The 576,716-nt window shown below is 42.8% G+C and overlaps 1 long non-coding RNA gene across 1 annotated transcript; it reads right to left on the bottom strand.

The window, feature by feature from the left end:
- Positions 1-133,947: 133,947 nt before the first annotated feature.
- LOC144762815 (uncharacterized) lies at positions 133,948-559,319 on the bottom strand. Its single transcript, XR_013596139.1, has 7 exons — positions 559,200-559,319; positions 441,267-441,317; positions 441,046-441,150; positions 434,452-434,617; positions 331,478-331,550; positions 283,248-283,397; positions 133,948-134,161 (listed from the first exon to the last, which is right to left on the bottom strand). It is a non-coding gene; the product is annotated as an uncharacterized LOC144762815 (long non-coding RNA).
- Between the last annotated feature and the right edge of the window lie 17,397 nt (positions 559,320-576,716).

Raw genomic sequence — 576,716 nt, 5'->3', positions numbered from 1 at the left:
TCTCACAGGCTAATGGGGCGACCCACGCCGAGTTTCAGCATTGTAGGATGACCACACAAGTACAGCAACTTGCTAGACATCACCTCGGTGCCATCCGGATCTCGGCGCCCCACTGCAGATGAAGTGCCTCTCAACTATGAAACCACCACGGTGACATCCGGATCTTGGCGCGTTGTGCTGCCTTCGGCCTATTCGCACATCGGTCCGCTACTGACGCCATCTCACAGGCTAATGGGGCGACCCACGCCGAGTTTCAGCATTGTAGGATGACCACACCAGTACAGCAACTTGCTAGACATCACCTCGGTGCCATCCGGATCTCGGCGCCCCACTGCAGATGAAGTGCCTCTCAACTATGAAACCACCACGGTGACATCCGGATCTTGGCGCGTTGTGCTGCCTTCGGCCTATTCGCACATCGGTCCGCTACTGACGCCATCTCACAGGCTAATGGGGCGACCCACGCCGAGTTTCAGCATTGTAGGATGACCACACCAGTACAGCAACTTGCTAGACATCACCTCGGTGCCATCCGGATCTCGGCGCCCCACTGCAGATGAAGTGCCTCTCAACTATGAAACCACCACGGTGACATCCGGATCTTGGCGCGTTGTGCTGCCTTCGGCCTATTCGCACATCGGTCCGCTACTGACGCCATCTCACAGGCTAATGGGGCGACCCACGCCGAGTTTCAGCATTGTAGGATGACCACACCAACTTGCTAGACATCACCTCAGTGCCATCCGAATCTTGGCATCTCAACGCCTAGTGGTATCTTCCATACAAAAAATATTGTTACGCTGCCTTTGGCCCCATTCGCACATCAGTCCGCAACTTAGACATCACCTCGGTGCCATCCGGATCTTGGCATCTCAGCGCCTTGTGGTGTCAGTCAGAAAATATTGTTGTGCTGCCTTCGGCCTATTCGCACATCGGTCCGCTACTGACGCCATCTCACAGGCCAACGGGGCGCCCCACGCCGACTTTCAACATTGTAGGATGGCCACAGAAGTGCGACAACTTACTAGACACCACCTCGGTGCCATCCGGATCTTGGCGCGTTGTGCTGCCTTCGGCCTATTCGCACATCGGTCCGCTACTGACGCAAACTCACAGGCCAACGGGGCGCCCCACGCCGACTTTCAGCATTGTAGGATGGCCACACCAGTGCGGCAACTTGCTACACACCACCTCGGTGCCATCCGGATCTTGGCGCGTAGTGAAGCTGCAGCAGCTGCAAATAAGCTTCAGACAGTGTTACAACCGCTGCTCAGAACTCTCAACTATGACACCACCTCGGTGCCATCCGGATCTTGGCGCGTTGTATTGCCTTCGGCCTATTCGCACATCGGTCCGCTACTGACGCCGCCTCACGTGCCAACGTATTTTCTCCGCATTTTATACCCTATGCCGCATAACAGGTCATGTGACTTGTTTATAAAACTTTTCATTGGTTCATTTTACTTTTGGTTTCCGAATGATGGAAGGCTTGATCATATGACCTAAAAACAACACTTTTCATTGGATGAAAACTTTTTTTTTCCCCCAAACGATGAAAGCCCCACCTTGTTTCTGGATGTTTCAGACTAAACTGGCGTCAGCATGAGAGCACCACCATCTCGTAGCTCCGTCGTGGTCATTCCGCGAGCAATCATGGCAGCCGCTCCCCACCAGAAGCCTGCAGGAGTCGGGGCCCCCAAAACTTTTGATGAATTCTCAAGGCGGAGGGGACGCTTTCGAGAATGGGGTCCAAGACCTAGCAGACAAGCGTCCGATTTCCAAGGTGTCCCAGGGCCATTTCAGTGGACCACGCCCAAAAAGGAAAGAGCCTGCCGCCATTTTGAGAGTCCTGTGGCAGCCGCCTATCGCTGCACCGCAAGAGTGGGTGCAACTCAGCTGAATGGCGGATTTTGACACAGTGGACCAAAAGCGGACGGAATGGCAACTGAAACGGTAAAGGGGCGCCCCACTAAAACAGATGAGACTCCACCTGGAGAGGCCCGTTCACGCCGCCTCCCCCGGGGCGCTCCACGCCGTTATTCGGAGCAGCATTGTAGGATACCAAAACCAGTGCGGCAACTTACTGGACATCACCTTGGTGCCATCGTTCTGCTGCCTTGGAACTATTCGCACAACAGTTTGCTACTGATGACCCACCCCCCGCGACGCCCCACGCCGTTATTTGCTGGGTGGCAACTTACTAGACATCACTTTCGTGTCATCTAGATTTCGGCGCGTTCTGCTGCCTTGGAACTATTCGCACAACAGTTTGCTACTGATGACCCACCCCCCGCGACGCCCCACGCCGGAAATCTGGACGTTGTGCTGCGTTGGGACTATTCGCACAGCCGACCGCTACTTCGTTGTTTTTCTCTAAAAATGTTTATATGTTATTACTATTTTTGTTTTCTTGTATATATTTATAAATTATTAAAGTTTTATAATCTTACTACTTTGTCGGAGTGCTATATATTTTTAATGTGACACATAATTGTAAAAACTTTGATGTACAAAGAGTCATCCCTGGAATCTTCCGCTTCACGCTCGGTCCCCTCCCCAATCACAATACAGGATGGTTTTCAGATAATAGCAACGCTTCTGCTGTGACGGATCTCATCGAGTGTGGGCCTTGATCTACTATAACTCCTTTGAAGAGGGGTGATTCTTTACAGCTGTGGCCATAAACTACATCTGCAGGGCTAGCTGATAGCCTAGGACCGGCCTGGACAATCGGACACAGAGGAAAAGGAGTGTCAGAGGGTGCGGTAGTGAATAGGGCGAAAGGGAGGTGTCGGGCGGGCACAGGGTGTGATTCTCAGGGAAGAGCAGCGCAGATGGGGGGAGGTTTATTACCCATGCATAAGACAGAGAGCGGGGGTGACCACTGCCTGGGTGAGATGCTTGCGAGGGTGGGGAGCCATGCTAAGGATCGACAGCGTGCACAGAGTGGGTCTGGTCAAGGCATCTAAAATGGCTGCCGTGCACGACAAAAGTGTGGCATTTGAAAAAAGACAAGATGGCGCACACAATGTTTTTCAACAATTCCTGATTTCCTTCGAATCGAACGTTAACAGACGTTGGGGCATATTACCAAAGTTAAGCGATATTTATCCCTAACGATGCATTGCAAAGATTTTTTTACCGTCAGAAATTATCGCAGATAAACCTTGCTATTATCAAGGTTTATCGCAAATACGATAAAAAACGAGCGCAATGCATTAATATCGCTGAAAACTCCGCGATATTCATGCATTACCGAGCTAATGCTCTTAGCCATGTTATCCACCTCCCATTGGATAACATGGCTAAGAACTGCTCAGGGCAGCTGTTACTTTTTGGAGATATTCGCGCTTATCTCGAATATTTCCAAAAGTTGATAATAGGAGATAGCGATGTTAGCGACTGTTTCCAGTCGCTAACATCTTGGCATGCCCACTTTGCATGTCATTAGTGATAAATATCACTCACATGCAAAGTGGGACCCAAGATGGTCGCTATCTCCTACTAGCCGTCGCTAACTGGTGTTAGCAACAGCTAGGTAATACAGATATAATTTTATCTCCGCGAAGCGGAGCGCTGTTACAGATATATATCTTGTTTTTGAACGTTAATTTCTCAAAATGCACTGAAGCACATATATTGAGACATAGCAAAGGCACATCGGGCTACCAGTCCCTAATATTTTACCAAGTTTCGTGCAAATCCATTCAGCCGTTCGATTATTATTATTATTTTTTTTTTTTGCCCCGCGGGGCCCTTTTAAAACCTCCACATCAAACCTAGGGGGTCAGCGAGGATCTACTATGCCCCCTTATGGTCATTTGCCCCTTCGCTTTGGCCTCCTCTTGTCTCTCGATCCTACCGAGAGACAAGATGGCGGCCGCTACGTACTGTTTGGAATGTTTACAGACACCGGAGAGCCAATCAGCTTCGCTTCGCAAAGCTCCGTAACGCGAAAAGTACGCGAAGCGGTGCGCTGTTACAGATATATATCTTTTTTTGAACGTTAATTTCTCAAAATCCACTGAAGCACATATATTGAGACCTAGCAAAGGCACATCGGGCTACCAGTCCCTACAATTTTGCCAAGTTTCGTGCAAATCCATTCAGCCGTTCGATTATTATTATTATTATTTTTTTTTGCCCCGCGGGGCCCTTTTAAAACCTCCACATCAAACCTAGGGGGTCAGCGAGGATCTACTATGCCCCCTTATAGTTATTTCCCCCTTTGTTTTGACCTCCTCTTGTCTCTCGATCCTACCGAGAGACAAGATGGCGGCCGCTACGGACTGTTTGGAATGTTGACAGACGCCGGAGAACCAATCAGCTTCGCTTCACAAAGCTCCGTTGCGCGAAAAGTCCGCGAACCAGAGCGCTGCCCGGTCCGCTGTTACAGATATATATCTTTTTTTAAACGTTAATTTCTCAAAATCCACTGGAGCACATATATTGAGACCTACAAAAGGCACATCGGGCTACCAGTCCCTACAATTTTGCCAAGTTTCGTGCAAATCCATTCAGCCGTTCGGGCTAAAAGTGAGGCCAACCGCCCTATGGAAAACTCAATGTTAAAAACACGTTTTGGGACCCCCCTTTTTTCTCGGCCCCCCCTTGACGAACCCCCCCCAAATTTTCAAGGGCTGCTCAGAAACAAAATGTGCCATTTTCCTGAAAATTTCAGCCAATTCCGTCCACAAACGCCAAAGTTATTAGACATAGAATTTTCCAAAAACCCATAGAGAAAAAATCCTAACTATATATACCTACTGGCGACCGCCAGTAGGTAATATATATATATATATATATATATATATATATATATATATATATATATATATATATATATATATATATATTACCTACTGGCGGTCGCCAGTAGGTATATATAGTTAGGATTATAATATATATATATATATATTCACTGAAAAAACCATAGGTTATAGACCATATATAGTTAGGAATTAGCATTTAAAAAACCTTATTTTACTCACACAAAACCATTGAAATTCCATATATAGTTAGTTGCACTAACTATATATCGCGCACCCGCAATCCACTGCTGATGATGTCACATATTACATCATTCATGACATGGTCAGTGACATCACTGATGACATCACTGATGACATCTCAAATGACATCACTGATGACATCACTGATGACATCATCCAGTGACTGTGTGTTTCTGTAAAGTTTAAATATGTTTTACATATTGAAGAATGAGTAGATGTAGAAGTGTCTGGATGAAGGATTTAGTAGGTGCGTGACTGACTGTATGAGTGAGTGATTAAATGTGTCTCACTGAGTGCATGGGTTAGTGACTAAACTGTCTTAATTTGTGCATCATTATGTCTGTTGTTCTGTAAACTGCTGCATGTGTTGATCAGTAGCTATATGAGTAACTATATGGGTTATTGATTGATTGCCCAAATATTTGTATGGGAGACTGAGTGTGTGTGTGGCTGGCTGGGAGGTGTGTGACTCTGTGCAGATCAATGTGTACTTGTATCAATGATTGTATAAGAGAGTAATTATGTGTTAGTATATGTTTCAAAATGTAAGGTGCTCTATGTTTAACTGTATAGATTAGAAAATGGAAGTGTGATTGATTCTTTACAGGACTGACTAGGTGTGTGAGTAACTCCATGGATGAGTGACAGAGTGTGAGAGTCTGTATAGGTGTATGAGTGCATATGATAGTGTTGTAAAGATGAGTGATTGTATGTATGAATGATTGTATGGGTAAATGAGTGAATGTGTGTGTAAACATAGGAATCACTGAGTGCGTATGTAGTAACTAGTATTGGTGTGTCAATGGTTTCAAAAATTATACTCTGTATTTAACACTGGGTGTAACAGAGGTTATATTAAAGTGTGAAGAGATGCATTGTATTGTCACATGAATGATATCATCAGTGATGTGGTCATTGATGTCAAATGAGATGTCATCAGTGATGTCATCAGTGATGTCATTTGAGATGTCATCAGTGATGTCATCAGTGATGTCACTGACCATGTCATGAATGATGTAATATGTGACATCATCAGCAGTGGATTGCGGGTGCGCGATATATAGTTAGTGCAACTAACTATATATGGAATTTCAATGGTTTTGTGTGAGTAAAATAAGGTTTTTTAAATGCTAATTCCTAACTATATATGGTCTATAACCTATGGTTTTTTCAGTGAATTTTCAAGGTTTTGTAAATGCTAATTCCTAACTATATATGGTCTATAACCTATGGTTTTTTCAGTGAATTTTCAAGGTTTTGTAAATGCTAATTCCTAACTATATATGGTCTATAACCTATGGTTTTTTCAGTGAATTTCAATGGTTTTTTAATAGCAAATATCATAAGCTGTCGAATGTCAAGTACGTGGTAAGAATTTTTTTTTTCGTGTTTATGCACACTGATCTGCTTTGATTGCTGCCCCCCACCCCTCATTTCTATTAGGAGTACTCTCTCTTTGCAGATAGTGAAGGGTAGTTAACGCAGCCCTTTCCCCCTTTGTAATCCGTCGTGCCTGCTTCTCTCTCCATTTAATTGATTGTTCTCTTTGGTTCATTCTCTATTTACAAACAAGCACAGAGTCGCAATACTCTGTTTAGTCTTTGCAGATAGCGAAAAATCGTGTAAAAAAACAAAAGGAATCGAGCAAAATCAGTAGGCCACTAATGGGATCTCTTTTGACCTCGCTAAAATAGAAACATTAGGAACAACCTGTTGAAAATAGCAATGCGTATGTATATAAGCGGCGTTCATTTGTGTTCACAGTACCCCTTGTTGATTGTTTCAATCGAGCATTGAATTGTTCGAAGTTAATTCTCTTAACGATCTTCTCTACCTGCAAACGAGGAAGAATAGGAATATTCTATCTCCCTTTGCAGATAGTGAAGGGTAGGTAACGCAAGCCTTTAACACGTCGTACCTATTTCATTCCTCATTGATTGATTGATTGTCCGAACATTGACTGTTTGGGAATTAGTTCTTTTTGGAGGTATTCCCTGTTTGCAAATAAACGTAGGAAAATCTTTGCAAGTAGTGAAAGGGTACGTAATGCGGACCGTTCTCCCCCGTTGTAATCTGTCATGCCTATCTACTCCCCACTGATTGATGCACCTTTTTCACCCGGACCATTTACTAGAGATACGTCATCTGGCCCGACCAGAGAGCACCCCTAGTGAAAAGGACATATGCAATAATAACGAAGTGATCACTGTATCCTGTTAACAGAAACTTTACCATGAAACAACCTGGAAAGAAAAAAATAGGAAAACGAAAATCAGTAGGCCACTGATGAACATGAACTTTTATTAAACAACGAACAAAGAAACGATAACATAACGTAATGATAAAACCTATTAATGTCCTAGAAACAAGAAAACGTTAAAATATGCCAGTGGTGAGAGACCAGAAAAACAGTAAGAGAAACCAAATCACCCCTCGCTGTCCCACCGCCTGCCACGCCAAAAAAATCGATAGACTAGGGAAAATGCAAGTCAGTAGAACATCCACCCCCACTCTGGAAACTTCCAAGGTGGGGCAGGGTTCCGGCTACGCCCAGCCGGGAGCAGCCCATATAAGGCAGGTCCTGCTGCCACGCCTCGGCCAGGAGATCCTAACGTAGGGTGTAGCCGGAGGAGAGGCCGAGACCAGCGGGACCCGGCCAGGGGATTGCCTTTACAACGCTGAACAGTTGCAGGGGGGGGGGAATGTCTCCTCGACCCTCCCCTCTCTCTCCCAGTCCGGCCGCGGTGGCCCTTGAGAGTTGCAGGTAGTCCCGCCACATGCTCTTCCGGTCCGACCACCAACGGTCGGGGGGCCGAGGCCGACGGGATCCGGCTGCAGCCGATAAACCAAGAAACCCGTTCATGGGGCCAGAGCCAGGGGCGTCCGGCCGACATCCACCGGAAGCCCGGCCCGAAGACGGACGGGACACTTCTTTCTTTTATAATGGCTGCGACAACACTGGGGGGGGATGTCTTGCACATGCCTCCGACCCCCCCCTCGTCCTCATCGCCTGGTCCGGCCATAACAAATCTCAAGCGAGACGCCGTGGGGTGCACTGGGAGGGAGAGACGGTGCGAACAGGCCTCTCCCGCCTCCCCAGGTGGAGACTTCCCAGCTGCACCCTCAGCGCTCCAGGCGGTGGCATCCTAACAACTACAGTGCTGCACAGTTTCGGAACGACCTAGATAACGGTTCTTCCACTGTGGCCATGCTGCAACGTCTCGCCCGGCAGGGTGGAGCCCGTCCGCTCATGTGACCCCGCGATCGCCGGTAGCTGCCGAACTCTCAAAATGGCGGTCGACCTGGCAAGAGCGGGCCCAGCATAAAGAAATGGCCCGGTCACTGGTTGACTCCACCACCGTAGTCCTCCACGACCTTGAAGATTCTAGAGGAGCCGCGGGAGTCTCCGACCCCCGATGGGGAATGACTGCCATGATCGCCCGTGGAGTGACGAAACTGTATCCGCGGGACGTCGGCGCTCCCATGCTGGCGCCAGCCTCACTTTGAATTACTACAATCCTGCAGACCTCACTTCCGGTGAAAGCACAGTGTGACCCGGTAGGAAAAATTATTGCACCCCCTCCCCTTTTTGACTGATAGTTCAAACCACCGATCCTTTCCTTTGCCCTTTTAACGGAACTTTGGACTGCCTCCCCCTCTTTTACATTTTCTAGCGAAAACAAAACATTAACCACTACATTAGCATAGCAGTTGACACCAGAACTGTTTTCAAATTGAAAACCAACAACATCTTCAACAGAATCCTTTTTGTTTCTGCTGTGACCCTGCTACAGCACAGGCATTGTCCCCAGCAGTAATTCTGCAATGCCGGTAAGAATAGCTGTGGTGCCTACTGGACTCACTCACCCCCGCGGCGCCCCACGCCGTTTTTTGCTGGGCGGCAACTTACTAGACATCACTTTCGTGCCATCTAGATTTCAGCGCGTTCTGCTGCCTTGGAACTATTCGCACAACAGACCGCTACTGACAAGAATATTTCATTATTGGTGCTGTCAATTTCAATAAATCTATTGGATAATTAAAAAGAAATTGCCACGGTCTCTTCGTTGTTTAAATGTTTTTACTGTTTTTGTTTTGTTGTATATATTTATATGTTATTAAAGTTTTATATACCTACTACTTTGTTGGAGTGCTATATATTTTTAATGTGACACATAATTGTAAAAACTTTGATGTACAAAGAGTCATTCCTGGAATCTTCCGCTTCAGGCTCGGTCCCCTCCCCAATCACAATACAGGATGGTTTTCAGATAGTAGGAACACGTGTGGTGTGACGGATCTCATCGAGTGTGGGCCTTGATCTACTATAACTCCTTTGAAGAGGGGTGATTCTTTACAGCTGGGGCCATAAACTACATCTGCAGGGCTAGCTGATAGCCTGGACAATCGGACACAGAGAAAGAGGAGTGTCAGAGGGTGCGGTAGTGAATAGGGCGAAAGGGAGGTGTCGGGCGGGCACAGAGTGTGATTCTCAGGGAAGAGCAGCGCAGATGGGGGGAGGTTTATTGCCCATGCATAAGACAGAGAGCGGTGGTGACCAGTGCCTAGGGAAGATGCTTGCGTGGGTGAGGAGCCATGCTACGAATCGACAGCGTGCAGAGAGTGGGTCTGGTCAAGGCATCTAAAATGGCTGCCGTGCACGACAAAAGTGTGGCATTTCAAAAAAGGCAAGATGGCGCAGACAATGTTTTTCAACACTTCCTCATTTCCTTCGAATCGAACGTTAACAGACGTTGGGGCATATTACCAAAGTTAAGCGATATTTATCGCTAACGATGCTTACCAACCAATTTTTTACCACTAAGCATCGTCAGAAATTATCGAAGATAAACCTTACTATTATCAAGGTTTATCGCAAATGCGATAATAAACGGCCGCAATGCATGAATATCGCTAAAAACTCAGCGATATTCATGCATTACCGAGCTAATGCTCTTAGCCATGTTATCCACCTCCCATTGGATAACATGGCTAAGAACTGCTCAGGGCAGGTGTTACTTTTTGGAGATATTCGCGCTTAGCGCGAATATCTCCAAAAGTTGGTAATAGGAGATAGATATCTTGCATGTTGTAATGCAAGTTATTGTGGTATATGGAACTCATACCATAATCTCTCAGGAAAGCAGAAACTGATCCTTTTGGGACCGCCTAAAAAGGCCTAGGGGGTGAGGAGTACTCTACTTTGCCCCCTTTTCACGTTCCGAACTATTTTATTTTACTCTCTTCTGTAATTACACAAAATAGCAGCGATAAGATGCATCGGAGACACACAGTGAGAGAAAGGAGGCCGGAGATGAAGAAGACATGTCAAATACACATTGGAGATAATATAGTGGCAGAAGGGAAGTAAATATGAGTAAACTTACCATGTAACATAAAAATGTTGCACTCTATACTATAAGTCTCATTTTATACTACAATCACTTCGCTACAACCTCATAAATTAAAAATAAAAATGAATAATGTCTCAAACAATTTTTGATTTCTAAATATAAATTTATTCTTCAGAATTTTCTAAATTTGAAAGAACTAGTAACATGTCCTCATCAGCAATGTCCTCATTAAAAGTCTCCAATGATGATTCTTGTAACTCTATGGTCTCCAAACACTCGATAAATTCGCCATCAAGAGATTGATCAAAAAAATCATTCAAGTCATCTCCTCCTTGTGACAATATTTCATTATTGGTGCTGTCAATTTCAATCAATGTAGTGGAATCATTCAAGTCATCTCCTCGTGACAATATTTCATTATTGGTGCTCTCAATTTCAATCAATGTAGTGGAATCATTCAAGTCATCTCCTCCTTGTGACAATATTTCATTATTGGTGCTGTCCATTTCAATCAATCTAATGGAATCATACAAGCCATCTCCTCCTTGTGACAATATTTCATTATTGGTGCTCTCAATTTCAATCAATGTAGTGGAATCATTCAAGTCATCTCCTTGTGACAATATTTCATTCTTGGTGCTGTCCATTTCAATCAATCTAATGGAATCATACAAGTCATGTCCTCCTTGTGACAATATTTCATTATTGGTGCTCTCAATTTCAATCAATGTGTTGGACAATTCAAAAGAAATTGCCACGGTCTCTTCATTGTGAGCCATTTTATTTTGAAATTGCTTGCTGTAAATTGCAGAAAAAAATAATCACTTTCATTTATCGTCTTTAGTAATACATAATATAAAACTAACTTTATCAAGTATTTAGTATAACAGAAGGACTGCAAATAAATAACAGAAAACATTTTTCAAATTATCTTCAAGTGTACAACATAGTTCCCCATACAAATTAACAACTCACCTTTTTAAAAGTAGCAGAAGTGTTAGTACTGTGTAAATCAAACACCAGAAATTCACCACCAAAAATTCCTCACAAATGTACCTCAGACAGTAGTATCACAAAATGGCTGTGGTTTCCTCTCATTTGACATATATACATAACCAATTAACTTTCATCACACACAAATACAAAACCAAAGTAACATTTTAATTGGTTCTAAATTTCAACACTTTCAAATGTGTTTTCCCCATGCAATTTTCCATAGGACATTTACATACGTCTACAGCCTGAATGGCTGAACGGAATTACACCAAACTTGGCAAAATGGTACATCAAACCTAAGAGGTCAGGAAGGATCTACTATGCCCCCTTATGGTCATTTCCCCCTTCGCTTTGGCCTCCTCTTGTCTCTCAATCCTACCGAGGGACAAGATGGCGGCCGCTACGGACTGTTTGGAATGTTGACAGACGCCGGAGAACCAATCAGCTTCGCAAAGCTCCGTAACGCGAAAAGTACGCGAAGCGGAGCGCTGTTACAGATATATATCTTTTTTTCAACGTTAATTTCTCAAAATCCACTGGAGCACATATATTGAGACCTAGCAAAGGCACATCGGGCTACCAGTCCCTAATATTTTGCCAAGTTTCGTGCAAATCCATTCAGCCGTTCGATTATTATTATTTTGTTGTTTTTTTGCCCCGCGGGGCCCTTTTAAAACCTCCACATCAAAACTAGGGGGTCAGCGAGGATCTACTATGCCCCCTTATAGTTATTTCCCCCTTTGTTTTGACCTCCTCTTGTCTCTCGATCCTACCGAGAGACAAGATGGCGGCCGCTACGGACTGTTTGGAATGTTGACAGACGCCGGAGAACCAATCAGCTTCGCTTCACAAAGCTCCGTTGCGCGAAAAGTCCGCGAACCAGTGCGCTGCCCGGTCCGCTGTTACAGATATATATCTTTTTTTAAACGTTAATTTCTCAAAATCCACTGGAGCACATATATTGAGACCTACAAAAGGCACATCGGGCTACCAGTCCCTACAATTTTGCCAAGTTTCGTGCAAATCCATTCAGCCGTTCGGGCTAAAAGTGAGGCCAACCGCCCTATGGAAAACTCAATGTTAAAAACACGTTTTGGGACCCCCCTTTTTTCTCGGCCCCCCCTTGACGAACCCCCCCCAAATTTTCAAGGGCTGCTCAGAAACAAAATGTGCCATTTTCCTGAAAATTTCAGCCAATTCCGTCCACAAACGCCAAAGTTATTAGACATAGAATTTTCAAAAAACCCATAGAGAAAAAATCCTAACTATATATACCTACTGGCGACCGCCATGGCGGTCGCCAGTAGGTATATATAGTTAGGATTTTTTCTCTATGGGTTTTTTGAAAATTCTATGTCTAATAACTTTGGCGTTTGTGGACGGAATTGGCTGAAATTTTCAGGAAAATGGCACATTTTGTTTCTGAGCAGCCCTTGAAAATTTGGGGGGGGTTCGTCAAGGGGGGGCCGAGAAAAAAGGGGGGTCCCAAAACGTGTTTTTAACATTGAGTTTTCCATAGGGCGGTTGGCCTCACTTTTAGCCCGAACGGCTGAATGGATTTGCACGAAACTTGGCAAAATTGTAGGGACTGGTAGCCCGATGTGCCTTTTGTAGGTCTCAATATATGTGCTCCAGTGGATTTTGAGAAATTAACGTTTAAAAAAAGATATATATCTGTAACAGCGGACCGGGCAGCGCACTGGTTCGCGGACTTTTCGCGCAACGGAGCTTTGTGAAGCGAAGCTGATTGGTTCTCCGGCGTCTGTCAACATTCCAAACAGTCCGTAGCGGCCGCCATCTTGTCTCTCGGTAGGATCGAGAGACAAGAGGAGGTCAAAACAAAGGGGGAAATAACTATAAGGGGGCATAGTAGATCCTCGCTGACCCCCTAGTTTTGATGTGGAGGTTTTAAAAGGGCCCCGCGGGGCAAAAAAACAACAAAATAATAATAATCGAACGGCTGAATGGATTTGCACGAAACTTGGCAAAATATTAGGGACTGGTAGCCCGATGTGCCTTTGCTAGGTCTCAATATATGTGCTCCAGTGGATTTTGAGAAATTAACGTTGAAAAAAAGATATATATCTGTAACAGCGCTCCGCTTCGCGTACTTTTCGCGTTACGGAGCTTTGCGAAGCTGATTGGTTCTCCGGCGTCTGTCAACATTCCAAACAGTCCGTAGCGGCCGCCATCTTGTCCCTCGGTAGGATTGAGAGACAAGAGGAGGCCAAAGCGAAGGGGGAAATGACCATAAGGGGGCATAGTAGATCCTTCCTGACCTCTTAGGTTTGATGTACCATTTTGCCAAGTTTGGTGTAATTCCGTTCAGCCATTCAGGCTGTAGACGTATGTAAATGTCCTATGGAAAATTGCATGGGGAAAACACATTTGAAAGTGTTGAAATTTAGAACCAATTAAAATGTTACTTTGGTTTTGTATTTGTGTGTGATGAAAGTTAATTGGTTATGTATATATGTCAAATGAGAGGAAACCACAGCCATTTTGTGATACTACTGTCTGAGGTACATTTGTGAGGAATTTTTGGTGGTGAATTTCTGGTGTTTGATTTACACAGTACTAACACTTCTGCTACTTTTAAAAAGGTGAGTTGTTAATTTGTATGGGGAACTATGTTGTACACTTGAAGATAATTTGAAAAATGTTTTCTGTTATTTATTTGCAGTCCTTCTGTTATACTAAATACTTGATAAAGTTAGTTTTATATTATGTATTACTAAAGACGATAAATGAAAGTGATTATTTTTTTCTGCAATTTACAGCAAGCAATTTCAAAATAAAATGGCTCACAATGAAGAGACCGTGGCAATTTCTTTTGAATTGTCCAACACATTGATTGAAATTGAGAGCACCAATAATGAAATATTGTCACAAGGAGGACATGACTTGTATGATTCCATTAGATTGATTGAAATGGACAGCACCAAGAATGAAATATTGTCACAAGGAGATGACTTGAATGATTCCACTACATTGATTGAAATTGAGAGCACCAATAATGAAATATTGTCACAAGGAGGAGATGGCTTGTATGATTCCATTAGATTGATTGAAATGGACAGCACCAATAATGAAATATTGTCACAAGGAGGAGATGACTTGAATGATTCCACTACATTGATTGAAATTGAGAGCACCAATAATGAAATATTGTCACGAGGAGATGACTTGAATGATTCCACTACATTGATTGAAATTGACAGCACCAATAATGAAATATTGTCACAAGGAGGAGATGACTTGAATGATTTTTTTGATCAATCTCTTGATGGCGAATTTATCGAGTGTTTGGAGACCATAGAGTTACAAGAATCATCATTGGAGACTTTTAATGAGGACATTGCTGATGAGGACATGTTACTAGTTCTTTCAAATTTAGAAAATTCTGAAGAATAAATTTATATTTAGAAATCAAAAATTGTTTGAGACATTATTCATTTTTATTTTTAATTTATGAGGTTGTAGCGAAGTGATTGTAGTATAAAATGAGACTTATAGTATAGAGTGCAACATTTTTATGTTACATGGTAAGTTTACTCATATTTACTTCCCTTCTGCCACTATATTATCTCCAATGTGTATTTGACATGTCTTCTTCATCTCCGGCCTCCTTTCTCTCACTGTGTGTCTCCGATGCATCTTATCGCTGCTATTTTGTGTAATTACAGAAGAGAGTAAAATAAAATAGTTCGGAACGTGAAAAGGGGGCAAAGTAGAGTACTCCTCACCCCCTAGGCCTTTTTAGGCGGTCCCAAAAGGATCAGTTTCTGCTTTCCTGAGAGATTATGGTATGAGTTCCATATACCACAATAACTTGCATTACAACATGCAAGATATCTATCTCCTATTACCAACTTTTGGAGATATTCGCGCTAAGCGCGAATATCTCCAAAAAGTAACACCTGCCCTGAGCAGTTCTTAGCCATGTTATCCAATGGGAGGTGGATAACATGGCTAAGAGTATTAGCTCGGTAATGCATGAATATCGCTGAGTTTTTAGCGATATTCATGCATTGCGGCCGTTTATTATCGCATTTGCGATAAACCTTGATAATAGTAAGGTTTATCTTCGATAATTTCTGACGATGCTTAGTGGTAAAAAATTGGTTGGTAAGCATCGTTAGCGATAAATATCGCTTAACTTTGGTAATATGCCCCAACGTCTGTTAACGTTCGATTCGAAGGAAATGAGGAAGTGTTGAAAAACATTGTCTGCGCCATCTTGCCTTTTTTGAAATGCCACACTTTTGTCGTGCACGGCAGCCATTTTAGATGTCTTGACCAGACCCACTCTCTGCACGCTGTCGATTCGTAGCATGGCTCCTCACCCTCGTAAGCATCTCCCCCAGGCACTGGTCACCACCGCTCTCTGTCTTATGCATGGGCAATAAACCTCCCCCCATCTGCGCTGCTCTTCCCTGAGAATCACACTCTGTGCCCGCCCGACACCTCCCTTTCGCCCTATTCACTACCGCACCCTCTGACACTCCTCTTTCTCTGTGTCCGATTGTCCAGGCTATCAGCTAGCCCTGCAGATGTAGTTTATGGCCCCAGCTGTAAAGAATCACCCCTCTTCAAAGGAGTTATAGTAGATCAAGGCCCACACTCGATGAGATCCGTCACACCACACGTGTTCCTACTATCTGAAAACCATCCTGTATTGTGATTGGGGAGGGGACCGAGCCTGAAGCGGAAGATTCCAGGAATGACTCTTTGTACATCAAAGTTTTTACAATTATGTGTCACATTAAAAATATATAGCACTCCAACAAAGTAGTAGGTATATAAAACTTTAATAACATATAAATATATACAACAAAACAAAAACAGTAAAAACATTTAAACAACGAAGAGACCGTGGCAATTTCTTTTTAATTATCCAATAGATTTATTGAAATTGACAGCACCAATAATGAAATATTCTTGTCAGTAGCGGTCTGTTGTGCGAATAGTTCCAAGGCAGCAGAACGCGCTGAAATCTAGATGGCACGAAAGTGATGTCTAGTAAGTTGCCGCCCAGCAAAAAACGGCGTGGGGCGCCGCGGGGGTGAGTGAGTCCAGTAGGCACCACAGCTATTCTTACCGGCATTGCAGAATTACTGCTGGGGACAATGCCTGTGCTGTAGCAGGGTCACAGCAGAAACAAAAAGGATTCTGTTGAAGATGTTGTTGGTTTTCAATTTGAAAACAGTTCTGGTGTCAACTGCTATGCTAATGTAGTGGTTAATGTTTTGTTTTCTCTAGAAAATGTAAAAGAGGGGGAGGCAGTCCAAAGTTCCGTTAAAAGGGCAAAGGAAAGGATCGGTGGTTTGAACTATCAGTCAAAAAGGGGAGGGGGTGCAATAATTTTTCCTACCGGGTCACACTGTGCTTTCACCGGAAGTGAGGTCTGCAGGATTCTAGTAATTCAAAGTGAGGCTGGCGCCAGCATGGGAGCGCCGACGTCCCGCGGATACAGTTTCGTCACTCCACGGGCGATCATGGCAGTCATTCCCCATCGGGGGTCGGAGACTCCCGCGGCTCCTCTAGAATCTTCAAGGTCGTGGAGGACTACGGTGGTGGAGTCAACCAGTGACCGGGCCATTTCTTTATGCTGGGCCCGCTCTTGCCAGGTCGACCGCCATTTTGAGAGTTCGGCAGCTACCGGCGATCGCGGGGTCACATGAGCGGACGGGCTCCACCCTGCCGGGCGAGACGTTGCAGCATGGCCACAGTGGAAGAACCGTTTTCCGGGCGCCTGGAGCGCTGAGGGTGCAGCTGGGAAGTCTCCACCTGGGGAGGCGGGAGAGGCCTGTTCGCACCGTCTCTCCCTCCCAGTGCACCCCACGGCGTCTCGCTTGAGATTTGTTATGGCCGGACCAGGCGATGAGGACGAGGGGGGGGTCGGAGGCATGTGCAAGACATCCCCCCCCAGTGTTGTCGCAGCCATTATAAAAGAAAGAAGTGTCCCGTCCGTCTTCGGGCCGGGCTTCCGGTGGATGTCGGCCGGACGCCCCTGGCTCTGGCCCCATGAACGGGTTTCTTGGTTTATCGGCTGCAGCCGGATCCCGTCGGCCTCGGCCCCCCGACCGTTGGTGGTCGGACCGGAAGAGCATGTGGCGGGACTACCTGCAACTCTCAAGGGCCACCGCGGCCGGACTGGGAGAGAGAGGGGAGGGTCGAGGAGACATTCCCCCCCCCTGCAACTGTTCAGCGTTGTAAAGGCAATCCCCTGGCCGGGTCCCGCTGGCCTCGGCCTCTCCTTCGGCTACACCCTACGTTAGGATCTCCTGGCCGAGGCGTGGCAGCAGGACCTGCCTTATATGGGCTGCTCCCGGCTGGGCGTAGCCGGAACCCTGCCCCACCTTGGAAGTTTCCAGAGTGGGGGTGGATGTTCTACTGACTTGCATTTTCCCTAGTCTATCGATTTTTTTGGCGTGGCAGGCGGTGGGACAGCGAGGGGTGATTTGGTTTCTCTTACTGTTTTTCTGGTCTCTCACCACTGGCATATTTTAACGTTTTCTTGTTTCTAGGACATTAATAGGTTTTATCATTACGTTATGTTATCGTTTCTTTGTTCGTTGTTTAATAAAAGTTCATGTTCATCAGTGGCCTACTGATTTTCGTTTTCCTATTTTTTTCTTTCCAGGTTGTTTCATGGTAAAGTTTCTGTTAACAGGATACAGTGATCACTTCGTTATTATTGCATATGTCCTTTTCACTAGGGGTGCTCTCTGGTCGGGCCAGATGACATATCTCTAGTAAATGGTCCGGGTGAAAAAGGTGCATCAATCAGTGGGGAGTAGATAGGCATGACAGATTACAATGGGGGAGAACGGTCCGCATTACGTACCCTTTCACTACTTGCAAAGATTTTCCTACGTTTATTTGCAAACAGGGAATACCTCCAAAAAGAACTAATTCCCAAACAGTCAATGTTCGGACAATCAATCAATCAATGAGGAATGAAATAGGTACGACGTGTTAAAGGCTTGCGTTACCTACCCTTCACTATCTGCAAAGGGAGATAGAATATTCCTATTCTTCCTCGTTTGCAGGTAGAGAAGATCCTTAAGAGAATTAACTTCGAACAATTCAATGCTCGATTGAAACAATCAACAAGGGGTACTGTGAACACAAATGAACGCCGCTTATATACATACGCATTGCTATTTTCAACAGGTTGTTCCTAATGTTTCTATTTTAGCGAGGTCAAAAGAGATCCCATTAGTGGCCTACTGATTTTGCTCGATTCCTTTTGTTTTTTTACACGATTTTTCGCTATCTGCAAAGACTAAACAGAGTATTGCGACTCTGTGCTTGTTTGTAAATAGAGAATGAACCAAAGAGAACAATCAATCAAATGGAGAGAGAAGCAGGCACGACGGATTACAAAGGGGGCAAAGGGCTGCGTTAACTACCCTTCACTATCTGCAAAGAGAGAGTACTCCTAATAGAAATGAGGGGTGGGGGGCAGCAATCAAAGCAGATCAGTGTGCATAAACACGAAAATGTTTTTACTTACCACGTACTTGACATTCGACAGCTTATGATATTTGCTATTAAAAAACCATTGAAATTCACTGAAAAAAACCATAGGTTATAGACCATATATAGTTAGGAATTAGCATTTACAAAACCTTGAAAATTCACTGAAAAAACCATAGGTTATAGACCATATATAGTTAGGAATTAGCATTTACAAAACCTTGAAAATTCACTGAAAAAACCATAGGTTATAGACCATATATAGTTAGGAATTAGCATTTAAAAAACCTTATTTTACTCACACAAAACCATTGAAATTCCATATATAGTTAGTTGCACTAACTATATATCGCGCACCCGCAATCCACTGCTGATGATGTCACATATTAGATCATTCATGACATGGTCAGTGACATCACTGATGACATCACTGATGACATCTCAAATGACATCACTGATGACATCACTGATGACATCTCATTTGACATCAATGACCACATCACTGATGATATCATTCATGTGACAATACAATGCATCTCCTCACACTTTAATATAACCTCTGTTACACCCAGTGTTAAATACAGAGTATAATTTTTGAAACCATTGACACACCAATACTAGTTACTACATACGCACTCAGTGATTCCTATGTTTACACACACATTCACTCATTTACCCATACAATCATTCATACATACAATCACTCATCTTTACAACACTATCATATGCACTCATACACCTATACAGACTCTCACACTCTGTCACTCATCCATGGAGTTACTCACACACCTAGTCAGTCCTGTAAAGAATCAATCACACTTCCATTTTCTAATCTATACAGTTAAACATAGAGCACCTTACATTTTGAAACATATACTAACACATAATTACTCTCTTATACAATCATTGATACAAGTACACATTGATCTGCACAGAGTCACACACCTCCCAGCCAGCCACACACACACTCAGTCTCCCATACAAATACTTGGGCAATCAATCAATAACCCATATAGTTACTCATATAGCTACTGATCAACACATGCAGCAGTTTACAGAACAACAGACATAATGATGCACAAATTAAGACAGTTTAGTCACTAACCCATGCACTCAGTAAGACACATTTAATCACTCACTCATACAGTCAGTCACGCACCTACTAAATCCTTCATCCAGACACTTCTACATCTACTCATTCTTCAATATGTAAAACATATTTAAACTTTACAGAAACACACAGTCACTGGATGATGTCATCAGTGATGTCATTTGAGATGTCATCAGTGATGTCATCAGTGATGTCACTGACCATGTCATGAATGATGTAATATGTGACATCATCAGCAGTGGATTGCGGGTGCGCGATATATAGTTAGTGCAACTAACTATATATGGAATTTCAATGGTTTTGTGTGAGTAAAATAAGGTTTTTGAAATGCTAATTCCTAACTATATATGGTCTATAACCTATGGTTTTTTCAGTGAATATATATATATATATATATATATATATATATATATATATATATATATATATATAACATTTCTATGGCAAAATGAAACCCCTTATTTTGTTCCTTTTCAAATTAAATGTATTAAGTGTTACCACTTTATTCCAATCAAGATGACTTCAGGTGTGCCATACTTTTGTCATAAGTAAGACTGTTAGCGTTCTAGTTGTTCTTTAAAACACTCTGGGACATTCTGTCACTGGGCTATAGTTGGGCTACATCTGGCTGATATTTGGGCTACATTTGTTTTTTTTTGTCTCTGGCGGCCATCTTTGGGCTACATTGGGCTTCATTGGGCTTCATTGGGCTACATTGGGCTACATTTGGGCTCCAACATATATATAGCCCAATGTAGCCCAATATATATTTTTTAAAGTTAATTTTCGTAAAAACCACTGGAGCATATATCTTGAGACATAGCAAAGGCACATCGGGCTACCAGTCCCTACAATTTTGCCAAGTTTCGTGGAAATCCATTCAGCCGTTCGAGCTAAAAGTGAGTCCAACCGCCCTATGGAAAACTCAATGTTAAAAACACGTTTTGGGACCCCCTTTTTTCTCGGCCCCCGCTTGACGAAACCCCCCCAAATTTTCAGGGGCTGCTCAGAAACAAAATGTTCTATTTTCCAGAAAATTTCAGCCAATTCCGTCCTCAAACGCCTAAGTTATTCAACATAGAATTTTCAAAAATCCCATAGTAAAAAAATCCTAACTATATATACCTACTGGCGACCGCCAGTAGGTAATATATATATATATATATATATATATATATATATATATATATATATATATCACACGTAAAGTTGCCTTTCCGAAGGAGGAGCCTCACCACAGGATCTGTTTATGCCCAAAAATTACTTTATTGGAAAGGTTTAAGCGAGGAAACATCAGCTCAGCCTTCACAAAATTAACGTCCCGCCTGACGCGTTTCGTGGATGTTACCACTTCCTCAGAGGCAGACAAAAGAGTGGCGGCAACACAGCATTTTAAGAGCACACACCTGATAATCAGACCTCTACCCAGTGGGTGTGGCCACGACCATGGCCTCCTGGTCTTCGTAGTGCTCTCGTCTTCCTTCAGTAAGGAGCCATGCATTCGCCCCCAAAATTGTTCAAAATAAATAACCACAGTGGGCGGTGAGGCATAACTTGAGTCCCCGCTCTCACCATTATTAGTCCAAAAAGTTCGGCTCCTGTTCCATGAGCATCGGCGTATTACCGTCGTTGCTGGAGTGCTGGCCACACCCACTGGGTAGAGGTCTGATTATCAGGTGTGTGCTCTTAAAATGCTGTGTTGCCGCCACTCTTTTGTCTGCCTCTGAGGAAGTGGTAACATCCACGAAACGCGTCAGGCGGGACTTTAATTTTGTGAAGGCTGAGCTGATGTTTCCTGGCTTAAACCTTTCCAATAAAGTAATTTTTGGGCATAAACAGATCTTGTGGTGAGGCTCCTCCTTCGAAACGGCAACTTTATGTGTGATATATATATACATATATATATATATCCAGTGACTAAAATGCATAACGTGAAACCTGAAACCCTGTATTTAATCCTGGCTTCCCCATGTGTGATCCTAGGTCATTTATTTCTTTTTTTTACTCCTTTTCTAGCTTAACTCTCAGTCCAATATATGCATGTCTGCCACGGTATGGAAGAGAATCAGTCTCTCCTAATTCATTCTTTAAAATGATTTCTTGAAACAACAATATTTCTCCATGTACTGACATAACCTGCTGTGTGAGACATCAGCTGATAACAAATACACCATACAACAAAACATAGAACTGGCGCGTATGGAAAAACAAAACATCTCCTCTCCTACTGCCTTGCACCTGAAAATAAAATGTTAGGGAAAATGTAAATGTAAATCCCTATTTGTAAAGAGCGAACTACTTACCCTAGTCCTCAACTGGCTGTCCTCTTACTGAACCAATCGCTTCTAAATTGTGAAAATGGGCAACGCGTTCTCGCGACCAGTCTATGTACATTAAGGAGTCCCTCAAGGATCAATTCTCTTCCCAACCGTCTTTAACCTGTATTTAGAACTACTATGTGTGATTCTGAGTAATGCTGGGATTCTCTTCCATCTCTACGCTGATGACACTCAAATATAATTGAACATTTCTTTCTTTGAAGACCTTGCCCTTCTTTCAATCACACTCCTAAAGATTCAACACTGGATGTCTAACCATCATCTAAAACTCAACCCAACTAAAACATAATTTGCTTTGATCTTACCTTTGAAAGTAAACACCCAGTAGAGGAAGTGATGACCATCTTTCCTGTCCTGGATGACTGCCCTGCTATTGTCCAGAGTGCTAGATCCCTTGGTATCATCCTTGATAATCATCTAAATCTCCACAGCCACATTACTGTCATGGCCAAAAGCTCAAAACACCAACTTTGGCAGCTGTGAGGCATCAGACAACTTATTCTGGAACACGACCTCAAAACAGTGGTGCAGTCTCTCGTCCTCTCCAGACTAGATTGCGGAAATGCCCTTCTGTCAGGCAGTCCCAAAGTTCATCTAGGCCCACTGAGAGCAATTCTATACGCAGTAACGTGCTTAGTGTTAGGTCTCAGGAAATGTGACCACATTTCCCTGGCCCTGATAACCCTCCAATGGCTTTCCATTGAATCTCGGGCCCAATTCAAAACTGTCTGCATAACCCACAGAGCACAACACTCCTCTTCACCCTCCTCTCTAAGTGAGAAACTGGAAATCTCTGGTGCAAATAGGGGTTTCAGAAATGCCATGCTCCTGGAACCCCCCACCTTCAGTCGAGAATGGCACATGAATCAGTCATTCTCTGATAGTGCCACAATAATCTGAAACTCCTTACCACCCTCCCTTTGCCTAACAACCTGCATAGCCACCTTCAAAAAAGGATCTCAAGCTCCTCTTAGTTGATAGACACCTGGGTTAATCACCCTGAACCATACCGAAGTACTCTATCCAGGAGACTAACTACCTTCATTGTGTGTCTCCACCATATTAATCAATGATTGAACAGTGCACATCACTGCCCACCAGCTGCTATTGTCCTTGTCACAGCTACCGATGAAATGTGTCTGAATGTAATTATTGTAACTGTAACTTGCTGTACCCTTGTATCATGCTACTGATGTAAAGCGCTCTGATGCCTTTAAGCCATGTCTGTGCTATAATAAAAATGCACACACAAAAAAAATACCCTTTTGTTTCATGTATCTCTTCTTCTGGCAGACCATGAGTACCCGGGCAACATACTTTGTGGTGTAAAGTGTACTGTAGATATGAACTTCGGAAATGCCAAATCTGGATAAGTAGAGATAGTTGCAGGAATACATGGATTAGTTTGATATCCGTACTCTGGGGTTTACACCCAAGTGATAGACCAATGTCTGAATGAAATTAATAAGACTGTGAGAAGGCTGGCCTTGAATGATCTGTCTCCTACACGCACAAGATGTAAACAGATAAGAGAGTACATAGATGCATGGAAATCAATGTAAAGAAAACAGCATTGAAAAATTACTGTGACAAAGCTGAATCTCCCAGATGAGTTAATTTTACATGGTGTTTCTTTACACGGACATGAGCTTCCACGTATGTTTAATCATGAAACTTATATTTCCACATTGATAATATTTTTCATGTGAATTACTAAGGCTTAAAGTATTTTTGTGACTGTAAATAAATGTATGTTATATTCGAAGTAATTCCAAAGTGACTCGAGCAATAAGGATTCATTAAGATCTTATGAAAATGTGCCGGTCTTTCTGTTCTGGATGAGAATGTAATATAACAGTTATTATAATAGCCTTGTATTGTGTTTTATTCTTGCAGATCAGCTATGGCGCCCTGGATTCTATCTTCAGTGATAGGGTCCAGTTTCCATCTCTGTACCGCACAGTTCCAGATGAACACTCCCAGGCAGAAGCCATTGTTGAACTTCTGCTGCACTTTGGCTGGAACTGGGTTGGAATGATCGTATCTGAGGATGACAGCAGCCAGAGGGCGAGTGAAGACCTGAGAGTTCTTTTTAGCAAGAGAAGTATCTGCATTGAATACACTTCGGTTATCACTCAACCCAACCTTGATGTGGACGCCAGGAAGGCCATTGAAGACATCAATAGTCACTCAGCAAATGTCATCATCTTATACAGTACAATTACCTATTTTCTTATGCTCGTGGGAAAAGAAGAGTGGAAGAATGTGTCTGGTAAAATTTGGATTACTGGAGCCTCCACGACAATTCTCACCAACAAAGGTCTGATAAATCTGCTGCATCCACTGAATGGCTCCATAGTCCTGTCCGTTCGTAAAGGAGAGATTCCTGGGTTAAAGGAGTATCTCCAAAGTGCCATCCCTTCAAAACAACCAGACAATATCTTCATTAAAAAAATCTGGCATTATGAAATGGATTGTAGAGATAACAGCATTTATGAAGTAGTGCACAATGAATCTAGCTGCGTTCAAATTGGAAAACTTAAAAACTTAGAAATGTCACTTTATGATGTAGATAATTTCAGACTCACCTACAGCATTTACGCTGCTGTGTACGCTGCGGCATACGCTTTGCATCAAATGCTCAATGTTTCTGACCAAGGAAGGATCATTGAGGGATCAGGAATAAAACGTACAGTTCATCCATGGCAGGTAAATTATTATCTTGAGTTAATTATTGTTTTACTTTTTCTTTTGCAACATGTTACTGCAGCTTACTTACTTCACCACATTGTATTTGTATTTTTTACTTTGGCTTCGTGCAAGCAAATGATAACAACACAGGTCCCTACATCTTCTGGTCTAAGATGACTAGACATACCATATTAGCCATAGTCAAGATCCCCCCAAGCAACTGCTGCTGGCAATGACCAACTGCTGAATTTACGTACTGCACCACTTGTAAAAAGCAACACTTCAGTCCCCATGGTGTGCTCAACAATTTGACAATGTTTTCATCAGCCATAAAACATATGACAGTCAGTACTCCATGTCCCCGAGAAGCGTTCCACCGCCCTCTGCTGTGGAATCTGACACTGAAAACAGATGTTGCTCATTTTCACTAACTTAACAGTGTGTAATATTTTAATTACCAAACAGCATCAGAAGATGTGCTTCTGGACTCTCTTAGATGCATAAGATCTTCATGAACCCTGTATGTAAATGTTAAGCAGCAAGACCTGCCTAGTACAGCTGGGTTTGCTTTAAAATTCCTTTTTTAGAGGTGGCCTAGAGACATCATTAGTTGTCTTGACAGCCTTATCTATTCATAATACCTTAAAAAATATATGTCCATAAATAGAGGAGCTGTAAATCACCCTATTCATCCTTCGGTCTATTATATTGTCATCCACATTTTGTTTCTGCCACTACAGCATACAACATTGGGCAATCGGCCAGCCCTCTTTAGGAGTTGGCTGCCTTGAACTATGAGTGATGGAATTTGCACATATACCTAAAGTTCCTGAAGTTCCTGGACTAGTGGACCAATGTTTCCTTTCAATTCTTTTTTATATACATTTTTTTTTACTTTGTCAATATTTGTATTTCTCGAGGACCTGAGGCTGCTTGTGCGGTGCCCTAATTTACTATTTTGTTTGGCTTTACCACTGTTTTTTGTGAGGTTCGCAAGTGTTTCTCATTCTCAATGCTTCTGGGCCATTCGCCTGTTTCTTGCACTGCACTGCATCCCATGCTGGCAGGCAGTAAAAGTTGAATGGTATTGCCATAGTTAATCATTATTTCATTGTTCTGTCATGGCTCCTAGTTTTAGAAGCAGCGTGCCGGCCAACCATACTACAAAGATATAGTTTCCTTTTTAACCTCGAATCGGGCACATTCCTGATGATCCATTGTATTTACATATTTTGAAGGGGATCTTTGGACCCCTGAACAATTGTAATTCCAGTAGTGAGTATGGAAAACAATCATGACTATTACTGCTCACATTTCTGCCTTTTGGGGTATTGGGTAACGTATTCCAGTTCAAGAGTTTTTGTTTTTCAGAAGAGATCTATTTTGCTACATTTGCCATCATACTCAGTGGTATTTTGTCCATTGGCTGGAGGTGAGGAAATGTTCCTTATTTCCCGGAAATATACTATTTCACACAAACTATTGACTTAATTTACTTGTACTTGTCTTCAAGGATGTAGCACATAACATCTGCCCTGATGATGACCCTTCTACTAAAATAATTATTTATACGGATGGAAAGATTGACGCATGGAGTATATATGCTATGCTGTGTCCAACCACATATGATCTCTATGTGTGTAGGAAATTGACAAATTGTAAAAAAGTTTGGATTCTCCACTGAAAATAATTTTCTGTTCAAAAAGATTTTATTGAATTTTTTTGACATAGGAAAAACATGGAAATACATACAGAAAATTGATAAGATAATTCATTAAATTACATGAAGCGAATAAGAGTATTCATAAATAGATATTCATAAGTAAATCACATCGCATAAGAACCAATCGTCAATGAAAGGAGAAATAAAAACAGAAGGGAGGAGGGTAAGGGAGGAAGGAAGGGAAAAGGGGAAATATACAATTCATATCATAATAAATTAATCAAATAGAGTTACCAATAAATAATTACTAAAACAATATGGTAATCAATAAATAACATATTAACATGGCAAGAACAGGAATCATAACCGTACATATGAATCTATAGGTGACCAAAAAGATTGAAAATGCAAAGAATTATGATGAACACCACGTACAGATAATTGAGTACCTCTTCTTGTAAAGATGATCCAAGACCACCAAGCATGAACTGAGAGAGAAGTAGCATCCTTCCAACAAAAAGTAATTGATTTGAACGCAGCCGAAACCAAAAAATTAAATAACTTTGCTTCAGCATCTTCAAGAGGAGTAATTAAGGCAATTGATTTACATATTAACAATTTAGAAGAAAGCAAATCAGAAATAGGCAGAATTTTCAATATCACATTCCATACTTCAGACCAAAATTTCATAATAATAGGACAATCAAATAACATGTGACGTAAAGAGCCAGGATGCAAATTACAATGCCAACATAGGTTTGATGGTAATAATTGAGCTTTAAATAAACGTAATGGAGTCCATAAAGAATTAAACAAAATATAAGCATTGGTTTGATAAAGAGACACTGGCAACCATCCAGAAATACTATTAGTCCAAATTAATGACCATGAATCATTGGAAAGGGAAATGGAGAGTTCAGCGTTCCAAACAGTGGAAATTATATCAACGTTTGAGCCTAATGAAGTAATACATTTTTTATAAAACACAGAAACTGCCTTTGAAGACACAGAAACAGTATTGATATAAATTAAAAAATCAGCTGAGAATACAGACGGAATACCTTCTCGGAAAGAATCTAAAATAGAATTACATAGAAATTGGTATTTTATCAAATCTGACATTGGCAGATTGAATTTTAATTGGAGTTGAGCAAAAGGAATAAATGCACCATCTAAGAAAACATCTTTAAGATAGAAAATACCTTTAGCAATCCATGAAGACCAAAAAGAAACATTTCTGTTTAATTTTATTAAAGCACTATGCCATAAAGACAAATGCACCGTAGAGAGTAAAGGTAATGCAAAATTAGAGTCCAAATCTGTAAAAATTAATCTTGAAGAATTGATTATGGACGAGGAATGAATAATCTTAGAGGTAGGAGACATAGTTAATAGGGACAGCAAAGGAAAAGGTTTAGCAAGGGATGTTTCAATATGAAACCAAATAGGAGGACTAACAATAGGTAAAATATTAAACCATAATGAGCTCTGTTTTAAGATGAAAGCCTTATGATATAAATAAAAATCAGGTAAGGCAAAACCAACTTGACATTTAGGAATTTTTAATTTTTTATAAGCAATACGAGGAGGTTTATTAATCCAGAGAAATTTAGATAACAATTTATCAATTTCTTTTAAAAACTTTGAGTGGGAATTGTGTAGGTATCATTGCAAGAGAATAAAATATTTTTGGGGCAATATTCATTTTAATAGATTCCATTCTTCCCCACCAGGAAAGGTGAAGGGTAGACCACTTGGAGGTTTTTTGTTTAATATAATCAAGAATGAAATCACTATTCAATTTCAAGGTAGCAGGTAAGGAGGTTGAAAATAATATACCAAGGTACTTCAACTTACTCTTTTGCCAAACAATATCTTGTGAAGGTAACATATCAGGAGTACAGAGCATATTTAAAGGGAAAAATTCAGTTTTACTAACATTTAATTTATATCCTGATACAGTTGAATATTTAGAAATAATATCAAGCAAAAATGGAACAGACGATGCAGGATTACTAATAAATAATAACACATCATCAGCATATGCCAAAGTTTTGGCCGTAACATTTTTAATAGTGATACCCTGAATATTGTCAGATTGACGAATAAAATTAAGAAATGGTTCAATTCCCAGTAAAAATAAAAGAGGGGATAAGGGACAACCTGACGTGTACCTCTAAAAAGGGAAAATTGGCTAGAAATCTGACCATTAATAAACAATCGAGCAGTGGGAGCATAGTATAGAGCAGAAATCATACGAATAAAGGATGGGCCAAAATTAAAAGATAATAAAGTTTTAAATAAAAACTGCCAATGGATTTTGTCGAAAGTTTTTTCTGCATCCAATGCCATAACACCAGCAGGGACAAGGAGAGCGGAGCTTTGTTCAATAACATGCAATAAAGTTCTAGTATTGTTAGCAGAATATCTATTTTTCATAAAACCAGATTGGTCAGGGTGTATAATGGAATGAAGGACAGGGGCTAGTCTAGAGGCTAGGATTTTAGCATATAATTTACAGTCTAGATTAATCAAAGAAATGGGACGGTAATTAGAGACAAGGGTAGGATCTTTGTCAGGTTTGGGAAGTACAACAATTAAGGCTTCTGAAAAAGAGCCCGAAATGGTAGCAGAGGAACAAAAGTGGGAAAAAATCTGGTGTAAATAAGGTAAAAGATGATTTTGAAATTCTTTATAAAATTCGGCAGGGATGCCATCAGGACCAGGGGATTTATTTTTTGGAAGCGATTTAATAGCAGCCAATATTTCATCAGTAGTAATAGGGGAATCCAATTCAAGTTTGTCACAAGAAGAAATATGAGGTAAATTAGAATAATTTAAAAAAGCATCAATTAGAGAATCATCACAAAAATCTGGTTTATTATACAAGGTGGAATAAAAATGTAGGAATTCTTGCACAATATTGTTGTGGGAAAGTGCAATTTTACCTTGAGGACCTCGAATAGAGGTAATCTGCGTTTTGTCCCTTTTAATACGCAAATAATTAGCAAGGAGCTTACCGGACCTATTGGAATTAAAACGAAATCTAGCATTAGAATTAGAAAGCTGAACCCCAGCACTAGTACTAAGAATAGCATTAAATTCATATCTCAGCTTTTGTAATTTAAGTTTATATTGAGGATCACAAGAAGTAATGAATAAACGCTCAAAATGAGCTATTTGTGTTTCTAAGGATTTGATATTAGAATTAAATTTCTTATTCTCATGCGCCATAATAGAAATTGTAGAACCTCTGATATAAGCTTTGAATGCATCCCACCGATTAGTAACAGAGGTAGAGTTCTCCGGATTAAAAGTAAAATAATCTTGAATTGCTTGCAACAACTTGGGTTTATGAGTGTCATTAAGGACAATGTCAGCATTCATACGCCATCTAGATTGCTTAACAAAAGGAGAAGAGACATTTAAAACAAAAGAAATCAGGGCATGGTAAGATATATCAATAGTACCAATGGTAGGATTATTTGCCAATTGAATGAGAGAGGGGGAAAGCAAAAAATAATCAATTCTGGAATGGGAATTATGAGGATTGGAGAAAAAAGAAAATTCCTTACCAGTGGGATAATGTAATCTCCAAATGTCAGCTAACTTGGTAGTAGAAAGAAAAGTCTTAAAGGCATGAAAAGTCTTGGATGGCCGAAACCTAGAGGTAGATAACCTATCTAGGAGGGGGTCATTAAAAACATTAAAATCTCCCCCAAAAATCAGAGGAACTTTGCCCAGCTTTAAAACTTCAGTTGTAACAGTAGCCCAAAAAGCAGGATCATCTGCGGTAGGGCCATAAACATTAAACAAAAAGAAGACAGAATCATGTATTTTGACCTTAACTATAATATATCTGCCTTCAGAATCTGAAATCTTATTAAGAATTTGACAATGCAATCTCTTAGCAAAGAAAATAGCGACCCCATTCTTTTTACCTGTAGCAGGTGAGGAAACAATATAATCTACCCATTTTTTGTTCATGTATTGTAACACTTTATCTTCAACATGCGTTTCTTGAACAAAACAAATATCAGCTTTAGAACTACCTAAATAATCCAGAATTTTTGTACGTTTTACAGGATGTCTTAATCCTTTTACATTTAAAGAAACAACCTTAATATTATGAAAATTAGCCATTAAAATTTAAGAGAAAGGAAAGAAGGGAATCAGAACAAGAAGAATGAAGAAAAATACAAGTGAAAATAGTAACTCTGTGCAGAAAATAGGAAGGGAAGAAACAAAAGCGAGAGAGAAAGGAACAAACAAGAAACATGAATAGAGACAAAGAAACGCACACACGTTCCTCAAGCATGGCCATTAACCGTTGGAGCCCATGAAGAAAATTATGCAGAGAGGTGACACATGAAGTCAGACGACACCAATTCAAGAATTAGGGTCCTGAGTATCCATGGAGGGAGGAGCTTGTTGATCAAGAAATAACCAGAGATCTTCTGGGCGCTGAAAGGATTTGGAGACATTATCTTTCCACACACGCATCGTAGAAGGATCAAAAAGTCCATACTTGAAACCAAGGCTCCTCAGCTGCGGACGAAGGGAAGACAACTCTTTACGAATAGCTACCGTTTCTTTAGCAAAGTCCTGGTGAATAAAGATTTTGGTACCATTCACCAACAACGATGGAATTTCTCTGGCAGCTTTTCGAATAAGAACCAAATGATGATGGCGCAGCACCTTAAATATCATTTGCCGAGGCTTAGTATGTCGAGGGTTCCGGTGAGATGGGACTCTATGGGCTTTGTCGATCTCAAATTTTTCAGAGAATTTAATATTCAAAAGACCCGGTAGAAGAGATTCTAGATAGAGTCGGCAATTGGTCCCCTCAACATCTTCAGGCAAATTAAAAATGCGAAGATTATATTGCCTATTGCGATTTTCCAAGTCCAACAGTTGAGTATGCATTGGAACAATTTTGGCCATTAAAGGAGTAAAGGCGTCCAACTTATTTTTATTATCTTGAATTGTAATGACATTGTCAGAAACCTTCATTGAAATGGAAGCCATATCTTTCCGAACATTTTTGACTTCTGAGGCAATAGTGTCAGTGTTTAAACGTAATGCCTTAATTTCCTCCAAAATTAGCGCAAGAGAAGGTTCTGAGGATTCCACCATCTTAGATTTAGTTGGAGGAGGAGAAACCTGCTGCTGCCTTTTATTAGTAGTGGATTGCTTGGAATCCATTCTGAGGTGAAAAAATATTCACTACCACGTAGAAATAATAAAAGATAGAAAAACCACCTCAAAAAGTGAAATAAGTGACGTAAATAAGAACAAAAACGTCAAAAATCTCTCTAAAACAAGAGGTGCAGCAGCTACACTAGGCTGTAGGCGTGGCTAGACCCAAGCCAGGCTCTGTCATAGATTATACTCCGCCCCCAGGCATTCAAAGCCGGCAGTACCTGGAACTGAAGCTGGGAGCAGGAACCATGAAGCCAGCAAATACACTTCCGTCGAAGAATTTCGTCAAAAAAACACTTCACAGGTGAGGAATGGCATAGGGAGGCAAGCGCCGGTATTTTCGCCGACTTTCTGTGGCAGAATCGTCGTAAATAAGAAGTTACAGGCTGTGGTGCTCACGGAGCTCCGGTGGCGGCGGCCATCTTGGTTGACGCGCTCGCGCGTCTCACTGAAAATAATTTTCAAAGATACCGTCAAGCATTGAAATGGATAAACTCACAAGCACTGCGCCTCAATACATTTTTTACTATTGATGTGAAACACCTGTTTGTATATATTTAATTGGTATATATTTGTTAATTACATATTTTAAAATTAACTAAAATAACTGGATGTTCTTTGATGATTGATTTATGTCACGACACATTTGCAGCCTTTTCCAAGGAAAGCAACTTGTTTTGAAACTGGTTCAAAAGACCCATCATTACTTTTAAAGTATAACTGATCCAGGTTCTGAGGAATACTATGTGACCCCATAACTTATTACAGGTATTGATAATGACAACACCTTATTTATGTTATTGTCTAGTTTAGGTAAGGGTTATTGTGATTATGAGGATCCACTAGGGGTGTTTCATCATATGAGGGTGTCACTAAAGCTATTTACATCTACCTGATATACATATTTGTCATTTATTCCATAGTGTAGTAATTTGTGAGCAATATAAATACTTTTCCTTTTTATACGAAAAAGCACTGATGCAGCAATGATTTGTTGAGTGATGACTCTTACCAGCGATCTAAGGTTACTGGACAATACCACCTCCCCTGATTAGTCCTTGGATTGCTCTTCTTCGCCATCCTAATAGAGTCAAGTGCTACAGTTGGGAACTTCGTTCCCAGTAAAAAGACAATTGCGTATTGTTGGAAAGTGGTTTATTAGTAGGTGCAGGTAGGTACCCACAGCTAATTGTAACACCACAATCACAAATAAGGTCCAGTCAAGTTGTAATAAATGATTCTGTGCTCAACCCTAGGTAGCTTGATGTTGGTGGCAGATGTGTAAAGTATTTAATATCACCAAAACAATAAATAGGTAAGACACAACACACAATAAAAATCCAAAACCAATTTATAAAAATAGGAAATATTTGTATAATTAAAATGTCACTAAAATGACAAAAATCTAATGTAGGGCAACAGATAAATGAATGTTTAAAGATTGAATGTAAAAATTTGCTTTATAGTGCTTAAAAGCATAAAGAGCAAACCAGTGACATCTGGTTGTGCTTGAAGAGAGGATGTAGTTTAACAGCTAGGGCGGCCGATCTCAAATCTGGGTAACCGGGTTTGAGTTTCGGCAATGACGCTCATCATCCAGTGATTCTGGGCAAATCACTTAATCTCCCCCTGCCTAACAAAAATGAACATGTCCTTGTGTAATGCAACTGGTGCTCATGTAAAGCGCTCTGATACCGGATACCTTTGGGTCAAATCCAAGATATACAAAACAACGGAAAAAAAGTCAACGTTTAGCCCGGCGCGATGGAGCGTGGGTCTGATATAATGTGTGGTTAGGGCAGATCAAAAATTTACCTTTGCACTAAGTGGCTGTTTAGGATGCCCCTCAGACCGGGCGTCTGACTGCCGTGTCCACAGGACAATTCCAACCGCCAAAGCAGCAAACTAATCTCTGCCCTATTTCAATACATTCAATGTAAATCTCTGACAGCTGAGGTCGGAAAGCTCTGCACATGGTCCGCAGCGTTTTGAAACATTTCCAATAGGGATTCTAACGCTGACAGCACTGCGGTCCAACTCCTGATTAGAATACAATGAGACCAATATACTAATGGTCAGAATCTGCGGTCACACCACAGAGATTGACAGCTGTGCTACTGCTACTGCTAAACATCTCAACTTTGTTCATAGGCATAAGCAAAAAAAAAGGCACAACTGATGGTCATTGCTCAGGTGGACACACCTACATGTCAAAGTATAAAACACACCCCATCCCTACCCAGGATCCTTTACCAATATACTGCAGTGCAGCCTCACCCATTACTTTATTGGAGAGAGAGAGAGAGAGAGAGAGACAGAGAGACAGAGAGACAGAGAGACAGAGAGAGACACACGTTTGTTCACACACTGTTCCTTTCTCATCTAGTCAATATCCATTTTGAATCACCCTTCCCAGCACACTCACATTTCACCCGTTTTATTTTCTAATGGCACAAATAAAAGACAACATTTTTGTGAAAACAAGTTTTTAATGATGGTGGATGAAATCATTAGAGTAGAGCCACATTTGTTTGGAGCCCAAGTTCACAAACCTCTGTTCAAAGGAAGAATGAAATATGGGACAGGGTCATCAACAAGGTCAATAGTGTTGGTACCATCCTGCGCACAAAGGAAGACATCAGGAAGTGGTGGCATGACATGAGGATCAGGGTCAAGCCCCTCGTCAACAGGCACCACATGGCAGCTCAGAAGACAGACGGTGGGCCTCCTCGGGCACCATTAGCCCTCACAGTCTGGGAGGAGAAGGTGCTTGCCATCAAGAACAATGAGGGCTTGACTAGAGTACCGGGGGGGACTGGATACTGGTAAGTAATACTTCACCAACTGGCCCAACATATCAATGTACAGTTTGCACACAACTCATATTTGCTATCGCCCAGCACATCCAATTGTCACGTACACATTAGCTAAAGTATCAGAAATGTGTCATTGGCAGTTTCGAATCCTAGTCATGCACATAATTCCCAATGTACCCGCCTCCATCATATCCCACCCATGGGAATGTTGTCTGCAAGGGTATTCCAATCAAATCTTTATCACAGGGCCCATATATTGTGTGAATGTACAACAGTATGTGCCAACACAAACGCAACTTGTCGACCGGTCTGTTACACAATGCAGTTTTGCCAGAGTTTCCAAATTATAACTGACAAGACTATAACTACCACCAGGGCCTATTGCCTGAGCACCTAACAACATGTACTCCCCTCCTTTACTTATAGCTACTTGGCAGCCATGTCACTACTTAGCTTCACCTCACAAATAGGTAGCCATTCCTCAAGTGTTGGCTGGGAGAGGGAGTCAGGACTGCAGAAATGTCATCAATATGTGAAGGTAAAACAGTCTACATGGCGGGTGAACCATTGGCAATACACAGCACACATAATAACCAGTACAAAATGTACAACATATATGCCAATAGGCAAGTATTCGGCACATCTAGGAGTTTAATTTCAACAATACCCATGTGACATCTACAATGGTCTTGCATTAAGTTATTGGGAGATTCCATGTCCATCCCTATTGTTAACAGGAAGTTCAGATCTTTTCTACAGGATAGATCCTTCCGGGTATCGGTGCCGCCGTTCATGTCTCAATTCCATTCCATCGGTCAGGGAGTTCCTCAAGGCTCTGCATTAAGCCCGTCTCTGTTCAACCTATATGTTCAGCCTCTTGTGGCGGTGGCAAAGGCATTTGATCTAACGTTGGTATCATACGCTGACGATACCCAGCTGGTTATCACCTTAGCTGAAGGGCCATCCACATCGGCCACGAGGTTCAGAGACGGGTTGGCAGCAGTAGCCCAATGGATGGCAGACAACTGTCTACAGCTCAATGCAAGCAAAACTGAGGTCCTACTGGTTGGGAAGAACATCTCCCTTTGGAATGAACATTGGTGGCCGGCCTCGCTGGGTACTATGCCTACGCCAAAGACTCTTGTTAAGAACTTAGGAGTCTGGATGGATCCATCACTTAGCTTTCAGACCCACACGAAGAGAGTGGCAGCAACATGTGTTGGCCTGCTAAGAGGTCTCAATTCCCTCCTGAAGTTCTTTGATTCAGCAGTCCAGCAGCTCATCGTCCAATCTACAATACTATCGCATTTGGACTATGCCAGTGTGCTGCTCTTGGGGGCAAATAAAGCCGAGATACAGCGACTCCAACGAGTCCAAAATTCGGCTGCCAGAACCCTGGTAGGTCTCCCTCGCCGGTGTTCTGCTAAAGCCATGATCAGAAGGCTGCACTGGCTGCCAATCGTTTCCCGGATCCAGTTTAAAGCTCTCTGCCTGGCGTTCAAGATCTTAAAATCCGGGTGCCCAGAACTATTGCGTCCACTTTTGACCCTGTACGTTCCCCAGCGTAGCCTGCGCTCACTGGGACAACACCTGGTGATCGTACCACGGACCAAACTCTGCCGCTCCTTTCGGGTCATGGCAGCCAAGCTGTGGAACTCTTTGCCGGTCCATATTCGTAGAATAAAGGATATGCTGGCTTTCCGGAAAGCCATAAAAACCTTCCTCTTTCCGTTATCATAGAGTTCCGACCATGGCTGGCTGGCTCCTTGTTGAATCTGTATCTTTTAGATCTGGTAGCGCCGGGACGCCTCTTTGCTGGGGCAGCTGCGTGCTTATAAACCATTTAACATAACATAACATAACAAGTGGAACACTTCACCTAATGATAGTGCCACACGCCCTTCATGTAATGGAAGTTAAACATATTTAATCTGTCAAAGACAATAGCTGTAGTCCATATTGTCTACCTCCAGCCCTTATGCCCCTTACCTGCCTCTACTCATTGTGTAACAAAGGATGTTGAATGTACATACTAGACTTACAACTATGACAATCTACTCTATTGCACCAGGTAGATAATGCACAACATCTGCTGATACACAAGATGATGACCAGAGTCCAGCTCTACCCCGGGGTCAAGACTCTAGTTTTGCTGAAGCTCCTGCAGAGACAGATGTGGCGGACCCAACTGGCCCTTCTGGACAGCCTGGGCAGACAGAAACAGAGTCTCACTGTGTCGACGACCACACTTCCCACCTCAGCAATAACACCTCAGCTGACCACTGCCCCAACAACCTGTGGACCTAGCTCCAGCATCAACATCAGCTATTCTCCAATCCCAGATCTAGAGTTGAGCACTAACAGCACTCTCCCTGAGGATGGAGGGGCCAGTGTGAGAATTCAGCCTGAGCCAAGGCCACAGGGCTGTGGGGTCAGGGGTGGTGGGAGTGTAACTGTGGGACTGCAAAGTGAGGCCACTGCTCCCACTGAAGCCCAGGCCAATATCGCTGGCGTCATAGGGGCACATGAGGGCAACAAAGGATAGATGGGTCAGATACTCGAGGCCCCGGGTAAATGAAACAGCTGCTGTGGTCTATAGACCAGCGTTTAGATACACATAATGACTTAATGGCTGAAACCTTGCCCAAATTAGCTTTGATTGATTGACAATATGGGACAACTCATTGGGGTGTTAAAGGACATCCACATCATCCTCTGTAGGGCTTTTCCCCAACATCCACCCATTCCTGTGGCCAACCTACATCTTGGTAATCAACATCAGTGGCAGCCACAGGAATGGAGGCCCCGTCAGAGGATGAGTTCTCAGACACCCCAGAGCATGCAGCAGTGTATACCTCCTGCAAACGTAAGACAGGACGCCTAAAAAAATGCAGGGCATTCGGGTGGCAAAGCACCAACCCAATCCAGGAAGAAGAGTTTCCCCCGATGTCTCCTTTGTGTGCAACATATTGATTTTTTTGACTATTCCGGTCCACATTTCAGTTCTGATGGCAAACGTTTGTAGGACTTTGCACTTCAGACAATGTGGCTACAACTAAAATGATTGAATCCACTACCACTCACAACTTTACCCCTGTGTTTTCACCATTGCAGTGCCAATGTTTGGTAAATAATTCACAAAACGCACTTCAAGAAATGTACTTTGCACAAATCGAGTTGCTCTTGTTGTATCATTCACATCGGTCAAACAATGAAGTCAACACCTTGTGTATCATGAAATGTGAGTTGAGCCAAATTTTGTATGCATGGACTTGTCAAATTTGTGAAATGTCCACATGAGTATACCAAACTTGTCAACCAACACACAAATAGAAGTGCACAGTCTAAACACATCTTTATTACAGTGCTCAAACCTTAGGTGGTCATTATGTTGTCCACAGAGTAAATTGACACATCTGTGAAACGATCACTGTCAGTAACCATATCTGTCATGGTGAGACCTCAAAAGCAGGTTAGGAAAGAATACACCAGATAATGCCAACATCCCTAATGTGTCAGGGAATCAGCTAGTGCCACATTGACTAACCCATAATGAGAATCCCACATCATAAATAACTATGTACTAAGACAGGGGCTCAACACAGTAACTGAGCATGGGTACAGTCCAAACAAGTGTAGCAGTCTCTAGTAGAATGTCACAAATATTTGCCAGTGGTGTCCAACAAGTTCTGTGGCACACAATGATGACACCTACATCCAGCTCATAGACAGTGAGTACATGGCCAATGTGAAGATAGACAAATATGGTTTGGACAACCAACCACATTGTGTAGTTGAACATAATGCCACACATATTGGCAATTGATCACCACACGTATTGGCAGAATCCTATGGCGTAATAGCAACTTACCATCCTAAGGCTGTGCAAGCTGCCTTGCTACCAGAGTTGTACACAAAATGTCTGTGCCAGGCATTCCCAGGTATATCCCATGTCCAATTTGCACTGCATAACTGCATCTCACACCTGCTGATGTCACTACCCTGGAATGTTTAAATGACGATGAAAGGGCGAAACTGCCTACAACAGGCAAAAAGTCAGATAACAGGTAGGCAAATCATGCAAAGGACAACAATCTCAAAATAAAACTAAACAAATCAGCATTGTGTGCATTTGTGAAAGCTCCTCCACTGACAGACCAGCACTGAGTCACCCACAACTGTACACACCAGTCCAACATCAACTACACTCCCACAGCTACACAACCACAGTAACTGTCACAGTCATGACATCTGACAGCATACTTATACTCAAGAAAAGAAGTTGTGGATGAGCTTTCGAGGCACGTCAACTCCTTCCTCTTTGCCACTATAATCATCACTGCTCATTTTAAGGTCATCATCCTGGGGGGTCCAGCTGGTCTCTGTCACCTACGATCAGAGGGATGTTCCTGCATAATGCGGGGTTGTGGTGCATGCAGCAGGCAACTGTGATCTGACACATACATCTTCCAGAGTCAGTATCAGAGGGCTCCTGCAGACTTATCCAGACATCGAGATCTGGCCTTCAGGTGCCAAAAAACCCACTCGATGGGTGTTGTGTTCTACCATAGGACTTAGTGAAGTGGACTTCTCCTGGCGTTGTTGGAATTCTCAGTGGGGTCAACAGCCATGGTTGGTGGGATATGTTGAGTCACCTAGATTGGAGACACACAGAGGTGCATTTAGGACACGTACCAAAGATGTCATAGTACATCACACACACACACAAAGGTTGGATACATCTCACTCACCAACAAGCCAGGCCATCTCCGGTTGCAGTCGTAACTTCAACTGTAGTATGGTGCTGTTCCGCATTAAGTAATAGTCATGGCCTGATCCTGGAAATTTGGCACAGACGTGAAATGTACAAATCCACTAGACATGTCACTTCCACATTGATGGAAGTTCTTCCTGTTCCTATGCACTTTTCATGGGTTTGCAGTGGGACTAGGCCATTATGTGTGCCACAATAGCTTCAACCACATGTGGGGTGCCAACTATGTGATAAAATTATCCCTTCACTGTGGCCAAAATCTTCAAGTCTGGGGCTCTAGCTATCCATGTGTTTCATCAGTGTTGACAACACATCTTGTAGCACCATACTAAACATCAGTTGGGAAATTCCACAAGATATAGCCACCATGTACTGAAATTAACAGTGACCAAGAAGTGCAGTGTGCCCATCATGTTGACTGTTGGTGTCAGAGCTGTGGGACAGGTCCAATAAGGATGCAAATGAGGCTCCAACTGGACACCTAGATCCTCTATAGTCTGCCTATTCAGAAAAAACTTCCTGATTACATCTCTGTCTTCCATTGTCATTAGGTCTTGAAAAGGCCGGAATACGTGAGGACTTTGTCTTCTCCCTCTGCCAGGGTTCCTAAGTGTTGAATGGAAACAATTATTGATAGTGGTCAAAGAGCCACACTCACACAGACCAAGATACGGCCAATTGTCATGTGACTTAACAGTAGTGCTTTTGTGAGCAGTATGCATCATGGATGTATGACAGGGTACGTACATACCAAGTTCTAGTATGAGGTCCGTAGAAGAGACTTCTGCTATTGTGAGGATGACCATATAGCCACAGTGAGCACTGTTGTGTCAGAGCCTGTCACAGCTGGCAGACAGCATTAGGGATTCCATACACAGACCAGACATCTATGTGTGACATACTGATGGATAGGATGCACTGCCATTATCCCAATTTCCACCTAGCTGCCCCAATCTGGACAACACATGACACTGTAACAGCACAGGGAACATAATATTTACTCACCTCATTTGCAGGGCACCATCATTTTATGGAGTCTGCATTGCACACAATACCACCTTCACCTCCAGGGTACCTAGCGCCAGAGTAATCGTGTGCTCAGGCACACTCATGTACAACACTGATGTGTGATCAGTGAAATAGGACTGGGAATAGTGTCATACATCAGGTGACATGTATTATTTGAAATGCTGTTTGGAAGACTCACTGTCAAGTATACATTGAATGGGGTAAAGAGGACCGACATGGTGGGGGCCTTATCTGATCAATATGACCTACAGGATCTCCGACCGATGGTAGTTCTAAACCACGTGGCAGGTGGGTACATCTGCGGCAGTCACAGTCATTGGCTGTCTGTGTAAAATGAGTTCACAGTAGTTAAAGGGATGTGTCTGACGACACAGGTGGCCGCTTTTGTGGATAACGGACATCACAAATGGAACAGCCTTCTTCAGGGACCACCAGATGATTTGAACTGTGCATTAGGTGTGGCCAGTCCCGCCGGTCACATCCAGAGGCTGCAGTAAAAACATGCGAACGCCAGTGTTCAATGTCTGTGGTTGTGTACACTGAAGTCTGCCTATGCGGCCTATATATACCTTGCGTTATTGGAAAGTTTTCAATTGCACCAGACACTGATTATTGCTTCACCTTCCCATCACCTGCTGCTGTTTGTGATCTCTGCAAACAGTTATGACACATGTTGTAGGGGAGAGGGCCCATCTCTTTACTTCAGAGAAGCTGGAAACCCTGGTGGACGAGGTCCTTTCCCTCTATGGCAGGCTCCGTAGCTTACCGGAGGCAACGGTAAATGTCTTGAATACTCATTGCACTCTGCTTGACTGCTTACCTTCTGTACCCATTGGCAACATTGTGTCTCTGAGTGTAAGCATTATACTAGTTGCATAGATTATATCACCCTTACATGGGGCACACATGTGAAGGCCTATGGGCACCAGGACTTTGTGGAGAGGATGCCCCCTAGTTAGGATAAAGGAGTTACCCTCCTAAAATAACCCCTGCTCACCCCCTTGGTAGCTTGGCACGAGCAGTTAGGCTTATCTTAGACGGTACAAAAGGGGGTGGTGATGGACAGAGCATCTGAATCAATCAAACACTCACACCCAGTCAAAAGATCTGGGTTTAATCCATCACTGTTCTTTAGCCCACTCTGCTACCCCAGCTCAGACATGGCTATATGCAAATCAGTCTGACCCTGTGCCTCATGGGAACAGTCCAGCCCGAACTGCCAAGCCATGTCTTCCCTGGACCGGAAACAAGCTTCCGAGGACCGGTTTCTGGCATTCCAGCCGTCTTTAGCCCGGCTTGCTTGAATCCAGTGGCAAAGTGAGCAAGGGACTCACGTCTGAGCATACCCTGCCACACTTATGGCGGCCAAAAGCAGTACAAAAGGGGGTGGTGATGAACGGAGCATCTGAATCAATCAAACACTCACACCCAGTCAAAAGATCTGGGTTTAATCCATCACCGTTCTTTAGCTCACTCTGCCACCCCAGTTCAGACATGGTTATATGCAAATCAGTTTGACCCTGTGCCTCATGGGAACAGTCCAGCCCGAACTGCCAAGCCATGTCTTCCCTGGACCAGAAACAAGCTTCCGAGGACCGGTTTCTGGCATTCCAGCCGTCTTCAGCCTGGCTTGCTTGAATCCAGTGGCAAAGTGAGCAAGGGACTCACATCTGAGCATACCCTGCCACACTTATGGCGGCCAAAAGCGGTACAAAAGGGGGGGGGGTGATGGACAGAGCATCTGAATCAATCAATCACTCACACCCAGTCAAAAGATCTGGGTTTAATCCATCACCGTTCTTTAGCCCACTCTGCCACCCCAGTTCAGACATGGCTATATGCAAATCAGTCTGACCCTGTGCCTCATGGGAACAGTCCAGCCCGAACTGCCAAGCCATGTCTTCCCTGGACCGGAAACAAGCTTCCGAGGACCGGTTTCTGGCATTCTAGCCGTCTTCAGCCCGGCTTGCTTGAATCCAGTGGCAAAGTGAGCAAGGGACTCACGTCTGAGCATACCCTGCCACACTAATGGCGGCCAAAAGCGGTACAAAAGGGGGTGGTGATGGACGGAGCATCTGAATCAATCAAACACTCACACCCAGTCAAAATATCTGGGTTTAATCCATCACCTTTCTTTAGCCCACTCTGCCACCCCAGTTCAGACATGGCTATATACAAATCAGTCTGACCCTGTGCCTCATGGGAACAGTCCAGCCCGAACTACCAAGCCATGTCTTCCCTGGACCGGAAACAAGCTTCCGAGGACCGGTTTCTGGCATTCCAGCCGTCTTCAGCCCGGCTTGCTTGAATTCAGTGGCAAAGTGAGCAAGGGACTCACGTCTGAGCATACCCTGCCACACTTATAGCGGCCAAAAGCGGTACAAAAGGGGGTGGTGATGGACGGAGCATCTGAATCAATCAAACACTCACACCCAGTCAAAAGATCTGGGTTTAATCCATCACCGTTCTTTAACCCACTCTGCCACCCCAGTTCAGACATGGCTATATGCAAATCAGTCTGACCCTGTGCCTCATGGGAACAGTCCAGCCCGAAGTGCCAAGCCATGTCTTCCCTGGAATGGAAACAAGCTACCGAGGACCGGTTTCTGGCATTCCAGCCGTCTTCAGCCCGGCTTGCTTGAATCCAGTGGCAAAGTGAGCAAGGGACTCACGTCTGAGCATACCCTGCCACACTTATGGTGACCAAAAGCGGTACAAAAGGGGGTTGGTGATGGACAGAGCATCTGAAGCAATCAAACACTCACACCCAGTCAAAAGATCTGGGTTAATCCATCACCTTTCTTTAGCCCACTCTGCCACCCCAGTTCAGACATGGCTATATACAAATCAGTCTGACCCTGTGCCTCATGGGAACAGTCAGATTTGCATATGGCCATGTCTGAAATGGGGCGATGATTGGGCTAATGAATGGTGATGGATGAACCCCGGTTCAGTTGACTAGGGGTGAGTGTTTGATTTGTTCAAACGCTCCGTCCATCATCCCCTTTTGTAAGGCTTATCTTAGAGGCAGTGTGTAAAGCATTCGCACATATCCAACAGTAATACAGTGTAAGCACTACAAAAGGAAACCACAGCAGTTTAGAAAAATATCCAACATTTTTATATACTTAAAACAAGACCAAAATGATAAAAATCCACAAAAAAATACTTAGAAATCTTCAGTTATCAAAATAACTCTAAAACACAGTTCCTTTATGCCGATAGCTCCGTCCAGGGCTATCACAGCGTCGCGACCAAACAAATCCAACCAGTTCTGCCTGACAGCGGCGTTGCGGGCCAGGTACGGTGTTAGGAAGACCTGCAAAGAGTACCTTTTAGAAATGCAGGGCGTCGGCAACCTCTCGTTAAGCTTCTGAAAGCAGGCGTCGGTTCCGGAGGTCGGTGCAGGAGTCATCGGGGCCCTCGAAGTCACACGCAACTCCTCTCTGGTATAGTCAGGAGCACTGGCGTCGGCAGGCGTCGGGTGCTGTGGTGCGAAGTGCAGCGGTGCCCTCAGGTCACGGTGCGAGCTGCGACTTGGTGGCGGCATCAGATGGAGTCATTGGTGAGACTAGGTTCGCGGTGCGTGATGAAGGCGGTGCTCGTCACAGTGCTGGCAGGTCACGGTGCAAGCAGCGCCGTTGTCGTTGCTGAAGCGCTGTCGTCGGCTGACGAACTGGAGTAAATGGCACCCGTGTTGGTAGGCCAAGACTGCTGTGCGGGATGAGGGCTGTACGTCATGTAACTTTACGAGTGGTGCCAATGAAAGATAGTGTAAGCAGCGGCGTCGATCCAGCCATGGAGCTTTGTCATCAGGGATACCAAGGTGTTGTCGTGAAGCGAGGCGGTGCTGAGTGCGGTACCCACAGGTAGCAGTGTGAGCAGTGGCTCGGTGGCGGCATCAGCAGGCATTGTCGGATGAGAGCAGGGTCATGGTGAGCCGTTGCGGTAGTGTCCTCTGCAGTGCCTTCAGGGCACAGAGTCGGCAGCGGCGCCGTCAACGTCGTTGAGTTGCTTTTCTTCTGTTGCAGCACAAAAACACACAGTTCTCAGTGCTTAGGGCAGAAGAGCTTGAAGTCTTTGCTGTTTCTGAGACTTCTTGAACAGGGGTCAAGCTCCAACTCAAGCCCTTGGAGAAACTCACAAAGTATATTGCAGAAAGTTCAGTCCAGTCCTTTCACTGCCCAAGACAGAAGAGGCTACTGCAGGCCAACACAGCAAAGCACACACCTAAGTGGTAGTTCCTCCTCACAGCTTCTCCAGCTCTTCTTCTTGGCAGTCTTCTTGATCCAACAGAGTTCTAAAGTTCAGGGGTTTTGGCCCCAATATTTATACCACCAAATACTTTGTCCTCTGAAGGCAGGGGCTCCTGTACCTAATCCAAACCAGTTCTGGTTAGTCTTGGAGCACTTTGTTTATAAGACTTCTGCTTTTCCTTTGACAGTGTAGGCCAGGGACATCAGACGCACCACAGGAGGTGGAGTCAGCATTGTGGAAAGCAGGCACAGCTCTATTCAGGTCCCAGGTGCTCCCCCTTCCACTACTCTTCATGTAGATAGGTCTATTCAGCACTGTGCTGACTCGCCCTGTCTCCTGGAGCCCCAGTCACTCACAAACCAGACATGCAATACACAACCTAGCAGAGGCAGGCTGGATGGTTCGGCAAGAAAATACCTACTTTATAAAAGTGGTATTTTCAAACACAGGATGTTAAAACCATCCTCACTAAAAGATGTATTTCATCATTCTGAGTTCAGGCATGCTACATTCGTTTTTCTACCATGTTACCTGTGTCAGTTAGGATTATAAGATGTCATAATCAAGCAGCCCATTTTGGCCTATGGGATCAGGTAGGCTTGCAATAGTGAAAAACAAAATTGCCTGTAATTCACTATCATGACATGCCACACACACCAAGGCATGTCCTACCTTTCACATACAAGGCACCCTGCCCATAGGGGTACCTTGGGCCTACCTTAAGGGTGACTAACATGTAGAAAAGGGAATAATTAGGGACTGGTAAGTGGGTGCACATGCCAAGTCGACATGGCAGTCCCAGACTGCACACAGGCCCTGCAATATCAGGCCAGAGTTACACTTTACGGGCTGTTTGCGTGGTTGGCACAATCCAGTGCTGCACCCCACCAACAGCATTTGATTTATGGGCCCCAGCACGCGCAGTGCACTTTACTAGGGATTGACACATAAATCAAATAGGCCAATCATGGAAACACCAATCCATACACATTTTACACAGAGAGCATATGCACTTTAGCACTGATTGGGAGTGGTAAAGTGCCCAGAGTCTTAAAACCAACACAAACAGGTCAGGAAAAAATAGGAGAAATAAGCAAAAAGTTTAGGGATAACCCTGCAAAAAGGGCAATCTCCAACACTATGTTACTCTCCCCTATGTACCATGTGCATAAATGCATTGGAGAAGGTTGTGTATGCATAGATATGCTGATACATCCCCAATAGAGGCACTCCTTTAGTAGTCAGGAAATGAGTTCAAAAGGTAATGATTCAAAAGTTATTTATTCTTTTTTGAAATCTTCATATGTGTTTGTTCAATGATATTAACTGCATATCATTCCATGGTATGGTAATCCGTTAATGGTAGAAAAATGAACGCGAACTTCTCCAATGCATTTCGGGCAGAGCCCTTTGTCACGGAGTGCTGGAAGGAAGAGGGGTCAAAGTGAGGATCACGTTTAAAGAGTAGGAGTGAACATAAACGCTAATTTGGGGTGAGCGGGGTTAAAAGTTAACGTGTCGATCAAGGGGAGTGAGTTCTGTCCGTGTTTATGAGAAAGTAAAAAGACCTGGGCAATGAAGCCGGTAAAGTGTACAAGGGTGCGGTGATCCACAAGGGTGGTTGAAAGTAAAAAATACGATAGAAAGTAACCGGGGAATACCATAAGGAAGTCTGGGGTTCAAAGGGGTCGAAGAAAAGCTTACTTCGTATAGACGTTAGCGAGGCGCGCTACTTCAAGGATGTGGAGGGCGTCCATTACCTGAGCGGCGGTGGCTGCTTGGGTAAAAGCAAAAGGGTTGGCGAAACTGACAAGGGACTTTGGAACTCGGGCGGGGAACAATAGGTGCGGCCATGTTGGAGCGGGGAAAGGTCAGGAAAAGGAATCAAGACGAAAGTGTGTAAGGGTGTGGATATATGACAGGTGTCTGTGGGTCAGACGTGAAAAGTCAACAGTATGGAATAAAGCAATGTGGGATAAAGCAATACATAATTACAAGTAACAACTGTACTCAATTCGATCATTAAGACCATGGGGTTTCAGAGTCTGTAATAGATAAATCCATTCAAGTTCTCTCTTCAAAAGTAATTTGCCATTGTCAATTCCTTCGGTTTTGGTGATGGTTTCTAACACTAAGAATTGCAATTGTGCGATGGTGTGGCGGGCTTCAGCAAAATGCATGGCAATGTTGGATTTCTCAAGTTTCAAGCGTATGTTGGATTTGTGTTCATTGAGCCGTGTCTTGATTTTGCGCTCAGTCTTGCCAACATACAGTTTGCCACAGGGGCATTTCAAGGCGTAAATTAAGTTCATGGAGTCACAAGTGGCATCTACATGGAGTTTAATGGCATTGCCTTTCATGGGGTGCCTGATGATGTTGCCTTTAATGATGCAGTTGCAGTGATTGCAGTTACAGCATGGCAAAGTTCCTTTATGCTGTGTCGATGTAGGTGTGGGTTTAGAGAGGATTTCTTTCAAGTTCTTACTTCTGGTGTAGGCGAATAAGGGAGGGTTCTGAAAGATCCCCTGGAAATCAGGTTCAAACTGCAGGATCGGCCAATGTTTCATTATGATGGTTTTGTATGTGGAGCTTGCCGATGAAAATTTGGAGACTAATACTGTGCGGTTATCCACATTCTTGGGAATTTTAGATAGGCTCTCCTGTCTGGTGATCTTAGCTACTCGAGTTTGAGCTTGTTTAAGGACCTGTTCGGGGTAACCTCTATCAAGGAAGCGGTCATGCATTTCCTTCATGCGTGTTTGATAAGTTTAACACGCAGCATCTGGGAATACGGTAAATGTTTTTTCAATGACGCTTGGTGACAGCTGGTGGAATGTAGGGTGTTATTCCTGTCAGTGCTTTTTCTATGTAGATCAGTTGTAAATCCATTTTGGGTGTGTTTGATCTTAACGTCTAGAAATGTGATTTCTGTGTCGCTGATAACCCAGGAAAGTTGTATGCGTTGATCTTTAGTGTTGAGTTCGTTTAGTGCGAGGTTGAGAGACTCTTTGGTGTCCTTCCAAATGAGGGACAAGTCGTCAATATATCTGACGTACATTTTGATTTTGTTTTGAAATGTGGGATTCTGATATATGTGAAGGTTTTCAAAATTCGCCATATAGATGTTCGTGTAAGTAGGAGCAGCGCAGTTTCCCATAGCCATTCCAGATAGCTGAAGGTACCATTGGTTGTCCTGTTGGAAGTAGCTGTGATATAAGGTGTATATCATCAGTTCCATGAGAAAGGATTGCATTTGTTCGTCAATGTCACTTTTCAACAGCGCTTGTTCGATGGCATCAATACCTCCTTAGTGAGGTATAGAGGTGTATAAAGAGCTGACGTCAGCTGTGCATAGTATGAGTGAATCATTGGCGTTGGTGGTAATGCTAGATAACCTGATTAGAAAGTCAGTGGTATCTTTGATGTAACTGGTAGTTTGGGTGACCAATGGCTGGAGGTATTTGTCAATGAACTTGCCAGTGGGTTCGTGTATGGATCCCTTGGTAGATACGATAGGCCTGAAAGGTGGATCATGGAGATTTTTATGTATTTTCGGACACATATGTATTGTCGGGCTCCTGGGATGTTCTTGTAGTAAGTACTTCTTAGTGCGATCTTCAATGATCCCTGTTTGCTGTGCTATAGTTACGATGTTGGTCAAAATCTTTTGAAACTCTTTGGTTGGATTGTTATCAAGTAACATATAAATGTTAGTATCCTGGATGTGTTCAAGTAATCGTTGCGTGTACATGGTAGTGTTGAGAATTACAAGAGCTCCTCCCTTGTCAGCTTTGATGCAACGAATTTGTGAATTGTTGGCAAATGCTTTAAGAGTGTCTCGATCTTTGGTAGTGAGATTCTGATGTTTCAGTTTGTTCTTGAAATTGATTTTTGCCAGATCATTACGTACTAAGTTTTCAAAAAGATCAATGCACTTGTGGCTGCTGGGAGCTTGGTATGTGCTGGGGGGTCGGAGACCTCGAAGTTCATCTGGTTTGTCTTTGGTAGTTGGAGGTACGATGTTGTCAAAAAAGTGACGCAGTCTGAGTTTTCTTGTGAACTTGAAAGTGTTGACTTCAAGTTCGAGTAAGTTACTATGTGCCAATGGAATAAATGACGTGCCTTTCTCAAGTTAGTTGATTTGATGTTGAGGGATGACGGTGTCAGAGATCTTGATTACTAAGTGTTCTTTCTTGGCTTGGGGTCCTTCCTGAGAACGGTACTCCGTGTGTTCGGAGGGCTTATTTCTTTTTCTTTTGCTCTGGCTCCTCCGGGGTCTTCGATGGTAGCCGGGCCTGATTCTAAAAAATGAACCGCAGATTGTTGGTCTTGCATGGTGGAAGATGTACTGGCTTGATCAAGACTTTGGGTTGGTGTAGAGATCAGTGATTTTCGTGGTGGACGGTAGGTAGAATCACTTCCAGACGATGAAGTGTCAGTCTGTGTATTAGGTGGTCGATTCCGACGTCTTTGGGCATAAATGTCAGCCCAGGAATAAACTTCGTCCAGCTTATAGTCGAGTGTATCCCTGCGGAATTTCCTAATTTTTCGTTCGTTAATTTCTTTTTGATGTTTGTCAAGCATGGTTTTAAGATCCTCAAGGGTGGTGTTGAGCTCCTCGGGGGTCAACATGTCTTTAAGTTCACGATCGATCTCTTTAATCTCTAATTCGAGTTCTTTAAGGATTCCAGCAAGTTCTTCAACAATGAGTAAAATCAGGTCGAGACTACATTTATTTAGTATCCCGTTCCATTTGTCTTTGAACGATTTAGAGTTTTTACATAGGGAGGGTTTCAAGGCTATCCGTAACCCGCGAGGGATTCTGAGCGCTCGATGATATTTGAGCAGTGTGCTCGCGTGGAGCTTCTGATTGATATGGCGTTTAGATAGGTACAGGAGTTGCTTGATGCATTGCTCTTTGTTGCGTGTGGTGGTGGTGGGGCTGATGTCTTCCTCAATCAGCGAGTAGATTCGTTGGCGTTCATCTTCGTTATACGCTAAGGTATGTGCATGCGCTTCAGTGCTTTTAGTGATTTCATTTGTGGATTATGTATTGCTTTATCCCACATTGCTTTATTCCATACTGTTGACTTTTCACGTCTGACCCACAGACACCTGTCATATATCCACACCCTTACACACTTTCGTCTTGATTCCTTTTCCTGACCTTTCCCCGCTCCAACATGGCCGCACCTATTGTTCCCCGCCCGAGTTCCACAGTCCCTTGTCAGTTTCGCAAACCCTTTTGCTTTTACCCAAGCAGCCACCGCCGCTCAGGTAATGGACGCCCTCCACATCCTTGAAGTAGCGCGCCTCGCTACCGTCTATACGAAGTAAGCTTTTCTTCGACCCCTTTCAACCCCAGACTTCCTTTTGGTATTCCCCGGTTACTTTCTATCGTATTTTTTACTTTCAACCACCCTTGTGGATCACCGCACCCTTGTACACTTTACCGTCTCCATTGCCCAGGTCTTTTTACTTTCTCATAAACACAGACAGAACTCACTCCCCTTGATCGTCACGTTAACTTTTAACCCCGCGCACCCCAACTTAGCGTTTATGTCCACTCCTACTCTTTAAACGTGATCCTCACTTTGACCCCTCTTCCTTCCAGCACTCCGTGACAAAGGGCTCTGCCCGAAATGCATTGGAGAAGTTCGCGTTCATTTTTCTACCATTAACGGATTACCATACCATGGAATGATATGCAGTTAATATCATTGAACAAACACATATGAAGATTTAAAAAAAGAATAAATAACTTTTGAATCATTACCTTTTGAACTCATTTCCTGACTACTAAAGGAGTGCCTCTATTGGGGATGTATCAGCATATCTATGCATACACAACCTTCTCTTATATCTCATTGGCGTTTTGACGGAAACCCCACCCATGAGAGCACCCAAAACTAAGCAACTTGGTCTAAACGTTTATATACTCTCGCAGTGCACCACCCATTTCCCTTTTTAAGTCATAACTCTTACCCGCCAACGGGTGGGGTGCACGCCACATAATGCAGTTTGATGAAATCACTAAAAGCACTGAAGCGCATGCACATACCTTAGCGTATAACGAAGATGAACGCCAACGAATCTACTCGCTGATTGAGGAAGACATCAGCCCCACCACCACCACACGCAACAAAGAGCAATGCATCAAGCAACTCCTGTACCTATCTAAACGCCATATCAATCAGAAGCTCCACGCGAGCACACTGCTCAAATATCATCGAGCGCTCAGAATCCCTCGCGGGTTACGGATAGCCTTGAAACCCTCCCTATGTAAAAACTCTAAATCGTTCAAAGACAAATGGAACGGGATACTAAATAAATGTAGTCTCGACCTGATTTTACTCATTGTTGAAGAACTTGCTGGAATCCTTAAAGAACTCGAATTAGAGATTAAAGAGATCGATCGTGAACTTAAAGACATGTTGACCCCCGAGGAGCTCAACACCACCCTTGAGGATCTTAAAACCATGCTTGACAAACATCAAAAAGAAATGAACGAACGAAAAATTAGGAAATTCCACAGGGATACACTCGACTATAAGCTGGACGAAGTTTATTCCTGGGCTGACATTTATGCCCAAAGACGTCGGAATCGACCACCTAATACACAGACTGACACTTCATCGTCTGGAAGTGATTCCACCTACCGTCCACCACGAAAATCACCGATCTCTACACCAACCCAAAGTCTTGATCAAGCCAGTACATCTTCCACCATGCAAGACCAACAATCTGCGGTTCATTTTTTAGAATCAGGCCCGGCTACCATCGAAGACCCCGGAGGAGCCAGAGCAAAAGAAAAAGAAATAGGCCCTCCGAACACACGGAGTACCGTTCTCAGGAAGGACCCCAAGCCAAGAAAGAACACTTAGTAATCAACATCTCTGACACTGTCATCCCTCAACATCAAATCAACTTACTTGAGAAAGGCACGTCATTTATTCCATTGGCACATAGTAACTTACTCGAACTTGAAGTCAACACTTTCAAGTTCACAAGAAAACTCAGACTGCGTCACTTTTTTGACAACATCGTACCTCCAACTACCAAAGACAAACCAGATGAACTTCGAGGTCTCCGACCCCCCAGCACATACCAAGCTCCCAGCAGCCACAAGTGCATTGATCTTTTTGAAAACTTAGTACGTAATGATCTGGCAAAAATCAATTTCAAGAACAAACTGAAACATCAGAATCTCACTACCAAAGATCGAGACACTCTTAAAGCATTGGCCAACAATCCACAAATTCGTTGCATCAAAGCTGACAAGGGAGGAGCTCTTGTAATCCTCAACACTACCATGTACACGCAACGATTACTTGAACACATCCAGGATACTAACATTTATATGTTACTTGATAACAATCCAACCAAAGAGTTTCAAAAGATTTTGACCAACATCGTAACTATAGCACAGCAAACAGGGATCATTGAAGATCGCACTAAGAAGTACTTACTACAAGAACATCCCAGGAGCCCGACAATACATATGTGCCCGAAAATACATAAAAATCTCCATGATCCACCTTTCAGGCCTATCGTATCTACCAAGGGATCCATACACGAACCCACTGGCAAGTTCATTGACAAAAACCTCCAGCCATTGGTCACCCAAACTACCAGTTACATCAAAGATACCACTGACTTTCTAATCAAGTTATCTAGCATTACCACCAACGCCAATGATTCACTCATACTATGCACAGCTGACGTCAGCTCTTTATACACCTCTATACCTCACCAAGGAGGTATTGATGCCATCGAACAAGCGCTGTTGAAAAGTGACATTGACGAACAAATGCAATCCTTTCTCATGGAACTGATGATATACACCTTATATCACAGCTACTTCCAACAGGACAACCAATGGTACCTTCAGCTATCTGGAATGGCTATGGGAAACTGCGCTGCTCCTACTTACGCGAACATCTATATGGAGAATTTTGAAAACCTTCACATATATCAGAATCCCACATTTCAAAACAAAATCAAAAGGTACGTCAGATATATTGACGACTTGTTCCTCATTTGGGAGGACACCAAAGAGTCTCTCAACTTCGCACTAAATGAACTCAACACTAAAGATCAACGCATACAACTCTCCTGGGTTATCAGCGACACAGAAATCACATTTCTAGACGTTAAGATCAAACACACCCAAAATGGATTTACAACTGATCTACATAGAAAAAGCACTGACAGGAATAACACCCTACATTTCACCAGCTTTCACCAAGCGTCATTGAAAAAACATTTACCGTATTCCCAGATGCTGCGTGTTAAACGCATAGTCTCAGATGAACAAACTTATCAAACACGCATGAAGGAAATGCATGACCGCTTCCTTGATAGAGGTTACCCCGAACAGGTCCTTAAACAAGCTCAAACTCGAGTAGCTAAGATCACCAGACAGGGGAGCCTATCTAAAATTCCCAAGAATGTGGATAACCGCACAGTATTAGTCTCCAAATTTTCATCGGCAAGCTCCACATACAAAACCATCATAATGAAACATTGGCCGATCCTGCAATTTGAACCTGATTTCCAGGGGATCTTTCAGAACCCTCCCTTATTCGCCTACACCAGAAGTAAGAACTTGAAAGAAATCCTCTCTAAACCCACACCTACATTGACACAGCATAAAGGAACTTTGCCATGCTGTAACTGCAATCACTGCAACTGCATCATTAAAGGCAACATCATCAGGCACCCCATGAAAGGCAATGCCATTAAACTCCATGTAGATGCCACTTGTGACTCCATGAACTTAATTTACGCCTTGAAATGCCCCATGTGGCAAACTGTATGTTGGCAAGACTGAGCGCAAAATCAAGACACGGCTCAATGAACACAAATCCAACATACGCTTGAAACTTGAGAAATCCAACATTGCCATGCAAAATTCAAATTCAAAAAATAACTTTATTCGATTTTTGCAAAGGAAAATCATAAAAGCACGTTTAATACAACATAAAATTGAGTTCAGAGCTCAAACGTAAAAACAAGGAAAAAAATCTTTAGACTGTTCAAAAAGTGACTATCAAAGATCAGAGAATAGTCAGTTCATGGACGCTCTGCACCTTACTGCAAATTTCAAGAAACTGGCAGCTGCAGTAATCGTGAGTTCTTCCTCGAGCATGGATAGCTTGAGTAAGGCTGGCCTGCACTGTCTTAAACCCCACAACTTCAGGAGTGGAAGTAGATGTTTCTTTCTTCCCCAGTCATAAAATTTACAAAACAAAACAACGTGTATGTTGGACTGCTTGGAGACACTGTCACAAGGACAGGCCACCAGGTTGGTAGACCAGTCGTTTGTAGTGGGGAATGTTAGTAAACGATAAAAACAGTCCGTCCTCAACCTTGTTAGCAACATTCTCGTATAGGTTGAAAGAGTCGGGGAAAGATAAAAGGGAATGCCTGCATCGTGAAGTAAGAGGTTATGGTGGGCAATCGTTGATTTGTTACCTTCAAGGTAGGAACGCCTGTCTTCAAGTAGACCTAAACAACGAGACTTAAGGTCCTTTTTAGAGATTGTTAGACACAGAATCGGGTTATCGTATAGATCAGCTAAATCCAGTGATGTTAAAAATTTCTTGACGTAGGCAAGCCAAGGTATTTTCCTTGAGCTAGCTAAAGCCATACAGTCCTTAATAACATCTTGGTTAAGGGCTGTCTTTTCCGAGGTCCATATTTTGTGCCATAACAAAATTGGTGTGGCTTTGATTATATCCGAGATATGAGCCCGGGCAAGCTCATTGTGGCAGACTGTAGTGGAGATGGAACGAGGGACAGCTAGCAAGTATCTCAGGAAAGCATTCTCGCTGGTTTGTATCTCTCGGCAGTCCCCCACACCACAGATTCCAGCACCATATGTTGCTGTAGAAACACATTTGGCTGCATAAATGTCCAGCAAAATCCCAACCGGTTTCCCACCTAGTTTTGTAGCAAATTTCTTTAGGGCTCCGATTTGTCCGATAAAAGCCAAGTTGCGAGTATGAATAGCAGTGTTCCATATCCCTTTGTTGTTAAAAAGTACGCCCAGGTAGCTGAAAGTTTTCGTAAGGCTAATCTTATTTGTATTAATAAAGGTGTTACATGAAATGTTCTTTTTATTGCTACAGCACATAGTGAAGGTTTTGCTCACATTGATCTTAAGGCCTCTCGCGGCCATGAATGAGAAATCCAACATTGCCATGCATTTTGCTGAAGCCCGCCACACCATCGCACAATTGCAATTCTTAGTGTTAGAAACCATCACCAAAACCGAAGGAATTGACAATCGCAAATTACTTTTGAAGAGAGAACTTGAATGGATTTATCTATTACAGACTCTGAAACCCCATGGTCTTAATGATCGAATTGAGTACAGTTGTTACTTGTAATTATGTATTGCTTTATCCCACATTGCTTTATTCCATACTGTTGACTTTTCACGTCTGACCCACAGACACCTGTCATATATCCACACCCTTACACACTTTCGTCTTGATTCCTTTTCCTGACCTTTTCCCGCTCCAACATGGCCGCACCTATTGTTCCCCGCCCGAGTTCCATAGTCCCTTGTCAGTTTCGCCAACCCTTTTGCTTTTACCCAAGCAGCCACCGCCGCTCTGGTAATGGACGCCCTCCACATCCTTGAAGTAGCGCGCCTCGCTACCGTCTATACGAAGTAAGCTTTTCTTCGACCCCTTTCAACCCCAGACTTCCTTTTGGTATTCCCCGGTTACTTTGTATCGTATTTTTTACTTTCAACCACCCTTGTGGATCACCGCACCCTTGTACACTTTACCGGCTTCATTGCCCAGGTCTTTTTACTTTCTCATAAACACGGACAGAACTCACTCCCCTTGATCGACACGTTAACTTTTAACCCCGCGCACCCCAACTTAGCGCTTATGTCCACTCCTACTCTTTAAACGTGATCCTCACTTTGACCCCTCTTCCTTCCAGCACTCCGTGACAAAGGGCTCTGCCCGAAATGCATTGGAGAAGTTCGCGTTCATTTTTCTACCATTAACGGATTACCATACCATGGAATGATATGCAGTTAATATCATTGAACAAACACATATGAAGATTTCAAAAAAGAATAAATAACTTTTGAATCATTACCTTTTGAACTCATTTCCTGACTACTAAAGGAGTGCCTCTATTGGGGATGTATCAACATATCTATGCATACACAACCTTCTCTTATATCTCATTGGCGTTTTGACGGAAACTCCACCCATGAGAGCACCCAAAACTAAGCAACTTGGTCTAAACGTTTATATATTCTCGCAGTGCACCACCTATTTCCCTTTTTAATTCATAAATGCATTGGGACAGGCAGTGAATGTGTCTGGGCAGTCATGCTCAGGTCCTGTACCCCATAGAATTCCAAAACGGTGTACTGTGTGTCATGATCCCTGACATAACATTTCATTTACTATTGCCTTGATCAATATGATGTTAGTGAGCTGCCTCAATCTATGCATGTCATGACCAGTCTCAGGGTTTACCATCACATGGCCAGAAGAGGGCCTTCCCATGCATTTATATGGCTTAGCAAGTGACATGGACATGTCACGTATACAGTGTCCTACATGGAGTTCTATGTGTGCTGGATGGCAAGCCATGTTATAGCTGCCATTAAGATGTCCAAAAATGTGCTGTTACTAAATCATTTCTATATCTCTTGCCCATCAAAAGAAGATCATCTGGAAATCCCTCGCTCAGAAGGTGCAGACTCTGAGGTCTCAAACTGGTGTCATGCCCACTGCTGCAAGAGTTGAGAACATCTCCAGGACTGGGAATGCAAGATTGCGGAGTTCCATCTGGGGCTAGTCTCCAAGAATGGTAGGGACGTGCGCCAGAGTATGGCCCCGCTGATGGACCTCATACTAGCAGTGGCCCACCCAGACCTTCGTGGGCAGTTCAGAGCCCAACAGCAGCAAATTGGGAGTGAGTATTGGCCTGAGTGTGAAATTGTGCATGAGCAACTAGCCTTAGTTACAGGCAGATTTCTCCCTGCAAATTTGGAGCTGACTCATGTCCTACGCAACTGGACCATTTTGCATGTATAGGCATGCGAGTTAGTGCATTCTGTTCACCACTGACTATAGGTCATGTTGCCAGGAACTAAGCAGGGGGCAATAAAACATGTCTCGCCACTGTGGTAGATCCACATGGCAGCATAATGTGTCTACTTATCTTACATTGTAGCATGATGTAATGTGTGTAAGTGGTCTAACACAGGCCACTTGCCAGCCTTATGGCTGCAATGTAGCTGCCTCACTGCTGTGTCTCATGTGATGGTACACCACATACTTGTGGTATGGTATTCAATGTACTCTGGGTGTAATGACTGTTTACCACATACCCCTGGTATTTGGTAGTGAGCAGTAGTAGGAATTGGCTAAGATCACTTATGCCAACTTGTTGATACCTACATGCAGCCATGTGTAACTTTACGTGTTGTACTGTAACAAGTACCCATGTGGCATAAATGAACTGAGGGTTTAGGCGGGTCACTATCTGTTTGTATCAGACATTTCTGTTTGCCAACATGTACATGACTATATGATTGAGTGATGAGCATGCAGAGTCTGTGAAAGCCAAAATTGTTGTATGTTAGGATATACGTGGATGAGTTGCACATACCCGATGACATTGATGGTTGACATCTTGCAGTTAAATATGTTGATGAAATGACGTGATGTTACAGTCGTCTCAGCCATTGCTTTAGGGCATGCCAATGAAAAGGATCTTTGGAGCATGCTGGGATGGGGGATGTGCATCAGTGAGCCATCAGTCTATGGATGGTGACATGCATCTGGGAGTGATATGCTGACGTGGTGTGAACTGAGTGTCAGAAGTCATCGCTACATGGCTACATGTGTCACAAATACATGGAATGTACGGTGAGTCCACTGCCAGTGTGGAGGCCAATATGACCTCTTCATAGACAGCCTCATTACAATATATCATGTACTTTCAGTTTTCCAATGGCATTGACAATTTGAATGTGGAAAAGGTCTGCTCACAAGAAATGATCTTTAATGTGGATGTTCCTATGCAAAGTCAGGTACACTGGTCATTTATGCTGCTATCTCACACAACTTTGTGTCCATATGTCTCCATACTACTGTTCTGTACTACATGTGACACAAAGCTAGCCTATTCATTTGCATCTATCAACAGCATAATCTGGCATTGGACAGAAGTGAGACAGTAACTTGTAACTGTTAGCTGTGTGGAATGGGCACTTCCATGTCAATTGTTAATTCAAAACTTGATGTCACTTATCCCTAGTAGTTGCCCTGCAGTACTACCTATAGTAGGTTTGGGACTCCTGACCATTTGCTTGTTGCAGTGGTATATTCATGTAGACATTGCATTAGATATCTATACTATCAATTTCATGGTACAAGGGCCTAGGTTGATAGGGTGAAATTATGATAGTCTCACAGAAGCAATTGGAGTTTGCAGTTATTCTGTCACTCTGATATTGGCTGTGCTCAGTTTATGTGGCATTAATCCGTGTGCTCAGACCAATGATATAGATGATGTACTGACCCTTGTAGAAGTACTCATCCTTGACAATGTATAATGTGTGGTGTGATGATATGCTTGCATGTTGGTCTTAAGCAATTACTTAAAACCTATTTCTACTTTTATTACAGCATCTACAGAGGGCAGCGAAGGAGACAGGCCTGAGATTGTTGGAGTTGCAGCTGGCCACAGTGATTCTCACTAACACAGTGACTCTGAGGTGACCACTGACCTGGGGATGAGGGGAGTGCCCTGGAGGAGCAAGACGACAACACCTCCATTTCATCTTCTTCGTCAGCCTCTGGTGGCTTCTCCCTGGTGGTGCAGACCGAACAGAAACACCATCTGCTACATCTATGTCCACCCCCCCCTTCCATCTCTATCCTCCCTGCTGCTCCCCAAACTGCTGCCTGGGCAGGCTTCTCTAAGCAGATGATGGTCTCCTTCATACCAGACACCTCAGCCCCCGCCTCTATCTCCCCAGCTGCCCTGAGTATGGAGGCGACACATTTCTTGAGGCAGATCTCTGTGGGTCAAACTGCAGTGCTGAATGCCCTCCAGGAGCATGGCAACAAGTTGACCCAGGCTGTTGCATACCTGGAGGACCTTCACTTTGCCATGGCAGACCTACAGATTTCTTTTTAGGCTCTTTCATCCATACTCATGGCAGCCTTCCAATTCTTCAAACCTCCCATCACAACTCCTGCCCCTTCTCCATCCATCACCCCTAGCCCAAAACCTGTCCAACGCACATGCACACCGGAGCATACTTCGTTATCATGATCCACACGTAGCACACTCCAACACAAAGATAAGAGGCCTAAACTCAGCACACACACAGGCCAGCCACTCACCCCACCACAACACCATCTGCAAACATCCAGAGAGACACCAAACACCCAGGGCATTCCACATCAACTCCTAAAGTCATACAACAACACACTACAGACACAACACCACCAACACAGACAACATTACAGAGCTAGACACAACACATACAGCACCATCCTCTACCTCAACTGACACCACACACACAGACACTATACCCACAACAGCAGACACATTACACAAGTCCAAGGCCAAGAAACATTCAACATCAAAACACACAGCAGACACTCAGACATGCCTGTACAGCATACGTAATCATGGCCTACACCTCACATCTCTCTACTTCCAACACCCAAACCCTCACCTTCTCACAAATCTCCCAGTACCCTCACCATGATTGTTCGTGACCTCTTCCCTGCCACAGCTGCCCCCCTTCCCAGGCGCAAAAGTGATGGGTTCCCACCACTACCCCCCTATCACTTCTGTTACCACACAAAAAAAACGTACATCCCCACTACTGCAGTCCTCACCCTCAAGGTAGTAAGATACGGTGAGCCACCTAGCCTGATCCCAACCCACCCTCTCTTAAAACGCAAAGGATCCCTTCCAAACCCAACTCCAGGTCTTCCACAATCCCCCCTCGATACCACCTAGTCCCTTAGTGGTACAATATCCCATATATGGTCCAACCCAGCCCTCCCAATCCCAAGCCCAGCCCTCCCATAGCCCAAACCAGCCTTCCCAATCCCGAGCCCTGCCATCCCACAGCCCAAACCAGCCTTCCCAATCAAGAGCCCAGCACTCCCACTGCCCAAAACAGCCCTCCAAATACTTAGCCCAGTCTTCCCGAGTTATCCACTACCCCAACCCAAACCCCATTCCACCCATTTTTGCCCTCAGATGTGCCTAGACTGCCCATTAGATACCCCTATCCGGGGAAGGTTTCCCTGGCAGTAATCTGATTGGCAGGTTTCGTAGCACAGCAGTTTGCTAGACCATCTGTCTTCTTCCTGGACTGGCCTTTGTGTTTTTACATTGATGTTTTTGTTACAATAAAATCTCATATTTCTTGTCCATGTCCTGCCCTTGCAAAGTATGCAGACTGTTGTTAGTGGCTATGTGGGCCTGTGAGAGTTTAGTTGTGTACGTTTCACCATGATGGATAATTAATTTGTAGTGGTAAGTCTGTACAGTCCTTGGAACAGGTAAGGCAGTTACAGAGGGCGTAGCTCAATGTTAAGTGGATGCATATCTGGAATGAGTTACTGTTGGGTCACACATTGCTTTGGCTGGTCTCTGCTATGGAAAGTATGGCCTCTTGGTTTCAGCCAATGTTCATGTCTGCTAGCTTGCATTACTAGCCAAGATGTAGGGTAGAAGGGTGTTTGACGTCTGCACAATAGATCGTTTGTTACAGCACACATGAGAGTTGTGGTCTTGTCAATGCAATGTGTAACTTATGAGGCACATGTGAGCATTTCTATGTGTGTTCTTTCAACCAAAATTACTTTGAAGTCAGGGCAACTGCTGTTGCTGTGAAGTTTTTTACGGACTTGGCACTAACACAATAATCACCTCAGAGATACCTAAGCAACGGTAACCTGTCCCCTCCCTCCTTGGTCATGGTGGGAGTCCCTCAAGGATCAACGTTGTCCCCCACCCTTTTCAACCTCTATCTAGAAACCCTTGCCGAAGTCCTTCGCAAATATCTCCTACCATATGTACGCCGACGAAACTCAGATTTACATACAAATATCATCTCTCGAGGAGATTCTCTCCCTAAATGAGGCCCTGAAGCTGACTGTCCAATGGCTCTCATCCAACCAATTCAAACTCAATACAAAGAAAACTGAGTTCCTCCTAATTTCCCCGCTTAAAAGTAACTCGGAGATCCAGTCATGGATTAAAGCAATCAGTCTTAAACTGTCCCCCGACCATTGTGGACTCTGCCAAATCTCTGGGAATTACCTTGGATTACAACCTTAACATGCAAGACCACATCAACTCAATGGCCAAATCTGCCAGATTCCACCTGAGCAACCTTTGGAAACTGAAACCCTTTCTTGATGCACCCGACCTAAAACTGGCAGTCCAAGCAAGTGAAGTAGTGTGGCTCACTGGTTAGAGGCGGCAGACCCGAGAGCAGAGGACGGCCCGGGACCAGGGTTCGATTCCCGGCGCGGCAGGTTTCTGGACCAGGGTCAGCGGACTCGATAATTCTCTCGCCTCGGTGCCCACTCTGATCAGCGATCACACTCGGCAACTCTGGGCATTAGCTTGCCTCATCTTCACTAACGGCCCCACCAGACCGCCGGGGATACCTGGTCTCACCCTGGAGATACCCATTAAGGGACCATCTCTCAGGGAAGCCAGGAAGGGTTTCGCAGCGGTCGAAGCGCCTTGGGACCCTACGGGTAAGTAGTGCGCTATATAAATGCCTATACATTTACATTTACATACAAGCACTAGTTATTTCTAGGCTGGAATGTGGCTGTTCCACCCTCTCCGGTTTACCCAAGATCTCCTTAGCACCCTTAAAAGCCTGCCTCAACGCAGCAGCCAGGCTACTTATGGGCACAAGAAAGTTTGATCACATACTCCTCACCTGAAAGCGTTGAACTGGCTTACTCTCGAGGCCAGAATTCACCTCAAGCTGGCATGCATTACGCACAAGGCCCTACACTCAAACTCCCCTGTGTATCTTGCACAGAAACTGGTGATATCCGGAGTAAGCAGAAAGTCACGATCGGTCAGTGCCCTCCTACTCCAGCCTGTACGCTTTTGGAAACAAAAAACCTATAATCGGGCGTTCACTGGGGCTGCACCAAGAATGTGGAACTCCTTCCCACCCGCCATTAGAAGAATCCCCTCTCTGGCATGCTTCAAAAAGGAGGCTAAATCCTTCCTCATGGGTAAATTCCTTAGCTAAACCCTGTCCCACAACCACCTCAGAGACTATTGCCTTTCTCCTTCGACCTCGCCCCACCAAGAATCCGGGGGGTCCTCAGAGACTGTAATATTGACTATCCGTGTATGCTCTCATCGCTTTGTATGCAGTACCCCCCTCCCTAATGTACAGTATATTCTTGTTATAACATGTCTATTGTAAGACTCTTTGATGACTCTTTGACTATGTAAAGCACTCTGATACCATAACAGGTCAAGTTTGCACTCTATAAAACACCTAAATAAATAAATAAATAAATAAAATGGCAGTAAAAAGATAGGCTGTCCCTATTGTACACCATGCCACTAATCCTATGCACACGGAGACATTTATGCAGTCACGATGTGCAGTGTGCCTTCCAGGAGTCCACAGAGTAGGCAGACCCTAATCATCAGAGAATAGTGACAGTGTGGCTGTCAAATGACTGTGACAGTGGTTTGTAACTAACCCGTTTAGCTGCCTTTCCATTTCTATGTTGGTGGTGTGTGCAAGCCCAGGACAGTGCATCAGCAGTGGAGGAAATTAGTATTTCCCTGAGACAAGCTTACTGATGTTTTATCGGATTAACATCATGGCATAGCTAATGAAGTATTTGAGGCTGTCACAGATAATTTTTGCTATTGATATCATGGGGATGTGTAGTATGTTGACAATGTTTATGGCATATAGCATTAGATCAGCTTGTAAGATGCGCACACATGAAGTATTTGTAAGTGTGTGTCTATACATAGTCACTGATCTGGACCTAGGAGTAACCAATAGGATGTAATGGCAACAGACCCCATGTGATATTGCACACAGAGACAGTCTAGATAGGTTTAGACCAGGGATCCATCTTCCTTAATCTTGTCCACTGTATTGTGGTTCCAGGGGGAGTGTGATGTAGTGTCTCCCCACTTTTATTTATGGTTACTGGGTGATAGAGTTGATTAGGAGTGCTTTTAGTCAGGTAATGCACAGTGTCTGTAGATGTTCAACTGGGATGTTTGTGCTACCCATACTGACACAAACACAGGCTGTCTGCCTTCTATGTTGTGGTGGACGTGTACATTGTTGTTTATCTGTAGGTTTGAATTCTGTTACTCTTGGGCTCCACAGGAGGACGTTGAATGGACATTAGGGGGGTGGGCTCTCACAGGTGCATGGCTGATGTAGATGAGGGGCTAACTTCCACACGTCACCTGTACCTCTGTGATTGACATATTATACCACACAGTGACATATATTCCTCCTTGTCACATAGCAATACATCTTGGTATCTGAGACAACTTATTTTGCTTCGACAGGTAACAAGGACAGTTGCCTTTTCTCAAGGTTTTTTTTTTATTAACTGTGCGATTAATTAAAATCTTTACAGTAAAAAATAAAAAGTACAGAAAACGGTAATTCTAAAACTTCTTTGCAATATTTAAAACAAACGATGTACGCCTGTACTGGTTAAAAGAATGGTATAGAAACAAACAAAGTAGAGAGAGAGTCTTAGTCCCATTTGATTGGCCATTCCCAGCATTGAAAGCGTAGGAATGAGTCTTTGCTTTCTTTCATAGGGGGACGTGCAGGTGGCACTATCAATAATGCTACGTGACAGGTACACTTCAACTCTGATCCGTTGCATTGGGGGTGACCTTCCCAGATGATAAAATCTTATCGTTGTAGGTTTTTAGTGCTAGTCTAATTTGATGAACAAATTTGGCCAATCTCGCTAGTGTCATAGTAGTAGTGGTTGACAAACACAGGGCTGATGCTTCCGAGCAGGTGGTTATACTCCGATTAAGGCAGATCGGGCGCAGCAGTCGCCGGCGTTCGTTCTTGAAATGAGGGCAGCAGCAGGGAAGGTGCAGCCAGGATTCCGTTTTGTACGCACATAGCCTACAGGATATGGATTCCCCTCTTTGGGCCCAAGCGGGGTTGAAATCTACTATCCCGAGCGTAATCAGCCTCATGGTTAGAATTTTGCTTCGGGCCAGCGTTGTAATGGCCTCGCTTAGATAAGGTTGTGCTTTGTCCACTGTGTATGAGTTATTTAGGGGTTCCAAATTGGAGCTTCGGTGAAGGGATTTGTAATCAAGTTCAAAGGAGATTTCATGGACTTCTTTATTGATGGCCCGCTTCCAGACAATCAGCGGGATGTCCTGCCGCGCGAGATTTTCTAATTTAAGAGATTTAGTTGCATTTCCCAGCCAGGTGTGCCAGGTCGATACTGGGTCTTCAAAGATACAGATCAAGTGGTGTTTCAAGGAGTTAGCTGGGGCATTTAGTATCCTTAGGTACAGCTTGATAAGCTCCCCCTGGCCGATCACAGCAGGCCTTGCTAGGCCAAGCTCCAGTCTCAGCCTGATTCTTATTTGCAGACCTTGGTATTTGTAGCACCGACTTGTAGGCCTTAACTTGGGCGGAGTTAAGAAGGGCATCCAGCTTCCCAGGGAAGGCCAGGTGTCCGTAGGAGATTGCGGGAAGAAGCTTTGCTCTTAAGGCTATCAGTATTGGACTTGCAGAGGGGCTGATAAGGTTCTTGCTTAGTTGTCTTAGCAAATGTATTGCCTTGTTGGCTTTGGAACCCAGCTGATTGAGATGGACGTTTGCTTTGGCTCGTTCCGAGAACCAAACCCCCAGGTAGTTATAGGAGGCCACAGAGTATATTTTAGCATTCCCCAAATGCCACAGTGCTTGCCGTTTTTGGGGGTAGGATCCGAAGATGATGACCTTAGTTTTCCCTTTGTTGATTGTTAGGCTGTTGGCGATGTTGAAGCTGTTTAGGGCAATTAGAGCTCTTTGTAGGCCTATCTTCGTATGATCCATTATGGCTGTATCATCGGCGTACTGTAAGACTGGTAGCCTCAGTCTTCCTAATCTGGGGACTACTAGACTGGCACCTTTTAGGGCCTCACCCAGATCCGCAGTATATAGATTGAATAGGATGGGGGCCAGCACGCACCCTTGTTTCAGCCCGTTTGCTGTGGCAATTTTGCGAGTGACAGTGCGAGTGCTTGTTTTCACCCTGCACCCAGGTGGCCTCATATAATGACATGATTGCCTTCAAAAGTCTCGATGGTATCCCCCACTTTTCTAATTTCCACCATAGGCGTTTTCTGCCCACTTTGTCAAATGCTGTACTGTAATCCACAAAGCAGCAGAATAGTGGGGGGTGGTTCTTCAAGGTTGCCTTGGCTGATAGATTGATAGATGTGCTAATGCCAGGACGTTATCCATGGTAGATGCCTTGGGCCTGAAGCCAGTCTGATACGTAGGTATTATGTTTTCCTCTTCTGCCCATTTTTCTAGGTCACAGAGTAGTATGTTATGTTATGTTATTGGTATTTATTGTGCGCACAGCTGCTCCAGCAAAGGAGCGTCCTGGCGCATGAAGGTGTGCATATGCCTTAGCCTCCAAGTCGAGCAGGGCGATGAGTCTGTAGTTCGAGGGCTCTGTGTGGTCACCTTTTTTAAAGATTGGGAATAGTATGGAGCCCCTCCAAGAGTCGGGGATTGTAGCCGTCAGGTAGGTGAAATTGAAGAGCGGCGTTAAGAGTGTTGCCCAGTACTCTGATGCCTGTTTAAAGACCGGCGCTGGTATCTCGTTGGGCCCCGGCGCACCGTCATTCCTCATTCGCTTGATGGTGTTGGTGACCTGTCTGATGTTTGTCCAGGTTGATGTGGTTCCATCGACGTCGGCCGGGGAGCTGCTGCCCCTTGGGGTGTTGCCTAGGCTTGAGATGGCTGCTTCTGACTGGAGGCAGGCCTGGGGGGAGTCCTCGGTTGGCTCCGCCTTGTCCGTTGATGAGAATTTATTACTGGGGACTGTTTCGTATAGCCGTTTCACATGTTGGATCCAGTCTATTTCAGCTACCCCAGTTTCTCTCGTTGGCCCTCGATTGCTCAGCTGATTGATGAATCTCCAGAGTCGGGCATGGTTCTTTTGTTTGAGGAGGGAGAAAACCTTTAGCCATTTGCTTTCCATATCTATTTTTTTACGTTCCCATAGCTTCTTCCTTAGGGTGGCCCTCAGTTCCGATATTGATGGGCCTACTGTTTGGGTACCCCCTCTTTTCTTTGCTGCGCAAGCCTTGCGCAGGATTCGTTTGTATTCCCGAATCTCCTTGGGGCAGGCGTTCTGATTCTTGGGAGGCACTTTTATCATTGAGTTTTGTGGGTTAGAATTACCAAGTTTGTTTTGTATATCCACAATGATTAGCTCCCATCTTGTTATAGGGGAATAAGATACAACCGAACTCCCTTGCTGTTTCTGGCCCAGCCATGATTGAAGTTTCCCCTGTGTCTTATCCGTCCACTTGAATCTCCGCAGGACAGTGTGTGTCTCCTCCCTACTTGACTCCCAAATGGGTTGGTAGAGGGTGGCGGCCGGTATGACCAGCTGGAATGAAGCTCTTAGTGGCCTGTGGTCGCTATCCTGCCGGTTCACTACTTCAAAGTCAGACATTCTGTCCGCCAGTACTCCACTTATCAAGATGTAGTCGATTCTGTGTAAGGGTGTGGATTATGTATTGCTTTATCCCACATTGCTTTATTCCATACTGTTGACTTTTCACGTCTGACCCACAGACACCTGTTATATATCCACACCCTTACACACTTTCGTCTTGATTCCTTTTCCTGACCTTTCCCCGCTCCAACATGGCCGCACCTATTGTTCCCCGCCCGAGTTCCATAGTCCCTTGTCAGTTTCGCCAACCCTTTTGCTTTTACCCAAGCAGCCACCGCCGCTCAGGTAATGGACGCCCTCCACATCCTTGAAGTAGCGCGCCTCGCTACCGTCTATACGAAGTAAGCTTTTCTTCGACCCCTTTCAACCCCAGACTTCCTTTTGGTATTCCCCGGTTACTTTCTATCGTATTTTTTACTTTCAACCACCCTTGTGGATCACCGCACCCTTGTACACTTTACCGTCTTCATTGCCCAGGTCTTTTTACTTTCTCATAAACACAGACAGAACTCACTCCCCTTGATCGACACGTTAACTTTTAACCCCGCGCACCCCAACTTAGCGTTTATGTCCACTCCTACTCTTTAAACACGATCCTCACTTTGACCCCTCTTCCTTCCAGCACTCCGTGACAAAGGGCTCTGCCCGAAATGCATTGGAGAACTTCGCGTTCATTTTTCTACCATTAATGGATTACCATACCATGGAATGATATGCAGTTAATATCATTGAACAAACACATATGAAGATTTCAAAAAAGAATAAATAACTTTTGAATCATTACCTTTTGAACTCATTTCCTGACTACTAAAGGAGTGCCTCTATTGGGGATGTATCAGCATATCTATGCATACACAACCTTCTCTTATATCTCATTGGCGTTTTGACGGAAACTCCACCCATGAGAGCACCCAAAACTAAGCAACTTGGTCTAAACGTTTATATATTCTCGCAGTGCACCACCCATTTCCCTTTTTAAGTCATAACTCTTACCCGCCAACGGGTGGGTTGCACGCCACATAATGCAGTTTGATGAAATCAGTAAAAGCACTGAAGCGCATGCACATACCTTAGCGTATAACGAAGATGAACGCCAAACAAATCTACTCGCTGATTGAGGAAGACATCAGCCCCACCACCACCACACGCAACAAAGAGCAATGCATCAAGCAACTCCTGTACCTATCTAAACGCCATATCAATCAGAAGCTCCACGCGAGCACACTGCTCAAATATCATCGACCGCTCAGAATCCCTCGCGGGTTACGGATAGCCTTGAAACCCTCCCTATGTAAAAACTCTAAATCGTTCAAAGACAAATGGAACGGGATACTAAATAAATGTAGTCTCGACCTGATTTTACTCATTGTTGAAGAACTTGCTGGAATCCTTAAAGAACTCGAATTAGAGATTAAAGAGATCGATCGTGAACTTAAAGACATGTTGACCCCCGAGGAGCTCAACACCACCCTTGAGGATCTTAAAACCATGCTTGACAAACATCAAAAAGAAATTAACGAACGAAAAATTTGGAAATTCCGCAGGGATACACTCGACTATAAGCTGGACGAAGTTTATTCCTGGGCTGACATTTATGCCCAAAGACGTCGGAATCGACCACCTAATACACAGACTGACACTTCATCGTCTGGAAGTGATTCCACCTACCGTCCACCACGAAAATCACCGATCTCTACACCAACCCAAAGTCATGATCAAGCCAGTACATCTTCCACCATGCAAGACCAACAATCTGCGGTTCATTTTTTAGAATCAGGCCCGGCTACCATCGAAGACCCCGGAGGAGCCAGAGCAAAAGAAAAAGAAATAAGCCCTCCGAACACACGGAGTACCGTTCTCAGGAAGGACCCCAAGCCAAGAAAGAACACTTAGTAATCAACATCTCTGACACCGTCATCCCTCAACATCAAATCAACTTACTTGAGAAAGGCACGTCATTTATTCCATTGGCACATAGTAACTTACTAGAACTTGAAGTCAACACTTTCAAGTTCACAAGAAAACTCAGACTGCGTCACTTTTTTGACAACATCGTACCTCCAACTACCAAAGACAAACCAGATGAACTTCGAGGTCTCCGACCCCCCAGCATATACCAAGCTCCCAGCAGCCACAAGTGCTTTGATCTTTTTGAAAACTTAGTACGTAATGATCTGGCAAAAATCAATTTCAAGAACAAACTGAAACATCAGAATCTCACTACCAAAGATCGAGACACTCTTAAAGCATTGGCCAACAATCCACAAATTCGTTGCATCAAAGCTGACAAGGGAGGAGCTCTTGTAATCCTCAACACTACCATGTACACGCAACGATTACTTGAACACATCCAGGACACTAACATTTATATGTTACTTGATAACAATCCAACCAAAGAGTTTCAAAAGATTTTGACCAACATCGTAACTATAGCACAGCAAACAGGGATCATTGAAGATCGCAATAAGAAGTACTTACTACAAGAACATCCCAGGAGCCCGACAATACATATGTGCCCGAAAATACATAAAAATCTCCATGATCCACCTTTCAGGCCTATCGTATCTACCAAGGGATCCATACACGAACCCACTGACAAGTTCAATGACAAATACCGCAAGCCATTGGACACCCAAACTACCAGTTACATCAAAGATACCACTGACTTTCTAATCAAGTTATCTAGCATTACCACCAATGCCAATGATTCACTCATACTATGCACAGCTGACGTCAGCTCTTTATACACCTCTATACCTCACCAAGGATGTATTGATGCCATCGAACAAGCGCTGTTGAAAAGTGACATTGACGAACAAATGCAATCCTTTCTCATGGAACTGATGATATACACCTTATATCACAGCTACTTCCAACAGGACAACCAATGGTACCTTCAGCTATCTGGAATGGCTATGGGAAACTGCGCTGCTCCTACTTACGCGAACATCTATATGGCGAATTTTTAAAACCTTCACATATATCAGAATCCCACATTTCAAAACAAAATCAAAATGTACGTCAGATATATTGACGACTTGTTCCTCATTTGGAAGGACACCAAAGAGTCTCTCAACCTCGCACTAAATGAACTCAACACTAAAGATCAACGCATACAACTCTCCTGGGTTATCAGCGACACAGAAATCACATTTCTAGACGTTAAGATCAAACACACCCAAAATGGATTTACAACTGATCTACATAGAAAAAGCACTGACAGGAATAACACCCTACATTTCACCAGCTTTCACCAAGCGTCATTGAAAAAACATTTACCGTATTCCCAGATGCTGCGTGTTAAACGCATAGTCTCAGATGAACAAACTTATCAAACACGCATGAAGGAAATGCATGACCGCTTCCTTGATAGAGGTTACCCCGAACAGGTCCTTAAACAAGCTCAAACTCGAGTAGCTAAGATCACCAGACAGGAGAGCCTATCTAAAATTCCCAAGAATGTGGATAACCGCACAGTATTAGTCTCCAAATTTTCATCGGCAAGCTCCACATACAAAACCATCATAATGAAACATTGGCCGATCCTGCAATTTGAACCTGATTTCCAGGGGATCTTTCAGAACCCTCCCTTATTCGCCTACACCAGAAGTAAGAACTTGAAAGAAATCCTCTCTAAACCCACACCTACATCGACACAGCATAAAGGAACTTTGCCATGCTGTAACTGCAATCACTGCAACTGCATCATTAAAGGCAACATCATCAGGCACCCCATGAAAGGCAATGCCATTAAACTCCATGTAGATGCCACTTGTGACTCCATGAACTTAATTTACGCCTTGAAATGCCCCTGTGGCAAACTGTATGTTGGCAAGACTGAGCGCAAAATCAAGACACGGCTCAATGAACACAAATCCAACATACGCTTGAAACTTGAGAAATCCAACATTGCCATGCCTTTTGCTGAAGCCCGCCACACCATCGCACAATTGCAATTCTTAGTGTTAGAAACCAACACCAAAACCGAAGGAATTGACAATCGCAAATTACTTTTGAAGAGAGAACTTGAATGGATTTATCTATTACAGACTCTGAAACCCCATGGTCTTAATGATCGAATTGAGTACAGTTGTTACTTGTAATTATGTATTGCTTTATCCCACATTGCTTTATTCCATACTGTTGACTTTTCACGTCTGACCCACAGACACCTGTCATATATCCACACCCTTACACACTTTCGCCTTGATTCCTTTTCCTGACCTTTCCCCGCTCCAACATGGCCGCACCTATTGTTCCCCGCCCGAGTTCCGTAGTCCCTTGTCAGTTTCGCCAACCCTTTTGCTTTTACCCAAGCAGCCACCGCCGCTCAGGTAATGGACGCCCTCCACATCCTTGAAGTAGCGCGCCTCGCTACCGTCTATACGAAGTAAGCTTTTCTTCGACCCCTTTCAACCCCAGACTTCCTTTTGGTATTCCCCGGTTACTTTCTATCGTATTTTTTACTTTCAACCACCCTTGTGGATCACCGCACCCTTGTACACTTTACCGGCTTCATTGCCCAGGTCTTTTTACTTTCTCATAAACACGGACAGAACTCACTCCCCTTGATCGACACGTTAACTTTTAACCCCGCTCACCCCAACTTAGCGTTTATGTCCACTCCTACTCTTTAAACGTGATCCTCACTTTGACCCCTCTTCCTTCCAGCACTCCGTGACAAAGGGCTCTGCCCGAAATGCATTGGAGAAGTTCGCGTTCATTTTTCTACCATTAACGGATTACCATACCATGGAATGATATGCAGTTAATATCATTGAACAAACACATATGAAGATTTCAAAAAAGAATAAATAACTTTTGAATCATTACCTTTTGAACTCATTTCCTGACTACTAAAGGAGTGCCTCTATTGGGGATGTATCAGCATATCTATGCATACACAACCTTCTCTTATATCTCATTGGCGTTTTGACGGAAACTCCACCCATGAGAGCACCCAAAACTAAGCAACTTGGTCTAAACGTTTATATATTCTCGCAGTGCACCACCCATTTCCCTTTTTAATTCATAAATGCATTGGGACAGGCAGTAAATGTGTCTGGGCAGTCATGCTCAGGTCCTGTACCCCTCAGAATTCCAAAACGGTGTACTGTGTGTCATGATCCCTGACATAACATTTCATTTACTATTGCCTTGATCAATATGATGTTAGTGAGCTGCCTCAATCTGTGCATGTCATGACCAGTCTCAGGGTTTACCATCACATGGCCAGAAGAGGGCCTTCCCATGCATTTATATGGCTTAGCAAGTGACATGGACATGTCACGTATACAGTGTCCTACATGGAGTTCTATGTGTGCTGAATGGCAAGCCATGTTATAGCTGCCATAAAGATGTCCAAAAATGTGCTGTTACTAAACCATTTCTACATCTCTTGCCCATCAAAAGAAGATCATCTGGAAATCCCTCGCTCAGAAGGTGCAGACTCTGAGGTCTCAAACTGGTGTCATGCCCACTGCTGCAAGAGTTGAGAACATCTCCAGGACTGGGAATGCAAGATTGCGGAGTTCAATCTGGGGCTAGTCTCCAAGAATGGTAGGGACGTGCGCCAGAGTATGGCCCCGCTGATGGACCTCATACTAGCAGTGGCCCACCCAGACCTTCGTGGGCAGTTCAGAGCCCAACAGCAGCAAATTGGGAGTGAGTATTGGCCTGAGTGTGAAATTGTGCATGAGCAACTAGCCTTAGTTACAGGCAGATTTCTCCCTGCAAATTTGGAGCTGACTCATGTCCTACGCAACTGGACCATTTTGCATGTATAGGCATGCGAGTTAGTGCATTCTGTTCACCACTGACTATAGGTCATGTTGCCAGGAACTAAGCAGGGGGCAATAAAACATGTCTCGCCACTGTGGTAGATCCACATGGCAGCATAATGTGTCTACTTATCTTACATTGTAGCATGATGTAATGTGTGTAAGTGGTCTAACACAGGCCACTTGCCAGCCTTATGGCTGCAATGTAGCTGCCTCACTGCTGTGTCTCATGTGATGGTACACCACATACTTGTGGTATGGTATTCAATGTACTCTGGGTGTAATGACTGTTTACCACATACCCCTGGTATTTGGTAGTGAGCAGTAGTAGGAATTGGCTAAGATCACTTATGCCAACTTGTTGATACCTACATGCAGCCATGTGTAACTTTACGTGTTGTACTGTAACAAGTACCCATGTGGCATAAATGAACTGAGGGTTTAGGCGGGTCACTATCTGTTTGTATCAGACATTTCTGTTTGCCAACATGTACATGACTATATGATTGAGTGATGAGCATTCAGAGTCTGTGAAAGCCAAAATTGTTGTATGTTATAATATACGTGGATGAGTTGCACATACCCGATGACATTGATGGTTGACATCTTGCAGTTAAATATGTTGATGAAATGACGTGATGTTACAGTCGTCTCAGCCATTGCTTTAGGGCATGCCAATGAAAAGGATCTTTGGAGCATGCTGGGATGGGGGATGTGCATCAGTGAGCCATCAGTCTATGGATGGTGACATGCATCTGGGAGTGATATGCTGACGTGGTGTGAACTGAGTGTCAGAAGTCATCGCTACATGGCTACATGTGTCACAAATACATGGAATGTACGGTGAGTCCACTGCCAGTGTGGAGGCCAATATGACCTCTTCATAGACAGCCTCATTACAATATATCATGTACTTTCAGTTTTCCAATGGCATTGACAATTTGAATGTGGAAAAGGTCTGCTCACAAGAAATGATCTTTAATGTGGATGTTCCTATGCAAAGTCAGGTACACTGGTCATTTATGCTGCTATCTCACACAACTTTGTGTCCATATGTCTCCATACTACTGTTCTGTACTACATGTGACACAAAGCTAGCCTATTCATTTGCATCTATCAACATCATAATCTGGCATTGGACAGAAGTGAGACAGTAACTTGTAACTGTTAGCTGTGTGGAATGGGCACTTCCATGTCAATTGTTAATTCAAAACTTGATGTCACTTATCCCTAGTAGTTGCCCTGCAGTACTACCTATAGTAGGTTTGGGACTCCTGACCATTTGCTTGTTGCAGTGGTATATTCATGTAGACATTGCATTAGATATCTATACTAAAAATTTCATGGTACAAGGGCCTAGGTTGATAGGGTGAAATTATGATAGTCTCACAGAAGCAATTGGAGTTTGCAGTTATTCTGTCACTCTGATATTGGCTGTGCTCAGTTTATGTGGCATTAATGCGTGTGCTCAGACCAATGATATAGATGATGTACTGACCCTTGTAGACGTACTCATCCTTGACAATGTATAATGTGTGGTGTGATGATATGCTTGCATGTTGGTCTTAAGCAATTATTTAAAACCTATTTCTACTTTTATTACAGCATCTACAGAGGGCAGCGAAGGAGACAGGCCTGAGATTGTTGGAGTTGCAGCTGGCCACAGTGATTCTCACTAACACAGTGACTCTGAGGTGACCACTGACCTGGGGATGAGGGGAGTGTCCTGGAGGAGCAAGACGACAACACCTCCATTTCATCTTCTTAGTCAGCCTCTGGTGGCTTCTCCCTGGTGGTGCAGACCGAACAGAAACACCATCTGCTACATCTATGTCCACCCCCCCTTCCATCTCTATCCTCCCTGCTGCTCCCCAAACTGCTGTCTGGGCAGGCTTCTCTAAGCAGATGATGGTCTCCTTCATACCAGACACCTCAGCCCCCGCCTCTATCTCCCCAGCTGCCCTGAGTATGGAGGCGACACATTTCTTGAGGCAGATCTCTGTGGGTCAAACTGCAGTGCTGAATGCCCTCCAGGAGCATGGCAACAAGTTGACCCAGGCTGTTGCATACCTGGAGGACCTTCACTTTGCCATGGCAGACCTACAGAGTTCTTTTTAGGCTCTTTCATCCATACTCATGGCAGCCTTCCAATTCTTCAAACCTCCCATCACAACTCCTGCCCCTTCTCCATCCATCACCCCTAGCCCAAAACCTGTCCAACGCACATGCACACCGGAGCATACTTCGTTATCATGATCCACACGTAGCACACTCCAACACAAAGATAAGAGGCCTAAACTCAGCACACACACAGGCCAGCCACTCACCCCACCACAACACCATCTGCAAACATCCAGAGAGACACCAAACACCCAGGGCATTCCACATCCACTCCTAAAGTCATACAACAACACACTACAGACACAACACCGCCAACACAGACAACATTACAGAGCTAGACACAACACATACAGCACCATCCTCTACCTCAACTGACACCACACACACAGACACTATACCCACAACAGCAGACACATTACACAAGTCCAAGGCCAAGAAACATTCAACATCAAAACACCCAGCAGACACTCAGACATGCCTGTACAGCATACGTAATCATGGCCTACACCTCACATCTCTCTACTTCCAACACCCAACCCCTCACCTTCTCACAAATCTCCCAGTACCCTCACCATGATTGTTCTTGACCTCTTCCCTGCCACAGCTGTCCCCCTTCCCAGGCGCAAAAGTGATGGGTTCCCACCACTACCCCCTATCACTTCTGTTACCACACAAAAAAAAACTACATCCCCGCTACTGCAGTCCTCACCCTCAAGGTAGTAAGATACGGTGAGCCACCTAGCCTGATCCCAACCCACCCTCTCTTAAAACACAAAGGATCCCTTCCAAACCCAACTCCAGGTCTTCCACAATCCCCCCTCGATACCACCTAGTCCCTTAGTGGTACAATATCCCATATATGGTCCAACCCAGCCCTCTCAATCCCAAGCCCAGCCCTCCCATAGCCCAAACCAGCCTTCCCAATCCCGAGCCCTGCCATCCCACAGCCCAAACCAGCCTTCCCAATCAAGAGCCCAGCACTCCCACTGCCCAAAACAGCCCTCCAAATACTTAGCCCAGTCTTCCCGAGTTATCCACTACCCCAACCCAAACCCCATTCCACCCATTTTTGCCCTCAGATGTGCCTAGACTGCCCATTAGATACCCCTATCCGGGGAAGGTTTCCCTGGCAGTAATCTGATTGGCAGGTTTCGTAGCACAGCAGTTTGCTAGACCATCTGTCTTCTTCCTGGACTGGCCTTTGTGTTTTTACATTGATGTTTTTGTTACAATAAAATCTCATATTTCTTGTCCATGTCCTGCCCTTGCAAAGTATGCAGACTGTTGTTAGTGGCTATGTGGGCCTGTGAGAGTTTAGTTGTGTACGTTTCACCATGATGGATAATTAATTTGTAGTGCTTAGTTTCATGGCCCATGCAAATAAGGTGGCAGCTAACGCCCATTTTAAGCTCAAAATAATAAAAAAGATTATCCCTTATTTACCAGATTCAGCAGCCAAGACGTTAGTGACCTCTCTGGTCCTGACATCGTTGGATTACTGCAACGGTCTATTGCTCAATGCACAAAGCAGAGTCATGAAAAAACTTCAGACTGTGCAGAATGCAGCGGCACGCGTGCTATCCAAGAAACCCAAGTTTGCCCCCATCTCGGACACCTTGAAAGATTACCACTGGCTATCCATCCAAAATAGGGCTAAATTCAAAGCACTATGCATAGTCTACAAGACCCTGCAGGATCAAGGACCGTGCTTTCTCAAAAAGCTATTAATTCCCTACAACCCGTCCAGAACACTCCGCTCCTCCTCGCTTAACCAACTGGTGGTTCAACGAAGCAGAACAGTCTCATGGGGTGACCGCCGCTTTTCTATCGCAGCCCCCAAAATCTGGAACGCCTTACCGAACCACATTAAAATAAGTTCCACACTTCTCCAGTTCAGAAGGAAACTGAAGACGTGGTTATTTAACCAGTAAACCCAGCCACCAACTTTCTGATCAGGGATAGACAGCATTGCATATCAGCGCCGAGACGCCTACGGGTAATTGCATGCGCTCTACAAATGCCATTAAATAAATAAATAAATAGTGGTAAGTCTGTACAGTCCTTGGAACAGGTAAGGCAGTTACAGAGGGCGCAGCTCAATGTTAAGTGGATGCATATCTGGAATGAGTTACTGTTGGGTCACACATTGCTTTGGCTGGTCTCTGCTATGGAAAGTATGGCCTCTTGGTTTCAGCCAATGTTCATGTCTGCTAGCTTGCATTACTAGCCAAGATGTAGGGTAGAAGGGTGTTTGACGTCTGCACAATAGATCGTTTGTTACAGCACACATGAGAGTTGTGGTCTTGTCAATGCAATGTGTAACTTATGAGGCACATGTGAGCATTTCTATGTGTGTTCTTTCAACCAAAATTACTTTGAAGTCAGGGCAACTGCTGTTGCTGTGAAGTTTTTTACGGACTTGGCACTAACACATTAATCACCTCAGAGATACCTAATCAACGGTAACCTGTCCCCTCCCTCCTTGGTCATGGTGGGAGTCCCTCAAGGATGAACGTTGTCCCCCACCCTTTTCAACCTCTATCTAGAAACCCTTGCCGAAGTCCTTCGCAAATATCTCCTACCATATGTACGCCGACGAAACTCAGATTTACATACAAATATCATCTCTCGAGGAGATTCTCTCCCTAAATGAGGCCCTGAAGCTGACTGTCCAATGGCTCTCATCCAACCAATTCAAACTCAATACAAAGAAAACTGAGTTCCTCCTAATTTCCCCGCTTAAAAGCAACTCGGAGATCCAGTCATGGATTAAAGCAATCACAGTCTTAAACTGTCCCCCGACCATTGTGGACTCTGCCAAATCTCTGGGAATTACCTTGGATTACAACCTTAACATGCAAGACCACATCAACTCAATGGCCAAATCTGCCAGATTCCACCTGAGCAACCTTTGGAAACTGAAACCCTTTCTTGATGCACCCGACCTAAAACTGGCAGTCCAAGCACTAGTTATTTCTAGGCTGGAATGTGGCTGTTCCACCCTCTCCGGTTTACCCAAGATCTCCTTAGCACCCTTAAAAGCCTGCCTCAACGCAGCAGCCAGGCTACTTATAGGCACAAGAAAGTTTGATCACATACTCCTCACCTGAAAGCGTTGAACTGGCTTACTCTCGAGGCCAGAATTCACCTCAAGCTGGCATGCATTACGCACAAGGCCCTACACTCAAACTCCACTGTGTATCTTGCACAGAAACTGGTGATATCCGGAGTAAGCAGAAAGTCACGATCGGTCAGTGCCCTCCTACTCCAGCCTGCATGCTTTTGGAAACAAAAAACCTATAATCGGGCGTTTACTGGGGCTGCACCAAGAATGTGGAACTCCTTCCCACCCGCCATTAGAAGAATCCCCTCTCTGGCATGCTTCAAAAAGGAGGCTAAATCCTTCCTCATGGGTAAATTCCTTAGCTAAACCCTGTCCCACAACCACCTCAGAGACTATTGCCTTTCTCCTTCGACCTCGCCCCACCAAGAATCCGGGGGGTCCTCAGAGACTGTAATATTGACTATCCGTGTATGCTCTCATCGCTTTGTATGCAGTACCCCCCTCCCTAATGTACAGTATATTCTTGTTATAACATGTCTATTGTAAGACTCTTTGATGACTCTTTGACTATGTAAAGCACTCTGATACCGTAACAGGTCAAGTTTGCACTCTATAAAACACCTAAATAAATAAATAAATAAATAAAATGGCAGTAAAAAGATAGGTTGTCCCTATTGTACACCATGCCACTAATCCTATGCACACGGAGACATTGATGCAGTCACGATGTGCAGTGTGCCTACCAGGAGTCCACAGAGTAGGCAGACCCTAATCATCAGAGAGTAGTGACAGTGTGGCTGTCAAATGACTGTGACAGTGGTTTGTAACTAACCCGTTTAGCTGCCTTTCCATTTCTGTGTTGGTGGTGTGTGCAAGCCCAGGACAGTGCATCAGCAGTGGAGGAAATTAGTATTTCCCTGAGACAAGCTTACTGATGTTTTATAGGATTAACATCATGGCATAGCTAATGAAGTATTTGAGGCTGTCACAGATAATTTTTGCTATTGATATCATGGGGATGTGTAGTATGTTGACAATGTTTATGGCATATAGCATTAGATCAGCTTGTAAGATGCGCACACATGAAGTATTTGTAAGTGTGTGTCTATACATAGTCACTGATCTGGACCTAGGAGTAACCAATAGGATGTAATGGCAACAGACCCCATGTGATATTGCACACAGAGACAGTCTAGATAGGTTTAGACCAGGGATCCATCTTCCTTAATCTTGTCCACTGTATTGTGGTTCCAGGGGGAGTGTGATGTAGTGTCTCCCCACTTTTATTTATGGTTACTGGGTGATAGAGTTGATTAGGAGTGCTTTTAGTCAGGTAATGCACAGTGTCTGTAGATGTTCAACTGGGATGTTTGTGCTACCCATACTGACACAAACACAGGCTGTCTGCCTTCTATGTTGTGGTGGACGTGTACATTGTTGTTTATCTGTAGGTTTGAATTCTGTTACTCTTGTGCTCCACAGGACGACTTTGATTGAACATTAGGGGGGTGGGCTCTCACAGGTGCATGGCTGATGTAGATGAGGGGCTAACTTCCACACGTCACCTGTACCTCTGTGATTGACATATTATACCACACAGTGACATATATTCCTCCTTGTCACATAGCAATACATCTTGGTGTCTGAGACAACATATTTTGCTTCGACAGGTAACAAGGACAGTTGCCTTTTCTCAAGGTTTTTTTTTTATTAACTGTGCGATTAATTAAAATCTTTACAGTAAAAAATAAAAAGTACAGAAAACGGTAATTCTAAAACTTCTTTGCAATATTTAAAACAAACGATGTACGCCTGTACTGGTTAAAAGAATGGTATAGAAACAAACAAAGTAGAGAGAGAGTCTTAGTCCCATTTGATTGGCCATTCCCAGCATTGAAAGCGTAGGAATGAGTCTTTGCTTTCTTTCATAGGGGGATGTGCAGGTGGCACTATCAATAATGCTACGTGACAGGTACACTTCAACTCTGATCCGTTGCATTGGGGGTGACCTTCCCAGATGATAAAATGTTATCGTTGTAGGTTTTTAGTGCTAGTCTAATTTGATGAACAAATTTGGCCAATCTCGCTAGTGTCATAGTAGTAGTGGTTGACAAACACAGGGCTGATGCTTCCGAGCAGGTTGTTATACTCCGATTAAGGCAGATCGGGCGCAGCAGTCGCCGGCGTTCGTTCTTGAAATGAGGGCAGCAGCAGAGAAGGTGCAGCCAGGATTCCGTTTTGTACGCACATAGCCTACAGGATATGGATTCCCCTCTTTGGGCCCAAGCAGGGTTGAAATCTACTATCCCGAGCGTAATCAGCCTCATGGTTAGAATTTTGCTTCGGGCCAGCGTTGTAATGGCCTCGCTTAGATAAGGTTGTGCTTTGTCCACTGTGTATGAGTTATTTAGGGGTTCCAAATTGGAGCTTCGGTGAAGGGATTTGTAATCAAGTTCAAAGGAGAATTCATGGACTTGTTTATTGATGGCCTGCTTCCAGACATTCAGCGAGATGTCCTGACGCGCGAGATTTTCTAATTTAAGAGATTTAGTTGCATTTCCCAGCCAGGTGTGCCAGGTCGATACTGGGTCTTCAAAGATACAGATCAAGTGGTGTTTCAAGGAGTTAGCTGGGGCCTTTAGTATCCTTAGGTACAGCTTGATAAGCTCCCCCTGGCGATCACAGCAGGCCTTGCTAGGCCAAGCTCCAGTCTCAGCCTGATTCTTCTTGCAGACCTTGGAATTTGTAGCACCGACTTGTAGGCCTTAACTTGGGCGGAGTTAAGAAGGGCATCCAGCTTCCCAGGGAAGGCCACGTGTCCGTAGGAGATTGCGGGAAGAAGCTTTGCTCTTAAGGCTATCAGTATTGGACTTGCAGAGGGGCTGATAAGGTTCTTGCTTAGTTGTCTTAGCAAATGTATTACCTTGTTGGCTTTGGAACCCAGCTGATTGAGATGGATGTTTGCTTTGGCTCGTTCCGAGAACCAAACCCCCAGGTGGGTATAGGAGGCCACAGAGTATATTTTAGCATTCCCCAAATGCCACAGTGCTTGCCGTTTCTGGGGGTAGGATCCGAAGATGATGACCTTAGTTTTCCCTTTGTTGATTGTTAGGCTGTTGGCGATGTTGAAGCTGTTTAGGGCAATTAGAGCTCTTTGTAGGCCTATCTTCGTATGATCCATTATGGCTGTATCATCGGCGTACTGTAAGACTGGTAGCCTCAGTCTTCCTAATCTGGGGACTACTAGACTGGCACCTTTTAGGGCCTCACCCAGATCCGCAGTATATAGATTGAATAGGATGGGGGCCAGCACGCACCCTTGTTTCAGCCCGTTTGCTGTGGCAATTTTGCGAGTGACAGTGCGAGTGCTTGTTTTCACCCGCACCCAGGTGGCCTCATATAATGACATGATTGCCTTCAAAAGTCTCGATGGTATCCCCCACTTTTCTAATTTCCACCATAGGCGTTTTCTGTCCACTTTGTCAAATGCTGTACTGTAATCCACAAAGCAGCAGAATAGTGGGGGGTGGTTCTTCAAGGTTGCCTTGGCTGATAGATTGATAGATGTGCTAATGCCAGGACGTTATCCATGGTAGATGCCTTGGGCCTGAAGCCAGTCTGATAGATAGGTGTTATGTTTTCCTCTTCTGCCCATTTTTCTAGGTCACAGAGTAGTATGTTATGTTATGTTATTGGTATTTATTGTGCGCACAGCTGCTCCAGCAAAGGAGCGTCCTGGCGCATGAAGATGTGCATATGCCTTAGCCTCCAAGTCGAGCAGGGCGATGAGTCTGTAGTTCGAGGGCTCTGTGTGGTCACCTTTTTTAAAGATTGGGAATAGTATGGAGCCCCTCCAAGAGTCGGGGATTGTAGCCGTCAGGTAGGTGAAATTGAAGAGCGGCGTTAAGAGTGTTGCCCAGTACTCTGATGCCTGTTTAATGACCGGCGCTGGTATCTCGTTGGGCCCCGGCGCACCGTCATTCCTCATTCGCTTGATGGTGTTGGTGACCTGTCTGATGTTTGTCCAGGTTGATGTGGTTCCATCGACGTCGGCCGGGGAACTGCTGCCCCTTGGGGTGTTGCCTGGGCTTGAGATGGCTGCTTCTGACTGGAGGCAGGCCTGGGGGGAGTCCTCGGTTGGCTCCGCCTTGTCCGTTGATGAGAATGTATTACTGGGGACTGTTTCGTATAGCAGTTTCACATGTTGGATCCAGTCTTTTTCAGCTACCCCAGTTTCTCTCGTTGGCCCTCGATTGCTCAGCTGATTGATGAATCTCCAGAGTCGGGCATGGTTCTTTTGTTTGAGGAGGGAGAAAACCTTTAGCCATTTGCTTTCCATATCTATTTTTTTAAGTTCCCATAGCTTCTTCCTTAGGGTGGCCCTCTGTTCCGATATTGATGGGCCTACTGTTTGGGTACCCCCTCTTTTCTTTGCAGCGCAAGCCTTGCGCAGGAGTCGTTTGTATTCCCGAATCTCCTTGGGGCAGGCGTTCTGATTCTTGGGGGGCACTTTTATCATTGAGTTTTGTGGGTTAGAATTACCAAGTTTGTTTTGTATATCCACAATGATTAGCTCCCATCTTGTTATAGGGGAATAAGATACAACCAAACTCCCTTGCTGTTTCTGGCCCAGCCATGATTGAAGTTTCCCCTGTGTCTTATCTGTCCACTTGAATCTCCGCAGGACAGTGTGTGTCTCCTCCCTACTTGACTCCCAAATGGGTTGGTAGAGGGTGGCGGCCGGTATGACCAGCTGGAATGAAGCTCTTAGTGGCCTGTGGTCGCTATCCTGCCGGTTCACTACTTCAAAGTCAGACATTCTGTCTGCCAGTACTCCACTTATCAAGATGTAGTCGATTCTGGACACATTCCGAAAAGTATGCTGTGGCTGCCAAGCACTCGAACTAGATTTTTTCTGTGCATGAGTTGATGTCAATTTGTAGCTGAGGAAAAGGTGGTGCAGGGGAGCTGCCCTTCCTGATCCTTGTGGGAGGGTTTCCGAGTTGTCTAGATCTTTTAGGTTGAAGTCCCCTGCTAAAATGACCTGGTGTGTTTTGTATTTATTTAGCAAGTCCTCCAGTTTTGATGCCAGTGCCACCAGATGGTCTTTTGTTAGGGTCTGTGCGGGATTAATGTAGCAGTTTAATACTAACAGATGGATTGGTTGTTTGGTAAGACTCGGACCCCTTATCTGTAGTGCTTGTAGACCGGGTAGGTTTACGTTGATGGAGGTAGCAACAAAGGCACACTCATGTTTTATAAAAATTGATAGTCCGCCTGCTGGGCGACCGAAGATGTTCTTTTTCATTGCTGGTGTTTGGAATTCGTAATACCCGGCCAGGGGGGTAGGGGTAGGGGTCAGGGCCCAAGTTTCTTGGAGATAAATTAGGTCTCCACCTTCCAGGAACTGCTTCAGATTTTCATTATTGCAGATTTTGCTAATATCTGCTATATTCCAGGAGATTACAGTTAGGTGTGATTTCGCAGTGGAACCAAACCTAGCGTCCCCGCTTGGGGGCAGACTTTTGTGGTGGCTAGAAGTGCTGTCTCCTCCTGCTTCCGAGACCCTTTTGCTCAGGGTTGGGGGAGATGTTATGTATTACTCGTTGATTCCTGTGGGTGCCCTTTGGCCCGTCTGGCTTCTGTTTGAGGGACTCATGCTGGTTGTCCCTTTCAGGACAGATCGGGTGGCCTTTCTCCCGCTATCTGGGACCAGGACAAGTGGGTATTTTGGGGGCTATGATATCTGAACTTCAATGCCCTATTCCGCGAGTAGCTTGGAGTTTTGCGCGATGGCTTGCTGTGTTTCTTTGTTATTCAGTCCCACCACGGTGGAGTCTCCATGTGTGTCCCCTTTCAGGGTCTCGAATTTCACCCTGATTGTGTCTTATCCATGTTATCTAGATGTTTGAAGAGACGTAGGAGGGTGCTCCGGTTCAGGATATCATGCCGTCCTGCGCTGAAAAATCTTGGAGTGACAACCACCTCATAGATGGCTGCAGGTGCACTCAAATATTGCTCCCCGGCTCCCTTTTTTGTCACTGCATCTGCTGGAATGGGCACTGACCTGTAACTGCCTGGGGGGTTTAGGGGCGCACCTCCTTGCGGCCTCTTGGTTTGGATGGCGTTAATCATGGTTCGGTGCTGGGGGCTTGTTTGAGGTTGGTGCAGATTGGCTGCTTGTGACACGGATGTCGATGGATTTGGCTGTAGGGGCCGACTTAGCGCTAATAGGCGAGTTCCTGCCATTGGCTGCTTTCCTGTTGGGGTAGTTTGCGTTACTGGTGGCTTTTCACCCTTTGAGCTAGGGGAGCTTAATGATGTGGTTTGTTTATGTTGCTCTCCCTTTGGTGGGAGGACCGGGGAGTCTTTTTGCCCCAGTTTTTATCTGTGAATATTGGATAGAACTGGGTTGCTTGTGCTTTTGTCCCCTCCTTCGAAGGTGGGTGCTTGAGCTTCAATAGCTGTGGTTGTCTCACTTTTAGCTTTAACTTTTTCTGTTGCTTGTTAAGCTTCTTTTTTGCTCTCCTTGTCAGTGGGGGATTCTGCATGTCTGTTGTGCCTGACGAGTCTTCCGGCCTGGCTGTTCCGATGTCATCGATGTCCCTGTGGTTTGGGCTCTCGACTGTTGTGGGTTCTGGTGAGCTGCTGACTGACTGGATGGTCGTGGGCTCTATGCTTTTGCCGTTGTTAGCTGTGGCGCTCTTCCCCATTGGGGCCTGTAGTGACTGTGTCACCTTTGGGGTGTTACTGTTGTGCTTTGGGCGCTCTTCTTTATTGTTTGGCGTTGGTACCGCAGATCTCCCTTTCGCTATTTCCATTATTTCTGCTAGTACCTCTGGCAAGGAAGCCCACTTCTTGATGAGGACTGAGCAGCGACAAGAGCAGGCCCCCCCGTTGAAGAGCATGTTCGGAGGGATCCTGTTAGCCAGGGCCTCCACCTTGAAGCTTATGTCTGCTAATCGTCCAGCTATTGCCTATAGGAGATCTATCTGTAGTTCCATCTTGGTGGATTGCCACAAAAGAGCTTTATTGGTCGCACTATTTATCTCCAGCTGAGATGGGTTATCTGTTGTCGTATCTGTACTGCTATTGTGGGCAGGATTTTCAGCTTTCGTTTTGTGGGTCCATGGAGATTCTTGGGGCCACGATGGAATAGGGGTTAGGTCAAGGGTTCTTTCGATCTTTTGTTCGAGGTTATAAAGAAAGGAGCCTGTGAGCTCCCCAACGGCTGGCAGCACTAGAACAAGAGAATCTGGTTGGGGGAGCATTAAATTGAAATTCTTAAACTCATGTTCATGATCATACTGGGAGGTGCTTGAGCCTGGGTTCTGGGAAGATGGACCAAAGGCTTTTGACTGGTGGATTTGCGCTGTTGTAGTTGCGGTAGGGCCATTTTCAGTGGGAACTATTACTGTTGTCTTGACTCTTGTAGTGTCCTGAGTCTCATCTACAGACGGGGGGGGAGAGTTGACCCGTTGTTGTCCTACATTTAGATTTGGATGTGGATGGCCAAAGGCTATACTGCCCTGTACACTGGTCTGTTCCTGGGCGGCCCTAAATTCCTCGCAGAAGGACGTCACAGCTTCAATAATACGATTGGAGTTGGACGATCGTCCACTATAAGTGTGTGTACTGCTGTTTTGATCCGGGGCTGAAGTATCGGAGGTAGTAGTATGGCTGGGGCCGTGGTTGCTGTCTTGGCAGTCCCTTTTCTTAAAAAAGTTTGTGATTGTTCCTCTTTTGTCTGCCTCTTGTGGCCTTTCGCTTGGACTGACAGTTAGAGATTTACTCCTTGTCATCCGAGTTGTCTTGCTGGTTGGTAATTGAGTCGTGGGGCTTTTTTCCGGAGACGTCGCCTGGCGGCCCTTCTTTTTGAGTCCTGATGACCTCCTGGTGATTACTTTATCGCTGGTGAGCAGCGTTTCTCCGTGCCTTCGCTGTGGTATGACCTTGCCCTGCCATGAAGGGAAAACAGCTGAGGCGGCGTGTGGTCGTGGAGATGAGGGGTAGGAGGTGGGAGGTAGGCGATATGTGATAGGAGGTAAGCGTGACTGCTGTTAATACTGCTTGGCGACCAAGGCTTGGTTGCCAAGGGCAGTAACTGCTTACGTTGTGTTTTAACCTGGCCGGTTCAACATATAAAGGCAGGGTGTTGACCATAAAGGGCTGAGATCAGCTCCCGGGGAGATTTAGATGTCGCTGATGTTGCCCGTTTAGCGATTGCGTCGTGGTGCCCTTTTTTCGCCTATTTTTGTTGTCTTTTATTTTTGTTGTTTCCCGTTAGGGCTTTGAGCAGTCTTTTGAGAAAAGATTGAATATAACCAGTCTGTTTAAATGTTCGTCTGTTGCAACACTGTTAAGCTGTTGAGCTGCAGTTGCGGTGATAAGGACGGGTTGCTGGGTGGTGGAGGTGGTTGTGGCAGTGGCAATGGCAATTGTCGCACCTACCGGGCTGCGCAGATTAAAGGTTGGAGGTTAAAGGTTGAAAGTTAATGGACTCCCTGTACAGAAGTTCCGGGTCTGGTTTCGGGTCTGGTTTTCACCTGCGCCGTTCGCTCCTTCACTTCTTTTTTTTTTTGCTCCTCATCTCAACCATGGCTGGCCAGTTAGTACAGTGGACTAGGAAAATGTGATTTGAGAAAAAGACATGCTGTCTCAGTACGATACTGGTAGGGGTCAATCAAAATGTAGGCGCGTCTGGACCCTACAGCTATGTCAATTTCACAGTTGATCAATCACAAACCCTTGTGTACTTTTTAGATGGTGCTTGCCATTAGCCAGATTCCACCACTGCTCTTACCACCGGTTGACCTTAAGGTGAGAGGACAAACGTGATAAAGCGAAGAGAGTGCGACATGGCTTCATAATCATTGGAACTGGGGAAAAAAAAAACAGCTCTAGTTAATGAGACCAATCGAGTTTCAACCAGAAAGCTCTTTTTTCAGGTTTACCACCCCTGGAAAGATCCAATTTCGATATATGAAGCATGGAAGAACTCCAGTCTTGCAATGTCGGGGGGAGGCCTCTTTCCAACGCCTGCAGATCTCCAGTCGAGCCACCAGCATTGAGTAGAACAAAAGGTTGTTGTTTGTACTACGTTTTTTGTCCATTACTCCAAAAATTGTAAGGCATAGATCTATTTTCACAGTGGTGCCTATGGAAGATGTTAATTTATTGCTTATTGATTGCCAAAAAGATGTTAATTGTGGGCAGTCATAAAACATATGAGCATCTGAGACTGCGACCTGACCACAACGGGGGCAAACCACTGGTATACCTAATGAGAATTTGGACAGCCTCTGGGGGGAATAGTAAGCCCTATGAAGGGTAAAAAAGTGGTTTCTTCGCAGCCAGGCAGCTTTAACTATGTCCCAGAGAACGTTACAGGATGTTAGCCATAATTCATTCACATTTACTGCAGGAAATAGAGAACCCCACAGCAGTTCCGGAAGATGGAATGTTCCGTCTATCTCTTCTAAGATCAAATTGTAAAAGTGGGAGACCTCTTTAGTTTTTGGAGCGTTGTCAAATAAGCAAGATTCTAGGTGACTGCTACTTCCCAAAGGTCTTTGTGAATGACGTGCAGGAGCTGATTTTTGTGCTTGCGCCCAACTTGAGATTTGAAGGAATTTAAGTCTAGAGAGATTAGGACCTACCTTACTAACTAGATGTTCCCATGTAAGCATTACCCCCTCGAAAAACAAATCTCCCCAGGTTAAAATTCCAGCCTCTTTTAGTGGGATTGTCAAAGCATCTTTAGTCCAGCCCGGAGGAGCAGGAAGATCCCATATAGGGGAACCGTTAGAATGGTAACCTATTTTGGTAGTAGTTCTAAGGTTATACCAAGTTCTCGCTAGACCTTGCAATACCTTTAACTTAATTTTCTTAAAAAATGTTGGGTCTCCAAACTTAAATAGAAATCCCATCTGGTTTAAACCTTCACATTTTAATAGTGTTGAGAACATGGAGCCAATACCCTGATTTGGTGGAGTTTTAAGTAGTATTCGGGCATGTGTCAGCTGGAAGGCCCAAGCATAGATCTGAATGTCTGGGCCGGCCAAACCTCCCCTTCTCCCTACGACGCCTTAATTTATTCCAGGAGATTCTTGCAGTTTTGTTCCTCCTTATAAATGAAGTGATGTCGCTCTGCAACTTTGCTATCATTTTTTTATCAAAGTAAAGTGGTAGACTGTTGAAAATAAAGGTCAACCTAGGTAGAATAGACATCTTAACTAAGTTGGATCGTCCCAGGAGCGTTAATGGAAGATGTCTCAAAGAATTCATTAGTTTCCTACTATCTTTAGCCACCAGAGTAAAATTTGTATGGGCAATCTGATTAATATCCTTTAGGATTTTTATGCCTAAATATCTCAAGCTGTCACAAGGTTGTACTGGAAGTAGCGCTGTTGTGGTGTTCCATGCCATAATCTCCGTCTTTGTGGCGGTGACTTCATAGCCAGAGATATTACCAAATTGTTGTGCTAAATTGATGACTGCCGGAAACGCAGTGCTAATATCTAAAGTTAAGATCATGAGATCATCGGCATACAAAGATACTTTTATTTCCCAATCTCTATATCTAAATGGAACAATGTTACTATCTTCACGGATTAATTGGGCTAATGGCTCTATATAGATATCGAAGAGCAGGGGCGAAAGCGGGCAACCCTCCCGGGTGCCCCTTGTGATGGTAAAAGGTTCCGATAGTCCTCCGTTAACCAAGACCGAGGCCGATGGGTTATGGTATAATAATTCCACCGCTCTGCGGAAGGCTAGACCCACGCCGAATTTTTCCAAGGCCCCCGACAGGTATTTCCAATTGACCCTGTCGAAGTCCTTGGCTGCGACCAGAGTAAGAATAGCCAAGGGCAACTGTGAATTAGTTGCCATGTCAATCGCACCTATAAGGTCATATATCAGCTCGTAAAGTTGGCGACCTTTAACAAAGCCCTTTTGGTTAGAATGTAGGACTGAGGGGGCTACCTGCCCCAATCGTTTGGCTAGTACTGACGCGAAGATTTTGTAATCAGCATTTAGGACTGAAATTGGACGGTACGAGCCGCAGGCGGTGGATGCTTTGCCTGGTTTCAAGATAAGCGTGATAGATGCTTTATTCCATGATGATGGGGGTAAATCGCCATCTACCAGAATTTGATTAAATAGTTTGGTAAGAAAGGGAGTGATATCAGCTGCTATATGTTTGTATATCTCTGCCGGAAGGCCATCCGGGCCCGCCGCCTTTCCAGATTTACTGTTTGATATAGCAGATGATACCTCTTCAACCGTAATAGGAAGATCTAACAAATTCACTTGCTCTGTAGAGAGTACTGGTAGTGAAATTTTATTGAGCCAATTCACTACATCAATAGAGGTGATGTTATTGTCCTCTCGATATATAGTCTGGAAAAAGTCTTTGAAAGCTGACCTTATTTCTGGGTCCGAAGATGTTGTACCGGAGTCAGTAATTATAGACTCAATATTATTTCGAGTCTGATCTGTTCTTGACTTCCAGGCTAGTAATTTTCCCGCCCCTTCACCAAATTCAAAATTAGCTAATTTACTGGCTTCCCACCTTTGCAAAATACGCTGATTTAATACAGAAGCCAGTTGTCCTTTAAGCTTCATCAGCTCCTCCTGCTTAGCTTGTGTGACATGATCTGAGCAGTTGTTTAAATTTTCTAATTTTGATTGGGCTGTTAATATGCTGGCCTCTAACATTGTAACCACTTGGGTATATTGTTTTTTACGAAACGAAGTTTTGTTCTTAATAACCCCGCTCAAGGAACATTTAAACGCGTCCCATACTGAACTTGAATACACCGAACCTATGTTAATTTTAAAGAATTCTTGCGTCTCCACCTTAACATATTCCAGATCTTCGGGGGATGTAAGAAAAGATCTGTCAATTGACCAAGACCTTGTCGGGGTTTGAGACTGCAATTCAAGGTCTAAGAGTACCGCCGAATGATCGGACAGGTGAGATGGTAGATAGGTTATATTCCTAACTGATTTATCCAAACATTTGTTTACCAATATAAGATCGATCCTAGATCTATGACGGTACTTATAGTTTCTGAAGGAAAAGCCGGATTTCTGTCCCGACCTTGCCCTCCAAATATCAATAAATCCGTACTGATGCATGTTTTTAATTAAACGATCTCTAGATTTAGAGTGAGTCCGTTGTCGACTAGAAGGAGATTTATCTAGCAATGGATCAAGCACGATGTTAAAGTCTCCCGCTATTATCATGGGCTCTGGAAAATGTAAAAGCTCGGAAAACAACGTAGCCAGGGCAGATGGATCATCACGGTTAGGCCCATAGTAACCAACCAACGTAAGGCTTGTCCCCCCCTATCATGACAGCCACGATAGCCCACCTCCCATAAGGATCGACCTTCTTCTTCAAAAGTCTTGTTGTGACTGTTTTTTTTAATAGAATAGCAACCCCTCTTGTATTAACTGTATGAGATGTAGTCACTGATAAATCTACCCATCTGTTCTTTTTTACCAAATCCAATACTTCAGCTTCAACCAGATGTGTCTCCTGGAGAATAATGACCGGCGCATCAAAATCACGGATATGTTGTACAATTGTATTGGCTCTAGGTTTGGTGCGCAGGCCATTAACATTCCAGGAGAGAATCTTAATGGTACTCATAGCTGACATATCCGATGGCGTAACTAATGATAATGATTAGGAGTCCAGCCAACACATATCCCTTAGTATTACTAAAATAATCAAAATTCGTCCATTGCCCATTTATCAAGTTATCGGCCACCATGTTAGTGATGAGAAGCTTTTAATCTTTTTTTACCCTAACCCTTTCCCACGTGAACACCACCCCCCTCCCCTGAGGAACCCCTGACTAACCAACCGGAACAAATCCGGTATGTGATACCCCTGATACTCTATCCAGGCTCAAGCGAGGCGTTCGAATTTAGAGTGTTAGAGGATTAAATATGTCTAATTTCAATCGAGCCATTAGTGGCCACACTTCAAATTGAAGAAATAACATTAACTGGTATCTCTATGGGGTTTTATTAAGGGTAGAATATGAAATCTCGTGCTCCTTGTGATTTGCTATATATATATATATATATATATATATTTTTTTTTTGTTAACTGGTATCTCAATAGGGTTTTATTGAGGGTAGAATAAGAAATCACGTGCTCCTTGTGATTTGCTATTGCAATTTGTATGTGTATTTTGTTTTTTTTAGAACTTTACGTTCGTTTAAAGTGATTCCTTTTTTTTTCTCCCTTTTTTCTTCCCCCTTTATTTTTTTTTTTTTATTATTTTTCCAACGTCTACTTTCTGAGGTAAACTATTATATTTGTCTTCTATAGAAAAGTTAATGCTAAGCTAAGCTGAGATTTTTCACATATTCATTTATAGATGAACTCTATAATCAGCTAAGTGAAGAAAGACCCTCAAAATACTGAGCCTAAAACAAAAACTAGTATCAGATTTTTGAGGTGCCCAAGCTTAACAATAATTCATCTGCTGCTTGAACTGTGTGGACGTTAAACATTCTGTTACTCAGCATAATCTTCAAAGCTGCAGGAAAACTCAACTGGACAGATGCTCCCAGCTTTCTGAATGCCTCCATCCTCCGACCCAGTTCCCATTGTCTATCAAGGGTTGTCCTTGACAGATCGGAGCGCACTTGAAAGGAAAAACCTTCACCAGTCAAAGATTTTTGTTTTAGGGCCAAATTTAGAATGTGATCCTTCAGTTGAAACGTGTGGAAGTTTACTAGGATCTTGCGGGGCTTTTCACGCTGCAGATTACGCCTGAACGGGTCCCTGTGGATTCGTTGAATGTCCAGACTGAGCTCCTCCTCTGTATACTTTAAATTTAAGCGTTTTATTAGGAGTTGGATTATATATGTCTTAATGTTGGAACCTTCGTTTGTTTCTGGTACATTCAGGATGCGAATATTACATCGCCTAGCATTATTTTCAAGCACCTCTATTTCTTTCAGCCAATAGAGTATCTTCTCTTTTTAGCTTCGCTATTTCCTCCTTAGCATTATCTAGTTCTATGGACTGTGCTGTTGTTTCTTCCAAGGCACCCGTCCTTGAAAAGAGCCCGTCAATTTTACTGTCCAGTGATTCACAGTAAGACCTAATCTCTCTCTGGATTTTAGAGTACTCCTCAAATCCTCGTTTAATGTCAGCTGTCAAGGTAGAAAACATAGTTAAAACTGAAGAGAGATCAAAAGACGCAGTGGAAACATTGACTTCTAGTGGCAATTGTACTTCAGAGCTGAAAGGAAAGGAGGTCTGAGTTAATTGCAGTGTAGTGCTCTGAGTATTCTGGTCTAGAGTTGGAGGAACCTCAAGTATTCGGAGCTGGTCATCTGACTTTGGTGCCTGACTGTTGCTTCTTTCAGGGAAAGCAGAGTCTTCCAACCCTATGCTAATAGAAGGAATGGCAGGAGTTTTGTCAAGATTTAAAGAAATGATCCCACTATCGCTGCCGTTACTGCCATTAATGACATCAGTGACAGAAGAGTTTTCTAGCATAGTGCCTGGCCGTATGTTATCACTGTTTAGAGAGACAGATGCCATACTGCCAACTATTTTTGGGGAAACGGTTATCTCTGAGGATACTCTGGTAGAAGGATGGCTACTCTGTACAAGGCTCAGAACCTGGGGTATTGCCTTAAAGTAAGACCGCAGTGAGGGTGTTATCTTTGAGCCCGAATCCAAGACTGATTTTTCCGCCTTAGATTTCTTGGATCGTTTAGGTTTAGCCTCCGCTGAGAGGTAGGAAGAGGACTTAGCAGGCGTATTATTAGTGCCACCAGTAATACGAGTGGTTTTAGTGGATATTGCACTGAATGGAATTACTTATTTAGGACCTGCTACGATATTGTCACAGCCCTCTTGCCTTGTGATCTGGGTAGACTCCCCAACTGAGGCGGAAAACAAGTTAGGATTATCTGAATTTGCCCCCCCACTCGGCTATACTGTACACTCCCTGCTTTAACTGTTTTTCATCCTCTGCGACCCTTTCTAGCTATTATTGGGGGCGATTTTGTAGCCAAGTCAGGCTGAATCGTGGTTCAATTTCTAAGAAAATATGCGTTTTCAACACTGCTAATACACCGTTTTGAGGCCCCTAGCACCGAACTTAGACCTTCCTTGAGCGCAATAGAACCCACCGCAGGACTCACAGACTGAGCCCTGAACTGATTCTCATGCAATTCTTCTAGCAGATGAGCAGCCACCAGCTCCTCCCTCCCTTGGCCCCCCTTCACCTCATTCGCAGACTGAACAGACGAAACAAAGCCTTCTGTCGCTTTCAACCGTGCAGGGGCCGGCGCCAAGGAGCTCTCGATCGTGACACTGTCTTCCGCCGTCGCTGCCCGATGTCCTTCTTTGACAGCAACCGCAGAAAGAGCGTCTCTGATTAAGGAGCGAGCTTGCCTCCCACGGCGGTGCTCCAGGGCGGCGTGATTCCGCTTCCAAGGCGTTGGCAACAAGGGAATCTGTGACCACAGAGCAGCCCGAGCCGGCAGCGGGAGAGTGGTGTTCAGGTGTGCGGAGACCGAGTCAGAGCCGAACACGCCCCCAGCGAGCAGAAGCACGGAGAGCATGGAAAGCAACATGAGAGTGAGCCGACGGCTCCAAGTCCTTGGTGAGTAATTTCGATAACTTCGGCTCTAGTGATAGATTTTTCACGCAAAAAAGGAGGCTGTAAAGAGATAACAACGCACTCGAGTCAAGGTAAGCGGGCTAGTACATGAATATAGCCCTCAATAAGCAGTAAAAAGCCAAGCGCCCCACGAGAGCCCAGAGCGGGGTATCGCGGCGGCTAGCCTGCTGCCGCCATGTTCCTTCACTTCTTGCACCTTGAGCACTTTGAGCATGGGGGGGAGACCGGCCGCTACCTGCTGCTGCCTCCGTGCCCCCTCCCTGTGGGGGGATAGACTGAGGGTAGACTGGGGTAAAGTGAGGGTAAAGCGAGGCGGGGAGGGCAGGTCTAGCGGCTCTCCGTGCTCGCCCGCTAACCGCAGCTCTTCGAGGGAGAGGTGAGAGGGAGGTGGGAGGGCGGTCGCCTCCAGAACGCTGAAACGCTGCGGCTCCCACTGCGACTGCCACTGCCACTGCTCTCACCTCCTGCGGGCGTAGCGGCTCCACGGCGGCTCTCCGCACCCTCCGTGCTCTCCGTGCTCACGCCGCTCTTTTCTTTCGGGAGATGAGATGCGGAGAGGTAAAACGCCGAGGTGAAGCACCCAAACAGCGCCGAAGACACAGCTCAGCCAGAGCACAGCTCCGCTCCGCCGTCACCACCATCTCTCGGGCTTCCCTCTCCCTCTCTGGCTCTGCTCTGCTCTGTGCAATTGCGCCCTCTGCTCTCTGCATTACAAAGCCTTTTCTCAATGCTTGTTAGTTACATTAGTTGGTGAAAACCTTACTCTGACTTACTTCCAGGAACTTTTGGTGATGCTTCTGTTCTGATCTGCCAACAGTGGGTATGAACTGTTATGAGTGCATTTGTTGTACCTTCTACTGTAGTTGAAGGTGGTACTGCTGCTGATTTGGGAACATTTTTCACCTTAAGTGTTTGGAAAATATGGAATGTGATTTTGGGTGCCTTATGGGCTTCCGCATTGGTGACCTGCCGGGACCGACGGAGGACATACTCCAGGACACTTCAAAGGCTGCTACACATCTCAAAATACTCACTAATTTTTTCAGTCCCCTCAGGCCACCAAGGCCTTACAGTGGGTATACACTAACTGGGGGGGGGGGGGTGGGTCTGTGAGAGGAGTGTGCCTTATGTGATTGGGGCCATGTCTTACACACCTTTGCTGGGCATCCATGCTTATCCTAGTGCGTCATTTGATGTGCATTTTGAAGCTTCTGTCATTGCTACCAGTTATCTAATATCTGATACAACTGACCTCACACCTGCGCCATTCCAGGGCTAATAATGGGTTGTGCGTACCACAGGATCAATAGACAACAAATATAGCTTAGTTGTGAATTTTAGAAGAGCCTATGTTCTGAAATGATGAGACTGTAAGTGTATTGTGACAAGAAAGCTGTACCTACAACTAAGAATGGGTAGTTTACCACTAAGGTCGTTTACCAAAAAATGGGATGCAAATGACTGCACAGAGTGTCCGGCTTGCAAACACCCGTTAGAAAATGTAAGCCATGTACTTTTCTTTTGTCCAGCATACGTGCTGTCCCGCAACAGGTGGATTAAACCCATCTGTAGGAATTTGGGATTCAGAGTACAGAAGCACGCGCTTAGGGTACTTAGATATGACACCCATCCACCGGTTGTCTTTGCTATCTCCCGATTTCTGTATGGCCTGTGGATTAAGTGTAGAACTTTCATAACGATTTGATTTCAGATATTAGGCTTTTTAGATTGGTATGATTCATCTTGATAACTATCTAGTTGATTTAATTTGATTCTTAGCCAGGAGCGCCTTTGATGTATTTTGATACTTTTAAAGAAATTCCTGTGTATATATATATGAAATGACATAGTAATTTTAATATGGATTTTAATGTTTTATCTTGTGATTTTATATGTACTTTTATGGCCCACAGTGGTCGAAATAAAGTTATCAATGATGATGATGATGACAAGTCTCTTTGGAGTGACATCACAGCTACTGCAAGGTGGTACTGCTGCTGACGTCAGTTCTGTATTTGTGGATCCTGTTGATGATGGCTACAATCGAGAGCCCAACGGATACCCATCTCACCACATTTCTTTTGTGTTACTGGTGCTTGGCACTGGCAGGACCCAGCCCACGGTAAAGGCCTGAGGCATACTCATGTCCAGCTTCACTACACATGTATATTTTCAAGTTGTTCCAGAGTGATGACTGGGAGACATATTTCTCAGACACCAACAAGCATGCAGGCATGGGTGCATTCCTGCTTTTTGATGGCGGCCCATCAATTTGCTACGGGAACTCAGTGCAGGTATCTTTATGACACTACCTGGTGTTGTGTCCACGTCATTGTCGGTTTTCCTCATCATCAAGCAGGTACAGGAGCGGCAGGGCTTGTAATGCAGGCTCCATATCATCACAGGATGTGTGCAGCTGTGTGGAGGTGGGTTTAGCCTTATGTGCCTCCCTTTCTGCCAGCTCTGGCAAAAATGTGCATCATAATTAGGCAGGTGGTTGACCTCTGTTCTGCTCTCCGATTTGCTATGATGGGCCTTTCCGACCGTGTCGCCATCTAAATTTGTTGTCGGAGACAGAAGGACCAATGCGGTCGGATTTCCATCTATTCGCAAGCATCTTAATACGTCATTCAGAGCAACCGCTTTCGACATGTCTGCAGTAGTCTGACCGCCTTCTACATAACCACTGAAGTGGTTCAGATCTCTTGCCCTGATGAAGCCTTTGTAAGGTGAAAAGCATTGGCTGCACATTCTTGGAAACACACAATAAAGAAAATAACCAATAATGACCAAGACCCAAGAGCACATGTTTATTGTGGAATGTAATATTCCACAATTGTTTCTGTTGCCTCGCTATCTTTTAAAAAGATACTAATCTGTTCCAAGGGCTTGCAACTGGACACCATAATTGGGTTCTTGGTGAGGCCGACGTCAACATTTTGGCATTAAAAATCGCTTCAAAGTGGCACTTCCAAGCTTCAGGAGCAACTGAGACCTCCAGGGTTGGCACTAAATTATCTCTAAGAAAAGAGGAGTTTAAGGTGCAATCCCTAGGCTCTGCTGCCCATTCTATATTGCATGTAAAAACACGAGAGTGACCCCTCAATGCCAAGAGTCAGGGTACTGTAATCGTTTTTAAAAGATAACTACTCTTGGTGAGCACATTTTCGAATTTTACATTCACTTATGCCAAATCATTCACAACATACCATTCCACCAGTCTACAAAAGGAAAACTAAAGCAAATGCTTGTAGAATTCAAATTTAATTTTTTTTTAAAACAATTCCTTAAGCAAACACATCAAATCACATTAAAAACAATGAAACCAGATCCTCCAATAATTTTACACAGTAAAAAGACATCAAAGGGAGATATATTTAAAGACATATATAGCTGTCATTTATAATGGTTAATTCGAAAGAATCAATAACAGTATTGACATCATTTGATCTTGTACAATCAACTCTTTGATCCGCGAATGTAACCCAACAGAGACAAGCGTCTGTACGTTTCAGTGGTATAAAAGCAGAATAAAACCACCTTCTTCAGGACAATGAGTTATCTAGCATTGCTTTTAAGATTAATACTCTGTAAGAAATGTTTTTATGTTTTCTTTGTATGACTTTGAATAAGTCGAATAAAGATATTCTGACTGATCTACCCCTCTTTTATGAACAACCCAGAAGATTCACCTCAAGTATCAAGGTGAGGTCGATAGTATAGGCCGTTCACAATTTTATATCGACAAATAAGCTGTGTATTCCTAATTGAAAACAATCATGTAAGTCCATGAGTGTTTAATCACTCATTCTCCCACCCCCTCAGGTGTGGAAATCTTGGATTCAAAAGGATCCCGTCGGCAAATTAGAAATACATTCCTAGTTAAAACTATGTTTTGGGTCTCTAAGGATTAAGTCACTCCATAACCCACCTAACCAGGTGTGGAAATATTAAAATCAAAAAGGTACCGCTGTTCAGTAGCTCTGGTAAAATATTATAAACGTTGGAAGACCAGTTTCTGGGTAACACCCTTCATCAGCTAGGCTAGCTATTTTATATTGCTCCAGGCCTGCTCCTGTAGTTCCTTCTTTCTATTAGAAAGAATTAATTTTTAATTCAATTATAATTTATTTTCAGTTCCTGAATGTCCCAATATGGAGCTTTTTGACAAAAAGTTGTCCAAATGTTTCCAAACTTCTGGATTTTCTTCCAGAAGCCTCATTTGGATCTTTGAGGGTCTACTACACCAGCTAAGAGTCCAGAAGCTCTGAGTTGCCTCTTAGTGGTTTGGATTTCCCCAGTGCACCTGCTCAAATATTTTAAAGTTCATGTGAAGCTGGTTAGCTGGGTTTGTCTTGTGGATTTGATGCAGGTGACTTATTAAAGCTCTTTTCTACCTATTGCTTTCAGGAATCCCATTTTCAATCCTTCGAAGCAAGGCAAATACCTCTTGTGAAGCCCAGAGTATGCAGCAGGTGCAGTCCTTCAGAATACAATCCTCTCTTGGTGCAGACCAGGGGTTCAGCAAGGCAGTCCTTCTTTTCTTGATCTTTACAGGCAGGGATCTGAGTTGCTGGGCAGCTCTTCCATGCAGTTTCAGGGCTGGTCAGAACACGGGGAACCCCTAACCAATAGGGTTCAAGGTGCCACCCTCTGTGATGACAACTTCCTTAGATGTGTGACATATTCTTGTCCCACAAAGCAATTCTGACAAAAATCCAAAATTGAGAGCATCTATCCTGGAGCTTTTGGTCTGGCTATTATTCCCCAACACAGCCCTACTAGCCTCTCTCCTAATTGAATTACAGGGGTTCCCATCTGGCTGGGGGGGCTGGAAGTGGGCCAGGGTCCTGTTCTAACTGTCTTTCACCCTTGGAAGACCAGTTTGACTACCCAAACCCATTCTTGTCCTGCCATCTGCAGCAGTAGATCTCTTCCAACAATATGTCTCTTTGTCTCAGCCCAAGCCACTCCACACCTCAATAAGGAAGCTTGTCAGAGACTGGGCAATCAGAAGAGCCTGCTTTAGATCTGATTTTAGGTAACTTTAGGAAAGCAGTTCAGAATCTAATTTTCTGCAATAGGGATAAGAAATCTTACTTTAGCAAGTTGCTGGAATTATTTTTTCTAGCTCACGCCTGTCAAAGGTTAGACTTTATCAATGTTTAATAAAGCCTCCTTATGATAGCTTATGCAGCTAGTAATCTACAATAGGGAAAAAATAAAATTGGCAGTTTTTTCCTCACCAGTGTGTTGATATGGAAATTGATAGGTTCATCAATAAAAATGAATCTTGTCCTTATGAACAGAATCGGCTGTTGTGAACTCCACATCAAACTCAAGTAGCAAATATGTAGTCAAGAAGGCCATGAGACCAAGGCCTGGGATTGCTTATTTATAGGTCACAGGTAGGAGGGTGCATACCTGGCAGGCAAACGCCTGGGATGGAAGCTCTTAATCAATCCCACTGATAAGAGCAGCGACATTGCAAGGGGTAAGGGAGATTTCCCCAATAAAGCACACATGGCCAGAGGGGGTACGTATGCTCCTAAAACACCCTAAAAAGTCTGAGGCCACATGAGTTAGTATCACATAGCCAAACAGAAGCCATCTTGATTGGAATGAAGTGGTAAGTCTGAAAACATTTAATTTAAAAAGGAACAAAATGAGGGGGTTCATTTTGCCATAGAAAGTATGATTAGTGCTTCAGAAAAAAAAATTAGGGCACATTTTGAGTGACTTCTCAAATCCTCTTCTATTTCATTAAAAAATTCTGACATGCAGTCTCCCAAGATGGCCACCAGAGACAAAAGAGCCCAAATGTAGCCCAAATATCACCCAGATGTAGCCCAAATATAGCCCAATGACAGAATGTCCCAGAGTGTTCTAAAGAACAACTAGAGCGCTAACAGTCTTACTTATGACAAAAGTATGGCACACCAGAAGCCATCTTGATTGGAATGAAGTGGTAAGTCTGAAAACATTTAATTTGAAAAGGAACAAAACGAGGGGGTTCATTTTGCCATAGAAAGTATGATTAGTGCTTCAGAAAGAAAAATTAGGGCACATTTTGAGTGACTTCTCAAATGCTCTTCTATTTCATTAAAAAAATTCTGACATGCAAACTGAAACATGCACTTTGAATACCAGCAGCAGACCGCCCTGGTGAGCAGTAGCTTTACTACAGTGATATAATGAGCAACTAGAGTGCTAACATTCAGAATTTATGGCAAATGTGTGACACATCTGAATGCCTTCTTGATGGAACCAAAGTAAACAAGCATCGAAAATGCAATAGATCTCGCCCTTGTTTAAGTTAAAGCCATTCTGTTTGTAATGAGGTGGCTTTTTAGCTTTGCTTTTAATAGTGTTTTTCAAACTTTCATGTAAATAACATGCATATGTATGCATATATGTATATGTATGCATGCATTTATATTTGTATTTATATAGATATGCAGATTATATATGTTTATATATGTATGTATATATATACATACACATACATATATATAAATGCATATATATGTATATATATATATGTGTATATTTGTGCGTATAGATAGACCGAGGCACAAGAAAGCAGAAAAACAAATGTGAAGAACACAAAAAGGGGGCAGGGTAGATACACCCTGACCCCCTAGGCCTGCCCAGGTGGTCCCACAAGGACAAAAAAGGCCCACATTTAAAAAAAAAAAACCTGGTCTGTTTTTTTAAAAATTACCCCCCGGGTGGACCAAATCGCGACGGCATAGTGATAAAGAAGTGTGGGGGGTCCACAATCTCCCCCACACTGCCCCGGGGACCGCCGCCCCCGGGGCAAAGCAACGCAGCCCCTTGGCGCATACTGGAGGCTCCTGGTGGGCTACTTGACCCCCAGGGACCCCCAGTATGCAAGGGGAATTAGTTCCTATTCTGCAAACACGCCAGGGGTTGCGCTGCAGAGAGGTGTAAAAAAGGGTGTGGCCTCATTACACCTCTCTGCAATGCAGCCCCCTGGCGCATACTGCAGGTTCCAGGTGGGCTAGTTGGCCCCCAGGGAACCGCAGTATGCAAGGGGAATTCGTTCCCCCTCTGCAAACACGCCCGGGGGCTGCGTTGCAGAGAGGTGTAAAAAAGGGTGTGGCCTCATTACACCTCTCTGTAATGCAGCTCCCTGGCTTATACTGGAGGCTCCTGGTGGGCTAGTTGACCCCCAGGGACCCCCAGTATGCAAGGGTAATTAGTTCCTCCTCTGCAAACGCGCCAGGGGTTGCGCTGCAGAACGTTGTAAAAAGGGAGCGTGCCCTCTGAACACCTGCCTGCAAAAATGTAGTAAATCAGTATAAAAAAATAACAATTAATACATTTCAAAATTTCATTTAAAAAACCTTCGAAATGCAATGAAAAAACCATAGGTTTCAGGCCTTATATAGTTAGGAATTAGCATTTAAAAAACCTTGCAAATTCACTTAAAAAAACATAGGTTTCAGGCCTTATATAGTTAGGAATTAGCATTTAAAAAACCTTGCAAATTCACTGAAAAAAACATAGGTTTCAGGCCTTATATAGTTAGGAATTAGCATTTTAAAAACCTTGCAAATTCACTGAAAAAACCATAGGTTTCAGGCCTTATATAGTTAGGAATTAGCATTTAAAAAACCTTGCAAATTCACCGAAAAAACCATAGGTTTCAGGCCTTATATAGTTAGGAATTAGCATTTAAAAAACCTTTGAAATTCACTGAAAAAACCATAGGTTTCAGGCCTTATATAGTTAGGAATTAGCTTTTAAAAAACCTTTGAAATTCACTCAAAAAACTATAAGTTTTAGGGGTGTTATAGTTAGCTGGACATTTCACTCATACAAAACCATTGAAATTGCTCCTATATAGTTAGTTGTACTAACTATATTTCGCGTACCCGCAATCCACTGCTGATGATGTCACATATTAGATCATTCATGACATGGTCAGTGACATCACTGATGACATCGCAAATGACATCACTGATGACATCACTGATGACATCATCCACGTGACAATCACATACACCTTTTCATTCACTATTACAATTTTTCATCACTCTTTGTAAAATACAGAGTATCATATTTGAATCCATTGTCACAGCAATACAAGTATCTAAAAATCCACTCAGTGATTCATAGATGTATACACACATCTAATCACTTACCTGTAGATTCACTCATACATGCTGTCAATGAACAACAGAACACTATCAAAAATACTTATACACCTATATCAACATTAAACAACAGCACACATTCTATTCACATATGAAGTCATCCTACTCACTTATGCAAACAATGAATCTTACTTACATATTTACTTAGCAAAACACTTATACAAACACCACATCATCTATTCATTTAGATAGTAAGTCATACGTAGTGAATTATAAAATCATTATTACAAGTATACAGTTATCCATACAGTCACTCACACAATCATTGAGTCTTATGTATACTTATTTACATACAACAACTGACACATACACTGCCATTTATTTTTCTAGTTTGTTGTACATGCACCATTGAGAAATATATTTGCTCATCACCACACCCATAAAAAGATTCACTCACCCAAACTGTTAGAACATGTAGTTTTAACTTCATATATCTACTGAATCAACTATTCACACATCTTTGGACAGTCACCCCCCCCCACCGAACCACACACACTTTCACACTCCCATACAAATACTCAGTTAACTAATCAATAACTAATATAGACTTTCACATAGCTAGTAACCAACTGTAGAGTCAGTTTACACGACAACTGACAAAGTGATACAGATATTCACACAGTTTAGTCACTATCCACTATATTTAGTGAGACATTATAAATTGGTCAAGTAAACAGTCAATTACACTGCTACTAAATCCTCCATCCAAATATTTATTTATATATATCCACTCATTCTTCAATGCAAATTGCTATTTATATAATGCATATTTAAATAACTAAGCAAACCACATTCACTGGCTGATGTCATCAGTGATGTCATCAGTGATGTCATTTGAGATGTCATCAGTGATGTCACTGACCATGTCATGAATGATCTAATATGTGACATCATCAGCAGTGGATTGCGGGTGCGCGAAATATAGTTAGTACAACTAACTATATAGGAGCAATTTCAATGGTTTTGTATGAGTGAAATGTCCAGCTAACTATAACACCCCTAAAACTTATAGTTTTTTGAGTGAATTTCAAAGGTTTTTTAAAAGCTAATTCCTAACTATATAAGGCCTGAAACCTATGGTTTTTTCAGTGAATTATATATATACATAGAGTTGGACTCTGGGAGCTGTAGTTCGCATCATCAGACTGCAGCTGCAACCTATTTAGCTGACCTCACGGCATTGGGAGGGCCTTAGCATTATAAAGGAGGAAGTTGGACTCACCTCGTTTCAGCTACGGCATCTGAGGAAGGCTCATGGGAGCCGGAATACATGATGCCACACAAGCTGCTAAATAAAGAACCCCTGCCAAGTTCCCTGCTGTGTCCTCTTGCTTCTTTGATGGAGAGGTAGTTTTTGGGTATTTTACGCGCTTGCCAGTGCACGTTCAGAGGACCTGTCCTCCAAGTGTCCTGCAGCATCCTGGCAATGTGGCATATTGTTTTTCAGAGGTATTGCACTCTGCAGGACCGCCTCCGGATCAAACCTGGCAAGTGGCCGCTGTGCATAACAGCCCGTGACTGCACGGGGAAAAGGGATCATTGCATCACGGATTCACGGCCCAGCTTGACTGAGTATTCAGGGGCAGAACGTTGGGGACTTGAGGGAGTTCCGGATTTTAGCTTTGGGGTTTGGCCACAACATTAAACTTCCTCCCTACCTGGCAAATCAGTGTCCACTGCTGGACATTGTCACAGCTCCGCCTCTGGTGTTATTGGAGAGTTGGATTCTTGGAGCTGCAGTTCGTATCATCAGACTGCAGCTGCAAACTATTTAGTGGAGCTAGCTGACCTCACGGCATTGGGAGGGCCTTAGCATTATATAGGAGGAAGTTGGACTCACCTCGATTCAGCTACGGCATCTGAGGAAGGCTCATCAGAGCCGAAATGCATTATGCCACACAAGCTGATAAATAAAGAACCCCCACCAAGTTCCCCACTGTGTCCTCTTGCTTCTTTGATGGAGAGGTAGTTTTTGGAAATATATATATATATATATATTCACTGAAAAAAACCATAGGTTTCAGATATGTTATAGTTAGGAATTAGCATTTTAAAAACCCTAGAAATTAACTGAAAAAAAGATAGGTTTTAGGGGTGTTACAGTTAGCTAGACATTTCCCACGTTATAGTTAGTTCTACTAACTATAACTCGCCCGCCCGCAATCCACTGCTGATGATGTCACATATTACATCATTCATGACATGGTCAGTGACATGCTAATTCCTAACTATAACATATCTGAAACCTATGGTTTTTTTCAGTGAATTTCAAAGGTTTTCTAAATGCTAATTCTTAACTATAATATGTCTGAAACCTATGTTTTTTCAGTGAATTTATAAGGTAAAATGCTAATTCTTACTATAACATATTAAAAACCTATGTTTTTTTTGTGAATTTCAAAGGTTTTTTAAATGATAATTTTAAAATATATTTCTTGTTGTTTCTTGTTGTTTTTTTTAAATATTTTTTAACTACATTTTTTTAATCTTTTTATTTTTAGATGTTATTTTTTAAATTACATTTCACATATTTTTTTATTAAAATTTTCTTACATAAAAATAACATATTTTTATTATTTTGTATTGTTTATGATATACTTAATTTTTTTTAAAAATTCCCTTTGTCTTGGAGTTGCGCACCCAAAGCGCACCCTACTCGTTCACTGCGCAAAACGTGTTCGCCATTTTAGGGTCGCTGTCTAGGATACGCATGGCGTGTGCGACAGATAAGACTTTTCCAATGCGTTGCTATGCGACTTTTGCGCGACTTCCGGCGCATACGTAAGATGTACGTATTACGCGACGTGATGGACGCGCGGTAGTGCGTGATGTCATATACATATTGGACACGGTGATTTTTTAAATGTTGAAAAACGTATTTATATATATTTATTTTAAATATTAAGACAAGAGATTATCTGAATATTCTTTAACTTTCTTAAAAAGTACATCACTTTTTAATCCAATTTCGCGAAGTTGCGCTGGGTGCGAGCACGGTGCGAGCAGGGTGTGTGCTGAGTGCGCGCATCCTACGCACATCCTACGTGTACCCCATGTGACCTCAAAAAAAGAGTTTTGATTGGTTCATTACACTTCCTATTGAAACTATTGAAGGACCCCACCCATTTCATACACTGTTCTTAGAACTTTTCCTAGGGAAAGAGCTCCTGAGAAGATTTTCTGTTCCTTTCTTGTTGGAGAAGACATACACCTGATACAACTATGGCTGCAAATCAACCACCATCCTCTGATTAATAGCATTCTTCAGAGGAGGAATTTGTTGCAGAAGCTCCCCCAAAAGAAAGATACAGCAGTATTGTTTGGAAATGTTTTACATTTCCTCCTGGATTAAAGAAAGTATATGCGACCAAAGTCACCTGTCGCATTTGCAAAGCAATGCTTTCAAAGGGAGACCCCACAAAGAAATACTCCTGTAGAACTGCAAGTATGCGCAAGCACTTGCAAACCAAGCATCCAATAAACTTTGCCAGGGAGGAGTTAAGAAGATTGAGAGAGACTCCTTCAGATTCCTCGGCAGTCCCGAGTACCAGTGGAGCAACACCAGCAAGCTCTACATCACAGCCTGACATTTTTTTTGCAGAGTTTTATATAGCGCGAACTAGACCCGAACCGAAACAGGTATCAGAGCGCTTTACATATTTTCCAGTTACGTTACATGAGGACACACTTTCATTTTAGGCACGGGGAGATTAAGTGATTTGCCCAGAATCACAGGAGGTTTTGGCGTCGTTACCGAGACTCGAACCCAGATCCCCAGGTCTGAGGTCAAGCGCCCTAGCTGTTAGCCGTTAGGCCATCCGTCCCCAATTTGGGAAACTAAGAATGACATGCATAAAATGTGGACAGTTGATTGCGTATGGGGAGCAGTCAGTGGATCTGGTGTGTTGAGCCGTTGACCACCACCATTGTTAGTTTTCTTTTCCCCTCTCCTCCCAGTTTTTAATTCTCTTTTCCCTTTTCACATTTTTCCCCTGTTTAACAAAAAAAATACAAAATCGTTCAAAAAATCCCCCCAAAAAAACAAAACAACAAAAAGAAAAAAATATATATTTTCAGAACTAACTACTCTGGCTAAAGAAAGAGCTAAACTAGTATGCTAGTGTGTGAAAGTTTAGATGAATGTATGTGTAGTGCATAATTGACTGTAAAAATAAATTTCTGATGTGTGGTGAATGCATAAGTGCAGAATTATAAGGAAGTGCTGCAGCATGACACTGTAAACTCTTTAACTACAGCATGCAGTGGTACTTCCAAAGCACAGGGATGCAACATATGTATATAAATATGTTGCAGCTCTGTGCTTCAATTTGCACTGCTGCCTAAACTGCAGCCATTTGGTGACACAGGCACCCTTGCACCATGGTGCAAAGAGGTCTCTGTCATGCGGAGATTGTTTTTGTGCAGGAAGGGACACCTTCCTGCACAAAAACAATCAGTAAAGGCAATTTTCTCCTGCAATATATACTGTGCATTGCAGCATATCTTGAAAGTGAAAAAATGAGGAGAAGTGAAAACTATTTTCCTCGTTCTGTTTTGCTGTACCAATAGGAGGATGGTGTAGCGTTCACAAACATGTCCAGATATATGATTTCTGATAAATCTGGGGATGTGTCTTGTTCTATGAGTGTTCTGTGCAAACACACACAGCAAAACCTATAGAACACCTTTTCAATGCAAAGTACTGTGTATGCTGAGAATATATTTACACAGAAAAGGTATACTGAATGCCTTTTCCTCACCTGGCTAGGCCAATTGTTATTATAGGAGTACATTTCTGTACTGATAACAGAGAACAAGATACATTAGGTTTTAGGGAACTCATAGGACATGTTTATATATTACTGAAGAGAAGGGATGCGACATAATATGACATTTGCCTGGAACGCCCTTCCTCTCACACTTAGATCGGTTCAGTCAATCGATATTTTTAAGAAAAGACTCAAAACCCATCTGTTTAAACTCTGGTAGTTGGCATCTGACTCTGATTTCTTTATCTTTCTCCTCCCCTAACAGTCTGCTTGTATTTCACATCCCGCGCCAGGATACTATTTCAGTAATTGAGCGCGCTACAAAAGCCTTTAATAATAATAATAATAATAATAATTTGCAAAAACAATGACTGATGTGGTTTAAGTTAAAGAGTTTCATTTATTTGAATTCTAAAATTATCAAGACCTGCAAAACAACCATATCAATCTATTCTGTACTATACCATATATCTTGCAGACAGGTGTTCTGAAGCTGTCCCCTATTTAATACCTGTCTGCATTGGAATTTTTCTGGCAGAAATCTAATCCATCCATGTTCCTTTTCTTCAACTGTGTGGAAACACAGTCCATTGTGCATTTCAAGACTTACTAAAACTTACCTCAACAGTAATACACGTAAAAAACGGAACACATTTTATTCACTTGTTTTTTATATTCTAAATGGTGGTACATTTGATATCTTAAAAACAGGATATGTAAAAAAAAGAAAAAATAGTTATAACATGAAATAATACATTTTTAATAGCACATCATAATTGTAACATCTTAGAAAGTAATTTCTTTGCCGTTTTTGCTGTTCTCAGAATATATTGAATTTCACTAGAAATAGTGATTTCAATGGTACTCATCGCATGACAGCGGGCAAAAAAACCCAATCAATTAGATTGTTTAAAAAAAACAATAATCCATCTACAGTAAAATACTAGATAATACAAATCACACATATATAAAATGATTACTGCTAAGAAAATGTTATAACTTAAAATTATAAACACTATAAATGATGTCAGTTAAAATTATACACCGAGACAATGTGCAACAAAAAGTCCAAAATTCAAAGAAATACTTTTCCTTGAGGCCAAATTGTATTTTTTGAGTCATATTTATGTAAATTGTCCAATGGTAATCCTAGTAAATCATTATAATAAATTCCTCAGAGGCTGAATTATCTTCCTAAAACTTTAGCTTCAAAAACATTTGGTAGGAATTTGGTAACTCAGAAGGCAAACGTTGTTTAAAAACCATCATAGAAAATAATTGCTAGTGCTACAAAATTCCTTCCTGATATTGATAGTTGTGTAGCTACAAAATGTTTCATACAACGTTGCATCATTAAAATAATATATTGTCCATATCTTTGTATAAATAATGTTGATAACATTTCTGATTTGCATTGGCTACACTCCATGTTTTGATTTGCAGCTTTAACTAATTTATTGAAAAACACTGATTTACAGTTCGGTAATGTCAAAAACAAAAATCTTTCAGTGTCTACATGTATACATACAATTCTCACAATAATGATCCCATTGATAACAAAGGCCAAAAATACTCTCTATGTCTACACCTTCATTTTCAAAAACAGTAAGCATTTACATTAAAAATTCCTGAGCATCTTGTTGGATATTTTGTGTAAATTGTGTAGAACCAGAACATACATCCAAAAGATTACGAACATCAGAAACTCTTTGTATTTTACTTTTATCAGTTCTCAATATTCCATAAACAGAATGCAACAAGAAACACAATCTTTTTTCCCCGATTCGCCATAATTTGCTGTTGCACACCTTCAAGAAAAAAAACAACACTGACCACTACATTAGCATAGCAGTTGACACCAGAACTATTTTCACAATGATAACCAACAATCTCTTCAACAGTGTCCTTTTTCTTTTTGCTTGCAATTACAACATTATCTTTTTTTTCCCCTTCTCTACACCTTCAGTACAGATATTCTGATACCTTTTTTTTTACCAACCACACGCATTTCAAATACAGGATATTGACCTAAATTAGGAGCATATGTTCTTCTTAACCTATCATACTCTTTGACACAGTTGGCATCGGCAGTAACCTTTGTATCATCAAAATCAATCAAAAACAAACCAGATAATGTTCTAACTCGGGACAAAGCAACATATGCCATACCCTCTTTTAACACAGTATTTCCATCGTTCACCAAAGCACTGTCAACACTTAAACCTTGAGACTTATGAATAGTCACTGCATATGCCAGAGAAACTGGAAACTGTTTTCTACGGACATATAAATCTTTCACAAGCAAAAAATTAACTGAACAACGACCAATTTGTTTAACTTCTTCAATCCAATCAAATTTTATTTTTAAGAATTCAATACCATCTTTATTTTGATAATTAACAAAATCCATAACTTTGCCCATTGCTCCATTAACTAAACCTTTTTCTACATCCAAATTACGCCTTAAAAATATCCGACAGTTTCTACATGCATATAGATTATTTTCTAAACCAGCAGCTTCAGATATTGATTTTTCTAAAGAATCCAATTTTGTCTTCAATTTTTTTGGTCAAAATAATAGTGATTCCTTCATGCTCTATTTCATCAATGGCTTCCATTTTTATTATTTCTTCATTTTCCAGTTCCAAAAGTTGGTCATTGAATATAGAACACTCTCGCAGTGTTGGCATTAAGCAAATTACGGATTTCTTTACTCCAATTTCCATGTATATTTTCTCAGGAACTATATCTTTATTTGGAAACAAATTTGAAAGTAATCGACTGTGAAAAGCTCGTTTGCCATGATCAGTCAGTAGTTCAATTCTTATATCTTGGAGAATAGTTGCATAATCAACATCATTTGCCTGTCGCATATTTGTAATGAGTTCGTTGTATTCAAAGTATGACCAAATGTTCACGTTTCCAACACTAGCCAGAGACTTTCTGGTGTCTTCATGTGCAAGTGTTTTAAATACTGGTTGTCCTTTTACGGGAGTCAGTTGCAGTAGATCTCCAAAAACTATGACGTGTTTTCCTCCAAATAACACGTTATAAGAATTTGCTGCATTCTTAAATGCACAAAGGCAAGCATTCAGTTTGATACCATGCTTACCTCATCAATAATGAGAAGCTTAATTTTCTTCAAGACACTTGAAACTTCACAACACGCTTTTCCAGATAGCTTATGGTATTCCAATTTGTTTTCATGCTCTACTGGTAGCATTAGTAAACAATGTAATGTAATTCCTTTAATGTTGTGTGCTGCCAACCCAGTTGGAGCAGTGAAGACACAAGACAAATGTGACTCAGTTGTTTTCGGTAGATAACTTGTAATTACTTTAATGAAAAAACTTTTTCCTGTTCCAGCTTGTCCACTTACGTACATTTGGATAGGTTGAAATGATGTGCATGAGCACTCTTTCTTTTCATGAAGTAATCCATGGTCAATCTGTTCTCTCACTTGCTCATATATTTGTTTTTGCTCAACATTTATTTGTTCTTCCAAGTTTGCTAAGTTTGCTACATCTTCTTGAGCTTGATGCAATGCAGTTTCCACCTCATTCCTGGCGATTGCTGCTTCATTTTCAACAATTGGTTGTCCTAGTAGATCTTGACTCAGAGCAGGAGAACTTTGACTGTCTTGAGAACTGTCTCTAGCAATCTCAGCTGCAATTGTAGCTTCTTGATCAATTTCATCGTTCAACATTTTCACATAATTTGCCAAAGCACTGCATTGTATGCTATCTTTACAAGCATTAAAGGAATCTTCATAGCTCTGGAAATCTCAAAGTAATTCCAGTTTTGAACGCTATGGTTTGAATAGTTGTAAAAGAGCTAAATAGTAAAATTCCCTTTTATCAGCAGTGTCGCAACTCAGCTTCCTGTGATTAATCAAATTTCCTTTCGTTTGTTTCACCAAACATCCTTCGGAACCAATAACTCCATATTTTCCATCATTGATGTTCTCTGTAGTATTCTGTTTAAAAGTGTAGTTTTGCAGCACTTCTTAGAGACACATGTTCTCAAGATGATGACTTCTGTTTGGGTAATATGTGTCCAACATATTCGTTTTCAAAATATCTGTACTTTCTGGATCTTTTGCTGCTAAATATTCAATTTCTTGTACAGATTTCCGTACTTGATTTCGCATTGCTGCAAGACCTAGACTCACATAAAGGATTCTTCTAGATTTGGAGTATAGACTTGCAGATGATAACCGATCAGAGCATTCATATGCTCCGATTTCTTGATGCGATAACATCTTCAAACTGAAACTGTATAATTTCTTAGAGTCTTCTCGTGAGAAATCTCTTCCCACATTTCTTTCAATTCCGTCTTTTCTGATTTTGTAATGTAGGATGTTACATATCGAGCAACAGCAATGGAATTGTCCGCAACATATTGAATATCCATGTTAGCATTCCACATGGACAAAATATCTGGATTGTAGTCATTTATGTATTTTGACTCTTCATTTCTTCTTAAGTTGTAGGTATTTTTTGGAGACTTTCTTGTGATAGTATGTCGCAAAGATGACATAAAACTGTTCACTCTTCCTTTCCATATTACAGGTTGTTGAAATCGAAAACGACATTTGGTGTAGAACTTGTCCTTAGGTTTGTACTTTCGTTTACAGTATTTTCCACATCGGTGGCTTTGGAATCGTAACACTTGTGCTCTTAAGTTGTTTTCTTCTGTGCTTTTGGGTACAGCACATTTTGCTAATTGTTCAATAAAACTCAAAACAGTATCATCTGCATCTGTTCCAAATTTGGGAGCATCCTTAATCCATAACAGCATATGCATATGAGGCGCACCTCTTGCTTGATACTCCTTTCTCCAAAAGAAATCCACAACTTCTCCAAGAGGAGGATTTTTTTTATTGCAGATAAAAGACATCAAAGCCTCAAATCTATGATGGAAATACCTGCATACATTAACAGGATCCAAAGAGCACAATTCTCCAGGTGTCTTATATTCAATATTTTTTATATTAGAATGTGCCTCTTGTTGAAATTCTAGTAAATCATCCCAAGCATACTCAGCACAGCTTAGGGTAAGGAACCATCTTGGAGTTCCTAAGTTCCGTAGCATACATTTCAGTTCTCCATGACGATGGTACCAATATTCATTAGTGCCACGCTGACGTGCCATCAAAAATGAGCTGAGATTCTAGATGATCATCTCTCTGGTGCACTTTATCCATAAAATCTTTTGCAGATATATTTTGCAGATGTATTCCAGTTTTTAGAATATGATTGACTGCATATGAAAGTCCAGACAAGTCACTTTCAAACAAAAGATAAAATATATAAGGGATACATTGTCAAAATCTTGTATCTTCTGTATATAATCTTGTTGTCCGATATTCAGATGCAGGAATCTGCACAGGACGTTCATCATATCGTCCTCCTTCTCCTGTTGGGAACAACTGTGGAAAACAACAAGCTTCCAAGCTCTCTTCCCATACACTCATTGGAGGTCCTTTTGCTTTTTTCATTTGGAACAGATCAATAGTGTTCCCCATCACTTCTTTTGAATGAAGTGGATGCACACTGTAATGTTCATAGATTTCTTCACATCTTAACATATCCACTTTTTCAATTTGTCCACTTGACGTTTCAGTATCTTCTGCTAAAACTATTTCTTCTACTCCTATATAAACATTCTTATAGTATGTATTGTTTTTTATCAAATACAATGTTGCCTTTTGCACTTTCTTAACATCCACTAACTCCTGCCAGATTTTGTTATTCTAGCACACCATTAACAAGAATAACTAGTGGTTCACTTTCTACACTCTCTACACCAATAGTTTCAATATATTTCTTTAAATCTAACGGTAAATACACAACTCTTCCTTTTAATCCTCTTTGTAAATCTGAAGAAGGCAATTTACCTGTTTTAGGCTCCATACGAACAATAGCCTAAAACGGGTGCACACATTGAATATGAATAGACTCATAGGTGTTTAAATCTATCATTTCTGGGGGAATAGCAACCAACTCTAGATTATTATGCACAGCTGTAGCGGGCATTTTATTCTCATCTAATTTGTTATAACAATATTTACAAATACGCTGATCAGAACCCAAATCAAAACAATTCTCTACCAACAAATAAGTTGCAATTTCTTTCCATTTATCATTATTTTCTTTTTCAATTTTTAAATACAGATCAACACTCCTAGTCTGATTTCTGTAGTGAGTTCAGCGACAACAAATACAAGAAAAATGTGGCCTTTCACCTGAAATCACCTTAAACTTTGTAATTTCATTTTCAACATTTTTTGAACTATGTTCAACATTCTCTACAACATTTTCTTCTATTAATGTCTGAGTTTCTTCAGTGTCTTCTTCGGGACCAAAGTAGCAAAACTTAATATCATCACAAACCTTTTGCACATCTGATACTGACCCACGTAAAAGAGCACTGTTCAACTCATTTAACTTTAGTGCTGGACTTTTTGCCTAATACAATCTTCTCACTAACTTCTGCATTTGAGTATGATGTACTGCCAACATCCTGAAATGATAAAAAACACTTTGACACACTTTCCTAGAAAGACAAGCCAGAGAATGACCATGCAAACCAGTGCATTTTCTCACCCTGCAAGGGTCTAGCCCTTGCAACACCTTCATCTTTTGTTTAACACTTTTTTTACGATATGCTTGTAAGAAATTGTGTAATTTATCAATAGATTCTTGTTGTACACTCCAAATACTACTACAATCCCAAGTGTACACTGGGGCTTTAGGATGTCTATTATTACAAAAAACGAGAAGAGGCACGCTCAAACGTACTGTTTTCTTCAAGTACTAAAGCTCAAAAAAGTTTACTTGTAGGGTGCTACTCTACAATCATGTGTTGGCTACACAATCAGTGAACAACTAAATGATTACAGGATACAACCTGCCTGTAGTGTGCACTGTTCCTAATGAACACTAGGTTCCACTCTTAATTTTGTTTATACCTTGAATGATTAAACCAAATGAAATCATAGATACACACAATACATTTTTATATATCTTAATTGGTTTCAATAGATCATAAATCATAAATTCACATCATTGTTCATATGTTACTTAATATCAATACACATGTATACATTCACTGCTGATGTCTTCCTTGATATATCAAATGATTAATATCAGAATTCAGGTATAATATCGTACCGTACTACAGCCATGAATGATTATACATAAAGTTTGCAAGTGGCATGATTTAAACAGTCCGGAGCCCAATGCATTTCAGGAATTGCACATCCCTTCATCAGGGGCAAAATCCTGTAACAAAAAAATTCAATAATTTGCATGTTTGTCATATTTTTAATCATATCAGCGATTCACAAATGGGAAGGGTCCCATGTCCAACATTATTATAGAACAGGGTGTTCAGAATAAAAGCTGAGGAGTAGATAGAATATGCAGCATGAACTACGGAGGTTAATTAGTGTCTTGTCAGTGTGAATGGACATAAAGGAATAAACCGTGGGGTATCAAGTGCATGACCCTTAAATTTAACCACTTGGTTGCGCCATCTTGTGATAGTGATTTCGAACCGTGAAGGAGAATATCACACAAATAACAAAACAAAAGCAAACTGATAAAGGCAATCTACCTGGACAAAGTGTTCTAATGTGTATATCCCGGCGTGGTATGCTGAGTCAAACCCACATTCTGCTAACAATAAAAACCTGGTGAGGGCGAAAATAATTAATAAAAACATGGTCTCAGCTTCCATACCTCAAATACCTACGCAATGGGGTACTACAATTTAAAGCTGCTATAGCATAAGCTTATTCACCCATGTGTTCAGTACTTTCACATGGTCTGTGTTAAACTAAACTCCACAAAAGCAACTCCACCTAACATATTTATAAAACATGTGCCACACTGTGCACCATCTCCTCTGAAGATACTACTGTGTATGCCATAAGTGTGGCAGGGTATGCTCAGACGTGAGTCCCTTGCTCACTTTGCCACTGGATTCAAGCAAGCCGGGCTGAAGATGGCTGTAATGCCAGAAACCGGTCCTCGGAAGCTTGTTTCCGGTCCAGGGAAGGCCTGGCTTGGCAGTTCGGGCTGGACTGTTCCCATGAGGCACAGGGTCAGACTGATTTGCATATAGCCATGTCTGAACTGGGGTGGCAGAGTGGGCTAAAGAATGGTGATGGATCAAACCCAGATCTTTTGACTGGGTGTGAGTGTTTGATTGGTGCAGATGCTCCGTCCATCACCACTCCCTTTTGTACCGCTTTTGGCCGCCATAAGTGTGGCAGGGTATGCTCAGACGTGAGTCCCTTGCTCACTTTGCCACTGGATTCAAGCAAGCCGGGCTGAAGACGGCTGTATTGCCAGAAACCGGTCCTCGGAAGCTTGTTTCCGGTCCAGGGAAGGCATGGCTTGGCAGTTCGGGCTGGACTGTGCCCACGAGGCACAGGGTCAGACTGATTTGCATATAGCCATGTCTGAACTGGGGTGGCAGAGTGGGCTAAAGAACGGTGATGGATCAAACCCAGATCTTTTGACTGGGTGTGAGTGTTTGATTGGTGCAGATGCTCCGTCCATCACCACCCCCTTTTGTACCGCTTTTGGATGCCATAAGTGTGGCAGGGTATGCTCAGACGTGAGTCCCTTGCTCACTTTGCCACTGGATTCAAGCAAGCCGGACAGAAGACGGCTGTAATGCCAGAAACCGGTCCTCGGAAGCTTGTTTCCGGTCCAGGGAAGGCATGGCTTGGCAGTCCGGGCTGGACTGTTCCCATGAGGCACAGGGTCCGACTGATTTGCATATTGCCATGTCTGAACTGGGGTGGCAGAGTGGGCTAAAGAACGGTGATGGATCAAACCCAGATCGTTTGACTGGGTGTGAGTGTTTGATTGGTTCAGATGCTCCGTCCATCACCACCCCCTTTTGTACCGCTTTTGGCCGCCATAAGTGTGGCAGGGTATGCGCAGGCGTGAGTCCCTTGCTCACTTTGCCACTGGATTCAAGCAAGCCGGGCTGAAGACTGGCTGTAATGCCAAAAACCGGTCCTCGGAAGCTTGTTTCCGGTCCAGGGAAGGCATGGCTTGGCAGTTCGGGCTGGACTGTTCCCATGAGGCACAGGGTCAGACTGTTTTGCATATAGCCATGTCTGAACTGGGGTGGCAGAGTGGGCTAAAGAACGGTGATGGATCAAACCCAGATCTTTTGACTAGGTGTGAGTGTTTGATTGATTCAGATGCTCCGTCCATCACCACCCCCTTTTGTACCGCTTTTGGCCGCCATAAGTGTGGCAGGGTATGCTCAGACGTGAGTCCCTTGCTCACTTTGCCACTGGATTCAAGCAAGCCGGGCTGAAGATGGCTGTAATGCCAGAAACCGATCCTCGGAAGCTTGTTTCCGGTCCAGGGAAGGCATGGCTTGGCAGTTCGGGCTGGACTGTTCCCATGAGGCACAGGGTCAGACTGATTTGCATACAGCCATGTCTGAACTGGGGTGGCAGAGTGGGCTAAAGAACGGTGATGGATCAAACCCAGATCTTTTGACTGGGTGTGAGTGTTTGATTGGTTCAAATGCTCCGTCCATCACCACCCCCTTTAGTACCGCTTTTGGCCGCCATAAGTGTGGCAGGGTATGCTCAGACGTGAGTCCCTTGCTCACTTTGCCACTGGATTCAAGCAAGCCGGGCTGAAGACGGCTGTAATGCCAGAAACCGGTCCTCGGAAGCTTGTTTCCGGTCCAGGGAAGGCATGGCTTGGCAGTTCGGTCTGGACTGTTCCCATGAGGCACAGGGTCAGACTGATTTGCATATAGCCATGTCTGAACTGGGGTGGCAGAGTGGGCTAAAGAACGGTGATGGATCAAACCCAGATCTTTTGACTGGGTGTGAGTGTTTGATTGGTTCAGATGCTCCGTCCATCACCACCCCCTTTTGTACCATTAATGTTCTCAAACGACATCCAAGAGGTACAAACTATAATAACTAACCACAACTCACCACTGGTGTATACTGGACGGCCAAAGTGTCTTCAACTTCAAATATATCTGTTCCTAATGTTCAGTTCTAAATTCATAGTAAACCATTCTGTAAAAGCCACATGAATGTATTAATAACCATTGCTATTAACCCTTGCATCACAGTTTGCCATATAGAACAGCAATGGTCCACTCACCTCCCTTTCAGTTGATGGCCATTAATCAACCCGAGGTGTGCACGTCAATGGTTTCCAAACATTGTGCATATAAAAGAATATCTGAAAACAAATGCGAAAACTGCTTTGAATCCTGTATGCAATTAGCATCTAGACTCCCCCATAAAAAGCCTTGTGCTACATAACGGAATAGGTTGTGATGTAATTAGTGCGTTTAAGCTCGAGTCTTTAGTTTCAGCACAATAGGTCTGTTACGATCTTGTTTTACCATTAGGAATACTGATTCCACCTACATCTCCCAGCATGCACTGTGTAGCATACCGGAAGCTTATATATGTGCGTCCTCGGTGAGGGTAATGGTATCCTTCCACGGTAGCGAAACGCGGCAACTCCACTCTGCTTTTCATGCGGAATAGGCACTGATTGTAGCTGTTAGTCAGAGCGTCCCGAGCACCTAATATTATTATGCAGTTGCTTTAGGACGTCTGCTTAGAACTTCATCAGTTATCACTTCTTCTGCATTTCTAGGAACCATTTGCTCTTGATCAATTGGAGAACCACTTTTAACCTCATAAGCTCGACCACTGGTGTCAACTGCATGCAACAAATTATTGCTCTGTAAATAACTCTCTTCATTAAAAAAAAGGCTCAGAACTTGAAGAGTGTTTCCATTCCCCTAAAAAATATCACAAAAATTACTTTTGTTTATTACTCTTTTCCTCCTACTTTTGGCCTTCATTAAATGGATTGGTTTATCTAGTGTTTATTACTAAAATAAAGAGTTTACTCTTTACTTCAAAAGCCTTTTCAAAAATGGATTCAATATGCTTCTTATTTTTATAAAATACTGTTCTCTTTCTATATTTATTTGTATCTTTCATCAAACTATGGACTACTCTGTTGTAAAATATTTTTTGTGCAATTCTTTATATTGATTTTCTCTTCTTTTACTATAAGCTGTATCCTTTGTTTTTACATTGCCTTGTTTTCCTTTCCTATTCTTAGCACTTTTTTTATGCTTGGAACATTTTCACTGCTTTGCACATTTTGTTTTCTAAATCTAGGTAATATTTTTTATAAAGTCCTTTGTGGTCTTACCAGAAATTGTTCTCTTTTTAGCAACATTATGTTGGTCTTCCAATACTTGTGGTTGAGTTTTTTTCAAGTAAGTATCCTTCTTCTGACCTTTTTTTCTTCTTTGTTTCTCTGGCATGGTAACTTTATTTTAAGGATGATAAACAGTATCTGTAAAAAATAAACAAAAATAAGTATTTATTAACAACTTAAAAAAATTATAAATTTGTATTACTATACAAACACATTTCATATAAATTCTGACTAAAAAATAGTAGGCCTGAAGCACAACTGTGAAGCTGATAAGAGCACTACATACATAATTCATAGCAGTTTGAAGCACTCCATAACAGTAGAACTTTACTAAATGACCACTATACTATAAAGAAAGACACTGAGTGAATTCAGAATTGGTTCACTTTTAATTTAGTAAATAGTTTACTACATGGTACATAAACAGTCACTATGATTTTCCAACATTTCAGATTTAGAATTTACAGTAGTGCACTGTTGTTTATCTAGTGTAGGGAGTCGTGCTGGGGTACTGTTCTAGGGTAGTGCAGTGGTATTCCAGTAGTATAAGAGATCGTGTGGGCATAGATTTAAGGTTTAGGGTAGTGTAATAGTGTTTCAGAAGTGTAGGGGGTTGTGCTACAGTAGTGATTTAGAGTTTAGGCTACTATACTGGTGATTGGGTAGTGTAGGTGGTTGTACTGGGGTAGATTTAGGATTTAGGGAAGTGCAGTGGTCTTTGTGTAGTGTTGGGGTTTTGCTGGGACAGTGTTCTAAGGTATTGCAGTGGTGTTTATATAGTGTACAGGGTCATGCCAGGGATAGTGTTTAAGTGCAATGGTGTTTGTGTACTGTAGGGGGTCATGCTGAGGTAGTGCAATGGTGTTTGAGTAGTGTAGGAGGTTGTGCTGAGGTAGTGTTATAGGGTAGTGCAGTGGTGTTTATGTAGTGTATGGGGTCATAATAGGGGTAGTTTTTTAGAGTTTAAGGTAGTGCAGTGCTGTTTGTGTAATGTATGGAGTCATGCTGGAGTAGTGTTTTGCAGTAGTGCAGTAGTGTTTGAGTCATGTAGGGGGTCATGCTAGAGTGTGTTCTAGGATAGTGCATTCGTGTTTGGGTAGTGTAGGAGGTCGTGCTGGGGTACATTTAAGGCTTAGGGTAGTGCAATGGTGTTTGAGTAGTGTACGGGGTTGTGCTGGGTAGTGTTGTAGTGCTTAGGGTAGTACAGTGGTGTTTATGTAGCATAGGGAGTCCTACTAGGGGTTGATTTAGAGTTTAGAGTAGTGCACTGGTGTTTGTGTAGTACAGAGGGTCGTGCTGTTGTAGGGGTTTAGGGTAGTGCAGTAGTGTTTGGGTAGTGTAAGGGGTCCTGCTGGTGTAGATTTAAGGTTTAGGGTAGTGCAATGGTGTTTGGGTACTTTAGTTGGTCATGCTGTTATAGTGTTTTAGAGTTTAGGGTAGTGCATTGGTGAATGGGTAGTGTAGGAGGCCGTGCTGGGGTAGTGTTCTAAGGTAGTGCAGTGGTGTTTATGTAGTGTACAGGGTCATGGTAGGGATAGTGTTTTAGGTTTTAACGTAGTGCAGTGGTGTTTGTGTAGTGAGGGGGTTGTGCTAGGGTAGTGTTCTAGGAAAGTACAGTGGTGTTTGGGTAGTGTCCGAGATCGTGTTGGGGTAGGTTTAAGGTTTAGGGTAGTAAAGTGGTAAATAGGTAGTGTAGGTGGTCGTGCTGGAGGTAGATTAACGATTTAGGGTAGTGCACTGGTCTTTGTTTAGTAAAGGAAATCGTGGTACGGATAGTGTCACCGTAAGAGTACATGTACTTATATGTCTGCAAACACATAAAGCAACCAAATCATTCTCTCTCAATTTTGCCAAATGGACACTGACTCACAGTGTGATTCTAGACACATAATAATATTTCTTATAAATGGAGTAGTGGGGTAGTACAGTGGTGTTTGGGTAGTGTAAAGGGTCGTGCTGGAGCAGGTTTAAGGTTTAGGGTAGTGCAATGCTGTTTGGGTAGTGTAGGAGGACGTGCTGGGATAGTGTTCTGAGGTAATACAGTGGTGTTTGGGTACTGTAAGAGGTCGTCCTAAAGTAGATATAAGGTTTAGAATAGTGCAATGGTGTTTGGGTAGTGTAAGAGGTCGTGCTGGCATAGGTTTAAGATTTAGGGTACTGCAATAGTGTTTGGCTAGTGTCGGAGGTCGTGCTGGGGTAGTGTTCTAGGGTAGTGCAATAGTGTTTATGTAGTATACAGGGTCATGCTAGGGATAGTGTTTAGAGTTTAAGGTTGTGCAGTGGTGTTTGTCTAGTGTAGGGGGTCGTGCTGGAGCAATGTTCTAGGAAAGTACAGTGTTGTTTGGTAGTTTAGAAAGTTGTCCTGGGGTACATTTACGGTTGAGGGTAGTGCAATGGTGTTTGGGTAGTGTAGGAGGTCATGCTGGGATAGTGTTCTAAGGTAGTACACTGGTTTTTGGGTAGTGTAAGAGGTCATGCTGTGGTAGATTTAAAATGTAGGGTAGTCCAATGATTTTTGGGTACTGTAGGACATTGTACTAGGTTAGTGTTCTAGGGTAGTGCAGTGATGTTTATGTAATGTACGGGGTCATTATAGGGATAGTGTTTTAGGATTTAAGGTAGGGCAGTGGTATTTGTGTAGTGCAGGTGGTCGTGCTGGGGTAGTGTTCTAGGAAAGTACAGTGGTGTTTGGGTAGTGTAAGGGATTGTGCTGGGATAGGTTTAAGGTTTAGGGTAGTGCACTGGTGTTTCGGTAGTATAGAAGGTCATACTGGGATAGTGTTCTAAGGTAGTACAGTGGTGTTTGGGTAGTGTAAGAGGTCATGCTGTGGTCGATTTAAGGTTTAGGGTAGTGCAATGGTGTATGAGTAGTGTAGGGGGTTGTGCTGGGATACGGTTTTACCATTTAGTTTAGTGCAGTGGTGAATGGGTAGTGTAGGGAGTCGTGCTAGGGATAGATTTAGGGTTTAGGGTTGTGCGGTTGTGTTTATGTAGTGTAGGAGATCGTGCTGAATTACTCTTTTAAGGTAATACAGTGGTGTTTGTCTAGTGTAGGGGGTCTTGCTGGAGCAAAGTTGTAGGAAAGTACATTGGTGTTTGGGTAGTGTAGAAGGTTGTCGTAGGGTACATTTAAGGTCTAGGGTAGTGCAATGGTTTTTGGGTAGTGTAGGAGGTCATGCTGGGATGGTGTTCTAAGGTAGTACACTGGTGTTTGGGTAGTGTAGGAGGTTGTGCTGGGGTAGATTTAAGGTTTAGGGTAGTAAAGTGGTGAATAGGTAGTGTAGGCGGTCATGCCGGAGGTAGTGTCACTGCAAGACTACATGTACATATTTGTCTGCAAAAACATCAAGCATGCATTCCAGATATTTCAGAACTGCATTTTACTATTAATACTAAACTCATTTTGGAAACACATAACCAATGACTTTTCTCATTCTACCAAAATGTGAGAAAACAATACGTTTTTAACCAATTACTTGTCGGGGAACACAGGAACTACCAAAATGCTTCTCTCAGAGTGATTCCTAAATGCACAGACTCACTGTGTGATTCTAGACAAATAACAATATTTCTTATAAATACAGTAGTAGGATACTATAGTGCTGTCTGGGTAGTGTAAGGGGTCCCGCTGTGATACATTTAAGCTTTAGAGTAGTGAAATGGTGTTTAGATAGTATAGGGAGTCATACTGGGGTAGTGTTCTAGCATAGTGCAGTGGTGCTTATGTACTGTAGGGGATCATGCTAGGGATAGTGTTTTAGGGTTTAAGGTAGTGCAGTGGTGTTTGTGTAGTGTAGGGGGTCGTGGTAGGGTAGTGTTCAAGAAATAAAGTGTTTTTTGGGTAGAGGAGGTTGTGTGCTGGGGTAGATTTAAGGTTTAGGGTAGTAAAGTGGTGACTAGGTAGTGTAGTAAATAATCTCTCAATAAACACAAGGGCTCTTTTTAGAACCACCTAACAACTAAACACATACGCTTGCTGTATATCTGAAAATTATAATTCGTTTTTGGCTTGGAGTCGCGCACCCAACGCGTTAGGAGTCGTGCAGCCAACGCGTACAAGTCGTGCACCACACGCGATGCAGTCCCATACCCAACGGGACTGCGGTCCCCGGGGCAGTGTGTGGGGAATGGGACCCCCACACTTTTTTTTTAATATGCCCCTGGGATTTGGCCCCCCAGGGGCTAATAACATTTAAACTGCGGGAGCCCACGCTTCATTTTTTTCAGCAGCGAAATACGCGGATCCTACGTGCATCCCGTGTGAGCTGCTCCGTTTGGGCGATCCGAGTAAATACTACATTTGTGTGAGCTGCTCCGTTTGGGCGATCCGAGTGAATACTACATTGGAGCCCCAGCTGGTAGTTCGCTCCGCTTCTGACATTCTGGGCTGCTGGATTACTCACTTAGGATTACTGCGGTTGGAAGGAGCCGGTGTGCGGCGTTCGTGTAAGCGTTCGTGGAAGCCGCGGCTGCAGTGAACCGGGAGGTGATTTCCGATGGCTGCCGATTCTGAGAGCTGCTGCTAATGAGATACAGCTCAGGACGCCGCCCAGAGCTGGGGGAGACGTGCGAGCGAGCAAGCCGAGTGAGCTGAGAGAAGCGAGGTGGAGAGCCGAGTTGAGCGGCTCTCACAAATGCTGTTTGGAGATAGTCTCTCGGTGAAAACGCTAGAACCAGCGGGAGAGACTCAAAATTAAACAGACGTCAATATAAAAAATTTACAAAGCGGTGATACTGATTACCAGCCATCAGCAATTAGCAAGGGTTAAAAGTCGGCAACTGAAGATGAGCTGAAAACGAAAAAGGACCAGTGTAATAGCTGGGAAAATACAAACTGGTGTTATTGCTGTTATGACATTGATAGTGGCTTTACTGATATTACTGATATTGCGTAAGGGCAAAATACTTGCTGTATTGTGAATAGTGCTATATCGCTGCTCATAGAATTTTGGCTACTAACTTTAACTCGAAAATCGAAAATTGAAAAGACTAGAAGACTGGAAGATTGGAAGATTGGAAGATTAGAAAATAGAAACTTTCTACTTTTCTTTTTTTTAAAGTACCGCTCTGTGCTCAGTAATTAGTCTACTATGGGTCCTAAATCAGCTCGGGGTGGAAAAACAAGACCTAGTGGTGAAAGCCAGATCGGGACACAGGCTGCCCTTGCAGCAAAATCAAAGCAAAATGGGGGTAATGATGACCCTGAAATTAGTCAAACTGGTACTCCGAAAATACCGCAGATGTTTAATACTAAAACGAAAAACCCAGTTTTAAGGACCGTGCCTACCAGCAGTGGGGGAGAAAAAAACAGAATCATTGATGACCTCGAGGTTTTAGATGCGGAAAATGATCAAGATAAGACTTTGGTGGAGGCACTTGAACAGCTAGTGGTCTCTCCATTAGTTTCTTCAACAGCTCCACCCGTTTTTTCTGCATCACAATTAACTATTGCTCAGGATCCTAATATCGACGCTGTCGCTGATACTGTGGATGCTGATATTAATGCTGAGGTAGATCCCACAACGATTGGAGGGGTGGAAGGCGATCCAATCAGTAGCAAGGACAGTGAATTTTATTCACTTTCAGAACATTCTGAGGGCTCTGATCTGGAGGGCGACTTAGAAGATGAAGCTGAGACTTTCTCTTTGGAAAATATTAGTAAGGAAGCTTCTTCTATTGCTTCAGCTAATCTACAAATGGATAGAAATTGGAGTGTGGAAATATCCAATGGAGATAACACCATAATAGATCAAGAGGTTATATTGGATCAAGGTTGCCAACTAAATTGTCAAGAAAATCAAGCAAGCTCTGTTGAACAATTTCATTTTAGCCCTGGGATTTCAAGTCAAGCCCCGATAGACATTATTTTGAAAGCTATTGCTGAGCAACGTTTGGAGGCTAAAGCCGAACATTTGAAAACACACAATGCTTGCAAAAAATGCCAAAATACTGTGTGGCAGTTGGCGAAATCGTGTAATGATTTTACGGCCAGGATGGTCGAAGCAGAAGGGCGTATCTCTTCATTGGAAGACCAAGTAACACATATTAAAACCGATATTGATGGCATAAAGATGGCTTCAAAAAGAAGATGTGAATATAAAATTGGTTGATTTGGAGAACCGCTTGCGTCGCAACAATTTGCGAGTTTTGGGTATGCCGGAAGGATGTGAGGGACAGGACTTGCGACTGTTTGTGGTTGAACTTTTTGGAGAAGCTTTTTCGGAGGTTAAAGATTGGCAGTGATCTCATGAGATTCAAAGGGCACACCGCTTTCCATTTCGTAAGCAAACAATACGGGGTAATCAAAGCCATCAATACCCCGTGCAATTTTGATATCTCTAAATAACTTTCTGGCCAGACAAAAAGTTTATGATCTTACAAGACCCGATAAAAAGCGTTCTGGGAAGGGTATTGAATTCTTTGTGCGCCCTGATTATTGCCATGCCACCGTAGAAAATCGCTGGCGATTGCGCCAGTTGATTGCTCCATTTCAAGAGAAGGGCGCACAAGTTTTTCTTCTCCAACCATCTACATTAAAGACTGTTTGTAAGGGCCAGAACCGGTTCTTTACAACTGAGCCTCCAGCGAAGGAATATCTAAACTCTTTAGCATGAGGAAAAACGTATAAACTTTGAACATACATTTGTCTATATGGTATATACCCTATGCTTTTTTCTTATAGGTTACGCCCAAACTTGAGAGGTGATCTCACACACATCAACGGGGCAATAGGCCCCTTTGCCTCAGCTTTGGAGCAGGGTCACAGAGGGTGGGGGGAGGGGTGTGTTTGGGGGGGTGTGTTTGGGTGGCACGGGGGTATGCTGGGGAGAAAAATTGGGAAAATTCAGTCAAAGCCATAGAATAATTAGAATGCTTAGTCTAAACGTTCTGCTCTTTTTCTTTGGGTGTAATTGTGTAAAGAATTTATTTAGTAGCCATGGCTAGTTGCAATCTCCGTATGTGTTCATTTGATGTATGTGGCCTCAATAATATACACAAGCGAAAATGTATGATGCATGAGATTCGTTTGATTCAACCGGATATAATTTGTTTCCAGGAGACGCATATACCATGGTCAAATAGAAAAGCTTTGAATGATCTTGGGTATATAGTACTGGCAGCTTCACAACAATCGACCATGAATCGAGGAGTGGCAATATTGGGGCGACAATCTATAGTATCAACAGGGAAAATCAAAGTGGATAACTTTGGACGCTGGGCAATTGCTGAATGTGTCATAGGGAATGTTGTTGCTACTATATGTAAAGTATATGGATCTAATATTGATGACACTGCAATGATAGAATTTTTGAATGTAGAGTTGGCTTTATGGGGTACTCCACTATTACTACTTGGTGATTTTAATATTCATGGGGATTTGAATACGTGGGATTGGGGGTTCAGTCGATATTCAGGTAGGAAACCTAAAGTATTTAAAGAATTACGGCAATTACTTCGTCAGCATGGTTTGATTGATGGGTGGCCTTTAGCAAATCCGCATGATCCGAGCTTCACTTTCTTTTCTTCATCCCACAAGAAATTTGTGCGTCTTGATTATATTTTTCTACCTCGATTTATGGCTGAAGGGTCCCGAATGTCCGTAATGCCACGTATCACATCTGATCATGCTCGGATTGTTATAGTTATGCCCCTGCTTAAAATTCAACGTATAAAAAGGTCCTTCACATTTAATAAGAAACTTCTCTTAGACGAAATCTATTTGCAACAAGTTTTAAAATGGGCTCAGCAGTTTTTTGATCTTAATAGGGGCTCCACCTCTTATGCAATGGTATGGGATTGTTTTAAGGCAGGCTTACGTGGTGAAACTTGCAGTTATGGCTGGAGCCTTCAACAGAAAGCTAAAAACAAAATCGCTCAACTTCTGCAGGAGTTAACAAATGCAGAACGTAATCTAACACATGATATTAGTTTACACCGAGATAGTAGTGTCGCACAAGACGAAGTTGCCAAATGCAAGGCTAAAATTCATGGGGTATGGAGCCAGGACATAGCACGGCAATATAAACGCCATCGTGCCGACAGATATGAATAGGGGGAGAATGTGGGAAGATGTCTAGCTCAAAGAATGCAGGGGCGTCAGACAGCACAGCGTATAACATCTATAGAAAATCGCCAAGGAATCCTAGTAGAGTCATCAGAGGGTGTTCTTCAGGTATTCCATGACTACTACACAGATCTTTATACTCAAGAAAATGTTTCTATTGATCTAATTGATCAATATACAGGTAGACTTGATTTAACACAACTAGATCTCGTGCTTAAAGAAGACTTAGAGCAGCCAATCACAATGCAAGAACTTGAAAGTGCTCTTAAAGAATTAGCCCTGGGAAAGGCTACTGGCCCCGATAAACTTCCTCTAGAGATATATCATACTCTGTTCCCTATTATTAAAGATGATATGTTGGCGACGTTCTTAGATGCCCAAAATGGAAACCCCCCTCCATCATGGGACGACGCCAGTATAATTGTGTTTAAAAAGAAAGATAAGCCTTCGCAGATTCCTGGGTCATATCGACCGATTTCACTTAATAATGTAGATGCGAAATTATACTCCAAAATACTTGCGAATAGGCTGATTCAAGTCGTGCCGACACTTGTTTCTGAACAACAGCATGGCTTTCTTCCCGGTCGTGGCACGATCAATCACATACATCGTGTTATTGCAACCCTAGATTATGCTACGGCAAATCATAGAAATGTGGGTTTGGTGTTTTTAGACGCCGAAAAAGCATTTGACCGTGTTGCATGGGCATTCCTATGGGCGATCCTGGGGAAAATGGGGTTTGGACCACGATTTATATCTGCTCTACAAGATTTATATAGACATCCCAGGGCTAAGATATGCTTGTCAGGCCAAGAATCAAAAGTAGTTAACATCACTCGGGGGAAAAGGCAGGGATGCCCCTGCTCACCATTATTATTTGCTATGTACATAGAACCACTTTTAAAAATGCTGATGTCATCTACACACATACAATCCATGGTTTTACCCGGGGGTAATGTACGAGTGTTAGCCTATGCTGACGATGTTGCGATTATAGCATCGGATCCAGAATCTGCATTGTGTGAAATCGAAAACTTGACTTGTGAGTTTGGTAATGTGTCAGGGTATAAACTCAACATCTAGAAAACACAGGTTATATGCTCACCTGGACTATGTCCTAATGATAATCGGGTTACCCCAGAGGCTAAATACATGGGCCTTAAAATCAGATTATCGCTTCAAGAGCTAGTTACGGTGAACTGGTCAGATATATTACAATCGGTTAGAAATCAACTCGAGAAAATTCATGGGGTCTACAAAATTGAGTGTCTACATTTATCATTGGTTGGGAGACGTAATGTTTTAAAAATGTCCATTTTGCCAAAAGTTTTATATTATTTCCGTGCTGTACCATTGGAGATACCCGTATGACTGTTGCCATAACGTTTGTGTGGGGCGGAGAACAACATATACCGCTTCTCGTAAAACACAACGTTTATGAGGGTTTTTCATCATATTTCAATATATCTCTTGGAGTAAGTGGTTACAAGTGTCCTATCCTTTTTGATGAAATTTACCTAGTTATGGGGAACAGATAGGACACCCATTCCTCTTCCCTCATTTTGATGAAATACTCATATTAAGCAGCGTACAGCTGCGGGAAAATAGTCTCTGACTTTTCCGTCAAGAAAATCAAGACATCCTTCTGGAAAGTCAACATGGAAGATATGAGTGGCTTGAGTTTTACGGGGAGCGACATCAGCGAGATTCTAGCAGCACAATCCTTAATTCAAAACACAGACTTTGTTCAAGTACTAGCCCAGACTGATGATTGGGACACTCTTACAACAAAAAAGCAAGAACAAATAAGGGTCGCCATCCACGGAATAATCATGACAGAATACTTACGTGCAAAAATTGCGCCTCGAGGTCTTTGGATTACCAATGCACCACGAATTTTTCTCCATGATTTGGCTTTCAGACGCGACTGGTCCGCAATCTCTTGGAAATGCACCCTTGACTATTTGGTGTTAATAGTGAAAACTGCAAAGAGATTATCAGAAGCCCTATTAACAGAAATTCAAGCCTGTGAAGCCGAACTGAAAAAAGGCATACAACCAGCAGTCTACAAAAAAAGACTAGAGGATTTAAACAAAGAAATTTCGGAGAGCGAAGATTTCCTGATGCAAAATAAACTACAAAAATTAAGCAAAGACATAAAAAAGTTCAGTCACGAAAAAATGCATCCCTACACTAAAACTGATTACAAATCAATGGATTCAAAAACAGATAACGATTCCGATGGTTGGGACTCTTCTGCAAGCTCAGACACAGGATCTGAAGATTCGAACCACAGACGAGGCAAAGGACACTTCCGTTCTCGACCACAGAGAAGAGGCAATAGATGGCCAAGACAACACTTCATGGGCCCACCCATGCCATTCTTCCAACCCTTTATGCAACCGTATACCGGATGGATGGACCCGTATAACCAAGGGTCACAGCAAATGCAGAACTTTATGGGCATACCACCACAGGGGATCAATAATCAAAATCAAGATCCTTTTTTATTGAGGGGCCAGAACCAAAGAGGAAGAAGAAGAACTGTGTCATGGCAAGACCAACAGCCGAATGTCCAAACCAGGAGCATGACATCATCCAAACCAGGAACCAGCAAAACGAGCCATTAATAGTGAACTTGAGTTCAGTCACTCTAACAAAGGAACAAGAAAAGGTCCTTAACAAAGGGCTCGGTTATGTCCCTACTCCTAACCTCGACCTCTTTAAACTCAAATGTGAACTATCAGAATTCTGTCGCACACTCAAACTTAAAGCACATTTTTCTGATTCTACACCTTCTACTAATCTCGGAGACACTACCCTCCGAAAAAAGTCGAATTTCACTCCACCGAACAACACGGTACCAGTAGAGATATTGACCTTCGAAAAGGCCCTCTTTACAGGCATTGATAATATGGCTAACAATGTTAAAAGACCCTTTCAAAACCTAACCAGGTTGGAAAGAGAAGCTTTGGAAGAACTACAGTCAAACACAAACATTGTGATCAAACCCGCAGATAAGGGTGGAGGAGTAGTTATTCTTGGAAAAGAAGGCTACAGAACCCAATGCCTTGAACTACTGGCGGATGATAAATTCTATACTAGAATTGACACGGATCCTACACCTAGATTGAAAACGACTATCGCTATGATGGTGTATGAAGCCGAAACAAATGGCTGGGTAAGCAAGAAAGAAGCGGATTTCTTACTGACAGACAATCCAAAAACTCCATACTTTTACTCGCTTCCCAAAACACACAAAAACAGAACACCACCACCAGGCCGCCCGATAGTTAGCGGCATAGGATCAGTACTAGAACCCCTCTCCAAATTTGCAGACCAATTCCTCCAGCCTCTGGTCAAAAAAACTCCTACGTATTTACAAGATACTAGAGATTTGTTAAATCAACTTAAAGACCAACCTTTTGACCCCACTACGATGCTTCTAGTGGGATTAGATATTGAATCCCTTTACACTAGTCTGCCCCAAAAAGAGACACTGGAAATGTTAGAGGATGTTCTCTTCATGGAAACTTGGGATTTTAGGACGCCTAGACACTTTGTCCTAGAGTGTTGCCGGATGGCACTCACCGAGAACTACTTTGAATTTGAAGAACAGCTGTTCTTACAGAGTCACGGGACTTCAATGGGGAGTGCTTTTGCCCCCTCGGTGGCAGGACTCTACGTGAGCAACTTTGAAACTAATCACGTACTGACACAAACCAACCCTTACGTTTCCAGTATACTCTACTGGAAACGTTATATCGATGACGTTCTTTTGATCTGGCACAATAACCACGACCTGAAACTATTTGTGGAGTGGCTGAACACACGCGATCCCTGGCTTCGATTTACATATATAGCTGATAAAGAAAGCATTGACTTTTTAGATCTGACTATATACTCAAAGGATAACAAAATTGAGACAAAAACATTCAGAAAACCAACGGCCAAGAACAGTTTATTGTCTTATAAAAGTTACCATCCCCAACCATTAAGGGACAATTTACCATACAGCCAGTTTTTACGTCTCAAAAGAAATTGTAGCCAAAAAACTGACTATCTTGTCCAGTCAAAGGATCTCAGCATCAGATTACAACAAAGGGAGTATAAAACATCAACCATAAAAAAGTGCCAAAAAAGAGCCCTGAACCAACCGAGAGAAAATCTACTGACTACATTTGAAAAAAGAGAAAATGCGGACCTCATGACCTGTGTGACTACGTTTGGTCCAGCATCATACCAAGTAAACAAACTCATTCAGAAGAACTGGCACATTGTAAATACAGGACAATTCAACTGGCCAAAACCACGCTTTGCCAATAAACGAACCAAGAACTTACGTGATATGTTGGTCCATACTCGCCCCAGACAAGCCATCCTAAACAAACCAATTAGGAATGCCCACATGGCGCCTGTAACAGGACATTACCCATGTGGTTCATGTTTGGCCTGCAAATCAACCACCAGCTCAAAAACATTACAACTTTCCCCCACATTGAATTGGACACAGAGACAACATAGCAACTGCAATTCATCCCATGTGATCTATATGGTCACCTGTCCATGTGAAAAGAAATACATCAGGATGACTTGCAGGAAGGTGAAATTACGAATAGGGGAACATAAAAGTAATATTCGCCTAAAAAAGAACACCACTAAACTCTGTTCCCATTTCGTTGAGCAAAATCACAGCATTGAGGACTTGAGATGGACTGTCATCGAAAAAATACCAGAAGGGACACCCAATGTTGAAAAAGTACTGTATGAAAAGGAACAACGTTGGGTTGACCGTCTGAAAACGAATCAGTATGGTTTAAATGATGACATCTCATGGCACCACTTTGCACGTTGAAATACAACATCTAAGTGCAAGTCCAACACGAGATAACGTTTCTTTACATTTGTTGCACATTTTTTCCAAAAAATTTTGTGCTTCCCATCTAGCGTTATGGTAATTACAAACACTTTCCCCTATTAACGCTAAAATGAAAATTATTGCACTTGAAGAAAGTTAAACCGCTTAATTTTGAGTTTAATCAGGTCACTCGATCATTTGCAAAGCAGTCCTCTTTCTAGCGCAATGGCCGATAACGAAGAAAACGCCATCGGAAGCGTGCTCCCAGCGTCCAGGAGGCAGAGCCAGCACAAGACACGGAACACGCTTCCAACGCGGGTGAGTGTTTCTCCTACCGCTCGCTGCCCCAATGCCACCGGCAGACAGCAACCTCACAATTACCCCCCTCTTGGTATCTTTATAGCCTGGGACTTAAAGTCCGTACCTCCTGACGGGACCTGGTAACAATTACCTAAAGGTAAGACCTCACATGAGGTAATTGAGCACCAAACACTCGGTACGAGTAGTATTTTCATAATACTTCCGTTTTCCCTATCCAGGTTCATTCTGTGTACACCCTAAATAGAGGTATGATTTAAAAATAGTTATACAATGTCACAAATGATTTAGCGTTTTGTGCAGTACGTACCGCTGATACACCACTCCTTGATTTAACTCGCCATGATGTCATTTATGTTGTTTTGTTTCCTAAAACTTGCATATGTCTCTAACATGAGCGTATAACTTTTGAAAAAACACAATGCATGTTCTTAATAACCACGTTTTTTAACAGAAAACTGTTAAAATGCCACCTGTCACCCCCCCTTTTTTCCTTTCTAATCCTCTAGGTGACTATTCAGAACCTACATGGGTAAGACTATTATGTTGTATAGACCCACTATTGTCACAAAATAGTGACAATATACTTTTAACTGTGTGTGTTTATTGTTGTCCTGACGAATGCTCTTAGACCCACGGGCCAAGAGAGCAGAAACATGTTGACGTTTTTTCTGTCCTAATGACCTATGCTAAGGATTCCTAATTATCCCCAGAGCATACCCTTATATTTTAATTAGTGGACCAGCGATTTGAATAAAATACAGTATCGCCTGGAAACTATTTTACTCACTTTTTCAGCTTCAGTGGGGTCACTCAAACTTTCTCTGGACACTACCACGATAAAACCAGAGATCGCCTCGGGTGAGGCTGGCAAGATACTGAATGCAAAAACCCAATGACTGTTGCCATAACGTTTGTGTGGGGCGGAGAACAACATATACCGCTTCTCGTAAAACACAACGTTTATGAGGGTTTTTCATCATATTTCAATATATCTCTTGGAGTAAGTGGTTACAAGTGTCCTATCCTTTTTGATGAAAGATACCCGTATTACAACAGCGGAAATTACAATCTATAGCTGATAGATTTCTATGGGGTTGGAAATCTGCGCGTAGGGCATCTAAATTTATGACATTACCAATATTACGAGGGGATTGGGGAGTTCCAAACTTTGCACTATATTATTTGGCATGTCTTATGCAAAATATTAAGTATTTTGCGATTGGTGGAACTCCGCCTATATATGAGAGCCCTGATATATTTTCTCTTTTACTTGGCCCACAATCTTGTCAAATGCTGCTTCGTTTTTTAGAACCCAGCTATTATAAAAGAACTAGATTCAAATTGGTAGTGTCTGCATTTAAAGGATGGCGGTTTACACGGAAACTTACCCCCCTTGGTCGTATTAATTTCTATACTCCATGTAATTCTATAGAATTGTTTCCGCCAATATTTTGGGACCACACTATGTCCACATGGGGGGGAAAAGGTATATTAGCTATAGGTAATATTGTTAAAGATGGTACAATCGCTTCTTTTCATGAGTTAAAAGATATATATAGTCTCTCCCAATATGACTTTTTTAAGTATTTGCAAATACGTGACTTTATTCTCAAACACCCAAATGCTCTACCACTGTGTCAAAACGACCTTATTGAAATACTTAAAAAACCATCACGTATTGGGACTTTATACAATCATCTGGTGAATTTACAACAGGATGATATGGGAATGCAGGAATCCAAATGGTGTAATAGATTGGGTACAATGGCTGTGCCCTTTCAAGAGTCTATTAATATAGCTGCTAAAATTATTTTGTCTGCCAATCTATACTCACAGCGTTATAAAACTTTATTTTATCTTTATCACACACCGTTTAAAATGATGAAATGGGGTAACGCCAATATTGGGAAATGCTATAGGTGCCAATCTGATCAGGCAGATATTGTACACATATTTTCAGACTGCCCTGTGTTGAAACCTTTCTTTATATCTATAGAAAAATCGCTGGCTTTTATTACAAAGTGTGATGTTACAATTTCAAGAGAGATGAATATTTTTGGTTTATCTAATGATAATGATTTGTTTCCAGGGTATCAAAATAACAGATATATAGTATTTATGGCTATGGCGGTAGCTCGCTGTTATATTCTAGCCATGTACTGTATCTTTAATGAAATTGTTATGTTCTACTGTCACAATGGCTGTGAGGTCATTGTATCTTGCCCTTGGTGGAATGTTAGGTTTGAACAGAGGAAACTGGATCTGGCACAGAGGAGTCTGGCAGATGAAGAGCTGTGTAGTTTCAACTGAATAAATTTAACATTTTCTCATCCACTTGTCTTGTGGATTTACTACATATTTTTGGCGACGAGGATGGGATCTACACAGCTGAACCCACGCATCTATCAACAAATATTTTTCAAGGATTTTTTTTCTCTCAAAGCGCCGAAGTTCTGAGTTGAAAGTTTGTTTTGAAATCCTTCGATGCGGAGCTGGTCTTCAGACTTGTAGAGTGAAGAGTAAAATTGAATTGAGGAGTTCATTGAAAGAAAAAGGCAGTTGAGGCAGATGGCTTGATGTGGATTTGAGAGAAAAAAAATCCTTGAAAAATATTTGTTGATAGATGCGTGGGTTCAGCTGTGTAGATCCCGTTGCCAAAAATATATATTCTACTGGCATATGGTTGCAGCGCTGACATTGTGTTGAGCTTAAAACGAATAATATGACTGTTTTGTTTTGTACACGCATTTCCCTGCACATCGAGTAAAGCGAGCGGAGTAGCGGGACACATGTACACAAATGTAAAGCGCTCACGATTTTGTTGCGGAAATGTAAAGTGCTCACAATACTGTTACGGAAACGTAAAACTCTTGCAAGTTTAAAAAAAAACTTTACCGGTACTTTCAGCCTCCAAGAGCGAGCGTTAGAGCGAGTCTTCCTCACGAGAGTCGAACAAGACCTCTACGCGAGAGTGCTGTATGACGTGAACTTGCGCGAGACTTCCCTTCATCTTTCTGCGCATGCTCCGTTTTTGCCAACCATCGTGGAGTCATCTTGTCGACCACACTGCGCATGCTCTGTTTCTTTTGCCAACCAACGTGGTGTTTCCTATCCACATAGTAATGCATTAACCACGGAATCCTCACCTTTTGTTTGTCACATTCTACAGTGTCACAGTGCTTTCTTAAGGATTCCATTATTCAATTAACATTCTTTTTCAAGAAAATGATTTTCTTAGATAATTAAGTTCTACAGTGTGACATTGCTTCTTCAACAGAGATTCTATTCTACAGCGTCACATTGCCTCTCCAAGAAAGATTCTATTCTGCAACAATTAAGATTCTTTTCTCAAGAGGACCATTATTTTTAATTTTACCTGGACACAACAAAGGATATTTTAAGTTTTCTTTTTAGACATTCATACTTGTATTTCCTCAGGTGAAAATTAACTCTAACTTGTATAATGTCTTCTTTACAGTCGATAAATGCTCCTCCATCTTTTCTTGATACTCCAGGAGATCCTCCAGTAAAGTGGGATATTTGGTTCGACGCCTTCGAAACATATTTAGGTGCCATCGGAGCTTCAAGGTATCGCCCTGAAAGAAAAAAATGTCTCTTACTCCATTCTCTTGGTTTAGAAGGTAGATCTATTTTCAAGCACTTACCTGATCTTCCTGGAGATAACGAAGTTACTGATGAGTATCAAATTACTGTTACCAAACTTAAACTTAGGTTTGATAAACAACCCAATTTGATTGTACTTAGGCACAAATTCTTTATGAGAAAACAATCTGAAAGTGAAGATGTTGATGCTTATGTATCTAGTCTCAGGAAGTTGGCTTCTGTCTGTCTTTTTGAAAACTTTAATTCGTGACCAATTCGTTGGCCATTGTAAAGACAAACAGATTAGGCAGAAGTTACTTTCCATGGACAATCCTACCCTCGATGAAACCATTAAGGTATCTAAAAGTATAGAGACATCTCATATTTCTCTTAAAGAATTAGAAGACAAACCAATCGACAGTATCAATTTTGTTGGTAATGCAAGGAAAACTAAGAATAAATCCACAAAAGGTACGAGAAATGTTTCCCCAAGATTCAAAGATACTATGTCTGTACCTAACAATATTTGTCTACGATGTGGGAGTAAAGGAGCGAAATGCCCAGCAATAAATTCTGTTTGTAACTACTGTAAGAAAGTAGGACATTTTGCCACAGTTTGTCTAAAAAAGAAATTTCAAAAGAAATCTTTAGCTTGTGTAGTTGAATCAGATGATGACTCAGATACTGAAATTATCTCAGTTATCACTGAACATGCAGAAAATAGTGAAACATCAATACCTCTTACAGGTGATCCATCAACTTGTGTTGATCCTATTGTCGAAATACTTGTTGGTAATAAGAAACTTGATCTTCTAGTAGATTCTGGTGCGAGGATCACCATGATTACTGAAGAATTATTTCATGAAACCTGGGGAGAGAGAGATTTATTTCCTCCTGACAGGAAACCTATTTCTTATGAAAAACGTAGAATTGCATTACTTGGATTTTTCGAGGATTACTTAGAATTTAGAGGTAGGAAAATAAGAGGAAAAATGTATGTAGCTGTCAAGGGTTTGAATATCCTAGGGTGGTTTCACCAGGGTCTTTTTGGCATGCAACTTAGACCAGGTGCAAAAGAACAAATATTACTTGTTTCTTGTGAAGAGGAAAGCACTAAGTGGGTCAATGAATTTCCTTCTGTTTTCAGTGATCAACTAGGTAAGATCATTGGTTTCAAACACAAAATTATAGTTAAGGATGGAGCAACTCCTATTAAACACAAACTCAGGAGTGTTCCGTTTAGCATTAAAGAGGACCTTAACAAAGAGATTACCATGCTATGTGAAAAGGGAATTATAGAACCTACTGACTCATCATTATGGTTGTCTCCTCTTGTGGTTGCACGCAAGAGAGATGGAAAACTAAGGGTGTGTGTCGACCTTAGGTCCCTAAATAAAGAGATTTGGGTTGATTCCCACCCTTTGCCTAAGATTACGGACCTATTTACATGTATCAAAGGTGCTAACATTTTTTCGAAATTAGACCTGGCTAGTGCCTATCATCAGATAGAACTTCACCCTGATTCACGATCTTTAACAGCTTTTGTATCTCCTCTTTGTACTTTTCGCTAAAAAGAATGCCTTTTGGATTAGCCTCTGCGGCTTCAATATTTCAAAGAGTGATGCAAAATTTGTTAAGAGATGTTGAAGGAGTTCTTGTTTTCCAAGATGACATTTTAATATATGCCAAAGATGATAATACACATGATGACATTGCTAGGAAAGTTGTTTTGAAAACTGAAAAATGCAAGTTCAGTTGCAGTGAGATAGAATATCTAGGTCATTTACTCTCTTATGAAGGGATCAAACCAAGACAAGGTTTAATCGATGCCATTATGAAGTCACCAGTTCCTAAAGATAGGTCAGGTGTTAAGTCACTACTTGGATTATTGGAATATTATTCAAGATTTGTACCTAACTATGCTTCACTGGTTAGACCTATTAGCAATTTGCTTAAGTTGTCTACTAAATTTTCATGGACAGCAGACTGTGATCGTGCTTTCTTGGAAGTGAAAGATAGTTTTAAAAAAAGCGATGCCCTTACACCTTTTGATCCTGATTTGCCTTGTTTCATTACAGTAGACGCAAGCAAGGTGGGTTTAGGGGCTATTCTTACTCAACGGTCTGGTGAACAAGAACATACAGTTGCTTTTGCCTCCAGAGTTCTTAGGAGTGCTGAGATTCAATACTCTGTTATAGAAAATGAACTGTTGGCTTGTTTATGGGCTATTGATAAGTATCGACCGTATGTTTGGGGTAGACATTTTAATTTGATCACAGACCACAAACCACTTGTATCTATTTTGTCTGCTGGTCCTAGTAAATGCTGTACACCAAGGATCACTAGAATGGTTACCAAGTTACTTCAATATCAATTTGATGTCACACACATTTCTGGTGGTAAAAACACACGTGCTGATTTTTTGTCATGTTATCCACAGAGTGGTGATGTGAGTGAGGGTACAAGCTTTCAAGACTTGAATGATGAAGATGAAGAAGATTGTTTTGTAGCATCGATAGACGTACCCATTTTGGCTGTTGGGTCTGAAGAAGATTGGAGAAAATTTTTGTTAAAAGACAGGATTTTACAAGAGGTGTTCAATTTTGGCAAGAATGGGTGGCCAAAAGAGAAGTGTTTGACTTCTGAATTACAACCATATTGGAAAGTAGAGTCAGAAATTTTGATTGAGGATGGTTTAATACTAAGATGTGAGAAACTTATTCCACCACATTGTCTTAGGGCTATCATCATGAAAGAAGCTCACGAGGGGCATTTAGGGATGTCTCTTACAATACGTCGTATACGACAAGACTTTTGGTGGCCAAGCATGGATAGTGAAATCAAGATGTTTGTTGAAAACTGTCCTGTGTGCTGCTTTTCTGAGAAATCGCTTAAAGTAAGTGTTCCACCTTTGTCTCCTATTGAGTGCCCAAGAAGCCCATGGGTCAAAGTAGGTATCGACATTATGGGTCCTTTTGAGGTTTTACCATTGGGGATGAGGTTCATTATTGTATTAATGGATTATACATCCAAGTGGCCTGAGATAAAAGTAGTAAAGGAAGCCAGTTCAAATAATATTATCAAGTTTCTCAAAGAAGTATTCTTGAGAGAAGGTTTTCCTCAATTTATTATCGCTGATAATGGGACTCAGTTTGTTAGTGTTGAATTTCAAACTTTTCTTAAAACATGCAGAGTCAAACACCTTAGAAGCTCTTTCTATTATCCACAAACGAACGGCCTTGTGGAAAGGATGAACCGTGTTGTGGGTGATTGCGTAAGTTGGGCTGTGAAAGGGAAGCATGATGTTCTTGCATCTATTGAGGGCACGCTTTGGTTTTACAGAACGACACCGCACTCTTCCACGAAGGTTTCGCCTTTTGAAGTATTGAGAGGTAGAAGAGCCAATACCAGTTTTCGACCTGGGTGGATGTGCTAGTGGTCCCATTCTTTAACTGACGTTGAGTCAGTTTTAGATACAGTCAAAAATAATTCTGATATGACACAGATTAAAGAAAAAGCATGGTTTGACAAAAAGAGAAACGTCAAAGTGGTCATGTTATGTGTAGGAGATCTTGTTAGAATTAAGAAATCCACTCACACAAAGAAAGGAAAATGTAAATATAGTGAGCCCATAAAAATTGTACGCATAGGTACCAATGCTGTTCAAGTAGAAGGTGGGTGTTGGTGGAACATTTCTAAAGTTGTAAAAGTGAAAGAAAATGTTGTTGCTGAAAATCATGATGGATTTGACAGCGACATGAATGCATCTCGTAGAAAGAGTACCAGATCTATTAATTTACCTCACAGATATCGTGATTGAGTACTGTTTTATTCTGTACAATATTTATTAATTTTCAGATCCTTGTTCTTCTTTTCCAGCAATGTTCCTTTTATTTTTAGACTATGTATTATTGTTGTTGTTCATTTTAACTGTTTTCTTTCCTTTGAGAAGAAAGGAAGGTATGTTATATTCTAGCCATGTACTGTATCTTTAATGAAATTGTTATGTTCTACTGTCACAATGGCTGTGAGGTCATTGTATCTTGCCCATGCTGGAATGTTAGGTTTGAACAGAGGAAACTGGATCTGGCACAGAGGAGTCTGGCAGATGAAGAGCTGTGTAGTTTCAACTGATTAAATTCAACATTTTCTCATCCACTTGTCTTGTGGATTTACTACATTCGCCTTTGTATATCTTCAATGTGGTTGAAGCCAGAAGCACCTATATATTAAATGTGGCGAGCAAAGTTTTACAATGTTTTTTATTTAGAATTTAATTTGTATCGGATTAAATCAGTTAGGAAAATGCAAAAAGGGTATAGAATTTGGCAGGCAATGATAGATCATTTGGATTCATAATAATGATTGTTCTCTTTTATTCTTTTGGTTATTATGATGATATTGCTGTTTATATAACATGCTTAGATACTGTGTTTTTTTTTCTTTCTTTGTGTATCTAACAATTCGTTTCTTTCTGTGTGGCTTTGAACTGAACTAATAAAAAAAATAAAAATAAAAAAAAACGGATCCTACGTGCATCCCGCGATTTAAAAAAAAAACTATATATACATTTTTGCCCTTGGGACCCCCTGAGCAGACCAAGGGGGTCAGTGTGTGTCTACCCTGCCCCCTTTTTGTGTTTTGCACACATATTTCACAGACTTCTTCAGCCTCACTTCTACCGAGGCATAAAATGGCTGCCAACACTTGACAGCTAATTAGCATTCAGTGCGTGATCGGGTGGGTGCGCTTATGGTGTGCTCATGGTACTCGCCGGGTGCGCGGATCCACTGCGCTCATAAATATATATGTACTTTTAAATGTCATTTTGTCAGAAACTACTGAATAGATTTACATCAAATAAGCAGAAGGCACAAGTCTGAACTGAGGACTACCTCTTTGCCAAATATGGTGTAATTCCGTTCAGCCTTTCGGGCTGTAGCCGTGGCTAATGGTCCTGTGAGAAATTGCATGGGAAAACACATTTTGGGACCCCCTTTTTTCTCAGCCCCCGCTTGACCAATCACCCCCACACTGTCAGTGAAGGAGCAGAACTGAGCTGGCAAAAAGTTTGGAGAATTTCGACAAGATTCATCAATCGGTGCCAAAGTTATTGGCAATAGAATGTTGTGGATTTCCTATGCATAATAGGTCCTAACTATAACTACCTACTGGCGACCGCAGAACTCTTCTTCTTTGAATTTCCCTCGCAGGACGCCAATGAAGAGCACGGACCACAGTTCTTTAGAAATACCTTCAATTTATTTCAATCCTTTGTACAAACAGAAGGGGCAGCCATGACGCGTTTCGTCCCTAGCTTGGGACTTGATCATATAACACCATACCACCTATTACAATCGTTTAAGTAGCATACCACTTTTTAAACTTTTTTTCTTTTTTTCTTTTTTCAATTTTTTTCTCTTTATCAAACAGACAAGTGTGCACATAGGTTTGTGAACATCCTATACCTCTTAAAGTGCTAATAACAGTGCTAAAGTACATCCAGTGATTTGTACTTGCCATTGAAAACGAAATATTTTATAGTTTGTTTCCGTTTTTCTTAATTTGAATAAATTACATCAATTGTATACACAAATTAAATGTCAAAATAGAGGATATGCCGTCAACAACAAATTTCTATTGGTCCAGACCAATGTTTTGATATTAAGGCGTTAATGCATTGGCACATCAAATATTGTTGTGCAATTTATGGCTTTTTCCTGGTAGGTCACAAGTTAATCCACCTATATGAATATAAAGATTAATAAATAACATTTAGAGGAGTAGATAAATAGGTACACAGTGTATGAACATTGATAAATATATGCTAAAATTGTATAATAGTATACATACGCAACAGAATTTGAATACATAACTAAGCAATAAATACTGTATAAAATCCATTAACTACTAAGTACCTTCTACCTACGTTATTTAAAATTCATATTTTATACAATTTTCTAGTGAGACCAAACCAGCCAATGCTCTACTTCCACGACAGCGCTACATATTTCCTACTAGGTTTAATTCATCCACTAATTGTTAAGTCTAATACATAGATAAAGTTGTATAGAACCTCATCGGTATTTCATGGCAATATCTAAAACACCTGGAATACAAAATTAAGTGTAAGTCCCTGTAAATATATACTTTTTTATTTCTTTTTTTTATTTAAACAAACTTCATTCTGGATAAAAGTAAAAAAGTGCAAGTGTATTATATTAAAATCTAAAATGGTCAAAAAGAGATTGAAGGGAATCAGCGGAAGACTACCATGTAAAGAATCAATGAATATCTCCAAAGGATAATACTCAAAATCCAAGTTTAAATACTTGATTAACCAACTTGGTTAGTGCAAAGCATGTTGAAAAACCCCAAAAATGTAATAGTATTCACTGTCTATTTAACTTATTCGATAACCCAGGTCTGATGGTAATTATGAATTAACTGGTGTCTTGGGTTCAAAGCCATCAATGTTTACAGACAGGCATGGAGTTCCTCAGAGCTATTCAGACCATTTGGATGCTTGGTATCGAGACCTAAGATGTAATGCATCTCTACCAATCTAAGGCTCCTCTCTCTGTCTCCAACACGTTTCTTCCGCGGGACATAATCAATAAGGAAATATTTGAGGTCCTTAGGATTGCCTTCATGGTGCTCTTGAAAGTGTCTGGCCACAGGGTATCCTAGATCATGATTCTTGATGGCTCTAATGTGTTGGAGTACCCTCTTGTGTCCTGGTAGGATGGTACTACCTACATATGTTAGTCCACACGGGCACTCCAACACATACAACATATGGTCCGTTTTTACAATTTAAAGATTTCACAATTTCCCTGCTAGGCCCTCCAAATGGCGTGGAAAACTCAGTTGTATTCACACCATGCTGACAGGCTTTGCACACCTTACACTTGTAGAACCCCTTCCTTTGCGCAAGCCAAGAGCTCTTGTACTTTGGTCCACTCGGGTCGTCCTCCACGAGGTCATCCTTCATGGACGTCCCCCTTCTGTAGGTTATCATTGGGTTCTTATGGACAGACATACCAATAATTGGATCTTGTTTAACAAAATGCCAATTCTGTTTGATAATTTTCCTCACCGCTAGGTGTTCTTTATTGTAATCTAAAATGAATCTAAATGTGTTAGAGGATTCCTTTTGGGTACTTGTGTTGTTTTGGACCCCAAAGAGCTTATCCCTCTCCACCAAATTTCATTTATTGAGGGCTTTACTGAGGCATCGGTTGCTATAGCCTCTTTCCTTAAATCTCACAATGCATTCTTCTTGTGCTACTTTCAGTGTTTTGTTGTTGCTACAGATTCTTTTTATACGCAAGAGCTCACCATATGGGATACTTTGCACATGGTGGGTGGGGTGGGCACTACTGGTGTGCAAAATGGCGTTGCCTGCTGTAGGCTTACGGTGTAACTTAGTTTCTAACCTTCCTTGGTCAATACACACTTCCACATCCAAGAATGTGACCATAGAATGCCTTATGGTGGCAGAAAAATTCAAATTGAGGTTGTTCTGGTTCAGAGAGCCAATAAAATCAATCGCATCACTCTCACTGCCATGCCATACCAAGAAAAGGTTGTCTATGTACCTCCACCAATTTTTCACATGTTTGTTCAGTGTGTCCGAGTGTTTTGCCATGAGGACCTGCTCCTCCCACCAGCCCATGTGTAAACACGCGTAGCTGGGGGAGTAGCTGGCCCCCATGGCAACAGCTCTCAGCTGTTGGTACATCACATCCTGAAACAAAAAAGTATTGTTCTTTAGGCATAGCTCAACCATATTCACAAGCATCCTACTATGCTCCTCGTACTGTGGCCCTTTTCTTGCTAGATAATATTTCAAGGCCCGTAATCCATCACTGTGCTTAATAGACGTATATAATGATGTCACATCTAGTGCAATCAGTAAAAAATCATTATTCCATTCGAAAGCCTTCATTTTAGATAAAAAATCACCTGTGTCCTTGATGTATGAGGCCAGGTTAGAAACAAGCTCTTGTAGGAAAAAGTCCACATAGATTTATGTGTTTTCGTAGATGCTGTTTTTGGCCAAAATAATTGGCCTGCCTGGTGGGTTTATCTCATCCTTATGCACCTTGGGTATGAAATATAGAATTGGAATAGTTGGATTGGGATTCCACAGATATTTGAATTCATCATTCGTTAACATACCCTTCTCTCGCCAGGCCATAAGCCTCACTCGAAAAGCTGCATGTGTGGTATTCCAAACCAGTTTGTTTGTTTTTCCATAACAAGATTCATCACTGAGTTGTTTCATTCCTTCCTCTAGGTAGTCCTTCTTCCTCCACAAGACAACATTGCCGCCCTTGTCGGCATTACGCACCACAATTTCTTTGTTGGTTTTGATCTTCGTTATCACTTGATGATATTGTAATGCCTTTATATTTTTCTTATTTTTGTTTTCCATTGTAGCCTTGATAGTCGCTTGTTAAGGGTTTTAAGATCCGCTATGACCTGTTCTTAGAACATTTCAATGTTGTCTTTAAGCATAAGGGGATAGAACTTTGACAGTGGTTTAAACGGAGTCGCACATTGAGTCTTGGGAACAGTAATTGTGGGTTTGGTGCTATCAACAGGCTGATTGGGTTCCTGTAACATGTCGAATAGTGTTTCTGCCAATTCTTGCGAGTTTGGATTTTGGATAGTACCAGTTTGCTGTGTCAGCTGGGTTTGAGTGTTTGACATGGTTGATGTTCCCCCACTTGGTACTTTCTTCGCCTGCGTATGAAACTTACAAAGCTTCAGTTTCCGAACACTTTTGTAGACATCAACTCTTGATTTGGTGTAGTTGAACAAACTTCCGGTAGGATATATATATATATATATATATATATATATATATATATATATATTACCTACTGGCGGTCGCCAGTAGGTATATATAGTTAGGATTTTTTCTCTATGGGTTTTTTGAAAATTCTATGTCTAATAACTTTGGCGTTTGTGGACGGAATTGGCTGAAATTTTCAGGAAAATGGCACATTTTGTTTCTGAGCAGCCCTTGAAAATTTGGGGGGGGGTTCGTCCAGTGGGGGCCGAGAAAAAAGGGGGGTCCCAAAACGTGTTTTTAACATTGAGTTTTCCATAGGGCGGTTGGCCTCACTTTTAGCCCGAACGGCTGAATGGATTTGCACGAAACTTGGCAAAATTGTAGGGACTGGTAGCCCGATGTGCCTTTTGTAGGTCTCAATATATGTGCTCCAGTGGATTTTGAGAAATTAACGTTTAAAAAAAGATATATATCTGTAACAGCGGACCGGTTAGCGCTCTGGTTCGCGGACTTTTCGCGCAACGGAGCTTTGTGAAGCGAAGCTGATTGGTTCTCCGGCGTCTGTCAACATTCCAAACAGTCCGTAGCGGCCGCCATCTTGTCTCTCGGTAGGATCGAGAGACAAGAGGAGGTCAAAACAAAGGGGGAAATAACTATAAGGGGGCATAGTAGATCCTCGCTGACCCCCTAGGTTTGATGTGGAGGTTTTAAAAGGGCCCCGCGGGGCAAAAAAAAATAATAAAAATAATAATTGAACGGCTGAATGGATTTGCACGAAACTTGGCAAAATATTAGGGACTGGTAGCCCGATGTGCCTTTGCTAGGTCTCAATATATGTGCTCCAGTGGATTTTGAGAAATTAACGTTCAAAAAAAGATATATATCTGTAACAGCGCTCCGCTTCGCGTAACGGAGGTTTGCGAAGCTGATTGGTCATTCTGTCACTGGGCTATAGTTGGGCTACATCTGGCTGATATTTGGGCTACATTTGTTTTTTTGTGTGTCTGGCGGCCATCTTTGGGCTACATTGGGCTACATTGGGCTTCATTGGGCTACATTCGGCTAATTAGCAAATAGCTCATCGCAAACTAGGAATGGTAAAGAATCGCTATTTATTCCTTAAAGTTCGCTATTTAGGAAATGCAAATAACTTTGATGATACATATGGCGGTTCATCTCTAACAAGATAAGAAGCATAGGGATAGATTTATGATGACTGGCGCATCACCAGGGATGTGTTAGTCATTCTGTGCCGCTGTTCCGTCACCTATGGTGTGCTGCATTTACAATGCGGCGCATCACGGGGCAAAAACAGCACAGATGCGTGATGTATCTGTGCCGTAAAGGTGGCGCATTGCTGGAGTTGTATCGCAAGTGTGATGAAGGTCCAGCAAGGGTCGGGGGTGCCCCTGTCGCAGGGTTTCTGTTCTCACACAGAACTGTGGACAGAGGATTGGAACCTCGGCGAATTAGGGTGTCCCAAAACTCACGTTAGTAATCAAAAACTATTTAGCAAGCTAGGTACAGTGTCACATTGGATATAACAAACTCTCAATGTTTAGACAATCCAGAATATGAACTTATAGTACCTCAGGATACGTGGAACTCATGAACAGTCGGTCGTTATATATTTCTTAGAAACCAGAACATGGAGTTAAGAAGAACACATGTGTATTTGAAATGTTTATTTACTAATGCCGTCTTCTCAGGCGTAGTACCTTAGATAATAAAAGTACACATATTATCAGTAGCAAAATTACCAGCATAGTTACTAGTACATAAAAAGTGAATGGTGATAGTATGTTAACATGCTGTAAATGAATAAGAGTTAGCAACACTTATAAGCAGCCGCGGGCCGTGGAGGGAGTTACGGTGAGGCAGGGAGGCGGGGAGGGGGAGAAGCAGGGTGGAGAATACAAGTACACATATTATCAGTAGCAAAATTACCAGCATAGTTACTAGTACATAAAAAGCGAATGGTGACAGTATGTTAACATGCTGTAAATGAATAAGAGTTAGCAACACTTATAAGCAGCCGCGGGCCGTGGAGGGAGTTACGGTGGGGCAGGGAGGCGGGGAGGGGGAGGGGCAAGGTAGAGAGGGCTCCACCCTGCTTCTCCCCCTCCCCGCCTCCCTGCCTCACCGTAACTCCCTCCACGGCCCGCGGCTGCTTATATCTCACCCTCCCTAATACACATATTATATTATTTGCTAAGAAGGTCTCTTTGTGTTGGTTTAGGGCGTGCCCATACTTTAGTGTCTTAGATTTGAAGGAATCACATCAGCATACACCAGCTCTCTCTTCATGTGAACCGCATCAACTGTTGTGTATGTGTGTTCGGCAAAGCAATATAAAACCCGCCTCATGCCCAGAATTGGCAGAAGTTGCACTTATGTTATGAGTATGAAGTCGTGGAGATCAGACCTCATAACAATTCTGTATCGTGTTGTTCTTGAAACTTTAGCACTCGCTGTACAGATATAGTTTAACAAGTAAAGCAGATAGTAGACCAATAACATATTATTCTCATGTAAACCACGATGAACTACTAGGTGGAAAGCTAAAGCAACAACTAAATGTCGTGTGCAGAAGTTGCAAAAAAGGAAAAATGGCGTTTAAACCGGTAATGAGCCCATGCTAACTTAACACGGTGTAAAGATATCCAGGACCTAGATGACACCTCCTCATGATCCGGAAACGAACTGAATAAGATAATAGAAGTGCCATCTCATGAGAGCAGATTGCAAGTTTATATGTGGACGGTCCGCAAGGTAAAGCATTAAAAACTAGGAAAATTCAATGCTAAAGAAAAATAAAACAGCCAAGTACTTTATCGAGTCTTAAGCCAATAGGCAAGGTAAATAATAAAAACTTGACAATTAAGTCAATGAATTGTCAATGAAATGCTAGTACTCAGCATATGAAACATGAAAAAGGTCTATGACATAACTGTGTATGCAAAATAAGCTGCAACAGCCTCCAACAGGAAGTCACCGTCTTTATCCGAAAACAGTTCAGCCATCCAATTTAAAAGCGGAAAAGAACATACGTGCTCTCCCAGCACCGGATCCTCTATCACCATCAGAGGACAGCTCGGTGGGTTTTCAAGAAAGCTGTGTTCCAAGAAAGACTGTGCTGCCGCCAGTAAATTCCAGGGACCAAGTAGTCCATGCATCAATGCCACAGCCATAATCCTTTCGCCAGGACAAATCAACTCGTGAGTAATGATAGGAGTCATCAGCTGATTAAAGTCAACGTCAGGAGAAACCGGTCCGCAGAGACACAAATCAATGGCCCAATCGAAATCACAGGTCAGGCAGTGAAATACAGGCTGGACACAGGTGAAGTAGGAGAACCGAAAAGATAATCCATATGCCGTGCTTAATATTGCCAACGGCATTGTGCCATAATATTCTAGCATGCGATTGCGGAACAGTGTCAGCAGCTGCAGGGTCGGAGGTTGCATAGGAGGGACATCCATATTTAAAAATGTAAAAAAGCACAAGAGCGTCCGCTGGTAATGCAAGTAAAAATGCAATCCACGAACCAGAGTGGAGAAAATGGAATGAAAGGGAGCAGGGATGACTCCAAAGATTTTCTCAAATGAAGTCACGAGACCACTGGTAACAACTTTAAAAAAGTGTGCCAGGGATTTTGTGGAGGATGCGTTAAAGATAGTCGGAAACATGTTGCTGAAATTGAAAGGCAAACCTGTGTACGGGTGTTCGCTATGTGAAGTACGAAAGTTTCACGGGCCGAACTCAAGGCCACCTCTCTCTGAGACAAAAGAGCTCTTATTCTTGTCATGCCGTTGAAACGTGTCCCAAGGTTGGTATTTGTGGCCAGATTGAAAACTCCCTATGTTCATGTGTGGGAGGAAATAGAACATTTCTGCAGCAAATAACCCGTTCACTTACTGTTACGATAAAAGGAATACTTTTAATTAACTCAGAACAATCTTCATTATTGAGCATCAAATAACTACCATTTTCCAACAACTTGAACGTGGGGATGATAGCAGGAACTGGCGTGCCTTGCAACACGCAAGCCATATTTGGTCGGTGTTTGTTGCATGAATCGTGTAACTGTATGTGCCTACACATTAGTGAATGATCTGGCGTCTCAGTGCATTCCTCTCCATTCAGATAAACTTCTTGATCATCTTTGAAACATCTGTATGTGTATGGAAGCGACCAGACCTCATGAACAAAAGCACTACCTAAAGGTTCATAAAGACCTATTGGTATATATTTCATACAATTTGAAAACTTATATAAAGCAAAAGGCAGCGTTATTAAACCGTGGATAAGGCATGTTGCCAAAAAACCCGCAATCCTCTGCTGATGATGTCACTGAGCATGTCATGAATGATGTAATATGTGACATCATCAGTAGTGGATTATGGGTAATAGTATCTCTAGTTTACTCCCCTATAGCTGTCTTTCTTTTAACATAAGTGTGTGTTTCCTTCCCTTATACTTACTGTTTTTGGTTCGCTTCCAGTTCGCGTACCAGCGAGCGAACTAGGAAGCGAACTAAGAGAAATAGAGGTTGGCACAGTTCCAAATATTGTACCAATTTTTTAATAACGGGGAGGTAGTTCTGAAAAGAACTTTTTTTTTTATTTTTCTGAACATTTTTTTACTGTAAGGTTCCCGATTCGCGAAGCGGGAACGAAGAAAAAAAAATATTTAAAAAAATAATTATTCATAAACATATAAAATATATTTTTGGATTTAAAGAAGAATAAATTTTACAGCTACAGATATTAGCTGTTAAAAAACCAATGAAATTCACTGAAAAAACCATAGGTTATAGACCATATATAGTTAGGAATTAGCATTTACAAAACCTTGAAAATTCACTGAAAAAACCATAGGTTATAGACCATATATAGTTAGGAATTAGCATTTACAAAACCTTATTTTACTCACACAAAACCATTGAAATTCCATATATAGTTAGTTGCACTAACTATATATCGCGCACCCGCAATCCACTGCTGATGATGTCACATATTACATCATTCATGACATGGTCAGTGACATCACTGATGACATCTCAAATGACATCACTGATGACATCACTGATGACATCTCATTTGACATCAATGACCACATCACTGATGATATCATTCATGTGACAATACAATGCATCTCCTCACATTTTAATATAACCTCTGTTTCACCCAGTGTTAAAAAGAGAGTATAATTTTTGAAACCATTGACACACCAATACTAGTTACTACATACGCACTCACTGATTGCTACGTCTACACACACCTTCACTCATTCACCCATACAATCATTCATACATACAATCACTCATCTTTACAACACTATCATATGCACTCATACACCTATACAGACACTCACAGTCTGCCACTCATCCATGGAGTTACTCACACACCTAGTCAGTCCTGTAAAGAATCAATGACACTTCCATTTTCTTGTCTATACAGTTAAACATAGAGCACCTTACATTTTCAAACATATACTAACACATACTTACCTTCTTATACAATCATTGATACAAGTACAGATTGATCTGCACAGAGTCACACACCTCCCAGCTAGCCACACACACACACAGTCTCCCATACAAATACTTGGGCAATCAATCAATAACCCATATAGTTACTCATATAGCTACTGATCAACACATGCAGCAGTTTACAGAACAACAGACATAATGATGCACAAATTAAGACAGTTTAGTCACTAACCCATGCAGTCAGTGAGACACATTTAATCACTCACTCATACAGTCAGTCATGCACCTACTAAATCCTTCGTCCAGACACTTACACATCCACTCATTCTTCAATATGTAAGACATATTTAAACTTTATAGAAACAAAAAATCACTGGATGTTGTTATCAGTGATGTCATCAGTGATGTCATTTGAGATGTCATCAGTGATGTCATCAGTGATGTCACTGACCATGTCATGAATGATGTAATATGTGACATCATCAGCAGTGGATTGCGGGTGCGCGATATATAGTTAGTGCAACTAACTATATATGGAATTTCAATGGTTTTGTGTGAGTAAAATAAGGTTTTGTAAATGCTAATTCCTAACTATATATGGTCTATAACCTATGGTTTTTTCAGTGAATATATATATATATATATATATATATATATACTTCAAATCCTGCACTGCCGCCACGTATCAATTCACGCAAAGCCGTCAAAGCAGGACACGGACCCAATTTTCGTGCTCATTGTTATTTTATTCGCCCAAGTGTCTGAGACGGGTTTCGCAGCGCGAACGCCGCTTGTTCACTCGACAGTTTGTGTTTACCCAGAAGGCGTTTTTTAAAGTGACAGTGCTTGCATTAGTGTATCACGTGAATACTTTTCACTATAGACATAGACAAAACACTCTATCAGCTTATCTGAATTATGTTCTGTGCATATTGGGCTTTCAGTTGATATACAATTATTGGTAAAATACATTTTTGTATTAAAATCAACCATTTTTCTGGCAAAATACACAATTGTTATTTGCTTAAAAATTCCATGTCAAATACATTAGCCCAAAAACTGCTGTATATAAGTAATACAATACTGTAGATGTTCTGTCTTATTTCTATTGAAAATAAATTAAAAGTGCTTGATTGTGCCAGTGCTATTAAAATCTTTTTTTTTTTTTGTCCTCATTTGCCTTCCCTTTTTTCCAAAAAGGGTTCAAACCAACCTCCTTGCCAATCTCCACTTTATGGTTTGGAATACCCAATGGTATGTATGTATAACCCGGAGCTGAGAAGGAGTTGTTAAGCTCTATCAAGGTGTTTTTCAACCTGTAGGACCCAATCGATTTGAAGCTGACCCTAGGTCCAAGAGCATTGATGGCATAATCATAGGACCCGGGAAAAAAAAATAAAAAAAAAAATAAATAAACCCCGGGTTCACTTCCAGCTAACCAAAAGATCCCAAAAGGCCAAATTACGTTCGCTGGCATTTCTTTGGAGGTCCATTTTAGAAGTTTCATATAGGGATGACAACCACCGGGAATGTAAAGGGGGAGTTTTTTCTATCCACTGAATACAAATCTGTCTTCTTGCCAGTAAGATCGCATAAAAAAGGAACGACTTCTCCATTCCTCTGATATTATCTTCTATTCCAAAAATGACAAGTGGAAGAGTGATTGTCAAAGAAGTATGTAAGATTGAGTTGAGAGTGATCCTCACCTGTTCCCAAAAATCCGATAAATCTGGACACTCTAAGAACATATGTATATCATTGACTTCAGCCATATTACACTTATTACATTTTTTGTTTGGAAGAAATTTAGACAATCTTAGTGGAGTGATGTAAGCTCGGTGAATTGTGAACAGGTGATTGTGTCTTAGCCATGCAGGTTTTACCGTTTTGTATAGTAAGACACAAGACTGTTGCCATTTCTCATCACATTGAGTGTCAGTCACTACCCCCCATAACTCATTTGGTAATTTAAATTCCCCATCATTTTCTTCTAGCATCTGCCAATACCAGGTGGCTACTTCTTTACCTCCACTGGGTCGCTCAACCAGCATTTGTTCAAGTGTATTAGTTTTCCCGATGTTAGGATCTGTATTGCTTTGAGATCTGAGCCAGCTTTCTAATTGGATGTATTTAAATCTAGAAATTTCTATTCCTGCCAAATCTTGTAGTGATTTCCAGGATATTAGTTCTCCGTCTGTGATCAGTTGGCCCCATCTAGTAATCCCTGCTTGTTCTATGATTGTTGATAACCTATCCTTCAAAAATTCTGGTAAGCCCGGTGAATCCCAAATTGGAGAAAAACTGGAATAGTATGACAGGCCTATTTTTTTTCTTATATGATACCAATTTTTTGCCCATGATTGTGCCATCTTTAGCTTAATTTTTTTGAAAAACTTATAGTTGCCAAACTTAAACATAAATCCTTCAGGTGTTAAGTTTGCCGCCAATATTATTGCTTTGTACAAACTATTAGAGCTTAAGGTAGATGGTGTTTTCAGTAACATTCTCGTATGTGACATTTGAAAAGCCCATGAATAGTAGACCAAGTCTGGAAGTGTAAGCCCCCCTTTTTCCCTTCTTCTTCTTAGTTTCTTCCATGATATTCTTGTTGTTTTATAATTCCAAATAAAAGAATTTATTTCTCTTTGTGACTTTTCCAATTGTTTCAGCTCAAATGCCGGTGGGATTGTGTTAAAAATAAAGATGAACTTGGGGAGGATGCACATTTTAACCAGATTGACTCTACCAGATATAGAAAGTGGAAGATGGGACCAAGATTTTAACAATTTCTTACTTTCCAAGTGTATTCGTTCTAAATTACTTGATGCTATTTTATCCACCTCTTGTGTTATTCTAACTCCTAAATATCTCATAGCTGTTGAAGTTTTTACCTCCAACAAAATATTTGGAAGGTTCCAAACCATTACCTCTGTTTTACTAGAGTTTATGTCGTATCCCGATATTTGTCCAAATTCTGTCGCACATGTTATTATTGCTGGGAATGCCTTGACTGGGTCCGACGTACATATCAGTATATCGTCCGCATATAGAGCTACCCGCTTTTCCCATTCTCCATAACAAAAAGATGGAATGTTAGTCTCTGTCCTAAGCCTTTGAGCAAACGGTTCTACATATAAATTAAAAAGGAGTGGGGAAAGCGGGCAGCCTTGCCTTGTACCCCTAGTTATATTGAAGGCGTCCGTTAAGCCTCCATTAACCATTATCTTAGCAGAAGGGTTATTATATAGTAATTTAATTGTTCTACAGAAAATTTCCCCACAATTGAATTTTTTTAGTACATCATTAAGATATAACCAATTGACTCTGTCAAATGCTTTGGTCGCATCTAATGTCAGAGTAGCTAGGGGTAGCAAGGTGGTATTTGCTACATCTATAGCCCCCACGAGTTCATGAGTTAACTCTGCCAACTGTCTACCTTTCATGAATCCCTTTTGATCAGGGTGTATGATACTTCCGATAATGCTGGCTAGTCTAGTGGAGATGATATTTGTGAAAATTTTATAGTCACTATTAAGAAGTGATATTGGTCTGTATGAACCACATTCTGATAGGGGTTTCCCTGGTTTAGGAATAAGTACTATCACAGCTTCTCCCCAAGATTTGGGAGGTATATCACCATTTAATATAATTCCATTAAAAAGAGTCGTGAGTTCTGGAACTATAAACATTTCTAAGGATCTATATATTTCTCCTGGCAGGCCATCCGGTCCTGCTGCTTTCCCCTTTTTTGAATAACATATTGCTTTAAGGACTTCTTCCTCCGAAATCTCTTTTTCTAACGATAGTTTTTGATTTATTGTTAGGGTTGGTAATATAATAGAATCTAACCAGCAATCTCTTGTGTGTTGATCATTCGGTAGATCTTCTTTATAGATCTCCTCAAAAAACTCGAAAAATGCCCTTCCTATATCTTGATTAGTAGATCTAGTCTCTACCTCCCCTGCCACCTTGATTTCTCTTATATAATTATGGGCTTTCTCACTTTTGATTTTCCACGCCAAGATTTTTCCTGAGGCTTCACCATACTCAAAATTAGAAGATTTAGTCACTTCCCACCTTTTATTTACTCTTTCTTGCAGGATATTTTCTAACTGATTTTTCAAGTCAGCTAGCTTTTCTTGATCTGGAGATGATATTATTGGATCCAGTCTTAATTCCAAGAGTTTCATATCCTCTCCTATTTTGCTTATTTTTTCGTTATATAACCTTCGCCTATAAGAGGCTCTATTAGTAATCTGCCCCCTTAAAAAGGCCTTGAATGTTTCCCAAACTATTGTATGAGTAGCAGAGAATTTGTTAATATTGAAAAAAGATGTGGTTGCATCTGATAGAAACTTGACCTCTTCCTGCTCTAACAAGATAGTACGGTCGAAAGACCAGGAGTGATGTTTAACAATATTGTCTCTTTTTAGAGTAAATATTATCGCTGAGTGGTCTGATAGGTGCGATGGAAGATACTTTATAGAAATCAAGGTGTCCTTCAGATAATAGCTGAAAAAAACATAGTCAATTCTTGATTTATGTTTAAACCGACTATTTCTAAAGGACACTCCTGGCGTATTGCCCACCTTTTCTCTCCAGAGATCTGCTAACACTAGATGTTTCATGATCGATTTAAGAGTTTCTCTTGATCTTACCATACTAGGAACTCTCGATTTAGTTGACTTATCTAAATTAAGATCAAGTACGATATTAAAGTCTCCCATCCAAATTATTGGATCCTGGGTAGATATCAATTGGTTCCTAACGGCATCCAGATGTGATGAATCATCTGAGTTTGGGCCGTAGTAACCCACCAATGTTCTGTTCTGACCCTCAAATAAAACTTTAACTATCAACCATCTCCCAGTTTTGTCTTCTTTGTATTCTAAAATTTGCGCTTTTGCTGATTTTTTTAAAATAAAGATGATTCCTCTTACGTTCGCATTATGGTCAGTGGAACAGAATTTATCTATCCATCTATGTTTCTTTAGTATAGTGTTTGCCTCAGATTTAAGAAGGTGCGTCTCCTGCAGAACAATAATCTGTGCTTGTGAATCTCTAAGATATTGTAGAATCCTCTCTCTTCTGCCTTGCACTCGCAAGCCATTGACATTCCAAGACATAAAAATTAGATTTGCCATAATTTATGAAAATGATGTTTACCTATTTTTAAAATTATTTTTATTTATCTGCACTAAACGGTTGTGTTTTGTAAACACAAATTGGGCCAACAACTGAGGATTTTTTATTTTCTTACCCCTCCTCCCTCCCTCTCTCATGGGAAACCCCCCCTTACTAATTCTGGCTCGGTGTTGAGCCTTCTACCACCCGCCAAAAACCTGTCCTTCTTCCCTCTACCACTATTAGTGAAAACATGCCATAGCCGTGTCAGCTTGAATGAGTGTGAGTGTCTAAATAATTATATATATTCTATATTTAGTCTTGATCTAATTTATCGCTTTAACCCTTGTGTTTATAAAGTTGAATGTGAGTGTGGGTATAAGTGTGATTGTGTAGGATCCTTATCTAGTTTTGTGTTTGTAGAATATTTTTTTTCCCTCCCCTTTCTCCCTTTTTTTTCCCTCTTTTTATATCATTTTTTTGTTTGTTGTTATTGTGGGTTTTCGTGTACATGCTCGTAATCTTCCTTAATTTGTTTTATGCATTTGGGCTTGGGCTTGGACATGATCTCTGATCGATTCATATAGTTCATCCGCATCTTGAATGGACCGAACATTGTGCATCTTGTTGTTATACATGATCTTAAGAAAGGCCGGAAATCTCATCTGAACCGTTGCCCCAAGAGACCTAAATTTACCCATACGCTGCCCCAACTCCCACTGCCTCTCCAAAGTGGTCTTAGAAAGATCTGATCTGATTTCGTATGAAAAATCTGGACCCTTTATAGTGCCCGCTTTTAAGGCAAGATTTAAAATGTTCTCTTTGAGGGCGTATACGTGAGGAAATTAACCAAAACCTTCCGTGGCTTAACCCTAGCAGGATTCAAGCGAAAGGGGTCTCTATGTATTCGCTGGATGTCTTTTTCCAGATCCTCAATTGTTTCTTCCAGGTTCAATGTATCTTTTATAAGATGCACTATAAATTTCTTAAGGTCCTCTCCTTCTTTACCTTCCGGTATCTTGAGAAATTGGATGTTATTACGTCTCGAATAGTTTTCTAACATCTCGATCCTTTCTCTCATCTCATCCCCATCCTTCTGCAGAATATTGATTTTTGACCTTGCTTTCTCTAAGTTTATAGTCAGGCTGTCCACTGAGCTTTCCAGTGCCTCCGTTCTCTCGCAGAGACCTTCAAGTTTTTGCCCAAGCTCTTCACAAGTGCCTCTAATCTCAGCTTGATTTGTCTTAGATATTGTGAAGTCCTGTCCTATTTCTTCTCTCATTTCAGCAATTGATGAAACAATTGCTTCAAGTGCACTACCTATCTCTGGGTCTATGTTGTGAGAGGTAGACTTCTTACTCTTGCCCGCCTTAATTTTAGTTAAACCATCTTGTTTTATTATACCCGTAGATTTAACCATTCCCTGGTTCTCTTCTCCGTTTGCTATAAGCGGTGCTACTGGGGTATTTTGAACGTCCTCTATAGGGAGCAACAAAGTAGGATCGTCAGATATGCCTGTACACAAGGACACCCCCGCTTGATCAGAATGTGCAGTTTGTTCAACTGAGCCAGATATTTTAACTTGTTGGGTTTCCAAAGCGTCTGCCATATTGTGTGTGAGTTGTAAGACCTGTGGGAGCGCCTTAAAATATGAGAGCAGAGATGGAGCTATTTCCCCAAGGGCTTTGAGATTCTTACTCTTACTCTTATTCTTGTTTTTCAGCTGTTTAGGCTGTTTAAATGTATTTGTCCTATCTCTACCGCCTCCTGGTACACTTTTTTCTTTTACTGGGCTTTTTTTTCACTCACTACATTGCACTCTGGGAGATGTGGTTCCCTCTGCAACCCACACTCCTTACCTCCACCTCTGCCTCTTGTTTTACTTCTGGTGATCCTTGTTTGGCTCTCAACCACCTTTTTAATATGCTCTTCACCAGGCGCCTCACCAAATAAATCAAAAAGCTTACTTGGATAGTGCTGGGAACTTCCCCCCTGATTAGGTAAGCAAAGCTTCTCTTTTTTCTCAATCTGTGCAGTCTGTCCGCCCACAGCCGCCCTTCCAAACTTCCCCGTCTCTGCCTTCGCCGCCGGCTCCAGTGTGGACGTACTCACTACTCCTGATGTCCCTAGCGCTGCTCTCTCTGCTCCCCCGTTTCTCCAGCATGTCAGTCCACCGGTCGCTGCTGCTGTGTGAGTCCTTCTCGCTGCAGCCGCTCGACCGCGCCTAACCTCCACAGCAGCACGCCTCCAGTAGAAGGGAGAATCGGGGGCGGAGAAACTCTGTAATGATGGTCGTCGCATCCGATACAATTCCCGTTATATCAGAGGGTGACACCGACGATGGTGTGATTCATACCCCACACAGTAAATGCACTGATGTAACGTCTTCTAACACGGCGTTTTCGTCATACGAGGGTTCGAAGCTCAGGTCCTGACGAGCGAGCGGGCCGCACCTAGCCTGCGGCCGCCATGTTTCCCAGGTCTCGTTTGAGAGCGGGTTTCATTGCTATTAAAATCTTTACAGTGAATATTCTTATCTGAAACCAGTTTGATCTAAATTCGCCACTATAATCTCTTTTATAAATACAAACCATCTCATATTCTGATTGTTCATTACTGTTGTTTGTTTCTAAATTGTTTCATTCTTTAAGTCTCTAAATAGCAGCATAAAACATCGATCTTATATAATTAACTGATAGACTGTATCACAACGGTGACTGAATTTTTCAACAACATAAATGCGTATTTGTACACATATATATATACCAGTGTTGTTCTCTCCCTTTCCTACAAAACATAATACTAGATCTGATCTTATAAATAGTAATGTAATACTTGAAAGAATTCTAAAAAAAATTCTAAAATATTTACAAGTGTTTAAAATTGTTAGTATAAAAGTTCAATTATAAAGATGTATAAAATATTGTCAACACCAACACTTTTTTGATAATAGTATATGTTTCTTTTGTGTTTCGTAGGGGGTTCCCAAAAACTATAGAATTAGCTTATTGGACTGGTTATGTTGGTTAGTCAAAAAGGACCAATTTTCTCTGTAGTCACTAATCTAGACAAGTGTATAAATCTTCTGTTAAGTTCAATCCATTCGGATGCTTCGAATCTAACAATAAAATGTATCTAGTCTCCAGCTTTCTCAGATTTTTCTCCCTATCTCCACCTCGTCTATTTGGAGGGATTGCATCGATGAGATAATATGACAACCCTTTGTTGTTCGGGCCACCGGGTATGTGTTGTCTGTGTTCGTTATTGCTCGGAGATGCTGGAGTATTCTGACATGTGCTTGTAGTTTGGATGAGCCTACGTAGATTAATCCACATGGGCAGGTTAGCACATATACAGAATAATCAGTTTTGCAATTTAACATTTTGCTTATTGTATAAGGTCTTGTCTTGAATGGACTACAATATGTTTTAGTATTCGTCCCGTGTGTACAGGCTTTACATGATGTACATTTTTTAAAAACCTTTGAGATTTTGATACCAAACTGATCTCAGGGTCAGATACAACTAAACAATCCCTCATTGAGGGAGCCCTACTATATGTAATGGACACCCTCTGCGGTAGCAGGGGTCCTAATACTGGGTCACTAAGTAGTATGGGCCATTTATCCTGAATAATTTTGTGGATTGTTTTATGTTGTTTGCTGTATCCTAATATGAGGCGAAATTTTTTTTTCCTCTTCACTTGTTTGAGATTTGCGTTGCTTCCTGTTTTTCTTACTAACCAGTAAAGTATCTCTGTCTATTGATGTTGTTTTTGCAATGGCATTGTCAATCGTTCGTCTGGAATAACCTCTTGCTAGGAAACGCTGTTTGCTCAATGCTTGGGCCTTATGTAATTCTTCCTGAGTGCTGCATACCCTTTTTATCCTTAGCATTTCTCCATAGGGAATGCTGCTCACTAAATGGCAAGGATGAGAACTGGAAGCATGTAATACTGAGCTTCATGCAGTTTTTTTTACGATATAAAGTCGTTTGTAATGTATTGTTAACAATATACACTTCAGTATCAAGGAAGCTGACCCTGGAATTGCTGATCTCAGCAGTTAATCTTAAATTAAGGTCATTGTTGTTAAGTTTGACCAAAACATTTCAGCTTCCACTCTAGTTCCATGCCAAATTACAAATAGGTCGTCTATAAACCTCAGCCACAACTTCACCTTGGTTGACATAATATCCTCATGTATTCCGCCGAGGACCAGCTTCTCCCATTTGCCCATGTGTAGGCAAGCATAGCTCGGGGAGAAGCTGGCCCCCATGGCTACTCCCTGCGTTTGACAATATAGAAGGTGATTAAACATGAATATGTTGTTGTATAAACAAAAATGTATCATTGCCAAAAGCATCTCATTGTGTTGTTTGTACATTGGCTCTCTGTCCTTTAAAAAGTATTCAACCGCTTGAATTCCATCCTCATGTATTATACTAGTGTACAATGAAGATACATCTATTGCCATCATAGTATATTCAGAGTTCCACTCAAAGTTCTTTACTTTGTTTATAAAGTCGCTTGTATCCCTGACGTAGGATGGCAATGATTTTACGTAATCCTGGAGGAAAAAGTCTACATATACTGATGTTTTTTCTAGGATACTATTCCTTGCACTAATTATAGGACGTCCCGGAGGTTTTTTGTTGTCCTTATGTATTTTAGGAATTAAATATATCGTAGGTACAGTAGGATTGTCGTTTTTCAAGTACCGATATTCATTCTCACTTATAAGCTGCTTGTTGCGCCAGCCTGATAATTTTTTGTAATAGGCTTGATACATTTCTTTTAGTTTGCCAACATCAGTTTGTGTATAACATTGTCTGTCATTTGATTGACTCATGGCCTCCCTCATATATTCAACATGGGCCCAAAGGACTATATTTCCTCCCTTGTCGCTGTTTCGGATTACGACTTCTTTATTGTTGCTCAATTTATATATATATTTATATATATATATATCCAACCAATGATGCCCTGATGTAGGAACAAGACGAAAACAGGGTGGCTTTAACACCAGGAATTTATTGAAACCAGCGCTGCAGTTCAAAGTTCAGTAACATCACTCCCAACGCGTTTCAAAGCCAGGGTGGCTTCTTCATCAGGGAAAAGTCGCGATGAAATGGAGCTGCTGCCTTGACAAGTACTTAAACACATGCATAGATTAATCACAGGTGTGTATTGGCAAAGCATGCTGGTACACGTAGTTCAAAGTTCAGGCAATTGTATTACCACAGTGGGCCTCCTTTCAATTGCAACGAGTAAAGTCCATATTAAACCCATGTGGGCCTCCGAGCTTCTGCAATAGTTTCACTCCCCGTTTATTGAAACCAGCACAGCAGTTCAAAGTTCAGTAACATCCCTCCCAATGCGTTTCAAAGCCAGGGCGGCTTCTTCATCAGGGGAAAGTCGCGATGAAATGGAGCTGCTGCCTTGACGAGTACTTAAACACATGCATAGATTAATCACAGGTGTGTATTGGCAAAGCATGCTGGTACACGTAGTTCAATGTACAGGCAATTGTATTACCACAGTGGGCCTCCTTTCAATCGCAACAAGTAAAGTCCATATTAAACCCATGTGGGCCTCCGAGCAAACACTGCTGGCTTCTGCAATAGTTACACTTCCCGTTTTGCCTTCAGTACGCCGTGAGGTTTCTCCCGTCGCAAGGCCCCACAACAAGTGGTGTCAAGTTCCCTGCGGCCAGGCTGCTGCATATAAATCCAACCAACGATGCCCTGATGTAGGAACAAGACGAAAACAGGGTGGCAGTAAAGGAGATGAATTGTATAGGACTCCAAATCCCAGAATGCCCTGTAGCACTGTTTCGGAAATTATGTAAACTGAAACCTGCTTATAACGGTTGTTTGAGTAGAGGGGTGTTACCTTGAGCAAGGTCTTGGTGGAGACCGAAATGCGTTGGACTTCTGATTTGTTCCGATTATAAATGTTGTTGATGAAATAATATTATAATATCAAAGATTGCAATACCTGATCCAGAGTGCAACCCGTTCTTTTCTTCCACTGTAGGGAAGTATTTGACACACACACACCCACATATATATATATATATATATATATATATATATTCACTGAAAAAACCATAGGTTATAGACCATATATAGTTAGGAATTAGCATTTAGAAAACCTTATTTTACTCACACAAAACCATTGAAATTCCATATATAGTTAGTTGCACTAACTATATATCGCGCACCCGCAATCCACTGCTGATCATGTCAAGTCAAGTCAAGTCAAAACATTTATATAGCGCACTACATACCCAGAGGGTTTCAAGGCGCTTAGGAAGGGGAGGTGGATTATTTGTCAAAAATCCATGTTTTAAGCTGCTTTCTGAAGGCTAGGTGGTTCTGGGTGAGGCGAAGGTAAGCGGGGAGTGAGTTCCATGTTTTGGCAGCCAGGTATGAGAAGGATCTGCCTCCCATGGTGGTCTTGTTGATGCGAGGAACAGTGGCGAAGGCTTGGTTGGAAGAGCGAAGTTGGCGGGAGGGGGTGTAGAAGGACAGTCGAGAGTTGAGGCAATCTGGTCCGATGTCGTAGAGTGATTTGTGTGCGTGGGTAAGCAGTCGGAAAGTGATCCTCTTATTGACGGGTAGCCAGTGGAGGTCTTTAAGGTGACCAGAGATGTGTTCGTTGCGTGGGATGTCTAATATGAGCCTGGCTGAGGCGTTTTGGATTCGTTGTAGTTTCTTCTGGATTTTGGCGGTGGTACCTGCGTAGAGGGTGTTTCCGTAGTCCAGTCGGCTCGTGACTAGAGCATGGATGACTGTTTTCCTTGTTTCGGAGGGGATCCAGCGAAATGTTTTTCTGAGCATGCGAAGAATGTTAAAGCAGGAAGAGGATACGGCGCTGACTTGTCTGTTCATTGAGAGTGAAGAATCCAGGATGACGCCAAGGTTTCGTGCGTGGTCTGTCGGGATGGGTGCATTTCCGAGGGCTTCCGGCCACCAGGAGTCGTCCCATGCAGAGGGGGATTTACCTAAGATGAGGACTTCTGTTTTGTCTGAGTTCAGTTTCAGACGGCTTTGTTTCATCCATTCGGCGACTTCTTTCATTCCTTCGTGTAGGTTAGTTTTAGCGGTGCTGGGGTCCTTGGTGAGAGAAAGGATCAGTTGAGTGTCATCCGCGTACGAGATGATGTTGAGGTTGTGTTGGCGGGCGATGGCTGCGAGGGGGCTCATGTATACGTTGAAGAGGGTGGGACTGAGTGAGGATCCTTGTGGTACGCCGCAGATGATTTCAGAGGCCTCGGACTTGAATGGTGGGAGGCGGACTCTCTGGGTTCTTCCGGTGAGGAACGAGGTGATCCATTCCAGTGCCTTTCCTTGGATTCCGATGTTTCTGAGGCGTTGTAAAAGGGTGCTGTGGCAGACTGTGTCGAAGGCTGCAGAGAGGTCGAGGAGGATGAGGGCGACTGTGTCTCCATTGTCCAGTAGAGTTCGAATGTCGTCTGTTGCTGCGATGAGGGCGGTCTCAGTGCTGTGTTTGGCTCGGAAGCCAGATTGTGAGGGGTCGAGTGATTTGTTGGCTTCGAGGAAGGCGGCGAGCTGGTTGTTGACAGCTTTCTCTATGACTTTGGCCGGGAATGGAAGAAGCGAGATGGGGCGGTAGTTTTTGAGTTCGGTGGGGTCTGCTGTTGGTTTTTTCAGAAGGGCGGTGAGTTCAGCGTGTTTCCAATCTTCTGGGAAGGTAGCGGAGTTGAAGGAGCAGTTGATGACGTCTCGGAGGTGAGGTGCTATGACGGAGTCTGCTTTGTTGAAGATGTGGTGAGGGCATGGGTCCGTGGGGGATCCAGAGTGGATGGAATTCATCAGGCGGATGGTGTCCTCAGTGGAGATTGGGTTCCAGGCGTTCAGGGTGTTCACGGGGGGAAGATGGTCAGCAGCTGGTAGGGTGGGTTGGTTTTCGGGTTGGTTGTCAAAGCTGTTGTGGATGTCTGCAATCTTGTTGTGGAAAAAAGAGGCTAGGGAGTCGCAGAGGGTTTGAGAGGGGGTGATGTCGTTGGAGTTGGCCGAGGGGTTGGAAAATTCCTTGACGATGTTGAAAAGTTCCTTGCTGTTGTGGGCGTTGTTGTCAAGTCGATCCTTGAATGCTGTTTTCTTGGCTTTTCGGATCAGTTGGTGGTGAGTGCGGGTGGCGCTTTTGAAGGCGTCCTTGGTGTTGGTGGTTGGGTCTTTTTTCCAGGCCTTTTCAAGGGAGCGGCAGAGTTTCTTGGATTTCTTAAGATCATCGTTGAACCATGAGGCCTTCTTGCTGCCTGGTTTGCTTTGCCGTTTTTTCAGTGGTGCTAAGGTGTCGGCGGTGTTGGATAACCATAGGGTGAGGTTGGCGGCGGCTTCGTTGGCGTTAGAGGAGAGGGCTGGGGAGGTTTGAAGGAGCGATGTGGAGATCTGGTCGGTGGTGATTTTGTTCCAGTTTCTTTGTAGAGTTGGTTGGAGGTGGATGATGGGTTTCGGCTTGTTGTAGGTGAAGTGAACGCAGCTGTGGTCAGTCCAGAGGAGATCTGAAGTGTGGCTGAAGGAGACATGGTTGCTGGAGGTGAAGATGGGGTCGAGAGTGTGACCTGCGATGTGGGTGGGGGAAGTGACCAGTTGTTTAAGTCCGAGGTTGGCGAGGTTGTCTAAGAGGGTGGCGGTGTTGCGGTCTTTGATCTTTTCAAGGTGGAAGTTGAGGTCTCCCAGAAGGATGTAGTCTTTGGAGGGGAGCGCGTGTGGGGTGATGAAGTCCGTGATGTCTTCACTGAATTTTGCGCGGGGTCCTGGTGGTCTGTAGAGGAGGGTGCCTCTGAGTGTGGTCTTGGGGTCGATGTGGATCTGGAAGTGAAGGTGTTCGGAGTTGGCGAGGTTGGCATCAGAGCTGGTTGAGATGCGGATTGTTTTCTTATGGACGATAGCGATTCCACCTCCTGTATGGTCGGTGCGGTCCTTGCGTGTGATCTTATAATCATCAGGGATAGCGATGGCGATGTCAGGGGCGGAGGAAGCGTTCATCCATGTTTCCGTTAGGAAGGCGACGTCAGGAGAGATGGTGTCTAGTAGGTTCCAAAGGTCAATGGCGTGCCTGTGGACTGAGCGGGTGTTGAGAAGGATGCATTGTAGGTGGTTGGGGTCGGGAATCTGTGGTGTGGTCGTAGCGGAGATGTTGTCGGTGCCGCTGAATTTGCAGGAGTAGCAGGAGAACGGTCCATGGGTGCGTCCAGGAGCGGCTTGGACGCAGTTGGGGGCGCGACCGGGGTTAAGGGCTAGGAGGGTGGCGGCATCGTAGGTGACGCGGGGGGGCTGGGCAGCGCGAGGGGCAGGGGGTCTGGCGCTGGGCGCGGTCCAGGCGCGGACGGGCGTAGACGGGCTTACCTTTGGCGCACCTTCGGCGAGGCCGTAGCGCGTGGACGCTGCGCGTGGGGACATTGGCCATTAATGGATGGTGGAGGGGGTGGAGCGTGGGAGGGGCGGCTGGGAGGCGGGATCTGGGAGGAGCCACGGGCTGCCGAGGGTAAACACAGCTACAAAGTAGGTAAACAGTGAAAATGCACTCTACAATCGTCTCTTATCTTACAAATCAGCAGTAGTGCGCAGAAGGACCTCTATATAGTGTCAGCAGGCAAGTACTAGCGAGCGCCGAGTACAATCCAGAGAAAGACAATGAAATAAATAAATGAAATCTGCACAAAGACGATACCGAGCGCTGAGTGCGCTTAAGCAGCAGGCAGGCAGGCAGGCAGGTAGGCAGGAGCGAATGCAGCCAGCAGTGAATTCAGCGTCTGGGGGAGGCAGAGGGCGAAGGGAGCAACCGGACAGGACAGTGTCCACTCGGTCACAAATGGTGGGAGGCCGTGACGCGTTAGCTGTGCTTGTGGGTGGGAGGGGCGGCTGGGAGGCGGGATCTGGGAGGAGCCACGGGCTGCCGAGGGTAAACACAGCTACAAAGTAGGTAAACAGTGAAAATGCACTCTACAATCGTCTCTTATCTTACAAATCAGCAGTAGTGCGCAGAAGGACCTCTATATAGTGTCAGCAGGCAAGTACTAGCGAGCGCCGAGTACAATCCAGAGAAAGACAATGAAATAAATAAATGAAATCTGCACAAAGACGATACCGAGCGCTGAGTGCGCTTAAGCAGCAGGCAGGCAGGCAGGCAGGTAGGCAGGAGCGAATGCAGCCAGCAGTGAATTCAGCGTCTGGGGGAGGCAGAGGGCGAAGGGAGCAACCGGACAGGACAGTGTCCACTCGGTCACAAATGGTGGGAGGCCGTGACGCGTTAGCTGTGCTTGTGGGTGGGAGGGGCGGCTGGGAGGCGGGATCTGGGAGGAGCCACGGGCTGCCGAGGGTAAACACAGCTACAAAGTAGGTAAACAGTGAAAATGCACTCTACAATCGTCTCTTATCTTACAAATCAGCAGTAGTGCGCAGAAGGACCTCTATATAGTGTCAGCAGGCAAGTACTAGCGAGCGCCGAGTACAATCCAGAGAAAGACAATGAAATAAATAAATGAAATCTGCACAAAGACGATACCGAGCGCTGAGTGCGCTTAAGCAGCAGGCAGGCAGGCAGGCAGGTAGGCAGGAGCGAATGCAGCCAGCAGTGAATTCAGCGTCTGGGGGAGGCAGAGGGCGAAGGGAGCAACCGGACAGGACAGTGTCCACTCGGTCGGTAATCATGTCACATATTACATCATTCATGACATGGTCAGTGACATCACTGATGACATCACTGATGACATCTCAAATGACATCACTGATGACATCACTGATGACAACATCCAGTGACTGTATGTTTCTGTAAAGTTAAAATATGTCTTACATATTGAAGAATGAGTGGATGTATAAGTGTCTGGATGAAGGATTTAGTAGGTGCGTGACTGACTGTATGAGTGAGTGATTAAATGTGTCTCACTGAATGCATGGGTTAGTGACTAAACTGTCTTAATTTGTGCATCATTATGTCTGTTGTGATGTAAACTGCTGCATGTGTTGATCATTAGCTATACGAGAGGCTATATGTGTTATTAATTGGTTGCCCAAGTATTTCTATGGGAGATTGAGTTTGTGTGGGGGTGGCTGGAAGGTGTGTGACTCTGTGCATAGATGTGTGAGCAGTTTATTCACTAGGTGTATGAGTTCAAGAGTGCATGTGGAAACAGCTACATGGGCAATTGACTGTGTGCATGAGTGTATTGATGAGTGAATGGATATCTCAATGCTACATGTCATAGTAAGTACATATGTAAAACACAGTACATGTGAGAGTTGGCATATATAAATAACTGTGCATGAGAGCCACTGAATGAGTGAGTGGTTGTATCGATCATTGTGAACTTGTATCAGGGATTGTATAAGAGAGTAAATATGTGTTAGTATATGTTTCAATAAGTAAGGTGTGTATAACTGTATAGTTGAAGAAATGGAGGTGAGATTGTTTCTTTGCATGACTGACTGGGTGTGTGAGTAACTCCATGGATGAGTGGCAGTGTGTGAGTGTCTGTATACACTGAGTGTATCTAAGGTTATATTAGAGTCTGAAGAGGTTTATCGTATTAGCACAAGAATGATGTCATCAGTGATGTCATCAGTGATGTCATTTGAGATGTCATCAGTGATGTCATCAGTGATGTCACTGACCATGTCATGAATGATGTAATATGTGACATGATCAGCAGTGGATTGCGGGTGCGCGATATATAGTTAGTGCAACTAACTATATATGGAATTTCAATGGTTTTGTGTGAGTAAAATAAGGTTTTCTAAATGCTAATTCCTAACTATATATGGTCTATAACCTATGGTTTTTTCAGTGAATTTTCAAGGTTTTGTAAATGCTAATTCCTAACTATATATGGTCTATAACCTATGGTTTTTTCTGTGAATTTCATTGGTTTTTTAACAGCTAATATCTGTAGCTGTAAAATGTATTCTTCTTTAAATCCAAAAATATATTTTATATGTTTATGAATAATTTTTTTTTTAAATATTTTTTTTTCTTCGTTCCCGCTTCGCGAATCGGGAAGCTTCCCGTTAGCTGACCTTGATGCCGCGAAATAGACCGCGAGCCGGTAAACGTTTCTTTACCGCAAGTGCCGCGTTAGAAAACAACATCGTGACGCCTCCCGTCCGCATGACGTTTCACGTTCTCGCGTGATACGTCATATGACGTGCTACGTTAGCGAACTGGTACGCGAAGCGAGTCGCAAAGCGCAGGTTTCTGGAAGCAAACCGGGAGGCCCTGCAAAGTGCTTAACGTAAACACAGCAAGTCATGTGACTTGGTAATAACACTTTTCATTGGTTCATTTCACTTTTGGTTTCCTAATGATGTAAGACTAGGTCATATAATCTAAAATGAACACTTTTGATTGGTTGAGAACTCTTGTTTTTCCCAAATGATGAAAATCCCTCCTTCTTTCCTCACTCTGACTTTCATCATTGTGAGAGAAAGACCCTTTGTGATCACTGAGCAATGGCTTCTTTAGTAGCTTCAGCTGGTGCTTCCCCACCACCTCCACCACATCCAAGGAAGAATGGACCACCTGTTCAAGTTATAATTCAACAAGAAGAGGAAGAAGAGGAACAGGACGACGAGCACGAAGAGAGGCAGTTTTTGCCTGAGCAGCCCAGGACATCTCACCGGAAAGAAAACTTCATTTGGCAATTTTTTAAAATTCCCAAAGGTCAGAAAAAAGTAAATGCAAGATACGTAACTTGCCTTATATGTCAAGATAGACTGTCCAGAGGAACCGAGAAAAAATACAGTTTCGGAAACTACACAATGCATCGCCATATGACTAGGTGGCATCCTAACAACTACAGTGCTGCACAGTTTCGGAACGACCTAGATAATCTCCCTATTATGGCCAGAAGATCTGTTGTACCGGAAGTAACGGGACCAGAGGGCAGGGAGATGGTGCCAAATATACAAATGAGATTTGGTGAAGTAAAACACACCTGCGTATATTGCGATGGATTCATTTGCTACGGAGAAAGAAGCATCACTCTGATCAACAGAGCTATTGACTATCATATGCAAGTTTGTACGAAACGCCCAAAATAATAAATACTTTTTTTTTGTTTTGTTGCTCCTGTTGAGCCCTTTACAATGAATCGTTTTCATTGCCCCCTCCAAGAAAAACCCAAAAAAATATAAAACTGTTCAGAAAAATTCAAAAAAAGTAAAAAAATGTTCCGAAAAATAATAAAAAAAATATAAAACAACAAAAACAATAAAACAAAAAGTTCTTTTCAGAACTACCTCCCCGTTATTAAAAAATTGGTACAATATTTGGAACTGTGCCAACCTCTATTTCTCTTAGTTCGCTTCCCAGTTCGCTCGCCGGTACGCGAACCGGAAGCGAACCAAAAACAGTAAGTATAAGGGAAGGAAACAGACACTTATGTTAAAAGAAAGACAGCTATAGGGGAGTAAACTAGAGATACTATTACCCGTAATCCACTGCTGATGATGTCACATATTACATCATTCATGACATGCTCAGTGACATCATCAGCAGAGGATTGCGGGTTTTTTGGCAATGTGCCTTATCCACGGTTTAATAACGCTGCCTTTTGCTTTATATAAGTTTTCAAATTGTATGAAATATATACCAATAGGTTGTTATGAACCTTTAGGTAGTGCTTTTCTTCATGAGGTCTGGTCGCTTCCATACACATACAGATGTTTCAAAGATGATCAAGAAGTTTATCTGAATGGAGAGGAATGCACTGAGACGCCAGATCATTCACTAATGTGTAGGCACATACAGTTACACGGTTCATGCAACAAACACCGACCAAATATGGCTTGTGTGTTGCAAGGCACGCCAGTTCCTGCTATCATCCCCACGTTCAAGTTGTTGGCAAATGGTAGTTATTTGATGCTCAATAATGAAGATTGTTCTGAGTTAATTAAAAGTATTCCTTTTATCGTAACAGTAAGTGAACGGGTTATTTGCTGCAGAAATGTTCTATTTCCTCCCACACATGAACATAGGGAGTTTTCAATCTGGCCACAAATACCAACCTTGGGACAGATTTCAACGGCATGGCAAGAATAAGAGCTCTTTTGTCTCAGAGAGAGGTGGCCTTGAGTTCGGCCCGTGAAACTTTCGTGCTTCACATAGCGAACACCCGTACAGAGGTGCAACCCTTTTCAATTCAGATTTGCCTTTCAATTTCAGCAAGATGGTTCCGACTATCTTTAACGCATCCTCCACAAAGGCCCTGGCGCACTTTTTTAAAGTTGTTACCAGTGGTCTCGTGACTTCATTTGAGAAAATCTTTGGAGTCATCCCTGCTTCCTTTCATTCTATTTTCTCCACTCTGGTTCGTGGATTGGCATTTTTACTTGCATTACCAGCGGACGCTCTTGTGCTTTTTTACATTTTTAAATATGGATGTCCCTCCTATGCAACCTCCCACCCTGCAGCTGCTGACACTGTTCCGCAATCGCATGCTAGAATATTATGGCACAATGCCGTTGGCGATATTAAGCACGGCATATGGATTATCTTTTCGATTCTCCTACTTCACCTGTGTCCAGCCTGTATTTCACTGCCTGACCTGTGATTTCGATTGGGCCATTGATTTGTGTCTCTGCGGACCGGTTTCTCCTGACGTCGACTTTAATCAGCTGATGACTCCTATCATTACTCACGAGTTGGTTTGAACTGGCGAAAGGATTATGGCTGTGGCATTGATGCATGGACTACTTGGTCCCTGGAATTTACTGGCGGCAGCACAGTCTTTCTTGGAACAGAGCTTTCTTGAAAACCCACCGAGCTGTCCTCTGATGGTGATAGAGGATCCGGTGCTGGGAGAGCACGTATGTTCTTTTCCGCTTTTAAATTGGATGGCTGAACTGTTTTCGGATGAAGACGGTGACTTCCTATTGGAGGCTGTTGCAGCTTATTTTGCATACACAGTTATGTCATAGACCTTTTTCATGTTTGATATGCTGAGTACTAGCATTTCATTGACAATTCATTGACTTATTTGTCAAGTTTTTATTATTTACCTTGCCTATTGGCTTAAGACTCGATAAAGTACTTGGCTGTTTTATTTTTCTTTAGCATTAAATTTTCCTAGTTTTTAATGCTTTACCTTGCGGACCGTCCACATATAAACTTGCAATCTGCTCTCATGAGATGGCACTTCTATTATCTTATTCAGTTCGTTTCCGGATCATGGGGAGGTGTCATCTAGGTCCTGGATATCTTTACACCGTGTTAAGTTAGCATGGGCTCATTACCGGTTTAAACGCCATTTTTCCTTTTTTGCAACTTCTGCACACGACACTTAGTTGTTGCTTTAGCTTTCCACCTAGTAGTTCATCGTGGTTTACATGAGAATAATATGTTATTGCTCTACTATCTGCTTTGCTTGTTAAACTATATCTGTACAGCGAGTGCTAAAGTTTCAAGAACAACACGATACAGAATTGTTATGAGGTCTGATCTCCACGACTTCATACTCATAACATAAGTGCAACTTCTGCCAATTCTGGGCATGAGGCGGGTTTTATATTGCTTTGCCGAACACACATACACAACAGTTGATGCGGTTCACATGAAGAGAGAGCTGGTGTATGCTGATGTGATTCCTTCAAATCTAAGACACTAAAGTATGGGCACGCCCTAAACCAACACAAAGAGACCTTCTTAGCAAATAATATAATATGTGTATTAGGGAGGGTGAGATATAAGCAGCCGCGGGCCGTGGAGGGAGTTACCGTGAGGCAGGGAGGCGGGGAGGGGGAGAAGCAGGGTGGAGCCCTCTCTACCTTGCCCCTCCCCCTCCCCGCCTCCCTGCCCCACCGTAACTCCCTCCACGGCCCGCGGCTGCTTATAAGTGTTGCTAACTCTTATTCATTTACAGCATGTTAACATACTGTCACCATTCGCTTTTTATGTACTAGTAACTATGCTGGTAATTTTGCTACTGATAATATGTGTACTTGTATTCTCCACCCTGCTTCTCCCCCTCCCCGCCTCCCTGCCTCACCGTAACTCCCTCCACGGCCCGCGGCTGCTTATAAGTGTTGCTAACTCTTATTCATTTACAGCATGTTAACATACTATCACCATTCGCTTTTTATGTACTAGTAACTATGCTGGTAATTTTGCTACTGATAATATGTGTACTTGTATTATCTAAGATACTACGCCTGAGAAGACGGCATTAGTAAATAAACATTTCAAATACACATGTGTTCTTCTTAACTCCATGTTCTGGTTTCTAAGAAATATATAACGACCGACTGTTCATGAGTTCCACGTATCCTGAGGTACTATAAGTTCATATTCTGGATTGTCTAAACATTGAGAGTTTGTTATATCCAATGTGACACTGTACCTAGCTTGCTAAGGAGTTTTTGATTACTAACGTGAGTTTTGGGACACCCTAATTCGCCGAGGTTCCAATCCTCTGTCCACAGTTCTGTGTGAGAACAGAAACCCTGCGACAGGGGCACCCCCGACCCTTGCTGGAGCTTCATCACACTTGCGATACAACTCCAGGAATGCGCCTCCTTTACGGCACAGATACTTCACGCATCTGTGCTGTTTTTGCCCCATGATGCGCCGCATTGTAAATGCAGCACACCATAGGTGACGGAACAGCGGCACAGAATGACTAACACATCCCTGGTGATGCGCCAGTCATCATAAATGTATCCCTATGCTTCTTATCTTGTTAGAGATGAACCGCCATATGTATCATCAAAGTTTTTTGCATTTCCTAAATAGCGAACTTTAAGGAATAAATAGCGATTCTTTACCATTCCTAGTTTGCGATTAGCTATTTGCTAATTACAAATTACCCATTCATTTCCTTCATTTCCATAGGGCGGTTGGACTCACTTTTAGCTCGAACGGCTGAATGGATTTCCACGAAACTTGGCAAAATTGTAGGGACTGGTAGCCCGATGTGCCTTTGCTATGTCTCAAGATATATGCTCCAGTGGTTTTTACGAAAATTAACTTTGAAAAATATATATTGGGCTACATTGGCCTATATATATGTTGGAGCCCAAATGTAGCCCAATGTAGCCCAATGAAGCCCAATGTAGCCCAATGTAGCCCAAAGATGGCCGCCAGACACACAAAAAAACAAATGTAGCCCAAATATCAGCCAGATGTAGCCCAACTATAGCCCAGTGACAGAATGACCAATCAGCTTCGCAAACCTCCGTTACGCGAAGCGGAGCGCTGTTACAGATATATATCTTTTTTTGAACGTTAATTTCTCAAAATCCACTGGAGCACATATATTGAGACCTAGCAAAGGCACATCGGGCTACCAGTCCCTAATATTTTGCCAAGTTTCGTGCAAATCCATTCAGCCGTTCGATTATTATTATTATTATTTTTTTTTGCCCCGCGGGGCCCTTTTAAAACCTCCACATCAAACCTAGGGGGTCAGCGAGGATCTACTATGCCCCCTTATAGTTATATCCCCCTTTGTTTTGACCTCCTCTTGTCTCTCGATCCTACCGAGAGACAACATGGCGGCCGCTACGGACTTTTTGGAATGTTGACAGACGCCGGAGAACCAATCAGCTTCGCTTCACAAAGCTCCGTTGCGCGAAAAGTACGCGTCCTGGGCCGCTGCCCGGTCCGCTGTTACAGATATATATCTTTTTTTAAACGTTAATTTCTCAAAATCCACTGGAGCACATATATTGAGACCTACAAAAGGCACATCGGGCTACCAGTCCCTACAATTTTGCCAAGTTTCGTGCAAATCCATTCAGCCGTTCGGGCTAAAAGTGAGGCCAACCGCCCTATGGAAAACTCAATGTTAAAAACACATTTTGGGACCCCCCTTTTTTCTCGACCCCCCCTGGACGAAACCCCCCCCAATTTTCAGGGGCTGCTCAGAAACAAAATGTGCCATTTTCCTGAAAATTTCAGCCAATTCCGTCCACAAACGCCAAAGTTATTAGACATAGAATTTTCAAAAAACCCATAGAGAAAAAATCCTAACTATATATACCTACTGGCGACCGCCAGTAGGTAATATATATATATATATATATATTCACTGAAAAAACCATAGGTTATAGACCATATATAGTTAGGAATTAGCATTTAAAAAACCTTATTTTACTCACACAAAACCATTGAAATTCCATATATAGTTAGTTGCACTAACTATATATCGCGCACCCGCAATCCACTGCTGATCATGTCACATATTACATCATTCATGACATGGTCAGTGACATCACTGATGACATCACTGATGACATCTCAAATGACATCACTGATGACATCACTGATGACATCTCAAATGACATCACTGATGACTACATCCAGTGACTGTATAATTCTGTAAAGTTAAAATATGTCTTACATATTGAAGAATGAGTGGATGTATAAGTGTCTTGATGAAGGATTTAGTAGGGGCATGGCTGACTGTATGAGTGACTGATTAAATGTGTCTCACTGAGTGCATGGGTTAGTGACTAAACTGTCTTAATTTGTGCATCATTATGTCTGTTGTTCTGTAAACTGCTGCATGTGTTGATCATTAGCTATATGATTAACTGTATGGGTTATTGATTGGTTGCCCAAGCATTTGTATGGGAGACTGAGTGTGTGTGTGGGTGGCTGGGAGGTGTATGACTCTCTGCATAGATGTGTGAGCAGTTGATTGACTAGATGTATGGGTTCAAAAGTGCATGTGGAAACAGCTGTATGGGCGGTTGACTGTGTGCATGAGTGTGTTGGTGAGTGAATGGATATCTCAGTGCTACATGTCAAAGTAAGTACATATGTAAAACACAGTACATGTGAGAGTTGACATATATAAATAACTGTGCATAAGAGCCAGTGAATGTGTGAGTGGCTGTATGGATCATTGTGAACTTGTATCCAGGATTGTATAAGTGAGTAAATATGTTTTAGTATATGTTTGAATAAGTAAGGTGTGTATAACTGTATAGTTGAGGAAATGGAGGTGTGATTGATTCTTTGCATGACTGACTAAGTGTCTGAGTAACTCCATGGATGAGTGACAGTCTATGAGTGTCTGTTTACACTGAGTGTATCTAAGGTTATATTAGAGTCTGAAGAGGTTCATCGTATTATCACATGAATGATGTCATCAGTGATGTGATCAGTAATGTCAAATGAGATGTCATCAGTGATGTCATCAGTGATGTCATTTGAGATGTCATCAGTGATGTCATCAGTGATGTCATTTGAGATGTCATCAGTGATGTCATCAGTGATGTCACTGACCATGTCATGAATGATGTAATATGTGACATGATCAGCAGTGGATTGCGGGTGCGCGATATATAGTTAGTGCAACTAACTATATATGGAATTTCAATGGTTTTGTGTGAGTAAAATAAGGTTTTTTAAATGCTAATTCCTAACTATATATGGTCTATAACCTATGGTTTTTTCAGTGAATTTTCAAGGTTTTGTAAATGTTAATTCCTAACTATATATGGTCTATAACCTATGGTTTTTTCAATGAATTTCATTGGTTTTTTAAAAGCTAATATCTATAGCTGTAAAATGTATTCTTCTTTAAATCCAAAAATATATTTTATATGTTTATTAATAATTTTTTTTTAATATTTTTTTTGTTTCGCTCCCGGTCCGCGAACCGGGAAGCTTCCCGTTAGCTCAATTTGATTCCGCGATCCGGTCCGCGAACCAGTAAGAAATCAACATAGTGACGGTATCGCGTTGCCGCGTAATGCGTCTTATGACGTACTGCGTTAGCACACCCGGAAGTGCCCCGGGGCGCGGACCGAGGCACGAAACGCAGCTCCCCGGAAGCGATCCGCGGCGCGAAAGCGCGACGTATCGCGTTGCCGCGAAATGCGTCTTGTGACGTATCGCGTTAGCGCACCCGGAAGTGTCCCGGGGCGCGGACCGAGGCGCGAAGCGGAGCGACCCGGAAGCTAACCGGGGAGCGTTCCGCAGCGCGTAACATGAGCGTGAGAGGTCATGTGACTTGTTAATAAAACTTTTCATTGGTTCATTTCACTTTTAGTTTCATAATTATGGAAGGCTAGGTCAGGTGACCTAAAAATAACACTTTTCATTGGTTGAGAAGTATTGTTTTTTCCAAATGATGAAAACCCCTCCTTCTTTCCTCACTCTGACTTTCATCATTGTGAGAGGAAGACCTATTTTGCTTGTTGGAAGACCTATTTTGCTTGTGTGAAAATGGCTTCATTGGTTGCTTCAGCTGGTGGACCCCCACCACCACCTCCACCTCCTCATGGGAAGAGAGGACCACCTCCCCAGGTGATTACCAACACTGAGGAGGAAGATGAAGAAATGGATGAGGAGGGAGAAGAACCACAATTCCTGGAAGAGTTGCCCCGGGTTTCCAGAAAGAAAGCCAGTTTCATCTGGCAGTTTTTTTCGATGCCTCGTGGACAAAAAAAAGTCAACGCGAGGTATGTCACTTGCCTCATATGCAAGGAACAATTGTCCAGAGGGACGGACAAAAAATACAGTTATGGTAATCACACCATGCATAGGCACATGACGAGGAAACATCCCCTAAATTACAGCCGGGCGGAATTAAGGGATATGCTGGACAATCCTAGACCAACTCCTGTGGCCAGACCAACAATACCGGTTTCTTTAACACCAGAGGAGGCACGGGAAACTGTGCCAAATATCCAACAAAATTTTGGGCATATGATACATTTATGTATGCACTGTCGTGCATTATTAGCTTGTGGCAACGTGAGCATCAATGCACTCAACCTTGCATATGAACACCATGATTGCCCTAACCGCCCCCAGTAATTTTTTTTTGCTCCTGTTGAGCCCTTTTCAACGCCTGTTTTTTGTTGTTTCCCCCCCCCCAAAAAACCAAAAAAAATATAAAATCGTTCAAAAAATACAAAAAAAACAAAAAATGTTCAAAAAAAAAAAAAAAAGTTCTTTTCAGAACTACCTTCCCTTTCAAAAAAAATTGCTACAATGTTTAGCACTCTGGCAAGCTCTATTTCTTTTGGTTCGCTCCCGGGTTAGCTTCCCGGTACGCGGACCGGGAGCTGAACCAAAATTTTTTTTTTTTTTTTAAAAGTGTAAGTATAAGGAAAGTAAACAGAGAGTGATGTTAAAAGAAAGACAGCTATAGGGAGTAAAGAAGAGATACTGTTTAATAGATCTATTTACCGAAGAAAAGACAGAAGAGGGTATAATTGTGAAAAACAAAATAGATAACGAAGTGAAAGAAAAACAAGCATTGGCATAGCCAATAGGTCTCGCCTTTGGGACCTTCTAAGTATTTAGTTATGCAGCATAATATCCTTGGTGCAGCAACATCAACTGTTGCATGGCTAAACACGTATAAGGTCCCAAAGGCGAGACCTATTGTCTATGCCAATGCTTGTTTCTTAAGTAGTATTGCAATACGTCTGACTCTTCCATGTGAAAAGATCTTATCTTGTGCTCTAAAGATTGCTAAAGTCTCGACAGAGAACAGGCTAGGCTGTAAGTAGGGTAAATTGCGCTTGGTGATCTGTCTGAGGGAGCGTCTGCTTTGCCTGGTGTCTTTGGAGAGCAATTTTGATTGGTATACTGGACAATGTTAGTTTTATTGGTCCAGTAGACAATTAAACTGCTGCATGACCACACTGTGTGATCCTGGGCACACTTTACAAATCCTACCTACCATCCAGCGGCTGAAGTGCAAATTGTAAAACCTGATAGCTGGGCACAATTACAGTGTCATTGCAGGCACACCCTGTGTGATCTTGGACATTTATCACATGTCAAAGTACTTTTAAATGCTTGAGCTTGGGATAAACCCTAGAAAAATACTCTCATGCATTTGACCTACCCAGGTGTTTGCTGCTACGTGCTTGATAAGAAATAATGCAACACACAATTGCAACTTCTGTGCCCCTTCCAAATAAACACTAGAAATCAGAGTTGTAATTAGTCTCTAGAATGAGTAAGATGCCCTCCAGCCTCCACTTGAAAGCAGGGGTGTATAGTTTGAGGGGAGTGAGGGGGGGGGGCGAGGGAGGCATGCAATACTTTAACGCAGGTAAAAGTGTCCAAAGTCACACCATCTGCCCACTAAAGAGCGGCTCGCAGTGGCCGGCTGGCCCGGCTGATTAGGGGAGCTGTTGGTGCCGAGCCTGGTGGGGCAGGTCCCAGCTGTGCTCTGCCGGGCTGCAGGCAACTCAGTTATTAGGCAGCTGGTGGCGTGGGGACCACTGCTATTCCGTCTGTAATGTGCCCGAGCCTCCCGGCAGGCGGGGGATCACAAGAGCGACCGCTCACACCCTCGGAGGCTAATTAATTGGCAGAACAAGAGCGCATTAAGGCGGATATAGGAGGGAGCCCTGTGCTGGCACCTTCTGAGTGTATGAGCTAAAGGCAGGTGGTTGTGTGTTTCAAATGCCTCTCAGACTACAAAACGCAGCAAATGCTACGTCCAAATCTGAAATTAGGAGTGCTCGTGTGCACGTGCCTAGGTATGTCTATCTAAGTGTGTGTGCTTCATAGTAATAGTCTATGTGTCACTGCATCTTAGACTGTGTGCCACTTTAAGCATGTAACAGTGTGAGGGTATGCACTACTGCGCTTGTGAGTCACGCTGTTTGCGAGTGGGTTTGTACCTGACAATTACTGACCTTGCAGTTGTGTGTGACTCACTCTGTGTCTGTGCCACTTTATGCGTGTGCATTTAACCTTGAGTGCCTGTGTATGTGGAGCGTGATGTACTGCGTGTGTGTGCGCGTGTGTGTACAGCGAGTTACTGTATGTGGCCTACTGTGAGTGTGCGTGTGTGAGCCACTGTGTTTGTGTGCGTGTCCCACGCTGTGCTGTGTATCTATCTATGTTTGTTAGTGTGTGTGTGCTGCTGTGTAGGTACCACTGTATGTGTAAGCGGGTGCTGGAGTGTATAGACAAACACACGTGAATCCTCAGTTTGTATGCAATGTACGTCACACGTAATTTACGGTCCTGTTCCGCTTTATTTTATTTTGATTGCAGTATAAAAAATGCTTGTTTATATTAGACTGGGGAATACAAACAGGAATCTAGTCTTCAAAGGGAGAGCTGCATGCCAATGTAGAACAAGCACCGGCCAGCTTATAACCCTACTCTGCGATGTTCTTGACTCCCATGCCATTGTTCACCATTTGAGTGAAGTCATGACCCCGCCTACCGAGCGGGGTAAGAAATGCTGTTCACAAGTGTGGTTGTAGCTGTCTGGGCACTTAAATATGTTGCAGCTGTCACGTTACTTAAAAACATTGTGAGAGCCTAAGTAAAACTAGAGTGAATTATCGCATGGCATTTTATGTACAGCCCTAATGCTGCTGCGGCAGAATGGCACCATGTCCTGGAAATACAATAACAGAGACCAGAGCGTCTGTAAATGTCCATGAATCGGGCACCACGCTGAGCCAGGGAAACACTCGAACAATAACAAGGAGAAACACGAGAGATGGCCTGCGGCCGTCAAAGTGAAAGTACGGCCGGCGGAGGAGAAATGCGACACGGCGGGCAGGGGAGGGGGCGGAGCGGGGAGAGCGGCATGAGGGTGTGAAGCAGCAGGGGCCTGAGACGAGGCCGCCTTGCCTTTGATGTGGTAATGCGAGGCAAGCGGCTGGTGGCATTGTGCACGCGCTTTCACGTGCACTGGAAGAAATCGCCTGGGAATCGCCTGATCTCGGTAAGCTCTGTTTAAGCTGCAATAGATCGAGCTCCCGCTCTCAATGCGCACATGCGCATTGAGATAGGTCGCTCGACCTAAAAAAGAGAGTATAACATTAACAAAGAAGAGTTTCTTGGAGAATGTGAGTGAATGTTCAAAATAAGATTAAAACATGGGCAATAACAGAGAGAAAAAATAGAAAACAGAAAACAAAAAATAAAAGAAAAAGATTAATTGAAACAGCAAAGAAATGTAAGTAACATAGAGCCATATCATCAACATAGGCAATAAAAGTTTTGCAGCTTTTATTGGCAGAAATGTGTCGCTAAAGCTGCTTTTGCGGCAGAAAACTGCCACTAAAACTACTTTTGCACCAGTTTTCTGCCAATAAAAACAGCAATAATTTTATTGGCTGTGTTCATAATATGCCCCTTAGTGTGCTTCAACTACACAGAGAAAGCATTATGAACAAATAGTGATACAGTGATCAGTCAAAGACACTAAGAGTAATAGAGACGGAGTGAGTGAACAAGAGTGAGGAACTATGAGAAGAGAGGGACTGAGAAAAAGAGTGGAAGGAGTTGAGTAAGTAGGTAATAGAGAAAGGAATGAGGGAAGTAGCAAAGGCAGGAAACTGAGGATTAAAGAAATGAAGCAGTGGAACTAATAGTAGTTCAATGTGATAGAAATGTAACGAAAAGAGTACAAAATATTTACCTTATAATTGTCGTTAAATTACTCACTTTTTGTTTTTATACTTTCAATCTGTGAAAGAGAGAACAAACATTTGAAAAATATTAAAACATGTATTTAAAAATTACAAAAGACAAGGGCAAAGATTGAAGGACAAACAGTTTTTCAACAACTTTGACACTTACAGAAGTTTCTGCTTCTCCAGGCCCCCTACACAGTCCTAAAGATATACATTTTAAACTAACAGTATCTTGATGCAGATGAAGTGAGGCCTATCTTAAAACATGGTGCATATTTTGCATTGCTGTTGTTTCAGAAAAGTGTCGCAAGACACTAAAATTTTAAATAATTGCTTCAGGATGCCAATAAGATGTCTACTATCCAGAGTTTTGTTTCAGGTGAGGCCTACTCAGGGTTGCAGATGAAATTTCGAGTTGTTGAAGAGAATAGAGGACATAATACATGTGAAGGTCTACCAATGAAGTGAGTCATGTCCACTGCACTCTTCAACAAAGTCCAAACCTCCTATGTTTCCCTGGACAGACCTAAACTTGATCTGCACAATGTGATTCGTAATGATAGGAAACACAGGTGATGTAATTGAAATACATGCAATTTATTTTGCTCATTTCACAATCACATCACTTGTGTTTCCTTTGCTTAGGTATCTCATTGTGCAGATGTAGTCTAGCATATGAAAGAATACGCAGAAGTGCAGCACTGCATGCAACAACTTTGACACTTACAGAAGCCTCACCTTCTCCATGCCTCCTACACAGTTCTACATATACATCATAAATGCAAACAGTACAGAATTAATTATACATGTTAAATGGTTTATTTTTGCTGTTCTCAGAATGTATCAAAATTCACTAAAAACAGTGACTTGAAGGTATTCATCATGTAACAGCGGGGAAAAAAAACACAATCAAAATGATTGTGTTTAAAAAACCCATACAACATCAGAAATCAAAATTCAGAACTCCTTAAAGTTAACTTACTTTCCATGACGTCCAAGGATGTCCTATGAACAGCTTACACTCTTTTGTGCTGTTATTACTTTCAGCCCGCCACTTTCTGAAAGAAAATCTCCATCGTTTTTAAAAACACGTTACATGCAATAAATGACTTCTTGCTCTCTACCACAATTTTCCACAAGGCCAAATCTGGTCAGAGCCATTTATAACTCTTGGATTTCTTGTAAGCCAATCCCGTCATTTGGCATTTCCGCAACTTTCAGAATTAAAATGTTGAAGATAATTTTCACAATCCTGGAATAGTAATATCTTCCCCTTCTTGCTCAGTCATGTTCTACTTTTCCTATGACACTGATACAAGCAGACTTACACTACCTCTATGACTACTACAATTATTTAATTCTCTACATCACTTTTAATCACAAAGCAATGTAAAACAGTAGACAGCATTGCAGACTTACATTCCCTCTACTCCATGTTTTGATTGGCTGCTTCAATTAGTTTATAAAAAGAAACAGTTTTTCTGAACTCATTCAAAGTGCACGTATTTCTCCATCATGTCCAGTCCTATGGTTAGAAGTTATGTCTCTGAACTACACTTATCCTCAAGGCCAAATTGTGTAGGAGCCATTAGAACTTCTTGAAACTCCACAGAGCACATCCCGAGATTATTTCCCTAAAATTTTGGTTTTAAAAACACCAGGTAAGAGTTTTTAAGGTCATACGGCAATTTTTTTTTGAAAATTAAAACAGAATCATTGCAGAATGACCAGCCATTTCTAGACTTTAAATAAGCTGTGTAATGTCCTGATGTTATTGAAGGGCCGTCATGATATATAATTGCTGCAGTTACAAAAGTCCTTCCTGATATTGACAACTGCGAAGCTACAAAATTTTTAATTAAAGTTGTCAATTTTGTTCCATCAGGCCTACATCGTTGGAACATTAAAATGACATACTGGCCATATGTTCGTATAAATAATGTGGACATCATTTCAGATTTACATTGGCTACACTCCATGTTGTGATCAGCTGCTTTTACTAGCTTATTAAAGGAGACTGATTTACTGTCTGGCAAAGTTAAATATATAAATCTTTCTGAGTCTACACTAGTAGTACTTGATACCATACAGTTCTCGCAGTCATGCTGCCATTGATAAGAAAGCCCAAACAGCTGATCTACATCTACACCTTCAGCATGTAATACATCAAGCATATACATTAAAAACTCCTGATAATCTTGCTGAATATTTTGAGAGAATTGTGTTTGGCCTGAACATCTGTCTAACAGATTTCGAATTTCAGACACACTTTCTATGTTTCTTCTATCAGTGGTACATTTCTCTAACACAGAATTTAACAAACTGCAAAATCTTTGATCAGAATTGACCACAATCTCTTCTTTTACATTTTTTAGAGAAAACAAAACATTAACTACTACATTAGCATAGCAGTTGACACCAGAACTGTTTTCAAACTGAAAACCAACAACATCTTCAACAGAATCCTTTTTGTTTCTGCTTGTAATTTTAGGTTCATTGACTTTTTGTCTTTTTGCTACAACCTCCCCAGTATTGTTCTCATTTCTTCGTTTCCGGCCTACCACACGTTTCTCAAACAAAGGATACTGAGGCAAATGTGGCGCATACTCTCTTCTTAACCTATTGTATTCCTTAACACAATCTAGATCCGCACATATGTTTGTGACATCACACTCAATCAAGTACAATCCCGATAAAGTTCTAACTCGTGACAATGCCACATATGCCATACCCTCCTTGAACACAGAACTGCCAATATTCACCAATGCACTGTCTACACTTAAACCGTGCGATTTATGAATTGTCACCGCATATGCCAAGCAAACAGGAAACTGCTTACGGTGAACATATAAGTCTTTTACAAGCAAAAATCTAGCAGAACAACGAGCAATTAGCTGTACTTCCTCAATGCCATCAAATTTAATTTTTAAAAATTCAATTCCATCTCTATTTCTGTATTTCACAAAATCAACAACATTACCCATTGATCCATTTACCAGACCTCTTTCAACATGTAAATTCCTTCTTAAAATTATACGGCAGTTCAAGCACACATTCAGAGTCTTTTCAAAACCTGCAGTTTTAGATATACTCTTCTCTAATGAATCCAATTTTGTTTTCAGATTCTCAGACAAAATAATTGTTGATCCCATATGCTCTACTCTATCAATAGCTTCCAGTTTCACAATCTCTTGCTTTTCTAAATGCAACATTTTGTTGTTAAATTTGGCACATTCTGCAAGAGTTGGCATCAAACATATTCCAGATTTCTTCTCAGTAATTTTCTGAAAAATATTCTCAGGCACAACATCTTGTTCTGGATATAAATTTGACAGTAATCGTGCATGTAAAGCTTCTTTCCCATGCTCGGTCACTTTTCCAATTCTAACATCTTGTAGAATAGTCTTGTAAACTTCATCCTTCGCCTGACGCATATTTTCATGCAGTTCAGCATAATTGAAGTTTAACCATATATTGACGTTGCCAATGCTGCCTAGGCACTTCCGGGTATCTTCATGCGTGAGCATTTTGAACACAGGTTGCCCTTTCACTGGTGTCAGCTGCAGAAGATCTCCGAAAACAATGATGTGTTTGCCACCAAATAACACATCATACTCTGTTTTGAGAACTTCTTGCATCCTCAAATGCACAAAGGCAAGCATGACATTGGAAACCATGCTTACTTCGTCAATGATAAGAAGTTTCATTTTCCTCAAGATTCTTGAAACTTCAAAACAAGCATCTCCAGATAGCTTGTGATATTGTAATTTGTTGTCATGCTCCACTGGCAGCATCAGTAAACGATGTAAAGTAATCCCTTTAATATTATGTGCTGCCAGTCCAGTTGGAGCAGTGACAACACAAGACAGCGATGACTCTGTCCTTTCCTGCAAATAGCATGAAATTGCTTTAATGAGGAAACTTTTTCCAGTTCCCGCTTCTCCACTCACGTACAGTCGGACAGGCTTCAACGACGTACATGAGCACTCTTTCTTATCATGACTTAATCCATGATCAATTTGCATGGTAACTTCGTCATATATTTTCCTCTGCTCAACGTTGAGTTGTCTTTCCAACTCTTCTAAGTTAACCGCATCCTCTTGAGCATGTGCCATGGCTCTTTCCACTTCATTCATAGCAGTGGCAGCTTCATTTTCGATAACAGGTCCTCCTAGTGGATCCTGACTCAATGAAGCAGAACTCTGACTGTCCTGAGAACTGTCTCTGGCAATCTCGGCTGCAATCGTTGCTTCCTGCTCAATTTCCGCATTCAACATTTCTACATATTTGGGAAAAGCAGGACATTCTATGGTCTCCTTGGCGGCATTGAAAGAGTCTTCGTAACAGAGGAAATCTCCAAGCAGTTCCTCTTCTGCACGCCAAGGCTTGAAAAGTTGCAAAAGTGCTAAATAGAAAAACTCCTTTTTTTCAGGAGATTCGCCACTCAATTTTCGATGGTTTACCAAGTGGCATTTTCTTTGCTTGACCAGACATCCCTCACTTCCTATTACAGCATACACTCCTTTCTCAGTATCTTCTTTGATGTTCCTCTTGAATATGTAATTTTGCAGAACCTCATACAGACAAACATTCTCGAGGTGACTGCTTCGATTTGGATAATATGTATCCAACATGTTTGTCTTCAAAATGTCGGTACTGTTTGGCTCCTTTTCCGCCAAATACTCAATTTCCCGCACAGGTTTGAGAACTCGATTACGCGTTGCTGCAAGACCAAGACTCGCCCAAACGATACTCCTGGACTTGGCATAGAGACTTGCTGAAGACAACCGGTCAGAACATTCGTACGCTCCGATTTCTCGATGCGACAACATCTTCAGACTGAAACTGTACAACTTCTTGCTGAGGCTCCTTTCATGGGAAATGTCCTCCCACATATCCTTCAATTCTGTCTTCTCTTTTTTGGTGATGTAAGACGTCACATACCGAGCCACAGCCATACAGTTATCAGCCACAAACTGTATATCCATGTTAGCATTCCACATGGACAAAATCACCGGGTTGTAGTCGTTGATGTACTTGGACTCTTGGTTCCTCTTCAAATTGTAAGTGTTTTTAGGTGATTTCTTCATGACATTGTGTCGCAGCGAAGACATCAAACTGTTTACTCTTCCTTTAGAAATCACCGGTCGTGGAAAGCCGAAACGACATTTAGTGTAGAACTTGTCCTTGTTTCGGAATTTACGACGGCAGTACTTTCCACATCGATGGCTTTGGAAACGCAGAACTTTTTCTCTTAGGCTTTTCTTCTCCTTTGCGTTTGGAACAGCACACGTAGAATACTGTTGGATGAAACTCATCACTGAGTCTTCTGGATCCGTTCCAAATTTAGGTGCATCCTTGATCCACAGCAACATATGTATATGAGGAGCACCTCTTGCTTGGTACTCCTTTCTCCAGAAGAAATCCAACACCTCTCCAAGAGGTGGATTCTTCTTATTCATGATGAAAGACATCATAGCTTCAAATCTATGATTGAAGTACCTACATACATTGACTGGATCCAAAGAGCACAGTTCTCCAGGTGTCTTGAATTCGATGTTATCTACGTTAGCATTTGCCTCTCGTAGAAATTCAAGTAAGTCTTCCCAGCCATACTCGGCACAGCTCAGAGTGAGGAACCATGTGGGAGTACCTAAGTTCCTCAGCATACATTTTAAATCACCATGACGACGGTACCAGTACTCATTAGTACCACGCTGACACGCCATGAGATTAATCAGGTGAGAATCCAAAATACTGTCTTGGACATTGACTTTATTCATAAAGTCACTTGCCGAGATGTTTTGCATGTGTATGCCACTTTTCAAGATGTGGTTCACTGCATATGACAGTCCAGACAGATCGCTTTCAAACAGGAGATGAAACAAATAAGGAATGCATTGTCGAAACCTAGCATCTCCTGCATACAATCGCAAAGTCCGGTATTCAGAAGCAGGAATTTGATGAGGTCGCTCATCATATCTTCCTCCCTGACCTGTTGGAAAAAGCTGTGGGAAACACCGAGCTTCCAAACTTTCCTCCCAAACACTAATGGGACTCCCTTTGGCTTGTTTCATTTGAAACAACTCAATAGCATTCCCCATGACTTCCTTGGAATGCAAAGGATGAACACTATAATGTTCATATATTTCTTCACTAGTAGAGGGTTCTACTTTCTCAATTTGACCAGCACACAAATCGCTATCCTCTTCCTCACTTACTTCCTCTTCTGCAACATATACATTCTTATAGTATTTATTATTTTTTTTCACATACAATGTTGCCTTTTTAACTTTCCTAACATCTACTAAATCTTGCCATATTTTCTTATTCTTTGTCGGAACCCCATTAACTAAGATAACCAGAGGTTCCTCTTCCACTTTTTCTACTCCAATTGTGTTAATGTTTTTCTTCAAATCTAGAGGCAAATAAACAACTCTTCCCTTTAATCCTCTCTGTAAATCTGATGGAGGCAATTTCCCTGTCTTTGGCTCCATTCTTACAATAGCCTGAAAGGGATGGATACTTTGAATCAAAATAGATTCATAAGTATTTAAATCCTTCAATTCAGAAGGAATCTCAACCAATTCCAGATTATTATGAACTGCTCTAGCAGGCATCTGGTTTTGATTTAATTTGCAACAACAATAAGTACACACACGTTGATCCAATCCCAAATCAAAACAATTTTCTACCATCAAGTATGTTGCAAAATCCTTCCATTCACTATTATTTTCCCTTTCACTTTTTGCATATAAATCCACTAACTTAGTCTGATTCTTATAATAAGTGCGTCGACAACACACACAAGTGAAATTAGGCCTCTCACTTGATTTCAACTCAAACGTCGCAATTTCCCTCTGGAAATTATCTGTACTGGAAACCTGTACACTATCTTCCACATGACCCTCTTCTTCTTGCTCAATTTCAACATTCTCCTCTTTACTTCCAAAGTAACAAAACTCAATTTCTTCACATATATTCTTCATATCTATTTCAGAACCATGCAAAAGAGCAGCGCATAATTGTTTAAGCATAATTGCTGGACTCTTAGCATAATACAACATTCTAACTAATTTCCTCACTTTGTTATGATGCACTGCTAGCATCCTGAAATGATGAAAAACACTCTGGCATACTCTCCTGGAAAGACAAGCCAGTGAATGTCCATGCAAACCTGTCACTTCTCTTACTCTGCAAGGATCTAATTCTTGCAACAACATCATTTTCTGCTTCAAACTTTTCTTATTAAATGACCGTACAAAATCACAAAGCAAATTGATGGAATCCTGTCGCACACTGCAAATACTACTACACTTCCAGGTGTACACAGGACCCTTAGCACGTCTTCCTAAAACCTCATTACCTAACACCTCTTCTGCCTCTGTTGTCACAAGTTTTTCTTTTTCAACTGGACAACCATCTTTCACTTCATAAGCACGACCACTGGTGTCAACTGCATGCACCAAATCATTATCCTGGAAATAACTCTCCTCATTAAAAAATGCCTCACAGCTTGAACTATGCATCCATTCTCCAGAAAAAACTTCACAAAAATTACTACGATTAACTATTCTCTTCCATCTACTATTTCTTTTGAAATCAAAAATTGCCTTGTTTAGCTTCCTAATTCTATTGATTATCAAAATAAATAACTTACGTTTAATTTCAAATGCCTGATCAATAACTTTCTCAACTTTTTTTTTTGTCTTATAAAAAACCAGTTTCTGTTGACCTTTCTTAATATTTTTTAACAAATTGCCAATTATCCTGTTCCGGAACATTCGTTTACGAATCTCCCTAAACTGTTGTTTCCTTCTACTATCATGCACAGAGTTATCTCTTGCTCTAGCAGTAACATTTTTCATTGGCCTTTCTTTTCCATTTGATTTCCTTCTCGTTTTATGGACTGAAACATTTTCTGTAGTAATATTTTTTTTACTACACATATTTCTTATAAATTGTTTTGTGCTCTTACCCGGTGCTTTCTTTGTGACTTGACAAATCTTTTTGTTAGAGGACTGCTGCGTATTTTTTTTCACCTGCTGTCTTTGACGTTTTGCAGCCTTTCTCTGTCTTTCTATTGTAGGCATGGTGAAATCTTGAAATGATCTGCAGTTGAATCTGTGAAAAAATATAATAAATAATGTTATTAACCATTATTACCAAACAGTAAATCAGTAACAGTGATAAAAAACTTAACACACTACTTGACATTTTAATTAGAAGATTTTTTAGTCGTTGGCAAATTTACAATACAGAAATACCAGAAAAGAAATGACATTTATATTTATGTTACCTATGCTATTTTATATGTGAATCTGATCTAATTTTATGAGCATATTTTAATATTTTATTGAAGACACTACACATAACCTGCTTTTGAAGGTGTCTTTATTTTTAAATTAAACGGTTTACCTTTTTACTTTTTATTAATTATAAATTTTAAAAATAAATGTTTATATTTCCAAAGGCTCAAGCAGGTCAGCTTCCCATCCTATATCATATAATTCGGACAAATCTGCATCCTCATCACGCTCTTCTTCATCCTCAGGATTTAAATCATCCAAGGGATCAACATCCACTGATGTTTCAATTACAAGTTCAATGATGAGGTCAAAATTAACTGATTGCAGATTGTCGCTCATGTTGAGGTTGTCTTTATCTTTAAAGAAAGATAACAACAATGAGATGTTGCAGAGTAAGAGACAAATCTCACAGATTATAATAGTAAAATTGTTTAACAAGAGTAACATTTTGCAGCTATTATTTAGCCATGTCCAGCGATGCTGAGCAGGTGAAGCCTATGTCTAATCTTTCACTGAACAGGACTCATCTCTTCTTAACCTTGGATAAGCCTCACCGACTCTGTGTCCCCTGCACATACTTAAATGTAAAGGGGCAGATTTATGTTAAATGGCACATCCCCAGGCATGCACCAGTTAACGTGCACCACTGCTCTGCCACCCATGGTGTGCCGCATTTACAATCAGATAGGAGAAACCTGCGTCAAAACCCTGCGCCTGCTTGAAGCAGGCATAGGTCTTGACGCAACATTGTGGAGATGGTGCACCCCTGAGCCTTGCTGGAGCTGCATCGCACTTGCGATACAACTCCAGCAATGCGCCACCTTAACGGCACAGATGCGTCAAGCATCTGTGCCGTTTTTGCCCCATGCTGTGCCGCATTGTAAATGCAGCACACCATGGGTGGCGGAACAGCGGCGCAAGAAGACTGGAACATCCCTGGTGATGCGCCAGTCATCATAAATCTATCCCTAAGCTTCTTATCTTGTTAGAGATGAACTGCCATATGTATCATCAAAATATTTTGCATTTCCTAAATAGCGAATTTTAAGGAATAAATAGCGATTCTTTTCCATTCCTAATTTGCGATGAGCAAATTGCTAATTGCAAGTTACCCATTCATTTCCATGGGCTAGGAGGCTCATAGGAATGAAGGTTTAATTTGCGATTAGCAATTTGCTCATCACAAATTAGGAATTTTTCCAAGGGTGCAGGGGTGTCTCAAGAACACCCTGCTGCACCCCTGAAAAAGAAATTTGGGGGCATATGGCACACATACATGCCCTAAGGGCATGTGTTGGCGTCATATGGGACCTTTTGTTTTTTTAAAAAAAAGCTTTTTGAAAAGAATTCACAAATTACCACCAATTTACCACAATAGTTTCCAAATCCTTAATGTCATTTTTTACATATTTTTTGTTTGATACATTGCATTTAAGTAGTCACAAAATTTGCAAATCCTTCAGTGCAATTGCAAAATAAGGAATAGCAAATTTTGCTACTCCTTATTTTGCATCAAACTTGTTTGATACATACCATTTGTCTAATTAACATTCGCAAAGGCCAAAATTCGTAGAATTTTGATCTTTGCGAATGCTAATTAGCTTGATACATATGGCCCCAAGTGAGGCCTGTCTTACGACATGGTGCATCTTTTGCATCACTGCTGCATCGGTTTCATGTGGTACGTTTTTTTTACACCATGACATATCTGCCTAAATGCATCAATTTGTAATGTTGTCGCCTCATAGCAAATCTTTTGCACCGCCGCTGCATCATAAAAGTGACGCACAGTGGCACAAAAGAGGCATACACCTATCATAAATCTGTCCCTAGCATTTTAAATGATTAATCCAGGATGACGATAAGGTGTGGCCTATCCAGAGGTTTGTTTAAGGTGAGGCCTACTCAGGATTGCAGATTAAAGTTACGCTTGATGAAGAATACAGAGGAGATAATACATGTAAAGGCCTACCAATGAAGTAAGTAATGTGCACTTTATTGCGCCAGTCATCATAAATGTATCCCTAAGCTTCTTATCTTGTTACAGATGAACCACCATATGTACCATCAAACTATTTTGCATTTCCTAAATAGCAAATTTTAAGGAATAAATAGCAATTCTTTACTATTCCTAATTTGCAATGAGCAAATTGCTAATTGCAAATTACCCATTCATTTCCATGGGCTAGGAGGCTCATAGGAATGAAGGTTGCAATTTGCGATTAGCAATTAGCTCATCACAAAATAGGAATTTTTTCAAGCGTGCAGGGGTATCTCAAGAACACCCTGCTGCACCCCTGAAAAATAAATTTGGGGGCATATGGCACACCTACATGCCCTAAGGGCATGTATGGGCGTCATATGGGACCTTTTCTTTTTTGGAAAAAAATGCTTTTTGAAAAGAATTCGCAATTTACCACAAACTAGAAGTTGGTGGTAGTTTCCAAATCCTTAATATCATTTTTTACATATTTTTTGTTTGATACATTGCATTTAAGGAATCGCAAATTTTGAATTAAGGACATTTTAAGTCATTTCCACATGTGCAGTGTTTTCAAATTATGATTTGAAAATCGTTTTTGGGGAAAAGTAATGGTTTGCAAATTTATGACAAGGACATAATGGTGTATGCTTCTCTATAAGGCATTTCAGTGTCTCTGATGTCATTTTTCCCATATTACATTATAAGACCTTTCCCCATGGAGCACATTCCTTGTAAATATGCTCCCACCTATGCATGGCGAATTTAGATTTTGACTGTTTGAGTCACATAGCCATGTTAAAAGTGACCCAAAAAAATTGCAAACGTTTTAAAAAAACGCATTCATGTGTCTTAAGGACATTTTAAGTCCTTTCCCCATGGACAATGTTTTCTAAGTGGCGCAAAAGAGGCATACACCTATCATAAATCTGTCCCTAGCATTTTAAATGATTAATTCAGGATAACAATAAGATGTGGCCTATCCAGAGGTTTGTTTAAAGTGAGGCCTACTCAGGATTGCAGATTAAAGTTACGCTTGATGAAGAATACAGAGGAGATAATACATGTAAAGCTCTACCAATGAAGTAAGTGATTTCTACTTCATTGCGCCAGTCATCATAAATGTATCCCTAAGCTTCTTATCTTGTTAGACATCAACCGCCATATGTATCATATAACTATTTTGCATTTCCAAAAAAGCGAATTTTAAGGAATAAATAGCGATTCTTTACCATTCCAAATTTGCGATGAGAAAATTGCTAATTGCAAATTACCCATTCATTTCCATGGGCTAGGAGGCTCATATAAATGAAGGTGCAATTTGCGATTAACAATTTGCTCATCACAAATTAGGAATTTTTTCCAAAGGTGCAGGGGTGTCTCAAGAACACCCTGCTGCACCCCTGAAAAAGAAATTTGGAGGCATATGGCGCACATAAATTTTAACAACATTCCTTTACCTCAAAAACGATTTTCAAATCATAATTTCAAAACACTACACATGGGAAAATTACTTAAAATGTCCTTAAGACACATAAAAGCGTTTTTTGATTGCCTTTCCTGCATGGTTGGGTCACTTTTAACATGGCTATGTAACACAAACATTCAAAATCTAAATTTTCCATGCACATGTGGGAGCATATTTACAAGCAATTTGCGCCACAGAGAAAGGTCTTACACTAAAATGAGAAAAATAACATCAGGGACAGTCAATTGCCTTATAAAGAAGCATACACCATTATGTCCTTGTCATGAATTTAAAAACAATTCCTTTTCCCCAAAAACGATTTTCAAATCATAATTTCAAAACACTGCACATGGGAAAATGACTTAACATGTCATTAAGACACATGAAAGCGTTTTTTGATTGCCTTTCCAGCATGGTTGGGTCACTTTTAACATGGCTATGTAACACAAACATTTAAAATCTAAATTTCCCATGCACAGGTCGGAGCATATTTACAAGCAACTTGCGCCACAGAGAAAGGTCTTACATTAAAATGGGAAAAATAACATCAGGGACAGTCAATTGCCGTATAAAGAAGCATACACCATTATGTCCTTGTCATAAATTTAAATCAATTCCTTTTCCCCAAAAACGATTTTCAAATCATAATTTCAAAACACTGCACATGGCAAAATTACTTAAAATGTCCTTAAGACACATAAAAGCATTTTTTCATTGCCTTTCCTGCATGTTTGTATCACTTTTAACATGGCTATGTAACACAAACATTCAAAATCAAAATTTTCCATGCACATGTGGGAGCATATTTACAAGCAATTTGCGCCACATAATTCACAATTTTCTCCTTAAAGCACCCTATTCTCTATCTAAATTAAAGAAATATTTTCTCACCTCAGCAAATACTTTGAGTTTGAAAACAGTCTCAGAAACACACCAATTTGTCTTCAGCAGAGCAAAAGGTATGCACTCCAGAGTCTGCAGCTATCAAAAGCACAGAAATGCTGTAATTCTTCACACATATTTCTCATGTCACCCAATCAAAACTCTTCCCTCACTTTTTTTCAAATGAAAACCCTTCCCCCCTCTGCCCTTTCTGTCTTTTCTGCATGGCAACCACCTCTTGGAAGACTTCTGGTGTTTGCAAGTTCACACAACTTTGTTGCAATTGAACTCTGAACTCTCAGTGCACCTGCATATCCAGTGCATTCTTTCATTTAATGATTTTTTATTGACCACTCAAAATACATCTTTCAAATAACTCATCCGTGCACCCTAACTTTCTGTTTTCAGCAATCAAAATCCACCAATCACTGTTACTGCTTCATGAACACAGAAACTCCACAGTTTTTTTCATTTTAAACTCTCATTTTTTCAACTGCCATTTCATTGCCACACTTCATCTGACTGCAGGAGAACCTTCTCTCACCATGTTTTCTGTCTGGATTGTTGGACATAGTTATATTCACTGGGCTCAAAGGTACGTTGAAAACAGGAAATTACCTAACCTCAATTTACAAGATGTGGAAATTAAGTGGTTTGGCCACAGAGGATTAAAATGTCACCAATTGATACCATTGGTGAAAACCTTTATGCATTTGCCCAAACCTGACCTGTTAATTGTGCACTGTGGAGGTAATGACTTGGGCACTTTGACTGGTGTAGGTCTGGAAATGCTTTTAAAGGACACCTTTGAGCAATTAATGCCACTTTTTCCTCAGACTGCCTTGGTATATTCAAATATATGCCAAAGACAGAAATGGAGGTGGTCAAACCAATTTTGTCCACAAATTGAGAAGTCGAGGAAGCATGTAAACAAATCTGTTTCAGCTTACATGAGAGACCATGGAATGGGCTCCCTGTACAACAATAACTTGCGTTACTACATGCAAGATATCTACAGAGGAGATGGAGTTCACTTCTCAGATGAGGGCAACAGAATTTTCACTCTGAATTTAAGAATGTGCATTGGTACCTACTTATAAGTACCTAAATGTACCATAAACCCAAAAGCTCTTCTCAGAGCTACCCTACATCTGATCACTCACAATTATTATTGTACTCTAACATTTTTCACTAATTTTCAACAAAGTACGCTCCCTGGGGCGCTACCCGGTACGCGAACCGGGAGCTAACCTCGCGAAATTTAAAAAAAAAATGTTTTTTTTTCGCACATATGGGCCTCCTCAGCCACCCTCACAAAACCTAGGGGGTCAAGATAAGTCTACCGTGCCCCCTTCTACCCATTCTGAACATTATTTGCCCTCCATCTTGTATCTTAATTCGACCGAAACACAAAATGGTGGACTTCTGGAACGCTTAAGGTCCGCGAACCGAGGCGCTCAACGGTTCGCGTACCGGGTCGCTCCCTGGGAAGCGCACCATCAAAAAAGGTGGGAAAGTAGTTCACAGAAAAGCCACTGGAGACAATTTCACCAAATATAGATTAGCTCATACTACATACCAATCCCTACCATTTTCACAAATTTGATTGGAATTCCATTTAGTCATTTAGCCTGTAGACCTCTCTAAATACCCTGAGGTAAATTACTTCACAAAACACATCTGAAGTGTTGGAATTGACAACCAATGAAAATGTTACTTTCATTTTCTACTTTTTTTACCTGACATTTGATTGGTTATGTACCTGAATATATATAAAGGAAGAGAGAGAAACACAGCCATTTTGACTACTACTTCCTGAACTACATTGCAAGATCATTTTCACTCACAACTTAAACTTGTTTTTAGAAGGTGAGATATTATTTTATAAATTTGAAAACATTTTCAGATAGTTATATACTATCCCTCTGTAAGAGTTAGACATTGAGAAAGGCTTCTTTATTATAATTATGGATTGATTTAGGTTTCTGTGGTATAATTATGAATTTACTTAGGCTTCTTCACAGGCACTTTTTAATAGTACTACTTCACGCCTGAAACCATACAGTGCCCATAGATTACTTCTCTGTTATAAACTCACAAGTACCTGTCTGAACTTAAACCCAACAGTGCCCTATCTCTACTGATATATTTATTTTTTATGCAAATTACAGCAAGAAAATGGAAGGTGAGCAGAATGTTTCCTTTGAAATTGTTCTGGAGAACAACACAGAAAAAGATATTGAGGACAATGATGACTCAGATTTCATGGATGAATCACGGGACCATGAATTAGTTCAATGTGTAGAATCTGTGGATCATTTACTTCATTATGATGACGGTCAAATGTGGGAACTTATGTTCACTCAACAAGAGGACATATCGGACAGTCAAATGCTAGACGTTCTATTAAATTTTGAAAAACAATCCGAAAAATAAAATTGTATGTAATATTAAAAAATTGTTTGAGTCTTTAATCATTTTTATATGTAATTAATAAACTAGTTAAATGTTAGAAATGTTATTAAATTTTCAACCACAATCACAATAATAAATAATTGCTTAAAAAACTAAAAAAAATAAAAAATAATCAACAAAACCAACAATCAATTAACATACTGCATTTGAAAAGTCTCTCATTCATTTTTCATTGCAGTACGCTGCCCAGAACGCTTCCCGGTTCGCGGACCGGGCGCTACCCACGAAAAAAAGACAAAAAAAAAATTATTTTTTTTTGCCCCGCGGGGCCCTTTTAAAGCCTCCACATTAAACCTAGGGGGTCAGGGAGGATCTACTATGCCCCCTTATGGTTATTTCCCGCTTTGTTTTGGCCTCCTCTTGTCTCTCAATCCTACCGAGAGACAAGATGGCGGCCGCTCCGGACTGTTTAGAATGTTGACAGACACCGGAGAGCCAATCAGCTTCGCTACGCGAAGTTCTGGTACGCGGCCCGGTCCGCGAACCGGGGAGCTGCCCGGTCCGCTGTTACAGATATATATCTTTTTTTAAACGTTAATTTCTCAAAATCCACTGGAGCACATATATTGAGACCTACAAAAGGCACATCGGGCTACCAGTCCCTACAATTTTGCCAAGTTTCGTGCAAATCCATTCAGCCGTTCGGGCTAAAAGTGAGGCCAACCGCCCTATGGAAAACTCAATGTTAAAAACACGTTTTGGGACCCCCCTTTTTTCTCTGCCCCCCCTGGACGAACCCCCCCCAAATTTTCAGGGGCTGCTCAGAAACAAAATGTTCCATTTTCCAGAAAATTTCATCCAATTCCGTCCACAAACGCCAAAGTTATTAGACATAGAATTTTCAAAAATCCCATAGGGAAAAAATCCTAACTATATATACCTACTGGCGACCGCCAGTAGGTAATACATATACATATATATATATATATATTCACTGAAAAAACCATAGGTTATAGACCATATATAGTTAGGGAATAGCATTTAAAAAACCTTATTTTACTCACACAAAACCATTGAAATTCCATATATAGTTAGTTGTACTAACTATATATCACGCACCCGCAATCCACTGCTGATGATGTCACATATTACATCATTCATGACATGGTCAGTGACATCACTGATGACATCACTGATGACATCTCAAATGACATCACTGATGACATCACTGATGACATCTCAAATGACATCACTGATGACATCACTGATGACAACATCCAGTGACTGTATTTTTCTGTAAAGTTAAAATATGTCTTACATATTTATGAATGAGTCGATGTATAAGTGTCTGGACGATGGATTTAGTAGGTGCATGACTGAATGTATGAGTGAGTGATTAAATGTGTCTCACTGAGTGCATGGGTTAGTGACTAAACTGTCTTAATTTGTGCATCATTATGTCTGTTGTTCTGTAAACTGCTGCATGTGTTGATCAGTAGCTATATGAGTAACTATATGGGTTATTGATTGGTTGCCCAAGCATTTGTATGGGAGACTGAGTGTGTGTGTGGGTGGCTGGGAAGTGTATGACTCTGTGCATAGATGTATGGGTTCAAAAGTGCATGTTGGAAACAGCTGTATGGGCGGTTGACTGTGTGCATGACTGTATTGGTGAGTGAATAGATATCTCAGTGCTACATGTCAAATTAAGTACATATGTAAAATACAGTACATGTGAGAGTTGACATATATAAATAACTGTGCATAAGAGCCAGTGAATGTGTGAGTGGCTGTATGGATCATTGTGAACTTGTATCCAGGATTGTATAAGTGAGTAAATATGTTTTAGTATATGTTTGAATAAGTAAGGTGTGTTTAACTGTATAGTTAAGGAAATGGAGGTGTGATTGATTGTTTGCATGACTGTCTAGGTGTGTGTGTAACTTCATGGATGAGTGACAATCTGTGAGTCTGTGTTTACACTGAGTGTATCTAAGGTTATATTAGAGTCTGAAGAGGTTCATCGTATTATCACATGAATGATTTTATCAGTGATGTCATCAGTAATGTCATTTGAGATGTCATCAGTGATGTCATCAGTGATGTCATTTGAGATGTCATCAGGGATGTCATCAGTGATGTCATTTGAGATGTCATCAGTGATGTCATCAGTGATGTCACTGACCATGTCATGAATGATGTAATATGTGACATCATCAGCAGTGGATTGCGGGTGCGTGATATATAGTTAGTACAACTAACTATATATGGAATTTCAATGGTTTTGTGTGAGTAAAATAAGGTTTTTTAAATGCTATTCCCTAACTATATATGGTCTATAACCTATGGTTTTTTCAGTGAATTTTTAAGGTTTTGTAAATGCTAATTCCTAACTATATATGGTCTATAACCTATGGTTTTTTCAGTGAATTTCATTGGTTTTTTAATAGCTAATATCAAACCTTTACAATGTATTATTCTTTAAAAAGAAAAATATTTTTTACATGTTTTTAATACAATTTTTTTTAAATTTTTTTTTTGTTTCGCTCCCAGTACGCGTACCGGTTAGCTTCCCGTTAGCTCAATCCGGAGGCGCGACCCGGTACGCGAACCGGTAAACGTTCCTTTTGCGCACCTCTCGCGTTACAAAACAACATCGTGACGCGTCGCGTCAGCATGACGTTTCGCGTTCTCGCGTAATACGTCATATGACGTGCTACGTTCGCGTACCCGGAAGCGCAGCGGTACGCGAACCGGAAGCGATCCGCGGCGCGGCGCCGACCGCGTAACGTAAACACAGCAGGTCATGTGACTCGGTAATAACACTTTTCATTGGTTCATTTCACTTTTGGTTTCCTAATGATGTAATACTAGGTCATGTGATCTAAAATGAACACTTTTCATTGGTTTAGAACTTTTGTTTTTCCCAAATGATGAAAACCCCTCCTTCTTTCCTCACTCTGACTTTCATCTTGGTGAGAGAAAGACCCTTTATTGAGACTTTGAGATGGCTTCATTAGTAGCTTCAGCTGGTGCTAACCCACCACCTCCACCAAATCCAAGAAAGAGAGGACCACCTGCAGAAGTAATTTTGCAAGAAGAGGAAGAACAGGAAGAGGAGGAAGAGGAGGAAGAGCCAAGGTTTTTGCCAGAGGAGCCCAGGAGGTACAATCGAAAGGAGAATTACATCTGGCAATTCTACAGAATTCCTGAGGGGCAAAAAAAAGTGAATGCACGCTACGTGTTTTGCCGTATATGCGGTGATAGATTGTCAAGGGGCACTGATAAAAAATACAGTTATGGCAATCATACTATGCATCGGCATATGAGTAGGTGGCACCCAAATAATTATAGTGCTGCCCAGCTACGTGACGAACAACAAAATCCCCTCCCAATGGCAAGAAGATCGGTGGTTCCAGAGGTGTCGGGACCAGAGGCGAGGGAGATGATTGCAAACATCCAAATGTTGTTTGGGCACGTAAAGCAAGTGTGCGTGGAATGTGGCGATTTCATCTGCTACAGAGAAAGTAGCATCACTTTGATTTTGCGAGCAATTCAAAATCATGTTAATGTTTGTACAAAACGCCCCAAAAAATAAATTCTTTTTTTTTTTTTTGCTCCTGTTGAGCCCTTTATAATGGATCGTTTTTGTTTCCCCCCCCCCAAAAAAACCAATTTTTTTTTAAAAACGTTCAGAAAATACAAAAAAAGTAAAAAAATGTTCAAAAAATACAAAAAAAAATATAAAACAACAAAAACATAAAAAAAAAAGTTCTTTTCAGAACTACCTCCCCATTATAAAAAAATAGGTAGAATATTTGGAACTCTGCCAACCTCTATTTCTCTTAGTTCGCTCCCCGGGGCGCTACCTGGTACGCGTACCGGCAGCTAACCCAAAAAAATATTTTTAAAAAAAAAGAACAGTAAGTATAAGGTAAGCAAACAGACAGTTATGTGAAAAGAAAGACAGCGTTAGGGAGTAAACAAGAGATACTGTTACCTACAATCCACTGCTTATGATGTCACATATTACATCATTCATGACATGGTCAGTAACATCAACAGCAGTGGATTGTAGGTAACAGTATCCTTAGTTTACTCCCTATAGCTGTCTTTCTTTTGACATAACTGTCTGTTTCCTTCCCTTATAGTTACTGTTCTTTTTTTAAAATTTTTTTTTTGATCAGTCATAAACAGTGACATTAATAGAAACAGAGAGAGTGAACAAGAGTGAAGAACTATGGTCCTCCTCAGCCACCCTCAGAAAACCAAGGGGGTCAAGATACATCTACCGTGCCCCCTTCTACCCATTCTGAACATTATTTGCCCTCCATCTTGTATCTTGATTCGACCGAAACACAAAATGGTGGACTCCCATAACGCTGCTGGTTTGCGAACCGGGCAACTTCCCGGGAAGCGGTCCAAAAAAAAAAGTTGGGAAAGTAATTCACAGACACTAAGAGTAATAGAGATGGAGTGAGTGAACAAGACTGAGGAACTATGAGAACAGAGGGACTGAGAAAAAGAGTGGAAGGAGTTGAGTAAGTAGGTAATAGAGAAAGGAATGAGGAAAGTAGCAAAGGCAGGAAACTGAGGATTAAAGAAGTGAAGCAGTGGATCTAATAGTAGGTGAATGTGATAGAAATATAACGAAAAGAGTACAACTATTTACCTTGTAATTGCCGTTAAATTAATCACATTTTATTTTTATACTTTCAATCTGTGAAAGAGAGAACCAACATTTGAAAAATATTAAAACATGTATTTAAAAATTACAAAAGACAAGGGAAAATATTGAAGGACAAATAGTTTTTCAACAACTTTGACACTGACAGAAGCTTCTGCTTCTCCAGGTCCTCTACACAATCCTAAAGATATACATTTTAAACTAACAGTATCTTGATGCAGATGAAGTGAGGCCTATCTTAAAACATGGTGCATCTTTTGCATTGCTCTTGTTTCAGAAAAGTGTCGCTTCAGGATGCCAATAACATGTCTCCTATCCAGAGATTTGTTTGAGGTGAGGCCTACTCAGAGTTCAAGATGAGATTTACACTTGTTGAAGTGTACAGAGGAGATAATATCTGTGAAAGTCTACCAATGAAGTGAGTCATGTCCACTGCACTCTTCAACAAAGTAGAAACCTCCTATGTTTCCCTGGACAGACCTAAACTTGATCTGCACAATGTGATTCGTAATGATAGGAAACACAGGTGATGTAATTGAAATATGTGCAATTTATTTTGCTCATTTCACAATCACATCACTTGTGTTTCCTTTGCTTAGGTATCTCATTGTGCAGATGTAGTCCAGCATATGAAAGAATACGTAGAAGTGCAGCACTGCATGCAATAAATTTAACACTTACAGAAAACTCACCTTCTCCATGCCTCCTACACAGTTCTACATATACATCATAAATGCAAACAGTACAGAATTAATTATACATGTTAAATGGTTTATTTTTGCTGTTCTCAGAATGTATCAAAATTCACTAAAAACAGTGACTTGAAGGTATTCATCATGTAACAGCGGGGAAAAAAAAACACAATCAAAATGATTGTGTTTAAAAAACCCATACAACATCAGAAATTAAAATTCAGAACTCCTTAAAGTTAACTTACTTTCCATGACGTCCAAGGATGTCCTATGAACAGCTTACACTCTTTTGTGCTGTTATTACTTTCAGCCCGCCACTTTCTGAAAGAAAACCTCCATCGTTTTTAAAAACACGTTACATGCAATAAATGACTTCTTGCTCTGTACCACTATTTTCCACAAGGCCAAATCTAGTCAGAGATATTTATAACTCTTGGATTTCTTGTAAGCCAATCCCATCATTTGGCATTTCCGCAACTTTCACAATTAAAATGTTGAAGATCATTTTCACAATCCTGGAATAGTAATATCTTCCCCTTCTTGCTCAGTCATGTTCTACATTTCCTATGACACTGATACTGCTTAATATGAAGCAGACTTACACTACCTCTATGAGTACTACAATTATTTAATTCTCTACATCACTTTTAATCACAAAGCAATGTAAAACAGTAGACAGCATTGCAGACTTACATTCCCTCTACTCCATGTTTTGATTGGCTGCTTCAATTAGCTTATGAAAAGAAACAGTTTTTCTGAACTCATTCAAAGTGCACATATATCTCCATGATGTCCAATCCTATGATTAGAAGTTATGTCTCTGAACTACACTTATCCTCAAGGCCAAATTGTGTAGGAGCCATTAGAACTTCTTGAAATTCCACAGAGCACATCCCGAGATTATTTCCCTAAAATTTTGGTTTTAAAAACACCAGGTAAGAGTTTTTAAGGTCATACGGCAATTTTTTTTTGAAAATTAAAACAGAATCATTGCAGAATGACCAGCCATTTCTAGACTTTAAATAAGCTGTGTAATGTCCTGATGATATTGAAGGGCCGTCATGATATATAATTGCTGTAGTTACAAAAGTCCTTCCTGATATTGACAACTGCGAAGCTACAAATTTTTTTATTAAAGTTGTCAATTTTGTTCCATCAGGCCTACATCGTTGGAACATTAAAATGACGTACTGGCCATATGTTCGTATAAATAATGTGGACATCATTTCAGATTTACATTGGCTACACTCCATGTTGTGATTAGCAGCTTTTACTAGCTTATTAAAGGAGACTGATTTACTGTCTGGCAAAGTTAAATATATAAATCTTTCTGAGTCTACACTAGTAGTACTTGATACCATACAGTTCTCGCAGTCATGCTGCCATTGATAAGAAAGCCCAAACAGCTGATCTACATCTACACCTTCAGCATGTAATACATCAAGCATATACATTAAAAACTCCTGACAATCTTGCTGAATATTTTGAGAGAATTGTGTTTGGCCTGAACATCTATCTAACAGATTTCTAATTTCAGACACACTTTCTATGTTTCTTCTATCAGTGGTACATTTCTCTAACACAGAATTTAACAAACTGCAAAATCTTTGATCAGAATTGACCACAATCTCTTCTTTTACATTTTTTAGAGAAAACAAAACATTAATTACTACATTAGCATAGCAGTTGACACCAGAACTGTTTTCAAACTGAAAACCAACAACATCTTCAACAGAATCCTCTTTGTTTCTGCTTGTAATTTTAGGTTCATCGACTTTTCGTCTTTTTGCTACAACCTCCCCAGTATTGGTCACATTTCTTCGTTTCCGGCCTACCACACGTTTCTCAAACAAAGGATACTGAGGCAAATGTGGCGCATACTCTCTTCTTAACCTATTGTATTCCTTAACACAATCTAGATCCGCACAAATGTTTGTGACATCACACTCAATCAAGTACAATCCCGATAAAGTTCTAACTCGTGACAATGCCACGTATGCCATACCCTCCTTGAACACAGAACTGCCAATATTCACCAATGCACAGTCTACACTTAAACCTTGCGATTTATGGATTGTCACCGCATATGCCAAGCAAACAGGAAACTGCTTACGGCGAACATATAAGTCTTTCACAAGCAAAAATCTAGCAGAGCAACGACCAATTAGCTGTATTTCCTCAATGCCATCAAATTTAATTTTTAAAAATTCAATTCCATCTCTATTTCTGTATTTTACAAAATCAACAACATTACCCATTGACCCATTTACCAGACCTCTTTCAACATGTAAATTCCTTCTTAAAATTATACGGCAGTTCAAGCACACATTCAGAGTCTTTTCAAAACCTGCAGTTTTAGATATAGTCTTCTCTAATGAATCCAATTTTGTTTTCAGATTCTCAGACAAAATAATTGTTGATCCCATATGCTCTACTCTGTCAATAGCTTCCAGTTTCACAATCTCTTGCTTTTCTAAATTCAACATTTTGTTGTTGAATTTGGCACATTCTGCAAGAGTTGGCATCAAACATATTCCAGATTTCTTATCAGTAATTTTCTGAAAAATATTCTCAGGCACAACATCTTGTTCTGGATACAAATTTGACAGTAATCGTGCATGTAAAGCTTCTTTCCCATGCTCGGTCACTTTTCCAATTCTAACATCTTGTAGAATAGTCTTGTAAACTTCATCCTTCGCCTGACGCATATTTTCATGCAGTTCAGCATAATTGAAGTTTAACCATATATTGACGTTGCCAATGCTGCCTAGGCACTTCCTGGTATCTTCATGCGTGAGCATTTTGAACACAGGTTGCCCTTTCACTGGTGTCAGCTGCAGAAGATCTCCGAAAACAATGATGTGTTTGCCACCAAATAACACATCATACTCTGTTTTGAGAACTTCTTGCATCCTCAAATGCACAAAGGCAAGCATGACATTGGAAACCATGCTTACTTCGTCAATGATAAGAAGTTTCATTTTCCTCAAGATTCTTGAAACTTCAAAACAAGCATCTCCAGATAGCTTGTGATATTCTAATTTGTTGTCATGCTCCACTGGCAGCATCAGTAAACGATGTAAAGTAATCCCTTTAATATTATGTGCTGCCAGTCCAGTTGGAGCAGTGACAACACAAGACAGCGATGACTCTGTCCTTTCCTGCAAATAGCATGAAATTGCTTTAATGAGGAAACTTTTTCCAGTTCCCGCTTCTCCACTCACGTACAGTCGGACAGGCTTCAACGACGTACATGAGCACTCTTTCTTATCATGACTTAATCCATGATCAATTTGCATGGTAACTTCGTCATATATTTTCCTCTGCTCAACGTTGAGTTGCCTTTCCAACTCTTCTAAGTTAACCGCATCCTCTTGAGCATGTGCCATGGCTCTTTCCACTTCATTCATAGCAGTGGCAGCTTCATTTTCAATAAGAGGTCCTCCTAGTGGATCCTGACTCAATGAAGCAGAACTCTGACTGTCCTGAGAACTGTCTCTGGCAATCTCGGCTGCAATCGTTGCTTCCTGCTCAATTTCCGCATTCAACATTTCTACATATTTGGGAAAAGCAGGACATTCTATGGTCTCCTTGGCGGCATTGAAAGAGTCTTCGTAACAGAGGAAATCTCCAAGCAGTTCCTCTTCTGCACGCCAAGGCTTGAAAAGTTGCAAAAGTGCTAAATAGAAAAACTCATTTTTTTCAGGAGATTCGCCACTCAATTTTCGATGGTTTATCAAGTGGCATTTTCTTTGCTTGACCAGACATCCCTCACTTCCTATTACAGCATACACTCCTTTCTCAGTATCTTCTTTGATGTTCCTCTTGAACATGTAATTTTGCAGAACCTCATACAGACAAACATTCTCTAGGTGACTGCTTCGATTTGGATAATATGTATCCAACATGTTTGTCTTCAAAATGTCGGTACTGTTTGGCTCCTTTTCCGCCAAATACTCAATTTCCCGCACAGGTTTGAGAACTCGATTACGCGTTGCAGCAAGACCAAGACTCGCCCAAACGATACTCCTGGACTTGGCATAGAGACTTGCTGAAGACAACCGGTCAGAACATTCGTACGCTCCGATTTCTCGATGCGACAACATCTTCAGACTGAAACTGTACAACTTCTTGCTGAGGCTCTTTTCATGGGAAATGTCCTCCCACATATCCTTCAATTCTGTCTTCTCTTTTTTGGTGATGTAAGACGTCACATACCGAGCCACAGCCATACAGTTATCAGCCACAAACTGTATATCCATGTTAGCATTCCACATGGACAAAATCACCGGGTTGTAGTCGTTGATGTACTTGGACTCTTCGTTCCTCTTCAAATTGTAAGTGTTTTTAGGTGATTTCTTCATCACATTATGTCGCAGCGAAGACATCAAACTGTTTACTCTTCCTTTAGAAATCACCGGTCGTGGAAAGCCGAAACGACATTTGGTGTAGAACTTGTCTTTGTTTCGGAATTTACGACGGCAGTACTTTCCACATCGATGGCTTTGGAAACGCAGAACTTTTTCTCTTAGGCTTTTCTTCTCCTTTGCGTTTGGAACAGCACACGTAGAATACTGTTGGATGAAACTCATCACTGAGTCTTCTGGATCCGTTCCAAATTTAGGTGCATCCTTGATCCACAGCAACATATGTATATGAGGAGCACCTCTTGCTTGGTACTCCTTTCTCCAGAAGAAATCCAACACCTCTCCAAGAGGTGGATTCTTCTTATTCATGATGAAAGACATCATAGCTTCAAATCTATGATTGAAGTACCTACATACATTGACTGGATCCAAAGAGCACAGTTCTCCGGGTGTCTTGAATTCGATGTTTTCTACGTTAGCATTTGCCTCTCGTAGAAATTGAAGTAAGTCTTCCCAGCCATACTCGGCACAACTCAGAGTGAGGAACCATGTGGGAGTACCTAAGTTCCTCAGCATACATTTTAAATCACCATGACGACGGTACCAGTACTCATTAGTACCACGCTGACACGCCATGAGATTAATCAGGTGAGAATCCAAAATACTATCTTGGACATTCACTTTATCCATAAAATCACTTGCCGAGATGTTTTGCATGTGTATACCACTTTCAAGATGTGGTTCACTGCATATGACAGTCCAGACAGATCGCTTTCAAACAGGAGATGAAACAAATAAGGAATGCATTGTCGAAACCTAGCATCTCCTGCATACAATCGCAAAGTCCGGTATTCAGAAGCAGGAATTTGATGAGGTCGCTCATCATATCTTCCTCCCTGACCTGTTGGAAAAAGCTGTGGGAAACACCGAGCTTCCAAACTTTCCTCCCAAACACTAATGGGACTCCCTTTGGCTTGTTTCATTTGAAACAACTCAATAGCATTCCCCATGACTTCCTTCGAATGCAAAGGATGAACACTATAATGTTCATATATTTCCTCACTAGTAGAGGGTTCTACTTTCTCAATTTGACCAGCACACAAATCGCTATCCTCTTCCTCACTTACTTCCTCTTCTGCAACATATACATTCCTATAGTATTTATTATTTTTTTTCAAATACAATGTTGCCTTTTTAACTTTCCTAACATCTACTAAATCTTGCCATATTTTCTTATTCTTTGTCGGAACCCCATTAACTAAGATAACCAGAGGTTCCTCTTCCACTTTTTCTACTCCAATTGTGTTAATGTTTTTCTTGAAATCTAGAGGCAAATAAACAACTCTTCCCTTTAATCCTCTCTGTAAATCTGATGGAGGCAATTTCCCTGTCTTTGGCTCCATTCTTACAATAGCCTGAAAGGGATGGATACTTTGAATCAAAATAGATTCATAAGTATTTAAGTCCTTCAATTCAGAAGGAATCTCAACCAATTCCAGATTATTATGAACTGCTCTAGCAGGCATCTGGTTTTGTTTTAATTTGTTACAACAATAAGTACACACACGTTGATCCAATCCCAAATCAAAACAATTTTCTACCATCAAGTATGTTGCAAAATCCTTCCATTCACTATTATTTTCCCTTTCACTTTTTGCATATAAATCCACTAACTTAGTCTGATTCTTATAATAAGTGCGTCTACAACACACACAAGTGAAATTAGGCCTCTCACTTGATTTCATGTCAAACGTCGCAATTTCCCTCTGGAAATTATCTGTACTGGAAACATGTACACTATCTTCCAAATGACCCTCTACTTCTTGCTCAATTTCAACATTCTCCTCTTTACTTCCAAAGTAACAAAACTCAATTTCTTCACATATATTCTTCACATCTATTTCAGAACCATGCAAAAGAGCAGCGCATAATTGTTTCAGCATAATTGCTGGACTCTTAGCATAATACAACAGTCTAACTAACTTCCTCACTTTGTTATGATGCACTGCTAGCATCCTGAAATGATGAAAAACACTCTGGCATACTCTCCTGGAAAGACAAGCCAGTGAATGACCATGCAAACCTGTCACTTCTCTTACTCTGCAAGGATCTAATTCTTGCAACAACCTCATTTTCTGCTTCAAACTTTTTTTGTTAAATGACCGTACAAAATCACAAAGCAAATTGATGGAATCCTGTCGCACACTGCAAATACTACTACACTTCCAGGTGTACACAGGACCCTTAGCACGTCTTCCTAAAACCTCATTACCTAACAACTCTTCTGCCTCTGTTGTCACAAGTTTTTCTTTTTCAACTGGACAACCATCTTTCACTTCATAAGCACGACCACTGATGTCAACTGCATGCACCAAATCATTATCCTGGAAATAACTCTCTTCATTAAAAAATGCCTCACAGCTTGAACTATGTATCCATTCTCCAGAAAAAACTTCACAAAAATTACTACGATTAACTATTCTCTTCCATCTACTATTTCTTTTGAAATCAAAAATTGCCTTGTTTAGCTTCCTAATTCTATTGATTATCAAAATAAATAACTTACGTTTAATTTCAAATGCCTGATCAATAACTTTCTCAACTTTTTTTTTTCTCTTATAAAAAACTAGTTTCTGTTGACCTTTCTTAATATTTTTTAACAAATTGCCAATTATCCTGTTACGGAACATTCGTTTACGAATATCCCTAAACTGTTGTTTCCTTCTACTATCATGCACAGATTTATCTCTTGCTCTAGCAGTAACATTTTCATTTGTCCTTTTCTTTCCATTTGATTTACTTCTCGTCTTATGGATTGAAACATTTTCTGTAGTAATATTTTTTTTATTACAAATATTTCTTATGAAATATTTAGAGCTCTTACCCGGTGCTTTCTTCGTGGCTTGAGAAATCTTTTTGTTAGAGGACTGCTGCGTTTTTTTTTTCTCCTGCTGTCTTTGACGTTTTGCAGCCTTTATCTGTCTTAGTATTGTAGGCATATTGAAATCTTGAAATGATCTGCAGTTGAATCTGAGGAAAAATATAATAAAAAATGTTAATAAACATTATTATCAAACAGTAAATCAGTAATAGTGATCAAAAACATAACACACTACTTACAATCAGATAGGAGAAAGCTGCGTCGAAACCCTGCGCCTGCTTGAAGCTGGCATAGGTCTTGACGCAGCATTGTAGAGATGGGGCACCCCTGAGCCTTGCTGGAGCTGCATCGCACTTGCGATACAACTCCAGCAATGCGCCACCTTTACGGCACAGATGCGTCACGCATCTGTGCCGTTTTTGCCCCATGCTGCGCCGCATTGTAAATGCAGCACAACATGGGTGGCGGAACAGTGGCGCAGGATGACTGTCACATCCCTGGTGATGCGCCACTCATCATAAATCTATCCCTAAGCTTCTTATCTTGTTACAGATGAACTGCCATATGTATCATCAAAATATTTTACATTTTCTAAATAGCGAATTTTAAGGAATAAATAGCGATTCTTTACCATTCCTAATTTGCGATGAGCAAATTGCTAATTGCAAGTTACCCATTCATTTCCATGGCCTAGGAGGCTAATATGAATGAAGGTTTAATTTGCGATTAGCAATTTGCTCATCACAAAGTAGGAATTTTTCCAACGGTGCAGGGGTGTCTCAAGAACACCTGCTGCACCCCTGAAAAACAAATTTAGGGGCATATGGCACACATACATGCCTTAAGGGCATGTGTTGGCGTCATATGGCACCTTTTGTTTTTTTGAAAAAAAGCTTTTTGAAAAGAATTCACAAATTACCACTAATTTACCACAATAGTTTCCAAATCCTTAATGTCATTTTTTACATAGTTTTTGTTTGATACATTGCATTTAAGTAGTCACAAAATTTACAAATGCTTCAGTGCAATCGCAAAATAAGGAATAGCAAATTTTGCTACTCCTTATTTTGCATCAAAGTTGTTTGATACATACCATTTGTCTAATTAACATTCGCAAAGGCCGAAATTCATAGAATTTTGATCTTTGCAAATGCTAATTAGCTTGATACATATGGCCCCAAGTGAGGCCTGTCTTGCGACATGGTGCATCTTTTGCATTACTGCTGATTGGGTTTTATGTGGTACGTTTTTTTTTTACACTATGACATATCTGCCTAAATGCATCAATTTTTAATGTTGTCACCTCATAGCAAATATTATGCACCACCGCTGCATCATAAAAGTGACGCACAGTGGCAGAAAAAAGGCATACACCTATCATAAATCTATCCCTAGCATTTTAAATGATTAATCCAGGATGACAATAAAGTGTGTCCTATCCAGAGGTTTGTTTAAGGTGAGGCCTACTCAGGATTGCAGATTAAAGTTACGCTTGATGAAGAATACAGAGGAGATAATACATATAAAGGACTACCAATGAAGTAAGTAATGTGCACTTTATTGCGCCAGTCATCATAAATGTATCCCTAAGCTTCTTATCTTGTTACAGATGAACCACCATATGTACCATCAAACTATTTTGCATTTCCTAAATAGCAAATTTTAAGGAATAAATAGCAATTCTTTACTATTCCTAATTTGCAATGAGCAAATTGCTAATTGCAAATTACCCATTCATTTCCATGGGCTAGGAGGCTCATAGGAATTAATGTTGCAATTTGTGATTAGCAATTAGCTCATCACAAAATAGGATTTTTTTCAAGCGTGCAGGGGTATCTCAAGAACACCCTGCTGCACCCCTGAAAAAGAAATTTGGGAGCACATGGCACACCTACATGCCCTAATGGCATGTATGGGCGTCATATGGGACCTTTTTTTTTTTTGAAAAAAATGCTTTTTGAAAAGAATTCGCAAATTACCACAAACTAGAAGTTGGTGGTAGTTTCCAAATCCTTAATATCATTTTTTACATATTTTTTTTTGATACATTGCATTTAAGGAATCACAAATTTTGAATTATTGACATTTTAAGTAATTTCCACATGTGCAGTGTTTTCAAAATATAATTTGAAAATCGTTTTTGGGGAAAAGTAATGGTTTGCAAATTTATGACAAGGACATAATGGTGTATGCTTCTCTATAAGGCATTTCAGTATCTCTAATGTCATTTTTCCCATATTACATTATAAGACCTTTCCCCATGAAGCACATTCCTTGTAAATATGCTCCCACCTGTGCATTGCAAATTTAGATTTTGACTGTTTCAGACACATAGCCATGTTGAAAGTGACCCAAAAAAATTGCAAACGTTTTAAAATAACACATTCATGTGTCTTAAGGACATTTTAAGTCATTTCCCCATGGACAATGTTTTCTAAGTGGCACAAAAGAGGTATACACCTATCATAAATCTGTCCCTAGCATTTTAAATGATTAATTCAGGATGACAATAAGATGTGGCCTATCCAGAGGTTTGTTTAAGGTGAGGCCTACTCAGGATTGCAGATTAAAGTTACGCTTGATGAAGAATACAGAGGAGATAATTTATTGTAAAGGCCTACCAATGAAGTAAGTGATTTCTACTTCATTGCGCCAGTCATCATAAATGTATCCGTAAGCTTCTTATCTTGTTAGACATCAACCGCCATATGTATCATATAACTATTTTGCATTTCCAAAAAAGCGAATTTTAAGGAATAAATAGCGATTCTTTACCATTCCAAATTTGCTTTGAGAAAATTGCTAATTGCAAATTACCCATTCATTTCCATGGGCTAGGAGGCTCATATAAATGAAGGTGCAATTTGCGATTAACAATTTGCTCATCACAAATTAGGAATTTATTCCAAAGGTGCAGGGGTGTCTCAAGAACACCCTGCTGCAACCCTAAAAAATAAATTTGGGGGCATATGGCGCACATAAATTTTAACAACATTCCTTTACCTCAACAACGATTTTCAAATCATAACTTCAAAACACTACACATGGGAAAATTACTTAAATTGTCCTTAAGACACATAAAAGCGTTTTTTGATTGGCTTTCCTGCATGGTAGGGTCACTTTTAACATGGCTATGTAACACAAACATTCAAAATCAAAATTTTCCATGCACAGGTGGGAGCATATTTACAAGCAATTTGCGCCACAAAGAAAGGTCTTACATTAAAATGGGAAAAATAACATCAGGGACAGTCAATTGCCTTATAAAGAACCATACACCATTATGTCCTTCTCATGAATTTAAAAACAATTCCTTTTTCCCAAAAACGATTTTCAAATCATAATTTCAAAACACTGCACATGAGAAAATGACTTAAAATGTCATTGAAACACATGAAAGCGTTTTTTGATTGGCTTTCCTGCATGGTTGGGTCACTTTTATCATGGCTATGTAACACAAACATTCAAAATTAAAATTTTCATGCACATGTAAGAGCATATTTACAAGCAATTTGCGCCACAGAGAAAGGTCTTACACTAAAATGAGAAAAATAACATCAGGAACAGTCAATTGCCTTATAAAGAACCATACACCATTATGTCCTTGTCATGATTTTATAAACAATTCCTTTTCCCCAAAAACGATTTTAAAATCATAATTTCTAAACACTGCACATGGGAAAATGACTTAAAATGTCATTAAAACACATGAAAGCGTTTTTTGATTGCCTTCCCAGCATGGTTTGGTCACTTTTAACATGGCTATTTAACACAAACATTCAAAATCTAAATTTTCCATGCACATGTGAGAGCATATTTACAAGCAATTTGCGCCACAGAGAAAGGTCTTACACTAAAATGAGAAAAATAACATCAGGGACAGTCAATTGCCTTATAAAGAACCATACACCATTATATCCTTGTCATGAATTTAAAAACAATTCCTTTTCCACAAAAACGATTTTCAAATCATAATTTCTAAACACTGCACATCAGAAAATGACTTAAAATGTCATTAAAACACATGAAATCATTTTTTGATTGGCTTTCCAGCATGGTTGCGTCACTTTTAACATGGCTATGTAACACAAACATTCAAAATCAAAATTTTCCATGCACATGTGAGAGCATATTTACAAGCAATTTGCGCCACATAAATCATAATTTTCTCCTTAAAGCACACTATTCTCTATCTAAAGTAAAGAAATATTTTCTCACCTTAGCAAATACTTTCAGTTTGAAAACAGTCTAAGAAACACACCAACTTGTCTTCAGCAGAGCAAAAGGTATGCACTCCAGAGTCTGCAGCTATCAAAAGCACAGAAATGCTGTAATTCTTCACACATATTTCTCATGTCACCCAATCAAAACTCTTCCCTCACTTTTTTTCAAATGAAAACCCTTCCCCCTCTGCCCTTTCTGCCTATTTTCCATAGCAACCACCTCTTGGAGAAACTCTGGTGTTTGCAAGTTCACACAACAATGTTGCAATTGAACTCTGAACTCTCAGTGCACCTGCATATCCAGTGCTTTCTTTCATTTAATGATTTTTTATTGACCACTCAAAATACATCTTTCAAACAACACATCTGTACACCCTAACTTTCTGTTTTCATCAATCAAAATCCACCAATCACTGTTACTGCTTCATGAACACAGAAACTCCACAGTTTTTTTCATTTCAAACTCTCATTTTTTCAACTGCCATTTCATTGCCACACTTCATCTGACTGCAGGAGAACCTTCTCTCACCATGTTTTCTGTCTGGATTGTTGGTCATAGTTATATTCACTGGGCTCAAAGGTACGTTGAAAGCAGGAATTTACCTAACCTCAATTTACAAGATGTGGAAATTAAGTGGTTTGGCCACAGAGGATTAAAATGTCACCAATTGATACAATTGGTGAAAACCTTTATGCATTTGCCAAAACCTGACCTGTTAATTGTGCACTGTGGAGGTAATGACTTGGGCACTTTGACTGGTGTAGGTCTGGAAATGCTTTTAAAGGACACCTTTGAGCAATTAATGGCACTTTTTCCTCAGACTGCCTTGGTATATTCAAATATATGCCAAAGACAGAAATGGAGGTGGTCAAACCAATTTTGTCCACAAATTGAGAAGTCGAGGAAGCATGTAAACAAATCTGTTTCAGCTTACATGAGAGACCATGGAATGGGCTCCCTGTACAACAATAACTTGCGTTACTACATGCAAGATATCTACAGAGGAGATGGAGTTCACTTCTCAGATGAGGGCAACAGAATTTTCACTCTGAATTTAAAAATGTGCATTGGTACCTACTTATAAGTACCTAAATGTACCATAAACCCAAAAGCTCTTCTCAGAGCTACCCTACATCTAATCACTCACAATTATTATTTTACTCTAACTTTTTTCACTAATTTTCAACAAAGTACACTCCCTGGGGCGCTACCCGGTACGCGTACCGGGAGCTAACCTCGCGAAATTTTTTAAAAAAATGGTTTTTTTTCGCACATATAAACCTCCTCAGCCACCCTTAGAAAACCTAGGGGGTCAAGATAAGTCTACCGTGCCCCCTTCTACCCATTCTGAACATTATTTGCCCTCCATCTTGTATCTTAATTCGACCGAAACACAAAATGGTGGACTCCCGAAACGCTTAAGGTACGCGAACCGGGGCGCTCAACGGTTCGCGTACCGGGTCGCTCCCTGGGAAGCGCACCATCAAAAAAGGTGGGAAAGTAGTTCACAGAAAAGCCACTTGAGACAATTTCACCAAATATAGATTAGCTCATACTACATACCATTCCCTACCATTTTCACAAATTTGATTGGAATTCCATTTAGCCATTTAGCCTGTAGACCTCTCTAAATACCGTGAGGTAAATTACTTCACAAAACACATCTGAAATGTTGGAATTGACAACCAATTAAAATGTTACTTTCATTTTCTACTTTTTTTACCTGACATTTGATTGGTTATGTACCCGAATATATATAAAGGAAGAGAAGGAAACACAGCCATTTTGACTACTACTTCCTGGTGTACATTTCAATAGGATTTTCATTAATAACTTCAACTTCTTTTTAAAGGTAAGTTGTTATTTTTAAAACTGAAGTATATTGTGCACTTTAAGTTAATATGGCAAACTTTTTCTGTTAGTTATATACTATCCCTCTGTAGTACTTATAAATTTAGATACACTTTTTTATATTCCTACTTCCACTCTGATACTATACACTGCCCAAAGATAAATTCTCTGTTAAAAACTGCCTATCTAAAATTAATCCCAACAGTGCCCTACCTCTACTAATATATATTTTTTTTATGCAAATTTCAGGGAAAATGGAAAGTGAACAAAACATTTCATTTGAAATTGTCCTTCCAGAGTCCAACACAGAAATCATTGATCCAAATGAGATTGAATTTATGGATGAAACTTGGGACCAAGAACTACTGCAATGTGTACAAGCAGTAGATAACCTCCTTGCAAATGAGGACATTTTACAACCTCAGAGACTACAATCTATATTCCATGATTATTATGAAATTTCTGACAATGAAATGTTAGAAAGTTTAATAAATTATGAAACACAATAAAAAAAGCTTAAAAAATAAAAAAAAATAAAAAATAATCAACAAAACCAACAATCAATTAACATACAGCATTTGAAAAGTCTATCATTCATTTTTCATTGTGGTACGCTCCCCAGAACGCTTCCCGGTTCGCGTACCGGGCGCTAACCACGAGAAAAAACAAAAAAAAAAATTTTTTTTTTTTGCTTCGCGGGGCCCCTTTAAAACCTCCACATTAAACCTAGGGGGTCAGCGAGGATCTACTATGCCCCCTTATAGTTATTTCCCCCTTTGTTTTGGCCTCCTCTTGTCTCTCGATCCTACCGAGAGACAAGATGGCGGCCGCTCCGGACTGTTTAGAATGTTGACAGACACCGGAGAGCCAATCAGCTTCGCTACGCGAAGTTCCGTTACGCGTCAAGTACGCGAACCGGGGCGCTGCCTGGTCCGCGCTTACAGATATATATCTTTTTTTGAACGTTAATTTCTCAAAATCCACTGCAGCACATATATTGAGACCTACAAAAGGCACATCGGGCTACCAGTCCCTACAATTTTGCCAAGTTTCGTGCAAATCCATTCAGCCGTTCGGGCTAAAAGTGAGGCCAACCGCCCTATGGAAAACTCAATGTTAAAAACACGTTTTGGGACCCCCCTTTTTTCTCAGCCCCCACTGGACGAACCCCCCCCAAATTTTCAAGGGCTGCTCAGAAACAAAATGTGCCATTTTCCTGAAAATTTCAGCCAATTCCGTCCACAAACGCCAAAGTTATTAGACATAGAATTTTCAAAAAACCCATAGAGAAAAAATCCTAACTATATATACCTACTGGCGACCGCCAGTAGGTAATATATATATATATATATATATATAGATATATAGATATATATATATATATATTACCTACTGGCGGTCGCCAGTAGGAATATATAGTTAGGATTTTTTCTCTATGGAATTTTTGAAAATTCTATGTCTAATAACTTTGGCGTTTGTGGATGGAATTGGCTGAAATTTTCAGGAAAATGGAACATTTTGTTTCTGAGCAGCCACTGAAAATTTGGGGGGGGTTTGTCAAGGGGGGGGGCCGAGAAAAAAGGGGGGTCCCAAAACGCGTTTTTCCCATGTTAATTTCCATTGGGCGGTTGGCCTCACTTTTAGCCCGAACGGCTGAATGGATTTGCACGAAACTTGGCAAAATTGTAGGGACTGTTAGCCCGATGTGCCTTTGCTAGGTCTCAATATATGTGCTCCAGTGGATTTTGAGAAATTAACATTCAAAAAAAGATATATATCTGTAACAGCGCTCCGGGTAGCGCTCTGGTTCGCGTACTTGATGCGTTACGGAACTTCGCGAAGCGAAGCTGATTGGCTCTCCGGTGTCTGTCAACATTCTAAACAGTCCGGAGCGGCCGCCATCTTGTCTCTCGGTAGGATCGAGAGACAAGAGGAGGCCAAAACAAAGGGGGAAATGACCATAAGGGGGCATAGTAGATCCTCCCTGACCCCCTAGGTTTGATGTGGAGGCTTTAAAAGGGCCCAGCGGGGCAAAAAAAAACAAACCTTTTTTTTCCTGGGGTGCGCCCGGTACGCGTAACGGAAAGCGGACTGGGGAGCGTACTACAAGGAAACAAGAATGATTGACTTTTAACCTATTGTATGTTTATAGACTTTTTTTTTTTTTCTGCTGAGTGACGTCGCGGCCTATCTCCACGGGATGCAGTCCCTACCATCTTGGCGTTTAAGCCCAGGGGGACCGGTAGTGTGGGAGAGATAACGTCTGTTAACGTTCGATTCGAAGGAAATCAGGAAGTGTTGAAAAACATTGTCTGCGCCATCTTGCCGTTTTTCAAATGCCACACTTTTGTCGTGCACGGCAGCCATTTTAGATGCCTTGACCAGACCCACTCTCTGCACGCTGTCGATCCTTAGCATGGCTCCCCACCCTCGCAAGCATCTCCCCCAGGCACTGGTCACCCCCGCTCTCTGTCTTATGCATGGGCAATAAACCTCCCCCCATCTGCGCTGCTCTTCCTTGAGAATCACACCCTGTGCCCGCCCGACACCTCCCTTTCGCCCTATTCACTACCGCACCCTCTGACACTCCTCTTCCTCTGTGTCCGATTGTCCAGGCCGGTCCCAGGCTATCACCTAGCCCTGCAGATGTAGTTTATGGCCCCAGCTGTAAAGAATCACCCCTCTTCAAAGGAGTTACAGTAGATCAAGGCCCCCACCCGATGAGATCCGTCACACCACACGCATTCCTACTATCTGAAAACCATCCTGTATTGTGATTGGGGAGGGGACCGAGCCTGAAGCGGAAGATTCCAGGGATGCCTCTTTGTACATCAAAGTTTTTACAATTATGTGTCACATTAAAAATATATAGCACTCCAACAAAGTAGTAGGATTATAAAACTTTAATAACTTATAAATATATACAACGCAACAAAAACAGTAAATACATTTAAACATTTTTTTGAAAAAAGAAGCAACAATGGTCAGTAGCTGTGTTTTGTGCGAATAGTCCCAAGGCAGCACAACGTGCTGAGTTCTGGACGGCACCCAGGTGATGTTACCTGGGTGCCGCACTGGTATTTGGTATCCTACAATGCAGCTCCGAAAAATGGCGTGGGGCGTCCCGGGAGGTGCGGGGGGAGGCCTCGTCAGTAGCGGTCTGTTGTGCGAATAGTCCCAAGGCAGCAGAACACGCTGAGATGTGGATGGCACCCAGGTGATGTCCAGTAAGTTGCCGCACTGGTTTTGGTATCCTACAATGCTGCTCCGAATAACGGCGTGGGGCGCCCCGGGGGGGGGGGGGGTTGAGGCGGCGTGAACGGGCCTCCCCAGGTGGAGGCTCGTCTGCTGTAGTGGGGCGCCCCTTTACCGTTTCAGTTGCCATTCCGCCCGCTTTTGGTACACTGTGCCAAAATCCGCCATTCAGCTGAGTTGCGCCCACTCTTGCAGTGCAGCGATAGGCGGCTGCCACAGGACTCTCAAAATGGTGGCAGGCTCTTTCCTTTTTGGGCCTGGTCCACTGAAATGGACCCTGGGACACCTTGGAACTCGGACGCTTGTCTGCTAGGTCTTGGACCCCATTCTCGAAAGCGTCCCCTCAGCCTTGAAGATTCTACAAAAGTCTTGGGGGCCCCCGACTCCTGCAGGCTTCCGGTGGGGAGCGGCTGCCATGATTGCTCGCGGAATGACCACGACGGAGCCACGAGATGGTGGTGCTTTCATGCTGACGCCAGCTTCAGTCTGAAACATCCAGAAACAAGGTGGGGCTTTCATCGTTTGGGAAAAAAAAATGTTTTAATCCAATGAAATTATTATTTTTAGGTCATATGATCAAGCCTTCCATCATTAGGAAACCAAAAGTAAAATGAACCAATGAAAAGTTTTATAAACAAGTCACATGACCTGTTATGCGGCATAGGGCTATAAAAAGCATAGAAAATCCGTTGGCACGTGAGGCGGCGTCAGTAGCGTACCGATGTGCGAATAGGCCGAAGGCAGCACAACGCGCCAAGATCCGGATGGCACCGAGGTGGTGTCCAGCAAGTTGCCGCACTGGTGTGGCCATCCTACAATGCTGCGCCGAAAGTCGGCGTGGGGCGCCCCGTTGGCCTGTGAGTTCGCGTCAGTCAGTGGGGGCTGTTTGAGGATCTGACTGCATTGGAAAGCAATGTGATGCTGTGCGTCGCCCCCAAGATGGAGGTTCCTCGGCTGCAGTGGGGCGCCCCTTGGTGTTTCACTCGCTATGCAGCTGAGTTGCGTGCGCACTTGCGGCGAATAGGCCGAAGGCAGCACAACGCACCGAGATCTGGATGGCACCGAGGTGGTGTCCAGCAAGTTGCCGCACTGGTGTGGCCATCCTACAATGCTGCGCCGAAAGTCGGCGTGGGGTGCCCTGTTGGCCTGTGAGGTGGCGTCAGTAGCGGACCGATGTGCGAATAGGCCGAAGGCAGCACAACGCGCCAAGATCCGGATGGCACCGAGGTGGTGTCCAGCAAGTTGCCGCACTGGTGTGGCCATCCTACAATGCTGCGCCGAAAGTCGGCGTGGGGCGCCCCGTTGGCCTGTGAGTTCGCGTCACTCAGTGGGGGCTGTTTGAGGATCTGACTGCATTGGAAAGCAATGTGATGCTATGCGTCGCCCCCAAGATGGAGGTTCCTCGGCTGCAGTGGGGCGCCCCTTGGAGTTTCACTCGCTATGCAGCTGAGTTGCGTGCGCACTTGCGGCGAATAGGCCGAAGGCAGCACAACGCGCCGAGATCTGGATGGCACCGAGGTGGTGTCCAGCAAGTTGCCGCACTGGTGTGGCCATCCTACAATGCTGCGCCGAAAGTCGGCGTGGGGTGCCCCGTTGGCCTGTGAGGTGGCATCATATATATATATATTACCTACTGGCGGTCGCCAGTAGGTATATATAGTTAGGATTTTTTCTCTATGGAATTTTTGAAAATTCTATGTCTAATAACTTTGGCGTTTGTGGATGGAATTGGCTGAAATTTTCAGGAAAATGGAACATTTTGTTTCTGAGCAGCCACTGAAAATTTGGGGGGGGTTTGTCAAGGGGGGGCCGAGAAAAAAGGGGGGTCCCAAAACGCGTTTTTCCCATGTTAATTTCCATTGGGCGGTTGGCCTCACTTTTAGCCCGAACGGCTGAATGGATTTGCACGAAACTTGGCAAAATTGTAGGGACTGTTAGCCCGATGTGCCTTTGCTAGGTCTCAATATATGTGCTCCAGTGGATTTTGAGAAATTAACGTTCAAAAAAAGATATATATCTGTAACAGCGCTCCGGGTAGCGCTCCGGTTCGCGTACTTGATGCGTTACGGAACTTCGCGAAGCGAAGCTGATTGGCTCTCCGGTGTCTGTCAACATTCTAAACAGTCCGGAGCGGCCGCCATCTTGTCTCTCGGTAGGATCGAGAGACAAGAGGAGGCCAAAACAAAGGGGGAAATGACCATAAGGGGGCATAGTAGATCCTCCCTGACCCCCTAGGTTTGATGTGGAGGCTTTAAAAGGGCCCAGCGGGGAAAAAAAAAACAAAAAAAAAAAACGTTTTTTTTCCTGGGGTGCGCCCGGTACGCGTAACGGAAAGCGGACTGGGGAGCGTACTGCAAGGAAACAAGAATGATTGACTTTTAACCTATTGTATGTTTATAGACTTTTTTTTTTTTTTCTGCTGAGTGACGTCGCGGCCTATCTCCACGGGATGCAGTCCCTACCATCTTGGCGTTTAAGCCCAGGGGGACCGGTAGTGTGGGAGAGATAACGTCTGTTAACGTTCGATTCGAAGGAAATCAGGAAGTGTTGAAAAACATTGTCTGCGCCATCTTGCCGTTTTTCAAATGCCACACTTTTGTCGTGCACGGCAGCCATTTTAGATGCCTTGACCAGACCCACTCTCTGCACGCTGTCGATCCTTAGCATGGCTCCCCACCCTCGCAAGCATCTCCCCCAGGCACTGGTCACCCCCGCTCTCTGTCTTATGCATGGGCAATAAACCTCCCCCCATCTGCGCTGCTCTTCCTTGAGAATCACACCCTGTGCCCGCCCGACACCTCCCTTTCGCCCTATTCACTACCGCACCCTCTGACACTCCTCTTCCTCTGTGTCCGATTGTCCAGGCCGGTCCCAGGCTATCACCTAGCCCTGCAGATGTAGTTTATGGCCCCAGCTGTAAAGAATCACCCCTCTTCAAAGGAGTTACAGTAGATCAAGGCCCCCACCCGATGAGATCCGTCACACCACACGCATTCCTACTATCTGAAAACCATCCTGTATTGTGATTGGGGAGGGGACCGAGCCTGAAGCGGAAGATTCCAGGGATGCCTCTTTGTACATCAAAGTTTTTACAATTATGTGTCACATTAAAAATATATAGCACTCCAACAAAGTAGTAGGATTATAAAACTTTAATAACTTATAAATATACACAACGCAACAAAAACAGTCAATACATTTAAACATTTTTTTGAAAAAAGAAGCAACAATGGTCAGTAGCTGTGTTTTGTGCGAATAGTCCCAAGGCAGCACAACGTGCTGAGTTCTGGACGGCACCCAGGTGATGTTACCTGGGTGCCGCACTGGTTTTTGGTATCCTACAATGCAGCTCCGAAAAACGGCGTGGGGCGTCCCGGGAGGTGCGGGGGGAGGCCTCGTCAGTAGCGGTCTGTTGTGCGAATAGTCCCAAGGCAGCAGAACACGCTGAGATGTGGATGGCACCCAGGTGATGTCCAGTAAGTTGCCGCACTGGTTTTGGTATCCTACAATGCTGCTCCGAATAACGGCGTGGGGCGCCCCGGGGGGGGGGGGGGGGGGTTGAGGCGGCGTGAACGGGCCTCCCCAGGTGGAGGCTCGTCTGCTGTAGTGGGGCGCCCCTTTACCGTTTCAGTTGCCATTCCGCCCGCTTTTGGTACACTGTGCCAAAATCCGCCATTCAGCTGAGTTGCGCCCACTCTTGCAGTGCAGCAATAGGCGGCTGCCACAGGACTCTCAAAATGGTGGCAGGCTCTTTCCTTTTTGGGCCTGGTCCACTGAAATGGACCCTGGGACACCTTGGAACTCGGACGCTTGTCTGCTAGGTCATGGACCCCATTCTCGAAAGCGTCCCCTCAGCCTTGAAGATTCTACAAAAGTCTTGGGGGCCCCCGACTCCTGCAGGCTTCCGGTGGGGAGCGGCTGCCATGATTGCTCGCGGAATGACCACGACGGAGCCACGAGATGGTGGTGCTTTCATGCTGACGCCAGCTTCAGTCTGAAACATCCAGAAACAAGGTGGGGCTTTCATCGTTTGGGAAAAAAAAATGTTTTAATCCAATGAAATTATTATTTTTAGGTCATATGATCAAGCCTCGGGATTTATCGTACCCGGACGGTGAGGAGGAACAGGAGGTCACTTTACGAACGAGTGGATTGTGGCATAACGAATGGATAGGATCGCTGTAGAATAATTGTCATTCACTTTTTGGGCCACAGTAGATTGGAATGCGGTGAATGTTACTGGCAGAACAGTTTTTAAAGGACTCTCGATTTAAAGAACAGAGGATAAATCGATTTGAGAGAGGCATTGATCTAGGGATTCATCAGCTTGTGATTATCATCGGTATATAGATGAAGAAATTGACCTCTTGTAGCACTGCGGCCTAGAACTAAGATTCAAAAAATCTGAGACAAAACAAAAAATAAAGAGGAGCCTTATGATAACAGTACGAGCCCTGATGACGTCCTGTCTATAGGACGAAACGCGTCGGCTGCTGAACATCAAGGAAATCAAGAATTTTGACTGTGCATATGTTTCTTATATATATGTTTCTGATTATATTTTTGGACCATTGATTTATTGGTGTTTCTTTCAAATGATTAAAACATCTAATTGTTTCTGAAATACACAAGCACTCCCAGCTCTTTTGTTGTATTCATATGATCAAGCCTTCCATCATTAGGAAACCAAAAGTAAAATGAACCAATGAAAAGTTTTATAAACAAGTCACATGACCTGTTATGCGGCATAGGGCTATAAAAAGCGTAGAAAATCCGTTGGCACGTGAGGCGGCGTCAGTAGCGGACCGATGTGCGAATAGGCCGAAGGCAGCACAACGCGCCAAGATCCGGATGGCACCGAGGTGGTGTCCAGCAAGTTGCCGCACTGGTGTGGCCATCCTACAATGCTGCGCCGAAAGTCGGCGTGGGGCGCCCCGTTGGCCTGTGAGTTCGCGTCAGTCAGTGGGGGCTGTTTGAGGATCTGACTGCATTGGAAAGCAATGTGATGCTGTGCGTCGCCCCCAAGATGGAGGTTCCTCGGCTGCAGTGGGGCGCCCCTTGGTGTTTCACTCGCTATGCAGCTGAGTTGCGTGCGCACTTGCGGCGAATAGGCCGAAGGCAGCACAACGCACCGAGATCTCGATGGCACCGAGGTGGTGTCCAGCAAGTTGCCGCACTGGTGTGGCCATCCTACAATGCTGCGCCGAAAGTCGGCGTGGGGTGCCCCGTTGGCCTGTGAGGTGGCGTCAGTAGCGGACCGATGTGCGAATAGGACGAAGGCAGCACAACGCGCCAAGATCCGGATGGCACCGAGGTGGTGTCCAGCAAGTTGCCGCACTGGTGTGGCCATCCTACAATGCTGCGCCGAAAGTCGGCGTGGGGCGCCCCGTTGGCCTGTGAGTTCGCGTCACTCAGTGGGGGCTGTTTGAGGATCTGACTGCATTGGAAAGCAATGTGATGCTGTGCGTCGCCCCCAAGATGGAGGTTCCTCGGCTGCAGTGGGGCGCCCCTTGGAGTTTCACTCGCTATGCAGCTGAGTTGCGTGCGCACTTGCGGCGAATAGGCCGAAGGCAGCACAACGCGCCGAGATCTGGATGGCACCGAGGTGGTGTCCAGCAAGTTGCCGCACTGGTGTGGCCATCCTACAATGCTGCGCCGAAAGTCGGCGTGGGGTGCCCCGTTGGCCTGTGAGGTGGCATCAGTAGCGGACCGATGTGTGAATAGGCCGGAACCAGCACAAGGCGCCAAGATCCGGATGGCACCGAGGTGGTGTCATAGTTGAGAGTTCTGAGCAGCGCTTGTAACACTGTCTGAAGCTTATTTGCACCTGCTGCAGCTTCACTATTGCCCTGGTGTGGCCTAAGATCGCCCATGACATAGGCGGCCGCCTCCCGGGGTCCGGCGGAACTTTTTTCCTTTTCCTTTGTGCATCTTGTCCCACAATCCGTTTGACCTGAAGACACGACCAGGTCCCTGAATGTGTGCAGGGGGACGCTATTGATTGAATCAAAATGGCGGCTTCACACAAAGCTGACTCAAGCGTTGCTGCTGATGCTATACAGACAAAAACTGGTTTTCAGTTTGTACATTCTTCAGGATTTTTCCATCCAAGGCTGGTTGAGAGTTTGTAGAACAATGGCTTCAGATTTTCAACATACTACTCTTCAACATTCTTCCTAAATGTAACAATGTGAGACTCATTAGGAGAACGGTGTAGTGAGGGCCACAAACGGCTGTTTATCTTTCCTTTCAAAATGCTGCCAACAATATTTTCGGAATGGAAGACACCACAAGGCGCTGAGATTCGGTTGGCACCGAGGTGGTGTCCAGCAAGTAGCCGCACTGGTGTGGCCATCCTACAATGCTGCGCCGAAAGTCGGCGTGGGGTGCCCGAAGGGGGGGGGAGGCGGCGCAAACGAGCCTCTCCCGCTTCTCCATGTGGAGGCACTTCATCTGCAGTGGGGCGCCGAGATCCAGATGGCACCGAGGTGGTGTCTAGCAAGTTGCCGCACTGGTGTGGCCATCCTACAATGCTGCGCCGAAAGACGGCGTGGGGTGCCCGAAGGGGGGGGGAAGGCGGCGCAAACGAGCCTCTCCCGCCTCTCCAGGTTGAGGCACTTCATCTGCAGTGGAGCGCCGTCTAGCTGAGTTTCGCCCGCTCTTGCTGCTACAGCGACAGGCGGCTGCAACAGGACTCTCAAAATGGCGGCCTGTTCTTTGGATTTGGGCCTGGTCCACTAAAATGGCCCTGGGACACCTTAGAACTCGGACGCTCGAATTTTTTTTCCTTTCCTCTACATGCAAAAAAGGTAAATGCCCGGTACGTTACCTGCCTCATCTGCCACGATGTACTCTCCAGAGGAACCGAAAAAAAATATAGTTATGGTAATTATACCATGCATCGTCATATGGAGAGGTGGCACCGATTAAATATAGTGCTGCACAAAAGAGAGATTTGGAGGACAACCCCCGACCTGCCAGTACATTCACCAAAGAAGTGGCACTGACAGCATCAGAGGCAAGGGAAACGGTCCCAAATATTCAGAAGAACTTTGGAAAGATTAAAATGACATGTTTAGATTGTGGCAAATTAATTTCATGTGGACAGATGAGTGTTACTCTAATAAATACAGCATATGAACATCATCATAGTCGATGGTTGGTGGAGACATTTTGACTATATCCTGGACCTGCCCGTCCTCGCCCAAAATGGCGCCGTAACTCCTTGTTGTGTACTGGTTGCACAACCTTGATATCACGAGATACGTATGCAGTTTTGAAGCACATGGCGGGCGGGGACGAGAATTGATTGAATATTTCGACATCCCTATTGATATTAAGTTCTGATGTGTGATTGATTACTGTACTATTGAAAGTTCGAATTAACGTCACCCATGGTACTTGCCCGCAAATGTATATCTAGATAATTTTATTGTAACTGGCCCTGTCGTATTTTAATTATAAAATGTACGTCCACCGATTCCGCAACTGTTAGACACCTTAGTTCTTGCAACCTAATGGCCCGCCCGTTACGTTCCTCTACAGTGTAAATGTCTCCTCATCATATACGATTACAGTTTGCTCCGTGGCCGGCCCACGTGGTTATAGGCCCGTATTTGTATACTGACATTTTCACAATAAAGGTTTTTAAAAGAAAACATGGTAGTAGTATTTACATTGGTAAAGTTTTTAATAATAGTCACTGTTTTCGAATCAGTAAAAGGCAAGTGAAATAAAGCAGTCCAATTACATGAAGGGTAAAAGGTATAATACGCAGGAACGCAGTAAAGATAAATGGTCAAGGGCTGTTGTGTTTTCTACTCCTGCAACATAAAGTGATCGATAAGAATCTGATATTCAGGCGTATCGGCGACTAAGACAGCAGGCCGAGCCTCTTTTGCTCAACGGCTCCGTCATGGGACGAAGAAACGCCCTTTTTCTCGAAAAAGGAATATATTTTACTTGCAGGACAGTTGTAAATTTTCCGGGAAAGTACATTAGCCTGGAACATTATAACATATATGTTTAAGAAAAAATAATGTTCGAAAGTAATAAAAAGTGTAATTTTTAGGTCATATGACCAAGCCTTTCATCATTAGAATAAGAAAAGTAAAATGAACCAATGAAAAGTTTTATTAACAAGTCACATGACCTGTTATGCTTACGTTACGCGCTGCGCGCCGCGCCCCGGATCGCTTCCGGGAAGCTGCGCTTTGCGCACCGGAGCACTTACGGATGCGCTAACGCGGCGCGTCATATGACGCATTACGCGACAACGCAGGTCCAGAATATAGTCAAAATGTCTCCTCCAACCAGCGGTCGGAACACAACCCCTTTCAGCAGGCTAAATAGTTCTGTTAAATGACAACAGAAGGGACAGGCAACAAGAACCATCAGTCAAAGAGGGGAGGGCAAGTTCTTCTCTACCGGGTCCCGTTGGGGCGCTACCGGAACTGATCGAATTGGTAGTCTACAGTGTTTCTGGATGTTTCAGACTGAAGCTGGCGTCAGCATGAGAGCACCACCATCTCGTAGCTCCGTCGTGGCCATTCCACGAGCAATCATGGCAGCCGCTCCCCACCAGAAGCCTGCGGGAGTCGGGGGCCCCCAAGACTTTTGTAGAATCTTCAAGGCTGAGGGGACGCTTTCGAGAATGGAGCCCAAGCCCTAGCAGACAAGCGTCCGAGTTCCAAGGTGTCGCAGGGCCATTTTAGTGGACCACGCCCAAATCTGTAGAGCCGGCCGCCATTTTGAGAGTCCTGTGGCAGCCGCCTATCGCTGCACCGCAAGAGCGGGAGCAACTCAACTACATGGTGAGCGAGACGCTGTAGTCGCAAGAGCGGGCGGTAAACAGCTCAATAGCGGAAGAGGCACAGTGTAGCAAAAGCGGGCGGAATGGCAACTGAAACGGTAAAGGGGCGCCCCACTACAGCGTGTCTTTAGGTCAAATGGATTGTGGGACAAGGTCAAGAATGGAAGAGTCACCAAAAGGCAAAAAGTTCCGCTTGACCCCGGGAGCCGGCCACCTATGTCGGGGGCGATCTCAGGCCACATCAGGGCAACACGACTTGGGGAGGGGGCCGGAGCCAAGCGCCCCCTCCGAGTCCGCGCCATCACACCGTCCCTCGGGGGCCTCCGTCAAGCGGTTCAGGGAGGCACCGCATCACATTGTTTTCAAATGCAGTCACGTCCTCAAACAGCCCCCCTTACATTGAGAATAGTGAAGCTGTAGCAGGTGCAAATAAGCTTCAGACAGTCTAACAAGCACTCCTCAAAACTTTGAACTATCAGAGTGCATGAGTTTCATGCTCGATCGATTGAGCTAGCCGGATCGGGCAACAAAAAGTATAAAATAGTTATGTAAATAGTTATTTAATAAAATGTTTTACCCTGTTACTTTGCTGGTGTGTTGTATATATTTGTAATATTTGCATAGAGTTTATCGTTATTTTGGGCGGGGTGGGTGGCGGAGCCGAGCTGTCTTGCAGCCATCATGGTGTGGAGCTCAGTTCATCTCACTAGTTTCGTATTTCTCATGAGGGGTTGTTCCTAATGTTTCTATTTTAGCGAGGTCAAAAAGAGATCCCATTAGTGGCCTACTGATTTTGCTCGATTCCTTTTGTTTTTTTACACGATTTTTCACTATCTGCAAAGACTAAACAGAGTATTGCGACTCTGTGCTTGTTTGTAAATAGAGAATGAACCAAAGAGAACCAATTCTAAAACAGTAAATGCTTGGATAACAATCAATCAAATGGAGAGAGAAGCAGGCACGACGGATTACAACGGGGGCAAAGGCCTGCGTTAACTACCCTTCACTATCTGCAAAGAGAGAGTACTCCTAATAGAAATGAGGGGGGGGGGGCAGCATTCAAAGCAGATCAGTGTGCATAAACACGAAAATGTTTTTACTTACCACGTACTTGACATTCGACAGCTTATGATATTTGCTATTAAAAAAAAACATTGAAATTCACTGAAAAAACCATAGGTTAGAGACCATATATAGTTAGGAATTAGCATTTACAAAACTTGAAAATTCACTGAAAAAACCATAGGTTATAGACCATATATAGTTAGGAATTAGCATTTAAAAAACCTTTTTTTACTCACACAAAACCATTGAAATTCCATATATAGTTAGTAGTACTAACTATATATCGCGCACCCGCAATCCACTGCTGATCATGTCACATATTACATCATTCATGACATGGTCAGTGACATCACTGATGACATCACTGATGACATCTCAAATGACATCACTGATGACATCACTGATGACATCTCAAATGACATCACTGATGACATCACTGATGACATCTCAAATGACATCACTGATGACATCACTGATGACATCTCATTTGACATTACTGATCACATCACTGATGACATCATTCATGTGATAATACGATGAACCTCTTCAGACTCTAATATAACCTTAGATACACTCAGTGTAAACAGACACTCACAGACTGTCACTCATCCATTGAGTTACTTACACACCTAGTCAGTCATGCAAAGAATCAATCACACCTCCATTTCCTCAACTATACAGTTATACACACCTTACTTATTCAAACATATACTAACACATCTTTACTCTCTTTTACAATCCCTGATACAAGTGCACAATGATCCATACAGCCACTCACACATTCACTGGCTCTTATGCACAGTTATTTATATATGCCAACTCTCACATGTACTGTGTTTTACATATGTACTTACTTTGACATGTAGCACTAAGATATCCATTCACTCACCAATGCACTCATGCACACAGTCAACCACCCATACAGCTGTTTCCATATGCACTTTTGAACCCATACATCTAGTGAATCAACTGCTCACACATCTATGCACAGAGTCATACACCTCCCAGCCACCCACACACACACTCAGTCTCCCATACAAATACTTGAGCAACCAATCAATAACCCATATACTTACTCATATAGCTACTGATCAACACATGCAGCAGTTTACAGAACAACAAACATAATGATGCACAAATTAAGACAGTTCAGTCACTAACCCATGCACTCAGTGAGACACATTTAACCACTCACTCATACAGTCAGTCATGCACCTACTAAATCCTTCATCCAGACACTTCTACATCCACTCATTCTTCAATATGTAAGACATATTTTAACTTTACAGAAATACACAGTCACTGGATGTTGTTATCAGTGATGTCATTTGAGATGTCATCAGTGATGTCATCAGTGATGTCATTTGAGATGTCATCAGTGATGTCATCAGTGATGTCACTGACCATGTCATGAATGATGTAATATGTGACATGATCAGCAGTGGATTGCAGGTGCGCGATATATAGTTAGTACTACTAACTATATATGGAATTTCAATGGTTTTGTGTGAGTAAAAAAAGGTTTTTTAAATGCTAATTCCTAACTATATATGGTCTATAACCTATGGTTTCTTCAGTGAATATATATATATATATGTATATATATATAGATATGTATATATCCACAGTTTTTGTTTCTTCGTTGAGGCTGCCCACTGCTAGCGCCTGCCCCAAACAGCACAGACACGGACAGACAGTTCCAGTGCAATTCTTTATTTGTGAATTTGCGTGCTAGTCGCCATAACGTTTCGGCTCAACCCTGAGCCTTGTTCACATGACAACGTGAAAACATTACACACACCCTTTTGTAGGTCACAAAACCCTTTGCACGTGATACTGGTGTTAGCATAGACAAGGTAAACAGACTACATAGGACCAAACATATCCATATATAATGCTTTTACATTCATTTTATATACGTAGTCAGTCTTGGTGTTAAACCACGGTACAGAAATTAATCACATCACCTTACTATGCACTGTTAATAACTTACAATAGATGCAGTATCAAGTATTCTGACTTGGTATTAATCTGGAATCATGATATTTGGTTGAATGTCCAGATGTGACTGAATGTGTATATTCAAATCTCACACAGAAAGGTGCAAATAACGCCACTTCATGTATAACAGGCATAGATTATTCGCTGTACTGTGTAATCAATCTTGGGTACAACATATGTGTTTAACCTGCAGAAAACATGTATGCATAAAACTGCTCAATTTGAAAATAATGGGATAAATCCCCAATAGTCCTGTCCTATTTGTAAAGTACCAAATATCCGCTGAAGGTCCCTGCAGCTGTGCAAACAAAAGGGAGTGCAAAAAATGCTGAAGAAAGTGCAAAGTGCCTAAATAGGGTAACACCACTAAATGTGATAAATGTTTAAAAACTGGGAAGCAGCAGTTCTCAATTCAAACCTGTATTGAGTGGGCGGACTGGGCCCAGTCACGCCCCAAACACCTAAATCGTAAACCCTTTATCGATTGTTGGCAACGAAAATAAGTACTGCCTTAATGCCTTACTTTTCATTATGCTCATGGAGTATTCAGGTGAGGCATCTATTTTAGAATACAGCATATTGAAGTGCAAAGTAATTAAAGTGCAACCGTGCCTAGGTTCAGATAATAGCAAGATTTTCTGGGTCACATCTCAGTTACGTTTTGTAAAGTGCAAAACATAGCAATCCACAGTTATAAAACTTGATAATATTGCTAAAAACACCGTAAGATAATAAATAGTACATAAGATGATTAAAACCATGACTTCAAAATGATAAAAACCATTTAAAAATCATTGAAAAAACGAAATTTATATATGTACAGGAATTTACAGTGTCCATCCGATATCCAACAAGAATTGTAATATAAATGCGAGCATTCAATCGTAAACTTATCCTAAAATGGTATGTAGATCCTCAGTGACATTAAGACCCCCCGGGGACTTGGAATCTAGGCGGAGTATATACTTTGTTTCTAATCTGCGAAGCGCAACCTCCCTGTTGCCTCCACGCCTACTTGCTGGTACAGCGTCAATAACAAAGAATGTTAGTTCTCTGTTATTGCTCTGATGTACCTCCTTAAAATGGGGCGCCATCGGGTAAGTATTGTCCTGGTTTGAAATTTCCCTCAGGTGTTGCAGGATGCGTTTATGCACCTCCAACTTGGTACTACCCACATACCTGAGTGCGCAAGGACACTGAAGCACATAAATAGCATATTCTGTTTTGCATGTTAAAACCTTATCTATTTTGTGCTTTCTATCACTGAGACCATCTTTGTAGGTTTTAGTATTGAAGGTGCTCGATTGAAGGTAAGGGTAGCCCTGCGTGGCAGTTTTGGGCCTATAATAGGATCACTTTTTAGAGTAGGCCAATTGCGATTGAAAATGCGATATAAATCACGATGTTGTTTATTAAACCCTGTAATAATTCTGAACTCATTTTGTAATTCAGGGACTTCATCAGACACCAGATTACTGGTAATGGAATGGTCATAAGTCTAATAGATCCTGTCTCTTCCTCATTCGTGACTTTATAATGGCTTTATCAATCACTGCTTCAGAATACCCACGCTGCAAAAATCTGTTCTTACTAGATGCTTGCGCCTCTCCTAATTCTACCTCAGTACTACACACTCTTCGTAAGCGCAACATCTCACCAAAAGGGATACTAGCAATCAGATGGTGTGGGTGGGCACTGGCCGCATGCAAAATTGTGTTTCCGGCCGTTTCCTTTCTGAATAGCCTAGTTTCTATCCTACCATTATCTATATATACTTCCGTGTCTAAAAAGGTGACACTCCTTTGGCTCATGGTGACCGTGAATTTAAGGTTGAGCTCATTGACATTGATGGCCCTGACAAACTTCTCAGCTGACTCTCTGTCCCCCCGCCACACTACAAACAGATCGTCTGTATAACGATACCAGGCAATGATGTTAGTTTTCATCTCTTCGCTGTATTGTGTTTTGAGGACCAGTTCCTCCCAAGCTCCCATGTGTAAACATGCGTAGCTTGGGGAGAAACTGCCCCCCATAGCGACTCCCTGTAACTGACGGTATATCAAGTTGTTGTACATGAATACTGTTGGACCTGGCCCTTTTTGGCAGGTTCACCCCAAAACTTTTTGCTTTTTCCTAGCCTGTTGCTGGAACCTGGTGTTGGTGATTTTAGGCCTTTGCACACTTTTTCACTGTGGTACAGTGTAAAGTGCGTGAGCTCTCTGTGTATGTGTGGTGAGTGACCTGCCCTCCCATAGGAATGCATGGGGAATCTGTGTGACCATGGTAGTTCCCGATGTGTGGGGAGTGCAGGGTCGAGTTTGGTATGTGCGAACTCGTGAGATTGAATGCTGCGCAATGATATATGCAGCATGATTCTGTCTAGTGTAGAAGTGCCACTTCTAGAAGTTGGCATGTTTGTGTAATTTGTGCCTGGCATGTGATTGGCTGGAGCCTGGCTCCAGGAGGGTGCCTGGGCCTGCTTGTGGATTGACTGTCTGGTTTGAGGGTGACAGGGGCTGGGGAGCCCCCAGGAGGTTGTCTGAGTCAGCCCTTGGTTGAATGACTGCATCTGCAACTAGAGTGGTGGGAGGAGATAGCACCTGGGAGTGAATAGGGCTGTGCCTGCCTGCCACAATGCTGGCTCCACCTCCTGCTGGGCGGCTGTCCCCTCTGCCCCTCACACTGAAAGGAGTTCCCTATAACCAGTTGTAGCTGGTTCTCACACTGCCTGCACCCTGCTAGACAAAGGAATTCACTGTATAAAAAGGGGCTGTGAGCCCTTCCAAAATTTTCTTGTTTTGCTGACTTGAATCCTGCCAGGGGCGTGCTGCTGCTTGGGCTCAGGGGAAGGCTTGCCCCCCTGAGCCCTGCCCAGCCCCTGGATACCTGATGGATGTCCTGAAACCTTTGGGGCCTTATGTCCTTATTTAAGGACCTTGGAGACCTTTGTGTGCTATTCCTGACCCCAGGACTTTGCTGCATTCCTGGAAGGACTTTTTGCTGGACTGGTGTTTCCCTAGCGCAGGGAGCGCTTTATTTTTCCCCTTATAGCACTTGGGAGTGCTTTACCTGTCCTTCTAGCGCTGGAAGTGCTTGTCTTTGCCTCTAGTGCTGGGAGCGCGGTTTCATTGCCACAAGCGCCTGGAGGCGCTTTTATTTTGGTCTTTGGCACTTTATTTGTTTTGGCCGGTGCCCACCCGGCATTTGTTACCCCGTGCCAGCCCGGAGTTCACCTCGGGGGCGCTGGGCCCGCCTCCGACCGAGGGCCGCGCTGCCATTGGCGGCCCCAGTCACCAGAAGTCAGGCATCTTCTGCTGGGATGGGGGCGGGGCCTGAAAGCCGGCAGGAAGTCCCGCCCGCCGCCGGCCCGAGAAAGAGGAAGCGTGGCCTGTTGCGGGGCTCCCGTGTGCTGAGGGAGCCCGGGAAGAGAAGAGGAAGCGTGGCCTGTTGCGGGGCTCCCGTGTGCATAGGGAGCCCCGGGAAGAGAAGAGGAACAGTGGCCTGTTGCGGGGCTCCCGTGTGCTGAGGGAGCCCCGGGAAGGGGAGGAAGCTGTCTGGCATAAGGGGGAGCCCAGAGAGAGGAGTTCCGGCAGCATGGAGACGCCGCAGGGACCCAGCGCGATGTCGGAACCCCCGCAGCAGAGCCGGTGAGTGAAAGCCGGCTGACGGGGGTAGAGTAAGGCCACGCACCCGGCCGGTGCATCTCCCCAGAGCGGCCCCACTGAGCAGCTGAGAAATGCAGGCGGGGCTCCGGTGATGAGGGAGAGCCCTGCGCTGCCTGAAGAGAGAGCGGCCGTGTTTCCCGCCCCCGCCCGACACCGGTGAGTGGAGGCGGGGGCGATTGCCATCAAGTCCTCCAGAGAGGGGGGACATCAGGGAAGAGGGCATTTGGCATTACGAGCCCCGAGAGGCGCAGCGCGCCCCTGTGCATTGACGAGCCTGCGAGGCTCGAGGCTGCATTTCTATGGTTAGAGCCCTGAGAGGCTCAGAGGGGGCATTTTATTGTTTTGAGAGCTGCAGCCTTTGGCCACAGTATTTGTCGTAGAGCCCTGAAAAGGCTCCAGAGGGGCATAGTTGTACCTGAGAGCCCCGAGAGGCTCCCTGCCAGCATTTGTTGTAGAGTCCTGAGAAGGCTCCGGGGGCCATTTTTGGTTAGAGGGGGCGTCGGGGCACATTGCCAATGCCCGCCCCCTCCTGCCTGCGAGGCTCAGCCGTGTGGCCACAGCTCCTTACAGCTGCCCAGCACTTTGTGGGCAGTTGCCACGTTTAGGCTTGTGTTGGCTGCCTGCGCAGCCTGCCTGACATTTGGACTACAGGCATTTGAGCCCTTGCAAGGCCAGTTGGCCTAGGGACTGCCTCAAGTGGTGGCTTATGTAGTTTTGCGCAATTGTATGGTCTTTCCTTACACCTCTGAATGTTTTTAGGCATCATGTGTTTTTGCGCTATGGAGTGCTTCCTTACACCTCTGAATGTTTTATGCATCATGTGTCTTCTTTCCTTACACCTCTGAATGTTTTTATACATCATGTGTCTTCCTTGTTCTTACACCTCTGAATGTTTTTATGCATCATGTGTTTTCTCTCCCTACACCGCTGAATGTTGTGATACATCATGTGTTTTGTTCTTGCCTACACCCCTAAATGTATTTTATTCTTAGGTGGTTGTCCTTTCCAGTACAGGTGGTCCTAGTGAGGTCCTGGTCCTCTGCGTGACATTCTCCTAAGGTGGTTAGGGTTGCGTAGGTCAATCAATCAATCAATCAATCATAACACTTGTATAGCGCACTACTCACCCGGAAGGGTCTCAAGGCGCTTGGGGGAAAGGGTCCGCTACTGCTCGAACAGCCAGGTCTTGAGTTGTCTCCTGAAGGCGAGATGGTCCTGGGTCAGCCGAAGATGGATGGGGAGGGAGTTCCATGTCTTGGCCGCCAGGTAGGAGAAGGATCTGCCTTCGGCGGTGGCTCTTTGGATGCATGGTACGGCGGCGAGGGCGAGGCTAGTAGACCGTAGCTGGCGGGTGGGCGTGTAGAAGGTCAGGCAGTCGTTGAGGTACTTGGGGCCCAGGTCGTGGAGAGACTTGTGTGCATGGGTGAGGAGCCGGAACGTGATCCTCTTGTTGACGGGGAGCAGGTGCATGTCTTTCAGGTGGCCGGAGATGTGGCTGCGTCGGGGGATGTCCAGGATGAGTCGGGCGGAGGCGTTCTGGATGCGTTGGAGTCTTTTCTGTAGCTTGGCTGTGGTTCCGGGGTAGAGGGTGTTTCCGTAGTCCAGTCGGCTGGTGACTTGTGCCTGGGTGACCGTCTTCCTGGTTTCGGTCGGGATCCATCGGAAGATCTTGCGAAGCATGCGTAGGGTGTGAAAGCATGATGAGGAGACGGCGTTGACTTGTCTGGTCATCGAGCGTGAGGAGTCCAGGATGAAGCCCAGGTTGCGTGCGTGGTCTGTTGGCTTGGGAGTGGTGCCCAGGGCGGGGGGCCACCAGGAGTCGTCCCAGGCGGAGGGCGATGGTCCCAGGATGAGGACTTCCGTCTTGTCTGAGTTCAGTTTCAGGCGGCTGTTCTTCATCCACTCGGCGACGTCTTTCATCCCTTCGTGTAGGCTGGTTCTGGCGGTGTCGGGGTCTCTGGTGAGGGAGAGGATCAGCTGGGTGTCGTCGGCATAGGAGATGATGTTGAGGTTGTGTTGGCGTGCGATGGCAGCAAGAGGTCTCATGTAGACGTTGAAGAGGGTGGGGCTGAGTGATGATCCTTGTGGTATGCCGCCGGTGGCCTCGGATCGAAACGGGGGGAGGCGGACTCTCTGTGTTCTTACGGCGAGGAACGAGATGATCCACTCCAGTGCCTTCTCTTGGATGCCGATGTTGCTGAGGCGTTGAACTAGGGTGCGATGGCAGACAGTGTCGAACGCTGCAGAGAGGTCCAGGAGGATGAGTGCCACTGTTTCCCCGTTGTCGAGCAGGGCTCGGATGTCGTCGGTGGCTGCGATGAGATCGGTCTCGGTGCTGTTACCTGTTACCAGTAGTTACTGGTTGTGTGCTATACTTGCTAATTTGTGATACAGTGATTTTATATCCTATATTCTATGTTCTAGAAGTGCTATTTCTACCAAGTGCTGATTCTGACAGTGGCCCATGTGGCTCTGTCTTGTAAATAATCCCATGTGAATATTGCCCGTGCCGGTTGGCACAATGTACATGTGTGATTTCTATCTGATGTGTTTTCACAATACAAAAGTTATCTTTATATAACCTTGTGTGGAGTTCCTTTTGTGGTGTGCCTAGGATGTTGTTGCTGTTGTGTGCTTGCGCAAATGCTTTACACATTGCCTCCGAGTTTAGCCTTACTGCTCATGCCAAGCTACCAAGGGGGTGAGCAGAGGTTATCTTGGCTTGTGACTCCCTTGCCCGGACTAGAATGGTGGTTGTTGCCTGGCTTTGGCGTCAGCCTTAGCCTACCAGAAATAGCCAGTTCTAACAAATACATTATTGTTTAAACATGTTTTAAGCATTTCTAATAACATAGCAGTATGATCCTTAAACTGTTCCTCCCGTTGAGATAACTAGTGTTCTACTGCCGCCATGCCATCATCATGTAGTATGCTTGTATACAATGCTGAAACATCCAAGGCTAGCATCCAATAGCCTTCCTTCCACTCAACTGCTTGTAACTTGAACAGAAAGTCCCCAGTGTCCTGAACATAGGACTCTAGTGATTTTACCGCCCCTTGCAAAAAATAGTCTATATAGACTGATGTTTTCTCCAACAGGCCACCCCTGGCCGAGATGATAGGCCTGCCAAGGGGGCTCTCCATATCTTTATGGACTTTTTGGATAAAGTATATGAGAGGAATTGTTGGATGATCATTCCTTAAAAATGTGTATTCCTCGTCAGTCAACATAGCTTTATTTCTCCATTTTGATAGTCTTTTATGGTATTCTGCTTGCATCGTTTTCACCATTGCCATGTTACTCCGCTCATAGTGCTCCCTATTGTTTAGTTGGGAATAGGCCTCCTTGTCATACATTGTCCTTGTCATCAATACGATGTTGCCACCTTTGTCACTGCCCCGTACAATGGTTTTCATATCCTTGCTCAGTTTGTGGATGAGTGACTCATATTGCTTGCTCCTCATATCAAACCTAGGTTTTCTACGGCTGATTTTTTTTATGTAACTCTTTGACCTGAGAGATGACATTCAAATTGAATATGTCTATGGAATCTCGTAGCATTGTGGGACTGAAGGTTGAAATCGGTCTGAATGGAGTGATTGGTGATATTTGTTTTGTAATATCCTGACTGGTCCTGCCACTCGCATTTCCAACTATTGCAGCCTGGGAATCCATTCCTTCAGTCACCCATAAATCAATGATTCCGCTGGGCATAGGTGTTCCAGATGCAGTGATATTATCAAGGATCTTAGGTACTGTTGCCACTGCCAGATTTTTATTTTTCATTAAGTGGAACTTCCGGAGTTTTAACTTGCGTATGGCTTTGTACACATCCGATCTTGTGTCAATGTAGTTCATGTTAGTTTGTGGGGCATAGGAGAGACCAAGTTTCAAAATATTTTCCTCCTCCTTAGTAAGTGTTATAGGGGTCAGATTTATGATCGTGGTTTCATCAGCTATTGTGTCTACTGATTCTTGGCTTTCCACTGTCCCCTGCCTCTCTTTTTGAAGGATGCGCCTCCTCCTCGCCCTGTGCCTGCGCCTGTAGTTTGCTTATTTCCTCCGTAGTTCCTTTGGACACGGGGCCATAGAGATTGCATTTGTTCCTGGCACAAAAAATGTATCTCCTGTCCCGGATGTGGTTTGGCCATGTTGCCCGTTGCCAATGTTTTCCGTTGGTCTGAATCCGACTCACTGCCTGTTCCTGTACTAATATCGGATATAGTTGAGTTTGTTTGATCCTTGTTCCTTGCTGCCACCTTGGGCTGGCCCTGGGATTTATTCTTAATGCCCCGATATACGTCATATTTTTGGGAGAAAGTAAAAATTTGCCCCAGCTCGTAGTCACTGCGGTTGCGTTGAAACTTGTACGCTTTTCTGTCCATGATTTTAGTTTGTTCCTTCTTGAGTCTGTCCTTCATTTCCTCAGTTAACTTTCTCTTCCCTAATCAAGTGTAGGGAGCTAGCGTTGCGTGGGGAAACTCACCAGCACAAGTTAAATATTTCCCTCATTCGAATAAAGAGATAACAAAAAAGAGCATAAAAATGGCGCCCGAATAGGGACGTGCCCCTTCCCCACGCGCTGGCGATGTAACGCAGGCCCCCTGACCCTCTGCAGCCGTGACGGTACTCTACCGTGCACGTGCAGATATTTCTGCTTCAAGTCTCCCTCAGGCCCACGGAGGAGACGGGAACTGCGGTCCGGCATCCAGACGAGGCGGTGTGGAATGCGGTTTGTCCCGACCAGAGCCCAAGCCGAGAGAGCAAGGTCCGAGGTATCCGGAGGCCCACCTGTTTCTGAAGTCCGAAGTTCGTAGTCCGACGTCGTAGCAGTCCAGTCCAGTCCGAGGCCTTCCAGTTTCTGCTTCCCGGTGAGTACCGTTGCGGGGGAAGTATCTAGACAGGAACATTAGTTTGTTCCTGGTCCGATGGGTTTGGGTACACAGATCCAGTCCGAAGTATTCACCTAGGTGGATACGGTATGACGTGTCTCTTTATGAGACCGGTATGTTCTGTACTGTTTTAGCAGTGCATCCAGTAATTCTAGTAAGTCCGTTCTCGAGAAATTCATGTGTTCTGTTTTCAGTGTATCAGGTAGTATTCTGTTCGAACTGTTATTAATGTATCTCTATGTCGTGGTATGAGTGATTTGTTTGCCATTTCATTACTGTGATTATTGTGTATTGTGTTCGCAAGTAGAATCCCGAAATGCCTCTGTTCTCGAAATTACGTCAGATAAAAACCAGAAAAGGGTTACTCAAAGAAGCAGTTCCTGTCCCCCCTAGGGACAGTCCTGGACATTTCATGTATCACAAGCATGGCTTAGATGCCATATTATATCTAGACTTATGGGCGGATTATACTAAAGATCTTGAAGAGAAATATAGATGGCCTGTATCAGGTACATGGGATGCCGAGTGCATCATGCGAGTAGAAGAAGCATTATGGAAAAAGAAAGCCAGACAGTCCCAGAAAGATGCCATCGAGTTATGGCGCAAAGAATCTCATAAAAGAACCGAAAAAGAATTCAGAAAAACAGAATTAAGTAGGGAATCCTCAGAAAAAGCCCAAGAAAGGGAATTAATAGAAGAGGGTGAACGAGTTAGAGCAGAACAGTTAGACAGACAGAGAAATGCCCTTATTAAAGGTATGTATCCTCTTCTTGCCGAGGGCTTGCCGAAGGCAACCCCGGAAGCACCCTGTAATTTTCCGCCACCATTGGTCCCGATTAAGCTACGTCATAAACCGACCGCAGCTGAAATTTTTCTTTCGTCCTATTTGGACGACACAGTCCCAGCATATGCAAATCCTATTCCGCCTGCTCACCCCCAGCCCCCTGTTAATAATGTAATTCCTGTTCCTCCAGCCGCTGGTCCCGTGGGCCAGGTTAATGTGCCAGTACCCCCGGACCAGCCCACAGTAAATGTACCCGCTTTGCCAGTCACTTTACCAGCACGTCCAGTATTAACCGACGATTCTAGTTCAGGAGCAGTGGGGGGAAGTGCTCCTATCACCCCGCCTCAAGTAAGACGACTGACGCCGCATGACGCAGCGTTACAGCGTACGCCAAAACTGGCTACACACGCAGACCTCAAGCGACTTCTTACGGACTGTATATATGATCCAGTTCCAGGCGAAGATCACATGGTAATATATTCATTACGTTTAAGACGGGTTGCCACCTTTCTGGCCACCCTGCCCGATATGAGGGAACATCTAGACAGAATATATCGTTTTATCCGTACAGGAGAGAATCCAGGAAGTATTCACGAAGCCATGGCATACAGAAAAACCGAGACTCAACACATGATTTTACAGTTCTTGATTAACTGTTTAATAAGAGAACAAGATTATCCTGATAAAGATAAAGAAGAGATGAAAGGTCTGACTAAGTGGAGTGACAATATAGCCGAGGGAAAACACAAGACACAAGGTAGTGTAGACAGTATGTACAAGAAAATTCGTAAGGAAATTATAAGTATACACCAGAAGGAGAAAGCAAAAAGAGAAACCGAGAAAGAGTATGACTCTTCTAATGAAGAGGTAGATAGCGAGAATCCCTCCAGAATAGCGTATGTAGGTAGAACTAGATTTTCCGACCGACATTCACGCCTAGATTATAAGAAAGTTTTTCCTCCTCCTGCACCAGAAAAGTGTTCTCTTGAACAAGTATTCCAGGCCACCGATCAGATTCTGAAATCACGAATAGGTTATAGCGAGCTTAGTACAATGCATGAACAAGAACTAGCCCGATCAGCAGTCCGATGGACTAGTGCTTCTACCACGTTTCCAGATGAAATAGTGGCCCAAATTGTTCTGAAACTGCCCCCAGCCGAGCAACGTCTGGTGGGTACATATATGATCCAGCACCTCATTACACTGTATGAGGATCAGCATTCTGATCCAGGTCCTCTACATGATGTATTGAACGAGTTACTCCTGAACAGATGGAAAGGTCTAGGTACCGATTTAATTAGTGTCATATTAGAACAACGCCACAAATACAGAACGTTTCTGAATCCACATTTTGTTCCCGTTCCACCCCCAGAAAGAAAATCATTCTACATAGACAGACAGAATCCGTTACGAGAAGTACATCCAGTTAAGGTAGAGGGGGGTGGTCTAGAACGAGTATTTGTTTACACCCCTATCACGAAAATAGAACTTCTGGAAATGAAAAAGTTGATACCCTGTCACGATAAAGATCCAGCAGGGTTTCACCGTGAATTAAAGGACATGCTCAGTATGGGAGAGTACACGTATCCTGATATCATTAAAATTTTAAAGGTCCTGTTGCCTGCGGGCATATATGAAAAACTCAAAGAAAAAGAATGGGAGGTGGGAGAGAAAAAGATAGATTGGACCGCATTAGAAACTGAAGATAACACACGAGTTCCAGGTACCGGTCTTGGGGATAAAGCTAAAGCATTGCCTGAGTTACTGATACAAGTTTTGCCAAGATTACTAGCCACGAAAAAGGAAGATTGGGATGCCATCTCAGCCTGTAAACAGAAACAAGACGAAGACACTAGTGATTTTTATTCTAGATTTGAGAAATGTTTCATTATTAATAGTGGTCTGAAAACAAGTAGTGAATCGTATCCCCATCTTTTTGTTACCAAACTAGTCGAGAATTCAAGTCCACAAGTTAAAAATCGAGTACTGAAAGTCGAAAGTACCTGGCAAGCTAATACTCCGTCACAGATGCTCCAGATGCTACAGTACCACCAGAACAGAATTAGGGAGGAGCAGGAACACGAAAGGAGACGCATGAAAGACACGAAAATGAAAGTGTTAGTTGCACAGTCTGTTCCGCAAGACAGTCAGAAGAGGGGTCCGAGTCAAGCTAGTCATCCTGCAGCTCCCGTTAAAGGGACCTGCAATTACTGTAAACAGCCAGGTCATTATATAAACGAATGTGCAGTTCTGAAACACAACATAGCTGCTGGTAAAACGAAAGAGAGACCACGTCCGCCTAGACAAGAGCAAGTCTCACAGACTTCCCAGTCACCGCAGAATGCACAACAGACAGTTACAGTACCGCAGCCTATAGCTGCAACACAACACGTTACACAGCAGATGTACCAGTACGCACAGTCAGAGTATCCAGATTATCAGCCATATTCATGAAACAGCCTAGAGAGGGAGGTTGGCTTGCCTCTCATCGAGATTCCTGTAGATCAAGAGGGTCCCTATGTACACAGTCAAGTATTAGGGAAAGACAGAAAGTTTCTGATTGATACAGGGGCAAGTAGGACTACCATCAGTCATGACGAGGTTCCAGGGGCTCCACTCTCAGGCTCTAGAAATGTTTCCCTTGGATTTTCAGGAAAGCCTATTGTTAATGAAATATCGAAACCAGTTACTCTAGAAGTTGGTCCACTGTCCCGAACTACAGACTTGTTACTTACGAAATTGTGTCCAGAAAATGTATTAGGCATTAGAACCCTGAAAGAATTAGGGGCAGTCATATGCTGCTCCCCAGAAGGGGTGCGACTGTTTCTGAGGGATTTTAAAGGTCATTATGTATTACGTGATTTTGATCCAAGATTATTGAATGTACCACAGCATTTATGGGCGCAAGGTCCAACTGATGTAGGTTGTATGCACATCACACCCCATCGTGTTACCCTGAAGAAAGGTGTTGTATTGCCACGAATCCGACAGTACAAATTGCCACCTGAGGCTGTAGCAGCCTTATCCAAAATTATTGACGAGCTCATTGCTCAAGGAGTAGTTGTAGAAACTGACTCCAATGTATGTAATTCTCCTATCATTCCGATCCTGAAACGTACTGATCCAAATGCACCTCCAGTTTATCGATTAGTGATTGACCTTCGAGAACTTAATAAATGTATCATACCCCAGTACCCTGTGGTCCCAGATATTTCTTCCCTATTGACAGCCATTGATTCCGAAGCTTCTTTCTTTACAGTTATCGATCTCAAGAACGCATTCTTTAGTGTCCCCATTCATCCAGACAGCCAGTTTCTTTTCGGATTCTGTTTAAATGGAAGAAGCTATAAATTCACACGAGCACCTCAAGGTTTCACAGAAAGCCCTAGCATTTATAGTCAAGCACTGAAAAGACAACTAGACAATATTCACATGCCAACTGACACTGCCCTGCTCCAGTATGTCGATGATCTACTGATCACAGCCCGTTCTGAACGTGACTGCGAACGTGCGTCACTTACAGTCTTGTATTTCCTGGCCGAGATGGGGCACAAGGTGTCCCCTTCCAAATTGCAATTCTGTGTCCAGCAAGTGGTCTACCTAGGACACTTACTGTCCAAGAGGGGTAGGCAGTTGACACCAGACCGTATCCAGTTATTAGCACATCTTCCACAGCCCAAGACTCAGAAGGAGGTACGAGCTTTTATCGGCCTCACTTCTTACTGCAGACAATGGATTCCTCAGTACGTATTTCTAGCCAAGCCACTGATACAGTTAACGACACAGGAGGCAGCCGTATCGACTGTCCTCCCTTGGACCCAAGAACATACACTAGTTTTCAATGAGTTAAAGAAAGCTTTATGTAATGCACCTGTTCTAGCAACACCGAACTCCAGTAAGCCTTTTACACTTTTTGTTACTGAACGTGATGGTACTGCATTATCTGTTCTCACACAAGATCAAGCAGGACAATACAAGCCCTGTGCTTATTTTTCTAGCACATTAGATCCAGTAGCCCAGGCTCTGCCTGCGTGCCTCAAGTCAGTTGCAGCCACAGCTCTAGCTATCAGACAGAGTGATTCCATAGTGTTAGGACACTCCCTGACAGTACAAGTTCCACACTCCGTGGAAGTTCTTTTAAACCGAACACAGACTCAGCACTTGACAATTGCACGTTTAACAGGTTATGAACTGACACTGTTTCAGCCACACATAGAAATCAGACGCTGCAACATTTTAAATCCCGCTACACTGTTACCGTCAGTTACCTCTAATCCTGCCACACATGACTGTGTGGAAGTTGTTAACACCATGACAAAGCCAAGACAAGACTTGACAGATATTGCATTACCTGATCCTGACCTGACACTTTATGTGGATGGTTCATGTATGAGAACAAGTACAGGAGAACTAGTAGCCGCGTATGCCGTGACTACTGAAACTGAAGTTGTGGAAACACATCGTATTGACACCCTGTCTGCTCAAGCAGCAGAGCTCGTCGCTCTGACTCAAGCCTGCATACGAGCCAAGAACCTGAAAGTAAACATATACACAGATTCACGTTATGCATTCGGAGTCGTACACGACTTTGGAGTGCTCTGGCAAGAAAGAGGTTTTATGACTTCTCATGGAACCAAGATTCAGCATGGCCCCCTCATTCAAGCTCTGTTAGATGCAATACATTTACCGACAGCTATCGCTATCATGAAGTGCAAGGCACATACGAAAGTCACTGACATCATTTCCCAGGGTAACGACCTGGCAGATCGAACAGCCAAACTTACAGCTCAGACTCCAGATGTTCCAGTTAACCCGACACAGACAGACATTCCAGATCAGACTACTTGTATGACAGTTAAGGACCCTACACAAGATGTAATAGATATACAGTTACATGCTACTCCCGATGAAATCAAGAAATGGTCCGAACAAGGAGGGGTCCAGACAGATCAAGGATGGTTGACGAAGGGAAAGCCACATGGTTTCTCCCCGACTCTATGGTTCAAGTCATTATTAACACCGCACATAGTCCAGCACACTTAGGAGAAAAAGCCATGTTAGACAGTATTCAGAATCTCTGGTTCAACAAGCATTTACGAGCAGCAGCCAAGCAGAAAGTGCGTACCTGCATGATCTGTTGTCAGTTCAATCCAGGTAAAGGTGTCCCGGTGGAACAAGGTGGATTCCATCCTCCTGACCACCCTTTTGAAGTCCTCCAGATGGATTATATTCAGATGGAGCGATGTCGAGGTTTCAAGTATGTCCTCGTAGTTGTATGCGCTTTGTCCAGGTGGACAGAAGCATATCCAGTCCCAGATTACACAGCTGCGACCACTGCCAGGCAGTTGGTTCGTGAGTATTTTCCCCGCTATGGATTGCCTAGGGTCGTGTATTCAGATAACGGCCAGCCATTTTCATCCGAGCTCATGAAACAAGTATCCCTTCTGTTAGGGTACCAGTGGAAGTTCCATTGTGTACGACATCCTGAAGCAGCCGGTCTCGTAGAGAGACATAACCAGACTCTGAAAATCCGAATCGCCAAAGTATGCGCAGAGAAAGGCGTAGATTGGATAGTAGCATGCCAGTCGCCCTTTTTTACATGAGAATGGTCGCTCACTCCCGTTCAGGTCTATCTCCGTATGAGGTAGTGTTCGGTCGTCCCCCAAATATGTGGGGTACACCTAGACCACGTACAATTACAGATGTTGACAGTAATATGCTCACAGATTATTTGGCCGCCTTGATGTCTGCACTACAATCTTGTCGTTCACAGGTTGCCGCTGCTTTTCCAGACGACACCGAAGTGAAACCGCACGAGGTCATGCCAGGGGACCTGGTACTTGTGAGGAATTTTGATCGTTCAAGTCCGCTGGAGCCCCGCTGGAAGGAGCCCCGCCTTGTACTACTCACAACCAGGACCGCCGTGAAGATCGAAGGAAGGAAGGGGTGGTTACACTCCAGTCATGTATAGAGATTTCATGGACTCAAACCAAAGACTTTTCTCAAAGACTGCCCCGTTCTCAAGGACTGCCCAGACACTGAATCTAAACTTCCCCTGTTAGAGAAAACTCCGCAGCAGGAGTATAAAGATAAGCTTCGGTCTAGTAAGTCAGCCAGTTTAATTGTCTAAGTCCCTCTCGGGTGAAACGGTTAGACAGGTTCCTGACATGTATGAGATAGACCCACACAGTGAGAGAGTTAGTCAAAACTCTAAGAGAATACGTTATCAAAAGAATATTCGAAGTAGATGTATCGTTACTCTGTTTTTCCTGATATTTCTGAGTCTTATGGTTACCTGCATAAGTTATGCCTTACATTTATGTTTTCCTATTTCACATGTACATATGTTTTCTAATGTTACAGTAGAGCACACATTTAGTGACCTGCCTCCTCACGAGTTATCCTATCGTCTTGCTATGCGTAATAATACGTTTATCCGAATGTTACACTATTCACACCAGACAAGCAATGCCACTAATTGTTGGGTGTGTGGTCGACTCCCCCCTTTCCAGACACCGAAGGGAGTTCTGCCACTCTTTCCCTATCCGTTTTCACATAATGGTTCGTGTGGAGCATGGTCCACGTTAACGTCATCCTCAACTGATATGTCCCTTCTGAATAGAACATGTTTCCCAGACAAGGAAGGTCTTTCCCATAGAACAGGGTTAGATCTAGAAAATGAAGTATATGATCTAGGTAATTATTCTTCGAATTTCATGGTTTTGAATGTTCAGTCCGAGACTACTCCAGATTTGCCTGCTATTTCAGTTCTACCCGCTAAAGGCGAATTATGTGTTAGAAAGAATGGTTCCGCACATGTAGGACATAGTGATTGTACTACTATGGTCGAGTATAGTGACAGTGGGAAATCTATTTTCAAAGCCTCACGTCATTCTTATTTTGTATGTGTTCCTGTATGGAAAGAAAAAATTACAATAGTAAGCGACCGGTGTAAAAAAATTCAAATCACAGAGCAATCCACAAATAACAGGCTAGAAAAGCGCCTTAAACATAGTAATGCATTGTTACCAGTGGGTCTGAGCCACTCTGTAACTAGTCTAAATCTCAATATTAGAGACAAAAAACACCAATGTATCATATAGTACTGATAACTACGTGAGACGCAAAACTAAATATGTCTAATGAAATCTATAAACATACTGCAAAGTAAAATTGCATACCGCATAGGCACAGGTCAATAAACTTCAAAACTCGTTTTGACGGCCCAATCCTGAGTCGCAATAGCGTATAAAGGTGAACTGTTGCACAAGCGTACTGTAAAGAAACAAGTAAAATGAAAGACATAAGTAAACTAATCCCAACATGCAAAGACTCAAACTCGGAAACCGAGCTTACCTATAGAGTCGCCTCAGTTATATGTGAGGCTGTGAAAGAAAAAACACAAGACAAACACGTCTAAGTATAATAGCGAGTATAAGCAATAAAACAGTCCATCACAAGAGTAACTAATAAACCGCACAAAAGCCCGCTTACCGAAAAAGAAGTGTCTGGCACCACCTGATACTGGCAACCTGCAAGCGGCCATCACCCGTAAAACAACCTTAATATATACGGAAGAGGAAGCGGGAGCCGATGATTGTTGAGAGCCCGCCCGGGAAACAACAAAATGGAAATAGGACTGAAGGTATCGTAGTAGTAGTGAATAATGACTGAAATGGAAACGGGAAAATCCCCGCCATATTGGAATGGATAAATAAAGCAAGTTTAGATGTTAGGATTATGTAAAGCGAACCACCTGTATGTTGATGATAAGTGCGGACAAACAATTCAAAGTTGGTGGCACGAAACATATAATGGGTTAAGTGCACTGCTAGAAACCATCACCCTAGCTAGAGCGGCTCGAATTTTTAGTAAAGTCATTGCTAGCAGAGTAGATGCTGTGTGGGATGGCTAAACTGTGTTGACCTGCACTGTAAATTAAAAGTTTCGATTTTATAAGAACGCTCGATGGTAAGGCCATGTGCATTAGAAAAAGAAACAAATTAATTGTAGAGTAGAGTATAGCTCAACCCCAGTGAAAAGACATGGGTGATTAATACATTGTCAAATGTACATAATTATATATATCATTATAATAGTCATATAATTACAATTAAGTGGAATTCGTAAGAAACATTATAGGTATATTGTTATCTTATCACATCAGTATATAGTATTAGGAAAAAATCAATCATTAACAATATAATTTTAAAAAGACATTGGTTTTTTAGATGTCAAACCTACAAACACAATATCAAAACAAGAAAACTCAGTATGAAGACAGGAGACATTGGGATATGGATTAATATTAGTTCCATCTGGACCAACACAACCATATGTAATCTAACAAAAAATATAATATCATTATCAATTTAAATGAATTATAGCCAATCAGACAATTAAACATGAATTAGATGGTATATCATGTTTGGGTGAGTAATATGCAGTTTGCAGATGTTTAACAACAAAACTCGAGAAACAAGGAAACAGTACTCGTGACATCTGAAGATAAAGGGGTAAAATAGTTGTTTCAGATGTTTAACAACAAAATTCGAGAAACAAGGAAACAGTACTCGTGACATCTGAAGATAAGGGGGTAAATTAGTAGTTTATACAAAGACATGCATTTCCCTGTCTATATTTAACCCCTGATCTACTGCTCTCAATTTAATGAGCCATTGTGTTTCTAATTTCCTGAGGGCAGCTATCTTATTGCCGCCGCGAGAGTTATGTTTGAGAGTAGCAATTCCATGAAACTTGATATTAATTAATTCAGACGATCTATGTTCTGTATTATAATAGGCTGCTAACGGATAATTGGAAGTATTATTACGAATGGCCCTAATGTGTTCCTGTATTCGTTCCTTAAGAGGACGAATAGTGCTCCCTATGTAAATCTGTTTGCATTGGCATATGATGCAATAAACAACAAATTTCGTGTTGCAATTAATGAATTCATGAATTTGATAAGTCTTCTTGGTGTTATAGCAGAAAGCCACAGTTTTATTGCATGCAAATTGACAGACATTACACATAGTGCAACTATAGAAACCTTTAGGTTTCGAAGGAAGCCAATTTTTAGAAACAAGAGTGTTAGTATTGCAACCGGTTGGTCCCAACAGATTGCGTAAGGTTTTACCCCTTCTATATGTCATTTGTGGTTTATTCTTAATGAACGGATCAAGATCACGGTCCAGTTGGAGCAGGTGCCAGTGTTTGCGCTATATGCCAAAGATCTCATTACTGTAGCAATGGTATTGTGTAATAAATGCTACACGTCTTTGGTTGGTGGTATTGCTTTTTCTCCTGTTGTTTTTGAGTAAATCACTTTGTTTACATTGTTTAATCCTGGTATTTGCTTTTTTTTAAATTTCAGGACCATATCCCCTTTGAACAAAACGTTTAGTAAGTTGGTCCAACTCATTGTTAAAATCATTATCGGTGCTACAATTCCTCCTGATTCGATTCATCTCGCCAAAGGGGATGGCATTGATCTGGCTGGTAGGGTGGGCACTACTAGCGTGCAAAACCAAGTTGCACGCTGTTGTTTTCCGAAAAAGTTTCGTTTGTAAAGTTCCATCCCTGACATATAATGTTACATCAAGGAAGTCAATTTCCTTTTTGTCATAGCTGTAAGTAAATGTCAGATTGTAATTATTGTTCATGAGATATTCAACGAACTGGACGAGAGAATCTGTATCTCCACTCCAAATAAGTAGCACACCGTCAATGAAACGTCCCCAACAAATTATGTTATTAGTTAAATGATGGGGACCATCTTTCCAGATATGATGTTGCTAAAAAAAAACACTTTTTGGAACCCTGTTTGATGATGTTGGGAGTACTCTCCTAGACTTAATGATTACACTCTCCTGCCAGAAGAATTCTAAAAACTATGATAACAGATAGAGCGTATACTGCTTGAGAGATATCTGACTTCTGGAATTGACCTTTTCGTGTTTTGGAAAAAGAAAAATTATCCTTATGCCCTGAAGAAGTCATTGGGTGACTGTGTCCCATGACGAAACACGTGTTGGCACTGGTTTTTGTTCTATTGGCTACATTTGTGTGAATTCTAAGGACTATGATGATGAAGAACACTTGATGTATGAAGAAAAAATAAAATAAAATAAAAAGAAGTGATCTAATGAACTTTGAAACAGAATTGAATTTGATTTGGTTCATCTTTTCTCTTAAGCAATTGATAAGATACTGTCTGATGGTGCTCGGGGACAATCTATATTTCTTTTGTATTCTCTGATTTTCAGAGGAACCTTTTGGGGACGTAGGTGGCCGTTTTTCCCTTGAGCCATTTACTTGGAAAACACTGGATGAGCTGTTGTTGCGCAAGGATTACCCAGCCACTACTTTGTAAAAATTCTCTACTCTAACTAATTGTTCAGGGAACTATGAACCAATGGTCTTGGGGGATATATCCCAGTACATTCAACTCCATATCTTGTTTTCTATTCAAATTCATATCTTGTCTTATAGAGTCCGTTTTGACAACTTCATCTTGCCATCTACTTTGGTATTTCATTACGCGTGACTCATACGGATACCTTGGACTTTTGCTATTTATTTGGGTGAGAGTTCTTGTACTTAACATGTTAATACTATAGTCCTTTCATCAAATCATTAACTGATGTTTTTTTGTGGGGTATACCCCATTGTATTAAGAAATTTCACACTTTACTCTCTGTTCAAGCATATATTTTGTCTTATAGAGTTCATAGTGACAACCTCACCTTGACATCTACCCCGCTATCTTACTGCGCTTGACCCATTCGGATAATTTGGACTTTTGTTATTTACTTTGGTAAGACTTTTTATATTTAACATATTATCACCATGGTCTTGTTTCACCACTTTTGGATTTGATATTATTTTTCAACTTCATCTGTTTTTTGTCAGGTATATACACTTGACCCTAACTTGTTATTATTCTTTTTGATTTATTATATGTGTATAGTAACCACTCAATTCTTTGACACTATTATGTCCACTGTGGTTTACTCTCATTTTATATTTTTTGTATTCATATATATCCCTTTCTTTCCCATTTAACTTAGGAGCCTTATGGTCATAGCTACAATCGTATGATTTGATGATACATGCGCCGCATATTCCAGCTTTATTAGGTTAGTCTCTCTTCTAGAAATATGATGCTTCCTTTGGTGGATGTTGTTACTCTCCACTGACTATACTCCATTTTAGTTTCACTCTGGGTGTTTTTTATTTTTGAGCTGACGCACTATTGTCTTTACTTTGTAGCTGTTCTTCTTTTCTCTCCCTTCTCTATTACACCACATTGTCTACCTCTTCTTTTTTATTCAGCACGTTCCTTATGTTTTCTGGTGACTTATGCTTTACCTATCACCATTAGAACATTTGTATTAATGTATGTTTAGGCCCGCTCAATGTTTTTCTCTCTAAAAATTCAATTTTCATAATGTTATAATGTTTTGTATATATCTTCTTACTATGTCTATACAGCCTTGAAAAAGTCCTAGTACTTATTGAGAGTACGGCCGAAACACGTGTCGGCTGTCTTTTTATCAATTGGAAAATAACTTTTATGGATCAATAAAGAAAAAGATGATATAAATATGAACTTTATCTACTGATCTGTTCTGTCCCACACTACAAGCTGAGGATTATATTTGGATCTAATACTGTTACGACTATACAACACATTAGTCTCACATGGACATGTACCTGAGGATTGTGCTCTCTTTGACCTTTCTTGTCTAGATTTACATTTGTCAATCCTTTTGTTTTGACAATTTTGATCCTTCCTGGTAGTGGGGGATAGTGGTCTATGCAGTACTCCGTCTTTGACATTTAGAAAGATTGTATTGACTTTTCCAGCATTGTTTTTCAGTATACTGTTATTAGTGTATGTGCGTTTTTTTTCCAATTTTTGGAAACACCACTACCGATTCTTGTATGCAAAATTATGCAGTGGGTTGACTAAATTCGGAAGGGAAAATTATGCAACATAGTGCAGCACATTTATTGATAGTATTACTTCCTTATTTTGTCATTTTTACGTATGGTAACCATGTCTGTGTAAAGATTTCGCCCTGTTAGGACCAGTTTAACAACCAACTACGGAAAGCTGCAACTAAAAGACGACCAGTTAATCTCTGTAAAACATATTACCACATTGTTACTAACTTTTGATCTCTTTGACCTAGCTAGGTAAAATCTGCAGATTATGCTGCAGATGAGGGATTATGTGGCAAATTCATAATGATGTGAAAATAGATGCAGCTGCAGAATTGCATAATTGTAGTTGCCCTGGTTATAAGGCATATCTGTGCTTAGACCTTTGGGTGTGCCACTTGGTGCCATTTCCAATTGATACAATCCCATGAAAGGGGCAGCTGTCCTGAAGTGATTGTAAAGTCTGAATAAAGGGAAGGAAATCATGTTTACAAATATATCAGCCATCCTGAGAAGTGCTGGTATTGTCTTTCTGCTTCTCTTCCCAGCATTCTCTGTCTCTGGCATTCCATGTACGTGCATGCCTTGCTCTCCGTCTCTGTACAAGTCTCTCTCTCCTTTTGTCTTTGTATGTCTCTCCCTTTCTTTTTTATACTTTTCTTTCCCTCTCTTTCACTCCCCCTGACTGTTCTCTCTGCCACTTGCTTTTAAAAAAAAACTTTTTATTTGCGACTGCAATCAAATATAGCATTGTACAACCACGTAACATACATCTTATACAGTCTTTTCTGTTTTCTCCCCACTTAAACTTTGGGCATCCAACTCAACATCCCTCATGGTGGGGACCGTACAGTTTGTCTATGGTGGGTCAGACAATCCTATGTAATAATATTATTATTGTACAAATTAATGCAAACTGTCAACACCCATCCATTCCTCAATGTGTATACATCTGTGGACCCACAGTGTAAAACATCGTCAATCCCCATCCCTCCCAGCATCCCACCCCGTTTCGTACGTCTCCTAAAATTCTAGTGCTGGCTGTGCTGTACCCCTGGGCGCAGTAATCGCGAGGGACCGATCTATCCAAATAAGTGTGATCCTCAGTTACTGGCCAACCTGTACACACCATGGACAGGGCTCCACCCGTAGCCACATCCCCCTCACCCATCCACGCCCACTATACAGTCTCCACCTGGGGGCATCAGATACATTTCCTCCAACTCCAACAGCATCCGTTCCCAATCCTGTGCGATCTGGTGTTTCCGTAGCCCCCTCTCCTCCTCCCTCCGGAGGATTACCCCTTCAGCTCTACCCCACTTCAATACTTCGGACTGCCAAGTCTCTACAGTTGGGGGTCGTGCAGATTACCATCTCATAGTCAGTGCCCTGACCGCCAATAACAATGCTAAGTCCAGGAGTTTCAGTGGGGCCTTATGTCCACTGGGCCGTTTCCTGTGTCCGAGCAGGCAAGGGAGCGCCTCCTCCGGTACCTGCATGCCCGTGATAGTGCAGAGTATGTGTCGGACCTGTCCCCAATAGCCGTTATACGTGGGCAGGACCACAGCATGTGGAGAAGGCTGGACTCCTCCGCTTGGCACCGGGGACAGCAATGGGAAGAGGCAGGAAACATACTGTGCAGTCTCTGGGGGGTGTGGTATGCCCGATGTAGTAACATGGCTTGTATAAATTTGAAGTTCACATTTCTGGACACCCTCCCAGGGTGTTCCAGGACCACCTGCCATGCCCTATCTGTCACATCCTCCCCTGTGTCCATCGTCCAGGTATTTCTGAGGGAATTAAGAGGCGTAGCCGCGTGTTCCCTAATGCCAGTGTATAACCACCGTACTAGGTGTCCCCGTCCCCATGTGGTGAAGTAGGTGTACTAGCTCGTGCTGCTCTGGTTTACTGCGCTGCGGGCCCATGTAGTACGGATGTAGTATGTCACCGTGGCAAGTAGGAGGTATAATCGTGGTGGGGCTCCTGTGGCTTGCACAAAAGAGGCGTGATCTAACAATGTGTCATCTCCAAACAAATCACCAACTCTGTCCTCTGCCACTTGCTGTCTCTCTCGCAATCCTCTCTCTTTTTCTCTGACTTTGTATGTATCTCTCTATGTCTTATTTCTCTTTCTGTTTCCCTCTCTACATGTCTCTTTCTTTCTCTTTCACCCCATCTCTCCTTGCCTTTGGCCATTCGTATTAGCTTGGATAAATTGCAAATGTTGCATACTCTGAACGTTATGTTTGCAGCCTGCTATGCAAACTGAAAGGCTCCAGCTGTGAAATTATTTGAATAGGTTTACCCGTTCTCAATATTGTCTGCTGTGCAGGGTCTTTTTTATTCCTGCCTGTTGACCTTGCATCTATCCGGACAGCAGACACTTCACCCTCTTAAATCTCAACTATGTTTTTCTCTATGTGAAAATGTTGGGTGCAAGTCATTCCATTCCGTCCCATATCACCCTAGATTTCACCATGTCTACCTTATCGCATATTTCATATACCAGACTTCCAATTAACGCAAATGTGAGAATCCTTTGAAAACGCTACAAAATATGTGTTCAGCTTTTAAAGGGATCTGAAAAATAGTTGTCCCTTTTACTGAGTAAAACACGCCCGATACAACTGTAACCATAGAAGGAATTCTTTGTGAATTTACAACTAGAACTAGAAAACATGAATACCTTTGCATATGCTATACACACTTTCAAACTGCACAGGTTGCCTTTTTGCTTTTAATATAAACTCGCTCTGAGGTGGAGGCTACGATCAGTGTGGCGCATCTTGGACGCCTTAACCCCATGCTTGTTGCACTCAGGGTCTCAGATCGAAGGCACCTGATGCTCGTTAATCAAAGGTGTTTTCCTTGCTATAGGCCATCCCCCAGTCTGCAGCGTAAACTGAATTCATGGGATGCCAGCGGGGCACTGGCCTCTTGAAATGCTAATGACCCTTTTGTTATGCGCTGGTATGCATTTGCACATAGTTAGATGCCCATCCCACGTCCTGCCTTCAGCTTCCTCTCAAGGCAGATAATATTAACATCTGCAATAGTGGGCAGGGGGATTAAAAATACCTCTAAGTCCCTAGCATTTAATAGGGCATGGCAGTTTAGAGGCCAGCAGACCTTTTCTGCACTTGCATGTGTATACTTCTGATCATGAGGTCAGTTTAAAAGTAGCCCTGTGTGTGCAGAAAGAGGCAAGAGAGGTGCAGAAAGAGGCAAGAGAGGTGCAGAAAGTAGCAATAGAAGTGCAGAAAGATGCAAGAGTTACAGAAACAGGCAAGAGAGGTGCAGAAAGAAGCAAGAGCAGTGCAGAAAAAATAAAAGAGGTACAGAAAGAGGCAAAAGGGGTTCAGTAAGAGGCAAAAGAAGTGCTGAAACAAGTAAAAGAGGTACAGAAAGAGGCAAGAGTGGTACAGAAAGTGGCAAGAGAGGTACGGAAGAGGAAAGAGAGGTGCACAAAGAGGGAAGAAGGGTGCAGAAAGAGGCAAGTGGGTACAGAAAGAAGCAAGAGGGGTATAGAAAGAAGCAAGAGAAGTGTAGAAATAAACAACAGAGGTGCAATAAGAAGCAAGAGCAGTGCTGAAAGAACCAACAGAGGTGCAGAAAGAGGCAAGAAGGGTGCAGAAAGAGGCAAGAGGAGTATAAAAAATAAGCAACAGGGGTGTGGAAGGAGGCAAGAGAAGTGCAGAAAGAGGCACAAGAGCTAAAGAAACAGGCAAAAGAGGTGCAGAAGGAGGCAAGAGGGGTACAGAAAGAGGCAAGAGGGGTGCAGAAATTTGCAAGAGACCTGCGGGAAGAGCAGTGCAGTAAGAAACAACAGAGGTATAGAAAGAGGCAAGAGGGTTGCAGAAAGAGGCAAGAGCAGTGTAGAAAGAACCAAGAGACGTGCAAGAAAAGAGAAGAAGGGTGCAGAAAGAGGCACAATAGGTGCATAAAGAAACAAAGGAAGTGCAGGAAGAAGAAACAGAGGAGGCGAAAGAGCCAAGAGGGATACAGAAAGAGGAGAGAGAAGTGCAGAAAGAGGCAAGAGAGGTGCAGAAGAAGGCAGGAGCAGTACAGAAAGAACAAAGAGATGTGTAAAAAGAGGCAAGAGAGGTGCAGAAAGATGGAAGAGATGTACAGAAAAAGGAAAGAACAGTGCAGAAAGAGGAAAGTGAGGTACAGAAGGAGGCAAAAGAACTACATAAAGAGACAAGAGAGTTGCAGAAACAGGCATAAGGGGGCAGAAAGAGGCATGACAGGTACAGAAAGAAGCAAGAGAAGTGCAGAAAGAAGCAACAGAGGTACAGCAAGAGGGAAGAGGGATACATAAAGGGGCAAGAGAAGTGCAGAAAGAAGTAACAGAGATGCAAAAAGAGGGAAAAGGGGTGGAGAAGAGGCAAGAGGGAAGCAGAGTGAAGCAAGAGAGGTGCTGAAAGAAATAAAAGGTTCCATGTTTAAATATCGATGTGAAAAAATATCGATGTAAAAATATCGATGAAAAAAATATCGACTCCCTATAGTTAAACAGGTAAGTACAATAACATCGATATCGATGTAAAAAATATAGATGTAAAAAATATCGACTTTAAAAAACAAAATAATTTAAATGTACTATATATTTTAACTAATTATAACAAAAAACTTAATTTAATAAATATAAACACAAAAAAGTACATATTCATATATTTACTTAAATACATTTTATTAACTTATCTTTATTTAATTTATAAACTTATTTTATTATGAAAAAATAAAATAAACACATATATAAATAATTACAATAAAATCAAATATTCAATATATTAAATTAACACATTAAACTATTTAAAAAATAATAATACATACATTTAAAAACAAAATAAAAACATTAGTAGTTAAAATGTTGGATAGCAAGGGGGTAAAAGTTACTATTCCCTCTCCAGTGAGTGCAACAGTAGGGAAAGCGCTGGATAGCGTAGTGGTAAAAATAACTATTCCCACTTCGATGAGTGCAACGGTACGGATAGCGCTGGATAGCAGAGGGGTAAAATGTACTACTCCCACTCCAGTGAGTGCAACAGTAGGAAAAGCGCTAGAGGGAGTAGGGATAAAAATTACTATTCCCACTCCAATGAGTGCAACATAGGGAAAGCGCTGGATAGCCGAGGGGTAACATTTACTATTCCCACTCCAATACAATAGGGAAAGCGATGGATAGCGTAGGGGTAAAAATTACTATTCCCACTCCAGTGAGTATAACAGTAGGGAAAGTGTTGGATAGTGTAGGGGTAAAAATTACTATTCATACTCCAGTGAGTGCAACAGTAGGGAAAGCGCTGGATCCCAAAACAATAAACAATAAAAAATATCAACATTTGTATTACATTTAATTTCCAATATTAACATAATTAATATATACATTTAAATATATTATTATTAACAAAGATAATAACAAAGAATTAATTAAACATTATTTTACACTATAATATCCACTACACACACCTAAAATTGATTGCACAATTACATTCAATAATTACTAATTAATTAATGAAAATGTATTTATTATATATTAATTAATCAATAAAAATTAATTACTTACCACCTTTCACACCATTTACACATATAAACACCACAACACACCTATAATTAATTACACAATTACAATTAATAATTACTAATCAATCAATGGTAATTAATTAAAAAATATGTAATAATTAATCAATTAGAATTTAATTACTTACCACCCTTCACACCATTTACACATATAAACACCACAACACACACCTAAAATTAATTTAAAAATTAACATAATTAATTATTAATTGACTAATTGAAATTAATTAATAACTAATTATTAAATTATTATTAATTAATCAATTAACACATTAATTATTCAAGGCATGTTATATAATTAAATTACTTCCCACCATATTCCACTATAAACTCACAACCCGCTATGGCACTAAAAACGCAAAATTGTAATAAAAAATAAAATGTACTACAATAAATTATTTAAATCTATATAATTACATTACTTCCCACCCTATTCCCCTATAAACCCCCAACCCACTATGGAACTAAAAACGCAGAATTAAACTTAAATTCTAAAACATATAATAATATGACAAACAATTCTAATTAAAAACACTAAAATACATAACATTATTGATAAATCGATATTTTTGTAAATTACATTTTTTACAAACAATATTTGTTACAACAATGTTTTTGTAATTGATATTATATTTTTATTGTAGATATGTCTTCCCCACGATATTTTTGCGGCGATATTTCTGTCCCACGATATTTCTCTGTCGATATTCCCACTCTGCACCGAAATAAAAGAAGTACAGAAACAAGGAACAGATGTGCAGAAAGAGGCAGGAGGAGTGCAGAAAGAGAGAAGAGGGGTGCAGAAAGAGGCACGAGGGGTGCAGAAATAAGCTTTAAAAGTGCAGAAAGAAGCAACAGAGTTGCAGAACTAGGGAAGAGGGGTGGTTAAAGAGGCAACAGAAGAGCAGAAAGAAGCAACTGAGATGCAGAAAGGGGAAAGCGGGTTGAGAAAGAAGCAAGAGAAGTGCAGAAAGAAACAAAAGAAGTGATGAAAGAAGGAACAGAGTGGCAGAAAGAGGCAAGAGAGGTGCAGAAAGAGGGATGAGGGGTACAGAAAGAGGCACAAAGTTTGCAGAAAGAAGGGACAGGCGTACAGAAAGAAGCAAGAGAACTGCATAAATAAGCAAGAGAGGTACAGAAAGAGGCAAGGGGCAGAAAGAAGCAAGAAAGCTGAATAAAGAAGCAAGTGAGATGCAGAAAGAGGCAACAGAGGTACAGAAAGACTCAAAAGAGATGTAGAAACAAGTAAAAGAAGTGCATAAAGAGGCAAGAGAATTGCTGAAAGAAGCAACAGAGGTGTAGAAAGAAGCAAGAGAAGTGCTGAAAGAGGAAAGTGAGGTGCAGAAAGAGGCAAAAGAGGTGCAGACAATGACAAGCGAACTGCATAAAGAGGCAAGAGGAATGCAAAAAAGGTAAGAAGGATACAGAAAGAAACAAAAGAAGTATGGAAAGAAGGACTAGAAGTGCAAAAAGAGGGAAGAGCAGTGAAGAAAGAGATACAAGGGTTACAGGAAGAGGAAAGAGGGGTAGAGAAAGAGGCAAGGGGGTGTAGAAAGAAGAAAGAGAGCTGTAAAAAAACAAAAGAAGTGCAGAAAGAAGGAAAAGAGGTGCAGAGAGAGGCAAGAAATGTGCAGAAAGAGGGAAAGGGGATGCAGAAAGAGGCAAAAGGGCTGTAGTAAGAAGCAAGAGAAGTGGAGAAAGAAGAAAAGAGGTACAGAAAGAGAGAAGAGGGTTACAGAAATGAGTAAGAGCAGTGGAGAAAGAAGTAACAGGGATGCAAAGAGAGGGAAGAGGGGTGGAGAAAGAGGCAAGAGGGAAGCAGAGTGACACAAGAGAGGTGTAGAAAGAAACAAAAGAAGAACAGAAACAAGGAACCAATGTGTAGAAAGAGGCAAGAAGAGTTCAGAAAGAGGCATGAGGGATACAGAAATAAGTAAGAAAAGTACAGAAAGTAGCAACAGAGGTACAGAACTAGGGAAGAGGGCAAAGATGCAATAGATGTGTAGAAAGAAGCAAAAGAGATGCAGAAAGGGGGAAGCAGGGTGAAGAAAGAGCAAGAGGGATGCCGAAAGAAGCAATAGAGGTGCAGAAAGAAACAAAAGAAGTGAAGAAAGAAGGAACTGATGGGCAGGAAGGGGCAAGAGAGGTGCAGAAAGAAGGAAGAAGGGTGCAGAAAGAGGTGCAAGGGTTGCAGAAAGAAAGGACAGAGGTGCAGAGAGAACCAAGAGAACTATTGAAAGAAGGAATATAACGGCAGATAGAGGGATGAAGGGGGGAGAAAGAGGCAACTAAATTGCAGAAAAAAGCAAAAAGATGCAAAAAGGGGGAACAGTGGTGGAGAAAGTGGCAAGAGGGACCCAGAAAGAAGCAAGGGCTGTGCAGAAAGAAATTAAAGAAGAGCAGAAAGAAGGAACAGAGGTGCAGAGAAGGGGAAGAAGAGTGCATAAAGAGGCAAGAGAGGTGTAGAAAGAAGCAATAGAGGTACAGAAAAAGGCAAGAGGTGTGCAGAAAGAGGAAAAGAAGTATAAAAAAGAAGCAACAGAGGTGCAGAAGGAGGCAAGGGAAGTGCAGAAAGAGGCACAATGTTTACAGAAACAGGCAAAAGAGGTGCAGAAAGAAGCAAGAGCAGTGCAGAAAGAACCAAAAGAGGTGAAGAAGGAGGCAAGAGGGGTGCAGAAAGTGGCAAGATGGGTGAAGAAATGTTAAGAGAGGTGCAGCAAGAAGCGAGAGCAGTGCAGTAAGAAACAACAGAGGTACAGAAGGAGGCAAGTGGGTTGCAGAAAGAGGCAAGAGCAGTGCAGTACAGAAAGAACCAAGAGACGTGTAGGAAAAGAGAAGAAGGGTGCAGAAAGAGGCATGAGTGGTACAGAAAGAAACAAAGGAAGTGCATAAAGAGGCAAGAAAATTGCTGAAAGAAGCAACAGAGGTGTAGAAAGAAGCAAGAGAAGTGCTGAAATCGGAAAGTGAGGTGCAGAAAGAGGCAAAAGAGGTGCAGACAATGACAAGAGAACTGCAGAAAGAGGCAAGAGGAATGCAAAAAAGGTAAGAAGGATGCAGAAAGAAACAAAAGAAGTGCGGGAAGAAGGAATAGAAGTGCAAAAAGAGGGAAGAGCGGTGAAAAAAGAGGCACAAGGGTTACAGAAAGAGTAAAGAGGGATAGAGAAAGAGGCAAGGGGTGTAGAAAGAAGAAAGAGAGCTGTAAAAAAACAAAAAAAGTGCAGAAAGAAGGAACAGAGGTGCAGAGAGAGGCAAGAACGGTGCAGAAAGGGGGAAAGGGGATGCAGAAAGAGGCGAAAGGGCTGTAGAAAGAAGCAAGAGAAGTGCAGATAAAAGAAAAGAGGTACAGAAAGAGAGAAGAGGGTTACAGAAAGGAGTAAGAGCAGTGGAGAAAGAAGTAACAGGGATGCAAAGAGAGGGAAGAGGGGTGGAGAAAGAGGCAAGAGGGAAGCAGAGTAACACAAGAGAGGTGGAGAAAGAAGGAAAAGAAGAACAGAAACAAGGAACAGATGTGTAGAAAGAGGCAATAAGAGTGCAGACAGAGGCATGAGGGATACAGAACTAAGTAAGAAAAGTACAGAAATTAGCAACAGAGGTACAGAACTAGGGAAGAGGGCAAAGATGCAATAGATGTGTAGAAAGAAGCAAACGAGATGCAGAAAGGGGGGAGCAGGGTGAAGAAAGAGGCAAGAGGGATGCAGAAAGAAGCAATAGAGGTGCAGAAAGAAACAAAAGAAGTGAAAAAAGAAGGATCAGAGGGGCAGGAAGGGGCAAAAGAGGTGCAGAAAGAGGGAAGAAGGGTGCAGAAGGAGGTGCAAGTGTTGCAGAAAGAAAGGACAGAGGTGCAGAAAGAACCAAGAGAACTATAGAAAGAAGGAACATAACTGCAGAAAGCGGGATGAAGGGTGGAGAAAGAGGCAACTAAATTGCAGAAAAAAGCAAAAATATGCAAAAAGGGGGAACAGTGGTGGAGAAAGTGGCAAGAGGGACCCAGAAAGAAGCAAGGGCTGTGCAGAAAGAAATGAAAGAAGAGCAGAAAGAAGGAACAGAGGTGCAGAAAAGGGGAAGAAAAGTGCATAAAGAGGCAAGAGAGGTGTAGAAAGAAGCTACAGAAGTGCAGAAAGAAGCAAGAAAAGTGTAGAAAGACGCAATAGAGGTACAGAAAGAGGCAAGAGGTGTGCAGAAAGAGGAAAAGAAGTATTAAAAAAGAAGCAACAGAGGTGCAGAAGGAGGCAAGAGAAGTGCAGAAAGAGGCACAAGATTTACAGAAACAGGCAAAAGAGGTGCAGAAAGAAACAAGAGCAGTGCACAAAGAACCAAAAGAGGTGAAGAAGGAGGCAAGAGGGGTGCAGAAAGTGGCAAGAGGGGGGAATACATTTTTAGAGAGGTTTAGCAAGAAGCGAGAGCAGTGCAGTAAGAAACAACAGAGGTACAGAAGGAGGCAAGTGGGTTGCAGAAAGAGGCAAGAGCAGTGCAGTGCAGAAAGAATCAAGAGACGTGTAGGAAAAAAGAAGAAGGGTGCAGAAAGAGGCATGGGTGGTGCAGAAAGAAACAAAGGAAGTGCAGAAAGAAGCAATAGATGATGCAAAAGAGCCAAGAGGGGTACAGAAAGAGGAGAGAGAAGTGCAGAAAGAACCAAGAGATGTGCAGAAAGACGCAAGAGAGGTGCAGAAAGATGGAAGAGATGTGTAGAAAAAGGAATGAATGGTGCAGAAAGAGGCAAGTGAGGTGCAGAAGGAGGCAAAAGAACTGCAGAAAGAGACAAGAGAGTTGCCGAAACAGGCAAAGGGGCAGAAAGAGGCATGAGGCTTACAGAAAGAAGCAAGAGAAGTGCAGAAAGACGCAACAGACGTACAGTAAGAGGGAAGAGGGGTACAGAAAGGGGCAAGAGAAGTGCAGAAAGAAGTAACAGGGATGCGAAAAGAGGGAAGAGGGGTGGATAAAAGACAAGAAGGAAGCAGAGTGGAGCAAGAGTGGTGCCGAAATAAATAAAAGAATTACAGAAACAAGGAACAGATGTGCATAAAGAGACAGGAGGAGTGCAGAAAGAGAGAAGATGGGTGCAGAAAGAGGCACCAGGGGTACAGAAATAAGTTTAAAAAAGTGCAAAAAGAAGCAACTGTGATGCAGAAAGGGGAAAGCGGGGTAGAGAAAGAGCCAAGAGGGGTACAGAAAGAAGCAAAAGAAGTGAAGAAAGACAGAATAGAGTTGCAGAAAGAGGCAGGAGAGGTGTTCGAAAGAGGGAAGAGGCATGCAGAAAGAGGCACAAAGTTGGCAGAAAGAAGGAACAGGCGTGTAGAAAGAAGCAAGAGAACTGCAGAAATAATCAAGAGAGGTGCAACAAGAGGCAATGGGGTGCAGAAAGAAGAAAGCTGAATAAAGAAGCAAGTGAGGTACAGAAAGAGGCAACAGAGGCGCAGAAAGATGCAAAAGAGTTGCAGAAACAAGCAGGAGAAGTGCAGAAAGAGGCAAGAGAATTGCTGAAAGAAGCAACAGAGGTGTAGAAAGAAGCAAGAAAAGTGCTGAAAGAGGAAAGTGAGGTGCAGAAAGAGGCAGGAAAGGTGCTGAAAATGACAAGAGAACTGCAGAAAGAGGCAAGTGGGATGCAAAAACAGAGGTGCTGAGAAAGGCAACATAGGTACAGAAAGAGGTAAAAGGGATGCAGAAAGAGGCACAAGAGCTGCAGAAAGAAGCAAGAGGGGTACAGAAAGGTGCAACAGAGGTACATAAAGAGAGAAGAGGGGAATAGAAAGGGGTAAGGGAAGTGCAGACAGAAGTACCAGAGATGCAAAAAGAGGGAAGAGGTATGGAGAAAGAGGCAAGAGGGAAGTAAAGTGACGCAAGAGAGGTGTAGAAAGAAACAAAAGAAGTACAGAAACAAGGAACAGATGTGCAGAAAGTGGCAAGAGGAGTGCAGAAAGAGGCATGAAGGGTAGAGAAATAAGTAAGAAAAGTGCAGAAAGAAGCAACAGAGGTACAGACCGTGTGAAAAAGGATGGGAAAAGAGGCAACAGAAGTGTAGAAAGAAGCAGCAGAGATGCAGAAAGGGGGAAGCGGGGTGGAGAAAGAGGCAAGAGGGGTACAGAAAGAAGCAATAGAGGTGCGGAAAGAAACAAAAGAAGTGAAGAAAGAAGGAGCAGAGGGGCAGGAAGGGGCAAGAGAGGTGCAGAAAGAGGGAAGAAGGGTGCAGAAAGAGGCGCAAGGGTTGCAGAAAGAAAGGACAGAGGTGCAGAAAGAACCAAGAGAACTATAGAAAGAAGGAACAGAACTGCAGAAAGAGGGATGAAGGGTGGAGAAAGAGGCAAGTAAGTTGCAGAAAAAAGCAAAAAGATGCAAAAAGGGGGACCAGTTGTGGAGAAAGTGGCAAGAGGGACCCAGAAAGAAGCAAGGGCTGTGCAGAAATAAATTAAAGAAGAGCAGAAAGAAGGAACAGAGGTGCAGAAAGGGGGAAGAAGAGTGCATAAAGAGGCACGAGAGGTGTAGAAAGAAGCAACAGAAGTGCAGAAAGAAGCAAGAAAAGTGTAGAATGAAGCAATAGAGGTACATAAAGAGGCAAACGAAGTGCAGAAAGAGGAAAAGAAGTGTAAATAATGAAGCTACAGAGGTGCAGAAGGAGGCAAGAGAAGTGCAGAAAGAGGCAGAAGAGTTACAGAAACAGGCAAAAGAGGTGCAGAAAGAAGCAAGAGCAGTGCAGAGAGAACCAAAAGAGGTGAAGAAGGAGGCAAGAGGGGTGCAGAATGTGGCAAGAGGGGTAAAGAAAGGTTAGAAAGGTGCAGCAAGAAGCTAGAGCAATGCAGTAAGAAACAACAGAGGTACAGAAGGAGGCAAGTGGGTTACAGAAAGAGGCAAGAGCAGTGCAGTGCAGAAAGAACCATGAGACGTGCAGGAAAAGAGAAGAAGGGTGCAGAAAGAGGCATGAGTGGTGCAGAAAGAAACAAAGGAAGTGCAGAAAGAAGGAATAGATGATGCAAAAGAGCCAAGAGGGGTACAGAAAGAGGAGAGAGAAGTGCAGAAAGAACCAAGAGATGTGCAGAAAGAGGCAAGAGAGGTGCAGAAAGATGGAAGAGATGTGCAGAAAAAGGAACAAATGGTGCAGAAAGAGGCAAGTGAGGTGTAGAAGCAGGCAAAAGGGGGCAGAAAGAGGCATAAGGCTTACAGAAAGAAGCAAGAGAAGTGCAGAAAGACGCAACAGACGTACAGTAATAGGGAAGTGGGGTACAGAAAGGTGCAAGAGAAGTGCAGAAAGAAGTAACAGGGATGCGAAAAGATGGAAGAGGGGTGGAGAAAAGACAAGAGGGAAGCATAGTGGAGCAAGAGTGGTGCCGAAAGAAATAAAAGAATTACAGAAACAAGGAACAGATGTGCAGAAAGAGACAGGAGTAGTGCAGGAAGAGAGAAGATGGGTGCAGAAAGAGGCACGAGGGGTACAGAAATAGGTTTAAAAAAGTGCAAAAAGAAGTAACTGTGATGCAGATAGGGGATAGCGGGGTAGAGAAAGAGCCAAGAGGGGTACAGAAAGAAGCAAAAGAAGTGAAGAAAGACAGAACAGAGTGGCAGAAAGAGGCAAGAGAGGTGCTCCAAAGAGGGAAGAGGCATGCAGAAAGAGGCACAACGTTTGCAGAAAGAAGGGACAGGCGTGCAGAAAGAATCAAGAGAACTGCAGAAATAAGCAAGAGAGGGTAAAAAAGAGGCAATGGGGTGCAGAAAAATGAAAGCTGAATAAAGAAGCAAGTGAGGTACAGAAAGAGGCAACAGAGGTGCAGAAAGATGCAAAAGTGTTGCAGAAACAAGCAAGAGAAGTACAGAAAGAGGCAAAAGAATTGCTGAAAGAAGTAACAAAGGTGTAGAAAGAAGCAAGAGAAGTGCTGAAAGAGGAAGGTGAGGTGCAGAAAGAGGCAGGAAAGCTGCTGGAAATGACAAGAGAACTGCAGAAAGAGGCAAGAGGGATGCAAAAACTGAGGTGCAGAGAAAGGCAACATCGGTACAGAAAGAGGGAAAGGGGATGCAGAAAGAGGCACAAGAGCTGCAGAAAGAAGCAAGAGAGGTGCAGAAAGGTGCAACAGAGGAACATAAAGAGAAGAGGGGGATAGCAAGGGGCAAGGGAAGTGCAGACAGAAGTACCAGAGATGCAAAAAGAGGGAAGAGGGATGGAGAAAGAGGCAAGAGGGCAGTAAAGTGAGGCAAGAGAGGTTTAGAAAGAAACAAAAGAAGTACAGAAACAAGAAACAAATGTGCAGAAAGTGGCAAGAGGAGTGCAGAAAGAGGCATGAAGGGTACAGAAATAAGTAAGAAAAGTGCAGAAAGAAGCAACAGAGGTACAGACCGAGTGAAAAAGGATGGGAAAAGAGGCAACAGAAGTGTAGAAAGAAGCAGCAGAGATGCAGAAATGGGGAAGCGGGGTGGAGAAAGAGGCAAGAGGGGTGCAGAAAGAAGCAATAGAGGTGCAGAAAGAAACAAAAGCAAATGAGAAAGAAGGATCAGAGGGGCAGGAAGAGGCAAGAGAGGTGAAGAAAGATGGAAGAAGGGTGCAGAAAGAGACACAAGGGTTGCAGAAAGAAAGGAGAGAGGTGCAGGAAAAACCAGGAGGACTGTAGAAAGAAGCAACAGAGGTGCAGAAAGCGGAGAGAAATTAAAGAAGAGCAGAAAGAAGAAACAGAGGTGCAGAAAGAGGGAAGAAGAGTACAGAAAGAGGGAAGAAAGGTGCAGAAAGAAGCATGAGTGGTGCAGAAAGAACCAAGAGTAGTGCAGAAAGAAGGAACAGAGGTGTAGAAAGAGGCAAGAAGAGTGCAGAAAGAGGCAAAAGGGGTGCAGAAAGAAGCAAGAGCAGTGCAGAAAGAAACAAAAGAAGTGAAGAAAGAAGGAAAATAGTGGCAGAAAGAGGAAAGAGAGGTGCAGAAAGAGGGAAGTGGCGTGCAGAAAGAAGCACAAAGTTTGCAGAAAGAAGGGTCAGGCGTGCAGAAAGAAGCAAGAGAACTGCAGAAATAAGCAAGAGAGGTGCAAAAAGCGGCAAAGTGGTATAGAAAGACGAAAAAGAGTTGCATAAACAAGCAAGAGAAGTGCAGAAAGAGGCAAGAGAATTGCTGAAAGAAGGAACAGAGGTGTAGAAAGAAGCAAGAGAAGTGTTGAAAGAGGAAAGTGAGGTGCAGAAAGAGGCAGGAGAGGTGCAGAAAATGACAAGAGAACTGTGGAAAGAGGCAAGAGGGATGCAAAAAGAGAGGTGTAGAGAGAGGCAAGAAAGGTGCAGAAAGAGGGAAAGGGGATGCAGAAAGAGGCACAAGAGCTGCAGAAAGAAGCTAGAGAAGTGCAGAAAGGTGCAACAGAGATGCAAAAAGAGGGAAGAGGGATGGAGAAAGAGGCAAGAGGAAAGTAGAGTGACGCAAGAGAGTTGTAGAAAGAAACAAAAGAAGTACAGAAACAAGGAACAGATGTGCAGAAAGAGGCAGGAGGACTGCAGAAAGAAGCATGAAGGGTACAGAAATAAGTACTAAAAGTGCAGAAAGATGCAACAGAGGTGCAGAACGAGGGAAGAAGGATGGAAAAAGAGGCAACAGAAGTGTAGAAAGAAGCAGCCGAGATGCAGGAAGGGGGAAGCGGGGTGGAAAAAGAGGCAATAGGGGTGCAGAAAGAAGCAATAGAGGTGCAGAAAGAATCAAAAGCAGTGAAGAAAGAAAGAACAGAGGGGCAGGAAGCGGCAAGAGAGGTGCAGAAAGAGGGAAGAAGGGTACAGAAAGAGGCACAAGTGTTACAGAAAGAAAGGACAGAGGTGCAGAACGAACCAAGAGGACTGTAGAAAGAAGCAATAGAGGTGCAGAAAGAGGGATGAGGGGTGGAGTAAGAGCCAAGTGAATTGCAGAAAAAAGCAAAAAGATGCAAAAATGGGAACAGTGGTGGAAAACGTGGCAAGAGGGGTGCAGAAAGAGGGAAGAAGGGTGCAGAAAGAGGGAAGAAGGGTGCAGAAAGAAGCATGAGTGGTCTAGAAAGAAGCAACAGTAGTGCAGAAAGAAGGAACAGAGGTACAGAACGAGGCAAGAAGAGTGCAGAAAGAGGCAAACGGGGTACAGAAAGAAGCAAGAGCAGTGCAGTAAGAAACAAAAGAAGTGCAGAAGGAAGGAATTGAGATGTAGAAAGAGGCAGGAGGGGGCAGGAGGGGTGCAGAAAGCGGGGTGAGAGGTACAGAAAGAGGCACGATATGCAGAAAGAAGCAACAGAGATGCAAAAAAAAGCAACAGAGATGCAGAAATGGGGAATTGGGGTGGAGGAAGAGGCAAGTGGGATACAGGAATGAAAAAAGAGAGGTGCAGAAATAAGGAACAAAGGTGCAGAAAGAGACAATAGGGGTGCAGAAAGAGGGAAGAGGAGTATGAACGAGGAACAAGGGGAGCAGAAAGAAGCAAGAGCCGTGTAGAATGAAGTAAGATAGTTACAGTAAGAAACAAAAAAGTGCTGAAAGAAGGAACAGAGGTGTAGAAAGAGGCAAGAGGGGGTACAGAAAGAGGGAATGGGGTGCAGAAAGAGGCACAAGGTTTGTAGAAAGATGGGACAGAGGTGAAGAAAGAAGCAAGAAAAGTGCAGAAAGAAGCAATAAAGGTGCAGAAAGAGGGATGAAGGATGGAGAAAGAGGCAAGAGAAGTGCAGAAAGGAGCAGCAGAAATGTAAAAAAGGGGAAAAGAGGTGGAGAAAGTGGCAAGAGGGGTGCAGAAAGAATCATGAGCGGTACAGAAAGAAACCAAAGAATTGCAGAACGAAGGAACAGAGGTACAGAAAGAGACAACAGCAGTGCAGAAAGAAGGATGATGGAAGCAGAAAGAAGCACAAGTGGTACAGAAAGATGCAAGAGAGTTGTCGAAAGAAGCAAGAGGAGTGCAGAAAGAAGCAACAGAGGTACAGAAAGAGGCAAAAGGGTTGCAGAAAGAGGGATGAGGGATGCTGAAAGAAGCACAAGTGTTCCAGAAAGAAGGAAGAGAGCTTTAGAAAGAAACAAAAGAAGTGCAGAAAGAAGTAACAGAGGCACAGAGAGAGGCACCAAAGGTGCAGAAAGAGGGAAAAGGGGGGCAAAAAGTAGCACAAGAGGTACAGAAAGAAAGAAGAGAAGTGCAGAAAGAAGAAACAGAGGTACAGAAAGAGGGAAGAGGGGTAATGAAAGAGAGAAGAGGGGTGCAGAAAGGGGCAAGAGAAGTGCAGAAAGAAGTAACAGAGATGCAAAAAGAGGGAAGAGGGGTAGAGAAAGTTGCAAGAAGGGAAGCAGAGTGAAGCAAGAGAGGTGCAGAAAGAAAAAAAAGAGGTACAGAAACAAGGAACAAAGATGCAGAAAGAGGCAAGAAGGCTGCAGAAAGAGGGAAGATTAGTGTGAGAGATGCAAGGAGTGCTGACAGAAGCAAGAGAGATGCAGAAAGAAGCAAGATAAATGCATAAAAAAGCAACAGAGATGCATAAAGGGGGAAATGGGGTGGAGAAAGAGGCAAGAGGGATACAGAAAGAAACAAGAGAGGTGCAGAAAGAAACAAAAGACGTGCAGAAAGAAGGAAAAAAGGTGCAGAAGTAGGCAAGAGGGATGCAGAAAGAGGGAAGAGGAGTGTGAAAGAGATACTGTGGAAAATTAGTACGGTTTGGTGAACATTATCTGCGCCATCTTGCCTTTCCCCTGATGCTACACTTTTGTCGTGCGCGCCCGCCATTTTAGGTGCCTCGATCAGGACCATCCCTTTTTGCATGCCACTGGCCCCCGACATAGCCCTTCGCCCTCACCAAGCCTGCACGCTGACCAACCCCCCCCCCTGCTCGCACCTGCCTTGAATCATAAAACCCTCTTCAGCGCGGCTCTACCTCAGAACCTCATCCTGTTCCCAGCGCAACACCTCCCTTCTTCCCTTTCCTGGTCCCCGGCCCTTTGATGCAAACCCCCTTTTTCCCCGTGTGCCCGTTTGTCTTCCTCGTTCGCAGGCCGACACCCAGCTCTGCCGATACTATTCCTTGCCCCTCCCCGTACAATAGAAAGCTCCCCTCATCAAAGGACCCCCGAGTTGATCAAAGCCCCCACCCCATGAGATCCGATCGAACCCCGCATTCCATGAATTGGCGGAATATCCAGCTGCGCGATAGTCATCACCTGTTGTGACCAGGGTGGGGACTTCTACTGTAAATGTGTGTGGGAACGGGCCCGAAGGGGGGATTCCGGGAATGTCTTTCCGTACATCAAAGCATTGCCACGAGTATGTAAACTGTAATAAAACCGCAAAAGGCTGTATATAAGGGGCCAGGCCTCAGAAATAAGTTAGAGCACTTCAGAACGATACCTGCTGTCTGTTTTGCCGTGTTCTCCTCCGGAGAGAATAAAACCTTGTTTCCTGCTTTCCAGTCTCCAGCGCCTGCCTCTTCATTGATTAATAATTCGTGGGTCACAGAGGCAATACCGCCGGGCAAATATCGATTGTCCGCGACCCGCAGGTTTTACAATTGGCGCCCAACGTGGGGCCCATCAGCGACTCGTGGATCCAGTGGGAGAGGTCCCGACGACAGAGTGAACGACTGCAACGATCGGGAGAGCTCTTGCCCAATAGACCCTCGTCTGGCAGCCGATCATCCGAACTTCACTAGTTCCGAACAGACCTCTCTCGAGTGATCTACGGTCCTGACTGGGAACCATTAGGAGTGCCGTGAGAAATACGAGAAAAAAGAGGACGAACGGGCGCTGGATTCGGAAGACAAGAAACTGTCCATACGGTCCGGGTAAGGTCGTGTAAACACGACGAATTGCGAAATAATTGCTTGATTGTTTAAAAAATACTAGTATTACTCTTTGTTAACTTATTTGGAGATTCACCGTCTGCACGCGGAGAAACAGTAGGCTCTTTCCCTTTTGCAAACAGTGAAGGATAGGTAACGTAGCCGTCGTGCCTATTTTTCTCCCCCACTGACTCTATTATTTATTAACGGTTTTTGGGAGATTCCCTCTCCCACACTGATTAACTGGGTTCTTTGACCCCGAACCACTGTTCACAGATTGTCTTCTGGAGATTCCCTGTCTGCAAACCGGAAACAACAGATTCCTCTTTGCGGATAGTGAAAGGGTAGAGGACGCAGACTTTTGCGCCCTACTTACTCTCCCCATTGATTCTATTCTATTTTTATTTATTATTGATTGTTCCTCGTTATTGGTTACTCTTTGCTATTTGTTCATGAGGTATTCACTGCCTGCAAACAACGTAGAATAGAAATATTCTGTCTAGTCTTTGCGCACAGTGATAAGATAGGCAGTGCTGACTTTTTGTCCCTCGTTGCGAGCCGTCATGTCTGTCTTCTCCCCACTGATTGATAATTGGTTCAGCCCGGACCGTGTATTAGAGGTGGATCATATAGCTCCACTGGAAGGCACCCCTAATAAGGACATGTTCATAAACTATGGATTAGTTACCATAGCCTATAATAAATTGTGGCACAGGTATACCAAAGAAAGTCAAGACAAACAGTGGCCACTGGTAGGATCCTTTGACCTTGATAAAATAGAAACGTTGGAAATAGCCCTCCGCAATAATAAGACAACGCCTATTATGCTCGACAGTCTCGGTATGTGGCGCAGAGAGGCTATGCAACGACAGAGAAAAGACGAGGACAAATCAGGAAGAGAAATATATCGACAGGACAACCCCGGGGCCCCACGACCCAAAAATTATCCCCCGACACTACGCAAAAGACGGCCAGACTTAGGGCAAGACCAATGCGCTTTTTGTAGATATGTCGGACACTGGAAAGCCCAATGCCCGACTCTACTGAGCGTGAGTAGGGGCAGAGGGCCGACAGGAAGGACAGGCCGGCAGAATGAGAAAAAGCGCGATGCAACGAAGAATCAGACTCACATGGACAGACCAGATAGAACCACCACGTTTGATTATGCCCGATGGCACAGATTTCGCCAGAACGATTTCAGCGACATGTTCGAATTTTCCTAGGTCGGACAATGTAAAGACGGGAACCCAGCTCTAAATTAACAGACAGAAAGAGAAAAAATTATGGCCAATCACTGTTTTATGTTTGTCTTTGGATCTTGTGTATCATGCTTTTACTGTCCCCCCTGTCTGAGTTTGTGTGTACGTAATATATGAATCTGCGTCATCCCCCTACACGTGATTCCATGTTACATAAACTATGTTAATAGAAATTTTAGCATGAAACAACCTGGAAAGAAAGAAATGGGAAACGAAATCAGTAAGCCACTGATAAACACGAACTTTTATTTTAACATAACAAGCAAAGAAAAACACAGTAACGCTAGAAAAACAAGAACGGTAAACTGTAGAACATGAAAGTCAACAGAACACCCCCCCCACATTCTGGAACCTTCCAAAGTAGGGCAGGGTTACGGCTACGCCCAACCGGCGGCAACCCATATAAGGCGGGCCCTGCTGCCAACACTTGGTCAGGAAATCTTAACGTATGGGGGAGCCGGAGGAGAGGCAGGGGCCAGCGGAGTCCAGCCGCAGCGGCCCTAGGTAGTTGCCGGTAGTCCCGCCACATGCCTCCTCGGCCCAACCGCAGCGGCCCTGGATAGTTTCAGGTAGTCCCGCCACATGTCCACCCGGTCCGGCCACCAATGGCCAGGGACCGGGGCCAACTGAGTCCGGCTGCAGCCGATAACCTAAGGAAGCCCGGTCCAGTGAAGAACGAGGCACCTCTTTCTTTTCCCCTCCGTGACAGCCGCAGCAGCTCTGGGCGGCGGGATGTCCTGCACGTACCTCCACAACAATTTGTCCAAGTTGGGCTGGGAGGGAGAGGCGACGCGGACGAGCCTCTCCCACCTCCACGGATAGGAGGTCTCCCAGCCCCCGGCCCAACGCCGAACACCCCCAGCCAGGCGATGGTGCCCCAATACTTGCGCAGCACCGAACGTGCAATGGTGCCCATATTTTCGGAGCACCGAACATGCAATGACTGCACCGATACTTGCGCAGCACCGAATGTGCGCCGCAGGTGGCCATACCTCCGTAACACTGGGCATGGGCCTTGTGGAGCACAGGGTGTGGAGAGACCATCGTGCATGCCCATGGAAGAGAGCGGCCTGGAGTGCACCGGAAGAAGGAGACGGCGCGAACGAGTCTCCCTCATCCCCCCAGGTGGGGGCATCACAGCCGCACCCCAGCCGAATGTCCCGCTTCCACAACACGGAGTTCCACTCTCTATTTTTGTCCCCAGAAAGGTCTCTTCCACTCTTGCAGACTCGATGAGAGGGGACTGCTGCAGGGCCCCAAAATGGCGTCTGGGTCCGCTGGAAGGCGGGCCTCGGCCGCTAGAGTAACTTTGAACAGCAATGTAACTCGGTTGCTCGCCCACCGGAGCACGAGCCCCCACCTCCGACAACATCTCCACAGCCTTGAAGATTCTACAAAGGTCCCCGGAGGAACCCTCGGCCACTGCAGGCCTCCGGTAAGGGACAACTGCCTTGGTCGCCAACGAAATAAACATGACATTGCCACTCCTTCTGTTAGCATGAATTCTAGAACTGCCGAAAAGGACTCTGGTCCAACTGCCGGTTGTAAGAAACTTTTTCTGATGCTGCTTCCGGATTGACCCGGCCCCGCCCAAAATGGCGCCGGTATCGATAGGAACTTACGAACACCTCGTGGTGTTCCTTTTTACCATACAAACTTAATGTTCTGAGACATATATGACCCTTTGTACACTTGACAAGAAGAAAGGGGAGCTCACTCGACGAACATGTAGAAAGGGATCGCGTTAAAAATGTTGATTTCAAATGTACAATGTATTATATTTTTTATATATATAGCTGATGTATAACCTCGCTTATGACGCACGCACACGGTATGCATATAGGAAATCTGATTGCAACTAGTCCGACTATGCTTCTAAATTATGAAATAAACGCCCCCGAGCCCCCGGCCAACTGATAGACGTTTTAGTTCGCTACAAATGAATTGATAAAACTTTCTAATGTTTTTATTGCTGCAAAACAACACCCCCCACTGTACGCACTTTAGCCATTGCCGTGTCCGGCCAAATACGACTGCACCCTCGTAATCCACGTGCTATGATTTTGCAAAAATAAAGGTTTTTCGAAATTATGAACGGATATTGCATGCTTTATTTGGAATATGGGAGGGGCGGGAGAGTTCTTTTCTGTGCACCCTACTATGCTCTCTCTTTAAGGTTATTAGAAGATGGTTGCCCAGCCCCGGAGGACGGATCGGATCTACGACACGATACTCTGCCTCCAAGGTACGCGACCGACTCATGAACTCTCGCGTGGAGGAAGACCTCGGCTTCCAAGGATGGGTAAAACGAACGGTATAAATGAGGGAATGTAAAAGAAGGGTAAAATAAAACGATGTAAATGTTACAAAGTACGACGTCCAAAGGTATTAGGGAACAGAGCTGACCCAAGAACCGAAGAACCTTAGAACGTCACAGTGTTGAAGGAGCTTTAAGGACCCCGATAGTGAGATACATCTACTAACTAGATACCTCGCACTAGGCACCTCTGGTTTCCTTTTTATGTTTCCCCGCACACGACCTATAAGGACACACTGCCCCCCCGACTCCAGAAACCATATCCCCGGGGATTCTACCCCGAGGAGGAAAGACGAGTATGAGGTAAGTAAAGGACTCTCGAATCCATGTATTTGATATGCGCGAATGTTGTCCCCCCTCCCTTCCCCTCTTTTCCCTCCCTCTACAGGTTACATCAGGGGCCGCAACCGAGGTATGGCGAAGATCTGAAGCCTTGCCCCGTCTAATACGCGAAGCGGACCAACGCTGCAAGGTGGCGCCTAAGCACGCCTACAAACTACTCATGTAGCAAACGAGCCCGTAAAACTAGTATGATCTGATGAAAAGTGATCACCCTTAACCCAGGCTGCGCGAATGAACCCATGTCACGGGTGATTCGAAACTATGAGAGAATGTGCGTGTGTGACTGAAGCGTTGACTCAACTGGTCGAAGGACCAAGAATGCAAGAAAGTGCGACACAATGGTACCTCCTTTTTTCCTCTTCTCAAAGCATGTCCCCTCTACCCTGTCTAATGCTCGCCCGCCTCAAACTGCATGCTTTCAAGATTCTAACACAGACCCGTAAATGTCCTTTGCTGTGTAATGCACTAAATAGCCTTTCTTAAATGCACTGCCACTCTCCATGTAGCACGTGTACTATTTAGCCTGCTGTTGCACTCTCTCTCTCTCTCTCTCTCTCTCTCTCTCTCTCTCTCTCTCTCTCTCTCCTTCACGCTCCTACTCAGCCGAGCGATTAGCTCCGAAATTGGCAGACTGCCACCCCTAGCGCACCACCCGATTGGCTCCAAGTACCGCCAGTACTTGCACAAACTTGTCTTTAATGCAATCACCCTAACGCTGTGTCACCACCTCTCCTTTCCGAAAAATATTTTGATGAAACCGAGAATTGGCCATAAGGGAAAGGACAGGTAAGGTAGGTTCCCTAATCTGACCCGAAATGAGGGAACTACATGTCAGCGGCTCCTATTATGAGATAAAATGCCTCAGATGACGCGACCTTCCCCGTCCCGAATTGTCGCGATACCCAAACCATAAAGGTAATCGAAACCTTCCCATCTTCTCAGGACGCACCCAGTATTGCGTTCAGTTGCCCCCCCGATAAGAGTTTTTAACTATCCTTCATCCCCCGATTGTATAAGGTGGGTCGACTCGCGACTAACACAGGCCAGCTGTGGTTCCTAGAAATGATTTTTTTATATATAGGCAAATTTCAGAGTTTGGAATTCGAGAAATGCCACTGAATGCTCACCAACTGAACTATGGCCTTCGGCCGATAGTGCCCTTATAACCCACAGTAAGAGGATGCCCCCCCCCCATCACAGTTTTCTATGTCCCTAGTTGTCTTCCCATGAGACCCCTGTCTTTTCTAATTTAGTAATCAGGCCATGCGAGGCTGCATAGGAACCAGAATGATGTTTTACAAAGTTAATGTTTAGACCGAAGCGAAGAAAACCATTACAATGGACCTTGTCGAAAGTGAAAATGTTTAGTTAAAGGGCAGGATGCAGTGATAATATGAAAAATGTTTAGCCTATGTTCGTCCCTCAGCGAGAGGCCTATTAGTACCATGTTGATAGCTCACAACACCCTTTTTGTAAATATAAACCCCTAGAGAACGGTATAAGCATTGTCAGGCTTGTATTAAAAAGGTGGGTCCCCATCAGATGAACTGTCGTGACTATAGTAAACAGTTGTGAAGGAAAGTCATAGTAAATCCAGCAGGCTCACCATCGATCATTAATATGTCAGTTGTGAACCCTAATATAACGGACGTTTCTATTCTCATTTACCTGGAGCTGGGAGAGAAATAGACTTATGTGATTACTTTCCTCTACCTATTCTCTAAAGACTGTCTTTTCAAACTCCTTCAAGGGTACGGCTGTCGGAGGAAAGAAGGACCGGATGTGGGAGCACGTGGCCGGACTACAGACTATGGGACGTCTGCGACATGGGCCAAGGCGAGACCGCGACTGAACGGAGCTGCAGGACGAGGCACTATCTCCGACAAAATGAGAGGAAAGGGCTAACCTGATGCCCCTGCTCAATGTTCGAATGTGTGCTGAGAAGTCCCCGCTCTCTAGACCCGGTCATGAGCCCGCCTACCAGAAATCTCTCGTTCCCCTAGTTTGTTCCCGATCTGGCCTTGCTCCATCCCCCTTTTTCTCCGACCTACCTGATGGACTATTTGTACCCTCTTCTTCCACCTGAACTTTTGACTATTGATTCCAAAGGACACAGGGCGAAAAAGACCTTTTTTTGACCAGAAACGAGAGGAAAGGTCGTGCCCTGCAACACGGAACTTAGAATAGAGCTGGACTCGTAGCTCCACCGCCGGTGCTCCACAGTGCCAACAGAAGACGAAAAAAATTGCTGAAAAACTTACTAAACTTCGAACATTCCTTCACTATCATTTCTGCTACGTCTCGTTTCTCTCCCAGCCAACATTGTATTAATTATGTAACAATCCATCAGTTCACCTTATGAAATGTACTCACTGCTCGCACTTCGAACCATTTTTGTATTGCATTACTATGACTTTCCTGCTAAACAAGTTTATCAAAGTTTATCAATAGGTCCGCCTCCTAAAACTAGAGATCTTAAATGTAATGTTTACGACTCCTTCACCTAGGGTTCCTACTGCTTTTTCTTATGCCCACCATAATAGAACTGAGTAGAAAATGAACCAGCAAGATGTCTTGAATATGTTAAAGGGGGGACTGTGGAAAATTAGTACGGTTTGGTGAACATTATCTGCGCCATCTTGCCTTTCCCCTGATGCTACACTTTTGTCGTGCGCGCCCGCCATTTTAGGTGCCTCGATCAGGACCATCCCTTTTTGCATGCCACTGGCCCCCGACATAGCCCTTCGCCCTCACCAAGCCTGCACGCTGACCAACCCCCCCCTGCTCGCACCTGCCTTGAATCATAAACCCCTCTTCAGCGCGGCTCTACCTCAGAACCTCATCCTGTTCCCAGCGCAACACCTCCCTTCTTCCCTTTCCTGGTCCCCGGCCCTTTGATGCAAACCCCCTTTTTCCCCGTGTGCCCGTTTGTCTTCCTCGTTCCCAGGCCGACACCCAGCTCTGCCGATACTATTCCTTGCCCCTCCCCGTACAATAGAAAGCTCCCCTCATCAAAGGACCCCCGAGTTGATCAAAGCCCCCACCCCATGAGATCCGATCGAACCCCGCATTCCATGAATTGGCGGAATATCCAGCTGCGCGATAGTCATCACCTGTTGTGACCAGGGTGGGGACTTCTACTGTAAATGTGTGTGGGAACGGGCCCGAAGGGGGGATTCCGGGAATGTCTTTCCGTACATCAAAGCATTGCCACGAGTATGTAAACTGTAATAAAACCGCAAAAGGCTGTATATAAGGGGCCAGGCCTCAGAAATAAGTTAGAGCACTTCAGAACGATACCTGCTGTCTGTTTTGCCGTGTTCTCCTCTGGAGAGAATAAAACCTTGTTTCCTGCTTTCCAGTCTCCAGCGCCTGGCTCTTCATTGATTAATAATTCGTGGGTCACAGAGGCAATACCGCCGGGCAAATATCGATTGTCCGCGACCCGCAGGTTTTACAATACGAGGGGTGCAGAAAGAAGCAAGAGGTGTGCAGAATGAAGCAAGAGAATTGCAGAAAGACACACAAGAAGTGCAGAAAGAAGGTACAGAGGAGCAGAAAGAGAACAGAAGGGTGCAGAATGAGGGCAGAGGGGTGCGGAAAAAGACACAAGGATTGCAGAAAAAAGGGACAGAGGTGCAGAAAGAAGCAAGAAAAGTGCAGAAAGAAGCAACAGAGGTGCAAAACGAGGGAGAAAGGATGCAGAACAAGGCAAGAGAAATTTAGAAAGGAGCAGCATTGATGCAAAAATGGGGGACAGGGGTGTAGAAAGTGGCTAGAGGGGTGCAGAAAGAAGCAAGAGAAGTGCAAAAAGAAACAAAAGTCGTGCAGAAAGGAGGAACAGAGGTGCAGAAAGAGGCAGGAAAAGTGCAGAAAGAGGCAAGAGAGTTGCAAAAAGAGGCCAAATAGGTGCACAAAAAGGGAAGAGGGATGACGGATGGAGAAAGAGATAAGAGAAGTGCAGAAAGAAGCAGCAGAGATGGAAAAAGGGGGAACAGGGGTAAAGGAAGTGACAAGAGGGGTGCAGAAAGAAGCACGAGAGGTGGAGAAAGATACAAAAGAAATGCAGAAAGAAGGAAAAAAGGTGCAGAAAGAGGCAAGACAGGTGCAGGAAGAGGGAAGAAGGGTGCAGAAAGAAGCACACGTCGTGCAGAAAGAAGCATGAGTAGTGCAGAAAGGAGGAACAGAGGTGCAGAAAGAGGCAGGAAAAGTACAGAAATAGGCAAGAGAGTTGCAGAAACAGGCCAAATAGGTGCACAAAAAGGGAACAGGGGTGCGCACAGAGGCAAGAAAGGTACAGAAAGAACCAACAGAGGTGCAGAAAGAGGCAAGAGGGGTACAGAACGAGGCAGGTGGGGTACAGAAATAAAGAAGAGTAGTGTAGAAGTTCTGAAAGAGGCACAAAGGGTGCAGAAGGAGGCAAGATGAGTGCAGAAAGAAGTAACAGAGGTACATAAAGAGGCAAGAGAAGTACAGAAACAGACAGGAACGGTACAGAAAGAGGGAACAGTGGTGCAGAAATAGGCAAGAGAGGTGCAGAAAGAGCATAAAGAGGAAAGAGGGGTGCAGAAGAGGCAAGAAGGGTGAAGAAAGAAGCAAGTGAGGTACAGAAAGAGGTAACAGTGGTGAAGAATGACGCAAGAGAGGTGCGGAAACAAGCAAGTAAAGTACAGAAAGTGGCAAGAGAATTGCTAAAAGAAGCAACAGATTTGTAGAAAGAAGAAAGAGAAGTGCTGAAAGAGGCAAGTGAGGTGGAGAACGAGGCCCAAGAGGTGCCGAAAATGACAAGAGAATTTAAGAAGGAGGCAAGAGGGATGCAAAATAGGGAAGAATGGAGCCAAAACAAGCAAGTGTTGTACAGAAAGAGGGGTGCGGAAAGAGGCTGGAGTGATACAGAAAGAAGCACCTGAGGTGCAGAAAGAGGCAGCAGAAGTGCAGAAAGATGCAAGAGAAGTGAAAAAATCAGCAAGAGAAGTACAGAAATAGGCAAGAGATTTGCTGAAAAAAGCAACAGAGGTGTAGAAAGAAGCAAGAGAAGTACTGAAAGAGGCAAGTGAGGTGGAGAAAGAGGCACAAGAGGTGCAGAAAATGAGAAGAGAACTGCAGAAAGAGATAAGAGGAATGCAAAAAGGTAAGAAGTGTGCAGAAAGAAACGAAGGAAGTGCAAAAATAATGAACAGAGGTTCAAAAAGAGGGAAGAGCAGTGAAGAAAAAGGCACGAGGGGTGCATAAAGAAGCAAAAGATGTGCAGAAAGAAACAAAAGACGTACAGAAAGAAGAAACACAGGTGCAGAAAGAGGCAACAGGGGGTGCAGAAAGAGGCAACACGGGTGCAGAAAGAGAGGCGGAGAAAGAGGCAAGGGGTGTAGAAAGAAGGAAGAGAGCTGTAGAAAGAAAAAAAAGAAGTGCCGAAAGAAGGAACAGAGGTGCAGAGAGAGGCAAGGTACAAAAAGATGGGAAAGGGGTGCAGAAAGAGGCATGAGGGGTACAGAAAGAAGCAAGAATAGTGCAGGAAGAAGAAAGAGGTACAGAAATAGTGAAGGGGGGTGCAGAAAAGGGCAAGAGAAGTGCTGAAAGAAGTAACAGAGATGCAAAAAGGGGGAAGAGGGGTGGGGAAAGAGACAAGAGGGAAGCAGAGTAAATCAAGAGAGGTGCAGAAAGAAACAAAAGAAGTACAGAAACAAGGAACAGATGTGTAAACGAGGCAAGAGGAGTGCAGAAAGAGAGAATAGGGGTTTGGAAAGAGGCATGAGAGGTGCAGAAATAAGTAAGAAAAGTACAGAAAGACGCAACAGAGGTGCAGAACGAGGGGAGAGGGGTGGGTAAAAAGGCAACAGAAGTGCCGAAAGAAGCAACAGAGATGCAGAAAGGGGGAAGAGGGGTAGAGAAAGAGGCACGAGGGGTGTAGAAAGAGGTAAGAGAGGTGAAAAAAGAAAGAAAAGACGTGAAGAAAGAAGGAACAGAGGGGCAGGAAGAGGTAACAGGGGTGAAGAAAGAAGGAAAGGGTGTGGAGAAAGAGGCAAGGGGGTGCAGAAAGAAGCAAGAGAGCAACAGAAAGAAACAAAAGAGGTGCAGAAAGAAACAAAAGAAGTGTACAAGGACAGAGGTGCAGAAAGAGGCATGAGGGATGCAGAAGGAAAAAAGAAGTACAGAAAGAAGCAACAGATATACAGAAAGAAGAGAGAGGAGTGTAGAAAAAGGGGTAAGGGGTACAGAAAGAGGCATGACATTTGCACAAAGAAGCAAGAGAGATGCAGAAAGAAGCAAGAAAAATGCATGAAAAAACAACAGAGATGCATAAACTGGGAAGTGGGGTGCAGAAAGAAGCAAGAGGCATGCAGAATGAAGCAAGAGCATTGCAGAAAGAAGCAAAAGGAGTGCAGAAACAAGGAAAAGAAGTGCAGAAAGAGGCAATAGGGGTACAGAAAGAGGGAAGATGGGTGCAGAAAGAGGCACAAGGGTTGCAGAAAGAAGGGACAGAGGTGCAGAAAGATGCAAGAAAAGTGCAGAAAAAACAAGAGGTGCAGAAAGAGGGATGAGGGATGGAGAAAGAGGCAAGAGAAGTGCAGAAAGAAGCAGCAGAGATGGAAAAAGGGACAACAGGGGTAAAGGAAGTGACAAGAGGGGTGCAGAAAGAAGCACGAGAGGTGGAGAAAGATACAAAAGAAATGCAGAAAGAAGGAACAGAGGTGCAGAAAGAAGGAACAGAGGTGCAGAAAGAGGCAAGACAGGTGCAGGAAGAGGGAAGAAGGGTGCAGAAAGAAGCCCACGTTGTGCAGAAAGAAGCAAGAGTAGTGCAGAAAGAAGGAACAGAAGTGCAGAAAGAAGCAGGAAAAGTACAGAAAGAGGCAAGAGAGTTGCAGAAACAGGCCAAATAGATGCACAAAAAGGGAACAGGGGTGCGCACAGAGGCAAGAAAGGTACAGAAAGAACCAACAGAGGTGCAGAAAGAGGCAAGAGGAGTACAGAAAGAGGCAGGTGGGGTACAGAAATAAAGAAGAGTAGTGCAGAAAGAAGCAATAGAAGTTCTGAAAGAGGCACAAAGGGTGAAGAAAGAGGCAAGATAAGTGCAGAAAGAAGCAACAGAGGTACATAAAGAGGCAAGAGAGGTACAGTAACAGACAGGAAAGGTACAGAAAGAGGGAACAGTGGTGCAGAAAGAGGCAAGAGAGGAGCAGAAAGAGCAGAAAGAGGAAAGAGGGGTGCAGAAAAGGCAAGAAGGGTGAAGAAAGAAGAAACTGAGGTACAGAAAGAGGCAACAGTGCTGAAGAATCAAGCAAGAGAGGTGCGGAAACAAGCAAGAAAAGTACAGAAAGTGGCAAGAGAATTGCTAAAAGAAGCAACAGATTTGTAGAAAGAAGAAAGAGAAGTGCTGAAAGAGGCAAGTGAGGTGGAGAACGAGGCCCAAGAGGTGCCGAAAATGACAAGAGAATTTAAGAAGGAGGCAAGAGGGATGCAAAATAGGGAAGAATGGAGCCAAAACAAGCAAGTGTTGTACAGAAAGAGGGGTGCGGAAAGAGGCTGGAGTGATACAGAAAGAAGCACCTGAGGTGCAGAAAGAGGCAGCAGAAGTGCAGAAAGATGCAAGAGAAGTGAAAAAATCAGCAAGAGAAGTACAGAAATAGGCAAGAGATTTGCTGAAAAAAGCAACAGAGGTGTAGAAAGAAGCAAGAGAAGTACTGAAAGAGGCAAGTGAGGTGGAGAAAGAGGCACAAGAGGTGCAGAAAATGAGAAGAGAACTGCAGAAAGAGATAAGAGGAATGCAAAAAGGTAAGAAGTGTGCAGAAAGAAACGAAGGAAGTGCAAAAATAATGAACAGAGGTTCAAAAAGAGGGAAGAGCAGTGAAGAAAAAGGCACGAGGGGTGCATAAAGAAGCAAAAGATGTGCAGAAAGAAACAAAAGACGTACAGAAAGAAGAAACACAGGTGCAGAAAGAGGCAACAGGGGGTGCAGAAAGAGGCAACACGGGTGCAGAAAGAGAGGCGGAGAAAGAGGCAAGGGGTGTAGAAAGAAGGAAGAGAGCTGTAGAAAGAAAAAAAAGAAGTGCCGAAAGAAGGAACAGAGGTGCAGAGAGAGGCAAGGTACAAAAAGATGGGAAAGGGGTGCAGAAAGAGGCAAGAGGGGTACAGAAAGAAGCAAGAATAGTGCAGGAAGAAGAAAGAGGTACAGAAATAGTGAAGGGGGGTGCAGAAAAGGGCAAGAGAAGTGCTGAAAGAAGTAACAGAGATGCAAAAAGGGGGAAGAGGGGTGGGGAAAGAGACAAGAGGGAAGCAGAGTAAATCAAGAGAGGTGCAGAAAGAAACAAAAGAAGTACAGAAACAAGGAACAGATGTGTAAACGAGGCAAGAGGAGTGCAGAAAGAGAGAATAGGGGTTTGGAAAGAGGCATGAGAGGTGCAGAAATAAGTAAGAAAAGTACAGAAAGACGCAACAGAGGTGCAGAACGAGGGGAGAGGGGTGGGTAAAAAGGCAACAGAAGTGCCGAAAGAAGCAACAGAGATGCAGAAAGGGGGAAGAGGGGTAGAGAAAGAGGCACGAGGGGTGTAGAAAGAGGTAAGAGAGGTGAAAAAAGAAAGAAAAGACGTGAAGAAAGAAGGAACAGAGGGGCAGGAAGAGGTAACAGGGGTGAAGAAAGAAGGAAAGGGTGTGGAGAAAGAGGCAAGGGGGTGCAGAAAGAAGCAAGAGAGCAACAGAAAGAAACAAAAGAGGTGCAGAAAGAAACAAAAGAAGTGTACAAGGACAGAGGTGCAGAAAGAGGCATGAGGGATGCAGAAGGAAAAAAGAAGTACAGAAAGAAGCAACAGATATACAGAAAGAAGAGAGAGGAGTGTAGAAAAAGGGGTAAGGGGTACAGAAAGAGGCATGACATTTGCACAAAGAAGCAAGAGAGATGCAGAAAGAAGCAAGAAAAATGCATGAAAAAACAACAGAGATGCATAAACTGGGAAGTGGGGTGCAGAAAGAAGCAAGAGGCATGCAGAATGAAGCAAGAGCATTGCAGAAAGAAGCAAAAGGAGTGCAGAAACAAGGAAAAGAAGTGCAGAAAGAGGCAATAGGGGTACAGAAAGAGGGAAGATGGGTGCAGAAAGAGGCACAAGGGTTGCAGAAAGAAGGGACAGAGGTGCAGAAAGATGCAAGAAAAGTGCAGAAAAAACAAGAGGTGCAGAAAGAGGGATGAGGGATGGAGAAAGAGGCAAGAGAAGTGCAGAAAGAAGCAGCAGAGATGGAAAAAGGGACAACAGGGGTAAAGGAAGTGACAAGAGGGGTGCAGAAAGAAGCACGAGAGGTGGAGAAAGATACAAAAGAAATGCAGAAAGAAGGAACAGAGGTGCAGAAAGAAGGAACAGAGGTGCAGAAAGAGGCAAGACAGGTGCAGGAAGAGGGAAGAAGGGTGCAGAAAGAAGCCCACGTTGTGCAGAAAGAAGCAAGAGTAGTGCAGAAAGAAGGAACAGAAGTGCAGAAAGAAGCAGGAAAAGTACAGAAAGAGGCAAGAGAGTTGCAGAAACAGGCCAAATAGATGCACAAAAAGGGAACAGGGGTGCGCACAGAGGCAAGAAAGGTACAGAAAGAACCAACAGAGGTGCAGAAAGAGGCAAGAGGAGTACAGAAAGAGGCAGGTGGGGTACAGAAATAAAGAAGAGTAGTGCAGAAAGAAGCAATAGAAGTTCTGAAAGAGGCACAAAGGGTGAAGAAAGAGGCAAGATAAGTGCAGAAAGAAGCAACAGAGGTACATAAAGAGGCAAGAGAGGTACAGTAACAGACAGGAAAGGTACAGAAAGAGGGAACAGTGGTGCAGAAAGAGGCAAGAGAGGAGCAGAAAGAGCAGAAAGAGGAAAGAGGGGTGCAGAAGAGGCAAGAAGGGTGAAGAAAGAAGAAACTGAGGTACAGAAAGAGGCAACAGTGCTGAAGAATCAAGCAAGAGAGGTGCGGAAACAAGCAAGAAAAGTACAGAAAGTGGCAAGAGAATTGCTAAAAGAAGCAACAGAGTTGTAGAAAGAAGCAAGAGAAGTGCTGAAAGAGGCAAGTGAGGTGGAGAACGAGGCACGAGAGGAGCAGAAAATGACAAGAGGATTTCAGAAAGAGGCAAGAGGGATGCAAAATAGGGAAGAATGGAGCAGAAACAAGCAAGTGTTGTACAGAAAGAGGCAGGAGTGATACAGAAAGAAGCACCCGAGGTGCAGAAAGAGGCAACAGAGGTGCAGAAAGATGCAAGAGAGGTGAAAAAAGCAGCAAGAGAAGTACAGAAATAGGCAATTTAATTGCTGAAAGAAGCAACAGAGGTGTAGAAAGACGCAAGAGAAGTGCTGAAAGAGGCAAGTGAGGTGGAGAAAGAGGCACGAGAGGTGCAGAAAATGAGAAGAGAACTGCAGAAAGAGATAAGCTGAATGCAAAAAAGGTAAGAAGGGTGCAGAAAGAAACAAAGGGAGTGCAAAAATAATGAACAGAGGTGCAAAAACAGAGAAGAGCAGTGAAGAAAAAGGCACAAGGGGTGCAGAAAGAAGCAAGAGATGTGCAGAAAGAAACAAAAGAAGTAAAGAAAGATTGAACAGAGGGGAAGAAGGAGGGAAAAGGTGGTGCAGAAAGAAGCAACACAGGTGCTGAAAGAGGGGTGGAGAAAGAGGCAAGGGGGTGTAGAAAGAAGGAACAGAGGTGCAGAGAGAGGCAAGGTACAAAAAGATGGAAAAGGGGTACAGAAAGAGGCATGAGGGGTGCAGAAAGAAGCAAGTATAGTGCAGAAAGAAGCAAGAGATACAGAAATAGTGATGAGGGGTGCAGAAAAGGCCAAGAGAAGTGCTGAAAGAAGTAACAGAGATGCAACAAGAGGGAAGAGGGGTGGAGAAAGAGACAAGAGGGAAGCAGTGTGAAGCAAGAGAGGTGCAGAAAGAAACAAAAGAAGTACAGAAACAAGGAACAGATGTGTAGAACGAGGCAAGAGGAGTGCAGAAAGAGAGAGGAGGGGTGCGGAAAGAGGCATGGGAGGTGCAGAAATAAGTAAGAAAAGTACAGAAAGAAACAACAGAGGTACAGAACGAGGAAAGAGGGGTGGGTAAAAAGGCAACGGAAGTGCCGAAAGAAGCAACAGAGATGCAGAAAGGGGGAAGAGGGGTAGAGAAAGAGGCACGAGGGGTGCAGAAAGCGGTAAGAGAAGTGAAAAAAGAAAGAAAAGACGTGAAGAAAGAAGGAACAGAGGGGCAGGAAGAGGCAAGAGAGGTGCAGAAAGAGGGAAGAGGGGTACAAAAAGAGGCACATGGGTTGCATAAAGCAGGGACAGAGGTGCAGAAAGAAGCAATTGAACAGAGGTGTAGAAAGAGTGGGTACAAAAAGAGAGAAGGGGATGCAGAAAGAGGCATGAGGGGTACAGAAAGAAGAAAGAGATGTACAGAAAAAACCAAAAGAATTGCAGAAAGAAGGAATAGAGGTGCAGAAAGAAGTAACAGGGGTGAAGAAAGAAGGAAAGGGTGTGGAGAAAGAGGCAAGGGGGTGCAGAAAGAAGCAAGAGAGCAGCAGAAAAAAACAAAAGAGGTGCAGAAAGAAACAAAAGAAGTGTAGAAAGAAGGACAGAGGTGCAGAAAGAGGCATAAGGGATGCAGAAGGAAACAAAAGAAGTACAGAAAGAAGCAACAGCTATACGGAAAGAAGAGAGAGGAGTGCAGAAAAAGGGGTGAGGGGTACAGAAAGAGGCATTACATTTGCACAAAGAAGCAAGAGAGATGCAGAAAGAAGCAAGAAAAATGCATAAAAAAGCAACAGAGATGCATAAACTGGGAAGTGGGGTGCAGAAAGAAGCAAGAGGCATGCAGAATGAAGCAAGAGTGTTGCAGAAAGAAACAAAAGAAGTGCAGAAACAAGGAAAAGAGGTGCAGAAAGAGCCAATGGGGTACAGAAAGAGGGAAGATGGGTGCAGAAAGAGGCACAAGGGTTGCAGAAAGAAGGGACAGAGGTGCAGAAAGATGCAAGAAAATGCAGAAAAAACAAGAGGTGCAGAAAGAGGGATTAAGGATGGAGAATGAGGCAAGAGAAGTACAGAAAGAAGCAGCAGAGATGGAAAAAGGGGGAACAGGGGTAAAGGAAGTGACAAGAGGGGGTGCAGAAAGAAGCACAACAGGTGGAGAAAGATACAAAAGAAATGGAGAAAGAAGGAACAGAGGTGCAGAAAGAGGCAAGACAGGCGCAGGAAGAGGGAAGAAGGGTGCAGAAAGAAGCACACGTCGTGCAGAAAGAAGCAAGAGTAGTGCAGAAAGAAGCAACAGAGGTGTAGAATGAAGCAAGAGAGGTACAAAAAGAGGGAAGAGGGATGCTTAAAGGGGCACGAGGGGTGCAGAAAGAAGCAAGAGATGTACAGAAATATGTAACGGGTTGAAGAAATAGGGTAGAGGGTGGAGAAAGAGGCAAGAGGGTGCAGAAAGAAGCAAAAGAGCTGCAGAAAGAAACTGTCACAGTTCTAGTCTCCCTCACTCATGCCCGCCTTACTTTATGTCATTTGAACCCTCTCACTCATGCTCGCTTGTCTTTCCAGTATTCCAAGGTGGTATTATGTTTGCCGAAAAAGGACATTGTCTATTTGTATTTTGTGGGTAACTTACATATTGTTAAACTAGCATTTTGTTAAAATGGTACTGTACATACAACATTAAGAATGATTCATGTTTCATGTACACCATAAGGAGAAACAGACGTTTCTGCTCAAAGCTCTCACACATGAGAATTACCATAATTGTGGGCCAACCGCTAAATAGACAATTATGCAAGCATGTGTTAACCGTCAGGCAATACAACGTGTAAACAACGTGTATTCAAATTATTGAGTCAGGTGAGAATTTTTAAATCGCTCCCGATAATACTCAGAGCTTGGCCTTGTTGGTGTCCGGTAATCACCTGTCTCCCGTATCCTCCATCATCTAGCACTTCATTCTCATTCCCGTGGAGTCATCTCTTATCTTCCTGTCTTCCTGGAAAAGCCTCTTTGTCAGCGCGCAGCTGGCCAGGACGAATACTTCTCCTTCCCGTTTCCTGATACCACATTTCCTGTAAAAGACAAACAAGTAGAGTCGGTTTGCTAAGGTAACCTGAAGCAGTTTCTTCAACCACAAGGGAGTGAACTTCAATTTCCTTACGGATAAAAGAATTTGGGAGAAAGACACTACTGATCAAGATTTTTGAATTCTGCAAATTTATGTACTTTGGTGTACTCTAAAGACAATTACGGTACAATTTATGGTGCATTTCCACCCGTAATATTGAGAAAAAAGAGACACTCAAAAATCAGCAATTACGAGAAAGTTATCTCAAACTCTTGAATAATTACAGACATTGTGATAATGTTATGAACAATTGTGCTTTTCTTTATCTTTTATTTTGGATATTATTAGCATCATTTATTTGCTAGAGAGCATATGATTGCAGAATTACATTTCCTGCCTCAACATGAGAAAACAGGTATCAGACTTTGTAAAAATGTATTTATACAGATATATCCTGTGAGGATTTCATAATAATGGTCATAAGCATATGTGTGTTGATTTGTTTATTTAGATACCAATTGAAACAAGCAGAGAAATAACAGAAGTCCCAAGTGAATAACTGCTAATCATTCATGTTTAACCCCTATGTGCATTAGGTATGAAGCAGCAATATTTCCATTAGGTGATGATTATATGTGATATATGTTAATTCACTAGACAGCTCACACTACATTATTTTTCTCATTAGTGTGTCAAGACGGTAGAACTCAAGAACTACAGAACTAAAACTCACATCAGCTGGATGAAAACTTAGCGCTCCATCAAACATTCCCGGAAGAATTCCTGTCCTGAGCAAAGACACCTGGATGTTTGTTTCCTCTCTCTCTTTCTTGTCACCCAAAACCCTTTTCCCCCTGGAGACTCCCAAATTGACAGTGTATGCTCATTCAGTACTGTCACGCTGTTAGTTTCCAGAGGAATTGGGGAATAATCGTCGCCAAGGTTGAACAATCTGGAGAGCAGGTGACTGACTACTAACAGAAGGCCAAGCCTCATTTGTTTACCTTGGCACCAATTGTAGCTGTGGATCTCACTGATGAAACGTCATGTTTATCAGAAATATTTGAGGTTTCCAGGTTGAAATTCAGCAATTAAGACAGGATAATCATTTGTTAGGAGAAAAACACTTTAAAAGTAGAAGTGACTTCACTCAATGGAGTTTGCCTAAGACTCCTAACTCTCGTCCGATTTTATCAGCACCTAAGTTTGGACAGAGTCTTTTTGCCCCTCTTACAATGAATACTCAACGGCCTGATTAAAATCTACAACTCACAATTGTTACTCCAACCGCAGTTCCCTTGGCCAATCCTTAACGATTTCTGGGAGATAGTTCTCATTTTGCCTCATTTATGAACCAATGTCATTTGCATTTTTTGTGCAAGCCCCAGGTATTTGCTACTGATGCAGATAAGATTGCATTCATTATTTCTTATCTAGGAGGAGTAGCGGCGAATTGGGCAATACCGTTAATAAAAAACAATGATCCCTGTTGTAAACTTTTGTTCCATGTAAAGATGCCATGTGTTGCTTATTTGCACGTCAGGCTTTCATCCAGGTCAGCAACAACGAACATTTGAATTTGAGTCAAGATTCCAAAGATCTCATTACATATATAACTACCTTAATTGTGTATTATCTGAAACACGCTGGCTTGAAGAAAAACATATTTCCCTCTTTTATAGGGTTTTAAGAGATGATTTAAAAGATTCATTGGCTCACATTGTGAACTTACCCAAAGATTAGTCAGAATTTTTAGATTTAGTTGTTAAATTAGATCACAGACTAGGGGAGATAAAACATGAAAGACCCAGAACAGATTCTAGAACTATTGTGATTAAATCAGAAAGAAAAGAAGTAGAGGGAATGCAAAATGGGTTTGAACCCATGCAGATAGGTGGAATAAAAGGTCCATTATCTCAAGAAGAAAAAGACAGACGTTGCAAGTAAAATGTATGTTTATATTGCGGTAAGAATGGGCATTTTGCTCAAGATTGTCCAGTGAAACCAAAAAAAATAAAAAGTTATTGCAAGCAATAATGTCAATCACTCAGAGTCAGAAAACTAAAAGGCTTGAAGAGAGTTGAGATTATCCCTTCGAGAACAACTGAAACAAAGATCTTACAATATATAAAAAACACAATGAATCATGTTCCACGACATAGGACTATTTGAGTAACCTGTATCATTTCAGATCAACAAAGATATTGTTTATCAGTATTAATAGATTCAGGCGCTATTGGTAATTGTTTTGATGTAAATGTAACAAAAATATTTGGAATAACACAGGTCACTGAAGAAGAACCAGAACCAGTCAGAGCAGTAGATGGTTCAGCATTATCATCAGGTCTTATTCTGTTTCATACTGCGACCCTGACATTTGTTAGGAATCATCATGCATGTCTCATTTGTCATCACCCTTTTGGTTTGCATATTAATCATTATCCAGCCCTTTACTAATCATGTAGACATGGATAGGGCTTATCTCTTTATGTTGTGTAATGTATTTACCAAAGTCTGAGTCCTGTTCCTATTTTTCGCGCATTGCCAATGCTTGTTTGTTGCATTGCCAATCCTTGTTGGTTTGCTTGAATAGCATTTAGCAATTACCAAGGAAAATGTCCAGAACAATCATGTACACAACGCAAGAGCCAACGCCCTCATATCAGGTATAAATACATGCACCCAAGGCATAATTTTTGCTTGGCTTTTTCATTTCTCTTCTAAAAAAGAACAGGACCCCACCTCTTCTTTCCTGATTCCTAGAAGGCCTTCCTGATTTCTAGAAAGCTGGTCCAGACAACTGAGCCCACCTTGAAGAGGCACACAACAGATACAGCAAGGACACAAAGCTAAGTACTGATTTAGCTTTCCTTTCACTGTGTGGGATTTGGAAGTACTGAGTGTGCTTTTAGAGAAGACCTTCCTTTTGAAGTTTTTTCTTCTTTAACTGCGCATGTGCTGAAAATCACTGCTTGTGTTTTTAAGAAGACTTTCCTTAGACATACATTCTTTTGAATATTTAGAGACTTATGCTCTGCATTTGTGCTTTGACATTTTATTTTATAGACAACAGCGCTTACATTTATTAAGGAAATCTTTCATTTGGAACATTGTTTGGAGCTATTTGAGGCTGAACTATTTGAGAAACAAGCTCCGTGTGTGTGGATTGACAAATCTTGCTGTTTTAAGGAGCTTAATTAGAGTCAAGAATTCCATTTAAGGATACTTTTGATCTAGACTGTAAAAAAGGCTTAATTTGTGAAAACACCTCTAGACATTTCATTATTAACATTGTGAGACTCTGTGCATATGCCAAGCTGAGATGTGGAGTATTCATTTAGGACAAATTAATATGAAAGCAAGGTACTAATTTATTTATTAGGCAACTGAGTCATATCACACAAAAAGAGGCAAATCTGGTTAATGTATCCTTGTCCTGTTTTCTTTTACTTTGGTAGACATTTCTTTATTAGGTTGTACATACAAAAAGACAATCAACCCCAGTGTGACATCTGTGCATCAACAGCATCACTATAGAGGTAAATCTAGATCTTGAAAAAACAATAGATACATGTTTAAGACATACGTTAATAAGTCCACGTTGCTAAAATCCATTCTTTAATTACAGGTAGAAGTTAAGGCGCAACTCTTTCACTTATAAACACTGGTCCTGGCTGGTCCAGGTGGCTGAAGGTTGCGGTGTCTTCTCTTCTCTCTCTCTCTTTGTCCTCCCAATCCCCTTCCCTCCTGGAACATCTGCCAGAGCTCCTGTTATAATTCAGTGGTGCTGAGAGTTGTTCCAAGAGGACTGGAGATCTAGCATCGCCCCTGCAAATGTTCCTGGAATTCAGGTGAATGGCTGGATCTCATCTAACATAAAGCCAAGACACAAAAATTACAGTTTGTCTGGGCGATGGATGTCCCAGAAGATAAGGATGTTTCCTTACAGGAATTATCAAAAGCCTTTGAGGCCTTACAACATGAGATAACAGTCCTTAAACAGACTAATCATAAATTTCAGTGTGAGTTACGATACAAGCCTAGAGAGTCACCTTGGGAGGATGGTTCTGTTCGTCCTAAGCAGGTTCTTCAAGCACTATGTTCTCAGTTCAGTTAAAAAAACTTTATTTCAATTAAAAATCATAAAAGTTGTTACATGACATAAGAGTGGTGAGATAAAAAAACTTTAAAAAAATGCATAACAATTAACAATTAATCATCAATTTCTACAATTTAGACAATTGGTCAAAATATATATAAATATACACATGGGATCACTGACAGAATATCGACAGTCACAATATCGAGATGACAAAATATCGAGGTCAAAATATCGACTTCAAAATATCGACTTCCTATTGTGGTAAATAAATAATTAATTACCGGTACTATTTTTGAATACATTAATAATAACAGATAGCTCAATAAATAAGAGGCAGGATCCGAGGAATCTGAGTCTAACAGGCTTTAATCAGGCACAAGGGAAGGGGCAGGATCGGAACAGCCTGAAATAGAATGGCATAGAAGGCAGCTGCAACGTCTCATTAACAGTACAAGGTATATATAGTAAAACATCACAATTACATTACATACAGTAGGCGTAACAAGTGACAAGCGTAAGATAAGAACACATGGGCGTGGAAAGAAGGTGTGCACAGGGCGTGCACGTAGACATGTGATGAGAACGTCACAGAAGTGTCATGAAGTGGGTGGATACATGGAGGGGGCTACCTGAGCAGCTGGAACCTTTAACCTAGTGGTGCGCGCAAACGGGCAATGACGTGTTACCGGGGAGAACTGGGGGCTATGACTTCTGCACTAGAGGAGGAGACTAAAGTCTGCGGTGTCAGGACGACATGTACCTATAGCATATCTGGTATCTGGTGTTTGGAGTACATGTTGATAGAATCTAAAAGTTATCAGGGCAAAGGCTACTTGACACTAAGGCTGGTGCATGCATATATTCTACATGTATTGCGTGTGCTATGAATCTTCTATGGATATTAATACAGTAATTCACTTTGCATGGAGACAGAAAGACTAGACTATAGCTGAAGCTGTTTATGTGGTTCGTTAGCTTAGGAATGTGAAGACGGAGAGCTGAACTGATAACTAGAGGCATAACATATTCTTGGCAGACAGGCAGGCAGAGCCAGGCCGGGCACCGCGCTGCGCGGCAGGAAGTAAGTGAAGGGTCAGGGACGTAGGTGGGGGCTGCATCGCTCCTCGGAGTGGGTTCAGGAGACTGGAGCTTGAATCTGGTGTCCGGGCCCCTTTGAGGCCTAGAAACGGGGACAATGCGGTGAATTAACATGCACACTGTAAAACGTGGCAACATAGGCCTAATACTCGTTGCTTTCACGAGAACTGGAAACTGGCATACTAGAGTTGGACACAACTATAATTGCGTCTTTAATCGATCATAGGGGGATATATGCATATCGATCATGCACATATAACATAGGATGGGGAACACGTAGGCACATATGACAAGGCAAAATTCAATTTTCCTCATTCCCTCCTTGTGCCCTACGTTTCCATCAGGAAACATCAATGTTCATGATACCATCTATCTGTTCGTATAGCATCATTTGCTCGTCTCGAATTGTCTTGGAACGGGACTTAGGACTAGGAATACAAGAGGTAGCACACAAGCCGCAAATCGCAGGGCCACATTGTAAACAGAGACAGCAACTGAATATGATCATTACTGCTATACCCAGGAATGACAATACTTTCCATCCCCAGGCAGATATTATACTCCAGAGCCAACCAGACCATGTCCAAGTGCCTGGATTCTGGTGTAACTGATGGGCAATTTTATGAAGTCTGGTTATAGCTGAATAAACAGACGGTGCGTTATTAGGAATGAAAATGCAGCAACTAGATCCGATGACTCTACAAGCTCCTCCCCTATCGGCCAGTATGACGTCAAGGACGAGACGATTTTGGAGCACAACAAATCTCATAGCAGATTGCTCTTCAGTTAAGTTACCTAGAGCGGAAGTATTCTCATTCACTACTGCTTCAAGGGTTCTGGTTAGCCTACGTATTAACTTACTATTCTGAACAGGACCTATGAAGAAGAAGAAACCTTTATTGAAGTCTTGATACTGTTCTAAGGCAGTTTCAGTTTGATCGACAATTGGGGACTCAGTCTCCCTTCTATGTCTAACGTGTACTAGATGTGTATTTCTGTGATAATCGGATGGGGCTAGGAAAACTGGTGGCAGTAGGAAGGCAATATAACATGTTCCATCCCAATCGAGGGGCAGACGAACATATGCGGTCTGACCGCACACAAAATAAGAATGACGTGAGGCTTTGAAAATAGATTTCCCACTGTCACTATACTCGACCACAGTAGTACAATCACTATGACCTACATGTGCGGAACCATTCTTTCTGACACATAATTCGCCTTTCACGGGTAGAACTGAAATAGCAGGCAAATCTGGAGTAGTCTCGGACTGAACATTCAAAACCATGAAATTCGAGGAATAATTACCTAGATCATATACTTCATTTTCTAGATCTAACCCTGTTCTATGGGAAAGACCTTCCTTGTCTGGGAAACATGTTCTATTCAGAAGGGACATATCAGTTGAGGATGACGTTACCGTGGACCATGCTCCACACGAACCATTGTGTGAAAACGGATAAGGAAAGAGTGGCAAAATCCCCTTCGGTGTCTGGAAAGGGGGAAGTCGACCACACACCCAACAATTAGTGGCATTGCTGGTCTGATGTGAATAGTGTAACATTCGGATAAACGTGTTATTGCGCATGGCAAGACGATAGGATAACTCGTGAGGAGGCAGGTCCCTAAAAGTGTGCTCTACTGTAACATTAGAAGAAAAATGTACATGTGATTTAATAGGAAAACATAAATGTAAGGCATAACTTATGCAGGTAACCATAAGACTCAGAAATATCATAAATACGAGAGTAATAATACATCTACTTCGAAGATTCTTTTGATAGCGTATTCTCTTAGAGTTTTGACTAACTCTCTCACTGTGTGGGTCTATCTCATACATGTCAGGAACCTGTCTAACCGTTTCACCCGAGAGGGACTTAGACAATTAAACTGGCTGACTTACTAGACCTTAACTTTTCTTTATACTCCTGCTGCGGAGTTTTCTCTAACAGGGGAAGCTTAGATTCAGTATCTGGGCAGTCCTTGAGAACGGGGCAGTCTTTGAAAAAAGTTTTTGGCCGAAGTCCATGGAATCGTTTTACATGACTGGATGCAACCACCCCTTCCTGCCCTCCACCTTGATGGCCGTCCTTGTTGTTAGTAGTACAAGTCTTGGCTCCTTCCAGCGGGGCTCCAGCGGACTTGAACGATCAAAATTCCTCACGAGGACTAGGTCGCCTGGTATGACCTCGTGCGGTTTCACTTGAGTGTTGTCTGGAAAAGCAGCGGCAACCTGTGAACGACAAGAGAGTAGTGCAGACATCAAGGAAGCCAGGTAATCTGTCAGCATATTACTGTCAACATCTGTAATTGTACGTGGTCTAGGCGTAACCCACATGTTTGGGGGACGACCGAACACTACCTCGTAAGGGGATAGACCTGAACGGGAGTGAGCGACCATTCTCATATAAAAAAGGGCGACTGGCAGTGCTACTATCCAATCCACGCCTTTCTCTGCGCATACTTTGGCGAGGCGGATTTTCAGAGTCTGATTATGTCTCTCTACGAGACCGGCTGCTTCAGGATGTCGTACACAGTGGAACTTCCACTGGTACCCTAACAGAAGGGATACTTGTTTCATGAGTTCGGATGAGAATGGCTGGCCGTTATCTGAATACACGACCCTAGGCAATCCATAGCGGGGAAAATACTCACGAACCAACTGCCTGGCAGTGGTCGCAGCAGTGTAATCTGGAACTGGATATGCTTCTGTCCACCTGGACAAAGCGCATACAACTACGAGGACATACTTGAAACCTCGACATCGCTCCATCTGAATATAATCCATCTGGAGGACTTCAAAAGGGTGGTCAGGAGGATGGAATCCACCTTGTTCCACCGGGACACCTTTTCCTGGATTGAACTGACAACAGATCATGCAGGTACGCACTTTCTGCTTGGCTGCTGCTCGTAAATGCTTGTTAAACCAGAGGTTCTGGATACTGTCCAGCATGGCCTTTTCTCCTAAGTGTGCTGGACTATGTGCGGTGTTAATAATGACTTGAACCATAGAGTCGGGGAGAAACCATGTGGCTTTTCCCTTCGTCAACCATCCTTGATCTGTCTGGACCCCTCCTTGTTCGGACCACTTCTTGATTTCATCTGGGGTAGCATGTAACTGTATATCTAGTACGTCTTGTGTAGGGTCCTTAACTGTCAGACAAGTAGTCTGATCTGGAATGTCTGTCTGTGTCGTGTGAACTGGAATGTCTGGAGTCTGAGCTGTAAGCTTGGCTGTTCGATCTGCTTGATCGTTACCCTGGGAAATGATGTCAGTGACTTTCGTATGTGCCTTGCACTTCATGATAGCGATAGCTGTCGGTAAATGTATTGCATCTAACAGAGCTTGAATGAGGGGGCCATGCTGAATCTTGGTTCCATGAGAAGTCATGAAACCTCTCTCTTGCCAGAGCACTCCAAAGTCGTGTACGACTCCGAATGCATAACGTGAATCTGTGTATATGTTTACTTTCAGGTTCTTAGCTCGTATGCAGGCTTGGGTCAGAGCGACAAGCTCTGCTGCTTGAGCAGACAGGGCGTCAATACGATGTGTTTCTATAACTTCAGTGTCAGTAGTCACTGCATACGCGGCTACTAGTTCTCCTGTACTGGTCCTCATACATGAACCATCCACATAAAGTGTCAGGTCGGGATCAGGTAATGCAATGTCTGTCAAGTCTTGTCTTGGCTTTGTCATGGTGTTAACTACTTCCACACAGTCATGTGTGGCAGGATTTGAAGTAACTGAGGGTAACAGTGTAGCAGTATTTAAAATGTTGCAGCGTCTGATTTCTATGTGTGGCTGAAACAGTGTTAGTTCATACCCTGTTAAACGTGCAATTGTCAAGTGCTGAGTCTGTGTTCGGTTTAAAAGAACTTCCACGGAGTGTGGAACTTGTACTGTCAGGGAGTGTCCTAACACTATGGAATCACTTTGTCTGATAGCTAGAGCTGTGGCTGCAACTGACTTGAGGCACGCAGGCAGAGCCTGGGCCACTGGATCTAATGTGCTAGAGAAATAAGCACAGGGCTTGTATTGTCCTGCTTGATCTTGTGTGAGAACAGATAATGCAGTACCATCACGTTCAGTGACAAAAAGTGTAAAAGGCTTACTGTAGTTCGGCGTTGCTAGAACAGGTGCATTACATAAAGCTTTCTTTAACTCATTGAAAACAATTGTGTGTTCTTGGGTCCAAGGGAGGACAGTCGATACGGCTGCCTCCTGTGTCGTTAACTGTATCAGTGGCTTGGCTAGATATGCGTACTGAGGAATCCATTGTCTGCAGTAAGAAGTGAGGCCGATAAAAGCTTGTACCTCCTTCTGAGTCTTGGGCTGTGGAAGATGTGCTATTAACTGGATACGGTCAGGTGTCAACTGCCTACCCCTCTTGGACAGTAAGTGTCCAAGGTAGACCACTTGCTGGACACAGAATTGCAATTTAGAAGGAGACACCTTGTGCCCCATCTCGGCCAGGAAATACAAGACTGTAAGTGACGCACGTTCGCAGTCACGTTCAGAACGGGCTGTGATCAATAGATCATCGACATACTGGAGCAGAGCAGTGTCAGTTGGCATGTGAATATTGTCCAGTTGTCTTTTAAGTGCTTGACTGTAAATGCTAGGGCTTTCTGTGAAACCTTGAGGAGCTCGTGTGAATTTATAGCTCCTTCCATTTAAACAGAATCCGAAAAGGAATTGGCTGTCCGGATGAATGGGGACACTAAAGAATGCGTTCTTGAGATCGATAACAGTGAAGAACGTAGCTTCAGAATCAATGGCTGTCAATAGGGAAGAAATATCTGGAACCACTGGGTACTGGGGTATGATACATTTATTAAGTTCTCGAAGGTCAATCACTAATCGATAAACTGGAGGTGCATTTGGATCAGTACGCTTTAGAATCGGAATGATAGGAGAATTACATATATTGGAGTCAGTTTCTACAACTACTCCTTGAGCAATGAGCTCGTCAATAATTTTCGATAAGGCTGCTACAGCCTCAGGGGGCAATTTGTACTGTCGGATTCGTGGTAATACAACACCTTTCTTCAGAGTGACACGATGGGGTGTGATGTGCATACAACCTACATCAGTTGGACCTTGCGCCCATAAATGCTGTGGTACATTCAATAATCGTGGATCAAAATCACGTAATACATAATGACCTTTAAAGTCTCTTAAAAACAATCGTACCCCTTCTGGGGAACAGCATATAACTGCTCCTAATTCTTTCAGGGTCTTAATGCCTAGTAAGTTTTCTGGACATGATTTCGTTAGTAACAAGTCTGTAGTTCGGGATAATGGACCAACTTCTAGAGTAACTGGTTTCGATATTTCATTAACAATAGGCTTTCCTGAAAATCCAAGGGAAACATTTCTAGAGCCTGAGAGTGGAGCCCCTGGAACCTTGTCATGACTGATGGTAGTCCTACTTGCCCCTGTATCAATCAGAAACTTTCTGTCTTTCCCTAATACTTGACTGTGTACATAGGGACCCTCTTGATCAACAGGAATCTCGATGAGAGGCAAGCCAACCTCCCTCTCTAGGCTGTTTCATGAATACGGCTGATAATCTGGATACTCTGACTGTGCGTACTGGTACATCTGCTGGGTAACGTGCTGTGTTGCAGCTATAGGCTGCGGTACTGTAACTGTCTGTGGTGCATTCTGCGGCTGGGAAGTCTGTGAAACGTGTTCTTGTCTAGGCGGACGTGGTCTCTCTTTCGTTTTACCAGTAGCTATGTTGTGTTTCAGAACTGCACATTCATTTATATAATGACCTGGCTGTTTACAGTAATTGCATGTCCCCTTAACGGGAGCTGCAGGATGACTAGCTTGATTCGGACCCCTCTTCTGACTGTCTTGCGGAACAGATTGTGCAACTAATACTTTCATTTTCGTGTCTTTCATACGTCTCCTTTCATGTTCCTGCTCCTCCCTAATTCTGTTCTGGTGGTACTGTATCATCTGGAGCATTTGTGACGGAGTATTAGCTTGCCAGGTACTTCCGACTTTCAGTACTCGATTTTTAACTTGTGGTAAAGAATTCTCAACTAGTTTGGTAACAAAAAGATGTGGATACGATTCACTACTTGTTTTCAGACCACTATTAATAATGAAACATTTCTCAAATCTAGAATAAAAATCACTAGTGTCTTCGTCTTGTTTCTGTTTACAGGCTGAGATGGCATCCCAGTCTTCCTTTTTCGTGGCTAGTAATCTTGGCAAGACTTGTATTAACAATTCGGGCAAAGCTTTAGCTTTTTCCCCAAGACCGGTACCTGGAACTCGTGTGTTATCTTCAGTTTCTAATGCGGTCCAATCTATCTTTTTCTCTCCCACCTCCCATTCTTTTTCTTTGAGTTTTTCATATATGCCCGCAGGCAACAAGACCTTTAACATTTTAATGATATCAGGATACGTGTATTCTCCCATACGGAGCATGTCCTTTAATTCACGGTGGAACCCTGCTGGATCTTTATCGTGACAGGGTATTAACTTTTTCATTTCCAGAAGTTCTATTTTCGTGATAGGGGTGTAAACAAATACTCGTTCTAGACCACCCCCCTCTCCCCTGACTGGATGTACTTCTCGTAACGGGTTCTGTCTGTCTATGTAGAATGGTTTTCTTTCTGGGGGTGGAACAGGAACAAAATGTGGATTCAGGAACGTTCTGTATTTGTGGCGCTGTTCTAAAATGACACTAATTAAATCGGTACCTCGACCTTTCCATCTGTTTAGGAGTAACTCGTTCAGTACATCATGTAAAGGACCTGGATCAGAATGCTGATCCTCATACAGTGTAATGAGGTGCTGGATCATATACGTACCCACCAGACGCTGCTCGGCTGGGGGCAGTTTCAGAAACGTTTGGGCCACTATTTCATCTGGAAACGTGGTAGAATCACTAGTCCATCGGACTGCTGATCGGGCTAATTCTTGTTCATGCATTGTACTAAGCTCGCTATAACCTATTCGTGATTTCAGAATTTGATCGGTGGCCTGGAATATTTGTTCAAGAGAACACTGTTCTGGTACTAGAGGAGGAAAAACTTTCTTGTAATCTAGGCGTGAATGTCTGTCGGAAAATCTGGTTCTACCTACATACGCTATTCGGGAGGGATTCTCGCTGTCTACCTCTTCACTAGAAGAGTCATTTTCTTTCTCGGTTCCTCTTTTTGCTTCCTCTTTCTGGTATATACTTATAATTTCCTTACGAATTTTCTTGTACATACTTTCTACACTACCTTGTGTCTTGTGTTTTCCCTCGGCTATATTGTCACTCCATCGGATCAGGCCTTTCATCTCGTCTTTGTCTTTACCAGGATAATCTTGCTCTCTTATTAAACAGTTAATCAAGAACTGTAAAATCATATGTTGAATCTCGGCTTTCCTGTGTGCCATAGCTTCGTGAATACTTCCTGGATTCTCCCCTGTACGGACAAAACGATATATTCTGTCTAAATGTTCCTTCATGTCGGGCAGGGTGACCAAAAAGTTGGCAACCCTTCTTAAACGTACCGAATATAATATCATGTGATCTTCACCTGGAACTGGATCATATATACAGTCAGTGAGAAGTCGCTTGAGGTCTGTGTATGTAGCCACTTTTGGCGTAAGCTGTAACGCTGCTTCTCGTGGCGTCAGTCGTCTTACTTGGGGCGGGGTGATAGGAGCACCTCCCCCCGCTGCTCCTGAACTAGAATCGTCAGTTAATACTGTACGTGCTGGTAAAGTGACTGGCAAACCGGGTGCATTTAATGTGGGCTGGTCCGAGGGTACTGGCACATTAACTTGATCCCCGGGACCAGTGGCTGGAGGAACAGGAATTACATTATTTACAGGATGCTGAGGGTGAGCGGGCGGAGTACGATTTGCATATGCTGGGACTGTGTCGTCCAAGTAGGACGACAGAAAATTTCAGCTGCGGTCGGTTTATGACGTAGCTTAATCGGGACCAATGGTGGCGGTAAATTACAGGGTGCTTCCGGGGTTGCCTTTGGCAAACCCTCGGCAAGAAGAGGATACATACCTTTAATAAGGGCATTTCTCTGTCTGTCTGACTGTTCTGCTCTAACTCGTTCACCTTCTTCGATTAATTCTCTTTCTTGGGCTTTTTCTGAGGATTCCCTACTTAATTCTGTTTTTCTGTATTCTTTTTCGGTTCTTCTGTGAGATTCTTTGCGCCATAACTCGATGGCATCTTTCTGGGATTGTCTGGCTTTCTTTTTCCATAATGCTTCTTCTACTCGCATGATGCACTCGGCATCCCATGTACCTGATACAGGCCATCTATATTTCTCTTCAAGATCCTTCGTGTAATCCACCCATAAGTCTAGATATAATATGGCATCTAAGCCATGCTTGTGATACATGAAAAGTCCAGGACTGTCCCTAGGAGGGACAGGAACTGCTTCTTCGAGTAACCCTTTTCTGGTTTTTATCTGACGTAACTTCGAAAACAGAGGCATGTCTGAGTTGTACTTGAACTAGACACAATACACAATACACAATATTCACAGTAATGAAATGGCAAACAAATCACTCATACCACGACATAGAAATACATTAGTAACAGTTCGAACAAAAAACATAACACTTGAATTTCTCGAGAACGGACTTACTAGAATTACTGGATGCACTGCTAAAACAGTACAGAACATACCGGTCTCGTAAAGAGACACGTCATACCGTATCCACCTAGGTGAATACTTCGGACTGGATCTGTGTACCCAAGCCCATCGGACCAGGAACAAACTAATGAACCTGTCTAGATACTTCCCCCGCAACGGTACTCACCGGGAAGCAGAACTTGAAGGCCTCGGACTGGACTGGACTGCTACGACGTCGGACTACGAACTTTGGACTTCAGAAACAGGTGGGCCTCCGGATACCTCGGACCTTGCTCTCTCGGCTTGGGCTCTGGTCGGGACGAACCGCATTCCTCACCGCCTCGTCTGGATGCCGGACCGCAGGTTCCGTCTCCTCCGTGGGCCTGAGGGAGACTTGAAGCAGAAATATCTGCACGTGCACGGTAGAGTTCCGTCACGGCTGTAGAAGGGTCAGGGGGCCTGCGTTACATCGCCGGCGCGTGGGGAAGGGGCACGTCCCTATTCGGGCGCCATTTATGTGGTAAATAAATAATTAATTACCGGTACTATTTTTGAATACATTAATAATAACAGATAGCTCAATAAATAAGAGGCAGGATCCGAGGAATCTGAGTCTAACAGGCTTTAATCAGGCACAAGGGAAGGGACAGGATCGGAACAGCCTGAAATAGAATGGCATAGAAGGCAGCTGCAACGTCTCATTAACAGTACAAGGTATATATAGTAAAACATCACAATTACATTACATACAGTAGGCGTAACAAGTGACAAGCGTAAGATAAGAACACATGGGCGTGGAAAGAAGGCGTGCACAGGGCGTGCACGTAGACATGTGATGAGAACGTCACAGAAGTGTCATGAAGTGGGTGGATACATGGAGGGGGCTACCTGAGCAGCTGGAACCTTTAACCTAGTGGTGCGCGCAAACGGGCAATGACGTGTTACCGGGGAGAACTGGGGGCTATGACTTCTGCACTAGAGGAGGAGACTAAAGTCTGCGGTGTCAGGACGACATGTACCTATAGCATATCTGGTATCTGGTGTTTGGAGTACATGTTGATAGAATCTAAAAGTTATCAGGGCAAAGGCTACTTGACACTAAGGCTGGTGCATGCATATATTCTACATGTATTGCGTGTGCTATGAATCTTCTATGGATATTAATACAGTAATTCACTTTGCATGGAGACAGAAAGACTAGACTATAGCTGAAGCTGTTTATGTGGTTCGTTAGCTTAGGAATGTGAAGACGGAGAGCTGAACTGATAACTAGAGGCATAACATATTCTTGGCAGACAGGCAGGCAGAGCCAGGCCGGGCACCGCGCTGCGCGGCAGGAAGTAAGTGAAGGGTCAGGGACGTAGGTGGGGTCTGCATCGCTCCTCGGAGTGGGTTCAGGAGACTGGAGCTTGAATCTGGTGTCCGGGCCCCTTTGAGGCCTAGAAACGGGGACAATTCGGTGAATTAACGTGCACACTGTAAACGTGGCAACGTGGCAACATAGGCCTAATACTCGTTGCTTTCACGAGAACTGGAAACTGGCATACTAGAGTTGGACACAACTATAATTGCGTCTTTAATCGATCATAGGGGGATATATGCATATCGATCATGCACATATAACATAGGATGGGGAACACGTAGGCACATATGACAAGGCAAAATTCAATTTTCCTCACTATCTTCAAACAGGTAAGTACAAAAATATTGACTCCAAAATATCAAGTGTAAAAAAACTATAAACCGCAATCCACTGCTGATCATGTCACATATTACAACACAACACATGCAGCAGTTTACAGAACAACAAACATAATGATGCACAAATTAACACAGTTCAGTCACTAACCCATGCACTCAGTGAGACACATTTAACCACTCACTCATACAGTCAGTCATGCACCTACTAAATCCTTCATCCAGACACTTCTACATCCACTCATTCTTCAATATGTAAGACATAGTTTAACTTTACAGAAATACACAGTCACTGGATGTTGTCATCAGTGATGTCATTTGAGATGTCATCAGTGATGTCATCAGTGATGTCATTTGAGATGTCATCAGTGATGTCATCAGTGATGTCATTTGAGATGTCATCAGTGATGTCATCAGTGATGTCACTGACCATGTCATGAATGATGTAATATGTGACATGATCAGCAGTGGATTGCGGGTGCGCGATATATAGTTAGTACTACTAACTATATATGGAATTTCAATGGTTTTGTGTGAGTAAAAAAAGGTTTTTTAAATGCTGATTCCTAACTATATATGGTCTATAACCTATGGTTTTTTCAGTGAATTTTCAAGGTTTTGTAAATGCTAATTCCTAACTATATATGGTCTATAACCTATGGTTTTTTCAGTGAATTTCAATGGTTTTTTAATAGCAAATATCATAAGCTGTCGAATGTCAAGTACGTGGTAAGAAAAAACATTTTCGTGTTTATGCACACTGATCTGCTTTGAATGCTGCCCCCCCCTCATTTCTATTAGGAGTACTCTCTCTTTGCAGATAGTGAAGGGTAGTTAACGCAGGCCTTTGCCCCCGTTGTAATCCGTCGTGCCTGCTTCTCTCTCCATTGGATTGATTGTTATCCAAGCATTTACTGTTTTAGAATTGGTTCTCTTTGGTTCATTCTCTATTTACAAACAAGTCGCAATACTCTGTTTAGTCTTTGCAGATAGCGAAAAATCGTGTAAAAAAACAAAAGGAATCGAGCAAAATCAGTAGGCCACTAATGGGATCTCTTTTTGACCTCGCTAAAATAGAAACATTAGGAACAACCCCTCATGAGAAATACGAAACTAGTGAGATGAACTGAACTCCACACCATGATGGCTGCAATACAGCTCGGCTCCGCCACCCACCCCGCCCAAAATAATGATAAACTCTATGCAAATATTACAAATATATACAACACACCAGCAAAGTAACAGGGTAAAACATTTTATTAAATAACTATTTACATAACTATTTTATACTTTTTGTTGCCCGATCCGCCTAGCTCAATCGATCGAGCATGAAACTCATGCACTCTGATAGTTCAAAGTTTTGAGGAGTGCTTGTAACACTGTCTGAAGCCTATTTGCACTTGCTACAGCTTCACTATTCTCAATGTAAGTGGGGGCTGTTGGAGGACGTGACTGCATTTGAAAACAATGTGATGCGGTGCCACCCTGAACCGCTTGACGGAGGCCCCCGAGGGACGGTGTCATGGCGCGGACTCGGAGGGGGCGCTTGGCTCCGGCCCCCTCCGCAAGTCGTGTTGCCCTGGTGTGGCCTGAGATCGCCCCCGACATAGGTGGCCGGCTCCCGGGGTGAAGCGGAACTTTTTGCCTTTTGGTGACTCTTCCATTCTTGACCTTGTCCCACAATCCGTTTCACCTAAAGACACGCTGTAGTGGGGCGCCCTGTGGTAAATAAATAAATAATACCTCTCTTTTTGACTAGATATAACAATAACAGATAGCTCAATAAATAAGAGTCAAGATTCGAGGTAGTAGGAGTTTGCAGGTTTAATACAGAATAAAGGACAGGAACAGGACAACCTGCACGGACAAGATCTGGGATGAGCGCGCTCGCTCTTTAATAACAGTGCACAAGTATATATACTAAAACAATTGCATTACAGTACATACAATAGGCGGAGCAGTGGGTGTGGTCAATAGCAGTCGCGAAAGATAAGGGTGAAAGTAGGTGTAACAGGAGGCGTGTACATAGACATGTGATGTAAACGTAACAGAATATGTCATAAATGGGGCGGAAACATGGAGGGGGCTACCTAAGGAGCCGGGACCTCTAACCTACTGGTGCGCGCAAACTGGCAATGACGTGTTACTAAGGAGAAGCTGGGGGCTATGACTTCTGCGCTAGAAGGAGAGACTGAAGTCTGGAGAGTCAGAGCGACATGTACCTAAACACTATCTAGTATCTGATGTTTAGAGAACATGTTGATAGAATCCAAAAGTTATCGGGGTAAAGGCTAACAGATTTTAAGACTGGTGCATGCATTATTCTTCATGTAGTGCGTGTTGAGGAATATTAAATGACCATTAAATGCAGTATTTCTCTTACATGGAGACGTAAAGGCTAGACCATGACGGAAACTATTGATGCGATTCAGTAGCTTAGGAATGCAGAGAAGGAGGGCTGGCCTGATAACTAGAATCATAACATACTCTTGGCAGACTGGCAGGCAGAGCCAGGCCGAGCCGGGCACTGTGAGACAGGAAGTAAGTGAAGGGTCAGGAATACAGGTGGGGGCTGTATCGCTCCTCGAAGAGGGTTCAGAAGACAGGAGCTGAATCTGGTGTCCGGGCCCTTTTGAGGCCTAGAAACGGGGACTTTTCAATGAAGTAACGTGCACACTGTGAAACGTGGCAACGTAACTTTACATAGGCCTAATATTCGTAGTATTCACGAGAACTGGAACTGGCATATTAGGGATGGACACAACTGTTATTGCGTCTTTAATCGATCATGGGGAATATATATGCATATTAATCATGCACATATAACATAAGATGGGGAACACGTAGGGACACAGAACATGGCAAAATTTACTTTTCCACATTCCCTCCTTGTCACTACGTTTCCATCAGGAAACATCAATATTCATGATACCATCTATCATTTCATAAAGTATCATCTGTTCGTCTCGGATTTTCTTGGAACTGGATTTAGAACGGGACTTGGGACTAGGAATACAAGAGGTAGCACAAATGCCGCAAATCACAGGGCCACATTGTATACAGAGGCAGCAACTGAATATGATCGCTACTGCAATACCTAGAAATGACAATACTTTCCATCCCCAGGCAGAAATTATACTCCAGAACCAACCGGACCATGTCCAGGTGCCTGGATTTTGGTGTAACAGATGGGCAATTTTGTGAAGTCTGGTTATAGCTGAATAAACAGACGGCGCGTTATTAGGAATGAAAATGCAGCAACTAGATCCGATGACTCTACATGCTCCTCCTCTATCGGCCAGTATGACGTCAAGAACTAAACGATTTTGGAGCACGACAACTCTCATAGCAGATTGCTCTTCGGTTAGGTTACCTAGAGCAGAAGTAGATTCAGTCACTACTACTTCAAGGGTTCTGGTCAATCTACGTATCAATTTACTATTCACGACAGTACCTAAGTAGGGGAAGAAACCTTTATTGAGATCTATATATTGTTCTAGAGCAGTTTCAGTATAATCGACAATCGGGAGGTCTCTCTTGTGTCTAGTATGTACTAGGTGGGAGTTCCTATGATAGTCAGGTGGGGCTAGAAAAACTGGTGGCAGTAGGAAGGCAATGTAACAGGTTCCCTCCCAGTCGAGGGGCAGACGAACATATGCGGTCTGACCACAAACAAAATAAGAATGACGTGAAGCTTTGAAAATAGATTTCCCACTGTCACTATACTTGACAATAGTAGTACAATCACTATGTCCTACATGTATGGAACCATTATTTCTGACACATAATTCGCCTTTGACTGGTAGTACTGACATAGCAGGTCTGGAGTAGAAACAGACTGAACATTCAGGACCATAAAATTCGAAGAATAATTACCCAAATTGTAAACTTCATTTTCTAGATCTAACCCTGTTCTGTGGGGAAGACCTTGCTTGTCTGGAAAACATGTACTGTTCAGAAAGGACATATCATTTGAGGATGACGTTAACGTGGACCATGCTCCGCATGAACCGTTATGTGAAAATGGATAAGGAAACAGTGGCAGAACTCCCTTCGGTGTCTGGAAAGGGGGGAGTCGACCACACACCCAACAATTGGTGGCATTGCTGGTCTGGTGTGAATAATGTAACATGCGGATAAAGGAATTGTTTCGCATCGCAAGACGATAAGCTAGTTCATGAGGAGGCAGATCACTAAACGTGTGCTCTACTGTAGCATTAGAAGACTTATTTACATGAGGAATTGGAAAACATAAATGAAATGCATAACTCGTGCAGGTAACCATCAGGCTGAAAAATAATATGAAACTTAGAAAAACAATACATCGGATTGAGTTTTGACTAACTCTCTCACTATGGGGGTCTATTTCATACATGTCAGATACCTATTTAACCGTTTCACCTAGGGGAGGACTTAGACAATTAAACTGGCTGACTTAATTTACTAGACCTCAATTTCTTTTTATACTCCTGCTGCGGAGTTTCCTCTAACAGGGGAGGCTTGGTATCAATGTCATTTGCGGGACAGTCCTTAAGAATAGTATCTCGGCAGTCCTTAAAATCCTTGGAAAAGTTCTTGGAAATAGTTCGTGGTCGGAGTCCGTGAAATGTCTTGACATGCGACAGGTGGACCCACCCCTTCCTGCCTTCCAACTTAACGGCAGTACGGGTGGTCAGGAGAACCAACTTTGGTTCCTTCCAGCGAGGCTCCAGCGGACTTGAACGATCAAAATTCCTGACGAGAACAAAAGAGCCTGGAAGGATCTCGTGTGGCTTGACTTCAGTATTGTCGGGAAATGCAGCGGCAACCTGTGAACGACAAGAGTGTAGGGCAGACATCAAGGAAGCTAGGTAATCTGTCAGCATATTACTGGAAACATCTGTAATACTTCGGGGTCTAGGTGTACCCCACATATTCGGAGGGCGGCCGAAGACGACCTCATACGGGGACAGACCTGATCTGGAATGTGCGACCATGCGCATATAAAACAGAGCGACTGGCAGAGCAACTAACCAGTCTACACCTTTTTCTTGACAAATTTTGGCAATACGGATTTTCAAGGTTTGATTATGTCTCTCTACGAGACCGGCTGCTTCAGGATGGCGTACACAATGGAACTTCCACTGGTACCCTAACAAAAGGGAAACGTGTTTCATCAGTTCAGATGAGAATGGCTGGCCGTTATCAGAATATACGACCCTAGGGAGTCCATAACGGGGGAAGAATTCACGAACCAACTGCTTGGCAGTGGTCGCGGCTGTGTAATCTGGAACTGGATATGCTTCTGTCCACCTGGACAAAGCGCATACAACTACAAGGACATACTTGAAACCTCGACATCGCTCCATCTGGATATAATCCATCTGGAGGACTTCAAAAGGGTGGTCAGGGGGCTGGAATCCACCTTGTTCCACCGGGACACTTTTACCTGGATTAAACTGGCAAAATATCATACAGGTACGGACTTTCTGCTTGGCTGCAGCTCGTAAATGTTTGTTAAACCAAATGTTCTGGATACTGTCTAACATGGCTTTTTCTCCTAAGTGTGCTGGACTATGTGCAGTATTGATAATGACTTGAACCATGGAGTCGGGGAGAAACCATGTGGCTCTACCCTTCGTCAACCATCCCTGATCTGTCTGGACCCCTCCTTGTTCGGACCATTTCTTGATTTCTTCAGGAGTAGCATGTAACTGGATATCTATGACATCTTGAGTGGGGTCCTTAACTGTCATACAAGTAGTCTGTTCTAGAGTGGATGTCGGTGTCTTGTTAACTGGTATGTCTGGTGTCTGTGCTGTAAGCTTGGCTGTTCGATCTGCTAGATCATTACCTTGAGAAATAATGTCTGTAACTTTCGTATGTGCTTTGCATTTCATGATAGCAATAGATGTCGGTAAATGTATGGCATCTAGCAGAGCTTGAATAAGGAGACCATGCTGAATCTTGGTTCCATGAGAAGTCATGAAACCTCTCTCCTGCCAGAGCACTCCGAAGTCATGTACAACTCCGAATGCGTAACGTGAATCTGTGTAAATATTAACTTTCAGGTTCTTGGCGTGTATGCAGGCTTGGGTCAGAGCAACTACCTCTGCTGCTTGAGCAGACAGGGTGTCAATACGGTGTGTTTCAATAACTTCAGTGTCAGTAGTCACTGCATACGCGGCTACTAGTTCTCCTGTACTTGTTCTCATACATGAACCATCCACATAAAGTGTCAGGTCAGGATCTGGTAATGGAACATCTGTCAGATCTTGTCTTGGCTTAGTCATGGTGTTAACAACTTCCACACAGTCATGTGTGGCAGGATTCGAAATAACTGACGGTAACAGTGTAGCAGGATTTAGAACGTTGCAGCGTCTGATTTCTATGTGTGGCTGGAACAGTGTCAGTTCATAACCTGTCAAACGTGCAATTGTCAAGTGCTGAGTCTGTGTTCGGTTTAAAAGAACTTCTACGGAGTGTGGAACGTGTACTGTCAAGGAATGTCCTAATACTATGGAATCACTTTGTCTGATAGCTAGTGCTGTGGCTGCAACCGACTTGAGGCACGCAGGCAAAGCCTGGGCTACAGGATCTAATGTGCTCGAAAAATAAGCACAGGGCTTGTACTGTCCGGCTTGATCTTGTGTGAGAACAGATAATGCTGTACCATCAAGTTCTGTGACAAAAAGTGTAAAAGGCTTACTGTAGTTTGGTGTAGCTAGAACAGGAGCTTGGCATAAAGCTTTCTTTAACTCATTGAAACTAAGTGTATGTTCAGATGTCCAAGGGAGAACAGTCGATACGGCTGCCTCCTGTGTCGTTAACTGTATCAGTGGCTTGGCTAGAAATGCATACTGAGGAATCCATTGTCTGCAATAAGAAGTAAGGCCGATAAAAGCACGTACCTCCTTCTGTGTCTTGGGCTGAGGAAGACTCGCTATTAACTGGATACGGTCGGGTGTCAACTGCCTACCCCACTTGGACAGTAAGTGGCCTAAGTAGATCACTTGCTGGACACAGAATTGAAGCTTTGAAGGGGACACCTTGTGCCCCATCTCGGCTAGGAAATACAAGACTGTAAGTGATGCTCGCTCGCAAGCACGTTCAGAACGGGCTGTGATCAGTAGATCATCGACATACTGGAGCAGGGCAGTGTCAGCTGGCATGTGAATGTTGTCTAGTTGTCTTTTAAGTGCTTGACTGTAAATGCTAGGACTTTCTGTGAAACCTTGAGGAGCTCGTGTGAATTTATAGCTCCTTCCATTTAAACAAAAACCGAAAAGGTACTGGCTGTCTGGATGAATAGGAACACTGAAAAATGCGTTCTTGAGGTCGATTACGGTAAAGAATATTGCCTCAGAATCAAAGGCTGTCAATAGGGATGAAATATCTGGGACTACCGGATACTGGGGAATAATACATTTATTGAGTTCTCGAAGGTCAATCACTAATCGATATACTGGGGGTGCATTTGGATCAGTACGTTTCATGACTGGAATGATCGGAGAATTACATACATTGGAGTCAGTTTCTACAACTACTCCTTGAGCCATGAGCTCGTCAATAATTTTGGATAAGGCTGCTACAGCCTCAGGTGGCAATCTGTACTGTCTGATTCGTGGCAAAACTACACCTTGCTTGAGGGTCACACGATGGGGTGTGATTTGCATAAAGCCAACATCAGTTGGACCTTGCGCCCATAGATGCTGCGGAACATTAGACAATCTTGGATCAAAATCTCGTAATACATAGTGACCCTTGAAGTCACGTAAAAACAAACGTATTCCCTCTGGGGAACAGCAAATAACTGCACCTAATTCTTTCAGTGTTTTAATGCCTAACACATTTTCTGGACATGATTTCGTAAGTAATAGATCAGTAGTTCGGGACAATGGACCTACTTCTAGAGTAACTGGCTTTGAAATCTCGTTTACAATAGGCTTTCCTGAAAATCCAAGGGAAACATTTCTAGAGCCTGAGAGCGGAGCCCCTGGAACCTCGTTGTGACTTATGGTAGTCCTACTTGCCCCTGTATCAATCAGAAACTTTCTGTCTTTCCCTAGTACTTGACTATGAACATAGGGACCTTCTTGATCTACAGGAATCTCGATGAGAGGCAAGCCTACCTCCCTCTCTAGGCTGTTTCATGAATACTGTTGATACTCTTGATACTCTGCCTGGGCATACTGGTACATCTGCTGTGTAACATGCTGTGTTGCAGCAATAGGCTGCGGTGCTGGAACTGTCTGTTGTGCATTCTGTGGCTGAGAAGTCTGTGAAACTTGTTCTTGTCTAGGCGGACGTGGTCTTTCTTTAGTTTTACCGGTGGCTATATTGTGTTTCAGAACTGCACACTCGTTTATGAAATGACCTGGCTGTTTACAATAATTGCATGTCCCTTTAACGGGAGCTGCAGGATGACTGGCTTGATGCGGACCCCTCTTCTGACTGTCTTGAGGAACAGATTGTGCAACTAGTACTTTCATTTTCGTGTCTTTCATACGTTTTCTCTCGTGTTCTTGCTCTTCTCTGATTCTATTCTGGTGATATTGGAGCATCTGTAACATCTGGGACGGGGTACTAGCTTGCCATGTACTTTCGACTTTCAAAACTCGATTCTTAACTTGTGGACTTGAATTCTCGACTAGTTTAGTAACAAAAAGATGAGGGTATGACTCGCTACTCGTCTTCAAGCCACTGTTTATGATAAAACATTTTTCAAATCTAGAATAAAAATCACTAGTGTCTTCGTCTTGTTTCTGTTTACAGGCTGAGATTGCATCCCAGTCTTCCTTTTTAGTCGCTAATAATCTAGGCAAAACTTGTATTAACAGTTCTGGTAATTCTTTACATTTCTCTCCAAGACCGGTACCTGGTACTCGTATCTTATCTTCAGCTTCTAGAACTGCCCAATCGATCTTTTTCTCTCCCACCTCCCATTCTTTTTCCTTGAGTTTTTCGTATATCCCTGCGGGCAACAGGACTTTTAACATTTTAATAATATCTGGATACGTGTATTCTCCCATACGGAGCATGTCTTTTAATTCTCGGTGGAACCCTGCTAGATCTTTGTCGTGACAGGGAATTAATTTCTTCATCTCTAAGAGTTCCATCTTGGTAACTGGGGTGTAAACAAATACTCTTTGCATTTCACCATCCGCTGTCCTAACTGGGTGTACTTCTCGTAGCGGATTCTGTCTGTCTATGTAAAACGGTTTACTTTCTGGAGGTGAGACATGAACAAAATGCGGGTTCAAAAACGTTCTATATTTGTGGCGCTGTTCTAGAATGACGCTAATTAAATCGGTACCTAAACCTTTCCATCTATACTGGAGTAACTCGTTCAGGACATCATGTAACGGACCTGGATCAGAATGTTGACCCTCATACAATGTGATGAGGTGCTGGATCATATGCATACCCACCAGTCGCTGCTCGGCTGGGGGCAATTTCAGAAACATTTGTGCCACTATTTCATCTGGAAAAGTGGTAGAATCAGTGGTCCATCGGACTGCTGATCGGGCTAGTTCTTGTTCATGCATGGTACTTAATTCACTATAACCGATTCGTGATTTCAGAATGTGATTGGTAGCTTGAAACACTTGTTCTAGAGAGCCTTGTTCGGGTGCTGGATGATGAAAGACTTTCTTGTGTTCTAGGCGTAGAGGTCGGTCTGGAAATCTAGATTTACCTACATACGCTATTCTGGCAGTATTCTCGTCCTCTACCTCTTCCGTAGGAGAGTCATTTTCTTTCTCGCTTCCTAGAGCTTCACTGCGTTGTTCGTGTATCCTTATTATTTCTTTACGAATTTTCTTGTACATATGCTCTATACTATTGAGTGTCTTGTGCTTACCCTCGGCTATATTATCACTCCACTTTGTCAGGGTTCTCATTTCGGACGGATCTTTAGTCGGGGAATCTTGTTCCCGTATTAAACAATTGATAAGAAACTTTAATAGCATAAACTGGGTTTCGGATTTCCTGTGAGATATGACGTCAGCAATACTTTCTGGATCTTGTCCTGTACGAATGAAACGATACATTCTGTCTAGATCTTCTTTCATATTCGGTAGGGTGACCAGATACTCGGACACCTGTCTTATACGTATGGAATATAGAACCATACCTTCCTCGCCTGGGACTGGATCATAACAGCATTCAGTAAGAGCTCGTCTGATTTCTGCAACGGACTTAAATTTGGGCGTACGCTGTAACGCACGTTCATGTAACTCGACTGCTCCTAAACGTCTATTTGGCGGCGGGGTACCAGGAGGACCTCCTCCTGCGGCCCCTATACTGGAATCGTCGACCGATACTCTTCGTGCTGGCAGAGTGACTGATGTGGCGGGAAGTTGTACTACGGGCTGGACCGGGGGTACCGTAGCAGGTACTGCAAAAGGTGCCCCGGTGTCTGGAGGAACAGGAATTATATGATTTACAGGAACTGGCGGGACAGGATTTGCATATTCTGGGACTGTGTCGTCCAAATAGGACGAGATAAAAATATCAGCTGCGGTCGGTTTGTGACGTAGCTTGGTCGGAACTAAGGGTGGCGGAAAATTACTGGATGCCTCCGGGGTTGCTTTTAGCAAGCCCTCGGCAAGAAGAGGATACATACCCTTAATAAGGGCATGCCTCTGTCTGTCTGACTGTTCGGTTTTAACTCGTTCACCTATCTCGATTAATTCCCTTTCTTGGGCTCTTTCTGTGGATTCTCTACTTAATTCTGACTTTCTGATTTCTTTTTCGGTTCTTTTATGAGATTCTTTGCGCCATAACTCGATGGCATCTTTCTGTGACTGTCTGGCTTTCTTTTTCCATAATGCTTCTTCTACTCGCATGATGCACTCGGCATCCCACGTACCTGATACGGGCCATCTATACTTTTCTTCTAACTGTTTGGTGTACTCCACCCATAAATCTAGATATAATATGGCACTTATGCCATGCTTTTGATACATAAAATGACCTGGACTGTCCCTAGGCGGGACAGGAACTGCTTCTTCTAACAGACCTTTTCTAGTTTTTAACTGACGTAATTTGGAAAACAACGGCATGACTGGACTGTAATCTAGATACAATACAATACACAATAAACACGATAATTACACCACTTTCATACCACGACATTAAAATACATGAATGACATTTTAAAATAACAGTTCTGACAAAATACTACCTGGAATACTGAAAACAGAATACATGAATCTCTCGAGAACAGAACGGACTAGAACAGAAACTAGATGCACTGCTAAAACAGTACGAACTTACCGGTCTCATAAGAGACACGTCAGGACCCGCATCCACCGGAGTGGACACTTCGTGTTGGGTCTGTGTACCACCAAACCCACGGACCAGAATCAATTAGATTGACCCTGTCTAGATACTACCCCAGCAACGGTACTCACCGGGCAGCAAGAACGGAAGGCCTCGGACTGGACTGGACTGCTTCGACGCCGGACGGACGAACTTCGGACTTCTGTTACGGGTGGGCCTCCGGATACCTCGGACCTTGAACTCTCGGCTTGGGCTCTGGTCGGGACTCGCCGCGTTCCTCCACCGCCTCGTCTGGATGCTGGACCGCAACCTCCGTCTCCTCCGTGGGCCTGAGGGATACTTGAAGCAGAAATATCTGCCGGTGCGCAGAAGAGTTCCGTCACGGCTGCAGAGGGTCAGGGGGCATACGTGGCTTCACCGGCGCGTGGGGAAAGGGCAAGTCCCTATTCGGGCGCCATTATGTGGTAAATAAATAAATAATACCTCTCTTTTTGACTAGATATAACAATAACAGATAGCTCAATAAATAAGAGTCAAGATTCGAGGTAGTAGGAGTTTGCAGGTTTAATACAGAATAAAGGACAGGAACAGGACAACCTGCACGGACAAGATCTGGGATGAGCGCGCTCGCTCTTTAATAACAGTGCACAAGTATATATACTAAAACAATTGCATTACAGTACATACAATAGGCGGAGCAGTGGGTGTGGTCAATAGCAGTCGCGAAAGATAAGGGTGAAAGTAGGTGTAACAGGAGGCGTGTACATAGACATGTGATGTAAACGTAACAGAATATGTCATAAATGGGGCGGAAACATGGAGGGGGCTACCTAAGGAGCCGGGACCTCTAACCTACTGGTGCGCGCAAACTGGCAATGACGTGTTACTAAGGAGAAGCTGGGGGCTATGACTTCTGCGCTAGAAGGAGAGACTGAAGTCTGGAGAGTCAGAGCGACATGTACCTAAACACTATCTAGTATCGGATGTTTAGGGAACATGTTGATAGAATCCAAAAGTTATCGGGGTAAAGGCTAACAGATTCTAAGACTGGTGCATGCATTATTCTTCATGTAGTGCGTGTTGAGGAATATTAAATGACCATTAAATGCAGTATTTCTCTTACATGGAGACGTAAAGGCTAGACCATGACGGAAACTATTGATGCGATTCAGTAGCTTAGGAATGCAGAGAAGGAGGGCTGGCCTGATAACTAGAATCATAACATACTCATGGCAGACTGGCAGGCAGAGCCAGGCCGAGCCGGGCACTGTGAGACAGGAAGTAAGTGAAGGGTCAGGAATACAGGTGGGGGCTGTATCGCTCCTCGAAGAGGGTTCAGAAGACAGGAGCTGAATCTGGTGTCCGGGCCCTTTTGAGGCCTAGAAACGGGGACTTTTCAATGAAGTAACGTGCACACTGTGAAACGTGGCAACGTAACTTTACATAGGCCTAATATTCGTAGTATTCACGAGAACTGGAACTGGCATATTAGGGATGGACACAACTGTAATTGCGTCTTTAATCGATCATGGGGAATATATATGCATATTAATCATGCACATATAACATAAGATGGGGAACACGTAGGGACACAGAACATGGCAAAATTTACTTTTCCACAGCCCCTTTACCGTTTCAGTTGCCATTCCGCCCGCTTTTGCTACACTGTGCCTCTTCCGCTATTCAGCTGTTTACCGCCCGCTCTTTCGACTACAGCGTCTCGCTCACCATGTACTTGAGTTGCTCCCGCTCTTGCGGTGCAGCGATAGGCGGCTGCCACAGGACTCTCAAAATGGCGGCCGGCTCTTCAGATTTGGGCGTGGTCCACTAAAATGGGCCTGCGACACCTTGGAACTCGGACGCTTGTCTGCTAGAGCTTGGGCTCCATTCTCGAAAGCGTCCCCTCAGCCTTGAAGATTCTACAAAAGTCTTGGGGGCCCCCGACTCCCGCAGGCTTCTGGTGGGGAGCGGCTAGCATGATTGCTCGTGGAATGGCCACGACGGAGCTACGAAATGGTGGTGCTCTCATGCTAACGCCAGCTTCAGTCTGAAACATCCAGAAACACTGTAGACTACCAATTCGATCAGTTCCGGTAGCGCCCCAACGTGACCCGGTAGAGAAGAACTTGCCCTCCCCTCTTTGACTGATGGTTCTTGTTGCCTGTCCCTTCTGTTGTCATTTAACAGAACTATTTAGCCTGCTGAAAGGGGTTGTGTTCCGACCGCTGGTTGGTGGAGACATTTTGACTATATTCTGGACCTGCGTTGTCGCGTAATGCGTCATATGACGCGCCGCGTTAACGCATCCGGAAGTGCTCCGGTGCGTGAAGCGCAGCTTCCCGGAAGCGATCCGGGGCACGGCGCGGCGCGCAGCGCGTAACGTAAGCATAACAGGTCATGTGACTTGTTAATAAAACTTTTCATTGGTTCATTTTACTTTTCTTATTCTAATGATGAAAGGCTTGGTCATATGACCTAAAAATTACGCTTTTTATTACTTTCGAACATTATTTTTTCTTAAACATATGTTATAATGTTCCAGGCTAATGTACTTTCCCGGAAAATTTACAACTGTCCTGCAAGTAAAATATATTCCTTTTTCGAGAAAAAGGGCGTTTCTTCGTCCCATGACGAAGCCGTTAAGCAAAAGAGGCTCGGCCTGCTGTCTTAGTCGCCGATACGCCTGAATATCAGATTCTTATCGATCACTTTATGTTGCAGAAGTAGAAACACAATAGCCCTTGAGCATTTATCTTTACTGCGTTCCTGCGTATTATACCTTTTACCCTTCATGTAATTGGACTGCTTTATTTCACTTGCCTTTTACTGATTCTAAAACAGTGACTATTATTAAAAACTTTACCAATGTAAATACTACTACCATGTTTTCTTTTAAAAACCTTTATTGTGAAAATGTCAGTATACAAATACGGGCCTATAACCACGTGGGCCGGCCACGGAGCAAACTGTAATCGTATATGATGAGTAGACATTTACACTGTAGAGGAACGTAACGGGCGGGCCATTAGGTTGCAAGAACTAAGGTGTCTAACAGTTGCGGAATCGGTGGACGTACATTTTATAATTAAAATACGACAGAGCCAGTTACAATAAAATTATCTAGATATACATTTGCGGGCAAGTACCATGGGTGACGTTAATTTGAACTTTCAATAGTACAGTAATCAATAACACATCAGAACTTAATATCAATAGGGATGTCGAAATATTCAATCAATTCTCGTCCCCGCCCGCCATGTGCTTCAAAACTGCATACGTATCTCGTGATTTCAAGGTTCTGCAACCAGTACACAACAAGGAGTTACGAGTCCCATTTATTCCGGCGCCATTTTGGGCGAGGACGGGCAGGTCCAGGATATAGTCAAAATGTCTCTACCAACCATCGACTATGATGATGTTCATATGCTGTATTTATTAGAGTAACACTCATCTGTCCACATGAAATTAATTTGCCACAATCTAAACATGTCATTTTAATCTTTCCAAAGTTCTTCTAAATATTTGGGACCGTTTCCCTTGCCTCTGATGCTGTCAGTGCCACTTCTTTGGTGAATGTACTGGCAGGTCGGGGGTTCTCCTCCAAATCTCTCTTTTGTGCAGCACTATAATTAATCGGTGCCACCTCTCCATATGACGATGCATGGTATAGTTACCATAACTATATATTTTTTCGGTTCCTCTGGAGAGTACATCGTGGCAGATGAGGCAGGTAACGTACCGGGCATTTAACTTTTTTGCATGTAGAGGAAAGGAAAAAAAATTCGAGCGTCCGAGTTCTAAGGTGTCCCAGGGCCATTTTAGTGGACCAGGCCCAAATCCAAAGAACAGGCCGCCATTTTGAGAGTCCTGTTGCAGCCGCCTGTTGCTGTAACATCAAGAGCGGCCGAAACTCAGCTGAATGGCAAATGAAACGGTAAAGGGGCGCCCCACTACAGCAGACGAGCCTCCACCTGGGAAGGCCCGTTCACGCCGCCTTCCCCCCCCCCTTCGGGCACCCCACGCCGTTATTCGGAGCAGGATTGTAGGATGGCCACACCAGTGCGGCAACTTGCTAGACACCACCTCGGTGCCAACCGAATCTCAGCGCCTTGTGGTGTCTTCTATTCAGAAAATATTGTTGTGCTGCCTTCGGCCTATTTGCCGCAAGTGCGCACGCAACTCAGCTGCATAGCGAGTGGGGCGCCCCACTGCAGCCGAGGAACCTTCATCTTGGGGGCGACGCACAGCATCACATTGCTTTCCAATGCAGTCAGATCCTCAAACAACCCCCACTGACTGACGCAAACTCACAGGCCAACGGAGCGCCCCACGCCGACTTTCGGCGCAGCATTGTAGGATGGCCACACCAGTGCGGCAACTTGCTAGACACCACCTTGGTGCCATCCGGATCTTGGCGCGTTGCGCTGCCTTTGGCCCTATTCGCACATCGGTCCGCTACTGACGCCACCTCACAGGCCAACGGGGCGCCCCACGCCGACTTTCAGCATTGTAGGATGGCCGCACCAGTGCGGCATCTTGCTAGACACCACCTCGGTGCCATCCGGATCTTGGCGCGTTGTGCTGCCTTCGGCCTATTCGCACATCAGTCCGCTACTGACGCGAACTCACAGGCCAACGGGGCGCCCCACGCCGACTTTCAGCATTGTAGGATGGCCACACCAGTGCGGCAACTTGCTAGACACCACCTCGGTGCCATCCGGATCTTGGCGCGTTGTGCTGCCTTCGGCCTATTCGCACATCGGTCCGCTACTGACGCCGCCTCACGTGCCAACGGATTTTCTACGCTTTTTATACCCTATGCCGCATAACAGGTCATATGACTTGTTTATAAAACTTTTCATTGGTTCATTTTACTTTTGGTTTCCTAATGATGGAAGGCTTGATCATATGACCTAAAAATAACACTTTTCATTGGATGAAAACTTTTTTTTTTTCCCAAACGATGAAAGCCCCACCTTGTTTCTGGATGTTTCAGACTGAAGCTGGCGTCAGCATGAGAGCACCACCATCTCGTGGCTCCGTCGTGGTCATTCCGCGAGCAATCATGGCAGCCGCTCCCCACCGGAAGCCTGCAGGAGTCGGGGGCCCCCAAGACTTTTGTAGAATCCTCAAGGCTGAGGGGACGCTTTCGAGAATGGGGGTCCAAGACCTAGCAGACAAGCGTCCGATTTCCAAGGTGTCCCAGGGCCATTTCAGTGGACCAGGCCCAAAAAGGAAAGAGCCTGCCGCCATTTTGAGAGTCCTGTGGCAGCCCCCTATTGCTGCACCGCAAGAGTGGGCGCAACTTAGCTGAATGGCGGATTTTGACACAGTGTACCAAAAGCGGGCGGAATGGCAACTGAAACGGTAAAGGGGCGCCCCACTACCGTAGACGAGCCTCCACCTGGGGAGGCCCGTTCACGCCACCTCACCCCCCCCCCCGGGGCGCCCCACGCCGTTATTCGGAGCAGCATTGTAGGATACCAAAACCAGTGCGGCAACTTACTTGACATCACCTGGGTGCCATCCACATCTCAGCGCGTTCTGCTGCCTTGGGACTATTCGCACAAAAGACCGCTACTGACGAGCCACCCCCCGGGACGCCCCACGCCGTTATTCGGAGCAGCATTGTAGGATACCCAAAACCAGTGCGGCACCCAGGCAACATCACCTGGGTGCCATCCAGAACTCAGGACGTTGTGCTGCCTTGGGACTATTCGCACAACCGACCGCTACTGACCATTGTTCCTTCTTTTTTCCTAAAAATGTTTAAATGTTTTTACTGTTTTTGTTGCGTTGTATATATTTATAAGTTATTAAAGTTTTATAATCCTACTACTTTGTTGGAGTGCTATATATTTTTAATGTGACACATAATTGTAAAAACTTTGATGTACAAAGAGGCATCCCTGGAATCTTCCGCTTCAGGCTCGGTCCCCTCCCCAATCACAAAACAGGATGGTTTTCAGATAGTAGGAACGCGTGTGGTGTGACGGATCTCATCGGGTGAGGGCCTTGATCTACTGTAACTCCTTTGAAGAGGGGTGATTCTTTACAGCTGGGGCCATAAACTACATCTGCAGGGCTACCTGATAGCCTGGGACCGGCCTGGACAATCGGACACAGAGGAAGAGGAGTGTCAGAGGGTGCGGTAGTGAATAGGGCGAAAGGGAGGTGTCGGGCGGGCACAGGGTGTGATTCTCAGGGAAGAGCAGCGCAGATGGGGGGAGGTTTATTGCCCATGCATAAGACAGAGAGCGGGGGTGACCAGTGCTTGGGGGAGATGCTTGCGAGGGTGGGGAGCCATGCTAAGGATCGACAGCGTGCAGAGAGTGGGTCTGGTCAAGGCATCTAAAATGGCTGCCGTGCACGACAAATGTGTGGCATTTGAAAAAAGGCAAGATGGCGCAGACAATGTTTTTCAACACTTCCTAATTTCCTTCGAATCGAACGTTAACAGACGTTATCTCTCCCACACTACCGGTCCCCCTGGGCTTAAACGCCGAGATGGTAGGGACTGCATCCCGTGGAGATAGGCCGAGACGTCACTCAGCAGAAAAAAAAGAAAAAAAAAGTCTATAAACATACAATAAGTTAAAAGTCAATCATTCTTGTTTCCTTGTAGTACGCTCCCCAGTCCGCTTCCCGTTACGCTAACCGGGCGCACCCCACCAAAAAAAACGTTTTTTTTTTTTTTTTTTTGCCCCGCGGAGCCCTTTTAAAGCCTCCACATCAAACCTATGGGGTCAGGGAGGATCTACTATGCCCCCTTATGGTCATTTGCCCCTTCGCTTTGGCCTCCTCTTGTCTCTCGATCCTACCGAGAGACAAGATGGCGGCCGCTCCGTACTGTTTGGAATGTTTACAGACACCGGAGAGCCAATCAGCTTCGCTTCGCAAAGCTCCGTAACGCGAAAAGTACGCGAAACGGAGCGCTACCCGGGACGCTGTCACAGATATATATCTTTTTTTGAACGTTAATTTCTCAAAATCCACTGCAGCACATATATTGAGACCCAGCAAAGGCACATCGGGCTACCGGTCCCTACAATTTTGCCAAGTTTCATGCAAATCCATTCACCCGTTCGATTTTTTTTTTTTTTGCCCCGCGGGGCCCTTTTAAAACCTCCACATCAAACCTAGGGGGTCAGGGAGGATCTACTATGCCCCCTTATGGTCATTTGCCCCTTCGCTTTGGCCTCCTCTTGTCTCTCGATCCTACCGAGAGACAAGATGGCGGCCGCTACGGACTGTTTGGAATGTTTACAGACGCCGAAGAACCAATCAGCTTCGCTTCGCAAAGCTCCGTAACGCGAAAAGTACGCGAAGCGGAGCGCTGCCCGGAGCGCTGTCACAGATATATATCTTTTTTTGAACGTTAATTTCTCAAAATCCACTGGAGCACATATATTGAGACCTAGCAAAGGCACATCGGGCTACCAGTCCCTACAATTTTGCCAAGTTTCGTGCAAATCCATTCAGCCGTTCGAGCTAAAAGTGAGTCCAACCGCCCTATGGAAATTAACATGGGAAAAACGCGTTTTGGGACCCCCCTTTTTTCTCGGCCCCCCCTTGACGACCCCCCCCCAAATTTTCACGGGCTGCTCAGAAACAAAATGTTCCATTTTCCTGAAAATTTCAGCCAATTCCGTCCACAAACACCAAAGTTATTAGACATAGAATTTTCAAAAATCCCATAGAGAAAAAATCCTAACTATATATACCTACTGGCGACCGCCAGTAGGTAATACATATTATAAACAAAACATATACAATATTTTTACCGTAGGATAGCAAGAGGTTTAAATTTACTGTAACAGAAGGGAGAGCGTTGGATAGCGTAGGGGTAAAAAAATGACTATTCCCACTCCAGAGAATGCAATAGTAGGGAAAGCGTTTGGATAGTGTAGGGGTAAAAATTACTATTCCCACTCCAGAGAGTGCAACAGTAGGGAAAGTGTTGGATAGCGTAGGGGTAAAAATTACTATTCCCACTCCAGAGAGTGCAACAGTAGGGAAAGCGTTGGATAGCGTAGGGGTAAAAATTACTATTCCCACTCCAGAGAGTGCAACAGTAGGGAAAGCGTTGGATAGCGTAGGGGTTGAAATTACTATTCCAACTCCAGAGATTGCAACAGTAGGGAAAGAGTTGGATAGCGTAGGGGTAAAAATTACTATTCCAACTCCAGAGAGTGCAACAGTAGGGAAAGAGTTGGATAGCGTAGGGGTTAAAATTACTATTCCAACTCCAGTGAGTGCAATAGTAGGGAAAGTAAATACTTCATATATAAATATAAATAACATAAATAGTAATACCAATTACAAAATAATTAAAGTATTTTACAATTGTATAAAATATATTTAATAATTATTTATAAATACAAATTAAAATTATTTAATTATAAAAATTACCTACTAATAATAATTAATTACCTATTAACAATAAATACATTTACAATTTCAAAATTAATCAAATAATTTTAATTATAAATTTTATTTTAATTAATTACCTATTAAAAATTAATTAACAATTAAATCTAAATAAATACCAATAAATTAAGTGATACATTTAATTATTTATAATTAAATTGCTAACCACCCTATTCCCCTATAAACCCACAACCCGCTACAGAAAATATTTTAATGAAATTAACATATTTATCAATTATCCAATTAAAATTATTTACCAAGTATATTTTAATTAATTACCAATTATTATTTCATTAACAATTAATTCAAAATAATTAACAATAAATAAATTAACATATTTAATTAATTATAATTCGGGCTTCCGGTTTTATGGTATTCATTTTTTTGTTGTTTCCGTCTGTATTTATCCATATTTATTTTTTGGGCATTTTATCTGTATTTATCCACATTTATTTTAGCGACAAGCAAAAGATGACGCAACAGCTAGTATTTTTCCACATTTATTTAAATTGACAGAGGAAGGAGGCTGTAGTACATAAATACCGCTTGTGACAGAGTGAGCCCCATACTAAACGTTAGCTCTAAAGTGGCTTTAAGTGAGCCCAATTGTTTTTACTGGAAGCGGAGTAGACTAACCCATAGCTGCCAAGGTTTCAGATTGACATGTGTGACAAATCCATATTTTCAGTGAAATTATGAGACATTTTTACGACTATGAGCAGCTTTGTTACAAGCAAAATCAAGCAGGCACACTTACTAATCCAACTCAACAATGGTGCTGAGTTAAACCGTCCTCAGAAGGATGAAAGGAACAGCCAGCCCTGCTGAAACCTCAACCTAAACCTGATCTGCAGTCAATTATTTGAAATTTGTAGCACGCGGATGAATAGTGCCTCAGGGCAGCCTTTGAGATTACACATTGTGGGATCTGCAGACGTCAGCGCATGGCCATGTTAAATAATGCAACACCAATAGCTCAAACTTTAATAATGCGAGACCTATTGCATTGCAAATGCTTGTTCTGTTAAGTTGGTATAATAACCCGTTAGGTCTGGCTTGACGACTCAGATATACTATATCTATTGTTACCAAGTAAAAAATATATATACACAGATTGGACTGCTGTTCTGACCCGAGCAGTATTTCTGTCAACTGATGCTAGTGCCTCTTATAGAGTGCCTGCTTAGAAATACAGAAGAAACCACTTCACATCTCACAAGCACACTAAAGCATCATATTTTACATTCTTAATTCCACAGATACAGAACATCATTATTTTCGCTGCAGCGGGTCAAAATGCAATCCCAACCTATTGGCTTTGGCATGCTTGTTTAGATCTGGGTTAAAAGCACAGCCGTCAATATACAACCACTCCTGCGCCCAGTGGACTATTGCTCTCTCGCCTTTACAACTCCAGGCATGTATGCTCGTGCTGGTTTGCTACTGTAGATATCGTTCTTATGCTAATGCGTGCATTGCCATATTAAACTCAGGCGAATTAGCTTTGCAAATCATTTTTTTTATATATCACTTCTCAACTAGTTCAGTGACTTTGTAGGATTGCTTGCAATATGCGTTAGATTTTTTTCAAAACAGACGTGATTTTGAGAATTGGACCCAAATTTCGTTACTAAAGGCTGCCTTCTCGCAGAGCTTAGAACACATCACGCCACCTATGGTTTCACAATTCTCAGAAAAACCTTTCAGGTTTAGTTTTTATTGCATATAGGTCCCAGTTGCTTACAGAACTGTTGCGCCAGCAGACCCCATGGCAATAGTGAGCCATTTAAGACTCCAATAACAACGGACCAAACCTTTCATGTGGCCTTTGAAGGATGAAAAGCCGAACAGAAACCGCCAGTGCTTGAACCTGTGAACAAGCTACCTCCTCGTGTTCAGATTCATTGGGATGCTCGTGGTCTTTACTATGGAAGACTCTACCCTGCAGGCTGACGTGTTTCACCGCTCCCCCTGGGCTGTGCAAATCCCCACTCCACCTGCAGATTCCCGTTCAAGAAATATCCAAAGTCTTTTCGTTGGACAATTTTGTTAAAAAAGTGTAAATATGTTAATGACCCTGGAGGCTGTAAATGCATATGTGGCAGTGGGGACCATCACCAGATATGCATTCCAAGAGCAGGAGCCTGGAAGGTTGTGTATTAAGCGCCCTCCTCCCAGACAGCTTCCTGGCCGCAGTGTGTATTGCAGATGGGTCTTCCCTCTGATCTTGGACAGTTCCATTGTACCTGTATGCCCTTTGTTAAAAGTGTGCTGTCCCGCTGTCAGGGCAAGGGCAGAGGGTGGTCTTCCAGGAAATCTCCAGGACATCAAAGGCAGACAGACCCCTCTGGGATAGACGGTCTTCTCAGGGCACTCATTCTCTGAAAGGGATGGCCAGGGCCCCATACATGACAGCAAAGCGGTTGCCCAGCCGTGCCAGCATCTGCCTATCAGAGCCTTCAAGGCACCGAGATGGCCCCGAGATGCGACGCATCAGAGTCCCGAGGACGGCTTAGGAGCTCATCAAACCGCTGACGTGAACATGGACTTACTGTTCTTACTACCAGTATCCATTTGAGTTTGTGTTGAGGTAGCTCAGAAGGCTGTGTGTCTGCTGCCGAGACTACAGTGTGACCTTCGGTCACAAGTTCATCTCCTCACAGGATGGAATCCACCTTAAGCAGCCAATACAATAACACCCTATTATGTAATAAAGCATGTGTCTTGTGATGCCAAGCGCCAGCTCAGTTTCTTGCGCCTGTTAAATAACCAAAGGATGGTGTGTGACAACACCGGCATGCGTGCCTCTCCCCCCCAAGAAGGACGTGCATGACACGACACACGGGTACTTTTTAGACTCGCGAGGGTGTCAGTGGCACAGAGGAAGCCGTGTTATTTAGTGGGAGGAATGTTTCTGCTCATGCTGAGCATATTTGCTTCAGCACGGCAGAAAAATGTAAAAAAAATAAACGCATTGGACGTGATAAATGGACTCGCTGCCGATTGTTATGAGGGATGTCATCCCAATGTTAGGTTGCACTTCTCATGCTATTCAAACAATGGGCATTTGTGCCGCCTCCGTTTCATAGTAATTCACCCCAACGTTAGGTTGCACTTCTCATGCTATTCAAACAATGGGTATTTGTGCCGCCTCCGTTTCATAGTAATTCATTGAGGAATGTGTCTTTAAAAGTGCATGTGAATTTTGTATCGCCATATGGTGACATTTAGCCACATGCTGATAAACATCTGCAAGTGTGATTGACCACCAGCCGCACCCGTAGTACTTCACAGGTGTTTAAAAAGACCATTCACTAGATAATGAGGCTTTATTGTTTTTTTCTCCCCTTCACCCCTTCTTACTAGACTGCGGGCAGTGTCTACAGGACCCCCCTGTGCTCAGAGGCTTAAACACAGAAACGTAAAGAGCTGCCTTTTACACGGGACAAAAGCATTGTTTATTTGCAACGATGGCAGCGCTGCAAAATTTGCTAGTATTTTGCCATTTTTAAATATAAATACAGACAAAGGAAATATAGATTTCCGTCTGTACTTATATGTAAAAATCTATAAAAACGGAAAACCGGGAGCCCTAATTATAATTATATTACTTCCCACCCTATTCCCCTACAAACCCACAACCCCCTACAGAAAATTAACATATTTATCAATTAATCAATTATAATTAATTACCAATTTTATTTTAATTAGTTACCAATTAATAATTAATTATCAATTAATTCTAAACAAATGTCAATAAATAAATTAACAAATTTAATTAATTATAATTAAATTACTTCCTGCCCTATTCCCCTATAAACCCACAATCCGCTACAGAATATAAATTACTAAAATTAAAATATTTATCAATTAATCAATTATAATTAATTACCAATTATATTTTAATTAATTACCAATTAATAAATAATTAACAATTAATTCTAAATAAATATCAATAAATAAATTAACATATTTAAGTAATTATAATTAAATTACTTCCCACCCTATTCCCGATAAACCCATAACCCGCTACAGAATTATATTACACAAAAAATAAAAAATAATATTAACTTACCTTAAATTCGATATTTTTGTTGTCTATATTATGTCTAGTCGATATTATGTCCATTCTATATTTTTAATTCGATATTATGTCCATTCTATTCGATGTTAATTTTTTCTAGTCGATATTTTTGTTGTCTATATTATGTCTAGTCGATATTATGTCCATTCTATATTTTTTACTCGATATTCTGTGCAGTCGAAATAAAAAACTCGATATTATGACTGCACACCATACGCATGAAACATTAAAACCATATTAAAACAAAGAAGAACCCTAATATGTAAACCGTTTACGACATTTAGTTCCAACAAGCAGTAATCCACAAATATTACAAATACTACATGCAAAGGGCACAGTGTAAATATCATAAAGTGCATAATGCAAAGAACAGTTACAAGACAAAACTTATCATGGGATATTAGATTTTAAACAAGTAACCCACACCCATCCCAAAAACTTAGCGACAGCGATCACTATCGGCTCTTCCAGTGATGTAGATAGAATCCTAACAGCCTCATTGCTTGACCTGGTTCCCATATTCTGACAAACAGGTTTCAACCATCTTTGCCTAGGTTTGTGATAGGCTGGACAAGCAATTAAAATGTGAATCACTGTTTCTACCACATCTAAACAATGGGGACAGGCACTGGTATTCGAGCCATTCCATTTCATTGTAAATGCCTTAGTGGGTAGAGAGCCCACCCTAAACTGGTGGTATAATTTTCTTTCATTGAGGGTGGTAATTAGATCCCAGTAGCCTTCATACTTAGCTTCATGTTTTAGGTCAGGAAATGCTCTAGACAGAGAAGGCCTAATGGAAGACACGTAGCGCCTGGTTACAACCATGTTCCAGTACGCTGCCTTAAACTCTGCCTTGGACGGAAAAACAACATCCCCTGGGTGGATCCATAACCTACTCATACCCATCTCACTGAGTGTATTCCTCACACACCTTAGCCATGAAATTTTGTTAGAGACATCCGATTTCTTGACATCATTTAGTGCCAGTGCATAGTGTTTTAACTCGGGAGTCACCCAAAACGTCCTCCAATAAGCAATTGGCCTGAACTTTGCCACATCCCTAATGGAGTGGCAGACCAAATCCAAAAACAATGGTAGCAATGGAGTGGACTGTGGGAGCTCAATTAAGGACCGCATGAACTATTTTGCGCTAAGACCAGATTATCCAGGTTAGCGTAGCCCCACAGCTCAGCCCCATAGAGGATTGAGGCAACAATTTTGGTATTGTATATTTGGAGGACAGGGGCTATCGGTTTCGTGTATGATGATCCATGCTCTTTAATCAATACACCTGATAGTTGGGTGTGCTTAACTGAGAGGAGATGTACTATGTTTTCACTTTACACCAAGTTCTCCAGAAACAACTACACCCAGTAGTCAGCCAGTTAATGTTTCTATCACTACACCTACTCCTGTTCCTTTGGCACCCCCTGAGCGGTTCTTTGGAGATCAGTCAAAATTTAGCATATTCATTAATCAGTGTCAACTACATTTTATGTGCCGCCAGTTAGCATTCCCAGATGATGCTGCTAAAATAGCGTTTATCCTTTCGTTTTTGGGTGGTACTGCTGCAACATGGTCAATACCGTATGTGGAACGGGATGATCCTATCTTGCACAATTTTCAACGGTTCAAGGATACTATGCAAAAACTTTTCGCGAAACATCGTTTTGTCCAAGATAGTGATAACGAGCTTTTGACCTTAAAACAGGGTAAACAGGATTTATTATCTGATATCACCACGTTTAATAGGCTTCTTGCTGAAACGGAATGACCAGAAGAAAAAAGACCTTCACTGTTCTATCGTGGTCTCCGGGACGAATTAAAAGATAACATTGTCCAGATTGTTGACTCTCCTACAGATTGCGCAGAATTGATAGATTTAGTGGTCCATCTGGATCATTGTTTAGGTGAACGTCGGGGTGAAAAAACTCGAGAAGAGTTTACATGTGTGGTAGTGGTAAAAAATGAAAAGAAGGAATCTTCCTTATCTGACTCTTCTGAGACAATGCAAATTGGCGGAATCAGAGGGACCCTGTCAAAGGATGAGAAAGACAGGCGACGTCGTCTCAATTTATGTTTGTATTGTGGGCGCTCAGGACACTTCGCTAAAGAGTGCTTAGTCAAAACCAATACCCATAAGCCTATAGGTGTCGCTGAAACACCACAATCTTCCTCTATGGACTCTCAGTTGGGAAACTCCTTGGCCCGATAAGGTCTGAGACCCCCTCATCTGATGTTTCGGGCGACACGGTCTCTTAACATTATTTGGCAAATGCTATAACAGACGCACCTCGTCATTTAACTTTGATTGTCACCTTGCTTTTTTCAAACCCAGTGAGAAAAGTTATAACGATTTCACTGGATTCTGGGGCTACTGGAAATTTTTTAGGGATCGGGTTGACCAACACTTTAAACATCCCCACCATTAAAAAGGATATGCCTGAACCAGTAAGAGCAGTCGATGGTTCTGAACTGTCCCTTGGTTTAATTCTTCACCAGACGGCACCCTTGACTATGATCTGTGCGGATGGTCATTCAAAACATATTTGGTTTGATTTAATAGACACTCCATTGTTTGGAGCCATTCTGGGCATCCCTTGGTCCAGGTGCATAACCCAAAAATCGATTGGGTCAAATGCACAGTAACTCTTGACTCGGCTCATTGTTGGCATTCTTTTACATCAATAGACAACAACCTGTTATACCATTACATTGTGCCTCCACTTTAGAAGAAGAAATAACTGAATCCGTGACACAAAAGACTGACACAATTCCAATACCCATTCAGAATAAAGATTTTCAGGATGTCTTTTCTGAAACACAAGCTACTCAATTACCACCTCACCGATCCTACGACTGCCGCATTGATTTGATTCCTGGGGCCACTCTACCTTGCAGTCGAGTTTACGCTCTGTCAGAATCTGAAATCTTATACTTAAAAGAATATCTTGATGATTTTTTGTTAAAAGGTTTCATACGACATTCCACCTCACCGGTAAGTTCTCCACTTTTCTTTGTGCACAAAAAGAACAAAGAATTGCGTGCTTGTATTGACTATCATGCAATAAACAAAGTCACAGTAAAAAACAGGTATCCCCTCCCACTCATACGGTTTTGTTAGATCAAGTAAAGAAATCAACCAATTTTACCAAATTAGATTTGTGAGGTGCATACCACTTGATTAGGGTCAAATCTGGGGATGAGTGGAAGACCGCCTTCTGGATTAAATTTGGTTTATTTGAATACACAGTGATTCCCTTTGGACTGTGCAATGCTCCTGCAGCATTTCAATTTTTCATAAATGAAGTGTTGCCGGACTCTTAGATGTATTTGTCATCTGTTACATCAATGACATCCTTATCTATTCTTCCTCGACTGAAGAACATGTTGGTCATGTTCGGGCAGCACCATTTATTCGCCAAATTGGAGAAATGTGTTTTCATGCCACACATTTTTAATTCCTAGGCTATGTAATCTCCCCAGAAGGAATTGCCATGGATACATCCAAGGTGCAAGCCTTATTACGCTGGGACGCCCCAGGTTCTGTAAAAGACGTCCAGTGATTCCTGGGTTTCGTTAACTTCTATCAGCATTTTATTCCCCAGTTCTCTTCCATAGTCTCAACCATTACTCTTCTATTAAAGAAAAGAGTGAAGTTTGTTTTGTCCCATGAGGCAGAACATGCATTTCAGGTACTAAAGACAGCCTTTACGGAAGCACCCATTTTGCGTCATCGAGACCTCTCAACCTTTCTTTGTGGAAGCAGATGCCTCTCAAGTGGCTGTTGGGGGAGTTCTTTCTCAAAGGGATCCCGACTCTGGACATCTCCATCCTGTAGCCTTCTTTTCTACAAAAACTCCTGGCTGCTGAAATAAACTACACGGTGGCAGAACGTGAGTTGTTAGCTATTAAACTAGCCTTTCAGGAGTGGCGGCACTATCTATTAGGGGCCTGTCACACTGTCACAATTTATTCTGATCACCGCAAACTCCAATTTTACCAGAATGTTAAGGCACTAACACCACAACAGTTACGGTGGTTATTATTCTTTAATTATTTAGATTTCATAATCCCCTACAAGCCAGGTAAAGAGCAACAAAAAGCAGACACTTTGTCTCGATTTAATTACCCCAATGCTGATAAACAAATAAATGCTTTTGATCCCATCATACCTGAACATAACATTTTTGCCTTATGTGATTCTCAAGATTTCCTAACTCTTGTTCAACAGGCACTAACAACAGCAACCACACCACCTGATACTATAAAAAAAAGACCTGGTATATTTTAAAGACCGCCTATATGTTCCAACTGAGCCTTTACGTAATACATTTTTAAACTGGATTCATGATACCGTTCTAGCTTGTCATCCTGGTTTTAAAAAAACCTTGGAATTATGCGAACAAACCTTTTGGTGGCCTACCTTGTCTAATGATGTCAAAAACTATGTTCAATCTTGTCCCACCTGCATACGATCCAAATCTTTACATGTTGCCCCTGCTGGTTTATTATAACCGATGCCCATACCACCTATGCCCTGGCACAGTCTAAATATGGACTTCGGCACTGATTTGCCCAAATCAAGCGGCTATTCCATCATATGGGTAGTAGTTGATTATCTAACCAAGATGGCTCATTTTCATCTGCTAAAACACATGGCCTCTGCTAAGGAGTTAACCACTCTGTTCATAGAACATATTGTGAGAACACATGGCAAGCCAACCACTATAATTTCTGATCGGGGTCCACAATTTGTCGCCAGGTTCTGGCATACATATTGCTCTTCCTTAAATATTGATGTTCGTCTGTCCTCTGCTTATCGCCCTCAAACAGACGGACAGACAGAACGATTAAATCAGACCATGGAACAAATGATACATTGCTTAATTTCGACCTGGACCACGGAATGGGATAAGGCACTACCTTTGGTAGAGTTTGTTTCTAATAACACCATGCAAACGGCTACAGGGGTTTCTCCTTTTATCTGTCTCTTGGGCTATCAGCCCCCTAATGCTTCCTAGTCACACACTCCTGTTCCCTTGAGGGTTCCAGCAGTACAAGATCATCATAACAATTTAATTTGTATTCAAACACAAGTTAAACAACATCTACAGCCATATCAACAACAGATGAAAACACAAGCAGACAAACATAGGCGACCAGCTCCCTCTTATTCAGTAGAGATCAGGTATGGCTCTCCGCTAAATACCTTAGACTGAGTGGTTCCCGTAAACTTCTTCCAAGGTATTTAGGTCCATTCCCGATTAAGAAATTAATCAACCCAGTTACGATTGAATAAGACCTTCCTGCTGATTTCCAAATTCCTCCAGTGTTTCATGTGTCCCTGGTGAAACCATTCTCTGATGATACTCGAGTAGCCCCTCCACCACCTCCAGTGAAGGTTCACGATCACTGGGAATTCGAGGTGGCTAAAGATCTTGATTCCGCTCGGATCCGGGGAACACTGCATTATCTTCTGGCATGGAAAGGGTATGGTCCTGAAAAAATATCATGGGAATCAGCATCCTCCATCCATGTCCCACGACTAGTGAGACAATTCCATAAACAGAACCCCTCCAAACCACGTCCAGTATTGGGGTCTGTGAGCGGGAGGAATGTTAGGAATCATCATGCATGTCTCATTTGTCATCACCCTTTTGGTTTACATATTAATCATGTTCCAGTCCTTTACTAATCATGTGGACATGGATAGGGCTTATCTCTTTATGTTGTGTAATGTATTTACCAAGGTCTGAGTCCTGTTCCTATTTTTCGTGCATTGCCGATGCTTGTTGGTTTGCTTGCCAACGCCCTCATATCAGGCATAAATACCTGCACCCAAGGCATCATTTTTGCTTGGATTTTTCCTTTCTCTGCTAAAGAAGAACAGGGCCCCACGTTCTTCTTTCCTGATTCCTAGAAGGCCTTCCTGATTCCTAGAAAGCCGGTGGACATCTGAGCCCACCTTGAAGAGTCACACCACAGATGCATCAAGGACACAAAGCAAAGTACTGAATTAGCTTTCCTTTCACTGTGTGGGAGTTGGAAGTACTGCGTGTGCTTTTAAAGAAGACTTTCCTTTTCAACTTTTGCTTTAACTGCGCGCGTGCTGGAAATCACTGCTTGTGCTTTTAAGAAGACTTTCCTTGGACATACATTCTTTTGAATATTTAGAGACTCACGCTCTGCATTTGTGCTTTGACATTTTGTTTTATAGACAGCAGCGCTTACATTTATAAAGGAAACCTTTCATTTGGAACATTGTTTTGAGCTATTTGAGACAGACCTATTTGAGAAACAAGCTCTGTGTGTGTGCATTAACACAATTTGTTGTTTTAAGGAGCTTTATTAGAGTCAAGATTTCCATTGAAGGATACTTTTGATCTGGGCTGGAAAAAAGGCTTAATTTGTGAAAACACCTCGAGATATTTGATTGTTAACATTGTGAGACTCTGTTGCATACGTCAAGCTGAGATGGGGAGTATTCATTTTGGACAAATTAATATGAAAGCAAGGTACTAATTTATTTATTAGGCAACTTAGTCATATTATAGAAAAGAGCCAAATCTGATTATTGTATCCATGTCCTGTTTTCTTTTTTTTGGTAGACATTTCTTTATTAGGTTTTACATACAAATAGACAATCAACCCCAGTGTGACATCTGTGCATCAACAGAATCACTATAGAGGTAAATCTAGATCTTGAAAAAACAATAGATACATGTTAAGACATAAGTTAATGAGTCCATGTTGCTAAAATCATTCTTTAATTGCAAGTAGAAGTTTAGGCGCAACTCTTTCACTTATGAACAAGGGTCCTGGCTGGTTCAGGTGGCTGAAGGTTGCAGTGTCTTCTCTTCTCTCTCTCTTTGTCTTCCCAATCCCCTCCCCTCCTAGAACATCTGTGAGAGCTCCTGTTATAATTCAGTGGAGCTGAGAGTTGTTCCGAGAGGAATGAAGATCTAGCATCGCCCCTGCAAACGTTCCTGGAATTCAAGTGAGTGGCTGGATCTCATCTAACTACCTTAGTGAGTGAAAATAGTCACACAGAACAGATTATATTTGATCTCATAGATACTCCTACCTTTGGGGTTACTCTGGTAGTTCCTTGGCTTGAACTCCACAATCCCAAAATTGACCGGCTACAAAGAACAGTAACATTAGATTCTTCATTCAGTAGAACTCATTGTTATCAGGAAACACTAGGTCTTATTCATCCACTATATTGTACTGCCACATATACTGAATAACCAACCTTACTTCCTGAAGAGTATTACGATTTTGCAGAAGTCTTTGACCCTGTGCAAGCCACGCAATTACCAACCCACAGGGTATATGATTGCAGGATAGATCTCATTCCAGGAGGTGTCTTGCCATGTATCAGAATCTACACCCTTACTGACCCTGAAACACAGCATCTCAAAAAATATTTGGACGAACTCTTGGAAATTTAGTTTATCCAACATTCTAAGTCACCGGTCTCATCCCCCCATTTCTTCGCAGCCAAAAAATCTGGAGACCTTTGGGCTTGCATAGACTACCACACAATCAATAAAGTAACTATTAAAAATCGATATCCACTGCCACGTATTCCAGTCCTATTGGATCAAGTCAAGGGATCCACAATATACACTAAATTAGATCTGCGCAGCGCTTACCATCCTATTCGTGTTAAGGAACGAAACGAATGTAAGATCGCATTCCACATCAAATTTGGTCTATTTGAATATACAGTAATGCTCCAGCTGCATTTCAATATTCTATCAATGAAGTCCTTCACAAATTCTTAGACGTTTGTGCCATCATCTACATAGACAATATATATTGATTTTCTCACAAAATGAGCAAGTTTATGTTAACCATGTTCGCTCAATTCTTCAAAAATTAAAAGAGCATTCTCTACATGCTAAACTGGAGAAGAGTGTTTTTCATACAAGATCTGTGGAGTTTTTGGGACACTTTTGATCTCTCATCTATAAAGGAAGTTCAGCTGGTTTTAGGATTCTCCAACTTCTATAGGAGATTTATTGCTAACTTTTCTGAAATTGTTTCACCCATCACTCATTTGCTAAAATAGGGTCCATCTTTCAATTGGACAAATGATGCAGAGGAAACCTTTCTGAAATTAAAGACCGCTTTTACTATTGCTCCTATTCTATGTCACCCTGATCCTGATAAACCATGCTTTGTGGAAGCTGATGGTTCTCAAACAGCATTAGGAGGAGTATTATTACAAAAAAATCCCAAGACTGGACATGTACACCCTCAAGCATATTATTCCAGGAAACTATTGCAAGCCAAACAAAATTATACAGTAGCAGAGCAAGAATTGCTTGCTATAAAGGCAGTTTTCAGCTAATGGAGACATCATCTCTTGGGCGCAAAACATACAATCAAGATCTTTACAGATCATAAAAACTTGCAGTTTTTTACTTCTGTAAAAGCCCTCACTCCAAGACAAGTTAAGTGTCTACTGTTTTTTGGTGAATTAGATTTTTTGATTACATATCAATATGGACAAAAACAACTACTAGCTGATGCGTTGTCTAGACTAGATGAAAAGGAAAACAAAGAAAGCAATACCCTTGCACTGAGTATTGTACCTCAAATTAAAATAACAGCAGTAACACAGGCTGATTCCTTTTTTTCAGGATATACAGTCGGCTTCTAAAGCAGTGGATGCTAAGAGGTGGCTGCAGAATTCAAGAAACTCAATTAAAGATGGATATCTTTTCTATAACAGCAAATGTATTTATCCCAAAAGTTGATTTAAGACAACAAGTTATACCTTGGCATCATGATTCAGGAATAGCTGGTCATCCTGGTACGAGCAAAACTCTTGAGTTGTGTTTACGGAACTTCTGGTGGGAAAAAAAATCAAACAAATGTTCAAGACTACGTAAAAACTTGTCCAACTTATGCTCGTAATAAGGCTTTACACATGGCACATTATTAGTGTAGATTTCATTACTGATTTGCCAAAGTCAAATAATGTCACCACTATATTAGTAGTCGTAGATTTATTCTCCAAAATGAGTTATTTCATTCTGTTAACAAAAATTCCTACTGCTGCTGAGATTGCCCCCTGGACCTGGCCCAGAAAAGATGGTGCAGAGAGAGGGTGAGATGGTTCAAGCAGAGACTCAGATAGTGTAAGCAGACACAGACATGGTACACACTGAGGATAGAAGATGGAGGGCTGTAGGCAAAGGGACAGATAGTGCAAGCAGATACAGACATGGTACACACAGAGGATAGGTTGTGTAGGGTTGCAGGCAGAGGGACAGATGGTGCAGTCACAGAAAAGATGGTGCAGGGAGAGGGTGAGATGGTTGAAGCAGAGACTCAGATAGTGCAAGCACACACAGACATGGTACACACTGAGGATAGAAGATGGAGGGCTGTAGGCATAGGGACAGATAGTGGAAGCAGACACAGACATGGTATACACTGAGTATAGAAGATGGAGGGCTGTAGGCAAAGGGACAGATAGTGCAAGCAGATACAGACATGGTACACACAGAGGATAGGTTGTGTAGGGTTGCAGGCAGAGGGACAGATGGTGCAGTCACAGAAAAGATGGTGCAGGGAGAGGGTGAGATGGTTGAAGCAGAGACTCAGATAGTGCAAGCACACACAGACATGGTACACACTGAGGATAGAAGATGGAGGGCTGTACGCAGATGGACATATAATGCAAGGAGACACAGACATGGTACACACACAGCGTTGATGGTGTAGGGTTGCAGGCAAAGGAACAGATGGTGCAGTCACAGAAAAGTTGGTGTAGAGAGAGGGTGGGATGGTTCAAGCAGAGACTCAGATAGTGCAAGCAGACACAGATATGGTATACACTGCGGATAGATGGTGGAGTGCCATAGGCAGAGGTACAGATAGTGCAAGCAGATATAGACATGGTACACACAGAGGGTAGATGGTGTAGAGCTGCAGGCAGAGGGACAGATGGTGCAGTGACAGAAAAGATGGTGGAGAGAGAGAGTGAGATGGTTTAAGCAGAGACTCAGATAGTGCAAGCAGATACAGCCATGGTATACACAGTGGCTAGGTGGTGTAGGGCTGCAAGCAGAGGCAGAGACGGTGTAAAAAAAGCCTGAAAGAAAATTCCAAGCAAGACTCTCTTTGATTGTAGTAATCATTTTACTAAATTGGAAGGGATAGTGTTATGTGTGTAAGATCACAGTGTGAGTCTGTTTCATTTAAGAGGAAGGTGGCAGATTAATTTGCGTAGTTAGTGTGTTTAAAAATATCGGAATATATGTACTTATAAAATTGATTACGGTAGTTTTTTATTATCTATTAGTGAAAATGATCTAATTAAGTGTTTATATTTTTTTCAAGGACCAGCAATATTATTATATTGGTGCAATGGAAGAGCATCAAGAGAACGTTGCTTTGAATTTTGAGATCTCAGGCGAATTAATAGAGGATGTTAAAGATGGACCTTTTCCAGAGGAAATTGATACTAAAAATGAAGATTTCTTTGATGAGAGTTTGGACAGTGTATTTGTGGAAGTGGTAGAAGATTTAGAATTTGAAGATGGAAATTTTGTATTTGATGAAAATGAAATACTGGACGAAGTCATGCTGGAAGTTTTATTGGAATATGAAATGTTTCATGAATAAATGTATAATTAAAAATTATTCGAGTGAGTCTATTTGTGGTATTATAATAATTTGGATCGTTGATGTGTTTAAAAAAAATTAGAATAGATGTTCTGATGAAGTGTGTTAGGGTTTAGTGTATTTAGTATTAGAAACTGCTATGCAGTATGTCTGTCAGGTCTGTTAATTTGGAATTAGTCTCCATGCTGTGTACTGAATATCATGGCTGTGCTGTAGAAATGCCATAGACAAAGAGATGGTAAACACGGAAGAGAGATGGTGCAGGCAGAGACACTGATAGTGGAAGCAGACACAGAGATGGTATATACAGAGAATAGATGGTGCAGGCACAGACACAGATAGTGGAAGCAGACACAGAGATGGTACACAGAGATGATAGATGGTGCAGGCAGAGAGACAGATAGTGGAAGCAGACACAGAGATGCTATACACAGAGGATAGATGGCGCAGGCAGAGACACAGATAGTAGGAGCAGACACAGAGATGGTACACACGGAAGAGAGATGGTGCAGGCAGAGACACAGATAGTGGAAGCAGACAAAGAGATGGTACACACAGAGAATAGATGGTATAAGTCTGTAGGCAGAGGGACAGATAGTGGAAGCAGACACATAGATGGTACACACAGAGAATAGATGGTATAGAGTTGCAGGCAGAGGGACAGATAGTGGAAGCAGACACAGAGATGGTACACATAGAGGATAGGTGGTGCAGGCAGAGACATAGATAGTGGGAGCAGACACAGAGATGGTACACACAGAAGAGAGATAGTGCAGGCAGAGACACAGATAGTGGAAGAAGACACAGAAATGGTACACACAGAAGAGAGATGGTGCAGGAAGAGACACAGATAGTGGAAGCAGACACAGAGATGGTACACACAGAGGATAGATGGTGCAGGCAGAGACACAGATAGTGGAAGAAGACATAGAGATGGTACACACAGAGAATAGATGGTGCAGGCAGAGACACAGATACTGGAAGCAGACATAGAGATGGTGCACATAGAGGATAGATGGTGCAGGCACAGACACAGATAGTGGAACCAGACACAGAGATGTTATATACAGAGAATAGATGGTGCAGGCAGAGTCACAGATAGTGGAAGCAGACACAGAGATGGTACACACAGAGAATAGATGGTGCAGGCACAGACACAGGTAGTGGAAGCAGACACAGATATAGAACACACAGAGGATAGATGGTGCAGACAGAGACACAGATACTGGAAGCAGACACAGAGATGGTACACACAGAGGATAGATGTGCAGGCAGAGACACAGATAGTGGAAGCAGACACAGCGATGTTACACACAGATGATAGATGGTGCAGGTAGAGACACATATAGTAGGAGCAGACACAGAGATGGTACACACAGAAGAGAGATGGTGCAGGCACAGACACAAATCGTGGAAGTAGACACAGAGATGGTACACACAGAGGATAGATTGTGCAGGCTGAGACACAGATATCGGGGGCAGATACAGAGATGGTACACACAAAAGAGAGATGGTGCAGGCAGAGACACAGATAGTAAAAGGAGACATAGAGATGGTTCACACAGAGAATAGATGGTGCAGGCAGAGACACAGATAGTGGAACTAGACACAGAGATGGTACACACAGAGGATAGATGGTGCAGGCAGAGACACAGATAGTGGGAGCAGACACAGAGATGGTACACACAGAAGAGAGATGGTGGAGGCAGAGACACAGATAGTGGAAGCAGACACAGAGATGGTACACACAGAGTATAGATGGTGCAGGAAGAGGGAGAGAAAGTGGAAGCAGACATAGAGATGGTACACAGAGAAGAGAGATGGTGCAGACATAGACACAGATAGTGGAACCAGACACAGAGATGCTACTTACAGAGGATAGATGGTGCAGGCAGAGACACAGATAGTGGGAGCAGACACAGAAATGGTACACACAGAAAAGAGATGTTGCAGGCAGAGACATTAATAGTGGAAGCAGACACAGAGATGGTACACACAGAGGATAGATGGTGCAGGCAGAGACACAGAGAGTGGAAGCAGTCATAGAGATGGTACACACAGAGAATAGATGGTGCAGGCAGAGAGACAGATATTGGAAGCAGACATCGAGATCGTACACATAGAGGATAGATGGTGCAGGCAGAGACACAGATAGTGGAAGCAGACACAGAGATGATATATACAGAGAATAAATGGTGCAGGCAGAGGCACAGATAGTGGAAGCAGACACAGAGATGGTACACACAGAGAATATATGGTGCAGGCAGAGACACAGATAGTGGAATAAGACAGAGAGATGGAACACACAGAGGATAGATGGTGCAGTCAGAGACACAGATAGTGGAAGCAGCCACAGAGATGGTACACACAGAGGACAGATGGTGCAGGCAGAGACACAGATAGTGGAAGCAGACACAGAGATGTTACACACAGATGACAGATGGTGGAGGTAGAGACGCAGATAGTAGGAGCAGACTCAGAGATGGTACACAAAGAAGAGAGATGGTGCAGGCAGAGACACAGATAGTGGAACTAGACACAGAGATAGTACACACAGAGGATAGATGGTGCAGGCAGAGATACAGATAGTAGGAGCAGACACAGATGGTACACACAGAAAATAGATGGTGCAGGCAGAGACACAGATAGAGGAAGCAGACACAGAGATGGTACACACAGAGGAAAGATGGTGCAGACAGAGACACAGATAGTGGAAGCAGACATAGAGATGGTACACACAGAGAATAGATGGTGCAGGCAGAGAGACAGATAGTGGAAGAAGACATAGAGATGGTACACACAGAGAATAGATGGTGCAGGCAGAGACACAGATAGTGGGAGCAGACACAGAGATGGTACACACAGAGGATAGATAGTGCAGGGCTGCAGGTAGAGGAACAGATGTTGTTGTCACAGAAAAGATGTTGCAGAGAGAGGGTGAGATGGTTCATGCAGAGACACAGATAGTGCAAGCACACATAGACGTGGTACATACACAGGATAGATGGCGCAGGGCTGCAGGCATAGACTGTATGATTTGCTACTTTGCTCAGACACTGTTGCTGTACCTTCAACTTTATTATGAAGTGAATCATTGTTTACATCATGTAGTTGTTGTAATTGCTATGAAGTATGTTAGTAGTGGCCATAACATGTGTTTTCTTACTTCACAATAGATTTAAAGAAAAGACTAAAGAAAATCAAGATGCCGAGTAAATGACATCACTGATGACATCCACTGAATGTGTGTTTTTATGAAAATTAAATATGTTTTATATATGTATATCTCAAGATTGTTGGAAGAAGAAATGGATATATAAATGTCTAAATGACAGATTTTTTTGTGAAAAATTGATTGTATAACTGACTGATTTAGTGTATCTTAGTGAATACATGGGATTGAGAGTAATGTTTAAATATATAAATTTCTGTATCAGTCTGTCACTTTGTGTATAAGCAGTTGCATGTGTTGGTGAGTAGCTACATGAGTGATACATGAGTGTCTATATAGGTTATTGTTTGATTGAGTATCAGTAGTAGTGTCTGAGTGTCTGTATGCTTCGTTGAGAGGTCTTACATAGTGCATAGATGCATGAATGAGTGACTTACTGCTTGTATGTGTTGAAGGCAGCATGTGTGCAGGGCTGTACGGGTGGATGAGTGTGTGTGGTGAGTAGCTACATGAGTGTCTATATTGGTTATTATTTGTTTTTTTGACTGTATCGGTGGATGAGTGTGTGTATGGGTGTGTTGGTGAATGAATGACTGTCTCAATAGTGTATTTATGAGTAAGTACATATGTTTTAAACTAGTACATATGAGTTATGTGTGAGTAACTCTATGGATGTAAGTCGGTGTGTAACAGAATGGCCAGGATGTATCAATGTATGAGTACGTATGATGAGTTAGTACATGTATGAGTGACTGTATAGGACTGTTGATGAATGAGTGGATGTGTGTATAGATTTTGGAATTACTAAATAGGTGTGTTGTAAGTGGCATTGATATCTGCATTATTTTGAAAGTTTTAGTTTAAATTTTTGAATATGTGTATCAAATGTTCTATGAGGGTGAGAGGTGGTCTGCCACTCTTTCAGAAGGATGATGTCATCAGTGATGTCATCAGTGATGTCATTTGAGATGTCATCAGTGACGTCATGAGTGATGTCACTGACCATGTCATGAGTGATGTAATATGTGACGTCATCAGCAGTGCATTGCGGTCGCGCGAGTTATAGTTAGCTGAACTAACTATAACGGGGGAATTTCAATGGTTTTGTATGAGTGAAATGTCCAGCTAACTATAACATGTGTGAAACCTATGGTTTTTTCAGTGAATTTGCAAGGTTTTTTATATGCTAATTCCTAACTATAACATGTGTGAAACCTATGGTTTTTTCAGTGAATATATATATATATATATATATAGACACTCGCACCCACTAGCATATTCAACACCCTTTACAAAACCTACCCCTACCCCTGCCACTGTTAGAAAATACATTTTATATTATATATATGAACGCTCCGTCTCCACTTTCCTACCGGCTCACTCGCAGGTGGGTGCGGTTCAGCAGTAGTGGAATGCCGCTCAATATAAAGCTCTAATTCTTTATGTTTGTAAGAATTACCGCACTCACAGGGGGGGATGTATGACATTACAACGCATGCTTTTACATCGCATGCCTTTACAACACGGTTTTTACAATGCAAACCTTTACAACGCATAGGGGTGCTGGATAGTGAATAGTTTAATTTACTATTCAAACTCCAGTCCCCGTGGACACTAGGGAAGGTGTTGGATAGTAAATTAAACTTATTCCGTATCCTAGAGCGCCCCCCAGCGCAATGCGTTGTAATGGTTTGCGTTATAAAAGTTGCGTTGTAAAGGCACTGCGTGGTAAAAGTTGCGTTGTAAAGGATGTTTCCCACAGGGGGGACGTTACCGCAAACTTCTTTATTTCATTTAAACAGACGCGTTTCAGATACAAGCCTTCGTCGGTTTTGATGACACCGCATGGACGGCATGCTAATAAAGTTTTCAATTTACACAGAAATCAAGAAGGGACACAACCACCTTTGTAAAAAATGAGCGCCATATTGAATTTCACTATCGCATTGCCTCCACGCATAATCATAGTGCATTATCGTATACATTACCGCACTCAAGTTTAAACGTAATCCTATCAGAAGTCGACTGAAACAATTCTACCAAGGGGTTAGACTTGCATTATTCTGCCGAGGATCGGCTTTTATCCCTACTTTACAAATCTGTAGGGAATGACACATCCACATTTATGTTATTGCGAGCACCTCATTTCTTTACACCGTTTTTGTACGTAGTGGTCGTTCATAACATATCGTCATAAACAATTCCTCCCAGATGCTCTCGTGGTGAATCTCACAGTTAACAGTAACCTTACAATATATAACATTCATTGCTATATGGTGTCAAAGTTCAAATTAAAGTTAAAATCTAGCCGTGGATCGGCCGGTGTCCCTTCCAGAATAGCCTTACTGAATATCATTCCTGCCAAAGTCAATATCTATCCATATAGGTTCAGCAGCCACATTGCAATTAATCATATCAGTGTAGAATCATGAATAAATATTCAATTATATTTACAAAATTCAGCTAGAGCTAGAGAGCAGAATCAGAGAGACGGGTTGCTGACCTGAGTGGAGTGGAGCGGAGCGCGAATGGAGCAGGAGCAGGAGCAGGAGCAGGAGCGGGAGGTTAAGCCTTGGCGATACAATCGAAGGATCTCCCGCCCGCCCACCCGCCGGCCCAACGGGCCCCTGCGATGCGCCCAGCAAGCAGTCAGCCTGAGCAGTAGTGCTACAGCGGTCACCGTTGCTGAGACCAAGAGGTTAGAACCTCAGGTGCACGAGGCAGAGAGGAGCAGAGCAGGAGGCTGGAAGGCAACTCCGCGTTCGAAAACTAACCCCCCTGTCTGCCACTCGACGGGCACCCGCTGTGCGATCTGAACCGCAGCCGGCAGCCTAATCGAGGCAACAACCTGTAATCTGCCGATAATTTCCAAGGTGAGACCGAGTACTCGGGTCTCAATAGAGTGGATCACAGAGCAACGGCGGCCCCAGCGGAAAATATCAGTTAAAGGTCTGCCGTTTGCCGTCGACCAGCAGTGCGGAGGAGACCAACGAGCAGACTGAGGCAGACCGGAGAGGGAGGAGAGGACTAGAGACGTCAGTGGAGCACCAGTACTGGAGTGGCTTGAGTGGCTTGAGGAGTCGGTGAGGAGCCCCGGGAACTGGTAGACTCTGAGGAACGAGACGGCCAGCTTGAGTGGAGGCATCCGGCAGTGGGACGGTGAGAGGGGAGCCTGGGTTCGGGGAAGGGGGTGGTGGTGATTTGAGCGGTCAGTGCTGCCATTCCCCGCCCCAGTGACCCCCCCTAAGTGCCCTGCGCCTCCAAAAGAGAGTCTAAACAGCCATTTGTCTTGTGCCTAGAGGGACCTTGCCGCCTCCTAACAGCCCATACTACGTTAGGTAACACGTGGGGTAGCCTAAATACGTGGGGTAGCCAAAAATATTTACCACCTCGGGAAGGTGGAATAAACTATTGCCCCAGAATAAGGATATGGCCTTCAAGAAGCTGAGGTCGCGAACCATTTTTATGAAACGAATGGGAACTGAAGAGGCAATTAGGAAATCCTCCAATAAAGCGGTGAAAAGTGGACGGATATTAAGGACTCCTGCAATAACTAATTATTTTTCCACATCTACCATCAAAGACCAAATAGAAAATAAACCGCAAAACGAAGGAACAAAACCTGAGCTGAAGGAGGGTGGAAAAGACATATTCAGAGTTTTACAGGATCAACCAGGTGAACGAAATTTAACTAACCCTTTATTTGACCCTAAACAAACTACCAGTCCATCATTCATAGAGGAGTCCCCCCTGGAATCAGACTTATCCGGTCTAATTACCCCGAGTCTATTAAATATCCAACGTAGTGCTGATTGTAACAACTTATGTCCAGAAACAATCGACAAGGAGGACGAAAAGAAGCGTGAACCGTAAATAAGGGTAGAGGAGATACTCATTAGCACACTACAAAAGTCCCCAGATCAAGAAGATGACCTTGAATATTCACCAGACCTTTACATGTTTAAATCCTCCAGCTTAAATAATTACAACACTCCTGTGTCCAAATCTCTTTTTACCTTGCAAAGAATATTAGAGTCTGTCCTCTCATTCTTAGGCCATATACTAGAGAACTCAGATCAAACTCTTGATGTCCAAATAGGAATACTAGAATTTCTAGTAGAAGAAAAAAGAAAAAAAAAACACCCTGAGTCAACAAAAATACAAGAAACACCAGTAAACTCTCAAGAGGCAACAAGTAATAACAACATTATCAACACGTCGCAAGTTCAAGGAAAAAGTGACATTGGTACTCAAACGAAAGGAAGATCAAATAAGGGAACTCAGAATAACCGTCAGGAACCTACTATATATTCTCTAAAGAAACTCTTCAGAGAAGATTCAATTAATACCATTAACCAATATCCTATTTTTACTAACACCAAAAATAAAGCAATAACGATCAATTCAGTGATTGATCAAGGAAAGAAGACTAATATCATCCTCGATGGTGAACAAGCGGGGGACACACCAAAAATCAAGAAGAACCAAGAAGGAACTGGAAAAAAAACCGCAGCGAAGAATCACAAAAAAGAAAGCACGCAGACTCAAATTCCAAAAAGCAATAATCCCTTATACACTCCAGCAAGAGTATGAAGAAACTACGAAAACACCGATTCCCGCAAAGGGAAAAAATCAAAACGTGGGAGTAAATGTAGACAATAAAATTTCTCGAGAAAACACCAATTTAAACCCAAGAGCCGAAGAATTTTACCTCAATCCATTAACTATAGGGTCAAGGGAGCGTGTTATAGAACCAGAAGATCATGATAAAATAACCCCATTCGGGGAAGAAACATCGTCAAAATACTTAGAAATAATAGAGCTTTTTCCCACGGATAGTGTCCCACTAAATCGAGGTAGGATAGTCAATCTTCTCCAACGTATAACTTCGCTACAAACCTTAACAAGTAAAGAGATCGATTTAGTAATAATCCCTGATAAAGAAAACATCAAAACAGCGGTGGTAAAATTTTGGTCACCAGTGATACCAGGGATTGTTCTAAGAGAACAGGAGACCTTGCATAAATGTGGCTACGATTTGGTCCCAACACAGGAAACCATACTCAACCATCCGAATAAATTGTTTATAGGATCTCTATGGGAGAACCCCCAAATTCAAAATAAAACTATCTACAGCACAGAAGACTCAGTAACAAATTTAAAATCAAATCAAAATTTAAGAATCTTAGTAAAGAACGGAGAAAGGGAAGTTTGGAGCCATGTTGCAGAAGCAAAGGAAGCAGCAAAAACGTTCCAGACATGGGCATGGATCTCAGAGTCACTGAACTGTAGGAAAAATGCAAAGAATCCGATACATTCCGTTTAGCAATGGCCTTTCGATAACATCTTGGAACATGGCAGGGAAAACCACAGATAAAATGATGGAAGCTATAGAAAATGGACCGGACATATTGGCATTACAGGAAACCTGGTCAATAAAAACTTTTAACCAGGACGGATATTTTGTTTATGATACCCCCGCACAGGAGACTAAACGGGGACACGCTAGAGGAGGCATAGCTATCCTATTAAGGGAAGAATATCGCTGGACTCAAGAGATTGTTGATACCAAGTCTAAGCAATTCCAGTGTATAAAGATCAGGTAGGAGACTCACTCCTCAGACCCTCAAAAAAGTCTATTACTCTTCAATGTATATGTCCCTCCAGGACCAAAGAACGATGTCCAATTTGCGGAAACCTTCGATGCGATTCAGCAAATAATCGAAGCACAATCTTATCCGTGATACCTAATTATGGGTGACTTCAACGGTAAAATATCAAATACGGAAATCTCCAACTGGGCAAACTGGTACAAAGATGAAGTTCTAGAAATACCGGTGCCGACGTTCCCGACTAGAAGTAGGGCTGATAAAAGGGGGAAAATGCTATTAGCGTCACTTCCAACACTAAACGGAATTATACTGAACGGGAATGTGGAAGGTGATATCCCTGCATCCTACACCAGACGAGGAAATAAAACCCTCTCAATCCTAGATTATATAATCTGTAGTATGGAGTCGTTTGAGTCCGTTTCAAATCTTCGCACCTATTTCATTGAAGAGAGTGACCATGCAATCCTGCTATTACATATGCAATGGAAAATAAGCACCTGCTCACCTAGTCATATCATGTATAAACAAAGTACAGTCGAGGCACAAATAAATCAAAGGCGGATCTACTGGAATTCAAATATGTTAGACAAAATAACTACCTTAATCGACACAAATCACCTTTTATCCAAAGAATATTCCGCTGACCTGATAACAAATTTTGAATCCATTATTGAGAAACTAAAACAAGTCTTCCAAAATAAATTGCAACAAGTTTCACCGGTAATGAATAAAAACAAAAACAAAATCTTGAATTCAGCAACTGCAAAAAGACTAAACAAACTTATTAGAGCACAATATGTGGACCGTACAATCTTAAGACAGGCAGAAATTAACAAACTAAAAAATCAACTAAAGCGAGAAAAGCTTCGCTTAAAAAGAATAACGCAGGACAAAAATTGGGTCGACCTACAAATTGCGGCAAAACAGCGCAACCAACAATCATACTGGTCACTAATTGCAAAGGAAACTGGAACAAAAAAAGCCCTGCATTCCATCCCAGTCCCACCTCAAGAATGGGAAATTTACCTGACAGCCTTATGCAGAGCAAACATGAGTAATGAAGAGGCCAAAAATGCTGGGAATAATAGTGAACGAAACAATGTTCCGATTGGAACCACCTCCCCGTTTTCGATAGAAATGCACATTCGAAAGGCGAGATCCACAGGAGCCTCCGGCCCAGACCAAATACCCATCAAGGTCCTACAAGCAGATCCTAATGGTTGGAGTAAGATGCTCTCTCCCCTCTTTAATTTCATCTTTAAAACAGGAGTAGTGCCAAAATCCTGGAAGGGGAGCATCATAATACCGATCTTCAAAAAAGGATCAAGACATCAGGCTGGTAACTATCGTCAAATAGCATTACAAGATGCCACTGGGAAAATCTTCGCAGCTGAAGTGTTAGACCAACTTAAAAATTGGGCATTTTCTCAGGACCTAATTCCCATATATCAGGCTGGCTTCAGGCCAAAGCACTCGGTTACTGATAACATCGCAATATTACAAACAATCCTCGACAAATACTTTGTGGGAAAATCCCAACCGGTATCCGCAGCATTCATCGATTTTTCTACCGCATTTGATCGAGTTGATAGACCAACTCTCTAGAAAAAACTGAGAAAGCTAAGAATCCCTGAACAATTATTACAAATCATAATTACATTGCATTCGCACACGTGGTGTCAAGTGCAAATGGGGAGTGAAAAAGGCCTGACCGAAAAAATTCCAACAGAAAACGGACTCAAGCAGGGGTGTCTTCTAGCCCCTTTGTTATTCTCACTATATCTTAGTGATTTGCCTCAACACCTGCAACAAGTGCCAAGACTGCCTCCAAAGATCGCTGCCCAAAACATTCACGCCCTCTTATATGCAGACGATATTGTAGTCTTAGACCTTACCCCCTTCGGCCTACAAAGAATTCTAGACACCTTGAACAAATATACTCAAGAAAACTTTTTAATCCCGAATCTCACTAAAACAAAAATAGTTTCCTTTTCAGGGAGAAAAAGAAGCACTAAATTTTGTTGGAGACTCGGCGTTGGAATCATAGAAGAGATTGAGGAATACACCTACCTGGGCAGGATTTTTACTAAGACATTAAAAAATAATTCACAGGTTAATAATCTGACTAGGAAATCCGAGGTGCATGCCGGAGCCCTTCAAAGACTATATGTAGCTTCAGGTAACAGACATTTCTCATCCCTCCTTAAAGTATATAGCTCAAAGATACCTCCAGTTTTATCGTTTGCCTTGGAATATATTCCAATAAAACAGTGGTCATTCCTAGACCAAAAAGAAGGGAAGATATTGAGGAAAATGTTGAGGGTATCACAATCTATTCCGGTGCAAGCTCTTCGCCTCGAACTTTCTATCACGAGTTCCTTTTCAAGAGCTATCGCAAATGTTATCAGATGGGCATATAACCTACTGCATGCCAAGGATGGCACTCTCCGTTCATTACTTAAAACCAAGACCTTCGACTGCGATGCTTCGAAACAAGTATTCTATAGCAACATGACCACCGCATTTAAACTAGCTGAGATTAATGTTAATCTGTTGCTCACATGGACTCCATCACAACTGAAACTCTTTTTAAAATGTTTTACCCCTAGGCTCAGTTATGATCTTGATTTCTCACATTGCGCCAAATTGATCCTGTATAAAAGCTTTGCGGAAACAATTGCACCTAAGCAAGTGAAACAATACATAGACTTTAATCTTTCGCATGGCGCTAGGAGAACAATCATCCTGCTACGGCTCGGCATCTTACCAGTGCTAACTATAACATCAAGATGGCACTCAAATGGTTCTTCTTTATGTAATCTTTGCCACGGAGGGGAGCAGGATGTGGAACATCTTCTTTTCATATGCCCTAATCCAAAAGTAGTGGCAGCCAGGACAAAATATCTGTATCCTATATACATTAACTGCCATATCACCACTGTAAAGGACTTGATCATAGTATGTAAATCTCCACCCAATGAACTGGTTTGTTATAATTGTTATAAATTTTTAAAATCCATTTTAGCTTTGTATTAATATGAAATTTAATAGCATTTGTAACTGATCTTATCGAACAAAATTTGCGGTCCTCAGTAGAGTACCAAAACAAATAAATAAAACTTGATAAACTTGAACTTACAAAATTCATATAATTCAATTTCTCAAAAAAGGAGGATTTCTCAGAAAGGAGGATATAGCATATACCCCATTTCAAGCACTGCAGCATCAACCCCAAAATGAAGGAATCAAATTCACAGTCACAGTCATATACATACAAATCACAGATAATAGTCGCATATAATCATGATAAACAGCTATTTTCCCAAGTGTACCGCTAACTCTCCCCCGCTGTTCAGGCCTTTCGGAAATTTAGTCATCAGATCGATAATGTACCTAGATTCCAAATGTCGTAATTTACGTAACCTATCACCCCCCCTGATGTTATTGGGGACGGAATCTAGACCGAAATACTGCAGTTTGCCCCTATCGCTCTGATGGAATTCAGCAAAGTGTCTTGCGACAGGAAAGGCAGGGTCAGCTTTATCTATTGCCCTCAGATGTTCTAAAATTCTGATCTTAAGCTGTTGTATAGTACTGCCTATGTAGCGTAATCCGCATTGGGCAAACTAAACAGAAGACGGCATATGGTGCGCTGCACGTAATGAATTTATCAATTGCCTTTGCTCTTCCTGTTTCCAGTAGGCTATATGTCAGAACTCGTTTACTCGCAGCACAGGCTTTACACCTACTACAAGGAAAAAAGCCTTTCATTACTGTCTGTTGAAATGAAATAAAGAAGTTTGCTGTAACGTCCCCACTGTAAGTGTGGTAATTCTTACAAATATGGAGAATTAGAGCTTTATATATATATATATATTACCTACTGGCGGTCGCCAGTAGGTATATATAGTTAGGATTTTTTCTCTATGGGTTTTTTGAAAATTCTATGTCTAATAACTTTGGCGTTTGTGGACGGAATTGGCTGAAATTTTCAGGAAAATGGCACATTTTGTTTCTGAGCACCCCCTGAAAATATGGGGGGGGTTCGTCAAGGGGGGGCCGAGAAAAAAGAGGGGTCCCAAAACGTGTTTTTAACATTGAGTTTTCCATAGGGCGGTTGGCCTCACTTTTAGCCCGAACGGCTGAATGGATTTGCACGAAACTTGGCAAAATTGTAGGGACTGGTAGCCCGATGTGCCTTTTGTAGGTCTCAATATATGTGCTCCAGTGGATTTTGAGAAATTAACGTTTAAAAAAAGATATATATCTGTAACAGCGGACCGGGCAGCGCTCTGGTTCGCGGACTTTTCGCGCAACGGAGCTTTGTGAAGCGAAGCTGATTGGTTCTCCGGCGTCTGTCAACATTCCAAACAGTCCGTAGCGGCCGCCATCTTGTCTCTCGGTAGGATCGAGAGACAAGAGGAGGTCAAAACAAAGGGGGAAATAACTATAAGGGGGCATAGTAGATCCTCGCTGACCCCCTAGGTTTGATGTGGAGGTTTTAAAAGGGCCCCGCGGGGCAAAAAAAAACCAAAATAATAATAATCGAACGGCTGAATGGATTTGCACAAAACTTGGCAAAATATTAGGGACTGGTAGCCCGATGTGCCTTTGCTAGGTCTCAATATATGTGCTCCAGTGGATTTTGAGAAATTAACGTTCAAAAAAAGATATATATCTGTAACAGCGCTCCGCTTCGCGTACTTTTCGCGTTACGGAGCTTTGCGAAGCGGATTGGTTCTCCGGCGTCTGTCAACATTCCAAACAGTCCGTAGCGGCCGCCATCTTGTCCCTCGGTAGGATTGAGAGACAAGAGGAGGCCAAAGCGAAGGGGGAAATGACCATAAGGGGGCATAGTAGATCCTTCCTGACCTCTTAGGTTTGATGTACCATTTTGCCAAGTTTGGTGTAATTCCGTTCAGCCATTCAGGCTGTAGACGTATGTAAATGTCCTATGGAAAATTGCATGGGGAAAACACATTTGAAAGTGTTGAAATTTAGAACCAATTAAAATGTTACTTTGGTTTTGTATTTGTGTGTGATGAAAGTTAATTGGTTATGTATATATGTCAAATGAGAGGAAACCACAGCCATTTTGTGATACTACTGTCTGAGGTACATTTGTGAGGAATTTTTGGTGGTGAATTTCTGGTGTTTGATTTACACAGTACTAACACTTCTGCTACTTTTAAAAAGGTGAGTTGTTAATTTGTAAGGGGAACTATGTTGTACACTTGAAGATAATTTGAAAAATGTTTTCTGTTATTTATTTGCAGTCCTTCTGTTATACTAAATACTTGATAAAGTTAGTTTTATATTATGTATTACTAAAAACGATAAATGAAAGTGATTATTTTTTTCTGCAATTTACAGCAAGCAATTTCAAAATAAAATGGCTCACAATGAAGAGACCGTGGCAATTTCTTTTGAATTGTCCAACACATTGATTGAAATTGAGAGCACCAATAATGAAATATTGTCACAAGGAGGACATGACTTGTATGATTCCATTAGATTGATTGAAATGGACAGCACCAAGAATGAAATATTGTCACAAGGAGATGACTTGAATGATTCCACTACATTGATTGAAATTGAGAGCACCAATAATGAAATATTGTCACAAGGAGGAGATGGCTTGTATGATTCCATTAGATTGATTGAAATGGACAGCACCAATAATGAAATATTGTCACAAGGAGGAGATGACTTGAATGATTCCACTACATTGATTGAAATTGAGAGCACCAATAATGAAATATTGTCACGAGGAGATGACTTGAATGATTCCACTACATTGATTGAAATTGACAGCACCAATAATGAAATATTGTCACAAGGAGGAGATGACTTGAATGATTTTTTTGATCAATCTCTTGATGGCGAATTTATCGAGTGTTTGGAGACCATAGAGTTACAAGAATCATCATTGGAGACTTTTAATGAGGACATTGCTGATGAGGACATGTTACTAGTTCTTTCAAATTTAGAAAATTCTGAAGAATAAATTTATATTTAGAAATCAAAAATTGTTTGAGACATTATTCATTTTTATTTTTAATGTATGAGGTTGTAGCGAAGTGATTGTAGTATAAAATGAGACTTATAGTATAGAGTGCAACATTTTTATGTTATATGGTAAGTTTACTCATATTTACTTCCCTTCTGCCACTATATTATCTCCAATGTGTATTTGACATGTCTTCTTCATCTCCGGCCTCCTTTCTCTCACTGTGTGTCTCCGATGCATCTTATCGCTGGTATTTTGTGTAATTACAGAAGAGAGTAAAATAAAATAGTTCGGAACGTGAAAAGGGGGCAAAGTAGAGTACTCCTCACCCCCTAGGCCTTTTTAGGCGGTCCCAAAAGGATCAGTTTCTGCTTTCCTGAGAGATTATGGTATGAGTTCCATATACCACAATAACTTGCATTACAACATGCAAGATATCTATCTCCTATTACCAACTTTTGGAGATATTCGCGCTAAGCGCGAATATCTCCAAAAAGTAACACCTGCCCTGAGCAGTTCTTAGCCATGTTATCCAATGGGAGGTGGATAACATGGCTAAGAGCATTAGCTCGGTAATGCATGAATATCGCTGAGTTTTTAGCGATATTCATGCATTGCGGCCGTTTATTATCGCATTTGCGATAAACCTTGATAATAGTAAGGTTTATCTTCGATAATTTCTGACGATGCTTAGTGGTAAAAAATTGGTTGGTAAGCATCGTTAGCGATAAATATCGCTTAACTTTGGTAATATGCCCCAACGTCTGTTAACGTTCGATTCGAAGGAAATGAGGAAGTGTTGAAAAACATTGTCTGCGCCATCTTGCCTTTTTTGAAATGCCACACTTTTGTCGTGCACGGCAGCCATTTTAGATGTCTTGACCAGACCCACTCTCTGCACGCTGTCGATTCGTAGCATGGCTCCTCACCCACGCAAGCATCTTCCCTAGGCACTGGTCACCCCCACTCTCTGTCTTATGCATGGGCAATAAACCTCCCCCCATCTGCGCTGCTCTTCCCTGAGAATCACACTCTGTGCCCGCCCGACACCTCCCTTTCGCCCTATTCACTACCGCACCCTCTGACACTCCTCTTTCTCTGTGTCCGATTGTCCAGGCTATGAGCTAGCCCTGCAGATGTAGTTTATGGCCCCAGCTGTAAAGAATCACCCCTCTTCAAAGGAGTTATAGTAGATCAAGGCCCACACTCGATGAGATCCGTCACACCACACGTGTTCCTACTATCTGAAAACCATCCTGTATTGTGATTGGGGAGGGGACCGAGACTGAAGCGGAAGATTCCAGGAATGACTCTTTGTACATCAAAGTTTTTACAATTATGTGTCACATTAAAAATATATAGCACTCCAACAAAGTAGTAGGAATATAAAACTTTAATAACATATAAATATATACAACAAAACAAAAACAGTAAAAACATTTAAACAACGAAGAGACCGTGGCAATTTCTTTTTAATTATCCAATAGATTTATTGAAATTGACAGCACCAATAATGAAATATTCTTGTCAGTAGCGGTCTGTTGTGCGAATAGTTCCAAGGCAGCAAAACGCGCTGAAATCTAGATGGCACGAAAGTGATGTCTAGTAAGTTGCCGCCCAGCAAAAAACGGCGTGGGGCGCCGCGGGGGTGAGTGAGTCCAGTAGGCACCACAGCTATTCTTACCGGCATTGCAGAATTACTGCTGGGGACAATGCCTGTGCTGTAGCAGGGTCACAGCAGAAACAAAAAGGATTCTGTTGAAGATGTTGTTGGTTTTCAATTTGAAAACAGTTCTGGTGTCAACTGCTATGCTAATGTAGTGGTTAATGTTTTGTTTTCTCTAGAAAATGTAAAAGAGGGGGAGGCAGTCCAAAGTTCCGTTAAAAGGGCAAAGGAAAGGATCGGTGGTTTGAACTATCAGTCAAAAAGGGGAGGGGGTGCAATAATTTTTCCTACCGGGTCACACTGTGCTTTCACCGGAAGTGAGGTCTGCAGGATTCTAGTAATTCAAAGTGAGGCTGGCGCCAGCATGGGAGCGCCGACGTCCCGCGGATACAGTTTCGTCACTCCACGGGCGATCATGGCAGTCATTCCCCATCGGGGGTCGGAGACTCCCGCGGCTCCTCTAGAATCTTCAAGGTCGTGGAGGACTACGGTGGTGGAGTCAACCAGTGACCGGGCCATTTCTTTATGCTGGGCCCGCTCTTGCCAGGTCGACCGCCATTTTGAGAGTTCGGCAGCTACCGGCGATCGCGGGGTCACATGAGCGGACGGGCTCCACCCTGCCGGGCGAGACGTTGCAGCATGGCCACAGTGGAAGAACCGTTTTCCGGGCGCCTGGAGCGCTGAGGGTGCAGCTGGGAAGTCTCCACCTGGGGAGGCGGGAGAGGCCTGTTCGCACCGTCTCTCCCTCCCAGTGCACCCCACGGCGTCTCGCTTGAGATTTGTTATGGCCGGACCAGGCGATGAGGACGAGGGGGGGGTCGGAGGCATGTGCAAGACATCCCCCCCCAGTGTTGTCGCAGCCATTATAAAAGAAAGAAGTGTCCCGTCCGTCTTCGGGCCGGGCTTCCGGTGGATGTCGGCCGGACGCCCCTGGCTCTGGCCCCATGAACGGGTTTCTTGGTTTATCGGCTGCAGCCGGATCCCGTCGGCCTCGGCCCCCCGACCGTTGGTGGTCGGACCGGAAGAGCATGTGGCGGGACTACCTGCAACTCTCAAGGGCCACCGCGGCCGGACTGGGAGAGAGAGGGGAGGGTCGAGGAGACATTCCCCCCCCCTGCAACTGTTCAGCGTTGTAAAGGCAATCCCCTGGCCGGGTCCCGCTGGCCTCGGCCTCTCCTTCGGCTACACCCTACGTTAGGATCTCCTGGCCGAGGCGTGGCAGCAGGACCTGCCTTATATGGGCTGCTCCCGGCTGGGCGTAGCCGGAACCCTGCCCCACCTTGGAAGTTTCCAGAGTGGGGGTGGATGTTCTACTGACTTGCATTTTCCCTAGTCTATCGATTTTTTTGGCGTGGCAGGCGGTGGGACAGCGAGGGGTGATTTGGTTTCTCTTACTGTTTTTCTGGTCTCTCACCACTGGCATATTTTAACGTTTTCTTGTTTCTAGGACATTAATAGGTTTTATCATTACGTTATGTTATCGTTTCTTTGTTCGTTGTTTAATAAAAGTTCATGTTCATCAGTGGCCTACTGATTTTCGTTTTCCTATTTTTTTCTTTCCAGGTTGTTTCATGGTAAAGTTTCTGTTAACAGGATACAGTGATCACTTCGTTATTATTGCATATGTCCTTTTCACTAGGGGTGCTCTCTGGTCGGGCCAGATGACGTATCTCTAGTAAATGGTCCGGGTGAAAAAGGTGCATCAATCAGTGGGGAGTAGATAGGCATGACAGATTACAACGGGGGAGAACGGTCCGCATTACGTACCCTTTCACTACTTGCAAAGATTTTCCTACGTTTATTTGCAAACAGGGAATACCTCCAAAAAGAACTAATTCCCAAACAGTCAATGTTCGGACAATCAATCAATCAATGAGGAATGAAATAGGTACGACGTGTTAAAGGCTTGCGTTACCTACCCTTCACTATCTGCAAAGGGAGATAGAATATTCCTATTCTTCCTCGTTTGCAGGTAGAGAAGATCCTTAAGAGAATTAACTTCGAACAATTCAATGCTCGATTGAAACAATCAACAAGGGGTACTGTGAACACAAATGAACACCGCTTATATACATACGCATTGCTATTTTCAACAGGGTGTTCCTAATGTTTCTATTTTAGCGAGGTCAAAAGAGATCCCATTAGTGGCCTACTGATTTTGCTCGATTCCTTTTGTTTTTTTACACGATTTTTCGCTATCTGCAAAGACTAAACAGAGTATTGCGACTCTGTGCTTGTTTGTAAATAGAGAATGAACCAAAGAGAACAATCAATCAAATGGAGAGAGAAGCAGGCACGACGGATTACAAAGGGGGCAAAGGGCTGCGTTAACTACCCTTCACTATCTGCAAAGAGAGAGTACTCCTAATAGAAATGAGGGGTGGGGGGCAGCAATCAAAGCAGATCAGTGTGCATAAACACGAAAATGTTTTTACTTACCACGTACTTGACATTCGACAGCTTATGATATTTGCTATTAAAAAACCATTGAAATTCACTGAAAAAACCATAGGTTATAGACCATATATAGTTAGGAATTAGCATTTACAAAACCTTGAAAATTCACTGAAAAAACCATAGGTTATAGACCATATATAGTTAGGAATTAGCATTTACAAAACCTTGAAAATTCACTGAAAAAACCATAGGTTATAGACCATATATAGTTAGGAATTAGCATTTAAAAAACCTTATTTTACTCACACAAAACCATTGAAATTCCATATATAGTTAGTTGCACTAACTATATATCGCGCACCCGCAATCCACTGCTGATGATGTCACATATTACATCATTCATGACATGGTCAGTGACATCACTGATGACATCTCAAATGACATCACTGATGACATCACTGATGACATCTCATTTGACATCAATGACCACATCACTGATGATATCATTCATGTGACAATACAATGCATCTCCTCACACTTTAATATAACCTCTGTTACACCCAGTGTTAAATACAGAGTATAATTTTTGAAACCATTGACACACCAATACTAGTTACTACATACGCACTCAGTGATTCCTATGTTTACAGACACATTCACTCATTTACCCATACAATCATTCATACATACAATCACTCATCTTTACAACACTATCATATGCACTCATACACCTATACAGACTCTCACACTCTGTCACTCATCCATGGAGTTACTCACACACCTAGTCAGTCCTGTAAAGAATCAATCACACTTCCATTTTCTAATCTATACAGTTAAACATAGAGCACCTTACATTTTGAAACATATACTAACACATAATTACTCTCTTATACAATCATTGATACAAGTACACATTGATCTGCACAGAGTCACACACCTCCCAGCCAGCCACACACACACTCAGTCTCCCATACAAATACTTGGGCAATCAATCAATAACCCATATAGTTACTCATATAGCTACTGATCAACACATGCAGCAGTTTACAGAACAACAGACATAATGATGCACAAATTAAGACAGTTTAGTCACTAACCCATGCACTCAGTGAGACACATTTAATCACTCACTCATACAGTCAGTCACGCACCTACTAAATCCTTCATCCAGACACTTCTACATCTACTCATTCTTCAATATGTAAAACATATTTAAACTTTACAGAAACACACAGTCACTGGATGATGTCATCAGTGATGTCATCAGTGATGTCATTTGAGATGTCATCAGTGATGTCATCAGTGATGTCACTGACCATGTCATGAATGATGTAATATGTGACATCATCAGCAGTGGATTGCGGGTGCGCGATATATAGTTAGTGCAACTAACTATATATGGAATTTCAATGGTTTTGTGTGAGTAAAATAAGGTTTTTTAAATGCTAATTCCTAACTATATATGGTCTATAACCTATGGTTTTTTCAGTGAATATATATATATATATATATATATATATATATATATATATATATATATATATATATATATATATATATTACCTACTGGCAGTCGCCAGTAGGTATATATAGTTAGGATTTTTTTCCTATGGGATTTTTGAAAATTCTATGTTAAATAACTTTGGCGTTTGAGGACGGAATTGGCTGAAACTTTCTGGAAAATGGAACATTTTGTTTCTGAGCAGCCCCTGAAAATTTGGGGGGGTTTCGTCAAGCGGGGGCCGAAAAAAAAGGGGGGTCCCAAAACGTGTTTTTAACATTGAGTTTTCCATAGGGCGGTTGGACTCACTTTTAGCTCGAACGGCTGAATGGATTTCCACGAAACTTGGCAAAATTGTAGGGACTGGTAGCCCGATGTGCTTTGCTATGTCTCAAGATATATGCTCCAGTGGTTTTTACGAAAATTAACTTTGAAAAATATATATTGGGCTACATTGGGCTATATATATGTTGGAGCCCAAATGTAGCCCAATGAAGCCCAATGAAGCCCAATGTAGCCCAAAGATGGCCGCCAGAGACAAAAAAAAACAAATGTAGCCCAAATATCAGCCAGATGTAGCCCAACTATAGCCCAGTGACAGAATGTCCCACAGTGTTTTAAAGAACAACTAGAACGCTAACAGTCTTACTTATGACAAAAGTATGGCACACCTGAAGTCATCTTGATTGGAATAAAGTGGTAACACTTAATACATTTAATTTGAAAAGGAACAAAATAAGGGGTTTCATTTTGCCATAGAAATGTTATATATATATATATATATATATATATATATATATATATATATATATATATATATATATATTCACTGAAAAAACCATAGGTTATAGACCATATATAGTTAGGAATTAGCATTTAAAAAAACCTTATTTTACTCACACAAAACCATTGAAATTCCATATATAGTTAGTTGCACTAACTATATATCGCGCACCCGCAATCCACTGCTGATGATGTCACATATTACATCATTCATGACATGGTCAGTGACATCACTGATGACATCACTGATGACATCTCAAATGACATCACTGATGACATCACTGATGACATCATCCAGTGACTGTATGTTTCTGTAAAGTTAAAATGTGTCTTACATATTGAAGAATGAGTGGAAGTATAAGTGTCTGGACAAAGGATTTAGTAGGTGCATGACTGAATGTATGAGTGAGTGATTAAATGTGTCTCACTGAGTGCATGGGTTAGTGACTAAACTGTCTTAATTTGTGCATCATTGTGTCTGTTGTTCTGTAAACTGCTGCATGTGTTGATCAGTAGCTATATGATTAACTATATGGGTTACTGATTGATTGTCCAAGTATTTGTATGGGAGACTGAGTGTGTGTGTGGCTGGCTGGGAGGTGTGTGACTCTGTGCAGATCAATGTGTACTTGTATCAATGATTGTATAAGAAAGTAAGTATGTGTTAGTATATGTTTGAAAATGTAAGGTGCTCTATGTTTAACTGTATAGACAAGAAAATGGAAGTGTAATTGATTCTTTACAGGACTGACTAGGTGTGTGAGTAACTCCATGGATGAGTGGCAGAGTGTGAGTGTCTGTATAGGTGTATGAGTGCATATGATAGTGTTGTAAAGATGAGTGATTGTATGTATGAATGATTTTATGGGTGAATGAGTGAATGTGTGTGTAGACGTAGGAATCAGTGAGTGCGTATGTAGTAACTAGTATTGGTGTGTCAATGGTTTCAAAAATTATACTCTGTATTTAACACTGGGTGAAACAGAGGTTATATTAAAATGTGAGGAGATGCATTGTATTGTCACATGAATGATATCATCAGTGATGTGGTCATTGATGTCAAATGAGATGTCATCAGTGATGTCATCAGTGATGTCATTTGAGATGTCATCAGTGATGTCATCAGTGATGTCACTGACCATGTCATGAATGATGTAATATGTGACATCATCAGCAGTGGATTGCGGGTGCGCGATATATAGTTAGTGCAACTAACTATATATGGAATTTCAATGGTTTTGTGTGAGTAAAATAAGGTTTTTTAAATGCTAATTCCTAACTATATATGGTCTATAACCTATGGTTTTTTCAGTGAATTTTCAAGGTTTTGTAAATGCTAATTCCTAACTATATATGGTCTATAACCTATGGTTTTTTCAGTGAATTTCAATGGTTTTTTAATAGCAAATATCATAAGCTGTCGAATGTCAAGTACGTGGTAAGTAAAAACATTTTCGTGTTTATGCACACTGATCTGCTTTGAATGCTGCCCCCCACCCCTCATTTCTATTAGGAGTACTCTCTCTTTGCAGATAGTGAAGGGTAGTTAACGCAGCCCTTTGCCCCCTTTGTAATCCGTCGTGCCTGCTTCTCTCTCCATTTGATTGATTGTTCTCTTTGGTTCATTCTCTATTTACAAACAAGCACAGAGTCAAAATACTCTGTTTAGTCTTTGCAGATAGCGAAAAATCGTGTAAAAAAACAAAAGGAATCGAGCAAAATCAGTAGGCCACTAATGGGATCTCTTTTTGACCTCGCTAAAATAGAAACATTAGGAACAACCTGTTGAAAATAGCAATACGTATGTACATAAGCATTTGTGTTCACAGTACCCCTTGTTGATTGTTTCAATCGAGCATTGAATTGTTCGAAGTTAATTCTCTTAAGGATCTTCTCTACCTGCAAACGAGGAAGAATAGGAATATTCTCTCTCCCTTTGCAGATAGTGAAGGGTAGGTAACGCAAGCCTTTAACACGTCGTACCTATTTCATTCCTCATTGATTGATTGATTGTCCGAACATTGACTGTTTGGGAATTAGTTCTTTTTGGAGGTATTCCCTGTTTGCAAATAAACGTAGGAAAATCTTTGCAAGTAGTGAAAGGGTACGTAATGCGGACCTTTCTCCCCCGTTGTAATCTGTCATGCCTATCTACTCCCCACTGATTGATGCACCTTTTTCACCCGGACCATTTACTAGAGATACGTCATCTGGCCCGACCAGAGAGCACCCCTAGTGAAAAGGACATATGCAATAATAACGAAGTGATCACTGTATCCTGTTAACAGAAACTTTACCATGAAACAACCTGGAAAGAAAAAAATAGGAAAACGAAAATCAGTAGGCCACTGATGAACATGAACTTTTATTAAACAACGAACAAAGAAACGATAACATAACGTAATGATAAAACCTATTAATGTCCTAGAAACAAAAAAACGTTAAAATATGCCAGTGGTGAGAGACCAGAAAAACAGTAAGAGAAACCAAATCACCCCTCGCTGTCCCACCGCCTGCCACGCCAAAAAAATCGATAGACTAGGGAAAATGCAAGTCAGTAGAACATCCGCCCCCACTCTGGAAACTTCCAAGGTGGGGCAGGGTTCCGGCTACGCCCAGCCGGGAGCAGCCCATATAAGGCAGGTCCTGCTGCCACGCCTCGGCCAGGAGATCCTAACGTAGGGTGTAGCCGGAGGAGAGGCCGAGGCCAGCGGGACCCGGCCAGGGGATTGCCTTTACAACGCTGAACAGTTGCAGGGGGGGGGAATGTCTCCTCGACCCTCCCCTCTCTCTCCCAGTCCGGCCGCGGTGGCCCTTGAGAGTTGCAGGTAGTCCCGCCACATGCTCTTCCGGTCCGGTCACCAACGGTCGGGGGGCCGAGGCCGACGGGATCCGGCTGCAGCCGATAAACCAAGAAACCCGTTCATGGGGCCAGAGCCAGGGGCGTCCGGCCGACATCCACCGGAAGCCCGGCCCGAAGACGGACGGGACACTTCTTTCTTTTATAATGGCTGCGACAACACTGGGGGGGGATGTCTTGCACATGCCTCCGACCCCCCCCCCCCTCGTCCTCATCGCCTGGTCCGGCCATAACAAATCTCAAGCGAGACGCCGTGGGGTGCACTGGGAGGGAGAGACGGTGCGAACAGGCCTCTCCCGCCTCCCCAGGTGGAGGCTTCCCAGCTGCACCCTCAGCGCTCCAGGCGCCCGGAAAAGGGTTCTTCCACTGTGGCCATGCTGCAACGTCTCGCCCGGCAGGGTGGAGCCCGTCCGCTCATGTGACCCCGCGATCGCCGGTAGCTGCCGAACTCTCAAAATGGCGGTCGACCTGGCAAGAGCGGGCCCAGCATAAAGAAATGGCCCGGTCACTGGTTGACTCCACCACCGTAGTCCTCCACGACCTTGAAGATTCTAGAGGAGCCGCGGGAGTCCCCGACCCCCGATGGGGAATGACTGCGCTTAGCGCGAATATCTCCAAAAGTTGGTAATAGGAGATAGATATCTTGCATGTTGTAATGCAAGTTATTGTGGTATATGGAACTCATACCATAATCTCTCAGGAAAGCAGAAACTGATCCTTTTGGGACCGCCTTAAAAGGCCTAGGGGGTGAGGAGTACTCTACTTTGCCCCCTTTTCACGTTCCGAACTATTTTATTTTACTCTCTTCTGTAATTACACAAAATAGCAGCGATAAGATGCATCGGAGACACACAGTGAGAGAAAGGAGGCCGGAGATGAAGAAGAGATGTCAAATACACATTGGAGATAATATAGTGGCAGAAGGGAAGTAAATATGAGTAAACTTACCATGTAACATAAAAATGTTGCACTATATACTATAAGTCTCATTTTATACTACAATCACTTCGCTACAACCTCATAAATTAAAAATAAAAATGAATAATGTCTCAAACAATTTTTGATTTCTAAATATAAATGTATTCTTCAGAATTTTCTAAATTTGAAAGAACTAGTAACATGTCCTCATCAGCAATGTCCTCATGAAAAGTCTCCAATAATGATTCTTGTAACTCTATGGTCTCCAAACACTCGATAAATTCGCCATCAAGAGATTGATCAAAAAAATCATTCAAGTCATCTCCTCCTTCTGACAATATTTCATTATTGGTGCTGTCAATTTCAATCAATGTAGTGGAATCATTCAAGTCATCTCCTCGTGACAATATTTCATTATTGGTGCTCTCAATTTCAATCAATGTAGTGGAATCATTCAAGTCATCTCCTCCTTGTGACAATATTTCATTATTGGTGCTGTCCATTTCAATCAATCTAATGGAATCATACAAGTCATCTCCTCCTTGTGACAATATTTCATTATTGCTGCTCTCAATTTCAATCAACGTAGTGGAATCATTCAAGTCATCTCCTTGTGACAATATTTCATTCTTGGTGCTGTCCATTTCAATCAATCTAATGGAATCATACAAGTCATGTCCTCCTTGTGACAATGTTTCATTATTGGTGCTCTCAATTTCAATCAATGTAGTGACGGTTCAAAAGAAATTGCCACGGTCTCTTCATTGTGAGCCATTTTATTTTGAAATTGCTTGCTGTAAATTGCAGAAAAAAATAATCACTTTCATTTATCGTTTTTAGTAATACATAATATAAAACTAACTTTATCAAGTATTTAGTATAACAGAAGGACTGCAAATAAATAACAGAAAACATTATTCAAATTATCTTCAAGTGTACAACATAGTTCCCCTTACAAATTAACAACTCACCTTTTCAAAAGTAGGAAAAGTGTTAGTACTGTGTAAATCAAACACCAGAAATTCACCACCAAAAATTCCTCACAAATGTACCTCAGACAGTAGTATCACAAAATGGCTGTGGTTTCCTCTCATTTGACATATATACATAACCAATTAACTTTCATCACACACAAATACAAAACCAAAGTAACATTTTAATTGGTTCTAAATTTCAACACTTTCAAATGTGTTTTCCCCATGCAATTTTCCATAGGACATTTACATACGTCTACAGCCTGAATGGCTGAACGGAATTACACCAAACTTGACAAAATGGTACATCAAACCTAAGAGGTCAGGAAGGATCTACTATGCCCCCTTATGGTCATTTCCCCCTTCGCTTTGGCCTCCTCTTGTCTCTCAATCCTACCGAGAGACAAGATGCGGCCGCTACGGACTGTTTGGAATGTTGACAGACGCCGGAGAACCAATCAGCTTCGCAAAGCTCCGTAACGCGAAAAGTACGCGAAGCGGAGCGCTGTTACAGATATATATCTTTTTTTGAACGTTAATTTCTCAAAATCCACTGGAGCACATATATTGAGACCTAGCAAAGGCACATCGGGCTACCAGTCCCTAATATTTTGCCAAGTTTCGTGCAAATCCATTCAGCCGTTCAATTATTATTATTATTATTTTTTTTTGCCCCGCGGGGCCCTTTTAAAACCTCCACATCAAACCTAGGGGGTCAGCGAGGATCTACTATGCCCCCTTATAGTTATTTCCCCCTTTGTTTTGACCTCCTCTTGTCTCTCGATCCTACCGAGAGACAAGATGGCGGCCGCTACGGACTGTTTGGAATGTTGACAGACGCCGGAGAACCAATCAGCTTCGCTTCACAAAGCTCTGTTGCGCGAAAAGTCCGCGAACCAGAGCGCTGCCCGGTCCGCTGTTACAGATATATATCTTTTTTTAAACGTTAATTTCTCAAAATCCACTGGAGCACATATATTGAGACCTACAAAAGGCACATCGGGCTACCAGTCCCTACAATTTTGCCAAGTTTCGTGCAAATCCATTCAGCCGTTCGGGCTAAAAGTGAGGCCAACCGCCCTATGGAAAACTCAATGTTAAAAACACATTTTGGGACCCCCCTTTTTTCTCGGCCCCCACTGGACGAACCCCCCCCAAATTTTCAAGGGCTGCTCAGAAACAAAATGTGCCATTTTCCTGAAAATTTCAGCCAATTCCGTCCACAAACGCCAAAGTTATTAGACATAGAGTTTTCAAAAAACCCATAGAGAAAAAATCCTAACTATATATACCTACTGGCGACCGCCAGTAGGTAATATATATATATATATATATATATATTCACTGAAAAAACCATAGGTTATAGACCATATATAGTTAGGAATTAGCATTTACAAAACCTTGAAAATTCACTGAAAAAACCATAGGTTATAAACCATATATAGTTAGGAATTAGCATTTAAAAAACCTTACTTTACTCACACAAAACCATTGAAATTCCATATATAGTTAGTTGTACTAACTATATATCGCGCACCCGCAATCCACTGCTGATCATGTCACATATTACATCATTCATGACATGGTCAGTGACATCACTGATGACATCACTGATGACATCTCAAATGACATCACTGATGACCTCACTGATGACATCTCAAATGACATCACTGATGACATCACTGATGACAACATCCAGTGACTGTATGTTTCTGTAAAGTTAAAATATGTCTTACATATTGAAGAATGAGTGGATGTAGAAGTGTCTGAACAAAGGATTTAGTAGGTGCATGACTGACTGTATGAGTGAGTGATTAAATGTGTCTCACTGAGTGCATGGGTTAGTGACTAAACTGTCTTAATTTGTGCATCATTATGTCTGTTGTTCTGTAAACTGCTGCATGTGTTGATCAGTAGCTATATGATTAACTATATGGGTTATTGATTGGTCGCCCAAGTATTTGTATGGGAGACTGAGAGTGTGTATGGGTGGCTGGGAGGTGTATGACTCTCTGCATAGATGTATGGGTTCAAAAGTGCATGTGGAAACAGCTGTATGGGCGGTTGACTGTGTGCATGACTGTATTGGTGAGTGAATAGATATCTCAGTGCTACATGTCAAAGTAAGTACATATGTAAAATAGAGTACATGTGAGAGTTGACATATATAAATAACTGTGAATAAGAGCCAGTGAATGTGTGAGTGGCTGTATGGATCATTGTGAACTTGTATCCAGGATTGTATAAGTGAGTAAATATGTTTTAGTATATGTTTGAATAAGTAAGGTGTGTTTAACTGTATAGTTAAGGAAATGGAAGTGTGATTGATTGTTTGCATGACTGACTAGGTGTGTGTGTAACTTCATGGATGAGTGACAATCTGTGAGTCTGTGTTTACACTGAGTGTATCTAAGGTTATATTAGAGTCTGAAGAGGTTCATCGTATTAGCACATGAATGATGTCATCAGTGATGTGATCAGTAATGTCAAATGAGATGTCATCAGTGATGTCATCAGTGATGTCATTTGAGATGTCATCAGTGATGTCATCAGTGATGTCATTTGAGATGTCATCAGTGATGTCATCAGTGATGTCACTGACCATGTCATGAATGATGTAATATGTGACATGATCAGCAGTGGATTGCGGGTGCGCGATATATAGTTAGTACAACTAACTATATATGGAATTTCAATGGTTTTGTGTGAGTAAAGTAAGGTTTTTTAAATGCTAATTCGTAACTATATATGGTTTATAACCTATGGTTTTTTCAGTGAATATATATATATATATATGACTAGAAACGCTCCAACCCAAGAAAGAAGAAGCGGGAGCCCAGAGGAGAACAGGAAAGGAAGCCTTTATTCACCCGGTAACAATCCTGATGGCGGCGAATGCATTTCGGCGTGTGCCTTCGTCAGCGCCCAACACCAGCATGACTCATAAGTGTAGTTCCTCCCTGCTTCCATTTACATTGTGAAACCGAGGTTCGCCCCTCCCCCTTGTTAATACAGCTCAACAGGTGCAGTCCGTTCTCCATTCTCCGGACTACAACTCCCAGGGTGCCTTGTAGTACAGGTAGCCCAGGATGGTGAGTAAAGTCTTGTGGGGGGGTTTCTTGTTGAAATTACCGAAGGAACTCATAAAGCAGGGTGAGATGTCATGTCCCAAGTTCAATAAGGCAACCCCTCGGGTCTCCTCAGACTGCCACAGCCTCCCGAACCAAAAGTCAATATTGCAGGGACTAAACTGCAGATGCAGAGTGCCCACGAGGGAGGTACAATACCTCCACTGCTCCTCTCATTCAGTGTGGGTGGCGGGAACCGGACAATTCCATACCTGGAACAAGCAAAGTGCCGCGAAGCAGGCCAGTTTACGTCCGGACCCAAAGCGTGGCAGGGGCTTCCGAAGTGCGTTACTGGCAACCACACAAATATGACTAGAAACGCTCCAACCCAAGAAAGAAGAAGCGGGAGCCCAGAGGAGAACAGGAAAGGAAGCCTTTATTCACCTGGTAACAATCCTGATGGCGGCGAATGCATTTCGGCGTGTGCCTTCCTCAGCGCCCAACACCAGCATGACTCATAAGTGTAGTTCCTCCCTGCTTCCATTTACATGGTGAAACCGAGTTCGCCCCTCCCCCTTGTTAATACAGCTCAACAGGTGCAGTCCGTTCTCCATTCTCCGGACTACAACTCCCAGGGTGCCTTGTAGTACAGGTAGGCCAGGATGGTGAGTAAAGTCTTGTGTTTTTTTTTATATATATATATATATATGTGTGTGTAGAAGAAGCGTTCTCGCATGGGTATGATCAACAATGCTACAGGCGTGGTGATTGGAAGACGGTGAAACTAGCCTGCAGTGACTTCAATACGAAATTGTTATCATGGAAAGTGCTGGGTTACTAAGTAGCAATGAATTTAAATTCCTCAAAGTGAACCATCTGACTTATTTGGAAAGGCTCAGAGCCAGCAGCTAATTTGTTCATTGAGGAAATCAATGATAACAATCTCAACCTAAGATTTACAGCACAAGTTAGCAAGGTATCCTTAAATTCTTTGGATGTAGAAGTGTACATCCAAGACAATCATATGGAGACCCGGTTACATCAGAAATCCACGGCGGGTAACGCGGTGTTACACGCCATCAGTCATCACCATGATCATCTGATACGCAGCATCCCTTTTGGTAAGATGCTGCATATCAGACGTATTTGTAGTGTTGATGCTGATTGCCTAAATGCACAGGTTGAGAGCAAGAAAAGATTTCTAACTAGGGGTTACACAGCCGCTATGATCGATGGAGGAGTGTGGCTCACTGATTAGAGCGGCAGACCCTGATGCAGAGGTCTGGCCCGGGACCAGGGTTCAATTCCCGTCACAGCAGGGTCTTGAGCTCAAATGTCCGCAGACCTGATAATTCTTGGCACGGTGCCTACTCTAATCATGGGGTCCCACGCTGCAACTCTGGGCAATAGCTTGCTTAGTCTCCACACCGGCCATAATCGCTACTGAGTTACTTTGCGATGAATATGGTCCCACCACTTCGACGTGGTGGTGACTGCAAGGCCTTGTTAAGAAAGTTAGAAACAAGGTACATCCTCGAGTTGGAAACAAAAACGTCCAAGGGGCTCAACTCGAGGGAGGATTTTTTCACCTGCCTTTAAATCTCCCATTCTTCTGCTATTTTATCTGCAGCATTTTGTATTATGATCAGCACACATGTCTGACCTCCGTACTGCAATTTTGTAGTCATATTGTACTCACAACTCTATTTTTAACACTAGTTTTCTTTTTCTCACTTTTCTCCTCCTTCTATTTAATATTAACACATCGTATCTGTTTGAAGCAGATTAGAAGTAGGGCCCACTTGGGCTTCTTATTTATTTATTTATTTATTACAATCAGCGTAAATGGATTTATTGAATACTAAACAGTACAGTTTGTTCCCTTAAGTGATTGTACATGTGATCCAGTACATATATATTTTTTGATATTTATGACGTAATAAATATTTATTAAGGTTTTTAGTTTTTTTTTAATGACAATACCACTTTGCACTTGAATGAATGTTTAATCAATTATTGATTTAAATTTTCTATATAAGTGTACTAACCAGTCCTAATGTACTCTGAGAGAATTTAGTATACATCATGAGTTTAAAGTTGTTATACGCTATCATAGCCTTTAACACATTGTGGGTTGCAAATCTGAAAATAGTATCCATGACCCACTGTGGTACGATTTACTTCCATTTGTCAACTGGTTTAACAAACTTTATACGCTTTAGTACATTTGTAGACTGCTGTTTTGATTTGTTATGCCCAATAACCTAGGCTAATACATGCATGTGATGGAACTTTCCATGTTATTTTATTGTAACTTAGATGCAATACAACAACCGTATAATTGCACTGGGTTTCTTGCACTAATGCTTTTTTTTGAACATTCAATTTGAGGCATTGTACACCAGCAGCATTGTTGGTAAAGGTTTTGGACTCTAAGCGCATTTGCACATTGTTTTTACCTATCTAACTTTATATCATTCTGGAGCTTGGCGATATTACGAGCTCGATAGTTGAAGTTTTATGCTCTCACTATCGGGAAATATATCATTTGCCCATTTACACATGCTTACTTTGCACTGTCGCATATTTTTGCACATTAATGTTAAGGTATTTGGTATTACAAGTTGACAACGCAAAACAATATTACAAATGACCATTGATTGCTTTCAATGTATTTTTGTACATATATATTTTTTCTATGTCTACCTGCCTCACTCTCACGTGATCATCACTTTCACTTTAAATTAGCAGGTCTCTTCTGGCAGCGTCATGTGATCAAGGCCTTTCTGGGGCCGAAAAGCGCCATGCCGCTGCGTGGTATTTCAATGGAATAATAAATAGTTTGCACAAAGCTTCCTGGGTCTGTGTTCCTCCTTCCTGTTCAGTGGGAAATTGAAGATGGAGTTCACTGCATATATATATATATATATTCACTGAAAAAACCATAGGTTATAGACCATATATAGTTAGGAATTAGCATTTAAAAAACCTTATTTTACTCACACAAAACCATTGAAATTCCATATATAGTTAGTTGCACTAACTATATATCGCGCACCCGCAATCCACTGCTGATCATGTCACATATTACATCATTCATGACATGGTCAGTGACATCACTGATGACATCACTGATGACATCTCAAATGACATCACTGATGACATCACTGATGACAACATCCAGTGACTGTATGTTTCTGTAAAGTTAAAATATGTCTTACATATTGAAGAATGAGTGGATGTATAAGTGTCTGGATGAAGGATTTAGTAGGTGCGTGACTGACTGTATAAGTGAGTGATTAAATGTGTCTCACTGAATGCATGGGTTAGTGACTAAACTGTCTTAATTTGTGCATCATTATGTCTGTTGTGATGTAAACTGCTGCATGTGTTCATCATTAGCTATACGAGAGGCTATATGTGTTATTAATTGGTTGCCCAAGTATTTCTATGGGAGATTGAGTTTGTGTGGGGGTGGCTGGAAGGTGTGTGACTCTGTGCATAGATGTGTGAGCAGTTTATTCACTAGGTGTATGAGTTCAAGAGTGCATGTGGAAACAGCTACATGGGCAGTTGACTGTGTGCATGAGTGTATTGATGAGTGAATGGATATCTCAATGCTACATGTCATAGTAAATACATATGTAAAACACAGTACATGTGAGAGTTGGCATATATAAATAACTGTGCATGAGAGCCACTGAATGAGTGAGTGGTTGTATCGATCATTGTGAACTTGTATCAGGGATTGTATAAGAGAGTAAATATGTGTTAGTATATGTTTCAATAAGTAAGGTGTGTATAACTGTATAGTTGAAGAAATGGAGGTGAGATTGTTTCTTTGCATGACTGACTGGGTGTGTGAGTAACTCCATGGATGAGTGGCAGTGTGTGAGTGTCTGTATACACTGAGTGTATCTAAGGTTATATTAGAGTCTGAAGAGGTTTATCGTATTAGCACAAGAATGATGTCAAATGAGATGTCATCAGTGATGTCATCAGTGATGTCATTTGAGATGTCATCAGTGATGTCATCAGTGATGTCACTGACCATGTCATGAATGATGTAATATGTGACATGATCAGCAGTGGATTGCGGGTGCGCGATATATAGTTAGTGCAACTAACTATATATGGAATTTCAATGGTTTTGTGTGAGTAAAATAAGGTTTTTTAAATGCTAATTCCTAACTATATATGGTCTATAACCTATGGTTTTTTCAGTGAATTTCAATGGTTTTTTAATAGCAAATATCATAAGCTGTCGAATGTCAAGTACGTGGTAAGTAAAAACATTTTCGTGTTTATGCACACTGATCTGCTTTGAATGCTGCCCCCCACCCCTCATTTCTATTAGGAGTACTCTCTCTTTGCAGATAGTGAAGGGTAGTTAACGCAGGCCTTTGCCCCCGTTGCCCCCGTTGTAATCCGTCGTGCCTGCTTCTCTCTCCATTTGATTGATTGTTCTCTTTGGTTCATTCTCTATTTACTAACAAGCACAGAGTCGCAATACTCTGTTTAGTCTTTGCAGATAGCGAAAAATCGTGTAAAAAAGCAAAAGGAATCGAGCAAAATCAGTAGGCCACTAATGGGATCTCTTTTTGACCTCCCTAAAATAGAAACATTAGGAACAACCTGTTGATAATACCAATGTGTATGTACATAAGCGGCGTTCATTTGTGTTCACAGTACCCCTTGTTGATTGTTTGAATCGAGCATTGAATTGTTCGAAGTTGATTCTCTTAAGAATCTTCTCTGCCTGCAAACGAGGAAGAATAGGAATATTCTCTCTCCCTTTGCAGATAGTGAAGGGTAGGTAACGCAAACCTTTAACACGTCGTGCCTATTTCGTTCCTCATTGATTGATTGTTTCCCCAAACATTGACTGTTTGGGAATTGGTTCTTTTTGGAGGTATTCCCTGTTTGCAAATAAACGTAGGAAAATCTTTGCAAGTAGTGAAAGGGTACGTAATGCGGACCTTTCTCCCCCGTTGTAATCTGTCATGCCTATCTACTCCCCACTGATTGATGCACCTGTTTCACCCGGACCATTTACTAGACATACGTCATCTGGCCCGACCAGAGAGCACCCCTAGTGAAAAGGACATATGCAATAATAACGAAGTGATCACTGTATCCTGTTAACAGAAACTTTAGCATGAAACAACCTGGAAAGAAAAGAATAGGAAATCGAAAATCAGTAGGCCACTGATGAACATGAACTTTTATTAAACAACGAACAAAGAAACGATAACATAACGTAATGATAAAACCTATTAATGTCCTAGAAACAAGAAAACGTTCGAAATATGCCAGTGGTGAGAGACCAGAAAAACAGTAAGAGAAACCAAATCACCCCTCGCTGTCCCACCGCCTGCCACGCCAAAAAAATCGATAGACTAGGGAAAATGCAAGTCAGTAGAACATCCGCCCCCACTCTGGAAACTTCCAAGGTGGGGCAGGGTTCCGGCTACGCCCAGCCAGGAGCAGCCCATATAAGGCAGGTCCTGCTGCCACGCCTCGGCCAGGAGATCCTAACGTAGGGTGTAGCCGGAGGAGAGGCCGAGACCAGCGGGACCCGGCCAGGGGATTGCCTTTACAACGCTGAACAGTTGCAGGGGGGGGGGAATGTCTCCTCGACCCTCCCCTCTCTCTCCCAGTCCGGCCGCGGTGGCCCTTGAGAGTTGCAGGTAGTCCCGCCACATGCTCTTCCGGTCCGGCCACCAACGGTCGGGGGGCCGAGGCTGACGGGATCCGGCTGCAGCCAATAAACCAAGAAACCCGTTCATGGGGCCAGAGCCAGGGGCGTCCGGCCGACATCTACCGGAAGCCCGGCCCGAAGACGGACGGGACACTTCTTTCTTTTATAATGGCTGCGACAACACTGGGGGGGGATGTCTTGCACATGCCTCCGACCCCCCCCCCCTCGTCCTCATCGCCTGGTCCGGCCATAACAGATCTCAAGCGAGACGCCGTGGGGTGCACTGGGAGGGAGAGACGGTGCGAACAGGCCTCTCCCGCCTCCCCAGGTGGAGGCTTCCCAGCTGCACCCTCAGCGCTCCAGGCGCCCGGAAAAGGGTTCTTCCACTGTGGCCATGCTGCAACGTCTCGCCCGGCAGGGTGGAGCCCGTCCGCTCATTTGACCCCGCGATCGCCAGTAGCTACCGAACTCTCAAAATGACGGTCGACCTGGCAAGAGCGGGCCCAGCATAAAGAAATGGCCCGGTCACTGGTTGACTCCACCACCGTAGTCCTCCACGACCTTGAAGATTCTAGAGGAGCCGCGGGAGTCTCCGACCCCCAATGGGGAATGACTGCCATGATCACCCGTGGAGTGACGAAACTGTATCCGCGGGACGTCGGCGCCAGCCTCACTTTGAATTACTAGAATCCTGCAGACCTCACTTCCGGTGAAAGCACAGTGTGACCCGGTAGGAAAAATTGTTGCACCCCCTCCCCTTTTTGACTGATAGTTCAAACCACCGATCCTTTCCTTTGCCCTTTTAACGGAACTTTGGACTGCCTCCCCCTCTTTTACATTTTCTAGAGAAAACAAAACATTAACCACTACAATAACATAGCAGTTGACACCAGAACTGTTTTCAAATTGAAAACCAACAACATCTTCAACAGAATCCTTTTTGTTTCTGCTGTGACCCTGCTACAGCACAGGCATTGTCCCCAGCAGTAATTCTGCAATGCCGGTAAGAATAGCTGTGGTGCCTACTGGACTCACTCACCCCCACGGCGCCCCACGCCGTTATTTGCTGGGCGGCAACTTGCTAGACATCACTTTCGTGCCATCTAGATTTCAGCGCGTTCTGCTGCCTTGGAACTATTCGCACAACAGACCGCTACTGACAAGAATATTTCATTATTGGTGCTGTCAATTTCAATAAATCTATTGGATAATTCAAAAGAAATTGCCACGGTCTCTTCGTTGTTTAAATGTTTTTACTGTTTTTGTTTTGTTGTATATATTTATATGTTATTAAAGTTTTATATTCCTACTACTTTGTTGGAGTGCTATATATTTTTAATGTGACACATAATTGTAAAAACTTTGATGTACAAAGAGTGATTCCTGGAATCTTCCGCTTCAGGCTCGGTCCCCTCCCCAATCACAATACAGGATGGTTTTCAGATAGTAGGAACACGTGTGGTGTGACGGATCTCATCGGGTGTGGGCCTTCATCTACTATAACTCCTTTGAAGAGGGGTGATTCTTTACAGCTGGGGCCATAAACTACATCTGCAGGGCTAGCTGATAGCCTGGACAATCGGACACAGAGGAAGAGGAGTGTCAGAGGGTGCGGTAGTGAATAGGGCGAAAGGGAGGTGTCGGGCGGGCACAGTGTGATTCTCAGGGAAGAGCAGCGCAGATGGGGGGGAGGTTTATTGCCCATGTATAAGACAGAGAGCGGGGGTGACCAGTGCCTGGGGAAGATGCTTGCGAGGGTGAGGAGCCATGCTACGAATCGACAGCGTCCAGAGAGTGGGTCTGGTCAAGACATCTAAAATGGCTGCCGTGCACGACAAAAGTGTGGCATTTCAAAAAAGGCAAGATGGCGCAGACAATGTTTTTCAACACTTCCTCATTTCCTTCGAATCGAACGTTAACAGACGTTGGGGCATATTACCAAAGTTAAGCGATATTTATCGCTAACGATGCTTACCAACGAATTTTTTACCGCTAAGCATCATCAGAAATTATCGAAGATAAACCTTGCTATTATCAAGGTTTATCACAAATGCGATAATAAACGGCCGCAATGCATGAATATCGCTAAAAACTCAGCGATATTCATACATTACCGAGCTAATGCTCTTAGCCATGTTATCCACCTCCCATTGGATAACATGGCTAAGAACTGCTCAGGGCAGGTGTTACTTTTTGGAGATATTCGCGCTTAGCGCGAATATCTCCAAAAGTTGGTAATAGGAGATAGATATCTTGCATGTTGTAATGCAAGTTATTGTGGTATATGGAACTCATACCATAATCTCTCAGGAAAGCAGAAACTGATCCTTTTGGGACCGCCTAAAAAGGCCTAGGGGGTGAGGAGTACTCTACTTTGCCCCCTTTTCACGTTCCGAACTATTTTATTTTACTCTCTTCTGTAATTACACAAAATAGCAGCGATAAGATGCATCGAAGACACACAGTGAGAGAAAGGAGGCCGGAGATGAAGAAGAGATGTCAAATACACATTGGAGATAATATAGTGGCAGAAGGGAAGTAAATATGAGTAAACTTACCATGTAACATAAAAATGTTGCACTCTATACTATAAGTCTCATTTTATACTACAATCACTTCGCTACAACCTCATAAATTAAAAATAAAAATGAATAATGTCTCAAACAATTTTTGATTTCTAAATATAAATTTATTCTTCAGAATTTTCTAAATTTGAAAGAACTAGTAACATGTCCTCATCAGCAATGTCCTCATGAAAAGTCTCCAATAATGATTCTTGTAACTCTATGGTCTCCAAACACTCGATAAATTCGCCATCAAGAGATTGATCAAAAAAATCATTCAAGTCATCTCCTCCTTCTGACAATATTTCATTATTGGTGCTGTCAATTTCAATCAATGTAGTGGAATCATTCAAGTCATCTCCTCGTGACAATATTTCATTATTGGTGCTCTCAATTTCAATCAATGTAGTGGAATCATTCAAGTCATCTCCTCCTTGTGACAATATTTCATTATTGGTGCTGTCCATTTCAATCAATCTAATGGAATCATACAAGTCATCTCCTCCTTGTGACAATATTTCATTATTGCTGCTCTCAATTTCAATCAACGTAGTGGAATCATTCAAGTCATCTCCTTGTGACAATATTTCATTCTTGGTGCTGTCCATTTCAATCAATCTAATGGAATCATACAAGTCATGTCCTCCTTGTGACAATGTTTCATTATTGGTGCTCTCAATTTCAATCAATGTAGTGGACGATTCAAAAGAAATTGCCACGGTCTCTTCATTGTGAGCCATTTTATTTTGAAATTGCTTGCTGTAAATTGCAGAAAAAAATAATCACTTTCATTTATCGTTTTTAGTAATACATAATATAAAACTAACTTTATCAAGTATTTAGTATAACAGAAGGACTGCAAATAAATAACAGAAAACATTTTTCAAATTATCTTCAAGTGTACAACATAGTTCCCCTTACAAATTAACAACTCACCTTTTCAAAAGTAGGAAAAGTGTTAGTACTGTGTAAATCAAACACCAGAAATTCACCACCAAAAATTCCTCACAAATGTACCTCAGACAGTAGTATCACAAAATGGCTGTGGTTTCCTCTCATTTGACATATATACATAACCAATTAACTTTCATCACACACAAATACAAAACCAAAGTAACATTTTAATTGGTTCTAAATTTCAACACTTTCAAATGTGTTTTCCCCATGCAATTTTCCATAGGACATTTACATACGTCTACAGCCTGAATGGCTGAACGGAATTACACCAAACTTGGCAAAATGGTACATCAAACCTAAGAGGTCAGGAAGGATCTACTATGCCCCCTTATGGTCATTTCCCCCTTCGCTTTGGCCTCCTCTTGTCTCTCAATCCTACCGAGAGACAAGATGGCGGCCGCTACGGACTGTTTGGAATGTTGACAGACGCCGGAGAACCAATCAGCTTCGCAAAGCTCCGTAACGCGAAAAGTACGCGAAGCGGAGCGCTGTTACAGATATATATCTTTTTTTGAACGTTAATTTCTCAAAATCCACTGGAGCACATATATTGAGACCTAGCAAAGGCACATCGGGCTACCAGTCCCTAATATTTTACCAAGTTTCGTGCAAATCCATTCAGCCGTTCGATTATTATTATTATTTTTTTTTTTTGCCCCGCGGGGCCCTTTTAAAACCTCCACATCAAACCTAGGGGGTCAGCGAGGATCTACTATTCCCCCTTATGGTCATTTGCCCCTTCGCTTTCACCTCCTCTTGTCTCTCGATCCTACCGAGAGACAAGATGGCGGCCGCTACGGACTGTTTGGAATGTTGACAGACGCCGGAGAACCAATCAGCTTCGCTTCACAAAGCTCCGTTGCGCGAAAAGTACGCGTAGCGGAGCGCTGCCCAGTCCGCGGTTACAGATATATATCTTTTTTTGAACCTTAATTTCTCAAAATCCACTGAAGCACATATATTGAGACCTACAAAAGGCACATCGGGCTACCAGTCCCTACAATTTTGCCAAGTTTCGTGCAAATCCATTCAGCCGTTCGGGCTAAAAGTGAGGCCAACCGCCCTATGGAAATTAACATGGGAAAAACGCGTTTTGGGACCCCCCTTTTTTCTCGGCCCCCCCTTGACGATGTCATCAGTGATGTCATTTGAGATGTCATCAGTGATGTCATCAGTGATGTCACTGACCATGTCATGAATGATGTAATATGTGACATGATCAGCAGTGGATTGCGGGTGCGTGATATATAGTTAGTACAACTAACTATATATGGAATTTCAATGGTTTTGTGTGAGTAAAGTAAGGTTTTTTAAATGCTAATTCCTAACTATATATGGTTTATAACCTATGGTTTTTTCGGTGAATATATATATATATATATATATATATATATATATATATATATATATATATATATATATATATATATATATATATATATATATATATATATATATATATATACGCTCGAAGGTCCCTTCCCTCAAAGGAACGACAGCACTCCGGGGGTGATGAAATTAACAGCGGTCTTTGTTTATTTAAATGAAAGTCAACAACAAACGCGTTTCGGCATCAGCCTTCGTCAGTGTCAATGACACTGGGCACATGATTTCATTTTAAACCTCCCTCATGGTAACAGACATAGGTGAAGGACAAACCCTAGCTCTAATATGGGTACCATCTTGTAGTGGATAAGATATGCACATAAACACATACAATTACCCTTCCAAAGTAATCAAACCGTGTATCGGCTAGAAAAACAAGTGGTAAATGTAAAAGGTAATAATTATACAAATTATATAATGCAACAACATCTAGCCGTGGATCGGCATAGATCCTTTCATTAATAGTCTGTTGTTATAAGGATGAGGCTTATATCAGCATGATAATCAAAAGAGCAAATATACTAATAAATATATACAGATATATATACACATAGAGTTGCACAGAAGAATATATATACATATATGATAGCTGACTTAACTCATATGTCTTTGCTTCATGTTATCTCAAGGTTTTAGAAAAATATATACATATATATACAAGTTGATGAATAGGCTGTTTAAACTGATAATGAGAATTCAAGAGTTAATTTTTACATTTTTTCTTTTTCATATTTTCATTTTCTTATATCATGAATCATAAACCCTCCTATTCTGAGATCGTATTTCAGACTTTTTTCTAACAGTGACTACAGAACACATATATATCAGCTAAAGTGCTAATATCTTCCCTAGTCGGATCATTTTCCTAGGTGAACGGCCATTTCCTCCCCGCTGTTAAGACCTCCCGGATGCTTGGTCGCTAAATCGATGATGTATCTCGATTCTAATCGTCTGAGTCGTCTTAACCTATCTCCTCCCCTGATGTTATTAGGTATGCAATCCAGCCCAAAGTATGTTAATTTGCTGCGATCCTTATTATGATACTCAGAGAAATGGCGTGCCACCGGGTAGGAAGGATCAACCTTATCAATGGCCCTAAGATGCTCTAGCACCCTCAATTTTAATTCGTTGATGGTACTCCCAATGTAGCGGAGGCCACATGGGCATATCAAGCAATAAACTGCATAGACAGTACTGCAGGTCAAGAATTTCTGTATAGTCATGGATCTACCTGTCATCTGGTTTTCATATCGAAGGACTCTTTTGCTTGCTGCACACGCTTTACAGTGGCCACAAGGGTAAAACCCACTCATGTCCTTCAGTGTGTTTGGCTTAGTGATGGGTTTGTTAAAATAGCTATGTACCAACCTGTCTCCCAGCGATCTGCACTTACTGAAGGTCACTAGAGGATAGAGAGGCAAATCTTCCCTCAATATTCTGTCTGTACGTAGGATGTGCCAGTTTTTTCGCATCATGGCCTTAAGGTGATTGGCTCCAGAAGAATAAGATGTTATCATCCTGAATTTATTATTCTCTGTATTGGTGGTCTTATTAGGCAAATCATTTTCTGTTTGTTTCTTTTTCAGCAATTCGATCCTGGGGATCTTTCTGACTCTCTTAAGTGTACTCTGTAGTAGGGAATCATCATAGCCCCTTAGTCGGAAACGTTCCAGACATTCCTGGGCTACTTTCTCAAACTCCCGTTCTTGTGTGCTGTTTCTCCGGAGTCTGAGAAGTTCCCCATAAGGGATACTCCTGATAAGCTTGGGTGGGTGGCTGCTATTAGCAAATAGGGTGGAGTTCCCTGCCGTTTCTTTTCTGTACAGGGATGTATCTACCAGGCCCTCATCAATGTACACCCTCAGGTCCAAATAGTCGACTGCCACTCGGCTAATTGTTCCCGAGAGGTGTAGATTGTAGCAGTTGTTATTCAAATCTTCAATGTACATTTCTGCACTTGCAGTCGTACCCTGCCACACGATGAAAAGATCATCTATGTAGCGGTACCAATGTACCACCCTGCCATACTCTTGTCCCTTCTTACAGCTCGCCGTGCCAGAGATTTGCCTGTACAGTTGTTCACCAAATAGAAATATGTTATTATTTAAGCAAAACTGTACAAACTCGAGAATCATAATATTATGCTGTGTAAAGCGCAATTGGCGCTTATCCAAAAAATGTCTGACAGCATTCAGGCCATGTTGGTGGTCAATGTTAGTATAAAGACTGGTGATATCCATCACCATAAGTAGATAATCGGATTCCCAGTTCATACCTTCAATTATATTCAAAAAGTCCTTTGTATCCTGGATATAAGAATCCAGGGTAGTAACAAGGGGGAAAAGAACAGAGTCCACGAACTTGGACATGTTTTCAGTTAGTCCATAAATAGACGCAACAATGGGGCGTCCAGGTGGTAATATAGAGTTCTTGTGGAACTTAGGAAGATGGTAGAACGTCGGAATCATGGGGCTATTACTCCGTAGAAATAGGTGTTCATCCTTCCCCAGCATTTGTAAGTTGTACCACTTCCGAATCAACTCATCATAGTTCACGATGCTCTCCTCGTAGATCTTACTAGTAGTTGGAGAATAGTACTTTTGGTCCGAAAACTGTCTCAAAGCCTCCTGTTGGTAATATTCGCTAGTTAACAGTACCACATTGCCCCCCTTGTCAGAGGGCTTTATAACAATCTTACTATCCCCCATAAGATCTCGCAGGGCTTTCCTTTGTGATTCCGTGATGTTATGACTCATAGGAGTCGTTCTCTTCCTATATTTGATCAGATCCAGAGTCATAGCCTCTGTAAAGGCGTCAATCGCATCCCATGGCAATTGAGGAACAAAGGTAGACTTGGGCTTAAACTGAGTTTCTTCCCTTTCTTGTTCAATGCCCTGTAAAAGGGCTTGTTGTACCATGTCCTCATTCATGGTATTTTGAGGAAAATATTTGCAGAACTTCGTTTCAAAATCCAAGTAAACCGGAGCAAACGAAAACGGACCCAAACAGGTGATTTGCAGTCTTCTTTTATTTTATTTTGCGTGCATTCCCATGACCGCCATGACGCGTTTCGGGCCCTATGAGCCCTTGTTCACATAACGTTGTTTTGGCAAGCCTCACCATTTAAAGTGCAAGTGCAGGTCATCTGACCATCAGGCCTAACGACATAAACAACAGACTTCCGCAACCTTACAATCAAATTCAAACAGAAAGTTCTATACAATCAATTCATACATTGTTGTGGAATAAGATCAAGGCTCCATAATACATCTAAAATCATAAGTTTAGCAGCAGTAATAATATAGTGCAAAAATATTTCAAGCGTGTGCAACATTCTGCAAATAAATATACAGCAATATAAATAATTATTTAAAATGTGCAAATTTGCCTTTAAATGTGCCAAATACGCTGTTGTTTTGGGCAAAATATGATGGTCTAAGTATCTCTGGCACGAGGGTTACTGACACAGGATCGCATTGACTATGCAAAGCGTAGCCTAATCGTGCCCACTATAACCTAGATACTGACCGGGTCCTATACCACTAATGTATGCTGACCACAACATTATAATTGCCTTCACCGCTGCTGCCTCCCATTGGTTAGATGTCTATTCTTATATACGTGGAGCCCCGATCTAATATATATATATCACCTACTGGCGGTTACCAGTAGGTAGTTATAGTTAGGACCTAGTTACCATAGGAAAATCGCAATATTCTATTCCCAATAACTTTGGCTTCGATTGACGAAATTTTCAAAACTTATGGCCCGCTCTGGTCCGCTCCTATCTTGAAAGTTCCGGGGCAATTCGGCAAGTGGCGGCAGAGAAAGAAGGGGGTCCCAAAATGTATTTTCCCCATGCAATTTCCCTTAGGAAAGTTTAGCTGCGGCTACAGCCCGAACTGCTGAATGGAATTACACCACATTTGGCAAAAAGGTAGCCCTTGGTTCAGAAAGAACTCTTTTTGTTAAATGGTGTACATCCGTTCAGTAGTTCCTGAGAAATTTGAAAAAAGAAAAAATATCGATATCTGGGCGGAGCCCACACATGTCATCGTGAGATCTGATTGGCTGTCAGCACATCATCCTGAAATTGCTGGCAGCCATCTTGGGACCAATATACATGATAGTGCCCCTTGAAATGGATTGTAGTGAATCGAAGATTTTGTGGGTTACCAAAAGGAGAACTATGAAGGGTGATAACAGACTTTAGTTACATTAGAATTCATTTGTTTGATGGTACCATACTAATTTCAGGAATTGTGGTGTGTTCTAAGGTGACTTTACCTTGGGAAAAACCTTCTGCTGGGATATTATGTTTGAGAGAAAACTATTTTCACATGCTTGTCCCATAGAGTTTTGCAAGGTGCTCCAGAAGCTAAAATGAGAGCATATTTTCTGTAAATTCACATTATCTTTCTCAGTCATGTGAGAATGAAGTCCGACATGCTCAATATAACATGTAGATCCAACAAGGGCAGAGACTGTCAGTTGACTCCTTTGTGTTCTACTGCAGCGTCCCAGAGTGGTCTAAAGAACAACTAGAGCACTAACAGCCTTACTGAAGCCACTCCTGAAGCCATCTTGATTGGAATAAACTGGTAACACTTAACACATTTAATTTAAAAAGGAACAAAATGATGGGGTTCATTTTGTCATAGAAATTATGGTTAGTGCTGTAGAAAGAAAAATTAGGACATGTTTCAAGCGTGATCTCAAATATCTTCCTGTTATATTTAAACAGGAGCAGCCTGTCAGTTGATGTCTTTGTGCTCTACTGCAGCTTCCCAGAGTGTTCTAAAGAACATCTAGAGTGCTAACAGTCTTACTTATGACAAAATATGGCACACCTGTAGCCATCTTGATTGGAATAAAATGGTAACTCTTAAAAGATTTAATTTAAAAAGGAACACAATGAGGGGGTACATTTTGTCATAGAAATGATGGTTAGTGCTGTAGAAAAAAATATTAGGACATGTTTTAAGTGAGATCTCAGATATCTTCCTGTTATATTTCAACAGGAGCAGCCTGTCAGTTGATGTCTTTGTGTTCTACTGCAGCTTCCCAGGGTATTCTAAAGAACAACTAGAGAGCTAACAGGCTTACTTATGACAAAATTATGGCACATCTGAAGCCATCTTGATTTGAATAAACTGGTAACACTTAAAACATTGAATTTAAAAAGCAGGAAAATGAGGGGGTTCATTTTGCTATGGATATTATGGTTAGTGCTGCAGAAAGAAAATGTAGGGCATGTTTTAAGTGAGATCTCAAATCCTCTTCTATTTCATTAGAAAATTCTGACATGCAGACTGAAACAATCATTTTCAATACCAGCAGTAGACTTCCAGTTAACTCCCTGGTGAGCAGTAGGTTTACTACAGTGATCTAATGAACAACTAGAGTGCTAACATTCTGAATGTATGGCAAATGTGTGACACATCTGAATGCCTTCTTGATGGAATCAAAGTAAAAAACTGAAAGCATTTCCTACTGAGGAGACTGCAGTAAATGAGGAAATTAGGAAACTTCATAACAAATAAGTCTCCCTAGATGGCCACCAGAGAAAAAATAGCCCAAATGTAGCACAAATATCACCCTGATGTAGCCCATATATAGCCCAATGACGGAAGTGTGCAAAACACTTTCTATTTTTAGTTTTTCTGCAGTTTTATACAGTGCAGACTGGTCAGGTATTGGAGTGTTACATCTTACTTGGACCTCTTATTGCGTATTTTGCACGAAGTACATGAGATTGATCTTGTGAAACATTGAACTTTACGATTCTGTTAACCTGAAGTTGCTCTGAACCGGGATTAGAAACACCCGTTTTTACCTTCTGGTTTTATTTAATTCTCACTGTATTGTATTAGGAAAGAGGATTTACTGTTTTTATGTGCACTTTTTTGATCTATGTTTCTAAATCAGATCAAATAAAGTTTAAAGAATTCTATGGCAGGACGGAGGCGAGGATTATGAATATCTTTCCTCACTTTATTTGCGTAGCAGTGTAAAGAAAATGTAACACATCAATCATTAAACGAAAGATTACACAACCCATGAATCATTAGGGGGGTAGTCTCCACGGCAACTATAGTCCAATCATATCACAGTCCATCGTATATAATATCGGGACGTCCCTTCCGCTTCCTCTTTCTTCACTGCTCGTCAGTTAAGTGCATTTCTTACTTTTTTGGCTTAATCTGACGTTGTTGCTGTTTGTATAGCGGTTTCTTGTGCACGTTATTACCATTATTGCCGTGGTATTGTTTTATATTCCCTGCCCAGCAGGCTCTTGCCTAAGTGAATGCACTACCCTAAACCCTAAATCTATCCCCAGCATGACCCCATATTCTACTCAACACAACTGCACTACCCTAAACTCTAAAACACTACACCCAGCACGACCCCTTCACTACCCAAACACAACTGCACTAACCTAAACCCCAAAACACTACCACCAGCACAACCCCCTACACTACCAAAACACCACTGCACGACACTAAACCCTAAAACACGACCACCTACAGTACACAAACACCACTGCACTACCCTAAACCCAAAAACACTACCCCCTACACTACACAAACACCACTTCACTACCCAAACCCCTAAAACACTACCACCAGCACGAACCCCTACACTACACAAACACCACTGCACTACCATAAACCCAAAACACTACCCCAACACCACTGCACCGCCCTAAAACATAAAACACTACCACCAGCATGACCACCTACACTACACAAACACCACTGCACTAACCTAAACCCTAAAACACTACCCCCAGCATGACTCCCTACACTACCCAAACACCACGGCACTACCCTAAACCCTAAAACACTAGCCCCAGCACAACTCCCTAGACAACAAACACCACAGGACTACCCTAAACCCGAAAACACTACCCCCAGCACGACTCCCTACACTACCCAAACACCACTGCACTACACTAAACCCTAAATCTACCCCCAGCATGACCTCCCACACTACACAAACACCACAGCACTACCCTAAACTCTAAAATACTACCCCCAGCACGACCCCCTATACTACCCAAACACCACTGCACTACCCTAAACCCTAAAACACTAACCCCAGCATGACCCCCTACACTACCCAAACACTACTGCACTACCCTATACCCTAAAGCACAAACTCCTACACTACACAAACACGACTGCACTACACTAAACCGTAAATACTACCCACAGCATGACCCCCTACACTACACAAACACCACTGCACTACCCTAAACTCTAAAACACTACCCCCAGCATGACCACCTACACAACACAAACACTGCACTACCTTAAACCCCCTTACATTATACAAACACCGCTGCCCTACTCTAACACTAAAACTCTACCCCAGCATGACCCCCTCACAACACAAACACCACTGCACTACCCTAAACCCTAAACCTACCCCCAGCATGACCCCCTACACTACCCAAACACCACTGCCCTACCCGAAACCCTAAAACACTACCCCCAGCACTACCCCCTACACTACACAAACATCACTGCACTACCCTAAACCCTAAAACACTACCCCAGCACTACCCCCTACACTACCTAAACACCACTGCACTACCATAAACCCTAAAACACTACCCCCAGCACAACCCCCTACACTACACAAACACCACTGCACTACCCTAAACACTAAAACACTACCCCCAGCACAATTCCGTACACTACCCAAACACCAATGCACTACCCTAAACCCTAAATCTATCCCCAGCCTGACCCCATATTCTACTCAACACCACTGCACTACCCTAAACTATAAAACACTACCCCCAGCATGACCCTCTACACTCTACACTAAACAAACATCACTGCTCTACCCTAAACCCCAAAACACTACCACCAGAATTGACCCTCTACACTACTCAAACACCACTGCACTACCCTAAACCCTAAAACACTACCTAGCACGACCCCCTAAACTACCCTTACACCACTGCACTACCCTACACCCTAAAACACTACTCCCTGCATGACCCCCTACACTACTGCACTACCCGAAACCCTAAAACACTACCGCCTGCACGGCCCGCTGCACTACCCAAACACCACTGCACTACCCTAAACCCTAAAACACTACCCCAGCACAACCCCCTACACTACCCAAACACCACTGCACTACCCTAAACCCTAGAAAAGAAACCTCCACCCCATGCCCAATCCCCCTTCCCTCTGACTCCTCATGGTTCCTCTCTCTTTGTGGTACCTGCTCCTTCACTTCGTCTCTGAGGGGCGGTACACGTTGTTGTGAGGAGAACAGCCTCTGTTTCCTTACAACAACGTGGATCATCTACATGTTTTTTAGAACGCATGGTCATTTACCATACATACCTTTACTCCAAAATTCGTTGTAAAGGCATGCACGGTACATGGTAAAAAAATGCGTAGTAATGACTTTGCGATGTACAACGCATGCGTGGTAATGCATGCGTTGTAATGGTATCACAAAGTAAAAAAGTTGTTGTAACAGCTGTTTACCAATCAAAACTGGCCCCTGTTCTTCAGTGAGATGTTTATTTGATTATTTAGGAGGAAGTAATGTGTTTTTTTTTACCGAAAAGTGCATTCCCGGCTGTTGTATTGTGAAAGTGTCCGCGTGACCTGGTTTCACTTCCGGTGAGAGAGTGGAAGAGTCTGTTTGGATCTAAAGGAGTTCTGTTGTTGGACGGGGCTGGCGCGACACTTCATCAGAAAACATAGCTAATGGAAAGCTTCCTCCCTAAAGAGATGGGCAGTGCCATGAGAGATCAACAAGTGTGCGTCACACCGCAGTATGACCGTACCGCGTGACCCATGTGTCGCCTCCAGGGTACGGGAGGCAGAAGCGGCATCGCAGTTCCTCTTGAAAACCATTGTAGCACTAATTCTACATTTTGGTACTAGGGCATTTTAACTTTGTTGTTCCTGCCAGATACAAAGAAAAGATCCTGTGTTATTCAGTGCCCTTGTTACCTTTTTTGTCGGTTGTGGTGCTTGTCACTTGACTGCCCCACTGTTGCACACGAGTGGCACCCCACCTCATGTGTCATCTGCAGGGCCTCTGCCCTTGGATCACTGGTTTTGGTTTTTGAAGTGTCAACATAAGCAGTAGCTCCCAAAGGACTAGCCTGAACACTTAGGTGAATATCCGCTGCACCAGCATTCCACAGAAATTCTTTCCTAACTCTCCCATGTTGACGAGGACGTCATAATAGCAGGGCTCCACTCGTGACACCTTATGACATCATCGGTGTCATAAGAGGACCTCGTCGGCATGCTGACCTCAGTTCCACCCATTTTTTCCGTGCCACTGAGGCAAACAAGCGGACCGAGACATTTTCACATGTATACATAGTATAATAAATATATATATATTCACTGAAAAAACCATAGGTTATAGACCATATATAGTTAGGAATTAGCATTTAAAAAACCTTATTTTACTCACACAAAACCATTGAAATTCCATATATAGTTAGTTGCACTAACTATATATCGCGCACCCGCAATCCACTGCTGATGATGTCACATATTACATCATTCATGACATGGTCAGTGACATCACTGATGACATCACTGATGACATCTCAAATGACATCACTGATGACATCACTGATGACATCATCCAGTGACTGTGTGTTTCTGTAAAGTTTAAATATGTTTGATATATTGAAGAATGAGTGGATGTATAAGTGTCTGGATGAAGGATTTAGTAGGTGCGTGACTGACTGTATGAGTGAGTGAATAAATGTGTCGTACTAAATGCATGGGTTAGTGACTAAACTGTCTGAATGTGTGCATCAGTATGTCTGTTGTGATGTAAACAGCTGCATGTGTTGTTCATTAGCAATACGAGAGGCTATATGTGTTATTGATTGGTTGCCCAAGTATTTGTATGGGAGATTGAGTTTGTGTGGGGGTGGCTGGGAGGTGTGTGACTCTGTGCATAGATGTGTGAGCAGTTGATTCACTAGGTGTATGAGTTCAAGAGTGCATGTGGAAACAGCTACATGGGCAGTTGACTGTGTGCATGAGTGTATTGATGAGTGAATGGATATCTCAATGCTACATGTCATAGTAAGTACATATGTAAAACACAATACATGTGAGAGTTGGCATATATAAATAACTGTGCATGAGAGCCACTGAATGTGTGAGTGGCTGTATGGATCATTGTGAACTTGTATCAGGGATTGTATAAGAGAGTAAATATGTGTTAGTATATGTTTGACTAAGTAAGGTGTGTATAACTGTATAGTTGAGGAAATGGAGGTGAGATTGTTTCTTTGCATGACTGACTAGGTGTGTGAGTAACTCCATGGATGAGTGACAGTGTGTGAGTGTCTGTATACACTGAGTGTATCTAAGGTTATATTAGAGTCTGAAGAGGTTTATCGTATTAGCACAAGAATGATGTCAAATGAGATGTCATCAGTGATGTCATCAGTGATGTCATTTGAGATGTCATCAGTGATGTCATCAGTGATGTCACTGACCATGTCATGAATGATGTAATATGTGACATCATCAGCAGTGGATTGCGGGTGCGCGATATATAGTTAGTGCAACTAACTATATATGGAATTTCAATGGTTTTGTGTGAGTAAAATAAGGTTTTTTAAATGCTAATTCCTAACTATATATGGTCTATAACCTATGGTTTTTTCAGTGAATTTTCAAGGTTTTGTAAATGCTAATTCCTAACTATATATGGTCTCTAACCTATGGTTTTTTCAGAGAATTTCATTGGTTTTTTAAAAGCTAATATCTGTAGCTGTAAAATGTATTTTTCTTTAAATCCAAAAATATATTTTATATGTTTATTAATAATTTTTTTTTAAATATTTTTTTTTGTTCGCTCCCGGTTCGCGAACCGGGAAGCTTTCCGTTAGCTCAATTTGATGCCGCGACTCGATTCGGGAACCGGTAAACATTCCGTTTGCGCAACTGCCGCGTTAGAAATCAACATCGTGAAGCGTCGCGGAAGCGCGACGTATCACGTTGTCGCGTAATGCGTCTTATGACGCGCCGCGTTAGCGCACCCGGAAGTGCTCCGGTACGCGAACTGAGACGCGAAGCGCAGCTCCCCGGAAGCGATCCAGGGCGCGTCGCGAAAGCGCGACGTATCGCGTTGCCGCGTAATGCGTCTTATGACGTGCCGCGTTAGCGCACCCCGAAGTGCTCCAGAGCGCGAACCGAGGCGCGAAGCGCAGCGACCCGGAAGCGATCCGGGGCGCGTTCCGCAGCGCGTAACATAAGCGTAACAGGTCATGTGACTTGTTAATAAAACTTTTCATTGGTTCAATACACTTTTAGTTTCATAATGATGTAAGGCTAGGTCAGGTGACCTAAAAATAACACTTTTCATTGGTTTAGAACTACTGTTTTTCCCAAATGATGAAAACCCCTCCTTCTTTCCTCACTCTGACTTTCATCTTTGTGAGAGGAAGACCTTTTTTGATATTTGAGCAATGGCTTCATTGGTAGCTTCAGCTGGTGGACCCCCACCACCACCACCACCTCCTCATGGGAAGAGAGGACCACCTCCACAGTTCATCAGCAACACAGAGGAGGAAGAGGATGAACAAGAGGAAGAGGAGACAGAGGGACCACAGTTTTTACAGGAGCAGCCCCGGGTTTCTCATCGGAAAACCAGTTTTATTTGGCAGTTTTTTTCAATCCCTGAAGGGCAGAAGAAAGTTAATGCTAGATATGTCACGTGCCTCATATGTAAAGAGGAGTTATCTAGAGGCACCTTAAAAAAGTATAGCTTCGGTAACTACACCATGCATCGTCACATGAGCAGGTGGCATCCATTAAACTACAGCCGGGCAGAGATGCGTGACCTGCATGACAACCCACCAACTCCTGTGGCCAGGTCATCATCACAGGTATCTTTGACAGGACCAGAGGCACGGGAAACCGTGCCAAACATTCAGGACAACTTTGTCCATATGAAGATTACCTGTTTGTATTGCGGTGCATTACTGTCATGTGCCAATATGAGCATTAACCTAATCAACAGAGCATTTCAAAATCACAATTGCCCTAAACGCCCCAGACAGTAATTTTTTTTTTTGCTCCTGTTGAGCCCTTTCCAATGCCTGTTTTTTGTTGTTTCGCCTCCATCAAAAACAAAAAAAACATAAAACTGTTCAAAAAATACAAAAAAAACAAAAAATTTTCAGAAAAATAAAAAAAATATATAAAACAACAAAAACATTAAAAAAAAGTTCTTTTCAGAACTACCTCCCCTTTCAAAAAAAATTGCTAGAATGTTTAGCACTCTGGCAAGCTCTATTTCTTTTGGTTCGCTTCCCCGTTCGCTTCCCGGTTCGCGAACCGGGAGCGAACCAAAATTTTTTTTTTTTTAAAAAAGAAGAGTAAGTATAAGGGAAGTAAACAGAGAGTAATGTTAAAAGAAAGACAGCTATAGGGAGTAAACCAGAGATACTGTTTAATATATCTATTTACCGAAGAAAAGATGCAAGAGGGTATAATTGTGAAAAACAAAATAGATAAGGAAGTGAAAGAAAAAAAAGAGAGTAGAACAATAACAAAGAAGAGTTTCTTGGAGAATGTGAGTGAATGTTCAAAATAAGATTAATGAGTAAAGTTTAGTGGACAAGTGCACAGCTATATTCAACTCTATTTAGTGTTGATGTTCAAAAGGTAAGGTAGGTGCTCCCGGGTGTCGTCCTCTGCCCTGTGGACGAGTAGTATTCAAAGCAAAAAGTGCTATCAATAATGAACTAATAGCATCCCCTAGGGCACACTGAATGGCAATTCTTGCCTCCACAGTTTATAAAGAACCAAGGATGAAAAATATCTTTTGGACCAAATGAATTTTAATCCGTTGTATTAGACTTTAATATGTTTATCCACATATTATATAACATGATTTCTCTTGCTCCAATGCATTTCGGACATTGTCCTTCATCGGGGAGCATCTAGAAAAAGAACGACATACACACAGGTCTGTATATATACCTAATGGGTTCAGTATGAAAAAATACGGGTATAGTGAATAAGAACAAGGGTGATGTGACCATCGATTCGGAAACCAGTGTAGAGTTAAACACGAGTGAAAACGTGGTAATAAAAAGGGGACGTGAAAAGCGATTTAATGTGAAAACTGCAACAGAAAGTGATGCTCAAAGGCGTGCCAAAGTAGAAGTAAGAGGTAAAAGTTCACCCGAACTAAATAAATAATTGGGAAATGAAGCTCAGCCGAACATTGTAAAAGGTACGTGATAAAGCATCATGCGAACGCTAAAACGATTAAACCTACGTGATAAAGCTAAGTCACAGTTCGCCCAAGCAGAGTAAATAAAGTTCACCCAAACAGTGTAAATAGTGCGCGATAAAGCTACATGCAAGCGTTACCAAATTAAACCCAGCATGTCGCCCGGTTAAAACTAGGAAAAGAACCAAGGTTCTCTAAACTTACGTGAAAGAAAAATCACAGCGGCATCATGAGCGTGAGTTCAAAACACTGCGCCATGAGCAAAGGGCTGACCCGGAAGTGTAAATACGATTAAGGTGCATGTGACACGGGGTCAAAAACTAAAGCTGAACAGAGGACTAACAAAAATAGGAAAACTAAAAAAAGGACAATGGGAAACACGGGATGTCTACACAAAAGAGTGTACACCTAAATGATCAATATTAAGGTAAGATAAAAGTGAGATAAAGATTCCCATGTAGTGTGAATACATAAAAGGTGAAATGACTAAAAATAAAAATAAATATAAAATTATTTAAATATTTAAATCAAAAGTAATGCTGAATCTAGCAACAAAGAGAAATGTCCAGAAATGGATACCCCGCCTGGGGATAAATGCAAGAAGGTTTACAGGTAGCATGAAAATTCGATGTGTTCATTAAGCCCATATGGCTTCATTGATTGCAGTCTATATATCCAATGATTTTCTCTTTGGAGCAATTGTTTGTTATTGTCCTTTCCCTCTTCTTTGTTGATGACTTCAAGAATTGTGTATTTCAGTTGAGAAATAGAATGTTTCATTTCGTTGAAATGGGTTGCTACAGTCGATTTCTGGTTCATGGTACGGATATTAGACTTATGTTCGTTGAGGCGTGTTTTGACTTTGCGTTCTGTTTTGCCAACATAAGTCTTTCCGCAAGGGCATTTCAAGAGGTAAACACAATTATTGGTATCACAAGTGGCAGTGACTCGTAATTGAATTTTATGTCCTTTAATAGGATGTGTGATTTCTGTGCCAGTTATTATATTATGACAGTTGTTGCAATTGTTGCATGGTCTGGTACCACGGAATTGAACGTTCAATGTTTTGGTCTCTTTGAGGATTTCTCCTAAATTCTTGCCCCTGGTGTAAGCAAATAATGGTAACGGCTTGAAAATGTCATTGAAATCAGTCTCCAATTGTAGTAATGGCCAATATTTTAGTATTATACTTTTGTAGGTGGTGCTTACATTGGAAAATTTTGAAACGACGACCAACCGGTCGCTTTTGGGTTTTTGTACGTTTTTTTTCAAAATCTCTTCACGTTGCATCGGTTGGACGAACGTTTTAGCCGACTCCAAGATTTGATCTGGGTATCCTCTTGAACGAAATCTTTCTGTCATTTCATTAATGCGTGTTTCTGAAGTGATAGGATCTGAGGTGATGCGTTTGACTCTAAGTAACTGTGATCTGGGTAGATGTCTTTTTAAGGATGGCTGGTGAAAACTAGTATAGTGCAAGGTGTTATTGCGATCTGTTGGTTTTCTAAAAATGTCTGTGGTTATCTGGTTATCCATGAGTGTGATTCTTACATCCAAAAAGGTAATCGAGTTAGGTTCAATGTTCCATGTGAATTTTATTCTATCATTGGTGTGATTTAACGTGTCCAAGGCTGTTTCTAAGCTTTCTTTGGTGTTCTTCCACACAATGAATAGGTCATCAATGTAGCGTACGTACATTTTGAGGTTATTGCTCCATTCAGATCTTGACCAGATGTTTGTATGTTCGAATTCTCCCATATAGATGTTAGCGTAGACAGGAGCTGCAGAATTCCCCATGCTAGTGCCCACGAGTTGCAAATACCAGTTGTCACGGTGTTTGAAATAACTGTGGTAAAGTGTGAAAGTCATTAATTCCATCAGGAAGATTTTAGTGGCTTCGTCCAAATCTAAATTTAAGACCGCTTGTTCAATGGCTTCTATGCCTCCTGCGTGCGGAATAGAAGTGTATAGTGCACTGACATCAGCAGTGCATAACCACAATTTTTCATTGGGACGAATGTCTAGCTCTTGTAGTTTGCACAAAAAGTCCGTTGTGTCTCTAATGTAACTTGGCAGTGATTGGACCGTGGGTTGTAATTTGCGATCCAGATACTGTCCTATCGGTTCATGAATGCTGCCACATGTAGATACTATGGGGCGAATCGGCGGATTCATCAAATCTTTATGTATCTTGGGCATGGCATATATTGATGGACTTCTGGGATGAGATTGGAGAAGAAAGTTTTTAGTTCTTTGGTCAATAATGCCCTCTAAATGGGCTTTTTCAATAATGGTTTTTAACTCTGTGGCAAACTGTTGTGTCGGATTACTGGGTAATTTCATGTAAACCATTTCATCAGAAACATGATCATGTAGTTTTTGATGGTACATCGAAGCGTTCATAACAACAATTGCGCCTCCTTTGTCAGCTTTGGTGCAAATTATCTGGTCATTGTGAGCTATCAATCTCAAGCGATCTTGGTCTTTCTGAGTCATATTCTTATGTGAGTTTTTGTTGTAATCAATGCTCGTCAAATCCTTTTTGATAAGTTGTTCAAAAAGATCAATGGTCTTGTGGCTTACTGGAGCCTGGAAAGTACTTGATGGTTTTAGACCCATTAGTGTGTCCTCTTTTTTCTCTCACCTTGTTGAATGATATTATCGAAAAAATGTCTAAGTCTCAATTTTCTGACCATTTTGAAAGTTGCTATTTCTAATTCCAACAGATTAGATTTGCTGGCAGGTACAAACGAGGTGCCTTTCTGTAATATTTGCATATCTTGACTTGTAAAGGTGTAGTCGGATATGTTAATAACCAACCGGTTGTCCTCGTTCATTTCTTTTTCCTCTCTTTCTCCTTTGGTAGGGTTACACTTCTTGTTTGTGGCATGCTTTTTTGTTTTGCCCCTCCGGGGTCGTCTTGTTCCACAACCTGTTCTAAAAAAGGAGTTGTTGTAGTGTCAATTGAAGTACTGGGGATTGATTCTTGTATCCTCACAGTTTGCTTTGCTCCTAGCGGACGACCTCTCTGTTGTCCAGATCTTTGTTGACGTTCAGTGAAGTCTCCTTCCGACAAAGACGTGTCCGTGTTTTGGGTATAAGGACGAGATCTTCTTCTCTGGGCGTAAACCTCCGCCCAGGTATATACCTCATCTAACTTGTAGTCAAGCGTGTCATGCCTGAATTTTCTCAATTTTCGATCATTGATCTCCATTTGATGTTTCTCCAGTTGATGTTTAATGTCAGCTATAAATTCATCCCATTCTTCCGTGTGGATGTTCTTAGTGAGCTCTTCTCTGGTTTCTTCGATTTCCTTTTCAATTTCCATTATGATTTTAGATAACTCTTCCACTATTAAAAGAATCAAATCAAGGCTACATTTGTTTAGTATCGCATACCATTTGTCTTGAAATGGTTTAGAGTTCTTACACAAGGAAGGTTTGAGTGCAATTCGCAAGCCCCTGGGGATGCGTAATGTCTTATGGTATTTAATTAGGGTCGCTGCATGTATGGTCTGGTTGATCTTGCGTTTAGATAGATATAACAATTGTTTGGCATTCTGTTCTTTACTCCTTGTTGTTGAGGATTGAGTGATGTCGTCCTGAATTAAAGCATAGATTTTGTTAGCTTCTTCAATGCCGAAGGCAAAGGTGTCTGCTCTAGCTTCCGTTGAACGGGCTATGTCTTCAAAATTCATTATCAAATTTCTGGCGTGCCACTTGGCCGTTGGGTAGATCCACGTGAATAATGAGTAAAGTTTAGTGGACAAGTGCACAGCTATATTCAACTCTATTTAGTGTTGATGTTCAAAAGGTAAGGTAGGTGCTCCAGGGTGTCGTCCTCTGCCCTGTGGACGAGTAGTATTCAAAGCAAAAAGTGCTATCAATAATGAACTAATAGCATCCCCTAGGGCACACTGAATGGCAATTCTTGCCTCCACAGTTTATAAAGAACCAAGGATGAAAAATATCTTTTGGACCAAATGAATTTTAATCCGTTGTATTAGACTTTAATATGTTTATCCACATATTATATAACATGATTTCTCTTGCTCCAATGCATTTCGGACATTGTCCTTCATTGGGGAGCATCTAGAAAAAGAACGACATACACACAGGTCTGTATATATACCTAATGGGTTCAGTATGAAAAAATACGGGTATAGTGAATAAGAACAAGGGTGATGTGACCATCGATTCGGAAACCAGTGTAGAGTTAAACACGAGTGAAAACGTGGTAATAAAAAGGGGACGTGAAAAGCGATTTAATGTGAAAACTGCAACAGAAAGTGATGCTCAAAGGCGTGCCAAAGTAGAAGTAAGAGGTAAAAGTTCACCCGAACTAAATAAATAATTGGGAAATGAAGCTCAGCCGAACATTGTAAAGGGTACGTGATAAAGCATCATGCGAACGCTAAAACGATTAAACCTACGTGATAAAGCTAAGTCACAGTTCGCCCAAGCAGAGTAAATAAAGTTCACCCAAACAGCGTAAATAGTGCGCGATAAAGCTACATGCAAGCGTTACCAAATTAAACCCAGCATGTCACCCGGTTAAAACTAGGAAAAGAACCAAGTTTCTCTAAACTTACGTGAAAGAAAAATCACAGCGGCATCATGAGCGTGAGTTCAAAAAACTGCGCCATGAGCAAAGGGCTGACCCGGAAGTGTAAATACGATTAAGGTGCATGTGACACGGGGTCAAAAACTAAAGCTAAACAGAGGACTAACAAAAATAGGAAAACTAAACAAAGGACAATGGGAAACACGGGATGTCTACACAAAAGAGTGTACACCTAAATGATCAATATTAAGGTGAGATAAAAGTGAGATAAATATTCCCATGTAGTGCGAATACATAAAAGGTGAAATGACTAAAAATAAAAATAAATATAAAAATATTTAAATATTTAAATCAAAAGTAATGCTGAATCTAGCAACGGAAGCTAGAGCAGACACCTTTGCCTTCGGCATTGAAGAAGCTAACAAAATCTATGCTTTAATTCAGGACGACATCACTCAATCCTCAACAACAAGGAGTAAAGAACAGAATGCCAAACAATTGTTATATCTATCTAAACGCAAGATCAACCAGACCTTACATGCAGCGACCCTAATTAAATACCATAAGACATTACGCATCCCCAGGGGCTTGCGAATTGCACTCAAACCTTCCTTGTGTAAGAACTCTAAACCATTTCAAGACAAATGGTATGCGATACTAAACAAATGTAGCCTTGATTTGATTCTTTTAATAGTGGAAGAGTTATCTAAAATCATAATGGAAATTGAAAAGGAAATCGAAGAAACCAGAGAAGAGCTCACTAAGAACATCCCCACGGAAGAATGGGATGAATTTATAGCTGACATTAAACAACAACTGGAGAAACATCAAATGGAGATCAATGATCGAAAATTGAGAAAAATCAGGCGTGACACGCTTGACTACAAGTTAGATGAGGTATATACCTGGGCGGAGGTTTACGCCCAGAGAAGAAGATCTCGTCCTTATACCCAAAACACGGACACGTCTTCGTCGGAAGGAGACTTCACTGAACGTCAACAAAGATCTGGACAACAGAGAGGTCGTCTGCTAGGAGCAAAGCAAACTGTGAGGATACAAGAATCAATCCCCAGTACTTCAATTGACACTACAACAACTCCTTTTTTAGAACAGGTTGTGGAACAAGACGACCCCGGAGGGGCAAAACAAAAAAGCATGCCACAAACAAGAAGTGTATTCCTACCAAAGGAGAAAGAGAGGAAAAAGAAATGAACGAGGACAACCGGTTGGTTATTAACATATCCGACTACACCTTTACAAGTCAAGATATGCAAATATTACAGAAAGGCACCTCGTTTGTACCTGCCAGCAAATCTAATCTGTTGGAATTAGAAATAGCAACTTTCAAAATGGTCAGAAAATTGAGACTTAGACATTTTTTTGATAATATCATTCAACAAGGAGAGAAAAAAGAGGACCCACTAATGGGTCTAAAACCATCAAGTACTTTCCAGGCTCCAGTAAGCCACAAGACCATTGATCTTTTTGAACAACTTATCAAAGAGGATTTGACGAGCATTGATTACAACAAAAACTCACATAAGAATATGACTCAGAAAGACCAAGATCGCTTGAGATCAATAGCTCACAATGACCAGATAATTTGCACCAAAGCTGACAAAGGAGGCGCAATTGTTGTTATGAACGCTTCGATGTACCATCAAAAACTACATGATCATGTTTCTGATGAAATGGTTTACATGAAATTACCCAGTAATCCGACACAACAGTTTGCCACAGAGTTAAAAACCATTATTCAAAAAGCCCATTTAGAGGGCATTATTGACCAAAGAACTAAAAACTTTCTTCTCCAATCTCATCCCAGAAGTCCATCAATATATGCCATGCCCAAGATACATAAAGATTTGATGAATCCGCCGATTCGCCCCATAGTATCTACATGTGGCAGCATTCATGAACCGATAGGACAGTATCTGGATCGCAAATTACAACCCACGGTCCAATCACTGCCAAGTTACATTAGAGACACAACTGACTTTTTGTGCAAACTACAAGAGCTAGACATTCGTCCCAATGAAAAATTGTGGTTATGCACTGCTGATGTCAGTGCACTATACACTTCTATTCCGCACGCAGGAGGCATAGAAGCCATTGAACAAGCGGTCTTAAATTTAGATTTGGACGAAGCCACTAAAATCTTCCTGATGGAATTAATGACTTTCACACTTTACCACAGTTATTTCAAACACCGTGACAACTGGTATTTGCAACTCGTGGGCACCAGAATGGGGAATTCTGCAGCTCCTGTCTACGCTAACATCTATATGGGAGAATTCGAACATACAAACATCTGGTCAAGATCTGAATGGAGCAATAACCTCAAAATGTACGTACGCTACATTGATGACCTATTCATTGTGTGGAAGAACACCAAAGAAAGCTTAGAAACAGCCTTGGACACGTTAAATCACACCAATGATAGAATAAAATTCACATGGAACATTGAACCTAACTCGATTACCTTTTTGGATGTAAGAATCACACTCATGGATAACCAGATAACCACAGACATTTTTAGAAAACCAACAGATCGCAATAACACCTTGCACTATACTAGTTTTCACCAGCCATCCTTAAAAAGACATCTACCCAGATCACAGTTACTTAGAGTCAAACGCATCACCTCAGATCCTATCACTTCAGAAACACGCATTAATGAAATGACAGAAAGATTTCGTTCAAGAGGATACCCAGATCAAATCTTGGAGTCGGCTAAAACGTTCGTCCAACCGATGCAACGTGAAGAGATTTTGAAAAAAAACGTACAAAAACCCAAAAGCGACCGGTTGGTCGTCGTTTCAAAATTTTCCAATGTAAGCACCACCTACAGAAGTATAATACTAAAATATTGCCCATTACTACAATTGGAGACTGATTTCAATGACATTTTCAAGCCGTTACCATTATTTGCTTACACCAGGGGCAAGAATTTAGGAGAAATCCTCAAAGAGACCAAAACATTGAACGTTCAATTCCGTGGTACCAGACCATGCAACAATTGCAACAACTGTCATAATATAATAACTGGCACAGAAATCACACATCCTATGAAAGGACATAAAATTCAATTACGAGTCACTGCCACTTGTGATACCAATAATTGTGTTAACCTCTTGAAATGCCCTTGCGGAAAGACTTATGTTGGCAAAACAGAACGCAAAGTCAAAACACGCCTCAACGAACATAAGTCTAATATCCGTACCATGAACCAGAAATCGACTGTAGCAACCCATTTCAACGAAATGAAACATTCTATTTCTCAACTGAAATACACAATTCTTGAAGTCATCAACAAAGAAGAGGGAAAGGACAATAACAAACAATTGCTCCAAAGAGAAAATCATTGGATATATAGACTGCAATCAATGAAGCCATATGGGCTTAATGAACGCATCGAATTTTCATGCTACCTGTAAACCTTCTTGCATTTATCCCCAGGCGGGGTATCCATTTCTGGACATTTCTCCTTGTTGCTAGATTCAGCATTACTTTTGATTTAAATATTTAAATATTTTTATATTTATTTTTATTTTTAGTCATTTCACCTTTTATGTATTCGCACTAAATGGGAATCTTTATCTCACTTTTATCTCACCTTAATATTGATCATTTAGGTGTACACTCTTTTGTGTAGACATCCCGTGTTTCCCATTGTCCTTTGTTTAGTTTTCCTATTTTTGTTAGTCCTCTGTTCAGCTTTAGTTTTTGACCCCATGTCACATGCACCTTAATCGTATTTACACTTCCGGGTCAGCCCTTTGCTCATGGCGCAGTGTTTTGAACTCACGCTCATGATGCCGCTGTGATTTTTCTTTCACGTAAGTTTAGAGAACCTTGGTTCTTTTCCTAGTTTTAACCGGGCGACATGCTGGGTTTAATTTGGTAACGCTTGCATGTAGCTTTATCGCGCACTATTTACACTGTTTGGGTGAACTTTATTTACTCTGCTTGGGCGAACTGTGACTTAGCTTTATCACGTAGGTTTAATCGTTTTAGCGTTCGCATGATGCTTTATCACGTACCTTTTACAATGTTCGGCTGAGCTTCATTTCCCAATTATTTATTTAGTTCGGGTGAACTTTTACCTCTTACTTCTACTTTGGCACGCCTTTGAGCATCACTTTCTGTTGCAGTTTTCACATTAAATCGCTTTTCACGTCCCCTTTTTATTACCACGTTTTCACTCGTGTTTAACTCTACACTGGTTTCCGAATCGATGGTCACATCACCCTTGTTCTTATTCACTATACCCGTATTTTCTCATACTGAACCCATTAGGTATATATACAGACCTGTGTGTATGTCGTTCTTTTTCTAGATGCTCCCCGATGAAGGACAATGTCCGAAATGCATTGGAGCAAGAGAAATCATGTTATATAATATGTGGATAAACATATTAAAGTCTAAGACAACGGATTAAAATTCATTTGGTCCAAAAGATATTTTTCATCCTTGGTTCTTTATAAACTGTGGAGGCAAGAATTGCCATTCAGTGTGCCCTAGGGGATACTATTAGTTCATTATTGATAGCACTTTTTGCTCAAAATAAGATTAAAACATGTGGAATAACAGAGAGAAAAAACAGAAAACAGAAAAGAAAAAATAACAGAAAAAGATTAATTGAAACAGCAAAGAAATGTAAATAACATAGAGCCATATCATCAACATAGGCAATAAAAGTTTTGCAGCTTTTATTGGCAGAAATGTGTCACTAAAGCCGCTTTTGCAGCAGAAAACTGCCGCAAAAACCACTTTTGCAGCAGTTTTCTGCCAATAAAAACAGCAATAATTTTATTGGCTGTGTTCATAATATGCCCCTTAGTATGCTTCAACTACACAGAGAAAGCATTATGAACAAGTAGTGAAAGAGTGATCAGTCAAAGACACTAAGAGTAATAGAGACGGAGTGAGTGAACAAGAGTGAGGAACTATGAGAAGAGAGGGACTGAGAAAAAGAGTGGAAGGAGTTGAGTAAGTAGGTAATAGAGAAAGGAATGAGGAAAGTAGCAAAGGCAGGAAACTGAGGGTTAAAGAAATGAAGCTGTGGAACTAATAGTAGGTGAATGTGATAGAAATGTAACGAAAAGAGTACAAAACATTTACCTTATAATTGTCGTTAACTTACTCACTTTTTATTTTTATACTTTCAATCTGTGAAAGAGAGAACAAACATTTGAAAAATATTAAAACATGTATTTAAAAATTAGAAAAGACAAGGGAAAAGATTGAAGGACAAACAGTTTTTCAACAACTTTGACACTTACAGAAGCTTCTGCTTCTCCAGGCCCCCTACACAGTCCTAAAGATATACATTTTAAACTAACAGTATCTTGATGCAGATGAAGTGAGGCCTATCTTAAAACATGGTGCATCTTTTGCACTGCTGTTGTCTCACAAAAGTGTTGCAAGACACTAACATTTTAAATGATTGTTTCAGGATGCCAATAAGATGTGTCCTATCCAGAGGTTTGTTTGAGGTGAGGCCTACTCAGGGTTCCAAATGAAATTTAGAGTTGTTGAAGAGAACAGAGGACATAATACATGTGAAGGCCTACCAATGAAGTAAGTCATGTCCACTTCACTCTTGAACAAAGGCCAGACCTCTTCTGTGTCCGTGGACAGACCTAAACTTCATCTGCACAATGTCATTCGTAAACTTAGGAAACACAGGTGATGTAATTGAAAAATGTGGAGTTTCTTTTCCTCATTTCACAATCACATCACCTGTGTTGCCTTTGGTTAGGTATCTCATAGTGCAGATGGAGTCTAGCATATCAAAGAGTACACAGAAGTTGAGCAGTATATACAACAATTTTGACATTTACAGAAGACTTAGCTTCTTATCTAGTTGGAGATGAAGTCAGGCCTGTCTTGCAACATGGTGCATCTTTTGCATCACTGCTGCATCGGTTTCATGTGGCACGGGTTTTTTACAGCATGACACATCTGCCTAGATGAATCAATTTTTAAATATGTCGCCACATAGCAAATCTTTTGCACCGCCGCTGCGTCACAAAAGTGACGCACAGTGGCGCAAAAGAGGCATACACCTATCATAAATCTGTCCCTAACATTTTAAATGATTGATTCAGGATGACGATAAGGTGTGTCCTATCCAGAGGTTTGTTTAAGGTGAGGCCTACTCAGGGTTTCATATCAAATTTACGCTTGTTGAACAATACAGAGGAGATAATACATGTGAAGGCCTACCAATGAAGTAAGTCATGTTCACTTCACTCTTGAACAAAGGCCAGACCTCTTCTGTGTCCGTGGACAGACCTAAACTTCATCTGCACAATGTCATTCGTAAACTTATGAAACACAGGTGATGTAATTGAAAAATGTGGAGTTTCTTTTCCTCATTTCACAATCACATCACCTGTATTGCCTTTGCTTAGGTATCTCATAGTGCAGATGTAGTCCAGCATATGAAACAGTACCCAGAAATGCACACTGCATGCAACAACTTTGACACTTACAAAAGCTTCAGCTTCTGCATGCCCCCTACACAGTGCTAATTATATACATTTCAAACTCATGGTATCTTGCTGGAGATGAACTGAAACCTATCTTGCATCATGGTGCATCTTTTACACAAAAGTGACCCACAGCGGAGCAAAAGAGGCGCACGGCCATCATAAATCTGACCCTAACATTTTAAATGATTGTTTCAAGATGCCGATAAGGTGTAACCTATCCACAGATTTGTTTCAGGTAAGTCCGACTCAGGGTTGCAGATGAAATTTAGGTTTGTTGAAGAATACAGAGGAGATAATACATGTGCAGACCTACCAACGAAGTGAGTCATGTCCACTGCACTCTTGAACAAATGTCAGACCTCCTCTGTCTCCTGGAACAGGCCTAAACCTCATCTACACAATGTGATGTGTAATGTTTGGAAACACAGGTAATATAATTGAAAAACGTGCAATTTTTTTTGCTCATTCCACAATCATATCACCTGTGTTTCCTTTGCTTAAGTATCTCATTGTGGGAATGTAGTCTATCATATGAAAGACTACGTAGAATGTGAGCACTGTATGCAACAACTTTGACACTTACAGAAGCCTCTCCTTCTCCATGCCTCCTACACAGTTCTAAATGTACATCATAAATGCAAACAGTACAGAATTAATTATACATGTTAAAGGGTTTATTTTTGCTGTTCTCAGAATGTATAACATTTCACTAAAAACAGTGACTTGAAGGTATTCATCATATAACAGCGGGGAAAAAAAACACAATCAAAATGATTGTGTTTAAAAAACCCATACAACATAACAAATCAGAATTCAGAACTCCTTAAAGTTAACTTACTTTCCATGACGTCGAAGGATGTCCTATGAACAGCTTACACTCTGTTGTGCTTTTATTACTTTCAGCCCGCCACTTTCTGAAAGAAAACCTCTATCATTTTGAAAAATATGTTACATACAATAAATGACTTCTCGCTCTCTACCACACGTTTCCACAAGGCCAAATCATGTCAGAGCCATTTATAACTCTTGGATTTCTTGTAAGCCAATCCCGTCATTTTGCATTTCCGAAACTTTCAGAATTAAAATGTTGAAGATCATTTTCACAATCCTGGACTAGTAATATCTTCCCCTTCTTCCTTACTCATGTTCTACATTTCCTATGTCACTGATACTGCTTACTATGAAGCAGACTTACACTACCTCTATGACTACTACAATTATTTAATTCTGTACATCACTTTTAATCACAAAGCAATATAAAACAGTAGACAGCATTGCAGACTTACATTCCCTCTACTCCATGTTTTGATTGGCTGCTTCAATTAGCTTATAAAAAGAAACAGTTTTCTGAACTCATTCAAAGTGCAGTTATTTTTCCATGACGTCAAGTGTTATGGTAAGAAGTTATGTCTCTGTACTACACTTATCCTCAAGGCCAAATCGTGTAGGAGCCATTAGAACTTCTTGAAATTCCTCAGAGCACATCCCGAGATTCTTTCCCTAAAATTTTGGTTTTAAAAACACCAGGTAAGAATTTTTAAGGTCATACGGCAATTTTTTTTTGAAAATTAAAACAGAATCGTTGCAGAATGACCAGCCATTTCTAGACTTTAAATAAGCTGTGTAATGTCCTGATGTTATTGAAGGACCGTCATGATATATAATTGCTGCAGTTACAAAAGTCCTTCCTGATATTGACAACTGTGAAGCCACACATTTTTTTATTAAAGTTGTCAATTCTGTTCCATCAGGCCTACATCGTTGGAACATTAAAATGACATACTGGTCATATGTTCGTATAAATAATGTGGACAGCATTGCTGACTTACATTGGCTACACTCCATGTTGTGATCAGCTGCTTTTACTAGCTTATTAAAAGAGACTGATTTACTCTCTGGCAAAGATAAATATATAAATCTTTCTGAGTCTACACTAGTAGTACTTGATACCCTACAGTTCTCGCAGTCATGCTGCCATTGATAAGAAAGCTCAAACAGGTGATCTACATCTACACCTTCAGCATGCAATACATCAAGTATATACATTAAAAACTCCTGACAATCTTGCTGAATATTTCGAGAGAATTGTGTTTGGCCTGAACATCTGTCTAACAGATTTCGAATTTCAGACACACTTTCTATTTTTGTTCTATCAGACCTACATTTCTCTAACACAGAATTTAACAAACTGCAAAATCTTTGATCAGAATTGACCACAATCTCTTCTTTTACATTTTCTAGAGAAAACAAAACATTAACCACTACATTAGCATAGCAGTTGACACCAGAACTGTTTTCAAATTGAAAACCAACAACATCTTCAACAGAATCCTTTTTATTTCTGCTTATAATTTCAGGTTCATCGACTTTTCGTCTTTTTGCTGCAACCTCCCTAGTATTGGTCACATTTCTTCGTTTCCGGCCTACCACACGTTTCTCAAACAAAGGATATTGAGGCAAATGTGGTGCATACTCTCTTCTCAACCTATTGTATTCCTTAACACAATCTAGATCCGCACAAATGTTTGTGACATCACACTCAATCAAGTACAATCCCGATAAAGTTCTAACTCGTGACAATGCCACATATGCCATACCCTCCTTGAACACAGAACTGCCAATATTTACCAATGCACTGTCTACACTTAAACCTTGCGATTTATGGATTGTCACCGCATATGCCAAGCAAACAGAAAACTGCTTACGGCGAACATATAAGTCTTTTACAAGCAAAAATCTAGCAGAACAACGACCAATTAGCTGTACTTCCTCAATGCCATCAAATTTAAAAAATTCAATTCCATCTCTATTTCTGTATTTCACAAAATCAACAACATTACCCATTGATCCATTTACCAGACCTCTTTCAACATGTAAATTCCTTCTTAAAATTATACGGCAGTTCAAGCACACATTCAGAGTCTTTTCAAAACCTGCAGTTTTAGATATAGTCTTCTCTAATGAATCCAATTTTGTTTTCAAATTCTCAGACAAAATAATTGTTGATCCCATATGCTCTACTCTGTCAATAGCTTCCAGTTTCACAATCTCTTGCTTTTCTAAATGCAACATTTTGTTGTTGAATTTGGCACATTCTGCAAGAGTTGGCATCAAACATATTCCAGATTTTTTCTCAATAATTTTCTGAAAAATATTCTCAGGCACAACATCTTGTCCTGGATATAAATTTGACAGTAATCGTGCATGTAAAGCTTCTTTCCCATGCTCGGTCGCTTTTCCAATTCTAACATCTTGTAGAATATTCTTGTAAACTTCATCCTTCGCCTGACGCATATTTTCATGCAGTTCAGCATAATTGAAGTTTAACCATATATTGACGTTGCCAATGCTCCCTAGGCACTTCCTGGTATCTTCATGCGTGAGCATTTTGAACACAGGTTGTCCTTTCACTGGTGTCAGCTGCAGAAGATCTCCGAAAACAATGATGTGTTTGCCACCAAATAACACATCATACTCTGTTTTGAGAACTTCTTGCATTCTCAAATGCACAAAGGCAAGCATGACATTGGAAACCATGCTTACTTCGTCAATGATAAGAAGTTTCATTTTCCTCAAGATTCTTGAAACTTCACAACAAGCATCTCCAGATAGCTTGTGATATTGTAATTTGTTGTCATGCTCCACTGGCAGCATCAGTAAACGATGTAAAGTAATCCCTTTAATGTTATGTGCTGCCAGTCCAGTTGGAGCGGTGACAACACAAGACAGCGATGACTCAGTCCTTTCCTGCAAATAACATGAAATTGCTTTAATGAGGAAACTTTTTCCAGTTCCCGCTTCTCCACTCACGTACAGTCGGACAGGCTTCAACGACGTACATGAGCACTCTTTCTTCTCATGACTTAATCCATGATCAATTTGCTTGGTAACTTCGTCATATATTTTCCTCTGCTCAACGTTGAGTTGTCTTTCCAAGTCTTCTAAGTTAACCGCATCCTCCTGAGCATGTGCCATGGCTCTTTCCACTTCATTCATGGCAGTGGCAGCTTCATTTTCGATAACAGGTCCTCCTAGTGGATCCTGACTCAATGAAGCAGAACTCTGACTGTCCTGAGAACTGTCTCTGGCAATCTCGGCTGCAATCGTTGCTTCCTGCTCGATTTCCGCATTCAACGTTTCTACATATTTAGGAAAAGCAGGACATTCTATGGTCTCCTTGGCGGCAGTGAAAGAGTCTTCATAACAGAGGAAATCTCCAAGCAGTTCCTCTTCTGCACGCCAAGGCTTGAAAAGTTGCAAAAGTGCTAAATAGAAAAACTCCTTTTTTTCAGGAGATTCGCCACTCAATTTTCGATGGTTTACCAAGTGGCATTTTCTTTGCTTGACCAGACATCCCTCACTTCCAATTACAGCATACACTCCTTTCTCAGTATCTTCTTTGATGTTCCTCTTGAATATGTAATTTTGAAGAACCTCATACAGACAAACATTCTCGAGGTGACTGCTTCGATTTGGATAATATGTATCCAACATGTTGGTCTTCAAAATGTCGGTACTGTTTGGCTCCTTTTCCGCCAAATACTCAATTTCCCGCACAGGTTTCAGAACTCGATTACGCGTTGCAGCAAGACCAAGACTCGCCCAAACGATACTCCTAGATTTGGCATAGAGACTTGCTGAAGACAACCGGTCAGAACATTCGTAAGCTCCGATTTCTCGATGCGACAACATCTTCCGACTGAAACTGTACAACTTCTTACTGAGGCTCTTTTCATGGGAAATGTCCTCCCACATATCCTTCAATTCTGTTTTCTCTTTTTTGGTGATGTAAGATGTCACATACCGAGCCACAGCCATACAGTTATCATCCACAAACTGTATATCCATGTTAGCATTCCACATGGACAAAATCACCGGGTTGTAGTCGTTGATGTACTTGGACTCTTCGTTCCTCTTCAAATTGTATGTGTTTTTAGGTGATTTCTTCATCACATTATGTCGCAGCAAAGACATCAAACTGTTTACTCTTCCTTTAGAAATCACCGGTCGTGGAAAGCCGAAACAACATTTGGTGTAGAACTTGCCCTTGTTTCGGAATTTACGACGACAGTACTTTCCACAACGATGGCTTTGGAAACGTAGAACTTTTTCTCTTAGGCTTTTCTTCTCCTTTGCGTTTGGAACAGCACACGTAGAATACTGTTGTATGAAACTCATCACTGAGTCTTCTGGATCCGTTCCAAATTTAGGTGCATCCTTGATCCACAGCAGCATATGTATATGAGGAGCACCTTTTGCTTGGTACTCCTTTCTCCAGAAGAAATCCAACACCTCTCCAAGAGGTGGATTCTTCTTATTCATGATGAAAGACATCATAGCTTCAAATCTATGATTGAAGTACCGGCATACATTGACTGGATACAAAGAGCACAGTTCTCCGGGTGTCTTGAATTCGATGTTTTCAATGTTTCCATTTGCCTCTCGAAGAAATTCAAGTAAGTCTTCCCAGCCATACTCGGCACAACTCAGAGTGAGGAACCATGTGGGAGTTCCTAAGTTCCTCAGCATACATTTTAAATCACCATGACGACGGTACCAGTACTCATTAGTACCACGCTGACACGCCATGAGATTAATCAGGTGAGAATCTAAAATACTGTCTTGGACATTGACGTTATCCATAAAGTCACTTGCCGAGATGTTTTGCATGTGTATACCACTTTTCAAGATGTGGTTCACTGCATATGACAGTCCAGACAGATCGCTTTCAAACAGGAGATGAAACAAATAGGGAATACATTGTCGAAACCTAGCATCTCCTGCATACAATCGCAAAGTCCGGTATTCAGAAGCAGGAATTTGATGAGGTCGCTCATCATATCTTCCTCCCTGACCTGTTGGAAAAAGCTGTGGGAAACACCAAGCTTCCAAACTTTCCTCCCAAACACTAATGGGACTCCCTTTGGCTTGTTTCATTTGAAACAACTCAATAGCATTCCCCATGACTTCCTTGGAATGCAAAGGATGAACACTATAATGTTCATATATTTCTTCACTAGTAGAGGGTTCTACTTTCTCAATTTGACCAGCACACAAATCGCTATCCTCTTCCTCACTTACTTCCTCTTCTGCAACATAAACATTCTTATAGTACTTATTATTTTTTTTCAAATACAATGTTGCCTTTTTGACTTTCCTAACATCCACTAAATCTTGCCATATTTTCTTATTCTTTGTCGGAACCCCATTAACTAAGATAACCAGAGGTTCCTCTTCCACTTTTTCCACTCCAATTGTGTTAATGTTTTTCTTCAAATCTAGAGGCAAATAAACAACTCTTCCCTTTAATCCTCTCTGTAAATCTGATGGAGGCAATTTCCCTGTCTTTGGCTCCATTCTTACAATAGCCTGAAAGGGATGGATACTTTGAATCAAAATAGATTCATAAGTATTTAAATCCTTCAATTCAGAAGGAATCTCAACCAATTCCAGATTATTATGAACTGCTCTAGCAGGCATCTGGTTTTGATTTAATTTGCTACAACAATAAGTACACACACGTTGATCCAATCCCAAATCAAAACAATTTTCTACCATCAAGTATGTTGCGAAATCCTTCCATTCACTATTATTTTCCCTTTCACTTTTTGCATATAAATCCACTAACTTAGTCTGATTCTTATAATAAGTGCGTCGACAACACACACAAGTGAAATTAGGCCTCTCACTTGATTTCACCTGAAACATCGCAATTTCCCTCTGAAAAATATCTGTACTGGAAACCTGTACACTATCTTCCACATTACCCTCTTCTTCTGGGTCAATTTCAACATTCTCCTCTTTACTTCCAAAGTAACAAAACTCAATTTCTGCACAAATATTCTTCACATCTACTTCTGAACCATGCAAAAGAGCAGCGCATAATTGTTTAAGCATAATTGCTGAACTCTTAGCATAATACAACATTCTAACTAATTTCCTCACTTTATTATGATGCACTGCTAGCATCCTGAAATGATGAAAAACACTCTGGCATACTCTCCTGGAAAGACAAGCCAGTGAATGACCATGCAAACCTGTCACTTCTCTCACTCTGCAAGGATCTAATTCTTGCAACAACTTCATTTTCTGCTTCAAACTTTTCTTATTAAATGTCCGTACAAAATCACAAAGCAAATTGATGGAATCCTGTCGCACACTGCAAATACTACTACACTTCCAGGTGTACACAGGACCCTTAGGACGTCTTCCTAAAACCTCATTACCTAACACCTCTTCTGTCTCTGTTGTCACAAGTTTTTCTTTTTCAACTGGACAACCATCTTTCACTTCATAAGCTCGACCACTGGTGTCAACTGCATGCACCAAATCATTATCCTGGAAATAACTCTCCTCATTAAAAAATGCCTCACAACTTGAACTATGCATCCATTCTCCGGAAAAAACTTCACAAAAATTACTACGATTAACTATTCTCTTCCATCTACTATTTCTTTTGAAATCATAAATTGCCTTGTTTAGCTTCCTAATTCTATTGATTATCAAAATAAATAACTTACGTTTAATTTCAAATGCCTGATCAATAACTTTCTCAACTTTTTTTTTCTCTTATAAAAAACCACTTTCTGTTGACCTTTCTTAATATTTTTTAACAAATTGCCAATTATCCTGTTGCGGAACATTTGTTTACGAATGTCCCTAAACTGTTGTTTCCTTCTACTATCATGCACAGAGTTATCTCTTGCTCTAGCAGTAACATTTTTGATTGACCTTTCCTTTCCGTTTAAATTGCTTCTCTTTTTCTGGACTGAAACATTTTCTGTAGTAATACTTTTTTTACTACAAATATTTCTTATGAAAGTTTTTGTGGTCTTACCCGGTGCTTTCTTGGTGACTTGACAACTTTTTTTGGTAGAGGACTGCTGCATTATTCCATGGACCTGCTGTCTTTGACGTTTTGCAGCCTTTCTAAGTCTATCCTTGGTTGGCATGCTGAAATCTTGAAATGATATGCAGTTGAATCTGTGGTAAAATATAATAAAAAATGTTATTAACCACTATTACCAAACAGTAAATCAATAACAGTCATCAAAAACTTAACACACTACTTCACATTTTTACATAGAATATTTTTTAGTGCTTGGCAAATTTAGAATACAGAAATAGCAGAAAAGAAATGGAATTCATATTCATTTTACCTGTGCTGTTTTATATGTGAATCTGATCTAATTTTATGAGCATATTTTAATATTTTATTGAAGACACTACACATAACCTGTTTTTGAAGGTGTCTTTATTTTTAAATGAAACGGTTTACATTTTTACTTTTCATTTATTATAAATTTTTATATGTTTATAGTTCCATAGGCTCAAGCACGTCAGCTTCCCAGCCTATATCATACAATTCTGACAAATCGGCATCCTCATCATTTTCTTCATCATCCTCAGAATTTAAATCATCCAAGGGATCTACTTCCACTGACGTTTCAATTACAAGTTCAATGATAATGTCATAATCAACTGATTGCTGATTGTCACTCATGGTTGATGTTGTCGTTATCTTTAAAGAAAGAGAACAACAATGAGATGTTGCAGAGTAAGAGACAAATCTCAGAGATTATAATAGTAAAATTGTTTAACAAGAGTAACATTTTGCAACTATTATTTAGCCATGTCCATCGATGCTGAGGAAGTGAAGCCTATGTCCAAGTTTTCAGTGAAGATGACTCATCTCTTCTTAACCTTGGATAAGCCTCACCGACTCTGTGTCCCCTGCTCATACTTAAATGTACAGGGGCAGATTTATGCTAAATAGCGCATCCCCACGGATGCACCAGTTAATGTGCACCACTGCTCTGCCAGCCATAGTGTGCCGAATTTACAATGAAGAGCACCATTGAGCAAAAACAGCACAGATGCGTCACACATCTGTGCCACAAAAGCAGCACATTGCAGGAATCACGTCATAAGCGCGACATGTCTACTGCAATGCACAGGAGGAACCCTCACATTGCATGGTGCATCACTTCTTATGCCTGTTTCAAACAGGCATAAGGATTTGATTCAGCAATGCTATAAAGCTGACTCAGTGAAATCTTCTAAATTTCACTGTGTTAGTTTTACAGGGCTTTCTTGCAAATTAATGCATACCTTGCAACAAAACACCTATATGAAAACTGACGCTGGTTTCATGTGGCACAGGACTTTACAGCATGACACATCTGCCTAGATGCATCAATTTTTAAATATGTCGCCACATAGCAAATCTTTTGCACCACCGCTGCGTCACAAAAGTGACGCACAGCAGCGCAAAAGAGGCACATGGCTATCATAAATCTGTCCCTAACATGTTAAATGATTGATTCAGGATGACGATAAGGTGTGGCCTATCCAGAGGTTTGTTTAAGGTGAGGCCTACTCAGGGTTGCAGATTAAATGGAGATGGGGCACCCCTGAACCTTGCTGGAGCTGCATCGCACTTGCGATGCAGCTCCAGCATTGCGCCACCTTTACGGCACAGATGCGTCACGCATCTGTGCCGTTTTTGCCCCATGGTGCGCCGCATTGTAAATGCAGCGCACCATGGGTGGCGGAACAGCGGCGCAGGATGACTGGCACATCCCTGGGGATGCACCAGTCATCATAAATCTATCCCTAAGCTTCTTATCTTGTTGGAGATGAAGTGAGGCCTGTCTTGCAACATGGGGCATCTTTTGCATCACTGCTGCATCGGTTTCATGTGGCACGGTTTTTTTACAGCATGACACATCTGCCTAGATGCATCAATTTGTAATTTTGTCGCCACATAGCAAATCTTTTGCACCGCCACTGCATCACAAAAGTGACGCACAGTGGCGCAAAAGAGGCATACACCTATCATAAATCTGTCCCTAGCATTTTAAATGATTAATTCAGGATGACGATAAGGTGTGGCCTATCTAGAGGTTTGTTTAAGGTGAGGCTTACCTACATTCATGGGGAAATGACTTAAAATGTCCTTAAGACACATGAAAGCGTTTTTTTAAAGCCTTTGCAGCATTTTTGGGTCACTTTTAACATGGCTATGTAACTCAAACAATCAAAATCTAAATTTGCCAAGCACAGGTGGGAGCATATTTACAAGGAATTTGCACCACGGGGAAAGGTCTTTTAATTTAAAATGGGAAAAATAACATCAGAGACACTCAAATGCCTTATAAAGAAGCAGACACCATTATGTCCTTGTCATAAATTTTAAATGCATTCCTTTACCTCAAAAACGATTTTCAAGTCATAATTTGAAAACACTGCACATGGGGAAATGACTTAAAATGTCCTTAAGACACATGAAAGCGTTTTTTGATTGCCTTTGCAGCATTTTTGGGTCACTTTTAACATGGCTATGTAACTCAAACAATCAAAATCTAAATTTGCCAAGCACAGGTGGGAGCATATTTACAAGGAATTTGCACCACGGGGAAAGGTCTTTTAATTTAAAATGGGAAAAATAACATCAGAGACACTCAAATGCCTTATAAAGAAGCATACACCATTATGTCCTTGTCATAAATTTTAAAAGCATTCCTTTACCTCAAAAACGATTTTCAAGTCATAATTTGAAAACACTGCACATGGGGAAATGACTTAAAATGTCCTTAAGACACATGAAAGCGTTTTTTTAAAGCCTTTGCAGCATTTTTGGGTCACTTTTAACATGGCTATGTAACTCAAACAATCAAAATCTAAATTTGCCAAGCACAGGTGGGAGCATATTTACAAGGAATTTGCACCACAAGCAAAGGTCTTTTAATTTAAAATGGGAAAAATAACATCAGAGACATTCAAATGCCTTATAAAGAAGCATACACCATTATGTCCTTGACATAAATGTTAAAAGCATTCCTTTACCTCAAAAACGATTTTCAAGTCATAATTTGAAAACACTGCACATGGGGAAATGACTTAAAATGTCCTTAAGACACATGAAAGCGTTTTTTGATTGCCTTTGCAGCATTTTTGGGTCACTTTTAACATGGCTATGTAACTCAAACAATCAAAATCTAAATTTGCCAAGCACAGGTGGGAGCATATTTACAAGGAATTTGCACCACGGGGAAAGGTCTTACATTAAAATGGGAAAAATAACATCAGAGACACTCAAATGCCTTATAAAGAAGCATACACCATTATGTCCTTGTCATAAATGTTAAAAGCATTCCTTTTCCTCAAAAACGATTTTCAAGTCAAAATTTGAAAACACTGCACAGCTCCTATGCACAAAAACACCCTGTCAGTACTAATACTTCACATTTTCTCCAATTACAATTTCTCAAAGAAACAAAATCTATTTGTAAAACACTTGAGACAAAGCAACATTTTAAAAACACAACTTTCTTCATAATTTTCTCCTTAAAGCACACTATTCTCTATCTAAATTAAATAAATATTTTCTCACCTTAGCAAATACTTTATGAGTTTCAAAACAGTCTCAGAAACACACCAATTTGTCTTTAGCAGAGCAAAAGGTATGCACTCCAGAGTCTGCAGCTATCAAAAGCACAGAAATGCTGTAATTCTTCACACATATCTCTCATGTCACCCAATCAAAACTCTTCCCTCACTTTTTTCAAATCAGAAACCTTCCCCCCTCTGCCCTCTCTGCCTTTTTTGCATAGCAACCACCTCTTGGAAGACCTCTGGTGTTTGCAAGTTCACACAACAATGTTTCAATTGAACTCTGAACTCTCAGTGCACCTGCATATCCAGTGCAATCTTTCATTTAATGATTTTTTCCTGACCATTCAAAATACATCTTTCAAAGAACTCATCCATGCACCCTAACTTTCTGTTTCCAGCAATCAAAATCCACCAATCACTGTTACTGCTTCATTAACACAGAAACTCCACAGTTTTTTTCATTTTAAACTCTTATTTTTTCAACTGCCATTTCATTGCCACACTTCATCTGACTGCAGCAGAACCTTCTCTCACCATGTTTTCTGTGTGGATTGTTGGACATAGTTACATCTACTGGGCTCAGAGGTATGCTGATAACAGAAATTTACCTACCCTCAATTTACAAGATGTGGATATTAAGTGGTTTGGCCACAGAGGATTAAAATGTCACCAATTGATACCATTGGTGAAAACCTTTATGCATTTGCCAAAACCTGACCTGTTAATTGTGCACTGTGGAGGTAATGACTTGGGCACTTTGTCTGGGGTAGGTCTGGAAATGCTTTTAAAGGACACCTTTGAGCAATTAATGGCACTTTTTCCTCAAACTGCCTTGGTATATTCAAATATATGCCAAAGACAGAAATGGAGGTGGTCGAACCAATTTTGTCCACAAATTGAGAAATCGAGGAAGCATGTAAACAAATCTGTTTCAGCTTACATGAGAGACCATGGAATGGGCTCCGTGTACAACAATAACTTGCGTTACTACATGCAAGATATCTACAGAGGAGATGGAGTTCACTTCTCAGATGAGGGCAACAGAATTTTCATTCTGAATTTAAGACTGTGCATTGGTACCTACTTATAAGTACCTAAATGTACCATAAACCCAAAAGCTCTTCTCAGAGCTACCCTACATCTGATCACTCACAATTATTATTTTACTCTAACTTTTTTCACTAATTTTCAACAAAGTACGCTCCCCGGGGCGCTACCCGGTACGCGAACCGGAAGCTAACCTCGCGAAATTTTTTAATTTTTTTTTCTCGCACATATGGGCCTCCTCAGCCACCCTCAGAAAACCTAGGGGGTCAAGATAAGTCTACCGTGCCCCCTTCTACCCATTATGAACATTAGTTGCTCTCCATTTTGTATCTTAATTCGACCGAAACACAAAATGGTGGACTCCCGTAACGCTTCAGGTTCGCGTACCGGGGCGCTCGCCAGTTCGCGTACCGGGGCGCTCCCCGGGAAGCGCTCCATCAAAAAAGGTGGGAAAGTAATTTACAGAAAAACGACTGGAGACACTTTCACCAAATATAGATTAGCTCATACTACATACCAATCCCTATCATTTTCACAAATTTGATTGAAATTCCATTTAGCCATTTAGCCTGTAGACCTCTCTAAATACCGTGAGGTAAATTACTTCACAAAACACATCTGAAGTGTTGGAATTGACAACCAATGAAAATGTTACATTCATTTTCTACTTTTTTTACCTGACATTTGATTGGTTATATACCTGAATATATATAAAGGAAGAGAAGGAAACACAGCCATTTTGACTACTACTTCTTGTTGTACATTTCAATTGGATTTTCACTAATCACTTCAACTTCTTTGTAAAGGTAAGTTGTTATTTTAAAAACTGAAGTATATTGTGCACTATAAGTTAATATGGTAAACTTTTTCTGATAGTTATATACTATCCCTCTGTAGTAGTTATAGATTTAGATAGACTTCTCTGTTATAGTTATGGATGGAGTTAGGTTTCTCTTGTATAATTATGAATTTACTTACGTTAAATCACATACACTTTTTTATATTCCTACTTCCACTCTGATACTATACACTGCCCAAAGATAAATTCACTGATAAAAACTGCCTATCTAAAATTAATCCCAACAATGCCCTATCTCTACTAATATATATTTTTTTTATCCAAATTTCAGACAAAATGGAAGGCGAACACAAAGTTTAATTTCAAATTGTCCTGCAAGAGAGCAACCAAGAAATAATTGATCCAAATTATATAGAATTTATGGATGAAACTTGGGACCAGGAACTACTGCAATGTGTGCAAGCAGTAGATGACCTCCTTCAAAATGAGGACATTTTACACACTCAGAGATTACAAGCTATGTTCAATGAAAATAACGACATTTCAGACAGTGAAATGTTAGACATTTTATTAAATTTTGAAACACAATCACAATAATAAATAATTGCTTAAAAAATAAAGAAATTAAAAAATAATCAACAAAACAAACAATCAATTAACATACAATATTAGAAAAGTCTATCATTCTTTTTTCCTTTTAGTACGCTTCCTAGAACGCTTCCCGGTTCGCGGACCGGGCGCTCCCCACGCAAAAAAACCAAAATTTTAATTTTTTTGCCCTGCGGGACCCTTTTAAAGCCTCTATATCAAACCTAGGGGGTCAGGGAGGATCTACTATGCCCCCTTATGGTCATTTGCCCCTTTGCTTTGGCCTCCTCTTGTCTCTCGATCCTACCGAGAGACAAGATGGCGGCCGCTACGGACTGTTTGGAATGTTTACAGACACCGGAGAGCCAATCAGCTTCGCTACGCAAAGTTCCGTTACGCGTCAAGTACGCGAACCGGAGCGCTGCCCAGAGCGCTGTTACAGATATATATCTTTTTTTTAACGTTAATTTCTCAAAATCCTCTGGAGCACATATATTGAGACCTAGCAAAGGCACATCGGGCTAACAGTCCCTACAATTTTGCCAATTTTCGTGCAAATCCATTCAGCCGTTCGGGCTAAAAGTGAGTAAATAGTTAGAAATTAGCATTTAAAAAACCTTAAGAAATTCACTGAAAAAACCATAGGTTTGAGGGGCGTTAAAGTTAGTTGGACATTTCACTCGTACAAAACCATAGAAATTCCCACGTTATAGTTAATTCAACTAATAATAGCTCACGCGCCCGCAATGCACTGCTGATGATGTCACATATTACATCACTCATGACATGGTCAGTGACATCACTCATGACATCACTGATGACATCTCAAATGACATCACTGATGACATCATCCAATGAATGTGTTTTTTTCTGAAAATTAGATATGTTTTATATATGTATATCTCAAGGTCGATGGAAGAATAAATGGGTATATAAGTGTCTAAATGGATGATTTGTTTTTGTAAAACTGACTGTATAACTGACTGATTAAGTGTATCTTAGTGAATACAAGGGTTAGTGAGTAATGTTTAAATATGTAAATACCTGTATCAGTCTCTCACTTTGTGTATAAGTGGCTGCATGGGTTGGTGAGTAGCTACATGAGTGTCTATATGGGTTATTAGTTGGTTTTTTGAGTATCAGTATGCGTGTCTGAGTGTCTATATGGTTCGGTGGGGGTAATACTTAGTGCATAGATGTATGAATGAGTGACTCACTGTTTGTATGTGTTGAAGACAGCATGTGTGCAGGACTGTATAGGTGGATGAGTGTGTGTATGGGTGTGTTAGTGAGCGAATGACTGTCTCAATAGTGTCTTTATGGGTAACTACTTATGTTTTAAACTAGTATATGTGAGTATTGGTGTATATAAGTGAGTATATGTGAGAGTGAGATATAGGAAGAGTTCCTGTACAAATAAGTAGTTCAAGTTCAAGTTCAAGCATTTATATAGCGCACTACTCACCCAGAGGGTCTCAAGGCACTTGGGGGGTGGGGCGTTCATTAAATATCGAATAGCCAGGTTTTGAGTTCCTTTCTGAAGGAGATGTGGTTCTGTGTAAGGCGGAGGTGAGTGTGGAGCGAGTTCCAGGTCTTGGCCGCTAAGTAGGAGAAGGATCTGCCTCCCATGGTGGATCTTTGGATACGCGGAACTGCGGTGAGGGCTTGATTGAAGGATCTCAGTTGGCGGGTGGGTGTGTAGAAGGACAGACGAGTGTTGAGGCATATGGAACCTAGTTTGTAGAGGGCCTTGTGTGCGTGGGTGAGGAGACGGAACGTTATTCTCTTGTTGACGGGGAGCCAGTGGAGGTTTTTCAGATGGCCGGTAATGTGATCTTGGCGAGGTATGTCTAAAATGAGTCTCGCTGATGCGTTTTGGATGCGTTGGAGTTTTTTTTGTAATTTGGTTGTGATTTCGGGGTAGAGGGTGTTTCTGTAATGTAGTCGCCTTGTGACAAGTGCGTGGGTGACAGTCTTTCTTGTCTCGAAGGGAATCCAGCTGAAGATTTTTTTGAGCATACGAAGTACGTTGAAGCAGGAGGATGAGACGGCGTTGACTTGTCTGGTCATCGATAGGGAGGAGTCTAGGATGAAACCCAGGTTACGTGCGTGATCTGTTGGTATGGGTGCTGTGCCCAGAGCCGAAGGCCACCATGAGTCGTCCCAGGCAGAGGGGGATGATCCTAGGATGAGCACTTCCGTTTTGTCTGAGTTAAGTTTTAGGCGGCTGTTTTTCATCCATGTGGCTACTTCTTTCATGCCTTCATGAAGATTGGTTTTGGCGGTGTTAGGGTCTTTGGTGAGGGAAAGGATCAGCTGGGTGTCGTCAGCGTAGGAGATGATGTTAAGGTTGTGTTGACGCGCGATGGATGCGAGTGGACTCATGTAAACGTTGAAGAGGGTGGGACTGAGTGAAGAACCTTGTGGTACGCCGCAGATGACTTCGGTGGCCTCTGATTTGAATGGGGGAAGTCGGACTCTTTGAGTTCTTCCAGCTAGGAATGAGATGATCCAGTCCAAGGCTTTTCCTTGTATGCCGATGTTGTTGAGGCGTTGTATGAGGGTGCTGAGACAGACGGTGTCGAAGGCGGCGGAGAGGTCGAGTAGAATGAGGGCCACTGTTTCTCCGTTGTCCAGCAGTGTTCGGATGTCGTCTGTAGCTGCGATTAGGGCGGTCTCGGTGCTGTGTTTGGCTCGAAAGCCTGATTGTGAGGGATCTAGGGAATAGTTGGATTCAAGGAAGGCTTGGCAGGGAATGGGAGGAGGGATATGGGGCGATAGTTTTTAAGTTCAGAGGGGTCTGCTGTAGGTTTCTTCAGGAGGGCGCTGACTTCGGCGTGTTTCCAGCTTTCTGGGAAGGTAGCAGAGTTGATGGAGCAGTTGATGACATCACGGAGATGGGGTGCGATGAGGGAGTCTGCTTTGTTGAAGATGTGGTGGGGACAGGGGTCGGTTGGCGAGCCAGAGTGGATGGAGTTCATTAGGCGGATGGCGTTTCAGTGGTGATTGGGTTCCAGGCGCTGAGGTTGGTAGAGGGCGGTTTAGGTTCGGAGGGGGGTGGAGAGGATTGTTCGTTGGTAATGTTTTTGAAGCTGTTGTGTATGTCGGCAATTTTGTTGTAGAAGAAGGAGGATAACGAATCGCAGAGGTCTTGGGAGGGAGTGATGTCGTTTGAGGCTGTGGTGGGATTGGTGAATTCTTTGACGATGTTGAATAGTTCCTTGCTGTTATGGGCATTGTTGTCGAGTCGATTCTTGAATGCTGATTTCTTGGTGGATCAAATTAGTTGGTGGTGTTTGTAGGTGGCTGCCTTGAAGGTGGTCATGTTGTCGGTTGTTTGGTTTTTTCTCCATGTTGTCTCGAGAGTACGGCATAGCTTCTTGGATTTCTTAAGGTCATCGTTGAACCAGGGGGCTTTTTTGCTGTCCTGTTTGGTGTGATGGTTTTTCAAGGGTGCTAATTCGTCAGCGCTTTGAGTGATCCATTGTTTGAATATGGTGGCAGCTTGGTTTGGGTCTGATGAGAGGGCGGGTGGGTTTTGGTTGAGCGATGTGAGGAGTTGGTCGGTGGTGATTTTGTTCCAGTTTCTTCGAGGAATAGGTTGTGGGGGGTTGTGGGTCGAGGTGGTTTTGTAGCTGAAGTGAACACAACTGTGGTCCGTCCAATGGAGAGTTGTGGTGCGATCGAAGGAGATGTGCTTGCTGGAGGTGAAGATTGGGTCGAGCGTATGTCCGGCTATATGGGTGGGGGTGTCAACAATTTGTTTGAGACCGAGATTGGCCAGGTTGTCGAGAAGGGTGGAGGTGTTGCTGTTGTTTTTCCTTTCCAGGTGAAAGTTGAGGTCTCCCAGCAGGATGTAGTTCTCGGAGGCGAGGGCATGTGGACTGATGAAGTCACTGATGTCTTCGCTGAATTGTTTACGGGTACCTGGAGGCCTGTAGATGAGGGTGCCTCTGAGAGTGGTTCTAGGGTTGGTGTGGATCTGGAAGTGGAGGTGTTCGGCGGAGGAAAGGTTGTCTTCGAGGCTGGTCGTGATTTTGATGGTGTTCCTATGGACGATGGCGATGCCTCCTCCAGTTTGCTTGGTGCGGTCTCTTCGGATGATCTTGTAAGTGTCCGGGATAGCTATGGCGATGTCGGGTGTTGATGATGCGTTCATCCATGTTTCTGTAAGGAAGGGGACGTCAGGTGAAGCAGTGTCGAGTAGGTCCCAGAGTTCGGTGGCGTGTCTGTGGACCGAGCGGGTGTTTAGCAGGATGCACTTCAGGTGGTTAGATTCGGGGCTGTGTTTGGGGTTATTGGAAATGGTATGGATCTTGATGCTGGTATATTTGCAGGAGTGGCAGGCGAATGGTCCGTGGGTGTGTCCAGGGGTAGCTACGCAGCATTGTGGGGTGCGTCCGGGGTTGAGGGCTAGGAGGGTGGCGACGTCGTATGTTATGCGGGCGGAGTGGGTGTTGCGAGGACCAGGGGTCTGGCGCTGGGCGCGGTCCAGGCGCGGACGAGCGTAGACGGGCTTACCTTTGGCGCACCTTCGGCGCGCATGGGGCGCGTGAACGCTGCGCGTGAAGGCATCTGTCATTTATGGATGGTGGAGGAGGGGCGAGGGGGGGTCAGCTGGGAGGCGGGAGCGGGGTGGAGAGAGGGGCTGGGAGGCGGAACAACAAAATGGTGGCAGCAAGAAAGCGAAGACGAAAACGACACAAGCAGGGCTTTGCAAATGTAAACAATGCTAGCTTTACAGTCAGCGCTACGAGCAATCCAATCACAGATCAAAATATGCAAAGTGGGCAGCCAGGAGCAGTGAAGCGCTACGATGTAAGCAGAGTACAAATACTTAATTTAAAAGCGAGAGCAGTGAAGCGCTATCCTGATTGCAGCTAAGTTTATTCTCAGTCAGGAGCAGGGAAGCGCTACGATGTCTGCAGAGCAACAAATACTTAATTTGAAAGCGAGAGCAGTGAAGCGCTATCCTGATTGCAGCTAAGTTAAATCTCAGTCAGGAGCAGGGAAGCGCTACGATGTAAGCAGAGTACAAATACTTAATTTAAAAGCGAGAGCAGTGAAGCGCTATCCTAATTGCAGCTAAGTTTAATCTCAGTCAGGAGCAGGGAAGCGCTACGATGTCTGCAGAGCACAAGCAGTGAGGCGCTACGATACCAATGCCAGGGAGCGACCGCTTCTGAGCCAGCCAGGGACGGTTACAGTGCAGGGTTAGGTGTGTGCTTCCTGTACTATCAGTGGGAGGGGGGGTCAGCTGGGAGGCGGGAGCGGGGTGGAGAGAGGGGCTATGAGGCGGAACAACAAAATGGTGGCAGCAAGAAAGCGAAGACGAAAACGACACAAGCAGGGCTTTGCAAATGTAAACAATACTAGCTTTACAGTCAGCGCTACGAGCAATCCAATCACAGATCAAAATATGCAAAGTGGGCAGCCAGGAGCAGTGAAGCGCTACGATGTAAGCAGAGTACAAATACTTAATTTAAAAGCGAGAGCAGTGAAGCGCTATCCTGATTGCAGCTAAGTTTATTCTCAGTCAGGAGCAGGGAAGCGCTACGATGTCTGCAGAGCAACAAATACTTAATTTGAAAGCGAGAGCAGTGAAGCGCTATCCTGATTGCAGCTAAGTTTAATCTCAGTCAGGAGCAGGGAAGCGCTACGATGTCTGCAGAGCACAAGCAGTGAGGCGCTACGATACCAATGCCAGGTAGCGACCGCTTCTGAGCCAGCCAGGGACGGTTTTTGATTGTTTAAGAGAGTAAGTATGTGTAAGTTTCTGTAGAAGTAAGTGTGGTAGTGTGTGTATAACTGTATATGCAAGTAAGTGGATGTTTGCTACTTTATTTACATGTGTGACTATGTGTGTGAGTAACTATATGGATGAGTAGCGGTGTGTAACAGGATGTATAGGTGTATGAGTACATTTGATGAGTAAGTACATGTATGAGTGACTGTATAGAGACTGTTGGTGAATGAGTGGATGTGTGTGTAGATCTTGGAATTCCTGAATAGGTGTGTTGTAACTGGTATTGGTATGTCCATTGTTTTGAAAATGTTAGTTTGTATTTTTGAGTATGTGTATCAAAGGTTATATTAGGGTGACAGGAGGTCTGCCACTCTATCACAAGGATGATGTCATCAGTGATGTCATTTGAGATGTCATGAGTGATGTCATGAGTGATGTCACTGACCATGTCATGAGTGATGTAATATGTGACGTCATCAGCAGTGCATTGCGGGCTCGCGTGTTATAGTTAGCTGAACTAACTGTAACGGGGGAATTACTATGGTTTTGTAAGAGGGAAATGTCCAACTAACTATAACGCCCCTGGAACCTATTTTTTCAGTGAATATATATATATATATATATATATATATATATATATATATATATATATATATATATATATATATATATATATAGATATATATTACCTACTGGGGGTCGCCAGTAGGTAGTTATAGTTAGGATTGATTTCCATAGGGAAATCGCAACATTCTATTGGGAATAACTTTGGCGCCGATTGAGGAATCTGCCTGAATTTTTCAGCAACTTTGTCTCGCGGCGCTCCACTCCTTCCCTGAAAGTTTGGGGGGGATTCGTCAAGCGGGGGCCGAGATAAAAGGGGGTCCCAAAACGTGTTTTCCCCATGTTAATTTCCATAGGGCGGTCGGTCGCACTTTTAGCTCGAATGGCTGAATGGATTTGCACCAAACTTGGCAAAATTGTAGGGACTGGTAGCCCGATGTGCCTTTGCTATGTCTCAAGATATGTGCTCCAGAGGATTTCGAGTAATTTAGGTTCAAAAAAATGTATATATCTATAGCAGCGCCCCGGTACGCGTACCGGGGAGCGCTCCGGGCGCACTACGCGACTTGCGCACGGCAAGCTGATTGGTTCTCGGGTGTCTGTAAACATTCGAAACAGTCCGCAGCGGACGCCATCTTGTGTCTCGGTAGGATCGAGACACAAGAGGTGGCAAAAAACAAAGGGGGAAATTACCAAAAGGGGGCAGGGTAGACCCCCCTGACCCCCTAGGTTTGATGTGGGGGCCATAAAAGGGTCGCGCGGGGCAAAAAAAAAATATTTATTTTTTCGATTTTCGCGGGGGGAGCGCCCGGTACGCGCACCGGGGAGCGGACCGGGGAGCGTACTACGGGAAAAACAGAGTGAAACAGGAAAATAATAATTCAAAGTAATTAGAGGTAGGGTAGCTCTGCATAGAGTTGTTGTGTTGTTTGGGTGTTTTAAGTACCAACATGTAGGTACCAATGTTGAGTCTTAAATTTAATGTACACCGTTTCCTCTGTAGATATCTTGCATGTTGTTACAGAAGTTATTGTGCTATATGGAATTCATATCATAGTCTGTCAGGAAAGCAGAAAGAACATGGAGGCAGGAGATAAAAAAGAAATGTCAAATACACATTTGAGATAATATAGTGGGAGAAAGGAAGTATCTATGAGCAAAATTACTATGTAACACAAAAAAGTTGCACAGTATACTATAAGTCTGACTTTCCATTATAATCAATTTGGTACTAGTTTAAGAATTACATATAAAAATGAATAATGTCTCAAACAATTTTCGAATTATTAAATATACATTTATTTTTGAGATTCATTTTCCAAATTAAATATAAAATCTAACATTTGACTGTCCGAAATGTTGTCATTTTGAATGAACATAACTTCTAACATTTGACTGTCCGAAATGTCCTCATTTTGAAGGAGGAAATCCACAGATTCTACACATTGTAGAAGTTCATGGTCTCGTGATTCGTCCATGAATCCAATGTCATTTGGTTCAATGTTTTCTTCATTGTTTGCAAGGACAATTTCAAATGAAACTTTTTGTTCTCCTTCCATTTTGGCTGAAATTTGCATAAAAAAAATATATATCAGTAGAGATAGGGCACTGTTGGGTTTAAGTTTAGATAGGTAGTTTTTAACAGTGAATTTATCTTCGGGCAGTGTATGGTATCAGACTGGAAGTAGAAATATAAAAAAGTGTATGTGATGAAACCTAAGTAAATTCATAATTATACAAGACAAGCCTAAATCCATCCATAACTATAACCGAGAAGTCTATCTAAATCTATAACTATTACAGAGGGATAGTATATAACTATCAGAAAAAGTTTTCCATATTAACTTTAAGTGCACAATATACTTCAGTTTTGAAAATAACAACTTACCTTTAAAAAGAAGTTGAAGTTATTAGTGAAAAAGTAGAAAATGAAAGTAACATTTTTATTGGTTGTCAATTCTAACACTTCAGATGTGTTTTTGTGAAGTTATTTACCTCAGGATATTTAAAGAGGTCTACAGGCTAAATGGCTCAATGGAATTCCATCAAATTTGGGAAAATGGTAGGGATTGGTATGTAGTATGAGCTATTCTATATTTGGTGAAAGTGTCTCCAGTGGTTTTTATGTAAATTACCTTTTAACATTTTCTAGGAGCGCTTCCCGGCAGCGCTACGGGAGTCCTCCATTTTGTGTTTCGGTAGATTTGAGACAGAAAATGGCGGACAAACAACGTTGGGAATGGGTATAAGGGGGCACGGTAGGCACTCCCTGACCCCCTAGGTTTTCTGAGGGGGGCTTAGGAGGCCCATATAGGCGGAAAAAAATATATATTTTTAAATTTTCGCGGGGGAGCGCCCGGTACGCGCACCGGGGAGCGTACCGGGGAGCGTACTTTGGTGAAAAATACTGAAAAAAGTTAGAAAAAGATAATCATTTGGAGTGATTAGAGGTAGGGTAGCTCTGAAAAGAGCTTTTGGGTTCTGTGGCTGATTTAGGTACCTATAAGTAGGTTCCAATGCACAGTCTTAAATTCAGGAGGAATATTCTATTCCCCTCATCTGAGAAGTGCACACCATCACGTCTGTAAATAGAGAGTCTCAAAACCATGTACAAATGTTTTTCGGTCGCAAAACACTTGCAATTACCACCTACTTCAAGTAGATGGTAATGCATTCGCAAATGGGAAGGGGTCCCCAGGGGACCCCTTCACCTTTGCAAATGCAGGCAGGCAGAGGTCCCAGGGACCTCTGCCTGCCCTTAAAAAATAAAACTAAAACGTTTCATTTTCATTTTCTTTTAAATGCATGGTAAACGGGCTGCATTTTTTTTTAAAAACTGCTTTATTTAAAAGCAGTTCTAGACGTGGTGGTCTGCTGAGCCCAGCAGGCCACCATCCCTGGGAGGGCGAGCATTCCCAATGGGCTCGCAAATTGCGAGAGGCTCATTAATATTAATGAGCCCCGCAATTTGCGACCCCATTGAGAATCCCAAACAGTGTTAAACAAACTGTTGTACATTTGATTTAGCGACTCGCAATTTGCAACTCGGATTATCAGTCTGAGTGAAGCACAACTGCGGCGGTGCTTGGTTACAGCAATACATTTTTTTTACACAGAGGTACGATTGTTTGCATGGTTCACGACCCGCTAACAAAGGGGTGATGGGCCGTCGCAGGCTAGCGAGTTGCACCATGAATAAATCAGGTTGAGAAAAGAAAACATGAAGTGAGTACAGTTGAGATTACGTCAAACACATGAATACCGTTTTAGTATACAATAAATTCAGTTGTGAATATGGATTAAAAGAGTGAACGTATATATTTGAAATAATTATTCAATGATGCAGTGCTTTGAAGCGAAGTTTATTATGTAATATGAGTAAAGTTATTATAAACAAAGTAATCGGCATAGTTACTAGTCCATACAACATAAATGGTGGAAGTATAGTATGATGTAAAATGAATAAGGTTTAAAAAAACATATTGTACAGCCTGCTAACCAAATATATTAAATTATATTACATGTAAGAAGGTGTCTTTTGATTTTAAGTTCAGTAATCATATTTGAAAATGCTAGTGGTTAGACATCACCTCAATAACAGTTAGTTCTCTGCATACGAAGCACTATCAAGTTTGATGTATGGTATTGTGTAAAGAAATAAAAAACGCGCCAAAAGCGAGAACTTGGGTGGAGGTGCATGTATGTTATCTGCAGGGACGTTCGAAAATCAGTGTTCAGAACAACTACTGTATTGAGATAATTTTTTGAAAGGTTTCAGTACTCGATGTCACATACAGCTCGATAAGCAAGGGTAATATCAGTGTAATCACATACTTTTCAGTTATGAATCAAAAATAGTTCACTAGCCAGAAAACAAAAGCAGCACATGTGTGTGAGGCGGAAATAAGGAGAGAAAGGGAAAATGGCGTTTAACCATATAAAAAGTCATTGTAACTATACACATTTATCACGGCACATTTAACCATATTTTACCAAGCTTTGTTTCGAAAATGTTTCAAATAAGATAAGATAACATAAGCGAGTGATTTGTTGAAATTAGAGCACCATGAAATGTTTTGAACGAAATCGAGTAGGTGAGGAAAAAACTTAACTGCACATAAAAGAGGAAAATCTCACCAGCACGAAATTGCAATGTCCACTGTTAGTAAAGCCAATAGTACTGTTTATATAAAAAAAAATAGAAAAATAATATGAAAAATTGGGAGGGAAAAAAACAGTTAAGACGTCAATGGCTTGCATAACAGTCATCCTTGCATTGAGTAGGCAAAGTAAGTGGCAACCGCTTCTAAAAGGAAGTCATTGTTATCGTCCGAAAACAAGTCAGCCATCCAATTGAAAAGAGGAAATGAACACACATGTTCTTTAATTATCGGAGCCTCTAGTACCATCAGAGGACACCTCGGTGAATTTTCAATGTAGCTGTGTGCCAAGAAAACTTGCGCCGCTGCGAATATATTCCAATGACCCAGAACTCCATGTATCACTGCAAAGGCCATAATCCCTCCGTCGGAACAAAGCTGTTCATGATCGATTAACGAATTCATGAGATGATTGTAATTCACTTCAGGAGGTACCGAGTTGCAGAGACATAAGTCCAGGGCCCACATGAAATCACAGCTCAGGCAATGAAATACAGGCTGCACACAGGTGAAATAGGAAAATCGAAATGATAATCCATATGATGCACTCAAAGTCGCGAGTGGCAGAATTCCATACTGGTCAAGCATCCTGTGGCGAAACAGTTCTAAGTGTTCCAGCTCGTTTGCGAAGGCAGGACGGACATCCATTTTGTAATAAAGAAAATAGGAACAGAAAAGTAGCAGCTGCTGGTAGTAGATCTGGAAGTTCAGAAACATAGGTCAGAGAATATGGAGTGAAGAGTAGCAGAATGCCTTTAAATAATTTGGTGCAAAAAAATCAGCAAACCATTGGTTAGTAGTTGCAAAAAAAAATAGCCCAGATGCGAAGTGGAGGAGCGTTAAAGATTATGGGAGTCACCTCAGAAAATTGTAAAGGAAGGTCACTATTTAATTAGGTATGTAGTTTTCTGCGAGTGTTAGCTAAGTGAATGAGATATGTTTCTGAACAGATGCTCGGGTAACTTCATTTTGTGACAATAAGGCTGTTGTTCAAGTCTTAGGATGGAACTTTGAATTCAAGGTCGGATTTCGCGGCCAGCTGGAAACATCAAGGTTCCCATGCGGGGGTGGATAAACTACATTTTTATAGAGAGGCATATGTAGAGTGACTTTTACAGAGTAAGGCTTGTCGTTTAAAAACTCATAGTAATTCTCATTCTTTGTAAATAAATAAGCACTGTTGAGCAATAAGGTAAAAGTCGGCATTATAGCAGGCACCGGTGTACCTTTGTGAACACATGCAATATTACAGCGCTTCCTGTTACATAAGTCATGCCATTGGTAGTGAAGGACTAATTCCATGTTTCAGTACGCTCATATCTATACAAATATAATTTTTTGCCGTCTCTAAGGCATTAGTAAGTAAAAGGGAGCAACTTGGTTTCATGTTACTAAGAGGTACTGAGCCCGTGGTATGTATTTCTGTTAAAAAAATCTGTGGAATTTAAACATTGAAAAAGCGCGAAAGATAGAGTAATTAATTCATAGATTGAGCATGTTGGAGGTGCAGCTTCTGACTAAAAAGGCTAAAGTGTCTAAACGTTGAATGTGGAACACCGAAAAAGAATCGTGTGTGATGGAAAGGAAACGTAGTTTGAAAATAAGAATTAAAGGTGGAAAGGGAAAGGTGACATGAAAATAGTTTCAGGGCTTTAAGTTTGCCGGGTGTTTTCGGGTATCAGTAGAGGCACTTTCTTAACGCTAGGTTAAATCGTGTTCATCCTGTGGTTCTCTTTGTCTTAATATTACTCTCTTTGTGTTCTTCCCTCATGCTAACTCCTTCATTAATTTTTTTTTTACGTTTATTTTGGGGTGCGCTCCCCGGTGCGCGCCCCAGTGCACGTACCGGTAGCGTACCCTGCTGAAAAAAGATTGACACAGATTCATTTAAAATATAGGTTTATTTTTATAAAGTAAAGGTACTTCTAAAAAGAACTGTTTTTTTTTCTTTTTGTTGTTTTATATTTGTTTATGGTTTTTTGAACATTTTGTACTTTTTTGGATTTTCTGAACACTTTTATATTTTTTTTGCATTTTTTATGGGGATAAACAAAAAACAGGGAATTGTAAATGGCTCAACTGGAGCATAAAAACAATCAGGAAAAATTAGGGTTTCAATGGACAGTTATGGTTATCACCAGCAACCATGATAAGTTTGATGCTTTGCTCACCATAGCAAAGTAACTTGGTGCAATATCTGCATAAAATTCTGTAATCATTAAACTTAGGTTGGATAGTAGCCAATGTGTCTCTTGCTCCCGAACCCGATGGAGTGGGTTGTTTTGATGTTGAGCGTCCAGACGTTGATGGGGGTAGTTTACTGCAGAGGTCCCTTAACTCTGCAGTACAGTAGTTGTTTGGATGCGCACACGTCATGTGGCGAATCATCGTGTTGATTCCCGAAGGAATACTTTTTGTTAGGGTTCCCCCTGGATAGCTCAGCATCACAAATTAAACAAGTCACCTTTGCTGCGTTTACTTTTTTAAAACCCCTTGGGAGTTTGTAGAACTGCCATATAAAGTGTTCTTTGGGTTTGTAGGGCTGTTTAGCTTCCGGCAGGAACTCCATTCTTTGTGACTCTTCTTCATCATTCTCCTCCTCTTCATCTTGACCACCAACGTAATTTTCTGGTGGTGTTTTAGATGGTGGTGGTGGTGGTGGTGGACCAGATGCTCCAGCTGTTGATACTACTGTAGCCATTTTCTGAGATAGAACTCGAAACAGGTCTTCCTCAGTCAAAGGACAAAGTCAGAATAATGAAAAAAGGAGGGGGCTTTCATCATTTGGAAAACAAAAGTGTTCTGGACCAATGAAAAGTGTTATTTTCAAGTCACATGATCCAAGCTTTCATCATTTGGAAACCAAAACTGATCTGCCCCAATGTAAAGTGTTATTTTCAGATCACATGACCCGACGCACTTACGCTATGCGCCCCGGGGCGTGCCCGTTGGCGCGCCCCGGGGTGCACCCCAGGACGCACCTCGGGGCGCGTCGCGTAAGCGAGTCGAGACGTTGCGCGATCGTATACGATCGCGTGCTTCTGGGTGCGCTTACGTAGTGCGTCATATGGCGCATCACGCGACGACGCGAAACGTTATGATGTTGTTTTCGTTCGCGGGAATAGCGCTCCCGGGACGCTCTCCGGTACACACCGCGGAGCGCTTCGTAACATTGCGCTTACCCGTACGTTTACCGGTACACGCCTCGGGAGCGCCCGGGGGCAAACATTAAAAAAAAAAAAAAAACATATTTACACAATTTAAAATTTGTTACAAAAATTATTACTTTTCATACCTATAGATATTTGCTATTAAAAAACCTATGAAATTCACTGAAAAAAACATAGGTTTCACACCAGTTATAGTTAGGAATTAGCATTTAAAAAACCTATTAAATTCACTGAAAAAAAACATAGGTTTTACACCAGTAAAAGTTAGCTGAAAGTTTTACTCGCATAAAACCATTGAAATTCCCACGTTATAGTTAGTTGGACTCACTATAACTTGCGCGTGCAATGCACTGCTGATGACGTCACATATTAAATCACTCATGACATGGTCAGTGACATCACTCATGACATCACTGATGACATCTCAAATGACATCACTGATGACAACGTCCTTGTGACAAAGTGGCAGACCTCCTATCAGCATAAAATAACCTTTGACACACACATTCAAAAATAGAAACTAACATTTTCTTAAAAAAGGAGAAACCAATACCAATTACAACAACTTATTAGGTAATTCCAACATCTACATACACATCCACTCATTCAGCAACAGTTCTATATAGTCACTCATGCATGTACTTACTCATCATATGTACTCATACACCTATACATCCTGTTACACACTAATACTCATCCATATAGTTACTCACACACAAATTCACACATGCAAATAAACTATCAAAAAACCATTTACTTGATTATACTGCTATATACACACCACTACACATACTTCTACAGAAACGGAAACATATTTACTCTCTTAAACAATCAATTATAAAAACACATACTCACTAACCCACCCATACACACAATCATCCACCCATACAGTCTTGCACACATGCTGTCTTCAAAATACATACAAATAGTGAGTCACTCATTCATGCATCTGTGCTCTAAGTAATATCCCCCACCAAACCATACAGACACTGATACTCAAAAAAACAACTAATAACCTATATACACGCTCATGTAGCTACTCACCAACCCATGCAGCCACTTATACACAAAGTGAGACACAGATACAGGTATTTAAATATTTAAACATTACTCGCTAATATATGTATTCACTAAGATACATTTAATAAGTCAGTTAACCAATCAATTTTACACAAAAAAACATCAATTTAGACATTTATTTACCCATGTATTCTTCCATCAACCTTTAGATATACATATATAAAAAATATTTATTTTTCAGAAAGATACACATTCACTGGATGATGTCATCAGTGATGTCATTTGAGATGTCATCAGTGATGTCATGAGTGATGTCACTGACCATGTCATGAGTGATGTAATATGTGACGTCATCAGCAGTGCATTGCACGCGCAAGTTATAGTGAGTCCAACTAACTATAACGTGGGAATTTCAATGGTTTTATGCGAGTAAAACTTTCAGCTAACTTTTACTGGTGTAAAACCTATGTTTTTTTCAGTGAATATATATATATATATATATATTACCTACTGGCGGTCGCCAGTAGGTAGTTATAGTTACGACCTACTTTCCATATGGAATCCAAAACATTCTATTTGGAATAACTTTGACGCCGGTGGACGAATCTTCGCGAATTCCTCCAAGATAATGGCCTGCTCGGATCCGCTCCTTCCCTGAAAGTTTGGAAGTGATTCGACAAGTGGGGGCTGAGAAAAAACAGGGGTCCCAAAACGTGTTTTCCCCATGCAATTTTCTATTCGGACCTTTAGCCAGGGCTACAGCTCGAACGGCTTAACAGAATTACTCCAAATTTGGTAGAGAGGTAGAGTTTGGTTTGCAGATTGTGATTTTTGTTAAATGGTGTAAATCAGTTACGTAGTTTCTGAGAAAATTACAAGTAAAATCATAGCGATATCTAGAGACGAAGTACGGCATGCGTCTCGGCGACGGTCACCCCGACGAGGCTTTTTTTTTATACATATTTTTTTAAAGTCTGTTTTCAGCTCCCCCTCCCTCTCCCCGTACACGTCGTGGGGACCGCCACCTTCCTGGGGCAGTAGTATGTATAATGACCTTCCAGTCCCGGGTACGTGGACTCCCCGGGGTTTTTTAATGTTGGGAGGGGGTCGCGTGGCCCCCTTAGTGGAACCCTTGATGGTCCTGGGGTCCACCATCTCCCAGGGCCGGCTCTTGCAGTGTCTTGGGGTGTGTACTTCCGGGACACTGCTGTTTGATATGGTAGGGCGGTACCGTCGCCGCTCCCACTTTACCATAGAAAACCACTTTCTTATTTGAAAAAGAGAGCAAGTTAATCTGCTCTCTCTTTCAAGCAAGAAAAAAAGATTGTTTTTCATCAAAGAGAGCAGCATGGAAGCTGCTGTCTGTGTTAAAGCAATGTGGGTTGTCGAAGGGCGCGGGGAGCCGTCTGGGATCGCTGGGGCATTTGGGCTACAAAAAAAGAAAAAAGTTATTTTTGAGAACTAACTTTACTGGTCAAAAAAAGAGCTATATTTCTATGATAGTATGTAAAACTTTCAGGTTTTTTTTCCTGCACCAGTTGTACTCCCTACGCATGCGCAGCCTTGTTTCCAAGCGCACGTTTTTTTTCTTATTCTTCAAGTTCACCAAGCAAACCTCTCCTCATTTCAGGTATTAAATTTGCCGCTTTCTTTTCCCGGGGCGTGTGTGTCATCTGCTGCTATACTTTTGTAATATATTAATAAACATATTGTATCTATATTTATTTGAAATGTAATGTCGAGGCGCCAAACGTTGATTACATACTCCGTCCACCGCCATTTTAGTAGTTTTCCTCCGTTATTTTTATTATACCTGTTACTTTCATTTTACCCTCCACTTATTTTCTCTGTGATCGATGAGATTTCCTGCCACAGACCCCATTGTGTTTGTCCTTGGCCTCCGATGTTATCAGACTTGGTCACATGTATACCTAGAAACTAATTTGAAGGACGTAAGCCACAGCCATTACAACGCGTGTTCGTCAACACAAAGACATTATTAAGATTATGCTTTTATCATGCATGGTAAACGCATACTAGTTGTAAAAGCATGTGTGGTAAAGCCATATGCGTGCTAATGGTTTCGTGGTGACGATCACACGTGCTTATGAACGCGTTGTAATGGCTGTTTCCCCGCAGGACACTGCAGAAACCGGGTCTGGGCGTGGTGGACTCCAGGGCACCAGGCGGAGGGCCACGCAGCCCCTCTCAAACAATATAGAAGTCTTTGTTGGGTTATTGTTTCCATGGTTTGAGGGGCATCATTAAGGCCCGCACACTTAATTTTGCAGGGGGGTAGGTTTGCATGGGGAAATGTCGCAGGAGGTTTGAAAATGTGGTACACATTGTTTCATATTAGTTTGATTTCTTTACCATGGTGTGGTGTATCCAGAGAAAATATAACTCAGTACTTTTCAATCCAAGTCTTGAACATCTTACTATAGTACTTCAACATTATAAATATTATTTTTATTGTGGACCGTCACCCCCCCAAACAAAAAGTAGTATGTAGTTTTTTAATTAACTTTTATTAAAAGAATAACTGTAAACGAAACTTAATGATAACTATATAATAAACAACTAGAAAAATAACTTTAAAAAAACAATAGTATAAACAAATTGTGAAGTTGAATCCAGAAGACGTACGATTGCTAATCTGCAAAACAAAAAAGAAAATTAGAGTTTAGAATTATGTAGATGTGACTAAATGAGCTGAAGCATTACAAGTCAAGGTAACACTACGATTTTACGTGTGCAGTCTGCCTGGTACATTTTACTTCTGTTATAGTGCCACGTTCAAGTGGTGTCTATATGGAAGTGCCTACTGCGTTACTGACACATAAGTGGCACAAAGGGATTGTAAATATGCTGACTTATTTGTAATGCATTACAATGAAGGCATCGTATATCTATGCCTCTGTGCTTACAGTTGTATAAACACTGCGGCCAGTGGAATTCACAACTTCACTCCAGGTGTTGTTCTACAAGTCAAAGGAGACAGCAGTGTCCATAAGTTTAAAAGAGAAAGAGAAATGATGTCACAGAGAGTCAGAGAGAGAAAGAGAGAGAAAACAACATTAAAACTGTCTTTCAGAGTCTGGAGTTGAGATTTTTTCTTGAAAAGTCAGACATAGATTTAGAAGCTGCTTGTGTTACTTTTCCCATGTTAAAAGTGATAGAAAAGTGGTGTAATAAGCTTGTAGATCTGTTTGTCAGACTGTTGTATCCTATCTGTTGTCACTGCTCGGAGGTAATTATATATTTTACACAGTGAAGCTGCTGCACACTACCGACTGTCTCCTTGCACAAATGAAGGTAACACTACAGTTTTACGTGTGCCTAGTACATTTCAGTTCTGTTATAGTGCCGCGTTCAAGTGGTGTCTATAGGGAAGTGCCTACTGCGTTACTGACACAAAAGTGGCACAACAGGATTGTAAATACGCCGACCTATTTCTAAAGCATTGTAACGAAGGCTATGTATATTTAGGCCTCTGTGCTTACCGTTGTATAAACACTGCGGCCAGTGGAATTCACAACTTAAAGACACCTTTGCTTCTACACGTCAAAGCAGACAGCATTTTCTATAAGTTTAAAAGAGAAAGAGAAATGATGTCACAGAGAGTGAGAGAGAGAAAGAGAGAGAAAACAAAATTAAAAGTATGTCGCAGAGTCTGGAGTTGAGATTTTTTCTTGAAAAGACAGACGTAGATTTACAAGCTCCTTGCGTCACTTTTCCCATGTTAAAAGTGACAGAAAAGTGGCGTAATAAGCTTGTAGATCTGTTTGTCAGACTGTTGTAACCTATCTGTTGTCACTGCTTGGAGGTAATTATACATTTTACACAGTGAAGCTGCTGCACACTACCGACTGTCTCCTTTCACAAATGAAGGTAACACTACAGTTTTACGTGTGCAGTGTCCCTAGTACATTTCAGTTCTGTTATAGTGCCGCGTTCAAGTGGTATCTATAAGGAAGTGCCTACTGCATTACTGACACAAAAGTGGCACAACAGGATTGTAAATACGCCGACTTATTTCTAATGCATTGAAATTAAGGCATTGTATATTTAGACCTCTGTGCTTAGCGTTGTATAAACTCTACGGCCAAACACTGTGGCCAGTGGAATTCACAACTTAAAGACACCTTTGCTTCTACACGTCAAAGCAGACAGCATTTTCTAGAAGTTGAAAAGAGAAAGAGATATTATGTCACAGAGAGTGAAAGAGAGAAAGAGAGAGAAAACAACATTAGAACTGTGTTGCAGAGTCTGGAGTTGAGATTTTTTCTTGAAAAGTCAGACGTAGATTTACAAGCTCCTTGCGTCACTTTTCCCTTGTTAAAAGTGACAGAAAAGTGGCGTAATAAGCTTGTAGATCTGTTTGTTAGACTGTTGTAACCTATCTGTTGTCACTGCTCGGAGGTATTTATACATTTTACACAGTGAAGCTGCTGCACACTACCGACTGTCTCCTTTCACAAATGAAGGTAACACTACAGTTTTACGTGTGCAGTGTGCCTAGTACATTTCAGTTCTGTTATAGTGCCGCGTTCAAGTGGCGTCTATATGGAAGTGCCTACTGCGTTACTGACACAAAAGTGGCACACCGGGATTGTAAATATGCCAACTTATTTCTAATGCATTGTAATGAAGGCATTGTATATTTAGGCCTCTGTGCTTACCGTTGTATAATCAGTGTGGCCAAACACTGCGGCCAGTGGAATTCACAACTTAAAGACACCTTTGCTTCTACACGTCAAAGCAGACAGCATTTTCTCTAAGTTTAAAAGAGAAAGAGAAATGATGTCACAGAGAGTGATTGAAAGATGGTGCTCTACGTGTGGAAGAAGCCTTCACTGTAATCAAGAGAGTTAAACATTTCAATTTAGATAAGGTTGTATAGAGCAGAGTGGAGATAGCAAAGTCCAAAACTTTAAAAAAGAAAGAGAAACGATGTGAGAGAGTAAGAAAGAGAAAGGGAAAAAAGAACATTAAAACGTGGGAGAGACACACACGACAGGGGAGGGGTACGTGAAGCCAGAGGCGCAACCACAGTCAAAAATATCGTGGGTGGGAGGGCTAGAAAAAACGTGGGGTGGGAGCTTAAGTTCAAGCAAAAAGAAGAGTGGAGCTGCAGGGGCTGTAAGCGGGGTGGGGGGAATATCAGAGCCTCATTAACAAGCAAAATGTGTTTGAAAGGCCTGTGACGTACTCGGTGCGACTGTGTGTGGGCCCAGGAAGCTATGTCATCCTAGCTGAAGCCCCGTTAGCCCAATGTTTTTTTTTGCGCTTGCTGCATACTACAGATTCTCTCCTTTGACAGATAACTTGTCGTTGTTTCAGAAACAAACTTCTTTGCTCACCTTGTGCTATTGCCGTCGTCCGTGTTACATAATCCATCGCGAAGCTGTACATCTAAAATATATTAAAAGAAAGATGTTATGATTGGTAAGTGTTGCTATATTAATTTGGAGTTAGATAATATCGCGCTTTTATAGACGTTGATCGTCACATTTCTACAAACTGTTTGTATTGAGAATATATTCCAGACATTTAAGCGATTATAAAAACGTTACTGCTATTGGGAAAAAAAAATTAAACATGTAAATAAATACACTATATAGGAGTGCGTTCATCTAAAATAGTAAGTCGTGTTTTTTTATCTAGTCTGCTACAACCCTTTGACTCCTTCCGATGCATACTCAAGCCTCACTGCTCACCTTTTCGTGGAAAAGACACCTTCTTCATGATGTAGTCCCGATCTCCAACAAAGAAGTCTCATATATGGTGCCTTGTCTTGATATCTGTATGGCTAACGACATACTCGTGCTCCCATCATAATCATCATCGCAGGTTCTGTAGTGTAGTTCCTATATTCCCAATAGGCTCTGCGCATTGGAATAATATATTCAGCAGTGTAGACGTAGGACTGGGGTTATCTAGGTCTCTACTGACTATATTAGACTTAAGGTTTGCCAGCTAGCTCAGAGGTCACTAGAAACTTTCTCGAATAAACGAGGAGGAGTTTAACCTCCCTGGATAGACAAGAAGGGATTAGCTTCTGACAACCATAAAACATGACAACTTTGCTCTCCCTGAATAAGAGTGTATCTCTAGAGTTGTGTGAAAACAAAAGACAGCTATTTCACTCAGTCAAATGTGCGTACTTAGTTTCAGCAGAATGCAGAGAAAAGAGAGACGGGCGTTTTCAATAAAAGGTGTTATTTATTGAGCAGTCTTCTTCCTCATACAAGAGAAATGAATTGCCACGATTGTAATGCTCATGGTAAAGTAAAGTGCGTACAGTAAAAGGAGGATTATAAAATAATACTGTAAAAGCATTGATATGGTTTCTTAGCCATATGATACTTTAAAATAGATAAAATAGATACATACATATATACATTGACTAATCGTACTCAACTGGTGCTTCTAACTACGCCTACCCCGGTGTACCTGACCTAAGCCTAATACGTGGGAAGGAGTAAGTAAGTAGCCGTTTAAGTTAAGTTTGTTTTGCCAAGAATCTGACTCAAGAATTCTCTGTAAGGGTTTAGTCAGTTCCGTACCTGGGTAATAGAAAGCAGGAGGTCTGGTATCTCTCTCTCAGGACTCGATATCCCAGCAACCCGCAAGGGTAGGCTGGAAACGCCGGAGCTGGATTTCTCGGCAGGAGAAAAGACAGCGTCTTTCTCAGCGCGTCAAAGAGGAGGGGCAGCGTCCGTGGGCTCTCGCATCAGCTGGGCTCGCGGAAGTAGATAGCTGCTCTGCTCCAGAATTACCACCGTGTGTTTGCTTAAGGCAACGTTGGTATATTTATACCTGAAAGGTGCCTGGGTTTGACGTAAGGTTGGACATAAGACGTCAATAAAGATGTCACTAAGAACTGGCCGTTCTTACAGTGCTTTACTAGAGTTCTAGGACGAAATCAAAACAAAGGCAAGGGGGATTTCCCAGGTTGCTGGAGGCTTGCTTTTGTTTAGAGAACTCGGTGTGCTTACTAGGGGGTCGGAGAAGTAGCCTTGCTTAATGTGACAGCATGTGCTACGAATTAATTATGGATATGATTATTATGCCGTTGTATGGATATTATTGATTATAAACGGACAAGGGCATAAAATAGGAATATCGATTCAGGTTTCCTAGATAACACACTACAGTTCTTCACCCGCTCAGTGCTTTGTACACCACTAACTCAGTGACCAAAGAGGCCCCTTGTTCGGTGGTTTGGGAACAACTCTAAAATGGCGTACAACACGTGCGCTCCATCTTTTTTATACATAGGGTCACGTGTGTAGTGACGAATACGCTGAATGGGTGTGCTGTGTGTGTATACCAGCCATGAGAGAGTGTGTGTGTCGATCTGACAACTAGAACTGCAACTAAGAAATCACTACAATGGAAATTTGGGCCTTATAGTGTTGTTGTGTTTTCCTGGTAGCGTAAGAGTGGCTTTCTTTTTTCTATGTGATGTTACGATACAGTCACTATGTAGGTAGCCTATTTTGTGACACATTTTATTGTATAATGCGTTTTAAAAACTAGTGGTGGTAGGGTGCTTTTAAATTTAACTGCGAAGTCTGCTTACGAGTTTGTTGAGTGTAGAAGTATATTTTTTCTATTTTCTATTCTATTATAATTGTGCTGACTTTTCTCCTTTGATATAAACATACGATATCCCAAATGGTCTTATTTAAAGGCAATTAGAGAGGATATGTATACAACATTATCAGAAAGGAAACAAGGAGACTCTGTTAGATTATTACATGTGCTTATGGCATCATTTATATATAGAAATGAGAAAGGGCAAATAGCAGATGTAGCAGCACTGCAATAAACAAATAAATAAAACAAATTGTACTTGGTGCTCAAAGTGTGTGAGTGAAAATCACGGTAGCGACGCAAGTGACAATGTGATCAGCGTAAAAAGCGCATGGAGACTGGTGCATAAATATATACAGTGAATGGATGAGACAATGTGGTTCAAGCTGAATTGAGAAGTTTGGTTCTACTTGGGGCTTGCTGTTGCTTTTTTTGCGAACCACTTTGTATGTAGCACCTATGATCGTGCTGAATGGTCCACGGCGTTTCGATCCTCATTAATCGGGATCTTCATCAGGACCTGGTCAGTTTGGCAACAGTGCTGGCAGAGACTTCAGACATGCTGAGGTCCAGAATCCATTGATTCTTTGTAGTCCCGTGTGGTCTGGGGCCACGGGTGAATCTGGATGTAAAGGGGAGCCCCGATAGGAAGAATCCAGTAACCAATCCGACAGTGATCGGTGCAGGGAGATTTAATCTCTGGCGATCGAAGTAAGCTAGGCGGTGTTCGTGCAGATCGAGGAAATGATCGTTGTGGTAAATACTGTCGTCAAAAGTACAATTCTAAGGACAAATTCTACACCAAATGCCGTTTTGGATTTCCACGTTCAGTAATATCGAAAGGAAGAGTGAACAGTTTTATGTCATCTTTGCGACATACTATCACAAGAAAGTCTCCCAAAAATATGTACAACTTAAGAAGAAATGAAGAGTCAAAATACATAAGTGACTATAACCCAATCATTTTGTCTATGTAGAATGCTAATATGGGCATTCAATATGTTGCAGACAATTCCATTGCTATTGCTCGATATGTAACATCGTACATGACAAAATCAGAAAAGACGGAATTAAAGGAAATGTGGGAAGAGATTTCCCACGAGAGGAGTCTAAGTAAGAAATTATATACTTACAGTTTGAAGATGTTATCTCATCGAGAAATTGGAGCGTTTGAATGCTCGGATCGCTTATCATCTGCAAGTCTATACTCCAAATCTAGAAGAATCATTTGGGTGAGTCTAGGTCTTGCTGCAACATGAAACTGAGTTCTTAAATGTGTACAAGAAATTGAATATTTAGCTGAAAAAGAGCCAGAAAGTACAGATATTGTGAAAACAAATATGTTGGATACATATTATCCAAATAGAAGTCATCATCTTGAGAACATTTGTCTCTATGAAGTGCTGCAAAACTATGGGGCATATTACCAACAAGTAGCTATAATTATCGCTAAATAGGCTTAGCGACGATTTTTTTATCGCTGCCTATCGCTGTATATGTTAGCGGAGAAAACATGCTATTAGCAACGTTTTTCTCCATTGTGCTAAAATATCCAGCGATAGCGGCGAAATGCGTGAATATCGCTGAGAATACAGCGATATTCACGCATTAGCAGCTAAATGCTCTTAGACATGTTATCCACCTCCCATTGGATAACATGTCTAAGAACTGGTCTGGGCAGGTGTTAGTATTTGGTGATATTCGCGCTTAGCGCAAATATTTCCATCGCTATGCCTGACTTGCTAATAGGCGATAGCGACGTTAGCGACTGCTTTCAGTCGCTAACTGATTGGGTACGCCCATTTTGCATTTCATTAGCGATAAACATCGCTAACATGCAAAGCGGGCCCCAAACCGCTCGCTATCGCCTAAAAGCTGTCGCTAACATCAGTTAGCGACAGCTTGCTTATAGGGCGATAGAGTTATCGCCGCTTAGCGGCCAAAGCAGCGATAATTGCCTATCGCCCTGCTTGATAATATGCCCCTAAAGTTTTTAAATGGAATATTACAGAAAACATCAATAATGGTATATATGCCGTGATTGGTTCGGAAAGATGTCTGGTGAAACAAAGATAAGGACATTTAATTAATCACCGTAAACTGAGTTGTGAAATACCTAACAAAAGAGAATTTTACTATTTAGCTCTATTGCAACTTTTCAAGCCATGGCCTTCAGAATTGGGTTACTTGGAGATTTCGAGAGCTATGAAGATTCCTTCAATGCAACTAAAGATACTATGGAATGTCCTGTTTTTGCTAATTATGTGAAAATATTGAACGACGAAATTGAGCAAGAAGCTACAATTGCAGCTGAGATTGCTAGAGATAGTTCTCAAGAGAGTCAAAATTCTGCTCCGTTGAGTCAGGACCCACTAGGAGAACCAATTGTTCAAAATGAAGCAGCAACTGCTATGGAAGAGGTGGAAACAGCAATGTATCAAGCTCAAGAAGATGTAACAAACTTAGGAAACTTGGAAGAACAACTAAATCTTGAGCAGAAAGAAATATATGAGCAAGTGAGAGAACAGATTCACCATGTATTACTTCATAAGAAGAAAGAGTGCTCTTGCTCATCATTTGAACCTATCCGAATGTATGTGAGTGGACAAGCTGGAACAGGCAAAAGTTTTTTAATTAAAGTAATCACAACTTTTCTACAGAAAACAACTGAGTCACATTTGTCTTGTGTTGTCACTGCTCCAACTGGATTAGCAGCCCACAATATTAAAGGAATTACTTTACATCGTTTATTAATGTTACCATTGGAGCATGAAAACAAATTAGAATAACACAAGCTATCTGGAGAAGCTTGTTGTGAAGTTTCAAGAGTCTTGAGGAAAATGAAACTTCTCATTATTGATGAGGTAAGCATGGTATCAAACTTAATGCTAGCTTTTGTGCATTTAAGAATACAGCAAATTCTTAAAACAGAGTATGACGTATTATTAGGAAGAAAACACGTCATAGTTTTTTGAGATCTTCTACTACTTACTCCTGTAAATGGACAACCAATGTTTAAAACACTGGTGCATGAAGATACCAGAAAGTCTTTAGGGAGCTTTGGAAATGTAAACATTTAGTCATATTTTGAGTATAAGGAACTTATTACAAATATGCGACAGGCAAATTATGCTGATTATGATACTATTCTTCAAGCTATAAGAATTGGAAAAATGACTGAACATGGCAAACAAGCTTTACAGAGACGATTACTTTCCTATTTGTTTCCAAATGAAAATATTGTCCCATAGAAAATATACATGAGAATTGCAGAAAACAAATCTGGTAATCTGCTTAATGCCAACACTACGTGAATGTTCTATATTCAATAAAGAAATGTTAAAGTTGGAAAATGAAGAAATTATGAAATTGGAAGCTATTGATAAATTAGAATATGAAGGAATCACTATTATTTTGACTGAAACGTTGATGAGGATATTGGATTCTTTAGAGAAATCTGCTGGTTTTGAAAATAATTTGTATGTATGTGTAAACAGTAGGGTAATTTTACGACATAATTTGAATGTGGAAAAAGGTTTAGTAAATGGAGCAATGGGTAAAATTGTTGATGTTGTTAATTATATAAATAGAGATGGGATTCAATTTTTGAAAATCAAATTTGATGAAATTGCTGAAGTACAACAATTTAGTCATTGTTCATCTCAGTTTCTGATTGTAAAAGATTTGCATGTACGCAGAAAACTGTTTCCTATTTGTTTGGCATATGCGGTGACCATTCATAAATCTCAAGGTATAAGTGTAGATAGTGCTTTACTGAATATTGGAAGTACCATGTTTAAAGAGGTTATGGCATATGTTGCTTTGTCTCGAGTCAGAACTTTATCTGGATTGTACTTGATTGATTTTGATGAGACAAAGATTAGTGCAGATGCAAATTATGTGAAAGAGTATAATAGGCTAAGAAGAGAATATGCACCCAATATAGGTCAATATCCAGTATTTGAAAAGCGTGTGTTAGGTAGAAAGAGAAGATTTGAGAATATCTGTAGTGAAACTGTAGAGAAAGAAAAAAACAAGATGAAGTTGCGCCTGTAAGCAAAAAGAAAAAGGACAGTGTTGAAGAGAATGTTGGTCATCGGTTTGAAAATAGTTGTGGTGTCAACTGCTATGCTAATGTAGTTGTTAATGTTATTTTTGTTCTTGAAAGTTTGCAACAGCAAATTGTTGAAAATCGGGACGAAAGATTCTGTTCATTGTTGTATTCTGTTTATGAGAAATGGAGTAGTGATAAAAGTAAAATACAAAGTGTTTCTGATATTCGAAATGTTTGGATATAAGTTCTGGTTCTAGTCAATTTATGCAGAATATTCAGCAAGATTGTTAGGAATTTTTAATGTTTATGCTTGGTGTACTGGAAGATGAAGGTATAGATATTGAAAACCTTTTTGGCCTTTCTTATAAATGACAACATGTAGCACTAACATAGACACTGAAAGATTCATATATTTGACTTTACCTGACTGTGAATCAGTGTTTTTTAACAATTTAATTAAAGGAGCAAGTCAAAACATGGAGTGTAGCCAATGTAAATCAGAAATGTCATCAACATTGTTTATACAAAGATATGGACAGTATGTAATTTTAATGCTGCAACGTTGTAGAGCTGATGGAAGAAAATTGGAAACTTTAATTAAAAATGTTGTAGCTGGTCAAGTTTCAAGATCAGGAAGCACTTTTGTAGCTGTTGCAATTATTTTTCATGATGGACCTTCTACAACATCTGGACATTACACTGTTTATTTACAATGTCTGAAAGGTTGGATACATTGTAATGATAGTCAATTCGTTTTTAAGCTACCAAATTCTTACCTAATATTTTTAGAGCCAATATTTTAAGTTCAAAATGTGGCCTTTTAGGATTACTGCTGTTAAGGTAGATTAGTCTGGTGTTGTAGAGTAATTTGTAAGTGAGGGTGAGGAGCTTGAAGGTGATCCTCTTGTTGATATTGAGGCAGTGTGGGTTTATCAGGTGGTGAGTGATGTGGCTGTCGCAGGGAACATTCATATTCACTCAGGTGGTGGTCTTTTAGATTTGTTGTAGTTGTTGTAGGTGTTTGGCTGGAATTCATGTTCCGCTCGCAGGCGGTTCATCTATCCACCTTCTCTGCACCTCTTATATCTTTAACCTGCGGGGTCCCTCAGGGCTCTGCGCTGTCACCTCTATTATTTAATTTATATCTGCAACCCCTTCTAGCTTCCCTCAGAAATACCCCGGTTACTATTTTTAATTACGCAGATGATCTTCAGTTAATCTTTCCCATCGACTCCCTTCCTTCCTCTTCTCTTAATTTTCAGTCCACAATGATCGCCATCGCAGAATGGATGTATCATAGTCAATTGAAATTGAACCCCACAAAAACAGAGCTAGTATTGGTGGGTGATTCCGCCAACTCGTGGAACCCTGCCTTTTGGCCCCCTTCTTTGGGGACGGCACCTACCCCGGTGAGTACAGTGAAGAGCCTGGGGGTGATTATCTCTGCAGATCTGTCCATGAGACCACAAATTAACTCTGTCACCTCATCCTGCTTTCTCCATCTCAGGCGGATTCGCAAGATTAGTAGGTTTCTTTCTAGAGAGGCCCTGACTCTGGTCATTATCGCACTTATCACCTCCAGACTCGACTACGCTAACACCCTGTATGTTGGGATTCCAGCTTATCACCTTCACCGGCTGCAATTAGTGCAGAATCAGGCTGCTCGTCTGATCTTCCGCCAGCCAAAATATCAGCATGTCACTCCCCTTCTCCGTAACCTTCACTGGCTCCCCGTCTCCAAACGGTGCAGTTTCAAACTCAGATGCACCGTCTTCAAGGCCCTTTCTGACTCGGCCCCTGCTTTCATCTCCTCCTGCCTCACACGATATATCGCCCACAGAGCTCTTCGCTCCACCTCTCTCAATTACCTTGAGGTACCTAGATACAGACGGAAAAAGCATGGTGGACTAAGTTTCTCCCATCTGGCCTCTTCCACCTGGAATACCCTTCCAACGGCCCTCCGTCTTTGCTCTGATTATGCGTGTTTTCGCACTCTGCTAAAAACACTGCTATTTCAATCAGCATTTAAGTAACCCTTTCTCCCTGGTAACCGCTTTTTGTCATTGAGCGCCAAGAAACCGTTGGTGAATGCGCACGGTACAAATAATTTTAACGTAACGTAACGTAGAGTGTTTTGCCACAGTGTAGTCTGCTGCTGAAGAGGGACTGTGTCACTGTTCTTCTTCTTTTGGTAAGGATCCACTTGTAAATGTTGCGGAGCATGTGGAGGGTGTTATGGCAGTACGAGGAGATGGTGTAGACTTGCTTACACATGGAGAGGGAGGAGTTTAGGATGAATCCTAGGTTATGGACATGGTTGGTAGGTGTTGGTACTGTCCACAGTGTAGTCAGCTAGCAGGAGTTGTCCGAGGCTGAGGGGGTGGGTCTGAGGATGAATACTTTCATTTTGTGCGAGTTCATGTTTAGAGAGCTGCTCTTTATGTAGTTGGTGATGTCCTTTCATTTATTGTGTCGTGAGGTTGCTTTTGGTGGTATGTGGATTCTTGGTGAGGAAGAGGATGAGCTCGGTGTTGTCGATGTAGGAGATGATGTTGAGGTTGTGATGGTGGGCTACTTGTGTTAGGGTTGCCATGTAGATGTTGAATAGCGTCGGGTTGAGGGATGAGCACTGGGGGACAGAGCAAATTATGTCGGTGGTTTTGGATCAGAAGGCTGGGAGGCAGACGCTCAGGATTACTATTGAACAATTTCCAAACTAAGAATTTGACGCATACTATTTGGCCGTGTGGAAAAGTACGTGAAACCATAAAGGACTTGTTGTATAATGTCAGCATATATTTGTAAGTAATATTATTTACAGTGTATGAAAATTAATCATAATGTTTTGTTATGTTATGATTATTTGAGATGTGTCATATTTACGTATGAAATTGCTCTTAGACACATTTAAGATATGTTTTATTTCTATTTTTTAGATTGTTATTGAGAATGTTGAATGTTTTTTTTAAAGATAATCTTATTGATTGTCTTTTTTTTGCCCACTGTTATGTGATGAGTACTATTGTTTCTAGTGAAATTCAATATATTCTGAGAACAGCAAAAAAGGCAAATGTAATACTTTACAAATTATTTTGTGTTGTAAAAGATATATTGTAACTGTATTTTTTAGTGTCTTCCACAAATGGTAATTTTATAATATATAATTGTTTTATTATTTAATATGTTTAAGGTAAGTACAAGTAACTGTTAGAAATGGTCGATGGAATGTGCTTCAACCGAGCTGAAGTAACAAAACATGGACGGAGAAGATAAGTGTGTAAAGATGGTTTGTATCTTTTAAAGATATTTCAAAAGATTATATACTGAGTGTACCTGTCAGAACCCCTCATCAATCAGTGGATACTATAATGACTTATCTAAACCCTAGCTGCCACAGGAGAGATGAAGAATCCGCAAGAAAACATACTTGGAGTGCTTTAGTGCAACAGAGGAATTCTAAGATGGCCGCCTCGAGGAACGACACAGTGGCGTTCTAGTCCTTTACCACACACCTGTGGGGAATTCTTGGTGAGGCATGCGCTCCCTAACGAGTGCGCACTTCACCTAAAACGTTCCTGAGTTAAGACCCATTTTCAATTGCTCCATAGATATTCCTGAAGAGAAAGTACAAATATTTGTGAGAGAGTTAAAGAAGGTTCCTGGTTAAACTTACCTTAGTTATCGTGCCCGCAACTAGAATCCCGCACGCCCTTTGTACAGCAGTTGATTTTCCTGTCGCGGCTCCTTCAGGGCAGACGGACTCAGTCGTGTTCAGCACCTGAAGAGCAGAGAGAACAAGAAACCATACTAGAAACCTAAGTGATACCTTATAGTTGACAAAGGTATATTCTTGGAAAATAATCGTATGACAAGTTACTGAGTGACTAAACTTACCTGACATTATAGAGAATATTGAATGTATTCACTCGATGTATTTTCTCAAACCTAAAACAAGAAACGATAAAATGCGTGATAAGCAAGGTCTTTAGGGAAAAGAACACATTGAGTAAGGAATACCAAAAACACTATTGAATTAAGAAGGAACATTAGTGAAAAACACAAGATATTCAATGATTGACAGAATAGATAACAAGCAACTGCATAAAGAAAGGTTAGTAGAAGAACACAAGGAAATTAATAATATAAAAATTAGACAATAAACTGAGAGGCCTAGGTTAATGAATGTTACGTAATTATAGGTTATAAGCAGTGAGAAAAATAAAGAACCGCAAGCTACAAGGTTGCAGATAAATACTAGAGGAGAGGCTAGTTCGAAAGTCCAAGGGGTCGGTAATTAGTAGGGTTAGACTAAGTTATAGATGAGGAATAGAGATAGAGTAGGGTAGGTTATTAAATAATTGTTCTTTGTTAGTTTCCATTATGTATCCATGTGAAGGGATTGTCTGTGAATAAAACAAGACAGCCAGAGAGAAGGTGCTAAGGAGGAAATGCAGAGGTTGCGAGCCAGTCTCTTCCTCTTTATTATTTTTTCCTATCCCCCTTCTCCCGTGTGTTTTTTAGAGATTAGATTGAAAAGTTTGGTCTCTCGGGATCCTGGAGGGGGAGTTGGGAACTAGCGTCATCTGTTCCTGTGCGAGAATTCGGTAAGAGTTTCTGGGCTTACTGTTCCTGACAGTAGCAGTGTTCTGTACCTGTTGTTGTGAGTATTTTCGACTTATATAAGGAATTACTACTTTCTAATTATGTTAAAAGGTAAGTATTGGATCGGTCTTTAAGAGTGTATTTATGTGAAAACACATAAAGTATTCAAAGAGTAGTGTGATAATGTTGTCTAAATATACACAGATAAACAGTGTTATTCTGGACAATCAATAGTATCTTTTGCATTTTACTAAAACACATTTACTATTTTGGAATGGGTAGGGTGAATAGACATATTCTACATTTTTTAGTAGTGTATTTTACTATAACAGCCTGAGTCTTTTCCTACAGTCATAAGGAGTGACTGGTTTCAAAATTTAAGGAAAGCTAAGAACAGGATATCCTTATAAGTAATTGTATTTATATAACTTTGCAAAGGACTAAAACTCTACTATTGGAAAGTTATTAGATAATAGTATTTATATAGTATTTTTTGTAGGCCAAAATAGGTGAAAACAGTAGTTTTGTATTATAAATTATGAAAAGTTATAAAATTAACTGTTTATATTTTTATACAAGGAGCAAGAACATAAAGGAAAAATTATGGAAAGAGAACAGCCGCATACTGAGGAGATTTTGGATATTATGTTGAAATTTTAGAACAAATTAATTCAGAAACTGCTAACGAGGGAATTGATCTGTATGACATATCTGATGAACTTGTATTGGAAGGTCTGTTAAATTATGGGATGTTACAAGAAAAATGTATTGTTTAAAAATAATAAAGGTTTGAGCACTATCTACTAATGTATTCATTATACTAAAAGTGAAGCACTTATAGATTCAGTTATATATTCTTTAAATGTTTGTATTGATTTAAAATATGCAAAGTGGGTCTGAGGGTATGGATTGCTTAAAATCCGTATGGAGTATAGATGCAGTCTTGTATGCACCTGCAAACTTGTGTTTTATGCCTTCAATTCCCCAGTCTGTTTCCTTAGACTTACACCAAACACTCTGAAACTGCTGTTTTAGTATTGTAGTGAGCCAGTCAGCAGTATGTTCTTTTCCATTGTACCGTGGTAAAACTAAAGCTGTAATAAATTTAGTGAGGAACTTTCTTTGCAGAACTATAATGATCCACTCACTATCTAGATACTTATGGATTAAACTGGCCTTAGTCCATAGACTGTTTCAACCCCCTATAGACTGTGCATGCACTGTTCTATGCACCAGCAAACTTATGTTTTATACCTTCAATTCCACAATGTGTATCCTTACACTTCCAGCAAACACTCTAACACTACTGTTTCAATATTGTAGTGAGCCATTCAGCAGTATGTGTTTATCTGTATTCTGTGGTAAAACTGAGGCTTTTATAAATTCAATCAGGCTCTTTCCTTGCAGAACTGTAATCATCCACTCACTACCTAAGAACTCATGCATTAAAATAGGCCTTAGGCCATAGACTGCTTCAAACCCTTATAGACTATGTATGCAGTCTTCTATGTACTTGCACATTTGTCGTTTATACCTTCAATTTACCAGTTTGTATCCTTACACTTCCACCAAACACTCTGTCACTGTTGTTTTAGTTTTGTAGTGACTCATTAATCGGTATGTAGTAATCCATTCACTACATTAAAACACTAATGGGCACATATACAATAACTGGCATATCCCCAGGAAGATGCCAGTTATTGTGCACCGTGACACCACCACCATGGATGCGGCGTCTTTACAATGCGGTGTACCATGGGACAAAAATGGCACATATATGTGATGTATCTGTGCTGTAAAGGTGGTGCATTGTTTGAGTTATGTTGCAAGTGAAACGCATCTCCAGCAATGCTCTGGGGGCCCTATGCTCAGACTGCTGTGGCAATCCTTACACCTGCTTCAAGCTAGTGCAGGGTTTTGACACAGCATGAGCCCAAAAGTGACAAAGTGAAATCTTGTAGATTTCACTCAGCCACTTTTAGGAGGTGTTCCTGCCCACTGAAAAAAACACAGGTTTCAGCCACGTTATCGTTAGGAATTAGTATTTAAAAAACCTTAGAAATTCACTGAAAAAAACCATAGGTTTCACACATGTTATAGTTAGCTGGACATTTCACTCATACAAAACCACTGAAATTCCCCAGTTATAGTTAGTTCAGCTAACTATAACTCGCGCGCCCGCAATGCACTGCTGATGACATCACATATTACATCACTCATGACATGGTCAGTGACATCACTCATGACATCACTGATGAATTCTCAAATGACATCACTGATGACATCATCCTTGTGAAAGAGTGGCAGACCTCCTCTCAGCGTAATATAACCCTTGATACACACAATCTAAATTAGAAACAAAAATTTTCAAAAAAATGGAGATACCAATACCAGTTATAACAACCTATTCAGTAATTCCACCATCTACATACACATCCACTCATTCACCAACAGTTCTATATAGTCACTCAAACATGTACTTACTTATCATATGTACTCCTATACCTATACATCCTGTTACACACCGACACTCATCCATAGAGTTACTCACACACATACTCCCACATGCAAATAAACTATCAAACATCCATTTATTTGCATATACAGCTATACACACACCACTACACTAACTTTCACAGAAATGTACACATACTTACTCTCTTAACAATCACTTATTGAAACACATACTTATTTATACAGGAACTCATCCAATCTCTCACTCTCACATATAATCACTTATATACATCAATACTCACATATACTAGATTAAAACATATGTAATTACTCATAAGGATACTATTGAGACAGCCATTCACTCACTAACACACCCATACACACAATCATCCACCCATACAGCCCTGCACACATGTTGTCTTCAAAACACATACAAACAGTGAGTCAGTCATTCATGGATCTGTGCGGTAAGGAATACCCCCCACCAAACCACACAGAAACTCATTGTGATACTCAAAAAAACAACTAATAACCCATATAGACACTTATGTAGCTACTCACTAACCCATGCAGCCACTTATACACAAAGTGAGACACTGATACAGATATTTACATATTTAAACATTACTCGCTAATACATGTATTCACTAAGATATACTTAATAAGTCAGTTATACAATTAGTTTTACAAAAAAACATTTAGACACTTATTTACCCATTTATTCTTCCATCTTTAGATATACATATATACAAAATATTTATTTTTCATAAAGACACACATTCACTGGATGATGTCATCAGTGATGTCATTTGAGATGTCATCAGTGATGTCATGAGTGATGTCACTGACCATGTCATGAGTGATGTAGTATGTGATGTCATCAGCAGTGCATTGCGGGCGCGCGAGCTATAGTTAGCTGAACTAACTATAACGGGGGAATTTTAATGGTTTTGTATGAGTGAAATCTCCAGCTAACTATAACATGTGTGAAACCTATGGTTTTTTCAGTGAATTTGCAAGGTATTTTAAATGCTAATTCCTAACTATAACATGGCTGAAACCTATGGTTTTTTCAGTGAATTTCTAAGGTTTTTTAAATGCTAATTCCTAACTATAACGTGGCTGAAACCTATGTTTTTTTCAGTGAATTTCAAAGGTTTTGTAAATGATCATTTTTAAATGTCATTCCCCTTGCATACTGGGGGTGCCTGGGGGCCAACTAGCCCACCAGGAACCTCCAGTATGCGCCAGGGGACTGCGTTGCAGAGAGGTGTTCTGAGGCCCGCCCCTTTTTACACCTCTCTGCAACGCAGCCCCCTGGCCCTTTTTCAGAGGGGGAACTAATTCCCCTTGCATACTGGGGGTCCCTGGGGGCCAACTAGCCCACCAGCAACGTCCAGTATGCGCCAGGGGGCTCAGTTGCAGAAAGGTGTAAAAAGGGGCGTGGCCTCTTTACACGTCTCTGCAAGACGGGACACTGCAGGAGCTGGCCCTGGGGGGTGGCGGTCCCCAGGGCCATCGAAGGCTCCAGGAGGGGGGCTGTGCGGCCCCCCCTCCCAACATCTATGAGTGATGTCACTGACCATGTCATGAGTGATGTAGTATGTGATGTCATCAGCAGTGCATTGCGGGCGCGCGAGCTATAGTTAGTAAAGTCCACATTTGTAAAGCGCACAATCACCCGTAAGGGTCTCTAGGCGCTGGGGGCCGTCGGGAAGATTAAGCGAGCTATTGCCCAGAGTCACATGGTGCTGGGCTAATCTGCCGCCGGAGCCGGGGATCGAACCGTGATCCCCAGATTCCAGCGTCAGTCGCCCTGGCCGCGGCGCCACACCTCTCCCCTTAGCTGAACTAACTATAACGGGGGAATTTTAATGGTTTTGTATGAGTGAAATCTCCAGCTAACTATAACATGTGTGAAACCTATTTTTTTTTCTGTGAATATATATATGCTTGCAATGTTTCCTCGGTGTAAAGACGCACTCTGAAGCAGAGTGGTTCAGGCAAACCGGCATTCTTTATTTCAGGAAAATGTTCAAAAGCCTTATGCGTTTTGGGGCAGCAGCCACTTTATCGCATTTTCTTGAAGCTGCGCGGTGTTGCTTGAAAGGCTCACTCCCAGCATGCAATTTGTTAAAATTAGTGGGCTTCACAGGTGAGTACAACATTTTTTGCATGCAGGGAGGTGTAGTCTAAGTGTGTTTCCCTTCAGTGAGTTTTGTCGTGCCTTTCAATGAAATTATTCCTTTTAGTAGGTTCTGTGCATTCCCAAGCTATTCACTTCGTTTTTCTAGCCCTTCAGTGGGCATTTGAAGAAAGAAATGTTCGGTAATTATGCATTTCTGATACTCCACTAAAATTCTCTGATTAGTTCTGTGTCCTTGTGGCGGCCTTTAACCTTGCAGAGTGGTGCTGTCTACATGGCTGGACTGCCGCAATTTAGATGCTTGCAATGTTTCCTTGGTTTAAAGCGCCCTCTGAAGCAGATTCATTCAGGAAATCCAGCATTTTTATTTCAGAAATGTTTTCAAAAGCTGTATGCATTTCTAGGCAGCAGCCCCTTGGTCACAGGCATTTTACTGAGGCTGTTCAGTGTTGCTTGAAAGGCTCACTCCCAGCATGGGATTTATTCCAATTAGTGAGTTTCACAGGTGAGTATAACATGTGCTGCATGCTGGGAGGTGTAGTCTAAGTTTGTTTCCCTTCAGTGAGTTTTGTCATGCCTTTAAATGAAATGATTCCTTTTAGTAGGTTCTGTGCATTCCCAAACTGTTCACTTCGTTTTTTTGCTCTTCGAAGGGCGTCTGAAGAAAGAAATGTTCGGTAATGATGCATTTCTGTTTCTCCACCAAAAGGCTCCAATTAGTTCTGTGTCCTGGTTGCCCCCTTTAACCTTGCGGGGTGGTGCAGTCTTCACGGCTGATCTGCCGTAGTTTAGATACTTGTAATGTTTCCTCGGTTTAAAGACACACTCTGAAGCAGATTAGTTTAGGAAAACCGGCTTTCTTTATTTCAGAAAAATTTTCGAAAGCGTTTCGGGGAAGCAGACCCTTGGTCATAGGCATTTTCTTGAGGCCGTGCAGTGTTGCTTGAAAGGCTCACTTCCAGCATGTGATCTATTCCAATTAGTGGGATTCACAGGTGAGTACAACATGTGTTGCATGCTGGGAGGTGTAGTCTAAGTTGGTCTTTCTGCGATGTACCACAACAACATAACTCATGCTGAGATGAGTGGCAGATGTACAACCAGCTGGCCAGCCAGAAGCACTGCATGAAGAATGGGCATTTTGGAATATACCATAGGCACTGTCACAAAGTAGAGGCCTGTGGTGAAGTTACAGTACATATTCAAGGACCATGGAAGACCATCTCAAGGAGTAGTGCAAATAAATAAAAGAAATAATACAATATGTTAAAAAATGTCTTTTGATATGTCTTCAGTGATGTAATCAATTATGTCAAATAGTATGTCATGAATGATATATTATGCAAGGCCCTTTAGCAGTACATGGCAGGGTCACATGTTAAATTTAGTTCGCTGAAATATGACTGGCAAATTTCAGTATTTTTGGTTTATAAACATTTGTTTTTAACCTATTTCAACATCTATGGATAATGTCACCTAAAGCTTTGTTTATCCAGTGAATTTCTGAGGATTCTTGATCATATTGAGCCAACACCCCCACTGCCCCTACCCCTCCTTCTGCCATTTATATGTGCTCCTTTATGTGATTTTCAAAATGTGCCATTCACTACAATGCATTTTAATGGGGACCATGCCACATGCCCTGTAAAGACTGCCACAGTATGTTGTCTATGTTGTGACCAGCCAGTCAAGGGGGCTCCTTAGGGACCTCCTCTCATTTTCAGGAGACTGGGACCATGTTCAACAATCCTTGTAATGTCTGCCACACCATATTGTAAAGGCTGTGGCCAGCCAATCACGATTGTCTAGTACCCTTTAAAGTGGTGAATCAGAGCATATCTGGAAACCAACACTACATAGATACCTATATCTAACTCCTTCATGTTCATCCCAAGATCTCTTTAAACCCAGATTTTTCAAAATGGATGAACAAATTTACACCAGATAGCAAACAGCATGCATTCTGACTAAAGATCCAACTTTCTACCAAATTTGGTGTAATTCTCTTCAGTCATTTTTTTTGCACAATTTCCCAAAATTTCCAATTGGAATTAACGTTGGAAACCAATGTCTTGATACCCCCACTTGATGGAAGAAAACATAACTTTCAAGGAAGGAGCCAAAAAGGATGACTTTTTTTGTAAAGTTTTGTGAAGGTTTGTCAATTAACACTAAAGTTCTTAATAAAAGAAAAACCCTCTTTCTATAGAAACTGTGACCTAATGATAAAAGCATTCACTGTGAAAGCAAAAGGTTAAAGTGAATTTATAGTTAGATAATACAATACCTTACATTTCACTTAAACAAAATTAGATATTTACTGAAAAAAACCCAAATGTTTAAGTGATATAGTTAGGTGAAAATATCCATTAATAAATGCCATTTTATACTCAAAAAACACTGAAGTTTACTAGTAATAGTTAATATCACTTTACCCATTATTTATTTCCTAAGGTTTTTTTAAAATCTATAGTAAGGTATTGCCATGCCTAACTTCAAAACCATTTTGATCTGCATTTTTTCCAGTGGATTTTCAGTTTTAAAAAAAAATGTGAAGTAAGAGTTTATTACCATTCCTAACTATCCCTACCGCATGGACTGTGCCTGTTCACAACAAGGGTGTCCAATGCCTCGCCAGTGCCACACACTGTCTTTGTCCAAGATCCAAGTAGGGCTTTGTGCCCAACCTCCTGTGGATGCCAAATCCTCCACTAGTGACCAACCTTCATTGCGCATGGCCTTTAGCCATGTGCTGCTTAGGCTTCGGCTTAGGGCCTGGCCTACAGCCTGGCCCTGTACCGTAGCCACCAGTGGTGGCTAACTCCCCATTGCTGGCCAACCCCCCCCCACGATCATACATCACACCACAGACAAGCACCACCCCAGGTCCTTTTACAATAATTTCATGATAATTTTGCTGTATACCCCCAAATTTTCACAGGCGACCACAATGAAAAAAGTTAGAATATTTTGAATCCATAGGGACACGGCAAAAAATGACCCTGCCCCCTTATATGTTGTTTTATTTTAATATTCAGGATAGAGAGACAGACTCCCCAAATCCTAAAACGACAGATGCAACATATTGCTGCATATTGTGGCAAGCCAATCAAGGAGTTTAGTCTTGTGGACTCGTTCCAGTCCTGGGGAACAGCCAAAAAGGGTGCCACATTTGTTGTTTTGTCTCTCTGTAATTCCTTGGTACTCGCTCTGTAATACAGCCCCACCAAATATCTATTAATTTAGAAGTTTAATTTCTCTCCAATGGCTAAAATGATTCTCACCAAATCACAAACAATGTACTTTCTGTGCAAAGATGACATTTTTAGCCACATTTGGTGTTATTCTTTTCAGCCATTTTGTCTGTAGCAATATTTAATGTGTTTTGGAACCCCTTGCCTTTTCGCCCCCACTTGATGAATCACCTGGAGACTTTCCAGAAAGGAGCTTAAGGGAAGTTACCTTGTTTTGAAAAGTTTTGTAAAGATTTGCTATGTACATACACACAAGGACATGCATGCATTTTTTAAATGGGGAGAACTATTGAGTTTGCTAATGTTTGTTATTATTTGTACTACAGTTTTACTAAATATAGAAATACAGAAGGAATATTTGAGAAGCATTCATCAATAATTTATATTTTCTTCACTCACAGCTTAATAGTTATCTGAAGGACATTCATTTTACAACACCTGGTGGGGACCAAATGTTCTTTAATAATAAGGGCAGTGCCCCTGCTCGGTTTGACATTCTCAATGTCATAATCTTTCTGAACGGATCCCTCTCTAACACCATAATAGGAAGCTTTGATAATACAGACCAAGATGGACTAAAGCTATTCATCAATGACAGTGCCATCATGTGGGCCCCCCAGTTTACAGAGGTATGTGCACAACATTTACTGCCATTACTTATCACAAAGTGTTATCCCATTATTGTTTAAGGACTAAACACTCTCTCCCTGTTGTAGAGTTACGTACTTCTCTGAGTCACACATGCTCCTCAAATCAGATCCCTTACATTTTGTATGCCTTGCTTCTAATGTAACACCCTCTTTAGGGGTTATTCATTCATGAATATTGATAAATACTGCCTTACATCACAACAGCATTAACAAATATAAATGTCAGCTTTAACTCCAATTTTAGATCTGTGTCTTCTGATTTCAAAGATGGCAACTTTTTTTGTGTAGTATCGCAACATGGATGAAGGAAGAGAGTAAAGCTGTGTGGTCAAAGAGATAGGAATCGTCACATCAAACAGTGAGGATCCTGAACAACCTTAAATGTTTCACATGTCCACCCTTAAACCTATCATCAATATAGCAGGATTTATTTATATATTTGAATGATATCGCTATGTGCAGACTAGAGTGACCTAATTTTACGTCCAGCATTTTCTACCTTTACATTTCATAATCCTACTAAAGAAAGACCACACTGACACACTCTAGTGAGGTTTTACCTTTGGTTTTAGCATGTCTTCATTTTTTTATTAACCCTTTTGCTGCGGCGGCAATTCTGCCGCAGCGCTAAGGGGGTGGGGCGGCCGCGCGGTGGGGCGGCCGCGCGGCCCTCCGACGCTTATGACCGAACCGCTCCGTCATGACCCTCGGGTGGGCTGTGCTTGTGACGGAGCGGTTCCGTCATGGCCCCGCCCGTTCTTTAGAACGTCAGGGCAGGCGCGAAATCAGCACCACACAGGCACGGCGAGTGGGCCATGACGGAACCGCTCCGTCACCAGCACAGCCCACCCGAGGGCCCTGACGGAGCGGTTCCGTCATAAGCGTGGGAGGGGTTAAATAGTGTGTAGTATGATATTATGTGTTACTACTAGTCACATTACAGCAACATTAATTAATCACCTACAGGCATTTTCTTGAAATTGTCTCAAGAAAAAACTTCTAAATGCAAATACACCATTTCAATACAATATGAACCCAACAAGGTAAAATATTGATATTCAATATCATATATTAAACATTTTTTAAACAATATTAACTAAAAATGTGTACTTGTTACAGTTTTGAAAACTTTATAGACACTAGTAGTGGGTCAAGGCTGTCCACAATTGAATGAAAACTGATGTTTTTGGAGATTCTTAGGCTAATTAATATGGAATATATTTTACGGAAACCTCGAAACATGAGGAAACCTGATGAGGAGAAAGCTTGCAGAAACTGTGTATTATCTTGAAGGGGGAAATGTGCTTTTGTTCCCACAAATTCTAGAGCAATTCTAGCAATCGGTAACAACATTGAGAAAGGTTCTCCTTGAATGTGAGCAAAGATTGGTCTACAGCATGAAAGCCTATCACAATGGCCTACATACTGATATTCCATGGACTCTGCTAAATTCTATAGGATGACTGTAGGATGGTAGGATCCTTCTAGCATAGTTACCCCCATTTTTTTCCTGGTGTCAGTGTGTTTTTGACTAGTCCAACTGGGATCCTACAAATCAGGACCCCAGTCACTGTGCTTTCTCCCTAAATTGACAATGATAAGTACCAATGTACATCCACAACTGGCTAATGGTGTACCACTGCAAGTTCCTAATAAATGGTACTCATGTACCCAGAGCACAGGTACACCAGGGGTCTCCCATGGGCTGCAGCATGTATTGTGCCACAACTGAGAGACCAATCAAACTTTGACTACAGGCCTGCCATTGCAATATGGGTAAGCTGTTGATATCACCACTTACGGCAGATATAGGTTTTCTTATATCTGAGGTCACTACACATAAAACCTATAAGTCACCCCTAAGGCAGGCCTTTCAGTCTGGAAGGCAGGGTACTGGGTTATAAGTGTGAGAGTGCCCCTGCATAATCAGGACACTTCTACACACCCTTTAGTCCATTCTTTAGGCTTTATAAGTGCAACCAGCCATTTTGATTCATATAGTGGCCATCCGTCATTAGGCAATGGCTAATTATGTGGTGGCTATGCCGAACCTGGGTGTGTTTGGTATCAAACAAGTTGGAATCATACCCCAACACCATTACCAGTGTTGGAGGTATGATTCCATGCACTGGGGACTTCTCTGGGAAGCCCCCAGTACTCCAGGCAACAGCCTTTCAGGGTCTGCCAGCAAGCTAGTGCAGCTACCTACCCCAGACCTGATTCTGCTGCTGAGCTGAGCTTGAGCAGGCGAAGGTAGAACAATAGGTTTCCTGTCACAGGGAGGTGTGACCATCTCTCAGACAGGACTCAGTGTATTGGGCTGGGGTGAGGGCGCTTGCCAGCGACACCGGACTGCTTTGAAGGGCACATTTGGTGCCATCCTTGCATACTCTGGTTTGAGCCAGTTCAAAGAGCCCTTGGCTCCCGCTCTGGTGCGAAACTGGACAAAGGACATGGGAGTATCCTCCCCTCTGCCCGGCCCCTTCTGGGAGGGATCCTTGAGTCGTCTAACTCCTCTCCTAGGGTACTTAAGGGCTTACCTTTGGGTGAGCCCTCAGATTCATTATGGGACTACACTCAAGCCTAAAACCACAACACCCTTGGACATTTGGGCTTTACTGGACTTTGTCTGGAACTGATACTGCATCACGGAAGACTCCTGCTGCTCTCGCTGGTTTGCAAGCCTTCTTTGTCGTCTGTGTCTGTGCTTCTTCCAGGATCTTCAAAAGACTGTGGGCATCAAGGACACCCAAAGTAATCTCCCTTGGAGTGAAGGAGTCACTCCACAGCACCTGCTGATACTGCAACAAATCTGACTGATCTGCTGCTCCAGATGTCCCACAGACTTCGAAAGGATTTGCAACACAGGTGGTGGTTCGGCAAGTCCCTCCAGGCCTGACCTGTCCTCTCAGCAACTTTTTGGCTGGGGTAACGGGACCCAGAACAAAAATGAACAGATGAGTATTATTATCAGCGCTGACAAAAACCAAGAGGCCAGTTACAGGGGGCTGAAACTTGTTGACATCATATAGAGTGCTAGGACATTATTTCCCTTTAAGAACAACGCATGACAAAATTTTAAGCAATACTAGTGTCACCTAATATTAGAGGGTCAATGGGATGCCTTTTAGGAACTTTTATTAAATCCCCTTTTGAGATAATATCAAAAGTGTTCCATTGAATATGTCTCAGCCCATCCTGTTAATAGGGACCTAATAAAGCATGCCTGGTAGCCACCTCTCCCCACATTCGGCTATTGTGTTGCTGAGGTGCCATGCTGTTGATTGGTCATGTTCATGGCTTGCCCAGGTTACCATTGTAAGTTGTTCTATCGTGTCTGGTGGGTAGGCATGTTGTTGTGCATGTTGGTTGTGATTTTGTGACATGTGCATTGCCAGAGTTGTGGATTGCATGGTTGTGGAGTTGAGATGATCGGGGTGTTAATTTGGCACTTGCTAAGGGGCTGTGCATTTCCCTTGGTGCCATCCTGGGAACGCTGGTTGCCGACGGACTGCTAGAGGGTGAAGGTATCATGCACACTGGCTGTTTATTTGGAGGCGACATTGGTGAAGGTCCCACGGCGTTCTGATGTTGCCTGCACATTGATGTGTGACATGTGCTTCCTGTTGCGCTGATTGTGTGCTGTGTCACCAGAGGGCACAGGTGGGACATGTTTGCAGTGGATTGCCCCCAACATGTGCGTGCATCCGGCTATGGCATATGGTCCTTGCTTGGTCTCCAGAGGTTACTGCGCATTGTGTTGGATGTATGGGGACTGGGGTGCCAGGGTGATGGTGTGGTCCAGGACAGGTGTGGGGGACTTGGATGTGGCTGGCTGTGCGACTCGGCTGACTCTGGTGGGTGTTGATTGGGGTGTGCCAGGGGCCAACATGTGCAGCACAGCCAGCGGCTTGGTGTGGGGTGGGAGGTTGGTTGTCCGCTGTGTAGGTACTGTGGGCTGTTAGGCAATGATGGCAGGATGCGTAGAGTGGTTGTCCCTTTCAGCCTGTAGTGGACAGTGACATTGTCAGGTGTTGGGCCTGTGAGGCATGTGCGTTTCCTGGGGGTCGATGTCTTTGTATGCGCTGCCTCTGTGGGGGTCCAGGGGGTGGGTGCAGGGTAGGTGTTGTGGCCCTCTTGGGTATCCGGGCTGCATGATGAGTGGCACCATGGCATCTGTTGCCCTTCCAATGACGCACTGGATGGGCTCCCTTTTGTGGGGTCAGACTGCCATCTGACTTTACACCAGGTCAGAACAGGTGTGAATTTCCTGCTGCTAACGCGCCTAATAGCCTGCTTTGTGTTCTTATTGCTGTTTTGGCTGGTCGTTGTGAATGTTGAGGGGTCGTGTTTTTGCGGGTTTTTGCACGGAACACCTACTCTGCATCTCATTAGAGATAGTTGCAGTGGTCCTCTGTGGCGATGTTTTTTGCCGCTGCTATCATGGGTAAACTGGTGCTGTGGGCTGTTAGCACCAGCTTATGAATTGGGTGGTAAATTTATCACGACTTTGGCTACGATAAAGTGCTGTTAATTTGGCGATAGCTCCTTGTGAATAAACCAGAGACCAAATGTGGAACAAATTCTTTTTCACAAAAGTGGAGATCATTTTGTCAGAGGCAAAAAAGAGCCAAACATCTAAAATGTGAAAACTGACTGACTTGAAATGAGGCAACCACAGGTTAAACGTATGGCGTTTGGGTGAGTATATCAGCAACCAAGTTCCCCAAGAGAGCCTTTATTAATAACAACTGCTGATTAAAACTCTACTGGAGTCTAGAGGAAACACACATTTTGTCAGCATATTGCGAGACAGGTGCTTGAGAGGTGCTTACTCCTATGTGCTTGTCCTACGCAATGCACTACTTTAAAGCTCATGAATGTGCATGTCTTGTGGAGCAGAAGGTTGGGTATTTGTACATGAAGGGGCCCATCTTGAATGCCCAGAGTATAAGTTCCTCAAGGTCCATAGTGTACTTGCTCTGCAATAAAGATACATTGTTGCTGCAGTTAGGAATACTATTGGAATTCTTACCAACTGTTTCTCAGTGAAATCGTCTAATGACATCTTTAAAATCAAAAAGGGTCCTTGCTGCAGGTTAAGGTTTGCACCTTATTTTCATGTAATCATCCATTAAGATTACAATTTCTATTGCACTTGCTCATCTTCACAGAGAGACAGATTTACTAAAGTCACAAGTTTTTGCTTTACACTTGAAAGCATTTCATCATAGCGCAATGAGGCGTAATACAGCCACATAAGGGGTTACAAAATATGCCCCCCTCCATGCACCTCATGGCCCAGAGGCCTTTGTTTCCTCTCTGACACAGATTTCATGGAGTAGGAATAGCCATGAAAAGTGTGGCAGAGAGGAAACTCGTAATATGCTTGGCAGGGTCGCAGCGGTCCCGCCAAGCATATTGTGGCCTCAAGATCCCCGAGCCACTGCCTGGGGGTAGTGGTAGTACAATGGCGGTCCTACCACCCAATATTAGGGGGGCTGGAAGACAGGTGCAGCAGTGGCTGGACTGCCACTGCCACGCCCGCGAGTCTGGCAATCCTTGAATCATCAGGGTCGTAATCAGGTACTATATATTTCACCTTTAGTGTGAGCACCTTACTTGAAATGGTTTACATTGGAGTGGAAAAGTAAAGGATACCTCTTTAGGAAGAGCAAGTGTTAACCTGGTAGTGTCCAAGACTTTCCCTAAAATAATCTATATAGGAGCTAGTATTGTAGTTACACATGTAATTGCTATTTAATATTTTTGATAATAATACATGTACATAAAGGGGCTCATTACGATGTTGGGCGGAAAGCCTTCTCCCTCCACCGGCTCAGAATCGGGACTGGCCGACTATTGGTCGGCAAATCTGACCCCCGGTTTATAATGCGACCGAACACTGTTCGGTCGGAGTCCTATTGTTCTCTATGGGCGCTCATATTCTGCCCGACAACCGGCCATAACACAGGCTCCTATGGGGAAATGGGGTGTGTGCGGGAAAACCCTGCACCCTGCCGCAGGCACCCCACGGTGCCTGCAACACAGTGCAGGGTTTTACAGGGGGGTCCCTTAGGTACCTCATCAACCATCAACCATAGCCCACAGCGGTTAGGGGGCCCTGCCAGGGGCCCCCAAACTCACTTTCCGACAGCATTTCTGTGTCGGACAAGCTGACGCGGAAAGGTTGTTGGAAATTGACATTGAAATCCCGAATGCGGAAATGCAGTCCATAGGAAGGTACGATCCGGTTCCGACCAACATGAGTACTCCGCAAGTCGGTTGGAACCGAGTCGTAATGACCATGCGGTTTATGTTCTGACTGCTAACATCTTAATTGGGAGGTCAGAATGTAAACCTACCGAGTGGGTCCGAAGGGCTCCAACGCGGTCGTGGAGATTCCGATTGTTGGGAGGAGGCTTCTTTATATGTTTGTAAAATGTATTTATTGTACATATATACATGTTTTATTACATATATATTTTCACATTAAAGAAAAAAAGTAAATGGTTATTTTTAAACAATATTTCAAAACACTTTTAATATTAAATAAAACATGTAAATACTATTTGAACAGTGTTGCAATTTTTTATTATTACAATTGTTTCACGTACATTTTTATATTTTTTTATATATTTTGAAGTATATTTAAAATATTACTCCATTTTTATATTATTTTTTACACACATATTATATATTTTGCATAACTTTCTATTGACATGTTTGAAATTATTCATATATTTTAAATACATTTATCAGTATTTAAACATTTAGTAAACGTTTTAAAATGTAATTCCAATTGTTTTCTTCTTTTAATTTCATTTAGTGGTCATTTTTTTATAACTAATTTAACTTGTTTAGCCTATTTGTGTCATTCTTGGTTCATATTCTGGGAAGTGATTCATGGGAAGATGCTGTTGTTCGTCGGAGCAGGCAATACCTTTTGCAAGGTTTTTACAGGGTTTTGAGGGTAGGGGATGTAGGTATTAGTAGTAAATGGTAGTTATCGTGTTATTTCTAGTTTTGGATGGCTTAGTTGTAGTTTTTATTATTTGGTTCATTAGTGTTCTGTGTTAGGCTTAGGTGGAATTTGTTAGTAGTCAAGTCAAAAAGTACTTTATTCGGTTAAAAGATAATAACCATAAAAGTTCACAACATGATTTACAATTTACACAGGAAATTTTTTAAAAGAACCATTTCATTATATTTCATTAAAATCTATTGTTTTCCGCAATTTAAAAACGAGTTAAAAAAAAACTAAAACTACATCAACAGTTAAAACAGTGTCCATTCTCTGAAGTTCTAGAAATGCTGGGCGACATCTATTTAAATTCATTTCTTTAAGAATTGGGATAAGGAATTTTCTATGAGGTAAAATATAAAATTTACAGAAAAATAAGATATGAATATCAGATTTGGACGATAAATCATCACATGGACACATAGGCAAATTTTGAGACCATGAATTCATTACTGGGAAGGACAAGAGTCTAAAAACAATATTTAGTCTAAAACTGGTCAAGAGAAATCGATCATAGTTAGACATCGGTAGCGTTAAATACGGCTGTATCTTATCACCAGTTATTACTAGGAGATGCGAGGTAACAGTCTTTTTTTTCATTTCATCTCGCCTTCTCCTCTCCTCTAGGTATTCCATGCATTGCTTACTCAACACTTTCCTAGATATGTGAACCATAGTGAGTGGATCGTCATAATATTGTTGGCAACCAATTTCAACGAGGAAACGTTTTACGTACTCTAGCCACTCAAACCTACCCACATTTTCCAACTTTAACGTATCTTGGAGCATAGCCCGGTTCATAACACACTCATTCGTTGTCCACACCCTGTGCCACAAAAGGATGGGTTGTGTTCTAATTATGTCCGATATATGAGGTTGTCCTAGCTCAGTGTGGCAGATATAGGTCGCCACACTTTGTGGTACTGCTAGCACATCCCTCATAAACTTGTTTTCGGCTTTTTGGATTGAGTTTATGTTCGCATATCCCCATAGGCCCGAGCCATACAAAGCTACCGATCTACACGTGGCATTATATATAGTTAAAGTTTCTCTTATCGGCTTTTTACCCAACTTTTTATACAATTCTTTAAGGCCATTATTGTTTTTAAGAACAAGAGCGTTCTGGCCTTGACTGCACTTGTCCAACCCCCCGATTCATGGAACAAAATGCCAAGATAAGGGAAAGAAGCGGTATTTTCCAAGGGAATATTTTTTATATACATTCTTCTCATTTACTTTCCAGTTCTTTTACCACAGTTCATGGAGAAGGTTTTACTACAATTTATTTTCAAGTCCAAACTCATCATGAACTTTTCAAAGGCTATTATCAACTTTTGGAGGGCCAAGGGGGACCGAGCCATCAGGACTGCATCATCCGCATACAAGAGTGCAGGGATAGGCCTCTGGCCAACCCTAGGCACATCCCTGCACCCCTGAAGCAGACGACGCTCAAGTCCATTAATGTAAACCAGAAATAAAAAAGGAGCCAGGACACACCCCTGGCGTACTCCTCTTTCAACACCAACATTTCTGGTACATTCGCCCCCCTTTCCATAGCAAACCGAAGCCGTAGCTCCCGCATATAATTCTCTTTAACAGCAAATGATTGAGGGTTCCACACCCAAATCTTTTAAAATTTCCCACAGTTTCGCATGTGACACACAGTCGAATGCTGACGTAAGGTCAACAAACGTAAGATACAAGCGTTCGCCCTTTACCCTTATGTATTTTTGTTGGACAATCATTAAATTTAAACATTGTTCTATTGTCCCTATGCCCTTCTGAAATCCAAACTGTAGGTCACTCATTATCTCATTCTCTTCAGCCCAGCTTTGGAGTCTTTCCAGGATGATTCTGCCAAGGATTTTTATGGAGGAGTCCAAGAGGGAGATTGGTCTATAGCAAGCACATTCTTGCCGATCTCCCTTCTTGTATATCGGTACAATAACCGAAGTAAACCAAGACGCGTTCAGCCCCCTTGCTAGTGCTGCATTAAAGAGTTGTACTAGCATAGGGCCCCAGATCTCGCAGTTGGCTTTGTAGAGGTCTGCTGGGATCCCGTCAGGACCTGCGGCCTTGCCTCCTTTAGTTGCTTTCAGGCCTGACATGACTTCCTCCAATGTTACCACCAGTTTCTCAACCCCTGACACTATATTGTCCGTTTTAGTTGGGCCTATTATAGGACTGTCATCTTGGCACCTATAAAGGTTAGAAAAATGTTTCACCCAATCCTCCTCAGCAATAGCAATCTCTATTCGTGCCTTGCAATTGTCATGAAGAAGAGGGGCATTTACGGCCCTCCAAAAAGCAGATACATCATTTGACTGTGATGCTACGCATAACGCTTCTAGGGCCTCCTTCTTTATAACATCTTTCCTTTTCTTTAGGGCCTCATTATATATTTTCCTAAGGGCTCTTATTTGTAGGGGATCTTGGGGTGTGCTATGAATAGCATGTTTCAAGTCAGTTAGTGCCCTTGTACATGCTTTATCAAACCAACTTTTATTACCCTTCACCTTATTTTATGCCTCAACCCACAAGCAGTTTCTGATTGTGGAAGCTATGATGTTGAAATGCTTTATAATCTGTTCGTTGTTAGACTGCTCATTCAAGCATATTGCAAAGCTATCCGAACAGGCATTCAACAATTTTTCTAGGAGCATTTCTGGAACCACCTTTCCCCAGTTTAGGGTATACCCATTTTGTCTCCCGAGGACTACATCTGGAACTATACATGAAGGGTGCATGTCATCATGCTGCTCCAGAAATGGGTTTTCAACCTCCATTATTTGGGGCAGATGGTCACTTAAAGGTACCTCCATAATCTTTAGCCCCTTAATATTATGACTATAGCTATTTGAGGAAATAATAAAATCAATTGTGGTTAGAGCTCCTCTACCTATAAATGTGGGGGCAAAAGGGCTTGGTTTTTGGGCAATTTCATTAGCATATCCCATATTGTACATAAACAGTATTTCATTTAAACTATCCCCCAACAAAGAGTGATCAAAGTGCGTTAAGTTGATATCCTGTTCTAGCATTAGGCCACAGATGCCCTATTTGCCCTTTTTACAGAGTGGACAATTAAAATCCCCCCCCCCCCCATAAGATTGTTACTTCCCTGTCCTTTTTATCAATTTCATGTTGTATATCTTCCCTCAGCATTGTTAAAGTGCTGAGGATTTCGTTTTTAGGGATATTATTATAAAAGTTTATCAAGACCAAGTTAATTCCCTTATTGTTTAACCTGATAACTTGATAATAACTGGATTTGGATATAAAATGTGCCTGCTCATACTTAAGCCGATTCGAAAGGAACGTAATTAAACCGCCCTTTGCTCTCCCACATTGACCCCCATTGGCCGGAGTAAAAAAGGTTCTATACCCATTTAAGAATACTGGATCAGTGGTCCAGGTTTCTTGTAGAGCCAGAATGTCTAATCCATTTATAACGCTTTCCCATGTCGGGTTACTAATTTTCTGCCTCAATCCTGCCACATTCCAGAATAAAAATGTACAGGATTTTTTATTCTCTTTTACTGGGCGGTCACCCACTGGTACAATACTCAAATCCCTGCGTCCTATCGAGTGGCATACTATTCTGCGCTTCCCCTCTTCTTTTAGGTCATGGTTACTGGATATCATGCAACCTTCCTCCTCATTGTGACCATAAATCACAGTGGGTACAGTGGCAGTGGCAGGTTGAATAATGTTTTCGTCGCCCTCCCGTGCCTCCTGATCTCTTCTATTCTCCTTAAGTTCATCACTATTCTCCCCTAATCCTGATATATTGATGGGAGAAATACCCTGTTTTTGTCAATCCACATAATCAAGACCCGAGAATACATCAAACTGATTGTGGACAGGAATGTTATAAACACATGGAGCTATGCCTCTGTTATCCCACAAATAATTATTCCTAGAATTAAGACTTGGGGTTAGTGGATAATGCTGCCTAGGGTAGAAATTGGGTAATCTCTGAGTTTGGAAGGAAAGATTCCGAGTATATCCTGAGTGATTGGAACCAAACCTTTTTGTAAACTGTCTTTCTGGTTCATGAATTTTAGGATATTGGGCTGAAACGTACGGATAGAAGTAGCGAAGATAGTGTGTAGAAATAGAATCACTACTTCTTGACTCATACCAATCCCCAATATGCCTGACAGCTCTGTGATCTTTAAAGTTTATAATGATTACATCCCCTTTCCTATCTTTTGGTCGAGAGCCCACCCATATTGACCGCCTAACATTTAGAATTTCCCCATTAATATGGTCTGTTGTTACGTAACCAATAGGTAACTTTATTTCTTAAGGCTCCGTGACCTTCCTTAGTGAATATAGGAAGCTCAGGGACACCCGCCATGACAATCACATAAGGCGCAGCTTCAGGCGGTAAATCTACTATTCTACGTGTTTCCCAGTTTATATTATCCGTGTTCCTACCCCCATTATCCTTTATAGCCTTACTTTGCGGGAGTTCTACCTTATCTTTTGTAATCAAATTATTCCCCCCGATCTGCGTCTGGTCACTCGCTTTAATTGTGGGTTGGGCTATCATTTCTGGCTTCTTCTTTGGTGGAAGGAGGGTCTGCACCTTTTTGGGGGGGGACACTGGATGGTTTTTTCCCGCCGGGGCAAGCTTTCGTAGGGAGGGTAGAATGTACTGGGACTTGTTCTGCTTGTGGCAACGTTTTCCCGGACTTTACTATAGTATTTACATTAGTCAGCCCCTTCATCAAATCTGACAGTAGGTTTGTATTTCGTTCTACTTTTTTATCAATTAAGTCTAGGTGTGTGTTAATCATCCTAGTCTTTTCTAGGAGGGGGTGCATAAATGTTTTTTATCAGAGTTTCAATTTTTTTCAGCAGGCCATCCTCCCAAGAATGGCGATTTGTTGTAAATAAGGGGGACTTATTGGGAGTCAGTAAGTCAACCGCATTCAGCGATGTTAAGGTCAATGCCTTCTTTTTTAGCTTCCCTGGTTTTTAAGGGTCCACCCCCTCTTTTTTTAGTTTTCACCTTAAGTGGTGTAATCTCACTGGTATTAGAAGGGGATGGAGATGGAGTAGAAAATCTCGGGGAATTTGATAGACCTTCGTCATCAATGCTATTGAATGAGCATAGGATGGACAAATCGGGAATGGTGGGCGAACACAACAGAGACATCAATGTTAGAATTAGAAAAATTTCTACTCTACCCTCCATGTCTCCAGAATTCACCAGCCCACTATGTCCCCCTGCATGGTTTGTAGAATTTGGCGATGTCATGGTCCCTATTTGCCCCAAGGATGATTGTTTTCCAGTCATTGAGTTAAGAGCAGGTCCCCTCTTTGGTTCAACTACATCTACTCTTTTCTTACAGTACTTCCCCCCACGTCTCACACGTGCTTTTCTGTATTTTCTCACCGATTTAGAAGCTGACGGAGTATGCTCAAGAACTTTAGTAACAATCTCAGGCCGGTCTTGATGCCTCTCAGCATGCACTTGTGCTACAATCGTCATGACCTTCCTTACTCCGATTTCAAGTTTAGTAGGCGTAACTTTATCCACCACTATGAGGGGGGTATCTTCTTGTGCCATATTAGGACTACCTCGGCCGTTTTTAGGCCGAGACATCTAAGAACCTTATGGATACAAATATTGTGTCTTCGAGTGTAGGAGTACAATACCAAATCGTGCAAATACGCTAAAGCACCGACACCGTATGTAAGGTAAAATCTCACTTCAATATATGTAAATCTCCCCACCAGGATCAAAGTCTATGGCCCAGTCCAGTCTCTTCAGGCCTCTGAGGGCCACAGAGGGCCCACCCTTTGCCCGGGCTTAGCCTGGCGTGTCCCGCACGCGTTCCCGCGACGCGGGGAGTGCGCGCAATTTCAAGCGCCTCCGGTGGCGGGAAATGACGATAGCGGCTCCTGCCGCAATGCCCCCAGGGAGTTGTAGTTCTCCTCGCTGCGGCCGCTGAGATGGTGTGCGGCGGCGGGAGAACTACCGGCAGTGATGGCGAGTTCTGCGGTGTCTCGGGCAGCAGGACCACAGGTTCCAACAGTTTGCCCCAAAAAGCAAGGTGAGCAGGCTTACACCCGCTCCACCGGGAGTGCGCGCGATTTCAAGCGCCTCCGGTGGCGGGAAATGACGATGGCAGCTCCTGCCGCAATGCCCCCAGGGAGTTGTAGTTCTCCTCGCTGCGGCCGCTGAGATGGTGTGCGGCTGCGGGAGAACTACCGGCAGTGATGGCGAGTTCTGCGGTGTCTCGGGCAGCAGGACCACAGGTTCCAACAGTTCGCCCCAAAAAGCAAGGTGAGCAGGCTTAGTAATGTGTTGTTATTTTTATATAATGTTATGTTATGTGTTTTGTACGGATTAATTGTGATGTTTATGGCATGTTCAAAGATACTGTTTTTGTGGGTGAGTATTGTATCTTATTTTACCGGTTTATGGATTTGAACATATTGCCAACCCCTTAAACATGCAAAAATAGAGAGGGCAACACTTTCATTATGCAGTGGCCCGAGGGTCGAGCCATGGTGGTGAGTTCTCAGTGCTTCTCTCCTGATGCCACGCTCTGATATGTGCACCAACTTCCCCCTCTTGGATGTTTAAGTCTTCCGTTGGTTCTACTCCCACCGGTCAGGGTTTCTCTTTACTAACCGCCTCCACTTGCTGATATCCTGCTTTTGTTTGCCGTGTCTCCTGCTCCATCTGATCTCTGACACTCTCTGCATCACACAGCTGTTCTATGGCCTCATCAAGTTGTAAACTCCACCCTTCGCCTGCTGATTCATAAAGTGGATGGGCATCACCACTGAAATCCAGTGGCACTGTCGGCTTGACTCATTGGTTCTTCCTTGTCAGCCATACTAGGATTCTCGGCGGCCACATCTAGTACCCTATCATAGAGCCTCCACTCCATGATTGGCCAATCGGACCAATTGAAAGTGGCATCCCGGAATAAGTAGTCCACATAAGGTGGAGAGAGTCCACCCTGATGTTGCACCTGAAAGGAGAAAGTTTGGCAGGCTAAAAACCATCTCAGCATGTGAGGGTTGGTATCTTTATGACTGGCTAAGCATACCAAAGGAGCATGATCAGTATATAAAACAACATTTTGGAAAGTGCCTCGTTTGACATGGTTAGCCCCCAAATTGTGCCTGATGTCTGATGTAATTTCAAACTGTACGCGCACTAAGTCCCTGCTAACCAGGTTCCCAGTGCCAGATCTCCTTCTCCATAAACTGTACCATTGGCCCAACTTCTGTTTCCCCTATCGCCCCAGTAAATGGTACCCACTTCTGTTTCCCCTATAAGCCCCAGTAAATGGTACCTATGGTACCCAGGGCATGGGGACAGAAGAAGGTCACCTAGGGACCCCTCGCCTGGATCCAGTGCTGCTGCAATTGCAGGCTGCATGTCCAAATGCAGAACAAACCAAAGAGTCAACAAGGTACACAGCCCTGTGCGCCATGCCAACCCTGTACTGTGTAAGTTATAGGTAAGCCAGCCCTACTGCAGGCCTTTAGACCTAAGGCAGGGTGCACTATATCCTATGTGAGGGCCCATCAGCATGAAAAGATGGGTCCCTACGATATCCAGCCCATTCTGGGTATTGCAAGTTGACAGGGAAGCCATAAAGAGTGCATGGCTGGATACTCATAAACCAGAGTTTCCTAGCTCCATGATGGCTTCCCTGATTTCTAAGATTTTTGGTACCAAAAATCTTCCCTTAATAAATCCTTGCTGATGCCTGTATTGGATTTATTAATAAATTCAGACAGGAGACCCTGCTAGAGGGTCCCATCAAACCTACCAAATACTGGTGTTGTCCCTGTCTAGTTGTAGGCAGCCTGCCATCAGCAGACATGTTTCTGGACTCCTGGGTAGAGAGCCAGAGCTCTCCGGATCCAGAGACAATGCCTGCTATGGGCAGAGCTGGTCACACCTTTCCCCTGCAGGATCTGCCTCAGCATACGCAGAAACTTCATAGGACATGCCACCTTTAAACCCTGTCCCGAGCCATCTGCTGTTAGAAGCAGATGGTGACCCCCCAGTCCTGCAGCACTTTGGAAAGGGAGACTGGCGGGAAAATTAGGTAAAGTATGAATTTCCAATTTAATTATGAAGGAGCATCTTTTAAGTAATCATTACAATAGGGAGTCATCTGGTAGATATTGGTCCACTTCCACCTTTGACCCTCCCACAGCATCAGGGAACAGATATATTCTGCTGGTAGTGGATCATGCCACCAGATGCCTGAGGCTATTCCCTTTAGGACTACCACTGGCCCTACAGTGGCTAGGGCCCTAAGGGTGGGTTTTACTAAGAAGGTGGTGTTAGACAGAGGGACAAACGTCATATCAGCTACCGAAAATACATGTGGAAGGAGTGTTCAGTGACTTATAAGTTTACTACCCCTTACCAGCCCCAGTGTAATGGCCTTGTTGAAAGATTCAACAAGACCATGAAATGTATGATTGGTGGACTCCCTGAAAAGCTCAGAAGGAGATGGGATGTTTTGCTGCTATGCCTGCTTTTTGCCTACAGGGAAGTGCCACAAAAGGAAGTGGGGTTCCCCCCATTCAAACTTATGTTTGGTCATCCTGTCAGAGTGCCTTATGAAGGAGGGATGGGAGATGCATCTCGTCAAACCTTAGCAGGACTTAGTGGACTTTGTGCTTGGCCTCAGCCATCCTGTACATGGACAAAACAAACCAAAACCTTGAGGCCAGCCAGAAGCTCCAGAAGCAATAATATGACCAAAAGGCTGCTACAGTGGAGTTCCAAGCCAACCAGGGTAGAAGGTATGGGTAATAGAGCCTGTGGCCCTTAAGGCCCTCCAAGATAAGTGGAGAGAAAAGGGGAAGTCACCTACCTGGTTGACCTTGGTGCTTCCAGGAACCCCAAGTGGGTCATCCATGTGAACCCCCTTAAACCCTACTACAACAGGGTAGATGTGACCATGCTCATGGGTACAGATGAGGACCAGGAAGCTGAGAGTTAACCTCACCCTGACATCTTCTCCAACAATATACAAGATGGGTCTGTAGAAGGAGCGGTCTTTTCAGACACCCTCACTGCCCAGCAGCAGACTGATTGCAGGCAAGTGCTTAGTCAGTTTGGTGAGCCCTATTCTTTGACCCCTGGTCAGACTAGCTGGTGTGCTATGATGTGGACTCTAATGAAAGCCTACCTTTAAAAAAAAACAGATTTACAGGCAGTCTCATCACTAGAAAGAGAGCAGCAAAGCTGAAGTAAGCAAGATGCTGGATTTTGGAGTCATAGAGCCTTCTGAGAGGATCTTGGCCAGCCCAGTCGTCTTAGTCGGCAAACCTCATACCAAGAGTGGGAAGAAAGAAATTAGGTTCTGTGTGAACTATAGGGGCCTCAATGCTGTGACCAAGACCAATGTGCCTTCAATACCTAGAGCAGACACATTAATTGACATGTTAAAAACAGCCTAATATCTGAGTACCTTTGATCTCACATTAGAGTATTGACAGATAGTTCGGACTCCAGGAGCCGAAAAGAAATCTTCATTTTCAACCCTATATGGGCATTATCAGTTTACTGTAATGCTGGGGGGCGTGGCTAACCGGCCGAGATGGCGGACGCGCTTTAGCGAGGCTCCGTCCCTTAGCCCGCACGCTAGTAAATTATCCTGTGCTTCCTGCAGCCATCAGACCGTCCAATATCACTTGCTGGGCTGTAAACTCTGCTGCGGCTCTGCACACCGAGTTTGGGCGAACTGAGTGCGGTGGAAGACACAGAATTGCCGCCTGTGCGGAGCGACGTCTCAAGGCCGTGCTGGGATCCAAGGCATGCATTTGCTGGTGCTGTGATCCGACTGGCTGCCTTGCATGAGCGGGAGAGGCCTTCCCAGTTCTGCGGAGCCCCTGAGGGGTGGTGGGGATACCGAGGTCCAGCCCTGTTTGCTGCATCGTAAATCACCTTCGGAGTTACTGCGAACGCCCGGCCACCCGCGGGATGCGCACAGACTGTGTAGGCACATCAGTTGGGATCCCTCACGCGTCGGGAGCGGGTGCGAGGCAAATCCTGCCCAGCACTTTGCAGCGGTGGATACAAGAGGTACATTGGGGGAAGTTCCTGTGACTGGGGGCCCTGCCAGGCAACGACCTGTGAATTAACAAGAAGCTGGGGATTGACTTTGACCCCCGAGGGCTGGACAGCTGCTGCTACCTTGAGCAAGTGTGAGTGGAGGTGGCCTGTCCAGTGTGCAGAGGTGTACACACCATTGAGGCCTGCGCGTTCGCTATGCTGCAGACGCAGGGGACCAGGAGCAGAGACTGGAGGCTTGGCCCGAAACAAAGTGAAAGTGAGCGATCCTGCAATGCTAGGGAGTTAATGTGCCTGGCTGTGGATCTTTCCCCGTGGGTGTATGTAGACCTTAAATGACTGCACCGGGTGCTCTCTCCCAGGCCGAAGACAGCACCCTTTGAGGCTGCAACGAAGTCGCAGTGTCCATATACGAATGAGGAAGGTGGTGGCACTCAGCAACTAGCCACCCGCACTGTGACCAGTGATATGCCTTAAGGACACAGGCACAGGATATGACTATTTCGCTAGCTCCAGGCCCTCCAATAACACAGCTGAACCACACACTGGCATTGGTTGCCCATGGGAGCCACCTGAGCACATGCAATGAAGCACAATAGAGACGTGCACTGCTGGGAGCCGCAAGATCACTGTCGGGGCACACTGAGGGGCCCGCATAACAGGTGTGTGAGTCCATCACGTGGCCAAAGTTGGGGCAGTTACATAGACAGCTGCCCTGATCAGCGTCCAACTACTCACCATGGAAGAGGGACTTCCGAGGAGCATAAGGATGCACAGAGACATCGGAGAGACGTCCCGTCCCCAGTGCGTGGTACGCCTGGGTACACATGGGTAGATAACGTGCAGGTACCGGCGCGGTACCGGTGCGCTTGAAAGCTGGCCCAACACAGTCCGATCAGGATTTTGAAGCGTAGGGCACATCTAAGACATCTACCCTGGAGTCCAAAATCGAATCTGTGCAAAGCAGTAGTTAGAGGGTGCTGCATGGGATTGAGCTGGAGCACAAGGTAATAATTGGATGACGAGGTCAAACAGATCGAAGATGCCCTAACTCGATTAGAGGCCGAGCTGGCACGGGGCACTGATGTGCAGCAAAACATGGAAACACAGCAGCAAAAGTAGGCGGAAGTAACAGAGCGATTGCGTTATCTCAATTATGCTGTGCATGCTGCACACACACATACAGCAGCTGACAAAGCAAGCAGATTGCTGGCGCGTATGATCGTCAGAAGCAGGCAAGTCTGCCCATTCTGTAGGTGCGTTCCGCGCCGGGACTGCTGCACACTATGCAATATGATATGCATAACGAGTTTGTCGCACACTATACCAGAGTGGATAAGTCCCTGCATTACGTTACGGCATCAGCTATTGAGGCATTTCTTGCCCTCCTGAATCTCCACCAAATAGCGGATGAACAAAAGGACGAACTCAATAAGCCGATTGTGCTAGAGGAAGTGCAAGGTGCTATACAATCATTGGCCACGGGCAAGGCGCCGGGACCAGATGACTATCCGGCTGAATATTACAAAGCCTTTCAACAAGCCCTGGCACCATGCCTTCTTGCAATATATCGACACACACAAGAAGAGGCAACACTCCCAGCTACACTCCGTGAGTCCCTGCTGGTGTCACTACCCAAACCTAACAGAGATGCAGAACTAATAGGCTTGTATCGCGCGTTAGCACTCCTTAATATAGACTATAGAGTCCTAGGCAAGATATTAGCGAACAGGCTGACCCCTTTGGTGCTGCAGTTAATACATGTAGATCAAAATGGATATGTGCCAGCACGCAACACATCGCTCAACCTACAACGCTTCTTCCGGGAGGCACGTTATTCCAGGGACAGATGGGCACAGGCTAGTTGCCTAGTGCTAGACCTGGAGAAAGTGTTCGACACGCTAGAATGGGAATTTCTATTTATTACACTGCGTAAATATGGACTGGGTGAGGAGTACTTGGGGCTCGTTAAGCTACTTTACACAAACCCAACCGCTAGAGTCAGGACAGGCCCATATGTGTCACAGCAAATCCCCATAGAGCGTGCCATGCGGCAGGGCTGCCCACTTTCCCCTTTATTGTTTGCGCTCACTATAGAGCCTCTAGCTGAGACGCTGCACAGCACACAAGAAGAGTGGGGGATCCCCTTAGGAGATGGCACCCATGCAAAAACAACAGGTAAAGCTTGTTTCCGGTCCAGGGAAGGCATGGCTTGGCAGTTCAGGCTGGACTGTTCCCACGAGGCACAGGGTCAGACTGATTTGCACATAGCCATGTCTGAACTGGGGTGGCAGAGTGGGCTAAAGAACGGTGATGGATCAAACCCAGATCTTTTGACTGGGTGTGAGTGTTTAATTGGTTCTGATGCTCCGTCCATCACCACCCCCTTTTGTACCGCCACATCGATATAAGCACAGATGGCCTTTTGGGGTGCCTTGACGCTTGCTATCATGGGCAGAGTGTCACTACTAAAGATGGTGGTCCTGCCGCGTCTGCTTTACTATTTCACTAACTTACCATTGTTGCTCAGTCGCCATTTTTTAAAACTCTGGAATCTGATCATCTGGCGTGGATCGCGAAGCAGAGTATCATTAGCCAAGATGTACCTGCCGACCAACCGGGGAGGACTTTCCTTACCGAGCATGGAGCAATACTATCTAGCGGCGCAACTCCAGTGGGTGACACGATGGTTCAGCATGCGCCACCTCAAAGATACTGCAACACAGGGGCCTGGACTTACTCAATCGCAGGTAGTGGCATTATTCCATCCGGGTAGGAAGGGCAGAGTACACACGTAGTTGCTGGTATGGGTGGCATATCAATGCTACCGACGTAGTCTTCATATTACGAATCGGGTATTGCCCTACGCGCCTTCATTACCCATTCTAGGCACACCTAGGAGCTATGGGGCAGTTGCTAGTACAAAGCTCACACATTGGGAGGAAGTAGACATGCAGAAGTTAAGTGACCCATACAAAGGCGGGCAATTGATGCCGTTCGCAGATCTGGCTGAGGGCTCGGGATTGCCGCAAGATCAGTTCCTTTTACATGCCGCAGTGGTAGGCACGCTGAGCCTGTTGTGGGTAATATGACGCAGGAGCCTGTCACACACTTAACAATACAATATCTACATGAGCTAGGCACTGGCAGCCACCTCACCAGGTGGTTTGCGGAGTCGCTTAGAATACACACGGCACAGCAACTGACATCTGTCCATGCCTATTGGGACACCAATCTGCAGCTCCCCGTCACGGATCGGGAGTGGGACAGCATACTTGGGAGCCCCACATGGATTCCTCGTAATGCTAGGTTCTGGCTCATTCAGTATTACACAATACATAGAGCCTATCTGACGCCAGAGCGCATAAATAAATATTTTGACTGTAATGACACCTGCTGCACAAGATGCGGTGCAATTGGGGCAGACCTACTCCACATGCTGTGGTCATGCATGGTTATTCAGACATATTGGGACTAGATAACCACATGCATGGCCCAGTGCACGGGACGCGCCCTCGACTGAACATGGGAAGCATATATTTTGGGATTGTACCAATGATCCAAAAAGTACAAAGTGACGTCTAGGTATATAGACCTGGGCCTCATAACAGAAAAGCACCTGCTCAAGCGTCATTGGAAATCCCCAAAACCTCGGGCCGCCAAAGCCTGGTATCAATCCATGCTATGTTGGGTGCAGGCAGAAAGTGTGGCGCTTCGTAGGGAGGATGCCATGGGGTTGCGGAACCAACCAGTGGCGAAGGCATGGGATACAATAATGTCAGATTACAGAGCACACTGGTGGGACCGACCAGAGGCATCAGACGCTGAGCCCAAAGGGCCTGAAGGGCAGATGATTGAGATCGACATACAGCACACATATGGCAGGAACCATATTGGAGGCACCTGAGCCGAGTGACGAGTACAGGGCTGCTTCCCCCTCCTGCTCCCCCCACTTCCTCACCCCCTCATATCCGAGATCTACTATGGCTGTTTCCTCCTCCCACCCCCCCCCTATCCCGCTTGGTGGAGCTTCTCCATTTGTTTCACCCCACCAGCTATTCCCTGGCAGTTAATTAAACACACTTAGAGCACCCTTGGCCGTTGCTACAAATCATGCAATTTAAATGTGCTGGGCGCTGGAAAGTGCACGGAGATGCATACGAGCTGTATATTGTTGGGTTGGATGGTTGAGTTATTCTATAGAACATAGCAGATGTGCTATACCTGGCGATCTAAGACAATGAGGGGTCTCAGTGTGGAGAGCAACCTGTGTTATTGAAGTTGAGTTGGTTATTGTTAAATCTGTATATTGAGGCATTATACCAATTAATGTCATGCTCGTGCTCAATAATGCTCGGATTGTCTACTGTATTTCCTGCATTGATATTGTCAAACTATAGTGTTATTTGAATGGACTTCCGGAAAATGTCAAGTATACTGTAATTCAAAAAGCTTAAACTAATAATAAAAACAGATTTAAACAAATCAGTTTACTATAATGCCTTTTGGTATGAGCAATGCACCTGCTACTCTTCAGAGGTTGGTTAATAAAGTCTTTGCTGGCTTGGAATCCTATAGTGCAGCTTATATTGATGATATTGCTTTCTTTAGCTCAACCTGGCCAGGTCACCGGATCCACAACAGGGAAGTATTGAAGGCTCTGCACAAGGCAGGCCTCTCTCTCAAGGTGAGCAAGTGCCAGATAGGAGAGGGAAAGATAGTATACGTGGGTCACCTTGTGGGAGGAGGCCAGGTTCAAACATTGCAACCCAAGATCCAGACTATTCTAGCCTGTTTGGCTCCAGCAACCCAGACTCAAGTCAGGGCTTTCCTTGGCTTGACTTGGTACTATTGGAGGTTCAGGAAGGATTGTGGCACCATGGTGTCACCTCTCACAGAACTGACCTCCAAACGAATGCCCAAAAATAGGACTGGATGGCGTGCTATCAAAAGGCTTTTGACACTCTGAACGAAGCAATGTGCCGTACACCTGTTTTGAAAGCTCTATATTTTGCCAAGCAATTTCTTGTGCAGACTGATGCCTCTGAACATGGGATAGGAGCGGTCCTTCCCAAATAAATGGTGAAGGTCAAGATTAGTCTGTGGCTTTCATCAGTAGAAGGCAACTCCCTTGGAACAGTGATGGTGTGCCATTGAGAGAAAAGCCTTTGCTGTGGTCTGGTCACTGACGAAGCAGAGGCCATACCTGTTTGGCTCTTCCTTCCTTGTTCAAACCAACCACAGGCCTCTCAGATTGTTAATGCAGATGAAAGGCAAGAACTCCAAACTGCTTAGGTGGTCCATGGACTTTCCAGGTTCTTCTACTTAGATGGTGTAGACTCACTATGTGAAGTGTAGTCTCAAGCTCTTTCATTGGGGGTGTGATGTAGGAAAGTGCCTCTTTTGACATGGTTAGCCCCTCACTATTTGCCTGATGTATTTTTGAACTGTACGTTCACTGAGTCCCTGCTAACCAGGTTCCCAGTGCCAGATCTCCTTTACCAAAAAGTGTACCATGATTGACACAAGTTCTGTTTCCCCAATATGCCCCTGTAAATGGTACCCCTGTGACTCAGGGTATGGCAACAGAAGGCGGTCCCCTAGGGACCCCTCACCCAGATTCGGCGAGGTGCTATAACAAGCTGCGTGTCTAGGTGCAGGACAACCTGAAGAGTCAACATGGCACACAGCCCTGTGGGCCATGCCAACCTTGCACTGCATAAGATATTGGTAAGACACCCCTTTCTGCAGACATTTAGCCCTAAGGCAGGGTACACTATATCCTATATGAGGGCCCATCAACATGAGCAGATGATTCCCTATGATATCCAGTCCATTCTGGGTATTGGCAGAAGCGGAAGCATCAAAGGACATGCCGCCTTGGAGCACAGCCCTCTGCTGTTAAAAGCAGATGGTGACCCCCCCAGTCCTGCTCCCCTTTTGGTGGTAGGACTGGTGGGAAATTAGATAAAGTAGGAGCTGGGTCTACCTTCACCCTGCACCACCCCTCAGGTGGGGCAGATGAGGTGAACTCCACTTTTCACTATCCGCCATGTTGAGTATTGGGACAGTAGACTATTGGGAGTCAAGGTTTGCCCTCTCCCCATGTGGGGTGAGTATAAAGAGGGTATAGGCGCCCTACAGGTAGGCAGCCCATTAGGTACTGCATGACATCCCCTAAAAACACCCCTAAATTCAGTATTAAGGTGGCTCCCAAAGAACCTGACTCCAGATTTGATGGACCTAAAGAAGACAATGGAAAAATACCACTGGCGTACCAGGAACTGAGGCCTGCTGCAGAAGAATCGGGCGCAAACCCTGTCAACTGCAACAAGACTCAACAATTGGGACCCAGTGTCCTTCCTGAAACCTGCAAGGCTGCCAAAAAACTCTGGAGCCACCGCAGACTTTGAAAATTGCTAAGAACTTCCCCTTGGGCTACAGGCTGTAGTCCCTGCCATCCACAGGTAAAAAAACCTCCATGGCTGAGGACTGGCACACTCCGTGTCGGCACGACACACCACTGGAAAATAAATGTTGCAGCTTCCCAGGTCTGTTGGTTTACTAGTTCAGTGAAATCAGCCCATGCATGCCCCCATCACCTAGGGCAATCCTCTTAGCGTAATGGCCGGTGCTTAAAACAGCCTGTTCCTGAGAGTCCGTACCTTCTTGCCAGTGACTTTGATGGCGTATGCCAGCAGCGTTGGCACACCACCATACTTCATGACCGTCTGCTCTGCATCACACCTCTGGCCTACCCACTGCTGACGATCTTCTAAACTCCTTGGTGGAGTCCTCCTACCAGTGACCACAAGGGTATCTGAGTCGGCAATCCCCCGCTTTCCAAATCTACACCAGATGTCCGGCAGCCGCTGTGCTGCTGGTGTTCTGCATCCATTGATCTACAGTGACCTGCTGTCGGGGACCGAGATTGTAACTAAGTTGGCAATCTACCGAACTCTATTCAAGCTATACGCTTCCATTGCTTTCTCCGACGACTGTGATGCTAAATATTTGATGGTATGGACCGTCGAGTGCCTAGATACTTAAAGTGCTGCATACTTTGAACTGCACTACATTTCTCTCTGTAATTAAGAGTCTATGAAGTATTTATTCAAGTATGGAAACTGTATAAAGTATAGCTCCAATTTGAAGTCTTGCTTCTCAAATATATGAAGAATCTTGTTATGTTATTACAAATTGGTCTCAGATTGATTCTTTAGCGTGTTTCTCATTTATTACTTCTATGAGTACAGCAAATGCTTAACACTGTCCTTTGATAAGCCTAACTGCTTGCCTACACTATCACAAAAAGAGAGTTAGTATTATCTACTTGTTGCCTCTACCTTCCTCTGGGGATTTCCTGCACTTCTACATAGTACATTTGTACAGTGTACAGAGAGGCAGTTTCTTACACAAAGTGGCAAACTAATAGGTATTATTGTAAGGCTTCCATGGCTTATTTAATGGCCAGGCATTTCAATTGTAGTGTTACCAAGTTCTCTTGGAAATAGATCTCTGCTTATGAATAACATGGGTGTAATTGATCTTGGTCATCCATTTGCGTTAGGATAGCACACAAACCTCTACCAGAGACATCTGTTTGTAACACAAAGGGTTTATAAAGTCAGGGTATTTCAAGACCGGACCCTCACACAGCATCTTTTTAAGTTTCTCAAAACAGGTTTGCTGTATTGTACTCCAGCCATCAGTGGAAGGGGGCTGTGATTTCTTTGGCAGGGATGAAAGAGGGACGGTTAACTGAGACAAGTGGGGAATAAAGCATCTGTAATCCCCACAAGTCCCAGAGAAGATTGTACTGCTTTTTTTTTTAGGTGGACTGGGAATGTCTTTTATGGCCTGCACTTTGTCCATCAGGCAATAGAAGGTTGCAGGAGTGCTGTGCAACCCGAAGGGTAGGACTTTCAAATGGTAAAGATCTGAGGGGGTGGTGAATGCGTACTTCTCTTTGACATTTTCAGATAGGGGTATGAGCCAATACCCTTTAGTGAGACCTAACATGGTCATGAAATTTGCTTTTCCTAATGGATCTATTAGTTCATCAACTTGGGGCATGGGGTAGGTGTTGAACTTGGTGTTGAGTTGTCTAAAGTCTACACAGAACCTAAGGTTCCATCGTCTTTTGGAACCAGGACCACTGGGGAACTCCAGTGAAGGTTCTATGATGTTATCTTCTAACATTTTCATTATTTTGGCCTCTACTGTCGTTCACATGGCCTCTGGGATACTATACGGGCATAGCTGTATCACTTGTTTGCCTTCAGTAATACAATTGTGATAGGCTACTGGGGGTTTTCTTGGTTTACCAGAAAACACAGAAACAAACTACCATAAGACTTTCTTTAACAAGGCCTTTTGTCCTGTGGTTATGTGTCTCTCAGTAGGTACCTCCTTTATAGACCCTGTCACCCTAGTAATGGCAAAGGGGATTTTAAGGGGTTGAGTAGTATTAACTAGAAAAGCAGATTTCTCTGGGTGTATGTTTTCTCCTGGTGCAGCCCATTGTTTTACGAGATGAATGTGGTAGGCCTGTCCCTTTTGGCCCTTATGTGGGACAGCAATCTTATGTGACAGGGCTCACTTGTTGTAAAATCTCTTACAGTCCCTGCCAATGGGATGGTAGTTTATTCTCAAAAGATGGGAGTAATACCAACAACTTGTCCCCTATGGACAATTGATGTAATCTGTTGCATTTTTCGTACTCTTTCTTACATTTTTCTTGGGCTCTCCTCATGTTTACTCTTACCTTCTCCCACAGGGCTCGGATACTATCTTTCAGATTGGATGCATACTGTTACAGATCGTGTCCTTCATCCTCCTCTTCTTCCCATTTTTCATCTTCCATATCCAAAAGTGTCCGTGGTTGTCTATCGAACACGTTTACAAAGGGTGAAAACCCATAGAACTTTGCACATGACTGCGTATAGCAATTAGTCTCTTCCTGAATCTGCAACAAGCTTTTTCAAAATAGTTTGTATGGTTCTGTTGTACCTTTCCACGAAAACCATTGGTTCGTGAATGGTATACCAAAGTAAGCAGATGGTGTTTGCTCAACACTTTACAGATTTTAGACATTAAATGTGACATGAACAGGGTTGCTTAGTCAGTTAGAATTTCTTCCAGAAACCCAACACTAGAAAATAACTCCATTATAGCTTGGCCTACAAGTGGGTCGTCATGCTAGTTAGGGGTACTGCCTCGGGATAGCTGGTGGCATAGTCGACCAGAACTAGGATGTACTTGTATCCCTTTGATGATGGTAGTAGGGGTCCTAATAAATACATCCCTACTCTGGTAAAGGGGATATCCATTAGGTGATGGGGTTTGAGTGGGGCTGTCCCTCTAGAAGAGCCAGTTAAAAGTTGACATCGCTCGAAACTGTCTCCACACTTCTAGATGTCAGAAAAACCCCAGTCCAATAAAATCTTCTTAAAAGATACTCTTCTGTTTTGTCTCTGGCATAGAGACCACCTCCCAGGCTAAATGCAAGACCTGGGTGCAAAAGTGGAGTGGTACAACCAGTAGTAAGCTTCTATTTTTGTTTCTATATACTCTCCAGTATAGTAATCCCTTTTTTTTTTTACAAAAAATGGTCCTACCGTTCTTGAGTCATCAGTATATTCTTGAGCCCATGCCTGTGATAAATTTGGAGCCTTCCTCTGAGCAGCTCGGAAACAGCGTTGATATTCCCATTTGCTCTCTATAGGGAAGATAGGGAAACCAGGTTAACACTATTCACCGACACATAGATCTGGTCATGTATCAGTTTTTCAGATTTCGGCAGGTTTTTTCTTAACCTTAACCCCGATAACCTCTATGCTTAAGAAAGAGGCCTTTTGTAATGTCTTATGACAATCTGCTTTGTTTCCTGGCAACAAGATACCCTTGCACACAACAAAATTATATAATAAAATGTGTCAGTGTGGAAATTTGTACATTAGAAACAAAGCCTGTGAATAGACAAAAATCCATTAAATGGATCATGAGAAGTCTGGTGTTTTCTAATGTTTCTGAGAGAAATCCAGCCGACATGTGTTTCGTCGCAGGTGGGATTATCCTCCCGCGACTCCTCAGGGCTGGGGGAGATACAAGGGACAGTAGTGGAATACTTGGCAATGTACATAAAAACACAGTTCAATATGACATGTCTTTGTTTCCTGCCTCTAACAGCATTTGATGGAAATGGCCGTGGTCTCTTTTGATAATCAATTTCTCCTCCAAGTGGGAAACAATCCAACTTCCATACAAACCATGCTTTCTCTCCACTGTAAGACCACCGAGTCACAGGATATAGATCACTGTACCAGTGAAAAGAAGTAATAGAGACCAATCTTGGGGTAGTATCTTTTTGTGATTGGACTAGGCCTGCCGTAATATCAAGTAATGACACCCCAAGTTCAGCAGAGCAGCAACAGGACGACCATTATGGTAAGCCTGTATTCCATAGGTTTGGTGAGCTCCTCCCTTCAGATAAAGGACTTGTCCGTTCGTATACTCAACTTACATGGGTTTAGGGACTGAGGATCTATGTGGGCATAGTCTTGTTATATGACCCCATTCCCTGCATTGAAAACACGGAGGTCCCTGTCCTGCATCGGCCTACCCTGTCTTTGGGTGGAGTTTACTCTCAGAGAAGGGTCGAGACATGGTTTTGAAAGGGACCTCTGTTGGTGGTAGAGAAAGGATGGGGTTTTGGGGTGGCACACATGAATTCGAAGGAACGGTGGTATGCACAGGCTAGATCTATGGCAATAGGAACTGTGACATTGGGGTTTTATATTATCCATGTTCATGTAGAGGGTGTAAGGCCGTAAAGAATTGTTATAAATACACCTTCTTTACTACCTCTTCCATAGTGGAAGAACCAGGCCCCAGGTTATAATTATTAGCCCACTTTTCCTTCCTAAAACAAGCTCTTTAATACTATGCATGACAACCAAGGCATTACAGTATGGCCTATTTCACTTCATCATAAGATGTTGTACCAGCAGGGTTTGAAGCTTGATATGCAGATTTTAAATGTCCCAATAATAGGGGTGCGATATATTGCACCAAGCGTTCCTGCGGCCATGCTGCTGTAGTGGCAGCCTCTTCAAAGTTAGAGAAGAAGAAGTTCTTCTGATTGGTATTTTTGAAGCACTGAGCTATATTAGAATGCATTTTGGCATGTATGAGGGCATCAGTGATTTTCAGAATGGCCGTGTCTTGGGCTTGTTGCTTCTCCGTTATGCATGTGACCTGTTCTTTCATTGCATTCTGTATACTCTCGCTATCTTGCTGTGCCATTTTGGTTTGTTTCTCCATCATGAGCTGTAAATGTCTTTGACTTTCAGCAAGTTGTTTTACCATGTGCTTGATTGTTATTTGTTGGGACAAAGTCAAGGCTGTCTATAACACTTCTGACACAACTGTAATTTCAGGGATAGAGGCACAAGATACCAAAGTATTGAATAGAGAAATCTTCTTATTTTGTTTCCTTTTTTGGGTATTAGGTTTACTTGCTCTCCGGATCTTTAGTTCTATAGTCAGAGTTGTCCATAATAAACTAATGTCCCATGGAGATATGTCTCTGGTCTCTTGACCACAGCTCCAGATGCTGTTTCTATTTTCCTTTCTCTTCACATTTAATACCAATGACAGTCAGAAAAATAACGAGAACCTGAGTTGACTATACTATATCAGGGAAAAATAGACCCATCACCATTGTGATTCAAACTCTTGCCTTCATTTTGTGACTTTAGCCACTTTAAGGGGCTCATTATAATGCCAGTCCGACCAACAAAGCAGGGGGAGTGGAACCACTGGACTAGCAGTTGGCGGTTCCATCCTCCATATTCCAATGCGACAGCCAGAACAGCGGTTGGAAATATGCCCTTTTCTATTGCAGCTTGTGCTGCGGCCCAGAAAAAGGCCAGGAAACAAGCTGCAATTGAAAAATGCATATTTTGAAACAACCATGCACGTGGTGCCTGGCACACGGTGAATGGATGTTTGGGAGGTAACACATGTGCCCTCAGGCCTCATAGTGGAGGCTCAGGGGGGACAGAGGCCCCGCTAGGCCCCCAAAGTTCCTGTCAGTCTGCCATTTCATGGCGGTTGGACCCCATGAAAAGGCTGATGGAAATGGGCATTGTAAACCCTATGGCGCTGTCTGGGCAGGCACTGCCCCTATTGTAGAGATTGCATTCTCATTGCTCCCTCAACCACCTCCTTCAGTTGGATTGACAGTGGCTGGTCCCTCCACCCAATGCCTCTGACCGCCGCATCAGAATCCGCCAGTCCAAACGTGTCTGTAGATGTTAATGGGCCCAGCGACATCGGAATAAGTCCCTAGGTGTTCATTAGGAGAAAGTTCAGTTGCAGAGAGAAGAGCAACCCGTTTTAGGTCTTGCCTAACGATGCAAATCAAATGCGCTACCATCGCTTTGCGAGGCATGCAGTATACACTATAGCTGGAAGCTTTGTGGAAGCTCTGCCCACTCTCCGCCCCCATCTTTTCCATTGCCTTGTCTCTTAAATGCTGCCTTCCAATTGGTTGTAGGCATGTTAGTCCCTTCTTAATGACGAGCATGTTGTCATTTGTCTACTTACACGGCTACTGGCCCTTTTTCTGACTCTTTTCATCCCGTGCCTCCTCCCCCTCCGGCTGCCCGTGCCTACTCAGCCCCCCTGCCCTCGCATTTGTGCCTTCTCGCTCCCTGCAATCCCGTTTTCAATGCAATGGGTCTCGCATAAATGCGATTTCTATTGCATTGCAAATGCTTGTTTAAAGAGCTTCCTTTTTTTTTGATCGAGTGCTTGTAATTCCTCAGACTCTATGGTCTGTGTTATTAATGCCTGCAGCCTTTCCTGGTTTCTGACAGGGAGAAGTAGGTGCGGAGCAGGAGAGAAGCTGGCAGGCGGGGCGGCTATGCAGCGAGGCCGAATGGAGGCGGCCGCTGCCTACGGTAGTCTGCCAGGCTTACTGTCGTCCGGGGTCGCCACGGGAGCAGCTGCCTTGGAGGCGATCGCCACTGCAGGGGAGGCAGCTCTGCCTTCAAGTCCAAACATAACCCTGCAGCAAGTCCCAGCGCGCCCTTCCACACGCCCACTGGTGGACCAAGTAACCCCTGCCCATCGACCCTCTCGGCTCGATGAGAGGCACCATTCGTCCGATGGGGATGGGGGAGTTAGGGAGTCTAGAGGGGGCAGGGTTGACTGCACTTACCCCCAGATGCTGGGCTGGGGGACTGGGGCTGTAACATGGGAGCTGGCTCCCACCCCCTTTGAAGCCGGACCGGGCTGGAGGAAGTGATGGGCCTGCCCTTAATGGAAATAGAAAGAGCCGTGGGGAGGGCAGAGCAGCACCGTTCCGGGATCTCAGGCCAGCCCCCGGGATAGAACAGCAGCCAGTCCTGGGACAAGAGAATCACCATCCCCTGGAGTGCTGCCCTCCCCCGCCAGACTCTGGGGGAACATTTCTGCAAACTTTAGAAAGCTTCAGAACCCGGAGAGCAGGCGGGGAGATGTGTGTGTTTTTGGCTTCACTCCCCCGCATCGTTCAGGTCTGCATCTCTTGCTTAGCACTGAACTCTCCTCCCTCTTCTATGACTGTCTGTACTCCCTCTCGAAGACTCTTCTCCGTAACGTGTTTGCTCATCCTTCAATGCTCAACTTCACAACAATACCTCTACTTGCTTCTTCTATCACTTGACTCTCTTCTAGCCATCAGTTCTCTCAGCCCATTATGTCCTGTTTCTGTCTGGGTTTCCCTGTTTACTTACCTCAATTTTTTTCCCACCCCCTCCACTCCCTGCTTCACTCTCCCCGTAACTTAACTCTGCCCCTCCACTCTGTGGTCTCTCCCCACCCCTGTCTCTGGATGTGCCGGTGGGATGTGCTCTCTGCTCTGCACCTCTAGCCTCTCTTCTTTGGGGGTCTTGTGCCTCCAGCTGGCCCTCTTGCTGAGGTCCATGCTGAGACTGGCCGAGCTCCGCGTCAGGGTCTGGCTGGAGGATGGAGGTGGACAGCGAGCAGGACTGTATTAGCGTGGAGTACAAGAAAGCTGATGGGACATTTATCACCCTCCTGGCAGACTTATAGCAGGTGTGAGGCGTGAGTGATACAAGGTATTTATTTATTAGAGTGGGGTACAGACCCATGGCCAGGGAACATAGAAAGGGAACCTAGGACAGATTAGGGACGAGTCACTGACTCATGTGTAGGTTGTAGAGTACACAAAAATTAATTTAATTTGGCCCCTCATGCCCCTCATGCCCCTCATGCACATGTTGCACAGTTGATAGCTATGTCCCTGCTTAAGCATTTCTTCGTCTGTCTCTTGGCAGATCGCGGGCAAGTGAGAGGCTGTGGGCTGCATGCAATGGGGTCTCACCGGTGGCATCCCTTTATATTCTCCGGATAAGGCTGCCTTCCAGCCTGCCACAGTAAGGGAAACCTAGAAAGAGTCCTTCTGCCAAACCAATGTGCAGCTCAGTACAAGGAAACACACTATTTCTGACACCTCTGAACAACGTGCCACATAGTTCCTTGCTTCTATTTAACCAGACGTTTTTGCATTTGTAGGAAATGCACATGCAGTTTGGTATTCCGTTTGCAAGGTTGTTTTACTTGCATTCCTTTCACTTATGGGGTAATGCAAAATCTTAATGGCATGCTTTATGCAAATGAGCGTTGTCTCAATACCAGTGCTTCCTCACATGATTTTGTATGTAGTGGCGGCTGGTGACATTTGAAAGTGGGGTGGCATTAAATTATTGTCATACTGCACTGCAGCGAGCGGTACTCTTACTATTGTGGTAATTTATTTGGGAAATTAAATATTGTGAAAAATCCGTGTGACGCTCTATCAACGGTTAATCACTGCTCTAACGTAAATCAACAAGAGATCATAGGACATGGAGTGAAACTTCATTTCTGCACCAGCTGCTTGTTCTCTTTTAACAAAAACCCATACTGTATAAAGAAATATGACCTTTCTGTCAGGCAAGAAAGCGATCAAATCTCTCTGGAGAGCTCATCATGTTCTTTTTTTTTTTTTTTGAAAACTTTTTATTGAATTTAAAGAACAAGAAAACAGAGAAACAAAAGAAAACAAGGCAGTACAGTACAAAATTGTCACCATGTGGTTCGCAAGGGGGTACAAGTGTAAAGCAGACATCATTGCATTTGAAGAATACTGTGGGATGGGGGGAAGAGAAGGAGAACAGAAGCAAACAATACATCTATATTCCTGCGTAGGAAACATCAGGCTGGGAGGAAGACAGGTCGGTATCAACTCCCGAAATGGGGGGGGTACATATATCTCCACGGTATGCATTCCACTGTGTCCAAATTTTCCCCCATTTGCCAGGCCTGCCTCGGGAGACATACACAGTCTTTTCTCGAAACATGGACCAGTCCATGTTCTGTTGCCATGCCAGAATCGTCGGAGGCCTCTGAGCGCCCCATAGCTGGGCAATGTCACGCTTGGCTATCATGTTACCCAATGTCACCCATCGAAGCTGCGCCTGGGTACAATCATTCGGTTCCCAGACATTCAACAAGCATCTCCGCGCTTCAGGCATCAACCGCACACCCGTGACCTCACTCATAACATCATGCACGCGAGCCCAATAGCGCAGTACAGCGGGACATTCCCAAATGATATGTAGGAACGTGGCCACCATACCGCAACCACGTCTGCACAATCCATCCGCCGAGAATCCCATGCGCACCAGATGCGGACCAGTCACATACACCCTATGAAGAATTTTGAGCTGGACAAATCGAAGGCGTGCCGGAATAGCTACCTCCTTAGGAGAAGAGAGCGCAGCCTGCCAGTCCTCGTCATCCAGCTCCAGACCATCACTAGTCCACAACTCTCGAAGGCTATCCAATAGATCAATCCTGGTATTGATTAACTTTTTATAAATGAGCGAGATCGTGCTATCAGGGACATGCCCATCTAGTATCCGATCTTCAAGCGGGGACGCTTCCGGAACATCCGCACCCAGGGGAAAAACAGACAGGACCGCGTGTCGGACCTGCGCATATCTAAAGGATTCCCTATCATTCAGCCCATATTCAACTTTCATTTCCTCAAACGACTTGACCCTACCCTTGATCCACACATCATCAACCCTGCTGATCCCAATCATGTCCCACCGATCGAACCCCTTCGACTGCCAGAGGGAGCCAAGTTTATCTGAAGCATAAAGCGGCGTGGCACGGGTCGGCTTGTCAGCCCATCCTGTAGCAGCTGTGGCCCGACGCCACACCTGCACGGCTGTTTTAGTGGGCCCCGTAAGCGACCCGACGGTCGACTTCACGTACAGAGCCCTGTTGTAGTCACCACCGGGCAGCAACCATTTATCCATCGCAAAGGCCGGGTTTGGCGAATGAGTGTAAGTGCCATGGTTGATGGCCCCCAGCTGAGAGGCCCAATAATAGCGACAGATGTCAGGGAGAGCGATGCCGCCATCGTACCACGGGAGCGTGAGCTTCGAAAGGGCAATACGAGAACGGCCCCCCCCATAGCAATTGCCGCTGGAGGCTTTCAATCTCCCGAAAATAGCCAGCCGGTACAACATCAAGCGTGTTTTGAAGCGCATAGAGAAATCGGGGGAGCGACATCATCTTAAACAACGCCGCTCGTCCCAGAGGAGAGAGAGGAAGCCTACTCCACGTTCCAACATCTGCACGGAGGCGTTGGAGAGGGGGCAGCAGATTGCGTTCATATCGGAGTACAGGGTCCAGGGTAATAAAGATTCCCAAATACTTAAAACCTTCCAGTGCCACCGAGATGGGACATCCACGTGGCAGAAGGGGAGCATCACCGGAAAGAACATAAATACAGGATTTTGACCAGTTGATAACTAGACCGGAATTTTTATGAAAAGAAGTCAAAACGTCAAAAAGGACGATCAACGACTTACGAGGTGACGTAAGGTACAAAAGTATATCGTCATATTCTTTTATTTTTAAACTCTGCCTAAGCCTATACAATACATTCCTTCCAGTGTTAAATATATAACGTTATTATTGAATTGAAGGATTTGCATGAGCGTTGCATAATGTCAGTAAATGTAAACATTAGATATTTCATCTGATTTCTTATGTTTTGTGTGACATACAAATAGAGTGAACCGTATATTTCCTAAATACCTGATGGGTCTGCGGTTATAAAATAGAGAGAAGCCCAACAGTAATCCCCCTGCACCTCTGCAAATCATATCATTAAGGTGTCCTCGTGGCTTTTTCTACAATATTATTCAGCCAGTGTACATGATTAGAGTCTGCAAGGGGCCAAGCATCTGCAACCGGCATACTCGCGGGAGGGATGGGCGGAGGGGAGCGCGGGTGGGAAATTCAAAAATAAAAATACAACGTACCTTACTGCCGATCACCGAGCAGATAGTGAACCGTATATTTCCTAAATACTTGATGGGTCTGCGCTTATAAAATAGAGAGAAGCCCAACAGTAATCCCCCTGCACCTCTGCAAATCATACCATTATGGTGTTCTTGTGGCTTCTTCTACAATATTATTCGCCAGTGTACATGATTAGAGTCGGCAAGGGGCCAAACATCAGTGTCCGGCATGCTCACGGGAGGGAGGGGGGCACGGGTTGGAAATGAAAAAAAAAATACAACATACCTTACTGACGATTACCTAAGAGCCTCTGCTCCTAGCCGGTCATGGTGCAGCCGGTCCCGCATGTGTCCCGGCTGCAGAAAGAGGAAAAAGGAAGCAGCCAGCAGGAATTCTCCCTCCCCTACCCAAGCCAATCACAGCTGTGCAATGGTAGCATTGTGATTGGCGAGGCGCAGCAGAGAGCGCCCTAGCCAGGCCATTTTCTCTGTGTAGGCTGCATGCAGTAGCATACACAGAGAAAAAGCGGGAGTGCGCATGACTGCTTTGTTCGGCCCTGGGGCCGAACAAACAGTCTGTACCCACAACAGTGGGCAACGCCACTCCCCCCTTGCCCGTGACCTGGTCCGCCCACCCGCTTGTAATGTTGTCCGTGAAACGGACTAGCCCACCAGACACACATTGTGAGGGGGGCGGCGGCTGACAGCCCTGAGGGCGTGCAGATGATGGGCTGGCCCAGAGTCCGCTCGGCCAGCACGCTAGTAGTTAAATAAATAGCCCAGGGCTCTGGGCGTGATTCAGTTGGTTGCTGACCACTAATGCAGTACATGTGTGCCTGTGTCTCCTTCTAGCAACCCTGCTACCCACGACACTACTCCGCCCTCCCACAACCAGGCATTCCAGTCATTCTGTTAGTTAACATACCAACAGATAGTATTCCCTCTGTCAGTATTCCCTCTGTCAGTATTCCCTCTGTCAGCTTCCCCCCAGTAATTGCTCACTCCACGGACCCCCTACAATTTTTAGTCGAGGCCACACCAGTGGTTCTTGTGTTAGCGAATGTCCCTCCTTTGGAAGGAGGAACAGTGGAAAGCCCTACCTCTCTTACAAGTAAGGCTCTGCACTGGCTAACCAGTAATATGCGGTTAGCTCCAGGGGGAAAGTACCATCTGGCAAATGTTATCAAGTCAGCAACCAGGGTCCCATGGCTGGGAAATCGGCCGAAAAAGTTTAAAGGGGATTGTGTGGCAGTGAGTCTCTCAAATCAAGATGTCCTTCCTAATATACTTGCTAACCTATTCCCTCCTCAACGCAGACAGGGCACTGTTGTTCCTCTAACCCTGAAGTTTTTCTACGGTGAACAACAGAACGTCACCCAACCAAGGACTCCTGCGCCAGGGTGGGATAGAATTTGGGACTCTAATTTTAGATGGGGGCAGGACACAAGGAATAATGCAGTGGCCCATCATTCCCTTTTACCACAGCACAATTCTTTCGTAGAACCTCTTCAATTGTTTAATCGCTATGCCCCATTATCCTTCATGGATCAAAACGATTGACTCTCCTAGAGAAGATACTAACGATGAGGGTCCTTCGCTTGTTTTCGGTCCATTAGATCCAAAACTTTCAGGGAATAGGAAGTGCAGAATTATGAGCTGGAATGTTGCTGGCATCAGATCCAAATTTAACGATAAGAACTGGTTGGAGTTAATCAGATCTAATGACATTCTTGCCTTTCAAGAAACTTGGGAAACGTCAGACAGACTTGTTCTAGACGGCTTTTCCCATTTCTTTGTACCTGCAGTACCTAGTAACTCTGGAAGGGCAAAGGGGGGCTTGGCTATATATATTTCCTTAGATATTCAAGGAAAGCCAAGACAGATTAAAACTAATTCAATCAATATCTTAGCGGTTGAACTAACTACACCAAACTCACAGCCTATATTATTTGTTAATTTTTACAATTTTCCTGTCAGTCAAATCTTGAATGAGCATTTGGTAACTTTAGAGGATTTCCTGTCCACCCACAGTGAGAATAGTGTTCATGGTTTTGAGGTGATCCTCATGGGAGACTATTACATTCACCCATGTAATATGGATTGCCGTGTGGAACATGAGGATTTTTCCCCCTACCCCTCCACTCCGCATTTTGAACACTCACCACGTGGAGAGGCCTTGGAATCGCTCTTAGCAATTTTTAATGTTTATGAATTTTATAGTAGTAACATATGCTCGAGGTTACCAACATACGTGGGTAACAACAGAGACACAATTGTGGATTATATTTTTTTTATCGTTTAGTATTTTATCTGAAGTGCTTAATTACAAGGTAGAAACTTCAGCTTTTAGCGATCACAACCCTGTAATTTTAGAGATTGTATCGCAGGGAGTTTTGGGAAAGAGAGTGATAGAAGCTTTATGTGTGACAGATTTAGTCCTGGGAGACCAGAACCGCAGACTGAAATGGGACCAAGTAACCCCAATTACTTTTCTACAGGATACCCTAGCTAAAGTTGAGGGGGAGGTTGCAATCTGCTTGGATAATAATAACTCTGCTACCATCATGATAGAGGCGTTTAATGTTATTTGCCGTCAGGTCAATTTAGACCTGACCGCAAAGAAAAAGCCCCATACACATAGGGGCCCCAAATGGTTTGATTCAAATTGTTCCAAGGCTCATTCAATCCTCTTGAAAGCCTTAAAAAATAAACCAAGAGACAAAGAACAGATAGCATCACTGAGGAAAAAATATAGTTATGCTATCAGGACGAGGAAATCCGAGATTAAAAAGGAGGCTTGGAATGACTTATTGTCGTCTGACATACAGAGAGATAGTTCTAGATTTTGGACGATAATAAACCATCCATATTTTGTGGGCCTAGAGAAGCAGAGAGCAGATTGCACCATACCTGATGAACAGTGGGTCACACATTTCAGTAACATCTATAGCTGCCCTGATAATACACCAGGTCGCGGAATGCAACTCACACAAGTAGTAGCCACTATCCCCCCTTTTAGTATAGAGGAGGTGAAAAAAGCGATTAATGACACACTCTCTAAAAAGGCACCGGGGCCCGATGGGGTTCCCGCATATTAATTTAAGAGTGCCCCTGAACTAAGTGCCAAAATTCTCACTAATATTTTTAACACTACAAGGGATTTTATTTTTCCTATTAGCTGGGCCAAGTCCACCATAATACCAATTTTTAAAAAAGGACAGAGAACAGACCCGGCCTGTTATAGGCCAATCTCCCTCATTGATTCTAGTGTTAAAATCTTGGGGAGAGTCCTTTTAGAAAGACTGACTCAGTTTTTAGAAGGGAAGGGTGTCCTATCAAATGCACAATATGGTTTTAGAGCCAAAAGAGGAACTTTAGATCAGTGTCTAAACTTAGAACTGATCATAAACAAATATGTAATTGCCAAGGGGGGCTCCCTGTACATGGCCTTTATGGACCTCTCCTCAGCTTTTGACCTGGTTATCAGGGCTAAGCTGTGGGGGGTCCTTTTCTCCATGGGCATTGATGCTCCCTTGGTGGGGTATCTGGCCGAGTTACATAGAGATCTTAAGACCTCGGTCAGAGTGACTAGGGAAGGAAGATGTACTTGTCATTTTAAGTCAGAGAGGGGGGTTAGGCAAGGATGCATCCTTGCCCCCCTCCTCTTCACTCTTTATATAAACGACCTTGAGGCAGTACTGGCAGCTTCCCATATCGATATCCCGCGTGCAGGTGAGACAAAGATACCTGTCCTCCTGTACGCGGATGATGCTGTCCTCTTGGCACGCTCTGGAGTGGCATTAAACAAACTTCTTTTATCCTTTGGTGATTTCATGTCCTCGTTGGACATGAAAACTAATGTAGAAAAATCCCATGTAATGATTGTAGGAGCCGCAGGCAGGAAAAGAAAGTCGAAAACATTCTTCTGTGCTGGGAAAGAGGTTAGGAGAGTCCCATCCTTTCCTTACTTAGGAGTGACCTTTGATGAAAAGGGCACGTGGGGTCCTCAGCATTCCGTTAAAAGCAACGCTGTAGCAAGAGCGGCTGCTGGGTTGCTTGGTTTTGCTAAAAAACTTGGAGCCCGCCCCATGGAAAGCATTATAAAGGTCTACAAAGCCAAATGCTTGTCGGTTGCTCAATATGGCTCTGTTATTTGGGGGTACACTAATCACGAACATGATAAAATCCAGAAAGTAGAAAATAAATTCCTGAGAACCCTGCTTTCTGTCCCTCAATCGACTTCAACATATATAATACATACAGAGCTTGGATTGGGCTATATTACCGACATTTTAAAACTAGCCCCAGTTATTGGATGGTTGAAAATGTGGCTCAACCAGGAGCTTACTTTAAATCATAATATCCTTAAGGATTGTTTAGCCCTGGATAGAGCACATAACATTCCGTGGTTAAAATATGTTCAGACGCAGTTAACTTTAGCTGGCCGACCCGAACTTTTTTTTTCTCCACATTTGATAAATCAGGAAGATATAAAAACAGTTAAAAATCTCCTGACAAATTATTATGTTGTGGAGAGGGAAGCCACAGAGTTAAATAAATCTATGGTTAGGAAACATTGCACGTTAACATCTGTCACAGGTATGGAACCATATCTTTTTTTGGTAAATAAACCATACCACCGTTTCCTTCTTACGAAATTTCGTCTCGACCTGATTCCCTTCATTCTGGGTAATTTTAAAAAATGGATTAGACCTGAAAATGCTGAACCATGTGATTGCGATTACTTTTCTACCCAGGATACGACTCATTTTATCTTGTTCTGCGGCCATTATAAAGAGATTAGAAAAAAATACTTGCTGCCTATACTGTGCAATCTGGGTTTTACGCAGGTAAAACCAGCTATGATGTTCCTGCAACTTCTTCCTAATTTAAAAGTAGCATTTCATGTCGCTAGTTTTTTGGTTGCAGGCGCACGTACAAATAAGCATCGATCTAGAACTAGGCACCTTGTCCCAGATTAATGTCTACTTTTTTATATCTCACTGATTTTATTCCTTTTAACATTATTGCATAATTTATTTTGTATATTGTGATTTTAGGGTTTTTTAACAAAATATTGATCTGTGTTATTATGTGTTCTGATGAAATGTTGTCATGTATTATTGCTCGCTCTTTTATGATTTTTAATAATCGAATAAAGATAATTGACTGACTGACTACTGGAAATACGACAGAGGCTTCGAGTCCGAACTCCCAAAACGAGTTGAATGAATAAAACCTGCACTGCCTTCTTAATTTAAGCAGTTGTGGCCAATTTTTGCAGAAATGTGTTCATCTCCGTTAAATTTACTTAAAGCTGTTGAAAATGGATGATCTAAACTGCACTTTAATTGCCACTTTCACATCTATTCCCTTTGCTATTAACAGAGCTGCAGACTTACAGATTTGCCGGCCTAATTACCTTCTGCATATTTAGGATTTTAACCCAAATCTTTCTAGCTCAAAAGGTATTAAAGTTTCAGCTACACTTGTTGCTGCCAAACACCTTATGTAAAGGTTGGCTGGTCATCGTGAAGTTGCACACTAGAGTATTTGGCTGTTAAACTGGTACCAACGAGGTTATGTGTGTGCCCAAACAATGTTAATGTGTGAATATGCCAAAGTTATGTAAGTCGTATATTTTGCTTTTACTTGCCATAACTCATTTTCAGCCCTGCCACATATGTTCTTCGTCCCTGTATTGCATAATTTCAGTGATTTTAGCTATTAATCGATTGACCACAGTGCCAGTGTGAATACAATATTAAAGCTGCAGTGTTTCCCACAACTCCATAGCTTGTAGTTGATAGTTTTCAAGTCCTATCCAGTTAAACGTACAGTTAATTGAGCTTTCATTCTAATAGGAAGATACTTAGACCAACGCTTACTGAGACTCACGTGATAGTTTCCATGTCTGGCCCAGAAGAGGTCCGTAAAATACCAGCATTGCTTTCTGCTGACGGAGTTTCCTTTTTAAAAAAAATATTTCTGGGAACTGCATCCATTTAACTTTCTTGAGACAAAGCGAACAGCAGAGGTCAGTAAAATACCAGAATCACTTTAGCATTCTCTATATTCAAATGCATAGAAATTGTTTTCCACGAGCACCCGTAGACAATAATATATATATTTTTTTTTTATGTTTGAAAGCTTTATTAAAATCAAGGATATATAATAACAACAAGGTGACATCAACAGAAGAAACACATATGAAAGAAACAAAAGATCACTGATGCCAACACTAAGAATCTAAGCATTTTTCTAATTTTAAGGGGAAGATAGGGGAAGGGAGAAGGGGGGAGAGATAAACAATCAAGTTATCACAAGTCATAATGATATAAAAGTTTACGGAATATAAAAGGGCAAATGCACAATAATCGAAAAGAATATAGAATATATAAAGGTCTATAATACAACCAAAAAACTGTGAAATCTAAAGAGGAATACTGCAGGCGAGAGTACAGGTCTTCAAGGGGGCTTAAAGTTGTCGGAGGAAAGGGAAGTATAGCCTTTTTTGGGAGACTGGTCTAAGTAGAAGGTAAGGGGTAACCAATATAAATCAACATTGCGCGGGGGTTTGCAGGAGGAAGCAAAGGGAACATCAAGTCTATGGAAATTACATAGTGAATTCCACCAACAACGAATGGAGAGTGAATTGAGGGACTTCCAATTGGAGGCAATGTGTTGGAGAGCTAGGGACAACATAAGATCAGAGGGACTTCCAATTGGAGGCAATGTGTTGGAGAGCTAGGGACAACATAAGATCCAAGAGACAGAGTGAGTGTGGTTGGAGATTCAGAGAGTCCGAGAGACTCCTAAAAACACCAGGGAATGAGAGAAAGGAATAGAAAGTTTAAACATGCGAGATATGTAAGACCAAACCTGATTCCAGAAAGTTGCAACAGAAGCACAGAAAAAGAAAAGATGAAAAAGATCAGCATCAGGTGTATTACATGTCCAACAGTTAGAATTGGAAGAAGGAATGAAGCGAGAGAAAGAAAGGGGAGAGAGATAGAGTCTGTGATAAAAGAAAAATTTGGATTGAGTGAGGGAAGCAGAACGAGAAATCTACAGGGTCTTAAACCATAATCAAAAAAAAAATGTTTGTTTTTAAAAAAAATATTTTTATTAGCATTTTCAGTGCAGAACAATAAAACAGGCATGTCATTATTCCTCCAAAGGTCCAAACCCAGAGCCCCCCCACCACCCCCCAGAACCCCAATTCTCTGTTCACAAAGGAATAGCACAAGCAATATGGATTCCACATTAGTTCCTCTGGCCAAAAATACAGAACAGTAACTTTCAATCCAAGACCTTCGTGGTCCCCCAACCCTTGTCACAGCAACGTTCTCAGAGACCGCCATCCAGCCCATGGTAGTGGCGCCATTTTCCCCACACTCTCCCAAATTTCTTTGGGCATCCCCGTGCTTTATAAGTAACCCTCTCTGCGGCCATATACAAGTCCAGGCCACCACGCCAGTCCTCCAGCCTCGGGCAATCTGGGGCTCCCCACTTCCTGGCCACATCTCTCTTGGCCACCACTAAGGCCAGCACTAGGAAGATCAATTGTGGGCGGCTTACATCAACATTATTTGTCATTCCCAGTAGGACTAACTTGGGGTCCGGCTGAAGAGTGGTCTCCAGCACCGCTCCCAATTCACGGAGTACTTCACCCCAGAAAACTTGGATAGTCGGGCACGCCCAGATGGTGTGGAAAAAAACCCCTCTTTCGAACCCACAGCGCAGGCAGCAGGGATCTGGTGCCCTCCCAATTTTATGCAATCTCATCCTATCAAAATAAGTCCTATGGAGCACCTTGAATTGTATCAATCGTAGGCGAGATTTAATCGCTACCTCACATGGATGCATTAGTACAGTTCCCCAGTCCACCTCATCCATAGCCCCTACATCTCTTTCCCAGGTTTCCCGCAGACTTAAACCATAATTTATCCCAGAGAGGGACAGGCCATGAACAACCAAAATCTTTTTCCTAAGAGAGTTCCAATTTAGTCTTGGGACGTAAAGGGTCTGGGGCAGAGAAGAAGCGATATATAAGGAAAGCTTTGGGAAGAGTAGCAAGAATGGCAAGAAGAGGAGAAGGGGGCGTGTGGTTCAGAGGAAGGAAGTGTGTAATAACGGTCAAGTATAATTTCCATAAGAATGTAATATTTCTGAGAGAACGAACGTGGACAGCGAAACTGCTCTCGAAATTGGGGAGAGGAGCAAGGCGACGATCCATCGAAGAGTTGATGAACCCAAATGAAGCCCTTTGACCTCCAAGAAGACCAAGCAACCGGCCTATTCTTCAGGAGAATAAGCGAGTTATACCAAATGGGCAAAAGTAAAAAAGATTCGCGAGATATAGACGATGGGGACAACAAAGGTTTCAAAAGGGAAGAGGTATGTTTAAACAGCGGCGGAGTGGTATAAGGGGATTCAGAAGTAAAGCAGATTACATCTTGAAATGAAAAAGGTAATAGTAAGGAACGTTCAATCTGAAGCCAGAGAGGGGAGAGGGGAGAAAGCTCTGACGACAACCATCGAGAGGCTTGGCGTAGAGAGAAAGATTTGTGATAAAGACGAAAGTCTGGAAAATTAACCCCACCATTCGACTTGGTCTTACGAAGAGCAGACAGAGATACCGAGCCTTTTTTTGTTTCCAAAGAATTTAGAAAGAACAGAGTCAATACGTCGAAAATAAAGAGCTGGAATATGAACAGTAAGCATAGAAAATAAATAAATCAAAATTGGAGCAATCATCATCTTCACAGAGTCCAGACGACCCCACCAGGACAGAAATAAAGGATTCCAGGAGGAAAACAAATTTTCAATCCTAGAGATGACTGCAGACATGTTAAGTTTGATAGAGGCGGAAATAGAGTTAGAGAATAGAACACCAAGATACTTTACTTTAGTACTATTCCAGGCGAAACCCGTAGAAGTGAAAAAATGCGGAAGACAAAATTTAGTGAGCGGGAGAATTTCAGTCTTATCAGAATTAATTTTATAGCCTGAGACAAGGGAAAACTTCTCAAATTCAGCCAATAGAGAAGGAACAGAGGATTCAGGGTCTGAGATAAATAAAAGGATATCATCAGCATATGCAGATAGTTTGAGCTGGCGGTCTGCATATGGGAAACCAGAAATAGAGGAGTTGTTACGGATAGAAGAGAGAAAAGGTTTAAGGGCTAACACAAAAAGAAGAGGGGATAGAGGACAACCCTGCCGTACCCCACGTTGGACAGTAAAAGAGGAAGTAAGTTTACCATTCACAAGAACGGAGGCTTTGGGCAGCGAATATATCAAAGAAATATAAGAAATAAATTTGGGACCAAAACCATGCCATATCAGGGAAGCAAGTAAAAACGACCAATCAACCCGATCGAAAGCCTTCTCAGCGTCCACTGAGATAGCAGCCAGAAGAATGGAAAGGGAAGAGGCTTTATTTAGAACATTGAGGAAAAGTCTAGAATTATCAGAGGTGAGGTGACCTTTAACAAATCCGCACTGTTCTTTTCCAATGAGATGTGGCATGAAGGGATCAAGGCGGAGAGCAAGTAATTTAGCAAAAAGTTTATAATCTTCATTAACTAAGGAAATTGGCTGGTAATTTTTACAAAACTTGGGATCGCGACCCTCCTTAGGGATTAAACAAATAGTAGCGTCTTGAAAAGAACCTTGAGCTTGGCCAGAAGAACAGAAAGATTGGAAGAGAGAAAGAAGTTTGGGTAAAAGAAGGTCAGAGAAATGTAAATAAAACTCAACTGAAAATCCATCTGGACCTGGAGTTTTGCCCTTAGTAAGAGAAGACAATGCCGTAGAAAGTTCGTGTAGGGAAAAATCAGTTTCAATATCGGAGAAGTGTAGTTGAGATGTATCCGGTTTGGGCAAATTATCAAAATAAGACTGGAGGAGATCCGGCGTAGGAGGAGCTTCCGGGGTATATAAAGATTTATAAAAGGAATGAAATTGGTCAAGAATGTCTTTATCAGTGTGTAAGAGAGTATTTGTAGGAGAATATATAGATTCATTAAAGGTGCGTTCTTTACGTGACTTCAGATAGTTAGCAAGAAGCTTACCCGATTTGTTACGACCACCATAGTAACGCGCACTGCTTCGGAGAAGAAAGGAGGAGGCCGAGTCAGTCGTAAGTTTATTGAAAGCGATCTTGGCTTGCAGAAGTTCAGGTGACATGTGGTTAGGGGATGAGGTATAAAACTGATGCTCCAGTGTTTTGATGTGTGCTAAGGCAACCTTTTGCTTCTGGAGAAACTGTTTCTTTTTCTTAGAAACGAAATCAATGATGAAACCTCGGGCAGTTGCTTTGAAAGAATCTCAAAGGACATGTGGGGGAATATGAGGGTCCGAATTAAGGAGGAAGAATTCATCGGTAAAAGTGCGGAATAAGGAGGAGAAATTAGGATCAGTTAGTAGAGAAGAATTAAATCGCCATCGAGAAGATTTAGGAGAAGGGGAAAGCAAGTCAAAATCTGTAACAATAGGAGCATGGTCACAGATTACGATAGGTTCAATGGAGGAAGACAAAAGGTTTTGAGATAAAGAGGAAGAAAGAAAAATGTAGTCCAGACGAGAAAAAGAGGCATGGGGAGGAGAGAAGAAGGAGAAATCTAAAGTGTGAGGGTGAGTGAGTCTCCATGAGTCCACTAGGTGTGTTTGCGAGATGGTATCCAGAAACTGTTTATGAGGTTTGTGAGGGATAAAACGGACAGAGGATTTACGATCTAAGAAGGGGTCAACTATCTGATTGCAATCGCCCCCCAAACAAAAGGAAAAAATCATCTATATGTTGAATGGATTTGGAAGTAATTGTCGGCCAAAAGGAAGGATCAAAGGTAGTGGGGCCATAAACATTAAATACAGTAATCGTTATTGCGTTAATAAGTAGTTTAGCTAAAACCCAACAGCCTTCAGCATCTTTTTCTTCTGATATGATCTTACATTTAAGTCTCTTATGAATTAAAATAGCAACCCCATTCTTTTTATTAGACTCCAGAGAAAATAAAACCGTACCCACCCACTGTCTTTTTAATTTCAAAGATTCAATGTCAGAGAGGTGGGTCTCTTGGAGAAGGACAATATCGGGATTATAAGAAGAACAATGGGAAAGTACTCTCTGCCGCTTAATGGGATTATTAAAACCTTTCACATTCCATGTAACTACTCTAAATGTTCAAACAATATAAACATGTCAAATTCAGAAGGTGCAATAAATACAATAACATTAATGAACAGAACATTAGAAGGCTGGAAGAGAAAAGAAAAAGGAAGAAGAATAGAAGCGGGGGAAGGGGGGGGGAAGGGACAAGGAAAGGACATAGAATTAGAGAGAAAAGGGGAAGAAAAAAGCCAGAGAAGACAGTACAAATCCATAAGGACGACTGCAAAAAACATACCTGAAGGGGGAAAAGAAGAGGAAAACGGGGAAGTGGTGATGCGCAAGAAGACGAGTCAACCGAGGAGCAGAGACACACCGCACCAGGACCTCACAGAACCACAAAGGGAATGACATCAGAGGAGGGGAACAGAGAATATGCATCTGTAAAGGGGAAGAAAAACTGAACGTAATGGAGGATCAGAGAAACAACATGGAAATACAGTGCGGAAATTATAAACTAGAGAATATATACCAATAAAAATATAATAAAAACGTGAAAAAGAGGCAAGCAAAAAGCAAAACCAAAAGAGTCATAAGAAAATGTGAGAAATTCACAGAGCCAACAGAGAGAACCAGAGGACAAGCAAAGGAAAAAAAAATGAGAAAAGATGAAGAAAGAGGATCAAAGAACATCCACAATTTGAATCAGGAGCATGCAAAACTGTGTTCGATAACAGGAACCATTAAAACAGTAGAAGTATATGGAGATAAAAATTAAAGAAAAGAAGAGCATCCAAAACAGGAGTCAAGAAATGTCATAAGATTGCTCAGCCACTAGAAGAAGGGGAGGTTTCCATTCCTCCATTATTTTGCAGAAGGATGAAATTCCGAAGTTCCCCAGGATCTTGAAAAGTCCAAGTCTTGTTTTGGTGAGTGACTCTGAAAGTGCAGGAATGGAACAAGCCATAATGAGCTCCAAGGGAGCGTAAGGAGGGACGAAGAGCCAGGAATTCTTTCCGTCTAGCGGCCGTGGCATTAGAAACATCTTGGGTCAGAAAGACACGTTGACCCAGCCAGGAAACTTGTCGCTTGGCCCTAGCCGCAGTAAGGACTGAAAGAAGATCCGTGAATTTCAAAAAAAGGATGATAACACCACGAGGTTTTGTGGAGGTAGTCGTGCGTGGACCAAGCCTGTGTGCCCTTTAAATGCTAATGGACGTAGATGGCAGCATGTCCAGAAGTTTTGGAAGGAAGGAGGTGAAGAATGTGACTGAGTCATCCCCCTCAAGTGTTTCAGGTAGTCCATAAATACGCAGGTTGCTACTCCTGTTGCGATTTTCTAAATCCTCCGTATGTTGTTGGAGGGAGAGAACAGTTTTTTCCGAAGTGGAAATACGTTGTGAATTGGATTGTACAGCAGGGAGTTGCTGCTCGAGCGAGGAGATTCGGACGTCCATGGTTGACCACTTGTCTTTTAAGATTTGCATGTCTTTACTTGTTTCCTCGATGAACGGGCGCAGTGCACAGATCTCTTCCAAAATCAAGTCTATGGAGGATGAGTCAGGAGACTTATCTGGTGAGGGGGAATCCTACTTTAATCGTTTAGAAGAAGACGCAGATGGCACCGTAGAGGAACGATGAGATGCAGAGGCCGCCATTGTGGAAAGTCTTGAAGATGCGCCCAGTGCTGTAGAAGTTCCCTCAATATCACTCGTGGTAGAGGTGAAAATACATTTTGGCTTGCGAAGATTGACCATGGAAAAAAGACCAATCTAATGATGAGGCAAAAATAGGAAGTATATAACTGATACTCCTCCAAGGAATTAGCCAAGGGTAGATGCTGAAAACGCAATTTACAACAAGACCAGTCGGAGAGGCAACTGTCCGCAGATAGGCTCTCCAAGAATTCCAATGAAGTACACAGCACAACCTATGCCAATAAGGTATAGTGCATGGAGTCAGTGAAAGGTGTAAAAGGGAAACCAAAATGGCGGTATGACAGTCCACTCCGAGAGGGATAAAGCACAGACACTACAGAGCACGAATGCTGAGACATGTTAGGGACCACTTCAAAAAAGTGTTGATGGCCAAAGAGAAAGAAGAAGTCACTTAAAGAGTCATGGTATTAGCGAAAATGATGCTCCAAAATAAAGAAATATATATTGGAGGTGTAGAAAAACCCTTACATATCGTCTCAGGAGGTTGGAAAATAGTCTCTAAAGTTGTTGCAAAGGCACATTGAAGGCTGGCAGAGGAGGTATCTGAGGCACACTGTCATACATATAAATAAATAAAGAAAGGCTCACCATAATGTGGTTTGTGCACTGAGGGGATAAATTGCAGAGTTCAGTAACACCAGTGAAGAAATTGTGAGCCTGGGAAAGACACAAGGAACTCCATGGAGGCAGCGAGTAGCTGTTGGAGAAGCGCTGACAACGTTGAGCGGAATTGTAAAGACGCGCTGATAATGCTGAGGGGAAGCCGCGGCTCTAAATCAGCCGCGGCGCATCCCAAAATGGCGGCGTTCCGATGTGCGACATCTGCGTCGCAAATATCAGGTCGGAAACGAGGAGTATTATGCTGCCAAAATGAACCCACGGCTCACCGCGAGTTCCGGAGTGCAGGGACAGCAAAACCACACAGAAACTGCTCCCGTAGCATGAAGACAGCTGTGAGGAGGTTCGTTGGTGCGGCGGAGCTCCGCTGCTAGCCGGCCATCTTGCGCGGCATCCAAGCCACGCCCCAATAATATTTTTTTCAAATCTTGTATTTTCAGTAATATGAGCACTGAGGGCCCTGATTTTATATGAAAAAACAGAGCTTTGGACTATACCATTTCCCGCTTAAAGTCAATATTTCTCTCCATGTGCTCCCATACCAGGCATGTCATGCGGTTTGGTGCTTGTTTTCCATCCATGTTAATGAACAGTAGATGTTTCTGCACCCAGGCTAATGTGCTGCATGGCTAAATACATATAAGGTCCTAAAAGCGAGACCGATTGCATTGCAAATGCTTGTTCTTCAACTCACCACCCTCACTAACCCCTTAAACATGCAAAAATAGGGAAGCACAACAATTGCCTTAAGCCATGGCCCAAGAGTCGAGCCATGGCGGTCAGGTCCTCAGGGCTTCTCTCTCAATGCCACGCTCAGGTAACCAAGTCGTCTTCTCCCTCTTGGATGTTTAGGTCTTCTGTTGGTTCTGCTCCCACAGGTTGGGGTTTCTCTTTACTAATGGTCTTTGCTTGCTGTTTTCCTCTTTCTGTCTTCCACATGTCCCGCTCTGTCTGATCTCTGACTCTCTCCGCAACGCATAGCTTTTCCACTGCCTCATCAAGTTGCAAAGTCAGAACTTCATCTGCTGATTCATGAAGTAGGTGCGCGCCACTACTAACATCGAGTGCACTGTCTGCTTAACTCACTGGTTCTTCATTGTTCACCATACGGGGATTATCGACGGCCAAATCTTGTAATCTGTCACAGGTACATTTTAATATTATTAACACCAATGTCACCGAAGCACACACAATCCAGTTTCTTTTACCCCAATCTATGATAACATAGTCCAATTTAGTCACGAATGATGATAGATTATTCCTTTTAATTCATGATAGATTCTGTATAAATTGTATTCCATCAGAAAGCATAGTGCGGAAGTTGGAATTTATGTAGTTGAAAAGCTGCTGTTCTTATTGATTTTTGTGCCCAAACACATTTTCACTTTAACTTTAAGGTGGCTTTAGCAGTATATTTCCAAAATAAATAGTTAATTAAGGATTTTGGAAAAGATAAGTACATTGTTTTCTGAGTATCCGCCATTCCTCCTACAAAATGCTGTAAAAAGGGAGGCCATGTAATCTATTGAATTCACTCATGAAATGGAGAGATTAACAATTGGCTCCCTTCATTTTGCTTTGATTATTTACTGCTACTTGTATGGCTCACAAGATGGACTGATTGAATATCTGTTACATAATATCTACTTGTCTCCCTCCTATAATTTTATAGCATCTTTATTGGAAGTCCGGGACACTATAAAAGGGCCTCCAAGCTTATTTCCTAAGGCAGTCTTAATGGTGGTATTTTAATACGAACATCATGACTGGCATATAAGAAAGGGGCTTTAGAGACTTAGAAATGGTATGGGACCTTTCAATTCCTGTCATACCAAACATACAAAATAATAACATCATGAACTTTCTATGAGCCTGGGCTTTAGAGTTAAGTCTGGATTTAGATTGGCTTATTTGACGATATAGTGTAGGAAATGTCTGGCAAAGAGGCTCACAAATTTAATTGATAGACATTATTTTCATTTGTTGCTCAGACACAAAGTTCATATTAAAGTTTGAAATAAGGTCAAGTACATGGTTTGATAATTGTCAGCTATCTGCTTCTCTATACAAAATGTGCTATTAAAGTAAAGGATTAGGCATTCATGGGATTCACCAAAATCAATCAATCATCATATGTAAAACAAAGCACTGTGACCCCTAGGAGTATCTGGGTGCTGAGGATGCCATGTCTCCATAGAAAAGCCTGTTCTCGAGTCTCTTTCTGAAGTTTGCCTGGGAGGGTGCTATTTGGAGGTTGAGGGGAGACATAGGCAAGGAAGCGGCTCCCGCTACGGCTGTGGTAGATGTGGGGGTGTGGGCGAGGGCAAGTGAGGAAGAACACAAGTGTCTGGAGGGTTGATGCCATTTCTGTAGATGGTAGATGTAGGCTGATCCTAGATCATCAAGGGCTTTGTGGGCGTGCATGAGGATCTTGAACTGGCATCTCTTCTGGATGGGGAGCCAGTGGAGGTTTTGTCAGGTGGGGGGGTGATGTGCGAGCGACTGGGAACGTTCAGGATGAGTTTGGCTGCCATGTTCTGCATGGTCTGGAGTCTTCTGAGGAGGTGGGCGGAGATGCCAGCATAGAGACTGTTGCTGTAGTCAAGGCGATTGGTAATGAGGGCCTGAGGGATATACTTTCTGGTGTTGATTGGGATCCCTCTGAAGATTCGTCAAAGCATGCAGATGGTGTGGAAGTAGGGGGAGGCGACTGCTTTGACTTGTCTTTTCATGGTCAGTTGGTTGTTGAGTTTGATCCCCAGGTTGCGTGTATGGTCTGTTGGTTAGGGGGTTGGTTTACGCTCAGCAGGCCACCAGTTGTGATCCCAAGGCAGAAGTGTTTTTCCTGAAGATAAGTATTTCTGTTTTGACGGCTACGTTGGTCATGGCGCAGGATAAGCCGGTTTTGGCATTGGTGGGGTCCTCCGTGAGCGAGAGGAAAAGTTGAGTGTCATCAGCATAGGAGATTATGTTGAGGCCGTGGGATCTGACAATGCCTGCGAGGGGGGCCATGCAGGTGTTGAATAAGGTGGGGCTGATTGATGATCCTTGGGGTATGCCGCATATGATCTATTTGGGTGAAGTCAGACAGCAGTATACTCTGTGTGCATCCTGTGAGGAAGGAGGCAGTCCCATAGTGGGTGTCCTGCTGTATTCCGACATTGTAGGGTTTGTTGATGAGGGTTTTGTGGGAGACAGTGTTGAACACCACCAAGAGATCGAGGAGGATCACAACCACAGTTCCTCCCTGATCGAGGAGGGCTCTTATGTTGACTGTGGCAGCAATCATTGCAGGCTTCGTGATGTGGTTGGCACAGAATCCTGATTGTGAAGTGTCCAGTAGGTTGCTATGTTCCAGGAATTCATTAAGTTGATGGCTGATGGCTTCTTGAGTACTTTGTCTATGTAGGGGAGCAGGCATATTGGTTGATAATTTTTGGGGTTGCTGGGGTGGGTGAAGGGTTCCTTTAGGAAGGGTCTGACCTCTGCCTGTTTCCAACTGTCCAGTAAGGTTGCTGTGTTGATGGAGGTGTTGAGGATTCTGATGAGCTCCATGCTGATAATATTCATTCTGTGGTTGAGGAGGTGGTGGGGGAAGGGATCCGAGGGAGCTCCATCCAGAGTGAATGGAGGACCTGGGGGCTGCCGTGGTCTGGTTGGTGAGTGGAGACCAGGTGGTGAGCATTTGGATGGTGTTGCTGGTTGGTTGCATTTGGTGAGGTTGAGGGTGGTGGGTTTGGGGTAAAAATTGTTGCAGATGGAGGCAATCCTGTGGTGGAAGTAGTCTGAGAGGGTTTTGCAGAGTTCTGGGGGAGTAGAAGGTGTTCTCTGTGGCTGTTGGGTTGAAGAATTCCTTGACTATTTTGAAGAGTTCCTTAGTGTGGTTGAATGCGATGTTGATACGGGTGGTGATGCCTGGTTTCTAGGCTTCCTTGATGTGCTGGTGATAGTGAAGACTGGTTTTTGGGTGGCTCTGACGGTGGGGTTGGTTTTTGTTGGTTTCAGTGAGGTGACTCTGTCGGTGCGTTTGGGGATCCAGGTAAGTGCATGTGCCCACTGGGTTTCTGTGACCTTGTTCCAACTACGGTGGGATGAGATGCTTAGTGATGGTGTGCTGGAGATGATGAAGTGTACAATTGCATGGTCAGCTCAGGTGAGCTCTGTGGTGTAGATTAATTTGATTCTGTCACTGGAGGTGAAGATGGGGTTGAGTGTGTGTCTGACTTTGTGCATGGGTTCAATGAACAAGTGGGTCAGGCCAATTTTGTTCAGTTCTTCATTGGGGTCATCGAAGTGGAAATTGAGGTTGCTGAGTAGGATGTAGTGGTAGCATTTGATGCCCAAGGGGGCGATGAGGCTGGAGATGGTGTCGCAGAAAGTTGGTCTATAGGCGAGGCTGCCTCTTATAATGGTTGTCTCTAGTTGGAAGTTGATGTGCTCCATGAGAGGCATGGGGTCCTTGTTAGTGATGGTGTATCGGAGGATTTCCTTATAGATAATGGTGATCCCCCCCTTGTTTGTTGGTGCAGTCTTGATGTATCATATTTTAGCCGTCTGGAATGGGAATTGGGATGTTGAGGTCTGAGGAGGGGTTGAGCCACGTTTCAGTGATAAAGGAGACATTAGTAGAGAAGGTGGCGATGGTGTCCCAGATTTCCGTGGCATGGTTGCAGAGGAAGAGGGTATTGAGCAGGATACATTTGAGCAGTTCTGGGGTATTTGTGGTCTTCTTGGTGGGTGAGGTGTGGGATTGGATGGTTCATGTGTTGTGCTGCAGGAGGAGTGGAAGTTTTCGGCAGGTGGGTATATGTAGCACTATTACAAGAGACTCACTTGAATACCAGAGAAGGGGGACATTGTTTAAGAGATGGAGGGGACATACTATCCATACCAGGTACTCTGCTTTTGCTAAGGGCCACTCATATGGGTAAAGCCAGGGGTGCCTATCAAGGTCACTTGTGAACAAGTGCATGCATAACAGAGGAACACTGTCATAAGGGGCAGCTTAGCAGGTAGGGACATTTAGATAGTCAATATCTACGCACCTAACCTAGATCAAATTACATTTCTTGATGCCTTATCCTGCACACTGTCCCCTCTAATGCTGCAGGCAATTGTTATTGATGGAGACTTAATATGCATGGCCAATGTCGACCCAGATCACTCCCACCCCAACTCCGTGACTCAAATGCTACTTACCTGACTGGGAGGTTAGCCGCTTGGCAACAACATTGGGGGATCTTTGATGTATAGAGCAAATAACACACTAATAATCAAGATTACTCTTATTTTTCATTGCATATCAGACTGGAAACTTTCTTATGTTCATATGATGTGCTGGGCATGATAACAGATGTAGAGTATTTGTCAAGAAAGATTTACTACCATAACCCCTTCTCCTATTGTTGGCGTGGGGAAGCTTGAGTCCCTGTATCCTGAGCTGAAAGCCTGGAAGACCCAGCATTTCAGGAGACCATTGGGGAGGGTATTAGAAATTATTTCACTGCGACCTCGGTACTCAGCATTTGAGAGGTATTTAAAGTCGCAATCAGGAGTCAGTGTACATCTGAATTGGCTGTAGTCTGGTGGACCCTGCTGGCCAAGATTGCTATGCATGAACAATCTCTCCAGGAACTCGAACGCGTTTGGCCTAGTAGTACAAACCTTTAGCTGCAGTTACTGGAAGCAAGGGGGAGGATGGCAGAATACTTGGAGAGCCTCCGATGTATCGATTACAGGGAGTAGATGATACACGCCCATGTGGAGAGGGACAACCCTGGATCCTTATTAGCCTGGTTAGCCAACCCCACCAAGGGCAGTGCTCAGATCCTGGAACAAGTCACAATGGAGGGATATAAGAGTCTATGCATAGGATGATATAAACTGGACCTTTGCTGGATGTTATACCACATTATAAGCTAGTAATAGAGGTGATGGGAGGCCTGTATTCAGCATTTTTTGACAGATCTATCACTTAAAAGACTCTCACCTGAAGAGGTGGAGGAACTAGGGAGAGATATTTCAGTTAGATATCAACACTGAAGTGCAGAGAAAGGCCTGGGGAAACGTCCCAGGAAAAGATGTATCCCGGTGGATTTTTATGGAGCATATTTTGAACTGCTCTCTCCTCAGCTGGCCATCTTATATCAGGAAGACCTGGGGGCCCACACCCTTCCGCACTCATTGGTCAAGACCCTATTGACATCCCTGCTCAAACCAGAGAAGTTAGCTACAGACGTGACAGCGTATAGACTGCTATTGATGCTGAATGCTGACTACAAAATCAATCTGGGTTTATACGCAGATACAAAATGCCTCTAACCATAGAGATTGCTGGCTCTTTTGAGGTATAATTAGGCTGTGGGGTTTTAGGTTTAAACCTATAATAACTGATAAAACCCCACTGAAAGAAAAATAGCCCTCACTGGTGAAAACATATAAACACTGAAAAACACCTGCACAACCACAAACTAAATGCCATTCAAAGAAAGGAAAAAGAAAGTGAAAGAGTCATTTTGTTCTTACTGAAGGGGTCAATAAAATGTAACTTTGTTATACAAGCTAGCAGTAAGAAAGACTGGCTAACATTATTCTGCTTGAGTTTTGTTCTTTAGGGATGCCACTATAATATTGGTTCTTCTTCCTTTTACTTTTTTCAGTTTTTTGGCCTTTGGTCTAAAGATGCAAGGTTTAGTTTCACGTTTTAGGTTTAGTTTAATTATTTTATAAACTGTAGAGAATCAGGACATATCAAACTCACATTTGATATTTTGGCTGCATTTGATTCTTTCACTGATAGGTAAAATGGCTAGCTTCATAAAAATCTTTCCTAATATGTGTCATCACATTTGCCCACAGAGAATGGGTAAAAACCCTTAATACATCAGACCATAGTTTCTAGTGGGTCAGTATTGATAGTAGGTGAATTGCCAACACCTCAGGCTTTAAACATTAAATGCAAGGTACAGTGACAAGTGTATATATCACCAAGCATCTGGGATAGTGGTGAAAACGTGACACCAGACTTTTGGAAAACATGGAACCCAGTGTCACTTGTTATGCTCTGCAAAAATGGTTCTTTCCAAGTTCAACAAAGATTGGAGTGCTATTGTTTGTATTTGTAGTGATTCAGCTACGTATATAAAAAATTTGAGTGATGACCTGTCAACATTGATACCCGAGCTGAAGTGATTCCCTGTAGGAGATCCTTGCCACTTGTTAGATGGTATACTGAAAGCATCTTTGCAATCTTCAGAGTTAAAGAGGGATGCTATTGACTTTTTAGTCCATTCTGGTGCACTGTTTTATTATGCCCAGGAACTAAAACGCAAATATTTATCATTTCGTGCTTTATGTGGCATCAAAGAAAGAGTCATCCCAACTCTGCCCCTTAGCTGACGGTTCTCAGCCCAAGGGGCTATGAATGCTGAGAGGGCCTTTTCACAGAAGTTTACATGGGAAGAAAAGCGTAAGCGCACATGACCAAAGACTCACTGAAGAAGTATTGTATGGTGTACTACAGTAAGATTAATTTGCAAAAATCTCTTAGGACCTCATATACACTATACGTACACTGTATATATACCATGTTCTTTCAGTGCAGAAAGCAAGCAATGATAAAAGCGAAACGTTCCATAAACACCGGAAAAATACTTTTTCTGTTGTTTTTAGTGGCGTGAAAATGTGTAACCACTGATAACAACTGTTTTTTAAGATATTGAAAACACTGAAAAAAAAACACCAGAATTTACCAAAAATAGAAACTGAAAACAGGACAGCATAGGTATAATCCATCCATACACTGAAGTGCAGAGAAAGGCCTGGGGAAACGTCCCAGGAACAGATGTATCCTGGTGGATTTTTATGGAGCATATTTTTAACTGCTCTCTCCTCAGCTGGCCATCTTATATCAGGAAGCCCTGGGGCCCCACACCCTTCCGCACTCATTGGCAAGACCCTATTGACATCCCTGCTCAAACCAGAGAAGTTAGCTACAGACGTGACAGCGTATAGACTGCTATTGATGCTGAATGCTGACTACAAAATCAATCTGGGTTTATACGCAGATACAACATGCCTCTAACCATAGAGATTACTGGCTCTTTTGAGGTATAATCCATCCATACCGGAGTGTGCCGGCTTCATGTTTGTAGACATTGAGAAGGTTTTTTGGTAGCTAGGAATGGGATCTCTGGGCTGTGATGACCCAAATGATATGGGGTGGAGGTTTGTGGAATGGACATGGGCCTGTTGTGTACATCTCCCACCGCAAGGTTCGAACGGGGTTGGTAATTTCAGAGCAGTGCAAGGTGGAGAGGGGAACTAGGCTGAGGTACCAGCTGTCTCCATTGCTGTTTACTATCTCCGTAGAACCGCTAGCGGGCATAGCCCACTCAGGCATAACCTATGAAGCAATACTGTATCTAGGGATAACCCACTACATCTCCCTATATGCAGATGATATTGGTTTCTTCCTTGGAGGTATGAGGATGGAACCAGAGAGGGCAGTTAACTTCCTCAATGAATTTGGGGCTTCTCTGTATTGTTAGTTGACTGTCTCAAAACCAGTTTGTTCCCTGCCAGAGTGACTCCCTACAACTGACCAGACACATACAATGCAATGAGAGCAAATGTCAATAAAGTACATGGGAGACCGCACATATTTGATAAGCCCCAATATCCCGGAGAGGAATATTGGAGCATCTGTGGCAGCCTTTCGGGTTAGTGTGGCTTTTTGGAAATCACTCCTTATTTTGGTGGCCAGATGGATAGCGATAGCAAAAATGGTGCTGCTGCCCAGGCTTCTTTACTATTTCATCATATTTCCAGCATTTGTATTTCAGGATATCTTTTGAGAACTAAACACAACCCTGCTTGGCCTGATCTGGGGCAAGAGCAGATGACAGGTTGCACTGACTAAACGGCAGCATATTTTCATGGATGGGGGAATGGGTGACCCTGACTGTGATACCTATTACTTGGTAGCCGAGAAACATTGGCACATGCCATGGTTTCGGGGACTAAGGGACGCAGAGGAGGTTCTCTGTCCTGATGCACCCATGCTGGCTTTGCTATGGATCCTCATGCTTGAACCTAAAAGGGTAATCACTGTGGATTGAAAGGACCTAGCTGTGATCCGACACTATTGGCTGAGAGAGCTGCTGAAAACCCAAACACATGTGTTATCTTCCCCAAGGCTGCCATTTCAGCCTTGCTTGCCCATAGGCAGGGGATTGAAGGTGGTCAGCTGCAGGACAGGATGGCAGCAGACTTAGACAAAATGGGTGCATTATTTAAAAATTTAGAGATACAGTTTTTTAGTATCTGAGGTTGTAGTATGAAATTCGAGCGGGCAGTTCCTACTGTATGGTTCCATAAGCTCGGTAGGGAGGAAATACTGAGGGAATCGGAACACTGAACCACCAGCTCACTGGAGTTGCCAATTCCTTTGCAACACTGCAAACACTCAGAAGCTGGTGTCAGGGCTTTATGATGTGTTCTGGTTGGATATGACATTGCCGCTCACTCTGCTAAAAGAAAAGTGGGAGGCAGACTTGGGATCACCCATAACTGACAGGAACAGGGGCCAAAATGATCGAGGTACCCCCAAAAATATCCATCAATGCTCTCTTTAAACTCATACACTACTACCCCTTACATAGATACCTCACACGTCAAGGACTCAACACCTTCCCCGCACTTCCCATGAATGCCTTAGATGCCACTTAGAAGGTGGAGGTATGCTCCACATGATATGGAGCTTTGTACTTTAATCTCCTATTGGACAGAGATACTATGCGCACTGACAGCTACCGGACAGATCATTATGGCTCCTCCCCTAAAATGGATGTATTGGGGATTTATCCCCGTCCAGCTAAGCAGAAGGTGAGGTCCAGATTTATTGACCAGGCATTGATTCTAACCAAGCGGCGTATAACGATGCAGTGGAAGGCTTCCACCTGTCCACATAAACTGTAAAGAATTGTTTTTTTTTAACAAAATGATAATATTTTATATTTGGATTGAAAGGGTAATGGTTGATGTGATTATGTAAGTATATTGTAAAAAGTATTTAATATTGCACCACTCTACTATGAAATGTAAAGGGATTTCTATGATAGTGTGTTTCTGTGGAATCACTATGAAATAAATAAATAAATAAAATGAGTCTATTTTGAAAAGACTACTTTGTTGAATAGCACTAATAGCAAGAACATTTCAGCAATAGAATTCATGGAATATTGCCAGTTTTCAATCTTTGTTAAAAGGTAAGTTAGAAGTCCATGGGGAGTGGCTGAACCACCTCTGAGGTGGACGTGCAGAACTAGAGTGCAAGACGTAGCCCACCAAATCCTGCACAGTTGTAAGTCATGGAGCCTGTGGGACATTTATGATTTGTGGGCACTGGCAGAGTATGCTGTTTTCATCACAAATGTGTTGCCATTACTTCTCTATGATGCTTGCTGCTGCCAGGATTGATGCTCAAATGGTACAGAGGATCGGAGTCCTCGTGAACCAATCTTGTGGCGTAGGCCAATGACTTCACTTGAGAGTCTGCCCCCTGGCAGTCCTGGGAGCCAGGCAGATCGCCAATGCACCTGTTGCACGGGTTCGAATTCATTAGAAAAAAACAGAAGACAAGAGGCATTTGGAAAAACAGGAACAGTTTTTTTTATTTAAACAGTTCAGCCAGGAGAACAGTTAAAGGTCTGACGAAGTCTTGATTTACATTGGGCTTGTGCTCTTCTTATGTACAAAATTATAACAAAAAATAAAAGTTTCCAGCACATCATATATGACGAGGAATGTTGGTTGCTACCTTAGTGTCATAAATTAATGGTCAAATAGCTACTACAGGTGGGTCTCGACCTCGCGTGGGCACAGTGTGGCCAGTGGTGAAAGTGTTGAGATGTCCGGTATGGGGAGCGCATGATCACTGCATGTGCTAGGTCCTGATTGGCTATGTGTTCCTAAGTCATGTCGGTTCTGACGTTATGGTGTTTTCAGAAGTACGCCTACCCCCCTCCAGCCATGTGTGCTTTACTGGGGCATTCTCACCTGACCACTGTATTGTCACTGCACCTATCTGTGGGATTGATCAAGTTTCCTGCCTGAATGTTTGCCTGCCAGCTATGCACCCTCCCAGCTGTGACCCATCAATCAGTAATCCTGGGCCTAGGTCACAGGGCCTGTCTGACTACATACTTGTGTGTTGATGTAGATGTGGAAATATTAAGGATGATAGTTCATTTCTACAGATAAACGTATTGTTATTGATATTAACATTCACCCCTCTGGTTGATTCACCAACTATAATATCTAACTCATGCATTTGTACCATTACTACACCTGGGTCCTGTTGTTCCATTTGCTTGCTTTTGACTATGACGACCTTCCTAATTACTTGCATTCTACCTAGTTTGAGGTCTGCGTTTTTACAGCATGTGATCCCCAATTGAATAAACCTGCAAACCAATAGAAACAAAATGATAACTGGCAACAGTGATTTACACAAACTGGATATCCATCGTGGGAGCCAGGAGAACCAAATAAAAAACCACTCGTGCTCAGGGGCACCTCCCTCTTCAAGCATGCTTCTGTGCATGTTATACAGTGCTTGGATGGCAAGCGTCAGTGTTCCACTGTCTATGTTGTTGCCTGGAATGAATGTACAGCAGGTGGCAGCAATCCTGGCACACACCCTGCCCTCTATTGCGATCATTAAGTCCAGTACATGTAGATGCTGCATTGCTGTGAGGTGGATGGCTCGCATTTCTTTCTTGATCTAATTGAGGCCAAGCTCAGTGCTGTTCATCATCTTGAGCATTTCCCACCAGGTTATCTGAAGCTAGTGGGCATTCGTTTTTGTCTGTGGGGTGAAGAAGGGTATCGACCAACCTACCCCCAGCTGTGCCGCTATGAACAATTCTTCTGGGATGTCCTTGAACTGAGCCCAGCCAAACAAAGTCTGCTGCTCTCTTTTCACTAGCTTGGTGCAGCAAGGTGGTCTTTTTTCATTAATGGGTGCTAGTGCAAATCTGTTAGCTCTTCTCAAGGAATGACCAGGTTTGGGGTGTGCAGTGTTACCAAAGAAAACAAACCTTTCCAGGCAGCCAGCTGAGTTTAGGCATGCTCCCCGGACTGCCCAAAAAAATCCATAAGCATGGAGGTGCCCCAGTGCAAATCCAGAACAGCTCCACCGTTAGCATTTGTGCCCATCAGAAGGTGTCCTTTTCCTTTGAAACATAAGGAATACAGTTTAAGTGTAAATACAATCAGGGCTTAACCATTCCCTTCTAGTCTAGTGTATTTAGCCACCTCGGTGTCGCAGATTTTCTGACATGGTTTAGCTATACTTTCATTCAACCCTCCCCCATGCGACCCATACCACATTTTATCCCTGAGCTGGATTCTATAAGGGAGACCACTTGTTGTTTAGGTAGCCCATCCTGAAAACACTAATAGCCACTCTTGGTCCAGAGGTGAGTACTGGAGCGGATGTATTTGTGTACTTTGTTGGGGTAGGCTACCTCCAAAAATCTCTGCTCTGGGAAGTCTCAGGCCCAAATTGTAAATTCCACTAGGGCGCTCCCCAGTAGGCTCAGTGAAAAGGTATAAAGCTGTTAGGTTGGTGTCATATTGGGTTAGGTTTACCACCACATGGTGTGGTTCTGTCTTGTTGGGTTGGATCGTGGCCTGTATCCTACATAGGCACAGGTGAAAGAGGCATTTTGCTTTCTCAGGGGCTACCTCTTGGGCTAGGGAAATCCTATCTGCGCCTAAGGCATGTGGGATCAACAAGCAGACATAACATGTCCTGGCTGATGCTTGGCAGCTGACTGAAGTCATGTGTTGATACCAGGGGTTATGTAGAAGGGTGCTGTGCAGTGCATGGGGATGCTAGTGTTCTGTTTGGTGTAATTATAGGTGACATACGAGAGGTCCCTGTGCAGATTCTGTAGTTCTCCATTAGTGATTTTCTTTTGACCCAGCAGTTCCTCAGTGTGAGAAGTTGGCCTGGCATTTGCTGTTCACTAGTTACAGTGGGCACCTTGTACCAGTCCAAGCAACCCTTATTGAGGATTAGGTTAAAGACAACCTATATTGAAAGCTATCCTAGTGGTAGCTATGGAGAGCAGCCTTCAGGCTAAGTTTCGACGGAATGTAAAGCAGCTTGGTTTACCACACTATGACCTCCTGAATGGCCAAATGAAAGGAGAACCACACAAGGTTTATATAAAATATATGTACTTATTACTAAACCCTCTCTACTAACCTCTTTATGAGATTAGAGAGCAAGATACACACTATCAATACACTAGAACGACAGTTAATAGCACAAACAGAGACTATTTGCTCTTTTTTAGAAGCTAATTAACCAGGAGTATTGTTGATATGTTTCTTTTAGATGCTATCTGCATCCCTTGAAGCGGAGGATCGGTAAAAGTAGGTTGTATTTATTCCAACCTTATTGTGGTGTCAATCACGACATTGTACTTTTCAATTAATTTTTTTGACACGTTTTTGTTGATGCACAAATGCAGTAGCAAACTTTGAGAACAGAGGTCCTGAAGAAAGCCTTGGGCATTTTTACCCAATTGGCTGACACATGTCGACCTTGATAATATAGCAGTCATTTGTTAAAACTGCTTCTTGCACTTTTTTCTAATAAACTTTGCTCTTCTCCTCACCACCCTATTTTAAATACTGCACTCACTGGTTTTTGCACTGCACTCAGTTCCCATGTGATCATTGATCCAAACAACATATGATCTGTTTTTTACTCTCTGGCGCTCCCTCTTTGACTCTATTGAGCGAGTTTTTCCCGGAAGATAGTCTCTATGATCAAGTGACATATCATTTGCACGGGTGGATAACCAGATGATAAGATTGATCACATTGACAATTGATGGGAATCCAAGCTCTGCTCAAAGATTTCCATACTTTCACAATACTCTTGTTTCTTTGCTTTTTCATTTCTGTTTTCAGTAGTCTGAGGCACTTGGTTGCACTGTGTTCTCAAGACCCCAGTTTGGTTGGTTATTGATATTGTTCCTACTTTTTACCCAAGAAAGGCGTGGGACAAACTCTGGGGACCCACCTACGGGAGGGTCAGGACAGAGGGGTGGCTACACCCATGTCCTTTATCCAGTGTCGCACCAGAGCTGGGGCTGGTAGCCCCTGCAACTGGTTTGAGCTGGACTATGCACAGGGAAACCAAATATGCCCCCAGTGCAGACATCAAAGCACTCTTGAAGCGCACCCCCCCAGCTCCAATTCACTTAAGCCTGTCTGGGAGGTGGTCACACCTCCCTGTAATGAATGAATGAATGAATGAATGAATGAATACGCATTTGTATAGCGCATGGCTACCCAAGGGCATCCCAGCGCATTAAAGACACCCAATCATTCTTCACTGTTCAGGGAAAAAGAAAGGTTTTTAGCAATTTCCTGAAACGGAGATAGTTAGGTTCCAGCCGAATGGAGTCGGGGAGCTGTTTCCACCATTTTGCAGCATGAAGTGGAAAACGATGGCCACCCATGCGTGCCCGTTTAATCCTAGGGACTGTCAGAGGTTTTTTATGGTTTGATCTAGGAGTCCGGGTGATCTGATAAAGTTGGAACATAGGCTGAATCAGAGCCGGTCCGTTGTCAGTAATGGACTTATGAACAGTGCACATGGCCTTAAACCAAATCCTTTGCTGTACTGGCAGCCAGTGCAACTGACGTAGGGCTGATTTAGCAGAACTCCGCTTTGGGACATTCATTAGAAGTCGAGCAGCGCAGTTCTGAACGATCTGAAGGATTTTATTGGTTCCCTGAGGTGCGCCCAGGTAAACTGCATTAGCGTACTCAAGACGCGATAAAATAAGGACCTGAACCAACAGACGTCTGGCTTCAAAAGGAAGAAGAGGCAGGATCTTCTTTATCTGTCTAATCAGGCCATAGCAGGTGGCAGCAACCTTACGTGATTGTACTAGGAAGCTAAGATTAGGGTCCAGCCATAGGCCCAGACTCTTAATTTGTCTCTTAGGTGCAGGGGAAGGGCCAAGGCAGCTAGGCCACAAGGGATCTAAATTAATAGGGGCCATGTGTCCTAACATCATAATTTCCGTCTTAGAACCATTAAGTTTAAGAAAGAACGAATCCATCCATTCAACTACTTTGCTCAAGCAGGAAGTAAGGTTCTTATCGGCTATATCATGCTGGCTGAGGGACACCGCCAGCTGAGTGTCATCAGCGTAGGTGACCAACTGGACCCCCCAAGGAAGCACCACATCCACCAAGGGCCTCATGTAGATGTTAAACATGGTAGGGCTTAATGACGATCCCTGGGGTACACCATACTGCATAGGGATCTGTTTTGAAATAGCCTCTTCTTCGAACACTGCAAAAGATCTGTCAGAGAGAAAAGACTGCAGCCACTTAAGGGCAGTTCCCGCTACACCCACATCACTCAGTCTTTGAATCATGATAGAGTTATTTACCGTGTCGAAGGCTGCGCTGAGATCTAAAAAATAATAGCAGCGCTGCCTCCGGTATCCACGATTTTCCTAGCTTCTTCGACTACGGCAAGAAGGGCGGTCTCCGTGCCCTGCTTGCTTCTGAAGCCCGTCTGGGTGGGGTGCAGGGCTTTATTATTCTCCGCAAATGCAGCTAATATGGAATTAACATGTTTTTCAGCAAGTTTGCCGATACCTGGTAGTAGAGAAATGGGGCGATAATTTGCCCAGTCCTCAGGGTTTAAATGATGTTTTTTCAATAGTGCCTTAACTCTTGCTTGTTTCCATAACGGCGGGACCAGCCCAGTTGCAAGGGAGGAGTTATTTACATCCCGAATAACTGGGGAGACAGTCTCCGAGACCAACTTAAGACTGGAGGGGGGCGCGGCGTCAGCCGGGGATCCAGGCTTAAGATTCCCTAGGAGTCGCTGCAGATTGGATAAGTCAAGCAGAGCGAGTTCCTTCAATCTGGCTTGTTGAGCGGGTGGAGGAGGTTGTAATTTAGGCTCCAATTGCTGAAACAGCGAATAGATGCTAGCCACCTTAGTATCAAAAAAATTTACTAATTCATCACAACATTTTGTGCATTCACTGGTTCAGTCAAAGGACAAGGGGGGGGGGGGTGATCAGGGATTTTAAAATTTTAAAAATGTCACCAGGGGAATTGGAGGCAGAGACAATCTTCTCCTGGTAATAGCTAGCTTGTGCAATTTTTATTTTACTTTTATAAAGCCTAAGTGTAGTTTGATAATTGCCCTTACTGGCCTCAGAAAAATCCTTCCTCCATTTCCGTTCAGACTGCTTGCAAGCTTGCTTAAGCAGTCTTAATTCAAGGGAGTACCATGCATTTTTATTAGCGCCAATGCGATGGCAGAATTCTGTCTTAGGGAGGGTGAGGTCCAAAGAGGACTCCAGCCAGCTGTTAAGAGATTAATTCGCCCTAATAGGATTGGAGCAGAATGCAGGGGTGGAAATATTAAGGTTAGCTGCCCAGTTTTCCGCTGAAAGCTTAGACCATATGCAACCCAGTTTTTTGGTTCTTATGACAGGTTGTACCCGATCTAGAGGGGACCAGACAAAAGATAATAGGGAATGGTCCGACCAAGGAACAATAACGGACTCATCCAAAATAATGTTATCAAGATTGGTGAAGAAATGGTCGAGCAGATGGCCTAATTTGTCGGTGGGGCCAGTAACAATTTGTTTCAATTGAGACACTTCAAGACCTGCCATGAGATCCTGCGAAGGGGAGGTGTCAGGCTCGTCGAGGTGAATATTAAAGTCACCCAAAATAGACAAATTGGAGGTGAGACTGGCGCAGTTTATAGCAATATCTGGCAGATCATTGCAGAAATGAACATGTGCTCCTGGTGGGCGATATAAAAGAATTCCTGAAAGGGTACAAATAGGGGAAAACTAATAGCAAAGGAGACACTCTCACATTCAGATAGAAGACACCTAGTTGATCTGCAACTATAAGTATTTTTATAAATAATTGCGATCCCCCCACCACGACCACCATCTCGATCTTGTCTGATAATAGCGTAGTTTGGTGGGAGGGCTCGGAGCACATCGGGACCCGACGCCGCATTCGTCCAAGTTTCAGCAAGAAAGAGAGCATCAGGGCTCCTCTCTTCTAAAAGCAGGCATATTTCACTCGCATACTTGGGAAGGGAACGACAGTTAAGAAGTGCTAAAGAATAAGACTTTACTTTCCCAACTTCTAAATGGGGGGGTTCTATAAGCTTGAATTCAAAATTTCAGAGGGGACAATGGTTCTGTTTCTTCTCGAAGGACATAATATGTGTGAACATATATTCGTCCTCTCACCTCTAAGCCTCAAAAGCTGCTCCCTGTTGTAGCAGAGATTACCGGGGGGAATTCGTACAGGGGTTCCGGCCCCTAGCCCCGTCATGGCGCGGACGGGCGCAGACGGGCTTGCCTTTGGTGTGCCTTCGGCGCGCCCGCCCCTCGCCAGCCGGCAGAGCAGCAATGGAGCCGCCTGCACCCTCCACACAATCAGTAAAGACCGCGGTGGACCGGGGTGCGCGGCGGAAATAGGAAAAGATTAGGCAGGTAAAAGAAAGTGCAAGTGCATTAAAAAACACAAGGATAAAATGTAGCATTTTAAAACAGCCCCCAACCAAACTGATTCCCCGCCCAGGAACCCTGCGCGTAGAATGTCAATGTAACTGTAAACCTATTGTCCAGCCTCTTATTCTGGAGTTTCATCCAGCAGCAGGAGGGCAGACTCGTGTCCGTGGCTGGCAGGATCCATCTTGTGATGCCAGGGTCGAGAAAGTTGGTACCGGGTGTACCGGTGCTGTCATATTTCTCCCTCTAGGAGGGTGGAATCATACCTCCCCCGCAAGTTACTGGTGGGGAGGTATGATTCCAAGGTGTTTGACACCAAACACGACATGTTTCCTTGCAGCCGTTTTAAATGTAGCATTTACTGCGAGGTTATAATGCACTTAAGAGTACATGGTTGGCTGCATCACAAACAACCCCGGAATAGATGTTCTGAAGTCTGCAGAGGGGCTCTGCTCATGCAGGAGCACCCTCTCACATACAACCTAGCACCCTGCCTCCAGGATTGATAAGGCCTGCCATAGGGGTGACTGGTTTATATGTGCAGTGATAAGGATAGATATAGTGAACATATATCTAAGTAAGGGGTGCATGCTCCACCTTACACAGGCTGCCATAGCAGACCTGTTGTGTCATTTTGAATGGTCTCTCAGAGGCGGCATAATACATGCTGCAGCCCCTAAGAGGTGTCTGTGGTACCTATGTCCTGGGTACATAGTATACCATATACTAGGGACTTTTAAGGGTACCCCAGAATCCAATCTGGAGTGTACCTAAAGTACATGCTAACAATTTAGAGGAGAAAGCAGCTAGGCTGGGGTCCTAAATAGCAGGATCCCAGCCAGACTAAGTTGAAAACAGTGAAACATCAGCAATAAGTCGGGGTAACTATAAGAAGCAGATCCTACTCTCCTACACAATCCCAACTAACCATGACCAGTTGAGTCTTCATATTCTAAGTGGAAATAGCTGGAGAGTCCATCTGCATTGGCATGGTTACTCCCAGGTCTATGTTCCACTATATAGTCCATCCTCTAGGGAAATGGACCACCTCAAAAGTTTGGGGTTTTCACCCTTCATCTATTTTAGCCATAAGAGGGGCTTGTGGTCTGTCTGACCAATGAAGTGAGTGCCAAACAAGTATGGCCTCAGCTTCTTCAGAGCCCAAGCCATAGCAAAGGTTTCCCTCTCAATAGCTGACCAACGTTTCTCTCTGGGGTCAGCCTTCTGCTAATAAAAGCTACTGGCTGATCCTGACCTTCATCATTCAATTGTGATAACACAGCCCCTACCGCCAACTCAGATGCATCTATTTGGACAATTAATTGTTTGGAGAGTCAGGACTTTGCAGAATGGGAGCAGTGCACATGGCCTGCTTCAGGTCATCAAATTCCGTTTGACAGCTAACTGTCCACTAAACTTTCCTTGGCATTCTCTTGGAAGTTAACTTATTTAAAGGGGTCACTATGGATCCATAACCTTTGACAAACATTCTATAGTACCCAGTCAGGCCCAAGAAAGCTCTGACCTGAGTCTGGGTGGTTGGAGCAACTCAGTCCATTATGGTCTGGATTTTGCTCTGCAATGGTTGAACCAGACCTCCACCGACCAGGTGGCCCAGGTATACAACCTGATTCTGCTCTTTCTGGCACTTGGTGGCCTTGATAGTTAGGCCTGCTTTCTGCAGGGCCTCCAAAACATTTCTCAGGTGGACCAGGTGGAGATAAAGACAGCAATATCATTAAGATATGCTGCACTATAGTCTTCCAGACCTGTAAGGACTTTGTTCACCAACCTTTGAAAAGTGGCAGGTGCATTCTTCAAACCAAAGGGTATCAACACAAATTGGTAGTGCCGAAGAGGTGTGGCGCCGCGGCCAGGGCGACTGACGCTGGAATCTGGGGACCACGGTTCGATCCCCGGCGGCAGGTTAGCCCAGCACCATGTGACTCTGGGCAATAGCTCGCTTAATCTTCCCGACGGCCCCCAGCGCCTAGAGACCCTTACGGGTGATTGTGCGCTTTACAAATGTGGACTTTACTTTACTCACTAGGGGTAGAAAACACAGTTTTTGGATTTGCATCATCAGCTAGTCTGATCTGTCAGTAGCCAACTGCCAGGTTAAATGTGCTCAGAAACTTGGCTGAGGCCAAAATATCTATAAGCTGATCTGCCTTTGGAATTGGATGAGCATCTGTCCTAGTGACTGCATTGAGGCCTGCATCTTCTGGACTTCAGTCCTGATACAGTCCCTGACATGGTCATGTTGCATGTAAATCTTATTTTTCACAGGCAGACTGTCCCCAGTGTCCACTTCATTAGTGCACCAGGTAGCCTTACTTGGAGTCAGTGAAAACATATGTCTGTATTGATTGAGAACTTTTCTGCAATCAGTTTGCTGCTGGTCAGGGAAGCTGCCTGCCAAGGCTACACCATCAACTGAACCATCATCAGGGTTCTGTGAGAGCAGGTCAGGAACTTGAGTGACAGGGGCTGGGGGATTCCAGGAGAGAGGGTGAGTCAGCACAGTGCTGAATAGAGAGATCTGCATCTAGTTGGTTGCAGGGAGTTGCACCTGGGACCTAAATAGGGTTGTGCCTTCCCTCCACAATGCTGGCACCACCTCCTGTGGTGTGTCTGATGTCCCTGGCCTACACTGTGAAAGGAAAGAAGGAGTCTTGTCAACAAAGTGCTCCAGGACTGACCAGAACTGGTTTGGACTAGGGAGAGGCCTCTCTGCCTTCAGAGAACAAAGAGAAATTGAGTATGAAATGAGGACCCAGACCCCAAGACTTTAGATCATTTCTCGGAACAAGACAAACCCTTTGCCAAGGAGAAGATCCAAGGAAGCTTCAGGAGTTTGGACTGCCCCCTGCCAGTGTGCTGTGTTGCTGGGTTGGCATGCAGTGGTTTCTTTATTGCCAAGGAAAGGAGAAGGAACTTTCAAAGAACTTTCATCATCTTGCAGAATATTACTCCAAGGACTTGAACTTGTGCTTGCCTCCTGCTGAAGTCTCAGGGACAAAAGACTTCACCACCTATGCCCCTCTGAATTTCCTTGCTGGGCATTCTGTCTGTAGAAGCCTGTGTGTCGCTGGGAGCTAGAAGCACGATGCATCGAGAAGAAGCGTGTCGCAGTGCAGCTGTTGCCGTCGCTTTGCTGGAGAAGCGTGTCGCCGCTGCAGAGGTTGCCGCCGCAAAGGTTTCCGCCGCATCACCAGAGAAGCGTGCCTTCGTCAAAGCTGTTACTCGACGCATCACCGGAGAAGCATGTCGCCACTGCAAGGCCGCCGTCGCATCACCGGAGAAGCGTGTTCCAGGGCCTGTCACGGCTCCAAAGCTACAGAGTTCGCTGTATGGCCACCAGGCGTGAACGCATCGTCTTCATGCCGTCGCATCAAGAGCGCCATCTTGTCGCTGCGCAACCAGAACGTATCACGAGAATCTATGCATCACCTCCTCTCCGGTAAGGACCAAGATGCATCGCCTACTCTGCGCAAGCATTGAGGCGCGACGCATCGTCTCCCCCCAAAGCAAGGAATCGACGCATCTCCATTCCTGCGAACCTTTTGTTTGTTTTGCGTTACGCATCCAGGTACTTTTCTTTTGTGAGAACTTTGTTGCATTCATCATCAACTTGAATTAAGTAACTTCAACCATCTTTAAGTCTATTTTAAGTACAGTATGTGGATTTTTGTCATTTGTGGTCTTGTGTTAATTATATAGAAAAAAATATTTATTTTTATAAAACCTGTGTGGTGTCCGTCTGTAGTGTTTTCACTGTATTACTGTGTGTATTCACAAATGCTTAACACACTGCCTTTGAGATAAGCCTGTCTGATCGTGGCAAGCTACCAAGGGGGTGAGCAGGGGTTATCCAGTAGTGTAATCCCCTTTTCATGACATAGAAGCAAGGGTCCCTATTTGGTCAAAGGTATATACCATTGCCAACTAGAGACCCCCCAGTTCTAACAAGGACTAAGATCATCTCCCTCAGGAGACTAATCTGTACTCTGAGTTAGGGGGGAAGATACTGGCTTACCCTATACTGCTCCTCCTCTGGGAAGGTGCCTGGTCCATTCTTCCAGGATCCAGGACCTCTTCAGTGTTAGACATTTTTGCCCGTGACCTAGTCATAACAAACACATCTGCAGGGATTCCCAACATTATTGCATGAGTCCAGAGTTCCACCTCAGCCCAAGCTGAAGTTTCTAAATCATTGACCAACAAGCATTTAACAGGGAGGTCTGCACTTACCACAATCTTCTTACGGCCAGTTACAACTCCCCAGGTGAAATTAACAACTGCCAAGGAATGGTCTGACCTGACATTGCTAACATTGGTCACTTGGTACATATCACCAAGTATGATTTGTTCAAGATCTTTTTTCACTATTGTGACATTTGCTCCTGTGTTCCTGAATGCCAAGGCCTCTTTTCCATTTATCAAAGGCTGCTGTCTGTATTTGCCTGTTAATGGTACTTACAAATAAGGAGGCAATTACCATGCCCCCATCACCGAGCAGTACAGCCTGAGTAGGACATCTGACTAGGCCAGAGTCCATCTCAGATCCCAGGGTTAACCCTACTACACCCTTATTCTGAGTACTACCACTTGGAGCTGAACTAGGGGGAAGAGTTGCCTTAGGGGCAGTGGTAGTGGAAGTTGAGTCCTTGGACTTGTTACAGTCACTTGTCCAATGGTTTTTTTTGTTTACAGATTTTACACCATAATTTCTACTTACCTTTTCCCTTGTTTGATTGGGACTCCCCATCAGATGCAGATTTTTGGTGCCCTTGAGAAGACTTCTGGTCTTTACCCTTCTCCCCACCCTTATCAAAGTTTTTAGAATCTGGCTTCTTGGGGTTACCACCTTGGTTCTGAACCTTCTGCCTCACCCTGGTTCTGACTCATTTGTCTGCCTTCTGGCCCAATTCTTGGGGAGTGGTCAGATCAGAGTCCACCAGGTACTGATGCAACAACTGATTTTGACAATTATTAAGGATCCGCTCCCTCATAATTAAATTGTAGAATCCTTTAAAATCACACACTTTACTGCCAAGTAACCAGCCTTCCAGAGCCTTAGTAGCACAATCTACAAAGTCAACCAAGTCTTGAGTCTGTGCCTTTTGGGTGTCTCTGAACTTAATCCCGTATTGTTCAATGGTTAAAGAAAATATACAGCAGTAAACCCGTTAAAATATATTCACATCATAGATTTATTAATCAAAAATGTCCCACAAAGAGAGCAATGAAAAATATATATTATATAAAAAATTATTTGGTTTTTATTATCCAAGTAATAATCATATTCTTAGTTATTTCTTTCAATTATTTTTCAATAAATACATATACAATCACTTCTGTATGACTTCAAAATTCATTTGATGCACAGGAGCCCCAAATACGGGGGGGGGAAGCAATCTTCTTAATCAAGGTACATGTCTCCACAAAAAAGAGCAAAAAAACAGAAAGAACAAACAAAAGTTCAAACAATACAGTTAAACAGAAACACAACAAAACACTTATGAACATCATAAACAATTCAAACAACACAAATGTGCCTGATTAAGCAGTGGTTAAGCCAAACCCATCAATCAGAGCACTCTTCAAGACTTTGTAATTATGAGTATCCTCTTCTCTAACAGTGAGGAGCTTGTCTCTACCTTTGTCTGCAAAGGAGAGCCACATGATTGCTGCCCACTGCTCCTGCAGGACCCTCTGTACTTTACAGACCCTCTCAAGTGCAGTTATCCATTTGAGGATATCATCCCCACTCTGGTAGGGAGGGGCAATCTTGTTCAGGTTCCTATGGTCATGAGTATGTTCTCTACCTCTAGGGACATTGTTGCTGCCACCATGGGGCTCAAGCCCCAACTTGTGTGAAGCTCTCTGGAACTCCAGGGATTTCCTGTTTAAGGCCAATTGCTCTCTCTTGATCCTGAGCGTAGCTCTCTCAAAGTCAAGCAGTTGGCCCTTCTTATCATAAGAGGACTCCCTGTTATGAGAAGAAGTCCCGCGTGAAACAGAGCTCCCTATAACAGTTCCATAATGATTAGACTCCTGAGAAGGAACTCTTAATCTTCTTGGTAAACTATGAACCCTCCCAGGTGGAGCAAAGAGAAAACCGCTGGGGTCTTCTCCTTCACCTTCAGGAGGATTTGTAGTGATCAGGTTAGAATCATCTTGATCCTCCTGGTCAGCATCAGAGTCTAGGTCTTGGATGTTTTCACCTCCTTGCCTATCTTCTTCTGCTGCCCCCACCCAACCGACCTGCCTCATCAGACCCTGGGGTCTGATGAGATCATCTAAAAGCAGAGCCTCTTTCAGGCGTTGAGTTCTAGGGTTCTTCCCTGTCTTCAAATTTCTAGATATGCACATATTTCTCAATTCCTGAAAATTTAACTGGTCATACTTAGTCAGCCTGGGGCCACTGGCTTTAGCTCTTGAAGACATACTAGTGTTATGTGGTGTAGGCACCTACGTAACCTAGTGGGAACTACTAAACTCTCTCTTGAGTTGGAGAAAGGGTGTGCTAGACCCTTGACTTAACCAACTCTAAGTTCAGTAGAACTTACTCTATTCTTGACTTGTTTTATATGTACCTAAGTACCTATAGTGTTTTTTGGTTAGTCACTCAATGAGATTATCTGGTAAATCAATAGCAAGCTTGAATCCCAACCGCTGCACACCAATGTGAGAAGTTGGTCTGGTATATGCTGTCCATTAGTTATAGTGGTCACCTTGTACCAGTCTAAACAAACCTTATTGATGATTAGGTTAAATACAACCTTTATTGAAAGCTATCCTAGTGGTAGATATGGAGAGCAGCCTTCAGGCTAAGTCTCAAAGCAATGTAAAGCAGACTGGTTTACCAGATTATAACCTCCTGAATGACCAAATGAAAGGAGAACCACGCAAGGTATATATAAAATATATGTATTTATTACTAAACACTCTCTATTAACCTCTTTATGAGATTAGAGAGCCAGATACAAAATATCAAAACACTAGCAAGACATTAAATAGCACAATACACAGTGTGCCCCAGGAGGAGACCAAACCATATATATTTAGAAAGTGGTATAACAACCCTGACTTGACTAGACACAGTGCCTAGAGCATGTAGAATCGCTGGGACCCCAAGGAACCACACAAGGTAGGGAAACAGGGCACCCACGGGGGACGGGTGCAGTGTGAGAACAAAGCCGCGAGCTCCGTACAATCCTATGGGAAAGTCACGGTTGGAATTTTAGAGTTTAAGGACACTTAGAAGAGGACTTTGAGCAAACCCTTTTAGTCTTAGAAAGATTCTAAGGCCACCACCCATGTGAGCACTGGAGTACTCGTGTTACCTCACCCAGGGAAGCCGGGCGCATAGGTGTCAAATGGTGTCGGGAATCTTAGTCGTTTCAATGGGGAGATGCTGGAAAGTGCTGCTGCCATGAAGGAGGAAAGTGTCCGGTGTGATCCAAGCCTGGATCGGAGATAAGAAGAACCTGAAAGCAGAGGGGGCAGAGTCTGGGTCACTTGCCAGTGACCAGGGGCTTGGTAGACGAATGTCCACCGATGTCGGGTGCCTCAGGTGCAAAGAGGTGAAGCTTGACTCTCCAGCCATGGGGACCAGGAGACGTCAACGACAAACAAACAACACAGCAAAGCTTTCCCACAAAGGTTATCGAGTGCTGGGGATTCGGTGTCTGGATTGGAGACCAACAAGTCTTGGCAACTGCAACCCACGAGTTCAGAGAAAAGATGCTTCGGTGAGGACCAGCAAGGTCCTTGGGACTCCTCAAACAAGGAAGCGTCAGAGCACACCTGGAGCAACCAGGGAAGCCCACGGAAAGTTAAGGTTACCTTCTCAGGTCCCCACAGGTCGACAGACCAGGGATCGCAAGGCGGCCTCGAGAGGAATCACAAAACACCAGCCCACGGAACACTCTGCTCGGTGCTTGGACTACAAGTACCCCAAAGCACAGCCGCAGGGATTGCCAAAAAGCATATTCTGATGCAAATGTTCTCGTTGTCTAGGATTTCAGGTTGCACGGTCCCCACAAGGGCTGCGGGTCTCAGTTTTGCTGAGAGCACGGGTCGCCTCGGAGAAGCTCGGGAACCCACCTCCTGTGTTGCAAAATCTTCGGAGTCTGTCGGGAGCTGCGTAGGTGCAAACTGGTCAGATGCATTTAGGTGCCTGCCTTGTAGGGGAGTAGCTCCTTTACTCCAAAGGAGATTCTTCAGTCATCTAGCATCGTGCAGATCGACGAAGTACTTGGTTTCTGTAGCAGAGTTTAGTCCAGGTAAAATCTAAAGTCCTGTAGTCAGGGGTTCCTACTTTATACCCAAGGAAGGGGTGGGACAAACTCTAGGGACCCACCAATGGGAGGGTTAGGACAGAGGGGTGGCCACACCCATGTCCTTTGTCCAGTTTCACACCAAAGCAGGGGCTGGTAGCCCCTGCAACCGATTTGAGCTGGACTATGCCCAGGGACATCAAATGTGCCCCCAGTGCTGACATCAAAGCACTCTTGGAGTGCACCAACCCAGCTCCAATACACTAAAGCCTGTCTGGGAGGTGGTTACACCTCCCTGTGACAGGAAACCTATTGTACAGCCTCCCCTGCCGGAGTTTCGTCCAGCAGCAGGAGGGCAGCATTCATCAGTGGCTGGCAGCATCCATCTTGTGATGCCAGGGTCGAGAAAGCTGCTACCGGGTGTACCATTGCTGTCATATTTCTCCCTCTAGGAGGGTGGAATCATACCTTTCCCAATAGTTACTGGGTATGATTCCAAGGTGTTTGACACCAAACACAACATATTTACTTGCAGCCGTTTTAAAGTTAGCCTTTACCGTGCGGTTATAATACACTTAAGAGTATATGGTTGGCTGCATCACGAAAAAAAAACAGAATGGATATTCCGAAGGCTGCAGATGGGTTTTGCTCATGCAGGAGCACTCTCTTACATAAAACCCAGCTCCCTAAGGATAGATATAGTGAACCTACATCTAAGTAAGGGGTGCATGCACCACCTTACACAGGCTGCAGTAGCAGACCTGTTGTGTCATTTTGAATGGTCTCTCAGGGGTGGTATGATACATGCTGCAGCCCCGAGAGGCCCCTGGGGTACCTATACCCTGGGTACATATTATACCATATACTAGGGCCTTATAAGGGTACCCCGGAATCCAAGTTGAAGTGTACCTAAAGTACAGGCAATCAATCAATTTCGAGGAGAAATCAGCTAGGCTGGGGTCCAGAATAGCAAGATCCCAGCCAGGCTAAGTCGAAAACAGTGAAACATCTGCACAAAGTGGGGGTAACTATAAGAAGCAGATCCTACTCTCCTACACTCAATGATACTCAAAAGTGGGACTATCCATCCATACAAGTATACATAACTGTTGTCATGATATCGTAGTTCGAAGTGCAAGTCCCTTCAGAACTATCTGCGTCCCTCCAGTGGCTGTGTTTCTTCTGACCATTTCGAAAATGTTAGCAGTATTTAGTTCATGGGTGTCATCACCATAAAAAGGGCTCCGCTACAAGAAGAAGCAGTGCACCCAGTCAGGTGTTACAGATCCCTAATTGACAGCCCATAGGTTTTTCCTACTTCCATTGGTGTTAGTTTTGGAAATTTACTTTCTTCCCTTCTTCATGGGGGTTGACAACAAGTTGCGCTGGTGAACTATAAAGGGAGACTACTTGTTGTTTAAGAAGCTCGTCCTGAACACACTAAGAGCCACTCTTGGTCCAGAGGTGGGTGTTGGAGTGGACGTATTTGTGCACTTTGTTGGGGGTAGGGTACCTCCAAAAATCTCTTCACTGGGAAGTCTCTGGCCCAAATTGGATCTTCCCCTATGGTGCTCCCCAGTGGGCTCAGTGAAAAGGTATAAAGCTGTTGGGTTGGTGTCGTATTGGGTCAGGTTTACCACCACGTGGTGTGGTTCTATCTTGTTGGGTTGGATCTTGGCCTGTATCCTACATAGGAAAAGGTGAATGAGGCATTTTGCTTTCTAAGGGGCTACCTTTTGAATAGCGAAAGCCTATCTGTGCCTACCGCATGTGGGATCAACAAGCAGACATAACATGTCCTAGCTGATAATTGGAAACTGACAGAGGTCATGTGTTGATACCCAGGGATTATATAGAAGGGTGCTGTGCAGTGCATGTGGGATGCTGGTGTTCTGTTTTGTGTAATTTTAAGTGACATACGAGAGGTCCCTGCGCAGATGCTGTAGTTCTCCATTAGTGATTTTTTTTTGACCCAGCAGTTCCTCAGTGATACTCAAAAGTGGGACTATCCATCCATACAAGTATATATAACTTTTGTCATGATATCGTAGTCCCTTCAGAACCATCTGCGTCCCTCCAGTGGCTGTGTTTCTTCTGACCATTTTGAAAATGTTAGCAGTATTTAGTTCATGGGTGTCATTGCCATGGAAGGTCTCGACTACATGAAGAAACAGTGCACCCACTCGGGTGTTAAGCAGACCCACAATTGACAGCCCATGGGTTTTTCCTACTTCCATTGGTGTTAGTTTGGCATTTCCCCTTTTTCCCTTCTTCTTGGGAGTTGACGACATGTTGCGTTGGTGCACTTTGTTGTCTTCACTGTCTTGAAAGAACTAAGGGGGTCCCTGTATTTTACCCAAAGGATGTGATCCCCCCTCTCCACTAGTCATGATCTAGTTAGGGACCGGAAGGCGAAACCTGTTGAGTATTTTATGTTATAGACCACTTGGGCAGCGCACGTTCACCATCAGGTCTCTTGGGGCTAGAGTAACAAAAGACAATGACTAGTGCAGATGTTAGGTGTAAGCGAAGGTGATCTAATGTGGGAAGGGAAAGAGTTCCAGGTGTGAGGAGCCAGAACCGAAAAGCTGGCCCCTCCAAGCATTTTCCTCTTATATCTAGGCACTGTAAGTAACATATCTTAGCTAGCAATAGGGAATATAACACTGGATTTTGCCATTCAGAGCCTTGAAAATATTGAAGGCTGTTTTAAAAACTGTCCTCTGAGCCACTGGAAACCAATGCAGCTTTTTCATGAAAGGTTTAGTGTGAAAGTGTAGAGGCTGACAAAATACCAGTGAAACTGCCTGATTTTCCACTAATTGCAGCCTATTGTGTTGGCCAGTAGGAAGACCCAAATAAAGCAAGTTAGCATAGTCAATTCACAAGATTGCAAGAGCAATTAGGATTTGGATTATAGCTTCCTCTATGAAGTATATCCTTATTGACCATATTCTCTGGAGATGGAAGAAGCAGGAAGATGACACCGCTCACATTTGTGCCTTGAGGGATAAATTCTCATCAATGAAGATTCCAAGGCCTTTCGCAGCTTTCTTGGTTGAGGGTGGAGGTCCCAATTCAGGGGCCCAAAGGAAGTATTCTAATGGGTCAGTTTATTGTTTATGACTACAACTTCGATTTTATACAAGTTTAGCTTAAGCTGGTGAAAATTCATCCAGTCCCGTATACGCAACATGGTGTTTTGTAAGAATGCCTTGGATTCCATAGCGTTGACTATGGTGAAAATCAGCTGCATATCGTCACCATAGTTGTATAGTTTCACCTTTTGCTCCTGAAGGGAATGTATGAAAGGGCAGATGTACTGATTGAACAAGTATGGGGATAGGGAAGATCCTTGTGGTACAGCGTAGTCTAAAGGGAATTTAGTAGAACGATATGGGGAGGGAAACTGATTGATCTTGATCTTTAAAAAAGGAGGTCAACCACTCGAGGGCCGTGTCACATATACCTGCTCTTAATCAGGGTTACATTTTGAAGTGAATATATATCCGTAAAATGTGAGGAATTTGCTTTTTGAATGTATGTGGGACATATGTCGTTCTAAGATCCAATCTTGACTATGGCCATCAGCTCGGAGAGATGCTCATTACTGATGACTGAAAAGGTCAGCAAATTTCTGTCTTCTGATTAGATGTAAAAAGTTTGTGTATTAGAGAGAAAGGTATTTTTTATGACCTTTATTTTCTAGATAAAAAAGAATTTAATTTGTCACAGAGAGTTTGAGTGGGGACAACCGGTAGAGCTAGTCTGTCAGGATTAGCAAGTTCTCTGACCATCTCAAAAATGACCTCAGTTTAATTTCTGGATTCCAAGATTTTCTTTGAAAAGAATGTGGATTTAGTCTTGAAAATTAGTTTCTTGACTGTCTTTAAGCATTGAGAATACGCTGCCCTGCCTTCAGGTAGATAAGTGTGACGCCACTTCCTCTCTGCCTGCCAGTGTTCAAGCTTTGCAGCTTTCAACTCAGCCAAGAACCATTTGCAGGCTTCGTGATGGCAGATGAGCTTTGTTTTACAAGGAGGGGCATCATCTGTATTACAAGCACCCATTAGCCAGTCCAATATAGCTTCCTCTGCCCCCTCCAGATGCTCAGTGGGACTCGGAGAAGAAAGGGAAAGTGTGTTGCAGAGTCAATGTAAATCTGTATGGGTGTTTTCTTTCAATAAAAGATACATCTTGTAGAGTGAAATTGATACAGTGATTATCTGACCAGATTTGAAGAGACCGGAGAGACAGTGAGATGAGCTATAGTTAGGTTGGAGGTCCAGATTTGCTCAAGAATAAGAGTTTTATTGTGGGTAGAGACCATTACATGACGGTCAAATTTGAGATTGGTTAGAATATCAGTCAAGTCTGAAGACAGTTGACCACAACTAACTTCAAGTGCCCAGTAGTTAAAGTCAACAAGAAGAAGTATTTTTGCATAGTCGATAGCCAACTCAGAGAGTGACTCAGCCACTAGCTGGGAGAAATTCTGTATATACTCTTGCTGTCTATACATAAGGACAATTAGTAAGGGGGAGGAAGGAGATTCAAGTTTAGACATCATATTGTCCATCCCAGAAAGCGATAATGGAGAAATGTTGTCCATAGAAAGTTGTTTTTTAACAGTTGCCATCACCCCACCTTTTTGTGGCCTGTCAATGAATAGTATTAAGTAAAAAATATTTTCAGGAAGTGCTGCCAGAATATCTGGCACTGAGTCATCTGTCAGCCAAGTTTCTGTAAAAAAAAAAAGAGGCTGGGGCGCTAGAGGGCGCACGAGCAGAATGGCCACCATCGGGTGAGGCTCCTGCTACCTGGAATTAATATCCGGCATTTATCCTGCATAACTGGAATAATATTTACTGCCAAGGCGCTGCCGTGTGTCTTAACCTATTGTCTAACCTCGGTACAAATTTGAGCTGAATCAGACGCTGTGTGACCGAGAACCAGGGCGCTGAACTTTCGCCCGGGAACTGCTCTGGACCTGCGAGGCTCCCTGGGGCCGGCTATGTGTGGCAGGAAAGAACGGGGATCGCCACGAGGTGTACAGGCCGGAATAATTGCAGCAGACTTCGCGGACACTGAGCCCGGCGGCCCCACATGGTGAGAGTGCACGGCACACACAGATTGGACCGTAGAGGAAGCGCGCTCATAATACCATCGAACCAGCACTGTGTGGAGACATCAGACTTTATAAAACTGACTAATTAAAGCATTTTGCTGCCTGCTTGTGTTGCGGCCTGGCAGTCGGCCCTCTGCAGCAACGCAGTGGCATGACGGACATCCTCCATCCCCCACATGGGACGTGGATCGGTGGTGACTGCACACAGCCGTGACAGACATAATACGCTGGGTGCACCGGTTGTAGGCGCAAGGGTCACGAGTGGCGTTTCCCTCGTGCGGCGTCTACAGGCTGGATACGGAGATCGTTAGTGCCTGCTGCACCACCCGTCGCCCACTGGATCTTTCTCTGGCATTGCAGGGGCAGCAGGCCTGGAAACGCTGTGCTACGTTGAATCGCTAAGTGGCTAGAAGGGCTCACATAAGTTGGGCTGTGTACATTGAACTCTAATACATGAGGCAGTGCTGCCTGGAGTCGCTCATACCAAATCACACAGGGCGGACTGGATCTTGTACCGCGCACGACACATGAGCTCGGCGTCCGAGGCAAATACTCTTAACTTTGCTGCGGGGCGGTGATGACAGTGCAGGGAGGAGAGGATCGTACAGGGCGCTAACCCTGCCTGAATAACTGTTGCACCTGGACTCTTGGTGTTTGCAGCAGCATGGGGAAACCTGACACGCGACAGCCCAAACTCAACTTCGAGGCTGCTCGGAGGAAAGGGCCTAAGCCGAACCCAACCGACGCTGACTTGGGCGGCACCGATCGGCCAGGCAATGGCGAGGCACCCCCAGAGTTGGATATGCGGCAGATTTTGCAGGAAATGCGACAAGGGTTTGTCACGGTCGTTGACAAAGTGGACCGCATGTCCTCAAGAATGGACGCAATTGTTCATCAAGTTGACCAACATGAGGAGCGGATTAAGGAGGCTGAACGAAGTATCTCTGACAATGACGATACAACTGCTGGGCATGCGACACAATTGGCGAGAATGGACAAGCTGTTGCGCGTTATTGCCGCAAAGAATGAGGATTTGGAGGCCCGTAGCAGGCGTAACTACATCCGCGTGACGGGCATACCGGAATCCACAGATACTGGCCGAATGGAGGGCTACGTAGAAAAACTCCTCCTGACGTCCATAGGAGCCGAAGCTTTTTCCACTCCGCTCATTGTGGAGAGGGCGCACCGGTCCCTCGGACCCAGACCTAAGCCAGGAACACCACCGAGGCCTATTATTGCGCGCCTATTAAAGTACCGGGACCAAGATGTCGCCCGCCGTACAAAATTTAGTGTACAATGGAGTGCCCTTCTCGATCTTCCCAGATTTCACTCCAATGGTGCAGGAAGAACGGCGCAAGTACATTGAGGTGAAAAAGAAATTGCGAGCTGCACAGATTGACTATGCCTTGTTATACCCGGCGCGTCTACGAGTAACCCACCAAGGGAAGCAGCGCTTCTTCACAAATCCACAGCACGTGGAAGAGTGTTTACGGTCGCTGAAAAGGACGCAACGGGGTGGACATGGACGAGATGCCGGACAACAAGATAATGTTCAAGCTGAAGGAGACGAAGACTGATTTGCAGGACAGCCAATTGACTTGATCCGCTGGACAGTGCTGGGGGATTTCCCTTTTTTCTTGTTCATTCTTGGCGGACACTGCGATGTGTTGATATGGGGGTCGACAGAGGGGCGTCTGACCAGAGAAGCTCAATGTTCATCCAGTGGTAACGTATTCCAGGACCCACTAACCTTCCTCAGATAAAGCCTAGGGGTCGTACAGGTCCAGTGGCTAGAGGAGAGGAGAGTGGTGGTGTAGCCCTTTAGAATGTCCCCCTACGGGTATTCCCCAATACAGAACTATGTTATTTGTGGGGTGCTAAATTTGATGTTTTGGTATTTGGGAGGTGGGAGGGTAGAGTATTCTGGCAAGTTGGGGATGCTTCAGTGGGAGGGGGTATGACAGGCGGGACTTGGGTGTTCTATAGTTGTATAGTATGGCTGTTTGTTAACGGGGCGAGGGAGGAACATGGGGACGCATAGGGGTGGGCGGGGAGAGAGGGACAGTTAGTATGGTGCACTTCGAGAACACATGTTTGAGCTTTGGCTACTATTGCGGCAGAGAAAATGCCTGGTCACTGAGACAGGATATGACATATGGCATAATAATGGCTTGTAATAATATACCGAGATACACCCGACTGTTTTCCGGTTCTGCCAGGCAGGCAGGCACTGACACAATTATGAACTACACAAACACATGATGATGAATGCTTTGAACCTTATCACGTGGAATGTGCGAGGGCTGGGAGACCCGCGGAAAAGACAACAGGTGCTGTCGTATTTGGACCGGCATGCTATACACATTGCTTTCCTACAAGAAACACATATCAGGCCCCAACTCACTACCACCTTTGCCTGTAGATGGGCGAGTCATGTGGTCTTTTCCTCATATTCGACATATGCCAGGGGCATTGCGATTCTTATCAAAAAAGGCACACAGTTTACACTGATGGGTGACAGGCGCGACAAACAAGGCCGGTATTGTATAATGTGGGGACGGTTGGGGCACATGTCGGTAACACTGGTATGTTGCTATAGACCTAATACTGATTATCCTCTTTTTTTCACTGAATTATGGGCAACTGTGATGGGCACAGGGCCAGATCACATAACATGGGGTGGGGATTTTAATATAGCTTGTGACTGGCTATGGACAGGTCGCACTCGGCCCCCCATCATTACACCAAAGAACGGGCGGAACTTAATAAAACACTTGAGGAATATAACTTGATCGATACTTGGAGACACCTACATCCTACCACACTCGACGGCACTCACTTTACAGTGCACGCGAGGTCCTGGGCGAGGCTAGATTACATGTTTATAACCCCACAACTTTGTCCTGCAATTTCAGGAGTGAAACCCTTGGCCAGGACCTATTCGGACCACTCACCAGTATGGCTCACCTTGAGGGCGGAGGATTTAGGCCCACCAAAATCTGCCTGGCGACTACAACCTACAATGCTACTTGACACCGTCTTCCAGGAGGAATTGAGGGGAGGAGGCTTTAGACTTCTTTGCACATGACAAGGACTCGGTTAAGGATGTAGAAACTATCTGGGATGCCTTTGAAGTCCCATTGAGGGGGATCTGCATGGCAAAAGGTTCTGGTGTACTTAAGAGCATACTGACTAGACTAACCAACCTCGAAACTGAGCTCAAACCGCTAGAAAGATCCCTGGCCGAATGCCCCGATGGAGCAACTCAATCAAAAATCCGAGAAAAGCTCACAGAATATACTGAGGAAGCTTGCAGAGAAACCAAATTTAGAGGCCGGCATTGGACAGCTCGCCGATATGGCGAGGGTGAGAGGCCGGGCAAAGCACTTGCTGCAACGGTTAGGTTGACGCGACAACCAAATATTATATTGGCATATAGAGATACGGCTAATGTACTTAATGCATTTGTCGAACACTACACCTCACTGTACACTACCACGAGAACTGATACGCTTAACTTGAATGACTATTTGGATGATGTTTCTCTAGGCTGGTTGAGCGACACTCCGAGACAATTTTTGAGTGCCCCGTTCGAATTGGACGAGGTACGTGAAGCTATAATGCACATACAGTCCGGTAAAGCTACCAGATTAGACGGAATTCCGGCTGAGTTCTACAAAATTTATATAGATTTCATGGCCCCAGTGTTACGAGTAGTATACGAAGACGCATTAGAGGTGGGACATCTCCCCCCCTCCATGCGCACTGCCCTCATTACATCACTATTGAAACCAGGTAAGCCACCAACCAATTGTGACTCATACGTCACTCTGTCACTACTGAATTGTGACGTAAAGATTCTTGCCAAACTTATTGCCACGCGCCTTAACCTCCTTCTGACCAATATTGATTTTGCCTGGCCAATCGGGGTTTGTCCTTGGCAGGGCAACGTCCCATAATTTGCGAACGTTCTTCACAATTATGAATAATGTCTCTGACGACTTACCGATGGCTGCCATATTTTTAGATGCTACCAAAGCATTTGACTCCCTCAAATGGGATTATGTGTTCGGAGTGATGGAACGAATGGGATTCCCTGCTATATTTATTTCTTGGATTCGGCTGCTCTATGAGACACCAGTGGCTAAAGTGGTCATTAACGGGAGGCTATCCCAGGACATACCCATCACAAGGGGCACGAGGCAAGGCTGCCCATTGTCGCCTCTGCTCTTTGCGATTGCCACTGAGCCTTTGGCGGCAAGGCTGAGGCAACACCATAAGGAAAAAGCGCTGCAGTGTAATATGAGGCAAATTTTGATTTCACTGTACGCAGATGATATAACCTTATATGTCCCGGATCCCAGCCACAATCTAAATCCCATTCTTAGAGAGTTTATCTGGTTTGGCAAACTTTCAGGCATCCAAATCAACTGGAGCAAATCGTGCTTATTTCCTCTTACGGCGTCGACGACTAAATTCCCTCTAGATTATCCTATCGCCTGGTGTGAGGATGAGTTTAAATACTTAGGGATTCGAGTGACACGAGACAGAGATGAACTAATGCGGACTAACTATGGCACGGCTATGGTCCGTCTTACTGACAACATCACCAGATGGATCACATTGCCACTGTCAATGGCAGGCAGAGCATCCTTAATTAAAATGGTGGTTCTGACACAATTGCTTTACTTATTCCTGAACATCCCTTTTTATCCTGGGAAATATTACTTCCAACAATTGCGATCGGAGATAACCCGACTGGTGTGGGGTGGCAAGACCCCCCGACTTAAATGAGAAACCCTCACTAGGCCCTACATTCAGGGAGGTTTTGGAATTCCCGATTTTGAATTATATTATTACAGCGCCCAGGCGCACTATGCCTACTTTTGGGTACACTCGCCTCGCTATATGCCCCAGGTAGCGGCAGAACACTGGCTAGCTCACCCAGTCCCAATTGAAGGGGCACTATACATCCCTTCCCCCGGTAGAGATAAGTCACCGTCGACAATGATCAGTACTGTCAATGCGTGGGCCCAGTTGGGAGCAATGTTAGGCACACTTATGATATATGCGCCGGCTTTGCCACTAACGTATCATCCAGACATGCCCCTGCTGCAGGAGGCTATCTTCCATAAGCTAGCAGAACGCTTACATATCACAACATGGAGGGACTTGTATCACGCAGGGACATTTCGCACTTTGGAGCATTTTTTTTTTGATGCGCGCCCGTCTCACCTTGACACTTTTATATACATTTGCCTGCGCCAGGGACTTAGGGCACTCACACCTGACTTTCCTAATGAACCTCCAGCTTTTGCACCACTACAGCGAATCCTACAGGATGAAACACCCGAAAAGCTGGTATCGAAGATTTACAGGACAGTGCATACACTGAGAGAGCTACCAGCTCCGACTGCCAGAGCCAAATGGGACCGGGAGTTGGGTATAGTACTAACGGATAAGCAATGGGACTTCTGCTTGCAGCAGACTGAACGAGTCTCATCAAGCAGTAAATTCAGAATAATACATTACAAATTTATGCATAGACTGTATTATACTCCTGTCCGCATGCACAAGTTCCAACTGTGTGACGCTGACACCTGCGATAGATGTCATGCCCCTGGGGCTGACTTCTTGCATCTGGCGTGGTCATGTGATGGAGTCCAGGACTACTGGCGCCAGGTGTTTACTGCTCTGTCTAAGATGGTGAATACTGAGGTGACACCCTCCCCAGTGCTTGCACTATTGGGATATGTAGAGCCGATACAAGCGGTGCACCGTAAATTTATTGCAGTGGCATTGCTTGTAGCCAAAAGGAGAGTGGCATGCCGATGGGGGATAGGCAGAGCCCCCAAATTTAAGGACTGGTTACACAACCTTACATATGGTCAAGAACAGATTACTACTTATGCAAAGCTGTTACCGGTCGCTTCTAGGCCGACTGATATATGGGCTCCGTTACAGTGCTATTTATTAGAGCAGGATAGACCTGACAATACAGTGGTAACACAATCCTAGCATACAAGCTGACATCTTCATGATGCAGGCCTACTACTGTCTCTGCGGGTGAGGGGCTGTGTGGGGTGCGGGAGACAGACTTGAACATGACAAATGGCTAATCAGTAATATCCTGCTTAATGCTCCTGTCTGACCCTGGACTCATGGACCTCGATAGTTGTTTGATATGTGTACGTTGCTTCTTTATGCACGAGAAGTTGGATGGAAATGTACTAGATATATCCTCAAATTGTGTACATATGTCACTGACTCTATATTGTTGACCTGTGGGGTTTGACTTTGCGAGACTCAAAGAAACATAGTTGGGACTATTGCTCAAGCCGATGTATCAGATTGTATTGTTATATAATTCATGTCCTGATGCCATGACCTGTGAGATGTATGAGTAGATGTATTATTGCTGCGAGTATGTGGATATCGATGCACCTTTTTGTTGAACAAATAAATAAAATGTGAAAATAAAGTTTTTAAAAAAAAGTTTCTGTCAAAAAAGGATATCAGGACATTCGGTGTTCAGCAAATAAAAAATCTCAGGTTGATGCTTAAACCAAGATCGAATGTTAAGATAGATAGCCTTGAATTCGTCATTGCTCCATTTATCAGCTACGGGCAGAGGGTTGATTGTAGGCTCTGAGGCAGGTTTATATTCACTGGTTAATTTAGTCATTTCCCTCAGATTAAATGGGAGAACCAGAGGAGGATTCTGGTTAAGAATACGTAGCCTATTAAGTTTGTGGAGAAGAGAAGACCAAATTTGATAGCTTCCCGAAAAAATATTCCTAAGCTCTCCAGAGGGGAGTAGGTCAGTTTATGAGCAGAGTGACTGGCCCCTGAACCAGACAAGCACAGACGGATGCAGATGGGCATAATTTAAAGGGTGGGAGCTCTGACAAGCTCTACCCTCCTAACTCCCTATTGGTTCCCCCAACCAATCACGGAGGGACACTACACTTCCCCAACGGATGCAGAATGAATGGTGAAATATAGATTATGGAGGGAAAAACATTTCCAAAGCTAAGAGTTTAGGCAAAGTTAAAATCAAGCGAGCAACATTTTTAAAACAGAAAAATGCAGATGCAAAGTGCTAAGTGCAAGTAAAACAGTACACAGGCTGCCTTTAGATTATGTGTGCATCCACGCTATGGGCGAAAATTCAAAGGGTAGGAGCTGATAGAGCGCTTACAGCCCTCTAAATTGTATGGGTGCCCTATATTCATGATTTAGATGCACTACTCACATGTATTTTTATCGTTTGCAGTGTTTCATGATTATTAAAATGCATTTATTCAAAGTTATATTAGCATTGAAATGTAATGTACATGTTTAAGTAGGACTTTGTATGTAATCTAGAAACTTATAATTCATGTATGGGTAATGTGCAGGATGAAATATTACCCTTGCAATGTAAGTTGTGCTTCGTTTTAGTTGCATGCATTGTAGGCCCAAACGGCAAGTTGTTGTGAGTTTCGTTCCTCCTTGATTGCTCAAGAATTGTAATTAAATAATCCTTTTTGTGCTTGAAGACAGTGTGTTCTCATCCTACTGCAGGTGCAAGCATTCAACCTCGTTATTCTTAGATTTAAGGAGATACCTGGAATGTCTTTGAAGAAGTCTGAAACGCCAGAAGGGAGTACACCTTCCGTGCCTGGCTTATCTGAGAACCAAGGCCACTGGAAGAAAAAGTTGCCATAATTAAAGCTTCTGCGGAAATGTACTTTAAAATGTTGCAAAATAAAAAGTTTACCTAGTGACGTATTGTGGGATGAACATTGTCTTTTTGTATGATGCGCAGGGACGGGTTCGAGAGACTTCTGCTTATTTTGGAGGAGAAGGAGCATTTTAGAGCGAGTTCCATTGCTTTAAGCTATCAGACCCATTCGACGTGAGTACTTCTTAGGAAGTCAACACGTGCTGACATCTTTGGGATAGGATGATAGAAAATTAGGTAGGACTCTCATCTAGAGTAGAGTAGGGAAAGATACTTCTGTTTTCTTCTCTCAAATGAAAAGAGAATTGGACTCAGCTTCAATTCTTTTTTGCGTACTGATTTTGGAGTTCATTATATTATGCCTTTTGTGCCGAATATATTATAATACATAGATTTGGCTCTGCATTGATTTTCATGTATTTGTATACTCTGATAATGAGGTCTGTTTATGTTCAATTATTTTTGGCCTTATAATAAATTCACAAAACTGAAAGCCGGAGTATGTGGTACTTTAGAAGCATGAATAAGTTGGATGTATAACTTTGATATGTTTTATTCCCCTCAAACACTTTAACAGGCTATAAAAAGACCATCTGATTGAATTAAGTAGGGAAGGCAAGGAGGAAAATGTATTTAATCAAAGGGTAGCAGAGGATGGTATAGCCTCTTAGAGTGAGGGGAGAAAAGGGAAATTAGAAGTAGGTTCAGAAAAACAATAGGGCTTTGGACATGGAGTAGACAATGACGAAGACGGATGGAAGTCGTCGGACGTTGATGGTGAGGCGGAAACAGTAGTAGCGTGAGTATGAAATTGTGTGGTGTGTTAGATTGCGGTGATGAATTAAGAGTGTGATGTCTTGTAAAAATTTGATACTTGTATAGCACACTACTCACCCGCAAGGGTCTCAAGGCGCTTGTACGAATACCGCTGTGGAACCCATCCTGGCTTTCCCTGTGAGGTGTCCACTCCTGGGCACCCCAAGGTGGAGGCCAGGCATCCTTAGCGTTGTGGGGGCTGTTGTGGAGATTAAGCAAGCTATTGCCCAGAGTTGCAGAGTGGGACTCCATGATTGGATTAGGCACCGAGGCGAGAATTATTAGGTCCATGGAATTTTTGAGCCCAAGACCCGCCGAGGCTGGGAATTGAACCCTGGTCCCGGGCTAGACCTCTGCATCAGGGTCTGACGCTCTAACCATTGAGCCACACTTCTCCACCTCTTGCGAAGTTGGAATGCAAGTTGAGTGAGTGTGGGTTTATCGGTTTACTGGTCCGGACATGTGCAGATCAGGAAGTTTTGGTGAGCGGACTCAAGAGAAGTCCAAGATCCCAGGATAGTTTTGTATTTGTAATTGTCTGATCAAAATTGTGGGTGTTGTGAAGCGCAATCCACGATTCACTTGTGACAGGGAACATTGTGTGAATGTAGGAGTATGTCGCGAATAGGAAGGCCCCGGTACCGAGGTTGTGCTATGGCGATTGAGTGACTAACGCAGGTCGTGGGTCACAGCGGATGAATGTTCTTGTAAGAGTGTTCTATTGATCTTTTAGAGGACAGACAATTACTTGTTTTATGGAACTGTTAGCTATTTTTACTGCGTTAGTAGCAGTTACTTGGTTTAATAGCTTTTGGATATCCAGTTACTTGTTAGCATGAATGTGTGAGCGAGTGGACATGGTGAAATTGTAAAGGAGGGTGAGTCGCTGCAAAGAGGGAGCAGTGACATCAGTGTGCGCAGCACTGGGATTGGTCGGTTGGTGTAACGCCTGGCTGAGATTGGTGGAAGTTCGTCCGACGTTGAGCAGTGAAAATTGGGTTGCAAATGATTGATTTTGACAATGAGATGTTTTAAGGTGTTGAGAGATTTGTGTAGAGGTGACACAGGGGTGATGACTCGGATAGGAGAAGAAGCTCTGCCAGAGGATACCCCAGCACATTATATGGCAACAAATGTAGGACTCCATACCATAGTGTGGCTTCAAAATTGGCATAAAATTACAGGGAAAGAGGGAGAATTGTCTTTCCCTCGCTATGGGTCATTTTGTATGGAGGTGCTATACCAACTGAGGGGGAATAATGTCTTGTCTGAAACATCCGCCCAGACCAACACAATTTGAGGCATTAGATCCTTGGTTGAGAGCAGCAATGGCAAAAAGAAGTGGAGCGTCACAGGGAAGGATTAATAAACCAATGAAGGCATATCAAGATGCCAGGTGGGATGTACAGCTGAAGGGATGGAGAGTAGACACTATAGAGGGAGAATGATTGTATCCATTTCGGTTGCTAGAAGGAGGGCTGGAGGAAAGAGTAAGACAGAGGAGGAAAGTGATACAGATGACAGTTTTCTTGATAGATGGTTAGCAGAACGTCCTCCACCTTGAGACTCTAGGTTGGAAACAGAGAGGACACAGCAACCAGAGGAAACTTCAGGGGTGGAACAAATGGGTTCAGAGGATCAGACAGCAGGAGTAAAAGGGAGGATTTCAGTGGGATTAAGAATCCCAGGATGGTCGGGAGGACCAGGATATGGATATACGGAGCCAGGAGATAATGCATGTACCATGAGGTTACCAGCAGCACTTACAGTACCAGTTACTACTGGGCCTATGGTTTCAATATATAACCTCAGAGAGAGAACAAGGGAAAGTCAACAGCAAACAGGAGAAGGGGAAGAGACTATATCTGGAGGGAGTCTGACAATGAGTGGAACAAGTCTGACTCAGATACCAGTGGGAGCTATTACTCCACTGCCAGCTACAGCTGATCTGTCGAGAATGGACCGTGGGTCAGAACCAAGACGAACAGGAACTTTGGTAGACTCTAGATCAGACATCAGAATGTGGGTTCCACTGGTAAGGGAGTCAATGGTAGGGACAGAAGAGATGTGGAGGAGACAAGAAGCACCCAGGGTATTGTTCATACCACAGAATTTGTAAGAAGGTAACCTGGAGAAGTCAAAGTTGTGAGAGAGAAAGTCACCTAGCTTTGAGACTAAAGGAGAGTGGGGGCCAAAGGAGAACACAAAGTTGTCATTAGGAGGAATCAGGAAGTGAAAGAGGTCAGAGACTTTTACAAGTCTCAATGAAGGCACCATTGTTAGACGTGGTAAGATTAAAAGCAGAAATGGATGAGGTGATAGAAGGAAATCTGCCATTGGACAGAATTGAAGCATGTGACCCAAGCGAGTTATTATTTGTAGCCAAAGATGTTACTAGAAAGGCAAAGCGAGCTCATGAAGCATTGATACAGTTGGCACAAAGGTATGATGTGGATTTGACAAAGACAAAATTGATGCAAGGAAGCTTCAGATTGAACTATACTGACAAAGACTTGGAAGAAAAGCCAACAACAGGATTAAAGGCACAAATTAGAGAAATGGTGATGGGAATGCGACCGTGAAGAGAGTTAAACTAATGGGAAGAGAAGTGGGCCAAAAAAGAAAAGTGTTAAGAAAGTGATAGGAGATATTCCGCCTCCGGGTGGAGGGACAGAACAAGTAGGAAATTTCCCTCTAAGAGAAGTACAAAATGGGGTATGTACTTGTGCCATGGAGCAGGGGTGATTTGGCAGCATTCACTATGATTTTCCTCGGCTGAGGGAGAAACCTGCTGAGTGGTATAAACAACTGAACAGGCTTGTCAAGATTTCAAAGGTGTTATGGATTGATTTGAACACTTTGTATGATATAGTGGTCCCAGCTGATTTGTGGGCAGCAGGTAAAGTTGCAATTGAATGGCCTGCTGCAGAACCAGCTAGAGATCCGGTGACTCATGGTCCTTCACCTGAGGTAATTAAGAAATATGAGCAAGTGATTACATGGCTACAATCCAAAGTAGCTCTTCAAACTGTTGATTGGCTTAAAATTGATCGTACTACTCAAGAGCCTAAGGAGTCTGTACATGACTATTATGAGAGACTTTTATTGGCTTTTAAACAGCATAGTGGATTGGATACTATTGAACAGAAAGATGTGGGACAGTTTGTCTCGATGTTTGTGTTGGGATTAAAATCTGATATTAGTTTGATGATACAGCAACATTTGATATGTTGGCAGAATAAGTCGGTGGACGAAATGCTGCGTTACGTAAAATACTGCAGTGATCAGGTGGAGTTGGCACAAAAGAAAATGAAAGACAACTTGATGTTGGTGCAGTTGAGGAAAGATGAAAGGTCTGATCAGATGCAGGGGGTTGGAGGAGCAATGGACCGAGGAGGAGGCGATGGCAGGGGAATTAATCAAAATATGGTAGTCCAACCTGGACAGGGAAGAGGTAGAGGAATGGATGCAGGTACGGGAGGTGATTGGGTGGCGAATCAAAAGAGGGTTACTGCTTGTCATTATTGCCATAAAATCGGGCATTGGAAGCACGAGTGTCGATTGAATACGGCAAATCAAATGCAGTATGAGGGAGGACAGGTGTCTGAGGGTTTGAACATCATGACTCGACCTAGGTCCATGCATGGAGGATGTTAAGAGCCACAAATGCCAATAACTCAGCCTCCAAGAATACCAACAAATAATCCGGTGTACCATCAGATGCCCTATTTTGAAATAAAAGACAATTTTGACCAAACTCAGCATTCTCATGAGTGTCATAGGGAGGTGCAGAAGGAATGCACTTTGGGTGCAACTTCGGAAGAGGATCAGAGTGGACCATTTGAAGATGCAGAGGTTAATGGTCATACTGTTACCTTTTTGTTAGATACCGGAGCTGTGTGTTCTACATTAAGGACAGAAGTGGTTCCAAATGTATTCCTTTCAGGACAATCGATTCTAGTGGTGGGAGTTACCAATCAGAGAATGACTAATTTGTTAACAGAAGAATTACCTGTGAGAATAGGAACGTTCCGAGATAGACATCAATTTGTGGTGTGCGATTCCAGCCCGGTCTTTCTATTGGGATGAGACCTTTTGTGTAAACTATATTGTAACATATCTTGCACTCCGAGAGGTGGGGAGCTGCAAACCTATGATGATGATACAGATTTTAAAATAGCCAGCATGAATTCTATTGAAGAAATGTTTGTGGTTCTCATGACAGAAGAGTTACGACATGATTTAAGAGACTTGGTCTCTCCGAAAGTGTAGGATTTCACTGGAGATGAGATAGGATTGATTCGAGGGGTTGAACCTGTTAAGATACAGGTCAAACCAAAAGCTGTATTTCCCCGAACTTCGCAGTATAAATTGTCTCCAGAAACTGTGGCTGAAATAAGACCTATAATTGAGTCTATGATTGCACAAGGCATGCTCAAGGAGATAAGAGGAAGTCCCTGTGACTCACCTATTATGGGACTGCAGAAACCTTGGGGCAAGTACAGAATAGTGCAGGATTTACGCAGGGTTAACAAAATTGTGATTCCATGTTGTCCTGTGGTACCAAATCCAGCTGTTATATTATTTCAGATTCCATGTGAGGCAGAATGGTTTGCAGTCATAGATTTATGTCAGGCATTTTTCTCTATACCATTGCACGAAGAGAGTCAATAGTTGTTTGCATTTAGGATGGACGACAGTGTGTTAAAATGGTGTTGTATCCCTCAAGGGTATACAGAAAGCCCCTCTATCTTTAGTCAGAGTTTGAAAAAGAATCCTAAAGGACTGGTGATGCCCCAGAGCTCAGTTCTGGTTCAGTATATAGATGAGCTTTTGGTCGCTTCAGAGACTGAGGATGTGTGCAGGATTGACACTGTGGCTTTGCTAAATCATTTGGCAGAGAATGGACACTATGGGGTCGATTCCGATCCTGGAAAAAAACGATTCGTATCCGGAGCCCTCTCTGTACGACTCGTACACAAGCCATGTCAGGTAAGTGCGATTCGGACGGAAAAGCACACATTCACATACACATCGTACGGTGCGTACCCCTGATGATCGCAGGGGTACGCACCATACCCATGCGATCATGGGGGGTACGCACCGTACCCAAAAATCATGGGGTGTACGCACCGTACACCCAGCGTACATTGGGTACGGTGCGTACACCCCATGATCGTGGGGTACGGTGCGTACCCCCCATGATCGCATGGGTATGGTGCGTACCCCTGCGATCAGGAGGGGTACGCACCGTACCCGGGGGGGCGTTGCATACCTGTTTCATTGCGAACTCTGCTTTTACGGCTGTTTTCAGCTCCCGTAGAAAAAGGGTCATACGGTGCGTACCCGACACGTATCGTACTTGCTGGGTCGTAAAAACCAGCTGCGAACCGTACAGATGTCGTGTACAGCTGGTTCCGAGGGAGAATCGTACGGAGGTTAGAGTCGTACGGTCTCTGTACGATTCGTACGGAGTCAAGCTCCTGGTACGAATCGTACTTCGTCGTATGTACGGGAGACGTTGCAGGGTACGATTCGTACGGGAAAAGCGCTCCTAACGGCTATTCGGAGCGGTTTTTACCGAATCGGAATCGACCCCAAAGTGTCTCCAAATAAACTTCCGTATTGTCAGACTGAAGTTCAGTATATCGGTCATCGGATTGAAAAGGGAAAACGAAGAGTGTCACCAGATCGCATAGAGGCGTTTCTGCAAATGGGAACGGTCGGCTGTCGACAGTGGATCCCAAATTTTTCATTGCAAGCACAGTCACTATTGAGGTTGACTCAAAAGGACATAAGTGGTCCAGTACCATGGGATGGCGATTGTTTGAGAGCCTTTCACGAGCTGAGAGAGAGCCTATGTTGCGCCCCAGCTTTGGGAATGCCAGATTACAACAAAGCGTTTTTGCTTTTCTGCTGTGAGAAGGAGGCATGTGCGTTAGCAGTCCTTGTACAGGCACATGGAGGTGCCCGTAGACCAGTGGCTTACTTTTCAGCTACATTAGATCCGGTAGCTTCTGTGTTGCCCGGATGTCTCAAATCTGTTGCTGCAACAGGTGTCAGCATTGAGAGATGCCAAAGCATAGTGATGAGTCATCCACTTACCGTTTATGTGCCACATTCAGTAGAGCTATTAATGACAAGAACCAAGACACAGTATTTAACAAATAACAGACTTACGAAGTATGAGCAAGTTATATTGGCTTCTGAAAATGTCACTTTGAAATGCTGTACCGCCTTGAATCCTGCCACATTGGTACCTCTTCCGCAAGAGGAATGAGAGGATTGTGAAGAGCATGACTGCCTAAATGTTACTGAGCTATCTACCAAACCCAGACCTGACATAGTCGATGAACCACTGCCTGAATATGATTTGGTCCTTTTCTTCATGCTTAAGAGACAATGAAGGGTGTTTGAGAGCAGCGTTTGGTGTATGCACCATTTTGGGGCTGGTGGAAGCTGCCTGTTTAAAAAGAGTATACTCTGCTAAGGTGGCTGAGATTATTGCCCTGATACATGCTTGTACCATCTTGAATGTAGTCCGAGTGACTATCTATACGGACAGCCAATATGGGTTTGGAGTGGTTCATAATTTTGGGCAGTTATGGTCACAGAGGCGATTTTTAACGTCCTCAGGATCCCCAATCCGTAATGGAGAATATGTGTGCCTCTTATTGGACGCCTTGCAGAAATCTACGGAGATTGCAGTAGTAAAATGTGCAGCTCATGGAAAGGGATAGGAATTTGTCAAAAAAGGAAATTGCTACGCTGATGAAGTAGCACGTTTGTGTACCTTACATGCTTGTGTTTTCCATGGAGAATATGTAGGAGAGAGCACAGAAGAGACTGAGCTCAGCATGATGTTAGCTGTAGCCGATACTTGGGATGAGGTGAAGCTGCTGCAGGATGAGGTCTCAGAGGAGGAAGCTGCATCATGGGTTAGAGCGGGCTGTGAAAAGAGGGAAGATGGTATTTGGGCGTCAATAGATGAAAGGGCAGTGTTACCTCATTGTTTACTGAGCCCAATGGCAAGGCAGATTCATGGAGCAGTTCATCTTGGGAGAGATGCCATGGTGAGAGTGTTTAGGCAAACTTGGTTTAACCCACGATTTTGTATGTGTGCTGAAGTAGTGTGTCACAGGTATGTTACGTGTCAACAAATGAATGTGGGAAAGAGGACTGTGGTTGCCATGAGTCACATTGGAAGATCAGGAGGTGCTTTTAATAGGATACAGTTGGACTTTATTGAAATGCCAAGATGTAATTGGCTGAGATAGGTTTTGGTGGTGGTGTGTATCTTTTTACGCTGCGTTGAGGCCTATCGGACTAGATGTTGTGACAGTCTCACAGTGGCAAAACTGTTGTTAAAGGAGCTGATTCTGCGGTTTTGGATTTCTGACCTCAGTGGAAACAGATAGAGGAACGCATTTCCATAGCGAAATCATGAAGTTGATGTGGTCTGCTTCGAAAATTGATCAGATATTGCACTGTAGCTATATGCCCAATGCTTCTGGTCTAGTGGAACAGATTAATGGCACAATCAAGATGAGGGTTTCAAAGGTTTGTTCGTCAACTTCTTTAAAATGGCCAGATGCACTGCCATCGGTATTGATGTGTCTGCATAGCACTCCTGATAGAAGGACAGGGCTTTCTTCCCATGAGATATTGATGGGAAGAGCTATGCAATTGCCTACGGTGCCAGCTACAGCATTGATAAACTTCACAGATGATTTGGTTTTGGATTATTGTAGGGGGCTGGCTGACATGGTTAATTCTGTGTCCCATCAGGTCGAGGCTGCGACTGCACCGACCTCAAGAGACCTGCTGCATGACCTTAACCCCGGAGATGGGATGATTGTCGAAAGCATGTGAGGAAGAGCTGCATTGATGCTCGTGGCGAGGACCAATACCAGGTGATTTTGGTCACAAATACAGCTGTGTAGTGTGGAGGATTGCCAAACTGGATTCAGGCTTTGCATACACAACGAGTTTCAGTACCTATGGAGGAAACAACTCCCCTTGTTCAGAGAAGTGCAACTGAAAAAGCAACAGAGCAAGGAAGAAGACAACCAGCTGTTCCAGAGTTGAGTTCAGATTCTGAAATAGATGAGATTGTAGAAGTGAACTTTGAACCAGATCAGAGTGAACAACCTAGTAAAGAAGGATCAGATTGAGAGGTAGAGAGGAGAGCAGGTGCTGAAGCAGAAAAGTGGCCAGCAAGAAAAGAGAGGCTGAACATAAGGCTTGCATCTGAGAAAAACCTCGCTCCTATTCCTGAAACATCTGAACCTGATCAAAGTGAGACCGAAGAGAGACTGGATGGTGTAAGGCGATCCAGGAGAGAGAGAGTACTGTTTCAAAAATACGCATCTCCCAAGTGGATGTACCTGGTCATAGACGCAGAGACCGGAGAGCTCCGGGAAGCTAGGGACCGGTACAGTGAGTCCTGGAGGGAGCACCTTGACGATTGATATCCAGTTACTGGCCCCCGGAGTTGATGCTTTTGGAATACTGCCTCTGACAGTCCCCGATCCACCAAGGCTGAGTGTTTGCGATTTTTGATCTTTAACCAAGTTGCTTTTCCTACCTTTGGTCGACAGCCAACCGCACCAGAAATGGGAGAGATTCGCGCAGAGATTCTTCAGCTTTTTCTTACTATGCTTGGATCAAATATCATTAACGACGAAGCTTGAACTATGAAAGAAGAACTTCTTAGAATTTAGAAAGAAGACAACCTAGGCCCAAGTGGAAGAAGATGTAAATTAGGGACTTTCAATAGAAGAAGCATTAAGGGCTAGGGCTGACTACATCTCTACAATAGGTTAGTGTTGTTGAACTGACACTTACAATAAACAAATGGAAAACAGAAAATAAAAGGACATTGTAAATAACAGGATAAGGCAAAGAAAGAAGAAAAGAGACTTTATTAATTTCGTTTGCACCTCAAGAAATCCAACAGTGGTTCAAGATGGAGCCTGGATGTTCAGGTCGCAGGCAAAAGTGCATAATCAGTACCCTTATTGTTGTGGTGCTTATTGTCATAACTGTGGTGATTGTTACATCTTTGGTTGGGTCTCACAATGCTGAAAAGAATGGGGAACAGGCAACATCTACCCCACCTGCCTCAGATGTAGAGGAGGGTGCATCCACAAAAGATAGAGATATGATCAGAGAAACTAGTCGAATGTTACATGTAGACGTGTCAAAAGGTGATTTCACGTTGAATGCATATGCTCGTTTGTTGTATGAATATGTTGATACAATGGAAGTGAAAGATTGCTATGTGTCTATGCAATTGCCAGCATCAGTCAAAGAATGCATTCAATACCATCAGTTACCTTTGACATGTGGTATCACATGTAGTGTGTTGTTGAGCTTGTTTTATAGTAAGGCACATTTTGAGTACTATTTTTCTAATGATGATGTGGTACTCTCAGAAGTCCCAGTTCTCAAATATATGAATAAGTATGATTACTATAAGGACGTAGAGAGGATGTCTACGTATTTTGTGCCTACTATTACTTTAGATACATCTTATGCCCGTAGACACAATCTGACCTGTATGTTTTCTGACATCAAGAAGAAGTTTGTAGATCAGATAAAAGATTGGCATAGGCAGACTTTATTTAGACCAGATTCAAAGCATAAGGTTATTCCATGGACCCAAGAAGAATTAGATCATAAAGCAAAGGGCAGTTCTGGTCCAATAGCTTTAGATTTCCAGCAAAAAGGGAAACTATGCATTAGACACCCTTCAACATATTATGACAAAATATTTGTGGGTGAGAGTGATTGTGAACACATTGAGGAATCAATAAGGAAGGCGCTCTTGGATAAATTAACCATAGTGCCAAATGTGTATTTTGTGTTTGGAAAAAGTGCTTATGTGAAATTGCCCAAGAATTGGTAGGGTGCGTGTTATTTGGCTGTGGTATTCCAAAAATTCTTCCATGTAGATGATTTATGGCCTTTGGAGGGGAAAAGATCTCCCAGAGGAAAACATCGTGCAAATGCGAGAGAAATTGTTGGGGATGTGTTTGGCGCCATGATACTTAGCTTGGGTGTGATTTTGAATGATGTGAAAATTAGAAAATTAGCGACGCTGGTAGATAAACTTTCGGTGAGTACTGTTCAAATTCTATTAATTGTTGATGGAGAAATGGTTTTGAAAATGGCTATTGTGGAAAAGTAAATTTTGCCATGTTGTATGTGCCTACGTGTTCCCCATCTTATGCTATATGTGCATGATCGATATGCATGTATTCCCCTCTGATCGATTAAAGACGCAATTACAAGTTGTGTCCATCTCTAGTATGCCAGTTTCCAGTCCTTGTGAAAGCAACGAATATTAAGCCTATGTAAACCTACGTTGCCACATTTTACAGTGTACACGTTAATTCATTGAATTGTCCCCGTTTCTAGGCCTCAAAAGGGGCCAGACTCAGATTCAGCTCCTGTCTCCTGAACCCTCTCCGAGGAGCGATACAGCCCCCACCTGCATCCCTGACCCCTAGCTTACTTTCATGCCTCGCAGTGCCCGGCCCGGCCTGGCTCTGCCTCCCAGTCTGCCAAGAGTACGTTATGATTCTAGTTATCAGTCCGGCCCTCCTTCTCTGCATTCCTATGCTGCTGCATCGCATCAATAGTTTCCGTCATGGTCTAGCCTTACTGTCTCCATGTAAGAGAAATACTGTATTAATATTCATAGAATATTCCTCGCACACGCAATACATGTAGAATTATGCATGCACCAGTCTTGGAGTCTATTAGCTTTTGCCCTGATAACTTTTGGATTCTATCAACATGTACTCTAAACACCAGATACCAGATATGCCTTGGGTACATGTCGCTCTGACACTCCAGACTTTAGTCTCCTCTTCTAGCACAGAAGTCATAGCCCCCAGTTCTCTCTGGTAACACGTCATTGCCCGTTTCCGCGCACCACTAGGTTAGAGGTCCCAGCTGCTCAGGTAGCCCCCTCCATGTTTCCGCCCCGTTTATGACACTTCTGTTACGTTTACATCACATGTCTATGTACACGCCCTGTACACGCCTTCTTGTTACATCATTTTGCCCTTATCTTTCGCGACTGCTACGAGTCACGCCTACTGCTACGCCTACTGTATTGAATGTAATGTATTTGTTTAAGTATATATACTGTGCACCCATATTAAAAGTTGCCAATTAGCCAATTTGCTAGCCAATTCCCAGATCCTGCCCCAGGCAGCTGCCTTCATTCCTTTCCCGTACAGGCTGTCCTGTTCCTGTCCTTATGCCTGATTAAAGCCTGTCGACTCAAGGTACCTCGAATCCTGACTCTTATTTATTGAGCTACCTGTTTTATTGATTATATGAAAAATAGTACCGGTAATTAATTATTTATTTACCACATAATGGCGCCCGAATAGGGACTTGCCCTTTCCCCACGCGCCGGCGAAGCCACGCAGGCCCCCTGATCCTCTACAGCCGTGACGGAACCATACCGTGCACGTGCAGATATTTCTGCTTCAAGTATCCCTCAGGCCCACGGAGGAGACGGAGGTTGCGGTCCAGCATCCAGACGAGGCGGTGAGGAACGCGGCGAGTCCCGACCAGAGCCCAAGCCGAGAGTCCAAGGTCCGAGGTATCCGGAGGCCCACCCGTAACTGAAGTCCGAAGTTCGTAGTCCGTCGTCGTAGCAGTCCAGTCCAGTCCGAGGCCTTCCGTTCTTGCTGCCCGGTGAGTACCGTTGCTGGGGTAGTATCTAGACAGGGTCAATTAATTTGTCTCTGGTCCGTGGGTTTGGGTACACAGATCCAACACGAAGTGTTCACCTAGGTGGACGCGGGTCCTGACGTGTCTCTTTATGGGACCGGTAAGTTTCGTGCTGTTTTAGCAGTGCATCTAGTAATTCTAGTAAGTTCCGTTCTCGAGAAATTCATGTGTTCTGTTCTCAGTATATCAGGTAATATTCTGTCCGAACTGTTATTTTAAATGTTATTCCATGTGTTTTCAATGTCGTGGTATGAGTGATTTGTTTTCCCAGTTATTATTGTATTTATCGTGTATTGTATTGTGTCCAGACTCCAGCCTAAACTATGCCTCTATTCTCGAAGTTACGTCAGTTAAAAACCAGAAAAGGGTTATTAGAGGAAGCAGTTCCTGTCCCGCCTAGGGACAGTCCAGGTCATTTTATGTATCATAAGCATGGCTTAAGTGCCATATTATATTTAGACTTATGGGTGGAGTACACCAAGGAATTAGAGGAGAAATATAGATGGCCCGTATCAGGTACATGGGATGCCGAGTGCATCATGCGAATAGAAGAAGCATTATGGAAAAAGAAATCCAGACAGCCCCAGAAAGATGCCATCGAGTTATGGCGCAAAGAATCTCATAGAAGAACCGAAAAAGAAATCAGAAAAACAGAATTAAGTAGAGAATCCTCGGAAAGAGCCCAAGAAAGGGAATTAATCGAAGTAGGTGAACGAGTTAAAGCCGAACAGTCAGACAGACAGAGAAATGCCCTTATTAAGGGTATGTATCCTCTTCTGGCCGAGGGCTTGCCGAGAGCAACCCCGGAAGCACCATGTAATTTTCCGCCGCCATTAGTTCCGATTAAGTTACGTCACAAACCGACCGCAGCTGATATTTTTCTCTCGTCCTATTTGGACGACACAGTCCCAGCCTATGCAAATCCTGTTCCGCCAGCTCCCGTAAATAATGTAATTCCTGTTCCTCCAGCCACCGGGGCACCCGTTGCAGCACCTGTTACGGTACCCCCGGTCCAGCCTACAGTACATGTACCCGCTACATCAGTCACTCTCCCAGCACGTACAATACCCGTCGACGATTCTAGTCTAGGGGCCACGGGGGGAAGTCCTCCTGGAACCCCGCCTCAACACAGACGTGTAACATTACTCGAGCTACATGCACGAGCGTTACAGCGTTCGCCCAAACTTCAGTCAGTCGCAGATATCAAGCGAGCACTTACCGAATGCCGTTATGATCCGGTCCCAGGCGATGATGACATGGTCCTGTATTCATTACGTGTAAGACGGGTGACCGAATATTTGGACACCCTACCGAATATGAAAGGTTATCTAGACAGAATATATTGTTTCATCCGTACAGGAGTAGATCCAGGAAGTATTGGCGATGCCATGGTTCAAAGGAAAGTCGAGATTCAACTCATGCTTTTAAAGTTTCTAATTAATTGTTTAATAAGGGAACAAGATTATCCGGATAAAGATCCGGAAGAAATGAAAGTCCTGACCAGGTGGAGTGACCATATAGCCGAGGGAAGACACAAGACACAGAACTGTATAGAGAGTATGTACAAGAAAATCCGTAAGGAAATAATAAAGATACACGAGAAACGAGAAGCAGCACAAGTAACCGAGAAAGAAGACAACTCTTCTACTGAAGAGGTAGACGACAAGAATCCCTCCAGAATAGCGTATGTAGGTAGAACTAGACTTCCCGACCGACATTCATGCCTAGATCACAAGAAAGTTTTCCCTCCTCCGGCACCAGAACAAGGTTCTCTTGAACAAGTATTTCAAGCTACCGATCACATTCTGAAATCACGAATCGGTTATAGTGAACTTAGTACCATGCATGAACAAGAACTAGACCGATCAGCAGTCCGATGGACTACTGATTCTACCACTTTTCCAGACGAAATAGTGGCACAAATGTTTCTGAAACTGCCCCCAGCCGAGCAGCGACTGGTGGGTATGTATATGATCCAGCACCTCATTACACTGTATGAGGGACAGCATTCTGATCCAGGTCCGTTACATGATGTTCTGAACTAGTTACTCCAGTATAGATGGAGAGGTCTAGGTACCGATTTAATTAGTATCATTCTAGAACAGCGCCACAAATATCGAACGTTTTTGAATCCGCATTTTGTTCATGTCCCACCTCCAGAAAGTAAATCATTTTACATAGATAGACAGCATCCGTTACGAGAAGTACACCCAGTTAGGACAGCGGGTGGTGAGCTAGAACGAGTATTTGTTTACACCCCTATCACAAAGATGGAACTCTTAGAGATGAAAAAGTTAATTCCTTGTCACGACAAAGATCCAGCAGGGTTCCATCGAGAATTAAAAGACATGCTCCGTATGGGAGAATACACGTATCCTGATATCATTAAAATGTTAAAGGTCCTGTTGCCCGCAGGGGTATATGAAAAACTCAAGGAAAAAGAATGGGAGGTGGGAGAGAAAAAGATAGATTGGACAGCTTTAGAAGCTGAAGATAAATCACGAGTACCAGGTACCGGTCTTGGGGGTAAAGGTGTCACGGTGGAACAAGGTGGATTCCAACCTCCTGACCACCCTTTTGAAGTCCTCCAGATGGATTATATTCAGATGGAGCGATGTCGAGGTTTCAAGTATGTCCTCGTAGTTGTATGCGCTTTGTCCAGGTGGACAGAAGCATATCCAGTTCCAGATTACACAGCCGCGACCACTGCCAGGCAGTTGGTTCGTGAATTCTTTCCCCGCTATGGACTCCCTAGGGTCGTGTATTCAGATAAGGGCCAGCCATTCTCATCTGAGCTTATGAAACATGTTTCCCTTCTGTTAGGGTACCAGTGGAAGTTCCATTGTGTACGCCATCCTGAAGCAGCCGGTCTCGTAGAGAGACATAATCAGACTCTGAAAATATGCATTGCAAAAGTATGTAAAGAGAAAGGTGTAGACTGGCTAGTAGCTCTGCCAGTTGCTTTATTTTATATGAGGATGGTTGCACATTCCAGATCAGGTCTGTCCCCGTATGAGGTCGTATTCGGCCGCCCCCCAAACATGTGGGGTACACCTAGACCCCGCAGTATTACAGATGTTTCCAGTAATATGCTGACAGATTACCTAGCTTCCTTGATGTCTGCCCTACACTCTTGTCGTTCACAGGTTGCCGCCGCATTTCCAGACAACACGAGGTGAAACCGCATGAAGTCGTCCCCGGTGACTTCGCATTCGTCCGAAATTTTGATCGTTCAAGTCCGCTGGAGCCCCGCTGGAAGGAGCCTCGTATGATCTTACTAACAACAAGGACCGCCGTAAAGCTCGAGGGCCGGAAGGGGTGGGTCCACCTGAGCCACATAAAGAAGTTCCATGGAATACGTAAACAGACTTTTGCTAAGGACTGCCTTATTCCGAAAGACTGCCTAAAAACAGACTCTGAACTCAAAGTTCCCCTGTTAGAGAAAACTCCGCAACAGGAGTATAAACAGAAGCTCCGGTCTAGTAAAATAAGTCAGCCAGTTTAATTGTCTAAGTCCCTCTCGGGTGAAACGGTTAGACAGGTTCCTGACATGTATGAGATAGACCCCCACAGTGAGAGAGTTAGTCAAAACTCTAAAATATGTATTATTGTTCTAAGTTTTCTATTATTTTTAAGTCTTATGGTTACCTGCACAAGTTATGCTTTACATTTATGTTTTCCAGTTTCACATGTACATATGTTTTCTAATGATACAGTAGAGCACACATTTAGTGATCTGCCTCCTCACAAGCTATCCTATCGTCTTGCTATGCGAAATAATACATTCATCCGAATGTTGCACTATTCACACCAGACCAGCAATGTCACTAATTGTTGGGTATGTGGTCGACTCCCCCCTTTCCAGACACCGAAGGGAGTTCTGCCACTCTTTCCCTATCCGTTTTCACATAATGGTTCGTGTGGAGCATGGTCCACTTTAACGTCATCCTCAACTGATATGTCCCTTCTGAATAGAACATGTTTTCCAGACAAGCAAGGTCTCTCCCATAGAACAGGGTTAGATCTAGAAAATGAAGTATATGATTTAGGTAATTATTCTTCGAATTTCATGGTCCTGAATGTTCAGTCAGATACTACTCCAGATTTACCTGCTATTTCAGTACTACCAGTCAAAGGCGAATTATGTGTCAGAAAGAATGGTTCCGCACATGTAGGACATAGTGATTGTACTACTACTGTCGAGTATAGTGACAGTGGGAAATCTATTTTTCAAAGCCTCACGTCATTCTTATTTTGTTTGTGGTCAGACCGCATATGTTCGTCTGCCCCTCGATTGGGATGGAACATGTTATATTGCCTTCCTACTGCCACCAGTTTTTCTAGCCCCATCCGATTATCACAGAAACACACATCTAGTACACGTCAGACCTAGAAGGGAGATCGAGTCCCCGATTGTCGATCAAACTGAAACTACTCTAGAACAGTATCAAGACTTTAATAAAGGTTTCTTCTTTTTTATAGGACCTATCCAGAATAGTAAGTTAATACGTAGGTTAACCAGAACCCTTGAAGCAGTAGTGAATGAGACTACTTCTGCTCTAGGTAACTTAACCGAAGAGCAATCTGCTATGCGTTTTGTCGTGCTCCAAAATTGTCTCGTTCTTGACGTCATACTGGCCGATAGAGGAGGAGCATGTAGAGTCATCGGATCTAGTTGCTGCATTTTCATTCCTAATAACGCGCCGTCTGTTTATTCAGCTATAACCAGACTTCATAAAATTGCCCATCAGTTACACCAGAATCCAGGCACCTGGACATGGTCCGGTTGGCTCTGGAGTATTGTATCTGCCTGGGGATGGAAAGTACTGTCATTCCTGGGTATTGCAGTAATGATCATATTCAGTTGCTGCCTCTGTATACAATGTGGCCCTGCGATTTGCGGCATGTGCGCTACCTCTTGTATTCCTAGTCCTAGGTCCCGTTCCAAGACAATTCGAGACGAGCAAATGATGCTATATGAAATGATAGATGGTATCATGAATATTGATGTTTCCTGATGGAAACGTAGGGCACAAGGAGGGAATGTGGAAAAGTAAATTTTGCCATGTTGTATGTGCCTACGTGTTCCCCATCTTATGCTATATGTGCATGATCGATATGCATGTATTCCCCTCTGATCGATTAAAGACGCAATTACAAGTTGTGTCCATCTCTAGTATGCCAGTTTCCAGTCCTTGTGAAAGCAACGAATATTAAGCCTATGTAAACCTACGTTGCCACATTTTACAGTGTACACGTTAATTCATTGAATTGTCCCCGTTTCTAGGCCTCAAAAGGGCCCAGACTCAGATTCAGCTCCTGTCTCCTGAACCCTCTCTGAGGAGCGATACAGCCCCCACCTGCATCCCTGACCCCTAGCTTACTTTCATGCCTCGCAGTGCCCGGCCCGGCCTGGCTCTGCCTCCCAGTCTGCCAAGAGTACGTTATGATTCTAGTTATCAGTCCGGCCCTCCTTCTCTGCATTCCTATGCTGCTGCATCGCATCAATAGTTTCCGTCATGGTCTAGCCTTACTGTCTCCATGTAAGAGAAATACTGTATTAATATTCATAGAATATTCCTCGCACACGCAATACATGTAGAATTATGCATGCACCAGTCTTAGAGTCTATTAGCTTTTGCCCTGATAACTTTTGGATTCTATCAACATGTACTCTAAACACCAGATACCAGATATGCCTTGGGTACATGTCGCTCTGACACTCCAGACTTTAGTCTCCTCTTCTAGCACAGAAGTCATAGCCCCCAGTTCTCTCTGGTAACACGTCATTGCCCGTTTCCGCGCACCACTAGGTTAGAGGTCCCAGCTGCTCAGGTAGCCCCCTCCATGTTTCCGCCCCGTTTATGACACTTCTGTTACGTTTACATCACATGTCTATGTACACGCCCTGTACACGCCTTCTTGTTACATCATTTTGCCCTTATCTTTCGCGACTGCTACGAGTCACGCCTACTGCTACGCCTACTGTATTGAATGTAATGTATTTGTTTAAGTATATATACTGTGCACCCATATTAAAAGTTGCCAATTAGCCAATTTGCTAGCCAATTCCCAGATCCTGCCCCAGGCAGCTGCCTTCATTCCTTTCCCGTACAGGCTGTCCTGTTCCTGTCCTTATGCCTGATTAAAGCCTGTTGACTCAAGGTACCTCGAATCCTGACTCTTATTTATTGAGCTACCTGTTTTATTGATTATATGAAAAATAATTTATTTACCACACTATGGATCTTGAAAATCGTCTTGCATTAGATGTGTTATTAGCAAAAGCAGGAGGAGTCTGTAAATTATTGAAAGTCCAACAGTGCTGCAATTATATTCCTGACAATAGTCGGGATATAAGGAAGTACATTAGTAACATTTCAGAGATTCATCAAGATTTACGTGATCTGGCTGCTGAGGGACTTTGGGAGCAAATTGGTAAGGGATTTGAAAGGTTGGGAGCTGGTTCGGAAGTCTGGGATAAGGAATAATGGGATACATTTTGAAACCTATCATAATAGCTGTCATTTGTATAATTGTACTATTAGGAGTCATCAAGGCTTACAAATGGCAAAGGGCACGTCATAATGAGAATTCTTTGAAAAAACAAGAGCAGCAAATGGAACGACTGCAGGTCATTATCAGCACCCAAAAGGATTAGAAATATTTAGACAGGGATGGCAAGCTTCAACTTCTGTTTTGGTTGGTCTTTTCTACAAGGAGAAGAACCATGAGAGAGTAAAGTATTGGTGTTATGACACTAGTCATAGAAGGGGGGAACTGATAGAGCGCTTCCAGCCGTCTAAATTGTATGGGTGCCCTATACTCATGGTTTAAACACACTCACATGTATTTTTATCATTTGCAGTGTTTCATGATCATTAAAATGCATTTATTCAAAGTAATATTAGTATTGAAATGTAGTGTACAGGTTTAAGAAGGACTTTGTATGTTTTGAAGAAACTTATTATTCCTGTATGTTTAATGTGCAGGATGAAATATTACCCTTGCAACGTACCTTATGCTTCGTTGAAGTTGCCTGCATTGTAGGCCCAAAGTGCACGTTGTTGTGAGTTTCGTTTCTCCTTGATTGCTCAAGAATTGTAATTAAATGAATCCTTTTTGTACTTGAAGACAGTGTGTTTGCATCCTACTGCAGGTGCAATAATTCATCCTGGTTATTCTTAGATTTAAGGAGATACCTGGAAGGTCTTTGAAGAAGTCTAAAAGGCGAGAAGGGAGGATGCCTTCCGTGCCTGGCCTATCTGAGAACCAGGGCCACTGGAAGAAAAAGTTGCCTTAATTAAAGCTTCTGTGGAAACTTACTGCAAGATGTTGCAAATGAAAAAGTTCACCTCGAGACATATTGTGGGATAAACATTGTCTTTTTGTATGATGCGCAGGGACAGATTTGAGAGACTTCTGCTTATTTTGGAGGAGAAGGAGCATTTTAGAGCGAGCTCCATAGCTTTAAGCTATCAGACCCATTTGACGTGAGTACTTCTTAGGAAGTCCACACGTGCTGACACCTTTGGGATAGGATGATGGAAAAAGGTAGGACTCTCATCTAGAGTAGAGCAGGGAAAGATACTTCTGTTTTCTTCTCTCAAATGAAAAGAGAATTGGACTCAGCTTAAATTCTTTCTTGCGTACCCGATTTTGGAGTTCATCATAATATGCCTTTTATGCCGAATAAATTATATCCCTAAATTCGGCTATGCATTGATTTTCTTGTATTTGTTTACTCTGATATTGAGGTATGTTTATATTCAATTATTTTTGGCCTTATAATTCACAAAACTGAAAGTCGGAGTCTGTGGTCCTTTAGAAGCATGAACAAATTGAAAGTATAACTTTGATATGTTTTATTCCTCTCAAATACTTTACCAGGCTATAAAAAGACCATCTGATTGAATTTAGTAGGGAAGGCAAGGAGTTCAATTTATCGTAATCAGAGCTCTGGCAGACTTCACCCTCCTAACTCTCAATTGGTTTCCCCCCCAACCAGTTACAGAGGCACACAACATGTCCCTGGGCGGTTCAGAGCAAATGGTGAAATGTCGTTTTTGATTGGAAGAAGATTCTCAAATCTCACAGTTTAGGCAAAGTTAAAAGCAAGTGCGCAACATTTTAAAACAGAAAAATGCAGACACAAATTGCTAAGTGCATACAAAACAGTACACAGGCTGCCTTTGATTATGTGTGCGTTCGCGTACCGGCAAAAGCTTAAAGGTAGGAGCTCCGACAGACTCCCCCCTCCTAACTCTCTATTGGTCCCCCCCCCACAAATCATGGAGGGACAGGGTGCATCCCCAGCCAGTGCAGAACAAATGGTGAAATGTAGATTATGGTAGGAAAAGGATTGCCAAAGCTGCTAGATTATGCACAGCTAAATTCAAGTGAGCACAATTTTAAACTGAAAAATACAAATGCTAATTGTAAGTGCATGTAGAACTTTAGATGCCTATGTTTTAGTAATTTTGGGGAGTAAGGGTGAATGGTTCTTATCTATATAGATCTTAATGACTTTATATGCTTTTGAGCCCCCGCCTAACCGTAACTGGGACCTTAGATAGATGGTAAGTATGTTTTGTGAGGTGGTCTCGTGAGCCCAGGGAATGATAGAATTGTGTTTTTTAGCAGGAGTCCTACGGACACAGCTAGCTTTGTCATACGCGCATCGCCTGGTGCCATAGAGCCCGGTTTCTGTCCGGCCCCTTCTCGTGGCTATTTCCCTGCTGGGGACTACCTCATTTAGACATTACCCCCAGTTGCACTTGTTATGCACTGTGTAGCTTAGTATCGCCATAGGTGAGTAGAAAATGGGGTGTATTGCCATTTGGTGTAACTGATGTATGCCACATGCCCTGTGAGCACGTTTTGCTGTTTGTGCACCTACCTGTTCCCGGCATGTGATGTGTGTGTGGCATGGCCCTCACTCATGGCCTCAGATACCTGGTTTGCTGATCTTGACCCCACCTTTGTATAGCGAACCTTCTTTTGGGCTAAAATTAGATATCGTTCTTTAGTTTGGAGCATTTCCCTGAGTCTTGTGTAAGCTATTGCTTCACTTGCTATGCAGGGAGAGGGTCAGAGACTGCTCTGTGACCCCCTTTTCCTATACCTATGTGTCGCAGGGTTGAAGTAATAGGTCGGAGGCCAGGTCTGCTAAGATAAGGTTTTATTTTTCCGAATTGTGCCTGCTTGTAAGTACGGTATGTTGACTCTGTCGCCCCTCCATGGTGATGATGCGGGAAAGAGATGAAAATAATGGTATCAGGACACTGTCCCCTGATAACAGCAAAAAGGGACCAGGGAGTGAAGGGGCACCACACACTCTTGTGCTCTTCATAACAAAACTAAAGAGGAAGGCGTGACTAGTGCTCAGTTGTGAAGGAAAACAGGTAGGGATGCTTGAGAGGGTCCTAGAACTCCCATTTAACTATTCGGGCTGTCCCTCCTCCCAACCCACCCTGAGAACCTTTTCCGTACCTACTGGCTCAGCCCGGGATCCTGATGGTCTCGTCTTTCGGTCTGCTCTGCTGTCATCGCTTTCTCCTCGGCTCACCACAAATGCTCCTTCTCCCGAGTCTTCCTCCTCCCACTCCGGTGTCAACGCACACCCACTTCCTGGATTCCCCCGTCCTTATCGTCGTGAACACGCTGACGTCAGGCGGGGGCGGGGTCTCGTCATCCTGGAAGCCCCAGTTAAAGGAGCCAATGTGGTCTTCCTCTGTCAGTTTCAATAAAGTTGAATTCTGTGTCTTCCAATCGTCCTGCTGGGAGGAGATAAGAGGGCGAGAGAGAGGCACTGCAGTCCACCAGTCTAGATCAGACTCATGTCTCTCGCTCACCGATCCCCCCGTCACACTATGCTGCCTTATGGGGTCCTAAGTCACGGCCAACTGCTTTCCCTGGATGTTGCCTGCAAGGTCGAAGCACCGTGAGACACTATGCTTGGTCTGGAGATGAGTGCACTGGGTGCCTTGCGTTCATCTGGAGTCGGCGTGGAGATTTGGACACCTTCCTCTGGGGCACCCCTTTCTCTCTCAGACCACATCCCAGTTCCTATCAGCATTAGTGGTGCGCCTGCTGCCCCTAGCTTGTGGATGGGGTCTCTACAGTTGTGCGTTGCCTAACAAACTGGTGCATCTCTTTTCAATTTTTGGAAGGGTGGGGCAGGGTGACCGGATATTGAAAACCAAAAAAGCAGGACAATTCACAAAAACATAGAAGAAGGCTAGCTAAGCTAGTATTTGCCATGTAACACCAAAAACGTCTCTACAGTGATTGTAGTCAACCCACAATGAAGACCTGGGACTTTGACCAAAAAATTGCAAATGTCTACCAGGTGGCACTGAAAAACTGGAACTGCCTCAGCAAATCTGGGACACTTGGTCACCCTGGTGTACTCCGCAAGTGGAGGCTCAGACTTGACATCATGCTGAGGCCTCGTAGCCTATTGATTCTTTGTGTGTGTGCTGTAGAGTTTTAGTGTTTTACCATCCCACACGAAAGGGGAACCTGGTTCCTACCACTGGGGATAGCTTCATTTGGCAACTGAAAGGGGGCCTCCATTGGTGCGGAAACTACTGGAGCATTTGGGGGCGCTGTTGGGACTACACACCACAAGTAATTGCTGTGAGTGGGCATGATGCCCGGAAATGAGGACCTGTACTTGTAATCGGAGTGCGTCTCACTACACTTGGCTACGGGGCCTGGGTGTAGGCCTTTTGAAACAGTCTTTTCTCCTCCCCCTTGTCAGACTGCCCCGCCTCTGGGGTATGTCCAGCATTCCCCGCCCTGGGGGATCAGCAGCAGAGTTGGGCCTAGTTTCTTTGGGCGTTTTAGGCAATTTGATTATTCTGTGCTTCCAAGGGCTCACTGTCGATGCTGAACTTTGCGTTGACACCTAATCGGCATGGCCCACAGCAGCTGTGAATTCCTGGAAGCAAGTAAACACGTTTTGGACCCCCATGCTGTCTAAAGTGCTTTCTGTTCTGAAGAAGGGGGATGAAGGATGCTATTTGTCTATCTCTATGAGAGATGAACTACTGGGGGTTAGGTCTTTGGTGTTATTATGATTATCATATCTTTATTTACTGAGGGGGTCTATTTTACTGCAGATTTTGGCTCTGTTATTGCGTGAAGGTGCTACCTGCCCACACTGTCACCCCTCCCTGTGGGGTTTGTGGCTGCAGTCCCTGTTGTGCTAGGTTCCCTGTCTGTGGCTGCTGCTGCTACATGCTCACCCAATTGCTGGATCCTTGTTGTGGTAGTATGGCGACCGATGGACCTCCCTGTGATTGGATGTAGGGTACATTCTGATTAGCCTGTGCTTGGCGGTAAGGAGGGACTTTCCTGGAGTTTCATGGTGGCTGGCCCTGGCTCATTAACTTCTGCAGTTTCTTCTGCTCATGGTATGACTTTAGCCACTATCTCTCTGAGGGGTCACCCTGCCTTTGGCAATAGTAGCATTCCATAGGGTCTGGCTGCTGCTATCCTACCTGGTCTCTACCACTATTTCCTGTTTGGAACCATATCCTGTGGCCCATAATGGCCCAAGATGGCCCATAATTTTAGCGCTGTTTCTCTTTTGTCTCTTTTCTGTCCTGTATACTTAGTTTTTATATGTGTTTTAGTGTGCTCAATTATATTTGTGTCAAATATTCCCTCCTTAGGCCAGGGAAATGTGTGTGTCTTCATGTGTATATGTAATTCTTGGCATAACTTACTAAGTCTTTTCATCTTTTTGGGGAACCTAGTCACCATGTGCTTTAGTAGGGAATCCATGGCAATTTTATAATTTTGGCTAATACATTTCAAATGACCTTTTCCTGATTTGGTTTGTGGAATTGTTGGGGCAACTTTTATGTGGTGAAACTATGCTTACAATATTATATATCAAAACAGTTTTAAGGAACATTTCAATAAAAAGATAAGAGTGCATACATAGTATTGCAATACATGGTATATATGCAATATGTTAGAATTAAACCTGCGTCAGTTAAAATGTACATATAGTACAATTTTCAAAGACAATCAATGCAATAACATTACATACAATAATACATTTCAGTAATGGTTGACTGAAAAAAAATACTTTGTCAAAAATCCTATAGCAAGAGGGGACTAGCATGAAACATGGTCCTAAGTGAACATGGATAGTCTGCCACTATCCGCTCCTAGACAAAGGTGGCAATCATAGACACAGTTTAGTAATAACTATGGAATCACCAGCTCCTCTTGGCCACACATAAGTTACACCCAGTTTCCTGGATCCAAGTTTTTCCTACACAAATTTCATCTTGTAATACCCAGAGTCAAGCTAGATGCACCTCTGACACTCCTTCCAGATGCTACGGGTGTCAAGAAAGCACTTTAGCACTGGAAAACAGTTGAACTAAAAAACTATGAGACTGAGATCTCACCTCCACTCCATCCAATCAGGATAGCTGTATCACAAAAATAGTGTCCTGAGAGTTATTAAGGGCTATACACAGTATTACACTATATTATACACTACATTCACCTTAGCTAGAAGTCAGGTATCAAGCAAAGGTGACTTCCGCGGGAATGCCACTGAGGTCGCCTTACGACTGATATAGTTGTAACACATAAAATTGGCAATATGCCAGACCCTGTCAGTGGGAGGGCGTTCAGGTATTCTTTTAATTTGCCATATGTCAAATACTTTAGACTATGTTTCATGTTGGGATGTTGCCTCTTACCATCTGTGACAGCTGCTTCAGGACAGACCTCCACCACACGTATTCAGCAGAGCTTCAATCAAATGCAGCGTCTGCACCTCTTTCTCACTGCACAGAGTGAATCCGTTCAGGCACGAGGTTCCAATCCTCCTGACTGGCTCATCAAAATATTGCTTGGCTTAGAACTGCTTAGAAAAAACAGAGGACAAGACGCGTTGAATTAAACAGTTTGGCCAGGAGAACAGTTACAGTTACGAGGTCTCAGGACTGTCTTGATTTACATTGGGTTCGTTCTCTTCTTATATACAAAATTACAACAAGCAATAAGCATTTCCAGCGTGCCATATATGGTGAGGAATGCTGGTTGCTGCCTTAGAGTCATAAATTAATAATCAAATGGGTAATACAGTTGGGTCTCGAAGTTGCGAAATTGCATGGACAGAATGAGGCCGAGGTGAATGTGTCCAGATGTCCGGCATGGGGAGCATGTGATCACTACATGTGTCATGTCTTGATTGGCTATGTGCTCTTTACGCATGTGGCATCTAAATAATGGTGTTTTCAGAAGCACACATACCCCCTCTGTCCATGTGCGCTTTGTTGGGGCAATCTCCCCAGACCATTGTAATGTCGCTACACATTTCTGTGGAATTGATCAAGAGTTTACTGCCCGAGTGTTTGCCAGCCAGCTATTCACCCTTCCCCCTGTGACCCATCAATCGGTAATCCCGGGCCTAGGTCGCAGAGCCTGCCTGACTAGATACTTGCATGTCGAGGAAGATGTGGAGTTCAGAACTTGCATTCTGTTAATAGGGACGATATTTCATTTTTATCGATAAACGTATCATTATCCATATTAACACACCTATTATGACTCATAAATTGGAGCAGCCTCTTGTTCTCCGGAGTGGTGGGCGTGGTGGGTCTCGAGACTCAGGGATTATATTGGCCCCCTCTTAAAGGTCACCCACTGTTCACCCCTGCTCCTCTTCATAGATGTCAAACATTCTTTGTCTTTCCTGCTAATAACTAGTACAGCAAGCAGTCAACCTGGCAAACCACTATTATTCGACTATTATCCAACTTTCCGTGTATCAGATGTACACTGGCATTATGTCAAATACTTTACAGAAGCCAAAGTGACAGTAACCTTGCTAAAATCGTTATATGGACTCCTGTGTCTACCATGATGCCATCAACAACACCAGATTTAGTCACCTCTGTCAACCATTTCAACTTTACTTCTAATGCCAGCTGAGGGTTCACTTCTTGCTCCTCAGGCAATTATACCTGGACTTATCAAGCATTTCCTTTTCTTTATAAATGCTATTTCCAGCAACCCTCATCACTGACTTTAGCTGATTACAATCTGATGTTGACTAGTCACAACTGTGACAGAAGCATACCTATAGGTCCTCTCATTGAATTGAAATTGAATAAAGAAATACAGGAAAGCCTCCAAATGCTATCAAAAGAATCCTTAAATATCTAGATTGCAATAACACTCTAACTAAATGAATGTAACAAAGCCACCAATGCATCTAATAATTAAATTAAACTATACTTCTATGATAATAAATAACAAGGCACATCATAGTTTGCGTTCCTCCCATTAGTCCTCAAAGTCCCTCACAACTCTCTAATTCTAGATTAGCAATTTCTTACACTCTTACAGCCCAATCAAAATTCCAAAGGTAGCAGTAATTTAGAGGATGTCTGGATTTTTATACCGAGCCATAAAATGCTACTGGTCATTACACCTGAGGATGGTAATTGGTTCTGAAATCTTCATTGGAGAGTCCTTCATTTCAAATAAGTGGCCAAAGATGTGTAATTCACTGGAACTGCATTGATGACGGCTCCTGATAATGCTTTAAAAAGCACAACTGCCTTGGAATTTATTTCTAAATTTAGCTTCTCTGTCACCCGGGCAAAGGAATAGGTCTCCCTCCAACTATTAAATTTAGGCTCTAAGGGCCATATGTATCAAAAACGATTTTTGCGAGTCTCAAATTGCGATCTTTTGAGAATTGCAAAATGCAATGTACGTAGGATTTGCTAAAAATGTAGTGAATCCTATATATTCCTTATTTGCAAATCGTGAATTGAGATTCGCAAATAAGGAATTCCCTCTCGTTCATTCCTATGGGCTAGGAGGCCCATAGGAATGAATGGGAAGACATTCTCAATTTGCGATTCGACAAGTAGAGAATTCCAAATTGAGAAAGCAATTTCAAGGGTGCCAGGGTGTCAGAAGGACACCCTGTTGCACCCCTAAAATATGTATGTGAGCCACACGGCACTTTGAAAAATGCAAAAAAGTACATTTTTCTAAGAAATCGCAAATTACCACCAACCTGAAGTTGGTAGGGTAATTTGTGATTCCTTACAGCCCAATCACACTTTTTCTGTGTATCCTACATTGCATTTAAGGAATCACGATTTCCGATTTCTTAAATGCAATTGCAAAATAGGGAATCACAAATTTTACAATTCCTAATTGTTGGACTTGGCCATTTTGGCAGGTTCACCCCGAAACTTTTTGCGTTCTCCTAGCCTGTTTCTGTAACCTGGTGTTGGTGATTTTAGGCCTCTACGCACTTTTTCACTGTGGTCCAGTGTAAAGTGTGTGCGCTATCTGTGTATGTGTGGTGAGACTGGCCTGCCCTCCCATAGGAATGCATGGGGCATATGTGTGTCCCTGATATTTCCTGACGTGAGAGGAGTGCAGGGGCGAGTTTGGTATGTGCGAACTTGTGAGAATAAATGCTGCGCAATGGAGTGCGCAGATTGAGTGTGGCTAGTGGAGAAGTGCCACTTTTAGAAGGTGGCATTTCTGTGTGCAGTGTGATGTGAATTGCCTGTCTGGCTTGTGAGTGACAGGTGCTGGATGGTGTGGCTGGCTCCAGGAGCCAGGATGGGTCTGCCCGGTGGTGAATAGGGAGATCTGCATGTAGATGGAAGGGAGGAGTTGCACCTGGGACCTAAATAGGGCTGTACCTTCCCTCCACAATGCTAGCTCCACCCCCTGTGGTGCGTCTGATGTCCCTAGCCTGTCCAGTGAAAGGGAGAGAGGGACTGAGCAAAACAAAGTGCTCAGGAGCTCCCCTGAACCAGTTGTAGCTGGTTCTTCCATTGCCTGCACCTTGTTAACAAAGGAATTTGTCATATAAATATAGGAGCTTTGTCCCCATGAATTGTTCTCTGCTTGGATCCTGATTGCTGCAGGGCATGCTGCTGCTGGGGCCCAGGAGGACTTGCCAGTAGGGCTGCCTCCCTGGGCCCAGCTATGCCCTGAAACCTTTGGGGCGGGTGCCCACCCTGCATCTATGCCCTAGAGAAACTTACCGCCGCGGCCGGGAGGAAGCCAGGCAGCGTTTTGCCTGACGGCGGGCGGGCCTTCCGGTTTCTCGAAGGAAGTCCCGCACACGCCGCCGGCCCAAGAGAAGTAACGGAAGATACCAGCTGGGAGCCCACCCCGCGCTGGACTGGACCGGGTGAAGAATGACGCTTGAGGAAGGTGGGGTTCCCATGAGGAGAGAGAGCACTGCAAGCGCCGCAGCCTGACTCCTGCGGAGGGGGGGGCGCGAGGCACATTGCCAGTGCCTGCCCCCCCTGCCGCATCCAGAAGAGAGGAGTCCCGCGGTGACGGCCACTACCAAGAAGAGAGAGCACGGGCTGCCGCAGAGAGGAGCTCTGGGTCCCAGGAGGGGGCCCGGTTGAAACGATGGCCGGAGTATCCCCATCGAGGGAGAAGCCCAGATTCCCCACCCAGAGAGCCGGTGAGTGATGACGGCTGGAGGGGGGTGGAAAGAGGCCCAGAATCAGAGCGTCCCGTCTACCAGCGGACCGCTCCAACGTTGGCGATATTGTTAAAAGGGCCCCCGTGGGGGCCCGAGGTCCCGGGGGGGGACCTGAAGGCACCATAGTTCCTGTTGCTGATTGGTTTCGTGAGCCCCCTGGCTCCAGCACTAGGGCAGAATTTGTTTTAGAGAGCCCCGTGAGGTGCCAGTGAGGGCACTGTGTCTTTTTCTGAGCGCCGCGTCTTGCACCGGGCCGCTCCAACGTGGCAAGTTTATTTAAAAGTCCTGTGGGAGCCAGAGGGCACCGTGTGCCGGTTCCCTTGTATCATTTACAGCTGCCCCGCTTGCGAGAGGGCAGCTGCCATGTTTCAAGGGACAACTTGATTCCGAGCCTAGATGGCTCCAACGTGCACATGATTCCAGAGCTTATGTGGCTCCAAAGTTTTACCAGTGATGTGAGAGAGCCCCAGAAGTGGCACAGATGTGCCAGGCCTTCCCCAGCTGCGCAGCACTTAGTGCCAGGTGCATCGTTTAGGCCCCATTGTTATGGTTCTCAGCTGTCCAGCAAGTAGTGGGCAGCTGCAACATTTAGGTTTGTGCAGATGGCGCACCCCTGACTGTTGCTGCCTAGGCAGCGGGCCCTGACATTCTGGACACAGGGCATTTGAGCCCCTTTGGAGATGGCCAGTTGGCCAGGGGGACTGGTAGATGTATAGGGCGCAAGGCCCTAATGTGATTGATGTGCTCATGCGATGTGGTGCTAGGAAATGTAATGTATTTAGTATGTTTTATGCACCCTGCTTGATACCTCTACATATGGTTTATGATTATGAGGTTGCTTTGCATTTCATAGGGTTATACTAGTAAGATTATGTTTCACTGTGTGAGGTACGCCCCTAATGTGAGTTATACTTAGGAGGTAGGGTCTAATGGGAGTTATACTTAGGAGGTAGGGTCTAATGTGTTTAGACTAGTGAGGAGATTGCATAATGTGTTTATGCTGGTGAGGTTAGCGCAGAATGTAATTTGAGCCTGATGTGACTGTAATGTAGTTTATATCATAGACTGATGCTAAGTACAGTGACTACCAGTGTTTACTGGTTGTACGTTCATGATCTAGTTTACTTTTACTAAGTTCACTTTGTGATGGTTCTGACAGTGGTCCATGTGGACCTGTCAGGTGTAAATAATCCTTTGTAAATATTGCCCAGTGCCAGTTGGCACAGTGTATGTTATGTATGCTATGTGTTTACTATTCTAATGTGTTTTGAGAATACAAAGGCTATTTTTAATATAACCTTGTGTGGAGTTCCTTTTGTAGTGTGCCTGGGATGTTGTTGCTGTTGTGTGCATGCGTAAATGCTTTACACATGGTCTCCGGGATAAGCCTGACTGCTCGTGCCAAGCTACCAAGGGGGTGAGCAGGGGTTATCTTTGGCGTGTAACTCCCTCGCCCTGACTAGAGTGGTGGTTTCTGCCTGGTTTTGGCGCAAGCCTTAGCCAAACAGACATCCCATTTCTAACACTTATTTTGAGAGTGGTTTTCTTTCTCATACTTTGCACATAGCTAAATTGCCTTTGCAAATCCTGAAATCCTGCGAATTTTAGCTTCTGCAATCGCAATTTAGCTTGATACATATGTCCCTAAGTCCGCTGTTATCTGCTATTGAAGTGACATAAGGTTTAATTTAACACTCACTACTTCTCTCAATCTTGTTTCTCCAGACTCCACGCTCTGTTTGCTCTGACAGCTGTCGACCTGGATATTGGAAAGCTTCTCAGGAGGGAAAACAAGTCTGCTGCCATATATGTGTCCCATGTTCAGATGGAGAAATTACCACCAATTATGGTGGGTACATGCTTTTCACACTACATGAATCAGAGCTCGGTTAAGAAAATAAATCTCAACATGCAATTGTTATTTTAGAAAAAGTAACATCTGTGAAAACATAAGTAGTAGTGCACAGTGCAACAATATTGTGGCATTTCACTGGTCTTCAGCGTTTTCCTGGAAGCACTTTAAGTAAAATATGAGCGCACTGCTTTCTAGGTGTTCAAATATTCAAGAAGGAACAATTTAAACCTGCCTGAGAATAAGGTTTTTCCTTCAAAGTCATTTAGCAGGTTGTGAAGCGTTAGACGTAAGCATGCAATTTAGAATGTAAGGGTGTCTTTCCAGCCTTCTGGCAACATTAACTTTATTCTTAACGTGTGAATGTGGCACACTGGCGCCTGAAGCCCATGGAGGCAACCCCAAAGTCTGCTTCCTTTTGGCTGGCTACTGTCATATGGTTCGGGTATCTGATTGATTGATTTCCCTTCCCCCTCAGCAGTCATGGTTCTTCTTCATGGGTGATTGGGCCCCAAACTGCAACATTATTCTTCAAACAGACCATTCTTGTTTACTAAAGAATGCATAGGGCTGTGGTCGCTGTATGCATCATACCTTTAGCCTTTTCGTGACCCGGAGTAGAGAGTTCTATTGCTTATGTGTGGCGGCATTGCTTGGACAGTTCTTGGTTTGTGTAGAGGACAGAAAGCGCTTGAAGGGCCATGGCCAAATATTTCAGTCCTGCTTCTATGTAGGGCTGTACAGCCCAACCTTAAGCAGCAAGTGATGCCATGCTCTCAGTCCTGCCTCCCACTCCATATTTTCCCTCATTGTCGCAGGCTATGGGTGGGATTAACAAGTTTTTTTTACTCCAACGCAGCCTGTGACAATCTGGAAAAATATCGTGGCAGGCACTGTACATCAACTTTGTATATAGAATAGTCTTTTTAATACTATTTGAAATCAATTGAAGATCATGTGAAAAAAAGAAAAATATCAACCGTAGATATTGTTAGAAGAAAAATAAAAAAGATATATTTTTGATAATATACAAGTTTGAATCACAATTTTTTGCATAGATATCTATGATATAGATGCAGCTCGTAGGTATAAGTAGCACTTCTGCCCAGTGCCAACTCCTTTTTTCCAATATAGGCACTGTAGAAGGAACATAGGCCGGGCGGAGCTCCTAGTGGAAGGGCCAGGCCTTCAGTATCATGCTGAAGCTGAGTAGCGAGGGAGCTGTCTTGATGCATTAGGGAAGTTCATTCCCCTTCTTGACATCGATGAAGGAGAAGGAGCATCACCCTGACTTTCTCACGTGGGGGGGGGGACCCGTGTGAAAGTGAGGGAGGTGAAGTTGATAGTTATAGGTAAATATAGGCAATAGTTACATAAGCTGGTAATGGTAAGCAGAAAGATAGGAACACATAGTCAATCATAAATACTGGCATGGGCAAAGTCTGATAGATGCTTCAACAAAAGAGAGGGGGGGACCAAGGAGCTTTTAAAGGTCCAGTGTCCATGCTCCTTAATTATAAATGTATATCAAAAAAGAGAACACTGTTCCTAATACAAGGTGCAAAAGTCACCCATGCAAGAGGGTGCAAAAAGTCACCCGTTTTAAAACCAGGGAAAGAAAAGAAAAAGAACAGGGATCCTAGGTAACAGTCCCCACTAGTGATAGGAAGACCATATAGTTGTCCTCTGTTGCCCTCACACACCCCGAAAGGTGTCATGCTTCATCATCGGGCAGTTGCTCCTCCTAGGGCCGGCGCTGCAATTCCCTACGGGTCCCCCGAAGGGTCTCTTTATCGGAGATCTTTTTATAAGACTGCCGGTTGATGCATGTGGGTGTGTGGGGTGTGGGGGATGGGTTATCGTGTTCAATTGAGGGTAATAAAGTGACGTGCAAGTGTGATATAAAAATAGGGTCACCATGCAGCGGAGGAAAGGTCGCCATTTTGTGTGCTGTCGGAACGGAGGAGGCAGAGGTTGTGTGGATGGTTGGCAAACAGAGGAAACAGTGCAGAGGCATGGACGAAAGTGTGAAACGAAATAGAATGACAAACAGGCAGGGAAGCCCTGTGCATGAGGCGAGTGTGGTATGGCTTCAATGTGAGAGGAATGTGTTGAATACTTGAATTTTTACTTCTTTCCTGAGGATGGATCTGGATGGGCTGCATCTGAACGCTGGAGGAAGACAGTTCCAGATTTTGGGCCAATTCTGGAAAAGGAATAGGTTTTCTTTTTGTTGAATTTATGTGACTTACGTTGTATGGAGCTAGTGATTCTGAAAGATCTGTTTCTGTCTGATAGGGACAATTTCTGGGGTCAGATAAAGAGGGCATTATGATGCAGCGCCTATGGGCCATACAGGCAACTTTGAAATGGATCTTAGCCACATAGGGAAACCATTTCAGCGATTAAAGGTCAGGGGTGATATGATCACTTTTTTTTGAGCCAGTGATGAGCCTAGCTGCCAGATGCAAGGTGACTTCAGTGTCATATAGTTTTATTGTTCAATTACTTAAAATCGTTACAATATACTGTCATTATTAAAATCCTGTGTATGGTATTACAAACTGGTAGAACATAAAACCTTAAAATTAGTGTCAACACTGCCTGTGAAGTGCAAATGCATTAGACTTAAAAGAACATTTTGTCAAAGTCTCGCTTGCTTGTTAGCTGAATGGTTTCTTTCTGTAACTCTATATTCTGCATCAAGGCGGCTCGGAATAATTCTGTAAATTTCCCCAGTCACGCTACTGTTTGAGCTGTTTTAGCAGAGAAACACAAGTCAGAGACTTCACTGCATAGTACAAGGCCATGGGCTCTGCAGATTGGATGAACTAGTCGGTGCCTCTCATTGGCTAACTTAGGGCAACAGCAGAGCAGATGGAGCCTGGATTCACAATGGTAATTACAAAGTCGACATGTGACTAAATTGTCCTGCCTGGCCCAGGCTTGGTTAAAGTCCACAATGGGCAGTGCCAGAACTCTCATATAAGTGATTTTTTCCCGGGCCGGGACTGACAGTGCTTGCTCGAAATAAGGCTATGGTTTACCCACTATATAGGAGGTGTCCAGTGCTAGGAGATTGGATTGATGGTGTAAGCTGTCCAGATCTCTTTCATAGGATATCTTCTTGGCTTGTATTCAGTGATCTTTTCCATTCGGCAACTGGGATGTTTGGATTGTGCAAATTTTGCACATCTATTTCCAATATTTACAACAACAAGTACAACTTTACCCCACAACAAGAGGACTAGAATACTTAAAAATGATAGCCAAAACACTAAACTGAAAATAATAATTCACAAAAATTCTGGACATTTAAAAAATGCCTTAAATGTAACGAAACCATCTTATTCACAAATTATAAGAATTTTTTTTCTCTAAAAATTATAAATATATAATAATTTTTAGACAAATAAAATATCTAACTCAACATTTTTTTTTTTAATTGAACATTTCCCAACACACAACATTTAATAACATAAATGCATTTACCTTTTCACAACAACGTAATTAGCAAATCCAATGGTCCATAACAATCCATGCTGTAATAAATCCACAAAACCCAAACCTAGCCCTGAAACCTAAAAATACCCCTCTACCCCAAAACCCAAACTTAGCCCTGAAACCTAAAAATACCCCTCTACCCCAAAACACAAACCTAGCCCTGAAACCTAAAAATACCCCTCAACCCCAAAACCCAAACCTAGCCCTGAAACCTAAAAATACCCCTCTACCCCAAAACCCAAACTTAGCCCTGAAACCTAAAAATACCTCTCTACCCCAAAACCCAAACCTAGCCCTGAAACCTAAAAATACCCCTCTACCCCAAAACACAAACCTAGCCCTGAAACCTAAAAATACCCCTCAACCCCAAAACCCAAACCTAGCCCTGAAACCTAAAAATACCCCTCTACCCCAAAACCCAAACTTAGCCCTGAAACCTAAAAATACCTCTCTACCCCAAAACCCAAACCTAGCCCTGAAACCTAAAGATACCCCTCTACCCCAAAACCCAAACCTAGCCCTGAAACCTAAAAATACCCCTCTACACCAAAACCCAAACTAATTAGCAATAATTAGCAAATCCAATAGTCCATAACAATCCATGCTGTAATAAATCCACAAAACCCAAACCTAGCCCTGAAACCTAAAAATACCCCTCTACCCCAAAACCCAAACTTAGCCCTGAAACCTAAAAATACCCCTCTACCCCAAAACGCTAACCTAGCCCTGAAACCTAAAAATACCCCTGTACCCCAAAACTCAAACCTAGCCCTGAAACCTAAAAATACCCCTCTACCCCAAAACCCAAACCTAGCCCTGAAACCTAAAGATACCCCTCTACCCCAAAACCCAAACCTAGCCCTGAAACCTAAAAATACCCCTCTACCCCAAAACCCAAACCTAGCCCTGAAACCTAAAAATACCCCTCTACCCCAAAACCCAAACCTAGCCCTGAAACCTAAAAATACCCCTGTACCCCAAAACCCAAACCTAGCCCTGAAACCTAAAGATACCCCTGTACCCCAAAACCCAAATTAAAATCTTAAATTTTTTATAATTTTTCTAATTTCAAATTTCATAATTAAAAATTAAAATTTCATATTTCAAATTTCAAATTTAGAAATCTATTTTATATAAATGTATTTGCTAAAATAAATATTTTTATTTATATTTTTCATACACTCCCCACCCTTATCCCCTATAAACCCAACATCCCGCTGCTAATTATTTTATAATTTTTCTAATTTCAAATTTCATAATTAAAATTTTAAATTTCATATTTCAAATTAAAAATTTCGAAATCTATTTTATATAAATTTATTTGCTAAAATAAATATTTTTATTTATATTTTTCATACACTCCCCACCCTTATCCCCTATAAACCCAACATCCCGCTGCTAAAAATTTTATACATTTTCTAATTTCATATTTCTAATTTCTAATATTTAATTTCGCATTCTAATTTCTCTAAAAAAAATGTTTACATTTATATTTTTAATATTTATATTTTTAATACACTCCCCACCCTTATCCCCTATAAACCCAACATCCCGCTCCTAAAATTTATAATACTTTATATAAAAAAGTTATATTATTATTAAATATTATAGCAAATTTATACAACATTTTTTATTAATAATATATTAGAAAAATATATTTAAAAATTTCGATATTTTGACATTTCGACATTATATATATCGATATTTCTATCATCGACATTACTTATCTCGATATTATTGAATATACATTCTAATCGATATTTTTGACAACGATATTTACTACATAGATATTTCTTACCTTCGATGTTTCTAACTCGATATTAGTGCAAATCGACATTGTTGACTCGATATTTTGACTGTGCACCGTGACCCTTTTCTCTGAGAAGATGATACATTTTCAGCCACTCTGTCTCGATTTTCTTTGAACTTAATTTCCATATTATCTTCCTGTGTTCCCTACGAAGCACTTTTATTTCCGCTATATGGGAGTTTGTGGCTCCTGTTCTTCTTGCCTTCAAGGCCTTTGAGAGGTTCCGCTTGGCTTGCGCTAGGGCCCTTGGTTTTAATTGTGATGACTAGCATTGTGAATTGGAGTCCTGTGCTTTAGGGCTCCCAGTAATTCATCCGAGAACGTTTTTTAGTTCATCAAGGAGTCCTTTCCAGAGCTCCAATGGGGATGCAATACTTCTGTCTATTAGACTTGACTCTTTGTATATGATCCACTCCAAGAGCTTTGGCCTATATTTGTGGTCCATTTTATTCTTCTCAAAACTTTGTGGTGCTCTTTTCCAGTTGAAGCTCCCAATATTTCCAATTTTTTTGCAGGTTTCCCATTTAGCTCAAGAGATACCCTCAGAGGTCTATGGTAGCTCTCGTCCCTGTTTCCCACTTCAAATTCGTTGAAGTAGGTTAGCAGGTTATCCGAAATAAAGAAGTAATCAATTGTTGACTTGTCCCTGAAGGTGGGAAGAGGATGCCAGAGAGGGTCCACAGCTTTTTTGATGGTGTTGCGGAAACCATCTTTTGTGTGAAAAGGAGCCACTGCAGAGGAGCCGATTCTAAATTGTTTGGAGGTTCCCCTGTTGCGTGCTCCAACTCCCTGGTGTTCATGTCCCCAACGATAATTGGAAAATGTGAAGCATATTTATTTACGAGGTGGTCCATTTCTCTTGTCAATGTTCTTAATACTTGCTTTTTTTGCTGAGTGGCGGGGTTGACGTAGCAGTTGATTAACAAAAGGCGAATTGAGATGTTATTATTTTTGAAACCTCTGATCAGTACTGCTTGCAAGTTGTAACTGTGTGTTATTACTGATGTTACCTCTATTTTACGAACATGATTAAAAAAAATTGAGAGCCCACCAGATGCTCTACCAAAGAGGTTACGTTTTGTAGCTGCAGCGTCAAATTCATAAAAACCTGGGATAATTAGGGGTTCAGTGGCCCACGTCTCTTGTAGGCAAAGAATGTCATTTGCTTGAAGATACATACGTGCTGCGTTACAGGTAAGCAATCTTTTCAGCCCTGCGACATTCCAGGATATGATGGACAAATATCTATCGTTTCCCGGTGTTCTAATCTTATTCAAGTGGCAAGCAGCATTTATTATATTAGAAGTGCCATCGTGGGGCTGGCCTCCACTGCCTTGCGTGATGCTCTGCTTTTGCCCACTGTAGTGGACTGACCTTTGATCAATTGAACTTTTTATCCTATAGGCATTATAAGAATCTTGAATCCGCCGCTGAGCTTTTCCCTGGTAGTTTGCTTGCCTTCCCCCTTAAAACCGAGTATACCTCCTTCGTTGGCGATGATACTACTAATACGTGTGGGTATTTCTTTGATATGGGGAAAGCTATGTCAATGCCCCAACCAGCCATTTGTGCTATTTCTTCTACTGTGAGCCCCACCTGAGCATGGCGACACAGCCCTATTGATGTTAATTCCCCGTGAGAGTCAGTAGAAAGGCTCAGGAATTTAACCCATTCTAAGTCGCTTGAATGTATTTCAGTGAGAGTCGTAATATGCTTAAATAGTCTGAGTATGTTGCCCCTATTAAGGATATCATGTTGGCCTTTAATGACATATCTAGGGGTAAGAATCACCTCGTGCGTGGTTTTACTGACCTGGTTTACTTTGGGCTTGGTGCTTAAATCCATCTGTAAGATACTTAAGTTACAATTTGGGCCAGAGTTCCATTGGCGTGGTTCTGGTCGGTGGGCGGGTTTGGGTTTGACTGATCAACTTGTTCACCTAGTCTCTGAGAGCCTAATGATATAAGTCCCCGAGATGTATTGTCCCCAGTATTGGGTCCTTGTTTCTTGTTTGAACATACTAGACTGCTTAGCCCTAGCTTCTTGATGTTTAGTATATTAGATAATTGTGATTTTATTGCCGAGCCTGAAGGGCTATGCAAGACCCCTGCACTGGGAATTGACTGTGCAGGGCTATGGGCCTCCTTCTTAGTTGAGGCTGTGGGTATTGAGTTGTTTGGAACGTGTTTTTTTGTGAAAATCGGATAGAGTTGTATTTTGTCTTTATTGACTTGTGGATTTTGAATATAAGTTGGTAGTAAAAGGGCGAGTTTTTTTGATGCCTTGGCCTTTTTCTCTTGTTTCTTTAATTTTCTCTTTTCCCTCCGTGAGAGAGGCTCTTCCTTCCTTTTCTGGATGGAGGTGTTGCCCTCCAGGTTCATCCCTAGGTTTAAGATTCGAGGGCTGGAATTACAACTGGGTGAATTGGTGAAAAGTTTAGTAGATACTAAAAGTCCTTGTGACTCAGGCTTTGTTAGTAGGTTGCCTGTGTTGATTCCAGCTGCATTACCCAGCGGACTGTCCGTGTTTGAGGTAGGAGAGATGTTACTGTTATTCATCAGGCCCTTTGTACATCCTTTTTGAACTTTTAATGAATCAACCAAACCTTTTAAAATTTCTGGAAGTGTTGCCCATGTATCCATTAAAGTTGTACATGAGCAGGTGCACATCCGGTTATTCTGATTATCACTGAGCATGTTCTCTATGAAGGCCACCTTATTGCTCAGTTCCACTAGTCGTTCAGCTATGGTGGATAGAAGATCGATTTACAACTCCATTTTGTTTGATTGCCAGAGCAATGCCCTAGCCATAGTATGAAGTGTTTCACCAGAATAAGTTACTTCTGGGTCGTTAATGAAACTGCCATCATTTTGATTACTTTGTGTGGAGGAAAGGGAACTCCGGGATCCATTGACCATTCTAAAGAGTTTTGGAGTAAGCTCCAATGTACTTTGTATCTTTGATTCCAAATTTTGGAGAAATAACAGTGATAAATATCCCAGGTTTTGCAACTGCTCGGACTCTCCTGTGGATACAAGTAGTGGTGACTGAACAGGGGACTGCAGGTTAGGTTGTTGCTGACAGTGGATTCTTTGAATTAGTGGAGTGATGTCACTCTGTGGGTCACTTGTGCGTCTATGTTTCTTTCCTGGGGGACTACACCACCCGAGTAAGATTGAGACCGACGTCTTTCGATGTTTATACTTCCCAGGTTTGTACTTTGTACTTTTGTTACTGGGAGCTTGTTGCTGGAAAGGCTCCCTGTAATGTGATTCATTCCATTACTGGATTTAGCTCTTCCTAGTTGGTCTGTCCGGGCAGGAACTCTCT

Source organism: Lissotriton helveticus, chromosome 6, assembly GCF_964261635.1.
Source record: "Lissotriton helveticus chromosome 6, aLisHel1.1, whole genome shotgun sequence".
Classification (NCBI taxonomy): domain Eukaryota; kingdom Metazoa; phylum Chordata; class Amphibia; order Caudata; family Salamandridae; genus Lissotriton; species Lissotriton helveticus.
The sequence above is the reverse complement of the archived record's forward strand: the minus strand, read 5'-3'. Positions and strand labels throughout refer to the sequence as shown.